Here is a 576,716-nt window from a genome sequence, read left to right on the forward strand (position 1 = left end):
CGGGCTGGGGACTTACATAGGTGACAGAGACTGTTTCAAGGGCACTTCTGGAGTTGGGGAGCATGCTGGGCTGGCTGGGGTGAGCACCAGGGTGGGAGTGATGGATGCCCAAGGATGGACCTGTTTAGGACAACAGACACTTCCAATAAAAGCCAGCTCCAACAACCACTAAAACAAGTCCCAAAGGTGCAGAAACATCTTCCCTTATTATCAAATCCAGGCTGGTTTCCCACTCACATGAACACTGCTCCCAGAGGAGGCAGCCATGTGGGGAACAATTTTTCAGTATCACAAACCAAGCTACAGCCCCACTGTTATTTCCTTTCAGTGACAAGTCAGCACGTGAGCCGATAAAAATCCCCGGATTCACATCCTTCCCAGAAACACCAGTCAAACCCCAAGCAGCTATTCACCCAAAGTACCAATTTTATAGTGCTGTGTGTGTCTATAATCTATTTACCAGCATTCCTCCTTCAGTATGTGCCTGTTAATAAGATTAGTAATTAAAAAGCTTGATAGGAATTGGCAAGCATGCCTCCACCTTTCCCTCCCCTCCGAGCCGGGTTGGCGTGGAGGCCGCAGGGCTGGCAGAGCACCTGCAGGAGCGACGGCAGGACGGCGCTGCTGAAGGCTCTGCCCGCCAGCAGGAAATGGAGAAATCCCGGCCGCTATGGGACAACCCTGTGCAGTTTGTTTTCGCCTGCATTTCTTATGCCGTGGGGCTGGGAAATGTGTGGAGGTTTCCATATTTATGCCAGATGTATGGAGGAGGTAAGGGTGGTTTACGTTTCTTGCTTTCTACTTGTAGGAGAAGCACGGTAAGCTGAAACTCCAAGTGTGTGTTGTCCGTGTTGACCCCCACCAGGATCCAGGGCAGAGCAGGAGGTCAGGTTGTTTTGTCTGTGTGTTTCGGGAGGAAAGTTCTTTGTACTGTGCAGGCAAGAGACATAAAATACAGCTGACTCTGCCTATAAATCTGTGTTTTGTTTTGCATAAGACATTTACCTGGCATTTGCCCCTAGACAGCAGCACTCGTTTCCTAGAAGTACAATGAAGCAGTGGGAAGGCCCGTGTCTTGTAAAAGGGATGGAAGTAGAGCGGAAGATGTAGGTCCGTATGATATTAATTTATTACTTTCTTGCCCCATTGAGCCAGGTGTAGGCATCAGAAGCTGTTTCAGTTCTTTGCAAGTTCACAGATGGGTACTTGAATGTAGTGGGAAGGGGGAGCTGCTTTCACTGATTTGATTTATGGATCTGCTGTAGCATTTCAAGATGCTGTCATTAATGTGTTGTCTTTTATGCAAAGCCTTGCTTTAGGAGGTGATAACTTGGCTGCAAGTCTATCTCGAAACTGGCTAAAACTCCCTAATCAGCAGGAGTTCTGCTGCTAAAACCCCACAGGAAGTTTTGAAAGCAGGGAATAAATTGGTTAGGGCTAAAAAATACAATAATAATAAAATACCTTTGAAAGTCTATCCCTCTCCTAGGTTAAAACTGGAGAAAGGTGATGTCTGTGACATATGGCAGCCACAGATGTTCTTTCTTAGAAATCAAAAGTCAATTAATTAGGTTAGTTGAAAAACAACACTCTTCTAGTGTATAACTACCACTGGTTAACTACCATTTTCTGAAGAATCCTCTCTGTACAAACTTTATAGTCTTTTGCTGTCTTTATAAGACATGCCAGTTTTATACAACTTCTCTCGTGCTGCATCCATTGTCATAGCATCAGACCCATCTCACTCGTGCATTAAGTGACATGATTAATGTCTGCCTTATTTACTTCTGGTCTGTTTCTGACTTTTCTTCCTTTCAGAAAAGAAATACACCAACATGTTTGAGTGCTTTTTGCTTGTTTGGTGCAGTGAACACTGGCTTGTAGCTTGCTTTTAAATGTGCAGGTGGTAGGATTTGGTTTGTGCTGGTTGTTGAAAAGCCAGCTCAGTGCTGGGACCGTATCAGAGCTGCCCTGCAGGATTGGGTCAGAAACAAACAAACAAACAAACAAAAACAGATAATGCCATGGGCAAAACTACAGTAGAAGCTACGTGCTGCTGTGTCTGAAGCTTTCTTAGACATTTCAGAGAGCAGAAGTGATGGAAGGGCTGCGATTCTGGGTATACTTTTCTAAGCAGAGAGTAATTAAACTGCATGTGATGAGTGCACCAACAGCCTCTCTTGGCAGACATCCTGAAGGACAGCAAAACTCAAACTCTTATCAGAATCAATAGTGTAATAATGGTGAAAATTCTCTGAAATGTAACCAAAGCTGGAACATTTGATTAACCAAAGAAAAAGAATAATTAAAAACAAATATTTTCTGAAAAACTTGTTTTTATAAGTGTAGTTTCTCCCGTAGTTTTGTCCCCCCCAGTTACATTTCCCAGTGGATTGGCAGCTCTCCTTATTGTGAGTCTAAAATTCCTGACAGCAGGCTTTGCTTTTCCTAATTATTTGTCACTGCCCTCTTAGAAAATATTGAGAGGCTTTCCAGGGGTCTGCAAAACCCATGCAGACAAAACATTGTTCCAAGAACTTAAGAGCTGGATATGCTAGGCACTGGGGGGATGCCAACTACTGCTTGTTTGGCATCTTCCTTGCAGGGAAGCAGGAGCCAGCCCTGGTATTGCCCAGCAGAGCAATAGAGCCCTTATCACCCATGATACTAGCAGACAAGATATCTGCAGGCTTTATGACCTCCAAAGGCTAATGCTGATCCTACACCAGGATGTCGCAAAACCCTCTTGGTCACCTCCCTTGCAGTTTGGGAAGTTATCTAACAGGCTAACAAAGGGCTTGTTAATAAAGACAGAGCTGGGAGGTAGGAAATTAATTCCCAGAATAAACCGGATTATTGCGCTGTGTTTATTTCCAGTTCTTTGCCTCGGCCACCGCCAGAGCCCATTCCTCTGTGCCACTGCGCCAAGCCCATTGCGAAGAATGTTAATGCCACAGATTAAATCCTAAATAAGAGATATTTACGTAAATATTTTTGGCTCATTGTAAAAAGGGAACCAGGAAAGGCTTCGTGAAAAAAAAATCGGGTTTTTGACTCAGTCAGCAGCCTTTTTAGAAATCAAAGGGGAGGATTTTTTTCTTCTCAGCAGAAATTCAAGCTGAGGTGCATCCTGCCTCTTCATCCTCTCTCCCTCACCTCCTGCCAGGCTTCAATAAGTTACTTAAAACTCTCCATTCCGCATGGATGTTCCTGTTGCTTTTCTATCCACCGCAGAACACTGCACATGAAGTCCATCTCTCCCTTGCCCTCTTTCTCTCATTACCTTTCAAAAGGCCGGGCTGGTGCTTCGTTACCCGTTAACAATTCCAACCTGCACATTGCTCCAGCTGCTGGTGACATGCGATTTAACAACAGAAGTCCCAGCCATGCCAAATGCCCATGGAAAATTCCCAGTCCAAGACAGGACACCGCTTGAAGTCCCCTGAAATATCCCTCAGGGCTGTGCCGGTATGGGAGCCCTCCAGCCAGCAACCACCACCAAGGGCAATTTGGCCATTCATTGGGCAATAAGGTGTTTGCAGGCTGCTGGTCTGCTGGACACTGTCTGCTTTCCCTTGCAGGTGGCTTTTTGATTCCGTATTTCATCATGCTGATCGTGGAGGGGATGCCGCTGCTCTACCTGGAGCTGGCAGTGGGGCAGCGCATGCGCCAGGGGAGCATTGGTGCCTGGAAAATAATAAGCCCCTACCTCTGCGGGGTTGGTACGTTCTCTGTTTATATCTTATTTATTTATTTATTTCAGTACATGAGGAGCACGAATGATTTTGAGTGGAGAGCTTTCTCTTTCAGAGAAGGAAGCAGGCAGGAGGTGAGGTTCCACCATGCTGCGCAAAGCAGCCTCCCAGGCACATAGTGCCAGCCTGGCATCTTCCCTCTCCCTTGCCAGGCACTGGGGCCAGACCATGCTCGTGCATAGCGGCCTGAGCCCCACTGGCTTGAGGCAGGCTGCCAAAACAGTCGCCTGAAGGGCAGGGCCAAACCCAGCTCCAGGCCGCCCGTACTGGGTGCTGACCCCACCAGTACGGGGCCTTGGCTTCTCCGCCATGGCCTCAGGTTTACCAGCGCCCAGTCCTTGCAGCTTTATTAAGTCATTAAATCACCCTGATGGCCCAAATTAACGTGCTTACATGCACATTTTGTTGTAAAAATAAATTGAATGTTCACCCGCCAGGGTGACTAGAGGGTAAAGCTCAGTTCAGGCCAGCCCTGTCAGGAGGAGGGAGGATACCATCATGCCAGGGCTGGTTTCTGGGTTTTGCCGCTGACCACACACTCCCTCTCACCCACAGGCGTTGCCAGCGTGGTCGTCTCCTTCTTCCTCTCCATGTACTACAATGTGATCAACGCCTGGGCCTTCTGGTACCTCTTCCACTCCTTCCAGGTGTGTGGGCACCCAGCAGAGTGCCTCGGCCCCATGGAGGGACCCAGGTGGTTTGCATCGGTGCTCGACATTGTCCAGAGCCATCATCAACCCAAGGGGGGCACAAGCTCCAGAAACCCTCCTGGGTCTTTTCTGGGGAAAAATGTGAGACAGCTGTGCGACCAGGGGCTTTGGAGCATCTTCTCCTCATCACAAAACATGGGTCGAGGCCAGCCCTGCTACGCATTGCTTGCATGTGGCTCAGCAGCCACTGTGGGCTGCTGCCTGGGGTGGGGTGGATCTGTCCAAAGGCAGGGGAGAGGGTCATAGTTCAGTCCTCAGGGAGAGGGTCGTCCCCAAGGGACAGGGTTGGTTCCAAGGGAGGGGGTTGGAGAGAGTCACTCCTTGGGTTGAGGATAAACTCTAAGGGAGATGATCATCCTGAAGGGATAGGGTTGGCTCCAGAACAGGATGTCAGTCCTTGGGGAGAGGATTGAACCTAGGAGATACGGTTGGCTCCAGAAGAGATGGACAGAGAGGGTTGTTCACAGGGATAGGGTTGTCCCTTAGGGAGAGGGTCATCCCCAGAGGAGAGGGGCAGTCCTTGGAGAGTGAGTTGTCCCCAGGAGTCACTACCGAGGGAGACAGTCAGCACACGGCGAGGTGGTGCAACATGGGGACAAGCCAGCCCCAGGGGGAGAGCCTCCCTCACCTCCATTTCCCCCACCATCCTCCCTCCCTCACAGGACCCACTGCCATGGGCCACCTGCCCCCTGAACAGCAACCGCACGGGGTATGAGGAGGAATGTGAGAAGACGTCGTCCACCCAGTACTTCTGGTACCGGCAGACCCTGAACATCTCCCCCTCGCTGGAGGTCAGCGGGGCCGTGCAGTGGGAGCAGGCACTGTGCCTGACGCTGGCCTGGCTGGTGGTCTACCTCTGCATCCTCCGCGGCACTGAGTCCACCGGCAAGGTGAGAAGTAGTTGCAGATCCTGGTGATGCTGATCTTGTCAGGAGAGACCTATTCCTTGGGCTTTGCAAGAGAAAAAAAATGACTACTGGGTAGTTTTGATTTCTTTTTATTCTCAACAGAAGTTATGAGGAGGGGGGGAAAGAAATGTCCCGGCTGAGCCTTCACTAAGAACAGAGCTGAGGGCTGTAATCCACAAATCGTATTAGACAAACACAGAAACCCAAGAGACTGCAAACTAAGTCACCTTTTAAACTTGCTGCAGCTGGGTTTGTGGGCAAAGAAAAAATAAAATAGGCAAAGTGCACTGAAAGTGCAAAGCAAAGGCAGGGGTTCCTCAGAGAGAGTGAGGGCAGACCCAGTGCATCTGCAGCAACAGAACAGAAGAAAGGTTTGTGTGGCGAGCACAGGGCTGTCTTGCTGAGGAACTCAAAGCCAATGTACTTTAAGCCCTATTACAAAGAAAGACAGACACCTGGAGGTACAGACATGTAGCTTCTGGGAGGAGTTGCCCTGCACCCAAATGCAGTGTTGTTGGGCTCCTTCCCCATTAGGACTCCAACATCAGAAGGGGTTGGTGCTGCACATGTTGAGCTCATCCCCGTGTACTGGTCTCTTCCCAGGAGTTTGTTTTCCCAAGAAATGTGTATTGTGAATTAATTTTTACACTTGTTTTTAGCTGATTCATTGGGATGTACACAAAGACAGGTTGGTTGGCTTCTCCCATTTTTGCACTTGGCTCTTTCTAAGGTGGTGATTTAAGATTTAGAATTTAGATTCAGGGTGTCTTGGAAGACAACTGAAAGATTTCTTTTACTTAAAAAGAAATCTGAGTTATATAAAGCTACAGTCTTTTTTCACCTCTGAATTAAGATATTGTTATTCCACTTTGATTTGACCTTTTATGAAGTCTGCTGTCCTTCCTCTTAGAGAAGATGTTGACCTTTGACTTGTCAAAGAGGTGCAAACCAATGTTATTCCACTAAATGCAGCAGAACTGAGTTTGTAAAAGCTGCAAATATTTTAAATTTTTTTTTCCAGTCAATGAGAAGACCCTCAGGACAGTAGCATGGGTCTTCATTAATAATAAATACCTATTTCCCTAAGATCTAATTCTTAAGTTAGATTTATCTGAAAATATTTGTTTAAAGGTTAGTACAAGATAACAAATAATACACTAATGATAATGTTTTATGTACATTAAGTGAGAAAGAGCTAATCTGTTACGGGCAGTCTTGTGTGTTCTTTAGACCAGTGTGTTGCCCCTCCTTCTTGCAGGTTGTCTATGTCACGGCCTCCTTGCCGTACTGCGTTCTCATCATATACCTCATCAGGGGGTTAACACTTCACGGTGCTGTCAATGGGCTTATTTACATGTTTACACCAAAGGTATGGAAAAACTGCACTGAATTTTTAACAAAACATAATTAGTGACTGAATGTATAGGTTTTCAAGAGGTGGCAATGATACTTCTCTTCATATTAAATTTTTGTGGCAGTAGCTTGGGTCAGACATCTGAAAACCCCCAGCTGTAAGCTGCTGGAAGTTCTTCTGCCACATTACCATGGGCTTCTTGTGTTCACCTGCAGTGAAGGACGTGCCCTGTAACATATCTTGCAGTATGTTACCTCCAAACTGAGTGCTAACCCTGCCAAAAAAAATGTCCGTGAGCTAAAATGGGTGTGCAAAGGGACCCAACCCATCTCCCTTCATTCCTGGGTGTAGGGGACCTCATTGCCATCACTTTCCCTGTCCTTTTTCCTGCAGGCTCAGAGGGGCAGTGCTGGGCACTGAGTGCAGCTTCACAGCCCTGTCCTCCCTGTCTGGTTTTGCAGCTGGAGCAGCTGTCGAACCCCAAAACATGGATCAGTGCCGCCACGCAGATCTTCTTTTCGCTGGGCCTGGGCTTTGGCAGCCTCATCGCTTTTGCCAGCTACAATGAGCCGAGCAACAACTGTGAGCGCCATGCCATCATTGTCTCCCTCATCAACAGCGCCACGTCCATATTTGCCAGCATCGTGACTTTCTCCATCTATGGCTTCAAGGCAACGTTTAACTACGAAAGCTGTATAAACAAGTAAGAGCTGTGTATTTTCCTTGTTTGCTACTGCAAGCTATTCTTGGGGAAATAACAGAAGGGGAGGTAAATAAATAACAGCATGCAGTGCTGGCCAGAGACCAGACTTGATACTGCTCTAATAAAGGTAATAGTGCTATTTAAAGTGATGAAGGATGAGATGAAAGGTCAGAGCTGGATTGCCTTTTGACACCTGGGTGCTGGCTCACGGCACAGGCTGGCTGAAGAGAATGGGTTTTCCTGGGCAGGGTCACAGCAGTGCTTTCCTGTGTGCCCTGCTCTGTGGGCTTCAGGACGATGGAGGTGGTGATTAGCAAAATGCAGCAATGCTCTGACTCCCCCTTTAAGGCCAATCCCTGCGCCAGGGGCTCAGCATCCTCGGTGGGGATGTTCTGGAGGCACTCAGCACCCTGCAGGGTCATGCTCCGAGGCAGCAGTCCCTGGCACAGGGCCTGCAGCAGTTACACTTTTACTCGTGTTTTTATAGCTTTCTATCTATCTGCGGATCGGAGAGGAAGCCAAGCTGCTAGTCCCCATGTGTTGCCAAAAGGCTTGTTAAGCTGGGGGTGCGTGTGGAAGTGGGACCAGAGGGCAAAGGGGAAGGGACACCAGCCAGCGCTGGCCCGTGCCCAGAATCCCGGGTGCCCTGGCCGATGGCAATGGGGACAGGGAGTAAAAACAGCATAAGTGCTATGCCTTGGCCTCCGGGGTGGTCTGAACCCCTGTGTGAGGTTGGGCTTTCCCTGGGCAACGCTTGCCCACCCACTGCTTTCAGCACTGCCATCATGCTCCCCTTTCCATCACTTGGCCCTGGTGGCTCCAACCAGCCAACAGAAACTAAATCCCCATCGTCCGCCCCAGGGTGATCCTGCTGCTGCTGAATGCTTTTGACCTGGAGGAAGGCTCCTTAACAGCAGACAACCTCAACGAGATGAAAGACTACCTCATGGCCACCCACCCGCAGGAATATGCCCAATTACTGCCGCAGCTTAAAAACTGCAGCTTGGAAGCTGAGTTAGACACGGTAAGGGGCTGCTTTGCGCTGGTGTCTGGGCTCTGGTCCCCCTTAACGTCCTGTACCCCTGGGTCCTGAAAAGGGACTGAAATTGGCAGGAATTTTAATGCCCCCCATTGAAATGCTGCCTTCCTATAAGCCCATAGGGTGATAGAGCTGACCCCAACTCATTCAGTCTCTCGTTCTCGCCATCAGGCTGTCCAGGGAACAGGGTTAGCATTTATTGTCTACTCTGAAGCAATCAAAAACATGGAGGTGTCTCAGCTGTACTCCGTGCTCTACTTTGTCATGCTTTTGATGCTGGGCATCGGCAGCATGCTGGGAAACACCGCCGCCATCCTCACGCCCCTGACCGACAGCAAGGTCATCGCCACCCGCTTCCCCAAGGAGGTCATCTCGGGTAAGTGCCCACCCCACAGCAGCAGAGGTCTCATAGGGAGAGAGCATGTGTGCAAAAGCTTTGGCGTCCCACAGCCTTTGAGGGTCCCTCTGTTCTTGAGGGGGGCAGGGAGTATCAAGTATACTGCCAGAAGGGCCTGCCTGCACTTGGGAAATACCTAGCAATTTCCACTGAGAGACCTCAAAGTACCAAGACAGTTGTGGCTGTGCACCTGTGGGCTTTCCAACACGCACCGTTCGGCTGGGAATTCAGACCGGTGCCTACAGAACAGTGGAATTCAAAAGGCCAGGAGAAAAGTCAGGACAGCTGTAGTAAGTGGCTCTGAGTTTTGCATGCACATCACTGGTATCCCAACTGGGAACCAGCTTGTTCTGTGGCCAAAAGTGGCACATGCTCCCATTCAAGCACCAAAGTCAGTTGTCCCACCTTAAAAGCTGTTTTACCACTCTTATCACTGTCCAGATTTCAAAGGGTCCTCCATGCAGACGAGAGTGTGTGGGGGGGAAGCATTTAAAATCCTTGCTCTCATCAGCCAGAGAAAAGGGCATGGACAGTCCAGTAACACACACACACACTCAAAAAATCCCATGCCCTGCAGCCGTAATAGCTGGCACCACAGAGCCCAGCAGGCTGCTGCACGTGCACTTCACAAGGCTGTGGCTATGACCCAGTTTTCTTGACGCCGTTGTGACAACGTGCTGCAATTATGCAGGTCTCAGGAAGCAGAGGTGATCAGTAGTTCAAGGATACACCAGTGTATTCACTAACACACAAACAGGGGCAGTTCTTTGCCAAAGGGCAAAAAAATTATCTTTCTCCTCTGGGTTTTGCAACCCTTACTCTGTGGCACTTTGAGATCTTTATGAGGCGCAAAGGATACCATGTGGCTAGGTGCTGAAATAGGACTTAGTGTGGAACCAAACAATGGGAAAGTAATTCAGCCTTCCTCAATCCCCTGGCAGCGGCAGGCACTCCCCTAAGCATTGCATTTTTTTTTCCCTCGCAGTTTTATTTCCCTGGTGTGCAGGCAGGCTCTGTTCTATCCCCGCAGGTGTCGTGTGTTTCATTAACTGCATCATTGGCCTGATATTCACCATGGAGGCTGGCAATTACTGGTTTGACATCTTCAATGACTACGCAGCCACCCTCTCGCTGCTGCTCATTGTGCTGGTAGAAACCATTGCTGTGTGTTACATCTACGGGCTGAGAAGGTAAAATATCGGCACCGCCTTCTTTCCTCGCCTGACTGCATGAGGGATGGTAACCACAGGCCAAGACTAAAAGTGCCACCCGGGGTTGTTTTTCTCCTAAGCGCTGCTGTCAGCAAGGCATTGGGGGGGGGGGGGGGGGTCACCCTGCCCTGCCAGCCCCTTTTTCCAGGGTCTTGGGTTCAGAGTTATGCAGGGGCTGGGCTGTCAACACTTGCAGCTGAAAGTGTTTCTGCATCAGGAAAGGTTTTAAACAGGAGAGAAAGGTGTTTGCACTCAGGGTATCTGGTGGTAGCTAGAGGAAAGAGCTTTAATATGCTGCCAGATCAGAAAGCAAAAAGTGCACAAATGGCCACCTGCATTGCTATTACCTCTTTGCCCATTGCTCTCCTGGTCAAGCATGCTCTCCCCTTCCTCTGCTTGCATGTATAATTCTGTAGGTGTTTCTAAAGTAACCCAGATCAAGGTGCTGATTGAATGTATGCTCTCAAGAATATGCCTTTTTTTTTCTTTTTTCTTTAAAACACAGATTTGAGAAAGATCTTCACATGATGATTGGACGCAAGCTCAACTGGTATTGGAAAGTTATGTGGGCTTTTGCTAGTCCTTTGCTGATTATAAGCCTATTTATATTTTACCTCACCGACTATATCCTCACGGGAACACTTCAATACCAAGCATGGGATGCCACGCAGGTAGAACAGTTGTTTGTTTATTTATTTATTTTAATTCTTTCAAGGATACAGCCTTCCTTCCTGAAGTGTCCCCTGAAAGCAGCTGGAATCGATGCCTATGCCTTTGTTTCCCAGCAAGGTAGAACAGGGAAAACTTGACCTAGTGGTAGCAATGCCATGGTCCTATAAAACAGACTAAATTCCCTCTAAAACTCCTATAAATTGACCCCTTCAAACAGTAAAATTGTATTTGCGTTGACTGAAGACCAAAATACCTTTTTAAAAACTAGACGTTAAACAGAAAAAATACCTTCAAATTGTAGTGTTTTGGTCAAAATTAGTGGTATTTTAACAAAACTGAGCTGCTGCTGGAATAAATAAGTATCTTTCACAAAACAGTCCCCTGCTGAAAGTTACCACATCCGTTTTTCTTCATGGCCAAAACACGTTTGTAAGAATGCTTAACTGTATTTATCACAAAGGAATTACTATTGGGTAAGTAATTGCTGGCTCCAACCTTTTTGTGGAAATGTTCCTAGTGTGTAGAAACAAATTAAGTACCTCGTTCTCACGTCACCACTAATTTGGGAGCCTGCGAAGGGCCAAGCCTGTTGATCAGGCATCAGCATGAGCCCATGGGCTCCAGGAGCGGGATGAAAAGCCCTGACAGAGGTCAGCGCTGAGCCCTCTCATTAGGAAAAACGAATTGAGCCAAACTCTGCTCTTTACCAAAGCTTGCAGAAATGTTTCCCCCGCTATTTTTCCCTTGCGTAACAGCTACAGCAGCTCTGTTCTTGTTACCAATTTTAAGCTGGTAAAGTTGGGCAAAGGAAAGTGCCAAGGACACCGGTGAGCTGCTGCAGCCCAGGCAGCACGTGGTGCCTCCCCGTGGCGCAGCTTTGTTCGAGGGCGGGCTGACTTCGGGACACCGCAAGGCACAGACCCAACGCTTCTTCTCTCCCTTGCAGGGGCAGCTGGTGACAAAAGACTACCCCGGCTACGCCCTGGCAGTGATAGGACTGCTGGTGGCATCGTCCACCATGTGCATACCCCTGGGGGCACTCGTCACTTTTGTACAGAAGAGGCTGAAGAGGGAAAGAGTCTCAACCGTCGCATGAACGCCAACAGCTGGATTTGGGAAGACCTCACCCGCATCGCCAGCGCCGGGGCGCTTCTGGAAGACAGCAGCAACCATTATCTGTAGCAGCTACTTAGAGATTTGAGGATCTTGGGTGCTATATTTACCAAAAAGCGCTCCCGGGAGGTCCCACAACGGTTCAGAAAACAAGCTCTTCTCTAACAGGATGAAGCTTTAACATGGCCTCTGAAAGAGGGGGAAAAGCAGAACAGCAGCTCACAACATGCTAGCTAGCAGGAATTAACCCGCAGATCGACCCATTATGTACCTTAGGCAATTCCTTTCCTCTCTGCTCTAGCACTGCCTACCTGGAAACATGAGCAACCAGCTAAGCATGTTCCTGGATAAAAGTACTGGCAAATATCCTTACTGGTCCACAAAGCCAACCCTTACGCATGCGTGTGTTTCATCAACAGGTGAAATTGCTGAAGTTTTGTAACGTGAATGTAACAATCCCTTTCCTGCAAGGGAGAAATCAGTACGATGGTGTAACTACGGCCAACACGGCTTCTTCTATATTTGTGTCCAGCAAAGCAGTTTATATATGAGCTGCAGAAGTTCTCATCTCCAGAAGTAAACTTCCACTTCCAGTATGCAATTCTGCCCTGTGCTGTACTTGGAATTTGCTAGGGATGCACTCACTATAGGTACACTAAAAAACCCTGTGATAAAGCTCCTTTACAAGCCCCACCCAAGCAGAAGTATGCCGTGTAATTAGCTTTGACAAAGTTCATATCCAATATACTTTAATTTTAATCGTGACAAGCAACAATGCAGCAGCTCCATAGAACTGTTTCATTTGCCTATGCGAATGTTTTATAAAGTACCATGTTTAAAATTTAAGCTTCATGTTGCAGAAAACAGTAAAAATTTTATCTATGAACTTTTAAAGAGGTCACTGAAGAACAACGTAAGAGAAACACTCATGGGAAACAGGTTCTTAATATAGCGTCTTAATTACATAACCATTAGAAGATAGCAAGAGCCTTGTAAAAGAGGGATTCGTTTCAAACATTCCCAAAGTACACCAACACAAGCATTTCTCTACGGGGCAAAGAGCAAGAGGTAATTTTACAGCCTTAAGGGTGGATAAAATCTTGAAAATCATAACCAACAGGGCATGCTTAATGTGCAACAGCCTCTAGAAGTACGTGCCTCCCTCCCCAGACTTAACTAACACAGCAAAGACAACTTTTTCACTTTTCAGTTTATTAAAAATGGATACCATAAACAAGACCTGTACAAAAAAAAAATCCAAAATTGCCCAGAATTTGGTAACAGTTGTGTGGTGAGAAGTTATCGTCTTGGGCCCCCTCTTCCTCTTCCACGGCCCCGGCCTCTCCCACGTCCTCGGCCACGGCCTCTTCCAGCGACTTAGCAAATAAAACAGAAAGGATAAATCAAGTGAGACCTGGCAATACTTTAACTTAGATTAAAACATTCTGTAGCTAGCATAAACAGCCGAATGTTTCATCGTAAGGAAGCAGCAGGTCAGATATTAAATCTGTTAACACTTGAATGTTTTAGACAGTACGTTCCTATTTTGTGCTAGGTTTTGCAGTGTGCAATTTCCATAGACTCCCGTCTGTCTCTGACTGCTCTACAGATAACGAGGGGATGAAACGTGCTATACATTATATATGCATATCCCTAAATTCTATAGCACACGTATAGTGCTCTGACACAGAACTGTAGCTCCTCTTCTCTGTTTGATAAGTTTTTCAGGAATCAAAAAACTGAATGTGCAAGGTTTTCCTGCAGTTAGCGTTTTGGTTACTATTCATCTCCCTGGAAAAGATTTTCTTCTGCCTCAGCTCACATTGTGCTTTATTAAGTATGTTGCAAAAGGGAAATACACAGTTTAACACACAGATTTCCAAGCTCGCTCCCTCTCAGGTGTTATGTGTAGTGGCTGCATTTTTAAAGGATCCCACCACCAAACAGCTCCTACTGCTCTCAGTGGTGCCTGTGCCAATTTCAGACGTGATTCTCAGGCTGGTTACTTCCTCCTACGTTTAAATCCTGCTATTTCATTGTACAGTAAGGGGATGACAGAATTACTGAATAATTCAGGCTGAAGGAACTGCTGGAGGTCATATGGTCCACGTGGTAACATCACTGTACCCCCTTTTCCTGACTCCAAAATACTCCGAAGCATCATCACACTCAAACCCACTGCACAGACACCCCCACAGATCTCTCAGCAGCACCCAGCCTTCCATCACCGCTTCAGTCTGCCAAGGAGAGACCATGTGGCGTGAGGTTCTGCAGCCCAAGGGCATTTCCAGACTAAGGCAAAGCGCGCCGCAGCACAGCGTGGTCTGAGACTGCTTCAGCACAGCGAGGGCGCAGGGAGTACTGAACGCAGGTACGCAGCCCTGTCACAGCTCCTTCTCTTTCCTCAGGGTTAGAAAGGCACAGCGATGTTCTGGTTCACGTCACATTGTGAGGTTCAGAAAAAAGGTAATCCAACTGCACTGCACTTTCTCCTTGTGGTCAGATTATTTTTACTGGACATGAGAGGAGCAAAACCGTTTCAGGAGCCTTGTCCTTATCCTCTAATAAAGCCAGCAGCCACAACACTGGCGCTTTGTGACACACACACCCGAGGCTGCCTTATACCATTTCAGTAAGGTAAACAGATTAATTATGACCTATTTTTAGAACATAGCATGGATCAAAGACTGCAGATCCAAGTACTTAAACACGAATTACAGGGGAAATGGTAAGACATTATCTTAGAGCACAATTAACTTTCATTTTAACTTCTTTTAAAAACATGCAGTAACCACTGGGCAAATGTTTACTGCCTGAAGACATACAAATTTTGTGGAGTTTACTGGATATTGATTTTTAAGTGTGAAATAGAACTGAAGTATTCCTTATACTGTTAGGCTTCTGAGGAAAAGGGCTTTTTTTCCAACAGATAGCAGCTCATCAGAATACTGCTTTGACTCCCTCACAGTTCAGAAGTCTCTCCAATTCAGTTCTCCAGCAAATTATTTTTATCCACTACCAAGGGGGATTTCAGTTCCGCCCTGTTCGTGAGGCTGTTCCGTACTTTCTTATTAGGCTATATTTGAAGTTCCCCATACAAACTGGGGAAACAGAAAGTCAGAAAAGAGGAATTGTAAATCTCTTTGCTGTCACCCCTGATAATGTGACAGGTTAAGACTTACTCAAGCTTAAAAATATTTACATTTTTAAAACAGAAGCATGAGAAGTCATATAAATAATTTTACATGAAAGAAAACTCTACAGAGGTCAATAAGGTAGGCAAGGCAGAGTGAGCAAGGTCAGTATCAAACCCTCAAGTGTGAAAGAACAAGCTGCCCAACGCAGACTCTAATCGTTTTCAGATTCAGAGATCTCAAAGGCAGAACAAAGAGAGACTGGGAAATCACAGACTAACCTGCTTCTCTCTTCTTGGACTTGACTTTTGGCTCAACATCCACTAGCAAAGTATCCAGCGGCAAACTGTCTGGCAGAATGAAGTAGCGGATGTTATTCCCTCGAATACTCAGCGTCTCCAGCTGTACAGGTTCTCTGTTCTTCAGCGTCATTTTGACTGCTTTGAGATGAGTATTCATACTGACATCCACTCCTGAAACAACAGAATTCTCATTTTTACGGATGAAAGCACATAAAAACACCCAAAAAGGGACCACCTGAAGTAAGCACATGCTTGAAGTTTTTTCCTGTTCATTAAAACACACTTCAGGATCTATGCCATTAATTAATTAAGTTTCTAACTGCGAGAAACTGCATCTTTTTTCTCTCTTAAATCATGCTCAATAATTTATCAACTGCTGCCCACAACACCTCAATGAAAAATTGTTGATGGAAGAACCATTTGCTACTAACTGAACAGTGTTGCTAGAGGTCTTCATCTAGGTCTTAGCCAGTCACAGCAATTCTGTGAACAATTAAAACTCCTTTGAGCAACAAATAAACTGCTGTTGTTTTTTTTTTCTTTTTTTACAGAAGTCTAGCATTAGTCTTTTTGCTCCTTCAAAAAGGAAGCAAAACAAACCATTGAGCAGGTGAAAAAAACGATCGTTTCTTCTTGCTATACACCTAAGAAAAAGCCCAACTGTCAAGCATTTAATTTCTGATAAAAAACATCTAATTCTAGTGTGATATCTTTTATTTGTTTACACACATTAATTGCTGTTTATTCAGTGACCCATACGAGCAAGATTTTAGTGTGTTCAAATTTCTGTACAGACAACCAACCCTTCACGGTCAAAACACTGTCTTGTTTCACAAATACGGAAAAACAAACTGTAAGATGTTTTACCAAGGCAAATAACGTGAGCGAGCAGCAGGCCAGAACCAGAAGAACCGCTGTGCTATTCTTATTTTCCTATTGTCTCCCCATTGTTCTACATTTGCACGGTTTTGATTCCTGTACTCCACCCGTCCTGTCCCCTCCTGGCAGCGTGAGCGTTACACAAACCCGCCCCTTCAGCAGGGCTGCTCTGGCGGCGGAAGGAGGAAGAGGAAATGGCGCGAACCCGGGAGTTGTTACCGGGGTTTGTGCACCAACGTAAAGGGAAGACTGTCCCCTTAGAAACAGGGATTGCATTCAGAGGTCTTACAGATCCTTAGCAGAGCACGAGAGAGACTTTGCTCAATGATCAAGCCCAGAAGCAGCGAGGTCAGAAGGAGACATGCAGGCTGTTTGCCTCCTACCTAGCCGGGTTCAATGGAGCATGCTGCACTCGGATACCGGGCGGTGCATTCAGGTGCTAATCAGCGCTGATGCATCTGGCTGCAAAATAACGCCAATTTTTAATTTTGCCAAATCTCAGCAGATTGCTACGGGCCAAAAAAGCACCTAAGCAATCCCCTGGATTACAGCTTTGCCAAGTTTGAACTGTTTTTTGTTCTTCTAGTCAGGACAGAAGAGCCTCCAAAAGTAACTTCAAGTAGGTGAAGGAAAGGAGATCAAGCACGATCATTAGCTTAACCACCACAACGGTTTGCTTTATGAAATGCAACAGCCCCCCCTATGTACCTGAATGTCTTTAAGTAATTCTAATGTGATATTATTTTGAGAACACTCAGTCTCTGATGTTACTCAAGCAAACAAAGCAGTCCATGCATTTTTCCACACACGAGAATGAAATAATCACCTACAAAGGCTCTCCCCGATGCCTTCGTTTCAGTGATACAAAGGAGCTCCTTCATTTTAGGGATCACGCACAGACACTAAGCGCTTCCCCAGATACTAATACTCACAAACTTATTTTGTGTGACAGACCTTTGGCAACAGCAGGACGCCACGTTCTTGACACCAGGATTCCTTGTTGCCCTTAATCCCTATGCTACATGTCTTCCCAAGCTACATGTCTTCAAATCAGTTTCACGAAACCAACGTAAGTATACAAACAAAGATGCATATCCATGCAAATTCACCACAAGCAGAGCAAAAACAGGCTCGAAGGAAATAACTCACTTTTAGATTAACAGTGGTTACATGTGAAGTTTAACTAACTTAAGGCTGCATCAACATTTAACACTTGCTGCTTATATGTACTACTATTTTAAGAAAAAATCCCTCTGCTGGTGACTTGGGTGTAATGTTTTTATGTGACTATCGCTTGTCACAACTGCTCTAATCAAAGTCAGAAGCACTGAAGCATCTTATAAAAGTTTAGGCTGTGTATCCACCATCAGTTTTATCAGTTTTATAAGGTAGTAAAACTACCTTACCAACATAATCATGCTGCTAAAATTCTAAGCGAATATCATCCTTATGCGAGCTTTGCCCACAAAACGATTGGGAATGGGGTGAACTTCCTTCACCCCTGATCCTACTTGTAAACAAAGCTCTGGTCAGACCGAAAGGCTCCCAGGATGACTGAATTTACTACCTCCCAGCAGCACCTTATTGATGGAAAGCTTATCACAAGACAAACAGCAGCATAAGTTTGACCGTGGATGAACTCGCCCACCCGTGTGTCAGCGTGGACCTGTGACCAACTGAAGTTTTGAAGCGTGTGTGTCTGGCTGCGGGGAGCTGGCAGGTCACAGCTCAGCACCATCCCCACTTTCTGGCAGATGTCTGGGCCCTACCGCAGCAAACCCCTCTCACTCCTGCCCACCCGCGAGCAGGCCGCCCGCATCCATCCGCGCAGGTCTCCTCCGGAGGGAGCACAAAGCAACAAAGCCCAGCCTCGGCCATGGCTCCCGCCGATGCCCAGCACCGAGCTAACGGGCTGGGCGCTGCTGCGGGCCGCCCCCGCGCCCTACCCGTGATGGTTCCGTGCACCTGCGTCCCGTTCTTCAGCTCGATGGTCACCGTCTCGTGGCTCAGCTTCATTAGGAACCTGCCAATTAAGAACACGCCGTTAATTCCCCACCGTTACCACATAACGCGGCGTTAGCGCGACCCTCGGGGCCGCTCCCGCCAAGCCCCACACAGAGGAGGGCGGGCGCCATGACGGTTGGCGGCCGTTATGGCGGCGGTTGGCGGGCGCCATAGCGGCCGGGCGGCCATCCACCCCCATCCGCTCACCTGACGAGCTTCATGGCGGCGGGAGCCCGGCGCCGCGGCCGGGGGGGTTCGGGCGGGCGGCGGAGAGCGGCGGGGCGGGCTGCGGGGGGCTCCTGCCACAGGGCCGCGCCGCCAGCAAGCGGCCGCCGCCCACAGCGCCAAGGGGCGGAAGCGGCGCGGCGGAAAGGGCCGAGCCCGGGCCCGCGACTGCGCCCTGCGCTGGCTCCGGTGCACGAAATTAAGTCCTCAGACAGCGAAGCGCGCCTCACAAAGAACCCGGACGCAGCCCCGGCTGCCGTCCGCTGAGAAACAGTCCCCAAGGAACAAGGTGGAGGCAAGGCTGACCCAAAGCACACACGGCAGCAGACAGCATCTAGAAAAGTTGGGCATTTTATTGTCCTTTACGAGTACACCGTTTGTGATTCTAGAAATACAGACTGTGCAAAGCACTGAAATACAGATGCCTTCCAGCTTCAAAAACCTACATTAGTCTTTGTCTTACGATCCATTTAATCACATTTGATCTTCATTTAATCACGTTTGGTCTTTGCCACAACAAGTTTTTCCACACCACAGATGCGAAGGTTCAGTTCTAGCCTGCAAGACAACCAAGTTCCAAATGGCACCTGCCTGTGAGCCATAAAAACCATTAAATAGTGAGATTATGTTTTGTACTTTGTGTTTGTTAGAGTTCATGTTCAGAAATGTTAAGTTAGAGGATTTTCCAGTTAACCGCCAACTGGTACTTCCATTACAGCATCTAAAAGCTAACAGATACTTCGCAAGTACTAGTGTTTATGAGCAGGTTATGTTTACACAAAACCCAGAGAGGCCTCCAGAAACATTCGAGATTAAAATGAACATTAACAATTGCAAAAATCTGTACATATTTTCAGTCATAACACAGTGAAACACTGGATTATCAGTGTCTTATGTTCTAGCTTCAATGACAACTGTGCTAGTTCTAATATTCTACATATTTCTCCCTTCCCCCCATTTAAATTTTATAATCGCAATCTGAATATACAGCTGTACTTACAGGAAATATTAAACAATGCACAGCGCCTTAAGCAAGTTTCATCTCTGGTTTCAAACAAACCATATAAAATAAGTGACAAAATAGTTTAAAATTGGTCCTTGATTAGGATTACTTTTTTGTTTACAGCTTGGACGCACTAAATTTAAAGACACACATTTATTGTTAACCAACACAAATTATAGCGTAGCTTTTTTACTTTTTTTTTTTTTAAATGTTATATCATCATGCACAAAAAGCAAGCTGCTGCTCCCAAGTGCAACCATGGTGTTAGGCTAACACTTTCTCCTCAGATTCTTACTCCTTTTTTCGTAAATTATTTCAACATAAACAAAGTATAGAAGCAGCTGACTAGCAAAACAATATGAAGTTCACCTTTTACATTGTGACTGCTCTTAAAGTAATGGAATACTTTGGACCTTTAGCATAAGGAGGGTTCAATAAACACCGCAAAGGATTTTTACATTCTTTGATTTCATTTACATATTTAGAAAAAAATCTTTAATGTGCTAACTAATGAATCATCATCTGGAGGCTGTAGTACTGAAACAGTGCAAGACATTTGCAACTTCAGGAGCATCCAATTACACTGTCCTTTCACCCAAACAATGATTAGTAGAATATTGCATCAGTCCCAGATAACACAGGACAAAAAGCTCATTTTGGAAGAGCATTAGGATTCAACGGATCCTTTAATTTGGTGGGGACAAGAAACAACACACACGTATGCACAAAGGACTTGTTAACATGGACTTTATCACAGCAAATGTAATCCAGCTATGAGTCTTGGAACAAGACTGTTCTTATGAAGCCTTATTTGTTCAAAGAAGCTCCGTTATTAGTGCTTCAACACCTAGGTATTTTGTCATATGAACAGCATCAGAGCTCTCTCCTCTCAAGCCAGACAACAAAATTCAGCTGAAATTGCACACTTGGACTGTGAGCTAAAGCAGTCCGCTTACACCCTATAACATTAAAGCCAGCTTTTTGGTGTCTGGAATCTTTGAATCATCTCAGTAAACTGAGTGGAGCCCCCTCCACAAATGCAATATTCCAAAAACCATTGCAACTAAGATTGCCGAGTCAGATCTCAGTTGAAAGCTACCACCAAAGGACACTATTTTCTCTCCCCACAAGGCTGCCAAGGAAGAATGTTCATTAGACCACAGTTTGGTGTGGAAAGCAGGTCAGTAGAGACTCCAGGTGTGGCTTGAGGAATCCTCAGTACCAAGCCGCTTTCCACACACACAAATTCAGTCCATCTTCTCTTTCTGGACCAACTTGGGTGCATCTACAAAATCCTTGCCGTTGTAAAGGATGATAGCGAAAGTTCCAAAGCTTGCGCTTCCCCAGAAAAGCACATAGGCCAGTGTCTCAGTCCATGTATCACCTGTTAAGAGTCAGACACCGTAGTTTATTATTTCCAGCTATCAGAGAGAGTATCGAAATACAAAACCAAAATATTGCAAGCTCTCCCACAGATATCAAATGAAGTTAAAAGTGCTTCAAAGGAACTAGTGTCTTCTCTTACACCATTCAGTATTTCCTTACCTAGCAGTTGACTTCACAAAGTTGGTTGTTCATAAACTAGCGTTCTGTTTGCTGTATAGTTCTTAGAGTGCTTTGACACTGCTACATAGGTCAGAGTCAAGAACCCCACTGGCACTAACGTTAGAAAATCCAAGACAAAAGCAGAAAGCAAAGACTAATTCCCAGCACAAATGTAGGCTAGGGCAACATTTGTCAGGCTGAGCTTATGACTATATCTGGCTTTTCCGAATTGCCTTTGTGCCAAAAGTTAAAAGATTCTTCAGGAGATTCATCCAGGCTATAATAAAGCTATACATCTACTCAGGTAGAACTAAATTCAGGGATTCAGGGTCAATTAATTGCCCCCAAGTGACTTCTACAAAAGTTTTAGTGTTTTTTTCTATAGTATTACAGGTTTTTCCACATTAATGGTATCGTGCTGATCCTCACTCTCCAGAGCCTTGCTCAAACGCCTTCCAGTATGACTGAGAAGCACATTTATACTGAATATTTTCTAAGTAACCATTTGAAGGGGAAAAAAACCACACACACACAGTCCCCACACAAGCAAGCTAATTTTGGGAAATTTAGCTCAGTAGCAACTTACCAGCCATTAGCAAACAAATAATGCACATGGAGAAAGCAACCACCATAATAATAGGCAACTAGGGAAAGAAAAAAGAATAATTAAATGATATAATAGCACATATATTTCTTAAATTCCTTTAAGCTAGAACGTATTGCAAAGCTATTTACTAGCTTTACCATAAAATTGCTTCAACTGCTGATGTCAGGTACTACTGTAAAATTTTGGAGAGTTCCAAAATTTGGTAAAGTATGTTCAATATTGAGGTTCAGAATTAAAACACATCTATTGGATAAGATGCGAAGTTTTAAAAAAAAACACTAGCTACCAATTAAATCCCTAATGTCCCCAAGCCCCATTTTGCTACATAAAAGGTGAGGGGAAAAAAAAGGTTTTCTTCATGTTACAGTCTATGCTTCTGCATGAAATATGAGAAGAGATCTTCACAAGCTTCTTCTGCAGAAGGAAACAGTCACTGACGGTGATTAGTAGAATTTCTCCCTTTCCACTGGATGAAGCAGATTTAAAAAAAGCAAGCAGCAGTTTTTTCAATACCTCAAGGACACTCCATTTTCTGTCAAGGAAACAGTCTGGGTTTAGTCCTATAAGCAGGTATCATAGAAACAGAACCATATTATAGGGACACTCCATTACTAAATAGACAATTTCCACTTTGTCTTACTGATGCAAGGGACTAAATAGGTTTCATGTGTTTCTCCAAACATGAGTAAAGTCCCCATACTCACAGCTAAGAACTTCCAATCTTTCTTGACGTGTAGAGGACTAGCAGGTTCTACTTCATCCACTGAGTAATTTCCAAGAAAGAGATCAATAGCATCCTGGAAGAGAAACAGAGCAAGAGTTAAAAACACACAGCAAATTTGATATTTATCAGATACATTTTCCCACAGTTAAAAGCCTAACTTACTTGTCTAAATCCATCAGAGAAGTTATTTTTGTAGTAACGTATTAATGAGTTCCAGCCATCCATTATTAAGCCCCACTGAGTCCTCTTTCCAGTTCTGCAAGAAGTTTTGAAAAATATTTGTAACAGATGTATACATTCAGGAACAGAGTTTCAGATTTACAGTCCTTTCATTGCTCAAGTGTGTACTATGCTTAATGAATACCTACACATACATAAAATAATCTAGTGCTACCTCTGCATTAATACCACACGCATTTGTAACAAAATTTATTTGAAAATAGAATTGCCCTTCTCTCCATCCCATGACACAAATGTACTTTGAATGGGCTCATTTTCTTGTTTTTATTTCCAGATTACCTTTTTTCATTTCATACGTTAGTATGAAGCAAAGAATAGTGTTCTTCTATAGATTCTAGTCTCACATTTTACCAATTGAACTAAACAATTGCAGAATTCATTAATGGCCTGAGCCCCAAATTAGTGATCTTTTCAGATATGAAGACCTAAAGAAAGTCCCAAATGTGCACAAAAACCCAGAAGACCTTTACAAGAAAGGGTGACTTGCCTTGTGTAATCTGTCTTTAAGGCACCAGTTCCAGCATATTGTTTGGCACAAGCATTAGCATTATCAGCCCATGCTGTGAACAGGAAAACATTGAGAAAGATTAAGGAAGTTGTTTACTTTGTTTGGAAGAGTGTTGTGTTTTTTTTTTTTTTTTTTTTTTTTTTTTTTTTTTTTTTTTAAAAAACTATGAACTGCATACCATTTTTGTAGATTTTCTCAAAGTCAGCCTGCTCCTCAATTCTCTGTCCAACATGCAAAACACCTAGCCTCTGAAACAAAAAGCACATTGAAGCTCACTAGCAGGTCATTAGAAACATTAGGATTTGCTTTTAGAAAAAGCTTTATTCATTAAACTAGAATCTGGCCAGAGCATTTCAAACAAGCGCTACAGTAACTCAAATATGCAAGCTTTTATTGAAGTGTTAAATTACACTTCAGTTCCAAGCAAAGCCTTCCTCCTCTTAAGAGCTTGTTAAACAAGAATAAAACATTTACCTGAAGCTGGGCTTGAAGAGATCGGCGCGCTAACAAGCTCTGAATCACATTTGTCCGATCAAGGCAGTCCATACAATTACTGCGGAATATTCCTTCCTGCTGAGTCACGATTTTACCATCGGAATCAACTAGAAAATAACTAACGCACAAACCACCTAAGTATTTACAGATAAGTCTATATAAAGTGTACATTTTCACAACATTCCAGCAGCCAAAACAGTTGTCTAGAGCATATGGAGAGTTGTTGGCCATGTCTTTGAACTGTGATACCTTCCTGAATGTTTCCCCTCCCACACTGAAAAGCAGCAATCAGTACATGAACATTTGGAAGTCTCTGAACAGCACTCACTATTATCGTGCAGACAAAGCAATATTGAGCTATCTGCCACTGTGAAGAGCAATTTCTAGTGCAACAGTGACTTAAGTTTTATGTTTCTGTGTAATTATAGTCCTAGTTCCACAGTTAGCAAGATCACTAGCAGAGTGTAAACAGCAAAGTAACCAGATTTGGACCTATGTACCAGGAGTTACCAGCTTCAGTCCAGTCACCACCACCACGGAGTAATATAAACTGTCAGGAACGCTTCTTCCACAAAGGTATTCAAATCTTTAAGGCCACTGCTGAAAGTCTACTACCAGTAGTTCTTAACTACCAGTTAAGTAACTACCAGTTAACTACCAGTAGTAGTTCTACTACCAGTTCTTAACATCCTCTTCTCCATTATATGGAGATCTGAGGGAACCAGGTGTTCCCTCTTGCAACTCCATATGCTAATCATTACCTCAATTTTTTTTAAACCAACTAAACCAGTCAGTAACTGGTATTAAACAGCTCATTTTAAATATTGAATTGCATGTGAATATTTTGATAACTGAGCTAGTGAAACAAATATGCAAATCAAATCATCTACTGGATACATGAATGGGACTTATCCTTCTGCTGTACCGTTAAGCTCCCAGTTGCTTCAAGATTTGCAGATCATACTCTGTAGATTAAGTTACTCCCTTAGGTAATTCTGAACTCCGAATTTGGACCAGTATACAATCCACTGCTACTGCATAGCATTTTAAGATTAAAAAAAAAATCATACTAGAGTCATGTAGTACTAAATGTCAAGAACCCTACTTAGAAGCATATGTATTTACTTTGATCAGCCCTGTGTTAACAAGATCTAGTTTTCTAATTCTTGAAGAACTAGTTTTATTAAACTGTTTTACATTGTTGAATGATTAAAGGAGAGCTTACACCCACGAAAACTTTGTTTTCCCCTCCTCCCTTAAGTTTTGCCTAGAACTGGTATTAGGATAAGTAGCATAGTTGAAGAGTAGGCATTTCTGGTTAATGACAGATGAAGTAATGCATATCCTATAATAGCTCTTTAAAAATCATTAATACACAAGAGTAAGCCTTCTACCGGATCTTTTGCAATCTGTAGAAGATGGAAGTGTTTACCTCTCTCTGGGGTGCAGAATTATTTTTAAGAGCACCAGAATTCAGATTTTTCCTGTTACTATTTGAACAACGGTCACCCAAGATGAAATAAAACAAAGCAAGGTAGAAGCAACCTGATCTTGAGGAAGAGCTTTCATTTCTATATCTTGTAACAGACACTGCCTTCTTTTTCATTTCAAGAAAACTTGGTTCTTTTGTAAGCCTCCAATGGCAGTTGACAGTAAACATGTAATATGATGCTCAGCGTTCACTCTAATAAAGGATCCTTGCTGTGTAGGAAACCTACACTTATTTCTCCTTCTTTGAAGTGCTCAGAAACCAATTTATTCTGCTGTTCAGGAGGGTTAGGGTCCTTCTTTTGGTGGTGGGGAAACTGTATTCGCTACCACACGATAAATTCATATTATTCTGACAGTCTTCATTCGAAGCAAGATATCTCATCCATGCAACTCCTGTTCTATTCTGCACCTCGCGCCTCTTTTTAGTTACTATAACATTGCCATTTCTGTACTGTGCCTAAAGCAGGAAGTAGATCAGCTAACACAAGACCTAGCAGGAAGGAAGCAATTGGAGAAGCAGAACTAACTATGCCATTGTCCTATCAAGCTACACATCTACGAGTAGCAAAGACCAAGAATTGCTTAATGCAACAAACTCAGGGGACTAGATACATACTTAAGTTGATTTGGACACTTAATCTACTTTTACCTGACTTAAAAACAAAATGAGAATTTAGTTCCTTGTGGATTACTTTTGTTACCAAAGACCAACAATCAGAGTTTGTTCCAAGGTTTGGTACAACAAACAGTGTGCATTAGAGATATAAAACACTTTCAAAAACAACAAAGAAAGTGTGCACAGGGCTGGAGCCAAGGGAGCACTAAGTTTTTAACATCACATAGCAGAAAGTTTTGCTGTCAACCCAAGGAATGACTCCTGGTTTAGAAAATACCAACAAAGGAAACTTTTTTTAAAAAGTAACTTCAGTTGTATGCATGCTGATTTCTTCATTAAATTGTTTATCCAAAGGACAAAGGCAGTTCTTAAGGCACAACAAAGGGCTGCTGTGGTTCTCAGAGCCATTTTATTGGGACATGAAAGAGGGCTCTGTATTTTACCTACTACCAGGTCTTTAACATTGCACCAGGTATCAGCAAGAGATAAAAGATATGGAAGCATTGATGTATAGGAATACATCATCTTTACAGAAGATTACAAGTCTGTTTTAGCGTTCCTTAACTCAAGGAAACAGACCGTGAGAAAGCAGACTCATTTTAACAGTACAGAAGTGAGAGAACCAGTCTTACCTAAACTCATCTTGCTGTTCTGCTAGTTGATCCATCAAAATCTGAAGTCGATCCCACCTCATCCGACTGCACTCTTTATGGAAATCAAATGCTATGTATCTGTTCAGAGAAAGAAGCATCTTTCTAGATTAAATACATACTGCAGTGAAGGTATCAGAAAAATCCACAGGGAAGGGCTGATCTATCAACCTGGCAGCGACAGAAGATTTGCTTTTCTTTAAAGAGAGCTTCCAGCATGTATCGGTCAGGATATTTGAGCACTGACAGGATTTCAGCGTCTGCCCAGAATTCCTCTGCCTTCTCTGATCCAAGCAAACACACTGAACTTGCTCACTTATAAAGAGACACAGGTGTTGAAATGTAACATCCTCCTCTGGCATGAAGCAAGATACCTCAATGGCTCTCTAGAAACCTAGTTCTGTCTTTATTATGGCAACTTCTCTGCCATAATAAAAATTAAAATCTCGTTCCAAGTCAGATGCTTAACAGCCAATTCATTTCTGATAAAACAGTGCTTGAAGTGACTGGTGTTTGATAGAACATTTATACATATACATTTGCTGTGAACTGCAAGGCATTAAGATCTTCCCCTTAAGTTCTCGTAGTCCAAAAGTTATTTGCCAATCTGTAAAGGCTATTCATGGGAAGAAAATTCACATACATGCATTGAAGACTCAAGTCATGTAAGTCTGGCAGGTAAATGCCAGTCAAAATTAATTAAAAATAGAAAAAGGAATTCGGCAGTATTAAGAAAAAGTGAGAAACGCTTTTTTTTTTTTTTTAAAGACACATACAGAGCAGAAATCATCACTACAAACACCCTGACAAAGTTTTACATATTGCTATAGAGTAAGCTGGTGGAACTGAGAATAAAGATGCATGGAATTCCAAACTTCGTACAGCAAAAATATCAATACCAGCCTAGATGCGAGTGTGAGAAGAACACATCTTTTTTTTTTTTCCAGCTTCATCTCCAATACTCTTTTGCTCACATTTAACACTCCCCTACTAAGCTAGCAACGTAAACAAGCCCTTCTACCAGAAGCTTGTTCTATAGGGTATGATTTTCCCCCCCCTAAAAGCCAGAAGATCTCCAATCCACAGTTCTCATAGCATACCATTATTCCAATGCTGGCATTACCATGACCCTTGACCTCCCTTCTTTGTTCTGTTTGTCTCCTCTTTGTCCCATCTCCAGTCTCATGCCTGCTTAGAATTTAAGCTCTGAGGTAGGGGTACTGCTCATATGCAGGTGACTTCATAAAAATAAAACTAACAAAGCAGCTATCTGGTGAAAGAATGAAGCACTGATCACTCAGCTCAGTTTTTAAACACAGGAATGGATCATTTCACTTCTCACGTACTTGACCATTCCATTTGCCATGCTGTTCACCATTTTTGCAAATGTCTGCTCAAGAGGCTTCTCAGAACCCTTTTGGTTAACCTGGAAATAAAGGAAAAATGACAGCATTATTTGTGAGCCTGCCTGAAAGAACAGCCACTTTCTCAGGAAAAAGAAGTGAAAGCATACCAAGTTAACAATCATTTGCTTTCCATAGCTGATTATTTGTGAGTCAAAATGTCTTTGGAAGCCGTCCATCTAGAAAAGAAAGGAAACGTGATAACAGACTTAAGATGTGATTTACAACAAATCCTTCCACAATCATCTTTTTGGTGATACTGCATAGGCAAATTTTATAACTAAAAAAGCGCTGGTAGTTCTCCATTGTGTTAATATATTTCTACTTTCACCCCCCAAGACCATTTAGCTCTCCTTAAGCAAGCCATGGATAACGAGCGTTGTGCAACTATTAAAGCTCCTGCAAAGAACCAAAAAGAAACCACTACCATCACTGTTGGACTTTTTTTCAAGCTCTGAACTTCTCTCAAGTAATACAAGGGTTCTTACTGCTACTTAAAAACAATATTGCTTATTTTTATTCGTCTGATTATAAATCTGTCACCCTATCATATCTACACAAGCCCAGAAATACACTGAGACCCCAAGACACAAGCACTCACATACATGATTTACTGACTTGCTGATCTGTGGCTTTGGTTTATACTTGAGGTTTGGTCTTTGAGACCAGAAAAAAGGAATTGATCCACGAGTCTGAAAAAGAATACATAAATAACTTTAAACAACAAGACTTACAAACTTAGTTGCCATTTTAAAAAAAAAACAGACTGGTTTATTTGTGCATGCGCATATTTTTTAAATATTTAATCTACAGAAATACAGAAAGACTGACTTATTTATACACACACACCCCCCTTAAGCCAGTCAGCAGTTTGTTACACTGACTTTACCTGAACAAATGATGCTTTGCTCCCCTTGTAATGCACAATTTGTTCCGTTTCAACAAAATTAGCTGCATGTCCTTCTGAATCAATACCTAAGTAGGAAAAAGACCTCATTAACCAGATCAGGCTGGCTGCAGAACAGCAACAAAACAGCAAAAGGCTTCCTACCCTTCCCCTCGAAACACACAAAGCATGAAAATACTGAAGATGGTAAATTAAAAATGCCTTTGGCAGATGTTTAACATGATCTGTACCAAATTTAATTACTGAAGCACAGTTGTGCTTACCACATTTTGATAATTACAGTCCTAGAAATTGAATAGGTTAATAGAAAATAAAACACAAGTGCTCTGACACTACAATATCCATAATTCAGTAGCAAAGGTACTGTATAAACTGACTTATTTCTTCAAAAGCATGTATGTTGGGACTCACACAGAAGAAAAAAAGCAATTTAAACCATTTCCTTGTTCACTTTTTAACCTGAAACAATTAGAGAACATCACTCTTCAAGGTTTCCCTGGCAGCACCAGTGATGCTTTCAGTTTAGTTTACTGCTAGGCCAAAAGCTCTATCATGCATTTGCATTTAACCCCTATCAAGCCAGTAACCTCTAGGAGGAATAAAGAGGAGACAATTTAAAAAAATATATCAGAACATGCCTCAGTTCCTCATACAGGTTCCCATTTTTCTTTTGAAGCACTAAAGTCTTGATATCAACTATTTTTTATTCAATCCATTGTACAGCAATTGGTCTTAGAGGAAGTAACATACTTAAAAAAAGTGAATTCCATCTAAAGTAAGGAAATTTATTTTACCTCTTACATAGTAGCGTACACCAGCCCTGAAACAGCTTCTTCTGGAAACAAGCAGCCAGTCAAAACACTTGCCGTTAATAGAACAAGAGTGCATAGTGATAACTAATGAATATCAATAAGGAAAAAAAAAACAAACTTTTCTTAGGATATTTTTACATATCAAGAGATAGTCAACATCAAGGAACCAAGTAATCACATTCAAAGAAATCTGTAACCACTTCTCATATCAAGAACAGGTAAACATTAAACTTTAGAGAAAGTAACTTCTTCGTATCAGTAGGGGCATCTCAAAATACAGCATAAAGGGGATGTCACTGATGAACATACATTGAAACTACTATAATTTTTAGGAAGGGGGACTTCTTAAAAGAAGATTAATCTGGCGTTATGGTCCTAAGCATATCATTAAATGGACTGACTTCTGAAGTTCTATTCCTTGCCAACTCATCCTCAACTTTATTAAGCCGTCTTAAGTTTCTTGTCCCTACTGCTTTTAATGAAAAGGACCACTTCAAAACTTTACATTAGAGAAGGAAGTATCTTAGACTATTAAACCTTGTACCTGTAAGGTACAACGTATATCACACTAAGAGATTCCAGAACCAGCAGTAAGGTAGACTGGCTTTCTAGTCCACACCAAGCAGGGGAATGCACACCAAGTCTTCAGCGTGAGCTTCTTAGGGAAGTATGCTTTCCTGCTCAGGCTACATACCCAAAGTGACAAATGCACCCTAAGACTAAGTTTAAGCAGTGGACAAAGATAGGTCATTAACAACCAGTTTCAATTTTGGATTCTTGCTCTGTTCTGCTTATAATTGCCTTTATCGGATTTACGGTAAATTATTCAATCAAAAAGAGACCAGCATTCCCCATGAAGTTTCTCCACCTGAATACGCAGGCTTTTATCCTTTGCCACTAATAAGTGAAATCTGTACCTTTAAAATAAGCACAAGACTGAAACAGGCAATTTTTGCAGGCAGCAGTATTAGCATACCGTATTGGAAGCAATCAACAGAATCTCACACTAATATAAAATCCTTCTTGGAAGGAAAGAAAGGCTGCAAAGCCCAAACAACTTGAAGTAATCCAAAGCATTTTGCTCTCCAGGAATGTAATGTAATATTCATCACTTTCTGTCCGTAGTCTGTCCCAACTTAAGTGTCAACTTGCTTATTGACCACATCCACTCTAAAAATGAAAAGACATAACTTACTGTTTTTAGAGTTTCTTTTCCCCCCCCCGAGGGTGGGGTAAGGAGAAAGAAGGGGTAGCAGCAAGGGAAATACTAATGCTAGTTTAGACTTCAGTTGATCAAAGTATCAATTACTCAAGTCCATTATTTCTCATCACTGCAAGATTAGAACCCTGGTCTAGATAGCTGAACAAAATATATATGGAAAAAGATCTTTGATTTGATTTTAATGAATTAGCTTGTAGTGGCACCATTACAGTTCCGCTTAAGGCTCTTCATAGCATTTCCAGCACTAAAAACAGTTTGAATTCTTGGGTTCTCTAATGTGTTTGGTTAATATGAGAAGTACAGCACCATGTATTACTCATGCTAATCATTTATACAGTGAAAGTAGGACAGAGAAAGGTGTTAATTGCAGTCTGCCAATTGCTAATTGCAATCCACCCAGACTCTTCCACCCAGGACCTGCAGAAGCGGGAACTGTCAAAACAACCCAATCCATATCCTCTTTGCTATCTTGCCTTGCCTCTCCACCTACTCCCACAACATTTTCCATTAAATGAAGTTACAGGAAAGAAGGCCTGGAGGTCTGCCAGCTGCTAACAGCCCTACCAGAGCAACTGATGCAGTCTGGAAGCCATTCATTCCCTGCACACACCTGAGCCGCCTTTGCAGCAGAAGAGATAAGGAGAATGCTGCATAAATTATGGTCAAGTCTTAGCCACTCCTTTTCATGCTGCCAAGTCAGAAGCAGGACTTGCTGTTGATCACACGCTGCATGAAGAACGTTGCTTCCAAAGAGCATTAGGCCTACTCACAGGACTACGCGCCCTCAGAAATAAACTCAAGGCTGCTTTGCTAAGAAGGCTGTTACCCAAAGTGTGGTGCAGGAAGAGCAGCCAGCTAGGAGAAGTGTTCCAGGAGCCTTCAGCACAACTACTCATTTTTTTTATTCAACAGGAACATTCACAAGCATTCCTTAAGTCAAAACTATTCTCCCTTATTTTAAATCCAGTGTAAATGCTAAGTGTAGGTATTCTTACAGCAAGATAAGAAGCACTAAGGCTGATGTAAGAACATTTGTGATATTCATCTTAACCTTTACTTCCTTAAAAACAGTTATGCAAATTATGCCTGTAAAAATAAGTATATTAGGTCTTAAAAGCAGAATATTTAGATGAGTTACCATGCAAATGGGCTGTCAAACTACATGTAGCGTTCCTATCTCAACAAATTACAGCCCAATTTTGATATTATGTTCTGTTACATTGCCAACATCACAAACTCTGCTGAATTTGGTACTTTGTTTGCTACATTGAGCTTCACAGCATAAAAGGATACATCCATGCATTACTGGCGTAGCGAACCTATGGATCTGAAACAAAGAAGAAAACCCCACACAATGTGTTTTAAAAATATTAAACAGCCAAAAAAGATTATTAACTAAGGTTTATTTAAGAGTTTAAGATAGCTCTATATGGTTGATACCCTTTACTTTTTATTTAGGATGCAGTAATTCTTTCAGAGAAAAGTTTAAAGACAGAACAAAGCTGCTTTGTTCTATACAAGGCATTTACTCATCTACAAACATGCTAGATATAAACCAGTCTACACTGAAAACCTTTTATTTGCTGTATCTCAGCAGAAGGCTGTAAGTTGAGATAGCAGTCGACAACACAAGACTTCAGTAAGGAACAGTTCTCTGTGATTAATACTTGAAATGCTTGTTCCAGTATTTTTCCCATCCTGCCACACCTGAATAACCTGCTCTTTCAATGAAGTTTAAAATGAAATTTTTCCAATGCTAGAAGTCAGAATTTTTGCATCTCATTACCTGCAGCTGTTACTATGGCAAACCACCTGCAGGCAGCATTAGGTCATGCTTCCTCTCACACATCAGTTATCTCCCTCTTCAACTTCCATGTTTTGCCTCCTACTTCTGTTTTCAGCAGCCAGCCAGTTAGCTGTCTTTGCTCTTCCCACCACAAGTTCTCTCTCATTTCCCCAGCGTTGTTTGTATAACACCATCTAAACCATCTACCCATTCATATGCCTCTGGAAGATGCACAACAGCTCTTTGCTAATTCGTATCTTCACATTCCAGAAGCAGTGCACAATTCAGCCTTTTCAAACAGCGCTTAACATAAAAGCACATCTCCACAGGTTACCAAGACAGAAATAGAAACTGCATCATCCACTTGCATAAATGGGAAGTACAGATAAAGAGAAAAGGTTGCTGTAGTGCAGACAATTCTGTAAGTCTAATACATTTCTAAAGCCTCTAGGAGGAAGGAACTTAGATCAGTCTGGTCACTGAGATACTACAGGTGCAGCTCATGGTCCTACACTTGTATTTGCTGGACTAAGCAAATTCAAAAGTTACATTGCATTAGTCTCTATTGGAAATATAAAGAATATAGAGTGTCTTACTCCAGTGTCAGCTTTATGACCTACTCAATAGGCAAGTGGAGTTTAAACTGTACTCAGAGAGGTGAGCTGAACCTTGCTTATACCTAAAGAAAAATTAGTAGTTGTACTTCAAAAATATACTGTGCTGAGACCATGCTCATGTAAACTGAAAGCAGACACCTCTGAAGAGCCAGCTTTACTGTGTGTGCTGTTGAGGACAATGATGTAAAGTTGGAAACTTAAAAGTAGAAGACCGTCACTGCTCTCAACTAGAAGACAAATAACCAAGTTATGCTAGATTTCTGTCTGAAATAAGAGACAGAATTATAGGAAAATGTATAATTTTAGTAAAAGTATATTCATTCTGTATCAACATAATCATTACAAAGGGTTTACCTCTGGTTGAGCAGCAAATTCTCTAAGAAGATGCCCATTCCATACAAACCGTGGATCTGCCTGCAGTAAAAAAACCAACAAAACATGCTTTTAGAAACCCTCAGTTGTTTAATTCAATGTAAGGGTAATACCATAGTATCCATGCATTATGCAAGTTTAGATGTGCGTGGAGGTGAAACACCCTTCTTTCACTAGTACCATTCATATATCTTCAAATAGAAATCTGTATAAAATTAAAATTGTTAAAAGAACAGTTGTCTCCCATCTTTGAGGTGGGTTACCAGACACTTCAGATGTGCTAAGCTATTAACAATTCACCTGTAGTATCAGGAAAACATTCAAATTTGTTTTACATAAGGCACAAAGAGATTACCCCAAATTAAGAACAATAGCAAGGTAACATTCCTAAGGCAAGCAGATAGTAAGAGTGTTGATTACTGCATGCAGAACTCATTATAATCCTGAGGATCAGAAGTTGAACAATAATTGTAGTTGAAAAAAATTTATTTTCAGCTGCATAAATGATTCTCTTCAACTTCATGTATTTCCTGTTCCCAGTTCACCTCAAGAATGTCTTGAGCAGGTTGCTGAGCACGTTCCAAAAAGCTAGCAGATTAGTCATGAAAGTGACATTTCCTGCAGAACACAGTGCAGGCTCTAGGGAGATGGCACAAATCTCAACTCTAAGATGCGGCGGGCAAGACAATGCACCAGTGAGGATGAGAAGAATTCAAGCTCAGTGTTGGAATATTCACTGATCTAACAGAAAAAGATAGATAAAACTATCTGCCAGAAGATACCACAAGTAGGGTTTGAACTAGTAGAAGAACATGGCATGATGTGTTAGTGCCCTCATATTGGGGTTGTTTCCTTCTGCTAGGACTGTTAAGGACCCACCCCCCCCAACCACAGGCCAGGCTTCTTTTGCAGAGGTGAAACGGAGATCCCTGAAATCACCATCAGTCTTTTGTTAAACCAGCATACTGCAACAAGGAGTATGACATTGCATTAAAATGGTTTTAGCCAATAATATCTGAATTTACTTCAGTCTTTAAAAAAAAAACACAACCTGATTCATCTTTCAAGCAACCTTCTAAGGTACCACAATTTTACAGCAAACCAATCTTTTCATGTCAGCAGCTGCTCTTCCTTGCATGAGTACCTCATGAAAAGCATTTGATAGTACAAAAGAGTCCCTAGTTATAAACTGGAAAATGTTTTTTTTTTTGTTGTTGTTGTTTAAGCTTTAGAAAGAACAAAGTGAACTTCTTCTCCAGAGTAGACAGTTTCAGTAACGAAGAGGCCACATTTTGGTGACTCTACTGCCAATAGAAGAAAAAAGTGTTATTCACTTGCAAGGTTTCAGTATTTTATTGCCTAGGCAGCTTCAACCTTGTTTATGCTGCACTATACAGTTATTTACCAGAATAAGGATTCTGGAACTGTGGAAGCACAACACAGTTTTAACTCTGTTGTGTCTGGCTGTGTGGCTCTGCCGTCTTTAAGACCACAACATATTAAATACGTGCTTCAAACATAAGGAATCAGCATAGTTTAAACAGAATACCAGTGCCAAGAGCCATAAACTTGCAGTTTTGTTCCACATTATCCTGGAATAACAGAATACAAAGACAAGTACCTTTCCCCACACATACACTTGTCCCTCCTCCCTATTGCAATTAGAAGTGTTTAACAATTATAAGTGTTTAATATTGAAAGCGGAGGCAAACTCCATCTCAAGTTTTTAAAATTCATTTAAACCAGACATCTCAGAAAGTACTTCTAACCTGCCTGATCTAGAAGTCTGACACCACATTCAAACAAGTTTCTAAAACTTGATGTTGCTAACAAGCTATGAAACTTGAGTGGACAAGTATACTCAGCTGTAATGGTTAGGATGCCACAGTGCTGAACAGACTTCTGTACCAAAGCATTACACACCAGCAATTTCCAAGCTTATTCTAGGCACACCATGAAGCAAACTCAACCTATAGCTTGATTTAATGTATTTTGTGCACTTGCTTGGTTGCTTTTTTCTTCCTGCTGTCACAGCTTCTTAATCAAGAGAACTGCTCCAGTACAGCTTGACTGACAAGATCAGAGGCAATAAAGCTTACACAGTTTAGCAGTATAGAAGTGGAGGGGAAGGGAAAACACTATTATAAGATTTGTATTTAATCAAGACAAATCCATTTCACTAGTTTAATGATTAAAATAATAAAGTCATTTTTAGTTTAAGTGATAGTCATGCTAAATGGTAGCAGATGGTATTAATGTGTATTAGGTCACTGTTAAAAAAAAGAGTAGAAAGTTTAAGCTCAAGTGTAATGGGGCCACTGATTTCAGCAATCTCATCCTAAACTTTTTTTAAGCTTTTAGTTTGTTATTTAACACCAACCACATAAAATAAACTTATGCCATTCAGAACTGATTGACAACATCTGAGACAGATACAAAAGATGAAATACTTACCCTCTCCAATAGGCTCATTTCCTGGAACTCTGGGCTGGTGTTGGCTAACCGTTGTAGAGTGTGTGTTAAGTCATAAGTTGTTGAGAAATAAAATCCATCCACACTCAAAACGTGACTAAGCATTGACAAAAATACTTTATTGTCCTGTAACTGTTGAGAGGAAAAATAGAAGTTATCATTCATTACTGTCAAAATACCCTACTCTTATAAGCTAGTTTCCCTGAAAACCTCTTAGTTAAAAAAAGACAAAATGGAAATGCAAAAGAAAGGCTACAAAACTTACTGTCAAGATTATCCCAATAACAAATGTGTTCTGATTCATACTGATTAATCTCATTCCTTTCCCGAAAGGAGGATCATATTCCCTTTCAGCTCTGACAGTTAGACACTTATCTACTCTTTATCAATCCACAACATATCTATTTTTAAAAACCTTCACCCTTTTCCTCCCTCTCAAAATCAATTTGTCCCTGCTGGGTAATTATGTAATTGAACAATTCCATAAATTAAGAATGCAGATAATTAGATGTCAGCAAGGCAGCTTATTTCAGAGACTGCAAGAATAGTAAAGCTAAGAGAAAGATGCAACAGGAAGAGGGTTGTGGTTTTATGACCGCCTTGGGAAGACTGCTTTGTAACAGCCTGCATAGAATGTAGCACTAGAACACCTCTGCAGTACAGCAGGCAAGCAAAGCCTTCATTAAGGCCCTCAGGAGAGGAAAAATGCTAGAAGATTCAGGAACAAGAACAGATACAGCAAGACAGACAACTCCATCCTACCATATTGTACCATCCTAAAAGGGGGAAAAACACCCACACTGATCAGACTCAATGGGACTGTTACTCTAAGTGGCACAATGTTAGTTTATCTCAAAGGACATCACTTTATATACACCTATACCCAAATACTCCAGCAGTTATAGTACTCTGAAGAAATCAGAAGAGAAGTATAGTTAAAAGACTCTGAAAAAGACAAAACTAACTTTTGTAGTTTCACCAAATTAAGTCCTGTGGTAATAAGGATCAACATAAATTCCTCCCCACCCCCAGTCAATCCACTTCTACCTGAATATCAGTTAAGTGCAGCATGGTCTTTTTGTAGGAGAGGATGTCAAAGTCTGTTGCTTTCCAAATCGCGTGACTGAAAATCTCACCTACTTTTTTCTTTTTTGTTATTACAATAAGATATGTGCCTGTAAATCAGAAAAAGGAAAGTTAACACTTCTTTTTTTAAGGAAAAGTAACCTAAAACCATAGCAAAAAAAAAATGAAACCAGTAAGAGTAAGGTTTCTTCAAATTCCACCTAGGATTTTGTTCTTCACAGCACCAAGGGGCTGGAACAGAAACAAACACTTTCTAAGCTACCAACTCCTCTATATTCGCAGATCTTGAACTACTCAATAAGTTTAAGGAATTTACAAGATGGACAAGGAGAAACAAGTAGTCAGCTACTTTTACTAACAATTTGGTCAAAGCTTCTAGGGTTTCAAATGTAGAAAGTGACCAATGGATCTGTGCTTCCCAAATCAAGTTTGAGGCAAGTCACAAATATAAGAAAAGCAGCATACTTTGGGATTCCAAGAGCCTATTCACCTTAGGCTAAAAAAGATTGTCCTAATAGGTTCAAAATAGAGAAGAGGAGGGGTTTTGTTTCTTTTAATAATTTAAAAGGGCAAGTCTACTCTTTTCCTGGTTGCATAAGTAAAAAAGCAAAAAAGAATCATGACAGTACACTCAAAGCAATTGATTTACACTTGCTGGAAAATGCAATATAGCTTTATTTTGGTGCCACCTTGTTTCTGAAGAAAAGATTTCATGAAATAATACATTGGCAGAAAAAAATCTTTCAAACACCATATAACCATTACATGTTTACTTTAAGCTTCATTTGAATAAACCAATACACAGGCCATGCAGAAGCACAAAACCACAAAATCTAGTACTTTTAGTAAAGCATTTAAAAGAAAACAATGGATAAATGTACAGCTTGCAACGTGAACTCTTTCTGATTTGGCTATTAAATATTTTTTTTTACTTGTTGTACATCTAGGTAAAGCAATATCTAGACTATTTAGTTAGTCGAAGAACAAGTCCCCACCCCACCTTTTTTTTTTTTTGTTTAACTCCCCAGCTCTAGTTTTGTACCATTTGTTTTGGTGGAATATTCAAGCACTTAAGAAGGCTCTAGCATGCTTGCATCAAGGTACACGTATTGCTTCTGGCTGGTATGTCACAAGCATTCAGATATGTTACAAAAACAGGGCCTTTTGTTCATCACTATGCCACAAAGAGGCTGTATAAATAGAGGCATTTAATCCAACATGAATGTTCAATATTGTCTTTTCCTGTTTGAGTATGTGACCTTTGGTTTGAGATTTCAAGCATTTCAGATACAATTCTATCAGTTTTGCCCCTAATACTCTAATAGGGGAAGAATATTCATGCCTGTTAGTGATGCTGCACTGCTGGATATTGAACCAGCCTTACAGATAACAGTGAAATGTGTAACCATACTTAGCTAAACATTAACTGATACAATCTGTAGTTGACAGCTGTATTTGACAGCGTCAGGCTTTGGGGAGTGTGGGGGAAAAACAGGCTACTGAAGAAAAAGTTACATGCTCTGCTGCAATATTCAGTCAGACAAATGAAAGCCATTACCAAACCCCAAGTTGTGAAAATTTCCCTTTGGGGCCGTGCAATTTTAACACAACCAGGGCTTTCCAAGTGCTTAAAGGTGGGCGTTACGCTGCTCTTGCTCTGCAATTCTTGTTCAGAATATGAGCATATAGAGTTGGATAGTTTAAGATCCTGTCAGAAGTCACTGTATTTAACACAGTGAAACTTTGCTTCAGTTGAGAATACCACAAAGACTGAACTTAATTCTTTTCTATGTATGGATGCCTTCATTCAGTATTTTCCTTATTACATTATTTTTCAGGCTATGTTAGTTTCAACCTCTAAAAAAAAATAAAATCTACCCACAAAAGATTTTTTGAATAACAATGCTTACTCTCCTGGAAGCTTGGACCTTATGTATCATATTTATTTGTAGCCGTGACTGTTTATATCCAAATACTGCTATTATGAAATAAGGACAGCTTGTTCTTACCTTACCCTGTAACTCCCTAGCATTTTCGAATCGAAAGAAAATGGATCGATTGCAACAATGTTGAATTTCCTTCAGATTTGTAAAATAGTTTGAATACATTCATTACCTAAAGAGCTGCATCCTAAAGACTCTATCACCCTGTCACTCAGTTATTTGTGTATCAACATTGACTTGAAGTCAAGCTTCACAACAAAATATGTGACTGCTGCATTAAATCCTCCAGCTAAGATGAAAACAGAGAACTTCATCTACAGTTATGACAGATGTTTAAGAACGCATTTCAACTGCATGCAAATATCAACAAGCTGTCAATTAACCCTATCCTTAGAGCAGCTATGGCTTTAAGAGGGTCACGAACATTCATGTCAACTATATCTGGATACCTCCATCCTCCAGCAACCACAAGAGGCCACGGTGCTGAATAAAATGTATCAGATACCCACAAAGACTATTTTTGTCTTGAAAGCTTCCTTAGCAATGTATTTTCCCCAAGTATTTTTGATGAGCACAGTTCTGCTTTGCTTACCTGCCACCAATCGTATTGTTCCCAGAATACCATATATAGGCCTTGTAACAGCTGAAGGGGGAACATCTTTTTTAACTGGAAAAAAAAAGTCAGAAACAAAACGTATCAGAATTTCAGACTGTTTCGTGACTATACTGGAAAACTAAGTTTGTCAAAGCTTCTTGGCCAAATCAAGTTTTGCTTGCATATGAAGCAATGCATCAGAATTTTAAAGCCTGATGGGGAAAAAGAAAGGATGTGGAAGCACTCTAACATTTTTTTATTTTGTTCAATCAAAGTAGTCATTTGATTGAACAAATTCAATCTCATTCACGTGATAGCAGAGCAAGTAGACTCCTGAACTATGTATTGCCCTGCCAGCTTCCAGAAGCTTTTTGTTTTGAATCCATCAAGACACCAAGGACAAACAAGCTACAAGTGCTTGCGACTCCTACTTTTGATTACTTCTACTTCGCCTGTTTCCATTTCAGAAGTCTTAGCCTGCTCTTCCATCTCTCTCTGCAGCACTACCAACAAAAGCACAGATGTGGCAAGGAATAGTTTCCAAAGAACATACCAAAACACAAAAGGTATCCAACTATCAATTGCAACTGCTAACATATTAAACTTTCCTCTACCCCTTCTCTAGAATAGCAGAATCAATATTAGGGAAGTTGAACACAAAACAAAAAAAATACCCAATCCAGAGTTAAGCGTTTTCCCTTACTCCAAAGTCCAGAGAACAGAGACAGTGCTTGATTTTTTCTGTGCTTTAAACACCTCACAGGTTCATCTGATAAAACAGGAGTAACAGAAACAGATCTAGACTAACAGACGACTTTGGAGAGCTGTCTTAACAGTCCTGAAGGGACAACTTTGAAAGAGAAATTGACATACTATACTAGAACACTAAAAACAGTGAGATATGCACACTACTTTTATACAAAGAGGTCTAATAAAAAGGAAAGGAATTACTGCTTTTACATTAGCATTACCAGTCTCTAAACAGACTGAATGCTACGATATTACTGAGGTAACAACTCCCAAAGTATCAAAAAAGGAAGTCACCCATAGCCTTAACTTCACGCTGTCATTTAATGCAAGTTCTTCGATCTTTTTTTAATGCATTAATTTCATATTCTTAAAGAAATATTAAACATTTACAGTGAGGTTGTTGCTGTTTGTTATTGTTTGTTTTACTGTTGTTGTTTCTAAAGGCTTTTTGAAAATTCTGGTTTTGGTACTAGATAAAAACCAACACTGATCATTTGGCAAAAGCTGCAGAAGCCCGACATTCAACCCTTCCCATGCTTGATCTTGGACTTGCAGCACCAACCCCAACTAGTCTGGATGAGTCAGTTTTCACTGGTGTGACTGACAGTTTTACTGAAAACAGGCAAGCGAATTATCCTGGTTTCCCACAACATAAAATCCACAGGGAAAAGGCATTACAAACAAAGTTATTTGGAGGACAGAATACAAAGCACTATTTATGAAATACACTATTTTAAATCTCTAAAGATAAAAAAACCTTTCAGTACCAACATAAGTTTCTGAAGATCTTCTGGGAGTGCCTGGAGCAAAATAACAGACCAAAGGACGAAGAGGCTTTATATTAAGAAGCACTGGCAAGGAAAGTACCTGTAAGAGTGACTTCTGTGGAGACTCTATCGATAGCCAGCACATCATCTGCTCCATCATCACAGGCTTCCACATAGAATTTCTCTGGTGTGATATGCCTTTAACAGAATGGAGAGGGAAAAACATTTTTTTAATCTTTGATTAGGCTCTTCACCACCTGAAGACAGAGCAAATATAAACAAACAAATCCAATTTTAAACCTTGTTTCAGCTGCAAAAAAAAAATTCTCACTTGATTACTTCCTAACAGTCACTGCTGCTAGCAGTGTATAAAAAGTAAATAAAAATAATCAGTTATTGAAAGACCCATGGCTTGTTGTAAACATAATCCTTTGTAACACTGGAAGCTGAGGACATGGAACTGGGTTTGTGTACATACTGGTCCACTGTACAGTTCACGTAAGCTCGAACTTTGTCACTTCAAAAGCCCCGTAAAGCCAAACAGATTCAAAAAAAAAAGAAACTAAACTGAAACTAAAACACCACATCCCTGATGCAAGCCTAATAAACAAAAAGTCATGCTCAAGGCAATAGAAACACATTTCACAGTAGAGTCTTCTGAGTATTGTAAAAAAAAAATCCACTAGAAATGGCACAGGAAACATGGGCAAAATCAGTCAGCAGCTTATTGAAGGTGTTTCAACATCACCAGTCCCTGGCTTTGTCAGCCCAGCCTGCGACGCGGCTGCGGCAGCCCGTCCTGTATGCGCACCATCTAGGGCATCATGCGAACACCACAGACATCCTGTTCTGACTTCACACCCATCTTTTCTTCATGTAAACCACATGCAGGACAACACCAGATGTAAAGCGTTTCAGAATGCTTCCCAGGATTGTTTAAAAAAGTGTCTGTTGAGATACTAAGGAGAAGACAGATGATCCACGCAAGAAGACTACAGCTCTGCAGAACGGACTTTTAGCTGTAGGAAGTGCTAAACAAAACACACACTCCCCTGAACTGATGCTCTTAACTCTTAAATTTCCCTTAGTTTGAGGCTTGACGAGACTAAGGGTCAAAGTTTTAAATAATCTTCTAGCAGTTTACTCCACAGGACAGTAAATATTTTTAGACTGTTTCTTCCTGCGTAGATCTCACATTTCTTCACATCTTTTATAGTTTTTTTGCTCGGTTTAAGTCCTTCAGAGAGCTGAATTGGAATCATGATTTAGGTCAGAAGAGCCCTCTGACAGCTCTAAAGGACCACTTCCCAAGTCTGGCGGCCCACCCCTGCCCTGCCCAACTTCCGTGCTGTGTCCACCTTCAGAGCTGGCCCCTCTTTCTTGGGGGAGTTTTGACTCTGCAAGCCCAGGGGTTCCACAGCCTCTGGGCAACTAGAGGAACGTCGGTCAGTAGACACCAACTGTTTATCTGAATTTAAAAAATGTGAAAACAAACTCATTAATCATTAACCGTTCCTCAGATATTTAACTTCATTAATTAAAATCTGCCTGCCTCTCCTAATGTGGAGGAGGCATCGACAGCATTCCCCTTGTAAGTCATCCTTCTGAATCTTCCGTGTACACACGAGACGCCTTGAAGTCCTTCATCTTCAGAACTAAAAACACAGACATGCAATTTGCTGCACGCTGAAGCCTCAGAGTTATTTTTCCTTCCACTGCTTCTGTTTATGATGAAGTGCGCGAGAGAATCCCGTGCCTTTAACGGGGTCTCACAGCACGGATGGGAGCAGTTTTTGCAGTGAACACCAAACAAGCTTACGCAGATAGAATGGGCAGGACAGGCTTAAGGACATTTCTAGGTGCTTAATTTGTTAAGGAATGTGAGAAGAACTCAGGATATCCTATTTAAGGTGTAGTTCGACTCCTAATGCTAGCTGGCAGGAGGCAGTTGTCAACCTTTCCCTCCCCCAGGAGAAAGCCACATAACTCCTGCTGGTTTCATTAACCGGTCAGGTGTTGCCGGGAGGTCAGCTTATTCACGAGTTTCCACCTAAAAAAAAATGGGAAGAGACACTGGGAAGGTGAATATTGGACCTTCGTGCCTTTAACACGATGCTTCTGCACCCTTACTGAGACAGCTTTGTCTTAAGTGGAAAGATCTCTCTTAACCTAGGCTGCAAGTGGTGCCTGAATGCTGCAGCACACAGAGCCCAACCGCGCACTTCCTTATGTGACCACTACTTCTAAAAGCTGGTCTTTACGTTTCAAAGTGTAATAATACAGGTACAACTGTGTTATGTTCAGCACTGAGATCCACCTGTGCGGTAGTTAAGTCTGATTTCAGACAGCTGGGAAAAAGCTTGCAGATATGGAACGGTTATTATAAAACCAAATCAATTTAGTAATCAGGAAGAACTTCTCCCTGAAGACCATGAAGCCTTTCACCCTCATTATCTACAAGTTAAGAAAAATGAGAGAATTAAGGCTGCCAGCACAAATTATGCCTGGACTCTCAATAAGCATCACATGCCCTGATTGTTAGACCAGAGCCTACTACTTCTCTCTCAAATCCCAGTCTGCATTTTGTCTCCTGCTCTGTTGTTCCCCCCTTTACAGTTTTTGATCACCTTCTCTTACACAAGACCTGTACATCTCTCTCGGCTTACACTATGCTTTGCTCTCCAGACAACAGAAGAAAACAAACTTTGCAATCAAAATCCTCCTTCCCGTGGTTGTCTCCAAGAGGAGCGCTGGTCACGGAGGCCGTCACGGAGAATGTCGGACGAGCGCTCCCTGTTTGCAGCTCAAGGGACTAAAGTGGCTCCAGGATTGAGCAGCCTGCAGCAACAGGCTCGCTGATGACTGCTTCGGGTGTTTGTGTTCTGGAGTTCATGGGGGGAATCACGCTGACAGCCTGAACTGAGAGAACCTGGGCATTTCTCAGTTGGGATCACCGCTGCAAGCTGTCCAAAATACAACTGTACAACACAAACTGAAAAGCCTTCATCTTTTAACAAAGACAAAATGTTAAGTCCTTGCTTCAGAAAGAGAGGGAGAATTAGTGCTCTTCCAAGTTCTTAGCAGGAAGGTGCTTCACTTTTAGTCCTCTTGTGTAAATACTCGAAAGTTTCCTAAAATAAATGTAATTGAGGAAGACGCCAAGAATCAAGGAGGTTTCTGCCCAAACGCCAATTTACAAACTCACCAATTACCAAAAGTAGGCTAATAGTCTCATCCTAGTTGAGGTGACCTTTTTCAACTGTAAGATTGCTATAACTAGGATGATCGCCTCCTATTTCTCTTTCAAGGAGGAAGCTGATGAACATCCATGTGAGAACAGTGTTTTTCCCCTCAGTACTGAGGTACAAGTCTGTGTGCCTATCGCAAGCTTATAGAGATAACACGCATTTACTTTAGTGATCTGAGAAGATATCAGAATACTGAAAAATGGATCGTTCATAATAAGGAACTTGCAGGCAGAATCATTCTAACTTTAATGAAATAGATAATAAAGATAGGAGTCCAAATGCTAGTGTTATATCAGAAATAATGAAAGAGGCTGCAGCATTTTCTAGAAGCCCATAATCTCCGCAGTTCCTTATGAAACTAGTTTTCATATACCTACATGAAACTACACAGAGAGCTATACTGTCTTTGTATAACCTTCATATTTGATGCTAGAGCCTTCCTTGTCCTTGCTATGTTGTTACTGCTGTCTATAACCACCCAAACCAACAAGAAATCTTACCAGCAAAATCTTGCTTAAAAGCACATAAAACCTTCACAAAGTTTGAGTTCCTCCAATTTAATTTCCTTTATACAAGGAATGACCACCACTATCACAGACTATTTCTCAGTGTTGCTAAAAACAGTGATAAATGAAAGTATTCAACACTGAGAGCACACCTCATGACCCTCAAGAAAAGGTATTGAAGCACTGCACCTAACAAATTCACGTCTGAAGTATAACCAAAGCTGCCTTGGATCTCATCTGAAAGTCTCCTATTCAGGAACCCGTGTGCCAAGAGATACAGCAACGCGTCTGCTGGATTCCACTCTTACAATTCAAAGCTGAGGAAGAAGCAGCATCTGCAAGCTGTTTAAAGACGACTCAGAAGGAAAACAAGGCACAATCAGACATCAGGCTTTTAGTTGGAGATTAATGAAAAGACATTATTTTAGCTCATGTTGCTGAAGCAGCAATCAAAAGAAAAAAAATATGTAAAAAGGGTGCACGGAGGCTACAATTAAAGAGTGCTTTTAGAAACCCTGCTTTTAATGAGCAAAAAGAAAATTCAGATGAACTCCCACTAAAATATAGCCTTTTGGTTTTCTAGTTTCTCCAGTTCAGGCACTGCTACTACCTCTTCTGAAATCATTCTAGGCATTGGCATGAGCACTTCTCCCAGTCTAGTAAATGAAGAGAAAACTAAGTGGCTCTAATGAAATTAGTCCCCATACTCCCCACAGCTGAGCCACGCATCACATTGCAGCATAAACTTTCAGATGCAAGAGGGGTTTTTTAACACCCGGACAAGAGACTGTTTAACAGGGCCAGAGAATGGAACAGGACAAGCTCCCATTTAATAATCCAAGTCACAAGCCTGTGTTACAAGGAAAGGGTTGATTTTTAACATAGGAGAAACATAGAAGAAAAAACACTGCTTCCTTACACCAATTATAACTGTAAGGGAAGCCAACTTTAAGTGAGACAGTCGTTTTAGTTTGTGTGTGTTGTGAAGTTTCACTTGCTCTAGCTTTATTATGAAGCAGTGTTGTACAGCACGAACACAAAGCAGAGCCGCATCCCACATTTTAATTAGGCTGATCCAACAGACAAGAATATGCATGCCATATCCAAACACAGGAAAGAAAACCCATCACAGTCTAATGGCCACTAAAGATAGTACCTCACTCAATATCACTTAAGCCTTCTAGTCCTCAGCAGCCAAAACCTTACTTCAGTAATTGATTATTTCACCATAAATACTTAACGTTACTCTAATGCAGGAAGCTTGTAGATGTCAGCCTCTGAATACTGTAATAAAACGAGCCAAGAGCACGTCCTGTACTGCGTAGCAATGCATTTGCTGTGCTCAAGACACCGAGCGGTCTGCAGCGAGCTATAGCAAGGCGTTACTAGAGGCAGGCAGTCCCAGCAGACAGTTAAGTAACAGCACTAACACGCTGCTGGTTCCAACCCTCCTGAGATTCCAGCTTTTCTAGGTGAGCAGGTGCTCTAATTATACACCCACAATAAATATTATTCCTTGGGCAGAACCAGCTCAAGGAACTGGAACATTTCCATGGAATAATAATTGCAGGGAAGAGAAGGAGCATAATCCTACGATGTAAAAAAAAAAACCACCAATGGAAATACCACTGAGAAAACAAACGCCATATTAAAGGCATCGCTTCATAACAACTATTTGCAGTTGTGTTTCACTTAAGATGGCAAATAATTTACCGCATAACTTAATGCCCTCCTCAATCAACAGCCCTGAGCATCACGACAGATGAAGCAAGGAGGAAAAAGAAGTGTAGCGGCTCTTTCTGGAAGCGTTATCCAAACTCTGAAAGCTCAGGTTAGAAGAAAACAAAAGCCAAAATGCACTTTTGGACTTCTCCCCAAATACAGACAGGTAGAAAGCGGTGTCCATATACAGCAGCTACTAATGACTGACCAGTACTTACACAAAACATGTAAGCATAATGATGCGCAGGAGGAGTGAAATTTGAAACACAGCTAGCGTTGGAGACCCTTACGATGCTTCAAAATCAGCAAAATAAAGGTTTCACTCCAAAAAAGTGTTTTTAAATGAGCTAAAACAACAGCTGAGATTCTCTCTGTTCTCCAGCCAGCTTTGCCGAACAGTTTTTATTGATTAACTGAACTGGTGGCTCCGCTACCATCCACCAGCTTGCTGCCTGCAACGGCTGTTTGACTTTTTTCCAGTTTCTTCCTGAGGAAGCTAAGTAAGCACAGCAGTGACATAGGTGACAATTAAGCAGAGCACCATTTTGGGGTTAATATTCCTCCCTGAATGCCTGGTGGTAAAGGTCAACTGGTAGCATTGAAGCTTGACAGCACCTGCATCACTTAAACGCGTCTGAAAATGTCAGTCAGGACAAAGGTTTTGTGTCACCGCTTGTGATAACACGACCCAGAAGAAGCTTGTATGTGGAGCTAGAGCATGCAGTGGGACCTACACAGAGGGGCCCTGCAGGGCATGCTACAGTCCCTGAGGCTCCACGCAGGGCCACTCGGCTACCCAGCACAGGCGCGGTTGCACGTTGTAGTGAAGATGAAAAGTGAGATAAAGAAAGACTACTGCCACTTAAACTCCTGGTTTGAGTCAAGCCTGGATTTCTCCAAAGAACATTCCCCTTTGACCTTGCCAAGCTGGTAAGTTTGGCTCATCAGCTAAGTTACGGTCCTATCTCTTACAGCGTTTGGTAGGAAGTCTGCAGGCATTACCCCCGTTTTTTGTGAAGACAGGAAGAAAAGCCTAGTTTTCAAGCCAGAAAACAGTTCTATTCTCAAGTTCATGGAGAAAAAAAATCCAACAATTTGCTAAACTGTATTTCGCATGGTCACAGAACAGTTGGGGTTGGGAGGGGCCTCTAGAGGTCGTCTTGTCCAAAACACGGCATCTTTGCGCCCTCCCTTTGGCCATTTACAGACACTGATGAGATCCCCCTGAGCCTCTTCTCCAGGCTGAGCAGTCCCAGCCCCCTCAGCCTCCCATCACAGGAGAGGAGCTCCAGGCCCTCCACCATGCCCATGGCGCTTGGCTGGACCCTCTCCAGTCTGTGTCTCTGGTACTGGGGAGGCCAGAGCTCCAGGTGCGGCCTTGCCAGTGCCGCACAGAGGGCAAGGGTCCCTCGCCCTGCTGGCACTGCTCTGCCTGAGGCAGCCCAGGAGGCCGGCAGCTTTGTGCTGCAAGGGCACACTTGGCACAGCCTTGTTCTAGAATAATCAAAAGTTCCTTTTGGTTAAAGTTGAAATGAGAGGATCCTTTACCAGCCTGTACCCTGAGAAGCACGTTGACGTCCACCACCACGGCTATAAGGACAAGTCACACAACGGTTACTTGTGCTGCTCACCTTTTTTCCTCCGCACGCAAACAGATCACAAGCTCCTCTAACAAAACACTAATATTATTTGGGCGACAAGAAGAAAACAGAACTTCCTGCCAGACGAGCACGTCTTTCAGCCTTCACTGACGATTTTACGGCACTCAGTGCCCGCGTCCCCTCACAAGGGGTCTGAGGAGAGGAGCCCAGCGACGGCCGGACCCCAGCAGCGCTCTGAGGCGCGCTTACACCGCCCTCAGCGGCACCCCGGGGCCCTCAGGCCGTGCCTAGCCCCGCCGGGAGCCCGCAGGACGCCCAAGGACGTCTCACCGCCGCCCCTCAGCGGCTCCGGCCCCCCGCGGCCCCCTCACAGCTCCGAGGCCCCCGCCCGGCCCCAACGGCCGCCCCCCGGCCGTTACCCCCGCGGCCGCGCCACTCACAGCTCCAGGCTGCCGTAGGCCGCCGCTGCCGCCGCTCCCGCACCCGCCGCCGCCATCCGGCCCCTCCGCCTACCCCCGACCCGGCCTCGCCCCCGCCCGGCCCGGCCCGGCCCTGCCCGGCTGACGCGGCCCCACGGACGGCGCCCGGCGCAGGACAAACTGCCTGCGGGCGGCACCGCCTGTGGGAGGCGGGGACACCGCGCACCGGCCCCGCCCGCACGCCCCCCCCGCGTGTGTGGGAGAAATGCGCGTGTGCTAGATAAATTGCTAGAGCAGGGCCAGTGGCGCAATGGATAACGCGTCTGACTACGGATCAGAAGATTCTAGGTTCGACTCCTGGCTGGCTCGGCTGCTCTTTTAACGCTTTCTCTTTTTTTTTTTTTTTTCCCCTCACTTTTCTGCCGTTTCCCGTTAAAATAATTTCTTCCCCGAGGCCAACCCGAGAGTGCTGCCTGCACCCCTGCATCCCCCCGCCGGCAGACGAGAAGTGCTACTCACCCTCAGCAGCCACCAGTTTTCCCCACGCCATCCTGGGCGCTGCCCTCAGCAGCCCCTGCATGGGACCAGGCCTGGGGCACCTCTGCTCCCCCCAGCTCCAGCACTCCATGCGTCACCCCCTGCCTTCTGGCAGCTTCTCCCATCCCCAATGCTGTCCCCTCACTGAGGAAAGAAGGCAGCCACCACTGCAGCCCCTTCCAGCTCACCCCATGGGGCTGGAGCCCCCCATTGGGGTTGGCTCAGGAAAGGCACGGGGGCTCACCACAGACTCTCCTGCATCGGCCAGAAGAAAAAATGTGGCCCGGTAGTGGGCAGCACTGCATTCCCTGCAGCTCCTCAGCACTCATCGGCCTCCAGGGTGGGCTGCGGCAAAGGCCAAGGCCTCCAAAGGAGCTGGAGACCCCAGCGAGGAGGCCTCCCCCTGCCAGGCCAGGGATGGGGGGGAACCAGCATTTCATGGTGCAGCTTCCCCCCGTCTGCTCTGGGTGATGACTGGCGCAACCGGGATTTTAGGAAAGACTTCATGCTGATCACTGCTGTTTGGTATTGTCTTTAATCACTGAAATCACAACAGGCCAGCAGCTTCACCGCTGCTACCAGCCTTTATAAATATTCAGCGGCACAGAAGACAAGAGGGCTGTATTCACACGTGGCTGCAGCTAGGTACACCAGCAGGCACCCTAATAAAACACTCTCTCCCAGAGTTGGCCTTTAAAGGAGCCACAAAAAATAATAATAATAAAAAATAATTAGTACCACTCAGTACCACTAGCTGGGCTCTGGGCTTGCTTTCCGGACACAGAAAGCCACAGGCCATACACCACACTCCTGCTGTGTGGGGACATGGGTCGCTGCCAGTGGGGCTGGAAGCTGCAGGAGGGGTGTCTCTGTGTCCTGGTGGGTGTCCCCATATCCCGGTGGGGTGTCCCCGTGTCCTGGTGGGATGTCCCCATCACCCACCTTCGCGGGGCTCCATGCCTCTGGTGTCCACGCAGGGACAGCCTTCTCCCAACCCTCAGCTTGCCTGAGCAGGCTGCTTGGTGCTTGTTGCTGCACGGGTATCTGGCCACTCTGGAAGAAAACAGGATGAGAATTTTTACTGTGAAAATCCTCTGTTTCCTGCCCTTTAGGAAAAGGAGCAGTGAGCTGGGCTCTGTCTCGCCGCTCGCCACAGGCAGACAACAGCCTGACGGCCTTCCTTAGCCGCACCTCATGCCGCTGTGCAGCTATAGCGGCAGCGATGTAAAGAAACAGGAATGCACAAATGCTGTGTGATGAGGGTAAAACATCCTCCCGACCTCTCTCCATCTGGCCTCAGGAGATGGGGATGTTGGGCCATACCTTCCATGCTCCATGCTCCTCCATGTCCTTGGCGGTTGCCTGCCCTCCTGGGTGCTTTCCATCACATCCTTCTTTCCCCATGCACCCCACTGCTTTAGCGCATTTTGTTGTTGTTTATGGATCAAAAAAGCAGTCCATTTCAGTGGTCATTTCAAGGCATCCCCAGGTATGTCTCATCTGTATTAAAATCACTCTGACCTTGATCCAACACACACTTATCCACACATATTTATCTCCTTACTGGTTTCACTGGGACTGCCTGTGCACCTGAAGTTTAATGAAGGCACAGTCTGCCTAAAGGATGGGGGCTGTGTGTCATTCTCCTTTAAGCAAGGACCTGGTTTTGCTGTTGCTGAAAAACAAAGTGGCAATATTTCCAGGGAAATTCAGAAGTGCAAAACAGGGAGTAAATGCTTTAGGAAGAAAGAGCCTACAATTCCCCCCAGGGCTGTGAGCTTGTGGCAGGGAGAGGTGGAGGTCTCGTCAGACCCAATGCTGAAACCGAGGGATATTTGCCCAGTGCTAATAATCAGCACAAGGAAAAAGCACAGGGAGGTATTTACTCTCCTCTCCTGAGGGCCAAAGAGACTTCTTTTCTCGGAATGGCTCAGCAGCCCTGTACCAGCCCGGCTTCACCTCACCTCTGCCATAACACACCTCATTGCCAACGAAACTGCGCCATTTCCAGGCCCAGGAACTATTCCGTTTGTAGAAAATAAGATATATTTCCCCACCCCCAACTAAATAATTTAAACCCCGAAAAAGGTTTTCCCAGTCTTAAAAGCCCCCAAGTGGAAGTTGGAAGCTGAAGAGCCACAGCCCTCTGGCTCATCAAATGCCCTTCACCCGTGCCAGGGGAAACGCTCCCCCCTTTGCTCAATGTCAGGGCGTGTTTGTGAAATCACCTTGGCCAGGACGCTTCTTGCAATTGAAAATACACAAAAATATCTGCTGCTTCTACAGCTGTTTTTTTTTTTCTTCTGGCTTTATGCAAAAATCTCTGTTTAAATGAACTTCTGCATTCTAAACAATAGAAACTTAACAGCATGATCTGAACGAGAATCTATTAAACGCTGGCTCCTGAAAGCAAGCTTTAGGGGATTCATTTAAATAACTATTTGCATGTGAGCTACTCATTACCAGCACACAGGGGCTTCCAAGCATCCCTTACTCTAAAACAAGTCAGAAGAACAAGGGTAGGAATTAAGGACTAAACTAACTTTTCATAGCAGACAGCACATGTCAGTATCTTGGTAAATAAAAAGGCAAGGTGTGTGTGAATAGCAAAATCCCATGTGAACAAGCCAGGTGACAGGCAGAATTTAACACGTGTTTTCTGAAATTCTTCTGTAGAAGCAGCTTTAAACTGGGACTGTTCTGAATTGCCCAATTATGCCTTAATCTCATTTTCTTGCCAAAATGACCATGGCAGCAGGCCCAGCGAAGTCTCTGAAGCTGCAGATGAAAAGGGCCTGTCCTGGCTCAACGCTTCACTGAGCTGGGAAGTGGGAGCTGGCACTCAGCGCCTTGCACGTTCACCTGAGAGCTACCTGCATTTTTTAGCTCAGGGGGGAGCTGCCAGAAGGTGAGGACCTGCAGATGCAAAGATGCCTGGGGGTGAGGAGGAAAATCCTGGTTGTGCAGGTGCCTCTCCTCCCTTCCTCCCCCATGGAGCCACTTCCAGGCAGGCTGCAGGGACAGGGACAAGTGGGGGACACAACATCAACTCTGACAGCCACGGCTTCGGAGAGGAGGCAGGAGTAACACAGAGCTTAAATTAATTCAGATTCCCAAAGACAGAGGCGGTACACATTAAAACACATAGGTGAGCAAGGCAATGTGGTATATGCTTTAGCTTCAAAACCATCAACTCAGACACTCGATTTTCAACAACTTCACATTGTCATTTCCAGCTGTTGGTAAATACACAAAAGGAGAGCATTCACACTTAATAATTTATACAGGACCTCAAAACTGAAAGTAGGACAGCCTTCGTTTCCCCAGTGCTGAGGAGTACAGGGTGGCTGACAGGAGTAACAAGACACCATGCAAAAGCAGAGGCCGAACTTTCCACTGCTTCAAAGGAGGCTTCGGCAAGATAGCTCAGAGCAAACTGGCTGGTTGAGGCTTTCCACAAAGGAAAATGTTCTTATCTCCCCCTCCCCTTCTTTCCTGCTTATTTTGGGGTGTGGGGAAGGCTGCAAGAGTGAAACAGCAGTTTAAACCACTGCTTAAAAAGAAAAGAATCAGTCCTACTAGTGTTTTCAGATCTTCTCAAAAGGAAGGCCAGAAAATGTGCATCAGCAGATGCTCCAAAACCGAAGAGCGCTAGCCACGCAGTCGCTGGTCTCTCGGAGACAGTGCAGCACATCGAGACTGGTGTTTCGAGCTCACTTCCAGAAGCCCCTTCGATATCATACTGCCTTTGCTGCCAAGCAAGCTCAGTGAGGGGAACCGCCTGCCAAGGACTATCTGAATTATTCACCAGGAACATTCAGCTGGCGTTACTTCCCAACCCAGCACCTTTAGGCAGTCCCAAGATCACCGTCACATCCTTCGACTGCTCCTGGGCCGAGCCATGATGCAGGCGACAAGCAATACGTACCCATGGACGTCGCCTGCTGGGATGGGGGCACCGGGGAGCCTGCCCTTGTGTGTTTTATTGCATCCGACTCACGCTGCCTAGATATGGCACTGGTTATAATGGTTTGTGTCAGCCCCCATCCCTTTGCTATCCAGCATCTGGAGCCCCAATTTAAGGCTGTAGGGAGCTCATGCATTTGGGGTTAATTCTACCTCCTCTTCTCTGCATACTGCAATGGGACAGTCCCCACGGGCTTTCGGTCACCCCCTGAGGGGTTGCAAGATGGGCAAGGAAAAGGCAAGCTGCTGCTTCTTGGGTCGAAAGGGCCCAGGACGGCAGCCCCCTTTGTCCTGTGGTAGTGGTACTGAGCTGAAAAATGATTTTACCATTTGACCCTGAAAACAAGGTAAGTCAGGCCTTCTGGCCTGAAGAACTGCTTTCAGAATCAGAGGTACTGCTCTGAGAATTAGAGGTACTGCTCCAGCTGAGTACGTGACACAGTCTGACGACACAGTGTGAAGTTCAAGCATCCGTCTAGCTACATTTGTGCTACGGGAAAAGGTGTATGGTTGAACCACTGTGGGTTCTCAGGATGGGCTCATTTCTGGAGTCTCAGTGCCATTGCTCAGCTAATTTACTGTAGCTCACCAAAGAGACCTTCACCAATGTGATTTAGTCCTCTATCAATCAGAAATAAATTTACATTTCTAGCATGCACACAAGAGGATTTAACTAGTTTTCTACATAGTATTTGTTGGCAAGGGTAGCTGAGGCTCCCAATTGCATCTGAGACTTTAAATGAAAAGCTTTTTCTTAAACAAAAGCTTTGTACCTGTACGTGAGGGGCTGCACAGCACTCATACCTACAGAACATGCACTGCAGGTACACCTGTCACATAGGCAACACATATCGGGGGAGCAGACTTCTTTGACTATGAAGCAAGGGGATTCACAAAGAGAAACAATCTGCCTTTCTGCTTTCTCAACAGAACAGAAAATAAGGGCCCAACTGTCCAGCCCCTTGCTCGGATAAGCCGATATTATTCACGTGAGCAAATCTGTTTATACCAGTGGCTGGACAAATTTGAGTACAGGTTGAGGAGCTGGGCTCTAAATCCCTGTATAACAAAGCCTGCATAACAATCTTGAGTTTGTTCCCAGAACTCTAAATAAGCACCATTATGAAATGGCTTTGTGCTGGGTAAACACTACAGAAGGGAGTGGCCAGGCTGGGGCTGAGCTGTGGGGACAAACTGTGAAAACCTCAGGCAAATATTTGTACGCGGAGAACTTTTTTCCACAGTGAGCTCTGTAAGCAAGAATGAGAATGGATTTCCCTGGTGTCTACACTTCCAGCATCCCAACCTTTCCAAACATAATCTGCTATTCAGACTCTGACACAGCAGACTGGCCCCTGTGTATTGCAGCAACACGCAAGCAGCAGCCCAGGTCCCAAGTCACCATGGTATTTTAGTCCAGTTTGTTCCAGCTTCTTGTTCTGTTTGAAATGGGATGTCGATCTCCAGCTGCTAGCCAGCATGCCTGGGTTGATTTACAGCCAGACTTGATACCAGAGTTCAGGGAATTAACTGGAAGGTCTGAGCGCGCCATTTTGTGCAGACTCCATTCTTTTCCTAAAGAATTACTAAGAGAGAGAGTGTCTAAAAACTGGTATTAATAATTTGATGTCCTTCAGGGAATCTGATGAAACGTCCTTGTCAGGAAACACTTCCCAGGAACGTTCCCTGGAGGCAGGCAAGCCAGCCTGTGGCTTTTTAATTGTGCACGGCATGATCTGAGTTCATAGGCATGACAGCAAGTTGTGCTTTCTCTGAAGAGCCTTCCAAAACGAGCCAAAAGGAATCTCCAGAGAGCAGAAAAAGGCACGTAAGAGTAGACCAGTCAGCTTAGATAACATGCCACATTCTTGGTCAAGTAGACACAGTTTGATACAGCTGGAACTCACACGCATACAGGCTCTGAGAATCCAGCAAAAATCTCTCATATCCTTTTACAGGAAAACTGCCGATTGGAGAAAAACATGCACAGGAAATCAACTGAGGGTGGGGAGAGGGAGATCACGTAACGAGCCATCTGTACGGGCTTCCAGATGCCAGCCACGCTGGCTAGTAGTGATGCTGGTACACAGCTGCAGGGGTTGTGCCATTCTCTATGTGTTTCAGGTGACAGGAGTGACAAAGCAAATGTTCATCTAGAGGGTAACAGCGATGCCCATCTTCGTCGTTCAACTCCATCCCACAGTCCTGCAAAGAGAGGTCATACACATTTAATTAGAGCGTGTGTTAATATCCTAGTGTCAACTGGGGTCTGGCTTGCAGGAGGATGATGTTGTGACTAGGACAGCAGATACCTCGCCGGCAGCTCCTTCCTAATAAGTTCAATATTTGTCATGAGCAGGAAAGCATCTGGGCAGCCTTGCACAAGTTTGTCTTGAGTAGTTTTACTGTGTAAGCTTTATCTTATGGTGAGTTGAGTCCCCACATATTTTAAATGTGCTCATGTTTCCGCTCAGGTAGGATTCACCACTTTGCATTAGATTAATCGCTGTTGTACTAATGCAAAACTGACCTGCAGAGTCAGGGTTTCTTTCCACTGCATTACAAACACAACGATAGACGACATCTACATATTTAATTCACATTACGTAAGTATGAAGGCTCTCCGGAAAGCCCTGCATGAATGTTTAACAGCTCACATCTCTTGGGATTTTTTGGGCAGCCATATCTTCTCCTCACCCCTGACCACACATTCCTTTCTTTCGTAAGTGAAGGTAACTTACACCAGACAGGATCAGTCATCACCTCGGCATTTTTGAACAAGCTGACTTGGAAATCAGATACACTAATGTGATCTGGCACTCAAGGCTTCTGAAAAGCAGCAATAGAATCTTACTAATTCAACACATTTCCTCCATTAACAAGTAAACTGCGAAGTTTAAAAGTGCCAATTAGTTTCTTGCCCATAACTTTATAGATAGCAAATTAAATCACAATTGGGACTTTGGTCCTCAAACTGGAAATTTCTTAGCCATTGATATTAAGGATTACACAAAGCAAGGTTTGAATTGCTCATATACTGTCACTGGAAGGGAGAAGATCTGCTTCCATTTAAAAAATAATAATTATGAACACTATTAAGCACCCATTCCCCTAGAAAGCTGCTGACCTACCTCACAGTGGTAACATTCCACGTGGTAATCCTTGTCCATGGACACAACCCGAATGGTTTCATCAGACCCCTGTAAGCATTCAAGCAAATGAGAAATTACAGAGGATTACAGGATGATCAGACAAATGCACTCTGTGGATCGCTTCCTGCAACAATATAAATGTTGGACAAACGCATTTTGGCTGCTGGTTGGAAACCACAAATAAATCCTGCCACCTACAGTTATTTTTACACTAAAGCTTCATCATCAGTTCACTGCCAATATCCTCTAAAATGTAACATCACAAATGTAGAATTCTCTCTGTTTACTAGTCAGAGCTATCCCACAACACACACTGATGATTTGGTAGTTTCAATATATCACATTTCTCAGAACTTTAGCTTGTTTTTTGAGGAGACCCATCTCCTCAAAATATTAAAATGAGTTAGTCTCACAGGGGTCACATAAAAGCGAGCACACAAGCACTACCAGTGTTTATGTGAAGGAAAGGTATCCCTGAATGACACTAAAGGCAGTATAATCTCGGCAGGAGATTAATAAAGCAGCCTGGCCCAGAGGGAATAAGCTGCGTTATCAGGCAAAGGAAGGGTCACATTTCAAAGGCAGTGTACGAGCTTAGGTCAAAAGGCTGTGCTCTGGAGGAAGCAATTGTCTCTCCCCATCCACAGGGACACTCATTTCGACATGGGCTCAAGTGTGAAAAAGAGCAAGACCCGAGACACAACGCTCCCTCCCCAGAGGGGATAAGAAATAAAAAGCTCTCACCTCAGAGGGCAGAATGGGAAGTCCACATGCCGCACACTTTGGAGCTAAAACTCTGCAAAAGAAACAAGAAATTGAAGGCAAGTTATACATCAACATAAAAAGTGAGACCTGCTTGTTCTTGGTGATAAGACAAAAAGCTACAGCTGTAAACAATTTATCCACAGGAATGTTTTACATCCTAAGATCATAAATTAATTTTAGGATGGATTGTAAGTAATGCTTGGCACACATTGCTCAGTCAGGCAAAAAATAAAAATAAAAACACTGTAAAATTCTTGGCCATTATTAAGAGATTTGAAAGAGAGAATGAAGAGAAACTGAGCAGGACTGGCCCCAGAAAAACAAATTAAAAGAACTGGCTGCCTTGCACTGGGGCAGGAAATCTCAGAGAAAACACCAAAAGACAGTTCAACACACGGGACAAGGTTCATCAAGGGCCTACAACACAACAATAAATAAATGAAATTGCAGGGAAATGTGTGTCATTTCAGAATGACGGTGACACACGGAGGCGATTCTAATCTTAGCACAACACAGAACAATTCCAGGGACTGCTCGAGCAACAGTTACTGTCTGTCTGCTCAGAAAACAGGAGCATGGAGCAGAAGTTAGCCAAACAGGCACTCAAAACGTATGCTGCTCTAATGTCTAATGTTGTAACTACCAGCTAGGAGTGCAGCTCTTCTATTTTACTGTCCAAGTGACAAGTGATTTTTAAGTGGACTTACCAGTTTAATTTAAAGCTGGATAAAAAGTTTTCCTTTGCATGTTCAGTGGTGATGTCTAAAAGCGTTCTTTGAAAGTCAAACTCAGCCCTGCAGCTACACAAAAGCAACTCGCATTGATTTCTCAGTCTTCCTTCGGAGCAGACTGATTCCTTTCATCACTGAACACTTCATGAGCACTATTTCACACTTACCCTGTGAGACCACTAAACACTCTCTCTGCTTTGCAGAAAGGGCAGCTGAAGCCCAGAGGTTAAGTGACTTCCTCAAAGTTACATGGGAATTCGGTGGCAGGGCAAGAAGAGAGACATCAAGAACTTCTAGGGTCTAGTCCCACCCTCAAACTTCTAGTTTCTAATCCTGTATCTGTTTTACTAATCCTAATTAGCTGAAAAAATAAATTAAATGCTTGTTGATGGGATTATATCTGCTGTATATTTTGTCCTTACTTGTGGTAATCTCTGACACAGTAGATTTTGTTTTCAGTGTCTACAGTAAATGGCACACCATCCAGACACTCATTGCAGACCACACATCGGAAGCAACCTGGATGATATGATTTCCCTAGAGCCTGCAGGATCTGCAATAAACCAAGAGACAAGAAAAAAGTGTGTGAACAGGCAATAAAGGTGAAAATAATACACTCACAGCTTTGCATCAGACAATGCTGCATGCTCATCAGCAGTGTCATTTTTCAGGCACCTCTTCTAAAAAATGAGTTAACAGGAATAGAAAGGGCAGCTGGAATTGATACAGATCGCCTGGTTCAGGGAGCTGAATTATTAGCATGGGTAAGAAAATAATTTATGGAATCTCATTCAAGATATTTAGCATCACAAAGGATAAAAGCAACAGGACTTAAAGGAAAGAAAATAATTTCTGAAGCCAAAAGGTGGAGAATACTTAGCATAATCACAAAGCAATACATACCAGACCAACGAAAGGAAATATTTCTTTACGTTCTCCGTGAGAGGCTGAAACAATTACTATTGCTAGGTTTTAATAACACTTCAGATTTCTAGGAGCTTTGTTCTCACTAGTCTGGCCTTCTACTTAACATAGATTATGGAAACTGTGTTGAACTCAACAGCTGAAATTCACCTTCTATACAAAACAACTTTTCCGATTTTAATGCTTTCCAATGTAAGTGGGCAAGCAAAGATAATTAACGACAAGCATTAGAAAACCTTGGGAGGAGTGCTGTGAACTAATCACCTAGAAAGTCCTCATTTCTTTGTCACGGCCATAGTTTTACACCACCAGCACCATGATCATGAATTTTTCTCCCTCCAGATCACCCACAACCAAATAGTGCCTGGTGCTGGCTGAAGGCCAGCTGACCCCTTGAGACGTCATCCCCTCTGCGCAAATCCTGAACGGATAGCAACATGTCGTAAGCTAAGGAGAAATTCCTGCTTCAGCAGGATGTCCACACATCTGCTGAACGTTTTTCAAGGACCTGGATGGATCTGAACTGGTTCACACACTCTGGGTCAAACTGACTCCCCAGCAATGTCAGTCCTGTGCCTTCTAGCACACACACAAAGCTGCGACAAGGCAGCAGCTTCATCCTCACGGTACATGGGAACCCACAGCTTGACTCTAGGAAAAACAGGCTCGGCGCCCCACAGCAAGGGAACACTGCAGAGCCACTGCCCTTTTGCACAGGATTACACAAACACTGTCCAGGGAAGCCCAAAAAGGGATGAAAGAGCTGAAGGCTCCACTTTTCTACTTGCACTGAAAACAGGATGAGCAAAGTCTCTGTACCACACACAGCAGGGTGCCAGCTTCACATCCTTGCAAAAAAACAACAAAAGGCTTAGTGGATTTTCTTTCTGCTACCAATCTCACACTAGGCAGACTAGCAGATGATAACAACAGTACCGGATATGAGAATGTTTTGCTTTTGATGCATTCTTCTAAAACGCCGTGGGATTTTTTTTTCCTAAAGCAATTATCACTTACCATGTCCATTATCAAATGGCCACAAATGAAACACCTGTCAGCTGACTGCTGGAAACCAGAATACTGCAAGGACAAAAAAGAATTGGCTTAACATTTCACAAGGCTAGTAGAGCATAAGCAACAGCGTTATTTGGCGCTATTAAGCTTTTGGCGTTATTTGCTTGGCCACTTTCTGTACTTCTTACACAAACTAAACCCTCCACTGTTGTTCTTTTTTTTTTATTTTTTAGTATTTGAAACTGTGGATGGGGTCATGGAGAATATTCTATAGACATGAGACATTTGGTGTTCAGAAGAAGTACAAGTTCCTGTAACTTTCAAGTCCTAAATTTAAAGTTAATTTAGTATATGAGTAAATACCATAATGCAGATGCAAATAAGGCACTTATTCGTAAGGCTTACTTCCTTATTTGACCATGTGAGTCTACGATCCAGGAACTTACTTGTGTTTATCACAAATTCATATCACAACAGCTGCCAAATTCTACCTTTGTTTACACTGTTCTATGCCTACTGAAGATTGTCTGAGGTTGGTGGTGGTGTCCCAGCTCTTGCTTGCAATTGTGTTTTGCCCTGAACATCTTTTTTTTTTTTTTTTTTCTGCTGTTGCTATGATCTAATGGCAAGGAACTGACTGTCATGCACGCAACACACACCTCAGGCACAACACATCATCTAACTAAAGTTTCAATCCTGTCTAAATGGTGGAAATGCAAATGGTGGAAACATGGAACACTTCAGATGCATTTGACCAATGTTTCCATTTTCAGCCTGTGTAGAATATCCTGGTGAGAGCAAAGAAGACTAATCTGTTTCTCTTTGACAGAAATCACTAATCTTCTCCAGTAAGTAGGCGAATATGACTTTTTCAAGTCTCAGTGAAGGCTTAATCTATGAGGGCTTGGGGGACTTACAGCTTTTTGCATTTTCTGTAGCATCAGGGTAGTGATGCTTATCTCTACCACTGAAGGAGAGGACTGTGGAGTTGCTTCATGCTCAGATACATTCAGACAAAACCCACAGAGGGTAAAGATAGCCATTAAGATGCCCAAGCAGAAATGGTTCATTGGAAAAGAAAATTCCCTCCTTCGTTCTTCTGTAGCCATTCACCTGCCTCTTGTCTCCAGAAATGGCAACAGAGACACTTTGAAGGAGCCATCACAAGAGGCTACGGCTTTGACTGTGGGTTCTGAACCCTGAAACTGTGGCCACTAGAGCTGTGTGAAATGCAGGCAAAGCTGCCAGGGAGAAAGGCTGTGCATCTCCCATGGAGGCTGAGATGCGACAGCTCTGTGGGAGCACAAGGGTCAGCTGTGCGCTTACCAGGAAATCTTCTTCACAGAACACCTTTCCATTGACAAAATAGAAGGCTTTTCCTCTCAGCTTTCGACCTAAGGAAAAAAAATAACACAGGGAGAAGAGAAAGGTCAGCAAAAAGCAGGGAGAAAATATGAACAAAAACCAAGTGCTGAACAGCAGTAACAGGGAAATGATCGGCAGCAAAGGCATCAGAGCAGGGCAGCCACGAGCTGGAGAAGAGCATCCACCTCCAGCATAGGTCCTGCTGGCCTCCAGCCCCACTGACTCCGCTTTTCCCTTCACTGGCAGCCGCTGGCGAGTGCTGGTCACTGGATACTGACAGCAGCCCCAAGCTCCAGGCAGGAGGAAGGAGGTTCACAACACGGACACGCTTCTCTCTGCTCCCCACCAACACGCTCATTACTGCAGCTGCCAACTAAAGTCTGAACGTTCAACTGTATGTAAGAAAAGCATTTTTTTTAAACCAAATGTCCTCATGGAGACATGAAGATGAAGTTTTCCAAGAAAGGACTCCACATATGGGTAAGATTTGTATTTACTACAGCTTTAGTGTTTATGCCTCGCATTCAGTCTGTATTCGGTTCCACATAACTATGGCAACACCCGCTCATGCTGCTGCTCTCCTAAAGGGGGACCTGGAGAAAAAAGGCTAGGCTTTGCTTCTTTGTAAAAAGCTGCTTCTACCTCTTTGCAGCCCCCTTCCCCTGTTGGGGCAGGGGTTTGACACACAGACACGCAGACCAATGCTGGAGCAGCTCCACTTGTTCTGCTCGGCGAAGGGCCCCCAGGCACATGCCCAGAGGCAGGACCTGGGGCAGGGCTGGTGACAGGGACTTGCCAGGCACCTGCAGAAGGAGCCGAGCCACCGGGGCCCAGACAGGTCCCACTTGATATGCTGCACGTGGCAAAAATCATTAAAAATACTGTAATTTGATTCTTGGTCTATAAATGCGGAAGACACCAGGTCTGGAGCTCACCTCTCAGTGCTTTCTGGCACACCGCTGTTTGGCAGCCTTTGACGAATAATCACGCTGTCTGCAAAGGATTAAGAAGAGGAGGATGCCAAGAGAAGCCACTTCAGTAAACTAAACTCTTTACTGTTTGCTGGCTACGCCAGAGGGCACTCTCAGGCTGGGAAACAACTCGCGGTGCTACGCGGGACATGGGAGGCTCCAGCGCAGCCCAAAAGCTTTGCACTGAGCCCAGCTGGGCGTCCACTGGATGCCACAGGGGCCCTAAACATACCACTCCGGCACACTCATCATCGTTTCCTACTAATCTCTGCTGGAGACCACTGTGTTACCCGGAGGCGAGAGATGTCTGAAATGCAGCCTCGCTAAACCGCAGTGGTCGGTTTAGAAAAGAGAAAGAGAAATGCTTCACTTTGGTTTTAGAGCACATGGTAACGTGGGCTCTGCTGATTTCCCCGAGTGCCTTTCTACCTGTATGCAACGTCTCCTTAAAGCCAAGCTGGCAGTGGTGAGGAAAAAACATGCACGGGGCCACACAACGTGGACATTTCTTTGGACATCGGCCCTGGCTGGTGCAGGAGCAGTGCCTGTCCCAGCAGAGGGGGTGACGCTGGGATCGCTGCCACCTTGCCATTCCTCCACGGTGACTAAAAAGCCTTTACCGGGCTTTCTGCACCCGGTATATTTTTAACCCCGTGACATTAGCAGGTGCAGACTGATGGCAACAGACCTTCAGGGAAGCCACCACAGCCAGTGCGCTGGCTCCTGCTGGAAACTAATTCAGCAAAGGAATAAACCCTTTTATAAAGGATTTTTAACTTGGCTGTTGGTTTTACGTGGGCCGATGAAGAAGGGGTGCTAACACCAAGAACACTTTAAGGAAAGAAGGGAAGGATGATTTAATCACTTTCTTTAGGGACCAGGTGAACATTTTGACTTATTTTTAGCTCCTCTCCACAACTGTCTTTTCTTTAAGCCCCTGGCAGAAACCCAAAAGGAAATTTGCCAAAAAAGTGAGCACCGCGTGGCAATGGCCAATGTCCCCAGGCTCCTCCAGCAACGTGAACGTGCGTGGGACCGTGCCTGACATCAAACATGTCCCCCTCAATAGTGACACTTCTGACTGTGGGCCTGCAGGGGCTTGGCACAGGCCGTGCTCCAGCACAGTTGGGCTGTCGTAATTTCACAGTGAGAAAGTGTATCAGGAACTTAAGCGGCATCTACAGAACCACAGATTGATGATTACTGCGTTTAAATATGCATCACTTCAAATATGCATCACAATGACTACAGGGACAATGTCCTTTGATAAACCCAGGAATATTAACACATGGCTTGCCACTTTCAGGATCACTTGCTCTAATACATGTGTTCAACTGCCATCTCCTCACTATTTCACTTTCAATTCACCCTCAATTTAGCTCATCTCTCATCTGAAAAGACAATTATAATTCTCTGGCATTTTAATCCTTTTGTCTTCACTTATCGTTACAAGATTTCACGCCCCCTTCCCTGACAGGAAGTTTGGGCTGCGTGCTTTTACATAGTGCTCATTCCCAGCACATCTGCCTGATCTACCCAGCTGTGGGGCCTTCAGAATGGCCTCACGGTCATTTAAGCACCAATTTCAGAATATTTCAAGCTTAGTCACTGGTGCCTTCGTGCTAAGATGAACACTACTTGCTCAGCAGCTGATCACAAGCACACCACCGGGCCGCACTGCCAGGCCACTGGTGCTTTTGTGCATCATTTTCTCGGCTGGCAGCTCGCTCCCTCTGAAGGTTACACACAGAGGTTTACCAGGGACTTGGAGTGGCTCAGGGAGGATGCTGAGAGATCCGTCATTGGCTTGCTGGGGAGCTGGAACAAGCTTTCTCTTTTGAAGTTGCTTTTCCATTATTTGCTAAAAGGGCAATGGAGGCCACAAACCCATGTTCAAAGACCAGAGACCGCTCTCGGTGCATGTAGTGGTACAGGGCCATGTCCAGATCCCAGGGCTCGGTGGGGATGCACCAAGGACCTTACTTCTCTTATCTGGGAGCTCCCTGTGGTATCTGCACAGAGCTGGGCAGGACTCCCTGCAGACTGGCAGCTGCTCCTGGAGTCCTTTTCATGCTGCCAGCCCTGAGCCTCTGTCATTACAAAAATCAGCCCTCCTCACAGTGTCACAGCTATGAGATACATGTGGGCACGTGATTACCAGAGGCAGGTGAAAGACAGAAGGGTTTCAGTTTCTGGATGCAGCCTCCTGACACACTGCTTGGGCAGCCGGCTGGAAATACCAGCCTTCTAGGTGCTCCGGATCAAAATGAGCTCCTCCTCCATCCTGGATAGCTCTGGCTGCATTCCCATTTTTCATTTCCCCCAGGTAAAGCTGGGAAGGTTGAGATGGAAGAACCCACCCAGGTCCGTGTGCATCCTGTAGCACCACAACAGCAGCACGTGGTGCCCAGAGACCTCAGCTGCCTAACCCAGCACGGAAGTCCCTGCTGCCCATCGAGCACAAGATCTACCAGTCCCCAGCTGGCACATGCTTTTTTGGGGCCTTCTGTGGATACTGACTTTGCTGACATGCAGGATGGTGTCCCATTGTGTGTGGCAGACCAGGCAGAGCATCAGAGAGCTCTCATTAATTTCTGGTATCTGTCCCATTTCTGTTGGCCACCATTAGAGATAGATGCAGCAGCGAATCTGACACAAATGTCAGTATTTCCTGTCCGCTCTGAAACTGGGGCTGTGAGAAAGGGTCACTTAGGCGCCTGCACATACTCCAGATGAGGTCTACTCAGCTGAGATCAACAGGCAGATAACCCAGTTCAGATCAAAGGCTTGGTGAAACTGTGGGCAGGATGCGATCTCTCTTAGAAGAAACTGCACTGAGACAGCAGCCCCATTACCAGTCTCTCTCTCTCAGCTACATCAGCTGGATTGTAAAATTGCAAAACACCCTCTATGCTATCAGAAAACACTTGAGATAGTAAAAACAAAACTCAGAGAAAAGAAATCTGAGGCCTGAAAGCTGAAAGCATGCTCTGGCACACACAGCAAAAGGTTAGCCACCACTAACGGCAAAGCAACCGCAGGTGAAGGCAGAAATGGCTCTTCAAAGGGAAACTCTGCAAAACCACAGCAAGCCACGTAGCTGAGCAACACCTCTTCATTGCTAGTGGCAAACCCAGCAGCTCACAGACTGATACACTCACCCTGGGACAAGCAGCGTTATGACCTCAGACTCCCTGCCTCAGTATCGGCCGCTCTCTGCTCCAGGGACAGCTGCTGTGCTCACCAAAATGCACCGAACCAGGCGGTGCTCAGAGCTGTCCTTCCACCCCATCATCACCAAAATCCTCAAACATGCCGAGGAAGAGGGAGCTGGGGCAGCTTCTGCCTCCTGAGCAGTGTCCCGTGTGAGATGCAGCCGGGACCTCTTAAAATCACAGAGCAGCCCAAGTTGGAAGAGACCTCAAAAGATCATTAGGTACAACCTTCCATGGGAAAAGGAAGCCTAGATGAGGTATCTAGTACCTTGTTCAACCGCATCTACATCTTCACAGCACGATTAATCTTATGCCTCTTCTTAACAAAAAGCAGTATTTTGAAGATTACTTTGAAAAACAGAAATGCCAGAAAGACTAGAAATATAGTCCATTAAAGGACTGAGCTCTTTTTCCTCATTTTGTCCTTACAACTTCAGACCCTCAGCCAACAACTGACACAAACCACCAGGCTTACTCATAAAGCCCTGACTGCTTCTGCCACGTGTGAGCTGGACGTGTACCCTTCCAGTAGGGATATCTACTGAGGACATCTGCACCATGCCAAAACCCTTCAGCTCAGACCTGAAAGCGGTATTGCCATGCGACCAGGCCAGGAGAGGAACAGGAGAGAAGCCTACCATGGAAGCTGCCCTGAAGTTCCTCATGTACAGCGAGCACTTGTGACAGACAGTGGGGATTTCTCACCAGCGAGCTGAGATCCTGAAGACAAAAAGTCAGTGAGCACAAAGCAGCAATTTAGAGTGGAGCGGGAACATGCACTGATGCCTGTCCTTCTCCCAAACGGTCTGTAAAGCCAGGCATGTCCGCATCTTTGCTGAGATTACTTTTGCTAAAAAACGTATCATTTAGTGCGCAGCCTCTTGCATGGTCATTTTACTGAAGGGATGCTGAGGAAGGCTTCCTGGCAACACTTAACTGTCCCCACTTTGTAGATCTGCACATCTCTCACGTGTCGATCAGTGCAGTGGTTTTACATTCAGAGCCTGCGTGAGCCAGTTACCAGCACTGGAACAGCTTTTGCACCTGAAGATAATGGTACGTATGCACATGCTGAGGGTGAACCCCCTAGACAAGGTTGTCTGCCTGTCTGCCTGGGGTTAGGCTGCACTTGCTTGTAGCGTTATTTACTGGTCCCAATAAAAACCATGGCCTGGTTGTTCCAGGAATTATACACCAGTACAGGGCATGCTTATACAAGGTAATGAGCCCAAGGATACCAAGAGCAGCACAGCTCTAAGTACCTGTGTGTTATAATCACTGCAGCACGACTAATTAGCTCAAGCAGAGGGCTACGCTCACAGTTAAACTGCTCGATACCTTAGCTACCTCGTTTAGTAAATGACCCTTGATACCTTTAAACACAACTACATTGTGAAATATATTTAAAAAAAGATCCCCACAGGGTAGCCGGAGACAGCCAGCTTGTGCTATTTCAAACTCTGCCACTGGGACAGCCGCCTGTTACCCTTACACAGACATCAGCATTAATCTGAGATTATAAAAAAAAAGTCATGCAGACATGTCAAAGGTCGACTCCTGTAATCTGGCGAATGTGCAAGACTTCCACCTCTTTGTAATAAGGGGTCACAATCTGGTCCTCGCGTGGGTCCTTCTGCTGAAGTTTTATGTCAAACCACCTTGCAATCAGTTCTTTCTTTCTGACTTCCGTCCTCGCCTACTGGTTTCCTTCATAGTCATCTCTGACACTTCCCTTGCACTTTTTTAGCTTTCAGGTTTCCTCCGAGGACCAAGTGGCGCGAGTACAAGACCCATATGCTCTCGAGTGTGCTGGCAGCAGGGCTAGAGGTCTGTTTTCCAGTCTGCCCGAGTCCTAGAGAGAAATGCTAAAACAGCACAACAGGTTAAAGCGATGCTATCTAATTAAATATGTATCACTTGTAAGGCCAGATACTGGCCTGCACTGGTTAAATAACAGATGTCAACATCTGGAAATACCTGTGGGTTTTGGCATTCTAAGGAGGTTTGGCTAGTGATTACACAGAGACGTGAAAGGTTAATGTGTAACAAACCATTGGATAAGAAAAAAGGTTTGTCTAACAAGCAGAGAAAAAAAAACAAAGAAGATGTAAGCAGACACCTTAAGCTCGCAGAAAATAGCTGTATGACTTTCGAGGACTTTTTTTGAACCTACTTTCATGGCCTTTGTGTAAGGCAGAAATTATTTATTACTGAAGAAGCAAAAAGAGCCCGCATTTTTTCCTCCCTTTCTCCCCTCTCCAGAAAGCTACCCTGTTTGTGTGTCTGCCCTGTAACAAACAACAAGATAAACGAGACATTTATGCCAAAGTAATCACTCTAAATCTGTTGTTTTGACCTCTAAGCTAAATTTTCTGCATTACATGCCAGTGGCTCAGATAATACAGAACATTTTTTTCCTGACAACTGAACCCTGTAACGAATGCATAGCTCTGCTCGACCAATTGCTCTCCCCTACCATTCATCTCTGAACATAGGATGTAGGGACATAAGGGGTGTAGGAAATTCGGCACCATGAGGTATCAGCCCCCCCACCCCTTCAGACCCTCTCAGCTTTCTGTATCTGGGAAGCCAGCGCACCATTTGGACACGAATCCAACCATGAACAAAATTAGAAATCCTTACTAAAATGAAAACAGCAAGACAGCGGATATAAATATCTGGAGGACAATATGCTTTACCTTAATAGGTAATTTTGTGCTATTTATTGGAGGGGAGATATTCAGCGTTCTACCAGAGCACGGATTTTAGGGTTGAAATCATGAGCAACCTTGACTTCTCAAAGACAGTGTGCTCTGGATGCTGTCCAAGATGAACTTCACTTGACCTTAAAAGCACAGCCTCACCACTTACTTTTCAGATAGAAAGCAGAGTTTCCACATATGCTGCTCAAGATGTTCTTTGCAGCTAGACAGGCGATACTGTCCAGAGAAGCATGTATTTTTCTGGCAGTTAAAACAAATCCCAACATATTTACCACGGCGGTACCGTGGTGCAGACCACAGAAAGCCTGCAAAGAGGTGCATGCTGGGGACAGACTTGCAGGCACTTCATCCACAGTGGAAATTGTCTCAGCCTGTGAAAGGGGGTTACGTTACGCTCTCATTTATGCTCATGGAGTGGTGTGCCACCAGTTTTGCAGAAGTGCACCTTCTGTGTTAAGCCAGCCTCACTGAGAGTCACTCATCGAGAGGTTACTGGGAGTGGAAGCGGGCCGGTGCCAAGGCTGAACCACAGCAACAGCATTTACTGCTGGCTGCGTAGAGCCTCTCTCTCCACTCAAACGTAGCTAGGAAGACTCGCAAGAGATGCTAGCAGGTGAATACAGCCGTCCAAGCAACAAGTGAACAAGAGGACTAATCACCGCCAGGCGGCAGCGAGCGCTGAGGCCGGAAAGAGGAGAACAGTGCTCGCAGAAGCGTGTAGCATTTGAAGTACATTTCCTTTTCTCTTTTACCAACAAATCGCCTGGGAGCAGGGAGGGAAGGGGAGAAGTCATTTCCTTGATCTGCATACTATGGGCCTTTTTGTTATTGTTTGCCTGCCAGTGGCTGGACTGGGAAGGAAAGAAGCGAACACATCCCTGAAGGCACAACGCGCTTTTGGTGAACAACCTGAAGGCTGGACACTCAGTGGATTTCTGGAAGTCTGCTTCTCTCTGGTTTTTGGACATTAGTGAAGAAGGTTTTTTGTTCCACAACGTTCACATGAGAAAAGTATTTCTGTCCATCCCCTGTAGCGGACAACCACTGCTGCCTGAAAGGACATGTAAAAGGGTTCACTTTGACCACTGGTCAAATGCAGGCTTTTTCTCTCGTAGGGCTATCCTGTATTTTCTGCAGTGTATTTCTGAAGCACCAGTTGCACAGCTATAATTTTAGAAATTAAGACAGCTTGAACCTGCTGCTGGATTATTTTTGACAGGAGCTCTGCAGGGAAGGGCAGTTCGGAGGCTGCCTGGACAGAGAGGGAGAAAGGTCCCTGAAGCAAAGCCCCGGCTGCAGCCAGGGATCCTCTCTGCAGGAGAAGATTTCAAATTAGCTTAGAAGAGAGGACAAAAGAGCAAGCTGCAGGCTTCTGAGCCTTTAGGAAGCTGCCATCCTGTGCAAACACCCCTCTTTCTTTTCAGTTTTCCTGTCTTCAGCCAGATGACGGTGCAGTGCTCCACTGCAAACCTAGGTGAGGCCACGCGGTTGGTGCCGGGCAGCTGGGGAACCAGCAGAGATCAAGGTTCAGCTGCTATTAAAAAGCACACACATCTTTCTATATTTATTCCTACTTTATAGCTCCAAAAAAAACACTAGCCTTTACAGTCCTGATGAGTTTACAACTCTAAATACACCACAGGAAAAACAAAACAAAACAAAAAACTGTAAAAGTTCATCTCGGAAAACCAAACTGATACATGCAAAAGCACCAGATGGATTATTATTATTTTTACTGCCGCCGCATATGTAGCTACATTCCTAAAAATATGCTACTAGCTCCGGGGCTAGGCATAACAAAACAGAAAAACCACCGCCTCGCAAACACAGCCGCGATCTGAAACCGAGAGGCCTGGTTTCTGGGCCCAGCCCCATCGCGGGCTTCCTCGAAAAGCCCCCCGGGGAGAATTGGCACATCGCGGGGCTCGCCAGGCTGAGACCACGAGCACAGCACCCAGCTGGGAGCGAGGAGACGGGCTGTGGTCTCAGGGCACAGCGCTGTTTTGCTGTCTGTGCAGTTTACAAACTCCTCTCCAAGGCCAGGGATGCTCAAGGCTGGCTCCCCGCTTGGGATGGTGGATGATAACGTTGGGAGCCTACTGCTACCCGCGTCCTGCCAGCAGCGGGCTGCAAGGTGTCAGACGCAGCAGCTCGCCTTTGGATTCGCAGGCGGGAAGGCAGAAGGGCTTTAAGGTCTGCCTGGACACGTGGGAAAACCTAAATCCCAGTTAAGGCATGCTTACTGCCGCTTGGAAACAAAGCGCTCGTGTAAATAAGAAAATGTGGCTATAACTGAGAGACAAAGGAATGAAAATAACCTCCCCCCCACCAGAAAGCAGAAGGCAGGCACAATCCCGAGTATCTTTTCTACATGCCTTGCGAGAATCTATTCAAAAACAAACAGCCAGCAGCACCACAAAGGCACACAGCTGCAGCAGCCTCCAGCTGGCAGACAAATGAACAACCGCATCCTTCTTTGTTTTTTCCCCTTAAACCAGAAAAACATTAAGCCAGAGGAATTTGTCAGAGGGCAGAGCTCGAGCGGGCGCTGGGCGAGGGGTTACTTACTGCAGGCCCCGCAGGTGAAGCAGCCGTCGTGGTAGAGGTTGCCCATGGCCTGGCAAGCCTGGTTTGCTCCGTACACCCCTTTGCTGCACTTCACGCAGGTTCCTGCAAGAGACGGAGGGCAAGAGAGGTCAGAAGCAGGGTTTGGGAGCCCGGCTGGCTGACGTAGGGACGGGCGGGCCTGCCACGAGTGTTATTGCACCTGCAGTTTGGCACCGCTGCTCAGCTCAGGGACGGGCAGCGAGTTGCAGCCACACCACGTAGGCGACACGGGTGTCACGTAACCCGGGGAATGCTGCTAACGGTGGCCACTATGATCATCCAGGCTGCACAGCTAAGGCCTTTTGCACAAAATAAACTGCACAGCAGGCACAAAGCCCTCTCTCTGCTCTGCAGCAACCCCGTGTTTGGGACTCCACCTCCGGGACTCTCCCTCCAGCAAGACGTCCTCTGACTCAAAGCTCCTCGCAGCACGGATCGTCCACAACGTCTCGCTCCTACATGTCCGACGCGAGGGACAGCCTCATCCTACTGGAGATCCTTAGTCACGCTGTGGTTAGCAAAACCTCACTGCTTTTGGGGTACCGCAAGCTCCGGAGTCATTGGAAAGGGCTCGTCAGAGCTGGGAAGAGAACCAACACACGCAGGAAAGCACTGAAAAGTAACTCCCCGTCCTGGCAGCACGGTGCTGGCAGCCCCAGTTTGGTTGGGGATCTCTTCCCGTGGTGGAGAGCTGCGACCGCCAGCTCGCATGTACAGGGATAAAAACGCTCAAGAAGCCTTTGCAGTAGCTCACATTTGCTGAAGAGCAGACAGTTCATGTTCCCAGACAGGCTTTGTGCACTGCACCGCTGTCACTTGAGCTGCTCCAAACCCCGCTGCGCCCAGAGCCCGAGCCCACACCGACAAAACCCCCAGGGAGGCTGCAGGGAGTAAGGAGTTGCTCTGCTTTGTCCAAATCAGACCTCAGCTGAAAGCCTGGCTTGGCTGCAGGCCCGCCCCAGCGCCCGCACCGGCACCATGTTTGTAAAACTCGCTGGTTCTTCTCGGACCAAGCAGATTTATCTCAGTTATTTACCGAAACAAGCATTTTAAGAAAACAAATGGGATCGGGAATGAAAGATGAGATGAATCACACAGGCACTACCAAAACTAAAAAATAAAATGAGACAAGATAAGAAAAATTTGGCTTTTCACATGCCTGTGCTCTGTCCCAAACATGCACAATCTGCTCTAGCCCAACTCGTTGTGCAATCGCCCAGCACAAAGCAAAGGGCTAGCTCCCAAAATTCCCCCCCGACTACAACAATGTGGAGCGGAGAGCAGAAAAACTGCAGGTTTTGCAGCTTAAAAACCTTCTTCCCATGATATTCACAAGGCTTTCCAGAGCAACGACGCCCTCCTTGTGCTGGAAGCGCCTGCATTTTTCCCTCCTCCGTGTCAACGAAGGCTGCTCCAGAAATCGTCCTGCGTGCTCTCCTTCCACCTCTGCGGAGAGCAGTGGGCACCGAACTTGCACCAGCAGCCACAAGCTGCCTGGCCTCGTGGTGCTGCAGAGCATGGGCACTGCCCTGTGGTCCCCAGGGGTCCGGCCACATCCGCCACCATACCTCCTCTGCTGCCCCGTGCCCCTCTCTGCCCCTCTGTGCTCTCCTTCGCCTCCTGCTCAACCCTCCCGTCCACTTATTCCAATATTTAGGCCCCCTAAAAGAGGGGGAAATAAAGGCAATGAATGTAAGGGCTTGTAAAATAAGTTGGTGATGCTGCCTGCGAAAAATATAACACGTTAAATTAATTACTCCGCTGTGTAATAACCAACCACACTATAAATATTTATAGATGTCCTACGGCAAGGTTGACAGCTGAATAATGGCACTATGGCAGGGCTGTGTATAGTTTGTTACACTTCTACTTGTACCCGCTACTTCTTAAAAGCCAATTAAATGCCGGTAGCAATTGGAATTACAGAAGCCAGCCTTTGCATCTTCCAAGTACAATACTCTGCAGTATTTTTAGCGACGTCCTTTGGGGGAAAAGAGGCAATTCTTAGTACTTTTTCCCCTTTGCTTCTTTCTGCTGCCACGGCTCGCTCCCTGCTGCCGGGACGGCCCCGTTCCTCCAGCTCCAGCTCTGGTTAGGTGAGGAGGGGGCACGCAGCCCACTGCCCACAGACCGGTGGCTACTGAGCTCTGCAGCCCACACCCGGCCCCATGCCATGGCAGACCCCTGCCCCTGCCCTGCTCCAACCCAGCTCCGACCGACCGCAGCAGCTCCGGGTGGTTTTCTTGGCGTAGGGCAATTTCTAGTAAAAAACATCATCAGGCCTTATTAGGCGTTATTAGGGTGTAATTTTTTTTTTTCTCTCCTGCAGCAAGAGGACGCTGAGCCCGAGGAACCGCGGACGCGCAGCGCCAGTGAATTCACACTCGAGCGCACCGGCAGAATGGCAGCCAGAGCCGGGAAGGGCGAGGGATGCGAACTGCTGACTTCAGTCCAATTTCTGCTGGTAGGGCAGCTCGGCCCCGGGGCAACAAAGAAACCTCTGTTCCCTGCCGCGTGACGCAGCGGCAGGCGACGGAGGAGCCTTGGGGCGCAGCGGGGACCGAGGATGGGCTGGGGGGGCTGTGTCCCCGTGCCCACCATGCTTGATGCCCACCACCACCAGCGAGCAGCTGCCAAACCCGCCAGGCCCAGCAGGCCAGGAGCGCTGCTATTCCATTCTGACCATATCCCGCTCCTTGCTAAAAACTCACGGCAAAGACCGGCGAACGACAGCATTTTCCGTGGCGGGTGGCTGTGATTTATTTCCTCGTACCAGGCACCGTCTGTCTACACACCAAGAATGCCGCGGGGTTGGTTTCATCCCCCTCTTCTCAGCAGTGTCCAGGACAGCCAAGCCTTCCTGCATGTCTTCCTGGTCAGGTCTCCCACAAACACCAGTGAAGTCTGGAGGGCCAAATGTGATGGCGTGCTGCGTCAGTGGGAGCAACAGGTGAATGTCCTGGTGCATCAGTCCTGGGTTAGAGGCACCCAGTGGCAGGAGAGTCTGGGCATGCATCTGCACACGCAGCTCATCCAGGAATGGCTCAGAAGAGCAAGTCCGTCCTACTCCTTTTGCTTACACGTTTCCCCGACCAGTTTGATTCTTCTCCATCAGAGGCAACTGTTTGTTTATTTTTGCAATTAAATTCCCCACGGTTTGGCAAGCTCTCGACCCCTCCTCACAGGAGGCTGGATTTGTGCTGAAGGACACCCGCTTGCATTTGGGAGAAGCCTCAGAGCCTGCATGTAAACACCTCCGGTATCATCTTTCCTGTCTGCCCAGGCATGCACACAGCTAATCCAGAAACGCGCCCTGCTGCCTTCGGGCTCCAAACCAGCTTTTCTCTTACCTTGCTCCCATTTTACGCTCCAACAGGGAGGACACTCATGAAACGTTTCAGTGTTTCTCACCCCCCTCTTGAAGACCCACCGATTTGTTCTGTAAGAACCAACTCCTCGACGCATGCGCACACTTTTCAAAGACCATCCACTGAAAAGGAGTCCACCATGCCACATCCATCATGATGCTCTCAGTTCTGCTGCTTTTACCCCCGATGCCAGCTCCCTGTGCCTCACCTTACCAAGTCATTTGTATGTTCAGCGTGACAGGGACATGGCCCTCCCACATACCACGTGCCTTGGTACACTGCTATCCAATACTAAGCAATCACCTGTCCCAAAGTGCTGAGTTCAAGGAAATCCGGATTCCTGTGAGAAACTGAGTGCTTGGAAAACTTGGAAGCCTGACCTCACTCATCACTCGGCATCGCCACCCGTATCAACCCCGCGCCACCACTCGAAGTAGCAAAGGACAGGTACTTCCTGCCTGAAGAATCACAAAGCTGGAAAATGCAATTTTTCTGTGCTGTTATTTGCATGCCCTGTTGTTGAACCCCAGCTTCGCTGCATTGCACACTGTCACACATGCAGTGCCAGTGAAAAATAAAATCAAATTCCTGCCAGTGACAAGTACCTTACAGTGATGTAAGAGATGGTGCTGACTCCAGCACAAAATGAATGAGGCTCCTCATTACTTTCAGTCCCCACAGCGACAGTGTCCTGGCTGAAAGACCTATTGATCCTCTGTCTGAACTCCTTCCTTTTTCTCTCCTTCTGGTGCAGACTTTCTCATAACAAACCCAGCTGATCTTCCAAGAGGAGGGGAGGGGAAGCACGCACCCCTCTGAAGAAGCACATCCCAGACAGACACTTACCTGCTTGGTTCCTTGCTGCGAGATGAGCTTGGTGACCTGCACACAAGCAATAATCTGTGCGCTGAGGTCCTTCCAGCCTTCCTTGCTCCAGCATGACTCCCCTCTTCCTGCCTCCCCCTTCTCTTCGCTGCAGACGTGGGTTGCGCTGTTCTCCCAGCAGCAGGCAGGGAGCAATGTGCCCGCCAGTGCCCAGTGGTAACAATACTGTTATCATCACCCACACATAAAACAAACCTCGGGAAAACACTCATTTTAACCTGAAACTCTCCACTCCGCAGCCCTGAAGTTACCCTTGTTGCCTCTGACACATGCTGGGGCACTGCTGTCAGCAGCGTTCGGTGAAGTCTGCAGGTGAGGACAGCCTTAGGGTTAAATGATTTGTGCTTCCTGCAGTGATAAAATGCAAATTTCACCACGTGTAAGACTTCAAAAGAGTGCCACCGGCCTTCGGGCTGATTATACCCATCCATACGTGCTGGGGTTCCAGGTCTCCACCGGGTTTCAAAGACTGGGTGACAGCTCTGCTTCTGCGGAGCGCAAAAGAAATCTGTTGGCTTCACCAGATCTTCTCTGCCGTTTTGCTGGGAAGCATCCTGCTATTCTGCAAAACAAGATGCCTGGGCCCTCCTAAAATACCTGCAGCATATCAGCTCTGCGGAAGGAAGGAAGTCGGAACTTAACACCTCACAGATATTTCTAGTAAGAAAGCCATTTACGAACATTGTTTAGAAACGCTCTTGGTAACTTTGTAGATGGTCTATCAGATCGAGATTTCCATCTAGCTATATGAAATAAACACTGGTAAAAACGTGATGCTACACCTTACACCTCCACAAGCATCCCTCCGTGCCTGCAGATCGCGGAACTGTTCTGAACCCCAGGGTCTGCTAAAACAAGTGGTAAAACCTGGGCTGCGCTCCCGCACCAGGCTCCCTCCGCTCAGTGACCCTCGCCCCATGCTACACTACCAGGACAGACGGACCTGTCTTGCAAAAGCCTCCTTGTTAACAAAAGCAGCACCCAAAGTCAGCAGAGCTGAAAGCGTGTGAGACAAATCAGTTTGGCCATCTGCACTTCTATCCTGGTTTCATTCCCTGGCTCTGACGGCAAAGCTGCTGCCTTAGTCTTCGCTGTCACAGGGGAAAGTCTGTGACAAAACAAACTGTTGATCCTCTTTATCACTATAACACAAAAATACTCATTTTCCATCCTAAAGTTTGCTAAGTTGAGGGTGTGCAAACACAGATTCGAAACACCATGTCCTTTATTATTCCAAAGGAAATAGGACATCTGTGAAAAAATGAAAATAAAAGCAAGAAAGAAAGGAAGAAAGGGCAGAGAGTTAAAATACCTCCGCACCAGCCCTTGCCCTCCCTGGCCGTCCTCAGGGCAGGGCTGGTGAGCCCTCCTCTGCAGAGCTGAGGCTCCACAAAGCTTTACGTCTTCCTCTGCTACACTCACATCTTCTCATTTCTCACTCTCCTGCTCCTTCCCTTCCCCTCTCTCACACACCATGCGCCGGTGCAAAGCCTCCTGCCAGGAACACATCAAAACACCTTGCTGGGAAGTAGGCAGCTCTGCTCCTTCCCCTCCCCAGGCCTCAGCGGGATCACCAGCACGACCTGCCGTGTTGCCAGCATTACTACTCCCTCATTACAGATTTCCTGTGAGATAAAAGCCTTCCCCTGGCGCTACCACCTATTTCGTGACAAAAATGTAAAAATAAATCTAGCCTCCAACTACATCCGTCTGCTTTCTCACCTCATTTCCATGCATGTTGTATAGTAGGTACGACCTCGCTGCTTTACTGGCAACCAGTAAACCTTCACATTTTTGCACATCGTCTCCCACAAGGTTTCTCTTCCAGCCCATGCCCACGATCAGCTCCTTTCCAGCAGTGCTCAGCACTCCTGAGGTAGGGTCCTGAGCTCAGCCAAGCGGCACGCTCCCCGCACGGCACGTAGAGCACCCGAGCACATCTCCAGGATAAAGCGATCCAAGTAAAGCAACTTGGCAGATCACTTTTCTGCCAGAGAATAGAAACATATCTGCCCTGCCACAAAGCTAAATTCGATCTCGAATATTAAGATAAACAATCGCAGCAAAGCCCTCTGCAGGCGAGTACCAGCACTCGATGCCAAGAAACACATTTTATTATACAATTTGCAACTAAACACTTTGCGGTCCCTTCAGCTATGTCCACGAAGCTTGGCGCCAAGTCCACGTGTAACGTGGCTCCTGTACGCGCAGAGCACCACCGATCCACCCTGCTCGCAGCGGGAAGGGGGCACGAGGACTGCTGGCTGAGTCGCACACGGTTCCTCTGCACCAGGCTGCAGCGTCTGATCTGTTCCTGCTTCTGCTTTTGTGACCGTGGATCTAAAATGGTGAGGGAAACACAAACTAGAGCCGCTCCTGTCACTCGTTACGTTAGCAGCAGCACTCTCGGTGGTTCCAGCAAAAGCAACACCAGGTCTCCTTTTCCTAAAGAGACAAAGGGCTGAACTCTCTCCTCTGCTGTTAAATCACAAAGAGCAGCAGGGAGAAAGGAAACGCTGGCTTCTCCTGTGACTTTTTGCCATCCTGTGGTACTAAATCAGTTTGGTAGTACGTTTATATTCTCGTGCTGATATCCATGGGTGTAAGCAGTCTCTTCCCATTGCAAAGCACATACATGAACCTCTGGTGGTGGTCTGCACTACCTGTGGACCTGACATTTCGGTCTGCAAGTCGCCTGTTTTTCTAAAATATCTGCGATCCAATGAATTGGTTTGAAAGCCAACAGGGACTGACACCTGGGGGCATGGGAAATCCTGGTGACTTTGGGAAGCCACCAACCTTCCCAGCCCTAAGCATCTTCTCTCCATGAGATCCCACAGGCGTGCACAGCCAGCTCCTTCAAATCCCACTCCAGCTGCAGCTCCCTCGCAGGTTGCACAGCCCAGGGCCACCGCAGCCTCTCCATGAAACCACACGTGGGGATCTTTTGGGGTGAGCACCACCGAGCACAGAGCCTCCTCCAGGCTCAGCTGCCTCCATAGCCTCCTCAGGGCTCAGCTGCCTTCTCCAGTCCCGCAGGGCACGCAGGTGTGACGCCGTCCCACTCTTCAGCAGGCTACCTTGCCATCCAAATGTGCTTTGAGCACATGGAGAATCGTAAATGCTGTGAAGAAAAGCAACTCCCGGGCAGCAATGATGGTCACTTCAAAAGACACTGCTCCAGCTTGTGCTCAGCACTGTCCTCCCCAAAGCTGCTTCCCTACCTGTGCTTAAAATTTAAGGATTAAGAAAAAAGCTTCGTAGGAAGAAGAGCTTCCAGTACCTGTGATAAATAACGATTACATAAAAAAGAATGGGAACAACAGAAAAAGTACAACCCAACAGAATTAACCGTGAAACACAACCCCGAAGGTGTGAACGCTGCAAACACCCACCAATGAACCACCGTCACACTGACTCACGGACTACGTCCTTCTGCAGCTATACTTACCGAAGTAGTCGGCCTTAGGCCGAGCGTCCATCTCCTGCTCCAGGCGCTGGGTGAGCGCTTCCAGCTTCAGCTCAGCCGCAGATGGCCCCTGCTCCTGCTGCGGAAGGAGGGTCTGGCAGGGCAACTTGACTTTGGCTGCACCGGAGCCCTCCTGGTGCCCGCCATCAGGATGGAGACTGCTGATGCTCTCCTTGAAAGGCGGTTTCGGCGCATCAGAAGTCAATGGCCCCTGCGCCGCTGCTGGGTGCGAGGAGCCCAGCTCGGGGCCACCGTTGGGCCGGTGGTTGTGGCCGTGGGCCACGAAGTGGCCGGCGGGGCTGGGGTGGGCGCCAGCTTGCTGATAGTCCACGCCGGGAGCGGAGCTGGATGGAAAGGCCCGCGGGCTGCCCTGGTACCACAGCTGGCCACCATCTGCAGCCGGCCCATCCACACCGGCCCTTGGACCGCAGGGCTCGGCGAGGGCTGAAAACCCCGTGGCAGGCTGTGCCATGGGAGCCGAAAAAGAGGAGGACCGGTGCTGCGGCATGGTCGCTGGCACGCCATCCTCGCGCCCAACCGAGGGTGCCGGGGCGCTGCGCACGTGCGAGAAGGATGAGGACCTCTGCCCGGCCGGCTTCGGCTCCCGGCCCCAGCCGCCCCGCCGGCCCTCGCCGCCGTTCTCCTGGGGGTCTCCGCGGGGCTCCGCTTCCCAGCCCCGCCGCCCCGCCTGGCCCCCCGGGGCGCCGCAGTCCCCCGCCGTGGGTGCAGGGAAGGCCCTGCAGGCGCCCGGCCGGCTGCAGCCGGGACCCTCGGCCACCATTTGGGGCTGGGGTCCGGTGGCAGAGGCCAGGGGTGGCTTGGCACCGCCGCCGCCCCCCGGCTGGGCACCCCGGGGTGCCAACAGGCTGGACCGTGGCTGTGGGGTGCCCAAGCCGGCCCCGCCGTTGAGCGAGGCGGCGGCGGCTGCCATCAGCATCTCCTCCTGCTGCTGCTGCTGCTGCTGCTGGAGGTGGATCTTGGCCATTTTGGTGGCGAAGACCCGCCGGGTCTCCTCGAACTCGGGGTTGTTGCCGGCCGCTCTGTCCACCCGAAAGAGCCCGTCCTTGGAGGCCTCGTACATGTTGAGGTCCTCGATGAACTTGCTGGCCTCCAGGCCCAGGTCGTCGTACTTGTCCATCTCGCCCCGCGCTCTGCCCCGGGGCCGGCCCGGCAGAAGTTTGGGTTTTGTCTTCCCTTTCTTTTTTTCTTTTTCCCCCTCTTCCCGCGGAGCTGCCGCCGGGGAGGAGGCACCGCAGCACCGCCGGCACCGCGGGGCCGGGGCCGCCCGCTCCGAGCCGGGTCCGGGTCCGGGGCTCTCGGTGGCGGCGGGGCCGGGGCCGTGCCCCCGCTGCCTCCCGGTCCCTGCCGGTCCCTGCCGGTCCCTGCCGGTCCCTCCCGCCGCTGCCGGCCCGTCCCAGGCGGCGGGGGCGGAGACGGGGGCCGGGGCGGAGCCGGGGGGCGGCCCCGCAGAGCTGCAGCCCGGTGCGGGACCGAGGGGGGCGCTGCCGGCGGCGGGAGGAGGAGGAGGAGGAGGATTGGGGTGGCCTCGGAGGGAGGGAGCCGGGGGGTCACGGCGTGGCTGAGGTCGGGGAGGGGATTGGGGGCGGCTGCTCCAGCCCCTGCCCCAGCAGGGACGCCCAAGCAGGGTGCCCAGGCGGCTTTTGGGGGGCTCCGAGGAGGGAGAGCCCGCTATGCCAGTGCCCCGTCCATCACCCCTGGTGTTCAGAAGAACCTCCTGGGTTCAGTTCGTGCCTGCTGCCTCTTGCCCTGGCACTGGGCACCACTCACAAGAGCCTGGCTCCGTCCTCTCGGCGTCCTCACTTAAGTGTTTACAGACACTGATCCCCCTGAGCCTCCTCGTCTCCAGGCTGAGCAGTCCCAGCTCCCCAGCCTCTTCTCATAGCAGAGCTGAGGGTTTACATGGCTAACAAAGGCATTTTAACAATTTTAACACGGGAGCGGTGACAAACACACGATGAAGGCAGTGCAGGGAGTGGGCAGCTACACCCTTCTGTGATGCCGTGAGCTGTAAAAGGCACGCAGTGCAGTCAGCAGTGGGTTTGTGTAAAGACCTTGTGAAAGGCACACGCACCCAGACACACAGATTCAAGCACCAAACGCCTGCACACAACCTGCTTGGCCCAGTACAGGTGGCATGCCCACAGAGCCAAGCCACGTCGCTGTGTTTGAAAAGCCCACGGGTAACGCTCAGACTGCAAAAACATACAACTTTTTAGAGAGGGACAAGCTGGCTCTCGAGGCCAACGTTGTGTGGTTGAGGCAAGGACAAGTTTTCCCTCTGGGCAGGGCCGCCCAGCTGGAGGGCACGCTGTTCTCTCTGCCGCATCCCCCGGAGCACTTGGCCGCCTCCAGCAGTGATAAAGCAGAGCCCTGAGCTGCCAGGGAAATAGTTTGCATTCCTGGAGCGAGAGCTGCAGGAATGAGAGCACAGGTTAAGCCGCCCTGGCTTTTACACTGAAGTACAGGCCCATCCTGGCCCGCCTGTGGCAGAAACCCCAAAACAAAGCCAACCCCACCATGCAAAACCTGCTCCGGTGCCTGGTTTGGGGCTCTGAAGGCTGTGATGGGGTTTGTGGGGCTGTGGTGCCTCCCAGTGAATGCACTGATATGGTCGATCCTGCAGGCCTGGGCAGGTGTGCTCAGACTTTTAATGCTCCCCCAGGACTCAGATGTTAAGGAATGCACACATTCGCTGCCTTTAATAATCGCGACTCCAAAACGTGTCAGAAACCAAAGAATCCCCTCCCTTTTTTAACAGTTCCCTCACAAAAACTCTGCTTATCAATTGGGACGGCTTGCCAGGTCCGACACCGCACACTCCAGCGGGGTGCAGCCGGACACGTTTGCAATCTGCATCCCCCCTACAAGAGGCGTGTGCCTCCCAGCACAGGCGCCTTGCGGGCTCCAAACAAGACCAATGCTCACTCCCTGCAGCGCCAGTCTCGTGCTCGAGCCCGAGCTGATAAGCTGATAAACTTCGGACTCGCAGGAGCGGGCCTGGATGCCGTTAGATCATTGTTTTTATGATTTCTGGGGAAGGCAGGCCCAGGGGTGAGGCAGGTGACAGCCTCAGGCTGGGGGATGTGCTACCCCAAGCTGTAAGGAGCAAAAAAAACACTCAGAAGGAGACCTTTGTAGCCTGTTGAGCTTTTAAGTGATGGAGCGCATAGGGAAAATGATCCCATCTGTCAAGCGATCCCATCTACCTGGCCTTTTTAAGCCTTGCTCTGCCACAGGGAGGCTGGGGAAAGGAGGATCCCAAGGCCGGGCTGAACAAACCACTGTTCGCTTTCAGACAGCCTGGGTGCCCAGAGGCTGAGCCCCCGTCTGCACAAGCCCCAGCAGGTCAGGAGGGTTTGGTTTGCAACCGGACATCTTCAAGAAAACCACGGGGTGTCCCCCTCCCTGTCCCACCCTCCGGATGTGTGTAGGAGGGTATCACATAAAAGCCTGCAGGGTGAAAGAGAAATGTCTCTCTCCTTTTCTGATGAAAAATACACCTGGAGACTGGACACGATAAACCAACAGGTGCTGTCCAGTTTTATGTTCCCTTCCCAGAAAAAACAGCAGCCCAAACATGAACCGCTAAGAGTTGCCACCAAGAACAGGTAATGGCAGCTCTGGAGAGCAGGGTTTGTGAGGATGTGGAGTGTTAGGTAGGGCAGGGAACGGCCCCAGCAGATGTTTTGTGCCAGGTGGGTTTTGGCTTGGGCTACCGCTAATTAACTCTTTTGCAGGACTCCATCAAAACCACGGAGCCTTGAGATTAAACCCAGTGGGGGCAGCCAAAGCCTAAGCCGAGTTTCAAAATCTCAGCAGCATCCTCGGAGAGGCGTGCGCAAGGCCAGCTTTGGCACTGGGGATTGCCCTGGGAAGGAAACTGCTGAGTTTTGAGTGAGTGAGAGGAGCTGGTGGGTGCTGCTCTGAGACCGCCGCAGCTCGTCTGGGACTGGGAACTTCCCTCACCCTTTGCGGTACAAAAACCAAGAACAAAGAGCAGCACGGGGTTTTGTTTCCCTTATTTGAGCCGACCTATGAAAACCCTCAAGCAATACCCAGATGATGTCTGTGGGGCAGTGCTTGTGCTCTGAGGAAGGAACCTGAAAGGCCGGGATGTGTGAGCCCAGGTTCCTCCATGGTGGCAAATCCACCTCGTCCCCTGGAGTGGGCAGGGAAAGGAGGCTTAAACAATCCAGAGACTGTCTCCCAGAGAGGATAACTTCACAGGTCTAAGCTGCTTCTCCCAAAAGGCCATCCTAGGTTTTCCTTTTTTGCTGCTTTGCTCAGAACGGTGATTTCTTCTGGTTGTGTCTGTGGTCAGGAAAAGAGGACAGAGGCAGCACTTGGATGGGACACTAGCAACATTGTTCCACGAGGTCCAGGAATTTCCAGGTGCAAAGCTGTGAATTCCCGACTTCCAGAGCTGATGAGCACAACCACAGCAGACAGTTTGGGCATTCGACACCCCCTCCTTCCCACTGGCTTCAGCACACTTCTGGAAACCGAACTAGCTGAGATGCTAAGGCTCAGTTTCAGGTATTATTGCTTTCGTTTTAAATGGGGAGAGTAACATGCTGAAACAATAAGCAACAAAGTTGGTACCAAACAACATTGAATTTGTGTGACCTAAGAGAACTACAAACAGAAAATGCAGCACCAGGTAGATAACGAATGGAGCATAAATCCCACTGCTTTATCCTGGGAGGAATCTGCGATGTTCACAGGCAAAGAGCAATCGAGAAGGAAATCACACATCCTCCCCGTACCTTCTTCCCTCCTCCTCACCGAAGGATGCAAAGTTCAGCAAGTTAAGGTAAGCTCCTATCCAGCACAGTGGAGACCCAGCCAATGCCTACTGTGTTGTTTTTTTTTTCCTGTGGACTGAGATGAGGCTCTTCAGACCTCTAGGAAACAAACCCTTTGGTGGAACAGAAGTATTTTGGAATGGAGGTATCTATTTTGGAATAGAAGTATCTATTTTCAGCTTTCAAAAAACAAAACAAGGAAGAATCTGTGACTTCGCTCAGATCATGGCCTTTTCCGACTTTCTTTTGTAAGGGTTGTGCATGCATTTTACCACTGCGTTACCTTTTATCTGCGAGCTAACATCTGTGAGTTGATTTACAGTTGGACCTGCAGGAGCTCTCCACCTCTGGGGGAAGCAGCCTTCTTGCTGAACTGACGCGCTGACACTGCTGACCTTCACCAGCTATGTAAAGTACATTTCCTTCCTATGCCAAAGGATAAAATCAGCTGTGTGAAGAACAATGCATGCACAGACAACATGGAAAACGCTGCTGAAGGCCTTCAGATACTGAAACGTGAAGCTGCACTTGGCCTCGCTCCAGGCTCCGCATGCATGAGCACACGCTTTGATTGCAGGCTCCCGCAGACAGGAATCGTAGCCAAGCGACTCAAAGGCATCTCGGTGCCTAACGCGTGGTGGTTTTGGTGAATGCTAGGCAGCAAAGTACCTTTGAAGTTTTGTGCTTGTATTTACTCTCTGTGAGATTTGGGCCGGGGATATTCCCAAGCGAAGGGATGATTAACTTGAACTTTCTACCAGAATGGAGACGTAACACTACACTGCCTTGCACACCCTTATGCTGTAATTAGATACCGGCCCAAATTTTTACAGTTCCTGTGAGCTTTACAGCCCGTGCCTATTAAGGAATTAAGGGGTCTTCAACTGCTGTCATAGTACAAGGCCAAAATGTACATTCTTACTTGAATTAACTTAATATAAACACTGTCCCTGGGAGAAAAACCATCACTGATTTAATCCACGTTAGTTCCTGTGGGCAGGGCTTACATATTGCAGTGTATTTACTGTCTTCATGCTGTATTTACTCATGCAAAATAATGCTGATGACTCACAACAGAGCCACCCTCCACGTGGAAAACGCAGCTGCCCGCAGGATGAAGGCAGGCAGCTCTTTCAGGAGGACGCCCTGCGGGAGAATGGCTCCGGGCCAACAGAGAGGCACCGAACCCCAGCGGGGAATTTCTGTGCAGCAGAGGAGGTGCTTCCCCTGTCCCTGTAGGGGCAGTTCAGCAGGGTTTTATCCCTCACCAAGAATGAGGGTGTTGGTTTATGAACACTGGGGCCATGCTTGGCTGAGCTCTGAGGGTGGTGCGAAGGGCGATGCTGCATGAAAACCACCCGAGGGATTTCCCCTGCGCCCTCACAGGCATCACGCAGGGCATCCTGCGGCACCCAGTGCCCTTTGCTGGCCACAAAGCCTCCACCCGGGGCGCGGGCAGCCCCATCTCAGCGGCAGTGACGGGCAAAGGTGCAGCCCGTGGTGTGTTTTAGCAGGAAAGCAATAAAGGCTTTCAATAAAAGAGCAATTTGTCTGCATCCGCCAGGTGTTTTGTACCAGGAGGACAAGGCTGGCGGGCAAGTAAGAATCAGGCCTCAGCAGCATTAGAGGAAGCACCGTCTGTCCCTAACACAGCAGTGTGCCCTTTTCTGGAGAGGGAGAGAAAACAGATGATTTTTTTCCCCTCCTTTTTTTTTTTTTTTTTTTTTTTTGCCTGTGCCAGGTGATCCTGGGCAGGATGGCGGGCAGAAAAGTGGGGCTGCTGGTGGGTGCTGGGCTGCCGAAAGGGACTTTGTCAGGGTGGAGAGCCCAAACCTCAGCCTCCACCTTCAGAAACCCCTACGGCAATGCAGCAGTTTGGAGATGTTGTTCCTCCCCACCGCTGCCCCAGGGGCCTCTGCATTCCTCCGGGAGGCCTGCCCTGGCTGCCTCCTCCCGCTTTGCCTCCAAATTTAACCCCCAAGGAGCACAGGCAGGGAAGGGCGATGCCACCCTGGTCCTGGTGCAGGGTCCCTCATCCCAAGTTGCTGCTGTGGGGCAAGTGTGGACGCAGCAGTGCCTCTCCTCTGTGCACATGGGGTTAAACCCCAGGGCAGGAGAAATTTTGGGTTGCTGAGGAGGTGCCCGGCCCAGACAAGGAAAGCTGCAGTGGTTCGATATCTATCCTATCCCGGAGGAAAGCCAAAGCCAGTCACCAGGCAATTGGGCCAGCTGCTGCTGCAGCTGCTTTGGGGCAGAGCACGCTGCCTGCATTTCTCTCTTCTCTTTCTCCAGGTGCCACCAGCGGCGGCAGGTGTGAACCTGGGCCCCCTTTGCCATCAGTCTACCAGGCCAAACGCCTGCTTTTGGTGGCTTCAGAGTTACACCAAAGTAACGCTTTGGTAGTTTTCCTCTTCACTACCCCTGCCTGAAAGAATATGGAACAATTTGCTTTTCTGTTTTCTGCTAAAAAGAGCCTTCAGTCGGGACAAAAACTCCTCTGGAGAATTTGCCAGCTCCATTTCCTTGCCTCTTTATCAGCGCAGTAATGCAAACAGCACGGTGACCTATTTAACCAACACGCGTGGCCTTTAGTAATCCTGGGCTGGAAGAGCTCTCTGCAAGTGGGACGCCATCCCACAATAATCATCCTGCTGGGCTTTGAGTGGACTCAGCAGACGCAGTCAGCGCATCCACCCGCTCTTCCGTGCATGTCCTGGAAGGATCTTTCTCTGACTAACAGATGGTTTTGAATGCTCTTTCACATGGGAAAATTGGAAAGAACATATTTTTATTGCACCCTTGCTATTTCATCCAGCCACGTGGATCTCCAGGGATGGAGACGTACTTAAGAAAAATATTCATTTCTAAAAGCTTCTGCAGTTTTTTCACAACACTTTCTTGGCTTAGCCCGCCTAGCAAGCATGCCTGTATTTCTGCTTTGCAGCAATTAGTAAGATTTGCTAATTATACTGCTGAGTATTTAAAAAACAATTGATTTTCCTTTGTAGCAGAAAACAGTTTCCTGTTACACCGACTCTCTTAATCTTCATCAGAAACAAATCCAGGCTGCCAATGCCGGCGACGTGTCATGCTGCTTTATTAAACCGCTCTCTTTTCTGCCCTGGCTATTTGTCCTGTGTTTATTATTCCTGACCGGTGCGCCTTGGATCATCTGCAGCTGCTATGACTGCGTGTATTCAGCTTCACACATTGCTGGCACCACGCGTAGCTGTTGGAGAGCAACTCCCATTGCTCAGCAGTTTGTGTGTTTCTCCTGGCAGCAGAAGGTGGGTGTACTAGGAGAACCTTGGACCTTTTACGCTCGCTTTTGGCACATGCAAACAACTACTCAGAGATAAGGAAGTTTGGGGCCTTAGGTCTGACTGCGGGCTCTTCCCTTGCACCCAGCCCAGAGAGCGCAGCCACAGAGCCACTGTTAAGCTCCAGTGGGGCACAGGAGGCAAAAGTCTGAGCTTGCATCTGACTCACACCACGTGTGTGCAAAATCAAGACTTGGGCACTTGCATCCAAGAGAGCAAGTACAAAGGCACACGTTTATTTTCATGTAGATGTATAAAGTCTGCTGAGAATTATATTGAAGAAGATCCGGCTCTTAAAAGAACTTCTTTTAGAATTCTTAGAAGACCCCAAATGTCCCAGGCTGCATCACAAGCACATGCAGAAAGAATGTGGATATTCAACTGATTATACTTCAGCTTTTTCTGTTTACATGTTCCTTTGCTGAGGGAGCAATTAGGCTCCCTAAAATGGAGTGCAAATTGGCATGGCGCAGGCAGACGAGCATACAAGGAAATGTCCTCCATGTTCAGTATCGCAGGATGTTTTTGATGAGATTACTGTGATCAAAATCTCTCTCAGGCTTGGGCAACGTTCATGCAACAACAGACACAAGTATTCACTTGACTTTGAGTTGCCAGGCTCTCGTTGCCAACATGGAGGCTTACGGATAGAAGAAAAGCCATCAAGACTTGCCTCTGTAACCTCGCTACACGCAGGCAAAAATACTCTGATTCGGAGACACCAACAACTTACAAACCTAGCTAAAACATTTTCTTTCAACTGCTCAAACTCTCTGACTACACACAGAAGTGGAGCTGATTTTCTATGGAAGATGATGCTGGTTTGCAGCTTGACAGGGCTAAAACCAGATCTGAGCTTGCCCAGAGCAGATTTGCCCTGCCCAGCGCTTACTTGAGTGAAGAAAGTGCCACAAGACAAAGGTTGTGTGTGACTCCAGGCCTCCTGGGACAGATAGGCTCGGTGAATCGCAGAATGCTTTGTGGTACCGGAAAGTCAGCTCATTCAGGAAAGGGGAAAAAAAAATCCCACCTTTCCTCTGCATGTCAAGCAAGATCTCTTTTATCATCTGCACTGCAGCTGAGAGCTCTGATCCTGTTCCCTCCTGCACAGAGATAATGCTCCGGCTCAGCTCGCTATGACTGGAACATGCTAAAAACTGCCTCTCGTCTGCCATGCCTGGCTGTCATGCTGCTTCTTTGGGACCTAAACACTGCTTCTATAAATAAATAAATAAATAAATAAATAGTAACATGGCTGTAATTCCAGCAATATATTTTAAAGTCAAAAGCTGATGTTACCTGGACTGATACAAATCGGCGAGAATTCACCATATGGGTTCTGGTGACATTCCTGCCTTCACATCCAACACTCCTCTTACAGTACAGTCCTTTGATAAAAAATTAGCTCAGGTCATAATAGGAAGGGACTGAAGGAAAAAATGGAGCAGAAAAAGCACCCAGCAAAAACTGTATGCACTGTTCCAACTTGGTAAATATACATAAATGAAGCCAATCCCCTCTCTGTAAACTGTAATAAGTATTGCAAAACAGAAAAAAACAACCTGTGATTTCTCCCTCTGTCCTCATTTATAGCAAAGTTTTCAGAAAAGCCCAATATACTGCAAATTTCCTGAGGAACAAACAACAAGCAGAGTGCTAATTAACATTCTTTCTAGTTCATGTCAATTGTAAAAAGTTTAGAGCAGAGGCACAGCTTTCTGTGAGGCTTTACGCGAAAAGAAGGGAGACAAAGACGAGAGACTGTATGACCTGCATTATCTGCAGAATTTCTCCCTCCAGAAGAAACAAACACGCTTTTACAAAGTCAGATTAAAAAAGCCATCATTAACCAGCTGCTAGTTCTGAGGATTTATTTAATCTGGTAAATCACAGAGGGAGATCATGGATTTCATTTTTTTCACCAAATCTCAATTTTGGGATTCTGTTGAAGCGTATGGAAAAATAAATGCTTGTTCAGCAACCCCCCTGCACAGCTTTTTGTTTGGCACACAGGTAGGACACCCTGGCTAGAAGGCTGTTTTAGCTAGTACCCTAAGCTGCTACACTGTTCCTTAACGTTCCTTAATAGAAATTGTTCCTTAATAAAATGCCCCACTGCCGTGCTGCAAAGCAGCACCAACACACAAGTGCCATCTCAGTCACCGGAGACGACTATGAAACACTCCTGCCTAATAATACATCTTCCTACGCAGCAGTGTCTTCCAACATACTGTGCTGCCCCCATCACCCCAGGATCCCATGGGATCCTTCTCATGAAGTCAACAGTGTTGGAAAAAATACTTGGTGGCCTTTCTGGGATTTGCTAATTTTTCTAAGGTTGATGTTTGAGAGCAAGTTTTCCAAAATTTTGGAAATTCAGTTATATAAATGATTTGGGTAGATTGGGTGTGCCAATAATTCTATTTTTAAGTTTACATTCATTAAAAATAGAAATCTGATATAGACTGGGTCTATATGACCAGTCTTCTATCACAGTGAGTAACAGGATGCAGAAAACATACCTTCTGTGTTGTGGATCTGTTTCTTATTTTTCTTGGAGTAATTTGCCCTGGGACTATCCTACTGTCTTTAGCAAGTCTCTCACATCTTCTTTGGCTCATCACTTTGTGGAATAAGAACAGTGGCACCCTACGCATTTTATTGCATGGAACTAACCCTGTGCAGTTTGATTTATCAACCACCAGCACGTTTCCTTCTCATTTCTCAGATACCCAGATTTAAAACTCCAGATTTAAACACCCAGATTTAAAACTCCCATGCTATTTGACACTGAAGTCTTCAAGGGCAGACATCTGTGACAACGTTTTATACCACCTTCAGCGTGCAGATACATCTGTACCATAACACAAGTAACAACTGTTAAATAAATGACAGATATCTGTGTTATTTTAAAAAGACTTGGTAACAGCCCACACCCTGTAAGTCAGTATCAGTCCAATCTAGGCACAGAACAAACCTGTAAGTCACAATTATTGTAAAACAAATGGCAATCATGCTTCAGATCAGGTCAACATAACGAAAAATTTCAGCAGCTGTCAGGACAACTGCAAAACTACACAGCTGGCACCTCTGCCATCTTTCAAACATACACTTACTGGGGGATTAGGCTCTGTCAGACTTTCCACATCATCTCTCACATTCCCTTTTTCAAAACCTCTTTGTATCCTCTAGACCACACTGAATTTCAACATCCTGTAAACATGTTGGCGTGACTTCTAACCATACACTTTTTGTGCCATCGCTGTTCGTTACCTTTCCTTTTTTAGTGTCTAGACGTCCATTCCTTATTTTTCCTTTTGCCTGCATCAGCAACATCTACAATTCACTTCTTCCTCCTGCAAGAGCAAATACACGCCAGTGCTAACAGCAGTAAACATTGTGGTCTGCTGCTCAGCCCCGCAGTGACTGCAGCTTTTGTTTAACGGCACTATAGGGCTGTTGGGCTTACAACATCTTTCTTCACCCTTGTAAACTTTAAAAGTTTTTATTTACACCAAACATGTCACCTTTCCCCCAAAGAAAAACTCTGTTTGAATGGTTCCATCGGGTGTGTTAAACTTTTATATGGAAAAAAGCAGGAGCGTGCTGTGCTACAGATTTTACTTTAAAGGATCTCTTTCACAGTCTTTTAGGGGCTTCTGAACAGGAGTTTTATGAATTTATAACAACATATATGTCAGGCAGACACTGGAATTCAAATTATTTTAACTCCAACTAAAGGCCTGTGTTTAAACGTCTGAATGCATTCCTTTGTGGCTAAGATTTTGGGAGTCTTAAAACAGCAAAGACTGTATCTTCATTATAAATATTCTATTTCTTAGTCATTCTCATGTCAAAGGACAGCTGAAGAGAAAATCTGCACTAGCGTGGTCCAGAAGGAAGTAGAAATCAGAAGAGTTTTGTTGCAGATTTAGGAAAGTGTAGAGCCGAATCTGCTCACTGAGCCCAGAATCTCTATTAGGTAACTAGATCTTTGCTACCAAAAATGACAAAAACAAAATGATTTTTAGTATTCCTCAGCTAGTACTGACCGTGCAAAGGATCTATCCTGATCCTAGTTGCTTAGGATCTATTGGACTTATTTACTGTTAAGTGGGAGCTTTTTGTTGGTTCCTTTCAATTTAATACACCATCTGGATGGCTGCTGGGATGGAGGGTTAACAGACCTCTGTATTTGCCTAGCTTCTTGTTATCATCAACTTCTTAGCTGTCAGAAGGGCTCATAAGTGGCTAGTTTTAATAGCTGTTACAGAAAAGGCATTCCTAAACAATGAACCCTGTAACCGTCTCTTTGGAAAACCTTTTTCAAGCACTTGCTAAATACAATAAGCATTTCCATGTAGATATAACAGCAATGCAGTGTACAAATAAAATGGCTGGAATGAGGCATGAGAGCAGCTTTGTCTTTTATGAAAGTCTGATTCTATCTGAGTCTTGATTTTTAGAAACAACTGCTATTTCTACTTAAAGAACCCTCAGCAAAAAAAGAAAGGAAGAAAGAATGTTGATTGAAGTTTTATGATCAAGGCACTATAAAAAAAACTAGGAGCGGAAGCAAAAAGCATGCTGTCTGCCTTCACTGCTGCATTACTGGTAGCTGACTCGTCCCTTTCTTGACTCCCTCGGAAAGTCTCTGAGATGGCTCATGAATGGGAAGTAACTTCCATCTGGTCTGTGCAGAAACAACTGTCAGCATTTGCTGGAATTTGACTCTCTCATGTATGAAGCAACAAAAATATGCCAGCAAGTAAGGAGGATCCTGGCTAAGGCAGGGCTCAGTTAAATCATCTGACTGTTTCCTTGGCTTGCCTCTGAGATATATGTGAAATGGATCAAACCACCCCAATCTGGCTACCTGCTATGCCCAAGGCAATTAGCCAGCACTAATTATCACCATATTTTAAGAAAATATTACTACAAAAAGTGTTGATTCATGGTAGGGTACCCAAACATAAGATGTAGGGAGCAAAGGCTGACAGACTGTAGAGCACCTAACATTTGGTGTAGCACATACTCACGGCAGTTGGTTAGTTCTGGAATCCTATTTATTCCTCTGCATTTACCCAAGCCAAATTTCCAGTAGGATAGATTCCTGAGGCTGACCTAAAACCCGTGTGCTTTACAACATTTACGTTCTGCTACAATCATTTAGTTCTTGGATTAGTTCTCCTGTTCATTCTCCCAGGGAATACGGACAAACAGCATCTTTCCATGACTTGATAAGAAACTTTTAATTCTGTGCATTTCTCCATGTAGAAATGAAGATTTGGCAGCACCCTAATTTTGTTAACATTTCTCTCCTGCCATTACATGAGATTTAAATAACCATAATTGGTATTTTTGAATTGGTTTCATCCTGAAAGATCCCTGTTCCCCTTTACAGCCCAGCAAAGTCTTATTCTTGCACTAAGAAGTTGATAAGGGCAGTTCTTGGAGACAGAAAGGCCTTTTTAATGGTTCTTCCCTGGAGATGCTTGATTCCAAGTTCACTTTGAAGAACTAGTTCATGGACTTCTTCAAAATTGCGGGCTGCTTGGTGAGGCACAAAAACTTTGCCGCAAGCTTTGTTATTGATCTGAAAAACAGAGACATGAAACAAGGAAAGACTGATTTATACAATTTCATTTCCTGAATCCAATCCATTTTATTACATGTGGGGAAAAAGTGGATCAAGCTGTCTTTTCTCCAACATGAAACTTTCTAAGTAGGGGATAAAATTCTCCATACCTCCTGGCCCGTTCCAATATTAAGAGAATAAAAATGTGACTCAGGATACTCAAGCAATATTTAAGAAGTAGCCATAGGAAGTTTTAGCCTTCAAGAGAGCAAGCATCACATGACTATGCAATACGGGGATCTTTTAAGCTTGAAAACAAAACAGTTGCACAGGCTGAATAGAGAGACAGTGAACAGATGGTTAGGTGGGAACTTTGGTTTGTACATAATTCTAGACTGCAACTGGGAATTTACAGCTAAATGATTCCTTAGATTCAAATACAAGATATAGTAAAATGTTTGTGGCTTAAAAGACATCTAAAGGATTCAATACTAACTCATTTTTTAAAAATGGGCTCTAGCTTATTATATGCTGTGTTCTCACTGAAAGCATGACTCATTAAGCCAACACCAACCACAAAGATGACAACTCCTCTTAAGGTAATGTCTTCCTGTGTTAGGCTGTTTTTCAGAGCAGTATCCATGCTGGTTTTGCATCAGCAGGGCAGAATCATGTAAGTAAAACTGAATAAGTCCTTCCGTGGGAATCATTTTAATTTATAAAGTTATCTTATAAATATATTCTGTTATTAAATAAGACTAAACAATGTACAGAGACTACACAGTCCTACTGAGTACCCTTCTGGAATTAACATAAAATTCATTATTACTAAAGCTTTCAGATTTATATGAAGTACATTCTATGGATTAATGAAAACAACACTAATCCTACATCTTAGCAAATTAAACAATTTGAAATTTTTAATCCTGTTCAATTAAATTGCTTGCTTGCATAAGAATCTGCTGCAGGTGCTGCAACTCTTTGCCCTCTAGACACCATCGTAACTATTTTTCAGTCACCTAAAAAGTAACACAGTGCATACACATACAGCCTGGTGCATACACATACATGTAACACATACAGCCTGGACATAAAAATGCACACAGCTTGGCTTGCCCGCAGATTTATCCAGGGTATGTGTATGCAACATACCACAAATGAGAGAGACCTAATTCAGTTACTTGGTTTGTATTTTATTTAAAATAAAATATTCTAAGCAATTCTCAGAGAGAGGAAGATGGGACAGACAAGATGAAGTCTCAAATGCAGCTGGGATGAGTCACTTCTGTTTTTTTGACTAGACTTGACATTAATTTGCAGTGATAATGTAGGTAGGCTTTTAACTATTCATACATGCACCCATAACTTGGCAGCATAAAAGGCTGTCTGTGTGTTAAACTTTGCCTTTAGTACCTTATGCAAAGTAAATCCTTTGAAAATCAGAGAACATTTCATTTTTAAAACTTTTGTGAAAAATATATACAAGTAGTTCTTTCTGACAGGGCACTTCAAAGAAGAAACATATTCCACAGGAAAAAGAAAATGGTGAAAATCAAACCTGATACAGCTTTGGTCAGAATATAAAGCAAGCTGGTGAGCTTGCTGCTAGGACACACAGCCTGTAGTTCGAAACTATGCCTGCTTAGTTAAAATGTCATTCACTGTCCTCCATAATGCAAATTAATATGTCCCAGTGGACAGATGTTGGCAGGGGGAAAATTGCCACAGCTAGGCTGTTTGGTGCTATTCTTAACAGAAAACACAACCGGACTAAATCAACATAGCAAATAAATGACTCCTAGCAGTTGTGTTTTCCTAGAAAGGTTGAGGAGCCTAGGCGACCTGCCACTGTGTACCTTCCCACAGTATCTGTCCTCATCTTCCCACACACTCCACTGGGAGGAAAGTCTGCAAACTGTATCAAAAGGCAGACTGGTTATGATTTCAGCACACATTTGGCAGAATGGTTTTTCTGTGTAATGTAGGTATCATGAAGCAGAGTCAAACCCATTAACGCCATTCCTAAAAAAAAAATAAAATAAAATTGTCTGCAGGTTTAATCACATGCTATATGTAACAAGCACCATATTCACATGCTCTTTGAGTTGAGGCATTAGATTCTCAGCAAGACATACGTCTTCTGCTGTGCCTCCTGCTCTCTCTGTATCTCCCTAGACCACCAGCACATCCCTCATCAACTCTGGGTGAAAGTGCCAGCACAAGAAACTTGGGTGGGAGCAGCTTTGTTTCTCTGAAAAACTCCTATGGCAAACTACAAGAGGAGACACAAATAAAGCTCGTGTCCTTTCTTCCCCTGAGAAAGGAAGCTGTTGACTTCTCTTCCGCCTATTTTTTTTTTTTTAATTTGACATTTTAGACTGTTTTGGATCTAGAGGGATCAGAGAACTAGAGAAATTATGCAGGATGAAATGAAATCACAGGAGACTGAAAAATAAGCACCTGGAGGCTTTGGAAAGTAATTCTTAGTTGGACTTTTTTTTTTTTTTTCCTTTTACAGCTCCATTGATTCATAATTCTTTTGAGAAGTAAAAAAGAAAAATAAGTATTTGTGTGGTTTTAGGCCTTCCTCATACTCAGAAGCAGCAAAAATGATGCAAACTTAGTCCATGTCTTTAAAAAAGTGGTTGTAAGACTGCAGTTGTTAACAGTTCTGCACCACCCACACGACGTGAGGAATGTTACTCAGAAGTGTGTTCACAAGATGAAATGCACACAACATTCAGGTCAGACTTTTCACAGCATTAACAATATATGTTAAGATGTGATATAAGAGCCGGCAAATTAAAAATATTCAGCTTTGAAATAACATTTGAAACAACAGGTACATATGCATCTCCAGTAAGTTTAAATGTCATTCTCATACAGTCTGTACTGTATCAGCCAAGGATGCAGCGAGTTAGTTTTACTGCTTTGGTTAAATATGGAAAGACATAACTCCAGCACAGACAGGAAATAATGAAGTATCTTGTGTCAAGAGAAATAAAACCATAATGTCTCAGCAGGCAAATTGCTGGCAGCCTGAGGCAGTTTGATGTCTTAAGAAGAATAGGGCTGTGGCCCAAAGACTCAGTTTGACTGTGCAGCCTTGTGAAGAGACACTGTCTCTTTGCAACTAGCCAGTTCCTCCTTATTTTGAGTGTTTCTTGTTTTAATGAAGGCAATTTATTTTTACAGCCATACAAAAACATGCAGTGTCCACAAGACTTTAAAATATTCACATTCATAATGGTTTCTCACTGCTTCTCCCCATCTTTCTTTTACCTTACTCCTAAGGTAGAAAGTCAGGCACTCCCACAGCCAGTATTTATAAGAAGCTTTCTGTTTCTAAGAGGAATTTGTGTCTCTGTTCTTCCATTCACTTACTTTCTCTGGCCTAAGGAAAGTGTTTACATACATCGTATTCTTCCATGAATACACAACTGAGCACACAGTGGTTGCTCATTCTCCTATTAGAAGACTTCTACACAAAGCTATAGCTTTGACAAAGTCAATCAGGAAAAGAAACAAAAAGAATTTTCACAATGGTTGTTTAAAGCAAAATTAATTGTTATTTTTCTGTTTTCGAGAAGGAATTTTTAATATCAACATAAAAATATCAGTAAAATGTTTAGGCCTTCTTATGGTCAGTTGTATAGTGTTGAAAACGTTCAGGTCAGAGTTTTCCTTGTATTACTAAAGTTTTTATTTTAAAGATATATTTAACGACTAGTTTGCCTGAAATGCAATTACAAAGAAGTTTCTATAATTACACAATTTTACAAAGACATAGCTTCCTCATAAATTGAACACTTAAAAGTTAAGATGTAACCTAACCGTACTTGAATGTGAAGGTTTATTTTAAGCTTGAGTAAAGTAATCATACCTAAGTGAAGATTTTGTGGATGTGTGACCCTTTTATTGATATTAAAAATATGTATCACTTAAAAAAAAAATTAAAAAGCAAGAAAACCACAGTGAATATTAGCGTGAAGTCTGTTGCTAACCCCAACTGGCACATGAGTGCTTCTCTCTGGTTTGGGAAAAGATGACAGCAACTGAAAATTTCCTCCAAAAGACATACTAGGTGGCCTCTGCTAAGCATATACGCTGAACTTCAGAAAAATTAGTGCTCTTGGGAGTTTTCCATTCTGTTCAAGTGGGCTGACAGAGATCTGGCAAGACGTGAAATTGTTTGCAAAAATATTTTTGATTAAGGAAATCTAGAGCAACACAACTTCCCCTAAATCTAACCAATCTCTTCCCTTCTCAAAAAAACACAGCTCAACAAAAATAACTGAACTGCCCTACTCCTTTTACCCAAAGAAGCTAGCAGAGTAAAACAGATACAATAGAGATAAAGTGCATTGTTTCTGTTTCTCTTACACATGTAGAGCATGCAATTTTACATGACTGAATGACATTTCTTCTGGAGGCATCTCATTCAAAGTACAGGATGTCCAGAAACACACACACAAACACGTTTAATTTAAGTTAAAGCACTTAATTTAAGTTAAAGCACTTAAGTTCAGAATGGCTGCATGGTATATTAAAGGTTTCTCTGATGAGCAGTGGAAAAGAGAGGAGTACTGCAGGTCTATACTACACAACTACATACTTGCAGATAATCATAATGCCTGAGTACAGAGGACTTGAAATCACGCTGACCAGGAATCAGCTGATGGAAGAGATGAGATGTTACTCACGCATGGATCCCACCCTCCTGGCTCCAGGTCCCACAGTCCCTCTATGGCCTACAGTGGCACTCACCGCTACTGTGCTCCACAAAGCTTTATGATGCCTGGGAGCATGCTGAATATAGATATTTAGAGATGTAGGAAAAAAATATGGTAAACCACATTGTGCATGTGCACATGCATATTTTGGAAAATTACAGGTTAGCTAAATGTAGTTATATGTCAGCTCTTCTACTGAACTGCCAGCTCTTTCCATAAACCACTGAGGTTTTAGAGCTCAAAGAGAATCTGGAATGTAATTCTAACATTAGCGAAACTACCTGTTTTTCCTCAGCCTCATTCCTGGAAAAATGCTTTGCTGAAATTTGCCAGAAGTTCAGCCTGAGGCAGACAGGAAATATAGTTTGGTAAAAATCAAAGCAACTAAAACCAGCTTATAATAGGTTGTATTAGGCAACCACAGCACTACAGGTAGCACAAGAAGTTTCACCTAATTATCCTTTTTTGCACAGGGTCAACATCATAAATGGACTGACAGGCAAAAATTTGGAGGGCCCTGTATTTTGGTCATGGTTTTGGCTGTATGGGCTCTGACCGCAGTTGTTCATCAGTCAAATCTCCACAGGTACTAATATCCAGTCACTCAAAAAGATTTATATTTAGACTGTCTCCCTTCCAGACATACTATGTTTTTCATTTAGGAAACCATTTTAGCTCAACTGTAATTGCAGTTTCCATTCTATCTGACCTTTCACAAAGCCACGTAAGAAGGAAACTGACTTCCAAAAGAGCAGGGATTTTGTCATCCTCTGAGCTCGTAGTAACACATTAAATGACCACAAGTGAAAATAAATGAAATATTCTTACCAGAACAGACATCTCCACAATATCTGCTGGTTGAAGGTATTCCGGGTCTACTTTGGGCCAGGACTGATGCAGCACGTCAGTACCCCAGTTATGATGAGTACAAAGTTTATTGTGCATATGTGCCAAACCTGGAAAATGAAACCAATTCAGCCATATTATCACCAGAGCATTCAATCTCTAGAATTTGTTTGATAAAAAGGATCAGAATAAAGTTTGCTTTGAAAGCAAGTCCCTTATGGATGAAATAACATCGTTTAGATGAACATACAGCACATTATAAACAAAAAGATACACATCCCTAAAAACATTTGCTTATACCATGTGTAGGGACTCTAACATGAACATTGGCGTCCATTTTAGATCAGGATTAGCAATCCAAAATTCAGCACTGAAGACCACGGTTTGTTTTAAATTTTAATACTGCAACCCAAGCTGATCTCTACTTTTAGAAGTCAATCATAATACTGTGTTCTTTCCAATAACAATGCCAGTTTGCGTAAAATTTTACTAACAATCCAAATGATACACAATTATGCTTATTATTTTGTCATCTATAATATGATGGCTAATTTCCTGTAATGTGCTGGGTAGTTTCTAAATCTGTTGTGAGTCAAGCTACTCGCAAGATTTTCCCCGTGTTTTGTGAATTATCTATTCACTTGCAAATTGAAGGTGCTATGTAAGTATACCCTGCACAGCTTTCTTTCTTTCTTATGACATGTACATTCTGAAATAGTTTATCCTTTGCTTTGATTTTAAAATACTCTTAAAATGGCTATAAATGATCTCCTTATAGTAGACTTTGCTTTCTCCAAAGCAATTATTTCCTGTTTTACTTAAGTATTCGTAGAATTGAACATAATTCATTCTGAAGCCACATTTTTAACTGAATTAAAGCTCCTGAGTAGAATTTATGTTTCTGTTTACTCCAACTGCAGAGCAAAAAAAAAAAAAAAAGATTTCACTTAACAAGAGGTTGCCAAATATGATCAATATTTATGAGGATAGCTGTTGTGATTGCTTCTCACAAAGCCAGTGGATTTTTAAATTAAAAACATATGTAAGAATACAGATAAAACTTTTTTTTTTTTAAGCGTACACTTCATTCAGAACTGGAAAATGAACCAACCAAAGAATATTTGAAAATGCATCTGTGGTTTCAGGAAACTCTAGCAAGAACATAAAGAAAACACAGCACAGTGGCAGACATTCTGGCAAAAACACTAGCAAGAACATAAAGAAAACACAGCACAGTGGCAGACATTACTGGCAAAAACAATCCACCCATAAGACATACATGAATTTATCTATCTGGATTGCTTAGACTGATACAGTGAATAACAGCAAACAGAGATATAAAGAGAAGGCAACTTCTCCAGAATGAAATCTACCAGATAATTGTCAGTGCTTTTTCAGACAAGGCACTTCTGCAAAATGACACACAATCTTGCTATTTTTTGAATCATGCAGAAAGGGGCAGAGTGGTGGACTGGTGTGAGCTATTTCTACTGGCAAGATGTGCACATTTCTTAGGAATAACAACTGAGCTACAATCTTTTTAGGTAAATAATTGATTAAACACTTCAATCTGGGATTTGTGTATTTTTTTCCTCTTGCAACAGTCACTCAGAAACCGAAAAAGCAAAAGATAAGAAATCAAGCAGAAAAAAACCTCTTCATATTGGTGATTCATTATCACGTTGACTTTAAAGACGACAGCTGCTAAATTCTTCCCCTTTTGGCTTTTGAACACACAGATGAGCTCATTTCTTTCCAACTGATCACATGCCTTGTGGCAGAAGCATGCATACTGGCCACTCCTTATTTTCCTGTTGAAGTGAATTCTTCTAACTATTTAAAAAGCACTTTCTGGTATAAGTCAAGAGCTTCTATCTACACAGGCAAAGCCAGGGGCAGTTTTAATCCCTGCAGAGGCTGTCAGTCCTAGTAAACTTACTAATAAAAAATAATTAATATGTATTCTGAAGCACATAAAGCATGATTAAGCACTATGTCAATCTTTTGGTTGACAAAATGAGCTATGAGCTCATCCATATTTTTTAAAAAGTGCAAAAGTCAACAGAATTAGTTTCAGAAAACAGAATTTGACAGGAAACCAAAATGAAGGTTTTACTTAGGTTGCTGTTTGGCTTCCTGCCTTAATTCACATTTTGTGAGCTGTACAACACAGAAAACGCAATCGTGATTTGTTTGGCATTTTTGAAATGCCACTCAGGACCAGAAACTTCACTGTCACAATCCAGACTTGCTGGCACACTTTGCAGGACCTAGACAGATCTCCTCCAGCCTTCCCACTTGATTCTGATACATTACACAAAAGCACCATTTGAGAAGTTAAGAACCAACCAATTCACAGACTCTTATTGTGAAAACGTTAAAAACTTGTTTTACTGCCTCATTGTACTGTAAAACACCTAGTGAAATGCACATTAGGAAGCAGTGTGTACTTTGCTTTCTATTTTTTCTCTCAATTTGCTTTTATGACTACATATTCTTCTGCAAACACAGGACAGAAACCAGTTGAGTGCATTTTCCACAGAGTCTGTAAGTACAGCTGTTTTTGGGGACAGATCAAGGACTAGATTTGCACTCAATCTGAAGCACTGATCCTTCAACTGGATCTCTGTCAATACTGAACCAAGCTTTCCCTAATCAGTAACTCACAGGACTGGAGCTTCAGCTAGAACACAGCACCCTATTATGCTATTGTAAACGAGTGAGTTGATAGAAGGAGGAGAGAGGACAAGTCTAACAACATTGAAGCTCTAGGCAATGTTTTATTAGCATTACGTGAGTCATTAGTATTTCATAAAAATAATACTTCCCTTGAGGCACTATTTGGGTGGAAGAGCAGATTGTCATTTTAAGGAGAGATTTAAGAAGGAATATGTGGAAGCAATTATGTATCATCAAGGCAAGGTAGGACGGCAAGGTAATTCTAGTCTTACAAGAAAAAAAGCATTACAAAAATGAATCTGTAAAGTTCCAGCAATGGTGCAGCTAGTTTGACATGAAATTGTGTAGGCAAGAGACAAAGATGTGATTATGGACTAAACTGAGGAATGGCTGGCATGGTGAGGGACAACAGCCAGTACAGAGAGGTTAAAAAGAAAAAAGGCAAGGAGGATGGAAGTTTTAATGGGCGATAAAAGGCAATTAATTAAGGCATCTGAAACTATGCTCATATCAAAGTTTAAGACTAGGGATTTTCTATCAGGAGATAAAAGAAGACCAGAGAGGCAGTATAAGGCGACTATGAGGATGCATTATCCAAATGTTTGTTGATAATCTTTGGATTTAGCAAAAATCAAAACAACAGAAATCCATGTTAAGTAAAAATCCAGCACCCTAGCAGACAAGCAGACCAAGTTTTTAAGAAGCTCAGAGCAGGAATTTGTAGCAGTAAATTGAGGTACATTCTGGATCAGTGTTTTTACTCGCCACTGCAACCCCTTCCAAGGACAGGATTATTATGTTGTTACTTTGCTCTTCATACACTTTTATAGTATTTAATGAATCTTCCTATTTGACAGATTCAGCCAAGCTGAATATCGGCAGTACCTTTCTGCAGCCCAGGAGGAATACGTCTGTCAGTCACATGTGAAACGGTCTGCAATCACAAAGGAACACTAGCAAGACACAGTAACAGCTATTTCCAGACAGCTATGAGAAAAGCTGTATTGTGCTACCAGTAGCACGAAGTCAGGAAAAAATTACATTAATTCAATACAGTGCTAGGGAATTCATTTTGTACGTTCCTTAGTGACAGATGCGGAGCACCAAAGAGGGTTGTGAAAAGCTTGGGTTACTAAAAGCTAATTCTAGAATACATTTCCAATTCAACAAACTTCCCATGAATCTTTTTAACCTCCTGAAAATCATCTGCCTTTGTCCATCGGTATGGACTTATCCTTCACTTTGGATTATTCTTGGAGGAAGAAACAATTTCTTATTCCGAACTGGGCTTCTTCTTGGGTTTGTGCAGGCTGCTTTGGTGAACTTCTGCATTCAGTTTTTCTACGAAAATCTGCAACACCACTTAGCTTCTACTCCATTCTTCAGAAAAGCCTTGTTGAGCAAGGACTGAATCAAGACACAGAAATACTTGCAGTAGAGCTACTGCAACGACAGTTTTAATGTTGCTAAGACGATTCTAATGTTACAGATTCCAATAATTATGTTTCATTTCAACATATCTGAAGATGTGTTTATCATCAGTATATATCTTTCATGTGCCATCTCTAATAAAAGTTTAACAACTCACAATAGGCTGTTTCATATCCTTGTCTGGACAGCAAAACACTGTACTACTACAAACAAACAAAAAAAATACATCTCAAATGGTGTCTGTATATTCCTCAGATACAAGGTTTCAGGAAGGAAACAGATTTCCTCATCCTGTTAGTGTTCATAAACTGCCAAGATATCAGCCGGATGAACTGTTCCCACACTGAGGGGCTACAGTAGCTTTTTATGTTATTAAGCTATAAAACAGCGTACACACTGCACAATTAAGACCATTAGGCTGACACACCAAAATACTGAACACAGTTCCTCCTCTAAGCAGCAAAAAGAACTACTTTATAGACAAAATATCAAAGCACTCAGTTACAATTGTTCCACTGCTGAAAGGTGAGGCACTTATGAAAAAGCATTCAAGCAGTTTTTCCCTTTGCTCACACTGGAAGTATTTACTGCCAACCCTGAAGTATGCTCTTCAAACAGCTCACAAAAGAGACAAGACTCTTCACGCAACCTGATGCATGAAAACAAGGTGGCCACATATAGACCGAACCCCATGGGAGAAGAATTTTTCAGTTGCAGAAGAACAAAAATTGCTGTATCTTGAATCTACCTCGTCTTACCTTAATTGTATTTAAAACTTGAACATTACATGTGAAACACCCTCGGGATACCACACTGAAGTTCTAAGTTTGCAAAGTTCATCAACAAACTAACAAAGAAAACACAGTGGAATAAAAAGCTAAAATTTCAAATGAACTCTGATGCAACTCCTACGAAGTAGGATAACATTATTACAATCAAAATGATGTGCATTGTTGATGCTGACGAGTCATTATTTAAAATGTCAAGCAAAGCATCTTTAATTATCACCTTAAAATTACCTTTTTAATTTTCCTAATATTTTCACTGGTTGGCAATAATTAATGTGGAGTGATGTGCAGTTACACCCAGCTGTATTTAAAGAACTTTCTTGCTAACTAAGAGGATACCTATATAAATATTTATGCACTTAGTCAAGTTTTAATTTTTAAAAGCTGTTGTATTCGAAAATCCTGATTACCTTTTTTTTTTTTTTAACATTTCATTGTGATCTGTGTCAAGTAGATTTAAGATTGAAATGGATATCAATAAATATGAAAAATGTGTGTTTTTCTATTTAAATATAAATGCATTCAGGATACAAGTTTTTAAGAAAATTTGTTAGATACTTAAAATTATATAATTATGCAATACAACCAACAGTATCAGTATGTTTTTGGTCATGGTATTTTTCAAGATTTTAATACTTATACGATAGCCTCTTGTGCCTAGTTTATAATTCCAAATCTAGAATTGAAAAAAGGTTGTTTGATTTTCTTCAGTTTCCAGCATACCTGTCATTTAAACTGAAACAAAACAAAACAAAACTATTTGCACCTGCAGAAGAGCTCACCATTGCCAGAAGTTATTTTATTACCTCCATGAAGTCTCATTCTGAGGGCTTAGCCAGAAAGTTCTAAGTACTTGGGTTTAATTATTTTTTCAGATCTTCGGCAAAATATAATAGAATACACTAAGTCAGGGTTATATTGTAGGTTGTCATTATTTCAAATTTAATTTTAAATTCTATTGTAATTTCTTCTTAAATGTTTCCTGTCCATAACTAGTGATCAGGAAAGTGTAAAAGAGATTACAGTACAACAGCAAAAGTCCTATTTATCCCGTGAAGAACAATGCAAACATTCAAAATTACTGGGAATGCTCTTTTCTTCTAAGGCTGTAGCAAAATTAGTATTAGACATCTTGTTACATAATAAACACTTTCTAATGAAAAACAGCAATGCAAAAGCAAAATCCTTTCTCTTCAAAAAAGCTTAAATACACAAGGAAGTGTAATGTGGTTCAGAGCTAACATAACAAGTCACTATTCTGATCAGTGATCCTATTCAACTGAAAAATTATCTGTTTCATATTAGCTGCAGGGCTTCCAAATTTCCCAATTTCATTTTTCCCTGTAGAAAGAAAAAATCTTCCTTGTTTTTAATCACTAAACAAAACACAATGTGAAGGCTGTGTACGAGATACTTTAGAATGAAATGTCAGTATTTAATTATAAATACATTGCCTATGTGTTGTTTATTATTGGCATTACAAGAGCAGACAGAGACTTCAATCAAAGTATGTGGGTCCACTGCTGTAAGTGCTATTTATAGATCTAATTATACACAAAGTCCTTTTTCCTGTATAGTTTACAAGAAAGGAAGCAGCACTATCCCTACCTTTTAGTGCAAAGACAAGGCACAAAAAAATGAATGTCTCTAAGTGTGTATGGAGAACTGATGCACACAGAAAATTCAGTATTTAGAAAGCTTAATTTTTATACTGAAGTTATTAAAATAAGAGAACATCATCACCCACACACAATAAAATTTAAGAAATTGGCTACATCAGATGAACAATAAGACTTAGCAGAACCAGAGTGCAATTCAGAACATGAACATGTTGGACATTTTCCACCAGAAGTCCCAACCCTAGGACAGAAATGCTAGATACTGGTTAGTTCTACATAATATTGTCTTCTTACCACAAAGCAGTAGTTAAATGTACATACATTCTCCTGATAAAATCATTTAATAATTTTGTTGTAATGTAATGATCACGCTGCTAAAAGAGATTGTATTTTTCCTACAATCACAGAATCACAGAATCATCTAGGTTGGAAGAGACCTCCAAGATCACCTAGACCAACCTCTGACCTAACACTAACAAGTCCTCCACTAAACCATATCGCTAAGCTCTACATCTAAACGTCTTTTAAAGACCTCCAGTGATGGTGACTCAACCACTTCTCTGGGCAGCCCATTCCCATGCCTAACAACCCTTTCAGTAAAGACGTTTTTCCTAATATCCAACCTAAATCTCCCCTGGTGCAACTTTAGCCCATTCCCCCTCGTCCTGTCACCAGGCACATGGGAGAACAGACCAACCCCTACCTCTCTACAGCCTCCTTTAAGGTACCTGTAGAGTGCGATAAGGTCGCCCCTGAGCCTCCTCTTCTCCAGGCTGAACAAGCCCAGCTCCCTCAGCCACACCTCGTAAGACTTGTTCTCCAGACCCCTCATCAGCTTTGTTGCCCTTCTCTGGACTTGCTCAAGCACCTCGATGTCCTTGTAGTGAGGGGCCCAAAACTGAACACAGTACTCGAGGTGCGGCCTCACCAGAGCCAAGTACAGGGGGACAATCACTTCCCTAGACCTGCTGGCCACACCGTTTCTTATGCAAGCCAGGACGCTGTTGGCCTTCTTGACCACCTGAGCACACTGCTGGCTCATATTCAGCCAACTATCAACCAATACTCTCAGGTCCTTCTCTGCCAGGCAGCTTTCCAACCACTCATCTCCCAGCCTGTAGCGCTGCTTGGGGTTGTCATGCCCCAGGTGCAGGACCCGGCACTTGGCCTTGTTGAACCTCATACAGTTGACCTCAGCCCATCGCTCCAGCCTATCCAGATCCTCCTGCAGAGCCCTCCTGCCCTCAAGCAGATCGACACACGCACCTAACTTGGTGTCGTCTGCAAACTTACTGAGGGTGCACTCGATCCCCTCATCCAGATCATCGATAAAGATATTAAAGAGAACTGGCCCCAGCACTGAGCCCTGGGGAACTCCACTAGTGACCGGCCTCCAACTGGATTTAACTCCATTCACCGCGGCTCTTTGGGCCCAGCTACCCAGCCAGTTTCTAACCCAACGAAGCGTACGCCAGTCCAAGCCAAGAGCAGTCAGTTTCTTGAGGAGAATGCTGTGGGAAACGGTGTCAAAAGCCTTACTGAAGTCAAGGTAGATCACATCCACAGCCTTTCCCTCATCCACTAAGCGTGTCACTTTGTCATAGAAGGAGATCAGGTTCGTCAAGCAGGACCTGCCTTTCATAAACCCATGCTGACTGGGCCTGATCGCCTGCTTGCCCTGCAAGTGCCGCGTGATGACACTCAAGATAATCTGCTCCAAAATTCTTCAGGCAATAATCACCAAAAAATTTTTTTGTATACCATTTACATTGAATTATAATGGGTCACGCAAAAAAACCTGCATTTTTAAATGCAGGTAGGAGTTAAGGATAATAAAATCCCAATTTTATTATGCTTCCTTTTCATTTTTACATCAGAGAGATCCAGAAAGTGTTTAGCATTCTCATTCTCCAATGATTTTAGTAAAAATTAAAGAGTTCCTACTGTAACAATCAAAATGTCACAAGACTAAGCTTTACATTTGACAAATTATGTTAATTAAGACACCCTCATTACCTCTGTCATTTTATGAAACATATTTGACTATTCTCTACTTCCTAACATGCATTTGAATTTCACAGTTCACAAGGCACTGCATGTTTAAATAATAAAACCAGACCACTTCTGACTTCACCTCAACCAATGTGGAAAACAAAATTAGGGCTACTACTTCCATTTAAATATAATTTTAGTTAGATGGAACTTCATATTGTAAGAGAATACTGACTAAAAGCAGCTTTCTCCAAATGGATCACGTCTGTTGCCACTGTTAATGAAAGCTTAATTGCTTAGAATAAAGACATCTTAAAAATATTGGGAATGAAAAAAGAAAGAAAAAAAAAACCTTTCCCCAATATGTCTTGCTGTTTCCAGTCTGTGCCCCTATGTTACCGCTATGAACAAAAGTAGCCTTTCTTTGGCAGTTAATAATATCGTACTGCCATATACAGCTCTGAAATAGAAGCCATTTAGTAGCTCTGCTCTGTAAACACTTGAAAGCATAAAGTTCTAGGATAACTGTTGAAAATCAAGCTGTTAAAACAGCATCCAAAAGCTAACATTAGGTCCAAAACCACATACCAATTTGTGGCCAGCCTTAATGCAGAATATATTCCTATCTTCCCACATACACATTGGGACATCTCCTAGCAAACCTTAAAAGTAACTGTTGAACTCTGGCATGTATATCCCTATTTTCACAGGTTTTAACTGTAGTAACACCATGCAACTTAGCCCACTCGGGATTCAGATCTAAAGGTTTACAACTGTAATGATCTTAAAAAATAGATTTTCCATCTACCATTCCCACTTTCCACAAGAGGTTAATTTATCATATAGCATTCCTCAGTCTCTGGAGAGTCTCTGAAATAACAAGAATATGATTTATATTTAACTCTCCTTTAGCCTTTTTAGTATGCAGTCCTCTGACATGGTCCTCTTTGCTTGAATTCCTGAAAGAAGGTATTTCTAGTCCGAAGGCTCTTTTAAAAAGGCCTCTCCCTGTAATCATGTTCAGCTTTTAATATTGCCTTCCATATGCAGAGGCAGCTAGCAACTGACGCATTAATTCCTTCCTCATGCAGGCTCTGTCTTAAATTTTTCCTCCTTCTCCCTTTCTCTGCTTAGTCTTGTATGCAAAGGAAAAGAAACTACAAGCAGCAAGAAAGATCTGGAAACAACACAAGTTTCAGGTTTGTTTAGGAATTATGACAAAAGGTAACAGGAAAGATGCAGAACAGAGAGACAAGTAACACATGATTTTAAAGATATTTTTGCAAACTTTTTGCTTTTTTTCCCCTGCAACATCAATAAAAAGTGTATTTCTATAAATACCTTTCCACATCTCTGATGCAACGTGTGGAGCCATAGGTGCAATCATAATGCAGAGTGTAGCCAGAGCATCTTCATATTCTGCACTGTGAAGAATAAGAGGTCGAGGAGCTTGCTAAGTGAAAAAAAAAGAAAAAAAAAGAAAAGAAAAGAAATTTCAAATATGAACATTTTGGGGTGGGAAGGAGAATAGTTTAATTGAAAAGTACATGCATGAACAATTCATTAAGACATCTTAAAAACAGCGGAAATGAAAACTTTGCCTCTGTAACATACGCTGATGAAACCTGGGTTGTCTAGCCTGGAGAAAAGGAGGCCAAGAAGTGACCTCATGGCTCTCTACAGCTTCCTGAGGAGTGGAAGCACAGAAGCAGGTGCTGGTCTCTTCTCCCTGGTCACCAATGACAGGATACACAGGAAGAGCACAATGCTGCACCAGGGGAGGTTCAGACTGGACATGCGGAAAATGACCTTAATGTGAGTGGTCAAACACTGGAGCAGGCTTTGTAGTAAGGTGGTTGATGCCCCACGCCTGTCAGTGTTCAAGAGACATTTGGACAATGCCCTCAGCAACATGCTTTAACTTCTGGTTAGCCCAGAAGAGGTCAGGCAGTTGGACTTTCAGGTCTTTGAAGCCCCCTTCCAACTGAACTATTCTATATAACAAAACCTAAAATCAGCTTCTATGCTCAGGACAGCATAATTTCATAATAAATTAGAAACTTACAAAAATTTCTGGAGAATTGAAATTGCACCTCTTGGTCACAAAGTGCTCTCTGACACTTATGAAAAAAAGGACAAGCTGGAAATCTACTCCTGAAGAGGCTGATGCAGATCCCTGGGGATCTACTCTGGTACAGGAGACTGAACACAGACCTGTGTGGACACCTGTGACCCTGAATAATATTTTGAATGCTACCACTTCAGTAAGTACAAGCCTGGATAAAATCAGAGCTACCTAAAGAGGTAAACTACTTGCACAAGAAAGTCAATTTGTGATGAATGCAGCATGCTTTTTCCTGGAATAAGGTTCAGTTGTACAGGATCCTAGAATTGTTTAAGTAAAGTTGAATTTAGTGCCCAAGTGATGTTTTAGAGCTGAAGGGAGTTCTGGGGGTGACAAGTGCAATACAGCCTTCTATGGTTTGATGTTCAGATTGCTTTAGTAAACTGTTTAGCTTGCTCTAGTAACGACAATTTTCCATTTCTTGAAAATGCGCCAGACTGGCAGAACTTTAACCTTAACTCCTCTGTTTGTTGTATCCTAAGAGAAAAGAAGAGAACTAAAAGCAGCTAGATAAACTTTTTCTTTCTTTGCCTCTGTTTTGACTCAGTATGATTACATCCCATGCTAAGTTCAGATTCTGCATTTATTTTGTGATTCATCTCCCTAATGAAACAGCATGGAAGAATGTCAACACTTGTCAGCTTATGAGAATTATTTTGTGGGTGTGATAATCACCAGTTCCTGCCTACTGGAAAATTGTCCAAAAACAGTGATTTGTTTGACACAGACCACAGAAGAGCTTTCAGATGGCAAATTCATATCACTGATACCAATGAGGTCTGTGCAAACTAGATTTGGTAAGTTTTAGTAGCTACTACCTGTTTTCTATATTTGGTTTCACCCAACTCCCCACTTCCTCCTTTCAAATGGGACTCAGAGAGGAAGTGTCAATAAGCTATAAAGAAATTTGTTCTTGAAGGATACTGCACTGCATTCTTTAGTCACAAAATATATCAGTGTTCAAATACTTAGCTCTCTGGAGGACATGGAGGAGAAGAAGGTGATCAGGAGTAGTCAGCATGGGTTCACCAAGGAGAAATCATGCTTGACCAACTTGATAGCCTTCTATGGTGGAATGACTAGCTGGGTGGATGAGGGGAGAGCAGTGGATGATTTCAGCAAGGCTTTTAGACGCTGTCTCCCATAACACTCTCATAGGCCAGCTAAGGAAGCATGGGATGGATGAGTGGACGGTGAGGTGGATTAAGAACTGGCTGGACAACAGAGCTCAGAGCTACTATATGTAGCTACATATGCAACTTGTTTCAATACAGAACAGAACAGAACAAAGAACAGAACAAAACAAAACGTATCCTTTTGAAATAGTGGACACAGAGGTAAACATCAGAACCCAGTGCCTCTAAGACTTTCAAGCTCTTCCTGCAAAACATAGTATATTCAAGGAATACAGTGATATTAGAACATGCTTCTTTTAATCTGAATAATTCAATCTAGTGTACACAAGACTCTTGAGTCAGTAACGACAGTAAGTGACTTTTGGAACGCTATTGATTAGGCAGCTCGTGCTTTGTATAAAGACTTACCAGAACCATGACTGACAGCAAATTGCCTTTGTTCATCTTGCATACTTACATGGAGTATGTTAGAGAGGCTCATCAGTCGAGAAATAGCTGCATTGAACAAATGATCCTTTATGAAGTACTCTGTTACCTTGTATTAAAAGAAAAGTGCTGTCACTAATTAATTGAAGTTCTCAAACATGGAATATTACCTTTTACATGGAAGCCACTTTGGCATGCAAACAAACCACATGTGTGTGTGAAAAAAACAGTCATAAAAAAATTCAGTTGACTAGCTTTCCATCTGTTTCAAGACTTTAAAAGCTTTAATCACCACCAATTAGGACTGTGTATTAGTGAGCACACTCTATTTCCTTTAATAAAATATCTTCCTTTTGTTCCTAAAGGAGGTCTTCATATGCGTAAACCCAGTTATGCTGGTGAAAGAGTGTACATAGATTATAATTATTGTAAGATTATAAGATTATAACTCTAAAGACTGTCAAAAGACCTGGAAGGTCCCTGGCCAGAGGATTTAAATCAGGTAAAGTTTTAAGCATAGAAAAAAGTCTTAGGCTAATTTTGCAAGTATTTACATCTCCTTCCAAGTCTTGCATAATTGAATTGACACTAAACACAGCATGAGACTTAACACATAAGAAAAGCTGAACAATTATTTCAACAATTTTTTAGAATATGCTAATATATTTTCTCCAGCAACTTTTTTTTCATCTCTATGAAACAGCAGGCATAATAATGAAGTGTGAAGCAAACAGATCAAAAACTCTTGTCAGGGATAATCTGCATAACTAACTCACCTATAGCTGTGCTCCTGGAAATAGAGGTATGCCAAACCCAGGTTCACAACATTTTAATGCCATAACACTGCAGCCTTTAAATAAGGCACACAGGAGATAAATTTTGCCAATCCAAATCTTACTACTTTATAGAAGAGTTTTGTCCTATGAAATTTGTAGATTAATAAAATTACTTATAGAGAGAATATTTTACTTAAAAATTACTTTATGATCTACTCATCTGTGGGACAACTTCTGGATCTCTAAGCCAGGCATAGTTTTTACAAGAGTAGTAACTTATTTAGTCATTTACAAACCATGTAAGTGCTTCTTTTTACCTCAGAAATTACCAGATTCTTCTGTTCCCAGATCTTTCTGGCTTCAGCCTTCTCTTTCTTATTCAGAAGCTCAGGATTGGGCATGGTTCCTGAAGTCCTTGCTTCAATAAGTTTGGTTACAAGCGTCCAGACACGAGTCTGCCATCTCTGAACACCCAGCACAGCATCATCTGAGATTAATGAAAGATTGCAGAAACAAACAGATCTCAGTTAGAATGGATGAAGCCAAAACTTTAAAGAGAAGCAAAAAGGAACCTGTATGCTAGAGTTTAACATTCTGAAACAAAACAAAACACTGTATTTTACATGAAAAATGTCCATACAATTAAAAATGCCCTTTAAAGATAATGCTGTGTTGCCTTAATGGAAAGAAATCAATAATAAAAAACAGATGTATTTTCTGTAATGATTTAAAACATATATATAGCAAAAATATTTGCTAAATCTATAAAATACAGTTATGTCAATGTTAGAATGTTCACCTTGTGTTTTAAAGACTCAAGAAAACAATTCTTCTACATGCTCTCATTTTTCAATCTCTTGGAAGAATACAGATGTATATATATATAAATAAATGCACACTTTTTCTTAGTAATTGAAATTTTTTCTAAAATTTGATCTTAAAAATTACATATACTTTTGTTGCTACAGAGATGCAACCATGCTAATGAGTAAAGGCTCTGATTCTTGGTACCATCTTATTGACAGAGCTGAGCTTGGGAGGATTATAAAGCTGTTCATCCCAACCCTGCAAGTATCAGTCCTGCTACATGGCTGCTCAAAGAACGTGACCTAGGAACTGTGCAAGCTAATGCTGCTCACAGCGATCTACCCCATGTGGTGTGGCACAGAGCCACTAGTAAAGGTATGGCTTGAGTTGTGGTACTTATACGGCTTAAGCTCTCTGTTCCAGATGCATCAGGTTTCTACTAGACTGCACATCACCACATCACACTGCACTGCACAGTAGCAATATATTGTAAGATGTTCCAGCTGATAAGGGCTTCCAATTCTGATCCAGCAACTGTACTTGAAAAGACTGCCAGGGCTACTACTAAAACTGGAAGAAGTAAAACACATGCGAGTGACTAACACAGACCAATTATGTGTCCAGCTGCACTAGATGAAAGACTTCCTGCAAGTCTGGAACAGTAAAACACAACCTGATTGACTACGTCTGCATGATCTGCATGAACTCTCTTAGGTGGGACACAGAATACAATGCTCTTCCCAAACTTTCCATCTCCTGTTCATACCGGAAGCTTGTAGATCATCTAAACACTGTAGGCTTGGTATTATCTAACACTGTAGTAATGGTGTAATAAGCTACTGGGTAAATCTGGCCACATCTGGTCTTCCATACTCTAGACAACTACTTGCCCACACCAGGGGAGAGAATGACATGGGATCTTGCCCTCATTTCCACAAGTGAAGACAAGGAATAAAGTTTGGAGGGCAATCCTCAAAAGGCTATCAAAACACATCCATTAAGGAGGAGGATCATGGCAAATGAGAACTAGTATTTAATATTCTCTTAATAAGACAATATCCACCTAATAGGACAATTTTCTGTTTACTTGATTGATTTCTTCAATTTAAACATTATTTTGTTATCACAATTGGCTTGCAAGATTACTGTACTGCAAACAATCTTACATCAATTGTAAAAATAGTTAAGTTTTATCTTATAATGAAGAAAATAATCTTAAAATAATCATTTTCAATCAATCATTTGCAGATAATTAAAAAAAGAGACAGAAAATAAGATCCAGGTTTGCACTCTTACTATTTCAGAGTAAAATATCATTTGAGACATGCTTTTCAGACATCTATTTTTTTTTTAGCTTTAAAGAGTTGAGCTGCTTGCAGTAATCTTGCAAGCCTGCCTCTCTGTCATAGTTTTGTGACTTCTCTTTTAAAAGAAACATTATAAATTATATCTTTTTGATTCAACTATTCAAAAAACTTGGGCAACAAGAACTGTTTTAATTCTGTGTTTAAAATGTAACACACCAGGAAAAAACCAACAGAGTTTGACTTACTTTTAGCATCCCACAAAATATCTTGATCTGGAGGAGCAGCAAACAGAATGTAAAGACGTACGGTGTCAATGCCATATTCTTTCACTAATTCTTCAGGATCTATTCCATTGTGCTTAGATTTGCTCATTTTTTCCCAAGTGACTTGGAGTTTCTCACCACTTTTTAGGTGAACTGGTTCAGTGCCTAAATATTAAGACATACACAAAATATTAAAACAAATTTTGCTCACCTGTAACAATTAATTTGGTTATCTAAGCATATTGAGAAACAACTATTTCTATTTCTTTTGTTGTTTGTTTGGGGGAGAGGGGAAATAACTGTAAAAGTAATAACCCTTTTCCCTCCCCTACTTTCATATTTTTTTCCTACTTTCATATTTTAATGCAGGTAACATCCAAATACTTCCATTGCCTCATGACAGAAAGTCTCCTTCTACCATTTGGAAGCTGTATTTTGGCACTCATCCTACGTGCTTGACAGCCTCTGAGATTTAAACATTGTTATAACCATACCATTTAAAACTTCCTAGATGGGTATACTGATTTGGTACAATTTTGAGCTGCTGTTAGCTTTTACGGACCCAGGTTTATAACTCCAATTGTTATCCTGACAATCACCTGCCTGTTGCATGAGTTTAAGGATGGAAAGGGGCATTTACACTGGTAAAGGTGCAGCCAAGCAAAAACACCTGTTAGTTTTTCTGGAAGAAATAGGATAGCAGATAATGGTAAGTGTAATGGGTTCTTTGTTTGTTTTTAACTATCTTATAGGATTTGTATGCAGAAGAGCAGCGAAAACAAGGCTGCATGAGAGAAGTGCTTAAGGGAGGCAAATGTGACCAAGTCCCTCTTGTTGCTACATCTCCCCAGACAAGGGCTGCTGATCCAGCTTATGCAGTGAAGGCACTGGGAAGAACTGAGAAATAGCACTTTTTCCTATACCCATTAAACATGTAAAATTTACCAAATATACCACCAACTGTGTCAAATTTGCCAGTGTTTTTGTAGGTTGTCTGTCTGATGGGACTACTAACTCCATTCAGCAAGCTGCTGAGCACTGTGTTAACAAAACTGACTTCTGGTCCTTTGGACTACACTGGAGCTAAAATAATATCATAGCATTGTTTCTGTATTTGGTTGCAATTAAAAGTTGCTAGATTAGTAGGGTCTTTCTACACTCAGCAGTGGATATGAATCCCAAACTCACGGAAGACACTCTCTGCTTGTAATATTACAAGGATTCATTTTTCTCCACCAAACTTTCCCAGCACTGAGTCCTGTATGTCTTCTTTTAACTGAAGTAGTCCCTGACTTTCCAGATGCACTTGTGCTGGTTTTCCCATTCATTTTCTCTTACCAGTGAAATCAATCTCCTCTCTCTTCAAATACTGGCCTGTTGATGTTAGTCTGAACGTCTGATTCTTGATAAGACCTTGAACCAAAAGCTTATGGAAAGGCTCCCTAAGGATAGAAGGAAAAAGAAACCTGTAAGTTGAAAACAGCTTTCAAAAGCATACTTTAGTTTAAGCCTCAGATGTTGAGCCAATCACGCAGTTATTTAATGAAACAAGAATTTCACGATGACTGTGCATAAATGGTTGCCACCTTAGAAAGAGCACTTTCTGAATTTATTCATGGTGCCGGGCTGACAAGTGTAAGTATTTATTTGTATTCTGCACACATTCTTGCATCCTGATTTAGTACTGAGTTATTACAATGCCACTTCTCAAATTAGCATATAGATAATACACAGAAGTTCCTTGGCCAGCTGTGCAAGTTCACCAACTCTAAGCTAAATCCCCATTTGTAGAAGTGGGCAAGTACAAAACCCTTAATTTTCTACAGATATTTAGTTCTAACTTCTCTCTGAGAAATGCAATATTTTGGGACAAATCAAATGCTCACTGCACATTTCTTTCTATAAACTGAGTAGGTAGTTTCTCTAACATAAGCATTTGCATGCCTTGCCTCTTTGCAGAACTAACCATGAAGACCTAGCTGTAAGAAAAAGAGTACACTAGAAAATGGCAATGCTGGAAAGTTCACTTCAGTGGATCAATTTTTATTTTTAGCATCTTGAACATTAAAACTTTAATTTTCTAAAAAAATTTACATCAGGAAGAGTAAGTTCTCACTCAATGTGTGTATCGCAGAGATAAAAAGAGCCTTAAAAGCACCAAAGCTAAAGGCAGTAGGGCACTCAGCAAGAATAAACTCTAAGTAAACACTTTTCTGGTTGACAGATTTGTTATTGCTGTCACCTTCTTTCGAGGATCTTACATTTCTAATTCACCGAGTCAGATGTCTATCATCATTTTCACCGGAAAAAAGACAACAAAAGTAATCTCTACAGGTTTTGGTCACGAAAGTAAGGCAGTTGTAAAAGCAACCCCTAGAACTTTAGTGGCCAGGAAAGAGGTATGGAACCAGACCCGAAGGGTACAGAGTCTGGGGAGTTTTCCCATGGGATCCTCAGATACGAAGACACTGGTGACCATCATTTTGGAGGACGTACTAAGCTGTGCTGCTCAGTATTGGCCAGTAACTCCTAATGCTCATGTGCTCAGCGTTAACCTATCTCAGTTCCCCACAATTCCACCTAACAAAGCCACGTGTCTACCAAAACACTTGTGTACAAAGGATGTACCACTTGTATTTACATATTTTTCAAAAAGCTAGAATAAATCTGTCCATCTAAAGAAGAAACAATAAAAATAGGCTTCCACATTTTACTTTACATTTACAAAAATCACAATCCAAAACACTATTCAATTTTGTGGAGTCAATTTCATATTTCACAATATTATGAAATATAAACACATTGATCATGAGGAAAATTTACTTCATGATTTAAAGCACAGTCATTTATTCAATAAAATATTTAAATTATTATTAAATTATACAATAAATGTGCATGTTTTTACTGTATTAAAGCAGATAACTTCCAAACACTACTCCTTAAAACTTTTTGACGACTATGAAGCAAGGAAATATTTCAAAGAAAATCTTTAAATCGGGAGAGAGAAAGCAACAGGCTTCAAACTTTATCTTCAATATATTCATGTTTGAACAGGAGTTTCCTTCCTTGCATATTTTGCATACTTCCAAATACCGTGCAAGTACTGGCACATGGTGTATCATTCAGTCACCAAGCAGCACTCGTCTGTACCATGCTACCTGGTTTTATCAATGATATGAAGTAAGAGCATCTCTATAAATATTTTCTGAAGTCAGGTTTGAACATAGGTTGCCTGAAAAATCATCATATTTATAAGCAAGTTAAAGTAACTTAGAAAGATGAAAAAGGAAGTCAAATTTGGACAGTAGAAACAAACAAACAAACAGAAGTATTTTAAAAATAGGAGGCAATAATCAGCTCAAATCTCAATTATCTCAAATTATCAAAATTAATGAAAAGACAAAAATCGGGAATAAAAGTCCTGCAATCCTATCAGCAACAAACAAGTATAAAAATACTTTAGGAGATAACTGTCCAGGACAGTTTCTTCTACAAAATAAATAAACTACACCAAGGAAAAACAAAAATATTTTTTTCTCCTACCATTCAGTACTTCAGTCTGTTTAAGATCTCAATTATTAAAATAGCTACACTTGCTGCTAACTAAAATAAAGCTAATGAGGTAGCCAGAACATCAAAATCAGATAATATTCTCCACTGGAAGTGATTTTTCAAGGAACACTTACTTTTTAATGACAAAGCGTTAGTTCAGATCATATGCCAAGTTATTAAAAGCTGAATGCAGGAATGAGCATTTCCTATTTTTGTTTATGCTGACAGAGGCTACAAAAATGCAATACAAAATACATTACCAAGTATGGGGAATAAAAAACCCCACATGTTCCTAGTGGGAGACCGCAGGAGAATGGAGAAATGCCCAAAACGAGAAAAACAGAGCCCGTCTAATAAACGCAAGGCTCAGAAACAAATTGAGCCCTGTAATGAATTTCTCCTGATGTGCAGAGTGGCTTTGCCAGTGTTGTAATGGCTCCATCGCATGGTCGCATGTAGAGTGACACTCTGGTTTACACTCATAAAGCTGCACAACTATAACCTTCCCCTTCAAAGAAACTGGTGTGTTTCTTGGCTATGGAGGGGAATGGCAAAGATGCCACAGCACAGCACATGTGGTAATTCTGATATAAATACTGCAACACCAGCCTGGCATCATAAAAACCTCATGAGCAGTACGGCTGGGAAGCAACTGAAACTAAGCTATGTACAGACAGACAGACCTTGCCAGCACAATAAATGAAGAGGTGGCTTGAGTTTCTCTGAATGCTCAGTCACATTTTAAATTATACGGATGCTGAAACAGGAAATGGCTTTACCTGCCCGTCATGTCTGTTTGCATCCATGCTGAAGTATGGGCACTTTGGCCTTCTTTTTATGCAGCTTTTGATCATCTTGCACATCAGATGGGAGCCCACCCGTGAAGTCTGTCCTACATCTCCAAGGATTGCCCGTATTAGCCATGAAGCATGTAATCCACTTTTTCCCTTTCAGAAATTTTCCTATACAGGTTCATGTCTGTGACACACCAATGTCTCTGTATAGGAGCACACAATAGATGGAGAAGCAAGCACAAGTGACAGCTAAGGAAATCCTGCTCAGTGGCATGTCCTCAGGCTCCTGACTCTGCCCTGGGTAAAGCAAGTAGTGGGACTTTCAATCCAATTACAAATGACCTGGCTGGACGGACTCTGTGGAGTCTGCAACAGTGATAAGTAGTGGACTCAGAAGAAGGGACAGCACTAGCAAGGGAGCTTACTGAATGTGTTTGCATCCCACATCTTTAGGAAAGCTGAGAGAGCCCAATACTGTGCCCCAGAGTTGAGACGAGACCTTGGTCAGTCAATGGCAGCTGAGTTCAGAAGCTCATGAAATGTGCAGTTAGATCCATCTGTAACAACCCGGCAATCCTGTAGAAGGCCACAATATATATGTCTAGGGGGTAGGAGTAGATCATTTTAAGCAGAAGAAAGATCAGACGATATTGAACAGTCAGACTGTACACAGTCAATAGCTGAGTGCTTTTAATGAAAATCAACACTTGCGATCAAGTCTCTAATGAACTTTGAGAAGCTCTAACACCCTTCCTTTATAGAATAAGCTTTTTCTGTCACAGACACCTTATTTCATTCTGTAATGCAGCTGTGTAAAAATAGCACCTTCTTATTCAACACATTTGCTTTCTATCAGAGTCCTATCCGCTGACTTAGTGGCAACAATAAACTTTTTTTATTGCTTTATAATCCTTCAGGCAAAATGTGCTAGATTCCATTTACAATTATTCATCAGACAGAGCTGATTACTAAAGGCTAGGGGAGAGCCATATTCTGTGCAACTTTTACCTGCGATACTGTGGTTGAGCAGGTGTAACTGAGTGTGTCAACACACACACCATGGTGCATTAAGCTGGAATAGACGAGGTAGTTGCTGGTCCCAGCTGCCTACATGGCCCCTCTCCCAGTGGTGGTGACAACTGGGAGGGCTGACTGGTCTGTGAATTAAATCCAGAACTGCTGCAGTTTACAGACTGCAATAAATTTGACATAAATTTGAGCTTCATCTCTCGTCACATGTACCAGTACCCAGAGGGTGCTACTTATGCTGTCCTGTCATTATTAGAGAAAATGAGCAACTCTTCCCACCATCTCCAGTTCAATGCATTAAGAAAAAAAAATAAAATCATGCTCCATCTCCAGAGGATATTTAAACTACACTTACACCTGGACAATTTTAGATGCCAACAAACATTGCATTTGATATGAAAGTGTGACATCTGTAAATGAATGGCCTATAATATCTCTATTGTAATAATGTGTTATTGTATGCAAGGAAATTGCTTTACAAATCTGAACTATGGAATTTTTAACTTCTGATTTCAACCTCATTTTATATTAACTGTCATTAATACAGAATTAAAGGCTATCAGGAAAAAAGTCAATGAAAGTAAAGAGGGTAGGGGCCAAACAATGAAGATTTTCATGAAGAAAAGCTATTGAAGTGAAAAATATTATAGATTAATGGGGGAACCTCATAAAAATTTGTCAGGATACTAGGTAACACTATGTACCTACAGATGCAGCAGAATTTTCCTAATTTAATCAGTGAACAGAACTGAGCTACTACAGAAAATTGAACATGCACAAGAGAGCGGTGTTTTTTAATGCTATAATACACTTAATACGTTTAATGTATATATTTTCCCTCAGGCTGTGGGCTTCAATACCATGACTTTAAGCTTGCTAACAGTAAGCTTGTTGCTTCTGATCACCCTTTCACCCTTTTTGGATCTCTGAGACATGCCCTTGAGCAATCCTACCAGAACTAAGCAAAAGTGGCTTCTGACAAATGCTAAAACATCATTTTAAAAATGTTGTAATATTTATAGAGGAGATGCAATTTCCATATCAAAACAACCTAATTTGACTTCATGGCTTAAAAGCACCTAATGTTTTAACTTGTGTAGAGCTAAAGCAAGCAAGCAATTTTATGCATGATGAGGAATTTGTTACAGTCATCTTGCATTCTGAACACATGTACAAGCAGTACAAACAACAGGTCCTAGGGGCATTGCTGTAACACATCTCCACGTGTGCAAGTTCTTGAGTTTCTATGTGACCTCAAAGGGATTCTCCACAGTCTTTCAAACTACTCCTGCAGAAAGCAATTTTGATTTTCTCTGCTGTTGTCACTAGACATAGTCAGTGCTTCTTGTGCATTTTTTTCATTGAAGTTAGAGTCTTCCTCTGAAATTTCCCATGTTTAGACCAGTCTGCACTGCACAGCTTTGGTGCTGTTGTTCTGTCACAGCAGAATGTGAACAAAGCACATTCCAAATCAATAGAGCTACAGAATCACATAGGTTGGAATGGAACTTTGGAAGGCATTTGGTCCAACTCTGCTCACAGCAGACCTAACTTCAAAGTTAGAACAGGTTTCTCAGGGCCCATCCAGAAGAGTTTTGAAAATATCCAATGACGGAGATCTTACAACCTCTCTGGTCAATCCGTTCCAGTGTCTGACCTCCTTCACTGTCACATTTTTTCTGTCTATGCAGCTGGACCTTGCTGCAGACTGACTGTTACCTCTTTTCGTTTCTCTGTACATGTCTGGTTCTGTCTTCTCTATAATCCGCTTTTAGGTAGCAGCAGACTGCAACTAGATTCCCTCCTCAGCCTCCTCTTCTCCAGGGTGAACATGCCCAGCTCCCTCAGCCTCTCTTTGTATGCTACATGTGCTAGTTCCCAATCACCTTTGTGCCCTACTGCTGGACCCTCTTCTGTTTGATAATGTTCCTCACACTTGGGGCCTCAAAAGAGGACACAACATTCCAGATGTAACTTCCTGAGCAATGAGCAGGACGTGCTTTTGCTAATGCAATGCAGTATGCTCCCATGCCTACTGCTGACTCACATCCAACTCGGTGTTCACCAGGACCCCTAAAACATGTCTCTCTAGTGCACCTTCCTACATAATTGTCCCAGTCCCTGCTGTTTCCATATGTAATCTGTTCTGTGTACAGGACTCTACATTTGTCTTTGCTGAACTTCATGAGATTCCTGTCGCCACTACTCTCAGTGTGCTGTGATCAAAGAACCTGCGGAGAGCAAATTTTGTTGCATTGTCTGTGTTGTTGATGAAGATGTTAAATAAAATTAGCCTCAGCAATGACACCTGAGGAATACCACTTGTAAATAATTACCAGTCAAGACTTTGAACCACTGACCCTTTGAGCCTATCTTCCCAGCCAGACTACAAGGAGACCATGGAAGTATTAGAACTAGTCCGGAGGAGGGCCACAAAGATGATAAAGGGGCTGGAGCAGACAGGCTGAGGGAGTTGGGGTTGTTCAGCCTGGAGAAGAGAAGGCTGCAGGGAGACCTTATAGCAGCCTTCCAGTACCTAAAGGGGAACTACAGGAAAGCTGGGGAGGGACTCTTTGTCAGGGAGTGTAGTGAGTACAATAGGGAGCAGCCTACAGTGGTAAAGGCCAGCTCCTTCAGCACCCCTGGATACAACCCATTTGGTCCCATGAACCTGTAGGTGTCTGATTTCCTTAACTGATCTCTAACTCAATCCTACCTTACTTTGGGTAGTATCCCTCTCCCCCAAACTCTCCTACTAAGCACAGACATTGACAACAAAGGTGTTGGCAATTATTATCCTTTGTTACTAAGCTATTTGTCTGATTTTGTATCAGGCCAACATTTTCCTTGATGTTCCTGTCAATGTTTCTGTCGAAGTCCTTCTTACTGCCTTCACCTTCTTCAGGAGTTTCAATTCTAGATGAGCTTTGGCTTACCCTAATTGCACCCTGCCTACCCAGTCAATGCTTCTGCATTCCTCCAGGGGTAGCCTATTCCCACTTCCACTCTCTGTGTGCTTTTTTTTTTTTTTTAGTGCTTGAGGTCACTCAGGAAGCACCTTATTAGCCAAGTTGTCCTCTTTCCAATCCTCTTAATTTTTTGTACACCACAGTGGAGGACCACTTACTTTGCAAGCAAATCTCCCCTTCCTTGTGGTTTCAGTTTACAGTAACAGTACTTCAGCTACCACAGTTAATGTTGTTTAGGGAGGCAGAAGAATTTGACTAGCAGAACTCTTTTTGCTGCTGTGTTACAACTCCACTAGATGGCTGACAGATCAGCATTGTAAAGCATTTTGTAGCATTGTCAAGCCTGAAATTGCTTGCAGGAAAAAGCTCTGAATTTCTCTTCTAAAAGAAATCGTGCCTATGACAGAAAGGATCAGCTTTCAGAGGCCCATTCTGTCAAGGAAGGAGCAGTCTTCCTGCTGCAGCTAAGCAATCTGGAGGCAACAGGGTGAACCACGGGTACAGAAATCATCCATATCCACAATTTCAAATACATCTTGCACTGTAAATTATTTTGCATGCAAGAATGAGTAATGAAAACAGAATCGCCTCTTTTCATCCAATGATTATGAAATAACTCAGGGAAATATTCCACTGGCCCCATTAACTTCTCCGTCCTTCTCTGGCGTACAGCTACTTAAATTTAAGTATGGTAGCAAAACCACTACATTTAAGAGAGTTCAATGTCATGTATGTAGGTTTTACATCAAGTTCGGGGAGTGCATACTAGTAAAGAATGAATGCATAGGAGTTGCCAGCTGAGAAATTACTAAGCAGTTACTCTTATGGGATCACTCATTCTGACTTAATGTATTCAAAAATCTCTGCTGACGGGAGAACAGGACAGAATACAGGTGAATGTTTCACTGTTCTGCCACTAGCATCCTCTCAGTAGAGGCATTCCTGGGATGGCATTTTAAGGTACAAAAGGGCAGAATTTCAGTGGAAATTGGGTCATCAAGTTGGGAACCTGACAGAACAAAGAATAGAACAACAAATGACTCACCTTCCTGCCTCAAACTTTACCCCTAACCAATACAATGGATAACGAATTGGGCTACAACAGCATCAGTAACAAGAGTAGTTAGAAGTTATTACATGAAAGTATAATATATAATTTAAGTGAATAAAAATAAATTAACGGCAGAAAATAATATATTGCTTTTGATTATCAAGAAGTATTTTGCACTGTTCAGCTCCAAAACTGCAGTGAGTTACAGGAGTGCTTAGTTTTATACATCTACATGGTTCCATTGGAATTAATGGTATTACTGTGCAGGAAGTTAAATAATTCGAAATAACAGCATTACTCAGAATGCCTGAAGTTACTAGTTTATGTAACCTTTTGCAGGTTGAAAATCTACAGCAACATTTTATCACTTGCTCTGAGCCAGTTAATACCCATGTAGTAAATAAAAATGCTATGTATGCATACATACAGAAAATGTAACAGACTGTAAGAAACCAAGTATTTAGCCAAGACTGATGAGCAGAAAAATTCAGGCCTGTATGTTCTATCATTATAACAACGTTCCATAACATTCCTACTAGACAAATGAAATCTGAAAGATTTTTATAGAAATACATAAGGCTTACTTGTGTTTGGTCATCTTTAGGTCATAGCAAAAATGGCTGAAAAACCTAGCATAGAATAAGTGCATAACTGCATGCTCCTTTCCTCCAATGTACAAATCCACAGGCATCCAGTAGTTAGCCAAGTCACTATTAAATGGCCTGAAAAAAAAATAATAGGAAAAATACAATGTGAAGAAGAAAGATCAGCTCTTCTAAAGTAGCTCATCATATTTGACTGGACAAAACTATTTAATGAGAGCTACATACGTACAATAACACTTTAATTTTGCTATCATATCTTTCTATTTTTCTAAGGAGTGGTAAGCTTTTTAAATCATATAGAAAAAAAATAATCACTGAGAAACAGCTCAACAAAAATATTATTTTAATATATTTTATATGTTCAACTCAGATTTCACGTCACCTCAGAAAGTGATGAAAATATTTGTTTGCTCTATAGAACTTTTTTCATAAACACCCTGTGGCTAGCCTTTAGATTTTTTACTATTTACCAATACCAAGTTTTACATAAAAATATATTACCATGAAAGACAAAAGACATGCACTAAAGTTCAATTCTACATTTCTATTTCTTTCAGAATACTGAGACAATATGAAAAAAAAAACAAAATTAAAAAATAAAAAATGTAGAGCTAGATCTGAGCATAATTTTCTGTCCAAAAGGCAAAGAAGAAAAAAGCTGGTGTTTTTAACGTGCTATTTTAAAACAATTATAATTTAGTTTCTAACTCCAAAGTCACCTTTCTTAATTCTAACTTTCACAAAACCATTTTGTTGTTCATCATCTTACTATTATTTCTTACTTATGTTTTGCAGTAAAATGTCACGGCCAATATCTTAAATTCAGAACAGATACAAATAAAGTCTCTCATATCAACATATATTACATAGTTAATATAATTAATACTCAATAAGAGGGTAAATTGTGTTTCAGTTTCACACTGTGTTCATTACTGAAAGATACTTCAAAAGATGGATTGAAAGATGGTTGGACCAGATGATTTTGGAGGTCTTTTCCAACCTTAATGATTCTATGATTCTATGATTCTATGCCCACTTAGATGCTTTTTTTTCAAATCAGACGTTTGCATTGTTGCCATTAGAGGGCAATGTAGCAGCTTATCATAACGCTGCAAAACATTCTGAAGAGTCAGATAGGTCATCGTCCTCAAACTGGAGGATGCTCTGTGAATTTACAGTAAATGTTGGTGGTAGTTTATAGCATATTTTCTGCATCGTTTCTTAGCATTGCTTGCTGCTTCATTAAATACTTGTATGTCTGCTGTAATGGGCTCCTGTCCACAAAATTCTACTTGCATGTATGTTCTTCTTTGATGTATGCTTTATAGCTCCATTCTAACAAACTTATTTGTTTGTCAGCTTGTTTAATTATTCTATCTGTAACTTTTCTTTTTTTTTTTTTTTGTGATAGCAGCACTTCTTTCCTCACAGATCAATCAGCCCAGAAGAAAATCATGGATGTGAAATTCATGTCTTCAGTGGAACAAGTCAAAACTTAGTGCTCTTCACAGGGTTCCAAGATCAACAAAGAGTACTTCTCCCAAATTCTGGGTTTATGAAATGACTTATAGAAATAAAGCTTTAAGTATATGTAGCTCAGAAATTAATAAATACATAAAATGGAAGTAGAGATCTAGTACAGAAATCCATACAAACGCTTTCATTTCAATATAAAACATATTCAGCTACACCAAGCTGTTACTTTGACAGCTGAACGTTGCATATGACTATTTCATCTTCATCAGGGAAAGTCCCTCTTAATATTTCAAATTGTCACCAGAGAGAAAGCAATCCATACCACTTAAATAATATTATTAACAATGAATTCACGCTGTCACTAGAAAATAATTAATGTGAAACAAAAGCGTTCACAGAAGAGTTTTCTTTAGTTTAACTGATGGATTAACTGGATGTGTGCTGCCAATATAAAAAATAACTGGCCCAGCTATACTTAACTCACTTGGTATGTAGCACGCACCCAGACATTGTTCAGGGCAATAAATAAATAAATAAACAATAAATCCCCAAATATTCTTATATGCGGTATCAATATCAAAAATGCAACTCTTTTTATCTTAATTAGACTACACAGTACTACTGTTCCACTAAATCCTCTTTGTAAAAAGGAGCAAGAAAAAATACTTGTGTATTTTACCCATATCTCACATAAAATCAAGCAGCCAAAACAGACACCTGAATGGCATTCTTGATGTGACCTTCTCAAAGCATGCGTGCTCCATATACATGAAGACACTTTACACAGACATCAAGAATACTAAAATGGAAATGTCAATAATAAAAACAAAATATATCCTACCAGACTCATTCACCAACATGAAGCTCATTATCTCCCATAAGTTATCAGGATGACAGAAGCCATTTACTGGACATTTTCCATTTATTTGTGCAATAACCGACTGACATGAAAAATATTCCTCAAATTTGCTGCCATCATACTGTCCTACAGAATGGCTCTCAAAATATTCAAGAAATGGTAATGGCCATCCATCCAGTGACTGTAGGTGGCAATCTAATTTGGCCAGTGTATGTGAAATGCTTTTGGACAGCTGAGTCAGTCTCTGTGCAGGCTGATTTAATGCTGGTGTGACAACACCTCCAGGCACTATCAGCAGTGCTAATACAGGCAGACTACGAAGCAGATAAATGGCTAAATAACTACAACTATCTTCCCATACTCCTCATGCTGCATCCACTAACACACGACACATGAAAAATCTCTTTTTATTAATTATGAATTTAGTCAAAGTAATAATACACAGCAGAAGCTTGCTCTGATACCACTTCACTCCGCATTTGCGCATGACGAAGTAGCCAGACTTACTGGAACTCTGAAGAAAAGAAATTAAGGTGTAATTCTTCGCAGCTGGATGTTACACCATACTATTCCTTCTCTTCCCAGTGGAAAAGTGCTATCTGTCTACACATCAAAATACTCAGTATATTACCAAGGAGGGTATGCTCAAAGCAAATTACCACAATCTCAGAGAGAGTCATGGTAGGCTGTCATTCTTGACAGCATCCTTCGCTAACAACTATCTTTAGCTTCTCAGCTGAACATTCCCACTATGCCCTGGCCTTATAATGCCCTTTCATGCAAACTCTGCCCCTTCCCTCGTAGCTCCTGCACTTACACAACACTGTCTACATGTACTGCTCTTGTATGTTTCCTGGCACGGGAACAACCAAATGCCACAGTTTTGAAGCAATTCCTAGTCAACCCTGTGCACCTCTCAGGCATAGAGCAGACACAAAATCAGGTTAGCACATAGGTTTAAACTGACTTCTGCAAAAGCAGTTAAGCTAGAAGCACCAGCATATCTGGCCTCTTTCCTCCTTCTTTCTTCCCTTCTACTCTGTAAAGTAGGCTTGCCCACCAGATGGCCCTGCCTCTGGACCTTACCTGTCAGTGTTGTGAGGGTCAGTGTATCTCAGGTAATACCAAGCAGAATCAACAAACGTATCCATGGTATCAATTTCTCGCCTTGCTGCTGACTTACACCTGAGCCAGAGAGACACATAAGAACTATTTTTAGGTAAGTGACAAGCTTGGCAAAAAGAATAAACATGTACACAGTGGCCATAAAGAAATTTAGATTTAAAACTGAAAGAGTCCGAACACCTTGAAGAGTGATATGTTCACAAAAAGTCCAATGTGAGTAATAGCACCATCTCTCCTTTCCCCTCTGTCCCAAACGAAACAAAATACAAACCAAAAAAGAGCCAGAACAGCCATAATATAAAGCAATAGCAGAAGACTGCACAGTACAAGACAGCCTTCTCAATCACATGTTCCTGAATTTTTTTAGACATGTCATTAAAAAAAAAGACTAAGCAAGCTTTAGAGCATAGACAAGCATACTTCGCCTTAAAGTTAGTGGGTTCTGAATATATATCACACTTGCTAGGTACCAGCAAACAAATCATTTTATAAACAATTAACAGAAGGAGCAGGTGTTTGCCTCTCACTGATTCTTTTTACAAAAAGGTCTTTGCAGATTCCATTTATAAACTCTAGGAAAAAAATGAACTTAGTTCAGTTTCAACTTTCACTGAGATGTATCAAATCTCTTCTAAAACTTGCAGCACAATTTTAATTTGTAATTACTGAGAATCGATTTTTTGCTAGGAGTTACACTGGCAGCACTGAGAAATAGTTTTAAATGACATTTTAGAAGCTCGGGTTATTTTCCTCTAATTTCTCCCAAACAAATTATTTATTTGTAGGAGTCGATAATTACATTTAATAAATTTACATTTGTTGTAATAGATCACTCTTTAAAACCTTTACTGCGAAAACAATGCAATTTCTCTAAAGTAAGACTTTGCAACCTGTCACAAGCTTGTGCATAATATATGTAATAAGTATCACCAGCTATATGTATCAAATGGACACAATTTATAAATGCATGCTAAGTTACATGCATGTATACATGAAATAAATTTACTTAATAAATGGGCTTTTGCTATTTAATTTTTTCGAGCTGCGTTCTTAGTCTGTGATCAAGCTTGATGGTTGAGCTGCAACATGTACCTGCCTGTCTGCCTGATACTTCAGCCTGGCTTGCCAAGGCAAGTTTATGAGAATATCACAGGTTTAGCATTTTCCTTCACTCTGTCTCTGCCCCACATCCATCTCTATCAGCAAGCTTTTCTTTCAACAGGAATAATGTAGCAAAGGAATTTTACTTCTTTGTATTTGTTTTGTTTTTAATACAGAATAACCGTTTTATTAAATTTCACATATAAGCAGACTTGGCCAACATAAAACTGCATTATACAGAAACATTGAAAAGCAAGAATAATTTATAGTCATTGAACCATAATTATATCTGCTTCATGCCTCTGCTGTTGCTCGTACTCTAAATGGACATGGCTCGCTAACACAGAGACAGCATGAACATCTTTCAAAATTTATGTAACAGGCACAATACTGTAATTTGATTAGACGATATTCAGACAACTAACACAATTACCTGAACTTGTGTAACAATGAATAACTTAGGCATCTCTTTCCATTTATGATTGCTAACATTATTGTAGCTCAAATCTGAGTACTCACAGACCTTCATATCTTTCCATCTTGCTTTCCTTATTAATTCTAGATATTAAATGCAACTAATGAAAAAAAGTTCATTATGGGAGAGAAGGACTAAAGGAAGGAATGACATAACTTTTCAGAGCAAGGAAAAATGGGGGGTAGGAAGTCTTTGCACACAAAGGCAATAGCTCAAAGGATTTGAAATTGTAGCAGACATATGGATGATCAATATTGAAGACAACATCAAGTAAGTGAAAATAAAAAAGCCAAATAAATGTGATAATAATAATAATAAAGTTATTTTCAGCAAACTCTCATGTTCTAAGCTAAGAACTGATCCTGTATGCCGTTATTTCTGATTAAACAAATGCCCTTGATTAACTTTAAAGTATGTCAGCCACAACAACTATACAGAAACAATAACGATTTCATATACATCAAAAGTACATTGTTGCACAGTAAGCAATAAAATTATTTCTGAATTAAGGTCAGTAAGAAGCCAGGATTGTAGACAGTAGCTTTCAATAAAATCAGAAAAAAATTTCAGTTAAAATTGGCAATTTTAGACCAGAGCATTCCTGCGGACTTTACTAAACCTGAAGATCTTAGCAAGCATCACACTTTAAAATATGTTACTACATGTAATTTAAATAGGCATATCTGAGAAGAAATTTTCTAGGCAGAAACATGAAAGTAAATGTGTGTTTTATTTAAAATACATGTTATCAACAAAGATCAAAATACATGCTTCCAGAGAACCACAGAACTGCTTTGCCTAAACTACCTAATTAGAAATGAAAACCACACTGATATGCTATCCTGGAAATGTTAAAATAAAGTGGCTTGTTACAAAACTGCTGCATTGTCAATGAGAGCCCTATGTCCATTTATAAGTCTGGTTCTCTTGCCTGGCAGCCTGACAATGTACCTCCCATTTAGTCAGTCTGTTAGCAGCAGTATTGCATTACACTGCTGATGAAAAACTACTCTGGGATAACTCACGTTCTACCAGTTCTTTCTGCAGAACCTGTATGCACACTCCAGAGTACACAGTATCTAAGCAGTCCCCAAGATCAGACACCTGATTTTCATGACTTATCTCTTGCTACTTAATTTGAGCTGTTTCATTTTTTTTAACAGCTGGGCTACTAACAATAAAGATTGCAACATTGCCAAGATGCATATACTTACTACCTCCTTCAATCTGAACTATAATGCTGTCATCTGAAATGTACAGTGAATGTGATTCTTCATGATAAAGAACAATATAGCTGAGGCGACACTTTATTGTTGGACTATTGTTAAGAAAATGAACACAATATTAGTTTCCTTACCAAAAGGAAATATTTCAGTAAACATCATAAGCTTTGTATGAACACTGCTGGTGAAAAGTAATTAAAATTCTTGCAGTAAATAAAGTGAAAAATACTGTTAAGAAAGGGAGGGCAGTGAGGAAACAATTCTGTTTTCCCTGTTTTCATTCCTCCAACTTCAGATCAGTGAGCTTTGCTTCAGCTTGTTTATGAAGCAGCAGCAGTGGGTGTCTGTATTGCAAATAAGGAGTTTTATGGAGTATATAATGAAAAACAAAACAAAACAAAACAAACAAACAAAAAACCCTACACTGGGTCAGACTAAATATCCTGATGGAATAGTGTCCTGTCTCCGAGTGGTCAGTTGTCAACACTTATGGAAAGAGCACACAGAACATGCAAGTACAAAATTGATCTCTCTCAGCCTGCAGTAAATGCTACATTTTCTTACCTTGGACAGGCACAGTTCACCCATTCTGGAACAGTTTCTAAAGGTGAAGCTCCCTTCCCTGTGAAAGTGGTTACACTAGGCAGCACCACAGGTAAATCTTCAAAAGGCACAGGGACAGTGCCACATGTCTGACAGTGAATGACAGGAATAGGTGTTCCCCAGTACCGCTGTCGAGATATTAACCAGTCTTTTAATTTGTCACTCGTTAGGTCTCCACCTATTCCTTTATTTTTGGCCTGCTGGGTAAGAGCTTTTAAAGCCTCCTGCCGAGTCATTCCTGTGAACTGATTAGAAAAAAAAGAATCAGAAGAAAGAAAAATTCATACTTTCTATCAGGGAAAATGCAAGAACACACAAAAATTCACAAATGCGGTTTCAGAGAGACAATGTTTAGGAGCCTCGTATAATCTTCCCATTTCTTAACATCTTCCTGTCCAAGAAGCTATTCACATACCAATTACTTGATTCATTTAAACCCTCTTGTTCAAATGACAATGTTCTTGATGTCCCAAAAAGAAATACGCTAGGAAAGAGCTTTGTAGACCCCTTCAGCCTTTATTGGCAGCTCTTCGCATTTTCTGCTGATATCTTAATCAACAGCTTTATGCTGAAACTTCCAGAATTTCACCAACACAAGGTGGAGACTGAGGAAACGTGAATGGTAAACCATCTTTCTTTCTTCTGTATTCATTTTGGGTTATTCTATTTTTTACTTTCGCATACACCTTAACCATTTAGACCCTACCTTTCATGTAAGAGTAGACACAAAGTGCATGTTCTACCAAATGCATCTTCTCAAGAGCTATAACACCATATACACTCGATTTAAAAATAAGATTTCCATGTCACTTCATGCAGGTATGTTACCAGAAAGCTTACACCACATTTCAATTAATACACAGAAAAAGTGTTTAGCTTAAAAATCTATTCAGATGATGAAAAATGAGAACCAGCTTTTAACATGGGATCAGTTATTCAGTTTCTATTATAAAACTGAGATCAATTCTGCATCTTCCACTCATGCACAAAAGGAAAAAAAATCATTTTATTGCTACAGAAGGTCAAGGGAGGTGATTCTTCTGCTCTATTCTGCTCTTGTGAGAGCCCACCTTGAGCACTGCGTTCAGCTTGGGACCCCCACCATAAGAAGGACATGGACCTGTTGGCCCAGAGGAGGGCTATGTGGGTGATCAGAGGGCACCTCTGCTACGAAAAGAGGCTGAGAGATTTGGGGTTGTTCAGGCTGGAGAAGAGAAGGCTGCGGGGAAACCTTACAGTGGCCTTCTAGTACCTAAACGGGAACTACAGGAAAGTTGGAGGGGGACTCTATCAGGGAGTGTAGTGAGAGGACAAGTGGTAATGGCTTTAAGCTAAAAAAGGGCAGATTTACATTAGAAATTCAGAAGAAATTCTTCACTGTGAGGGTGGTGAAGCACTGGTGCAGGTTGCCAGAGAAGCTGTCGATGCCCCATTCCTGGAGGTGTTCAAGGCCAGGTTGGATGGGGCTTTGGGCAACCTGGTCCTGTGGGAGGTGTCCCTGCCCATGGCAGGGTCGTTGGAACTAGGTGATATTTATGGTGTTTTCCAACCTAAACCATTCTGTGATTCTGTGCTTTTATGATTAAATTCCTCTCAAAAATTTGGTTGCATACACCCAGTTTGAGTCTTAAAAATATTAAAAAAAATAAAAAAAAATCCCTTTAATCAGGCAAAGTATTTGGGATGCTCATGAAAACAGCTTGCATTGTTACTGTAAGTTAGAAAGAACTCCATACTTGCATACCCACCTCTCCAGAATTAATGACTTTCTCCAAACCGTTTGGCAATGTTTCAATGACTTCAGTGAAAGAAATGCCCAGATTCTTAGCTATTGCAGCATCTTCTGCACTAGTACTAGGAATTCCTAGGGAAAAAAATATGCTATTGACTAACATGGATATCAATCACCAGTTTGGGGATAAAACTTTTTATTTCTATGAAGTGCTCTTTTTAACAATTTATGTTTGTCCAAAAGGGTTTAAAAATGTAAGAAAAATAAAAAATGTTTTCCTGTTCTTTAAGCAGTGAAATTCAAGCAGCAATAATTTTAGACACATTTTCTCAGTAAACTAAATGTTAATCAATGTCTTACCTCAGAACAAGCTGAAAATGAGATGGTTTAGAAAAAGCCTAAAAATAATGCTATACAATTTAGACAAATAATGCATTTTAAATACAATTATATTAATTATATATAGCATAAATATGTATTTAAGTAATAAAAAATTAAATTCAATTTGCTAACATGACAAAAATACGAAACAAACAGGTTAAACAGTCCTCTTGTTTCAATAGTACATTTAATCTCTTTCTGATTTCATAGCTTATTAAAGTGTACCATAACTCAATAGTCCCCAACATTACTATCCTTTAACTTATTACGAAAGACATGATTTGTTTATCTCAGGGAAACAATTTGAGTAACATCAGTTTTCTACTCAGAATATAGCTAGTGAGAGCACTTCCGACCACTGTTAAAGTAATTCCTAGAAGTCCCGGTATTTAAGGCCCCTGGTGCAATCTTTTCTTTCCATCTTCTTATTCAGGGGACAGTCTTACAATTTGAACACAAGTTTCTCTAACTCACATAAAACTTCTTTTTATTATAGCAATTTACCAGCATCACAAAATGACATGTTATCTTTAAATATTTCTCATTCATATTGATAGATGATGACTTTTTCCCTCTGATTTTGCTGCATGTATTTTAAAAGATAAATTTTTCCTGATTTGGAGGTCTACCTTTCATGGTGCGTTAAGAAATTTCTTAACTTTATTATTTCTATGTTATTTCAGAATAAATCGGTTAGTATCAGATGTATTATTTCCACACTGAGATACATCCTACTGCATATTTTTTCCTCTTGGTGATAATTTCTTTAATATTTTCAACGGTCTTGCACAATGACTGTCATCTTTAAAAGGTAAAGAAGCTTTTTCCAAAAAATTCAATGCAAACATCAGGTTGGTGAAAATTGTAATAATTCTCAAAATATTGCTAAGCACATTCAAATTATTAATACAGAAACTACTTTATTCAAAACCAGCTTAACAAGCATCTTTGATCAAGCAGTGAATTGCCTGCTATGGTAAATTCATAAACTCTGTCAATACGTGGAAATTCAGAAGCAGAAAACTAAAGAAAACCAAGCAAAACTCCCCTATGACAAGTAACTTCCTAACTAACAAAATACAAAATCACTATTTAATCTTTTCAGCAGATGTATGCTCTCACAATTTAAGGGCTCAATTATAGTGTAAAGTCTGAATCTTAATTTGTCAAAGAGCCCTGCAGTCTACAACAGGTGGCTTCACAATATGTTCTACAAATGGAAAAAAGAGGACCCCACTTTTTGGTCTTCCTTCTGTTGAAAAGATGTTGCTATAAAGTACTTTCACAAAGCTCAACAGCTGGCATCCAGAACTTCCTGGGAAGATCTGGGATACTTCCACCAGACATAAGGCCAAGGTACATGCCAGTTAACAAGCTGGAAGCTTTTAATGAAAAATAAGATTAGGTATCTCAATTATTTGGCTTCTCTTACACAAGGGGAGGTTCTGGTTTTCAAAAACAGATTCACTTCCAAAGTGTAAGATGCGGGCATGTAACAAGGAAGGTATACAGCCTAAGAGGATAATTTCAATCAGCCTTATGAGGGTCATCCAAGATACTTTTGCACAACATTCTCAGTAAAAGCAGCATTTAGTAGCATGGCACAGACACCTAAGTAGTTCTCCACAGTCAGCTAGTTTTATTCAGTTCAGTTGCTGTGCAGGAAAAGCCACCACTGGCAGTGGTGTAGAGGATGACGTAGCAGCTGCAGAGTGGGAAAGAAGTAAAAACAAAAGGGAGAAAACAAATGGGAGTTAAGGAATAAGGAAGGTAGTGCAATGGCAGGGCGTGTGTGTGTGTGTGTGAAGAGGTAGGAAAGAATCATATCCCATTAGTACTACCACAGAACGTTGCCTGTTTATTTCAGCTAAGATGAAACCACAGCAAAAACAGTAAACAAAAAGCTTGGTGTGTACTACTGATGACGATAAAGCTTGCAGAAAAAAGATGGACATAACTATTAAAAGTTAGTGCAATTTAAATTTTTTACTTAGAAGGACTGCCACATCATGTATGTACCTACCTGCCCAGGTTGAAGCGCTAGGCTCCCTGTACAGGAAAGGAACAAGATAGGCTGCTTCATGGGACAGCTTTGAGAACAGAAGCCCATTTCAGTTGATTCAGATTATCCACTAGCAATGTCCTTCCTCCTCTGTTTATGGAACCTCCTCAGTCCTAAATTAGGGGCCTAAACTTATGGGAATACTTCCTTTAGAGGGTATAAGACAACTGTCCAAGACTACCTGAACAGGGTTACTGCCTACTCTGAATTAGTTTCCTATCTCAACACAAATATCAGATAAAAGTCAAACTTGGAAATTTTGGATCTTTACTGGGGGAAACCTAAACCTGTCTGAAACATTTCTCTTTAACTATGCATATCATCTATGTAAGCATATAAAAAAAAGTCAGTTATTTGCAAGATGTTTTTGTCAAACAATGGTACAGTTCTGTTTTGATTAAGGATGGTAAGAGCCAAATATGCATGCACTGTAGGTAATCAATCCTCTTGAGATATGCAGATCCTCATATTTAGCTCATTAAATGAACTAATTTTATAATATTTCCATTAAAATGCATCATCCTGTAAACCTCTCCCCCAGACAGATTCTACATAGCTACTTTTCCCTTCCTTCTTCATTAATGAAGAACAGTAATGAAGAACAGAGTTCCAAAGTCCAGAAGGGAACTGCAATGATCAAAGATTTATCACAAAAGTATCTGGTGCTCCAACACAGCAGCTGAAAACTATACTACTCTACTTCCACGATAATTGTCACATACCTATTTTAGTATCAAGAAAATTCTCAAAACTTGTTGTTGCTGAGATTACTATGGGAATCTCTTGATTGGTAAGCAAATTCACAGCTGTCACTGAAGTGAGTGAGTCTGAAAACAAATGATCACAATAAGTAAAATATGACAGAAGATATGCTAAGAACACTACTTACTGTTAAAACTCAGTTCATCTTATACATTAAATTTATATTACAATTTTGTTTAAATAAGAAATAAAAAACGTAATCACATTTCTAAAAAGTTCACAGGTATTAAAATCCTCAGTAAGTCTGACATGACTGATAAATTTTCATGATTAGAAAACATTTTTATAACAAACACTTGAATAAAACCTGAGTAAGATGTGGACTACAATAAAAAAAAATCCTTGATCAAAATGCAGGCTTGCTGCAAAGTTGTATGAATTGACTCTAATACATACTCACAGACATTACATACACACAGACATTATTCCAAAATTAAGCAGAACATTCAGTTATTTAGATGAATCTGAAGGGAAGCTTATATACTACGCTTATGACTTGCTTTCTTATAGAAGGACTATGCATCACTGACCAATGTAAAAAGAAAATCTAAATAACCAATTGATTTCCAAACAGAATATTCATGTTGATATTAGAGATTGGCCTACAGAAAATATCTTGGAACCAAATGTTCACAGGAAAGGGGAGTCAGAGGAAGAAAATCAAGGATGAGGACTGTGATAAACTGAAATTGACTGTGTTACTTTGGTGTCCTGGTAAGAAGAAAATCTAACTTGTACATCCCGAGTTTTGAAGATTCAAAATCCAGATCTCAATTTGGACCTGTTTCTTGATATTTTTTAGTGCTTTTAAAGCTAAAAGCAGCTTCCAAACTACTATGTAAAGAACTGATGCTTTTGAAACTCCGTCATGTGCATTAACACTGCATATCATGTGATGCAGCAGTAAAGAAAGCAAACTTATTTAGTCAAACGTTCTGCAGTACAGTGCCTGCCCTTGATAAATAGGATCTTGGGACCTTCAGTGGTCAGTGAAAGTATAAAAGGCCTCCATTTTTAAGACCTATTTTTAGAGACTCACATACAGTAGATGAAATTTATTCTTATTTTGCACGGATGAGGTACCAAATCAGTGTTTCAGGAATATGACTCTCCATATGATAATTATAATACAGACCACTGAGAGTTTCCTTTCGCCCACCTTTGTGGAAAGCTGTGGAGAGTCTGAGGCTTACATAAAGTCTGCCTTAAATAAAATAACAGCATTCTAAAGAACAGGGCTACTTTACCTCATCAGCCTTTCAAAAACAAACTATATACTTATTTACTTTACTACTTTTTCAAATTTCAGGTCTCTGAGATATACATATTCTAGAGAAAATTTCTCCTGTTCAAACCATTGCACTTAGCTTTCTTCCTCTATTTAAAAAAAGGTACAAAATGAATAATCTCACTTTTTAAAAGCAACTAAGAAAAAAGCCTTGTGAACAGGAAGCAGAGTGGGTAGGGCAGACAGTTTTTAAAAATAACCTCTCTCCCACCCAGCAATAATTTTGATTTTATGCTGGAACCCAAAATAGTAATTCTCCAGCTTATGAAGACGCTCTTTCTTTTGCTCACATCATTATTATAATAGCTGTAAAGAAATGATACTACAGTTACAAATGTAAAACAATGTATGTCTGGTATTATAATGAGCTAATGAACAATGTAAGGGTCAAATCTCAGACATATCACACTTAGAAGGTGACTTAGAAGAAGACTTACCAGATTCTAGATTAACATAAATTTTTCTAGGCAAAAAAAAAAGAATGCCTGAAAACTGGTTGCTCACTTCTATTTAAATGATAATAGCTCTGATATAATATAGAGATATAGCTCTGATAAAATACAAAGCTTTACTCTAAGAGTACAGCTATAAGAACTTTAAGTTACTTTGCCATACTGCATCCTTTTTTCTCCCTTGAATAAATACATACCATCTTAATTATCTAAATTAGAACACGGTGAAGAAAGGGAGTTACAAAACTACACTGGTTGCAAAGAAAACAATAACAATAAAAAGAAATTATTTTATAATGTTATTGATGATTTATTTATTTATTTTTGATCTAGTTAATGATGGAAATATGGTCTATTCAAGGCCATCTTACGTTTCTTTTGACTTCAATGCCATTGTTGACCCTTATTAAATAACACGTCTGAAACGCAAACCTGAAAGTCCATGTAAGAATTCTTTTCTTTTACGTTCTCTTCTTTGGAAAATACCAATCTGTGCCTTTGAAGTGCTCAGGGAACAGTACAAAATATCAGCCAAGTTCAACTGAAGTATGTATGTAAGTACATTTACAAGTAGCAATAGTAGAGTTATGATTCTGGAACTGTTTCCACTTTAAAGCCTCTTTTTGAATGTTTTATTGCTGTCATTAATCTGAAAGTTTCTTAATGTAGCTGAACCAAAAGGTGAAGTTTACTGTTAACAGAAACAAAAAAAAGCCTTTCAAATATTTCCATGTAAAACTAATATCAAAAATATACTGCTGTCCACACTAAAAACAAGTTTTGCAGTTGTGTGGTTTGGCTTAAAGCACAAAGATTCAACAAAGATTCAGGCACATACATGAATGCACACAAAAGTGCATTTCTGTGGTTAGTGCTTTGTTTTTCTGAATTGTATGAATTAAAAATTTGTTCCTTTATTCCTTAACAAAAATTCTCCAAGCTTTGCTTAGCTCTGAGACAAGGACTCTACATACTCCACACATTCAAGCTCCATTTTTCCTGCTACCAAGCAAATGTTATTAAGGTTATAGAAATGAAACACCTCAAAATAAAGCAGGTTCTTTGCAACCACAACTATTTCCCACAAGATTCCTGCTTCATTTGCTGTTGACATTGGATGTTATGGAGACAATGAAACCAGATTTTTAGCCACATTTTAGAAAAGAATAAATATTGAACACGAGCCTGAGGTGGAAACATAACATATTCAATATACTTTGTATTTATTCTTGTGATTTTTACATTTTCCAAACAACAAAAAATGTTAAGCCAAGGATGTAGAGTACAGACACAGTGCATGGTAGGCACCTTTAAGAAACCAATTAACACTAATTAAAGAAAAAAATTACCACTTATTTGTATTCTCTGTACAGGCCAGGACCTACCATAAGGCTACTCTGAATTTACTCCATTAGAATCTTGTATTAAATGAGGATCTCCATGGCAGAGTATTATTTTGCTATATATTGATGATCCACTTTGCTATGTATTAATTATCTGTTGTCCTCTTTATGTTCCCTGCCAGAGGAAAATGACTGTTAGTGCAAGAGCTGGTTCCACACTCTGTGCTAATGACAAATTACCATATAGTGGTAATGGCTATGTGGCCAATGGGCTCATGTAAGTCAGAGTTCGAGTATTCATTTCTATTATATGAGGAAACAAGAACCTGTTCCAATACTTTGATATATGTGAAGTTTAACAGCCATTATAAAAGGCAAAAATTCTAACGTAACTACTGTTACTGTATCTGAAGTCAGGACAGGCTGGTATGATACTTTTTGACATATACAAAGGATCAAAAGGAAATGTTCCTTCTTAACAGGCACAGTTCATGCCTAGCTGGACACACATTTTCTGAAGATCATTCTTGAAAATTGATACTCTTTTACAACGAAGTGCAGAATGAGAAAAATATCACCTTTCCCTGGGATGAACTCCCTCTGAAAGACTTCCTTCAGACTGCTATTCCCATGCAGCAGTCTGTGAGTCGGTAAAATACATAAATGGGAAGCTCCATAAATGGCTTCAGGCGTATAGGTGTAAGCTGCTAGCTTCTCCTCTGTTACTTCACCATTAACCTGAAAAAAAGCAGAAAATATCCCTGATTAATTTTTTTCCTCCATTAGAAGTGCAGTGGTTTTACATTTATTTTCCTACTTACACAATTAACAGATCTACACCACCCTATAGACATATATAATTCTAATTATATATTATATATATATATATAATATATTCTATATTATATATTATATAATTATTATATATATAGTCATATATAATTCTATATAATTTCATTGTACTACTGAGCCACATTCAGTCCCTGGTTAAGTAACTCAGAATCCTTCTATTCACTTCTAATATACAGTGCTCTGATTTCAAGGAATGGCAATAGCCAAGCCCACCTAAATCAGATGCTACCTTTAAACTCTAAAGTGAATTTTCGATTTTCTTAGCTACTGGGCTTTCTATCACACTTCTCTCATGAAGTAAATGCTTTAATTTATGTACAAGAGTAAATTTATAGAAGCTGGAAAAGGTGTCACAAGATTAAAACAACTGGACATAAAACATGAGTAATAAACACGGGGGGCTGCTTATGAAATTACTACCTGAAACTATCGATAGGCTCCATATTCTATGTCAATTAACTGTGGATTGTGTGAGGTTCTTAGAAGAAGATTCTTCTACAACAAGAATGATACATGTTTTCAGAAACAATTGATCAAAACAACTTAACCTCAAAAATATACCTTTTTAGCAATGTGCAATTCAGAGGTACGAAGAAAGTTCAAACTGTCTCAATTTGAGGTTCCCAGAAATCTAGCATTTTAAAATAAGTCATTTTTAAAGTGTTAGACCAGAGTAAATGAAAACAATAAAACTTACAAGCAAAAGGGCTGAAATTCCATTAGGGCCTCTGAAAATCTGAAGGACTTCAGATTTTCCCACTGTTCTCTGGATAATTACAATTTTCTTAAGGTTCCTCTTTTCTTCCACTGCTTTCTTTCTATCCAGACTTCTCTGTAGGTCTATTACCACCTAATTTTCTGTTTTTTATCATTTTACCGTATTTAATAAACAAGACCTAACTAAAGCGGCATGACTGATGTCAGCCTGGGTCTGATGGAGAAGGTGCTGTGCAGAGAGGAGCTAAAGCATAGCCAGAACCCAGCTGATTTGTACAGTACCACTTGATACTGCTCATGGTACTGCTCCCTTAAATATCCTGGCTTCCAGGAATGCTTATTAGCTGGCATGTATTTTTGCACAAATACACATAGCCGATTTGCATCCAGTTTTGCACTTGAACACAGAACTGCTTTTCTAAGAAGGACAGCAGGGAGTATCACCCCAACACACAAATGTTCTTCAAAAATCAATGCAGGTCCAGGAATGAACATATAACTCTAACTTTTAGTAGGTTTTACGCTTTTTAGATCTGAAAACCTGTCACATTATGCATTTCAAGAATTGCATTTAGCCCAGCCAAGACAGCAGTGTTGAAATTTCTGACTCACCTTCAGCAAGAAGTCAAGGGAACATCCAACGCAGTCACCTATCCAATTTGCTTGCATTTCTTTTATACCGTACCATTCAGGGAGATCAGACAAAGCATCAAACATAGCCTGATGCAATAAAAGAAATAGTTAGGATGTTCGGCTTTTGTACAAATGCTTTTATACAATGCACATAAATTAATACTATGGGTTTAGTTGTAACTAACAGCAAAACAATAAGGTGTTGGTCAAAGATAGGAAGAGGTATTTTTATACTGCTGCTGCTTCAAATTCATCCTTGAAAATAAAATCATCTTTGAGAATAAAATTAACATGGCACAAGAGAGAGGTACAATGACTTCAACCAATATCCTAGTGTTATTAAAAGAGGCTGTGCTTTTGAACAGACTAAACCTTAAACACAGAACAAAACCCCTGGATAAAAATAACCATAAAAAATATTCCTAATGGATATGAACTGTACGAAGTATAAGTTACTTAATGAGCTGAACAAGACTACTGATAAATAAGAGATGTGCTTGCAGTTATGAAGCCTACAATTGGATTAGTTGTTCTAAACAATAGCCTGGAGATGGCAGTCAGACAAAAGACATTTACATATCCTAAAATTTTCCAGCTCTGACTTAAAATGGCAAGCTAGTTTCCAGCTGCCTATCCACTTTCTGTGTTTCTTACTGATATTTTACCAAGCACGACCATGCCTCTAAAACTAAGTGGGATTTTCAGCTGATATAATTGTATAAAAAAAGAAACGAAGTCATAACCATAAGGATTCACGTTAAATTCAAAACGTGAGTGTATTACAACAGCTTTGAAATACACAGTGCAGAAAAAATTAAGTGTTTGCTCCTTCATTAGCCAGAACGTCTAACAGCCATACCTATAACTTTCTATGTTTATTTACACTCAGCAAGAGATATATCCATATATTAATGTGTTTTCTAATGTATGGCACAGAAGCATGATGGACTGACTATTCCAACTAACATTTGCCTAAAGCCAATATGCTTTTAGTAAAAGAAATCTATAAAAAATTAAAGGAGAAGAGGTACAACGTGCTGGATAGCTCAAAGCTCATCTCAATTTTCACTTCGTAACATTTCACATTTCTGTTATGAATACTCCATGACTGTCCAAAATCTTTACTTTGGCAGAAGTACAGCCAGAGGCATGAGTCACTCGGACAGATGGTGAACAATTACAGTTAAAATCCAAGAATAAGGCAACATGTTGAATAATTTTTCCATTAGCTGTGACTCCAACATCAAACATCCAAGCTCTTTATTATCTCATTAACTGCTAACAACCTGCAAAGATGGACAGGACCTATTACATTCTGCTCAAATTAAATAGTTGGAAGTTCGATAATTACCGAATATATAATTCATCTGTTTTCAACTGTTATATTTTAAGTACATTTGGAAATATTTTCAAAGTGAGTTGCGTAAAATGTATTAAAAGGATTATTTTCTAGTTACTGTTCTGTTGTATATCTATCACTCAAAGTAAAATAAATGACATATGCTTCATAAATCGTAATATTACACCAGCACTTGGGATTAATATTGCTTTCTACATCTTTAAGAATCAAATTCCTTCTCTGATGATTTATAAATAAAAGAATGGTAAGGTTTTGGAAGTTTTCAATCATACTGTAATTTTAATGAGTTTTAGTTCACAACTGTGAGTGTACTATATCACAGAGAATCCCAAAATCTCATTATTCTCATAAATTTAAGTGATCCAGAGAATACTGAGCTTTATCTGCTGTGAATAATCCACATACAGATATATCTACCAAAAAATAAGAAATAACTGTATATATCTACAATACTTGGATACATTCTTTGGAAGCATTTTATGCAATTTATAAAGTATGAAATTGGGCCAATACAGAGAGAACCGGCTGGACACATTAGCAGATTTTTATAAAATCTCTGCTTGGATATCCATCCTAATCTACATTGCATTCTTGCTGGCAGATGCATTTAAGTGTGCGTGTGCTCTGCTGAAACAGGCTATAATTGCTTGCCAGAAAAACTGCCTAGATGTTTTTTTCACTGCAGGATTAATACATCAAGACCCTTAATACCAGTGTGATAATGATTTTAACTCTAGTTAGCTGGCCTGATTAGGAGTTACAGGCTATAGTTTGTCTGAGTCCAATTCTTCTCTTAACAATGCAATTGCTTCACACAGCTAAATACGGTATGTAAGAGCCAAATTTGCTTCACCTGAATGAAAATAACGGAACTTATTCCATATGATGACACAGCCTAGCAGAGTATAGAAACACAAGCCCTTCACATCTTAATGTGTACACGAACAGTAGTACAATGTGATTAATTTTTTTAAAATAAATTCAACATGGAAGTATAATTCCCTGCTCTTTGTACACAGCACACTGCTTTGGTTTCTTGTCCAGGCTACAAATGACAAATAAAGCAGAAAACCAGCAACCTGCAAAACATGAACACTGTCTGTAGTGCAATATAAGAAAAAACGTATATAGGATGTATACATATGTCATTGTAATGGTTGCTGTAAACTAACCTAGGATACTCACTAATGCAGAAGTAGAAAGGAGAATTAATTCTTACACACAGTAATGTACTTCTATATTCAAATGTAAAAATTTACATTCTGTGCAAATGAGGAGTTTTTTAAAAACTGCTTGAGGGAAAGTGAACACTTTTCATCTTTAAATCCAACAGCATTACACTCTGCAAAACCGTAACTCTACAAATTTACATTAAAACTATCAGTAATTTTAAAAAGGCATATGTAGCCTGTCTGGGTATGTGAAACTTTTTGAATTGAAGCTGACCTAAGCCAGCAAAAAAGTTCCTGAATAGTATAGACTACATTTTGAAAAGTTAAATATTAACTCCATGAATTTTGCTTCCATGTTCTTTTTGTAAAATCACTGACATGTTTGGTAAAACATCTTCTGAATTGTTAAGTTAGTCTGATGAATTTTCTGCCAATTATCCTTTTGCAATCACTGACATGATTCCTTAAACAAAAATTCTGACTCCCAAAGGCATGCACATAAGTCCTAGTCACCTGTGCCACCAGGTTTGTTAACTAGGTAGCACAGAAAAAACAATCAACAGGAGACACAAGAGAATTCCCAGCGCACAGGGAAATAAACAAAAATAAAAACACGTTGGATTCTGCCATATATGAAGAACAAAGACAGCGTTACAATCCAGAAAGTAGAGAGTGATAAACCTATCAAATGAACTCCATTTTTGAATTTCTGTTAATGACTCAGTGGTGAGAAACTTGGAAATATTAGGTAGCAGAGCCTGTTTCTACATGGAATACTTTCATTTTTTATGGCTTGGGAAGACACAAAAGAACTTCAAATGCATGCATCTAATCACAAGAGAAATTACTCCTGTCTTAATTAAGCACAAGGCAGAAATAGTCAAGGTAAAGCATTGTACTGGATCTGGCTGGGATGGAGTTAACTTTCCCCCTACCACGGTGATATTCTGCACCAAATGGCATCACACTCGGCAATAAAAGCTGTGGAAGGGGAAGGAGGGTTGGGGCTCTCGTTATAAAGACATCCGTCCTCTCAAACAACCACTACGCATGTTGAGGCCCTGCTTCCTGGGATGTGGCCAAACATCGCTCAGTGATGGAAAGTAGAGAATAATTGCTTTCTCTCTCTTTGCTTCTGTGAGGCCTTTACTTTTTTTGATGTTTTTTCCCCACTTTGTTTTTCCTTTAATTATATTAGCCTCATCTCAACCAGTGAGCCTTTTTTTTCCTGTCATATTTTCTCGCCCCTGTCTTCCTTAGAGGAGAGGGAGTGAGAGCGGTGTGATGGTTTAGTTGGCCGTCTGTGCGAAACCAGCGCAAGCATAAATACATTTTGACAGTCTTCCAGATCTGAAGATCGACAGACACAGGAAAAAAAGCTAGAGAAATCAAAGCTACATTCAGGGCTGAAAATGTCTTCAAGGCTCCTACACCTTTATGGAAGTTTGACTTAAGTGCTGGAGAAGCTGAAGATTCAGGATAAACTGATGTTCCACAGGACTGTTTTACTCTTTCAAAACAGCTAGAAAATTCTTGCATAGCTAGAAGATGAAAGTCAGCCAGTGAAGATGATCAGAGACGCACAAAATCAAGATGAATTTGCTGTAAATTCATCACAGATAATGATGACCAGGTCTGAAACTAGAAATAATGTACCCCGAAAGTGGATGACTAATTTCACATATCCAACTGTTTAGTCTGTTGAAGATTTACAGAGAAACAACTTTTGCTTAGCAATCTTCAGACAAAAGAAAGTACATAAAACCAAAGAACAGTGGTGTTTTATAATTTCCCAACAGTATCTCACACCAAAAGTTCCCCTGCTTGTAGTTCAAACAGGAACATCTACAAAATTCAGTCTCCAACTTTGGGAAATACAATTTTTAATGGGTAATGCCTGCCACTGATTTCTTACTGAATAAGAGTATTTCAACTTCTCTATGGTAGTAAATGCAATACAATGAAACATCTAAAGCTATAGAGACAAACATTTATTCTACTACCAATGAATTCACTTGAATGAAGTTGGACAAATTTGCAGTGTAACAAGAATAAAATAAAAAGGTCAGCAAAAGGTTTTATTTCAAAAGCATTCAATTAAAGAACAAAAAATTAAAAGCATAAGCATTGCTTTTAAGGAAGAGTCAAAGAAATATTCAAGATCTGTTTGGATTAAAATTAAATTCTTCAGTTTATTTGATCAAGCTTCCAAAAGAGCAACCAAATATAAACTAAAGATTACACAAAATCATTTAATAAAATTTAATATACTAACTGAAGTACAGGAAATCAAAGTTAGGCTGCCCACTATTTTATTTTGCATTATATTGCATAGTTCCAACTGTGATTACGTGGTACAGCTTCTGCTAGGAGTTTTTAATCTCTTCTTGTTCTGGTGTTGTTTTTTTGGTTTTGTTTTTTACCTTCAGTAGTTGCTGTCTGTACTGTCATAGGTCACTCTTGACTCTTATTTCCCATGTGTGAAGTATACTGAAAACATATATAAAGAAGGAGCAATAACACAGATATTGCCTGTGCTTCAAATTCTTCCCTGTAACTGTCTGAACTGTCAGCGGTCTTTCCCTTTCTCTATAATTTATGGTCAACAAATGGCTCTGGTTTGACTACGTGTAACTGAGGCAAATAAATGACATCTCAAAAGCAAAAAGTAAACACGGTGTTCTTTTCTGGAGTTCTCCACAGTTGTTCTCATAGTAGCAATTACCCAAGACAAAATATTCCCTTTCCAGTATAGCAAAGCATACCTTTGGGAAAAAAATATTAATTGATTCTGTAAATATAAAAGCTCTCAAAAATATTTGTTATCACTTTTAGTAGCGCTCAGCTTTCACTGTTTTGATAAATATTATACCAAAAAGAAATTAAATTTATATTACTGTAGCACCAAATGATATGCTGCATTTATACCACGATGAAAAAATCACCCTGGTCTAGAAATCCACAAACATTTTCCTGTCTTGTCAAGCTGACAAAACAGGTATGATTTCTTTATTATAATGAAGTGCTAAGAAAGCGGTGGGGACAAAGCTCTTGGTTGCCATCCAGAAAAGAGCTTTCAATATGATTCAGGAGGAAGAGTTTCAGAGTTTTATCTGGCCCATTTTGTTGGAAGAAGACAACTATGAGCTAGACCCCAAATGTGGGAAGTGAAAAATCACACATAAAGCATGAAGACCCAAGGAGCTAGCATTTCTATTCTCCTCATAATGATGAGGCATTACCTCACACTATGAAATCCAAAGCACTGTCAAGATTCTTAACATACTAAAATGCAGTACTTCAGTTTCATTACAGGGTAAAAAAGTAACCTTTCTCCTTAATAGCTCACAAATAAAATAGAAAACAAAAATCAAGAAAAAAATGATTATGTAAAAATCTCTATTATGTTCAGACCAAAGGACCTGTCAGAAGCAGCACAAACCCAGAAAACAGCTGGAGAAGAACTGGTGGAATTGTTTGTTGTTTTGCCTTTACAGAGTCAGTATGATGCTAAACGTCAAAGTTCCCACACTCACAGAATGTGAGGATTTGTTTCCAAATGCCTTTACAAAATAAATAATTAACAAAGACTACTACTATTTATCTAAATGAAACCTTAACTTAGAGTTTTGGCAGAACTTTGTGGACCTTGTCCATTTTCCCTGTATTTAAATTAAATGTACATGTACTATCTCAATGCTGTGCAAAAAAAGGGAGATGATTTAAGATAAAACTTGAAGTTTCATAGTTGCCTCTATTTTGTTTTGTTGAAAAAAATCTGCTAACTTGGATGACTTTTGAATAATTCAAAAAAAATATTTGGGGTTTTTAAAAATCAAAAAAAATCAATAAAACCTGAAAATATATACTGTATTGAATCAATTTAGGAAGAACAAGTGCTGTGCAAAGACTAACCTTACAGATTTGGATTTGAGGACTCAGTTGACTGTGCCTTAAAAAAGAACACACTAATAGCAATTTCCAGGTACACGCAGAACATACTAACATTTACAGATAGATTTTTCCAATGAATCTGCCTACAGATTCAGCTGGGTAACCATAGAAACTAAATGTTTTAGCTTAAAACATCTTAAATGCACAGACAACAATTTGAATAATAATAACGCCATCAGTTTTTAATAATGCCATGCACTATACTTTTATCAAAGAAATCTATCTAAATGACAGTTAAAATGTTGCTAGAATATCCATAAAATGTGCTATATATATTTCACATATACTTTTATATTTTTATATTTACTTGACAGTTTAAAAAATGGGTCATGATTATTTAGATAACCAAAATACTTCCCGTTAACTGTTTAACACATGGTCAGTATTTCTACCCCTTGAAAAAAATACATTGCCAATGGTAAATTGTCATATGAGCAAACACAGCTTTGTTTGCATTTTTTATTTAAAAAAGAACTATGAGCAGGTGTTGTAACAATAAAGGATTCAGAGTAAATCCACAGAAGATTATTCTTCTGGAAACAGCAGAACCCTAAAGAATAAAGTGTGCATATGAATTAAACACAGACTCCTGTAAGCACGCAACATGACTTCATAGCCCATTACAGATCATGTAGCTCCTTGTTGCTATCTGACTAGCACATTAAGCAAGCAGATGAAGATTATGCTTGCTAGTATTTATTTTTTATTAAGGTTATGAGATACAGAAGATAACAGAAACAGATAAAAGAGTGAAAGAGAAACACAGATGACTAGAAAGATCATCAATATGCAGTATAAAGAGGTTGTATAGTTACAACAAGATAATATGTGGATGCTCCAAGTAGAAAAAAAAAGTACGCATACATATTATTCAGCTATTATTGCTAACTGGTATTTTGTATGAAGAATTAAGGGATAACAGATTCATTAAATATATTTTAAATGGATCCCGATCTATAAAAATAGTTATAAAAAAGGGACTTGCATTTTCCTCTAAGCCACACAGGTAAGGTGTTACTTACTAGAAATAAAGCGTTTTTCAATATACTGTCCCCACTGTGTTAACTTAGAGAAAACTCAGGAAGGAATATAGGATTTGTAGAGAGACTTGCTGCAGAAAAAGATCAGGGAGGGTGAAGCTTTCTGGCTTTTGATCTTGTATTTCTGTACACTTTTCAGAAGAAATAACAGTCACCATTGAATGTACAAGCAAAAGGTGACCAGAGTCAAATGGCTTTCCCATGAGATACCAAAAAACAGATTCAGGTCTCACTGGGGAAAGAGGAAGGGGAGAGGCAGAGCATATTTAAAAATTACTAATCCTTTAAAAGTAACTGAAGAGGGAAAAAGTACAAATCTTCCAGCAAAAGTGCAAGGATTAAATTACTACCAGATAATCTCTTCGTGCCTCCCATTTTTAAAATTTCAGAATAAAATGTAGTGAAACTTCAGTGAATAACAGAAATCTAGCCATACAACTCAGCAAAGTCTGATGCACTTGCACTTCACCACTAGCTTTTCCCAAAGCTTGTTAAGAACATCTTACATAAGGAATAAATAAATCTGCTCGGTGCTAATAAACTTGTCCAAGCTGTGAGATACAGGAAAGAGAGGGCAGGTGGGTTCTGATACAAATTTTGGCAGTGTGGCTTAAAGACCTAAGGGCTACTCTACTGGTAGAAAATGTAGGTCTTTGGATCATTGTTGGTCTTTGGAATGATTTCGACCTCACAAATCTGGCACCATCTGGCTTTAGCTCTCTGGACACCCTCAAAAGAAGCAGAACTGGACAGATGTACATCAACTGGAACAGGAATGAGGAATGAAAATCTCAGGTCCAGACAAGTCTTAGAAGGCTGAACCCCCTTCTTCATCCTTAAGTCAAAAAAGTTGATCATCGGAAATGCCCAGTCCCATCAAAGATAATCTTTGTAATGTCCTCTCAGACTTCCCATTTACAGGGGCCTGACATATGAAGTACCATAAGTAAAAACGCTTTCTGCTACTCTAGTATGCTGGAGTATGAAGGCTCACTTTAGGTGCCTGAAAATAACTGAAGAGAAGATACTACATACATATTAATTGCGAGCCCCAAACAACTGAAGAAAAAAGGGAAGTGATACGATCTTGGAGGTCTTTTCCAACCTTAATGATTATATGATTCTATACTACCTATAAAGAAGCTGGTATTATTCTGGTATATTCATTGATTAACTGCCAGGTAAGGATAAAAAATTATTTGTCGTACTTATTTATCATTAGGAGCACAAATACCCAAAGTCTCTGAGCAGCAAAGACTCTCAAGAAATGAAGGCTGTATGGTAGTGCTTATGGTCCATGACATAAGGCAAGCAAGTCTCTTTATGGAAATAAGTGTGTTCAAGACCAAGCGACATGAAATAATGCCCCCTGCTAAGTGAAGGTATTATTACTACTAATGTTATCATCCTAAAATCATATTGGTGGTTAAAGATGTTCAGCTCAGAAGTCAAAGAGGTATCTTTATATGACACACCTATTAGGACGAGCCCTATAAAATCCAGGCCCTCCACTCCAAGATGAAAGGCGCTGTGAATGCGAAAGCTGAATGAACTTCTTGCTCTTGATAATGCCAAGTCTCCTGGAAAGGGCTTTTGAAAGAGCTGGGGAAGAAGGGTTGAGGAATAGGAAAGGATGATTGCTGTAACCATGCTGTTCAACACTATGCTATTTAGGATGATACAGATTCAAATCAACTGTCAACAGCCTGAATCCAAACAAGAAGAAACAGGTTTAGAAGAAAGGACTTATATCTCTTACCACCCCTTGAAAAGCACTTGGAATGACTACTGTAAGGGATACAGAAATATGTGAAAAGTTGAATTTTGGAGATAGTTAGTCAAGATATTCAGACAGAGGAGCCAAAGCTATAGCACTTAACATCAGTAATGTGGCTTCTCTCAAGATGCTATTGTGAAGCTTGCTGATTATGTCAGTGTGGGCACACACAGCCTCTAAGAGACTGAAATATTTTGCTCATGTTAGCTCAGAGACAGTCTCCCTCAGATCGGCAATCTTCAGTTGCAGCTTGCAGTTCATGGGCCATTTGGAGCTGTATGGCCAAAACAGTCTTTTTCAGAAGGTAAGACACAACAGACCATATTACCTAGTCATTTGTGATTTGAAAGGAAAAAAAAAAAAAAAGGGAATTTATCTTAATCTTCCAAACTGATAAATCCGTCTAATATCAGATATTGGATATACAATAGCATATAATAGCAGAGCCTGATAGTCTCCTATTCTTATTTGAAGGTTTGCAAAAAAAAAAGTCTTTTTTCCCCTTCTACAACCAAATGTTTAAAGCTCTTGCCAAAAGAAGCAGAGTGAGACTGCTTAAAATGTGCCAGAACCACATCAAAAAACGGGAGTCAGTGGAGGGTGACTGAAAAGGAAAATCCAAACCACCTGCTGATAACTGGTAGCATCTGTCATTGTACCAAGAAGTGGGAGCACATGAAGGCAATGCTTGCCAAAGCACTTGAGCTGGGAGCAATATGGCATCATTCATCAACTTGGTTGTATGAGCTAACATAGACCTACAGAATATCAATCAAGCACAGAACAAACTTTTGGGAAAGCTTTATAGAAATCTGTAGAGTACCCACTGTCCCCTGTAGTAACACTTAAAGGTTTGGCAGAGATTGATATAAACACCTGTCCCCAAATAGAAAGTAGAAGAAGCTCTCACTCATGATGCCACTGAGATGTTAAGCAGCAATGTCTACGCTTTTACAGCATATCCCCCTACCTTTTTCTAGGTAGGGCATATAGAAGTCACCTGAGGTGACATCTTTTCGGGTGGAGATAAGGGGTTGTTGTGGATGTACAAGGTCCTTCCTGGCTTCATTTAAGCCTGCTTACTGGAGAATGAGATCTGGGAGACCCGATCATCCCCAGAGCTTATGCTTTCCTGTAATGTCATTTCTTGGGTCAGAGACTAAAGACAAAAGATAAATCCTTCTCTCTAGAGGAGGGTGGATATTGAGCAAGAGGTAATAATCCTGTAAGCCAAGGGTGTTCCAAGGTTACTGAAAGGTTTCAGATTCAAGGTTAATGAAAAGCTCCTCTACCTTTTTTTTTTTTGTGAGTAGCTATTTTAAAGCTGATCCACTTCACCCCTCTCACTGGGAAATAAGCAAACAGTAATTTGGTGCAAGCAATGGATACAACCCAGAAATGCTAGCCATTATTTTCTACAATCTCTATAAAGACAGTAGACAAAAGATGTAGCAGTAAGCAGAGAAACTCTAGAGTTCCCCCCCAGCCTCAAAATGGTGAGCTGGGGGCAGACCCTGAAACATGATAAAGTGATCATGAAATCTGATGACAAGAGCACTAATAAAGAGCTCAGGACCTTGGGATCATTATGTGATTGTGCAGACATGCTCAATTTTTCCTTCAGCTATAGCAAATGTTTCCTCCTTACTGCCAGAACAGGCAGTACAATCAGAAAATGTGCATCTTGACTGTCTTCTACACATACAGAAGCCAAGGATCGGGCAGAAAATCAAAGTTTTCTCTCTTCATTATGAAGGGACCCAAAGTGAGATCTAGATGCCTTCTACCTGCATGATGGTGGAAATTTGGCCTCTTGAATCTGAGGCTCAGAATAAGGGTCAAGGATGATTTTTTAACATTTTCTTGGGAATAACTTTCTCAATCTGTACTTGAAGGCCCGATACATAGAGCATTTGGATGGAATAAGGAATTCATCCACCCCAAACAGGAAGCAATTTTTATTTCAGAGAACATAAAGCCAGTAAAATTTTGTAGCAGAATTCCTAGGTGTGGAAGCTATATTGTCCCATCACAAACAAAATTTGAGTTCACAGCAACAACAACAAAAAAAGATGCTTAAAGAACTTGAAAATATTTTTTAAATTACAGATAATCAAATAAAGTGGAATAGGAAGGAAAGTAAAACAGAAGGTCCTGATGAATCTTCAACAAAGAGCTGTTAATTATAATTAACAACTGGTTCAGACCTGTTTATTTCAACACATGTTGAAATAAACTCTAAGTGACAGGCTGCACTCCACTGCTCATACCATGAGCATAGGTCCAATGGGTTAATAACTACACTAGCTAGTTTCTAGTTCAAAACACTGCACAGCTGTACACTCTAAATATGATGCAGATAAACACTTCATGTTAAATATAGGATAACAATGTGTGAATGCGAGATACATTAATTTACCTCTAATTTATGCTTTCACTTTCTTCATAACTCAATCCCACATCAATTACTTAGAATTTTTTAAAGAAATGAACAGAAAGACTTCAAGGATAATCATTTTTACATACATACACAGAACAGGGATAGATCACGTAGATCATTATATAGTTATATATTACATAAACATGTGTATATAGAAGACCACATTCAGCTTGATGAATATTTCTAGAAGAGTCACCTCCTTTATATGATACCACAATTTCTGAAAGGTATCCTCATACCTTTGCATAAGCAGTAGTTTTGATAAACCACTGTTTGAGGTACTTCTGTTCCACTTTTGCTCCTGAACGCCACGAACAACCATTGTCATCCACCTGCTCATTAGCTAGAACAGTTTGATCCACTGGATCCCAATTGACCAAGGCCTAAAAAAAAATGCAGGGAAAAAAAAGTATTTTAAGCAGCTATTTCAAAACCAGGATCTTACATTTTAGATACCAGAAGGATTATCCAGAAACATTTCTTGGGCCCATCTTCTACATTTGGATAACATCCACTTGAATCAACAATATGGACTCAACTGAAGATGCTTTGAATGTTCTTCTCAGAACGCAAAAAAACCCCCCCACACACAAAAAAGCTGTTGGCAGCATTTGTCATGATTGATGGGTAAGTGTTCCAATTTACAATACTGCAAACTACATAGTCTGATGCTTAAAAGTTGTCCAGCAATAATCCAAAAGTGTTGAGAGTAAGACTGAAGGGGATGGATGATTGAGGATATACAACTTGAGAAGACAGGGTCACATAAAAGCGTTATATTAAAGTGAAAGACTTGTCATTTTCTGCATATATCTTGTCAACTGCGCGAATTACTGTTGGAATCATCTTTCCTACCAGTTATCAACACAAATACATAAAAGAAAATTAAAAGTGAAATAAATGTTGGTGTTTAACTCTACAAACACTGTATTTTTGAGGGCTAACTGAAATACCAGACACAACATGGTGGGGAGGGAGAAAAAGCACAACCTACCCCCACGCAGTATTGAAAAATTTAGTTGACCATTTATCAGAAAGGATGTAAGACCACAAAAGAATCCTAAAAGCAGTGCAACAGTCATTCCAGAAGTGGCATCCATGATAGACACTAACTTGAAAAAATGAACAGAAACAAGCAATGAAGAAGAACAATGCATCATATTTATTGAGTGTTATTTAGTATTTGAGCTGAATCAAAGTCAAATCAGCTTGAACAACAAACATCAGCTCCAGCTCCACAGCACTGAAATACATTAAATGTTATTGGAAAATTTTAAATACATTCTTTGGGTATTGGGAGAACTTACTATCTCATTTTAAGAATAATCACTGTCCTCATATTACTCACTTTACATTTCATCTATCATTGATAACCTTCTGAAATGTCCCAGTTTCCAAACAACTGATATTGCTTAATTTTAAGTATGCTATGAATTCTTGGAAACAGTAAATATCACAGTCATTTTACAAACCTTATGGTGAGGACAGAAAAAAAGACAGATGCATGGATCCCCTTCCTTTGAAATACTGTTGTTGTTTTTGTTATCAGTGTACGTTATTTTTGTGTGTGCATGCACAATCTGATTACCTACATCGATTAACACAAAATTTATTATGATGAAATGGATTGAAGTCATTTCCTGATTAAAAACAAAATTATTTTCAAATGAAGCTTTTGTGAATTCAGTATGTCATTGGCATTTGAATTTTATACAGTTTGGCTACCTACCATCTGTTTCCTACCAATAATACCACACTGGTTTCTGTAACAGCCTTCCGAACACTCACCGGAAAATTAAAAGTGATCAGTATATTCCACTATTACAGACCTGATTTCTACACTTTCAGAACACACACCTTTTTCAGTAATGATGCAAGACATTATGAAGTTGGCTTTAAAGTAATGATCTTTTCATTTATAAAGTTCTGAAAAACATAATCACACTATGACAAAGTTAAAATAACATCTAAAGAACTATAAATCATGTAATATTAAGAAGTAATAAAATGTCAGTTTCATGAGGCAGTATTAACATATGCTTGTATTAAATTGGCTACGAATCAAATTTGAGAAAAAATACTGTTTCTGTTTTGATGATACTGGGACAAATTTATGATGAAAATTTTGGAAAGTAATTGAACTGATTTATACAAGTATAATTATTTAGCATAACATATCCTCATGATTCATAGCAGGAAAATTTATCTAGATAGATAATGCAAAGCATAAAACAAATACACATGTAAGGAATCCATAGATGAAAAGTCTTGTCTGTGAATTTTTAGAATTGCATTTTGTTCCTTCAGTCTCTTGCAGCCTTCTAACTAATATCCAGAACCCGGATATTAAACTAAATCCTTAGATCCTACTTGTACTTTACAGAGGCAACTTCTTGAAAATGACAGCCTCTGAAACTATAGCCTCAGAAAGCAACTAAATTTCACCTATACAGACAGCACAGTGTAAAAGTGTATATCCCACACCAGTTATTTAGACCTGCTCCCTACACCAACGATGGCCACATGCTTTTAAGGGAGGATGAATCTCATCTAACCTCAGACGTCTGTAGTGTAAATATCTATCTCCAGGTTTCGTTTCTACAGTCTGCAGATATCTAATCAAAATAATCATTAGAGTCTAGACAGCAATTCATCTCAAATGAAATGAGACACCCACATCTGGCCAGATCAATAATCTCTAGAGTCTATTGACAGATCTTTATTGCAGGAAGAACAGAGATAATTTTGCAACGGTGAATAAAGACATGCTGTCTGCCAAAGCTGCAGCATCCAGACAGACATGGTTAACTCCCACCAAGTCCCACTCCCAGACATACTGAACCCGTGTCTCCCTACTGGGGTAATTTCTCATCAGAAACACATACTCCCGGAACAGCGTTAACTACACTAATGGTCTATATGAATCATTTTTATCTCCACAGTAAGGCTATGCATTATCTCCTTGTACCCAAAATGAAATTGTAATACAGGAGACTTCAAGCAGTGTAAAAGTACCGCTTAATGTACGTTGCAGGCATGCGGAAGACACAGGATAAACGTATGCTTTAAGTATATGTGACAGCTTGAAGAGACCCAGGGTTTTGGGGTATATCACTGCCATCTGTTTCCTGTCAAAAACCAACTGGTTTATATTCACTAGAGATTACATTCCCTACAGGTTTACAGATGCTGATTTAAGTTCTTAAACTGATTGCTGACTTTTAAGAGATACCACATCCAATCACTGGTACCCAAACATCTCTAAGATCCCACAAAAATGGGAGTCTGCATGCAGAATTTGTTTTCTATACCTACTAAAGAAGCTGCAAGCCTTGTGCTTTTCAGACTCACCTCAAATTATTCAAAGAAAAAAAGTTACAGATAAAAATAAGTTTGTTATGGAAAAGTTAGGGGTTAAATTTTTGATCACAAAAAAGGAAAATAATTACAGAACAACAACAACAACAACAAAACAAAACAAACAAACAAACAACACCACAGAACCAAAAAGATCATGTTAGGAAATATTCAATCTTTTTGCTGGCTGTCACTTAGGATCTCTGAATATACCTTGCCTATGGAAACAGGAAAAGTAGTTCAATAGCACCCTGCCTTTCCAAATGCTACCTTTCACCATCAACCTCTTTTCTCTGGGTTCAGAGAATAATTAGGTTACATCCATAATTACATCCTATGGGGTTTTCTGGTTTTCTACAGAGTACAATTGAAACTTCAAAGCACATTTAGGAAATCTTTGTTTCCCTTTTCAGTTAGGAACATTTACTGAATTGCAGCTTTGTTTAGGTGCAGCTGTTCAGGTACTTAGAAACTGAGTTGCCATGGGTATGTAGAGAGTTTTTTTGGAATGCTAATTTAACACCTTTGCTTCACCTCCTGCTTAAGAAGTTAACCAAACCCTTACCTTTTCATATTGCTTCATAAGTTTTTTACAAAATATTATAAAGTCAAGAGTTTCTTAATATACTGCTAACTGAAAAAGAGCTGTGACAGTCTTACAGCATCTAATATTTCTGTAATATTTTACAGATCACAAACAGGGTCCAGGAACTGGATAGTTAGGCACATAATCTCCAATTATCCAATCCAATTCTATAAGTTCTGAGACAGCATCACAGTAATATAATACAGTCAAATAATCTCGCTGCTGAAGAGACTCTTCGTGATCACATTACCTTTTACATCTTCACAAGAGGGAAGTTAAGTCCTAGAAAATTCTACGCTAAAGCCATGAAATAAACTAATAGTAGCTATGTTCTGATCCTGCACTTCAATGTAAGTCACCGACAACAAACATTTCCAGTTTGCCATGCTGTAATACCCATTCATATCAGTTATATATAAAATTCAGTTATATATAGAATTAATTATATCTTGCAGTAATTTAAAACCAAGCAGAGCATCATAAATATCTAGCCACTTAATGAATGTAAATGGATTATCCAGAAATGGGCTACTTATGCCGTAAGTGACTTGAGTTATTGCAGTGCAAGGTATTATAGGTTAAAGTTTATACCTACCTCTTTTTGATACACTATCCCAGCTTCAAAAAGCTTAAGAAAGAGATACTGTGTCCATTTGTAGTACTCCGGTAGACAAGTGGTTATTTCCTGTAGAAATGAAATAAAATAAAAATACCTGAAGCTATTCTTAGTATCTTCTTACACCATTTTAACATAAGCAATTAACTCAGAAGTGTGTAATATATGCCACAGAGAAAGCAGGTGTTTTGGGGTAATTTCATAATGAGTGATATTCACCTGTACACAAAAACAGAGACCATGGGCTTTGTGCAGGTTGGACGTTGCAAAGCAAAGTTTTCCTGTTAACGTGGAATAAAAGAACCCTGTAATATCAGTGCTGATAGATCAGAGTGCAAGATGAATGGGAATGACCACAGCCGCCTGACCAGGGAAACTGCAAGACTAGAAAAAAAAGGAACTATTGAAGAAGTCATCTTAGGCATGGTGCCTTTTCCTTTGTTGCTCAGGAACTGACGTTGAGGACTGCTCAGAGCCTGCTCAGAGCTGGCTGCAGGCTGGAGGGGTCGGCAGCTGAACCTGGGCATGTGGAGGACAGGAGAACAGTGCTGGGGAACTGCGGGTGCTGACAGCTAGCGAGCGTGGGACACACCGGGGGGAGTACGACTCTGAACTTCAAGATGAAAGAGTGGCTAGGGTATCTCGCAAGGAGGGGGCAAATAAATGACCGTTTTAAAAAGCAAGCCAGCTCAAGGTAGCAAAGTGCTCCAGGCTGAAGTTAGGAGAAAAGGGCCAGAAAGTAAAGAAGGAAGTCACAAGTGTGAGGGATTGTTAAGAGGGAAATAAAGACAGATAGAAGTAAAAGACAAACTAAAAAAAAAAAAAAGAGGAATGGGAGTGGAGGCAACAGCATGTGAAAATATCATAGATGGCATTTTTTTAAAACTTGCCAACATGTAAAAAGTTTTTAGTGAACTCTAAAAACTAAAAAAAAAACACTAACTTATCAGCTGCTTATAAAGTTTCATGTTTTAAAATATTTGTTCTCAAACAAACAAACTGCATTTCAAATAAACATGGCTATGTAAAGATGACTAAAGTACGATGTGATTACTGACTCTTCAATTTTCTCCACACAACTGCAGTGTTTTACAGGCGCAATGGATACACATACGCTTTCGCCCACATATTTGAAAGTTTGGCCAAAGTGAAAACAACTGTTTAATTCAGTACTTAAGTTCTAATTACCTCATAAATATGTAACAATAAACAAATCACATTTTCCCTGTCAACAGCTTTCCTTTTTAACTTGTACTTGTTTAAAGAAGAAATATTTCTATAAACTGACTCACTTGTGCTTACTGAAGTCGAAGCTGACTCCCACACTGAACCTTAAACCACCAAGAATATATCTTGCTTTCAGAGTTACAGGGTTGTCAGTAAGCCTTTGATAACTATTCGTAAACTGAATACATTTATCAAGTACCTTAAATAGCTCCAAATTTTGCAATGTCTTTCACCCCGTCTTTCCTATCATCTAAGCTTCCCACCGCAGTTCCTGCTGCACACATCACTTGAGCCGCAGAGGATATTGCTGATGTCACCTGAAGGACCCTAGTATAAAAATTTTACGCTTTTTCTACAGCTTTATATTCCAGAGCTGAAACATTGCTTTGAACAATTAATGTGACCTTTGAATAGCTATGCCTCAAAAGTGAGTACAAGAGGCTTTCAAGACCAGAGACATTTAACGGCAAGTTTGCAGCACAGCATGTGAAGACTTAGCCATGAAAAGCAGTTGCTTGATTAAAGCCTGTTCTCTGTACTGAAGAAAAAAAAAGAAAGAAAAAGAAATGCACTAAGAAATCTGCTTTCTTATATATATATACACACATATACACACACACACGTATACATGCATAAACATGTATATTGCCTCCACAACAACGACATCAGTTCTACCAGCGTGATGCCACTACAGGCAATGGAGTTGCATCACTGTAATATCAGAGACACAAAAGCACAGAGACCATCCCTTTTAGTACAGCATAAGGTTACGTGAGCAACAGATAAACAGAGAACCAAAGTGAGAAGTCAAATAAAAACAGTGAAATGGAGTGAGATTTGCCCTTTTGGTCCTGACTGGCAGATGTATGTTAACTGAAACAAAAAGAGAGGGCATTTCTCAATCTAAACAGGCATGCTCAGGGTGTGGTACCAATTCCTGGGAACACAACCTCATGTACACACTCTCACAAGTTGTAAATTGATGTGCTTTTTAGAAAGAAATGCAGCAGAAATATATCACCGAAGAAAATTTGCAGTCTGGTCACTGAACTACAAGAAGATCTTTCAAGCTCATCATTTATTTAACTTTATAACTGTGAAGGTTTGATGGAACAGATGATGGTTAAGAAAGAGAAATGACATCACTACCAAGCAAAATGAGCAAGAATTTATGTGATTGCTGATGACAACAAGCTAGCAACCTGTTGACAATCTAGAAATATGTTTTTTTCTCCACCTGTAGTTATCACATTAAGATGTATGTACAGTGAAAAATATTTTTCCACGTATTCCAGTTACTAATTTTGATTAAATAAATTATGTCTGGTAAAAAGCTTCCAGTTGGTTGCCATCACGTTTAAATTAAGGTGACTGTTAAAGTTTCTATTTATGCTTCATGAGCATGACAAACATTTGCAATGCATTAACAGAGCTGACTTAATTCAGAAATACATAAGAAGGGTTTCATAAAAAGGGTTTGCAAAATAGCATGACAGGATCCTTCCACCCTTCTAAAAATCTAACTTTCTGCTTCTCATTTGTGATCTGAGCACTACCATAGCAGCACACATACATAATCCCGTATCATAAAGCAGTTCGGTGAATATATGTATAAACGGGATATTAGCACATCCTCAAAATATGTACTAAAACACAGAACCCTTCTTACAAATATGAAATATGCTGCCCTGCTGTCAACTGCATGCACTGTTCAGTGATGAGTGACAGATTTAGTGGAAATCCATCACCACAGCACTTGAAAAGGTACTATGAAACAGGAGTGATGGTATCTCCCCCTTTTCTCCCTCCATTTGCTTTTGTTCATATCAGTTTCCTAGCAAAAAAAAAATGTACCTGTTACTGTCACCACAATGGATCTCTACCACTGTTTACTGTTACTTCTCCTTACTTCTACATGGACACCCACAATTAAGACAAACCACCTTTAAAAGTGGTCTGCTTTTAAAAACAGCAGATATTGCCAAGGCATAGAGAGAAAGTTCTTTACCTTCACACCAAAAACTACCTTGCTTAATTCTTTTACCTCAGCACAGCAATCTGTCCCTAACAAACAGCATGACGAAGGGGTTAGTGTTACACGCTGGTACCAACAGGCACATACAAAAGCTTTTTTTTTTTTTTTCCAATTAAACTCTCATATACAGATTAAATACCTGTCTTACAATTTAGATTTGACAGTAGTGAAACTTGGCAAGCGACTGGTTTGTGTTAAGGTTAAAAGAGCAATCATGAAAAATCTGATACAAATCTTTGCCTACCTAAAAAACAGGAAAAACAACAGCAAAGAATCCTGGATAAACAAAAATAGTTCTGGAGGGGAGATTTTGGTCATTAGTAAAACTTTTCAAATGCCTTGTTTTATAATGCATTATTTGTTCTGAATGTGCTAAGTTCTTACAACTTAGCTAAAACTGTTTGTTCTCTAAAGAAAATGGTTGCATCTTCAAGCAACTTCCACTGCTATTATTTTTTTAATATAAACAATATTTACAGGTGGTATAAAAGTGTTTATTTGCTGTAAGATCCACCAGGTGCTATGAATAACACCTAACTAGACAGAAGTAATTTCCTAGTTCATTACTAATCATTTTATTTCTAGCTGTCTTATGCTATACTGAAGGCAGCCATGTTATACTTCATAGTTATTAAAAAGGCAGTAAGGAGAAAAAGTCTGAACAGATTTTTTCAAGATCTTTCTCAGAAGATTAAACAGTCATTAAACTATTATTCATCTATTTTGTTATTAAAGGGCATATATCACCTAACATGGAAGCATAATTATTTGATTTTCGGAGGTTTAGAGCTAGCCTGAACTAGATTTCTAAATTCATTTGAATATTTGTATTTTGAAGGGCTTTGGTTTCATGCATTGTTAGCTGCAAACATCAAGCTGTGCTTACGTTTTAGAGCACAAATATCTTTCCTGCAAAAAAGTAGCCTTATATCAATGGTTTCATTTTTTATTCAATTATCGGTAGGGTGACTGATTATCAGTGACAGGTGGATAAGAAGAAAATTTAATATGTAATGCTCTATCTACTGTTACAGTTTTATGCGTGCCCAGGTACTGCACAAGAATGACAACTTCAAAACGAAACAGAAAAATGTCTGAACAAAGAGCATCTACCAAAGATTTCATCTTTTTAATGTTCAGTTAAGAACGGGAACATTAATCTTATTCAAAAATGTCATTTGGAGTGCATGAATTCAGAAGACTGAAAATTGTTGGCAGTATAAGCTACCTTTTAGAAGGAAGTTAGTTCGATAATACAGTGGTAAACTGGTGAATTAGTGGGAAGATGCATTCAGTCTGATGGCACTCCGGAGCAAAAGGAAGGGGAAGGGGAAGTTATCCATCCCTTATTGCTGACGATGAGAATCTGCAAAAATTATACGTAATAATTCTCCTACAAAAGAAGTTTAGAAGAAGTGACAGGCAGTTTGCTGTGCTGCCTGGGATGGTATTCTGGGGAAACCTGATCACCAGGAAATCCCAAATTACTGCTAACTTAAAAACAAAACAAAAATATTTTTTTTATTGTACAGGTGTTTTTAATGTGTCAAAGACATCTTTTCCATCCTCAGACCGAACCTTTTTAACCCTACATCTGCAGTTCCAGCACAGAAATCCTCTCTCTCTTATTTAGCATTTTTTTCAAATATCTCCTCAGAATCACAATGTTTTCAAACATTTACTATTTGACACACTGAAAATATCTGCACGTTTCAGGAAAAAAAAAGATCACTATTAGTATTCAAGCCTACTCGAAACAAAGTACTTACAGAGCTTTTTTATGCATTTAATTACATTTTCAGTTTGCTTACATATTCTGTTTAGCAGAATAATTTTCAAGTATCTTTGTAACCTGGCTTTCTGAAATAATCTCATTAGCTTTTAACAATGCCGTGTTTGTTGTGCTTTACTGGTTAAGTAATTTCACCTACTGCTACGGCATACAAATCAAAATGAAAACGTATTTTTAAGACAGAGAACAATGAAAAATGGATTCATAAAAAGAAACTTCTATTATCCATGTGCACTGGGACTTGTTCATAATAATTTTACCAAACAACAAAATTAAAACTAGTTTTCACATTCCTGAACAGGACCTTCGTGAACACCAACACAACTTTATAAGCAGTCAGCTTCCTCAGCACAGCTCCATGCACTAAGTATTCAAAAAATGCACTTTTCATTATTCCCCCCTCCCTTTTTTTTTCTCTATTAACATTCATAAAATGGTTAAAACTTACTTATGTTTTCCCCACATTATCTAGGGTGGACATAGAGGATTCTTTGGCAGTTAATATAAAAGGCTAGCACTTTGCAAAGGCAATTCACCCCACACTACAACAGAGACCAAAGGAGAATGGGTTCCCTCCAGCACGTATTTGCTAGGTACAATGCTTTAACCACACTGAAACAACACCAATGTGATTAAATTAAAAACAGACTCCTGTTTTCTACAACTCTCTGTTAATTATACTAACCCATATAAAAGGTGTTTTCCTATCATTTTTCATAGGAGTCACTAACACTATTTGGTTTGTTTGCAATGTCACATTATTTTGTAAGCCACTGATCTAGTGCCATACAAGTATAGAATAACAATAAAAAAAATCCTTACCTCAAAGAGTTTGCTTTTAAGATAAGTACCTGCACAGCACAGGGCATTGCTGTGCAAAGATGCCTGAGTTAGCCTAGAAGCAATACAGCTGAGACAGTAAGATGCTCTGCTCTGCCCAAATAGCCTTGCAGAGAAGCAGGCTTTAACAGCCTGGCAGATGCACTGCTGTAACTTAGCCGTTCAGTTTCCAAAGGTACTTCTTTCATCTAGCTCAAATATCTGTGTATTTAATTTAATAATGTTTTACAGATATATTTCAGTAACATACATTTTTTGCATTGATTAAACATATCTCTATTTTTAATGGTTACTGTTTGGGTCTGTTTACTCTTTACTACTGCAGTTAATAAGGTAGGCTTTCTAGGTAAAATAGAACTTAACTAATAAGTTAAGGAGTAAAAACTCCAGAATTCATTGTGTTTCAAGGAACACATTTCAGCTGTTTTAAAAACTCACCTTTCAAAAGCACAGACTGTGTGCCTTTGGAGCTTTCTAAACTATTTTAATTACACAACTGTTCAAATGAACTTAGTTGTACAGTATCAAAGCCCTTTCCAAATATATTCAGATACTTCTGAAAATTCTTTAACTAAAATACAGTTTACTAGAAAAGTGAAGGTAAGCCTTAAAGAACAGGCACAAGGATGACCAATTTCTTTTCCCTGCATATTTATATCTTCTGTCATGCTTTTCAGTACTGCCAGTTCTCCATCTCTCTTCTTCAGAATATACAGGTTAACCAAAAGTCCACATACACAGGTAAATTTTCTCAATTTTCTTGAGAGGCACTCTAGAACATTCAGTTCTTGTGTGTTCCATAATACTGACTGCACATACAATTTCCCTGTTTTGTGCTACTGCTGTACCACACACACAGAAAACCTGTGAAATACAAACATTTTAAATATAAGAAAATAATTGTCAAGAATGTGTGCAGTGAATCTTCCACAGCAAACTTTTTATTTTCATAGCAACTTTTCAACTATCAAGAAAACTAAAATCTAAAGAAGGAATTTACTGAAAATCTTGCCACATGTAAGAAGTGACAAAGTATGTTTTTTAGATGCAAGGCACACAAATATACAAATTCACCTTCAAGATTAACAAAAACAGATGGCAGGCCTTAGACTGAAAATTAATCCTTTTCCTTTTCAGACCTACAATACTGCTATAAAAATCCAAGATTAGCATCTCCATCAGTCTATTCAGAATCATATTAAAGTGATAAGTAACGATTATTGCTAAGAATATAAAGTTAGGGACTGAGGTTGATTTACCGGTTAATGCAATAACTCCACAATTGCTTCAGAAATTAATTTCTTTCATTTTTATCTTGAAAATGAGATTAGCTTATGTCTGGCTGTGTTGGTAAGGTTTTTAAGGTGAACATCTGATTCTCAAGCATTAGTATGTCAAACCAAATTTCTCATTTCCAAAGTGGTCAGAAGAACAACTATTAAAATGCAGGCTTGTCCTTCAAATTTAGAGTAACATAACTAAACCAACATTTTAAATCTCTAGTTTTAAACCCTTGACTATATTATAAAAACATATACACTAAAAAAACATTCCTCAATATATATATATATCTTAACACAAAAGTATGCTTACGCTGTTTCATAAATACCTGTTTATCCCCTAAATTCTAACACAGAAAATTGCTAGTTTGAAAGCACTGAAAAAGCAGAGAAAATTCCAAGTGCAAAACTGAAATTATTTTAAAGAAAATAAAAAGATTCTCACAAACTTTGAGATTATCAATAAGTGAGAAGTGAAAGAAGCTTGATAAGAAGCTTCAGAGAAGCTCAATTTACCACTTTTTAAAAGTATAATTTTACAGTTTAACAACCTAACCTGGTCACTTTGAAAGACTTCTATGTTGTCAGGTATAAAATGGGAAAATTGTGTTTTTCAATATTCCATCAGACAATGAAACAAGACAGCATCCTTTAAAAAAGAAAATCTTACCCTTTCCCACGTAAAAGACAGACCTAGTGCATCAAACTGTTTCCTCATGTGTTGAATATTACTGGGGAAAAAAAAGGAATATTCACTTAAAAATCTGTATCATACAACTGCTTTTAACATCAGGCGCCTATAAAAATCTGAGAAATCAAAAGCATTAGTTAACCTCTAAACACTATTATATCATTCAGAGTCAAACACAATGAACTGTCAGAATACTCAAATAGTAATTTTAAAAATCCCTAGTGTATTCTGTTTCAATTTCAATGTCTGTGTATACAAGTAGACTGCACATGTTTAGATGCAGCTTTCAGATGTACCCAGTGATTCCTCTCTATAAAACATGCATTCTTTCCGGTATTTCTAAGAGTGCAGAGTTCCAGTTAAATCAGAAAAGGCTTGCCAGCATAATATCAACACAGGTTAACAAGGAAATCCTCTTACAGAACTAGAGCTTCCACTAGGAGAAACCACACCTTCAGTAGTACTGCTTATATTAAATTCCCATTCAAAATGGTACCACTTAAAACAAAATAAAATAAAAATTCTATGGTATTTTCACAATGCTTCTGCCACTGCGTTGATTTTTGCTAACAAGGGTTCTGTATGTTTCATTTAAGCAACTCCACCTCTGTTGTTTTTCTTAACTTTGAGAATACAGGGAGTAATAGTCAATTGGAGCTCATTTTCAAATCACCTCTTCAGAACTTTATGATGATCTGAAATTTGATCATTCACTCTTGAACCATGTAAGCTGAAATGCTTATGGTGTGCCCGTTTCTATAGGGGTGGCTGGCTCTGCTGTATGGATGACTAAAAGATGTCACTCGATCCAGCTCCACATACGCTTCAGTCATCCCTGCTTCACAAACATTCAAGACAGGGACAGTGGAGAAAACTGCAGACAGCAATTACTTCAGTGGTCAGAATTTAATCTGCCAGTATGATGAATCAACTAACTTCCTTAGCATAATCAAAAAAAAAAAAAGATTGGATATATTAATAATTTCCTTGTTAGGATGTTATTATAATCAGTCTGAATAATGATGTGCTTACTTGTCTCAGTTTGTTGTTTTTTAACTCTTGTAACTCATATTGTTTTTTAACTCTTGTAACTAGACAATCACTCCTTTCAGTACTAAGGAAATTTTAAAGGCAAAATGTTCTTCTGGTACAAAATATCTACATGTAACTACAAACTGAACTGCTCTAAATGTATGGAACAATACGCAACCATTTACAAGAAAACAGAAACATTTAACCGTACAAAAAGTAGCAGAAGAACATCCGCACACGCTGTGCTCTGCCACAGACTTTTTGACAGGACCCTGACATACAGCCTAGATGAGGCAGGCTGAGCTGATACGGCACTTTACCATTGCACAGTCTCTGCCCCCCATGTTCACTACTTTTCTGTTCAGCCAATTCAACTCACTCAGCTGGCAGAATGGCTTTCTTCTGAGTTAGCATGCTGAGCACGTTCAACAAGATGTCATGAGTGTCAAAGCTAGTACAATAGGTGAGGAGGGACCACATCGCAGTGAAAAGTGGAAAACACTGATCATTTTGTAGTCAGCAAGTACATACAGCAGCTTATTTGACTCAAAACCACAAACTTTACTTCTTTGTGCCTCATTTGTCATGTATATATGGATCATGGTAATGGATCACGGTTATCTGGTAAAGGTTCTGTCAAGACAATAGTTAAAAATGAGGCATTTGGATATAACAGATACGTAGATTTTACGGCTTGGCTGCAGAAGATTTATTGAAGGAAGACATCAGTTTACTGACCATACTCTTTAAACAGAAAATAATCTCCTGTAACAAAAGCAGCATATTTATCCAAGGAAAGAAACTGCTAGCACATTTTTATGCTGAGAGTCCAGGCAATGTTATCACACACCCAGAAGTTTTTAAACTCTTCTTAACTGCCCTCACATATGTAATAACTGATGGCCCACAAGATGCTGTGCAGCCTTGGGTCTCTCAAAAATAAAAGGTGTTTGGAGAGCTTTATTGTTTTTTTGTTTTGTTTTGTTTCGTTTTTCTTTAATGGTAACTGGATCTCATGCATATACTCATCCAAAATCAAGCAAGAAGGAAATGAAAAAAAACCACACCAAACAAACCATAAATAACACAGACTATGTACACAGTGCATTCTTGCTAACTGAAATCAGTCGCCATCATATTTTACCAGGAAAAGTACCAAGTGATATTAATGTGGTACCAGAAACATGGAAAAACTTACAAGAAATAGCATCAGCACAAAAGGAAATCAGTAACGATCAGTCCTAGTTACAACTGGGTTAATTTTCTTCCCAGTAGCTGGTATGGAGCTGGGTTCTGGATTTCGGATGACGGTGATGCCGATAACACACCGATCTTTCAGTTGTCGCAGAGCACTGCTTACACAGAGTCAAGGACGTTCCAGCTGCCCATACCGCCCTGCCAGCCAGGAGGCTGCGGGTGCACCAGGAGCTGGGAGGGGACGCAGCCAGGACAGCTGGCCCAAACTGGCCAGAGCCATGTCCCATACCGTATGGGGTCGTGCTGAAGACTGGGACTGAGCGGGTTGGCCGGAGGGTGGCTGCCACCGCGCGGGGTCTGTCTGGGCATCATCACTCAGTGGGCAGTGAGCAATTGCATTGTGCATCACTGTGCATTCATCCTGGAGGAAAGAAGGCTCGGGGGGATCATAGCAATGTCTAGACATCCCCAAAGGGAGGATGCAAAGAAGACGGAGCCAGGCTCTTGTCAGCGGTGCCCAGCGGCCGTACGGCTCTACGTGGCCCTGCTTCAGCAGGGGGGTTGAAGCAGATGACCTCCAGAGGTTCCTTCCATCCCCAACCCTTCTGGGAGCTTCCTTCTGGGTAAAAAACAGGCCCCTTTTACACCACTGACACAAGATGGCATAGGATGCCACCACTTCACGTAACCAATGAGGCGCTGCTCGTTTCTATCGTCCTCCTGAGACAGCCAAGAGGTGGCGATGCTCCTGATTTTCTCTAAACAACCCTAGGTTTCTCAGTCACGTTCCCACTGTCTCTGGCCAATTTCCACCTTCCCAGGTGATAAGTTCTTCCTCACTTTCTTGTTGTGTCCTCATCAATGGTGGAACGCAAAAAGCAATGCAACTTTCCAAGACTCCTTTGGGAGAATTAGAAAGCAGGTATTCTTTATTAACAGCGCTGGGTATGTGGGGGATAATTCCACCCAACACGTACACCTAAGCAAGACAAGGACTACTTATTTATGGTACGGTGATATCCCTATTCATGCAGTTTGCAAGAAAGGGCAGGATTTATGATAATGGTTTCTCAGACCTAATTATCATATTGCCCCTCCTACTATCGCAGGCGCAGTAACCTCTGGTGGTCGCACTTTGGGGGCTTTCTGATAAAGGCTCATAGTCTTCTTCATCTTGTACTTCTCTCCTTTCTGTTTTGCACATGCTCAGTCATTGTTTAACTGCTTCAGCATTTTTGATCTTTTATAGACTCAGCTAACTTATTTAAGTTCTACTTTGGGCACCGTGTTCCTTCTTCAGCCTGGATTTTGGGGATAGGGCTGAATCTTCTTATCACGCGAGGCTGATACAACAACTGAGCAATATAAAATTTTGTGGCTGCTCCCATCCCCAGCACTTTCCCATTCCCATGTTGGCTTCTCATCCCCCAAATGACTTCTCACCCCCAAGTCTCCCTCGGGGACCCGCCACCCACAGCCGCTCCCCATCAGGAGCAGACATCCCCAAACCAAGTGGCGGCGTGGGCAGCAAGTGAGGTCTGCATTCAGCCCTCCCCCGTACCCCCCAACTGATCAACCGATGCAGGAATAAGTGCAGGCAGAGGCTTTGCAGGGTGGAAAAGTTGTAATTTATTCCTGGGGTAATTGTGGCTGCCACCCCCAGCCCGTCCCCAGGTGAGGCGCGGCCGCCTGCTCAGTTGCGGGGCCTGGCGTGGCGGCCTGCGTGGTCACCAGACCCCGGCTCCTCCTGCTGGACCCGACGTAGCCACTCTATGTCCTCGGCGTCGTCGTACCACAGGGACAGTGGCAGTCTGTGCCTGTCCTGCCCCAAGCGCCAGGAGCGGCTGCGGACAAGCTGTCGCGCTTCAGAGGGGCTGCGCTCCCTGCGCCTGGGCGAGGCGCTGCGGGAGCGGTAGCTTGAGGGGCTCCTCTGCCGCTGCTGCTGCTGCTGCCGCCGCCCCAGCTGCGCGTCGCGTTGGAATCTTCTGCGGGGTTGTTGGGCCAGGCGCACAACTGCAAGGATGGGCCCGCGGCACAGCGGGCAGGTGTCTCTTTCTGCGGCCCAGGCCTGGATGCACTGCAGGCAGAAGGAGTGCCTGCAGGGGTCCACGCAAGCTGTGTTGGACAGCTGGTCCAAGCAGATGGGGCACGTCTCGTCCCCGGGGGCCTCCTCTGGCTGCTGCTGCTGCTGTGGCTGGTTCATGGTGCCTGCGGCCGCTGCGACGTGGAGCTGGTCGTCCTCTGGGGGAGGCTGCCCTGGTGCCAGGCGCTTAGCAGCAGCCTGGGGTCTTCAGCACCTCCCTTGCCTTGCGGGTCGCCGGCAGGACCTCAACGCCTCACGTGCCAACAGCGTGCCGGCAGCAGGACTACTGCAGATAGAACCAGGAAGAAAATATTCTAGCAGCAAACAGACATCAGCTTTCTAGGTTCAACCAAGTTGTCTAGAGTACTGTAGCTGTCAACATTCCGCGTATGGACTGCAAACATTGCTATTAGAATGGCAAATATGCTTATGATAGGTTATACTTGGCAAGACTGCGCTTAGGACAGACGAGGTACAGAGATGTCTACAGATTTGAGACCATTACCGAAGGCCCTCGATGGCTTGCGTGCAACAAGACTGGCTTCGCGTGTGCCTCTTGCCACACCTCCGCCTCTCTCTCGCCTTCCAGCCGTGGGACCTCGAGCTCTCGACTACCACCAGCCGGACTGGCCGCAGGCGCGCCACTCAGGGCACTTATAGCCAGCCACCTTTTGTGAGGCCATAGGGTGACATCAGAAGGGTCTCGGGGTGCCCCTGATGGCAGCACTGACTTGATGGGAGTCTCAGGTATTTGAAGTGACACTTTATTCTTGATACCTTAGGGCCCACTCCTTGGCCCACTCCTGGGTTCGGTCTCTTCCGAGATGGTTTTTCTTAATTAGCCTGATACCGCTCTCCATGCTTGGCTTCTGTCAGCGTGGAGCAGCCATCTCACGTCAGCCTTGTCTCACAATGGTCAGGTGACCTCTGTCAGTGCTGCCATCAGGGAAACCCCGAGACCCTTCTGATGTCACCCTATGGCCTCACAAAAGGTGGCTGGCTATAAGTGCCCTGAGCGGCGCGCCTGCGGCCAGTCCGGCTGGTGGTAGTCGAGAGCTCGAGGTCCCACGGCTGGAAGGAGAGAGAGAGGCGGAGGTGTGGCAAGAGGCACACGCGAAGCCAGTCTTGTTGCACGCAAGCCATCGAGGGCCTTCGGTAATGGTCTCAAATCTATAGACATCTCTGTACCTCGTCTGTCCTAAGCGCAGTCTTGCCAAGTATAACCTATCATAAGCATATTTGCCATTCTAATAGCAATGTTTGCAGTCCATACGCGGAATGTTGACAGCTACAGTACTCTAGACAACTTGGTTGAACCTAGAAAGCTGATGTCTGTTTGCTGCTAGAATATTTTCTTCCTGGTTCTATCTGCAGTAGTCCTGCTGCCGGCACGCTGTTGGCACGTGAGGCGTTGAGGTCCTGCCGGCGACCCGCGAGGCAAGGGAGGTGCTGAAGACCCCAGGCGGCTGCTAAGCGCCTGGCACCAGGGCAGCCTCCCCCAGAGGACGACCAGCTCCACATCACAGCAGCCGCAGGCACCATGAACCAGCCACAGCAGGAGCAGCCAGAGGAGGCCCCCGGGGACGAGACGTGCCCCATCTGCTTGGACCAGCTGTCCAACACAGCTTGCGTGGACCCCTGCAGGCACTCCTTCTGCCTGCAGTGCATCCAGGCCTGGGCCGCAGAAAGAGACACCTGCCCGCTGTGCCGCGGGCCCATCCTTGCAGTTGTGCGCCTGGCCCAGCGACCCCGCAGAAGATTCCAACGCGACGCGCGGCTGGGGCAGCGGCAGCAGCAGCAGCAGCGGCAGAGGAGCCCCTCAAGCTACCGCTCCCGCAGCGCCTCGCCCAGGCGCAGGGAGCGCAGCCCCTCTGAAGCGCGACAGCTTGTCCGCAGACGCTCCTGGCGCTTGGGGCAGGACAGGCACAGACTGCCACTGTCCCTGTGGTACGACGACGCCGAGGACATAGAGTGGCTACGTCGGGTCCAGCAGGAGGAGCCGGGGTCTGGTGACCACGCGGGCCGCCACACCAGGCCCCGCAACTGAGCAGGCGGCCGCGCCTCACCTGGGGACGGGCTGGGGGTGGCAGCCACAATTACCCCAGGAATAAATTACAACTTTTCCACCCTGCAAAGCCTCTGCCTGCACTTATTCCTGCATCGGTTGATCAGTTGGGGGGTACGGGGGAGGGCTGAATGCAGACCTCACTTGCTGCCCACGCCGCCACTTGGTTTGGGGACGTCTGCTCCTGATGGGGAGCGGCTGCGGGTGGCGGGTCCCCGAGTGAGACTTGGGGGTGAGAAGTCATTTGGGGGATGAGAAGCCAACATGGGAATGGGAAAGTGCTGGGGATGGGAGCAGCCACAAAGGTGACCTGGCCCGACTGGGACAAAGGCTGACAGCAAAAGTCTCCTAAAAGCCTGCCAGAAGAGAACGCCTGCCAGCTGGGGAACCGGGCCTGGCAGCCTGCAGCATCCTTGGAAGGCGCTGCTGGCCTCCTGCAAGTGCAGCCTAAGGGTACCTTAGGGTACTTGGGCACACTGCGCAGGGTATGGGTGGGCATCAGTCATCAGCTGGTGAGCAGTGGCGTTGTGCGTCACTTGCTGTGTGCATTCTTTTTTTTTTTTTTCTTTCCTTTTTATTTTTTTTTCTTATTAAACTGTCAGTATCTCAAGCCACAAGTTCTTAAACTTCCGCTTTCACTTTTCTCACCATCCCTCTGTAGTGGAGGAGTGAGGAAACAGCTGTGTAGTGTTTAGCTGCCTGTTGGGTTAACCCACAACAACGTCCAAAAAAGATACCACAGTTAGATTACTGCTCCGAAAACAGAAGATCTATTAGAAGACTGGTTTCTGAGTCATGTGTAGAAATTAATGTTTACTTACGTAACTTCCTACTCATTATAAACCATGTTAGAAGAACACAAAACCCAATTCTGAGGCCTAAAGCCCTAACTTTTCACCAAAATCCTCAGCAAGAATGGCTGTTTATCACTTTCAAACACCCAGCCTCAAATGAAGAATGTTCTTCTTTCTTTTCCTCATGGTACTGAAAATTGCCAGTAAACCTAGCCACGTAGCTCATTCTCAAGTGCGTATTCTATACTAAGATCTATCTCACGTTAAGAGAATTCTGATTTATTTCTTACTCACCGAACAGGGTGTTTGGGAAACATCGCTTTTAGGGAAGCCCTGAAAATTATCTTGAGAGATTAAGTCTATGAAACTGAACTACCTGCACAGTTCCACAAAACATCAGCAAATAACCCTTGTTCTTTCTATACTGTATTTCTTCTACACTGTTTTCGTGCTGTTTTCTTTGTTTATGGGGTCCACAGGAGAGGTATTCACACTACTTATATTCATTAAAAATTACCTTTGTGTCCAGCTTGCAGGGTGAAGACCATGCTCAACTGCAGCATTTTCTGCTGGTAAACCAAATGCATCCCATCCCATTGGATTTATCACCTGTCAGCAAAAACAGAAAACACAGTCTTATGTAACTTTCTGGAATGACATCAGCAATACACAAGCATCAAAATAACAAGCAGTGGTTTGCATTTCAGCATTTGCTTTGTCTTAATCGAACCTCTTCAAAGCATGCCCACAAGGGCTAGGTCTGTTTCAAAAATGAATATGACACATACTTGCCATCTACAATTTGATGTTAGAGGGAGCTTGAAGTGTTATGTAATAAATTCTCTTGACTATTTAAATGCTGGGTTAGCAATGACAAAAATCAGTCCTTTGTGGTGGTTAAAATTGGCTGTTGATGCTACTGCTAAGCAGAATCAAAATTCATCATACAGAGGAAGAAGAAAGCAAGCAAAACTATTTGAACCAAGGGTTTTATAACTGTACCTGATGTGTAACTACTAATTTTTTCCTTTTTTTCTGAAGAGAAAAAAAGAAATATACCCTACGATAATCTTTGATTGGACAGATAAAAACAAGAGAAAAAGATGTTTTAGTCAAATTTTTCTTTAAAAGTATTTTGTAAATACAACTTGCAGACTGAGACAATGTATTTGAGGACCTCAAATAAAGGTGAAAAATGTTTATTACAAAGTATAACACAATTTTTGTTGGAATATGTATCTTTCATATTAACATGCAAATTATTTAGACAAATAACCTATCAACACTGCAAAAATACAAAAGAAAAGTTTAATAACCAGAGTAAGAATGGCAAATACTTAATATGCTGTCATTAAATATGCTTACATATTAGGTACCTGATAAAACCAATCCCATTTATTACACCTACACATGTGCTATAAATTCAACCAATTATGATTAAAGTTACACAAGCTTAACAATACCCCTTAAAATATGTATTTTTATAAAGAACTCATTCTTTAGCAGCATGTAAACAAAAAAGCAGTAAGAAACCAAGCCCAGCAATACTACTAATCTCATAAGCTAACTCCATGCAAAAATATCTGTTTATCTCTGAAGCATAAGTTCTACTTCTGTCTCTGGTTTGGATTATTTTTATTATTCTTTGCCACAACCTTCCAATTTTCTGACTTCAATGGATTCTTTCATAAAAAGTATTTTATAGACATGTTTATAAAGGTGCCTTCGGCATCATTTCAGTGTAAAAGCAAGAGGATTTAACAAATGTGACTCCTAAGCATTCTAATTTTTCATACTGAACTAAACTTGCTGTATATGATTATGCTGATGATGCAGCAACAAAACCAAATGTATTAACCAGTGATCAACTGTCTCTCAAGCTAGTATACTCAGTGTGCACGCATACCACATTTGTGACGTATAAATCTAATAGAAATTGGAATGCTATACGTTAGAAATTTTCCCCATTATCAGACAGATTATTCCTCATACCACAGTGTCAGAAAATGTAAGACTTGGATTTAAACTCCCCACTTCCTCACATTACAAATATTTGATGGAAAAATCCCATTTTGAGGCTAAACTACTTGACACGTCCTGCTGATGCATGCCTCTTCCCAGTCCTTCTCCTTTCCCTACCCCCACCATAATCAAAACCATTGGTATAACAGAGGAAAAAAAAAAGCGCAAACATTACAGAAACTACAAATCTCTACAGAATTTTGTAAGGACAAAGTGAAACATTAGTTTCTGCAGCTCAGCTCTTTTTGACCATTATTAGTGCTCACCACCTTGCTAAGAACAGAAATGATTACATAAACCAGGTGTTTTTTTCCTATGTAGAACACATTTTCTCTTATTTAAACCCTGTTTCTTTAGGCAAACGGTTGCATCCCTAGAAATGTCTTTTTACTACAAGCTGATGCACATTAAGTGAGATTAAAAAGATTACTCTTGGCAAATTTTTGTAAAATTTGACTTCTGAAGATCTCCAGAGTATAGATGGGTAGCCAGAAGCAAGGCACAATCTCATTTCTCATGCTCATGAGCATAAGGATGTGGGAAGAATAGCTTCACTTCTGGCTACAGACTCCCCAAAAGGGCTGACTGATGCTCCAGACAGCTAATGTGCAGACATTTTAACACTGTACCATCAGTGCTAGCAGGAGTTATCTGCTCACACAGATCTTCCAAATTCTAGCATATATATTAAAAATATCGCACAGTGTATTCACTTATCACATTCAAAAGACAGTTCAATTTAACAACCAATAGCACTCCTCAAGTTGAAGGACTGAAGAAATACACTACTTCAAGTTGCAGTAAAAAAAACTGAATTTAAAGAGACATTAAAAATATCCTCAAATTAATCTCCAGGCTAGATCTATTTATGTAGTTGCTATAGAGATGAATGTAACATGCACAGTGGTTTAGAAAATGATTTCAAGTTCATTGTCTCTTTTACTTCTCTACTGTGAATGGATTTGAAAGGTCTGTGAAATGCAATTGTCTAAGCAATAGGTCAGCTTCTTCTGGCTGGAAAGCGTGTTATGTATCTACAGTTAAAATGCCACGGTCTCCTTGCAGCACTTGGCATTACGTCTTAAATCTACTTAGCCAACATAAAACAGAAGGCTGAGATTAACAATATAGTTCTGACAAACACCAAAAATCCCAAGAGAGATGGAAGAGGAGGAAAAAATATACTACTAATGTGTCAGAAGTTGGCACAAAGAATAAAGGAGCAGTCCAACTGCCCTGCTTAAAACAAAGTAAAAATGGAAGAAATCAATTTTGAAGACCAAGGGGTATTTCTTGTAGCTCTCTAATGGCTTGGTCATAGACTCTAACTAGCAGAAAACATGGCTGCTCCCTCCAGCATTACAGATGAGCAGAAGAAAAGGGGAAAAAAGTCATCAACTTTCTTGAATGCTGACTTGATTGCTTCTGACGGCAGCATTTAAACCTTTTACAACTGAGGGATCAATTCTGCTCACTAGTGACCGTTCTTCCAAGCATCACTTCTCCGTACAGACAAGATTTTCTGCAAGTCACAAGGAAAAAGAAAAACAAATAATGAACATATCTTGTAAGAGATGAGGCCTCTGTACGAATGAGGATGTCTGTACTGGGTAAAAGAAAGCAGCTTATGGCTTCACAGCATTTTAAGATGGCAGAAGCCAGTACTGTCACCACAGGCAGCTATGTGCTTCTGCAATCACTCCTTCCTTGCATGAAATTCTCCCCTTGGCTGGGCACAGGCAGCAGGGGGTCCTCACAGTGAAGCTGTTAGGTACACTCCTCCCGGTTGAAAACACCACATGGCCTTTAGCACAATTTGCAGGGCTTAAAATCCTCAGAAATTCACACGATCAGGTAGAATCAGATATTTTCTGTCACTCAACATACTACATTCTGCACAGGACCATAAAGTAGCAAGGAAGTGATTTACTGGTGTGTGGGGAACAGAGTGCCTGGTAACTACCACACCGAGTAAGATTATTAAAAGGTTGCAACTGCAGACTCTGAATTTGTATTAGCTTGGTCAAATACCTGTCCTTAATGATGGCTAGAGCTCTTAATGTGACTGTAGGACTTAGCAGAGGAAGGCATAGCAACTCCATTAATTCATTTCTGAGATCTCAGCTCTTCCTCTTCGGAGATTTTCATCTATTCAGTGCCGTGGCAATCAGCCCATCACGCTGACATCGGTGGGCGAGATCAGTAAGTACTATGCAACACAAAGTTGACAATGATCTTGTAACACTCAATTCTACATCTCCATCAACATAACTTGGAGAAAACAATTCAGTGTTTTTTTTTCTTAATGTTTGTAAAGAAGCAAAGAACTTGTTTGCTTTCCTGAAGTGCTCAGTAAGTCTCAAAGCTATGACTAGGGAGCTGACACATCTGTCTTACATCCAGATCACCCCATTCTGTATTCTAAGAAAGCAAGTAGAATTAGCATCAAAAATGCCTGTAAATACATTTATTTCAGAAAGCGTGCGATAAGAGAAGACAAGAAAAAATGAAAACAAAAAGGCTAGCTACAGATCAGCATTTGAATCAATGCAGCAAAGTCTACACTCCTGCCTCTGGTTATAGTGCCCTGGCACACTTGACATGAACTAATCACCAACGCTGATAACTGGATGATCCATGGTTGCAAGTTTCAGCTTCCAGAAGATGCCCCTGGCTCCACGGGCAACTTCTTGTCATCATCCCTGCATCTATCTCCCAACTGTGAGACACAAGCACACACAAGTGAGCCCGGAAGGATGCGTGGCTGCAGAGGGGAAAGGACAATAGGGCTGCTCCTTCCACTGCCACCTAAAATGAGCCTGCACTGAATATGTTGAAAATCTGACGTGTAAAAACAAGACCCTCACCTGAATGCAGCCTAGATTGACTTTTAACTGTACTAGGTAATAAACACTGCTACACAACAGCTGAAAACCACCACTGCCAACAACAGGAAAAAAAAAGTCAGACAAGGCACCCCTGGAGATAGATTAAAATCATGAATTTGAGCAGTATGCAGAGTTCCAGCAAGAACTATTGCAGTGATTCTCTGCAACAAGAATGCTGCTTACTAGCACTCTGATAAGGCATTTTCAAATTAAAACATAATCACCCCACACAGATTTTAATCAAAACATAATAACTCTGCTCTCATTCATTTCTTGTTCTTGCAAGATTTAAAACACGAAAAAAAATCTGTCCACAAAGTACCACAAACATTTGGAAAACAAAGGCGTCTCTTGCCTTCTTCATCTCTCACATTCTTGTCTAACTTAATTGCATTTAAACTAATATCTCTTTTTCTCCCTCTTTCTTTCAAAATGTAATAGAGTGAACTAATTAACACCTTCAGAACATGCTAAAAACTAGACTGAAATAAGATTCAATTCACATAGGATACCTGTAACACTTTCCACTTGATTTGTACCACTGAAAATAATTTGGCCAATGGACACAACATCCTCATAAAAGAATGGTGCAGAATCCCAGCTAATGATGATTGGAAAATGGGAATGCATTGAAATAACATATCCTACTAATGAATTCATTATGAAGTTTAATTACACCTGCCTCCCTTCGATACCATTCACTTCTGCAATTTCAAGAATATTAGGATTCACTGCTGAAAAGGAAAGCAATTAATGAAAATACATCCAATTTAAAAAGATGTTCTGGATAAAAAGAAAACACTCTTTAGGTCATTTCAGGATATTGTGGAAATTTCACCGAAAACTTTCCAATTCCATCTATCATGAGAATTTTAAGTACAAATGAAGAAATCTTATCATAGTATACTGCACAAGAACTTTGCCAGATTTGTCTGATGATCATTCTCATTTCTGTACAACTCATATGACAGTCTCACTGTGGTATCAATTTCAATTCAGAATTTTATTAAAAAGATATCACAGGAACTATTGAACTGAATCACTCTGTTTACTGATTGCTAAGAGAATTATTCTCAGTCCTCTGCAAGGCACAAATTATCCACTTTGGAATTTATCAAAGACATGATAATGATAGCATAATAAAGTAATGGTAAATACTCTTTCCTGGCTCAGTGGCAGACTGAAAATATCTGCCATGGTGAAAATCACCATGATTATCTCTGTAATTTGTACTTGGCACTCTCAAATATTGAATAGGAAATCTATTAAGTTCTTACGAAACTCTTGCATTTGAATTCACAATATGTACGTAAACTCCAAGTAAACAAAACCATGTTTTAGCTCCAGATTAGTTTATTTATAGATATGAAATTGTAAATTAAAATATATAAACTACTGGCTCACTGCATTCATGCTAAGTAACCTACACTGTTCAGAGTTCCTACACAAAGTCTTCAAAGTTCATCTTCAGTAAATTAGAATGTGAGCAAGTCATCTTGTAACAGGTGTACTCCACAAGTCAGTTACCTAATCCAAGTGCACGAAGGAGTTTGCTTTCCACGCCCTGCCTATAAGTATTTCAGGAGTGAAATAGTATTAGCTCTCTAGTAGTATTCTAGCTCTCTAGAATATTTTAATTGAAACAAAAACAAATTTTATCCTGCTAAGAAAATGAAACATTTATTTTTAATTTAGTTTATTTTTATTATATTATTTTTATATATTTATATTTTATATATATATTATATATATATTATTTTATTATATTTAGTTTAGTTTATTTTTATTTAGTTTTCATTTTTGAAAAACAAAAAACAACATCCAAATGATTTATCCCCTTCCCTGTTAGGATATCAAACTACCTCCAACATGAACATATTACATGAATGCATTCCAAAGAATGGTTCCAATTTACTAAAGGAGTTCTCATCTCTTTGCAAAGGCATTCAAGTCTACCCTTCCTTAACTATTATATCAAGTAAGCCAATTCCTTGCCTGTTTGGATTGAATCAATATGAAACTAATTTACAATTTTCTCATGAAGGCATTCTATATGAAAAAAAAAAACACAAAACATTTCCACCTTATTCAACATGCATTACTCTCTTACTCAACCATATACACTAATGTACAAATGACCTTCCTTCCTTCCTTCCTTCCTTCATATTCTCCCTTTCTATTTGCTAGACAACAGGTAACACATTTTAGTCATAATCGTTCTCTGGGAACTGTGAGTCTGAATGTTTCTGCCTGTATTTTTCACGGTAGCCGCTCATCATTCCTCATTGCTTAAAAAACTTCCGACTTTCTTATATTCCTGGATTGCATCTTGTACAGTTATACAACTTTCTAGGAGATACAGTTTATAAGATTGTTTTCAATGAGTCTGCCTTTTTTTTTCATTTGAAAATGATGGAAACGAAGTTTAAGCAACATTAGTACTCAAAAATCTTATTCTAAACTTGTCTCAATTATCTGAAATAAATTCACTCCCACTTTGGTTTTTTATTTTGGAAAAAAATAGCACTCCATTAACTTTCAAACATGCAATATTAACACTGAAGTTCCAGCTATAAAAATCAATACAATTACTTTAGGAAAAAGATATTAGTATGCATCATTTTGAAGTTTTCTTTCTTCTTATGTACAGAACAATTCCAGTAATTCCCTGAACACAGGGAAAACCATTTACATTGGGTATATAAATGTTGTGTATGGTAAGACATAATCATGTCATAGCCTGTAATTATCACAATAAAGATATCTTTAACAGATTGGACAACTGTGACAACATCCAGAGAAAACACCTAGAAACTCATAAAATTAGTCTTTATAACTTATTTTTTCCTTGATATTAATTTAACTGATAGAGAAATTAGCATGACTAATAAATAGAAGTTTTTCTTGCTTTTATAGTGGCTCTGGTATTTCCTTGCCATTGTACTTTCTCCGTTTGTTTCTACTTACAGTGCTTACTTCCCTTATATTCAAAAGGTAGCACCTACAGCATCCTACTGCACATACACAATTATTTTCACTTTATTTCAGCTAGTACAAGAGGAAGCATCTTTTCATCTTTCTGAACAGAAACTTAGTGGATATCTGCACCATTACTGATGAAAAGCTACATATCCTGAAATGACAGGCCAGTGGTCTTGACATCAAGCAAGACTTTAAGGTCTCAAGATCTTATTTGGCTCTTTTTTTTAATGAGATATAAATTCTACTCAGTCAGAGGAGTTAAGACAGATTGCTATTAAAACAGAAATTGATTTTCTTTTCCTCTTTAATAGTGTATGCTAATTACTTCTCTTTCCTGTAATTTTAAAATAATAATGTATTTTTGTAAAACAGCAGGGCATATTCAGTACATGGTATGTTCATCATTGGCATAAAATACATAGTATTTGAAAAGGCAGAACACTGAATAATTCAGTGACAACACCTTTAGAGTCTCATGGATGGTGACAAGCACAGGAAACACATTTCTGCATTTGTAGCAAGGAGACTGCACTTAGTACCACAACCAGCAACTAACATTTGTTTCTCTGTTTCATTTTTATTTGTGCTCTTTTGAGGTTGCAATTCCTTTATTATCAAGCTTCTCCTTCTTGTATGTTAGAGACAATTCATTTCCAAGCCTCATCCTAGATTCTTGCCTACAGATATTTCTTCCCTTTTGTTCCCTATTCCAAAATAGGGTATCCTGTTTCCATGTTCCTCCTTCCCACTGCTTCACAGATTCTTAACAAAATATTCCCCCTTCCAAATGATTTCTCTCCCCTTAACGCATTTGTCACTCAGGCTGTGATCCTACCACACCTTTGTTGCATCCTTCAAATTTTACCTGCCAGTCTTTACTGTAAAACACCAATTAGGATCCTGTCTGTAGACTGTGGGGACCAGGCTCTCATCCACTTATGGCAAGAGAAGGGAGTGAGGGAGGAATGCAGGGAGGTATGGGGCAAACCAGGAAACAAAGGAACACAGAAGTGGCAAGCGGTTAGTCTTAGCCTACCTGATATCCTAGTAGATTTGTACCCTCAGAAGTCAGAGTTTTGTATGTGTAAGCGAGGCTGAAATAGGCAAGCCAAGGGGGTAGGCCACTGAGAAACAAACTTCTACAGTTACACACACAAGACACGATGTGGCTTTGTACATCTGCCTTGCAGCAATCCCAATAAAGGGTTCCCTTCCCAGCAAGCACAGAGGAGCAGCATGTCCCTTTGAGTCTGACAAAGGACATCAACCTGTTCTCAGGAGCAGGTGAGGTGAAAGGTGTTGACTTCTGAGGCTTCTCAGTTTTATCTTGCCAGCTTACAGGATTTCAGCTTTTTCTCCCCCAACTTGCCACACAGATGGCATTTGGGTCTTCAGTCTTCTTTTGTAGAAATGGCATGGTCCACACCTCTCACTGGTACTGTGCCACATACTACTAATAGATTCAGGTAGCTGATACGGCATCCTCTATACCATTTGAGATTGTTTCTAAAGGTTAGAGAGCAACAGTGAGCTCTGAAGACCACAGCTTTTTTAAAAGTCTCAAATTTCAATATTCAAAGATGCAGCTATGCATCTGTAGCAGGTATTGCAACTGAGCCTTCACCTTCATTGATTTCGGAAAACACTAATTTCCTGACCAATTACATTAAAACATCAAACAAACAAACAAAACCAACTAAAACAGGAAAACAAAAACAAAAACAACAACAAGATTCTATGGCAGATCTTTCTTACCTGCATCCCTCTCATTTTCTGGAACCGAGCTACTGTGTCACTGATGGTGTAGACACGAACGTGGCCCATGTGAAGCTTTCCAGAAGGATATGGGAACATAGAAAGCACATAAAATTTTGGTCTTGATTTCTAGAAAGGAATTTTTAGAAAATTTTAGCCACAAGTTAGCATTTCACTTGAACAAATACACGTGCACATTACGAATTACACAGTACCATGAAGAGAACCGAGGTTCTGCTGGAACTGACTGAACCTTAACAAAATTTCTAGGATCTAATTCTTTGGGCCTGTAAACAGAGATTCTTTACCAGACTTACTGCCACCTCATCAATTTTTGCTGATATTTACATGACACTTGAAAATTACATTCAACTTTTGCTCAATTAAAGATACATTAATTGCAGCTTAAATCAACATTCCCTACCACAGAAGCCGTAACTGGTTACCTATGCACGCCTAACCTGTCCAATGAACTAAATAAAACAACAGATAAAACAATCCTCTCGAGAGTTTAAATAAGCATTTTGCATTCTATTTACAATGAACATGGAGCTCACACATGGACACTTTTTTTTTTCTCAGCTGAACTGCAGTAACACCCTGAGAAACTAGCTCACTTGTTAGTGAGCTTGTTAGTGAACTAGCACAAACATCCACTGAAGTACAAATATCCAGTATGTACACTTGGGTATGAAGTCATCTTACAAGCAGTATCTTACACAGAAAAGAAAGTAAAAATTTCATTTGGTTAGGTCTGAATAAATTGATGAAAGTTACAAAGAGGAAAACAAACATTGTATCTCCCACAAATTATTCCTAACACATCTTGATTACCATTGAATTCTTCTTTGATATAACTTTGACAAGCTGCTACATTATTTTTCTTACAGTAACAGTGGGGAAAAAATAGACTTTCTACTTTGAACCATACTCTATATTCATATTTATCAAATACTATTTTTCATGTTTGTCTAATACAAGCAAAATATTAAACTGAAGACTTCACTGAGGCACTATAGGCAATTTGCCTCTTAATAAAAGATTGTATTAAATTTACTTCAGTAGTAAGGATAAAACAAAATATACTTTAAAATGCCATTTAGAATTTAGCATGTGTATGATACATATATCTACATATACATGTACTGTCACATACTAACAAGACAAAGGCTGAAGTTAATGCTCTCCCTTCTAGATGTATGCATACGTACTATTCTCATCTCAGCTTTCTTTGTCAGAACGAGCAAGCCCCTCTTCTCTCTTTGACAGTTTGATAGTAGTGATTTTTTTGTTGCAGAGGGGGCACATTTTAGGAACAAGGCAAACAAGCAAACAGGCAAACAAAAGAAGGAGCCAAAAAATGTTTTTATAGCTATGTGAGCATAATCGTGAAAGCAAAAATTTGAGTCAAAGATCACAGTTGTTTTTAAGATCTTTTATTGCATAGGATTTTTTTTTCTGTAAGTCACCTGCTATTCCTAACACACTGTAAAACAGAAAATAGTGTTCAAAAATCATCTTCCCTTAACATAGATTTTAATGATCACATTGTCTAGCCTAATAGATTTTGTCATAACCACTGAGAACAGGCTGTTTAGAAAATTACTTACGAAAGCTATGAATGTAAAAGAAGTTTAATATTCAAATAATTAATTCCTGAATGTGTTATAAAAATTGGAAGAGATAACTGATTACTTGAAGACTCGATATATCTACAAGTTCATACTTTGCTGATCACCATATTTTTCCTTAAGACTTTTTTCCACCTACTGCAGTATTTGATATTAATAATCTACTATTACATTAAAAAAATCCCCCTCAAATGTAATATACATCTCATCAATATAAGTTAATGGTACTAAGTATTTTTGAACTAATTTCATTTTGAGGAAACAAAAATATCAAACATTTTTCCCAAATTTCTCAAAATGCTTACATCAGTTTCCGAAATTCTGCAGAACTGGTCCTTTATCCTTGGGAACCACCAATTTTCCACTCTTTTTCTTGTCTCCAACCCATAGCTTCTCTCCCATTTCCCCGTCTCACTGTAAATAGTTCTGATACAAGCAGGAACCAGTCTTCTCTGCCATTTAATTAATCCCAGGAAGCCATTTAGTTGTCTATTCAAACACGTGGAACAGGTGCCAACTCTCTGACAAAACGACTGCATTTTTACTGCTGTAATGTCTGCTCTGAAAAAGATAAAAATATATAGTTCAGTCCACAACTTAGTAATTCAGAGATTATTATGATCATATCAGAAATTTGGTAGGTATGAAAAATATTTTAGCTTGATTTAGATTACTTTGCTGTTCCATACCATTTGCATTTTATTCCCATGTGTTTGAATTACACAAGCATTTATTTTTTAGCTGAGAGAACTGTGGCTCTTTCATACAACAAAAATGCTATGATAGATTTCTTTTCTAATAATATAAAATTCTTGCATTTAATCTCCCATAAAGCAGGATCAGTCAACTGAAGATTCAAGAAACTCAGCTGACTGAAAAGGAGGGGGCTAACAGTGTGTTAGTAACAATGCAGAAGAGGAAGTTGGATGAAATTATTCTGTAAAACTACTGAATTTGTCATCACTGAAAAGAGATGGGGGAGGATGTCTATAATTAGTAGATTGCAACTACATATTCTAAACTGAATTTTTTGCTAAGGGCTTCCTTGTCGGTATGGTTTCCTGCAAGAACTACAAGAGAAACTTATACTACATGAGAAAAGCTATGATTTAACAAGACAAGGAAGACTGGTTCTAAAGAGATCCAGTTCTCTTTCAATTAAAAATCCAGTTAAAAGAACTCCCCATAGTGCTTCAGAATGAATATTCTAAAATAAAAATACTCAGATGGGAGAAAGATCAAATAGTCTGCAAGTCAGTGATTGGTCTCAATAAGGTATTTACTGATTTTACTTACTTTATATTTACTGATTTTATTTACTTCAGTAGGAAATGTGTTATTAAAAAAAAACAAACATACCTATTCTGAGATTCTCCCAGCATCCTCATCCCAATTTCCTTTTAAAATCTTACATGTTTAATTGCATCAATATTTCCTATCCTCTGCGGACTTTTTTTCTAACTTTTGGCCTACATACTTCACTATTTTACTGAACCAGCTATTTCAGTCAGATTCATAATTTTTCTTATGAGTTACACCAGTAAAATCTTTGTGTACAGAAGCTTTGTGTAAGAAAAGTTTTATTTATATATTCCCCATTTGATAACATCACCAGTGAAAATAATTTTCCACCTAAATTATGTCCCCACTTCAGTTAAATGGAAGTTTTCTCCACCTCCATGATGTGACAGTTATTCACGCAGATCAAAATTAGCAAGAACATTTTAATACTTGCCTATTTTACTTATTTTTAATATTTCCTTATTTTTACTTCCTCTTACTTCAATTTTGTAACTGAAAGGAGCACTTTCCTTCCTTATGGTTGGCCACTTTCAGCGTTGCTGAATCACAGTATGTGTATTTTAAAACATATGCATGTGAATCATTTATTCAAGAGACAAAGAAAGGACCAAGACCAGCCCCGCTGCCTGCATACAACTCAAGAGGAGCCCGCCTGCCAACACCAAGGCCACCTGGGCAGGTCCAGGTAACCTCCTGTTGTACAAGTGGGGTCACAGCAGGCAATGCAAGTGGGAAAGGAGCTGCATCCTGGGCCACACAGCCTTAGAACAAAGCTTATTTAAGCACCCAGAGTACCAGGATGAGACAGAGATCTGTAGTCCCTTTCCTGCTCCCAGACCCTATCAAACAGAAGATGCAGATGAACTGCAAGTCACACGTTATGCCCTGTAGGTCTGAGAATGACAAAACCCAAATGATATGGTAGTATACGGCTTTGCCTTTCCAGGCGTGTACAGGAGTAGGACAAAAATGTTGTCATCTTCCCAAAGTTATGGACATCCCTGCCCAGCAGAAGGAGCAGGCTATGAGCCATGAGTGCCAAGCTCCAGAAGTTTGAAAGGAGCACGAGGCTGGAGAGATGGAGGAGGCAGGAACCAAGATCAATGCTTTCCTTTAGAAAAATGCAAACAACACAAAAGCAAAGAAGGCTTCACGAAGTTAGGACACTGAGAATTGCTTGGTGCGGGCCACTACACATCCCTCACCCTCCAAGCAAGGCACAGGATCAATTTCCTTTCCTTCCCTGGGACTCAGATTTGAGCTAACAAATAAACATACACCCTCATACTTTTATCTCCTGCAGTTGACTAGCAAGAGCCCTGACGGCGTGAACCACTGCTGGAGAAGCCGAAGCGGGTGGCAGCTCTCCCGACGGCTGGGGCGGGCAGGACAGCGGGGGGCAGGAGCCAAGGGGGACCCTGCTCACAGACGGGAGGGACCGGGGGCAGCAGCAGCGAGAGAGGGCGAGAGGCGGCAGGGGCCGGGATGCGAGCAGGGGCGGCGGGCAGCCGTTAGTGCCGTTGGGCGGCCGTTAGAGCTATGAGGCGGCGGGAGGCGGAGGACGGTTACCTGCGCGCGCCCTCAGCCGCCGCCGCCTCCCGCGCTGGGCGCCGCCATCTTAGCGCGAGGTGGGAGCGGGCGGGCGGCACCGAGCCTGCGCCGCCTCCTGCGCAGGCGCGGCGGGGGTTAGGCGCGGTAACCGGCGTGACTACGTTTGAAATGCTCACTCTGAGGAGAAAATAATAATAAATAAATAAATTTCAGCACTGACAGACGATTATTAAAACTATCAACTGTTTTAATTAACGGGTTTAAGTTCAATTTTGCATTTTATAATGACAGCACCCCACCTCCTTGACAGTACGAGCACAAGAGCTGGCCAAGGGTATAGTCCCTGTCACAGAGGGCGGGTGGCCGAGTTGTGGTGAAGCCCGTGCCCCCGCCAGCCCCTCAGCCTTACTACTAGGTGTTTGATGGCGAGGATGGAGGCACGAAAGAAGCTAAGTCACCTGAGTAACGTGGACCTGCATTCCTCAGGGTCTGAAGGATCTTGTGCCAGGCAACCCCAGGCAGAGCTTGTCAACTCCATTTCAGATATTTCAAACGCAAACCAGGGAAATCAATGGTAAAGAAAAAGAATAAATTATCAGGGATTTAATCTCTGTGTAAATTGCATAGGGCTTCATTCATTTTGCTCACCTCAACAGCATATGCAGATAAACTATAAAGTCACCATACAGTTCAGTGCTAGATTTCAGTACCATATTGCTTTAAATAATTTTATTTCCCTTCTGCATGTTTTTTTTTTTTTTTAGAGACAGATTCAGAAATAAAGCCAATAGGTTGTTTTGTTATTTCTTTTTGACTAATGAGGAAAAAATAGCAGAAGTCAATAATCTAGAGCAGCGTAATTAATTCTACCTCTGACTGGAAAACAACATCTTACCCAGTGGTCAACACTGTACAGTTCAGAGTTGTTTTAATTAGTGTGAGTTGCTTGTCATAGCCTCCAAGGAATAAGAAATATTTTTATTTTTATTTTTTTCTGTGGATTGTGCCCTTTTGCTTCTGGCAACCATTGCTTCTTTTCATTTTTAAACCGTTCTTTACCATTGTGTTTCTAGAGGAGTTTAAATCAACACATTCTGTTTATGCAATGTAATGCCTACAGTAAGGTGGAGCTTTTTGTACTCCAGAGACAGAGGCCTCTTACATGACTAAAAATAAACTGAGTATAAGCTTTCCGCTTGGTTTTGTATACCTGTCAAGTATGCTTAAACTATAACCTTTTAGACACAAAAGTGAACCGAGAGCAGCTCTGATACTTACGCTGCTTATAAATCACCACAGTTTCACTGGAACTGTATGCATAGGTTTGGGATGTAGGGAGATGTAGTGTAGTCCTTGACTGAGCCCCTGCACCAGGATAACGAGATCTTGCGAGTAGCTGGGACATGTTTTCGTATTGCAGGATGATTTTCCTTACACCTATCTAGACAGGATCCGAGTGGTTTGTATCAGTTTGGTTCCTGAAGCTGGCTCAGATCATTCAGAGATTGGCTCCTTGCTTACTTACACAGCATGTGAGGCTTGAGAAGTCCATCCCTGATTCTGGAGCTCTGATTCACGAGGGGCAGTTCAAGAGCTCATGTCCCCAGCTGTCTGTCCTGCCCTCCACCAGGGGTTACAGCCTGTTAAACAGAGAGAGATGAGTGAACAGTAAACCCACCCCCTGCCTGGCCCATTAAGATGACCCATTGTTGATTTTAATTTCCATCCATATGCTGGGCTGTGAACTATGGCAGCAAATAGGTCTACTTTGTGATCCCTGCTGGATTCAGCTCAAGCACTCGAGAGGTTCCCACTTGGGACTTGCCACAAAAGAATTGGCTGTCCTCGCGTACAAATGAAAACCTTTTTACTTGGTGCATATAGTCCTACTGGGGACAAAACATGGTAGAGGTCAGGCTGAACAGAGGTAGAAAAATATGAGGAAATTACTTTATCTTGTCTTAAAAACATTTTGAAAGTCCAGTCACTGCCTCAAATTTAGAATTATGATTTTTTAAAATACATTTAAATTTCTGGACTTTTAAAGTATCTAACATTAAACATATTGACCTCTATTTCCCAAGGCCCATCATCAAGATTATAGCTGATCGAGTAGTCAGACCTTTGTCATACTTTTTTAATCCTTTCATTTCACTAAAAAATTGCTTTCTCATCCTGACAATCTACTTATAGATTTCATTTGCTTGAAGCTGAGGATAATCTGTTTAGATGAATACTAAATTAATCACAATCTTACATGCCCCCAAGGAAGTTGTTTGGATGCTGTACACAAATGCAGACCTGCCACAACTAGGGAGGACTTAAGGGTTGGGCCAACGTGGAGCCTCCAGCTCTTCTCTCTTCACCAAATTATGTAGTGGCCCAAAGTGGGCTTGGGTCAAGGTCAGACATACCTTGTGATACGCTAAACAGGTGTTGTTGGAGCGGTTTATAAACAGGTTCTCCTAGAACCACAGTACTGGGCCATGTCTTGGCCATCTGTGCCACTTGGCACCCACTATTTCCAAAAAGTAAACATTTTCTGTTATTCCTTATTTCCTTTTGGGAGGATTTGGTGGTAGGATTCTGATTAGCTGCTAACAAAAGACATTCAGCACAGGTTTCAGTTGTGTATTACTTCAGGACATATAGAAGATGACTTCTGTCAGCAGTAGATACTACTGGGACCTTACTCCAAGAATATATTGACCTTTAATTTGTGTCACTTTCTCACTGATTTGACAGAAGCTTATTCTGCTGTGTGAGGATTCTGATAGAGAGGATGGTAGCCAAGGACTAAATGAAGGTAAACAGGATGCATGAATCTGTAAACAAATTAAAACAAAGTGAGGAAGACTGAGATGAGCCAGAAGCAGACACAGAAAGAAAGAAGAGCAAAGCTATTTTGAGTAGCTTTCTCTGCCTGCTATGCCCTATCTTCATGTTCTGATGGATGGAAGGTTGGACAAGTTGTGAAAGGAAGATAATTCACTTGATACATGTGTGACAAACACAAAAAGGGGTAGAGAAAAAGACCAGGGGCACTTACGCTCTTTTTAAATTAGAGAGGGTTTAAGATATCACTGAAAATTACAGAAGTCTTAGAGGCTACTATGCCTCTGCTTTGTTCTTCAGTTTTTATGTAAATGAGTCAAATAAATGAAGTAGCAGGGTTTATACCAAGTACTTTTCTACATTCAAGAGTATACAGATGTGCCAAAATATCAAACTGTGAAGCCTTCAAATAGTAGAGCGTATTGTAATGGATTGAATACAGGAGATTCTCAGACTTTTCTTAAGAGGGAACCCCTCTCTCCTGTTATCCCACCCTCCCCCAGAATGATTTTACTTGTTGATCTGAACTGTTTGCACAGTCTCCTTTCATTATGGGAAATTAGTGATATAACGAAATTTGTGTTGGCCTTTATGCTAAATTTGATAGTAAGCTATTTTCCATAAGGCTGATATTCTCCTGTTTTCTTTTTCATTCTGGAATTGCATAGCCTTTGCATTAACTTATTTGTTGGCATTTTTGTTAATCAACACAAAGCCTGCAGATAATTTAGTAGTTAGATAATTCATTAGTTCCTGTATGAGGAATCTGCAGAAGTGCCCCAGTTGTCTGTCACTTAAATAGACACGCTTCCCAGATTTCTGTACAAGTATAATTTTGCCTTTGCTGATAGTTATCAGAATTGATGTTTGTATTTCCTGGCATTGCTCTTTTGCTCCATATCAAAAATATTACTAGTATTTTTCCAGCCTCCTACAGAAAGAGGATTAAAAAGCAGCATTTGGAATACAAAATAATTTTTATTGCCTGCATACTTCAAATCCCATCCTCATTTCATGTAATTAGTTTGCTTGTTTTTTTTTTTTCCATTAAACTCCTTCAGAGTAGCTTTTGCTTCTGAGTTTCATTTCCCCTTTGTTAATATATATGTGCATTCAGTGTTTTTGCTTTAAAGCATAAGGTCAGATAAAAATTGCAGGTGATTGGATTGCAGGGATGTAAAGAGTCGCACTCGAGAATATAAAAAAGCAAGAAATTAAAAGATTAAATTAAAACAAAACGAACAAAACAAAGAAAACAAAAAAACCAAAACAACACAACAGAAAAAGACACAACCTCTCAAACCTCTATCCCCCATCTGAGCCCAGATCTCAAAGGGAAAAATTCTGAGTGACTCCATTAAAATAAATAGGATCCTCACTTTTTCCAATAGATTTTATTTAAAGAGCATTCAAATATTGTGGTAATGGAAGAATAAACTCTTGAAACAGATACAAGAGGTAGAGTTACACTTTTGGTACAGAAAGGAATGGATTTAGACAAGGGCAGTCATATTACTAGGGGTGTAGCTTAATATGTTCATAAACTTATTAGATGGCACTGTTGACATCTGCTCTAGCAGGAGACTGGCCTTGATCATGGAGGAGGTTCTTGTCATCTGAAGCATTTAAGTCAACACAGGTTCATCATCTATCAATTTTGCAAGATGAAGAACTTACAGAATGTGTCAAATGGAAAAATGGATTTGTGGAATAGTAAGTAAATGCCCTCCTCCCATCCAGGGAGGAACCTGGACCCATCTGAGTGCCACTCATTCAGCCACTGAGTGACACAGTAAGATTATGAAATTGTGCAAGATCAAGACTTAGTGAAATCATATTTGCCAGCGTTGTTTTAATAGGGTGATATTGGCCCCTGAGCAGGGAGCTGGGACATGGATCTGGGCCTAATAAGTCCTAGGTGAGCCTCATTCCCGGGGGATTTTGTGCAGCACCTGTATTGTGGTGGGTGTCTACATTTAACCCCAAATGCACATCCCCAATGTTCAGAGCAGTATCTGTGACAGCTTCTTACTGATTCAGACTAAATTTTGCAAGTAGGTGTGTGCAGGTAGGTGGAGAGAAGTTCGCAAAATCAATACACTTGCTGTTCTGCCCTTCATCAACAATCCAGTTTTCAAGCAAAGTAATCCATGCTGCTTTTTCATCTTGACCATCTTCTAATTCACTAGCATAATTTTGTTGTTTTTCAGAGCTCGTTGTACGCAGTGGTGAGCAAAATTACACCTTTGCAGCATTCAGAGCTCTGTGTTTCTTACCTTTTATCTGGGAAAAAAAAATAAGCTGATTTAAGACCATTAAAGTTTTTAATTTACAGTCATGGGGCTAAGAGCCCTATCTTGGTGAACTGGTGGACTCTGCTTGTGGTGATTTATTGTCACTAAGTTATCCACAACTCAAATGCATCTGGGAATGTTACCTCTCTTTATTATATATGAGTGTGAATTTTGGAAACTGGGTGAAGAGTAGAGTAGCAAAGGAAGGAGATGGTCGCCTGTCCCACCAGGAAGGTGAGCTGGTTCAGCAAAGGGTTCAATGGGTGCCACAGCCAGCACAAAACCAGGGATTGTCCAGCAAGCGGGACAGGGGAGAGGATGCACTTGGGGAAAATGATGAAACCTGTCCCTTTTGGTGGCAGGGAAACTGTTAGGTTGTCCCAGACCCTCTTTCACAGTAAATGTTTGTATTACAAAAGTTTGTACTACCACAACAGAAAAGAATGAATAAAGACACATTAAGGAAACTTGTCATGCAGTGATGTTTCTTTCATTAAGGGCCAGATCCTCATGTTTAAAATAGGTGGTGAATGGACATTTTCCATGTGACTATTGAAACTGCTTTTTACAGTGACGGCCAAACTTCGTCATAGCAACTATCCAACAGCTAGAATGCACTTAAACTTTCTAATGATATTTGACAGCAGGAAATAATCTGAGTGCTGGGTAAAATCATCCTGCTCACCAGGTTTGTCTCTTCAGCTGTTAGCTGGCTCCAGGAAGAATGACTGGAGTTGAACAAGACGAAAATATCTGAGTGTCTTAAAATTAATGAGAAGAAAAAAAAGATCTTTATTGTAGGGAGAAGTTAAAATACTAATAAGTATTTACTTTACTACTAAGCTCATTGCAGCTTGGAAATTTTATACACATACATGTATGTGTATATGTTGTCTGCATATATAAACATATAACGAACATATGCACACACATATATATGTACTTTATATGTATATTGATATAAATATGCTCCACATGGAAGTAAATGTGATTCACCTCTTTTCTTTTTCTTCTATATTTCTACATACAATAAAATTACCAAAGGAGAAAGAATGATTAAATTATTCTTTCTAGTTAAACAGAAAACAAGATGAAAGGAGCCTGGGTTTACCAGAAGAACATGGTGTCAGAATAACCTGATAGCTTTCCTTAAATGAGATAATGGATTTTCCAAAATAGAATATGTGGTAAATTTCATTTGGACCTTAGTAAAGCACTTGATACACTCCTAAATGGGAAAATATCAATGAAGCAAAAGAAGATTGAGATTAACAGAGAACATGCATGAAAGGTGGGAAAGAACTGATTGATGGAAAAGTGCAGAGGAAAAGGAAGAGAAGAGCCAGGAAGCAAGTTACTGCAAGAGTTCCCCAAGGGTCAGTTTTAGGACCAGTGCTGGTAATGTTTCCATTAACTACATTGGCATATGAAGTAGGTGTGCTATTGAAATGAGAGGATGAAGGGACACTGCTAATACAGAAGAAAACTATCATATATTAAAGCCTTTTAAACTTTGACAGGTACATAAATGGGAAGAAATGTTTGATTAGAACAGTATGTAAGGGCATGCACTTCAGGGTTAAGGAGGAATTTCTTCTCTAAGTGAGAAGAGAGATGACTCAGGCAGAGAGAATTCTGGGTGTCACAGGTGATCACAGGATGACTATGCATTGACCATGGGATGAAGCTGTCAAATAGGTGTGCGTGCTCATAGCATACTTCAGACAATGTATTTCCAGCAGAACGAAAAAGTTTCATTGTAGAAAGCATGGATGAATGAACTTCTGCAGCACAGCATACAAGTCCTGTCACCTTTCTGTAAGAAATATGAGTTCATCTGCAACAAGTGCAGAGAGGGACAACAAAGCGTGTCATATGAGAGGTGACATAAAGTGCTGCTTAGACAAGCAAACAAAAAAAAAAATCAAAGGCTATGGTAGGATACTGATTTCTTTCTAAGACTATGTTGGTTGGGTTAATACCAGGAACAGAGAAGAGCTATTTAAGGAAAAGAATAATAATAAGGAAAAAAAAAAAAGTAGACATATTACAGTTAGACTGGAAAGCAACACGAGGTTCTCACTATTGCTTCAGAGAGGTCATGTAACAACTTTCCCCTAGAGAGGAAACCGCTGGGAACTTTTAGGACAAAATTCAACCAGTTAAGAGGAAAGATGATGTGACATGATCTCTGCGGAAAGCCAGGATTTGGTAACGTAGGTGGCCCCTTGAAGTACTGTAATTAGTCACTCAAGTCCTTATTTCCTGAAGAAAATCTGAATTACCTTCTGAAGTAACATTTAAGATGGGAGCATTGCTCTTTAGACATTAACTTTAAATCACAAAGCAAGGCAGATACAGCCGTGCTATAAATCCTACAGTACAGTGGGGAAGCTGAAGGTCTGACAGGTGTAACTCAACGCTAACATTTCTCTAAATCATTTACTTCTACCCCACCCCCAAAAAATCATTATACTTAAATAAAAAAGAAAATGTAACTTTTGACAGGGGAGAAGGTTCTTTTGCACTTTTTTTTCAGCAAAACTGCCTGCATGGCTTGCAGGTATACCAGATAATATGGTATAAGCTCATTCAGCATTCTTCCCTCATAGTGAAACGACCTGCTAGAGATGGGAAGGAGAGGATATTCCATGCCTTCCTGTATCAAAAAGCAGATTCAAACAAAGGATATGCAATTTCAGCAAGGTATATACTCTGATTCATTCCGCATAGACTTGAGAAATTAATTAATTCATGCAAGAATGTCCTAAGCACAGGAACAATAGTCATGGACAGGGAGTTAGCACTGGTTGTGGCAGCACACTTCGCCCATTTTATAGCTCAGGTAGCCAGAATGGGTGGGTCACTTTCTCCCTGGGCAGGTGAGGAGCTGTGCTTGGGAGGAACCCCACCGAAGGCTATGTGGAGCACACCCTGGGCATGGGTTTAGGGGCATTGTTCGCTAGGGCCTGTTTTAGCTGAGGAAAGCTTTTCGCTAAGAGGAAAGGCTCATCCAGTGGCAACGCAGAGTACCTCAGTCAGACCCCTGTTCTCTTCACTGACTCCGGAAGAAGCCAAAGAACAGAGCTAGCCTCCCATGGGGATAGCTTTTGTGAACACTTGGTTCAGCTGTGTCCTCTGGGCATGTGGGCTGTTGTAAAGGTGGCTGCAGGACATCTCCGCATTTTAAAATTGTTGTTGCATGATCCTTTACTAATCTGCTGCTTCCCGTCATGCCTGTGTGGGGAGGAGAGTCTGCAGAAAAGCCAGCAGTGCATAAAAACAGCCTCGTATTTCATGACAAATGGTGTGATGTTTTGTGCAAGTCTGTGCGCCACACTTTACTCACACAATAAGCACTCCATCATCAACAAACACAGGAGATGGAAAATGGGAAAGTCCTAGGAGGAGTGAAGTTGCTAATAGGCTGCTGTCAGAAGTCAGACTCAGCCCAATCACAAAGCAGGAAGGGGAAACAAATGCTGGTCTGGGAGCCCCAAGTCCCAGAAGGGCTTTGGACCAGCAGTGTAGTCTGCAACTGCTCCAACTCCTAAAGCTTGAAAGCCACAGGGATCCCAGATCTGGGGATTGTGAAGGCTATTTAGCTGGGAGAGCCCAAGCAGGACCAGCACAAGAACACTTAGATACTGAACCCAGCAAACCGTTTTGTCAGTGACGGTGTAAGCAGGGGAGAGAGGACAGCAGCTCACAGCCCAGCAAAGAGAATATTGTGCTGCTTTAGAATATTGCAGATATTACAGCTGGAAAAGTTATGATGCTATTATGATCCTCTTCTGTCTCATGATACCTTATTTTTCATTAGCACTATTTGGAGCTCTGAGTCCTGTTAAAGGAATTTTTAATTTATTTTGCAAAGGAAACAAAAAAGGGTTAGTAAAGTATTGTGGATGCTGTTTGAAGTCTGACAGTCTTTCCTAATGATCATCTATGATTTAACTTTAGTCCTTTTTTATTTTTTTGCTATTTTTATTACCTTATTGATGGTATTATCAAACAGATATATTTTAATGCCATGTAGACTATGGAGATATTAAGTCCACTCCATAGAATGATCATGGTTGTTAGCAATCTTACATATAAAATTCAAATCCATTGGTACTAGATAGAAATTTTTGTGCTTCCCAATGATAAGAAAACTAATAAAAGGATTAACTGCTCTGGATTGCAATTCCTAAATACCAATTAACTGAGCATTTTCAGGATTTGATACTATAAAACCTGCCACTCATTTTCTCCTTGTAGCTGAAAATAAAGAATATCACAAAAAATACAGATGTCACAAAAACTATATAGGAAAATGGAGTATATTGGTGCTTAATAAATGGTCAAGATTTTTATGCTATATATAGAGAGAGAAAATATATTTTAAATGTTAAGTAGTTGTATTTCACCAATGAAAGGCTATTTACCTGACTGCAATTTTTTAACAGTTGAGGGTGTCTCTTTGGAGAGTAAGGCTCGTTGTAGATTCTGTTGCCATAAATAAACTCAACAATGCCAAATTATATTCTGGAATTCAAGGCAAGTTTTGCTTCTAGCTATGCAGACCCACAGTGATGCTGAGGTGACCTGTCAAGGCTTCCTGTCTTTGTGTCCCATGTGAGGAATTCAAGGTTGCTTCAGTAGTCAACTCAAACTTCTTTTGTTTCAGCCTGAACTTGTAAAAAAGTGTTTGCATGAAGTGAACAAAATGCCAAGATATCATTCGGGTACTCTGTACATACAGCCCATACAATCAGATTCCTACTTTTGAGTCTTCTTACTTCTAAAGGTGTTTTTTTACTTACTTTGGCCGTAGCATTTCCTAACATTCCTAAGTCTAAGGAGCGTGCATAATGTTTAGTTTTGATGTTTTTTGCAAGTCCAGTACTTATATTGTTACCTTATTTAATACTTAAATTTTGTTTAATTTGAATGTTGTTTTCTACTCTTTAATGTATAGAAGCCCACTGAATGAATTAAAAGTAGAAGGTAGCTTGACACCTAGAATCCCCAGTGCACATTAGCACTGCTTTTACATGAATGGGATACTCAGAAGATTTCTTATGGACTGTCCAGGATTTTTAGTGCCTGTCTTTCTTTAAATCTGAAGGGAGTGATGGAGAAATAGGTGGGTAAAAAGGTGTATAAGATGTCTGCAACATGCCTTTAGACATGCCATTAGAGAGAAGAAAAGTAATTCAATTTTTGATAAAAATTTAGAAGCTCTAAAATGGCCTGCAATGCATGTGCAAAAGATTATTCTGGGGCAGTGCTATGGCTCAGTATCTTCTGAAATACCAGATGCACACTGAATGCTTTATATCCCTTAGGAAAGTAGACAGTCTTGGCTTTCTAATGATACAAAGCAATCCATTCCTGCTTTAGTGCCTCCAAGGATTCCCTATCTCAAGCCAGACTGCTTCACTTCTGTAGACTTGCTGTTTGGGGGCTGCAGGCAAGTGTAGTTTTTGGAGATAAAATTCGTGTTTTAGGAAGGAAAGAGAAACTTTTGTATGTCTGGCACATTGTTTTGTATCTTAAGATTGTAACTACTCTTTGTAATATGTTGCTGTGAGAAGCCACCCTGTGGCATGCACCTATTGGCACTCATTTTCTTAGAAGTAAGGAAGACAAAGGTACATGATAAATGGAGGTTATTGGATATTTAGCTGGTTGACCATTGACCTACCTACTGAACTGAGAGTAATGGTGCCTCTTGTTCCAGTCTCCTGAATATCATGTAGTTAAAACTGATCGTCAAGCTTTGTGAACAATTAGTCATGAAATTTCTGTTGTGAAGGATGTTGGCTTCCTCATCATTACAGATTTCTTTTCTATTTCCCTTCTTTCTCCCTAAAATGTGGGAGCAGCAGCAGGCTTTCCTTACCTGGAATCAAGCAGTTTAGCAATGAGTTTAGCAGTTAGTCCAGGGTTTTCTGTTTTTCTTGTTCACAAAGATCAAGAAATAGCGTTTGTTTTTTGTTTGTTTGTTTTTTACATATAGCCTTTTATTTAGATGCTGAGGAAGTGTAGCACAGGACACAGTGCCTCAGGAAATCTAGATGCTTTCCCCCGCCATGGCAGTAGACTACTGGATGATCTCACATATTTTCCTCCACTTTTGGGTTTCAAATACTTGCTTCCCTTTTACCTCATTTTTAAGAGGTTCCCCATATCCCATGACTTAGAACTGAGACTTAAGACTCCATGTGACATGACAAGAAGAGAGCAAACTACTCCATATTTCAAGGCTTTCCTTGAGTCCACAGCAACATACCAATACCTTTTCCAGCCAGGAATTTGCAAGAGCAGTCTAGACTTCGTAAAAACGATTACCAGTATTAGGACTCATCTGCAGTAATTTATTGGAAAATATTGTATACAGAACAAAAGAAAAAGATTCTCAGCCATGACAGCATTTCCCTTATGCTTGGATCTTTGGTTTTATAATCTTCAGGAACTAGTGTACAAATGAAAATGCCAGCCAGTCTCTTCTGGAAATCTCAGTTCCACAAAGATGAACATGGAATGATAATTTTGCGTTTGCCCAAATTGGCAGCTTTTCCTCCCCATTGTTTCCTCTAGTCCCTCACCACCTCACTAAGCTGCAGCACCGAAAACTTTTATTCTCTGAAACCTTTCTGACGACTCTCTCTTTCTGATCTTCATGATTAAAACCTGTGATAGGAAGATGCTACCACGCAGCAAAAGAGGCTCCCCCATGAATAATCTATAGCTATAAACAAGCAGTGATGGTTTCTTCCCTAGAGATTATAGCTAGACAAGGAAGACCAAAAGAAGCAGTGGTAGTGGTTTTCTCAATAACAAATTTGGAACTACGAGACAGAGGATTTACAAGATCTGCAGAGAAGAGATGCATAGCAGACCTCAAAACTGAACACAGTTTCCCTGAAGTCCATCCCGTGGTAGAGCACCTCCACTGACCGCTGCTTCTTTCTAACTGCTGACATAGGGATCTAAATCCAAGTGATGCTGAGCACTTTCACCTCCCACTGACGTAAAAAGGACTCGGGGTGCTCGTCCCCTCGCAGGACCATGCCAGCAGCCCTGTGCTGCCCTTAGCAGAAGAGCTGCCCCAGCCCTGCTCCAGGCCAGCGTCAGTTCAACCTCCACCACCCCCAGGCTCTGTTACCTGTCTGCATCAGCCGCCTTCTCTGATTTCTCATGTCTCTAATCTACCAAAAACACATGTGGGAGTATCTAAATTAAAAATAGAAACCCAGGGAAAAAAAAAAGAAAAAAAAAAGAAAAAGCTGTGCAGTTGGAGAGCTGATTTGCAGCTGAATTATTCATCCCCATGTATCCCTCTCATCCCAGGATGATAGTACCAGTGCTGCGCAGGTGCGGCCTGGCTCACAGACTGGTGATGCTGGGGAGAGACAACAGCCTTGCAGCTGTCTGTCCCCTTGGTCCTGTTAGCAAGCCAAATTCCCCACTGGCCAGCTCACCTCTTCTTTTATACCAACTATTACATGAAAACACCTTAAAATATTGCCCTGTCCCCCTCTGTGCTGCCTCCCTTCGCTTATTACCCAACAACTGGACTAACACAGCTTGGCTCTCGCAAACCCAAACAACTGAATTAGTCTAACCTTTTAAAAGGTTATTGGAACGTCCTGTTCCATTAACACAAAACCTTAGCAGAGAAATACATGAAAAACTGTTCCGGTGCTTTTATTGGCCGGGTATGAGCTGGGCACTTGGTATTTTGCCAGCACACTAAATTGCAATTTGTGAGAGGCCAGGAATGATTTTCCCCGTGTATCTGCAGGGGTAGTTCTTGGTTTTAATCGGTGCCATGATTGTAGTGAGCATTACAAAAATTGCCGGCACTTAATTGTCAGTTTTTGCAGGGAATTTTTGTAAATAAAATTTTCATTCCCACCGAGAATCATTTAATTACAAGAGCAATCTTAAAAAAAACACCTTAGAATTGAGATCATCCTGAGACATGAAAGAAGCACAAAAAAACAGGACTTAACTTCAAAGTAGTCTTCAGTAGGTTCCTGGCTGGCATGCGGGTTCCCTTGCAGGGCATGATGTACGCGGTGGTGCAGCGTGTCCTCCCTCACTGCTGTGGTCCTTGCTAGAGCTTTATGGGATCCCTGCTCAGGCATCCCCCCTGAGGATCTAGCCCTGCCATGAAACTCACAGGTACATGAAATCTGAAATAATTAAGAAAAAACAGGCATTTGCTCATGCCACCTTGCTTCCAGCAGATAGACACTCCCAGTGTAAATAGTAAGATAAGCAGGATGTTAAAAGCTCGTACTACACCACCTCAGTGCCAGCCTCCTCTGGGCAATAACGGATGGTTTCCATCCCTGTGTACTTCCCTCCTGATGCTTTTCCATCGTCTCTCCCATCTGTGAGATCCTAAAACACCATTTTTTTTCTTCCGCAGTTCATGTAGGATACCTGCATGGGTGTCAAGTTCCTTGTCTCACTCTCACAACCTGGCGTCACCCACCACCAACTCATTGACAACCCAGCTGCAGCTGCCTTGGAGGTGTGCCGGCATCTTAGCACACAAGACACACCTTCCCCCACAAAACAGCAGCTTCATTCTGAATTACAGTAAATTGCAGTCCTCAGAAACGTGTAATGAAGAAGGAGGGAAGCACGGCCCCACCTCACTTTGCTGTTGCAGGCATCTGAAGATGAAGACAGCAATGGCTGCAATAGCACCTTCCCTCCTCCCTCAGTCCAGCACATTTTTCCAGCTTCCACCTCAGCACATGGCGCTGCACAGGTGGAGCAGGAGACCCAGGCTGGCTTTGAACGTTAGCCACGGCACCGAGGGACCGCAGTGACCAAGAGCAATGGGAAAAACATTTGTGCCCAGCAGCTGTAAATCAGGGAGTGCCCAAGGAAGCGCATACTACCTGGATAGAAGTGCTACGGTCTCTTACATAAATTTCTGACCTACTTCTGTAGCTCAGGGATGCAGAAGGCTGTGCCAGATATCAATCTGAGGACTTGTCTCAGGGCTTCAGCTCTGGTTTCTTTCACTAGCTGGCACTCAGCAGTGTCATCCTTCCCCAGCAGGGGATGCTGCTAGTAGCACAGACCTGGGCATCCTCGTCCGGGACATAAATGCCCAGTCACTTCGACACAGCCAGAAAGAGCCCTCCAGTTTTCACAGCTCTCTCTGCTAGATTTCGTGTCACTTTGTCTTTAGCTGATAAATCTCAGCTGGGGGGCAGCTGTTCACTAACCACTGAAATGGGCACAATTTCTCCGAAAAAAGGACCACTCAGTGACAGTCCTGCTACTTTCTGTATTCATGCATCTCCTCCATACACTTCATTTTTTGCAGCTAAACATTTAGCTTCATGTGAAGATTTGCTGAGCAGTGAAAGATAAAACAGTCTGTGAGAGAGAAGACAGAAAATGCTATTTGTGTGATGTCAAAAGAGCACCAGATTTCAGTGTTATCTCTGATGAAATGCTGAAGGGCAAGGTGAGAAAATGTACATTTGTTAGCATTGATCATAGTTCCTCATGGGCTGGACTCACAAAACAGCAAGGACTAGGGAAAAGAGAGAATTCTGAGTGGCATTCTGCTGTATATCTAAGCATGAATCATTCTCCATCTATTGCAAATCCTTTTTTTTTTTTTTTTTTTGTAATGTAGTTGAATTTTCATGAAGGAATATATGAACTTTGGCTACAACAGATGTCATCTTGCAGGGTGGTTTTATATATATATATATCTGTAGCCCCAGTATAATAGGCAATACTGGGCTTTCATCTTGTACCACTACTAGACATAAAATGCAGAACAGATGATCATTAGCATGCATTACTTAAGAGAGGTACAGCACTCAGTGAGTCAGGGTACAGACCAGGAATTATTTGTTGAAGAAATTCAAAAATAATCTATTGAAGAAAGACACATTTGAGAACACTACAGTCTGTTCAGACTCTGAAGAGCCAGTGCGCAGCGAAGATAACTATGATAATGCGTTCACCTGGGCTTAACTGGAGCAACATGGGGAGGATTTGCTGGAAAGACTGGAGTAAAGGAAAATTCTGGCAAATCACTGCAACGGGATTATGGAGTGTGAGGGTAAGGCTGGATGGTGGCAACTTCCAGCTCCGACTTCCAATTTCTGACTGAATTTCCATAGGAAACGGAGGCGCTCACCCAGCTGCAAATGGCTGAGATGGCTGCTGGAGAGGGGAGCGAGAGCTGGGCAGAGGGCAGGCTGCTGGAGGCACCCTTTAAGGGGCTGCATAGGAGCAGGCTGCAGTTTTCACAGCCTACCAGTATGGACTGAGTCACCTGCAGCAGGGCTGTGGACTATGGGACATGCATAAAGCACGCTTGGAAACATAATTTACATGGGAATTGGTGGAAAGCTTTGGTGGAATTGAGGAGGCTGTGGCAGCCTCCTCAGCCAGCACCCTGGACCAGGGGGCTGCGGCTGAAACAGAGCCTTTTAGTAGCTCCCTGCGTGACTGTCCTGCTGCACTTTCCTTCAAAACATCTAAATCTCTCCTGAACAACTGCCTTCATGGCAGAGCCTGACCTCTGCGGCGCTTTCTGGATGCTGGGAGTTCTTTGTTGCTATTATTATTCACCCTGCCCTTTATGCAATGCCAACACCGCTGCTGATTTATCTGCTATATTACAAGGGCCTGTTTCGAGACCCCAGTTTTCCATGAGAATAATTCCCACTGATTTATATGGGCTGCGGTGGATAAGGCTGTTAGAGACAGAAATGGCCACACAACTGGCTTCAGATCGCAGGCTTGCATAGCAAGCTGTAGTGTAAAATATTTACGAAAGAGCTGCCCTAGAACAGGGAGGTTTGAGGGTAGAAGAACAGGTCCAGCTGATGCAGACTGTTTCTCTCTTCACCCAGAGTACCTGGAGTAAGCAGTGTCTTACCACTTTCTTTGATTAGATCATTACTTTGTAAAGAAATTCTTTTTGACAGCTGGTCATAGTTTTCTTCTGCTAAATTTCCACAAATTAATTCCCACTGTCTCCTGTACTGTATCATGCGTGTGCTCTCCAGACATGCAGGCCTAGGTTTCTGCTGTTTTCATACCTTTTGCAGCTTGGGCAAGCCATAAGAACCAAACCAGATTACAGTGGTCTGAAACTACACTAATTTAAAAGCATGTGCGGCTCAGAGCCTGCCATCTGCCACCTGAAGCATCTTTACAGCCCTGGTTCATCGGAGTCGCCCAGGGAACGCTGTGCAGGGAGCTGCTGCAGCGCTGTGCGCGCTGTGAAGCAAAGCACAGGCAATGTGCCTCGGCTGGCTGCAAGGCTGCCTCCCCTCCGCTTTGTGCAGAGCCCCGGTGTGAAAACTTATCCATCTTTTGTTTCTGAGTTTGGAGCTAGAAGATGTGTACAGGTAAGAAGGACGACTTTTGGAAAATGGAAATTGCTTCGGCCAATATGTTTCCTGCTCCCAGAAATCAGGGGAACACATTGTGCTCACACAGTCGTCTCTAAGAGGGCTGTAAGAGGGCTCTTGGGAGGCACAGGACTCCACAAATGCCCTGCTGACTCCTGGCCAAGGGTGGATAACAGGCTGTCCTTGAGCTCTCACTGGTGGGACAGGGAGACAGAAAGCACAGGAAGATGCTTTCTGTATTTTCAGTGCAGGCAGTGACTGTTTCTCTGATCTGGAAGTCCAAGTTGCCAGATGTTTTGGGTGCCCCTCTTGGAAAGCTTTAATTTTTACAGACAAAGTTGGCCTTGCCTTAAAACCAAACAGGAGACTTAAAAAAAAATCTCAGGTTGATACCCTATGACAAACAAGAAACCTTGCACTTTTGCAAAGGAGGGATTTCATTTGTCACACTGAGACTTAGTGACTAAGTGCGACAGGAGAAGTAGGGTGTTAAATGGTGGACTACCTACTGATTATTTTTTTTCACAAATTATAAATAGTTTGCCTTTTAATCATCTTTTTAAGCAGTTCCTGCCCCATTTCTGCTCTCTACCTTTTGGCCACAGGTCTCTGCTCTCTCAGTTGTGCAAAAGATTGAATCAGTGATCTAACAGAGGAGTCTAAAATTGCTGCTGCCTGTGGGTTTGTGGGAAAGGATGATAGCCAGCAGTTGCCTAATGTTTTACTGCCCAAGCAGCATTTACAAGGGTAACAGCCCTGTCTGAAGCTAAAACCACCTGGTAGCAGAGGGCTGGGGTTCAGCCATTGCCGAACTGCGACGGAAATTCTCCCTCGAATCGTTGATGGCTGATCTGCCTCTGGGAGCTTTTTCTTCACTCCCATCAGTTTCTCTGCTGTGAGCTAGGGATGGCTTATTTTAGATGAAAATGTAGACCGAGTGCAGATCAGAGGCTGAACTGATGGTTTTCCTCTGTGTCCTTTAACACGTCTGAGTTGAGCAATCTGGACAACAGTGACAAAAACCCTGTCATCAAAGCAAGCATATTAAGATGTCGGTGTCAATTTAATTGTCTCTTGGCAGCACTGAAGACCAATTGCTAAGAGAAAGACAGGAAAAGCTGTCACAAGTTACTTTACTGGCTATAAGCTCTGATTTACTCCCTTGATTAGCAGTTTACGAAAGAAAGTCTGCTATGCCCTTCAGAGAAAGTACAGAGGCTTCGGTACCTGCATGGATTCGTCCTACAGGATAAAGAGAGGGTCTAATCCTGCCCCTTGATCTGACCCCTGCTACCTTTTCCTTTGCCATCTCAGCAGCTTGTGTGCCTGGGCCACTCTCCTGCCCCTTGCTCCCGCAGCTCCTCTCCACCCGGTGAGCGCCCCCCATCAGAGGAGAGGAGGGGGCTGAGGGCCTGCCACTCACGGCCCGGTGCCATGTGGGACAGAGGGACAAAGGCTGCATTTGGGCTGGTAGGGGATTAGCACCCCGCCCTGTGCCCATGGTGCTTGCCTTACAACATAGCCACAGATGTGAGTTATTTTCTGCTGCTAACTAGAAGAATTGTTTTAAAGCTACTTGTCACTCTCCCATTTCACTTTTAAGAAACAGTGCTTATTTTTAGAAGCAATTACTCACAAACAGTAGGTTTTCCTGGTCATATCCGCTGATAGAAATGTCTGTATTGCAGATGGCAGCATTTCTAATCCTCATGAGACAAATTTCCTGGAACTGAACAGAAGACAAAGTGTGAATATCACAGTATCATTTAAGTAACCATGACTGTTTAGTAGAAAATCAGTCAGCAATACAAAGCAATTATTTAAAAAAGCAATGCCTTGGACATCCATTTTAAGTTACACATAAACAGCTCAATCTTTCTGAAACTAGTTCTGGCTGCAAAAGCAAACCAGGGTAATGAAAACATTGTTTTGAACTGGGAATTAATGAACAGGTTCCTCAATGATCATGGACGTGTTTCTTCACTGACACAGCTCAACACCTTCTGATTTCTTTCCCTTCTTGAACCATTATAGTAATGAGACAAAATAAGAAGTATTGCTTCTTTGGGAATTACAAGTTCAGAACAAGCTTGCAAGCCAGGGAACAGAAGAAGAACAGGGTCTTGAAGGTCCTTCTGTCAACTTTCTCCTTGTTTAAGCTGAAACAACTGGCTACAAGCTTTTGTAGATCAGCAATCAAGCAACAGGAGAGAACACTACAGCTCCAATAGGACATGCTTATTAAAGAAAGGCAATGCCCGATGAACCAAGTTTTTTCAGATTAGCCTTTGCTATCTAAGGATATTGTAGGAAAAAAAACATTGTACAAACAAGAAAAAAAAAGTAGCAGAGAAATAAAACTGAGAATTTGTATTTTAATCATTAATCTTTTTTCTCAGTGTTTTCTATCACCAGGGTATTACACACATTAACAAGCTATATTCTTCACTGGGTGAAAGCTGGACAAGGGAGCACAAGAGAAGTATCTCTCTGTGCCCAAGGAAACCACAACCCGCAGCCACTGACGTGAAGGATGTCTATTTTTCTTTCTGCACACTGGTTTTTCTTCAAGAGGAATATTAAGTCAGCAGACTGGTGGCTCTGAAGGCTCACTGTCAGCTTGCACCTTTACTATTCCTCCAGAAAGTATTCCATCCAACCCTTCTGCATTTTGTATTTGGAAAAGAATCCCTTCTGACCGTCTTCCCAATGCAATCCATCAATGTCAGAAGGAATACGCACAGACTGTGTATTCCTTTGTAAAACTTATCTTCATGACAAAATGAGGAAATAACCTCTTTCCAGTCTCTCGTATCGTGCTAGCTCTATATTTTCCACCTGTCTCTATCCCAGGCATTCATTCATCCTCCAAAGGAGATGGCTTAACTCAGCATTGCCGCTGCTGGCCCACACAGAACTATGTGGCAGGCAAGCTTTAGGAAGGAATTGCTAACTTTGGGTGAAAGTTAGTGGAAAGAAGGGGACACATCCCAGGGAAGACTGAAATAATTATTTTTCACCTACATTTAGCTCTTCCCCTCTCTACACGATAGATCTGTTTCCATGTTCTTCCAGCCACTTTAAGTGAAGCTCCCCTCTTTGCCTTCCAAAAGGCAGAAACAGGCCAACAGGCTGATGTCTGTGGAGAATATTTTCTTTGCCGGACCAGATCTATGCATAGGCAAAGCAGGCCACCTGCCTCACCTCTGTGGGTCTGCACGGTCTCATCTAAGGTGGGTTGTTCTGTATTTTGCCTCCAGTGCCCAGAAGCCTCATGTCCACCCCATTTTCCACATTTTTAAGGAAAAAGTTGAACTCAAACCATAGCACTTCCCAGGCCAGAATGTCTCACTGCTCTTATATAAATGAGCTATTACAAGGCACTCCTTCCACAAGAACAGCAGCTCTGCCAGTCCAAGGGTTACCTTACTATGCATTAATCATCTGTGCTTAAATTCCCCTGGCAGTTTGTATCACCGCGTGACAGTCTCTGGAAATAAAACCTTTGGTGTCAAAGCAGCTCCGAACAACCCTCTGCACGCCTCCAGTGAGTGAATCGAAATGTTTAGCAAGAGAAGTGACTACAGCATTTCTGACTCCCAAGCCCCAACTGCTACTGTGAAAATTAGATCAGCAGCAAAAAAGACCCACAGCTAATGCCACACATAGCTGCCATAAGATAATAGCTGGCATTTGAGTCTCGGTGGCCAGTTAAGGATAGCACCCACAGCTCCTGAGAAGTTGCCATACCAGGCCCGGGATTTAAAAGTGAGATTAAAAGCAGCTGTTCCTTCATCGGTGTAAAGATGGACACAGATGAAGCTGAGGGTATAAAAATAAAATGAAGCCCATCACCAACTTCCTTGCAGGCTGTAACACACTTCAGCAGCAATTCTTGCTTGAAGAAGTAGCTGTGGTATCCTAACCTACCTATGCTACATTTGTGGAGGGGATTTGGGTGCGTGTCCCCCAGCCCTGCGAGGTGGCTGCTGGTGTCCTTGGTGGTGCCCCCCCTGGCTGCCATTGCTTTGCAGCACTCCTGGGGAATTTGTGCTGTATATTCAGAGGCTCTGGGGTTGGGATGGCTGCCCCTACATAAAGGCTTTGTTTGGAAGTGCTCTTGCATTGAATAAACAGCTGTGAACAATGTTTGGATCTGGGAGGAAGGGCACTTGGTTTTGTTTTAATTTCGGTGTTATTTCTTTGTAGTAAAAAACATCCAAGTAACTTGCAGTTTGGGGAAAAATAACTTTCATCTTGCTGCCAGCCTCCTCTTTAGAGGTGAATGGAGTGGAGCTGGACCACTCTGCACCCAAGCTGATCCCACCACCACGATGGGACTCTAACTAGAGTCCACTGTGCCAGAGAAGGACCGCATCTGCAACACTGAAATCCTGCCACTGGGGCCAGGGAAGTTAGTTTTGTGTTTTTTTTTTTTTTTTTTTTTTTTTGACAAAAAAAATACATCTGTCACAATGGAAACACAAATTAAACTATTAAGAAACAGCTGATCCTGATATATGCCTTCATGCAGGTAAGCTGTTTTCTTTAAAGGATAAAAAATCATTAGTGTTTCTACAAGCTGTCTCTGTATAAAGAAATGAGATCAGAATGGAAAACTTGGCAGACAATTTTCAAAACCTTAATCCCAAGAAAAGGTACTATTAAACACTGCTTATAATTTCTGCAGTACATTATTAAACATTTATTAACGTGTCATTTGTTTGGAAAAAGCAGATTATGCAAACCAATATAACAAAAATTTATCTTCAGTGAAAAAATGTTTTCTGTCTGAATACATCTGAACACCGTGATCAAGTTGCACAGTGAAGTCTTTATTGTTGACCCTCAACATTTGAAATTCTGAGTTGTACCCTCTTAATTCTACGCCTTAGCCTCTACTACTGTACTTTTTTCATCAGCAGATACCCCTGCTAATCACAGAAGACAGTATGCTGATATATGTATTCTTCAAATTTAGATATTAAGCTAGAATGATTAGGAATATCTAAAAGGAATCATTTTCAGGAAAGGACCAAGCAATGAAAGACTCCCTTCCCCAGAGTGGGAAAGTATCAAAGTCACAAGCCCCTCAATAGTGAGCTTTAATGGAAACTTCCTGACCTGCAGATGCCTGATTTGTTTTATGTACGATCTGATCATCTGCCTTGAAAAACGTATCACCACTTGTCATAAGTCATAAATATTTAACTGTATAACTGGTGAGGGCTGTTTTTTACAGAACTCAATTAATTATTACCAGATTTCTAGGTAATTGACTGTCTTTTAGCTGGCACTTAAGTAATTTATTAAAACAAAACTGGCAGGATTATGTCAGGTAATTAAGAGAATGATATTTAAATTCTCATTTTCATTCAGTTCTTATGCTGGCCTTCATTTACTTCACTTCTTCTGAAAAGTCATCAAATCTCTAGCTCCCAATTTTAAAGATATGTGAACCGACATGGCTAAAGTTATATATCTGATCATTCTGTAAAACTCTGGAGCCCTCAGCCACACAAAAACCTCATGTACTTTCTATAAAATAATGGAAAGCTTTGTGCTGTGTGTGTTAATCTTTGGTCTAAACCATCAAAACAAGCAGAGAATCAGGTGGAAAACAAAATGAAAACATCAAACGTGAGGAATCTCAGTCACTTAATTCTTCATAGACTCTTTCTTGCCTGTAAATTAGATTTACTGGAGTGTCTTGGTATATAAAATATACATGAAAGCAAAGACTCCTAACTCGATCAGCAACTGTAATCTTCCTTATTCTCTTACTGCTCTCAACTAGGTAAAAGAAAAATTGCATCTAGAAGAAAAGGACCATTACTAGAGGACCAGCAGATCTGTTGCACTCTTTCTGGCCTTTACAGTAACAATATTACATCCCTGGAGAGGTATTTTACCAAGAAACAGGGGATGAGAATTTGCCTTCCATTACTTCTGTCCCTGTTCAATTCAGTGACCTTGTGCAGTTTAAATAGAATGAAAATCTATTCATTTTGTATGCACAGCATGTACAAAAAATGTATCATAAACCAGCTGAACTACCCAGGTTTGATTACTACTTGCATATTTATGCAAATCACCCTGATGATTTCTGTGGAAGTGGCACAAAGCAGAAAGGTTTCTTACAGTTCATCTTGGAAGGAGGGGGGTCCTTGTCTAATCAAACTGAATAGGTGAAGATATCAAGGCACTTGCTGACAGTGGGGCATCTCATCTTTCCCACTGGTCTCTGCCTGTCCTAATGAATGCTCTTTACCTGCAGAAAATGGACTTACCTGTCCTTAACAGCACATTTAACACCAGCATTTGTTCGCTGTCTAGGGAACGTCAGCTGTATTCTCTGCCTCAATTCCTTTCCTGCCAGGTAGACCTTTATATGTGATCAAGACTGTGCATCTTAAAATAGCATGCTGGAGAGAGTGCCGCTCAGCACACTCCAAATGTTAGCTAATTACCACAGCAGCCCAGCACAGCACACACCTGGGACCTGTGCTCTGCACTGATTAGAAATTCTCACACGTGGGGAAGAGCATGGGGGAGAAGGACAGCAAGAGACAGCGATAAAGTAAAAGAAGATCAAATCAGGCAAACAGAAAGAGAACAACCAGTAGATACAGTTAGGAGTGGCAGGGATGAAGGCAATAGCTCCCAGAGGATGCACGAGTGTTACAAGCTGGAGGACAGGAGACAGAGGGCTCAATTTCTCTATTCTACATTCTCTGTTTTCTTGGGAGAAGAAACCAAGAAAAATGACAAATGCATTTGCAGAGTCCCAGTGGGAGTCAAACCTGGGCACAGCTGTGACAAGTCACCTGCCTGCATGCCCTGCCTTCTCATATAGGCAGAGAGGCACCTGGAAAGCCTTCAAACACACCGTGTTTTGAATGTGCATCCTCTCTAGGCTCAGGAATCAGGATGCACATACCTTTCAGGATTTTTTGACCCAGGTTTAGGGCTAAATTCTCTCAAGTACAGGGTTGCAGGATCTCTCGCAACTCTGTAATTTCCTGCTCGTCTATCCTGTACTCACCACAGCATGTTCAATGCATCATTTGAGAATCTTTTCTCATCTGCCTTGTAAAAGATGTATTACACTAATTATGTTACACTCATTGTGTTACACATTGACCTACCTAGACTCTCACAAATAAATATTAAAATTAGGCACATAGTATTAAAAGGGGCATATGTCCCAGCTTCAATCTATTTCTGGCACTTAACATTTGGATTTTTGTGTTCTCAAAAATCATGATCACAAAACTCCTGTTATCTTTTTACTGAGGAAGCCATCGCTTTGTTCAGATACAGGCAGCAGAGTAGCTGATGAAGATGTCTGTGTTTCCAAGGAGTTAGCCCTTGAATCAGTGTTTAGAAGAGGTAAGAGGCCTGCACAGATAGAACTACTCTCCTGAAATCACACTTGGAGGAGCCCTGGCCAATTTTGCGTTATTACAGTGTTTTGCAAGTGTGAAATTAAGCTACACAAGCATGATGGAGCAGGGAAGTTTGAACTCATTGAAGAACTCCCCCATTTACCTGTTCCTGTAGAAATTAAGAGAAAACTCTTTTAGCAGATGAAATATGAACCTGAAGCATGACATCATCAGAATTATCTTGCTGGCTCACATAAGCAAGCTATGAGAATGTTACAGTTACCTAGCAACTCCTGCAAGCAGCTCACTTCAGTGGCAAAGCATTAGGGTTTAAGTGGTAGATGTGTACCTGGCTCTAAAGCCCTGCTCTATCCGTCAGCAGAATCCGGTATTCAGAAATCAGAAAGAAGCCAGAAATATAAAAAACTTCCATTACAGCTTCCTAAGGTAACTTCACTGGGGGCCCATCCTATACTGGTACTGCATGGTAAATGACAGGCTTTTTTTCAGCTCTGAAAGACAAGCTGGGACATGCTGGTGAGACAAACAAGCAAGCAAGAGAGTACAGTCTCTCGTAGACCTACTTTTAAATTACACTGGATGTTGATATCCATACATTTTCCTCTGCAACTCTGTATTAATCCTAACTGTGTGTGTCCAGAAGCATGCATTCTGGGAAGGCAGCTGGTTCTCATTTGGAGGCACCAAGACCAGAGGAATCAGCTGTTTTCCCGTGATCTGCAGCAGGGCATCTGTGGTCTTCCCCAGGAGCAGCTGTGCAGAGTCACCATGAAGACTGGCGCAGAAAAGCCTTAACATATCGACTACCTGCATAACCACTCCACGGACTTCAAATCTATGGCCACCAACTCGATCAAGTGAATTATATATTTATTGGTCTTCATGCCTGCAAAGAAGAACTGCCTCTACTTGTCTCTTCCAGCCCACTTTGGCGCATGGTGAACCATGCACACAGGCAGGGTTTCACCCAGATTTGCCACAGACATTGGCATCCTCAGAGAAATGAGAAACACCCTATTTCTACATGTCAGTGTCCAAACTGTCTCATTTATGAGGGAACTAAGAGTTAGCCAAAGTCTGCAGCAGATAAGTGGTGAACTGACAGCAATCCGTACTGAACAGCAGAGGAAACATGAATTGCGGGAGCGTGGTGTAATGTAATATATAATTTTATTTATAATCTCATCAGGCTTTTTGTGCCTTCAACTGCTTCCTCTTGAGATTGTCATAGATTTCCGCATGACATTCACAGCTTCTAATTAATATTAAGGTGCTTTTGTTTTTTCTCGTTGAAACACTGCAATTCTGGGAAATTTATCTATCGCTTAGGTGTCTAGCCCTTTAGATAGACGGTTCTCAGTCAGGCCTTTCATTAAAAAAGAGGTGAGCCATGATGTCCCTTCTGTGCGGTATTTTCATCACACCCTCCTCTCCAGCAAGCCTGTCCTCCGTTACAGGATATTGCAGTCTTGATTAAGGCAGGGCCTGTGTTGGGCTGATAAATACAGATGGAGATAAACTCCCCAGAGCAGGGCAGGGCAGGGCAGCACAGAAGAGCAGCCCTGTGCATGGGGGTCTTGGCCCACCTGGATCACCTGCTGACACCGCTCCTGCTTGCCCACAGGTCTCTGGGGACCACCCAGGGCTGATGTGCAGGTGTGTACCCCCACGTTAAGAGGAGGGCTTTTTTGTTTTGGAGCAGTACCGATATAAGGATATGCTATATCATTAAAGGGCTTTGGTAGGTAAAGCCCTTTTGGTAGGTAAAGCCCTATCACCCCCCCCAGAAAAAAGAAAAGTTACACAGATTTATATAAACAATCTGAAGTCCAGGACAGAGGTGAGCTATTCATGAACACCCTAGCTAACCTTTACCACTATTCTTCTCATTTGTAGCTTCATATATGAAAATGCAGAAACTACTGTCAAGGAGCAGGTGACCAGTCCACCTCTTGCCGTATCACTGACTGTTTGCATTCACCAACACTGTAAAGAAAGATGATGGAAAACCTAACAGTAAACAAATAGGAGATTTGTCTGCTAGAAGTGAAGGGAGACTTCTTACCCAGACACTAGTAACTTGTCTTCTCTAGAGACACAGAAGCTTACGAGCTCATATAAGATAGGACAAAGAAAATACTAAACAAATACTTTAATCATTTATGCAAACATACAGTCCTTTTCAGAAGCTTGCTGAGTTCTTGGCTCCAGTAGTTGTTGTAGGAGGTTAATTGTACTCTTTATACAATTGATTTCCTTTTATCTGATTTCAATTTGTTGCCTTTGAGTTAACATCTTGTTCTTGTGGTATACGAAAGACTAAAGAGGATCACCCAATTTACCTTCTCCGTGATGTGCGCTGGTGGAACTATGACTCTGTCATGTCCTTCTTATTCATCCTGTCTCCAGATTCAGTGCTGTTAATTGTACCTGCGATGTTTTCCTGCAAACATTGTTCTTGTGCACCAAGGCAGTCTTTTGAGATATAAGCTTCAAGATTTAAGTCTGCCATGTTTCTTTGCAGTGTGGTGATCAGAGCTGCAGGGCACTGAGGGAAGATATGCAGAGAGAGGCCGCGTGCTGTTCAAGTGTTGCAGTTTAATGCCATTGGGGCATCTAGTTCTGATCAACATTCTCAGGGAGGACTGACTTCACATGGTGAGGCTGGCAGAAAATTTGCTTCATTGAGGATCCCATAGTTGGGTTCCCCTAACAAAGAATAAAGTCAAAATGAATGCTACAATCCTGTCTAAAGGCTTCATCAATCCTAGAGAGGAAAGGGACTGATTGTTCTTTAGCCTTCCCTTTTCTTCTCAACAAACTGTTAGGAAAGAGTAGGAGCTGCTAGAGAGATAACAAGAATAACAAAAATCCCTGCAGTGCAAGATGTGTGGAGGCTCGGAGAGTCGTGGTACCATCTGTGCCTGTCTATTTACAGCCAGAACAACTAACGCCCAACTAATGGTGAAGAGAAGCAAAGCATCATGTCATGGAGACAGCTCTCTAATCTTACATAAAAGCAACTTTCTGAAAAGCTTGAAGTGTTCAGATGGAGAGAGGGATGGTCACAATTTACACTTAGGAGAGTTTATTTATGGAATGGTGTATACCTCTTTGTTTCAGGCACATCCTTTGAACAATCTCCATCTGAGACTGTTGCAGGCAAATTTGTTCAGCAGTTTTTCAACAATACAAGTTTAATACACACAAAACTCAGGTAGATCCATGGTTACAGCAAAAGATCAGTAATGAGAGGAAAAGCAAGTAAACTGTGATAGCAGTCTGCTCGCTTTGATTAAAAAAAATTGTATTTGGTACAGCTGCTGTATGAAAAGAATAGGTGTTAGTCAAAAGGAATGAACAAGCTCTTATGTTCATACTTTTCAATTGAAATGCATTTTGAAAACAAGTATGTTCAAGCTGAGATTTTTAAAAATAAACTTTGATATATAAGGAAAATACAGAGTTAAATCCACTGTATTTACCTCAGCAGAGTTGTCCTCAGGGATAATTTTAGACCTTATAACTCAATTTGGCTCCAGCAGCGATAAGAGATTGGACTGGAAGAAAGTAACATTTTCAGGTGAAATCGTTGCAGGCTATTATCCAGCTAATGAATGGAGCTGGGAGCTCAGGGAATGGGCAGAGACATGGTATATTCTGAAGCAGGAGGCACACCCAGGGAAAAGGACAACCCGGTGACAGAAAAAGTCCCAGATGCAGGAAATAAAAAGCAGAAAGAAAGAAAAAAAATTAAAACTGGAGAAGTGTCTGCGCAAGGGAAGAAAAGTTCTATGTCTCTAGTTTAATAATAAGTAAATAAAATAGATAGGAAAACAAATTAGGTTTTACTCAAACCCCAGTGTCAGAGGAACTGATACATGTAAAGTCTCTGAATATCAAAGACTTTTTTTTTGCGTTCATATAAGATATGGATTTAAGTGCTCAACTTTTGCCATTGGAAATTGTAGATGCTAGTAATAAATAAAACTCAATCTAAATAACATCTGAAGTGACAAACAATATCAGAAGGTGCAATAAATTTGCTGCTGTTCTGTCTCCATTGACTTCTGTGAAGCAGGGGATTATTCTCTCTGTCTCTTTATGAATTACTTATTTATTTACTTATTTCAGAACAGATATCTAGATCTCTAAACACTCGTAAAATAGAAAAAGGAATAAAAACACAACACGACAGAAGAACAAATGTTCACAGCTAAGACTAGGTACAGTCATATATAGTCACACCGCAGTGAATAGAGGTATGCTATTATCATCATCTTATCAAAAGTCCTGCAAGAAAAGATGAGCTTTTCAGTGTTCTGTTTGCTCAAAGAAACAGGCTCCTGAAAGAAGTTGGTCTTTTTTCTTTTTGACTGTCAAGTTTAAAGCGATGCAGGAAAAATAACTCATTTTGCTGATAAACTGCGAGACTATAGAAATGTTCTGTGGCCATCCAAAATTGCTGCCTAGAGCAAAACCTCTGGAGACTTCCACCAGACTCTGAGTATTCTAATAAGTACAGCCCAAGCCTGCCAATTAACAAAAGTGCCTCTGAAGATTATATCACCAAATAGATGCAAATTACTCTTCTAATTTCTTTCTTCATTACATTCCTTGGCTCCTTTGATGCTGTAACACCTTTTTCTACCCATGACAGCACACTAGTAATGGCTGAAAACATCCTGAAAGTAATTGCTAACATTTGAAATTTTATTTTTCATCTTCTGTCTTGTAGGAACTTCTCTTTGACCATATCAGGGGGTTATTCCTACTCCTTCTTCTGCAGCTTTTTCCAATCCTCCAAGAACTGACTCCCCTTTTCTCTGGCATTTAAGCACTCTGCTCTTGTTCTCTGCTTCCCCTTTCCCTTGCTCTTTTTCTTTTTCCTTTTTTCTTTTTTCTTTCTTTTTTTTTTTCTCTCTCTCTCTTTTTTTTTTTTTTCCCCCCAGCTGTGGCAAATAGTTATCAGACAAAATTATGCTGTTTGAAAATGGTGGAATGCCACCAAATTCAGTGGAGGTGAAGCATGGCTGCATGGCTTCACCCTGTATGTTTTGTGAGCAGTTTATGTCTAGATCCTCTATCATATTTTAGGTAACAAATTCCCATTGATGTCAAAGTTGCCTAAGTACCTTTGAGAAACTGGACCCCTGACAAAGATGTCAATGCAGCTTAACTGCACTGCATAAGAAAACCTCTGAAAAGAAATGGAAATGAAATGAAATTTGCCAGCTGCTAGTTAAAAACTAGTTTCTTTTGATAAATAATAAGCATATATATACCAATATGTAGGTATGGATATTACACATCTTTATCAAAAGAATAAGACTTTTTAAAAAATATTTTAAAAATATTCATATATGTCCTAAAGTTGTTGAGTAGTGACGACATTCTTCTCTCTTACATTATTTTACATACCCAAGCTCCTAATAATACAAAAATTAAGGAATTTGGAATGTTTGTTGTTGTTATTGCTGTTGTTTTATATTAAAAGATGTTACAGATATTAAAAGATGTCCTTGACTATTCAATTGTCTGCTTTTTACATATTTGGGTTCTTGGCAGTCATACATCTGGCATCCAGCAAACGTCCTTGCTTTTGGTGTTTCTTGGTTGTTTCTCCTTTTGCAACCCAAAGATAAGGATAGTAAGTGCAGGAAAATATTTGTACCTTTTGTTTGTTAAAGTTCAAAATTAAGCTTGTTCCACAAAGCAATCACAAGATGAACCACTGCAGCATAGCTACCCAGATTCTACATGGGAGTGTGAACCTACATGGGAACGTCCTACGTGGGCTAGAGCTAAAAAGCATTCCAAATACAGACACTCAAATAGTGCTATAATTTGTCTGTGGAAGAGGATGCAAAGACATTCCTTTGTTTAATGGACCAGAATATATTAAGGATATGTTATAAATTAAGTAACACCGACTTAGGTTTCAGCACACTGCCAAAAATAAGTATACCAAATACTCTTAGAATGGAGAATGAAAATAACAGCGGAACTTAATCTGATGGCAAAATGACATATTATCATATCCATCCAACTTAACAATTTAATCACTGAGTAAAAACAAAGTAATTTGTAAGATGTACACTAAATAAGTGCTTATGAATATGACAGAAGAGCTCTAGGCAGAAAAAGAGACGTCTTATTGCAAGAATCGTCATAAAAAGCAATAGCTGGACTGCAAAAAATAATCAGAAAGTTGTAAAAGGGACCTGTTCAATGTTTGGCAAGTCCCCTTAAATATTGGCAAACATTTCTGAGTCATGCAAGTTTTCCTGTGTATAGTCACAAGCATGTAATATGTTATGACTGCAAATCTCTCTCTTTTGGAGAACTCTAGAACTAAACTCGTTACCCTACAGTGCTAAAATCATAAAGGAAAGCTTTCAACTCATAGCACAGCTAGAGGAAATGGGCAGGCTAAAAATAACTCTATCCTCCTTTCATTCTTCAGATATCCCGTAAGAAAGACATTGGAAGGAGAGTCATTTGTCCAGGGAAAATGTTTGTCTTGGGTTAGAAAAACAGAATCAACTCCTTAACCCTTCTGCGCAGTCACAGTGAACTGACTTCAAAGAGGTCTTTTTAGAAAAAGGATCATTGTGTTACTTCAACAGTGGCAGAAACTGCAACTTTACTAGGAACTAAGGTGGGTCTGCTCACTGTAGGCTATGAGTCATTTCTGTTTTAAAGGAGAAATGCTCAGGCTATAAAACATACATACATATATGCATATATATATACACACAGATGTTCCCTTCGAAAACAGCTTCACAATCTGGAGACAGTACCATGCCCCACTGCCTGTCACCACATCTATGTTAGAAGTTACCACTGCCATTCACCCACCTCTGCCAGTGGAATTGGCTTTGGCCCCCTCATCTGCTTCAGGAAAAGATGTTGGTAGGGTCACCTTGTTACAGAAAATGAATATGAAACAATTTTCTCAGAACAGGTCAGAGAGAGCTGACAGAGCAGAGCTGTGGGCAGATGAACAGATACCTCCAGGTAGCAGGTGACAGTGAGCCCCAGCAGAGCCTTGAGCAGAAGCAATACCGTCCTCAGGTGGCATAGCTGGAGACAGGAGAGAACATTTGTCTGAAGCTACGGGCAAATATTGGCCTCCTTTACACAGAAGATGACTGGGAGCTCCCAGTGCAGCTTGGTAGCAGTTTGACAACCCAACAGCAATGACCTTTTCTGGAAAACTTCTCCAAGTCAAACTTGAAATACTTGTAGTGATCTACTAAATCAACTGCTGATCTGTCTGCAAACAGAGACTGAGAACTTGAGCTCACCTCACCACTGGTTCTTAATAAAGAGAGGCAATATCTAATATGATAATCCACTCAGAAAAAGCATGTTATGTAATTATTGACGTGTTTTTTTTCCAAAACTAAGGTCTACCTACAGTGAACACACAGCGTCACTGATTTCCCTATCCTTTCCTATTTTCCCTTCAAACAAAATCAATGTAATTTTAGATTAGATTTTATATTGGTTTCCTCTGTTTTGTTGTTTGCATTTTTTTAAATCCACTGCTGAATTACAACATGTTACCATGTAAGTTTCCGATTTAATATACTATAAATAGATTTCCTTTCTGTGTCCTGTGCAGTTACTGTAACTGCTCAAGGATGAACATTTGGTGGTATTAATGGGAACCCCACAGGGTGGTATAAATACACAACAGGAGAATAACAATGTAGGAAAAAATCTAGATTTGCCCATCAAAAAATGCACAAATATAGGCATGTTTTGAATTAGATTATTCCTTTGCTTCTGGTTCTGATGGGATGCAAGCAGGTGTGTTCAATGGCAGATCTGAATTTGTGCTTATTGTACATACTGTTTCCCAATCTGAAGAAAGGGACTAAAGTTTAGGAGGGAGTCTGTCATGGTTTAACACCAGCAGGCAGCTCAGCACCACACAGTTGCTCACTCCCTCTCCCCTCAGTTGGATGGGGAGAGAATCAGAAAGGTAAAAGTACAAGAACTTGTTGGTTGAGATAAAGAAGGTTTCTGGGATGAGGTCACCATCTCCACCCTACAAGAGATTATTTCCATCTCCTTTTGCTCCTGACTTGTTGGCACAGATATCGCCGCAGCTACAAAGCCTTTCTCCATCTTTGTGATAACCCTTACTGCATGCCCACTGGATCTCTACAGAGCAGCTTCTCTGGAATCCTGGATGGAGAGAAGTGCTGTAGCACTGCTCCATATGTACCAGCTGCTTCCTGCAGGGCTTCATGTACCTAGAAGCCTTGCTAAAATGTACATGTCCCAGTTGCAGTGCTGTGACTCCTTTGTCATTCGATGGACCGAGACATGCCTCCTACGACTTGATGTCTCCGTGTGTGCCTGTAACGCAATCCAGTACTGCAGTGCCCTCCCCAGTGACTCAGTGCATTTGTTTCTCCAGGAGGAAGAGAGGTTTCAACCACCAAGGGAACAAAAGCCATTGCAGTTAAATCAGCATGACAGCTTAAGTGGGTAGGTAACTTTAAGCATTTGACCTGCAAGTCACGCTGTAAATGTGTTCATCTACCTTGCTAAACTAGGGGCTTAAGATCCTTGAATTTCATGTGAAAAAAACGAAAACAAATGGTAGCCATGTGAAAAAGAGTCAGAATGGTCAGCCACTGAAGTGATGAAATTTTAAGAAGCTCCTAAACGAAAATGTAGGGTTGACTCTCTGTTTTCTGCTTAGGTCATGTATCAGGGCAGTGTCATATTTTAACCCACTTTCTACCATGAACCCGCCCGACTTCTGCAGAAGTTCTGAGTCATCAACAGGAAAATAACTCTGCTCTCCAGGAGCACCTCTCCTGCCCATGGGGAAAAGTCAAGCTCTTGCAACCGTGAGCCTTGTTCTCCATCAGAGACCATTTCTCGCCCTGATTTGCTCTTGGGAAGCCACCCCCAACTCACTGTCCTGCATGGCAGGAGCACCTTGTCCTGTGGCAGCACAGGTGCCTTCAGTGCTGTGGACCTCCTGATGCTCCATGCCACCCCATGGCAGGGCAGGGCAGGTCTAAGCTGTGACTGCTTGCTCAGCAAATGGAAAGCTGAGCTGCAGAATATCAGGCATGCAGCAGGAGACCCCAAGTATTTAAACAGTCCTTGGAAATCTGCTACCAGGTCTTTTATTTTCAGCAAGGAAAGAATTATACACTATTAATCTTCTTCCTCCTCTCATGCTGACAGTGTGACGCAAGGATGTCTACCGGTGCCACACCTGATTCTTGCCAGGTGAGAAGTGGAGAAGATCTGGTCCAAACACATGCAGCAACTGGCAATAGTATGAGCTGGTTTACTTACCTCCTCAGCCTCCTCAGCTTTCCTCTCCCTTTTATGACTTCCTTTTCCTAGAAGAGGGAACAGCCCTAGCCACAGCCTAGTTCCTGCTTAAAGTCTGTAAGTCACAGGCCCCAGATAACTCTTTCTTGACAGGTAAAGATATAGAAGATTCTTCAGTTCCTCTGCTCTTTCCCCAGATTTTTTCTTCTGACCCCTCTGCAGCAGCAAAGCAATCAAAGAAAATGAGGCAACGGGAGCTAATTGTGAGAGTTGATTAGGAAGTTTAGAAGTGAGAAATAATTTGACGGGGAACAATTTGATTGGATTTAAAATTCTGTACCGTAATGGGCTGTGTAGGGGTGATAATTACTCCTGAATTGGGAAGTAGCCAAGCAAGGAGAGAAAATCCAGCACAGACACAGGTATTTCTGCTTTCCATGTCTCCTGTGAGGTGCCTGAAAGGGAAGAATCTTCAGCTGCTCAAGAGAGCATACACATACTGCGACTCATGGTTACTTTGACAAGGAGGTCCTCTTGCAGGAATTGAGTGCACATCTCACTGACTCTGCATGCCACAACAGTATGTTTGCATTTTCCTCCAGTTTTTGAAAAGTTCAATAAATATTGACTAAATGTCACAATGCTCCTTATGTCTTTCCTTCTGCTTAAGGACTAAATAGTTGCAGAAAACATACTTGCCTTTCTGGTCAGCTCAAAATATTCTGTTGTTTCTGGGAGAAATCCCCAGTCTGTACTAACCCCCAGACTCCAAAATATAACAAAGTAAAAGAGCTTGCACTGACCACTTTTTTTGAGGACTGATGAAAGAAATAAAAGATCCAGATATTTTCTGGATTCTTCCTTGGGACAAGTTATGATTTTAATTAAAAATGCTGTTTAGGAAGATGACTGAAATGCAAAGGCTCTGCTGGTGCCCCAAAAAGAAGAGCTTTCTCCTTGAAGGAGAGCTGTGTACATGTAGTTTACATATTACTTTCTCAGTCTTTAATTGGAACTGTAATCTGAAAAATCATTTATTTATTTATTTCAAGGAGAAATTCAGGACTGTGCTTCCCATTCGGAAAAAAAAACACTGCTGAAAACAAACAAAGAAACAAACAACAACAACAACAAAAACAACCAATGAGGTCATTTACTGTCTGTCAGCCATGGTGGGTATCTGAGGCGCTGGGAGGAAGCTGTACTATTCCACAAACAGCCCCTACATCACCAAGTGGCTCTACCGATGCAGCCCTCTCCTGCGCCACAGCACTATTTGTGGATGGAGCAAAGGCCTTGTGTCCATGTGCAGACTCAAATGTCCTTTTGAGACACCTTGGCTCCTGCAAAGAAGGCAACACCAGGCTCTGGGATAAATTAGCCGTTTGGGCAGATTGCACCTGTGCTGCAAGGAGCACCTAGAAATTTAATTTCAGTGCATCTCCCCATTCAATCCATGTATAATATATATATTGTGTTCGGCTGATTTTCTTTCTTTCTTTTTCTTTCTTTCCTTCTTTCTTTCCTTCTTTCTTTTCCTTCCTTCCTTCCTTCCTTCCTTCCTTCCTTCCTTCCTTCCTTCCCTCCTTCCTTCATTTTCTTTTTCTTTCTTTCTTTCTTTTTCTTTCTTTCTTTTTCTTTCTTTCTTTTTCTTTCTTTCCTTCTTTCTTTCCTTCTTTCTTTTCCTTCCTTCCTTCCTTCCTTCCTTCCTTCCTTCCTTCCTTCCTTCCTTCCTTCCTTCCCTCCTTCCTTCATTTTCTTTTTCTTTCTTTCTTTCTTTTTCTTTCTTTCTTTTTCTTTCTTTCTTTTTCTTTTTTTTCTCTTTCTTTCTTTCTTTCTTTCTTTCTTTTTCTTTCTTTCTTTTTCTTTCTTTCTTTTTCTTTTTCTTTCTTTCTTTCTTTCTTTCTTTCTTTCTTTCTTTCTTTTCTTTCTTTCTTTCTTTCTTTTCTCTCTTTCTCTCTTTCTCTCTTTCTTTCTTTCTTTCTTTCTTTCCTTTTTTTGTAGGGAGATCATTTTCTTGACCTATAAACATGGTATTTCTGGGTAGTGCAAGCATCTGTCTGGGAATGGAGAATGGGGATCACAGTCCTGCTCACTTTGAGTGCTGGTTTAATAGAATCAAGCATCTCTGTCATCCAAAAGACCTCTGAAGAAATTAAGTAAAGTGTATGAGGCAACAACTGCTATGTTTTTTCTTTCAAGAATGTCAAATGCATTTCAGATTTCTTAATCTTTCAAAAAGTTTTCAGTGATTTCTGTCGTAAATCTGCTTTGATGCTATCAAGTTTCTCTGTAGCTAGTCGCAACTCCTCCCTACTGGTACACAATTGCTGGTAACCTTTCGGGTCATTCAGGATGTGACAGTGATTCCTAGATTGATTCCCTCTGCTTATCTATGTAATAAAGTTTGATCCCTGTGGGCAACAGTGATTATGTTTGCGACAAGAATGCTTCCTACATTTGTTCTTCTTTTGCCTAGGAATGCATATATTAGTGACGTAGATGTGCAGGACATGCCTGTGAATCCCCTCACTTCATAAGGAGACGGTTGCATTCACAAGCCCTCCCACCCCTTGAGGCTCACTGCAGAACACCCAGCAGAACATTGCTATCAATGAAGGTCCCAACCTGGATGGGCCAGTCTAATGGAGACTTTAAAAATAGGACTTACGTAAAATGTTGAGCTGACATCTCTTCTCATGAGGTGTCATAAGTGAGTGCAGCACTGGTTTGTATTCAGTTGCTTAGTCTGACAGGTAAGCTACAGGTATTTAGACTGCTGGATCTTCACAGGCTCAGGAGTTTTATTCACAAAGAGTTTACTGTACTAAACATGCCACGAGGACACAAATATATGACTTACGACAAAATCCAGGAGACACGGGTACTGTCACAGATGTTAGTGTATCAGTAGTGATGAGGGCTCCAGAACAGGCTTTCTTCTGAAGGCCCTATCAGCAGGCAGATGACAGATACCTCTAGAGAAAAAAACCAATGATGTTAGGACTGGTAAATTCCTAACATAAGCATTAATGTTATATACTATATCCAAATCATCAGCAGATCTGCTATATTGGGATGTCTTACAAAAACTGACCTGGCCTTCTTATAGATACTGGCACAGACTACTGATTTGGTCATTGCTAGCAGCTAAGTGAGGAGTCACTCAGGTGGTAGTATATTATCTAGCACTGAGTGTTTAAATAATTACAAAATCATAAGTTCTTTATAAAACACAGTAGGGTCCACAAATTAACAAGAGCAGAACTGGGGGAAATATCAATTCAGTAAAATGTGACCTTCCTGGAACAGAATTTATCTTGCAAAATACTCAGTACAATATTTCTACTTCATTTTCTGGCTTTCCACACTACTTAAGACAGAAATGACATGTACTCATCTTTGAGGTATCAGGTTAACCACAAGGAAATTTAAGCTAACAGAGGCTTTTATACACCATCAGGCACAACTATTCCAGTGAAATATTGCTCTTTCCTGTTCTGTAAGTCAAGAGCAAACAAATACAACATATTCTCTGCTCTCTTTTAAAAACACTGACATAATTCATGCTATTTCCTTGTGATAACAAAGAATAAAAATAAGAAGATGCCAAAATTCTTGAATTAGGCAAATTAGCTCTGGCTGCAAAAGTTTTAAAACCTTTCCATGCTTAGGGTTACTGAGTTAATAAATACTGTACCGGACCAAATTAGAAACAGGGAACTAATAAAAACTGAGTGAAGTTTGGGTTCAGGTACTCAAAGACACTTCATTCAGCCTCCAGAGTTCAGCTCCAATATGCTCAGCCAGGAAACGGGCTAACTGGCTGGAGTGTTAGGGAGTAACATATAAAGCTGTGTTCGTAACAAGTCCTCTGTATGTTATAGACAGCTTTAATTTGGTGAGGGGCATAGATGATGCTGCAAAGGGGTGGAAATAGAGTTTGGAAAAATTCAAGACCGAAGGGTCAAGTTCTTTTCTTAGGATATGACTCCAATTTATGTCATAAACCTGTTGAAGTGGTCGAGCTATAGGCTATCAATAATAGACCATATCGCATGGATTGTAGTTTGAATTGAATTTTTGGGAGGAAAGTCAAGGAGCAGAGAGAAGAGTTCTTATTTCACAGGAACAAATTCCTCCATAACTGCTACCTGTAAAGAGGCCCTTCCCCTTTCTGGTCAGACACCTGCTACTTTGCTGAGATGCAGGTATTGAAGGCCCCTGCACATCTTCCCACTGGGCCCCAACCTTTGAACAAAGCTTCATGTCACAACACACGTTAGAAGTAGAATAAATATCACATGATAAAGTGTTCAAATGACACATCCAGGTGACTGTAATAGAAGTGTCATCTTCTTTATCCTATTAAACCAAAGAGGTTTCAAAACGCACACCAAAAAAAAAAAAGCTATGTCTAGCTCTGCCATACTACTTCAGTGCTTGCCTTTCATGCTCTGCATTGTTGAAGTAACAGCAAGTAAGGTAAATTTGTTTTGGTTTGTCCACAGGATAATTGCATGAGCCTTACATGAAGCATGCAGAAAATACCATTTTTATTTATGGATTTGTTAAGTATTTAGATCCAGAAGAAATGGGACAACTTCGATCATGTTTCTGAGTGACCTGGGCACCATTTTGCAGCCTCCACTGGGATGACAGCTCAGTTGCTGGTTGCATAATTCATTTTTATCCTGCCCAGATGTACGCAAAGGTTAAAAAAGGTATAATTAGTCCACTCTGTTCCCACCTCTGGCCCACACAAACCCTTTCTCTTACTCAACCTGTCATTGTTGGCAGTATTATCCAGGTCTCCTGAAAAGAGACAGCAATGAAAAAAATTATGGTAATTTAATTCAGAATGATCTTTCCTTTGTAGTTTGCACATTACTTTTGCAGATACATCTATTAATAACCTGTAGGAATCAGCTTCTATTTACGTAGCACTTTTCTTCCCAAAGGGTCTCTAAGCACTTTGCTAACCTTAGGGATCATTTCATTCTTTCCTGACAAGTAAGACTCAGTTTCACCTTTATGGCAAACTTCAGGCAAAAGATGGGGAGAAAATAATGAGCCAACCTGCTCCCGCAGAGCCCCACACCTCCCAAAGTGGGCTGCTAGACTCCAGCAGAAGGTGTCCTGCCCCACATAGGTACTGCTACTCCAGTACCTGAGGCTCACTTTGCCCTTATCTCTCTGCCTCCCCTCCTCTGAGTGTACAGAAGGAGCTCTGGGAACCAAAGAGCTATTCTTGTGTAGTGATGTTCCCAGTTCACACTCCACCAATTGTTGAGCACATTTTGACCAATATCTAGGGTGTTAAATGAATAATTCGTTCAGTTTAATAAAGTACTGGAAGTCTTTGTGAATGCTGGGGAGAGGAATCCTGTGTGAGTATTACTGTTATTCCTCTGGATTTTTTTTAGACTACGGGGGCACCTACAGGTACCACCAGGACTAGTTCCCATTGTAATGGTGCTGTAGTAGTATCCACTGTAGTGGTGTTTCAGTGGTACCCAGTGAAAGAACAAAAGGCACAAACTGAAATACAGGAAATTTAATTTAAATATGAGAAAAAATGTTTTACTCAGAGGATGGTCAAGCACTGGCACAGGTTGCCCAGAGAGGTTGTGGTGTCTCCATCCTTGGAGACGTTCAAAACCTGCCTAGACATGGCCCTGAGCAACCTGTTCTAGCTGACCCAGCTTTGAGCAGGAGGGTGACTAGGTTATCTCCTGTGGTCCCTTCCAATTTAAGCTACTCTGTCATTCTGCATGCTTACACAGAACAAAATGCAGGACATATTCCCAGGTGTTTGCAGTCAGAGGTCAAAGTCGGAGAACACAGTGTGGCAGAGTGAAGCACCCTCTTTTGTCCACAGCTGTAAGGCAGATTAATCAAAGAATTAGGATTCACTCCAGGGCCTATTGTGATGGCCCATCCACTAGACCATGCTGGGGACAGAATATGGAGGGCCAGCAACTGCCTCCTGTTCAGAGTTCTGTTGCTACAATGGGCTTGAACATCGCTCAGTGCGTGTCTGAGTCTGGCTTTTAAAGAAAACTCAATGGGAAAATGAGAGAAGATAAGAAAATGAGAGAAATGGGAAAAGAGAAGTTTTCATGTGAATGTATGAATGTCTGTGATGGGTTGAACCATCTAGCCTTATTTCATGTTTCCAATAGTGCCCCATAACCAGTCCAGACTGTAAACAGTACATACATATATATCTTGTTCATATATATATGTATACATGTGATCCACATATATATGGGGTCATCCTACCTCAGGTATAGCCTTTCAACTCCCAGAATAGCTTAGTGGACTACCTATACATGAAGAGCACAGCCATAGGTATCACCCATAAGATTTTCTAGTGCCTTTTGTAACTTCTTTGCAGTGAGCTGAATGGACCCAGATGCAGTAACGCTATATAAGTATACCATTTATACAAACAACGATCTTCTTCACTGCTGGGCTCCTGGAGCTGTTCATTCAACGCTGACAGTCCCTGTGGGACTCAGGAGCAAACACTTTCTGTGAAGCAAACACTTTTTCAATGTATTTGACTTCAAGAACAGTTTCCGGTAGCTGAAAAACCTGACCTCCTCAAAATTACTAGTGAAATCATGAAGAACACATTATGTCAGCAGGTACCTGGCCATATTGCAATCAAATTTATGGTCTCAAGACTCACCACTCTTGTGTGTCTTAATCAAAGCAGCTCTGTCAAAATCATTAAGAAAATATGGCCTTTTGAATGAATTGTTTAGCATTCACATCCCCATTTCTTTGTAGCCATGGCACACTGGAAACAGTACTTTAAAAGGGCTAGAAGAACCTGACCATCTGAGAGTGCCCAAGAATAAAATCTCTATAAATGATTTCTCAAACAGCGCTAATAATCAGTGCAGTGCTAGGTGTTTTAAAGGTCTGTAAAGTTGGCAGAAAATGTAGTTTGGCTGAGATCAAACCATTCTGTGAAAACTTGCCACTTTCCAGTTCTGTTTTCAACAACATAACTCTCTCACCTTCCTCTCACTTTTATTATTTTTTTTCTGATCTTGTAGAAATGCTTAGTTTAATAAAATACAACCATTTTTGATGATATTGCTTGATATTGGCTTTTGTATGCATTACCTTTTGTATTTTGTATTAAATAATACCAGATAATAAACAACAGAATATTGCAGATATGTGACATCTGAGACATTAATTTGATGAAAAGTCTAAGCAAAATTAATCAAGATAATACAGTTGGTACAACATAGTTTTTGTTATTGATGTAATAGCAGTAAGTCAACTCTTTAAAATAAGTACAACAATAGCTTGGAAAAAAATGTCTTTAGAATTTTAATTTCCTGAGGAATTTTACTTTTCAGTTCTACTTCAGAATGATTTTATATTAATTTATTTAATGTCAGAATTGCCTGTGGAAGAGGCCTCAGTTCAAACCAGTTCTGATTATAGTAAATAAAAATTTTCACAGAGGAAGCTCCACTGCCTCAAAACTATTTTTGGACATTGCCTTTGAAGATGCCATTTGCAAGCAAAACTCAAGCTCCTCTTTGTTAACAGTGACACAAGAAATCCCAGTTCTGCTCTCATGATACATTTCTTTAAAGTACAAAAGACTGTCACAAGGACTTATGTTAGTTAAGCCTCAAATTTCAGTTACATGAGTAGTTTTGCTTAAATTATATCATTTCCTTTTACCACTAGAAAAATCTTTATAACATATTATGTAAATGTTTAGTACTAAAGACTTTATTTTGAATAATAAAATAATGCTAAATTATTAACCACATTTATCTTTGCTGATCAACAGAGCCTCAGTGAATCCTGTTTATTAAACTCATTTTTGTTCCTTATGTGTGTGCTTAAGGGTATACAATTATGGAACAAAAATAGCAGTAGCGTTCGTGAAATCTCCAGAGAAAACTAATAGTGTATTTCACAACAGGGAGAACAGCTGGAGAGTCTAATACCCACCTCCTCCAACCACATAAAAAACAAAATTCTGGCAGACTAACTAAGACTTATCATAGAATCACAGAATGGTTTGGGTTGGAAGGGAACTTAAAGATAATCTAACTCCACCCACCCCCTGCCGTCTGCAGGGACACCTCCCACCAGACCAGGTTGCCCAAAGCCCCATCCAGCCTAGCCTTGAACACCTCCAGGGAGGGGGCATCCACAGCTTCCCTGGGCAGCCTGTTTCAGGGCCTCACCACCCTATGAGTGAGGAATTTCTTCCTAATATTTAATCTTAATCTACCCTTTCCCCCTGTCCTATCACTATCTGTCCATGTAGAAAGTTGCTCTCCATCTTTCCTATAAACCCCCTTTAAGCATTGAAAAACTGCAATGAGGGATCCCTGGAGCCTTTTCTTCTCCAGGCTGAACATCCCCAGCTCTCTCAGCCTTTCTTCATAGGAGAAGTTGCTCCAGCCCCCTGAGCATCTTTGTGGCCCTCCTCTGGACCCGCTCTAACAGCCCCACATCCTTCTTGTGCTGGGGGCCCCAGAGCTGGGTGCAGCACTCCAGGTGGGGCCTCTGGAGAGCAGAGCAGAGGGGGACAATCACCTCTCTCGCCCTGCTGGCCACCCCTCTGTTGATGCAGCCCAGGATGCAGTTGACCTTCAGGGCTGCAAGTGCGCACTGCTGGCTCGTGTCGAGCTTTTGACCCACCAGAACCCTCAAGTCCTTCTCTGCAGGGCTGCTCTCAATGAGTTCTTCTCCCAGTCTGTCCTCATGTCTGGGATTGCCCCATTGTAGGTACAGCACCTTGCACTTGGACTTGCTGAGCCTCACGCTTATGCACAAAAATCTTACACTTATTATACTAAAGCATACTTATACTCCAAACTTCTTCCTAATTTTGCTGCAATAAAGTGGCTTTCTCTGTGAAACGCCTTGATTATTTTTTGTTAACATGACACTAAGCTCTGTATTTTTTCTTATGCAATTACCAGTTTAACAAGTAACTACCTTCATTTGACATTCCTGCAGCTTCCTTCTTATCATTGTCAACATCCCAAATCTCTCTTCCTATTTTTATGGTAGAAGCAGGGAGAATAGAAGTGAGATAAAAATGTCCCTAAACTGAAACTGTGTTCCTTGTCTCCTGGGACCATCCGTCCAGTATTTCCAACAAAGTAGAGTTGCTAGCAGAAAGTAAAAATAAATTATACTGGTCATTTACACAGTGAGATACATCTAAGCTGAAGTTCCAGTTACGCAGTTTTGGAACTCGTAGGTGAAAATTGTAGAAGAGGAGGACGGGCAGTACTAGTTCAGATAATGCAGGTGAAAAACCCACACTGCCTGAAGAAAGTTCTGTAACCTCTAAGCATGTGAATCAAGATCTACCCTTCTGAGCAAAGATTTGACATCTGCACAGTAAAAAGCAAAAACTGTACAGAGATGATAACAGAGAAGTAGAAAACAGAAATGAAAGTCCAAGATAATGATCTTTTATTGAAAAGTTATTTTATTAGATTTTATATATTATATGGCACTGTACGCTAAACAAGGCTCTGACATCCATTCTGAGGAACCTCACAACAAGCCATGATCAATGGATTAGCAACTATCACTCTGTAGCACAGAGAAGCCATCTGTTTGATTAACTGTAGGCAGGAATATGTGTGTCAGCAGGCATCGGTGTCAAGAGATACAAACCAAACTCAAATAGCAAAAGCACGAACAAAAGTTAAAGCAAGGAAACTGAAGAACTTCTAATTCAGGATATTCAGGTAATCCTGCAGATTTCTGAGCAAGTGGCCTCCGTGCACTGAGAGAGGAAGATGCTCCTTTCTCCTCTGGCATCATACTTGCATATATTCAGCAAAGCTGGGAAAACAGATTCTGATCTAACCTGCTGTTTGCAGATGGTATTGATCTGGCATGAGGAGGAAAATGTAGCCATTGAGTATTTTATGGCAGGGATGAAAGCTAATTCAATATTCAGATATGAAGACAATAGAATAGAAATAATATTCATGCATGAAATTAGGCTAATTAAAATATTATAATCTCTTTATCAGGTTACCCTTTTTATTCTAGTGGTCCACTGGTGTCAGCTTCCTGTCATTGCACATGAAAATCCCACAGAGACTAATTAAATTTTCCTGTCTTGCCATAAGAATACAGGGGATTATTTTTAAGTCCTATTTTAACCTGTATGGTTTTATCTAACTACAATGGATAGGATGTGACCAAAAGCACAAACATGCCTATGTCACCTTCTCACAGCTGAGTCTTTCTCTGGGGTTTGGGAAGTGTATGCCAGGGCCTGGAAACAAGGGGACTGTGGCCTTTCTACCAGAAGTTTGTCAACTGCAGTGGGGATTAATCTAGATATATCATAGCATTTGGGTATAGATGAGAAGAGAAACAATGACTTCACAGCTAGAACTCAAGAAGAGAAATCTGAATGTGGTTTTGACAGACTACCACCTACCAGTCTTTCTGAGAAGGTAAAAAGGCAACTGCCAGCTCTGTGTGCTCTATAGTGACATAGTAAAAATGACCAAGGACAAATGCAATGATGTGGGTGATGGATTCGCATATATGAGAAACAGCACCATTTGACATAGTAGCCAGAGCAAGACATCCCACAGACTAATGTAAGAGATACATCTTAGGGCTGATACGTGTCCATCTTTAATGTGCAGAATCGAGCCAAGGTGTAGTTAAAAAAAAAAACAGGCATGCCTTTTAAACTTGGTAATTTCAGTGAAGAACCACGCACATAACATCAGAGGCTATACTCCCTATTTGCTTTGTGATTATTAGTTCACGGAACGAGTAGGTAATGCTAAGTGAAAATCGATCTGTTAGAGAGCAAGCTGTTCGTACAGCATGTATTTTCTAAGCATCTCCTTCTGCTTCAGAATATTGAGAACATTTGCATGAAAATAGAAAATCTTTGTTTCTAAGGAGCCTGTGTTCCTCTGCTGGTTGTTCCACATGTCAGGTTTAAGGCTTGAAATCTGCATTTATTCCTACTTGTATAACCCTGCATGGACTCAGTCCCTGGCATCGTACAGTTAGCATTTATGAGTGCTAAAGTCCTGCTGAAAGCAGTCAGTGTCCGTGTTCTTATACTGACTTTGCTGGATTAGGACAAGAGTGCATTGGAAGTTAGAAATTGAACCTCTGACTCCCTTGACTTCCATGAAGTTACTCCAGCTTAGCAGAAGTATAACAGAGATGCCCAAGCACTGGTCTTGGGTTTTGAGCTCCTAATTAAAGCTCAGACAATTGCTGCAATGCCATACTGACTGTGGCCATTGCTGGGAAAATAAACAGTGTGAACTAGTAAATTTCCTAGAAACGAAGAACATTTTGTTTCCTTTTAATTCTGGATCCTAACCCAGAAATAGCTGACAGTTTTTGAATCTGCCAGCTGAACCTCACACCGTCTGTTGTTTTGCAAATCATGATGATGCTGGACTGATCAGTGGAATGGGAAATGTAACCACCTTCCCTTTGACATCTCAAGACAGTTCCCAGTTCGAGGAATGGATGGGCATCAGGCTTGCTGTGTCTGCTTGGATGACTCAGCCCCACTCACTGGCACTAACACTACCAGAAAGAGTTAATGTGGTTCTGCTGACTCACGGAGACAGATGAATCTCTTTTCCCAGTTTGATATACAGCAAAATCCTCTCACTGGAGAAGGGACAGCAGGCAAGGGTTCCCAATCAGGAGCATGCATATGACTAGGATGCAGATCACTGCAAGTGGTACCCGAGAGCTGCCTCAGAACCAAAGGGTCTCTGCTTGAGAACACCAACAGCTCGTGCACCTCTGGGAGCCCAAATCTAAGGTGTGGATGCAAAGTCTGCAGACAGGGAGGAGTTTAGTTTTTGCTGCTAATTTTACTGATGTTGTTGGTACTGCTGTGCTTTAAATGTCACTGATCTGTCTCATGCAGCATCTCCAAAGCATTACAATTCCTCTCGGCTTGCTCTGCCAAGGCTCCCAGCCAAGGCCCGTGCATCTTCCTTATTGTAATCTCCTCTCTGGCTAGAGCACCTGGAACTGTCTCAAGTTCATTTATTGGGGCACATCACTCTGAGTTTTCCACACTTCTTTGTCACAGTTCTCTTCCACTACTCCAAATGCAAACTCCTTCTCACTTTCAAAGCCCTTCGCAATTCAACCCTGCCTCATACCAGTCCTGGGATTTGTTACCCTTCCACAGGACCCACCTTTGCTTTGTCGATTGCAGCCTCCATTTTTGCTTCTCTAGCTTTATTTTACCCTTCCCTTTATGACCGGGGACAAACCAGTAAAGTTGCAACTGTAGGCTCCTTTAAAATGTCTTTGCTGTGTATCACATAGCACTGAAGCACAAGCTCACTAACAGGAAAGCAGAGGACACTCAGGGCTGCAGGTTGACTCAGGAGCTGCACACAGGATCTGTATCACAGTCCCTCCTTTGGTTTCTGCTTCTCATTAATTTGTGTTCTGGCAAAGTTCTTTGGGATACAGCGTCATTAACATTTTGCGTTTGTGTGTCTCCTGTGCAATATGGCAAAACAACTGTTAATTCACCTGTGAACTAGCTTGTCTTCCTCGCTTGTGGAACAGGATTGCTGTCCAAGTGTCTCATAGCTTCCTAGGGAAGCATGATTTTACATTTTATAGCTGTGTTTTAAAGCCACGGAGAAATTGAGGCCGCACTGGAAGCTCATGGGAGTGCCAAACCTGTACCTCCTTAGTACAGACTAACACCAGACTTCTGCGCCTGTCTTCCTTTCCTGCACAGAGATAAATAACAGTAAAGGCAAGCCCTAGGGCCATGTTCAGAAAAGGCTGGGAAACACTCAAAGTATTTGCAGAACTAAATGCTTTCCAGGGAGCTATTTTTCAGTGTGTTGTTACAGTAAATGTTTAGATTTTCCAAAGACAACCTCATAAAATGGTCATTAAGCAATGCTATTTTATGTACAAATATTTTGCAGAACAATTTAATATGTAATCACACAAAATGTTCTCGCATGCTTAGTGCCTTCACAGCATCAACATTAAGCAACCACTGCTTCAGCTAACATCTCTTGTCCTTCAAGAATGGCTGTGACATGCCAGGGTTTGCCCAGAACCACAGGGGGTTATTCAGATGCCCAGAGCATTTGAACTATCTCCCCTAACAGGGAGGTACAGATTTGCGCTTTGTGAACACACAAAACTTGACACAGGGTCAAAACCACCCTGCAATGGCCTTTAGCAACCTAGCAGAAAGTAGTCCCGTGTCCCATTACATTTGTAATGCTGTAGGCAGACTAGATATAACCAACTTACATTCTAATTTTTCTGTTTTTTGATTACCTGTAATCACTCTGTTCTTGTTCTAAGATCACCTTCAGCTGTGGAGGTGCAAAGCTTGTTCTTTGGACCACTTCTTCTCTTATACCCATTTTCACTGATTCTTCTTTTTCTGACATTTCTTTCTGATCTAACTTCGTCTAAAAGCCTCAACCTATATACAGCATGCTGCCAAAAAAAAAAAAAAGCTATGAAAGTCTATTAATACATTCCCTTTAGCATTCTCTGCATATATTTCACACTTAGATTTGAAGCAGTCTTTTTAGTCTGTGCTAGTACAACACACAGTCTATCAAAGTTCTGGATATGAGCTCCTAAGTGCTCCTCAAAGCTTAGAGAGGCCTTACATTGCAACCCCTCTATCTTACTGATACCACCTGATCTGAACAGTGTTTTCCTGATTTCTAGTAATTGTATTTGCAGCTGGATTAGACTTTGTAGTAATTGTCATGGATAATTCTCTGTCAGTACTACTCGTTTTGGACTTCCGGTGGCAGTTGCTTTCTCTCGGTCCACACTCCATCGGCTGTGTGGTTTGCAGGCCGTGGGAGCCCTGCTAGAGCCCATTTCCACGTGTGCTGGTTGAACAACCTAGGCAGGCCCTCCCTGCTCGACCCCCCTTACCTTCCTTGCTGCCCTTACCCACACCCTCGGTTCTGCCGTACAACCTCTGGCAGGAGCGTGCGGTTATGTGGATAAGAGGTTAAAGACCGGGGAGTTAAGATTGGGCTGAAAATGTTTACCATACTTTAATGAAAAACGGCACGTATACCAAAAGTATTCTAAAACAGCACCTGCCTTGGCTTTTTGATGTAGGTCATTTTATGGCTTCAGGGACATCTGTGTTTGTGTAACTGAGAGGGTGGTGTGGAGGTTATAGCTGCTGCTCATACAAATGCATTTCAGATGATGAGCTTAGTGTCTTTGCTGAGATTGGGTGCGTTGGCATCTCTGGAGAGATTATGACCTTGTTCTCAGCCTGCTTGCCAACTGGCTGTTCCCTTTGTCTGGGCTTCTGATATTCATATAAAGAGTGGTACAAAGTGCTGGCTTGTTCCGTGCAGCGCATGATCTCTGTTTTCTGCAGATAAATCTTTCTGACATGATGTAGCAATAACAAGCCGCTTAGTCCAACCAGCTTCTATTATCAGTTTCTGGAGTTTCAGAGGCCTTTATGTGCTTCATTGCAAATACTTTGTCAAATCCACGAGAACACTGATCAAGGAGGAGGAAAGGATACGCTGTGCTCACAATCAAAGTAGCACATCAATGGGCAATAAGGAAACATTCCTTAGCTCCTTGCTCAACCAGCAATCCACTGATTCTCAACCACTGTTCAAAGAGTATATTCTGCCATAAGATTAGCTCACTTACTTTGCTACTCTGATATTCTCCCCCTACGTCAGCTATGAAACCATTAGCCAACCAAGACTTCGAAGTCATATCACAGAAAGATTTTTCCTCCACTGGGTGTAAGTATCTCTCTCAGAACAATCCCCAGGATGATTGGATCCAACTCCTTTCACAGAACTGAAACTGCTCTTTTCTGAGAGGAGTCAAGTACCAACTTCTTTTCCTGACCCTGCCTCCCTCTTCAGCTGTTGACTGGGAAATTCTCCTTATTTACCTGGCATTTTCAGAAATTGGTAATGCATTGCTATACTTAGTTGCTCCTAACATCTTTTTCCCTGCAATTGACAGTCGGTGTCTTTCCACTGAAAAATACCTCTGTTATGGCTGCGTATCCAATTCTTTACTGCACTGCTTTCCCTTCTTCTCTCCCACATGCAACTTTCAGAAATTACAACCTCAAAATGGCATCCTTTATAAAGAAAAGTTCCACAGCTGTTCCTTTTCCTCAGTGTAGATCAGCATAAGTTGGCTGAATTGAGGAACACTGCCTGAGTATCACAAGCTTTTGAGTTGAATGCAGTTACGGATTTGCTTCTGGAATCTATACCTGTTTACGGTCAGTTTCCACTAGCTGCAATGAGACTTTAGGCTCTAAAACAGTAGCCTCATGAGTTGCAGTTTTAATGGCACTTGGGCAGAAATACTTATTCTTCATTTAATTTTACTCAAAATATTTCACAAGCAATGCTTTAATGAAAATGCTTCTTAGAAGTGTCATTATAATGACTCTCAAAGACTGATTGTCCTTTACTATTAGTCTTCATCCTCACAGCAGCTCTGCACTGTGTCACATGAAACTCCTACTCTCTTGTTACTTTATTATTCCCTTCTAGGATTTTAACATTATAGCCCACTTCACACCTCCTCTACCATGCTGACAAATGCTACTGTGACCTATGGTGCAAATCGCAGTTCTAGTTATATCCATAGCATCAAACCCGCAAAATCTACAACATGATCCGTCTCTGACTTGGTCATCCCCTGATTTCTTTATGCTTCAGCATCCCCAGCCATAAAAGAACTTTGTTCTTTGAGATTTATGGCTGAAAACCACAGAACAGAGCTATCTATTAGTGCTACTTATAAGGAGTTTTCAAGTGTGCTGCAGCCTCTTTGGATGACTGAAACCATGCCAAGATTAATTATATCTGATAGATCTAACAATGAAATATTTGTGAAGGGTCCTGCTGGACAGGGGCTATCAACCAACGATCTAACTAACATACTTTCTTCTTGTTGTATCCACTTGCTTAATTACTCCTTTATGAAGAGGAATAGATATGAGGCACCGTCTCCAACCTCAGACAAACTGCCCTCTTTCAGTTCTTTGCTAAGGTAGTCTAAATGACGCTAAACTGTTGATTTAGCATTCCTATGGCAGGTTCTCTTTTTTTTTTTTTTTTTTTTTTTTTTTCCAGGAAAAGGAACAGCTCAGCTCTCCGTCCCCAAACCTCTTTGCAAGTAGCCCTTACTGCATTCAGCTGGGTGCTGGGAGTTCAGACCAAAAGAGCTGAAACTGCTGGAGAACATTTGCCACTCACACACTGCAAGTGTTCAGGAGCTAATCCTATTTATGAAGTTTTGCTTCATTTCCAGTCCTTTGCACCAAAATCCCAATGCAATGCGATTTGTACACAGGAGTGACTGCATGGTTTTGGCATTATTTGCTACACGCTAGCCCTCTCTTCATCTGTTTTTGGGTCTGCAGACACGCTACAACAGAAGAGCTGATAGTCACACAAATTCATAGGACTGTGTATATGACAAAGGGCATCAGAAGATGCATGTACAGGTACATTCAGGTGACAATTAAAAGTATCAGAGAACTCTTGAATAAAAGACATTGAAATAGAGCTGGAAATGTATTAATGGTATTGTAACATCTGAGCAAAAGCCCACTGGAATCGGACAGCTTGCTTTGAACGCTTCATCAGGCATGTTTCTCTGTAATAACCCAAACTAAAAACCTAGCCAAACAATAAACATCTGGTAGACAATACCCTTTGGACTAATTTGGGATCAAATACAAATTCATTTGGTGCTCAGGTCTCTTTTGAATAGGAAGCAATCAACTTTGGGTTTTGTCATGATATATTAGGCAAGGCTTTGGAGAGAAAACTGATTCACTACATTCATTCATGTGAAATTATAGCAAATCTAAAATTTACTCCCTACCCTCATTCACTACCCTCACTCAGCTGAAATAGTTGAGGCTAATATTACAGTAACTCATTTTTCAAGTGAGAACATGTCCATGTGTCACTTCACTGTGACTCTGACACAGGATCAATGCCAACCTCGAAGGAGTGCCTTGTGGAGTTTACATAAATTGTCCCATAGATACTTGGGAAAGCCTAGTTTTTGTATTTATGTCTCCATTTACTGACTGTCTAAGCAAAGGCTGCAAAAGTGAAGACTCACAGTCCTGGATACTTGCCAGGAAAATGTAACTCTAGCCCACCCTCTGCCCAAGGTAAAGGCTAAGAAACGTTCGTTTGTGTCATATCAGTTGTGTCTCTTCCCAAGGCTCCGAGCGTCGAGCTGCAGCATAGCCAGCCTCAGGCTGTGTCAAGAGTAATACAGCCAGCACAGCCGCGAAATAAGCGGGGGTACCTAGCTTGATTACAAACTCTCCTGATTATAAAGCAGCCTCTTGAAAAATTCATAGGAGTCTCACAGCTAACGCGCTTGGTAGCTCCGCGCTGCTTGCAACAAGCTCCCGTGTTTAAGCCTTTGCTACGGGGGTGCCAGACGGGGGGATGTGACTCCGAGAGCGCGCCTCAGCCCGGCGGCGGGGGTGAGCCCGGACCTGCAGGGCGCCCCGGGAGGGGTGCAGACACTGCGCTGTGTCTGACAGGAAAAAAAACCCTCACTCCGCGTTTCTCACCCAGCCCCCTTCGCTATAAGGTCGGAAAGGGTGTAAAGTCGATTCCTAGCTGCGACCCCTTCCCACTCGCAGGCCCCCCACAGCCTCTTTCCCTCGGGGCCGGGCGAGGCGGCAGGGCGGCAGGCAGCGGGCCGGGGCCGCCCTCCGCTCGCTCCCCGCGGTGACGGGGCGCCCAGCGCAACCCCCCCGTGCCGCGGGGGCGGCGGCGGAGCGGGGGGCTCGGGCGGGGGCCGCACTCGGGGGGCAGCAGGAGCCGCTTGCCCGGGGCCCCCCGGCGGGGCCGGCCGGGGGCAGGGCTCCGGGAGCTGCCGGGCCGGGCTGTGCCGGGCCGGGGGCGGAGGAGGCGGGGAGGGGGAGCCGCTGCCGTCACCGAGGCTCCCGGCTCGCTCGCCCCGCCGCCGCGGCAGCCCCAGCCCCGCTCCCACCCCCTCGCCTGCCCCCACCCTCCTTCCCTCTCCGTCTCTCTCTCTGTCGGCGAGAGCGGTGTGCTGCTCTTCCCAGATGGCAGCCGGCAGCGCCATGCAGCCTCCCGCTCCTCCTCCTCCTCGCCCTCCTCTCCGGCTCTAAGTCAATGCCATGCTGCCGCTGCTCCTCCCGGCACTGCTGGCCGCCTGCCTGCCACCCTGCCAGGGCTGGAGCCCCTCGGCGGCTGCCGGCGGGCAGGAGGAGCAGGAGCAAGAGCTCTTCTTGCCCCCCGCCAACTCCTCCTCCCGCTCCTTGGCCGGCCTCGAGATGGACCTCGACGGGGCAACGAGCAAGGAGGAAGGCAGCACCGCCAGCCCGGGCACGCCGGCTGCCGCTAGCCAAGAGCCTTTCCCTTCTGCTCCCACCTCCTCCGGGCAGCAGCAACAGCAACAGCAGCAGCAGCAGCGGCCCCAGCCGCAGGGGCAGCCGCAGCCCGCCGAGGACCCGCACTGCAATATCAGCGTGCAGCGGCAGATGCTGAGCTCGCTGCTGGTGCGCTGGAGCCGCCCGCTGGGCATCCAGTGCGACCTCCTGCTCTTCTCCACCAACAGCCACGGGCGGGCCTTCTTCTCCGCCGCCTTCCACCGCGTGGGGCCGCCGCTGCTCATCGAGCACCTGGGGCTGGCGGCCGGCGGCGCCCAGCAGGACTTGCGCCTCTGCGTGGGCTGCAGCTGGGTGCGGGGCAGGAGGGTCGGGCGGCTGCGGGGCGCCGCGCCTCAGCCCCCTGCCGCCTCCTCTTCATCCTCCTCCTCCTCCTCCTCCTCATCCTCCTCCTCCTCCTCGTCGTCGCTCTCCTACCCGCCGGCGGCGGAGCCCGGCCAGTACTGGCTGCAGGGCGAGCCGCTGAATTTCTGCTGCCTGGATTTCAGCCTGGAGGAGCTGAAGGGGGAGCCGGGCTGGCGGATGAACCGTAAGCCCATCGAGTCCACCCTGGTGGCTTGTTTCATGACTCTGGTCATCATCGTGTGGAGCGTGGCCGCCCTCATCTGGCCGGTGCCCATCATCGCCGGCTTCCTGCCCAACGGCATGGAGCAGCGCCGCAGCACCAGCACCGCCGCCACCGCCGCCGCCGCCGCCAAGTAGCCTCGCCCGGCGTCCCCTTCCCTCCCTCGTCGTGTGCTGCCGAGGGGCGCGGGCGGCCGCCCCCCGCGGGGCCGGGCCGTGTCGCGCTGCCCCTGCCGTGTTTTTTATGTTTTAAAGCGTCTTAAAGGTGTGCTGCGGGGCGCGAACGGCCGTTGGGCGCGAGCGACCGTTGGGCGCGAACGGCCGTTGGGCACCGGCCGTTGGGCGCCGGCCGGCTGTTGGGCGCCAACGGGCCCCACCTGAGGGGAGCGGCTCCTCCGCGCCCCTCGGCCCCGCCGCCGGAGACGACCAGATCCTGTGTGCTCGTTTTCTACCTTTAATACCCGTTTTAAACGAACCTTTTAGTAAAAAAGAAAGAAAAAAAAAGCCCCCCCCCCCCCAAGAAAAAATTTAAACGTGGAAAACAAAATACCCACCCGTTCAACCGCATTCGTTGTAGTCAGCAGCTTTTTTGTATATGAATACAGTCCGAGCGAGTTTTTTTCTTTATTTACAAAAAATAAGTCTCTCTTTTTGGCGGGATCTAGAACTGAAACAGTCTGTATATTGTAATTGCCGAAGTTGAACTTTAACGAACCTTTTACACTGTATTTACACTGTTGAGATAGTGTGTGATTATTATTGTAGCTCCACGTTACTTGGCTTTTAATACAGAGGTTTTCTTTCTGGAGCCTCCTTAGCCTTTTGTGGGTCTGTTTCTGCCAGTCTGGACAGGAGGGTTCAGCCGACCTCCCCATCTCCAAGCTGGCCACGAAGCTCGTCTTTCCCTGTGAGAGGATGTTACCGGGGTTGTTGGAGGAAAAGGGGAATGACAAACCCTTCCCAAATGGTGTTTGTTCTATTCTTGCAGTAGATTTAAGTCTGTATGCCTGTCTGGGATGGGGTGAGGTGGGATGGAGAACATCTGCATCCTCAAAAGGTGTTTGCTTAGCACAGCTCCAGGACTATGGCTTTCTTGTCGGTTTGAGGTCGGGTGGCTCCGATCCTGGGAATATCAGGCCTGCTCTTTGAGATGTATTAAAAGGAGCACAGTGGCGATTTTCTGACTTTCACAAGAACATTCCTCAAAAACAGCTCAGCCCCAGCATATTTGTTGAAGACGTGGTAATACTGTACCGCTTTTTCATCTACAAGTCCATAGGGCTGCTCACAGGTTGCCTGTGGGGTGGAGAGAGGGGAGGAACTGCAAGTCCACAGCTAGATTACAGCCGCCACTGTGCAAGTGAGCAAGAAAGAAAGGTTTGCAAGATTTCTTCTTTCCTGTCCAAGCAGACAGTTGCATAGCCTGAAATACCACTCAGTGTATCCTTGCAACTCTTTAGCCTTATAAAAAGTTGTTTCTTTTGCCTTAGACACTATTAGTCCAGCTGAAGTTTCTGAAACCAAAATGTAAGCTAAGTGAGAAAGGTTTGCAATAGGAATTCTCATTCCTTTGTCAACATCAATGTATTTAATTTGTTAGGAACACATAAACTCACTTGAAGGCTAATTTGATGTATTTGTAATGTTGTTTTGTTCCCCATGTTTTGGTGGAAATGACTGGATGAAAGGTCTGGAAAGATTAAATTTTTAGGATTCTGTAGCTCAAGGACTTTTTTCTTATTCTTTTTTTATTTGAGAACCAAATAAAAAAATGCATGCTCTATGTGTATACTGTCTGGAAGAAAACACAGACAGAAACAGATTGGTAAACAGCATAAATAAATTAAATCAAGATTTTAAAATCTTCCATGTTACTGGGCTGCCTTTACATCCACTTTTTCTCTTGTTGATCGTAACGGGTGTTCACTTGAGTAAATGTTGCATTGGGTTGTTTTCGGGAAGGAGAGTCCAGTCACCACGAGAAGTACGCATTTGACCTGTTGATCTGAAGGGCACGTTCCCTTGTGTGCTTCGTTTGCGGAGCCCTGCTTTTCTTTCTGCGACGTGAGAAGTGGATTGTTATTTCCGCCTTGTGAGAATTGTTTTGCACAGAAACACAACGTGCTAGAGAGCAATTATTTGCCTACAATGCCCTGTGTGAGGGGGAAGCCCTTTCATACTGAAAGGCAAGGGTACAGAGAAACATAAAGGCGATGTTAACACCCTCCCAAAAGAAAGATGCTCTGTGTATAAGATAACCCTCAGAAGGGTTGCCACGCCAGGAGAGCATTTCTGGTTAACGAGGTGCATTTAGGCAGAGAGTTAACAACTCCTGCTGAAGTTTTGCTGCTTCTCTAATGTGCAGTGCATAGTATTCGCTGGGGTCCAGGGCATCTGTGCCTGTGCTGAGGGTTGTGATCTCATTCTTGCTTATCCTAGTTTCACCAGTGACGTGCTGTTGTTTTTGTTTTTTGTTTGATTGTTTTTTGTTTGATTTTTTTTTGATTTTTTTTTTTTAATTGCACCACCATAAGCAAGGGAATGATGTTGCAGTCGGAAGCAGGCAGCTTCAGTTTGTAAAGGCTTTTTATTTGCCGTTCTTAGACACCTACCAAGAACCCTAAAACTGGTACAACACGGTTTGGGGTGTGTCTTCAAACTTCTACCGACATCAGCTTGAATACAAACTGTGTAAATAGGCAATGCCGTATTCGGGATATTTTGCTGCTAAAGGAAAGAAAAACCCAAAAGGCAAATCTTGTCCAGAATACAAAAACTACACCATGTTCAGGGAGTGCTGATCTCAGAAGCAAAGTGCAAAGAGCACTTCCCAGTTAAAAGAAGGTGTTTCTGTAGATTGTCACAGAAGGGGTGAGCACATCCCCTTCACAGAGAGAGGACAGTCAGCGCTTCTGCCCCACAGAAAGGACTTCACAGCACAGTGGAGGGTGCAGAGGCTGCCTCCTGTACAGGGTTTAGCCTGGTGTCTCCCAGCCCACAGGTTATGGTGAGGCGGCAGCAGGGTTTCTCCTGTGAAGAAGAGAGGTGCACAGATTGGCACCTGCAGCTGTTCTGGATTCTCGGTGGCCCAGATGTACAGGGAGGTGCCTCTCAGCTGCCACGGGCTGGAGCGGTCACTGTGGAATGGTGCTGTACAGACCATCCGCCTTCTTCGGGCACTGTCACGTCTGCTCGAGCGTCAGTAACCCTGCTTCCCAAGCCGTGGCTGCTACTGCGGCTCTATGTAACCGATAATTTTGGGTGACAAAAGGCGGTGTCCTTTCTCACGCAACTTTCCCCCACATCCATGGGGATTTGGGCTAGATTAAACCCAGAAGATTCAAGCTCAGAGTGATGTGAAATGATGCAACTCCATGCGAGCCGGTTTTAGATTCTGACTCCAGACACCAAAGTGTCTGTATTTATTTTCTCTTTCACTGGCAGTGGAGCTCTATTGTCTTTTTACAGTGTGTGTGTGTGTGTGTGTGTGTGTGAGATTCTTAGCCATTTTTTATTCCTTTGGATTTATTTTTAAAACCAGTTGGTAGCAGGGTCAGCATCAGAGCAGGATTAGTCATCCGTATATACTCCTTCATATACTCAGGAAGGGTATGTATGTACATATGTACACATATCTATATATATATAGGAGGACTTACTGTGTACAAAAGAAGGTCAAAACAGAAACGGGGAAGAGGTGCTGAGAAACAAATAACACTGAACAAGTAATACTGGCTTTTCTTTGCTAACTATGTGTTTGATCATGTTCCCCGGTAAGTTATCCTGGCTTTATTTACGTACACGTGCTTGTTGGAAATTAAGGGATACCTAGAAATGGGTAATTTCTCAATTTCCTTTTCATGTAATTCAACTGTGTTAGATTTTTTATTTTATTTTTTCATCCCAAGAACCAGAAACTCCCTCTGAGAGAGCTTCAACATGAGAAGGTGCTAGGCTTGTATACCGCTGTTAGACTGGTGCAATTTTTTGTTCCATGTTCAAACCTCAGAACTGGATTTCTTTTTCTCATGTATTTGCTTAGTTATGTTTTATAGATATGTTATAAGCAGAAGCAAACAGATGCATATGCAGTTTTAGCACGGATACAGTTTTGCTGTTATTTTTTTCCACATGCATTCGTGTAATAAAAATATAAAAATGTAGTACAAGAGTGATTATATATTATGTGAGTATATTACAGTTCAGTAGGTTATTAGTAACCAAGAGCAGTTTCTATATGTATGTGGATATTTGGGGCAAAATCACCATACTTGGGTAAACATGAGAATAGTCATTTATTCAGGGCTCAGTTCATGAGTTCTTTCGATGATTAATACACGCTGCAACAACAGTACTATTTGTGCAGTAAATATTACTCAGTATGAGTAAGGGCTACTGAACCAGGCCCTCAAAAATTTAATTAAATGCCTTACTTGGCTGAGTAAGTATTATTCATTGTGACCTCAGCTTGTTGAACAAAAGTGTCTCCAGGGCTGACATTACATGATCCCAGGGGCTGCACAACAGCCAAGTGAAATCAAATAGTTAAGTTAATTGAAGTTTTCTATGACTAAAGATCAGAGAATCTATTTTAAAGATGTGTATCTAGATATAAGAATAGGTAGTGCCTTGTTGTTCCTGTCTGTTTTTATACACATAGCTTGCAAGTCCACAGCCAGGATTTCTTGGTACAGTGTAGAGCTTTGCTAGTTTGGAAATTAGCTTCTTTCTGAAGCTAGTTTGAAAATATCAATTATTTTTCACAGAATTTTACTGAATAAATATCACTTTTGTTCAACATATTTCAGGGAAAGGTTTAGGTTTAAAACCAAACCAAAACAACAAACAACAAAAACCGTTTCAATGATTATGGGGAGATGCATAAACATCAAATCCCAAATGTATTCAGATTTGAAAACATAAAAAATCTTTTAAATCAATAACTGATGTTTAAAAGCATGCTTTAAATAAATAAATAAATAATGTTTTCCATTTTTACCTCAAAACTAGAACATTTCAAGGAAGATCAGAAATACAGATGAGTATTTTACCTTGCAAAAGTGATTTTGTGGGGAAAAAGATATTTCTTTACTCCTGTTTTTGTAGTCATATTCTAATTCTGGCATTCTCTTCCATGATTAGGAATCAATCACAGCTTGTGACAGATGAAGAACTATACTTCTCGTCCCTTTTTCATAATAATTCTGGTTAAATAAGATGTTCAAAACAATAGCAAATTTAAAAAAATGTAGCTTAGCCTGTTTGCTTTGCTTCTATTCTATTATGCCAAGGGAAAATGCAGCCTGGAATAAAATTTGGGATATTAAAGATGTTTACAAGAAATGTCTGGATTGTGTTTAATTAAATTTGTGGCCAGACTAAATCTCACAATCCAAATATCATCCAGTAGCTTGATCATCAGTATAACAACCAGAAGAGTCTGTGGATCTGTGTGGTGGGAAAGCCAGGCTCTAAAACCTTACCTCTTATTTTAGCTTTGCTATTGTCTCACCAAATTACCAATGCCAGAGCAAAACTGGAAGATCCAAATATCCTGTGAAACTCTCGGTGTTTCTCTGTGTTTGAGTGGTTCTTAACTTCCAAAGAAAAACACACAATTAATGAAACAAATTCTAGATCAATGCTATTCTGAACAAGTGCATTCATGGGGAGTGTGAAGTTAAATTATGGTTTTGTTCCGTGTAAGGTGACACTTGCTAGAAGCAGTGGGACCTTACCTTGCTGGTGTCATTCTGGGTGTTGCTAAGCAACATGAAGTGGTTAAAATGGAGATAGAGAAGAACATTGAAGAATAAAGGAAACAAAGAAATAGAAGAAGCATAAAAAAAAGTGAGTAAATGTGCCAGCACATTTTGCAAAGAAGTAGAGAAATACCAACTGGTAAAAGACAGTGATTGAGAGCAAAAAGCTGACATAAGATGAATTAAAAACTTGATTCCATTGTTCATATTCAATCAAAAATTTCAGTGCTGTGCCTGAATAATTGACTGCCATTTTGGCCCGAAAAAGAAAATAGGAGCCTGGGAAGAAATGGGAGGCTAAAGAAAAATTAGGGGTAGAACCACCATGTCATAAGTAAAAGGAAGAAAGAAATCATTCTACATATTGCTGGAAACCATACAACAAAATGGAAGGCACTCTCTTGCATGTACTCTCCAGTCTAATTTTATTCAGATGTTCCTTGATGCCGTAAGGAAGACATGCTAAACACCTTTTATATTGAATGTATATGTTTCTTCCATCATATCTTGCTTTGATCCATGTCAGACATATGTTCCTCATTGTCCAGCACAAGAATGTTCAACAGAATTGTATTAAAGCTTTTCACCTGAGCTGAAGTAATGCTGGTGTGACTCTATTTCCCAGGCTGGACCACTGCTGTTGACAAGATGACATGCCGGTATGCTGTTTATAGCATACTGATGATCTATATTGCCAATATCTTCTCACTCAAACATTCCAAAGACTGCTTAGTCTTCATTTCTTTTCCCCATAGTAATTGTCTCCTAAGCTTCACTCTTTTTCTTCTGTCATTGAAAATTAATCATTCTTAAGATTTGCTCCTTATTTACTACTTCCTCTTCCCATCTCACTTTCTCTACCATGTTTATATCTTTCTTGACATTTTCTGGCTTCAGATTTCTCACCTGTCTTTCCCACAAGTGTGTCTTATATTATCAAGCTATAAAAAACATTCCAGGAAACTGCACTGTCAATTTCTTCTGTTTTTCCACTCTTCTACTCACCCATTCAAACCCTATATCTCATGCCTTTGGTCTGTAACACCTACAATCCACAAACAAACAGGAAACTTTGTGTTCAGGGCAAAACTTGAGTGCTAAGATGTCTCCCTCACCAGCCTTTGGGCAAGGAGGTCTCGGGCCTCCTTCCACGCTTCTGTCCCAGAAACTGGGCAGGGACCCAAAGTTATTTTGTCTTTTTCAGGTAGATGAGAAGTGCACCCCATATGAAGAGTTTCCTTCTACCTTAATTCCTCTCAGTCCTGTCTCTGAGTAAACCCCACTCACACACCTGTCAAAAACCCTTTCTGATGAAACATGGGAGCCCTGACATGCCGCATTTCCCACCTCCCCTCGAGTGCAATGACAGGACGTGTCTCATTCTGTCCTCTGCTCTAACCAAGGGTAGGTGTCTCCCACCTTGGGGAAGCTCTGCACAGCCAGAGAAGCAGTGATCTCACTTAGAAACGGACCAGCTGGAAAAGTTGCACTCAGCTCAGGTATGCAAGTGTAGGGTCACGAGCATCACTTCACAGTTTCTGATTGAATCCTGCGGAAAGAAAGGCCCGTGCCTGGATGATGGAGCACATGGAAGAGGTGTATGAGCAGAGGGCCTTGGCAGATTTCTTTCAAGTGCTGGTCTAGCAGCGTTCTGGTTTTACTGGTAAATGACTCAGTGGCCAGGACAACTCGCTGCAGCCTGCCTTTTATGAGATGATAAATACATACATTTCATGCTGGAGTCTGTGAGTGCTCAAGCCTTCTGAAATCAGCAAGTCTGTCTGTGTCTCTGTTTCTCTATCTGTAGAGGAAACAATATTTACCCTTCTCATACCGGTAGTGAAAGGATTAGTGAGCTAAATCCCGTATGGCATTTTGAGCATGTGAAGCACATTAAAAATGCAAAATGTGTACATGATTTTATTCCTCCTCCATTCTTTATCTCGCTGAAGGGCACAGTTTGAGCCTCCAGTTGTTAAATTAAGGTATCCACACAATTTTGTCCACAATTTAGCCAGGCAATAGCTGTACTTTGGAAATGCTTTTCCCATTGAAAGGTGCTGCTGTGAGCCGATATATTAAAAACAAATCATTACTAAGTGATGAATGTTACTGAAAGAGATTCTCATTAATCCAAAAGCATATGAAAGAATCCCCCAAGGTGTAAGAAATACTTTCTAGGAGGCGAATATATGAAAAAATTGGTGTGGAGGTAGCTGGTGGAGATTTAATCATGGGGCTATTTCATTTCTTTTCTTGCACTACTTGTTTCATCACATTTTCTCTGGGGAATGTGAGCTGTGCCTAATTATGCTAGCAATGTAGTTGTTTCTAAATGGAAACTGGAAACTACTTTCTTCAGGCAACACATACTATGAATTCTTGAGATTTTTACATTTCCTTCAGGACATGTAAAACACTTAACAATGTCAGGTCACATCATTTTCTTAACCCAGAGAAACCCACTTTTGGGGCATGATACCTCATAGTGTGTCCAATGTAGCCTTGCAGTAGCCCATCTTTTCCCTGAGGATTTCTCACAGTGCCCCAGTTCCCACTCTCAAGCTGTAGGATCGTTTAGGGGGCAGGAACATGAAGACAAAGGCCTTATTCCTCTGAGCTCTTCTCCAGCCATGCATGACATTTCCTTCTCTCCTCGAAGAACAATTACAGTGGATATTTCAGTGAATAAATTTACAGCAGGTCCATGCAGGCAGCAGTTTCTCACAAGAACTAATACACCTGTACTGGCCACACTTTTGGTAGAGGACCATGGCCAGCAGACCTCTCATTCCTTTTGCCCTCGGCTGGCTGCAGTCTGTCCACAGCTATGATTTCCTCATAGGTCCAAGATGCTGCAAAGGGAAAGCACATTCACAGTCTGGGAAATGAAGGAAGCATTAGCCTGAAGGTCATTTTGAGATAAAAAGTTCTGTAACTGAGCTATTCAGGAATGTCTTTGCACTACCTGGATTTTTGTACCTGATTTTACACAATTTCCCACAGCATTCTCCTGGAGAAACTGGCTGCTTCTGGCTTGGACAGGCGTACAGTTCACTGGGTGAAGGACTGTCTGGATGGCAGCGGCCAAATGTTGTTGTGAGTGGAGCTAAACCCGGTGGTGGACAGTCACCAGGGACATCACCCAGGGCTCAGTCTTGTGGCCAGTTTTGTTAGACACTGACATATCAATGATCTGGATGAGGAGGTTGAGTGCAGCCTCAGTCCCTCTGTACTTGGCACTGGTGAGACCTCACCTCAAGTACTGTGTTCAGTTTTGTGCCCTTCACTACAAGTGACTTGCTCAAGTGTTTACAGAGAAGAACAACAAAGCTGGTGAAGAGACTAGAAAACAAGGCATATGAGGCTTGACTGAGGGAACTGGGGCTTTTTAGACTGGAGAACAGGAAGCTGAGGGAAGACCTCATTGCCCTCTACAGCTACCTTGCAGCGAGGAGGGTGTCAGTCTCTTTTCTTAGGTGAGACAAGTGATAGGACACAAGACAATGTTCTGAGGTTGTGCCAGGGTGGGTTTAGATTGGGCATTTCGAAGAATTTCTTCCTGGAGAGGGTGGTCAGGCATTGGAACAGGCTGCCCAGGGAAGTGGTGGAGCCCCCATCCCTGCAGGTATTTAAGAGACGTGTGGATGTGGCACTAAGGGACATGGTTTAGTGGTGGGACTCAGTAGGTCAGGTTGGTGGCTGGACTTGGTGATCTTGAAGGTCTTTTCCAAACCAGATGTTTCTATGATTCTATGTAGTGATGTCTTTAATGCACACAGAGAGTTTTCCAGGCCTTTTTGATTTGCTTTATTATATTTTTCAGAGTTTGACTATGAATGTATACTACTTTGGGAAAGCTTCTTTGTCATGCATATAAAATGTAACTCCATAGGCTGTGCTCTAGCTACCCTGGAGTGAGAGTGGATTGCCCATGACAAAAGTCATTCTCCAAAATGTCACTTATTTATCTTCAGTTCTGAAATGGAGACTCATATCCTCTCCCCTTGAGATTGCCATCATAACAGTCACAGGCACCAGCCCATGCTGAGTTGAGACAGAAGAAGGAAACTCTCATTTTCCTCCTACGTCTGGAATATTTCATGCCTGTGACAATTTAGAGTTCCCTGAATTCAGACAGTGAGATCGATAATGGTGCTGCCCAATGCTAACTGAAGTACCGTGGGTGGAATGGGTCACAGAGATTTACTCTCCTCCCACAGATGAAGTACAGAAAGAAAACAACATTGGCTAATCTGTTTTCTTACATGTGCAGAGCACAGCGAAGCAGGCATCAGTGGCTTTGCCAGTGTAAGAAAAACAAAAACCCTGAAGCATAAACTCTGAATGAACTAGTTCTTTAAAAATAAAAAAGGAACCATTGCTGCGCATGCAACTCCTGCTGATTGCCATGAGAACAACCCCAGTGTAACTGTAGTTGGAAAGTCTTTTACCATAGTGACAGGAATATGACCACTTTTTGAAAATTTCCAAATTAATTTCATCAGATCGTCTATGATTCAGCTGATAACTGCACTATTTTTAGTATCTTCATGACTATCAAGTTGTCTCTATTGCTGTCTTTCTTCCAGTATATAAAAAAGGTAGTAAACAATCTATGCTGATGAATAACATGGAAGTTAATGACATTTCTGACAAAAAAAAAATGCTTAAAATCCCTGTTAAATCATTCTAACTATGCTATTCAGAGAGCTGGTAAACTGGAAAACGTGAAAGATTTAACGCATATCTGTGAGATATTTAAAATACCCAAATCCTTCGTGTGGAGGACTACAGGTTGGCTATAGCAACAGAAAGCATTCACAGCAAGTTCCCAAGCATATGTTGTCTGCTATTACTTGGCAAATAATAGTTATGCTTAGCTACTTCCTAATTTCTTCCAATCCCACATTCATGATGAAACCAAATATTCATGAGAATGCACATAATATATGTTCAAACTACAATTCTGAGTTCCTTGATGATGGAAGCATAGTTTATCTATCTATAAGCCTATCTTGAGCATTAGGGTTTTAAAAAGCCCCAAATGTTTTCTCCCTTGGCTTATCTTCATTTTCTTGCCTTTCTTTTCTGTAGCTGCCGTACTGCCTGTTTTTGCTCAGCATGCTTATGGTTCTGGTTATCTAGGCAGCTGTGTAATATGTGAGCATTGCTACAGGCGATGCTAATCCTTCTAGGCTTGGAGCAAGCACATGAACAGAGGGTGCTGAAGGTTTTCTTACACTGCCTGTTGTAACGTGTGGAACACACGGCTTCACAAAAGAATTAAGTCCACGTGTGCTGCAATGATTTTAAGAAATGGATCTTTATTCATGAGTTACAAAGCACCGAGCAGTCACAGTCTGGATGTTATCAGCTCCTCTGTTTTTAATTTAAGCTTTCATCATTGTTGGCATTTGATGAATTTAACAAATAAATGTGTTGAGGGGCGTGAGTTTCTACACTGCTGTAGGATTTTGCATTACTTAGAGAACCTGAAAGAACAGATCGCGTGAGGAGCACTTCTCATGGAAAATACAGCACAGCAGCGCTGCTTTCCATAAATACCATGTGCTGACTTACCCCAGCACCACAGCACGTGCACGTTGACCAGACTGAGCTGAAGTAGCCAAGCCATCTCCCTGGCACCTCTGGAGGGGCAGGAGTCACCGTGGTGGTGACGAGGTAACCTCCGTGCCACTTGGGAGGCAGAGCCCTGCAGCAGTGGCTGCACCACGTCAATGGAACAAACAGCCGGGGTGAGTCTGAGGGGTGAATCTGCTTTCCTCTTGTGGTTGCTCACTGGTAGGAGTTCCCACATCGCTATTCTGCTAGCTTGGCTGTTGGTGGGAGCAAAATCACTGTGTGCTTGCGCTGGTCTAAAGAGGTACCAAGAGCTAATCTGGCTGCTGTCACTTTCCGTGTGCTCAGTAATGCTTTCTTGGCTTTTGTTCTTCTCTACTCTTGAAGGTAGATGCCCAGGAAGCTCCACGGGTGTTAAACACATATCCATCATTAAAACAAGGTCATTTAGCAAAGTCTTCATTACGGTATTTGCTAGTGGCAGCCAGAATTTTTACAAAGCATTTTTATTAAGTAAGATTTTCTGCAGTTGTTTGCACCTTTAGGTCAAGCAACTGAATTAAGTTTGCACCCTAATGGAATCCAGAAGTGATGGCTGAAGGGCAATTGTTGACATTGCCGGTTTGAATACTGCACGTTTCTTGCATTTTCAAGGTTTCACAATTCCTCCCCTAAGTTTATTTTTCCCCATTGGCTATTTGGCTTCTAGCCCCCACCACAAAATTTCGGTTCCCTCTTTTCACTGACCCAAGTATCAGAATAGTCTGTGCAGAATAGTTTTGGATAAGGGTATGTTCCTGTCGTGTATTTCATTGTGTATTCTGAATTTTCTTCTCTCCAAGCTCCTGTTGGAAGGTGACAAAACAAAGCAGCTACCACTCTTGTGCTCATAGAAGACTCCATTCCTGGCCAGTGCTGCAACTTCACTCTAACACTGTTACGTGAAAGCTGCTCATGCTCAAAGGTCTGAGTGATTAGCGCTAACACAACTGGTATTTTAATCCAGCAGTGCATTTGGTTATGGTCTCTGTGCATGGATATTTATGCTTCGTTAATAAGCAGACATAATGTCTAATAAGGTTATGCTTATATGTGCGATATACAGTGAATAGCATTTAAAAAACAAGCCGCACCTTTTCCTAAAGGCCAACGTTGAAATCAGATTACCATCTGCATACTAAAAAATAAAATAAAATAAAATAAAATAAAATAAACCAAAACAAGTCACCATCCAAGGCCCCGGCCCCAGCAGCATGCCCATCACTTGGCACCACACATGCTCACAGTCACTGAACGACTCCAGAGGTTTCGGCTCTGCTGCACCCCTCCAGCTCCCACCCTTTCACAGACGATTCTGTGCCCAGCGCTCTCCATCTGGCTCCCTTCTCCTCTCGCTCCAAAGAACTTTGACTAACCAAAAAATGGGGTCCCCCTGAGCCCAGCCTATGGGTCCCAGGCAGCGGGGCTGCAGTCGGTCCCCAAGCCCCAGGCTGTCCTCAGGGGCTGCTGGGCTGCCTCTCAGCCCAGGTGGGCTTCTCTTTGCTGGGCCTGTTGGCACAGCTCTGGGCTGCTGATGTGCTGCAGGTCCTGGCTCCTGGTCATTGGCTTGCTTCCTGCTGTTTGGTGCTGCGTGCTGCTCCTGCCTTGAGCCCCTTGGCTCCCACCTGCATGATTTCATTCCCGATTGCTTTGTCTGACCTCACCTCATCTCCGACTGCATCCTTTACCACATTTTATAAAGACTGGCTTCTGGTCACATCATGTCCCTGACCTGGCTCTTGAGGCTAAAATAAGCTTTTCGGATGGGAAACCTGAAGATGGAAGGATTTGTTCCTTTAGTCCAAACAGTTGTTCTCTACTCAACCTCATCAAGACTCCATAGTAATTAATTTTTGGTGTAAATAATTCACAAAGTTGAAAGGAGCAAACACAAAGTTTAGGCACGCCACTAAAACTAAAGTGCATGATTTCTCTTAAAGTATGTTGGGGAAGAGCGGGACCAAATGTAACCTGTACTCTCAGGGGACACAGACTCACAGAAATATGGGTATTTGTGGGGCACATCCATGTTTGTTCTTCAGAGCTGGGGATTTGCTTTAGCAGCAATGCAGTTTATGATATAATCACACTGCCTAATGATGCTATCAAATAGTGGCCCATATAATGAACAAGAACGACTCTCTGGCAAGTAAGATAGCAGAAATGGTTTGCAAATGCACGTTCGCCAGCCATCCCGTTAATGCACAGTGCCATAAAGCACCATTAACATCTAAATAAGCACAGCCTAAGTAGACTTACCAAATCAGCTTTATTACCTCAGCATGTGTGTGCTTTTGCCTGCCAACCGAATCACGGAGCCGGCAATTCCCCTAGTGGAAGCAGAGCCGTGTCCTGCCAGAACAGCATGGGTGGTTATGCCAATAATCTGGCGTCCAGAAAGTATCGCCTATTTGTCTTTAAGGACCCATTTTTTAATGGTTTATAGTGATTTAGGAAATGATAGATGTTGTAAGTCTGTCACAGTGCTATTAGCCTACCAGGAAATCTGTTAAACATGGTCATAAATCATCTGTTACGCTGTCTCAGCCTCTAGAGCAGTCCGCACCAAGCATTTATTTCTTTAATGAAATGTCCTTTCTTCTCTGGTTGACTCCGTAGCACGACAAGAATGGGATCCTCTGAGTGATCAATAAATAATAAGGAACTGATTCCCGTGTAGCCTCTCTGGCCCTAATGCAGTCACCCCAGTGGTTTCAGTATTGTTCTCCTGATTTACACCAGGGAAGATGAGATCGGGACTTTTTTTTTTTTTTTTTTTTTCTCAAGCAAAGACAAGAAAGCTCTTCCGAAAGAAGAGCTGGCCACAGACTCCCCATCCTCAGGCTGGAGAAGGCCTAGTGGCAGCACGAAGTGACTCCCAGGTGCAGACGAGCCCAGCGACTCCCCGTGGCTGAGCTACAAATTCATCCCTGCAGCCCACCCGAGCAGCCTGCCTGCTGATTGCTCATAAATAAGTCAGCCATGGAGGAGGGTTAATATTTACCTACGTGTCTCGGATGGCTGCATCCTGAAGATGGAAAGCGTTACAGACGCACTGGAGCAAGTTATCATTAGGCCTCTATTCTGGCATATTTACTCACCCCTAATAGGTTACAGAGGTGCAGAAATACAATTAAACTACAAGTTTTCTATAGCTGCTTGCCTCCTGGTAATGCCTCATCTTCTCGTGTACTGATTTAATGCTTCCGCTGGTGCTGTAACACGTTAGCTGTGTTTTACAACCATCAGTGTGCTGACCTGACTCCTGCGTACCGACCCTGCCTGCTTCTTTCCTCCTTGGTTGGTTTTTATTTGTCGTATCTGATAAAATATACAGAAGCCTTCCCGAGTTTCAGAGGCAGGGTGGTTTATCCATGGCTCAATGTTCAGCGTGCTTCTGTAAGGAAAGTGTGCTATGGGGTTGGACTTCTTGGGCAGTAAACGTACCCTTCATTACATCTCATCAAGAGATCATTAAAACCAACCTTTAGCCCTTCAGAGCTCTGTGGCTTTGAGCAGGGTTGCACACAGGGCAGCGCTTTCCATTTGCTGTGGCCAGAGAGATATTTCCTTTCCTCATGATGCAGCTGTTGCAATTTACTTTTTTCTCTAAAGACAACAATAGTGTACGAATGTGTGCCCTTATTACTGCCTGCCATTAGCTCTTACAAGTATCCCCGCATTTTTGTTACAGACATTATCAAAGGAATAGGGAAAAGGAGCGGATAAGTGTGTCTCTGTGAGCTCACTGCGGGAACAACATTTTGATGCTGGCCTTTCACATGGGCAATAACAGAATAGAGAATTACATGAAAAAGAAAAGGAGTGTTTGTGGCTCAGAACTCAATACGATGAAGGGAAGGTATTGTTCTGAGCAATGCAGTCATTTAATTTACCACTTTCTGACAACCTAAGCTACAATTTTGCATAGCGTTATTTAACACATGGCCATCACACACCAATTCCCCACACCTCCAAAACCCCGATGCTGTACAGACAGCTGTGCCAGGCAGTCAGCTTGAACAGCAAGAGAAAAACCTGTCCTTCGCCAGGGTGATGCTCCTTCTGCCTTTCTCTCCCTTGTCCTCCTGAAAAGTGGCCCAGAGCTGGTTCCCACCACATGACAGCAGGACGCAGGGATGTTTATGTCCTGCGTAAGCATGCAGACTTTATAACACAGCCATTAGCACTCACAGGGATGTGTTACTACCACTAAAGGCTTGTGGTCATGGCACTAATTGGATGTAGCAGCTCACCCTGCTCTTTATCTTAGCAAATTAAGACAAGCAGGATGAGCAGTCCCCAGCACCGGGTCCCACACACACGGCAGATTCACAGACATGCAGTTTAGGGATGTGAGGGCAGGGACCAGCCTGCAAGTGCAGGGGGCTGTTTTGCATCACTTTGGGTGAGAAGCACGAGGGGCTGCGGAAGCACTCTCCTAGATGTCTGCTTTAGGGTGAGATGATCTGTCCTCTGTTAAGAGACTGCTTATTTCCACTGATATGTAGGAAGCCTGGGTGGTGTATTTACACAGTCAGAATCTACATTTGCTTGAATGAATCTCACCCCTAAAGCCAAATCTAAATTTTGCCATGTGCAATTTAAAACCATTGCTCCTCACCCTTCTTGCAACCCCCTCCCAACCAAATAGCCCCTTCCTGCTTAGAGCTACCTGTACCCGAAAACCCTTCCTTCATCACTCCTCCGTGAGCTCTTCTTTGGCCAAACCACCACACATCCTTCGACTTCTCCTTGTAAGTCTCATTTCCTAGACTTTCAAATTTGTCTCATCCAGGCTTTCCTCAGCAAGCTGCCTTTTCCGAAGCAGCCCATCCCCAGGCATCACACACCTCCACACCTTGCATGTAACACCTCTGCCCCCGAAGGCTTCCTGCAGGGCTGTGCTCGCTTTGGTGTTACAGGGGCCCGTGCCGCTGCTGCCGTCTTGTAGCCACTGCTGGGGCTGGAGTACCCGAGGAAATGTCTCAATCTTGACTGCCAAATGCCTCCTCTCTCTCTCTCTCTTAATGATATTTGATTTAATATAATTCTAGGAAGAAAAGAATGGGGATAGAATAGGAGAGGAATTATTTTCTATGAAGAATAAATTGCCTGCTGTAAACTCTGGATGGAATTCAGCAGCATGCTCCGCGGGAATATGTCTTTTTACCATGAGAGCAGGTTCATAGTCAAACCGCTGAAAGACAGAATGTCCTGTTTGCTCGGTATCTAGCAGAAGTGATGAATTACATCTTGAACGTCCACATCGTATCTTTTCTGTTCTAAAATAGCCTGCAGCAAAGCAATAGGAAATAATTGATTTCGGAGGTTCGGTTTCGTGCTATGTTCAATTCCAGTGTTTCCTGGAGAGTCTTCAGCTAACTGTGCCTTAAATTTATACTGATTCCTTAAAAAAGAAGGAGCTGGCAACAGTGGATGTCCTATCTGAGTGACATCAGGCAAACATCTAATTACTGGGCTGTGGATCTTCAGATAGCTGCCTGACCGATGAAGCCATTGTAAAGCCATCCCTTCCTCTAATAAACTTTGCTGGCAGAGGCGGGAGCCTTGTCTGACCCTTGGAAATGGCAGATATCACACCTTTGTTAAGCTAGTTTCTATGGTAACGATTTCACGTTCACCGAACATCATTAAGGACTGTAAGAAACATGAACTTTTTGGTTATCTTGTCCTTATGTTTGCATTGACCTCCCCTTCTGAGCAATTGTGCTCCGGGGGGACAGGACACGGGGCAAAGCGAGGAGACAGAAGGAGGGCTGCTTTGCTGTCCCTGCGCTAGCAACTCCGTCCTTTGATTTCTCATCTCAGCATCTCAGAGCAAACTCTGCACATGTGAGTAGGCATGGAAACGTGGCACAGATATTTCTGTCTCTAACACAAAAACAAGGAAACCAAAGATGACTGCTGTTAAGTAGCTTGTCCAGAGGGGGAGGAAAAAAAAGGAAAATGTAAGGAAGCTGAGTGAGAAATTACATGCTGCGATGACTTGACTCCCCCTTTTAGCACCATTCGCAGAACACTACTGATCCAACCCCTGTCAGCCTCCTTTGCCCACTGGCCCCTCAGGCACAGCAGAAAAGATGAAAACCCTGGCAAATTTTGACATCCGTAAGTAGCTGATCTCTTCTTACGGGAGGCTCTGGCAGCAGGAAGGAGTGAGACGTAGCAGCAGGGACATCCAGCAGCAGCCTGTGACAGCTCTGCGCACTGGGGCTTGGTTAGCTTACACAATTAACATTTGTTTTGCTATCCAGTGACTTCTTGTGTACCAGCTTCCTCTCACAGGCAACGTTTGTCACTAGGACAGGGCAGGACTGCAGCTCCGGAAAGAGGAGCAAACACTCAGCTCTAGCTTGGAAATCCCACTGGCTCCTCCACAAGGTTTTCCCAGCAGCCTGCAGGTCTTCAGTGGCATGTCACCTGTAGGGACATGCTCAGCACCCAGGAGAGGCCCTTGAAAAAAAGACCCCTGCTGAGGAAGCCAGGCAGTAAGAAGCACCCTGCTGTGGTTTGCAGGTGCTGGGCCTGACTGAAGGAATTCATCAGAGCCTTCTCCTCCACGCCACACGGCCGCAGGCAGCTGGGGAGGGTCCTGCAGGGTGGGAGGAGGACTGGGGGAAAAACGTCAATGCTTTTTGGGGCACCAGAACCAAACTCATAGCTCCACGTTGGAAAATGCACCTGTGAGTGCAGGCAGCCACTGTTACCGCCGTGTGTTAGTTAGGCTGGGGTGTCAGCTATGTCCAGAGGGTGCAGAGAGGCGATTTCAAAGGGTAGGTGGTTCACAAGCTGAGATGTACATTCAGGATGCACACCATCCTGGTGAATCACCTGCTATCCAGCAGGATTGCTGCACAGGAATCGCAGGACAAGGTTGCCAGTTTTTCTTGATGAAAAGCTGTTTGTGAGAGAATCTAATAAAATAATGCCTACTATGTAATTATAATACAATAAGGAGATAGCCATCATTTTAGAACGGCCCAAAATTGAACATTGTTTTTCACACTGAAAGAAAAGGCTCTGAAACTGTCTCTGGTTAAATGAAAAAAAAATAAAAAAAATTTAGAGCATTTCCTAAAGAGCTTCAGCAGCTTCCACGGCAGCTTGAGCAGGAGTGGGTGGAACGCAGCTGGGAGGGAGCATGAGGAAAGGTGACGTTCCTGGCTCTTTTAAAATTTCCAGAATGATTGACGCCCAGGCAGAGCATCACACTTTTTGTTCCGGATACTGAAGAATGTTGTGGTCATGATATCTCTTCCCGTCTCCCACAGAAGTCAAGCATCTCACTGACGAAAAACAACCAACCAAACTATTTGCTGCGATAATTAATGTTGATACCCACTAGCATTGAATGAGACATGAAAAATCTGTTACAGTTACATTCTGGAATTGGAATTTCTCAAAAAAAAAAAAAAGTAAAATTTAGATAAAATTTTGATTTGCTCCTGTACGGGCTGCAATGCTGCTTGCCCAGAAGGTGCTTGGCTGAGCTGATAGAGAACCGGGATGAAATAGCATGCACAAAACTTCTGTTTTCAATTATCAAACCATTTTCATCTCACTTTTTTTTTTCTCTCCAATGACCTGTTTTAATGAGTGCAGCATTCTTGCTACATTTATTATCAGTGAGAAAGCGTTCTTACCTTCAAGCCCACCCATGATCTTTTCCTTCCCTTTCTTTTCTTCCTCTGCTTCTCTCCCTCTTTCAGACCTTAGCAGCTGTCTTACCTCTCTCCTTTTGCAGTAAATCTCAAATTTGAACAAATCTGAACAAATAGGGACATTTACAGGGACACAAACTACTGTCGTTCAACACTGACACTCATTTCAGGTGAAAAAGCGATGCAGGTGGGGTCAGACCCTTCTGCATTGCTATTTCAAATGTTGCATGTTACGTTGGATGTGTTTTCTTTTGCTTTAAAGATTCAGTGTCCCTACTTAGCCCTAAAAATTACCGTCCAAACCTCCTCTCTACTCTGAGGAAATTGAAAGCTGTGACTAAGGCCGGTCTCTACCAGCGTCTCAAATCATTCTCTAATGAAGAGAACAGGGATCTTGTCCCTTTGTTTTCACACAGGCTTCAGTTCAAAGCCGCTTGCTTGAGGATAGCATTTAATTGACCTCCGTGATGGAGAGTTTCCAGGACAGCTCCTGCCTAGCAACAACTGCCAGGTAGGAAAGCTTTAATAGCTGCTGGGACTTAGGAACCGGAGCAAGCTATTTTGTAGCCGTCGTGCTGCTTCTGAGCAGCCCCAAAAAGAGCTGGTAGTGCAGCCTGGACCCCCTAACGCAACCCTTGGCTGGCTTGTAGGCGGGAGCCCCTGCATTTTGTCCCGTGAGCTGCGAGGATGCAGGCGAGGATAATGCAGTTATCCTTCTCCCAGAGGTGCTGCCAGGGCTCCTCTCCTCCCTGGGTGCAGGCTCTGAGGCTTTCAGCCCTGAGCAGGCAGCGTGCAGGTCAGAAGGGCTGGCTGCATCGCCCAAGCAGCTTGCAGGGCAGGAGGAGGACGCTTGAAATTTCAGGTGGCCCATTCTTTGGTGAATGAGCTGCTGCTGCTTGGGCAGGGCTCGGTTTGCCCTGAGATGCATCTTAAGTGATCCATCAACCAACACAAAGAAAGCAAATGGAAAAAAGGTACTGGCACTCACGTTGAGTGTATCCAAACCATCTTGACAGAGAGCTTTTCTCTGCAGCTTAAGCTTCTTTGGTGCCTAACAAAAGAGAGAATCCCTAATGTCAGCCAACAGAGAGGGTCTTCACCCTGCTAAGCCAAAGTTAGGGCTGAGTCCTTCATCTGCTGTGTACAGGACACTTTGGGGAATGAAGCTGTCAGAGAATTGAAGAAAACAGTCAGTGTTTCCATTTATGCCCGTTCCAGGTACAAGTTTATTTTTTGGACTTGCAAAGAACTGTGTGGCAAAGAGTCTGTAATAATAACAAAGCATTTCCTTCATTTGTCTCCCTGCTCTCAAAAATGTCCTGCTGTTAGTTCTCTGTAGTCCTTAGTTATTCATTTTTGACTGCTTTTTTTTATTTTATACTACATATATGCGTGTGTTTATGTGCATACATAGCTCCTATACTATTCTGATGGACTTGGCAGTCTAATCCCCTTTCTGCAATTTCTTCCCCCAAGCCCATTGCTTTTCGTGGTGTCAATCTTCAAACCAGCCGTGGACAAAACAGGAGCAGGTTTTGTTCTCTGCTGCCTGAGAGGGAGTTTGCAGTGGCATCATGGACAAAAGTTGGGTTGTTCTCCATTTATACCAGCTGAGAGTTGAATCTGGCTTGCAGTCAAGCTGGTAGGTCCCATGGGATCTTATCCACACTGTTTTTAAAACCTATTTCTTAAGGGAAACAAAGGCGGTTCCCCTAACCAGAAGTTCATCATGATTGCAGTCACTTAGCTACCCCAAACCAAAAACCCCACACACAAATAAAACTCCACAACAGACAGCCAACAAAATAGTCTTTTCCTGGTGCCTTGCTGCTCTCTGCGGATGACCTGCCCTATTTTCTTCAGGAAAGGGCACAGAGGATGCAGGGTTTATATCAGCAAGAAGGGGTGGCTGTAAGCAGGCTGGATTTGACTTTGGGTGATACAAGCTCTGCTCTGGCACGGGCTGCCTGGTCAAAGCAGAGCTGGTGAGCATCGCTTTCTGCCCTTCTCCACCTGCCAGACGGGATCATGGCTCTGCCCAGGCACAGCAGGGCAGGAGCCTGCGGGAAGACGGAGGCTCTCTCATCTTGCGGCTCCTGACATCTGCGCCTACGCTGGTAGCAAAGAGGCCACTGGTGTAGGTGGCTTTTTGATGTGGAGATAGAAACAAGACCCGAAACGAACAGAGACCGCCTGCTTCTTTGTCTTAACAAAAGCAGGCGAACAAAGAGGGAGAGTCTTTTTATTTCTAACAGGTTTGATCTGCGAACACGAATCCTGGTTCTCTGGGGGGTTCGGATTATCACTTCTCATTAACGGTCGTGCTGCTCCTCCATAATACCTGCCCTTGCCTTCCTCTTGCTTGTCTCCTTTCCTCCCTTTCCCCTTCAATTCCACGTTTCTTTTCTTCCGTCCTTCAAAGGAAGACTAACTTTGGTAAAATCCCAGCCTTCTTTCACAGGCTGTGACTCCTGCCCCGTGTTCACATTTTAACCCAAGTTTCTTCTTCCCATCCCACCTATCACTGGCTGAAATAACCAGTACACATAAACACCCTGAGGAGGGCGAACCTAATGGGTAAGGAAAGGAGATTAGGGGAAATCAATAGCCCTGAGGCTCACAGGAAATCAGGAGAGGGTGCTGCTCCTTTCCTGCAGGTACCGAGCCGCTGTCCCCTGATCCGGCGACGGGGCTTGCGCGGATGTGATGGTGGCCATACCTCCGTGGCAATCAACATCCACCTCCTGGCCATGTTTTAAATCAGGTTAGGGTGTGCGTTTCCTTCTCGCTTTACAATCAACATGGGCAAATGCTTTGTTTATCAAAGCAATCTGAGCGGTACATAATGGAAAGCGCTGGGTCCGTCTGGAACAATTACAGCAGTGGATGAGGTGCGCTACAGTAACGGGAAATCCATTCTGCTAAAAGCTTCCTTCAGGATGATTATCTAGAGACCTGCTAACCCCACAATTGTTCCCTCAGCACAAGCACCATCTTCAGGAAATAAAATAAGGACCCTGGTGCTCTGGTGCATGCCCATCCCACCTGCAGGCGACGCTTCCCTCTCCGGGAGAGGAGGTGCAAGCTGAGCGCTTTGCATGGGGATTCCCTGCTGGTGCACATCCTTCTCGTGTAAAAGCAGCGGGGAAAGTGTCCAACAGCCTCCTAGATTATTAATTTTTTAACTAAAATGAAGAGTTTTACCTAAATTGATCCCAATTTCCTCTTCCAAAGAGTGAGACTGATGTCTGAGTATGAATTGATGGTACCCATTTGTACAAAGTTGGTTATATGCTGTGGTATTTTCATACAGGTATTAAAAAGAAGTGGCTCTCTTTCTTCTCACAGATATTTAGACATCACTTTATACGTGGGCAAGAAATATCTCTGGTGAGATGCTTCAAATGAATTTTCCCTGAGCTCACCAAATGTTTCCCCTACAGGGTTACACAGGGGCTGGTCCCGGCTCCGGGCTGGTTCGCTCCTGCTCCATCCCGCCTGCCAAGCAGAGCGCTAAAACAATCGATACCTGAATATTATCACAGAAACCTCGCTTGGTTCAGCTGCTTAAGCAAGCACTGAGCCTTTCTCGCCAGAGCTTTGGCACTGAAACAGCCAATGTGAAAATAATAACGAGCCAAAATGTGGGAACGGGCAAACAGCAGTCAGGCAGTGGGGCTTGCAGAGCAGATAATGAAGAGCCTTGCAAGGCCATGCTGCTTATCGGCCATGATTAATCCCAGGAGACGTGCCAGCCAAATTGGCCCCCCTCGGTATGGCAGTGCCCTGTGAACGGCCGCCGGAGGAGGTGGAATCAGAGGGGAAGTGCTTTATCAGGCAGATATTTAGTGGTGAGCGATGGGAGGGAAAACAAAGGCTGGGCAGGTGAGTAATGTCTGTGGCGAAGCAAAAATCTGCAGAGAATGACTCCCCAGGGGGAAAGATGGGGACGAAGCCAGCAGAGAGCTATGCGGTGATGGGGATGGGGAACCTGGAATTGAGGCGAGCTCAGCTCCACACTGCCCTCGCTTAAAGCCCTGGCTCTGGCACCTAGCCCATCGCTTTGTGCAGTGGCTGGCACTAACTGTGTCAGCCCTCTGGGCTGAAATCATCACGTTTTGCAAATCTGTGTGCCAGGGCAGCATCTCCCCGTGTGTGGCTCCACAATGCAAGCTGTTCCTGTGCCCTGGGATGCTTAAAGGTCTCTAATAAAATAAGTGAAAGCTGCACCACTGGGGTTACAAGAAACACAGACTTTCTCAGAAATCACCTTCCCAAAGTCTGTGAGAAACCCTACCCAACAGGGCGATACAGAGCAGTCAATGACGGATAAGTGATGGGCAGCCCCTCTCACTGGCTTTGTAAGAATTAGAAGGGTAATGCTTTTCACCTGCCATTAAAAAGACTACCAGCTCATAATAAAATATTTGCTTTGAAAAAAATGCCATGTGTTCAAGACATTCCTGCATTTTCTTCTCAAAGGACACTATGCCCCTAAGCTGTAAGCTGAAGGCTTTTTCTTTTTTTCAGGAAAGGAACAATTTCACACCCAAATAGTTTTTGGTGGTGTAGTTGGGGGTTTTATTAGATCAGTTGCATTATTGCTCTATTATTGTATAATAATGGTTTATATATATATATTTTTAGTAACATTAAGCACCTAAATGATTTAAAATCACACTTGAAATTCTCACGATGAACAGGGTAAATGGTAATAATTCTGCTTCAGCTTTTAGGAAGCCCTGACCCTTAGGTTTTGAGGCACTGTTGATGCGATGACATTGCCAGGAGCTTTGTGCCATGACAAGCTTAGATTTTAAGGAGGACTGATGCCATACAAGAGAGATGCTGTCTCTTAAAGGCAGCTGAGCCCCTGGGAATGCTGGTACATGTCTTCCCCTGACAGAGGCTGCACACCACTGTGAAAGAAACGCCAATTTTCGGGGCAAAGTGCCCATCTGTGAAAAGCAGCCAGGACTACATCCACCTGCTGCTGAAGTCTAAAAAGAGCTGGCATTAAAGCAGACCATTGTGGTCTGGCTGCAGAGTACAAGGAAAGCAATTTTTATTTCTCATTACCTACTTCTTGGTACTGTGAACTGGCTGTAGAAGCTCTTAAATACCTATCAGCAGCACAAAAAAATGTTGTTTATCTGCTGGGGATGCGTTAGAGAAAGGAAGATGCTAGAATTTGGAGGGAATGACTTTTATATAGCAGAGACCTGCATGCATTTTCTGCCCTTGAAGAACTGGAAAAATATATACGGATAAACAAACCACAGCCTGCTAGCCCTTTGAATTTTAAAAACATTCGCTCTAGATGTGCTCTCACATCCTCTGTGTTCATTTGCTTGCAAATATGTGGGAAATCATGGTTTCCAAGTTCAAGTAAACTCGGGAGAGAATTTTCAAAGCCTGCCTGCCTGTTCAAAAAAATAAGGGTTGGGTTCGCAGTTATGAATGCTTCTTCTGGATTAATTCAACCAGAGAATAGAAATGACATCACTTGATTTATCTGACCAGCCATTAGAAAACAATGTGCATATTAATGAATATGAATAATTACTTTAAATTAATATTCCATCTACAGAGTGGTAGGATCATTAAGATGTATCAAATAAACCTAACTAAGGAATAAATTCCAAAGAATTTTGTGATCCTCTGGCAGTTATATAAATGGGAGAAAAGACTGCACTAATTGTATAAATTATTCATTTTTAATTATTTGCTCAGCTGCAGTAAGCATGTAGAATATTTTCTCTCATGGAGGGAAGAATGATGACAAACAAGTGACTTTCGCTTATTCTTCTTACAATGGCGAAGTAAACAAACCTGGGGAACAAACTGGCAACTCTGGGAGCATTCGCAAGTGCACTGGGGAGACTGCTGTTTCTTCTCTCTGTCTTCTTTTTACCCTTCTACACGGCACTAGCGAGCCTTTCTAATAGACATGTTTTTTTGAAAACTTGACTGATGAAAATGTTGGTTGGAAGAAGAACTGCACATAATAGAGCCAGCTTTGAGCCACGGAAAGGTCAGATGATAAATGGCAAATACAGTCTCTACAGAAAGTGCATGCATGCATGGCTCCAAATGAAACTCATACTAGCCTCGTTAGTCATTTTGATCCCCTGCAAAAGGCAAGCAGAAACACCGTGTGCTCTGGGGATCCAGGGGCGTGCAGCAAAAAGAAATGAAGATTCTTCTGCTCCTCACTGTGCAACCTTCAGCTTTCCACACCCGCCAAGATGCAGCTTCTGAGCTCTGTGGCCTCTTTTCTGAGCTGGTGTTGAACTCCTGGGCAGCAGGAGGCAGTCCATCCTCCCGCTCTCCCTGCATCATGCAGTGCAGAGCTGCGAGCCGTCCTTGCCGCACACTGTTCTGTGCCCTCCTGCAGCTCTCCTGGGATGTTTCTCTCGGCGGTGGCTTTGGGATCTGCTTGGACGAAATTTTCAGACAAAAGAAACTTCTGTCACCAGTGTTGGTTTTTTACTTGCCTAGAGCTTGCCAGCCATAAGCTTGTTCGCCCAGCTCACTGACACACCTGAAAACAGATTATTATTTTTTTTTTTGTCTCTGAAAGGCAAACTTTCAGTTGGATTATCAAGCTGACTGTGAAAACTAGATCCTGAAACTTATGTCCTTGATGAAACTTGAGGACATGATTTCACTGCGTGGCACCTGCAAGAGAAGCCCAGGAGCTTTCAGACTGCTGGAAATCTTGGCAAGCCCCAGACCGACACACCGCCCACCCGCAATTTCTACTCCTTGCTCCAAAGCATGGGAACAGCAGGGCTCTTTGGAGAAAAATGCTCACTGGAGTTTTTTACAGGTGTAGCATGTTATAAAACTACGAGTCTATTGAATCCGCTGAATCAATTTGGCTAGAATTTTCCTCAAATAATTCAGATCCAGGTAGATAGCTGGCATGTCAAATTTCAGCACAAAGAGCACAATAGGCTTGCAGACAATCAAGAACAATTTTAGAGAGGGAAGCATCAGGCAGTATAAAGCAGAGATGCCATTGCCAGTCTATAATGGGTGAATACCATATGTCCCATTAACAGCCATTTATGATTTGTGTTACGGGAACCTCCTGCGGTGTGGAGCTCTTTCCTTGCCTTATCTTCTTCACGCCCAGTTCTCAGGACCGGCTGCACGCATCTTCAGGTGTTCAGCAGGGGCTGTTACTCAAGAAGCACTGCTCCTCCCTGCAAGAAGCCAGACCCAGCATTAGTTACACTGCCTGTGTAAGACTGATGCCTTCTGCAGCGGAACATATGAGGAGTGACTGCACGGTACCACTGACACAGAAGGATGCTGGAAGCTGCGACATCTCGTGCAGCTTACAAAAAAAGCCATCTGACAGCACGGAAGAGATTCAAGAATATTTCAGGAGGCAATTAGCATCTGTGAACCAAATGCCCGCACATGGAGAATTGTTAGGAACGGGGTTTTCAGTTGACTTTGCATCCTAGTGCTAGACCTAGGGATTTTTTTTTACATTTTCTGCATACTGCCAGGAGGGAGGGGACAGAAAAATAAGACAGCAAAGGTATCCCACATCCTTATTTGTCCCCACAAACCTGCACCGAAGGCCTCTCCTGAATTTATCTGTCCATACCTGGCTGTCCTGGGTGCAGCACCTCAATAAGTAGCGTTCATTACAGAGCATGTTGTGGCTTAGCCATGTTGGCTTGGCAGGACGTCAGCTGCAACCTCAGTTTTCAATATGTTGCAGAATCAAATGCAGGTGTTGAAGTCAAGAAGGTTTAAGCAGCTATGTGGGGGATACATGTAAATGACATGTCAGGAGCTGCCCCTACTCACTTGGTTGAATGTGAAATTCGCTGATGTAAAAGCTCGCAGAGGGCTTGTGACTCCGGCGGGGAAAGGATTTGTGCCTGATCCCTCTGCAGCGGTGACATTTACGTTCAGCGGGCTCTACCTGTGCACAACAGCAGGGATATCTGACAGCACAAAGGAAAAAGGCAAATGAAACCAAGCAGATAAAAGAGCACAACTTCAAGCATACACCAAGCGATTATGCCATGTCCTACTACTGACTTAAATGGAAATATTCTGCACCCACTTGTCTCAAAATATTTCCCTCAGACGGATGATGTGAGTTTATGTTTTGGTAAATACAGAACGACAGCCAGCTGATTTTTATAATTATTTGCTGGTACAGATGCCGTGTCCTAGAAGGCACGTTCTCTCTCCTCCTGCCTTACGTGCAGCTCTGTTAGGAGGAAGGCAGCAGGCTCAGCCTGCAAAGGCTCATTTGAGAGGGCTTGATGCCCTCTGCTGAGCTTGACTGCACAAACAGTGATCAGGAAAGAAAAAGATGTTGAGCCTCTTCAGGATCTTACATTTCCTGCCTTCACCAGCACCTTTTCCTTGTCCACTGAATCGCATATTTGTAAAGTTATTTTTCCCCTAGCCTGTATTCTTCCTACATTTGGGATTTGAGATGTCTTTCTGGTATAAAGGGGGTGTTTTCTGAAGTCCAGCTCTAAAATCCCAGAGCTCCTAGGAGAGCAGTTGTCTTTACTGGAAACATAACTTGCTCCTGGAAAAGCCAATTAAATATGGGTTGATTTGCAGATCCCACGGCATTTTTATAATCGCCGTAGGAAATGCGTGGCAAATGACTTCTGAGAAGTGCTGATTTTTGTGCTGTTCACCTGAATTTTGCTCTTTAGTGCACAAGCCTGGGGATTTGCTAATGTACTTGCCTCCGTGGCAGGAGTACAGTAGGAGGCATTGCCGAGTTAGTACCTGAAATAGCAGCAGATGATCTGCGGACACAAAAACGGAGCTAGACCTTGCCCCAGGGGCTTATGTTCTCGGTACTAACAGGTTCTACAGAAAGTTTCCCCTTCTGTTTTCTGCTGACACATGGCATTTCAGCAGCCAGGGTGTCTGTCTTCGGAGGCGCTCCCAAAACCTGGCTCCTCTCCCCACAGGACAGAGAGGCCTCTTCTCCAGCTGGTTTGGAAAACAAGAAGTCTGTGGCTTCAGCCGACAATAAAATCTGAGCACTCCCCTAGTTCTGAATGCATTTAATCTTTCCAGCACTGATGAAACAGGTATCACTATTTTCCCTTGTTAAGTGTCAGGAACCTGAAGTGCAGAGTGGCTGAAACCACACCGGTACGACAGGGTGCAGCTTTGGACCGGCAGGATGGAGAGCACCAAAAAAAACAGCACAAAACCCAGCACAGCCCAGTAAGCAGAGCTCTCTGCCCATAGAGGTGCAAGGGGAGTGAAGGGTGGATGTCTGATTTCCTACAGAGCTGCTTGCTGTGCTCCCATTCCTGAAGTGACTCTTTAACACCATGCTGTGCTCCTACAGATCCGAATTAGGATGCTGGACCTACATGCCATGGATTTCTGGAAAGATAAACTTAAATCCAGAGGAAATCTGCTTACTTTAGTCCCATAGTTTGCCATGGAGCTACTTTGACAGGAGCTCCCTCCACGGAGCTACTTGGACAACCAAAGTGTAAGTGAAATGCAGTCAGAGCGTAACGTCCAGCTCGCCTGGGCTTTGGTGAGAACGGGATCCAACCACAAACTTTTCTGTTAAAACAAAAACCGGCAACACTTCACGTTATCCTGTTGGGGAAAATCTCACTTTTTTGATGCATTCTGTATAACCTAAAATAGCTTCAGCATATGCTCACTTCTGACTTGTTAAGCATTTCCAGGCGGTCTTAGCAGTTTTACCTGGGGAATAAGAACTTTAGCTGCAGTTTCCCGGACAACCTGCTGTAATTGCTCCTAGATTATACAGTACCACAAAATCCCATCAAAGCCCACAAGCAGCTGTAATCACTGACCTTGTCCTTTTCTTCCGTGCCCATGTATGACAGCAAATATTTTGCCAGAACATGGTGGGATATGAGTGACAGTAGCAAATCCTGGTGTGCAGCTCCTCTTCTTGGGAGCTTTATAAAGTCAGTGTCAGGCACAATCGGTGTCTGCAAATTGGGTCATTTCAGTAGCTACCATAGCCTGTTTTTAAAGGCAGAACACAATGCAGCAGGCACCTGATTCACCTCCCCAAACAAAGCCACAGAACCTCATGAAGGCACGGGTACACTGGACAACATGTGCAACTCAAGGAGGAAACTTCAATGCCTCCAGCTCTTTCAAAATTTGCTATGTTTTAATCAGAATAGCTGATCACTAATAGCCCCCGTGTATAAAGGACCTCTTAAACACTTGTCACGCTGAGAGCTAGAAGAGGTGCTAGAAGAGGTCTCTCTGTGGAGTCCATTACGTGACTCAGGCTGTCTCTGCAGAAGCTAAGTATACTTACAGGCACACATGCCATTTGGTAGTACTGCCCTATGCTACAAGTTGTGTACCACGCATACTATTTATATCTTTTGTTATCAGAGCTTGAGCATCTGTACCACAGATATCTGTACAAAGTGACAGATGCCGATGTTGTGCAACAAATAGCCCATCCTTAACCATCGAGGGAAGTTCCTTCTGTTTAGCTGGTTTGCTGTGATTTCACTTGGAGAAAGATAAAGACGCTGGAATACAACTCCTCCCTGACAAAAACTTGGGTTTCTTCCCGGAGGCTCAGAAACAGCCAAGCCTTGAGACTCTCCCTGCTGCCTGTGCTGCCTGTGCGATGCGTGATGAGCACTCGTCTTCCTAACGAGCAGGTGACTCCTTCCCAGCCACAGTGCCTCATGTCGTAAGGCAACACGTCGTACACCGAGCCACTGTTGGCCCCTTACCACTGCGCAGAAGCCCGTGGGTACATAGCAGCTGAATATCCGCCCTCCCTTGCTGATACGTTTTCTTCTTCCTCTGCATTTTGCACAGCACAAAATAGAAGGGAGGCAGGCAGTCCCTTGTGAAGTTTTGCATCCATTTCTTTTCCTGGGTAAACTTCCTTTAAAATATAAGCACGAAGACAACAATAAGTAAAAGGCAAAGACAAATGGAACACACTGGAGGCAGCAATTTATCTCCCGCGCTACTGTAACAACACCACATTATTCACACCCAGTTTCACGGGAAAATTGCAAGCTATCTGTTTACTGAAGCGTGCCTGGGGATAAATCCTGCTCATCTCCAATAAATGAATGAGTGGCCCTCCTTTGAACGAGTAGTTTGACCAGGGGTAGAAATGCCATGCAGTGCGCCTTGCCCCTCATCCAGCCCCACTCGTGAAGCAAAGGATGAGAGACTGCAGGATAAGACCTTTCACACATAACTTGCAAGCTTTAAGGTAAGCACAGTTGTCTCATAACCACGGTGTAATTCAGAATTTCCTAATGGTGCTATGATGAAAAATAAAAACCAACATCCTGACTAATTGACTGAAGGGTAATCTGAGTCAGATCAAGGGTTGTTTCATTTTGGGGCCTAAAATCATCGAACCAACTGTAACAAATGTTCCTGCACTCACTGCCTAATGTACCTGTCAAGTCAAATCAGAGATATCATCAGGAGCATTTTAAACGTTTTGGAAAAATAAAACTTTCTTTAAACTATTCAGGTGCTTTGTGAGTGCATTTTCAGGTGACGAGCCTTGGATCAAAGCCTTGCATTCAGGCATTGCTGACTTGCACTTGAAAACTAATCAAAACCTGTATCTGAGCGCTGCTAGCAGTCTCTGTGTGTACTACAATTCATCTAACCACCATGAATAACTTAGAAATAATTAAGCTTTTGACCAAAATTATATGCTGCATGACTTCAGTCTACGGAAGACTAATTTGTTGACTCCATAGTGTTGCGTGCATTGTTATTATAGCTGTGCCTAATTCTTTCCTCCATTTTTTTTTATGATCAATAATGTATATATTGTGACAGATCATGCAGAGCTGCACTCCTTATTTAGCATCATACAAATCCCTGTTAAACCCTGTAATAGAGTAACTGCCAAAACCAGCACACAGGTGTTTAACAGCTGCAGCACAGATACTCTGCAGCTCAAGGAACTCTTATTTCAAGAACAGCCTTATACAAATGTTTAATGGAATTTAAGCACATGCAAATAATTGTATTTTACTGTGGGAAATTGTATCCTATCCTGTGGAGATGGACTTAATCACGTGCCTGGAGGGTTGAGTGAACTAGAGCTGGTGTCAGGAAGACACTGATCATGCTGATTACGAAATTATCTAAGCACAAACATAAATTTATAAGAAGGGCCCTGACTATAGTGCACCTTGGTGTGCTCTGGATGTCTGGGGTGACTTGCCAGTGCTGGCCATGGCTCTGGGGCATTGCTTTCATCTCGTAGTGGGGTTAGGTTTCAAGCAGTTTTTTTTCCAGCTTCTCAGCAGCTCGGCTATGCTTGGGGCAGCTGGATGGCTGTCACACAGCTGGCTGAAAGCTGCTTTGCTTTATGCAAGGAAAGCAAGTGCCATCTCCTACAGCAGCTGTGTTTCAAGCACAACAAACTGCATCTCGATCACTTGCTTTCAGGCTGCCTCTGCTCTTCTATCACCTGCACAAGGACATCTGCACTACATACATGCTCCATCGCTTCAGGATCTGCTGGGTTTGCTTTGTTGGGTAGAGTCAGAGCATGGTAGAAACAAGCAGCCTTGAGTGAACCTTCTCTCATTAAAACAAAGCCGATTCAAGTGTCTCACTGTGAGGTTGCTGGAATGTTTCCTCAGCAGAGTTTTCCAAAAGCTGACTATGGGAGTCTGTGCCCATGTCCTGTACATGGCTGTTACTTTAACAATTTTGTTATAGATTAAAAAAGTAGGAAATGGAGTCTTTCATTAGCAGCTGGTAGGAACAACACTGGCTTTTCTTTGACACATTCATTTAGCCATGTTATACATGGTGAATGTGGGAATAAGGAAGCTGATGTGGGAGATTTGCTCCTCAAAAACATCATTTTTTTTAATTCCTGTACTTTCACTAATAGCATTTCAGTATTTTATTTTATTTTTTTTGAGTTGCTTTCCATGCTTTCCGTAATTAGTATGGCATTTCCATGGAAAGGATATGATTCCTATAAACAAAAGAGAGAAATATTTTTGATTAACCTCCTCATGCATTTTATCCCACTATGTATCTCTTCCCTGTCTTCCCTTGCTAAATTCACATTTTCAAGATGATAAATCCTAGCTCTTCCTCAGAAATGTATCAACATTACTGCAGTCAGCTGGTCAGGAAACATCACCACTGACCAACCATACATGGCCCATGTGAAAAGGCTTCTACAAGGCACTTCAAGTCTCATGGAGGATGAATACTGTAAAAATGACAAATAAAGTTCTTCATGATTAAACCCTCTGACTTCCTACGCTATTTCCATCTGTAGCAGGGCACTGTGCATTAAGCTAGTGAGAGATGAAAAACAGATTAGCTGTTGTTGAGGGAACTGCATTGCATGTGGGCATATTTTTCCTGTTGATACAATTATTTCAAGCTGTGAAGCTTGAGGTCCAGTCCATAAGCTTGCTGTGCTGGGTCTGGCTGGGATGGAGTTAACTTTCCCTGCAGCAGCCCATACAGTGCCGTGCTCTGCACGTTTAGTTAGAACAGCACTGGTATCACACCAGTGTTGTGTCTATAGCTGAGCAGTGCTGGCACCGCATCAAGACTCCCTCCAAACCCCCCCAGAGCCAGCAGGCCGGGGGTGGGCAAGACGTGGGGAGGGGACATCACCAGGGCAGCTGACCTAAACCAACCAAAGGGATATTCCATGCCATGTGGTGTCTCACTCAGCAATAAAAGGTGGAAAAAGGAAGAAGAAGGGAGGGGTGGACTCTCGTTGTGAAAACATCTGTCTTCCCGAACAACTGCTACCTGCGTTGAGGCCCTGCTGCAGGGACGTGGACAAGCATCGCTCGTGGATGGGAAGCACAGAGTAATTTCTTTCCTCTCTCTGTGTGCTTCCACACGGCCTCCGCTTTTTTTTTTTTCCTCTTCCTTTTCCCTTTAGTTAAATTATTTAATTTTCCCTTAATAATAGTTTTCCCTTAATAATTATTTTCCCTGTAATTAAATTGTTCTTATCTCAACCCGTAAGTTGCTTTTTTTCTTTCTTATTCCTCTCCTCTTCTGAGGAGGGGGAGTGAGAGAGCGGTTGTGGTGGAGTTCAGCTGCCTAACAAGGTAAAACCCCCACAGTCCTTTTGGCGCCCAGCGTGGGGCACAAAGGGTTGAGATAACAATAGAATTGATTAAAACATTTACAGCTAACACACTTACTGGCTAGTCACCATGTTCAATTTGCTGTTAATATTGTCCTGTCTGATCCTGTTTTATGTAATCTGTGCCATGCTCTCCCTTCTCCGCTATATTCGATTAGAGAATGTGCTAAAATCTGTGCTCGTATTTTTTAGTTCGCTGTGCTGTCAAGCACTGGCCTTGAGTCTAATCTCGTATTCAGTCCCTGCATTGTTATCAATTGGGTCTCTTGGAAATTATCTTTTAGAGAAAGTTCAGAATTACACTGCCTTCCTTTCCTCCTCTGGATGTCAGTTTATGAATAATATCAGGAAAGGTACCTCCTCCTTCTTTCCCTGTGGGCTAATTACAGCAGCTTTTGAGTACTTTGAGTACCCATGCGTAACCAGCATACTCCTATTGCTAAGTCTGTACAATGTGCTTCTTCTTCTCTCTAAGGTTAAACAATTAGTTAAGAATACCACCCAGGAACCCGCCCCAAGACAGTGTGGTGGCAGGTGGCAAGGTGTGTGGGAGGATATGGGCAGGTACCTGCCACGGTTGTCTCCCCCGATGGCTTTGAACTTCACCCCTGAACAAATGCGAGATCCTAAGAAACTGGTAGAATGTTTGAAAGCCGTATGCCCTGATCCTGGCAATGCCGGAGAACGACAGCTTGCTGCACTCTGGTGGGGCCTGGCCTATGCCTATCAAACGGTACTTAACACTGCCCAGCACCCTCAGGGGGAGGAGGAGGACTCTGAATCTGATGACGAGACAGCATACACCGTGTCTGATCCAGAGGACCAACCGTCTACAGTATCAGACACCCCCCCAGCCAAGACAAAACAATGGAAAGGGAAGTCAGCTCGGACAGAAATCATATATGAATCAGAAACCACCCGATCCCTATCCCTGAGTGAGTTGCGACACATACGAAAGGATTTCAGTCATCACCCAGGTGAGCACATCCTCACCTGGCTGCTTCGATGCTGGGACACTGGGGCCAATATGCAGAAACTACAAGGCAAGGAAGCTAAACAGCAGGGATCCCTCTCTAGAGAAAGGCTCATTGACAGAGTAATTGGGAGAGAGGCTCGGGTTCTCAGCCTCTGGAGGCGACTCCTGGCAGCTGTGAAAGAAAGGTATCCCCACAAGGAAGATACTGTATATCAACTAGGCAAGTGGACCACCATGGAGAAAGGTCTACAGCAACTGAGGGAATTAGCTGTGCTGGAGATGGTTTGTAGCGATTTAGACAACGCCCAGACACCTAAAGATCCTGACGAAGTCCAGTGCACGCCGTCCATGTGGTGTACGTTTGTGTGGGGTGCACCATCATCACATGCCAGCACGCTGGCTGCAATGAGTTGGAAAGATGTGATGGGATCAACAGTGTATGTTGTGTCCAGACAGCTTCAGCAATATGAAGAAAAACTCTTTGCCCCACTACGGGCCTGCACCGCGGCTGTAGAGAAACTGTCCCAAAATGTCCACCACCTTAAAGAACATACATCTTCCTCCTCAGCCAGAGGGAGAAATATTTCAGCCATGCAGAATCAGTATTTTCCTGTTCGAGGGAGAGAGTACCCGAGACACACACCACGTGGCACCTTGTGGTTTTATCTGCATGAGCATGGGGAAGATATGAGGAAGTGGGGTGGCAAACCTACCTCGACCCTGGCAGCTCAAGTACGTGAACTGCAAGGAAACACGGCAGCAAAAAGGGGGTCTCCTAGGAAAACTGCTGCTCTGGTTTCTGTTGGGCAGTCCCCCAGAGGGAGTAGAAGGGCTGATGTTACTCTTGACCCTTATGGAGGGACCTTCACTTTGCGTTGGCAAGAATTAAGTGACAGATACTTCGACTAGTACCAGAGGGGCCCTGCCTCTGGCCAGGCAGAGGAAAGGGACAACTGGATTTATTGGACTGCGTGGATCCGATGGCCTGGCACATCGGAACCACAGGAATATAACGCTCTATTGGACACCGACAAACAGTGTACCCTAATGCCATCAGGCTACCAAGGGGCAGAACCCATCTGTATATCTGGAGTGACAGGGAGATCCCAACAGCTAATTGTATTGGAGGCCGAAGTGAGCCCAACTGGGGAGTGGCAAAAGCACAGTACATCCTTGGCATAGACTGCCTCAGGAGAGGGTACTTCAAGGACCCAAAAGGGTACCCCTTGACTTTTGGCATAGCTGCCTTGAGCACAGAGAAGATTAAGCAGCTGTCTACTCTTCCTGGCCTCTCAGAAGACCCCTCTGATGTAGGATTGCTGAAGGTTGAAGAACAGCAGGTGCCAATTGCTACCACAACTGTGCACTGGCAGCAATGTCTTACCAACTGAGACACCCTGATTCCCATCCATGAGTTGGTTCATCAGCTGAACAGCCAAGGAGTGATCAGCAAGACTTACTCACACTTAAATAGTCCTATACAGCCAGTGCAAAAGTCTGACGGAGAGTGGAGGCCAGCAGTGGGCTGTCGTGGCCTGAATGAAGTCATGCTACCACTGAGTGCTGCAGTGCCAAACATGCCAGAACTTCAATACGAACTAGAGTCAAAGGCAGCCAAATGGTATGTCACAACTGATATTGCTAATGCATTTTTCTCCATCCCTCTGGCAGCAGCGTGCAGGCTGCAGTTTGTTTTCACTTGGAGAGGCGTCCAGTCCACCTTTAATCGGCTGCCCCAGGGGTGGAAACACAGCCCCACCATTTGCCATGGACTGATCCAGCCTGCGCTGGAACACGGGGGAGCTCCTGAGCACCTGCAGTACATTGATGACATCATTGTGTGGGGTGACACTGCAGAAGTTTTTGAGAAAGGGAAGAAAATAATCCAAATTCTCCTGAAAGCTGGTTTTGCCGTTAAACAGAGTGAGGTCAAGGGACCTGCACAGGAAATCCAGTTCTTGGGGGTAAAATGGCAGGATGGAAGCCACCACAGTCCAATGGATGTGATCAACAAAACAACTGCTGTGTCTCCACCAACTAGCAAGAAGGAAACACAAGCTTTCCTAGGCCTTGTGGGATTCTGGAGAATGCATGTTCCAGGCTATAGTCAGCTTGTGAGTCCTCTATGTCAAGTGACTCGAAAGAAGAACTATTTCATGTGGGGCCCCAAGCAACAACAGGCCTTTGAATAAACCAAATAAGAAACAGCTCGTGCAGTAGCCCTTGGGCCTGTCCGTACTGGACCAGCTGTGCAAAACATACTTTACTCTGCAACTGGGCAGAAAACCCCAGGAGAAACTCGAGGTCGACCTCTGGGGTTCCAGAGCCGGGGCTATCAAGGATCAGAAGCCAATTACACCCCAGCTGAAAAGGAGATACTAACAGCATATGAGGGGGTTTGAGCCTTTTCAGAAGTTGTTGGTACAGAAGCACGGCTCCTCTTGGCACCACAGCTACCTGTGTCACACTGTTTGTTCAAAGGGAAAATCCCCACTACACACCATGCAGCCAACGCTACGTGGAGTAAGTGGGTGGCGAAAAGGGAAACCCAGCCACCCAGGAATCCTGGAAGAGATCGTGGACTGGCCAGAAGGCAGAGATTTCAGAGTATTGACAAAAGAGGTAACTCATGCGGAAAAGGCACCACCATACAATGAGTTGCCAGAAAACAGAAAGCAGTATGTCTTGTTCACTGACGGATCCTGCTGTGTGGTAGGGAGCCATCGGAAATGGAAAGCTGCTGTGTGGAGTCCCACACAACGAGCTGTGGAGGCCACGGAAGGGGAAGTTGAGTCAAGTCAGTATGCAGAAGTGAAAGCCATCCAACTGGCCCTTGTAATTGCCGAAAGAGAAAAATGGTTACACTGACTCATGGATGGCGGCAAATGCTCTGTGCGGGTGGCTACAGCAATGGAAACAGAGCAACTGACAGCGCAGAGGTAAACCTATCTGGGCTGCTGCCCTGTGGCAAGATACTGCTGCCTGGGTAGAAAACCTGGCTGTAAAGGTACATCATGTAAGTGCTCACGTGCCCTAGGGTCACGCCACTGAAGAACATCAGAATAATGAAGAGGTGGAAGAGGTGGACCAAGCTTCAAAAACTGAAGTGGCTCAGGTAGACCTGGACTGGGGATGTAAGGGTGAGCTTCACACACCGTCTTGGGCCTGGAACGGCAAGTGCTGTGGCATCATGGTACACCAGAAAGAATTGAGTCCGACAAGGGGAGGCACTTCCAAAATGACCTTGTCACCTCCTGGGCCAAGAGGTATGGCATTGAGTGGGTGTATCACATCCCTTATCACCCACAGGCCTCTGGGAAGGTTGAGAGGTACAACGGACTGTTAAAGACCATGTTAGGGGCATTGGATGCTGGGACATGGAAACAGTGGGACATAAATCTACCAGAGGTAACTTGGCTAGTTAACACCAGAGGGTCTGACAGCCGTGCTGGTCCTGCTGAAACAAAACCCCTACACACTGTGAGAGGAGCCAAAGTCCCTTTGTGCATGTAGGGAAGTAGTTGGGGAAGGCAGTGTGGGTTGCTTCTGCCTTGGGAAAAGGCAAACCCACCGGTGGGATTGTCTTCTCTCAAGGAGCGGGGTACACCTGGTGGGTCATGCAAAAGGATGGGGATATCAGGTACATGCCTCAAGGAGATTTAACCTCGGGAGAAAACTAACCTGTAATCTAAGTTATGTGTTGTAGGAAGACACTGCAGGATCAATGAAAAGTCAACTTCAGAAGGAACCTGGCAAGTGTAGCAATGACTTGAGCTAAGCTGGTGCTGGCGTCCAGAAATCCAACTCCACCTGCCCTGAGTGACCACTTTGGCAGATGAAGACTAGATCATCAACAGTTCTTATGAACATTTTGGGGAGAGGGCTATGGAATGAGAAGAAGTACCTATCTATAAATCTGTTAAAAGACAGGGAACAATGGTGATGAGAATACTTACATATTAAATTATGTGGGGTTGGAGTGTGACACAAATGTTATGGAATGAGGGGTAGAGGTTGTGCTGGGTATGGCTGGGATGGAGTTGGGTGGGTCTGGCTGGGATGGAAAAAGAAAGAAGAAGGGAGGGGTGGGCTCTCGTTGTGAAAATATCTGCCTTCCTGAACAACTGCTACATGCGTTGAGGCTTTGCTTCAAGGATGTGGTCAAGCATCGCTCATGGATGGGAAGTACAGCATAATTTCTTTCCTCTCTCCGTGTGCTTCTGCACGGCCTTTTTTTTTCCCTCTTTCTTTTCCCTTTAGTTAAATTATGTAATTTTCTCTTAATAATAATTTTCCCTTAATAATTATTTTCCCTGTAATTAAATTTTCCTTATCTCAACCTGTGATTTTTTTTCTGTCTTCTTCCTCTCCTCTTCTGACGAGGAGGAGTGAGAGAGGTTGTTGTGAAATTCAGCTGCCTAACAAGGTAAAACCACCACGCTTGCATACCACATTAAGCTGTTCCAGTAAGTCTGGCCTCACAGCTGACCCAGCTGACTTTTGTTCTTTTCTGAAGAAGTGAGTTTAGAAAAGGGAGGAGGAATGCAAAACGACATGCACTGCTCTTGTTCCCAGTCTAAGCTGTGAGCTAGAGCTGCCTGCAGGATGGTAGGTCCATTTAACAGAGACTTTCACATTTAGGAAAGCTGGTTTTTCTCTGCATTAGAACCAAATCAGGGTTCTTCAATATGCAAGCATAACCAAAAAGAGAGGAGAAACAGAGATGTCTTGGGCACAAAAAATGAAGACGGGGCAACCTCAAACCCTTTGTCTTCACTAAAAATCTTAGGGAATTGTTCTCCAGCTGCATCAGCCAAAATAGACACGTGGTCAAACTGTCAGTATCACAATAGTATTCACCTTCTCAAGAAAACACTCTAAAGCAACAGTTAGTAACTATTTCAAAGGAAATTTTGGTAGAAAGATGTGTAAAAGGAAGAGGGTCCTCACTCTTCTTCCTGCTTTCTTTCTTTCTTAATTAAAAAAAAAAAAGTCGTAGCAATTAAAGTAATAGCAAAGCTGATAGTTTAATGCTTTGCGGATCAACTCTGCTAAGCTAGAGTGACAATTCTTTGCCCTTGGTCCTCTCTCTTTGCAGACAGAAGGAGAGAAGTCAGATACCAGTCAGGGTACCTATTTAACAGCACTCACATTCATAATATGCTTTCTTACCTGCTGGATGGTCGAGCATCATCACAGAGAGCAGTACACCTCCATTTACACTGTAATCTGAGAGTTAGGGTATTTTGGGTAGGCACTTGCTTAGGTGCTTGTTACCTTTAACCCTGTGAGTCCTTCCCTTAGTTGACACTGCAGCCACCAGGACTTCAACCAATATAAGGAAGAGCATTAGCTGTACAAGCCGTAATGAAATCAATGGAAAAATGGAAAATGCCTTCACTTTGTGGTGTTGTGTGATTTTTTTTTTTTCCATAGAGTTATGTTTATGGACAGCCTATGTTTTTTGACTTGAAGTGGGCATCTCTGCATGCTTTCCCATGACAGATATTTTAAGCGTCTTAATCCAGCTATCTACACTGTTTATGACAAAGCAGACATACAAATCCCTTAGAAAGCAGCCCTCATATCCAGCTGGTCCATCACTACACTGCCCTCTGCACCCTATTGAGCAGCATTGGCTCTCTCGTCACGCTGAGGCAGTGATGAGGATGGTCTGTCCCTCAGTCTATCATCTCTAAACCAGAGGGAACTCCATTTGGCTGGCTCACAGAGGTGTTGTCAGGCTGGCTAGCTGTGTTTATAGGGCTTACAATCATACGATGTGCTTGTTTGGGAGTGCTGGAGACCAGAGGAGTGAGTGAGGAGGACACAGGAACAGCCAGACTGAGGGTGAATCCCAGTTCTGTCCTCCCACATTAGACTTACAAATGACAGAAGGGTGCTAAGAGCTACAATGAACATAAACCATATCCATTTTAGGAAGTCTACCATGCTTTTTCCATGTTTTGATTGGGAAAAAAAGAAGTAGTAAGAAAAAGAAGCTGTAAAGTAACATAAAGTTGTCATATTAATTACCTTCAGTGGGAAAGTACTGACATTTATAAAGATCTGAAATGCTGAAATGTAATGAAGTGGTGGGATACAACTAATTAAACTAAAATCTTTGAGCTGGCCAAAAGTCTTCTTATTTCTCCAGCAGCTGAAAGTTAAAGATCTAGCCCTTCCCTATTTCCTTATGTTAATTAATTGGCATCAGAACTGATTTGAGGCAAACAAATCACTCTCTTCATCCCCATATGGCTGTAAAACTCCTACCCATTCATTTCGGCACTGTTGTATAACCACTTAATTACTTCCTTATTAACAGCATCCATTTCTAAGACCACTCAGCAAGTTTGTGGGCAACACCAAGCTGTGTGGTGCGGATGACACGATGGAGGGAAGAGATGTCATCTAGAGGTACCTGGGCAGGCTTGAGAGGTGGGCCTGTGCAAACCTCATGAGGTTCAACAAGGCCGAGTGCAAGGTCCTGCACCTGGGTCAGGGCAATTCCAGGGACTAATAGAGGCTGGATGGAGAATGGATTGAGAGCAACCCTGAGAAGAAGGGCCTGGGGTTGTTGGTTGATGAGAAGCTCAACATGAGCCGGCAGCGTGCACTTGCAGCCCTGAAAGCCAGCCGTATCCTGGGCTGCATCAAAAGAAGCAGAGCGCAAGAAAGGTGTGGACCTGTTGGAGTGAGTCCAGAGGAGGGTATGAGGCTATGAGGATGCTCAGAGGGCTGGAACTTGTCTCCTATGAAGACAGGCTGAGGGAGTTGGGGTTGTTCAGCCTGGAGAAGGCTCCAGGAAGACCTTACAACTACCTTACAGTACCTTAAGGTGGCCCACAGGACAGCTGGGGCGGGACTCTTTGTCACAGAGTGTAGGGATAAAACAAGGAGTAATGGCTTTAAACTGAAAAATTGTAGATTTAGACTAAATATAAGGAAGAAATTCTTCACTCTGAGGGTGCTAAGGCACTGGGTTGCCCAGGGAAGCTGTGGATGCCCCATCCCTGGAGGTATCCAAGGCCAGGCTGGATGGGGCTTTCGGCGACCCGGTCTGGTGGGAGGTGTCCGAGGCGGAGGGCCGCCCTCCCTCCGTGCGTTCTCCTACCGCTCCCCGGCTCCCCAGCCGGCACCGGCGGCTCCCGGGGAGGCCGGGCAGGAAGAGGAGTGGCCGCCGAGCCCCACCTGCGCCCCGCCGCCTCCAGGTGCCGAGACGGAAGCGGCGGTGGCGGTGAGGGAGCCGGCGCCCGCCTCGGCGCGGGGCCCTGCGGGAGATGGCGGGGGGCCGGGCGCTGGCCGCGCTCCTCGCCGCCCTCCTCGCCGCCTCGGCGCAGCTCCCCCGGCGGGAAGGTAGGGCCGGCATGGCATGGCAGGGGGCTCCGGGACGGAAGGGAAGGGACGGGACGGGGGCTGCCCGGGGAAGGGGAGCCGCCCTGCCGGGATGGGAGGTGGGGAGGCGGGGAGGCTGCGCCGGGACCGGGCACCGCGGCTCGCAAGCCCTTGGTGGAAAGTCGCTCCCTCTCTTTTATGTAAATACTAATTGGATAGATCCTGTGGGCTTTGCATCCCCGATTAGCGGAGTATGGGTTACTCGGATAGCTTCCCGAAGCACTTTTCTGTGGATGCGGGGAGTTGCGTTACCTGTAAGGAGCTTGTGCAGGGTGAGCAGTGCCGGTAAGTTTCCAGGCAAAGAGAACAGCATTTATTGGGGCAACATGGGAAGCCTGGCCGGGGCACTTGGGGCGACAGGAGCACAGCTCGCCCCAGCCACACTCTGCTCGGGCTTCCTGGAAGCGCCGCGCAATCCCGCTGCCAATGGGCACATCCCGCCTGCAGCCCCACAAGAGTTCCCGTTGGGAACGCAAAGACGGCTCCTGGGGTTTTCCTCCGTTTCAAAAAGCCGCTCGGTTGCCAAAAATGCAGGAAGTATACTCAGGAGGTTCATGCTCATCCTCAAATCCAGTCAGTCTGTCTTATAGCCACGGGTCCTGTTCAGGACCCTGGAAGTATGACTCCTCCGTACAAAATAAACACCAAGTTACGTGCTGTGACTATGAACAACCCCAGGAGCCTGATGCAAGTCATACCTCTAACGCTTCTGTTACTTTTAACTGCACTCGCTATGCTGATGTGTGGCTCGCAGCCATTGTTATCATAAGCAGTGCAGTCTTCGTGTTGAAACTGTGAAATTGGACTGCTCTGGGGGTTAAGTTCCAAGCTACGTAGTCTAAAACTTTAAAGTAAAGTATTTCATGCCTTTCTTCAAAGTCAAATTAATGACAGCTATCCTGTCTTCAAAGGATAAAGGAAGAGCATTATATCATGGTTGGTTGTGCGTTGTTTTCAAACAGAAGAAACTTTAAAAGCCCTGAGGTGGATCTGTGCTAGAAGGAGAGGAGCCAGACTTTCTAAAGATCTTTTATCGCTGAAGTAGCAAATGAAAAAATCCTCAACACTATCTTTTCTCATATATAGGCCTAGTCCTCCAGTAGGAAACGCAGCAGCCAATTAATCATATTCTTCATCTGAACCACCCTTACGCTGTCCATTCATATGTAATTCCTTGTTCTCTGGTCAAACTGTCTTATCAAAAGTTTTGTTCCTTTTTTCCCCATAAATCTTCCTGATGCCTCACACTAAACTTCCTGGGCTTGCTTTTGAGGTGTGCTACAGCTCTGTTTAAGCCTTTGTCTTTGATTTTATTGCTTGTTGTCATCATCTGCTCCAGCTTCTTCCCCTCCATCACGTTTAAAACATCCAAACTTGAATTCTGCATCCATGTGCGCTCTTCCTGTTTTAAAAAATCAAGTTTATACTTGCTTTATGCACGAACACAAGCTCATGTTGGAGGCAGCACAGAGCTGAGCCCATGCTGTTAGTTTTTGGTTGGGTGTTGCACGAGCAGGAGACTGGCTGGGTGGTGATGGTGGGAGCAGTGCATTTCCTGGAAAGCCAATCAAGTCTGCTTTGTGTGTGATGGGCGATAGCTCTGGTCAGTAACTGGTGAACCAAAGCTAGTAGAAGTGAAGATAAGACTGCTGGAAGAGCTGATGGTTTGCTGCCTGAGTCTTGGCAGCACGGTGGGTTGGAGGGTGGCGTGGTCTGAGCGGGGCAGGAGGGGAACCGCGCCTTGCCAGGTTTGGTGAGCAGATCTTGCATACCTGGCGTGTTCTTCATACTGGGAGTTACTCCTGTCATTGCGCAACCAAAACTGTAGCTGAAATGTTTCCCTTAGCAAAGGTTCATCCTGAAAATCTAAGATACTTCAAGTTATATTTCCCCCCGCATCCCTATGTATTGTGTAATTTTTAAGGAGTTCCCTTTGTCCTGGTGCTGACAGTGGCGCTGGCTCTGCCGCTGTGTGCAGGCATGGGCTGTGTGTGCACAACCACACGCCAGGTGACAGTGAGGTACGTGCGTCTTCTCTGGGACTGCTTGTGCTCTGATGGGACAGCTACGAGTCTTGGTGCACGCGTCTTTACAGCTGTTTCTTGTCATCCTTGGAGAAATCCCTTCTTCTCTCCTCCCTCCGACGCTTCCCAGCCCACGTGGTGCTGTTGTTACTTCCTGTAGGAACACGCACGTCAAACATGACTAGTCATGTTGTTTTCAGATTGGTTTGTGGTTTTTCTTCAGATGCAACCTTATGCATAAAGTAAATTGTTAAATAAAATGTTGGTTAACTTCTAGGTGGAAAACTAGAGGAAAGTATTTGGTGCAATCGCTGTGTGTAGATGTGGGAGTGCGAATGAAGTATTACATATCTGACCTTTTAAAATGTGTTTTCTAACTAAAATACGTCTCTGAAGCACTAGTAATGAAGTTAATCATACTTTTATGAAGTCTATAAAACAGATATTTCAGATTTAAAGTATCCTTAAGTGATATGTGTTTCTGGATTTGTATTTAAAGTGTCCTTGCTATATTAAGTGAATTCATGGATAAAAATGCATTATTTCTTGCTCTGCCCTCCAGGTACCTTTTTCTTCCCAAATGACTAATTCAAGTCATGCATGAATCTAAATAAAAGCTGCTGCTTTTAGAGAAGCAAGCTGTTATCAAACATATTTATGGTGTTCTGATTTAGCACTGACAGAATATAAACAACCAGCCCCTTTGTGCTCCTTTGAAAGGCCGTACGAGCTGGGTTATTTCCATTCTGAATTGCTGTGTTGCTTGTTTAATCGAGACCTCTCCTTTTAAGACCACAACTGATGCACATATGTATGCAGTTGTACTGTTTTTTTGCTTGTCTCGTACCATTATCAGTCCAAAGTGCTTAGTTTTTACTCTCTAGAGAATATGCCTGTGGCTATATCCAGTTCTGGTGGTACTAGCTTAATGTTTTCACCAGGAAATACATAGACGATATTTTTGCATTCCCAGATTTTTGGGGGATGGAGATGTTTGTTTTTAACAGGTGAGTTATGTTTCCTGCGTTTTGTTTTTTTTTTTTTTAGTCTTTTGTTTCTCTTTTTTCAACTGTGAAAGGACATGAATGGGATGTCAGGTGGTGGGGCCACGATGGTGTTTGGGTTTTAATACTCTGAATTGAACTCATTGTCCAGAGCAGCACAACCAGCCATCAGTTTGAGGGTCCTCAGTTAGGTTGTGGTCTCTTCAGTCACGTATGAATTAATTTTCTCCACCAGCTCCACTCCTGCTCACGGATTTACTTGCATACAAAACTGGAAACACCAAAATTTCTTGCAAGCTGTCACCATTTGGCACAGAAATGGCCCAGGAGACAAGAACAGGGTGCAGAGTCTCCTTGTGCGTGGGGCTGCTGCTTCTAGCCCTGGCACCAGCCCTGCGGCTGCACTGGGGAAGCCGATCCAGCCAAAAAGTATGAGGGAGAACCAGACTGAAAAGGTTTGTTTTTCTGTTCAGTCAGATGTTGATGCAGACCTTAGCACCTAGCTTAACTGGTATTTATACATACGCATATGTATTTTAGAGGAGTTTTGGAATTCACATCTAATAAACGTGAGGAAAAGGCTGAACAACTTTGCACTTAGTTTATTATAGAAATATTTCATATCAGAAATAGTGCAAGGAGCTGTTCTTTGCTGAGAACAAAGGCAAGATGCTTTGGGCTTTACTTGTGTTGACTGCTGCAGCCGTGAAGCAAAAGTTAAACTCTGGAAGGAGGGCACCAGGAGGATCTTTGGCAACAGTGAATTTTGGTACCTGTGACAGGAATGGCATGGTTGCAAATTAGCGTAAGTGATAGATGAAAAACTTTTTTCCTTCTTTTTCATCAGTTTCTCCTTGTTGATTTGATTTTTTTTATTTTTCTTTAGCAGTTTTGTTCTTCATTCTTGGACCTTGTTTTCTTATTTCTGTGCTCTGTTATTTGAAGCGTCCAGCCTTGAAATGATTCTAAATAATTTTTATGGGGCTTTACGTGTCTCTGTGACACCTGAGAAGCGAAACGTGTGTGTTCCTGCAGATCCCTGCCAGGCTAGGTGCTGTATTGCCTCATTAGGAGGGTTTCTGTATAGTCTGTACACTGCATTTCCCCCGTGCGTTGGCAGACAGATGGCATCTCTGCTGGATCCGCAGTTAGTTAATGACTTAATTATAACTGTGTCTACTCGGAAGAGCAAGTACAAGGAGAACGACTGGGAGAGGAGGGGAAAGAAACAAACAAACCTTGGTTCTTGGAATTGCTTGAGGCAAAATACGGCCTTCTCCAGGTCCTGGGGAGTGACAGAGGCCTGCATTTGGGTGAGAAGTTGTATCCCTGTGTGTTCAGACTGTGCATCTTGTAGCCGGACAGTGAGCTGAGAGCTCCTTGGATGGCTCAGCCTCTGTGTCCTTTTTCCTAAGCTTCCATTAAAATCTTTGTACAATTACACATTCTCAACTGATTTCTATAATTTATAAGCCTGTGCCCAGCTGAGGGTAGGGTTTTTTGGCCTCAGCAAGGCTGCTCTGGTATTACGGTGAGCAAACCTTAGCTCTGGAGGGGAGAATGCACCTGCTGCAGCACAGGATGATTTACCAGCCCCGGCTGGAGCCAAACCACCACTGATTCCTGAGGAGCACCTGGTGACTTTCGGCAGCCTTTCAGTAGGACTTGGATGCCCAACGGAGCCTAGGCACCACCCCTCTGCTTGAAAACTTCTCTGGCACGTTGGAGGTGTGAGTGAGCAAGTTGCTGTTGTTCGGCACCAACTCGTGCCACTAGGGCGCAAAGGAAAGGAGGTACGTTGTGCTGCCCTTAGCCAGCTGCTGGCTCTATCAGGGCAAAATCTTCTGTTTCTTTATTAGCTGATGGCAGAGGTGAGGGCTGGCTGAACCTGGCCAGTGTGGATAGTATTGATGGCAGGCAGCTGAAGAAATGTGCCATAACTTCTGGTGGATGTGCATCTTGTGTATGGTAGTACGGTCCTGTCTGCTTCTGAGTGCCCAGCCTGCAAGTGCTATGGGATGACAGATTCTCTTGATCTATCTCCTGATGGAGGAAAAAAGTCTTGCTCGTGTCTGTTCCCTTGGACACCTTCAAATGGCCGTCTCCCCTGCACCCTCAAGGACGCCGTGGATCAGCCTGCTGGAAGCTGTGCTTTTTGATTTCTCAAGGGACAAAGAGAGCGTGGCCACTCGCTGTCAGAGCAAGGGCTTGTTTCAAGGGGTACGATTGTGCCAGTGTTTCGGAGGTGGCCCCGGCTGTTCTGGGTCCACGGGCGGAACAGAGAGATCAGTGTGTGAAGACGAGCAAAGTGCCATGCGTGGAAATGGATGATCTGAAGCTCCTCAGAAAGGAGAGACAAAGAGCTCTTGGAGGGATGTTTGGCATGGGAGGGACTGCTGGTTGTGAAATGTGCTCTTCCACCTTGGTTAACCCTAGCCAAGACTGAAGAGCTGCACAGACATGCTCCGAGATGCTGTCCTCTCGCTGGCTCACATCAACCTGGGGATAAACTGTGTAAGCAAACATCCCTTTGATCAAGGGAGGCTCCTGCAGTGACTTGCACATTGTCTTTGTGTTTCTCCTGCCAGTGTGGTGTTTTCTTGGGTTGTACAGACCCGTGCCTCTTACGCTTTGTACGTTGTACATGGGCTGACAGTTTACAAATAGCATTTGCTGAGCTCTACTTCTTACCTCAACAGAAGCACCAGAAGTCAAGTACTGGAAAAAAGAAAAAGCCCACAGTCAACATTCTCCCTTCTGTAATTACAAATAACCATGTCAAGTCCCAAAGTGTCTTTTTTTCCCCACTTTTGTTGAAAAAGCTTTTTGTGAAAATGTCTTTCACACACGACTTATGAGTGTCTTAATTCACTTTCTGAAAAGGTTCTAGAGGAGGGGGGTAGAATTACTGAAACTTAAGTAATTGCTTAGTTATTTTTTTGAAATCAAGGTACTTTATGCCTAGGAGGCATTGCAAATTAACCTGATGAATTAACCGCCTTTGAGTGAGCAGCCTTGACGGCCGTGGTGCTGGAGTGGCTCATGCCCTGCACACATCCTGCTGGGAGGAGAGTGGGGAACACAATGTCTCGCCTGCTTCACGTGTCCCATTGCCCATGGATTTAAACCCTGGGTGAAGATGAGGGGACCCTGTTGTGGTGGCTGAGGAATCAGATGCCATCTTCTGGGTGCTTGCCCTGGGATGATAGTTGTCAGCAACATCCGTCCCTAAGTGTGCAGAAGCTCTGAGGCTATAATTCCCTGGAAATAATCATTTCACAAAATATGGACCTCATCCCGTGGTGTTGGAAGACGGGAGGTCATTAAGCACTCAGCAGAGTAGTTAGTTTGCATTTTAAGTATAAACAAAATTCCCGTTTGCTTTAGAAAGTCTTCAGCAGAAAGGACTTAGGCAGCTGACAGCAAGCAGGGTTGGCTGTAATTTGTAATTGTGATAGCGATCTCCGTTTGCTGCTTACAGCTCTGTTTAGTAGCTGAGAAGAATATTATAAACAGTGTATGGGGCCCTGGTTAACACTGTTAAGGGCTTGCAGAGTGAGAAAGCGATCTTGGATGGGCATTGCTGGAGGAGTGGCAGGGGGTGCCGGAGATGAACTGGACAGCTGGACTCGAGTCAGTAAGGCAGATACGAAATGGTTCAAGGCAGATACGAAATGGTTCAAGGCAGATACGAAATGGTTCAAGTCAGCAAAGCGGGGAGATGTTTCCTCTTAGAATATTCTTTGACCTGTCATTGGCACGCGTGAGTTGACTGTGCAGTGGATCATGCTGGAGGTGTGGGTTTGGGTCCCCCCTGCCCCAGCAGAGCTGGGGTTGGCGTCCAGGTACTTCATATCCGGAGAGAGCGCTGCAGCTGCTCGCCTCCTCCAGCTGCCTCTGGTTCGTGAGCGGTGGCTGAGTCAGCCTGATCCCACTGTTTGCTTTGTTAAAAATGGCTGAAGTGGAACAAAGCCACTGTTTAAGCACAACAGGCAAACCAGAAGTTTTTATACGGTGTTTTGGGATGAACTAGCATCTAGGACTTTTTTTTTTGGTGGTGGTAGTGGTGACTTGTCAATTCTGTTTTCTTGGTCTGTCTGTTGGTTGTTGGTTTGGTTTTTTTTGATTTTTCGATCCGTCCAGTGAAGTCACGTGCAACAATCATCCTTAGATCCTCATGAATAAATAGCTGCAATAAAATTCAGTCACTCAGCCAAAGCAGGTGAATACTGGTTGGACTCTGTTCTCCTCTTGTGTTTAGCAAGGAACTGTGTGTAGCCATAAACCCTGTCCTGCCAAGTCCTTTCCTTGTACACACAAATGCATGCTCTCTGTAAGCACCACCGCCTCCGCTACCCTCCAGCTACCTTCTGCTTCACACGCCCCTCTTGCACAGGAAGAAATACTTAATTAAATAGTAGGGGATTAGTGCTAGGTGCAACCGCAGCTATAGATGTGAGTTTGGGCTGAACCTCGCAGAATAATCTCACTTGTTTTACATTACATGGTTTGTTTCTAAGTCAGATCGAAGAGGTTCTGAGCAATAAAATTGAAGAAAGCATTGGGAAAATCATGCTGTAGAGAACCAAGCTAACCAAGGTGCGTTTCTGGGGAGAGGAGCTTTATTGAGTGATAAAGGTTGTGGTGGTGAGATGGTTGTGGGGACACAGCCTTAAATGAGGGTGAGCAGTAATGAAATACGATTGCGGCAGGGAAAACGCGGATCAATGTTGGGGCAGCTGAAGAAATGGTCAAGGAAGGCTGCGGAGCTGTAATCACGTAGAGGAAAATATTTTTGGATGAGAAAAGCCAGTCTGTGAACCACCTCCATCCAGGCCAGCTCAGGACTTTACCCCTGACATTTCCAGCCCAGCTATTTCGCTGTTGTTTAGACAGAGTAGATCCAGCATCAGTAATGCTTCTCCTTCTTCTTCGAATATCCTGTGTGTCATCTCTGTGCAGCACTAATGAGGCACGGAAATTCCTTCGTTACGAGAAATGCGGATGGTTACTGTTAGTCTAAATAAAAGGCATGCGGTGGGAATCATAGACAAAGACAGATCAGCGTGAGTCACGAGGAGATTCGCTGATGCTTATAAAAGCTCTGCAATAAAGATAGTTTTTAAGTAGTCTCTCTATTCTGCTGCATGTTTGTGGATATATATTTTATTTTTTTGCTTTTTAGCCATTTAGTCATTCTTAGTGCCTTTGGGATCACTGGATATATTTCTTTTCGTCATGGTTCTTTTTTCCCTGTTTTCCTACAAAAAATGAGAGTTGATAGTTTAATCTAGCTTAGCACATCACCAGCAGCTGACTGCTGTTGACCTATGGCACTGTGCTGTTATTTCTCTGACAAAAATGATTATCTGTGGACCTTCATTTTCACAAGCTGTTTATGCCGTGACCTAACTCAGTGCCTGTCCCTGTGTGTGTTTCCAGCAGGTAGCTTCGCCGAGCCTAATCGGGTGTATGACCTGCACTCTGATCACCTGCAGCGATGCATTTGGACGCTGGTGTATTGATCATTGCAGCACTTGGGGCAAAATTACCAGGGAGCAGAAGTCAGGTCTCTCAGGGACGGGCAAAGATGCTGCTTTGTTTTAACTATCGCAGGAGGGCCGTACTCACTTATTTCAAACCAGTATTCAAAATGTTGAGAGCTTGAGCCTAATTCTTGTGACTAAAACTGACCTTAGAGCCACACAGGAGCATTCAGTGCAGACGGGCTGGTTTGTTTTTCAGTCGTGCAAGGCTGGCCGTGTACTTCTGGTGTTCCAGAGGTGGGGGAAGGAGCAGAGGTAACTGCTTGTCAAGGAAGCGAGGAGCAGACTTTTCAGCAATGTTTATAAAAACAATAGGTGAGTGTGACAGCTACTGTATACAAGAGAGAAGTCTCTTTTGTTCGTAGGTATTTGTTTGTATTAAGCTATTAGCACTACGTATCTGGGTGGCATAAATGTCAAGAAAATGATGACCGTCGTGGTCAAAGCATATTTTGTGCACTAAATGCATTAAAATGCAAACAAACAAATGTACAGTAGTATGGAAAAACAACTCAGGACTAGTCTGGAAGTAGTTTTGCTTTCTGTTCTGGGAACTGCTTTGCCTTGACGAGCAAGGTGGCACAGCCCTCGCTGCTGGCTTTGCTGTTTTCTTCTCCCCACTTTTGGGAAGTTTCCCTTGTGATTGCTCCCCACGTGTTTGCAGTGTCATCACATGGATGGGATATGGAGGAAATATTTGTGTGTGTGAGACAGGGTGACCTGCAGCCCAGGAGGAGCCACTTCTGCCCTCCCTACCTGCTGCAGGAGTTTGGCTCAAGAGCACGGCAGCGCTTGTGGTTTATCCAGCCTGTTGTGGCAGCCTTCAGCACAAACCCTTCTCCCTTGTACGTGGTCATCTTTTTTCTTCTTTTTCGCCTCCCCCCATCAGGAAAACCCAGACTGAAAATCTCTTGAAAGCATTTCTAAAGCAGAAACGCAAACGTCACTGGTTCTTATCTTCATCTGGGGAGTTCGGTGTAAGCTGTCAGCCAGCTTAAAAGCTGTAGGGAAGTTAATAAGTGACCCAGTTTTTCACTAATGGTATAGAGGGATGATAAATTAGTCATTGCAAGTATGTGTAGAAATTTGGCCTCTCGGTATTTGAGGTTTTTGTTTGAAACCTTTGATCCTGGAAGCAAATAAGGCGGGCTGTTTCCGGGGCTTGGCCTCAAGGTTGCTCAGAAAAGCCTACAGCTCTAGAAGAGGCCCAAGACCACCAAAACTCAAACAAAGCCATGACTGGGTGTCATTTTGACCACCTTCTGCCCTGTTCTCCCTAGCCATGAGACTTCGATGCTGGCAAAGCCGGAGCTGGAGCATTTCCAGTGGCAGCCCGCGGTGCTCAAGAGATGTGTGTTTCTGAGCCAACTGTTCGCTGGCACCTTCCTAGCACCCTGCCTGGCCGTGGCGATGGCCACGGGGGCTTTCCTGGGGTGCTCGGCTGCCAGATTCACTCTTTTAATTGGCGTTAATCAGCAAGAGGATTCCTGACCTGACATATGGGCAGAGCTCTGCTGTGCGGCCCAGCAGGATGTCCCTCTCGAGCAGCAGGCCTCTTTGATAAACCACCGCCCATTCCGTACCAGAAGATTGCTTGATGGCCACTTTATTCTGTGGCTCCAGTACCTTGTGTGAGAGCTTCTCCTGCTTTCAGTAGTCCTTGAAGGTGGCGTGAAGGCTGCCCAGGCTTTTATGTGTTCCTCAGCGTCTGAAGGTGGTTGTGGCAGGGATGGAGAGGAGATATCCAAGCACACATAGTCCACCCAAGGTTGCAGGTGTTTATTTGCTGCTGAGGGGTGTTGCATGTATGTTGTGTACCTTCAGGGAACATGTTGTAGAAGTTGGGGAAGGTGGGAGAGCCATGACCACACACACCTATCAACCAATGCTCTCGTACCTGAAGCAGTTGTGTGGAGGGAGATATTCCTTACTTTATTGCCTCATCCTCTTATTGAGAACTGGGAAGCTTTCTTGCAGGGCAAAGTAACTAGGGGTAAGTGAAACTCTTAGCAAGTGGCTGTTGGTCTGTGCTCTTGTTCTTCTCTGGTGTCACCAGAGTACCTCATCTGGTGTGCTGCAGGTGTTGGGGTTCACCTCTTACCCTAGTGTGCAACTTAAGCTGAGGCTTGCCTTGTTGTTTGATTGCTGATTAAGCTCCCTGCATTGAGCCACAACTTTGTAGGGACCTTCAGAAGCCAAGCAGGCTGTATGATGGGCATAATAGACTGATAGTCGAAGTCTGGATGACATGAAAGGAATAGCTGAGTTGCTTTTTTAATGCAAAATCCACAACACTGGTGAACTGGAGCAGAACTGGTCCTCCACAAATTGCATTTATGCCTCTCTCTGAGCACAGGCAGCAAGTGGACCTCTGCATCATCTGTGCTGGACTGGGAGAGCTGCAGGTAGTTTCTGGAGATTCAACACTTAAGACCTTTGGGACAGGCATGAATGTTCCCTCTGAAAACATGGCATCTTTAGGGATGCATGGAGGAGCAGGTGGCGCTTTTACATACTAGTAACACAGCACCCTTTCTTTTTTTTTCTTTAGCTTCATTTACAATCCCTCTTCGTGTGGTGGACAACATCACAGTTACAATTAAATTGAGACCTGGTGTTTTATCGGACTGTCGAATTAGTGTAAAAAATATACGCAGGCCTGAACTGAAGATAAGACCTGGGGAGAATGTGACTTTCACCTTCACTTGTAGTACTCCAGAGAAATATTTCATCATGGAAATTCAGAAGAATATTGGTAAGATGCATGTTTCTGTTTTTCCCCTGATGGCGGTTTTCTTCCCATTAAACCACATACCCTTTTTTTTTTTTTTCCTGTTACTATATCAAGGTACCCCCCATAATCTTGGGTAAGAAGAAATCTTTGGATGCTAATAAATAACCTTGAATTACTGAAACTACACATTAAAAGAAGACTGTGTTTTTATGTCTGGCAGAATGAATGTAACTCAGCTTTTTTCTGAAAACAATTAAATGGGAGTTTGTTGTGTTAGCTGCTTTCTGCTATCCTTTCTCCTGCAATTTATGACCCTGCCAAAGGAACTTGCTACGTGTCAAAAGCCTCTGAGCATTGATAACAATATGTCACGGATCTTAATCATTGAACAGCTTGACCGTGTCTATAAGGACACCAGAAACATTGAGATATTCATGTGTTTCCATATATTAAATGAATGCTACTGACGTCAAGAAGCTGAAAATTTTGAAGCGTTAGAACTAAACTTTCATTTGCTTTGAACGTTATCTCTAGTTTGTGTACGTGTGGTAACGTACTCTTTAATGGTGTGAACACATACTGTTTCTCAATTAGATCCCAAATTTCACTTGGCAGTCAGTTTTTGGCTGTATCTTCATTATTTTTGGGGTGGTGTTCAAGCCCTCTTATAAAGACAGTTCTCTTCATATTTTGGAGTTTTATTCATATGGTTCATGCAAATAGCAATATTCACGATATTTCATGATATGTGTGTAAGATACAGTTGTGGTATTTTTTTTTTTTCATTTAAGCCTAGGCATAAAATACACTTATTTTTTGGTGTCCAGCTTGAAACACCAATAAGCTGGATTTTTCAGAGAAAAGTTCTGTAGGTTATCCCTAGAATATTTCATTGGCAGTTGTTATTCATCACTTCTGCAAAATCTGGACCCCAGGTTGCTCATCAGGGTACCAATGGAATGAAGGTATGGTTTGCAGCAAGCAGTGGAAATCTTAATGATTTGACAGGCATCACATGAGAATTCTTAGAGTGAGATGGCATAAAATTGGTTCTCTCGATGCATGACTTCCAGCTTTCTTAATGTTGAATTTCTTCCATCTGTTTATTCACTGCCCTGTTCACATACCCTATTCACTACGTACCTTCTAAATTCTTCAGCAAACAATGCAGAAATACTACAGACAATACCTCCTATTAGTCACTCTGGCTTGTCCCTAGAAGCAGGTTTATCCTGTCTGCTCTAAGGGATAGGAGTCCAGTTTAAAGATAGCATTTAACCGTGTTATGGGAGTGTCTTCTAATCTATATAGAGTAGAAGTTAAGTGCAATGTAAAAATTAAAAATTAAAAAAGCAATTAAGGGGAAAGTGGCAAATTCCTCACTTGAAGGCTTTCTGTAGTATGTCATGGCTGTTTTCTCTCTGCATTTAGACTGTGTATCAGGCCCATGTCCCTTTGGAGATGTTCATCTTTACCCACCAGGACTACCTCGCCTTAACAGGACTTTCATCTGGGACGTGAAGGCGAGTACAAAGGCTGGACTTGAACTGAAATTTGCTACCCCATGGTTAAGACAGATTCAGCCAGGAGAGTTGTGTCCGGATTTAGTTAGCTACAACATCAATAGCTGCATAGATACAGCCACAGTCAACATTGGCACCTTCTGCAGAAATGGTTCAGTGTCTCGCGTCAAACTGCTGGGAGGAGTTGTCATGTCTCTGCACCTCCCGTGGAACTCTGCTCTCACCACCTCGGGCTTTAGCATCGCAAACAGGTCTTCCATAAAACGTAAGTGTGGAGTAGTCTGTCATCCACTGTTATCTTCCCCATGCAATCCTCTTTTCTAGGCGGTGGTGGTGCTTGGTTTTCAGTTCAGGAGGTATCCCTCTTCTAGGGTCAAAATATCTTTGACTGATTGATTGGTTAACCTAATAATTATGTAAGCTGTTGTGTTGCTGCTTTTGGTGCACATTACTCATTTTTCAGTCTCTTTAAACTTGCTAAAACTTTAAAATACCTGGTTTTTTGTTGTTAGGTTTTGTGGTTTTTTTAGCTAGATGAGACTAGCTAGCATAATTAGAGTGAGCCAGAAGACCTATTTGCTGGTTTCAGGGTATAGTTGTGTTTCTTTAGTTTGAAATAAAGCTTTCTTAACTTGCATGAGTCTCAAACAAATGTTTCTCTGCAGGAGAGGAAGGTGGGAAAAGGAGAAGCAATGCCTGGAAGGCACATGAGTCTGTTTGCTTAACTGCAGATATCTGTTTCAACCTGTGCAGTAGCATAAAATAATCTTCGTAAAATACCTGAAATGTGTATAGCAGTCAGTGAGTTAGTTTGTGATCTCATGACAAACCCCCCTTTCAGAGATTTTCTTGATCTTTACTTGAATTGTGCAATTATTGCCATCAGCTATAGATGGAGCCTGATCTAAGTTCATCTTTCTAGAAGGCTTCTTCCACAATGGCTAAAAAAGGAGATTTGTCACCCCTTCTCTTGCATGGCACTGCTGAAACGTTCGGGAAGGTGAGAGGCATGGCACTCCTCACAGTTGCTCATCGTTGCTGGCATCCTAGAGTGGGGCTGTAATCTCTGCGTACGTAACTTCACTCTGCCAAGTGCCGGGACTCATCCAAGTACAAGGCGTGTTACACGATCTCCATGCCTCACCTTCTTGTTTTATCATGCATATTTGAGGCTCTGTACTAGTGTGCTTTTGTTAGATCTCCAAGGTTTTTGGACTGAGAGCTCCGTGCTGATTTAAAAGCTCTCATCTTTTGTTTCGTGAAATCTGGTGAAGTGGTACTAACAGATGCAGTTGTCAGGCTGTGTATTTGCTCTCATAAAGCCAGGACAAGTAAGAATTTCCTTTCCAAAAGGTATAGGCCTGTCTGTGTGCTTGACAGGTAGACCTGCTACGCTGCAAATACAATGTTAGCGTATCCCTTTCCCTTTCTGTAATTGAAGACAATAGCATCAGCTCAAGTATATGTTTTAGTCTGATGGTTTTGTAATAAGCTAACCTGTAACTGAAATGGGTGAGTTCACTGTCAGATAAAATACTCTGCTGCTGCAGTGCTACATATGCTGGTGTGTCTTCTCTAATTTCTAATGCTTTTGCATGATTTGTTTCTCCCATTTCAGGGTTATGCATTATTGAATCCATTTTGAACAGGGAGTCTTCCGTCACACTGATGTCCCCAAACTACCCCTTGGGCTTTCCAGAAGATGAGCTCATGACGTGGCAGTTCGTAGTTCCTTCCAACTTGAGAGCAAGTGTGTTTTTCCACAACTACAGCCTCTCCAATTGCGAGAGGAAGGAGGAGAGAGTGGAGTATTACCTTCCTGGCTCCGTCAGTAACCCAGAGGTGTTTAAGCTGAGTGACAGCCAGCCTGCCAATATTGCTGGCAGTTTCAACCTGTCCCTGCAGGGGTGTGATCAGGACGCTCAGAACCCAGGCATCCTCCGCTTGCTCTTCCAAGTCATCATTCAGCATCCTCAGATTGATGAGAGTAAGTACTGGTTTGCCCCTTCTGTCTCTCTGTGCATTTATCTCTTATCTCTTTCCTTCTGCAGATACAAACTGACTTTGTCACAATTTGCAATGGAGTAAAACCACCATTGTAGATTGTATGCTTTATATTGTAAATGGAGGTTCCTTTCCTTTTCCAAAGGTGTACATCAATGTAATTGAAAATACCTTTAATATCTGTGGTATCAGATCTTGCACAGTGTATAATCAAAAGTAAGCATGGGGCAGCATTTCCTTGAGCCTGTGTTCTCTCTGTGGGGATCCAATCCAATTATCATGCAAGAACCTTAGTGTTTGATTAAATTGTCCAAGCTTATGTGTCACTGCGTGTTCTGAGTACTAAAGGGTTGTACCATCTCACCACTTTCATCCTCCGTTCTTTGTCTGTCTGATCTGGCTCCATTCATGAACAGCAAATCCTCCTGAAATTGTTGTTAAACAAATCACATGTTGCATCTTGGAAGCCAGACAGAGTGAAAATACTGTATTTAGTTAATCAGCTTTATCTCTGCTCTACTTTGGGGTTGAAAAAAAAAGCAAGAAGAATTTTAATATATTTATGACCAGTAGACAAAATGATAATTACCTACAAATAAAAAAAAACAGGTTGCCATTTATTTGATGAAATGCAAGCAATAAACCACTTGGATTTACGAAAGAGCAGTGGTTTCTCTAGGGATTTCTTAGGATTATATGAGTGATTTTAGTTATGTAAGTTCCATCAAAGATTCAAATTCAGCCCTCAGGACAGTATTGAAACTTTTATTAAAAAAAGCTTGTTGTCTGTAGTGTGCAAGTTAAACATGGTTCTTATTAGAAAATGCATCAATATCTGCATATTCTCAAAGCTTCCCAAACCTTTTGGTATTCCACAGCTGTCTGTGATGCTTGTCATTAAATAAGAGGAAAATACAGCTATTTTCCAATCAAAATCTCTTTTTGACCTAATCTTGACTGTGTTTAGCTGCTGAAAACCTCTGAATCTGAATTCAGCTGAAAAATCTGAACCAATCTGAAGACTGAATAGCCCTGTGGTGAAAATCCTAGGTTCTGTGCTTGATTGTGGCAATGGCTTGAAGATTTCCACCCGACCTCTTACCTTATTTTGTGCTGTGATTTCCCATATAGGAAAAAGCTATTTTATTCACACACACACCCTTTTTTTTTTCCTTAAAGCCTTTATGATCCATAGCTGAAAATAGGAATTACAGGTGGTAATAAAAATGTGTGTGTGTCTATATTTACTCTGTCCTTTCTTCAGTATCAGAGATACATTGTTAACAGCGTAAGAGTGCCATGTGGATCTGATATCTGTCGTTCCACATGATAGTTATGCGTTGTGAACAAGGCTACAGCCATAATCATATTTTTTTCCTCTTCTCCTTCCCCTCCCTCTTCCAGATGTTTTTGAGTATTTACAACTGCCATTAGCTTATGTGGGAAAAGGTATTTTTTATCCCTGCTTACCCCTGTTCTGACTTTTCTGTAGCTGCCCAGATAGCATGTGATGGAAGACAACTCTTTGAAGCCTTGGTTAGGCAAAATTGGTAAGAGGAACTCAGCAGTAAACTGTATTTAGCTGGAAAGTTTTCCCCTTTAATATGTCTATTCTCAGATTGTTGTTCAAGAGTTGCTCCTATGGAACATACATAGAGGTTCCTATGGAGCATACATAAATACTACAGTAAGGCACCATATCAGGAGTGAAGCCAGACAGCCCACTTCAGGAAGGAAATCGTGTTGTAAGAGCCTGAAGAGAAGAACGTCTTACTTTGTTGTTTTGTGATTTCAGAACTTTATTTTTAAGTAAATAGACCCTAATCCATTCAAGAATTTTCTTAAGTCTCAACTAATAAAAAACTGGGAAAGTGATGGAATGTGAAAAGTTGGTAAAACTGGTCCAGAGAAAGGATAAAATAGAAAATCTTTATCCATAGAATTATCCTGCCCAAGATCAGTGGGGATTTGCTGATCTTCACTGGAAAACACAAACATAAATCATTGGTTTGTTTTTGGAGATCTGAGAGCTTTTTTATTCTTGCTTCAGACTTCTCAGGATTTCAGACTTCTCAGGATCACAGCAGTGAAATGGTGGAGAAAGGAGAGACCACCTGCGTGTTTTTGATGATGTAGGATAAGGAATTCTGTTAACAGTAGCTATTCCCAAGGAAGGCCCCAGTTTTAGAGCCTCTAGGATAAAAAAAGTGTGTTGCAGTGGCTTTGAAATTGTATATTGTGTATATACACATAAGTAATATTGTCTAGCTGAAGCATTTTGATGTGACTGCAAGTATGTAGAGGAGAGGCTGCTAGGTGCCTCAGGAATGACATCACTTATTTCAAGCAAAGGTTCAAATTCCAGTCTTCCCTAGAAGCAGAGACAACGCACTGGATTTTGATTTACAATAGCAGATTCTCACAAGCTGTTCTCAATACTTCAGATGTGCAAGAACTGGAACAGAAAAAGAGGTAGGCTCCAGTCCTGGACTCACTTCTTGCACTGGCTTTATGTGCCAGCTTTACTTTCATCATAGGTGTCATTTTCTTCCACTGAAGTTAACAAAACTCATGGAGGTATTCAAGGGATACATGTGTAAGGAAGGTTGAGGGTGCTGTGGAAAGGCAGAGTTGCTTGTCTGTCATGAGATCTAAAATGTACATCAAACCATGCACCAAGCTATCCCTTCGATTCCTCTCCCCTTCTGCAAAACCACTTCAGTGTCTCATTTTTTCATTTCATTTTTGGCTGATCTGGCTTCTTCCTCTTAATAGAGGTGGTTTAAGGAATTAGTTAAAACGGAACATAACAAGATGACTAAGCCCTGGGCCTGCAGCTGAACCAGAGAAAGCTAAAATAGATATTCCTCATCTGGGATCTTTACCAAAATGATTTAATTGTAGCCTAAATCAGTAGACAGCTGAAGTGTATCAGCTGAGTGATTACACATAGATTTGATGGGTTAGAAACTAAACGAGATACTTGTCTTCTCCTTGTGCATGTTGACTCAGATTACTATTTAGTAAGACTGGCATTATGTAAACTCACTTTCTAGGAAGCTTAGAGACCTGGGAATGGGAAAATGGAGTCTTTCATCTGGGTGATGCTAATGTGAATTGACCTCTTGTTGGCAGAGCTCAAAAGCTGCCATACTAAGTAATAGGAATATGGCAGTCCCTATCCAATGAACAAATAACTACGTTATAAAACTGCAGGCCCAGCCAGCCCCAGCAAAACGTAGTGTTTGACTAATGTGGATTTCAGTTCCTTCAGCTTGTCCAAAGGATTTAGATCAGGGCTATTTTGCACTGTAACTCCCAGTTCTGGCTGAAACACTGCAAGTACAACCCTTTTTCCCCTGGGGGTACTGGCTGCCCTTTTGGAGTCAGACAGCCTCTATCCCTCTTCTTTGAATTTGTTGGCAGTCACAGTGTGATGGTCCTGATGTCCACACACAGCCGTGTGCTGCAGAACATGCGCTGCTTGGGATGGTTGAGCTCCAGCTGTGGGGTCTGGACACATACACGTTGCTGCTGGCCAATATGTTCTCTCTGCTTTCTGCACTACAGCCACGTACCCGTATCAGGGAGATGAGCATTGCTATTTTCTCACAGAAAGCGTGTGTAAAATACTGTTAGGTGGTGTTTTATGGCTTTAGACTGAATCATCATGGCCATGGATGACAATAGGTGGCAGTGAAACTAGATTGCCTGGCTGCTGCTTTCAGTTGCAGCAAGGTAAACTATATATTACCAAGCCTCCTGCTCTTCTCTACTCTTGTTCAGTGTTGTAGGCGTTGTAGGCATAACCCTCCTCCAAAGGCTGAAAGGTGAATGTGCTGTTAGAGCTGGGACAGAGGTGCTCCAGCAACAGGCCCAACAGAACCTCTGTGACTGGATTGCCATCTAGCAAGAGCATTCAGAAAGGCATCAGGATCCAAATTCTCCCCAGGCATTGATCAGAAAGCCAGATCAGTGTATTTCATCTGCTTTGAAACAATCTATCACTGATGAGATCTACCTCTGCTGCGTGAACATAGGTGTTGCTCACAAGAACAGCAGGCCTAGGTGTACAAAGGAAGGATCCAGTATTAGACTGGAAACTCAGGAAGTTGAAGTCCAATTGAATGGACTTGATGGGACACTGAAGCACTTGGTGCTGTAGCTTCCCTTCCAGGGAGAGGTGCTCCTGAGGAGAGCAGAGAAGCTGCATTAGCACTCTGAGGTTTATCAGCCTCAACAAACATCAGCGTATTTAGTGTTTTATGGATTACCGAGTATCGTAGCTCAGGTTCACTGTCTGAGGTCCAAAAAAATTGTGAGATTGTAAGTAAGGTGGCTGTCAAAAAGATGCACCCACGTCCCCCCTGCTTTCATGTTTCTGCCTCCCTTCTTGCACTAGAACTTATGAGCCTGACTGAAGGGAAGACTCACAATGTGTGTTTGTCCTGCTAGGTTGGCTCCTCTGGATGTGCCCTCCATCCGGTTTATCAGGAAGATGCACAGCAGACAGTGCCAGCCCAAGGCAAGGGTTGGAAGGCGTAGCTGAGAATGGGGGAAGGACAGCCAGAAACAGGTCTTCTGGCAGTGGTGTTCATTTGGCTCAGCTTAAATCCAGCACAGAAACAAGTTGGATGCAGCGAATCCAATGGTGACTGAAAATCAAACATTGTGAGGTCTCTGCTCGGGACATTAGTGTGAAATAACATAAAGATCTGATGATTTCTGCTTTCTTGAGTTCAAGAAATGTTTGGACAATGCTTTCAGAAATATGGTTTGATATTTGGGTGGTTATGTGTGGAGCCAGGAGCTGGACTCGATGATCCTTGTGGGTCCCTTCCAACTCGGGATATTCCATGAGTCCATTCCATGAGGCTCATGGAAGACGATATGAAATGGTTGTGGTTTTTCAGGTAGACTGGAGTAGAGGTGGTTTGCGTCTGTCATTTCGGATATCACAGGCTCACAGAACGGCTCAGGTTGGCAGAGATCTCTGGAGATCATCTAGTCCAGCTCCTTGCTTAAGTAGGGCCTACTAGAATGGGTTGTCCAGGACTGTGTCTGGTTGGCTTTTGAGTATCTTCTTAAACAAGGGCTCTTACAATCTCTCTGAGAAGTCTGTTTCAGTGTCTGACCATGCTCATGTTCATTTTTTTCTTATGTTTAAGTAGAACTTGTATTTCTGTTTGTTCTCACTGTCTCTTACCCTCTAACCGAGTCTGGCTGCACGTTGTTTGCACGTGTACTTGCATGTCCTCCTAAGCCTCCTTTTTTTCAGGCTACACAGTCCCAGCTCTCTCTATCTCTTCTCCTATGAGAGATAGTTTAATCCATTAAGCATCGTCGTGGCTCTTTGCTGGCCTTACTCCAGTACATCCATGTCTCTCCTGTACTGGGGAGCCCAGAACCTGACCCAGCACTCCAGGTGTCTCACCAGTGATTTAGCAGAGGGGGTCTCACCTCTCTCCACTTGCTCTGTTTTCTTTCTAGCACGGCCTAGGAGGCTGTTGGTTGTCTTTGCCACACTGACACACTGCTGGCTTGTATTCCACTTGATGTCCACCAGGACCCCTAGGTCTTTCTACGAAGCTGCTTTCCAGCTGGTCTGCCCTGAGTCCTCCTGCTTGTGCTAACTTGTTGTGAGGGTACACTCTGTCCTCTCGTCAGTCAGTAAGGAAAATGTTAGGCAGCTTTGGTCTCAGTATCAACCCCTAGGGTAGACCGCTAATGACTGTCCTCCAGATGGACTTTGAGCTGCTGATCACAAGCCTTTTGAGGTCAGCAGTTGAGCCCGTTTGTGTACACCTTGCTGTCCACTTACCTAGCTTATACTTATCAGTGTGTCTGAGAGGGCGTTACAGGAGATGGTCTCAAAAGCCTTGCTAAAATTGATTTGAACAGTACCCACTGCTCTTGCCTCACCTCAAGCCAGCCCTGTCATTCTAGAGGGGTGTCAGATTTTTCAAGCATGTTTTTCCCTTCATAAATGCTTGCTGACCTAATCCTGATCACCTTCTAGTCCTTCATGTGCTTGGAAGTGGTTTCCAGGGTTCTGTCCTGTTGCCTTCCTGGGGTTTGTGATGAAAATATCACATATTTCTGAGTTTACTTTTTGAGCTTTTGGGAGCACAGCCAAATACATCCCTAGAGTATTTGCTATTCTGTAAAGGGTCAACATCCTGTTATTAACTGATTTTAAGATCTGTGGAGAATGTGCCCCATAAATGTCCTATGCTCCCGGGCGTTCGAGAAGCTTCTTAAATGCCTGGGATCTCCTTAAGGAGATCTTTCCAAGCTGATCAAGAGAGGCTGTCAGGGATGATGTTTGCTGTGTGAACGTGGGCACTCTGAGCTACTTGGGTACCTTGGATCCAGCAAGCTTGGATGGTGTTGCAGGGCTTCCTGCATGATCTCATGTGTGGTGGTGTATGGGGAATAAGGGTGGATTGCAAGAGGGCTGGTGACTAGAATCGTGGAAGGGGAAGGCATTCTTTACTTTTCATGGTTAGCTCTGCTAGCTCGCAGGTTTGTTTTTTACAGCTAGTCAGAAAATATTTCTGGAAGATCACTTTTGGGCAATTAAGTGGAAGGGCAGTGGGGTAGATCAGTCATGCCACTGAGGGAAACCAAACCGTCTGTCAAGGCTTGATCCTTAGCCTTCCTTCCAGCACAGAGACAGACTTTGTTAATTTGAGGCATCTCTGTGTGTTTTTAACTGCCAAACAGAAAAAGGCTTTGGGGAAGTGTCTTTGAAGGCTCCAGTGACCTTCGTAATGACCATCAGCACTTTTGCTGAAGTAGAATACTTGACAGTTTTTTCCCTTTTGAACCATATTGGTACTTGTTTAAATTAGCTTAATCTTTAACTTGACTCTGGACAACCAGATGTACAAATCGCTGTTTTCAGACAATTTTCTTCAGCTTTGCTCTAAAAAAAATTAAATACCGCCCCACCCCCACCCCCAGAAAAAAAAAAAAAGTTATCAGAGGTGGAAATCTTGCATTAAATTCAGAATTTGAGAACTGGGAAACTTTTTTCTGATCAGCTGTTGTGTCACCAGTAAAACTGACTCTGAAAGGAATACAAGGAACCTATCAGGAAAAACAAATCTAACGTAGTCAGCCTTGCTCCATAGTGAACTATTTGCATTGTAACCTAACCTGTTCAAAAGGGACTAGCATACGTTATCATGTTACGGCTGAAAAGTGGTAGGGAAGTGGGGTTTGTGTGTGGAAAGGTTCAAACTTCTCAATTAGAAGAGTAATATGATATTATTTGAGTTTGTATTACACTAGTGGAAAAAAGTAAATAATGTTTTCTTAGCTAATGTAGAAATAGCTTTAACATCTGCTTGTCTAATGGGGTGAGAAGAGATGGAGAAAATTCTGCTTCACACCACGCTTCTTGCCAGTAATTGCTCTGAGATGTTTGTTTTTCATTGCAGATGTCACCCATTTGGTTGACCTCAGCAAGGAGCGGAATATGACTGTAACGATACACTTTGAAGGCTGGCCCAGTCGAGTCCCGCTCATGTCTGAACCGATATGCCTGATCTGCAAGGATCCTCGCACCTGCGACCGTGTTCTGACGCTGGTCTCTGGCGCCATCTACAAGATCTCCTTTCTGTGCAAGGACTTGTCCCACCTGAGGATCACAGCTGAAAAGGGCATAAGTATGACACAAGTGGCTCAATGTTGTTTCCTAGAAAACGCTACCGCCTGCTTTTCCACAGCGGTCAGCCAAACCTTGTCTCTCTTGCTTTAAATAGTGGGTGGATGGAAATTTGGCTTTGAACAGCTGGGGGATGGTACAATGAATCTGGAGATGACCTTATGGCTCGCTGCAGCATCCTACCTTTTAAAAATAGAAACTGCATAACTATTCCTAGAAGGGAAATGACAAAAGGCAGGGAAGAATCTTCTTACTGAAAACTGCAAAATATGGAAACAGAACAGGAGAGCCATAAATCTGCCCATGAAAATGTGGGACCAAGGTGGCCATCAGGAATGTGTCTTGTGCCATTTGCATATCCATTAGGTGCAGGATTTTCACAAATGCTTTCAAATACTAGAAGAAGAGTTTTAAGGTATAGATCTGAACTTTAGCGAGTTGGCAACTGTCTCAGTAAGCAGATAATGTAGCAGAAGTAATTTATTGAGTGAGGAATTTTGCATACGTTTGTATTTGTCAGTTCCATTGGTGTCCTGTGTCATTTTAAGGAAAGCTCTTAAACTACAAACCATCCATATTTTGGTAGAGGTTAATAATAGAGGACACCTTCTCAGGTAAATACTGGATTTGTAACACAAATCTGACAGGACTCTGTATATGTATACTGTAGTACACTAGAAAACTTGCTTTTCCTAGGTATTTCCTCTGCAAGAAAAAGAGAACAACAATTGTGGTTTGTTTTTGTGGTTGCAGGCTGTGTAGATCTCCGGTGGTGTCAGAAGAAGATCCATGCCCTTTCGGTGCCCAAGGCTATTACCCAATTGCCAGTTCTGCTGCATAAATTTATTTGGAAGCTCATAGCTCCCGAAGTGATAAATGTAGAAATTACATCTCCGTCCTTGAAACTGCAGCAGCACCTTCCAGAGCAGAGGTGTAACACGAGCTACAGTTACAGCATTGTTAGTGCCACCCCAGAGATGGACTTGAACGTTGGTATATTCTGTCCTGGTGGAGCCATTGAAAAGATTCAGCTGAGGAACAATATCACCATATCCTTGAAAACATTTGGTAAAGGTTTTTTCAATGATTCTAATCATCAGGATCTGAAAATGTCTTTTGTGCCACATATTAAAGGTAAATTATTGTTTTGTACATCTTTCCCCATTGTTAGATATTTCAGGACATTTATTAGAACACATTAATACGTAGAAATGATAGTTCAAATCTTTAGAGTCTAGACCTGGAGCTACTGCTTGGACCAGTCTTTATCTGAATCAGTGAGGTGGTTTATTGCTGAAAGAAGGGAAGAGCTTTGTGATCCAGATGGTTGGTAGACAGTTGTGGGAAATTCTGCAGACGTATCCGTGAGAATTGTGAATACTGATATAGAGGAGATGATAGCTGAGTTGTATTGCTGGTACTGAGACGTAATTTAACAGTAGAAATTTGCTGGTCACGGGTATAAGTGATACTTCTTTGTTATAGAGAAGAGAGCCTAGACAATTTTACATGCTGAAACAGAAAGCTTTTAAAAAAAAAAAGAAGGTTTTGAAACTAAATAAGTTTTCATTCCTGTATTTGTTTGCTTTACTACAGATGAGTGTACCTTCACTGTGAGTCCAGATCCAAAAGCTAAAATTTACTTGCAGAGTCCCAACTCACCTTATGGTCTACCTCCTTATGTCTCCATATCCTGGTATGTCATTGTGCCCAGCAAGCAAGTAGCCCGCCTGGGGTTCTCCAAGGACCGCATGGGCATTGCCTGCGAGACGGGGCGTGCCTACGTCAACATAAAGGAACAGACACCCGGGGCAGAGGAAACTGTGCGCCGCGAGGATGAGCTCCTGCCTGAGCCCCGAAATATGCACCACAACTTCTGGGTAAACGTCTCCAACTGTAAACCTGTAGACAAGATGCAACTGACCTTGCAGTTCTGGGTGACCTTGGCTGAAAAACAGATAGGTGAGTTCTGGAAGTTTGTTGTGGCTTGCTTTACGCTTGTTTAGTTTCTTTCCATTGGGGGAGCAATAATGCACACTGCTCTGCATGCCTTGGGTTTTATGAGATCCCTGCTTTCTGAAATGTCTGTCCCATCAAAACCCTTTGGAAGTTGCAATGGAATACTTTTAGGGACTGGGGAGAAAGGAGGGTTTTTAATGCGGTGGAGGTTTGACTTTTATAGCTGAGGGGGACTGAGGCTCGGTGGTTGGTGGTTTGGTTTTTATTTGCTTGTTTCTTTTTTGCTTTTCTTTCATTTAATATAGCTTTTTGAATGAGAGATCACAGCCAGAAGGTATAGAAAGATCAAGTGATGTTTTTTCCCTCCCAACGTCACAGACCTGGTGAACAGCTTAGAATTTGATTATGCAACCTTATTCATCTAAGTAGTCTTTACTTAGTGTTGGCAGTTCAGTTACTCTGTTTTCACATGAATAAGAAATAATCCTTGGGGCGGGTCTCCCTGTTCAGTGGAGAGTGCCCTGACTGCTAACAGCAAAATCTGCGTTCTTGTTAAATTTCATCTCTCTGAAACGTATCATTAAAAAACAGGAAGGCATTTTTGGGGTAGGCTTTGCTCAGATGCATGTAAGTTTGCTTCATGTTTGCACTTCTGCATCATCTGTGAAGTATTGGCACAAGCTAGGCCAGAAACTGTATCAAATGACTTTTTTCTTTCTTTTTTTTTGTAATGTATACTTCTTTTAAAACATAAAGCATTTTTCTTTGCTCACACATGGACTTTCCTGATCAATTTTATGACTCTTTGAAAACCCCAAGTCAATATAACTCTTGTATTTTGGGGAAAGGATTGTATTGAGGGGAAGTTGGTGAAAGTAACTATTTCCTTTGGAGAGAGATAGGCAAGTATTCATACTTTCTTCTCTTTCCTGCATGCTGAACCAGAAGTTTGAGAGGTTGCAGGTAAGTTTAATAGCACATGAGCTGCATTGAATTCTTGCACCAAGGGCTAACAGGCTGGCAGAGGGAGGGTTGGTTGTTTTTGTGGCTGTGGTCCATTGCTAGCAGCAGGAGTTTGTTGTTGCTTGGCCGCCAACCTCTTGGAATTTGCTTGTGTTATCTGTAGGCACGCGCATCTCCTTCTCTGCATGCAACTGATACACATAGAAAACTGTTGAGGAGGTTCAAACCCAACCAGCTTTTAGGAGAAAGCTCAGTGTCCTTGTACCTTGTCTGTTTGCAGATCTAGCAGTGATACTTGCTGTGCTGGCTGGGGCTGGAGTTCTTGCAGCTATTGGACTCACTGTGTGCTGTGTTAAGAAGAAGTAAGTTCATAATTCAGCATATGTGTAGTTTCAGGTTTAAGAAGGTGTTGTGGGAGAGCATCTGGGCCCACTATTTCATGTTGTTGGCACGGATCCCTCAAACAAAGGTCTGAAGCATGATATAAGCAATGTATTTGGTGTTGGAGTGGTGCAACTCCAAGAATGCTGCTTTATTCTAAGCCAATTTTCTTAGAGTAGAGCAGTGTTCCTGGGGTCACAGTACTTCAGTCCCAGTGTGTTGTCTGGCTTTGCCTTGAAACAAGCCTCTGGCTGTACTGGAAGTGAGGTATCAGTTGGACTTCATCAGTGATTAACGTGAAAGGAAATCACAATGAATGTGGTTGCTCAGTATGTGACTGTAGACAAGACTTTGTTAAAACAAGCTGTAAGCTCACTCAGGTATCTTAAGACCTATCTTTCATCTACACAACCTCCAGCAATTTCTTCTGGAGTTTATGCATCAAGCCGGAGAAATTTTTTATGAGATGAGCCCTTGGGGAGAAAACTCGATTGTGCAAAGCCAACACACACAGCTTTATTCATGCAAGCACAGTCTGAAGCCATCAATAGTTTTGTTTCTGATACTCGTGCTCAGTGCTGGCACACAGGTAGTTTGGTCATGAATCTGTAAAGCTGGAATGAATTTGTGCAATATGATGATTAGAGCAGTTATGGGCACAATTCTCTGTCTCACAGGAAAGGCTTTAAGAATACAGGCTTAAAAACCCTTCAGTTTTTCAGCATTTGGACTTTCTGCCTTCAGAATAGTCGCACCAAAACCAGGAAAAGTTCATTTGACTTTCGTAGTGGATCTGCTGTTTTACTCATCTTCAGCAGCACTCAGCCTTGTTTTGTGGGGGTCTGATGGTCTTTAGGTCCTATTAATGCCTGTGGAAGTTGAGAGGTTCAGTACGCTGCATAATTGGGATGTTCCGATTGTACTTGGAATGCTACTGGAATCAATCTTGCAAACTTCAGGGTCAGCAGAACAGCAACAGATAACTAAATAGCTTAAAGTTCCTTTCTGCTATGTTAAAAAATCATGTCCAGACTCAAAGTTATTTTTCCCAAGATCGCTAGTATAGCCTTCAATCCAGTTAGACTGTCTGACACTGCAGCTGGGGTGGGCAAACAGCTGTCATTACTGAGTTCAAATGCACCAAGCTGTGTATTGTTTCTGACCTGCTATCAACTTCAACTCTGTAACAGGAAGAAGAAAAGCCAGAATCCCATGGTGGGAGTATACAATGCTAACGTCAATACCCAGATGCCTGGAAAACAACGCCTATTCAAAAAAGATAGGAAAAACAATGATTCTCACGTCTATGCAGTTATTGATGATGCTATGGTCTATGGGCACTTGCTGAAAGAATCCAATGGCTCAGTCGCTCCAGAAGTTGATGTGTACCGGCCTTTTGATGGGCCCATGGGTAGCTTGCCACCTTCTCCACCTCCGTTCTCTTTCAGAAAAGACATTAAACGCTCTCCTAGCACAGAGGAACCTCCACCTCTGGCAGAAACAGACCATGACTCTTACACATTTGCTCATCAGAAATCAGGGGAATTGGAGGACAATGGGGATAATACAAATGAGAAGAATAATGGAGATACAAGCACGCCTTTCCTGGAGGATAAGGAACAGGAGGATTTAGAGGAGTAATTTTATGCCAGGCCTGGCAGTTTCCTGTGGAAATACAGATACCCTGTAAGGACAAGGTTCTAGAGGAAAAAAAAAACAAACAAAAAAAAGGAAACAGAAGAGGAGTGTTATTTTTAAATGTGTTTTGATACCGTTTTGGCCTTGTTTGTTTTTTTAACTTCAGCTGTTGGTAGCTTCTAGTTTTAGAGTGAATGTCTAGTGAACTCAAACAGTGGAGCACTCCAGGAATGTGTACGCATCTGGTTGTGGAAATAGATGGCAAAGGTATGCTCCTGCTTTTTATTATAAAACTCTCAGGAGAAGGAATTCATAACAGTACCAGCTTAAAACTGTGGCAGCTAATAGAGTGAAGAGTCTTCTGTCCAGTACTTCCTCCTTTCTCACGAGTCCTTTGTCCTGAGTGTTTGCTGGTGACTTTTTGAAGACATGAACCATGTCATGTGCTCAGGGCAGCTCCAAATTGCACGCATGTGCGTTCATTTTCCTAATGTCTAAGCAAAGGAGGGGGCAGACTGTCATTTCCAAAGCTTGCAGCTTGAAAATTCATTGTATTTAATGTAGTCATTGTTATGGAAGTGTACTGAAAGACAATGTATGCAGTCTGGAAGAGCTCCGTGCATGTAAATCAGTGTGAATACTTGAGCTTGGGCTCATCTGGCTCAGAAGTAAAGTTATGGGTTTTTCTCTGATTTTCAACTGATGTTATAATACTTCAGTAGCACTGTGTGACCCTATACCAAAGAATGTTTTTTCTCTATGCTTTTTTTTTTTTTTAAAAAAAAAAAGTTTTAAAATTCTAAAAACAATTTGCACTTTGGTTCAGATGCCTGTAGCACATCTTGCTAGTGTCTTGACCTTGTGGTCCAAGTAAGAGTAAGGATTTGATGAAGAAATGACAATGCTGTCATTCAGCTGTTTACTAATGCGTTTCACTTCAACTGTTAGAAATGCTTGGTTATTTAATAAGGATAAGAAGCGGGTTAAAGAAAAATAGATTGTTTCCAGCAGGCAGTTTCTCTGAAATGTAAAGTGTATGAGTGAATCCATTATAAAGGCCCACTTTTTGTGTTTTTTGGTCATCAGTCTGAATTTAACAACTGTCTTGAAATGATGGTGGAGATAACTCTTGATTTCTAGTGGGACTTATACTTCAGTCATGTAGCTGCCGTTGAAAACCACCTCTTGCAATTAAGGTAAATAATAGCTTCCATTTCTGTGTGCTGTACTTAGCATGTCCCTCAGCTTCTGTGCCTTTTACAACTTGAGGGTCACATCTTCATGCAGAGGACCACGGGTATATGACTTAAGGTGGCTTTTATATACAAACATCTGGCTTGTCTAGGTGCGCAGTTACTTAGGATGTTTGCAATTTTGCGAGCAGCACAAGACTCGGCGACTTGAGAATTTCTCTCCAAATGTTTTACCATGACTGTTTCTTTCCTAATGATGCACAGAGGTACCATATACCAGAGGTGTTGCATGCAATAACATTAAATGTATAATAACATCGAAGATGAAAATGTCTTCACTAGAAACCCTACTGTTTACATCAAAAGAAATGTGGATTTCTTCCTGTGTTGTCAATTTGCAATGCCAGCACAGTTTATGGTCAAGTTTGTATATTTAACAATTTATACCATTATACTTCCTGGACTAGTGTGAGATTAAGTATAATGTCTTATTTGTCTCAGTTTTCTGTAGCATGTCGAAAAACACATGCCAGCTAAAAGTGCCTTTTAATTGTTTAATATATTTTTCTGCTTATATTTAGCACGTTTAATACAGAAATATGTATTTCTAGATCTCTGGCTGGTCACTGGGATCACATATTTCAAAGTGTACTGGGGGTATTTTCATGTCATGTGAGAACTTGAAAAGATTTCTGCGGTACCGATATATCTTTTTCTCAGGTAACTGAATTGCCACAGTATGTTTTATCAGGGTAGTCCAGTTATGTGTTCATCTGGTCAATGCTTCTCTCTTCTCGTTTCTTGAAAAGGAATGTATTCGTGAGAGAAACTTAAGGCTGTCTCGTTCTTCCAGCTCAGTTTCTGCGGTTGCTTAGGTGAAATCTTTGAGTTCATGTTCTTTCTGACAAACTGATGAAAATGTAGTAGAGGTTAGGCTTTTGTTTACAACCTCTTGATATCAGAAGGAAGAATATGATGCTTATGGATGTCTTTTTATTTGTTCTATTTTAACTCAGCTCTTGGTATGACAATATAAACCTTAGACTGGAGACAACTGTACACTAAGGTTGACTTTTCACTGTGCTTATGTTGGTACATTTAGGGTAAAAGTTCAGGCACAAATTGCAGTTCACTTTTCCATACGAGAAAGTTGTGACTTTTTTTTAAATAAATAAAAAGTAACTATACTACCAGCTAGAGTAATTAGCGTACGTCTTTCTCATGTCTCTGTGTGTAACTATATGTATGTTACGTGAGTGGAGTTAAGTAGAGGGAACTTCAGAAGATCGCCTGATCATCTCTGAAGGGATCACTTGAGCTTTCAGAGTGAATGATCCCTGCAGTCCTGCCAGCTTGGTTTAGTTTTCTGCATGGAAACAGCCTCCACTGGAGTGAGCAGGGCAAGACTTGGTGCTCCAGAGTACACGAGCACCCCTCAGCAGTCCCGTGGAGCAGAGGAGTTTCCTGAAGGATTTCAGGAACAAGCATCCTTGCAGGGAAAAGAGGGAGGGATAATTTTATCAACTAGTATGTAAGTGTCCAGTTCTGTAGGCTTCATGCTGGAAAAACTTGTACAGATTTTAGTGATAGTGTTGCCTTCGTATGGAGTACAGGGTCAGCCTCGAGTATGTTGGTGTGTCAGTAGCCTTATCACCCTAGATGACAGCAATGGGTTTCTGGAGAACCTGTTTTGCCATAATATAGTGCTGACTATAAGCATCCTTTTAGTTGCATCGCCAGTGATATGCTATTAATTGCTGTTTTTAAGGCGTGTTTAGATCAGTTGGGAAAAGGGTTGTAAAATACGAGAAGCTTTCTGCACGAGTGTCTCAGTGGCTTCTTGCTGGGGTTGTGATGTTTGTGATTTATTCATGTCAAACTGACACACACAACTGAATTCCACATCAAGTTCTCTTCATTCGTGCCATTTTATTACTAGCCTTCCAGCCCAGAAAATGGAAAATGTGTGAAGCCCTTCTTTGTTCTAAATCAAAATGCAAAGAATCCATAAATGTCGACTGCTTGCTTGTTTCATGTGTTTATTTTGAAGCGAATTCAATGCATATAGGAAATGAGGTTTGAAATCCTCACTATTTCTGAGGATTTTGGCAATCTCTGGGAATGGCTCTTAGCCTGAATTAGTTGGACCTGCTCATGGAGGGCAGATTGAGCAAGGATTAGCCAGTCCCTAGCCCCCCTCCAAAATCACCACTCAGTATGAATGCAAATGAAGGTACCACTACTTGCTGCTTGGGTTTGATTCTGTGTGGTTCTGAAAATCCTGATGTATCAAAATGCTAAATAATTGCTTTATTTGAAATGCATATTTGAATAGTCTAGTGCTGTTTCCAGATAAATCAAGAGCCAGGTTACTGTAGTTTGGATCAGAGTAAAAGTTGGAGACCACCATTAAGAAGAAATGAAAAAGCTGGTTTTGTTGTTGACACCAGACTAATACCGAGACTTCAGCTCCTCAGTCTGACAGAGAATAAATTTAAATATGTGAACATTGTCAGGGGAAGGGAGCAGGGAGAAAGCAAAATGTTGAAAGGCTCTCATCTGAGAACACATCTCTGCCAGCCAGCATCTAAATGAGGGCTGTGGTGTGCACAAAGTGGGAGCAAATCTGTGTTCCCAAAAACTTTGAAGCTAAAAAAACTTTGAAACTTTGAAAACTTTGAAACTTAAAACCATATAGGAATCATTCCTGTAGTATAAATGGCTTTTTAAGTCCAACTTTTAGTGATTGTTTTTGATCAAGTATAGCTTCCCAATAATTAAGTGTGGGTTAGATGATTTTATTTGAAATGGAGGTGTTATGGTGGGGAAAAGATCCCTTCTGGAAGAAAGGAAAGTGCTTTTACAGGGACTCAAATTTTGCCATCTTGTTCTATCTGCATAAATGAAGCATGGTGAATTGTTTCAATTAGCAACACTCCTAACATAAAAAGGTTTTCTTTTTTTTTTTTCTTTGTGGTTTTGGCTGCTTCCATCTCTTGTATTAAAGAATTGCTGCACTGCTGCATACACTTCTGGGTAAGATAAATCCTAAAAACCAAGAAGCGACAGCTTTGTTTCATGCTACATATATATATATAAAATCTGTAAATATATACGTATGTTTGTATATAAACATTTATATGTATATATATGCATATAGTTATCCTGGTACAAGAACTGCTACAGTCATTCCTAGCTGTAGAAAAGGAGTGCATCCTCTCAAAGATGCTTTAACAGAGCAATACTCCATCAGCACACAGCACCTTTTTAGACCTGAGAGTCTAGAAAAATGGCATAGCTTTCTGAAAGCGATGGGGAAAAAAATGAGGAGGAAAATGAAGAAAATGAGAAGGAAAAATGTCCTGCAATCTTTGCAACAAAACATTTTTATTTTATTTTTTCCTAACTGGAAATAAGTTGACTTTGGAAAGTATCCCATCAGTGAAAGGGAATGCAAGAAGGATGAAGCTTGATATGTGTGACTGATTTCATGGGGAGCTAAGCCCTAGCAAGCAGAAGCATTTCCTGGCGGCCTGGATGTGCTTAATACCTTCTGGAGGCTTCTTATTCTGAGGCTTATATTTTCTGAATTATAGAAAATAAGGGCAAGCTTGTGAAAGGTGCAGAAAGAGCTTTCAGGATCCATCAGGGTTCCTGTAACAACTGATCTACCTGGTGTTTTTCCCAGTAAAGTTTAAATATTAATTTTTACCCCAATATTTGCACAGCACCAGCCTTTCCACAGGGGGCCTGGAAAAAAAATAAAAGAAGAAAGCTAAGCTTGGCTGACTTGCACCTTGTTGCTTGACTTTGAAGCAGATTTCTACCTGAGGCATGCTCAAACAAAACAGGAGCAGGTTCAGGTGTTCCTTTTCTTGGGAACCCTGGGCGAGTTTTTGCCCAAAGGAGGTCTTAGGGTATCCTGAACCTCTGCCACGTGCTTCTGCAGTAAAAGTACCGCTGCCTTTGATCTTTATTTTAAGGACTGGAAAACTACAGAGAGAAGTCATGCAGACAGCTTTCTCACTACGTGAGGTTAGTTACCGCATAACGTCTGCCGAGTACATGTACAGAAATCCAGGTTTATGCACAGAAGAACCCGGCCTCAAGTGAGATGTGCTGCTTGCTCTCAGGTGTACGAACTGCAGACTCTGAAGCCTAATTGCTGTCTGCTTCAAATTCATCGTTGCAAGTGCTTTTTATTTAAAAGGTTCAGGTTTTGTTGTTGTTGTGGTTTTTTTGTTTGTTTTTAATGAAAAGAGAAGCAAATGAATGGTACATTTCTCCCCTCAAAGAACTTCTTGTATTTACTTGCTGGATTCTGGAAAAAGTGACCTAAAAATGAATACGCATAAATGTTCTGTAATGGACAGTTAACTATGAAGCTAAACAATCATTGGGGATAAGGTAAATAGGGCTATTTTACAGCTTAAACTGCTAAGTCAAATTTTGTCTGTACTGAACTACACACTTTCATTTTGGGGCATCATTGCATGAGGCTTTTGATTTTGGACACCTGCACATCTGCTGGTGCTGCCTTAAGCTGTAGAAAGTTGTAAAGTTCTGCTACTTAAAAACATAATACAACTTCTCATCTCTTCAAAAGTGAGGAATTTAAAGATAAATGCTGGGAAGTTTTTGTATTTAAAAAAAAAAAAATCTTAGTAAGATGCAAACCCAAAAGCTTGAGTCTGTTCACATTTCCAAAGTAAATTAAAACTGTTCTTCTTCCTGCCAAATCAAAACCTGTTTATATACTTGGTAATTACTTTCACAGCTTAACGCTTTATTTATTCAAAAGCTTAAAAATGTTCATAACGTTTTCCTTTCATTTGTTTCCTTAAGTTAATTAGAGCATGATCAGTTTTTATTTAGTAAGTGGAAAACTCTAAAAAGTAAGCAAAAGCGTAATGAAATCTCATAGTATGATTGCTCTGTGAGCATCTTGTAGCTTAGCATCTCAGAACAATTTAAAAAGGCAGCAAGCCATTACATTTTCTTCTCTAAGTTCTCTTCTTTGGGGTGATGGAGAGCAAGTGTCTAAACATCTTAAACCAACCTAATACAACGCACAAGTTCGTGCATATTAAATTTTGTCATCTGAAATATTAGACGTATTTTTTCTTGCTAGTGAAACATCTGAGGAAAGTGGCCTACTCACTATATGCATACACATTCTGATGTTTGATTTTTGGCTGATCAATTCTGTTATATTTTTAATTTTAGCTGCCTTGGCTTCCCTTCCCTCTGGCCGGAGGGATTACACTGAGGGTGCTGGGTGAGGTTTTCTGTAGCAAGGTCCCCGGATATTGCTGCCACGAGGCTGCTTCAGAGTTGAATGAGGTGACAGTACTTGAAATGATTGTTTGCATTTAACTTCAAGTAGCTGCAGAAGTATTTGGAAAAACATTGCTAGGGGTAGAATAAATTATTCTGGAAACTCTCTTAACATGAATGACCTCCTATATGACTAATGCCCAATTAGAAACCAAATTAGATGGAAATGTGCAGAACAATTAGCCAGGCCCATAAATGGTACTGTGAATCATGTCTTTACCCGTAACCTCTTTGCAAGATACACTTCACAAAATCTAATTGCTCCACTAATGTTTACAACAGCAAAAACGTCTCCACCAGTTCACAGTTTGCATTAGGTGATGCAATGGTGATGACTCCTGGCTCTCTGTCACCAAGGAACGAAGCAGATGATCTGTCGCCCTTCCTGCTACCCTGAAGTCAAAGTGGGTGAGAATAATGTATCACATCTCTTCTGAAATATTATGATTTGAGGCTCAGACACCAAGATAAACTTCTAATTGTTAAGGTGAAACTTATTCTTTATTCTGAGAGTGGATGTTTTTCTGGATACTTCTAAGATGTGTGTGTTTTCTTCAGGGCTAAAGCCTAGCCTCACATTAACCCTTGTCCCACTGCAGTCAGGGGGTGAGGACCACCGCCTGGTCCCACTGCAGAGGGAGCGAGTGTGCCCCTGACCCCCTCAATCCTCTCCCTCCATAGAGGCTGTTTGTAGTAGTGCATCTCCTTCATGTGTTTCTGATGGTGGCAATCAGGTGCCCATCAGGATGAAGCCATCTGACCAGTGTAAGAGAACAAGTGAATTTCAGATTTGAAATGAGAGAGAGAAAAATAGAGGGAGAAGCTTTTTCCCTTCCTGGACAATCGCAACCACCTTCCTGTCCCACCAACGTCCAGGAGATGCTGGGGGGTACACAGGGTGTGCTTTGTTTTGGGGGATGATGAAGGCCAATGTGTTCCCATGCCAGCTCACATACACCCCATCTCTGCCAGGACCCGGTGGTCTCACTGCCATGGCTTGATTTCCCACTTCTTAAGGGTGAGGAATCCCGGCTGGCAGCACTTTCACCTAACCCAGTGCAGGGGCCTGACTGAGGGCTGCTAAGCGCTTCCACTTCTCTTTTGTGGCTTCAGTTTTGAGTGAGAGAAAAAAAAAAAAAAAAAAAAAAGGGGGGGATCCCTTCGAAAGCAGGTTTGCTTGCTGCTGACACCAGGACTCCTACAAGGGGCTGCTCATGCAGCTGCTGCTGGTGGCCTTGGTTGAAGTTAGCACCACGCTGGCTATTGATGGCCTGCTCCTAGCTGTGATACTCAAATCGCATTTCCATACCAAATTCTTCATGCAAAAGATCTCCCGATAGCATTGTGCAGCCATAGGGATGTCAGATTTTACCTTGTGCAACATCAGTTGTGGATCCTAACTAAAAAGCACCAGCCCTTCCCCTGGGGAGAAGGGTGCATGTCGCCAGTGCTTCTGACGGGCAAGCAATTACCTGGTGGACAACACACTCACATCTGTGCTCAGCGTCTCATTTACAGGTGAGTGGAGTCGAGTTTTGGGAGGTGGAGGGTTGGTTGGCTGCTTTGTGATTCTTGTGTGCTCAGAGCTGGAGCCCACCCCATGGGTTTTAGCTGAGAAGTTGGTCATGGCTAGGTCACATGGCTCAGGAAACAGGCAGGGGGGGAGAAGGAGCAAGCCTGCACAGAGGGAGGCAGCACTTGTGCTTAAATTTCATTTTTTTCCATAAAGCTACTGCTGTAATAGGATTTGCTGCTGCTGCTGCTAAGCTTGCAGTAAGCGCAGTAACCATGACATGGAGCTACTCGTACAGCTGAGACATGATGATATAATGGAAGAAGAGTATTGAATCAAGGTTTTCAGGCAAACTTAATTTTCACAATTTCCTGATTTTTTGAGGACATTGCCTTAATATCTCCTTAATATCTCTTAGTGTGTGTGTTTCATTGTGCAGCAGTCCAGTCCCATAACCGCAATGCTCCTAATATGCAAGTGCTGCTTATGCAGCCTGAGCAACTTTGCTGACAAATGAATAAAATAGCAGCAGCATCGCTGGGATGTGAACACACTGTTTATCCTGTGCCTTGGGGTCACCTGTCTGCTCCAGGCTTTTTGGCAATGGCCAACTTGTTCCATCATGTGAGACCCAAAGTCTTGTTCCATCGTGTGAGACCCTCAAGGAGAATCAAAGTGGAAGATGTCCCAGGAGGTCGTGGCAGCTTACGGACACCTCTCTCATTCCTCCCAAGAGAGGAGGGCAGCCCTTAATGCAGCCAGTTCATGACACTCACCATTGTGACTTTCCTTGGATCTCTAGGGTCATCCAGACCCCCTGATTATCACATGAATCAAAGACTTAATCTTTCCTTCTGGGCTCACCGCAGTTTTACCCCCAGAGCTGTGTGCTCTCATTTTGGGTGCATTTATCACTTGATAAAAGCCACGAGGTGGTTTTGCATCTGGCTGTGGGTGCTACCTATATCTGCAACTCCAGCAGGTTTAGAAAACAGACTACTCCTATAGGCTGGCAAAACAATTCCTGTAAATGTTTAAGTTATAGAAAAAATCTCAATAATGATTATTTTTGCCTGCTTTCATGCTTTTCACATTTTATATGTAAAGCTTTTTTTCCTTGGTACCATGCTTTCAGGTTTGCTTACCTTTTTCCTGTGGTACACTACAATTGCTTGCTGTGTTTGCATCCCTTTTTGTTGTGTACAGTTTAATTTAGGAGTAAGAAGCACTGGTGGTTGTTCTGCTTCATTTCTGAAAGCACACTGAGTGTAGGCTGTGTAGAAAACTGTCAGTCACTCGCTGTAGGTACACAGTACCCCACCCACAAAGCTCCTTCCAAGTCCTTGCTCTTCAATGGAGCCAATTGTTTCACGGTGTTTATAACCAGTGCTATTTCTGGACCATTTCCTAAAACCTGACTGTTTTAAGGCCTACCCACTTGGCGGTTTGGCTTTCTGCTCTGACATATTACAGAATAAAGTACAAGAGCCAATTTCCATGGGTGTATGTTGCAGCAACTGGTGCACGGGCAGGTGGGACCTGGGACATCTCCCGTAGTGTGGGGCTCAGATCCCCCATGTTGGGTTGGCTTTGGAGCTCAAGGGGTGTGGGTTTGGACGCAAACCTTCCAGCAGTGGAGGCAGCATCCAGGCTGTATGTGAATCTGTATGAAATTCAAGCTGCCCCAAATGCAAAGCAGTATATCACTGCTGTTGGGCTGATTCACAGCTCCATCTACCCCCTTGCTAATTGTGCTTGAGGAGCGATCATTTAACATAAAATGTACCTTGTTTGCTTCCTGGGGCTTTGGCGGAGTTGTTTCAGATTTGTATTGGCTGAATTGCTGTATGAAGGTTCAGCTCTTGTCTTCTGATCGCAAGTAGCAGAGCAGCAAGACCTGCTGTCTAAAGCTATGGCAACATCACAGTCCAAAAATCATATCCCATAAGAGAATATTTTATCAGCTTCCCTGTTAACTTTTTTCTGTAGGAGGACTTTTACATGACATCTCGTCCCTCGGGTGTCCGAGGTCATCAGTCACACCCCGAAATGCCTATTTCTCTGCTCTGCCTGTAGAAGAGAACCCACCTCACACAACCGATGCCTCCACCATCTTCGTGGCCCCATCACTGTGCTGTTAGGTCCACGTCCCCTTCCTGTGCTGAAGAGCCCCAGACTGGCCCCGACCCTCCAGATGTGGCCCCACCAGTGCTGAGAAACACAGAAACAGGGTACAAGAGTGAGTGACAGAGACCTTGCTTTTGGGCTCCCCGTGATTCTCTGCCGATGTCACAGAAATAAGGAGCATCCTTGTTGCTGCAGTGGGACACTCAGCTGGCCTGGGGGTATTTCTGCAAAGCACGAGGTGCTGTGGGTGTTGTTACCCACGCTGCATTTTCTGTTAGAAGACACAGTGCTTCCAAAACTGCTTTTGTAAGCATTGCTTCTTCAGGCCTGTCCTTCACTGTCAGCCTGTAGGGCTGCTGCTTTGTGCTGCCCTTTTCAATAGGCTCGGGGGCTGGCTCCCTGACGGGGCTGAGCAAAGCACAGCTGCACTGTGATCAGCTCTGGCTGCAGGCATGGGTGGCCCAGGCCCCCAGCGTGAAGGTGGCACAGCCACCATCCTGTCCGTGTGGCACGGTGAGGCTGACGGACGCCGTGAGTAGGATGTTGAAGAGTTTCTCTGGCTGCATTTGCAGCGGGCCCCAGCCATTACCCACACACTCCCCCTGGGTGCTCCCCTCCCAGAGATAATTTGGGGTGCTGTTAGGTCAATAAAGCACCGTGTTTTTTTTCACTCTGTACACCACAGTTTGATATTCTCTCTCCTCTGCTTTATCTTCTACCCCCAAGATGATGATTTTTATGCTCTCAGTGTAGTGACCCCCAGCTGTTTTATATTTATGCTCCCAGCAGTTGTTTGGTTTACTCTTGTTTGCTGATCTTCACAGATCTGTGACTCTTCCCTGCATGCAGCGGCTACTGAGATGGAGAGTTGTGTCTGTATCTGTTATTTTATTTGCAAAAGGAGAGACTGAGAGGTCAGATACTGAAGTGGGGTTCAGTACTTAAGTAGGATCTGGACCAAAGAGCAAATCCCATAAAAATAACAAGGCTTGGTGGTGCAGGGGTGGAGGTGCTCCTTCCCTTTGAGCGTTGCCAGTGCACCCTGCCAATGGTCTTATCCCCCAGACTGAGGTGGGGAGTGCTTTCTTTTCTTGGCAGGCCTGAGCAGAGGTGATTGGGAGCAGTTCCTTGCTGCTGTTGTACATCCTCTCCTCTTTCCTCCCAGCCATCACATCTCCATCTAGCTCTGATGTCAGGTTTGGGGATGTCAGAGCAGCCTTGATGGGCTGCGCTGCCCCAGTCCTGAGAAAGGAGGAGGTGGAGCAAGGACAGAGACAAAATGTGGACTTTGGCCTTCAGAAGGCCAAAGAAACAAAGAGGAGTACTGTGATAAGCAAGGATGAGGAATCTTCCAGAGATTGATGCAAACTCTGATGCAAACCCTCAGCTCCTCCCTCTGCTAAGAACGGTGCTTCTTTTTCTTTGGCTTCTAGAAGGAAATCCATAACTCATATGTTGTGTACAGTAAAGAGAAATGTTAAACACAACCCTGAAACTGCAAGGTCAGGTGTGGCATCCTGGGTCCAACAATGATGTCAGGAGCAAAGTCGCCTTTCCCTGTGCTCCTCCCAGCTTCAGGAGAGCAAACAGTCTGTGAAGAATGGTGCCTGGCAGGAGAGGAGTGGTGTGGAAATAGAGAGCAAGATAGATATGAGTGAGAAATCTGCTGAGAGCAACTTGTTGTTCTCTAGATTTTGACAGATCTACTCCTTAATGTTCTCATGGGGAACATCCTTCAGAAATGATCTCCACAGCTGTTTTTCAGATTTGCACTCCATGCAGAGAGCTGGTCCAGCTACGGCACCTGCATTTTCCCCAAAGCTCAGCATCACCAGGACCTGAGACTTTCACATCACCCCCCTGTAGTTCCTGGCCTCCCCTAAAAGACCACTGTTCATCTCTCTGACCACACAGTTACATTTTAAAACCTTGTAGTTTATAAACAGTCAGGATTAAAGCCAGCAAGCTTCAGGTTTTGCTAGTTTGGCTTTATATGTATCTCAAAAAATTGAGAGATCGTCTACCAAGGGAACTAGAGGGTACATATTGAGACAAGCTGGCTTGTGGGGTGTAGCCTTGACCTGTTGTCAAGCACTATCTTCCATGGAGATGTGTTGGATTTTCTTTGGAGGATGCTGAGGAGGAGAGGGAGGTAGAGGAGGAGGAGGGAGAAATCCCCATCACCTCAGTGAGGGAAGGAGGGGGATGCTCGGTGTCGTGCTGTGGCATCTCTGCTGGTTGTGAAGGAGGTGGGAGGCAGCCTGGCAAGTGCTGGCTCCAGGCTGGGGCCTGAGGCACTGCCACTGCTGCCAGATGTGAGCGAGGGAAGGACCTTTCTTCTGGGCTGGCTCCCACATCGGAGTGAAATTTCCCAGCAGCAATGGGAAGGGAGAAAGGAAATGTTATTCACCTATCAAAGGCTTCCCTGCCTGTCTTTCATTTGTGACTGGGATGATAAGAGCAAGGACAATCCTACAAACAGTGTCACAGAGCCGGGGACTCTCGCTTCCTGCTCTTCCCCTCTGCCTCCAGTGCCTCCCACCATCAGACAGATCCCTGGAGCTGCTCTGAAGAGAAATGCAAGGAGTGGGAGAAGGAAGCAGTCTGACCACATTGACTCAGCTCCATTCCTTCAGCAAGCTATATATATATTTATTTTATATTCATTTGAACAGCAGAAAGTTTGGCAATAATGGCAGCCTGGGAAGTATGCACTGTGTTTGTGCTTTTGACCCCTCCGGCTTGGCTCTCCCACATGATGTTTTGAAGACCCACCACTGTGCTGTTTTTAAGCAAAGCAACAAATCAAAATTTGTCTCACTACGAGGCTAGGGCCCGTTGGGATGCCCTCTGTCTGGCTGTGCTAGGACGTGTAGCCTGAAGGGCAAGGCCAGTACCAAGTGCTGGACTTCAAGGAACCGCTGATGCATTTCAGCCAGCAGTCAGCAAATCAATGTCAACGAGGCTGTGTTAAGCTGTCAGGGTGCTCTGCAATCCTTTCCCATTGTTCCTATTTCTTTCTTTATTTTTTTTAACCCTTTTCTCAGCAAAAATTTACCGAGGCCAGATCTTCAGCTGGGGGCAACTCTACGGGCACAAACTGTACTGAGCAGGCTTGTGTTTGCCAAGCATTTCAGCTGGGTTTCCATCACTAGAACAAGCTATGTGATTCCTGAAGTGGCTGAAGTCAGATTTCTCAGGATTCATTTTTGATAGACAGTTGTCTTTTATATGGCAGCTTATTCCCTAGTAGCTTTACATTTTTGTTATTTACCTAATTACTTTCACCTTCTACTTCCAATAATGCATTTGACTGAGTATGCTGCAAGTAATCACTGCTTCCTCCATTGTACAGGAGTGTAAATAAATCTTGTGATGGGATTTTTTTAAAAGGTCAGATGCTGGGGCTAGCTCCCCTACTGAAGTCAGTGAAATGTTTTCTTCTGACTGGTGAGAAAAGGGTCAAAAAAATGGGGGATGCTTTTGGGAAGGACACCCTTCTTCTCAGCATATCAGCCCATTAAGCAGAATGGTACTGGGCCGACAAGCCCAACAGCATCTCAGCATAAAGCAGAAATTAACACCCTCTGCTCTCTGAAACAGGACCTGATCCCCGAACTGGGCTTGCAGGGGAGCAAAGCTGGAGGAGAAGGCACAGACTGGCATTGCCGGTGTCCCAGCAAGGTTCAGCGAGGTGGGAATGGAGACTGCAGAGTGACAGCCCGGGCCTCTGAAATGGCTGTTGGCGAGGCTGGGCTGTCACGCTGGTTCTTCGCCGAAACCACCTCATAAATTCCCTGTGTACAAAAATATATCTATGGATCATGCCTTAGGGGGAAGGATGCGAACGGGGCTGGATGTGGCCGAGTGAAAGGCAGCGCAGCTCCGACCCGAAGCCGGCCTGCAGTGGCTGCCCAGGCCGTGGTGCTACGTGAAGGTGCGTGTGGGCCCGCGCGTGTACGTGCACACCGGCGTGTGCACGTAGCCACCCTGTAGCTCTATACAGCCCTGCTACACGATCATGAACTGGCAGACGTACGGCAGCTGCTCCTTGCACCTCTTGTCAAACCACTTGCCCACCGCCGCCCCCGACAGGGCCGCGCAGTTTTCCAGCTTGCCGCCGTCGGGCTGGGTGGTGATCTCGGTCTCCCAGTTCTTGTAGCGGATGGGGCCGCCTGCCATGTCGACCCACTTGCCCTCGGCCGCCATGTCGTTGAGGCCCAGCCAGATCTCCGCCTCGGCCCCGATGCTCTTGCGCATGTAGTCGTAGAGCGCGTCGTTCTCCTCCCCGCTCTGCGGCGTGCCGAGCGTGCCACCCTGCGAGATGCAGTGCTCGCTGGCCTCGTGGTACGTCTTGCTCTCAGAGAATGCCAGGTAGCATTTTAGGTGAATTTTGGTGCCTTTCAGGCAGACTGAGAGGTCGCCGCACGGATGAGACAGAGGGAGAAGAAGGGAATTGGTTTTAAAATCGGCACTCATTTCTTGGGCAAGCTGTGGTGCTGCTGCCAGCAGCACAAGCATCCCTAGGGGCCCCTCACACCTATGTCCCATGTGGGAAGGATGTGGCCTCCACATTTGGAAACCCTCCCAAAAAGGATCTGAGGGTGCCCATGTCTCTGTCTGTCCTCAGTGTCCCCTCTCCCTGTCTGTTCTCTTCCCGAAATGGAGCTGTGCTTTCTCGCCTCGGGAGGCAACATTTGTCTCTGCTGGGGGCTGGAGTGTTTTGGAAAAAACAGCCTGCAATTCCAATTCAACCATCTTGATTATGCAAGCGTGAAAAAAAATTCTTTTTTTTTAATACGTTTTGATCAGAAGTGTTGCGCTTGCATAGCTTGAGGTCTTCAGAGGAAATATCTACTTGCCTCTGATTTTAATGTTAAGAGCAGCGATTTTTAAAAATTTTTAAGCTTTAAACCCTGAGAGTGCAGGGTACTCGATCCAAACAATAGTTAATCAGAGCCATTCATTAATATCCAGACCAATTACATCTCAGTGAATGTGAGCTTGGATCTAAAGCCTTGATTTTGCTTGTGTTTCTTTCTTTTAGGGAGGAAATTCTCCCTAACTTGCATTTTTAGCACATTTCTGTAGCATGTTCTGCAAGTCCCTCTCCTACTGATGTCATGGAGTTTGCAGAGAATAACCATGGAGCAGGTCTGGAAAATGAACATTTTGAGACCATACTCTGTGCGTGTCACACAAGGCATGGTGGGAATGACCCCCAGCAACGTTCCCTGGGCAAGACCACGGTATGTATGAGGGATCAGGTAACCGTCTCACTGGGCTTCAGCCAAAAGACTGCAGCAAACAAAGAGTAAACTGTGTTTGACTGAAGTGCAAAATAATCTATTACCCATCCCGCTGATTCATGGAGGAAAATGAACATCTGGCTTAGTGTCATGGAAATATCAATAGCTTTAGAAATGGGAAGCTCTAGCACATAAAGAAGGGGGCCATATGCTGCACAACTCATGTCATTAACTGCCAGAGGAGCTTCCTCTGCCTGGAGGAACTGCAACGAGGCCACGCATTGCTTTGATCCCCAGCTCTCTCCCTGTGATGGACACCTCATCACAGAGTGCTTGGGCATCCCTTATCGATATGTATGGAGCAATGGTAACTGCTTTATAAGCAGCTCCTCTCTCAAAGTGAAAGCCATGCCTTCTTCAAGGACTCCTTTACCTGTCTGAAGTGCTTGCTTTTCCTTCAGTAGAGCAACTTCCTGAGAGATGTTGTCAATCATGGCCTTCAGGTCTTCAATCATTTTGAGGCTTACACCATCTGTTGGAGAAATCAAGGGAGGAGCATAAACATCCACTGCATCCCCAAGGGAGGCAGCTGAAGCTGTTCCTATAATCAAAAATCCCCATTTCCCTGCCTGCAGAGAAAGACAAACAAAAAGCATCCACAAAGCTAACATCTGTCCCTTAGCATACCCATCAGAGAGAATATTTGCTCTCTAGCCTGGTTGCGCCAGCAGCCCAGATTCCTACACTGGCAGGCACGCCATCACAGCTACCTCTTCCCCCTCCCTGCCTGGGGACAGGTACCAAAAAAAGAGCCAGAGCTGGTCTTCTGCAATGGGAAGATGCTTCCTTGGCTGGGGAGTTGGTTGTGGCCTCCTACCCAAGCCTGTGTCTTGCTAGGTGTGTTGCCTCTGGCATTGTAGATGCTCTTACCCAGCAGACAAAGTGCTACAAGGGGAACAACGAGATCACAGAGATACTTTCTTAAGGAAATGCTTCTTGGTCTTAAATAACAAAGACTTCTGAAGACAGCTTCCTCCTGGAACATAAAGGACAAAACCTTCTTTGCAATGAGGACCCACCCTGTTTTCCTTGCAGCCTCCTTTGTAAAGCTAGTCGGGCTCACACACTTTCCCTGCTGCAAGCCACCATAATGTCTCCTAAGACAAGGGATGCGAAGGAGCTGAAAAAGCCTTTGGTAAGATTTTGCTAGCCTTGAACAGCAACCTGTGGCTTAGCACCAGCTGGTCATCAGACCCTGATTTCTCCTGCGTAGGAGCAGAAGAGCCAGTTATGGCATGGAGGTGGGAGATCAGACACTAGGGAATTTGTATCATTGCACTGTCCCTGTTCAGGTGCTGCTGCTTCATCTCTCCTGGTGTAAGCAGCTGGGAGTCAGAGGGATCAGGAGGAGGGCTTTAAGCTGCTTTACTCCTTGCTCAATTAACTTCAATGGGTCCAGTTAATACTAAGGCACTAGCTATTATTTTGGTGCCTTTAATGAAACACTTTGTGGGAAACAGCTAATTAACTAACAGTCTTGTTCATCCATGTCTCTTGCAGCACAACAAATGTCCCCCAGGTTTAAGTAACATCCAAAGGCCATGGTGAGATATCCTTAGTGAGCCTTGGGGCAGCTCCAGCTGGGTTTGCTGTGCCAGTCTCATGCTGGAGGGTCCCTGACACACTGGAAGGTGGACACATCTCTTTGATAACTACCCTGTCCTGCTCACTGCCAGGTTTCCAAGTCATTGGCTTCCAAGTCATTCCTGCAGCAGTAACTTCGCCTGGGGAGAAAAGGGATCCAGCAACAAAATCATTAATTTTTTTTTTTTTTTGTGAAAAGGGATTCATATTTCTGGCAACTCCTTTCCACTGGTTGATTTGCACTTCAGCCAAAAAGCAAGTGCTATGGCTATGTCAGCAAATGCTGATTTTTCTATTTTTCATTCTTTTTTTTGCCAGCCGTATTTTCCTGTGTACTTCTATGTCCTCAAGGCCCAGCCTTTCCCTGGAGCACAGGAGGGGCCGGAGCACCCCCGCACAGGTTTTGTATTGCTGGAAATGTTCACAGGCACTTTCTGAGGTCCCTTCCTTACTAACAAGAAGCTATGGGATCACACAAGGATTTGGGGCAGATTCAGGAGCCCAACTCAGCCTCTACTCACTGATTTAAGAATCTGGACTCCAAATACCTTTAAAATACATGTGAGGGCTACACAGAGGTGCTCCCCCTGTGCCCTCATGGCCCCTGTCATGGCTGTGATGAGGGGTCCCCAGCCTGGACCCCCGGAGGCATTGCCCCAGGCAGGGCTCAGGGGGAGTTCACTGAACTGCTGTGGCTGGAAAAATTACCGGGCAGCAATCTGAGGGGGGAGGGAAACACAGGCAAAGCGAACTTGTTATTTCAGCATTTTCAAAATGCTGTGTTTTGGCTTTTTCACATCAAAATGGCACCATTTTTGTTCTGAAGCGGATCCAAATGTAAGCGATAATTACATCATGTAAAAAGAAGAAAAAGCCCAAGAAAAAAAAAGAAAAAAAGAGAACTGAAGAAGCTTGGCTCGAAGCATCATTTTCTTTTCTAACACTCGTGGCTTGGCCCTGCAGATTAAAGAGCTCGAACCCAACAAAAAGCCTGACCCTGTGATGGCCTCACCCTGCCCAAACCACCCCAGAGAAGGGCTGGGGACAGGAGGGTGACATCCTGCCCTTGTCATGGGTGGGCTTGGAGGTGGCAAGGGGTTGGGGCCAAGAAGAGTCCCTCCAGGGGTTATGAGTGCTTTCCTCGCTCCTTCTGCACCCCCCTGGTGCTTGTCAAAGTTGGAAATCTGTTAACTCAGCAGTGCTGAGCACTTCCAGTAAAGGCAGGGCACCTAACCCACCACGGGGCTGGATGCAGCCAGCCAAAAAATGCCAGGCTAGTGCGGATTCTTCTTTTCCCCACAGAAAACTTGACCTCTCCTGTGGTGAGAAACCCTGAGGAAAAACAATGCCTCCAGCTCTTTCATATGGCTTGATTTCCAGGGGGAAAAAAAAAAAAAAATTGGCCCCTCAAAAAAAGTGGTTTAGGTTGGAGATCGTTTTTCCTGTCCCAAAGGTGATTTTTCTCCCATCACGTTTTTTTTTTTTTTTTCTCCCACCTTCCTGTCACCCGTTGGTTACAGTCAGCATTTCCAGTGATATGGAGAGAAAGATAAGGTTTCCCTAAGAAATGAGCTTCTCTTCTGGCACATCCCAGCAGTGCAATGCAGACAAGTGCCCTGCACCAGTCCAGGAGGGCACTTCTGCTGCAGAAGGCAGGCACAAGGCACCGACGTGGGCTCAGCAGATACGGAGCGCTTTCATAGAAAGATCCACTGGGAGAAAATGGAAAAGTTTCTCAAGGACAGGACCCGACAAAAATAGCCGCCGGGAGAGCGTGCAGGGCAGCCCGGCCAAACAAAATTCCTGGGATGCTTCCTCCTTGCTCTCGGGTCTGCTCCAAAGGGCAAAGCCAAGCGCAGGCGACTGCAGCTGGACCCAGCAGCGGGCAGGATCGCACGCCACGGGCTGCAGCACCAGCCGCCTGCTTACCTGCCCTGTCCTCTGCGCTGTGCCACGGGGAGGAAGGGCTTTAAATGCTTTAAAACAAAGAGCCCTGCTGCTGTTTAATGGGTGATACAGTGCTGCTTTTGCCTGCCTGCTCCTGGCTGCAAATCTGCAACAGCTGTCTGGCATCTAGCGCTTAATGTCTTCCAAAAAAATGAATGAGTAGAGGTAGGGGTCGTAGAAACGGAGACGTTAGTAAGGGGAAAGTCTGGGGAGAACCTTAGAACATGGGAAATAGGGTGCCCTACAATGCTCAAAACGAATGTAGTCAGGGCAGCAACGTGCCCAAACCATTTCTGTATCCTTGCTAGTTTACAGAAGGACTACACAAGCACTCCTGCGGGAGGTAGAAAAAAGACACGATTAAGTTTTAAATGCTTTTTTAAAAGCTTCATCTCAGCACTCTTAAACAACTAGACTAATTGCATCCCCCCCAGCCGGGCAGGGTCCCCGAGGCTCTGCTCACCTTTCTTGGCTGCTGTCGGCTTCTGCCGCCCCTTGCCGTTTTGCTGGCCGGAGACCTGGGCGAGGGAGACGAGGCAGAGGAGCAGGCAGGCTCCCCGCAGCACCATGCCGCTGCCGTCCGGAGCCGAGAGGAGCTGGAGTGAGGCTGCTCTGCCCCTGGACAGCCTGCTTAGCACCGGCTTTAATCAAAACTGTCTGGCCAAGAAAGAAGTCTCCAGGCTTCCAGCAGCCGCCCGGCCGCAGGGAGGGTTCAGGCGGCTCCGGCCAATGCTGAGAACGGCCCAGCCAGCTTTCGTTTCTCAGCCTGCTGCTTGTTTTTGTTATAAAACAAAACAAAACAAAATAAACCGAACGCAAAATACCACAAGCCTGCTGAGAGGCGACTCGGCTAAACATAAGGGAAAGGCTGGGAATATAGCTGGGATGGTTTCCTATGGGTTTCTGCACAGTGATTGAGCTCACGTTTCAGTGATGGAGATGGCCACGTGAAGCACAAAAAATGGGGTTTGGGTGGCAGAGGGAACACAGCCCCTCTGCGGGGCTGCCTGCAAGGGGTGCTGTCAGTGCCCAAGCACCCAGCTCCTGCCACGGTGCCACCCCAAGCACCCCAGGGAAGTCTTGGACTACCACCCTGCAAAGGGCTGCTGTGGACCCGCTGCTTGAGTGCAGACAAATAGGGCTGTAGGGCTTGCTTTTCTAGTTGACAGTAGCTTCTGTAACTTTATTTTTGGGCCCCTCTCCCAAAGGGGGATGCTGCGCACAGCATTCTTTTGGTACATGTGGCCGTGCCTTTGCTCCTGCCCAGCTCCTGTGGTTCAATCCGGAGCATGTCAGCCCCTATGTTTCTCCCTTCACTTCCCTCAGAAGCTGTAGCATCAGTGCTTGGTCTCCTGGGGATTAAACAAAGGCATCCACACACGTGTTTTTCCCACAGCTAACAAAAAATAAAACCAAGCCAGCTTCCCTTGCTCGCCAGGCCGGGCGGCAGAGGCTGATGATAGTGCAGGATAAGGAGGCGCTGGCTCTGTGCTGTGCCCTTGCTGGTGGCTTGGTGCCCGGCGTCTGGGACCTGCCTGGGACTGACCTTGTTACCAGCACTGCTGTTCTTTGTACCCGTGTGGCTGGGGACAGAGCTCTGGGCTTTTGGATCTCGGTATTAACCCCTGTGTGCCACCACGGGGAGAGCTGCCAGCTCTGTCACTGCCTTTATTGCTTTTCTCCCCCTCTGGCGATGCTCATGCTGTTCAGAATCAAAATCTAAGAGTGCTCTTTGCACTTAAAAAAAATGGTGTGTGCCAGTGTAGATCACCCAAAGTATCTCTTCACCAAGTCTGCAAAAGCACTGAGGTGCTTGATAAGGCTCAGGGGCTGTGAAACCCCAGCTGATGCTTCACACTTACTGCACTGGGGGTCAAAATGAGCACCTGGGGGTCTTCCCTGTGGCCACCCTCATGGTAGGTGACAGAATACACTTTGAAATTTGTGTATTCACTCAGTTTAGGGAACGTTTAGTCTTCTGAATAACCCTGAGCTGTAACAGACAAATGGGCTGCACTTGACTTTGGGTGGTGGCCCACAGAAAGATGCTTTGCCCTTGCAGGATCCCAGGTGACTTCAGAGCAACCTAAACTGAAATCCCTGCCTGATTTTTCGGGTGCTGCAGTTGCAGCACAAGCAGGCAAGTCCTTCCTGCAGCAGGAACAGGATTCTCTGAGCAAGTGGAAGAAATTCGTGTGAGGAGATGAGAGGGAGCACAGACACTTAGGAGAACAAAGCGCTCTCTGTATCCGTCATTAACCTTAAATCCTTTCCGAAGAATGAAGGCAAGATGCTGCCCAGCACACTGTGAACCACTGGAGCTGCTTGAGCATAAAAGGCCTGAAATAAACAGGGGTGTGCCTGGAAAAAGAGCTGCTGTGGATTTAGTTTGGCTACCGCCGTGTTACACTCCCCAGCACTTGTGCTGAATAAGCAAAACCCTGCCCCGACATCCTACCTGAACAGAGCTCAGCTGCAGTCCAAATTTCGAAGCCAAGGAAGTGGGTTTGGTTTCCATTCCCTGTCACCACACACAAAATCCTACTCAGACTTAAGCAGGAGAACAAATATTTGGGGGGTTTTGCCGTCCTCTCTCCTGGACTACCCCGAAGTAGGATGGAGCCCAACACCTATGCACACATGCATGTTCCCTTCCCTTGACACTCAAGCAGCATCTCTCTTTCCAAAAGTGCTTTTGTTCAGCTCAGCACCTCCTGGTTTTCCTTGGCTCCACGTTTGCTCGCTTGTCATTTCTTTGATTAATGTCCTGCCACATGGGGGAAAACTGAATCGCTCTTTGTTGCTGCCTGTGAAACTGACAACTCTGATGTGGAGGCACCTGAACCCTAACCGCAGGTTTTTGGGTGGCTGTGGTTTCCAAAAGGAGGCGTTGACTCGATCCGTAGCTGCTGTACGGTGGCCTGCTTATATGGACTGAAAAAAGAAATGCTTGGCCCTGTAAACCTCCTAAACCCACAGGAACTCACCCAACAGGACCAAGCTGCTGTGCTGCTGCAGCAGGTCCAGAACAGGGGATGCTTTTGGGGAAGGCACGTGTAAAAAGCCAGAGGGCCCCTGCCTCAACCACACACCCACCCTGTCCGGGCTTCTGCTGAAGCCAAGAGGCCGTGGTCCAGCTGAATGACATGGCTATCAGTGGTCTTCTGCGAGCCGGCACTTTGGCCACAAGTCCTGCTTTTGGATCTGGGTGACTCACACACGTTGTGTAAGCGAGGCGTGGGAGGTGGGTAGAGGTAATCCTTCTCGTTAGATGAACTAATATAACTGGGAGACATCGGTGAGATTTTGGCCACTGGAACCTTTCCCCTTGGGGGCTGAAAGAGAAGCAGCAAAGTCCAGAGCCGAAGAGCAGCAGCTGGGAGCTTCATTAAGCACGGCCCATCCAAGGGAAGGGAGCGGGGGCCTGGGGAAAGAGAGGGGCAGGTAACTCATAGCAGGGCTCACAAGAGTGAGGAAGGTGACAACATGCCAAGAAACCAATTTTTGATCGCAATTAAAAATAAAGATCTGTGCAGTTATGAATTTTCCAGTAAAAGCACTTTACTCCCTTATTTCAAGCCAGGTCTCCCAGTCAGACAGACAGCAACTCCCGTCAGCTGTAAGGAAACTGGTCTGAGATGAAAAAAGAGGGCAAAAGAAAGCATGCTGAGGGAACCTGTCCCAGGGCTGTGAGGAGCTGGGGGGAAGCGGTCAGAAAAGTTGACGTGGCTCTGGGAAACCCAGTAAGCAGGCTGGGATGCTGGGCTTGGAGGGATTTCAGTTCGCAAAACAGTGGTTGGAAAAGGCCCATGGAAGGAAGCTGGATGCTCCTGGCAGTGATGCAAAGCTGCGATGTCGTGCCCGGCTGGGCAAGGAAACGGGCAGTGAGATCAGAGGTGATTTTGATTCAGCTCCTAGGAAATGAGCGGGGATTGCCAAGGCAAGAAGTGCGCGAGTGCCGCCGCACAATGGCTGGAAGGTGGGAGGGTGGACGAGGGAAGGTAACAGGTTTCACACGGTTATCATCGAGGTGGGCAATTCCCAGCCTGGGCTTTTCAAGGCTAAGACATCAGTTCAAAGCAGCCTCAAAGGAACAGGAGAGAAGCAGTGGTGGACAGTAAAAAAACACGCCCCGAGGACATGGGGATAACAGGAAAAGTCTCTGGTGCTGGCCACCTCGTGAACTCATGCTGGCATTGCTCCTGATTTCCACCAGCACAAACAACATCAGAACACGTTCAAATGGAAAGAGCTGAATCTATGGATCATTGTTTGTAAGACCAATAGAGAAGGAACGCGATAATAGTTCAGGAAAGGGTGGTTTTCATGAGGACAATGATGGGGAAAATCAGGGAGTCAGCACTTTGCCAAAATGTTCTCCCTAGCACCAACACTAGGAAACTGGCTCCGAGCCTGGGGAGGGAGCTTTCCCATCCCATGCCACAGCAGGCACGGCTCACTTCCCTACCCTGTGCTCTCCAAGGGTCACAGGACAGAAGGATCTGTGCAAAAAGACATCCTCGGGCCTTAAACTGAATCGTTTAAACCAAACATGGAGAGCTTGAGTGCCAGCAGCTGCTCAAAATGCCCCCATTTCCAGCAGGAGCAGCACCAAAGGACTTACCCTCCCTTCTGCCTGGAGCACGCAGACCCCGTTGGGCTAGGGGCAGACCTGGCTGTCTTCGCTGCTGTTATTTGCTGCCCATCATCCATACCCCAAAGTCTGACCGGCCTCGGCAGCTGTGATCTTTTGAGTCTAAATCAAGGAAGTTGGATCTGATCTGCAAGTGGTGTGACAAGAACTTGGGTGCCTGCATCGCTGATCCCACTCTCATCTGGAGAGCAGGATGACAACAGAGATGTTTATGGAGCTCGTAAGATAACCTTAGCCTTATTAAAGCGTTCCAGTGGATAAAACTGAGGCTGAAACCATCACTGGGGAGTCATTAACAACAGCACGCCTATGAGCCAAGTGCTGTTGTGCAGGAACAGCAAAAACATGTTAGCGGACAGCGAGAAATGCAGCTAATTAAAGAAAGAGCAGAGGGACCATGGTCTCTCTGCAGAGATAGGTGCCCAAGTGCCCAGCCTTTAGCCTGGCTTTGTTCTATTTGCAGCTCCATGAGACACACGGGAACTGCGGATGGCTGGGAAATCAGGCCACCGTGACTTAGACAGCTGGCTTGCAGACTGAAGCACATCAGCGTGGATGCTGACATTGGCCAACACTGACCTAGGAAGGAACGCCAACTCCTGCTGTCACAGGACGTGGGCTCTGGAGGCAGAAGAGGCACTTCCATGGGGATAGCCATGGTCCTGGATTTTACCTGGTTTTGGTTGGTCATTATAGAGAGACTGGCTCAGAGAGTAAGCAGCAGAAAATCCCCATTTATTTCACCAATCACTGAGCGTGCAGCAGTGTGTGGTCAGGCCTCTCGATGAGACTCTGGGACTCCAAGGCACCACAAAAAGAAACAGCCTGGAGGGACTGGGCGTTCAGAGCACCCACCTGAAACCTGCACCACGCAGCTGCCTCCCTGACAGCGATGCCGCTGAAGGCTGCCTGTGCGAGGCACAGCCAACGGGAGCATCCACGTTTTGTCTTCGTGGCAGCAGCTGGCTCATGTGGGAGTGTGAACGGGCAGGAGCCTAGCGCGAGACGAGGGGTCTGGGAGCAGGATCAGACAGTGCTGAAAGAAGTTTTCATAAAGCCTGACTGCGGGCAGGATGGCCCCTCGCCTCCCCGTTGCCTCACTCCCCCCTAAGGGGAGAAGCAGCTCTGCTCCCTCCCAAACTAAATGCTTGCAATGCTGAGCCACTGCTGCCGTTGCAAAACGTTGGCTGGTCGGGTTTCCCAGGCTCGGTGAGCCTGCTGGGTGTCACCCCGACAGCAAGCACAGATCAGAGGAACACGAGCAGCAAACCAGCCGCATCTGCTGACGACAGCCTAACCCTCTTCTGCCTCCAGCAGCCTGTGTCAGACCTTTGGGATACACGGGGGAGGTGGGGGGACGCACAAAAACCAAGCTAACAAAAAGGTAAACTGCAGCTGGGTGCTTTTTGGGCAACACAAGCAGAAACCTAGCGGGAGTCACCATCTCCAGCACACAGCTTTCAGCTTCTCGACACTCCCAGCAGAAGCAATTAATTCCTGGGACAAACACAGAGCTATCCTGCTCCACAGATGTTTCCTCTTAGTCCTACTGGACTCAAGTCAATGAAAACGTGGCAATATCTGCACAGCAACACATGGAACTTTCCACCAGCCCAAATGGGAACAGGAGCAGGCTCAGTTGAAGCCTTTATGAAAAATCTCCAACTGCTATTCTTGTTTGGGGTGGAAGGGAGGAGTTAAAGAGAGCTAAGAAAATAGAAACGGGCAGCAGAGGCCTTTGCATGCCTGAGAACCACAGTCTCAGAGATTTCTTGGCAGATGTTGTATCAACTGGGAGAGCTGCAGGCCCTTTTACCCCTATCTGCGCTTTGTTTACCCATTTGGGACAGGAGTTGGTAGCAGCAAGTCCCCAGGGGCAGCTGAGACGAACCAGCAGCTGTGCAATACTTCTGGCTGGGCTCATTATTTACATCTCAGGGGTAGAAGCAACCCCGGGCTGAACCGGGGTCACACTCCACCCCGCTGCTTTTCAGTGCCGTTAGGTAGGACGTAGGGAGCTTGTGGACAGAGCAGGACCCTTTGAAGACCCCCAATTCATTCTGTGCCTCCTTACACACCTACAGAACCACGGGGAGGAGGACACGCGTGGTTAGAGGAGCTGCTGTGGACATTTGCACCACATTAGTTTACACTGACACTCTCGGGAATTGCTTGGAAACATTTTATGACCAAGGTGGGCATTTCGGTACACACATCTGCTCCACAGGTCTCCCTGTGCTGGAAGCAGACACAGATGCTCAGGTAGCAAGAATTTGCTTTTAGGTAAGTGAGCACAAAGCCCAGATCTCAGCCAGGCTAAGTATTTGCTTTCCCTACTAAGAAGTGGGTCAGTTAACACACCTGAAACATAGTGAGGTGAGGTTTCTTGTTTCTTTTTTCCCCAGCTCCCAGAGCAATCAATTTAAAACAAAGTTCTGGAGAGGGGAGCAGGAAGCATCCTGCCACCACCAGTAGAGCCCCACTATCATCAGTAATTTGCAAAAAATTTGAAGTTCCCTCAGCTGGAAGGCTACATAGACACATACTATTACTACCATGTTACAAAATTCACCCTGGAAATAACTCTAGGCAGCCTTCTGGTACTAAATCAGAAATCTATAATAAACCAAGCAACAGTTATTCAGAGAACAGCTGTGGTTTAAGACTCGCAATCCTCATATAGATTAACTGTTTTCTGAAGCATTAAACAATACACAACTAAGCAAAAACTGCCCGTGATATGTTTAAGGTACTGTAAATGTTTTTTCTCCCTTCGTTTTTCTTTCTTCCTGCATTCTTAGAAGTATTTTAGGACCTGAAGGGATTTTAAGACCTGAAGTACATCATATACTTGAATACGAGCATGATCGCTTTCTCTTCTATCTACAGCTCTCCTTCAGCAAAACCCTTCCCCTTCTCCCCACCAAACATGCACCAGTCAAGAGATTTTATTTATCTGGCATTAGGAAATCAACAAACACTTGTTGATTAAGAGGTAAAGAAATTCTGGATTATTATTGTAGCTTTTATCAAAATGTGTATTCAAAAGGAACCTTCTAATACAGCTGAAACACCTTGAATTTTTTTTCCTGCAACTTCTCCAGTCTGATGCTTCTTCCTGTCCTGCAGGAAAAACAGCTCTTACTCCTTGCTGCACCAGCCAACTGATGTAGGTATCCATGGCTTTGAAGACCTGGTGATACAACTTGATTGCATCTTATCTGCCACCTTCTCCTGTCTTTTTCAGCTTTGATGAAATCCATTTCCAATCTTAGTGAAAGTGTAGAAGGACAAAGGTTCTCCTCTTGTTTGAACCTCTCTCTACAACTGTCTCCGTGTTCATTCCAGCTCCAGCCCAGTGAACCCAAGACCTGCATTCTCTCAGATGTCTCCTTTGGTATTACAAGTTATGATCTAGCAGGACAACAGTGAAAGTGAGGCTTTAGCCCCGTGCCACTGCTGCCCAGCACAGCACGTAGAGGATCTTTACTGAAAGCCATTATTCTTTTTCAGCTGAACTACCAAACTCAGCAAAATTAACTTATTTTCCCTTCTACCCTAGTCATGCCCCTCCTCCTTAGCCACTGTAAGAGGTTTCAGCTAGGCTACTGTATCTGTTCGGAAAAGGGACAGAGAGAGCTCTATTAAACAAAGACATTTTGGTTTAAAATATGATTTATAAACTTGGGGCCATGCTGTATTTATAGTAAAATCTAACTGCATTTTATTCAAAGAAAAGTAAGATAATTTGAAGGAAGACTTCCAGTAAGTGCTGCTTTCTTCCTCCCATTAAGAAGAATTATCTGGATGATGAACAAAAGTGTTTCAGAGACCCAAAATCTGGCTTGTGCTGTACCAAGGACTCCCCCATATACGTTCTAAAGGACAGCAGCTGGCCCGCAGAAGTGGAACACATGCAAACAGAATTAAGTGAAACCCACACCCGTCACTCTTTAAAACAGACTTGAGCATTTCTCAGGCAATTCCACCAATTGCTGCTGGTGTGCCTCCTAGGTGCAGGCAGTTACCCATATGGAGAACGACCCATATTTTCTCATTGACATTTAACTACAGCTTTCTTTCAGCTTAGTAACATTTTAAAAGCTTTTAGCTGGAAGAGTGTATGTACTGCAACAAGAAATATCCCTTTTCTATATACAAACTGACACAATTGCACAATCAGTTAAAAAACAGTTTTGAGCATTTAATAAAAACTCATCCTAGAAATCCAACTTTCTGCCGTGTGGTCCCCAAACTTTCTTCTTCATCCAAAATCTTCTGAAGGGATATGTGCAATGACTTTCCTACTCTCTTTCCTGTCTGCAAAGTAAAGAAAGCAAAACAAGTCTGAGACATATGCTTATTAACAGGAAGACAACTCTCATGGATCACTTTCTTTTGACAAATATTTTCCCTTTAATGATTAATATATACCAGCTGGTGTAATAAAAACATGTTTTTAATTAAGAAAAATAATGGTGGTGAAAGTTTCATCTTAATTTGATTAAGTTTTGGAAAAAACTATGCATAAAGGCAGCGCTCCAATTCATCAGAGAAGCATTCCATGATCATCAGCACCCGATCCATGCAACGCTGGATCACTCAAGGGTACAAATTAAATCCACATCAGGTACAAACACACATTCAAATCAGCCAACACATGCAATACGAAGCGGTATGCTTTCTGCATAACACACTACATGTAGCCAGAGGTTTTGGTCCAGTATTAAAAGCCCCAAATGCACATCAGCTGCATCACCAAAGCAATTTGTGGGCCAGATTCTTCATCATGCTGCACAATTCTGTACTGTCTAAGGGCCTTGAAGGAGTCAGCAGAAGGCTTTCTATGCAGAAATAAACTCCAGCAGTGGAAAACCACCGGGGTTAGCTCTGATACCAGCCCCCACTCTCCCCACAGGCACAAGTGTACTGCAGAAGCTGCAGGAATGAGGAGCATTGGGCAGTGCTGAAATAAAGATCTTAAAGAAGCAGTGACCATTAGCGTTCTCCTGGGGTTCCTCTTAGACAACCTGAAATACCAACCCCATACACAGCTGAACAGAGCCCACCGGTCCCTAAATAGCCAAAGCCAGGCTGTATTAAACTGAGTTTATCAGTTCCTGATCTCTGCAATGAAGCCTATGCCTGCCATAGAGCTGAAAAAGCACAAAGTTCTCTTTCATTTGCTGGTGACAATTCCCAACGCTGTGGGTGCACAAACCTTAACGTAAGGTACATTTCTGACTGAAGAACCAGGTGACAGAACATGGTCCGTAATACCAAAGCAGATCTGGGATGAGCTCTGCGGCAGCAAGGTGGCTGTCAATCCTAAACAGTAAGAGTCATGCTAAAGAGAAGACAGCACGCAAGAATTGCTACTGCTCTGCACTGGGACAAAGACCACAGCAGCACTCCAGAGTCCAGAGGGGTGATGTACTTTGCTCACTCTTCTCCTCAAATGTAGGATAATATCACCCACACCTGGTCAAAGTGAACAGGAACTCTGCAAAGCTCTGGTGTTGATAAAACACACAATACTGTGGCCATCCTATGCCTGCTTGCCTCCCTTATGGACCATAAACTCAGCAAAAAGCCTAACGCTGACAGCTTCCCAAAACTTCCCCATGCAACTTCCTTCCTAAGAGACATGTCCTAGGTACATCTGTTCTCTGCCAGGCAGGGAAAGTTGAACACACCTTCTGACCTGCTGTTAAAACTCACTAGGGACAGGAAGTGTCAAGGAAGGATTATGCAGCTCCTTCGCTGGACATTCCCAGTCCCCTCCTCTTTTTTTTTTTATTTATTTTTATTTTTTCCCTTGGTACTCTGAGACTGCCTCAAACATAGCAGCCTGATTAAACAAACCAGAACCTCTCACCTCCCAGAAAACATATTTGTTTCTTCTCATCAGTTTTCTCCCTCACACCCTCCAACTGCTCACCACTCAAGAGAAAAGACTTCTTCCAAAGCAAGTGAGAGCACAATTCACCAGGCGTTCAGCTTAAGCTTTAACTCCTTTTTACCAACATGAAGGGACAAGGAGCTCTTAAGTAGAGTAAGACAGTTGGAAGGTTTCCAAACACATCTCCTCAGGGCTTAGGTAAGCACTGGATAGTCTCAAGCACGGCCCGATAGTAGACGATACAATGGAACCACCGAAGTTCATTTCCTAGTTAGGGCTCAATGTAGAGCAAAGTTGGTGATCAATGTTTTCTGCATTTGGACATCAGAAAACTTGCATGGGGGCTGCCTTCTACCATAAGCCTGTAGCTGACTTAAACACCCATCTCTCTGTAGCAGCCCTATACCCAAAACTTGAAGTCTTGTGACATTTAGTTAGAATTGGACTCAAAATCCATCCAGGAAGACACATCAGATGTCCATACAACGTTTGGTTTCTTTACAATGCCAGATTAAAGATAAACCCTGTGCACATCTACCCAGCCAACAAGGGGGTTAAGTGACCTCCCTGGATGCAAATAGGCAGACCACTGGTACCGCCACGATCAGCACTCTGGACTGACATCACGATGCACTGAACTTCCATCCATATGTATTCGGCATGTAATTTCCACTTGAGACCAACTGCTTTCAAACTTGGCTCCAACTTCTGCATTCCTCACTTCCACTTTAGCCATGCTAAAATTAGTTCTGGATCTCTAGGAAATGGAGCCGGTTTTAAGTATTTAATTTTCATTCTGACTCAAAAGTTCAAAACTCATTTCTGTCTGATGCTCAAGGCCAAATCCAGGCATGAGAATTTATATGGGAAGACAGTTTCAAGAAAAGCCTAAAGAAAAGTTTAAAATGGAATTCTCATGTGGATGTGAAAAACACCCTGATAATGGTACTTCCATGGAGTAGGGGCAGATCAAAAACTCAATAAAGGAGCCAAGAAAAAACAACAGTAAAGCAAGAACAGAAGCTTATGACAAAACAAATGAGTTGTGCTAGAAGAGAACACCACGTACCAGCCCTTCAAACTACTACCTCTACTTCTGTGGAGACATTACCATGTTAGAGGTTTCACTCTAAATGTGAGTACAATACATTTCAGGGATATTAAACTTTTAGATAACTTCCACTCATACGAGATTCTGTTTCAAAGGAACTGTCTGTGACCTTCAACAGGTCCCTTATTCACCTAATAAAAGCAACAAGGTCTCTGCTTTTAATGTCCTTACTCTAGCTTCTCATATACTCAAGTTCCAGTTCATCCATTATCATCCAAGATAGTAACTGCTCAAAACTCCTTACCTCCATCATTTCAAAAATGCTCTCAGGATCAAGGCTACCTTTCCCTATTTTCTTCATGCAAGTTAGGGCACCCTTACTGGTCACAGCAATAAGCAGGCTGGCCAAAGAACAGGCTTCTTCCTGAAGGGTAGCATCCACCACATGCCTATATCCAATCTGTAAGTTAATGACAAAACAACGTATTAGTTTGCAGTTGTCCAGGTTCTTTATTAAAAAATTTAACTGTACGGGTAGCTCAGTTAGTTGTCTACAGCCTCCCATCCTAATCTCATGTAATCTTTGGTAGAGTTTAGAGACTGAGTTGATAGTACAGTACTTCAACAGCTTCTGACCCCAAATCTCATGTACACACATAACAGAAGTGAGATAAGCACATCTCTACTTCAACTTGTTTTCCTCCCTGACCATCCTTTCACTTACATGAAACTCCATATTTTCCTTTCACCTCACCTCCAAGGACTGGCTCCCCTACCACCCAGGTGAAAATAATCTTGGTGCTTAGGTGAGGTCCCACTTCAGTGATGGACTTCTGTTTATGCTACTTGCTTAAAGAATATGTCAAACTTCCCAGTAACCAAGCAAATCACTAACAGATGCTATGGAAAACACATCATCCAGGAAAACAACTGTTAGTTGAGTGCTACATATGGAAAAGAAAAGCAAAAACCCACTTGAAAGGACAGTATTACCCCCATGAAAACAGAATTCTGTCCCCAGCAACAAACTCCAGGCAGACCACTCAACTTTTGAGCCTTGCAACGATGCCCATTTGTTTTAACATATTGGAGTATCTACTGCTCTGGATGTTGAGCAATGAGTAGCTGAAAAATAAAAGATTTCTCCTTGCATGATAGTTTACAAGAATGCATTGAAGGGAAATCTCTAAGTTGGAGGTGGAAAAAATGCCTTATTCAGTAAAAGCTTCCCCTTAATCAGAGTAATTCCAAGGATGAACAAATGCATACAGAGTGACCACTTCTGCAGCACAAGTTTTTTCTCTAGGGAAAAACAAACAGTGGGTGAAGTTAACAGAAACTGAAGTCTCCAGGTAGAAGGTCAGAAATTTGCCAGGCTTACTTTGCTTAACGTGACAATGCAGGGCACATCATCCACGTTAAGTCGAATACAATCATAAGGGTCATCAGAGAGCTCAATTTCTTTAGAGCCTTCTTCATCCTCCAGAACACGCACTTTGGGTATTCTGCAGAAACAAAAGCGTGTGCGAAATCATTGTCAGAACAGATAATGAGTACAGGCGTCATACAGACTCGACTCCAAGAAGTGCCCTTTCCTCTAAATGAGGCTACATGTTTAGAAAAGAGATCCAGAATGTTATCAGAGTATTAACAACTCACTCACTGAAAAAAAAATCTTTAGTAAGAAGATATTCAGGATAAGACTGTGTGTATCATTCAAACTATTAGTATTTAATCTAATTTCTACACTAATACATGAGGAGAGATTCAGTGCTGTCTTTTAGAATTTGCACATTTGAATTCTGAACCATTCTTTGCACATCTGCCTGGCAAAGCAGGAGAGAAATTGCCAAGACTGAACGAGTTCATATTGTGGCACCCGACCTCGCACACAAACTTTAAGTTGTCAGAATTACAGCAATTGCATTGCCCAGGAAAGCCATGACATCAGTAGAAAATATAAACAGTTCAAGAAAGAATGACATCAGCTAAGGAGAGGTGGGGAAAGGGATGACAGTAAAATCCTCTCTCTTTAGCAGGTTGAGAAGACTGACAAGATCTTCTCATTCTTTAAGAAGCAAGAAGACTCTACTGCTCTAAGGATAAATATACAAAAGCGATGGCCACAGATAAACACTCACGTAGGAGTCCAAGAAACGCTTTCTTCTTAATTGTGAATAACAAGATTTCTCACAAATGAGCTAAAAAGGCTCCTTATCAGTGGTATGCACAAAGTATTTGTTATAGCCATTTAATGGGAGTTTCAGAGTATAATCTAATGCAGCTTTCTTAGCGTAATGAATAAAATCATTTAAAATAACTTAGTAGAAGGTGGTATAGAAGGGCTTGGGTTGGAAGGAACCTTAAAGATCATCTAGTTCCAACCCTCCAAATTCTCAAAAACTTCAGCATCTTCAATACCCCTCATTTATTCAGGTGTCCACTGAAATGGAGCACTGACTGAAAGACTTCGCTTTGCTGGCCAGCAAAACCCCCACACAGCCCAGCTAAACTGCTCCCATTTTCACATGCTTGCACGTGAAAACAAAATATTTCAAGATATCCCTGGAAAGCTAACTTCAGTAGCCATGTGGAACGTACCCGCAGTCTGTTTTTATGTTAGCACTTTTACAGTAGCATTGTTTGTCATGGTTAGACTCCTGATGTTACATTCTTTAATGCATTCTGTACCAAATCTCTTTTAAAGGAAGAGATAGAGACTGACTTTTTTTCCAGGAAAGCAAAGTGATTTTTGTTGTTCTCTAGACAAATGTTTTAGTTACTCGTGGCTAGGAATCTGAGAGCCAAGTACTTCATAACAGCTAACTCTGCTTTAGTAAGATTTCTTACAAGAATGAGCCATGCTAAAACTAAAACTTTCAGTAAGCAGACAACTACGATGTGTACTTTTTCAGGAAATTCAACTCAAAATGCTTTGCAGTTATGTAACAACCCAGTGGAAATGCATCAAAGCCTATTTTCAAACTAAAAATATTCCATTAAAAATTGATGGAATAAAATCACAAGGTGCCTATTCCTCGAGCTACACAGGACAATGGACAACACTGGACATCAGCCTAGACAAGAAGTTTACATGCCAAAACAGTGTTTAAAAAAGAAGGAAGATCAAAAAAAACAGTCTAAGATTGATTAAGCAATTTTAACTCCATCCTAAAATAGCTACGAAGCCACAGCAATGTCTGGTCTGCAACAAGAAGCCGACAGAATTAATACCTGAAAATCCCTGCAAGGAGCTGTATTGGCCAAGAACAGACAAGACAGACAGATGAATTAGAAATACTGCAAAGGCAAAGAGAGCACTGATCTCAAGCAAGCATCACAGTAGGAGGGAAAAAAGGTATACACACACAAAAACTAAGGATCCAAATGGGCATAGAGAGTGTTTGTAACACAAAGAGAATTCCCAGAAAATTTGATATTTCCTCTCCCAGCTTATGAAGATTTATCTTAAGAACTAGCTGTACATGTTTACTTTGTAACTTTTATTCTTCTGTTTTGATTCCTGTAAGTAATCAGCGCAGAAATCTGTACAGCAGGACTTAGTCACATAATGAACAATGCTCTTGTCTGCGTGCCGGAGACCCAGATTTAACAACTGCAAAACCTGTTCTACCCTCGCATGCAGGCATCAGTTCTGCCCCTACCACCCTGCCCAGCAAAAAATAATTAAAAAAAGCAGGACATCTACAAGGCTACTGTGTTATAAACTCTGTAGCTTTTGTCATGTGCCTAGTTTTTGTTGCCTCAGTTGCAATGAGGCACATTCCACAAGACTGGGTTTAATGCTGAGTCCTGACATGGTGGCTACTTGCACATTTTGCAATATCTACTTCAATCATGGATAAATCCGGCCTTAAGCACTTCGGAGACACGGTTAAGAATAAAGTTAGGTATCAGCTATCTTTCACACATGATCTTGATTTAGTTTTTAGAACACAATGAACAATGCAAAACTCCAAGGAGTAAATATTCCCCCACGACAGTCATATTGTCATTGTTCCATGCCTGAAGGGGATACAGCGAGTCAGGCCAGACATAAAAAGGATTGAAATCCCATAATTCTTGCACAAAATTCCTGATGTTACTACTATGGATTTACTTAGCCCTAAAGAAAAGTGTGCCATAGCTATTATAAACAAAATAAATGGTTAGGAGCAAGATTTTAAGGATGAAGCTGAGCTTTTCAAATGCCTATCTGAACATCTGAACAAACTGTGGCTTCAAAGAAGAAAACAGCAGCCTGAGCTTCCTGCTCTTGGTTTTAAGGCTGAAGTCAAAGGCAAACAAAGATCTGAGAACACTTGCAACAAAAACCTGTAAACAGATTATGAAAGGCAAGTAAGACTCAATGAGGGACACGTATGTCTAGCGAAGTTCAAAACACTTAATCTGAAGTGATCTTCAAATTGACATCTTGTCTTACTCAGACATCAATATTTCAAGGAGACTGGGCTGCTACTCTAAACAACCTTTGTATCAATCCAAAGAAAATTCAGTATATATGGAGGGAAAGAGGAAAGAATAGCAGATAAGGACAACAGCTTTTCACTTTGTATTTCAGCTCTGACTTTCGGAGCTCTGATTAGATGAGATGTACTCGTGTTCCCTGCACAAGTCAATAGACAGGGTTTTCACAGGTCAAAATCAGCATGCTTTGTGTCGTGTCATATTGTACCACGTTTTGGTCGGATATCCTACTTCTACAAGACTGAGGATGACTGCCCACAGATTGTATGAAGGATACAGTTTCCAGAACAATGAAAACAAAGCAGAATCATCAAAACAATTACACCCTCCATGCTGTCCATTTTCATTTATTTTTTATTATTTTTATATGATGTTCTCTCTTTACTCAAAACTAGAACTACAGTTGAAATAAGAAAAAAGGCCATTATCCTGCAAATAAAGCAAGCATCTTGGATCTGCAGAACAACCCACATGGGAGCAACTGTTTTAACTACACAACTTTCTCATCCTGGAAGCCCCCACATGGAGACATAGGCGTTTCTTCCCTTTAGTGTACTGTCAAGTCTTTGTGAGCTATTACATTTGTGACAGTATTTCTTAATGCTGCAAAAACAATCTACAGTTAAAAGGTACCACTGAGAGCTTGATTAAGATGGAAAATTTCTCAGCCACGTATACAAGTCGCAGTCTCAGATTGGCTCTCCCCTCCTGCCAACTTTAAAGTGTGTATAACATGATACATTGCCTCCGTCTTCAAAAGCTTAATTTCTTCTTCTTGTGGGTACTTTTCCAGTTCTAGTACTGTGCACTGGTTCCCTGATGAATAAACAAGAACTATGCCACTGACTTCAGCAGATCTCTGATTTACAGAGAAAACAATTTGAGATCTACTTTAAAGCATTTGTGCCTGTAAGACTCAAATTTTTGCACCTCTTCCAGCTTTTTTTGCTATGTAAGATTTTTTAAGCAAAGCCATTCACTAGTTTCTTTCTCCAGAGTGGTACAAAACTCTATATTCCCTTTCATCTATAGATAATGAAGATAAAAATTAGAAAAATATTTAATATTATTGAATGCATTCAAAAAGCATTTGTATCAATGATTCTACTAGATTTTAGATTTCCATTCTTTGAACTAAAATGCATGGGTGTCCTGGTTTCAGCTAGGATAGAGTTAATTTTCCTCCTAGTAGCTGGTATGGTGCCATGTTTTGGATTTAGGATGACAATAATGTTGATAACAAATTTATGTTTTAGTTGTTGCAGAGCAGTGCTTACAGTAAGCCCAGGACATTTCAGCTTCTTGTGCTGCCCGCCAGTGAGGAGTCTGGGGGTGCACAAGAAGCTGAGAGGGGACAGAACCAGGACAGCTGTCCCAAACTGGCCAAAGGGGTATTCCATACCTTGTGGTGTCATGATGAACAATTAATATGGGGTGGCTGGCCAGGGTGGGAGGGACTGCTGCTCAGGGACAGGCAGCAGTCAGTGGGTGGTGAGCAATTGCATTGTGCATCACCTACTTTGTGCATATTATTATTATTACCATTATTATTTCTCTTCCTTTTCTATCCTATTAAATTGTCTTTATCTCAACCCGCAAGCTTTTACTTTTTTCCCCCCACAATTGTCTCCCCACTGTGTGTGTGTGTGTGTGTGTGTGTGTGTGTGTGAGCAAACAGCTGCATGGTGCTGAGCTGCCTGCCACAACAGTCCTTTTGGCACCCAACGTGAGACTTGAAAGGGTTGAGATAATGACAGATCTGACTATAGCGTGTTAAAACAAAATTGTTATAAGCATTAGATCAGTTTAATCACAGTGTTGCTAATCACAATGCTGATTTTTTTGATCTCCAGTCTGCTGTGCCTGTTTTCTGAACTGTGCTATCGAGCACATTACTTACTGTGTGTGTTCCCTCTCGTGCTGTTTATCATTTCTGGGGGCTGGTTTAAGGTTATTATTTTGCTGTACTGTGTAACACTGGCTTATGATGTGATAAAATGAGACTAATTTGGTATTTGTACAGAGCATTGCCGTCACCTCCATACTTCAGAAACCGTATCTCAGAAACTATTAATAATTACACCTTTTACCTTTTCTCCTCTGGAAGCCAATCGGGGGCAGGGGAGAAAGAGGGGATACTTTTCCCCACTTCTTCACACTCCCTCTCTTCTTCACCTTCCCCTTCTCCTCCAGCCTAGTTACCATAGCTCTCTAGTTATCACAGGTCTTCAAAACTTTGAATATCATTGGGATGTTCAAACCAGCACATTCCTATTGTTATGTCTCCTGAATGCGTTTCAGGTTTTGTTTAAAGGTTAAACAACTAATTAAGAATGCCATCCAGAGATCTGGACATCAGTAAATACTTTGTATTTTAAACTCACATGGCATCAACACAAAGGCCTCCAACTACTTGCAACAAAACCATATGGTCAATACATTTTTCTTCTGGATCTGGCTACAGAAGAAGAGTTATATTGAGAGCCCCGTTGTGCATATAATGCAACACAACACTGGATTATTAGAAACATGTAAAGACATTAGCTCACGTCACATGCTTGCAAACAGACCATCTTTTATCCAAATTTAAGTTGCCTTACATTTTTCTTACTCAAATATATTAAGCATAAAGATGCCTAGCTCACAGAAAGTATTTCTCTTCCCATGCCACTTCCACTCACATGAAAGAAGAGCTGTGCTTTACCTTGTGTTAAAGAGAGCTGCCTTCACCGCAATAGAGATTGCATCAAAGAGGTTCCCACCACACTCCAATAACTGGGGAGGAAAAGAAGAATCTCTTTAAAAGGTACTAAACTAATTTTTCTTTAAGTCAAGTCTTTATTTTACTTAAACTTACCTGAAAAAGCACAAAATTAAGAACAAGAATAGGTTAAAAACTTGTCTTTAAAGCCTATCTATGAAAAATAAACTCCAAATACAAAACTAAGATTTCAGTTGACTGTATTATGCATGAAAAATAGAAGAGTTAAAGCACTTCATAATAAAATTAATAACATCTAGTAATAGAAGCTGAAATGAAATCGCTGTTCTTCTCATGTTAAATCTCTGAACTAGACTATGAACAGAATATTTCTGATAATACTCAGCACATTTGTTCTTTCATGTTAAAACAAGACAAACGATCTTCTATACTTTATTTCAATGGGGAGTCTTTTTAAAATAGTTTTCAAACAAGCAATGCCAATTCTCACCCAGAACATTGTATGAAATATTATATAATACAGTTATAAAGGAAGCTAATTACACAAAGTATAGTTTCAAAGGTACATCTTGGTTTATCCTCTATTCTTTATGGAAAAGGAGTCATCTACGAGTTTCTCTTGTAGATGAAAAAGATCTAAGGAAATCCTGATTTCAAAGTCTACTTGTTGATAATACTATCACTTGAATCAAAGCCTATGGAGGGAACCTAGCTTAGTTTCTTCCCACTGAGATCAGGAGAACAACCAAATAGAAGATCAACACTGCACACAATATAAAAAGGCAGGGCTCCCGTAACCACTACTGCTCACAGGCTGACAGACAACTCAGATGTATTTGGTGCCAGCCTAGTGATAGTTCTCTGACAAGCTCCATCCTTAGCTTGTCCTCAGCCAGCACTGTTCTACGAACACACACATCCCCAACAAGCACTGGAAACTACACCGATAAGAACATATGTATGCTTCTCCGTTACATCCATCTATGCTGGACAATGAGAGCAAAACAAGTTTTACAACACTGATTGTATTGATTGTTCCTCAAAATTTATTTAAGAAGGAGATAAACTCCCACGCTAGGAACAAATCATAAATCAGATATTCTAGAAAGACAGCTTATTTTTATGAAGACAAACTGAATTGTGTAAAAGGAATGACAAAAGTTGGGAGATAAAGCTAATACAAAGGTGATCAAATTATTTCTTTCCAAACAGCTGCTGGATACAGAGAGGTTAACTTGCCACTTTCAGTCATTATTGGATTTTACTGGATAACACAATAAGCTCACAATACCTTTGTTATTAAAACACAATAATGGGATGTGCCTGTACTGTTGCCAGGGTTATGTTCAGGCTGCTTTTCTAAAGCCTTATCTATATTACAGTGGCACCTACAGGCTAGGAACAAAGCCTGTATCAAGCACAGTACAACAATTCCTCCAAATATAAATGAAGGCTGAAGCATGTTGTGCAGAGATTCCCCCGCACCCACTCCATTTTTACTTTTCAGGGGTTTCGTTTGTTTTGTTTTTAAAGGATTGAAGAAAGTCTGCTCAACTGTGAGTTTTTGGAACAGATTTGTAAGTTGTTGGCTTTCTTTCCTCCTAACAGTGCTGAGGCAAGGGATAGAAAAGAGGAAGGAATCCTCTGAAGGATGCTCAGCAGTGAACCAGCAGAATTTCAACAGAACCTAATGCACCCGCCCTAACACCCAAGCACACAATGTAGCGTGATGAGGTAGGGAATGAAAAGAGATCGCACAACTTCAGTTCTCCTTGCTCAGTATGGCAGGCTGCTGGTGCGAACTATGGGAAGGAGGCTATGCAAGTACCAAAAACAACCCCCTAAAAAACTCCTAAAAGCTTATTTCAGATATCAGTAACTTGGAAGGGGAGAAAAAAAAGACAGAAAGAGATGGTGAGAACAGGCTATAGCTTTGCAGTACTGTGTAACTCACACTTCCAAAGAGTAGCTCATGAATGCAAACATCTACTGTTATTAAGAATGCGTGTATTTTGAAAGGTCAAAGTACGTTTTATTGACCTTTAATTCACGTGTGTGCAGAATCGTGGTGGTAGGCAGTCTGCATCTTCACAGTGTGTCTGGTTGAAGTTTCCTTTTTCCCCTGTCTGACTATACACAATTGTAGCTCTTCTCAACTACACTGACCACCAGAAAAATCAAATATGAGAGATGTTTTCAATCTACAAGCCGCATGACTGTGCAAAATATCACTATTTTCTCTTTTGAGCTTGCGTATCTCAAATTTTATTTACACACAGGAGCTCAATATAGATGCTTTGATCAATGTGTGCACGGCTAAATCGCATAGCAACAGAGCACCTCCAGCTTCATAACTCTTTTTAGGGGTTCTTGTCTGTCAGAATAAGAGGCTTGGAAACAAGAACTTCTCCATCTGCCCACAAGGTACCAGTATTTTGAAACTTAAGACAGATTTATGACTTATTTTCCCTCCTACTTAGCTATGTAACACAAACACTTCCATGAATTCTGAAGTACAACATTATCCAAAGGACTCTCAACAGTCAGTTATTAGATATAGAACCTGCCTCCCTCAAAAGATGAATACTAAGACAAAATATTTTATATTAGCACAAGTGTCACACTTCTACCATCAAAATAGAGCTCTAGAGCAATCACTCAGCAAGAAGAGCTTCATGAAAACCTGTAGGTATCAAGCGCCTACATCAAGTATAAACTATCATAAATGTGATCTGTACATCTTCTACTTGGAAAAGGAATTAGTACAAATACCTCACAAATGTTAAAATACAGATGCTGGGGGCAGGGGGGGGAATGGAAGAGTTATGTTAAAAGTATCTGTTTTATCTAACCCAGCAGCTCTTCAATTGCTCTCAGAAAAAAATCTGCAGGTGACATCATCAACTTCTGAGTCCTAGTTATGAACCTACAACAGATTCTTTGCTGATACTGTAAACACAGCTAAATAAAACATAACGCGTACCATAGGTCTCGCTGTTCTGATACAACTAGTAGCATGTAAACACCAAGGCTATTTTCCTCTGTAGCTATGGAAAATCAATAGATTTGTCCAGGACAAATCAGATAACGACCAGTTATATTTCACACAACAGTTACACAGAACTTTATCTGCAGCAGTCAGCTTTATTAAAAGTCCTTAGTTTATGCTGCAGAAACGGTATGTTGCTTAAATAAGCACTGCATTTAATATTCTGTACCTCTGCTTGTAATAACCTAGCAACTCAAGGTCATGGTGTGATTTCTCAGAACTAGCACTTCATCCTCTATAAACTGTGCCAAGCTCCAATAAGCTGGTGACTAGGATTGTTAACGCACTCAGCAGTGGTACACATCTGATCATGCTGTATATTTGGACTGTCACGTTAAGTACCATGCCTATTGTAACTAGGCTAACGTATTGCTCTTTAAAAACTTAATGGACTCATTTTTACATTTAAGTCTCAGTCTACATGTTCCTGTTTTGTTTAATAAAACCCTGTGTTTTTTTTGTTTTGTTTTGTTTTTCTTTGGCAATACAGCTTAACATTTAGTAAATCATTTCATAGACATTGATTCCAGTGAGTAGTATCTCTCAACATGTTTTCAGTTACACATTTGACAAATGGAAACTCAAATTTGGACCAGTAAGAGTTGGAAACAGAGCTCAGAAGAGTCTGACTTACAGACTTCAATTAAATTCCCATGACAGAGCACTGTAAATACAGCATTGTTTGGAAACTGAGCTGCTGCATGCACAAGATTTACATGCACAAAACTCAGTTTCCATTTTTTATTGGGCACAAACATTCAGTTTCTCTTCTACATTCAACACATGTATACAACTTCCATCAAATATTGCCTAGGCCAAATGTAACTTTTGCTAGAAAAGTTTCTGCATTACTTCATTGACTTAGTACTGATTATAGCACAAAGAAGTAGACAGTAGGGACAGTTATGTTAGGGCTAACATACATCCGTGCTCAATTACGTTTATTTGAATGATACATTCACTTGGAAAAAAAGTTCAGCTGTCTTGAACTGCAATTTCCTTGTGCATGTAAGATTACTGATTTTTATGGGAGACAGATTTGGAGTATTCAGTGCTTTATTAGCTCTGCAGTGGAGCAGCACCACCCAGAAGAGTAGAAAAAGAGTAAGCAAGAAGTAGTGATTAACTATGATAGATAGATTCACAAGAAAATGGCCATCCATGCTGTGAAGTATGATGTCACATTATGAGAAGCATTTTTATATGAAAATACACATGGCTATGCTCAGTCACCCAGTGCCTTGAAAACCTCCTCGAATTCTTAATAGTTTTCGTTTCCTTACTTACCAATACATCAACATAGAGAACCCAGCAGTGCTCTCTAGGATTAATACAAAGAGATTTCAGGTCTACACTCCCTTCACTGCTAAATATTCTGTAGAGTGTATTTGCTATCTCTGTGCCAAGTTCTTCTCCTCCCCGGCCTTCAAATTCAGGAGTAGCATTTGCAGAACTAGATAAAGAAAGGAGAAAAAAAATACTTTCACTTCTGAACCTGCCAATATCCAAAGCACATTTCTTAAACATAAAGTACGAGAAACATCCCGAGGGATTTATTTGTACAAGAATAAGCACATCATCTGTGAAGAAATGATTCCCATTTTGCATAAGAAAATGTTTTAATGCAGATAATATACCTATATTTTGTTACTAAGTGATACTAATTAAATTCCACTACTATCTTCAGTTCCTAAGACAATATTAAAGCTGGTGAATTTTCCCTGGGACTAGCTCTTTAGTATTCTCATCTTCTATCACCTCAATCCTTTCAAGAAAAAGAAGTGAGAGAAAATCGTACTAAGTTCAGAGTGGCTAACAAGGCAGCCTGTTAGAGATGAATGTGAAATTAATAAGGTAAGAGAGTTAGGTAAGAAGGTAATTAATAAGGTAAGAAGAGAAAGATGTGACACTGAGACCAGTAGAATACGCAGAATTGACACGACTGCCTGGCCTTAATTGGTAATTTCTTTTGGTGAGTGTACTCTCTGCTACCAAGGCACTTACAGACAGCAGCTCATTACTTTCAGCAACTGCTGCTTTTGGATAGGAACAACCAAAGAGCATTTTTTCCAAAAGGGAACAGACAAAAAAGTGTGTGGTCTTCATTTCCGCGATTCCAACACAGGAAACTTTGATTATGAGGTCATGCAATAAGTGCTTGGGTGCTGGGACCTTGTTCACAGCCAAGTGGAAAACAACAACCCCATGAAGCTCCAAATCACAATGAAATAGAGCAGAAATGCCCAGAGATGAGCACACAGCAAAATAAACGAATACTCTGAACCTAACCCCCTACTGCAGAGAGAGGGCAAGAGCATTTTCAAGAAGTAGACCTGTGGCAAACGTGGCAGATCTAGTTTTTAAATAAACTAATCAGATCTCCCCCAAACTCATTTCTCTTAACAGAACATGGGAAGGGAGGGGATCCCATAGGAGTAGTTTGTTGATACGTTCAAAATCTGTTAAAGCAAAACCTTGAACCCTACTTGGCTGGGTACCTCTCAGTGACAATTTCTCATGTACATTTTGCATTGATACAATGATAAAAATCCTCAGCTTTCTTCCAACACCAATGCCACAGGAACATGAACATACAGCAGAAAATACACTCTTGGAACAGAATCACTTCACCTTTAAAAAAACCAAACAACTAAAGACCACGTTATCTACTTATGACTTCGAACATCAAGTGAGCTGTGTCAACAAGACTGCAGAGCCTGTAAGGAAAATCCTTGCCATACAGTAATTCTCCCAACTTGTTCTTTGGCAGAACTGACGATAATTCAGAATGCCCCAAAGAGCTACTGGATTTTATAGGAGTTATTTGCCATTTCTATAAATAGACAGCACTATACACACTGAAAAGGTAAATATTACTGCCAGTCAAGCACCGACCTGTGCTTCCAGACCACATTTACCACATGAGTAAGCACTGCAAGCGTGACACTATTATTTGCAGTTGCATTAATATTAGACGCTGATTTTAGAAGATAGGGCCCTATCTAAGTATAACTAATTCTGGGAATATAGCCAAGTCAGGCCTTTAGGCTGTACTAAAGGAGCACTTATTCACAGAATCTGTTGTTTGCAGGTTAACTAGACCATTCGGTTTAAGCTGTTCTGTTTAAAGTATGGTTATGCAAGCATTATGCTTCCTATGATAAACTGAAAAAAAATATACGAACCTCAATCTATACCTCATTATTTTTAAGCACCCAATTCCACCAAATGCTGTAGCTTTTAACTATGAATGGCTGCTTTCTTTGACAGTAAGAAGAACATAGGACCTAACTGGAAAATAATTGCAGGTTTGACTGCATCTTAATTCCAACACTATTTTTAACACTTCGGTTCCTTACAATCAAAGTGAAGTAAAGAAATAACGTTGGCTGGGTACTAATACAATAACTATTCGGTAAACACTGCCACCCAACGCTCACAGAATACTGCAGCAATTTTCACTGGGTAAAATCTGAAAGAGGATTGCCAAGCACGCAAATAAATGAAAAAGCCAAAAAGCTTGTTTTATGAAACACAGAAAGAACTTAGTAGTGGCCAGGGTGAGCAAAGGGAATTTCTACTCCCAAACAGAACATAGTTTTTGAAGACTTTCAAAACTATTTCAGTGTCACATCACACAACAATCAAAAATCCTTTTAAAGCACAAACACGCTTCCGCCACAGATACCTGCTTTCAAAATCCCTTGCTTTTACCAGTAAAGTCCTTTCTTTCACAGTAAATACTTCCCTTGTTGTTCAATGGAAAATAAACACTTGCTGCTCAAGCCCTTAAAAAACTATCATCTACAACATAAGTAATTGTAATGGAGATAATTAAACAAAAGACCATCTCTGAGGCCAAACCAGATATATACGTTGTAACAACTTGTGCTGTCTGCACTTTACAATTACTCAAAGGCTAACTTAAAATCAAATTGGTTTTCAACTCCCAGTTGAGTTTAACACAAAATACGTAGTTAGCATACAGATTTCCACTGCACTGAAAACAAAAGATTAACTGGATTTTCCACAGTAAGCTCACAGCTTCTTTCCTGGTCTACAAAGACTTGATTACAGAGAGGATATTCTTCACTTAGAGCTGTATTTACTTTATTAGTTTAAACACCACAAAAGCCAAGTAGAACCCCTAAGAACTTCGCCACACAACGTGGCGTATCAAATTGTGCTCAGTTACTACCACCCAGTGGCAGCCTGGAAAAGCATCAGAGTACTGAGGGCATCTCATTTCCCTATAGGGGGAACAAGCTGCTCTCACTTCACATTTTGTCTTGTGGATCTTCCTTGAAGCCAGAAGTCACCTCTCCCTCCTAGCACAAGCATGGGGGCAGTGACTACCCTTCTCTAAAATTTAGGCTTTTGGTCTATGTTCTTAAAGAAAGTGAGGACTGCATATTTCTAGAACTGACAAGATCCATTAATATTGCTACGCATCTCCCTCCCAACCCCATCCTTGGAATACTTCATTTCTGAAAAATATTTTCTATATTCAAACACTGTAACAAAAAAGGCAGCTGACATTATAGTCATGAAGTCATGTTAAACAGACGTAACCGAACCATTATTCTTTCCCAGCTGTAGTGATGCTGTGCAATTTGGGATTGTTTTATTTAACCTGGTTCTTTAACTCCTACTGTTTTGCTTATTTTGGTTTTGCAGAACGAGCAAGAAGTTTCTAAACATTCACCATTGTTAAAACAGTGAAATAAATTGTTAGAATTATTCAGACCCTAGCAGCAGGTTAGTGCAATGAAGGTACAAATTTCAGAAGAACGTTATTTGGAATAAACGACTAATGAGATTTTAGGTCTATTACCTTTTCTTCTAGTATACTAACCAGTCAACAAAGAATTCCAGATAACCTTCATCTGGTTTCTCCAGCTTCGGTGTCCCCATTTCAGCTTTTACGCCTACCAAGATATCAGTGTGTCCCTGTTAAAACAGAAACGTATCACACACAACTAGAACCATATTCACAAGACTGTGTAATTTAGATGCCTACAGCAAGCTGACATTTCCACCTAGAAAGATTAGCGACAATAACTATCACAGCACACTTGAAATCAGGTTAGTGGTTGTTTTTTGTTTTTTTTTTTTTAAAGGAAAGGCTTTAGAAGAAGAACATTATGCCTAGGTAACTTCTTCACACATTTACCATACGTATCAGGTTTCTCTACATTTAGAAGACACTCTTATATCCAAGACTTGTTATCATTCTTGTTCTGGGAACAGCTACATCTGCAGAACCTTTATAATACTTCAAAAAATCTATTTATTTTCTTTACATCAACAGATGCCAGAAATAGCTTTGCTTTGCTGTAAAGGCACAGAACTGTGACTTTTTCACAGCAAGTCACTTTCCTGTGACAACAGTGGTTCCGTTTTTCCAAAATTAAATAGCAGATTAGTTCAGATTGAAGGCCTTCCAGGTACTCCACAAGAAATCTAGCTCCAGTGGGTTAAGCTGGCCTGAATGACTTATATATCCTGTCATTATTTCCCTAACCCACCGTTGCAGTTAGTGTTGTGCATGTGACACACACAGACATCTACAGACTGCAATGGCTTATCTTAAAAGAAGTCCAGTAAGCCAGCAGCTTCATCAGCAGTGTACAAGAAATTCACCTACCAGCTTCACTCTCGCAGACCCACTTGTGTTTGACACAACATCTGTTTCTACTTCTGCACACCTGTAATCTTCGCAGCCACGGCCATCTACACGCAGGTCCTCCTAAGTACGACAACCAATGTGTTTTGCTTAAGGGAAGCACCAATGCAAAGTGAAAATAAGAATTTGTGGTTTTAAAAGTTTCCTTTTCCCATGCCAACCACAGCAGTGAAGATGAATATAAAATTAATGGCTCCTAGTTTCATCACCAACTTCCACGTACAAGAGTAAGGGAACCAGCTGCACTTCTCCGTTCACCTCTCATCCGTCTAGAGCTTGCAACAAGCGCTCTGCGTGCAGACCTCAACTCTTGCACTAAGTCCCCCTGGTTTCAACAGAAAGTGTCAAGGTCTTGGCTTTAAAAGGTACATTACCTAACACAACACAGGTCTTCATTGCAATGCCCGACTTTTCTACCTTTTAGGTATGTAATTAGGACCCAACAGACAAAAATGCCCACCAGCCTTCAAAATGTTTTTGTCTGTTTGCATTTCAAACACACATTGATTTGCACTCCTCAGATGCTACAAAGCTCGTCCCCATAAAAGCACAGTTTTCTCCACTGTAAAATACAGAGTCACAGAACGGCTGACATTGGAAGGGAGCCCTGAATATCATCCAGTCCAACCCCCCTGCCAAGCAGGATCACCCAGAGCACGTTGTGCAGGATGGCATCCAGATGGGTTTTGAATATCTCCAGAGAAGGAGACTCCACAGCCTCTCTGGGCAACCTGTGCCAGTGCTCCGTCACCCTCACAGTAGAGAAGTGCCCTCTCGTATCCAGTCGGCACCTCCTGTGCTTCAGTTGGTGCCTGTTGCCTCTCGTCCTGTCACTGGGCACAATTGAAGAGAGACCGGCTCCATCCTCTCGGCACCCTCCCCTCAGATATTTATAGACATTAATGAGGTCTCCCCTCAGTCTTCTCTTCTCCAGGCTAAACAGGCCCAGTTCCCTCAGCCTGTCCTCATATGACAGGTGCTCCTCTCATCATCTTCGTAGCCCTCCTCTGGACTCGCTCCAGCCAGTTCCCTCTTGTACTGGAGAGCCCAGAACTGGACACAATAGTCCAGGTGTGGCCTCACCAGGGCTGAGTAGAGGGGGAGGATCACCTCCCTTGACCTGCTGGCAGCACTCTTCTGAATGCAGCCCAGGATACCGTTGGCCTTCTTGGCCACCAGGGCACATTGCTGCCTCGTGGTCAGCCTGCTGTCCACCAGGACTCCCAGGTCCCTTTCTGCAGAGCTGCTTTCCTGCGTGTTAGCCCAGCCTGCACTGGTGCTTGGGGTTATTCCTCCTGAGGTGCAGGACCCTGCAGTTGCCCTTGTTGAACCTCATGAGGTTCCTCTCAGCCCAGCCCTCCAGCCTGTCGAGGTCCCTCTGAATGGCAGCACAGCCCTCTGGTATCAGCCACTCCTCTGAGCTTTGTGTCATCAGCAAAACTGATGAGGGTGCACTCCACTCCATCGTCCAGCTAGTGGTAGGAATAAGCTGAACAAGACTGGACTGACCCCTGGGGGACGCTGCTAGCTACGGGCCTCCAAAAATGCTAGCTGCAGGCCTCCAACTAGACTCCGCACCCGCCACTAAGCACAACCCTCTGAGCTCTGCCGTCCAGCCAGTTATCAATCCCCTTCACTGTCCACTCATCTGGGCCACACTTCCTGAGCTTGTCTATGAGGATGTTACGGGAGACAGTGTCAAAAGCCTTACTGAAGTCAAGGTAGACCACATCCACTGCTCTCCCCTCATCTACCCAGCTAGTCATCTCATCATAGAAGGATATCAGATTGGTTAAGCCCCTTGGTGAATCCATGCTGACTATTCCTGATCACCTTCTTATCCTCCACAAGCCTAGAAATGACCTCCAGGATGAGCTGCTCCATCCCCTTTCCATGGATGAGGCTGACTGCTCTGTTGTTGCCTGGGTCCTCCTTCTTGCCCTTTTTGAAGGCTAGCATGACATTGGCTTTCTTCCAGTCCTTTCAGGCACTTCTCCTGCTCTCCACGACCTACAGTTTATCTGGTTTGCAGAAAGCACAGTCCTCTCTGCCTGTCCTTCACTATTCCTCTCCAAACTAAAAAAGGGGAGATCTAGATTAGATGTTCAGAAGAGATTCTTTACCACGAGGGCGGTGAGGCAGTAGAACAGGTTGCCCAGAGAAGCCCGGTCCCTGGAAGTGTTCAAGGCCGGGCTGAATGGGGCCTGGGCAACCTGGTCCGGTGGGAGGTGCCCCTGCCACGGCAGGGGGTTGGCATCGAATGACCTTAGAGGTCCCTTCCAACCCACCACACCAGGCTGCCCAAAGCCCCATCCGGCCTGGCCTTGAGCAGGGATGGGGCACCCACAGCTTCCCCGTGCAGCCGGTGCCGGCGCCTCACCGCCCTCGGAGCGAAGCATTCCTCCCGAACACCTCGCTTCTACGCCCGGAGCTTGGAATTATCTGCGTCTTCTCTGCCCAGCAGGGCACCTCCCGGCGGCCTGACTCCCTCCGCGAGGTCACCCCGGCCCCCAGCGCCACGCAGCGAAGCCCGGTGCCCGGGAGACCCCCGCGGGGCGGTACCTGCACGCCGTGCACGATGTACAGCTTCTCCGCCTCGCTCAGCCTCACCGCCGCCATCACCACCCCGCCTCCGCCTCCGCCTCCGCCTCCGCCACCGCCCCGCTGCTTCCGCTTCCGCCCCCCGCGCGCAGTCACCCCCCCGCCACGGCCTGACAGGGGGAGGGCTCCGCGCATGCGCAGCGCCGCGCGCAGCGGGCGGGAAGCGGACGGGGTGGGCGCAGCGGCTGTTGCTCTCCCCCCCCCCCCCCCCCGCCCCTCGCTGAGGTGATGGCGGGGCGGGGGAGGGGGCGCGGGGGCGCGGGGGGGGGGTTACCTCAGGGAGAGGTCCGAGCGCCCCCGGGCTTCCCCCTGGGAAGGAGTAATTAATTAAGTAATTAAAAGCGTGCCAGGCATTAATTACGGGGGTTGTTCTCTTTGCGGCGGCCTTCTGAGAGCTCCGTGACGAGGGGCGGTTGGTGGCAGGTTCACGTTCCTCACGCAGCTCTTGCGCACAGCCTCCAGGCTCCCCTAGAAGCTCCCAAGCCTCGTCCTGATGCACACCCGCTGGCGGAGGCCTTGTGTGACCGTGCTGCCACAGCTCCTGTGGGTGCCTGCAGCCCCCGAGGCTCCTCGCTGCATTAAACGTGGGGCGCTGGCCGCTGTGCCCAGAGCGGGGAGCACAACACGACAGGAGCAAGCCTGCGGTGTGGAAGGCGCTTGGGAGTCTCGCCCTGCAGCACCTCCGGTGGGCTGTACATCCACTAGCAGGTGCATATCTGGGATGCATCCCACGGCTCACCTGCAGCCCCGTTCCTGTACACAGGGATCGCTGCGTGGTGGCGGCTGACCCATTCCCTGAAAAGAGGGCAGGCAGCGGAGCCTCGGGTGGCTCGCCCTCCCCACTGACCTGGGGAGGTGAGCAGGGCCAGGTGACAGCAGTGACCATGTGGGAAAGGGGCCAGGGTCACACGCTTTCCCTTCGTCTGGCCCCGCAGAGCGATTTTTAGGTCCTAATATTCTGGTGTGGGAGGCAAACAGTGGGAAGTACCTTATAAAATTCCGTCCCGATCTGACCTCAAGTGTTAATGCAGGTGCACTGTGTGATTCCCACCGCAAGCACAGGTACTGTGGCTCCTGGTTCTGTCTGGCTCACGGCTATAAATGCAAGCCATAAATGCAAGGAAAGATGATGTGTTTTTTTTTTCCCCCCTTTCCGCCATCCCAGCCTGGAGCCTACCTAACGTGGGTCAAATCCTTGCATGGTTCAAAGCCCAGCTAGCCGCTCTGCACCATATACATGCAAACAGCAGTTTTCCGGAGGCTCGGGAATTCCAGGTCTGGCTCCCCATTTCCTCAGGGGTGGCAGGACAGGAGGCATCCTCTCCCTGCGGAGATTGCTTCTTGGTGCGTTTAAAATCCTTTTCTAAAGAAACACAACCCCGGAGGTTATCAGACAGAAGGACAACGGTGTTTTTTCTAGGGATGGCAAAGCAGCGACTTTTTGCCTAACCTCATTACGGTACACGACAGCACGCGGTGGCTGAAATTAAAAAAACCCCAACCAACCAGACCCAGCCCGGGGGGAGCCACCCGGCGCTCCCCGATTCACGCCACCACGGGCATCAGCGCCTCGCCCCGTGCTTACCGCCGGCGGTGGGGGCCGCAGCGCTGCCCCCCGGCCCCCAGATTTCCCCAACCCCCCGAATTTATCCCATTTATCCCTCGACCAGCCGCGGGCAGGCGCGCAGAGGGCAGGCGGGGCCCTGCGGCAGGCGGCCGGGCCGGGTCGGGCCGGGCCGAGGCGAGCGGAGCCGGCGGCGGAGCCGCTGCCCGCCCTGTGCCCGTGCCCCGGGGCGGGGCGGGGAGGGATCGGGGCCGGGAGCGGGGCCGGGGCCGCCGCTCGCTTCCTGGTGGCTCCCGGCGCCGCCCCGCCGAGAACCGCGTGAGGGGGCCGGGGGGGGGGGGGCGCCGCCGGGGCCGCGTGTGCGGGGCTGCCCGCACCGGCACCCGCACCGGCACCGGGACCCGCACCGGCACGGCAAACGGGGCCGCTGGCGGCTCGCAGGGCGGCGGGGCGGCCTGCGGGGTAGGTGGCGGCGGCGGGGCGGTGTTTACCGGGAGGAGGGCGGCGGGGGGGGGGGGCCGCGGTGCTCCGGGGGGAGGTGGGGGCCCGCTGGGAGGGAGGGGACCGCGGGACGAGGCCCGGTGCTGGCCCCCCGGGGGTTTCGGAGCCCTGCGGGGTGCCTTGGTCCCGGCACAGCGAGCGGGAGCTGCGTCTTGTGGCCAGGAGGGGTGCTGGGGAAGGAGGTTGCCCCAATTCCTAGGGGCTGGGGTGGTGGGGAAGGACCCTGCCCCAATCCACACGGTGTTTCGGGTGGGAAGGATTCGCAGGGTAAGGGCTGACTGCCTCTGATGCCCAGGGTGGGAGATGGCAACGCTTCGGCGCGCACCGTGCTTTTCTCGCCCTGCAAAAGCAACACACACGGCTTTTGTATAGCACCGCAGACATTGCCACGGTAAGTGGAGCCACGCGTGGATTCCCGTCTTTAAAATCGCAGCCCCGTGTGCGGCAAAGATCCCGTCCTTCAAACACTACGACTACGGTGCCGTCTCTCTGACGCAGTAGTGTTTGTCATACCAATGGGAGCTGCTTGTGGTAGTAAGTTGTGTCTGACTCGTTGAAATTTAGGAGGTGCGATCCAGAAGCTCTGTGCAGGTACGGGTTTGTAACAGGGAAAATATGAGGTCTGCCTAAAAACTGAGGGTACTTCTACACCCCCAACACAAATGGTGTGTTGATGTGTTTCTGTTATCATTTTCAGAAGTATAGTTGCAGACAGGGTATGTATTTCTCTTTGAAATTGGCTTTTGGTAGTAGACAAAAGTGACAAAACGTGATTTAACCCAGCAGGCTGTAAGAAGATGAACGCCTGATTCCTCAGCAGATGTGCACCCGCTGTGCCCAGGTAGTTGCGTGTCTTTGGGGGACAGTTTCCTTCGCCCCCGCAAAGGGGACAGGTGGCAGTCTAAAGCAGCGTGCGCGTAGCCCAGGCAATGGTAACCCTGCTTTGGTGAATCCCTGCTGCTTACCTGGTGTGAGTTTGCTTTTCAGGATAGCTGGGTTTCTGTGTGTTTCAAATGGAACAAGAGCTAGCAGTGCCACGTGGGCGATGTAGTTTAAAGCCATGCGTTGCTTTATTTTGGGGAAACTTGCTGGCACAGCCATGCTGTTAGGACAATTCTTTGATTCTGTGGTAATGGGACATGTCTCCTGTAGAGGCGACCCCAGTGTCGGTGATGGGCACCCAGGCTGATTCAGTCTGAAAACGGCTTGGCTGTAGCTCAGCTAGTTGCTGCAGATGTGAACTGAGTGAGCTTATGGCTGTCTCTGGTCTCTCTGCAGCGTAGACATGACCTTTTTCTTAAGGTGATAGTGTGGAATACAGCTTTTCTGCCTGTGTGAAAGAAGGCAGAGGGTAATGTAGTATGTGATGGGGTTATAAAAGCTTGTTGTCACTTTTTATTTTCCCTGCCCTGTGCTTAGCTGGCTGAAGCAAACCAGGTATGAATGATGGTACTCAGAATATCGTATTTAACTGAAACTTAAAGTTGCTGTAGAGAAAATGACAAGTTAAAGCTTTCCCTACGAGAGCTGCATGTTTCCTGGGTTGTGCAGACGAGAAGAAAAAAGAGCTGCAACTTGACTGGAGCTGCAGTGCAGCAAGTCTGCCAGTAGCTCTTTGCACATCGTCCTTTTGAGGGAGCCCAAAAGGAAAAGCCAGCTCGCCTCTGCAGGCTGTGGGTGCCAGAGGCCTCCCCCAGCACCCGGTCCCAGCTGGTAGGTGCGAGGTGTTACGGGACGGGGCAGCCGTGCTCTGGCTCTTACTGCAGAGCAGCATGGGCAGGTGACCTCCTTTGGCCCGGAGCTGGGGGTCCTTGGGAGAGCTGCGGGCTGCAGCAGCAGGGTTCAGCCAGAAAAATGTTGGGACTCACTGCTCCATGCGCTTTAGTGGCAAGTAAGGATACAGAAGACTCAATGTTAATGCCTCGTGGGAAAGGGGAGGATGTTGAATGGGAGGAAACGCACGGCCCTTGTTGATGTTTTTGCTGCGAGGCTGGTGGTGGATGGTGCGTTTGTGAGGTGCAGCTACAAGCTTTGCCGTAACGCAGGGACCAGTCTGAAATGTGCAGCTTTCAGAAGTTACGGCGGATGGGCTCAGGTGGAAGCAGTAAGATTGAAAATGGGTAATGTGAAGCACTACACTATTTAATAATAATTTAAAAATAAAAATGACAATGAGAGTTAGGGTCCTATTCACCGCCCTAGTGGAAAGACAGCAGTACCATGCAGAGAGATCAGAAATCAGAGGGCTATAGCAGGGGATTAAAAGGAGATGGGAACGTGATACGCACCTTTGCTCTTTGCAGTGACTGCTTCAATCACTGTTGTCCAATACGGCGTAGGATGGACAGACAACACATCCTGTATTGCAGTTAGTCTGGTCTCCAGGTCTTGGTATTTCAAAGGATAACAAAATTAATGTTTACCCACAGAAATCTATTTTTTGTGGAAAGAGCGATCACTTGTGCTTGCTAGCGCATCAGTGAGCAAAACAAATACTGGTTGCCAGTCGAGAAGTTCTTTGCTATATTTTAAAAACTTTAACGTGGGGCAATCTCTGAACCTGCAGGTTTTTCCAGTTCCCTGAAGCGCACCATAGCTTTCTCGTAGGCTGACTCTTAACGTCATAAGGTTGGATCGTGATAGTCACGATTTTCATTTTAGGGTAGAGGTGATTTTTTTTTTTTGTCACTGTTTCATTAACGTGCTATTTTAATGTGTGCCCTGTGTCTTTCTGTGTCTGGTTTAGGTAGCTGCTTAGGTGCAGTACTTAGATTTAAAATCTAAATGCCTTAAAGCTCTCATACCTTTATCTTTGAAACTCCCCGATGTGGTAAGGAAGAAGCGTAGACTACAAGTGGGGGAATAAAGTAGGAGAGACAGCAACTCGCTCATGCTTTTGAGGGGGGGCTGTAGCAGAGGCAGGCAAGAGTCAAATCCCGGGTCAGACCGAGTGAAAAGGTATGTCTGGTAGCTAAGGGGCTCTTTCTGCCTTGAAAGGTAATACTCTGAATATTCTTTAGACTGGGATAGTTCTGCCAGTGTCTTATTAGGAGCAAGATGAAGAGAAAAAAAAAAAAAAAACTGTTCTGCTTCTCAGGAAAATATATTTTAATGCCATGAAAGCAGCGTAGTTTTTAACATATATAACTGGTATTATTTTTAGTGTCTAAGCAAAACGTCCTCCTTTAATTTCTTCTTTCCCTTTTTTCAAAAGGTTTACACTGGACAAATTGAGAGTTTAAATTCCCTTAATCTAGTGGATTAAATTCCTTTAAAACAATGGCTCGCTGTTTTAAGTCCTGAGTCAGCATCAAAATTGGAAAGCTGTCTAGAAGAACAGGACAGCTTCTCCTGTCTCGTATCTCATGAGGCTGTCTGTTCACAATAACTGCAGCGCTGTGGGAAAGCGTGACATCCCCAGTCATTTTCTGTTTCCCAGTGCAGTCCTTTCTGCAAGGTTGTTCTGTCCTTCTGGTCCTTATTCCAGGTAGGTGACGAGGCCACAAGGGTGGCTTGTATTTACAGGTTGAGGTCTAACATTTCTTTTTACATAGATTAGTGGCTCGCATGTATTTAGTCTGTCAGGAAACTGAGATTGAAGTGACAGAATTTCTTAATAGCCCTTGCAGCTCTGATAGTGAAAAGGCTGTGATTGTTCTGTGATGGTTCTTACTCAGTAACAGCTTTAGGAAGTAGCTGACATCTCTGCAGCGCTCTGGTCAACTGCTCGTGGAGATCACTGGAATTGGGATAAGAACAAGTCAGATCCAAGCCTGACCTTATTCTTTACTGTACTTCTTACTTGTGTCCCGTTCCTTCTTGTTGCCCCCATTTTGTCACCCGTCCATAGTGGTTCAGCGTTCCTGTACCTTGGACAGTAACTTTGTCGTGCCTCTTTGCTCAGGCTAGCAGCTAACAAGCCTTGCAGGTGGGGGTGGAATACCAAATATTATTTACCAAATAATTATTTATTACCAAATATTTACCAAATATTATTTACCAAATAACTCAAGACTCTTAGGTGAGTCTTTATTGCATTATATTTTACTTAACATATATCTGTTGGTTAAACAGAAATGATAGGGGCATTAACCAGGAAACTGTTACCATCTGTCCAGAGAGACTGCGTATCACAAACATGCTTTTATTAATTGAGAAAACATGGCCTTATTTTCCTTACAGTTATACTAATGGAATTCCACTGACACTGCAGAGGTTGCTTCTTGTTTACAGTGATGTCAGTGAGAGGACTGGGGGTTTTGTGCCTTACGAGGCTACCTCTTTCAAGCCCGCCAGCCTCAGCCCTGAGGATGGAGTTTCTAGATCTGACAGATGTCTTTGAGGTAATTTCCACTCCCCCCTGCTCTCCTTAGGGAAAAGTTCCCTCTACATATTCATATTCCCATTCATACATATTCTTCAGGAATACACACCTTCAATTAAATCTTCCCTCTAATAAGATGCTTCCAATAAAAACAAGAAACAAACAAAACATCCCTCACCTCTTTAAGTGTGCTTTTAGTGATCCGTTTTTACTAAGCTGTTGTTAATGCATGGACCCTTCAAAATAATAATAATTACAAAACCTAGATTATTCTTGAAAATAGCGAAATGACATTGTAAACAGTTTTCTAAACTGTCTATAATGCAGCTTTGTAATACAGCCACTCACTCCATTTGTGTGTAGAAAATTCTGTACCTGGAGTACCGCGTGGTTTTATGCTCTCCTTCCCTTTTCCTAAGACATGTAATGCAAGTCTATGCATTTAGCCTCAAAAAATACATTTTTTTAAAGTCTTGTCACGTTTTAAGATTATTTTTAGTGGTTTTAGTATAATTGACATTCTGATCTCTTTAGGCCATTTTGATTCAGTATGAGAACTGAAACTGTGTTGAAATGACACGACTTCAATAGCCGGAGGTTTCAGGTGAATCGGAGATGTTTGTGAGCTCAAGGGTAGCTGGTAATGTAGTGCCTAGGCTGAAACTGTACCTCTCTATGTGCCTGAATTTCCAGAAGAAAAATGAAAACTTTTCTGCACCAGGCACAATCCTGTTACCCTGCTTCTGGGGCGGCTGGAGTAGGGCTAGCAGAACTGACTTTGCACTGTGACATTTTGATCGCAGTTCTCAGGTGGCTCGGCAGTACAGTGTTAAGATCCCAGTGCCTGATCCTTCCCTAATGCTTTTGCCATCTTAACCAGAGAAAAACAGTTTTTAATCCTTTTTTTTTTCACTTTTTTTAAAACTACAGTTAAAATATTCCAATGGAAGTACAGCTCTCTATAACAAATATAAGCCTGCTTTTTTCAGTTGCCATTCACAGACCTGTTAGAAAAGTCCCATTGATCCTTCAGGGTTTTGTATACCAGCGGCTGAAAACTGCCAGGCTGATGGATATCTGGATGAATCAGTAGGAGACTGCCAAAAATTCTCAGCATTCTCATTCCACTCCCGTTGATCAGATAAAGCCTTTCAGGTCTTGCAGAAACCATTAGGAAAGAATAGACAGAATATTGGTATTTCCTTATTATTATTCCTGCTAGAACTTGCTTTGGCAGGTTTTGACAGGCTTGTTGCTAGACGTGGACTATGTGAAATCATGGCAGGAGAAGCACAGGTAAATACTCTGTTAGTTAGAAGGCATACTTCCACTTCTGTTGCAAAGAAATATTAAATATGTAATGTTTTAATCAGTGTGATTTTATGTACAGAAAACTGAAATAAACTTCAAAATGACATCTCACAGTTTATATATATTTAAGTAAATATATACATATATATATATATAGGTTTTAATTTTTGTTTTGTATAAGGGGATGTCCAGTGTATCTAGATCACCTAGTTTAGCTGCGTCATGAATATAATGTGACTGGTAATGTATGTTTGCTTCCTTTTGATGGCAATAAAAAGTTAACTTTAGAATTATTTATCAGCTCTCAAAGCGCTGGCAGTGAGCCCTGGTTCTGTGTGTTACAGAAACTGTTCCAAAGTACCCCTTTAAAGTGAATAAAAGACCTGAACTGAAAGCTGAAATCCCTTCAAACTGAAGCCCCTTACAGGGTCCTCCCCTTGTCTGTCTGTCTCTTGTTCAAGATTGTTTTAATAAAATAGGCAGAACTTGAAATTCACTTAGTTATTCTGACAAAACAGAACCTCTTCCCAAAGTTGAATGTTAATGGAGTTCTAATAGAGGAAATGGTTGCAATGTCTACGTGGTAATACTGCAGTTTTGCAAATCACACTGATGTGCTTGGCTTTTCCAGCGTGAGTAATTACATGAAAATCAGCGGGATGACGATGATGGTGTCATTTTTGTGTACTTTTTATAAGATCAGGACGTCAGGTAGCCTTCAGAAAGCCATTGGGTGAAGGCCCAAATCATCCATTAGTTCATTCTTAACACGTCGTTCGGCAGTCACAGGCCATTAAAAATAGATTTCAGGCATGACTTAGGTCAAAAGACAGTTACTTAATTTATAAAAGGTGTAATAGCATATTGTAAGCATTCATTTGGCAGGAAGTGGGTTTTAATTTATTTTGTTTACATTTCTAATGTCTATATTACTTATGTCTTTGATTATTCCTGTAATGCTAAATGCCTCCCAGATTAAAAAAACAAAAAAAGGTTTTTGCTCTGACACGTCCTTAAGCTAAATGGATGTGTTTGCTGTCATTACATCTCACACTTACCTGCCGTCCTCTCCTGTAGCCTGACACCATGATTAAGTTCTTCGCCTTCCTCGTTTACATAGTGTTTGCTCCGGAGCAGGAGCGACTGACATGCTCCAGCTGGGGGTTGTAAATTAAGTTTGTGTGTGGGGTGATTTAAGGGCAGACTCATCAGGGCAAGCTGCTATCCCTGCCACAAGCTTCTTATGTATGTATGTATGTGTGTATGTATGTATGTATGTAAGAACAAAGAGTTTTAAAAGTTAGCCAGGCTATACAAAAGAGACGCTGAGGCTCTGTGCTCCTGTAGCTTGACTCTAAGATACTGTACGCTGAAACACGAACGTGTTTATCAAATAATGAATGGTGTTTATGTAGTGATTACTGATTTTTCATTTTGTCACCTGATGATGACTGTAAAGCCAGTATTAAATAACCAAGTGCATTAAATAACACATCTGTCCTCCAGGCAGAAGGCAGCGTTGGAGGCCTGCGCCGAGGCCTTGTCTGCGCTCCCTTACTGCTCCGCAGGAGCTGGGCCCCAGCTGCAGACCGAGGTGCCTCAGGGGTCCTCCCAGGTTCTCCTTGGATGGTTCCACAGCAATAGGTTTTTATTTTCCTTTTACTATTTCCTAAAGTAATACTACTTTAACTCAGTAATATTTCTGAGAGAACTTTCATTGGTGTGAAACCACTTCCTGTATTAGCAAGAGGTCTGAATTTTCTTTTGGCTGCTGAAGTGTGTTGTTCCAGGCTAAACCCGCAATTTTAATCAGCATGCACATGTCTAGCTTTCAGTTGGTCTCTACTAATACCAACCTTAATGTGACTTGTCAGAATAATTCCTCTGTTAGATAGGAGTTTGCTTTTCTTGTGGCTGTTTCATTCCTTTGCTTTGGAAAATAAAACCTGGGGGGGGGGAGGGGGAATGAAAAGCCTCACAGAGTCTAGGCAGAAAATCCTGAAAGTCTGTGTTCAGGACTGTCCCACCTGATGCGTCAAGCCTAAACCTTTAGTTTGAAAACTGAACATCTAAATCACTGTTTTTTTTAATGCAATATGATGTTTCTGTCAATTAAAACTTAATTGTCAGGCATGAGTCTTTTATCAGATTTATTTTGAGCTGCAAAGCAGCATGATAATTTAAATAAGATTATTAAATAACGCATTGAAGGTTAAACAGTTACGTTTGGGGGTGGTTGAGTCTTTATAGACTTAAAAAGTATTTTGTGAATGTATAAATATATGCATCCATACACAAATAGTGAAAATATGGGGAAAAGGTATGGATTTAGTAGTAGGTGTAGGTTTAACTGAATTTAGGCCAGCAGACTGTATGGGTAATCACTGCTTCTGAAAATTATATGGCTTCTCTCCCTAAGTATCAGGTGTCATGAGGCTAAATTATAGCTGTGGTTAAAATACCAAATAATTACAACTTGATATGTGAGTTTTGTGAATGAGATTTTTTTTCTTGCCAAAGTAGATGAGACACGAGACACACGTGCACGTTTTTATCTTGATTTTTCTGTTGTGTGATATAGATATAAATACAAAGTTGGTATGCTCTAACATTAATCCATGTGACTTTTTTTTCAGACCCATAAAACATCCTGAATTATTTCACTTGGCAGCATACTAAATGTTAAAAGCGGAAATACAAGAAAATACCTATTTCTCCTAGCTTATTTATACCAGTTACGCCAGAAAGAAAACTGTGTGGTTATCACCTGCTGGTCAGTTGTTTGCTTTCATAACCCTCCTGGTTCATCTGCTGCATGCTAGAAACTGCGCTCCTGAGTTTTGCCTCTCTCTGTGGCAATAGCTGTTCCTTTTAAGTATCCAGTCACCTCTGTGTCACTTGCACTGAGACACACAAGCTCATCATTTTTGTGCTGGAGTTTAATTAATCATCCTGCTCATTAATAGCTTTAACTTTTGGCTGTGAGAGACTCCCTGTCTTGAAACAACACTTAAAAAGCCAGCTATCTTCCTTCATGCTGTCCAGATAGGGGCAACAGCATCTCCGTGTAGGTTGGTGGTATGCAAAGTAGAGCTTTTCCCCTGTACTCGAGAGAATTTAGCCATAAATATTTTGAGAGAAATTTAAGGTCCTGGATATGTTTGTAATCTTCTCACCACATTTCCTGTAAAATTTATCCATTTTGTCTAGGCAACAGCATTCATTTCTCTTGAACAGTCGAACACAAAAATAGCTTCAGTGTGAACTTTTTTGGCAGAAAATGTAACTAACTGTGAACATTGTCTCTCTTTCTCTGAATTAAAATGGAAAAATGCACTTTATTTTTGAAAAGAGATGAGAATAATGCTTACATGTCAAAATAGGAGGTGGCTGTTCGGGTATATGTGGTTCAATGTATTTGGTACCAAAATCGTTGTATCCATTTTTGTAGAAGGTGGGTCCTTGCACAGAGAGCTGTGCGTTTCTGTGGCGAAACTGTGGCGTTTCTGAGCCTTCAGAGCATTGAGCAAATATTTTTTTTTAGAAGTGTCTTTTGGAAGAAGTCACTGGGTGTGTGAAGAGCCACTTTCAAAGCGTAGCGTCCCAGGTGTGTGCTGACATTTGGAGTGGTGTAAGCTCCCAGCGCGGGCTGACTGATCCCTTGCCAGAGTTGTATGAGCACCTTTTTTTTTCTCAAATGCTTAAGTTCAGTGGGAGTTACGCTGAAACTACAGCAAGGGAAGCAATTTCTGCTTCCACAATGGACCTTGCAGTCTGGGTAGCTAAGGTGCCTGCAGAGATGGAGAGGACAAAGCGATGCAGCAGGTGTGTTGTGTTAGTGCCCATGTTACAGTGGAGGGGACTTAGCTGGGAGCACTAACGGGGAGGCAAAACAAACGCCATCAAGGGATGGAGCAAAGCTGCCAGGGGAAGGATGGCAGAGCAGAAGGCTTAAGAGGGACATAAAGCCAAAGGAGAGAAGAGCATAGGGCTACTGCTTCAGTAGTTCCTGCCACTGTAACTCCTCAGCGGGTTGTTTTTGCAGTTTTAACCCCAAGGCTCCCTTCCCTTCCTTAGGTCTGATCCAGCAGAAGGGGACCCTGCCAGCTCTGCCAGGTCTTTGCTCTTTTCCCCGTGGCAGTGGCCAGTTCTTGCTTCAGCCCCAGCTGTGGCTGCTCCCGTCGGCACCCACCTGATTGCTATGCTCTTCATTAAAATACTTGTTGCCTTTCCTCTGTGGGAGTGGAGGTGGCACGCTGGTGGATTTAATGTGTAATTAAGCAAGTCTTGAAAGCACTTAGAGTCTTCTGGGTAAGAAGTGTTCTGATAAGTGTGAGAGTCTGGTTTCCAAATCCATTATTTCTTGTTGGATTTATTTGTTTTTTTTTTTTCTTTTTTCAACTTGCTTTCAGCAATTTGGAGTTTCTCACATGATCCCAGTACCGCCATGTGAAAAGATCGCTGCGTGCCTTGCAAAGCGGTGAACGCCGTTTCTGGTTCTCTTTCAGATGCAAGTATGGACATAATAGCCTATGATGCTTACTCCAGTCCACCGCTTCAGAGATATTGAAAGGAAACCTGAATACCTACAGCCAGAAAAGTGCGTTCCACCTCCTAGCCGCACTTCCCTGGGAACAATGTGGTTTATTCGAGATGGCTGTGGTATTGCATGTGCTGTCGTCACCTGGATGCTGGTGTTCTACGCCGACTTCGTAGTCCTTCTTGTCATGCTGGTTCCATCGAGAGATTACATTTATAGCGTCATCAATGGCACGCTGTTCAACACCTTGGCTTTCCTTGCTTTGGCTTCACATTTTCGAGCTATGCTGACAGATCCAGTAAGTGTATCTCTCTGTATGTCTCGGAAAGAAAAAGGCAGTGTTTTTCTTATCTGATAGATGTTGGGTAACTTGTTTGCTGAGTGAGCGGCAGATTTAAATAACTTGTGTGTGTCAGCCTGCCGAGTGAGGCTGCTGATGTGCTATGCTAATTCCTCAGCCCACTCAAGTCAAACGCAAAGTCAAGGACCCAGCTTTAGATTTCCCCTCGTGTGAGCAGCTCCTCTCTTCATGCTGAGGAGGAGAGCGTTTCTCTCTGACACTGTTTTCTCACCGATGCCAAGTCTCATGTTTGTGGCTTGTCGTGTCTTGAGAAACAGCAAATCAGGAAAAGCTGGTTTTGGTTGTCCGCCTTGTCAAGTAGTGCTCCAGCAGAATGGAGTAGAGTTGGTGGTGTTCTGAAAAGCCACGCTGCCACCTCTCATGCTGGTGATTTAGTGGAGTTTATTGGACCATGCTAAAACAAATATTATGTGAGTATGCTAAGAGCTGAAAGTTTGTGGGCAGGCAGGGAGCATAAGAATTTTAGCAGCCCCTTGTAATGTGTCCGTAGGACATTGCCTTATTAGAGGTACAGTTTATTACCATGATGCTTATTCTGAATGGCTGTGTTTGCTTATCAACCTCTGGACAGGAGATTCAGTTCAAAGCCCCATCCCCACTAGTCGTCGGAAGGAAATACAAGCTTGGACTCCTCTTGGCCCCTTCCTACTAATTCTTCTCGTTTCCGTTAGGAACGGCAGTGGGTGTCTGATACTCAAATTGTTCCTTTCAAATGTAATTTTCGACTTGAAACCTTGCATTAAAACTTCAGTGTAATATTATATCCTAGTTTTCAGCTCTCCCAGAAGCCACAGCACTGCAAAAATGTCTTGATTTGGGGTAGTTTGACAGCTTATGGTAAAGCAAACGCTGACTTGTTGCATGCTACTGCTGCTGGACACAACTTTGAGCAGTAATTGAGGCTCTGAAGCTTTTGGTCATTGGGCTGACAAACACAGGACTGTAGCAATTTATGATATAGTTTATGTCCTAAGGGTTCTCGCTGTTGTTAATTATTGTATGTTGTGTGGCTTTAATGCCTAGGGACCTTCAGGTCTCTGGAGCTGTTTTGCAGAGTTAGCAGTAACTCTTGAAACAAAAGCTATATTCTAAAGCAGACTGGGCAAGCATAGTGTCAGAGAAACAGATACAATCTCTCTGCAGAGAAATCTGAAAAATACATGTTAATTACCAGCGTGTGGTGGGATTTTTGTGTGTGGATGGAGAGAGCCAGTGGGATTTTGTTTTGTTCTTTGTAGAGACTTTAACGAAGAAATCAGCTAGACAAAATGGAAAAGGGAGCATGAAGAGAAGGGATGCAGGGCATCCACGGGGCAGACGTTGCAAGTCTGGGGTGGAAGAGGCCGCTAGGAAATGGAGAACCAGGGGCACATCCAGGATCAGAATGGAGCAGAGAACGCTGCTGAGGCAAACAAATAGGAATTCTTATCATAAATTAATTAAAACCTGGATTCTTCAGAACTGTTAGGATGCGTCGTGCTTTTCAGGAACTGCTTCCTGCGTGTTCTTGCTAAAAACATACCTAGGGTTTTGAGTTTTGCTGTGTACTAAAAAGAGAGAACGTTAACAGTTGCGTTTTGTAGAAATTGGTCACAGTAATATTTAAGTTTGCCGGTTTGTTGAGAGGTTTAAGTGGAAAAATACAAAGACTGCTCAAGAGAACTTTACAATACTGATTTAATGTGCAGATCTTTTAGTAATATCCATTATTCCTGTTTATTGCTGTTGAGAGGTTGTACGGGTGCGTTAAAAATAGACTATTCCTTCTGAAATCTGTTAAAATGTTAAATCCGTGTTTTTATTTCAGTATAAAAGCCTAGATCTGTAGAGGTGCATTGTGTCAGTGTACCAGCAGTGATTTCATACATCACATTTTATGATATTTTTTCTTTTGATCAAATTTTATGGCCGTAGAAAGGCTGTGGAAACTCTTGAACTTCTTGAAAACTTTTGAAAGTTCAGGCTTCTGCAGCAATTATATGTCACCTGTTTAAAGATATTAATTTTAATGTGGCATTTGCACAAATAATGTTTTATCTAGTCTTATTTGGGGGGAGGATTCTTAGAAAGTGTGCTCCGTTTGAAAGTTAAACCCTGATTTGAATAACAAATACACAATGGAAGCGTAGCTATTAATACATGAGATGTTTATCAGCAACTGTTAATGTACGCAATGATACTTTAGAAGTAGCAGCTTCTAGTGGAATTAAAGCATCTGATGTCTCCAGTTTGTGGTATGAAACACTGGGGTGATAAATCCATTGATTGGTGTGAAGAGAGGGATAAGGATCCTTAAATATTTTAAGGTTACCATGTGATTACAAAAGGTTGATTCCTTAGGTGAGGACTTACTGGTGCTGCTTATGTTTTTTTAATTAAAAAAAAAAAGTGATGTTTAAGTATTTGGTTCCATACATTAGGGCCTTGTCTTAATTTCTTTTTCTTGCTCTTCCTAAAACTCTGCTGATATTACGGAAGTTTTTATCTCTTTCCTTCCCCTTCCATGATTTTAAGTCATCTCTATTGTTCTGAGCACTCGTAATGTGCACAGGTTGATCTTCTGCTTTGTTTTCGTTTTCCGCAGGGTGCTGTACCCAAAGGTAATGCAACAAAGGAGTTCATTGAGAGTTTACAGCTAAAGCCAGGACAGGTGGTTTACAAGTGCCCAAAATGTTGTAGCATCAAACCTGACAGAGCACATCACTGCAGGTAAAGTCTTCTCTGAGAATTGCTCTTTTATCAAGTACTGCTGGACCTCAAGTGTTATACAGTGTGCCTGGATGTGAATTATTACTGGAGTGTGAGACTTGAGTGGTTAAATTGAAAGATTAGCACCCAAATTCTGCTGCTGGTAGTGCCAAACACATTTAAGCTTCTCTGAAAAAATCTGAGGCCTTTTCTGGGAATTTTTCACATACAGCAGGCTAGGGCCACCTCTTGCAAAATGAGAAACGCTTCACATAAAGACTGCCTTGGCTTCAGACCTGTGATTGACACTCCGTAAATGTTCTCAATACTGGGTGTCATGTAAAAAGGAAAAAAAAAAAAAAAAAAGGCTTTAAAAGAGACTTTAAATGCCAAAATGTAGAGGAAGCCATAAAATGTAATGTCTTTGTAAGGTCTGTCCTTTTTTTTTTTTTTTTTTTAACAGACCCATTTGCTTAATTGTAATTTCTATTTAGAATTGATATTTAAGTTAAAAACTAAAGTTTGGGTAGCAGTGTGTGTGTATATATATATATATATATATTGTTATTTTTGAAATAGTTCTTTTTTCCTCATTTTCTTTGAGTTCTGTGACTTTGTTTTGTGCTTTGTGATAGATCAGTATGCCTACTGATCTGTCATGTCCTTTCTTTTTCTGGTAGGATAAACTTCTCTGAAGAGAGTAACTGGTAGTGAGCTTTTTAGTACTAAGGGCAGCGAGCAAAAAAAATAACTACTTCCTAAACTTTTCTTCTGCTTTTAAAACAAGCAAACTTGCTTTCCAGTAAGTAGTTCATGAGTTTTAGCTGGTATCCCTTCCTTATCTACCCAAAAACCAACGCATACTGCGAGAGCTTGTATCATGGTTACTGCTGATTCAGGCAGGGGTCTTGTGGGAAGGGGAGCTCATGGTGCCGAGCTGAATGAACTCTGCTGTTTGTGCTTTTCACATCTCAGAGCTTTAGTTTGCAAATTTGTTGTTATTGGCTTTTTATTTTAATCCAAAGCAGGAGTTGGTTATTCAGTAGGAGCAATGTGATCGTGCCTATCACTTATTAATGCTACTGTAAAATCCCCTCTGACAGTTCTTCAATTATGAATGAAACTTCACATCTAAAATGCTGTCTAGCTGATGACTCACAGCACGGGCAAATGAAAAAAAGACCGTTTGGCTGAACACAAAACCTCGTCTCCACAAACCTTTTTTGTATGCTTTAAGTTAGTTTTATAGACGCTAAGGTTTGGGAAGCTGATCCGCTGAGCACTGATGCTGCTGAGAATCTTCAGTCAAACATTTCCTATAGGGTAGTGAGATCTGTTGGATTTTCACACACCAAGGTCGTGCAGGTGCATCAGCAGGAGGTATTGCTGAAGGGACCAGGATGCTTTTTGATCCCCGTGCTATCTTGTGAGAGCCCATGCCCAGCAGACGGCTCCTTCCAGCATTTGGAAGCCGGGATGTTGAGGGGGAGCGTGTCTGAGTACGGGCAAGCCCTGATGCTGACCGTTTTCAGCCTTAGGTTCTGTGTTTCCTTTTCCACCAGCTAGTTTCACCTTCTGTTTCCTGTCCATCCCCTTTTGGCACATTCACGCTGCATGAAGAGACTCCTCTCAGCCTTCGTTAGCTACCTCCTTCGTGGAGTCCTTGGTTTGGCTGCTTCAGGCTGGCCCTCAGGAGAGCTAGGGCCTAGGAGCAACTGGAGGGATTACTTTGGTACCCAGCCTGCTTCAGAGCCCTAGGGAAGCCTGCATGCATGCGCAGAAAAATGCAGACTAAATTAGACTACAGGGAGGCATCTTCCTGCTTCAAAACCACCTGCCTCCCTCCCCCTGCTTTTTTCCTTTTTTATTTATTTATTTTCCGGAACAAATAATTGATGCTTGTCCTGTATCAGGCAGATAACTTGTTTTTACAACACCAGCTCATTTCAGTTCCCGTGTATGTCAAAAATCACTTCAAGCTGCTTATTCTAACAAAATGAGGCTTTTCCGTGTTGTCCACTGCATCTGGGGCCAGCAGGTAGCAGGGTACCTGTGCCTGCCCGAGGAGAAGCAGCCCTTGGCCTGGCCACCTGGTGAGAGGCTGCTCCTGCCTGGCCAGCCTTCCATGTAGCATCAGGACTCATTTGTTGTTCAGGCATGGCAAGTATCCTTGGGGATTCACCCCTCCTGCAACGCAGGCGAGCACAAGGCTGTTCTGAGAGAGAGGTTTCTTATTATTTATTCATATGCGCTCATAACAACATGCTTATATTCTTATTTGAGGCTCTCTCAAGTTTTTGGGTGTTGTTTATTGTTTCTATTAAGGTTCGAATATTTCTAATTCTAAGAAGAAAAAATAAAAAAAAATTAGCACAGCCCTTAATTCTTTCTGTTTTAGAGGTGCCAGAATTGTTCTGGGCTTGCTATTGCTGTTTCCTTTCTGGGTCTATTGTTTGTTTGGTTTGGGGTTTCGTGTTTTTTTCATATTTGATTTCTGTGCTTGTTTGTGCAATGTGGTATCAGGAGACTGCCTTTCGTCTCCTATCATATGAGAGAGCAGCAGAGAAAAAGACTTCTTTTATTATGTGAGTTGAAGCAGTTACTGACTAACCAGGAGACTGATGTTCAGACAAAGTAATAGTCTTTTAATTATTTGACTTCAAGCCACAGTGTGCACGTTGGCAAGAATTTGAATTTTGATTTTTATTAGTGTGGTTTCGTGAAGTACGTCAACATCTAATTTTACCTTGAATGTATATTGTGGTACTGTCTTCCTGACTGACTGCCACAGCTGGTTTATGTCAGTATGTGGCTTACCTGGATGTCAGGAGTCCTTTGTAATGTTTGCTTTAATTTTGTTTTCCACAAGTTCCTGCTACAAGCTAGTGAGAGCAAATGAACCTTAATCTGTTATTAGCAATTCTGAAAAATATCTTCATTCATTACTGCTTTTCGTATCTATGTGTTGTGTGGTGGGGTTTTTTTTGGTTGTTTTTTTGGTTATATTTTAATCTGTGGGAATTTTCAGAGACTGATGAGGTTAAAACTAAACTAAAATACAGATTTCTTCCGTCTGCCCAAATGTATTTTTTCAAACCATATTTTGGCAGAACCACTGATAATGTTATGATAATGTGTCTGGCTTGGCATTAACTTTTTGCAGTGGTCATTTGGTATGCTATGGTTGATTGTGAACAGACATAGTCGGGTGACCAAACCAGAAATATTAATGTGCTGACTAGTAAATATGTTGAGGTTCAAATTTCATTTCTGATCCTTTCATTTCTGTGTGTTCATAAAACGCACGTGAAATCTTGTATTCCTGGAATGAGATTTGCTATAAATAAAGATCTGTATTTTTTCAGTGTTTGCAAGAGGTGTATTCGGAAAATGGACCATCACTGCCCGTGGGTCAATAACTGTGTAGGAGAGAATAACCAGAAGTACTTTGTACTGTTTACAGTAAGTATTTCACAAGTGGTGGTAGAGGTTGTCCAGTGTCAGTGAAATGCTGCATGTCAAAGCAGCTCCAAAAGCTGCCTTTCTTTTCTTCCCTGTTTCAGAAGAGCTGTACAGGGAACTCCTGCAGACTTGTATTTTACCAGTTAGGGAACACACACAGTACAGCAACCGGGAGAAGGCAGAACAGGAAGTGTTTGCCAGGGTTTGGTGAGGTTTGTGTTGTCAGTTGATTGGCATGCTGTTCCATAATTCAAGCAGTTTGTCATGATGTTGAGCTCTTTGAGGTATGGACCATCCTTTTACACTGCACTGTGTCTGGTAGGGTCCTAGTCCGTATGTAGGGTACCTAAATGTTGTACCTGTGTGAGTATTGTGTGGGATCATACAATAACAGCTGGTGTCACATCTTAAGCAAGGAGTAGGAAAGGATTATCCAATTTCCACTTGCAAGCAATTTATTTCTGTGTTTAAATCCAAGGAGGTGTTTGACTTTCTGTACTATAAGTGTGGCATAACAAGTAAGAAAACAGGAGTGCAGACTTTAATTCTACGTATTTATGGAAGGGTTGAAGTCTGTTCATCAAAGCAAACTGCAAATATCCCGTGGGAGTATTGCGAATGTGGCAAGGCTGAGTTTCAGTGATGCCCTGTTTTATTAATAAATCTTTGGAGAAATCTGTAGGTTCGAGGAAGAATGTTCTCAAATTACCAAGTAGAAAGGGAGAAATTTTCAGTTAAATGGAAACCTTGCTCTTAAACTTATTGTAGAAAAACTTATTTTCTATACTGTGGTTTGTTAGGGTGTGGATTACAAAACAAAATGAATTCTTTCCCTGAGCAAGGATTTTTTTCACTGTGAGGAACGAGCTGGATGTTTTAATCCTATCAAAAGGTTTTCTGATTCTGTTGAAACTGACGTTGCTTTCAAGTGGGCTGTGTTAAACAATTAATGTAGTTGAGAGAGAAACCAAATTTTGTTTTTGTTCAAGTAAAGACCTGGGGAGGTGAATGTGTGGCAGCACCTCAATTTCCAAGGAAAGACAAAATGTTCTCCTGCCACCTTTTCCTGCTTCCACAGGGGCATCTTGTAACAAGCTCTCTGTCACATCCAGTATCTCACGACTCTGTTGTCAGTCTGCAGGTCCAGGAAAGCCATCTTTTTAGTCTGTCTTGGAAAATCATAGAATGTATGTGTAGTACTGCGAATAGTTTAAAGCATTTTGTTGCAAAGATGTGACAGGATTTTTTTTTTTAAATAGATTATGTACAAAGTGTTAATGCTTGACAGAAATTTTCCATGCCAGTGTCTGCCTCAGGAAAAAAAACACAAATAAATAAATAAATAAATAACAACACTTTTTTCAAACTAATGCTGGGAAATAAAGTGCTTATTGTGGCTAAAACAAATTAGCTATTGTTTCACTGGTAAACTGTAGTGCTCTCTGGCGTGAGAGCACAGGCGTAAGCTTCAGCAACATGATACCTCCATGCCAGAGTTGCTGACCTCTGAAAGTTGCACTGTATGCAGTGGAGATGAGAGCAATAGGCAGCGTGGAGGCCACACTGCGGCGCAGGAGGCTGGGTTTTGTGTCCAGCTGGCTTTGAATTAAACACGCTCCTTCGTGTGCACTCAGAGCTGTTAGCAGGGCCAGAATGAGTTTTGTGTAGCCTTGGCATTTGCCGGCTTCATGGTGCTTGATTTAAGGGGGTGGGGGCTGTTGATTTTTTTTTTTTTAAATTGTTATTTTAGGGTCATTTTAACTCTTAACACTCCGCTTTATTTGAAGTGGTTGGAACATTTAACATTCTGGTCTTTGAGCTTTGCCTGATGCCTGTATTACATCCTTTATTTTTCAGATGTATATAGCACTGATTTCCCTGCATGCTCTAATTATGGTGGGATTTCACTTCTTGTATTGCTTTGAAGAAGACTGGACAAGTGAGTACTAACGAAGTATCTCGTTAAAATACCAGACTAGCCTATGAAAAAGACTGTATAATGCAGTTTGCACGTAAGGCAACCCCTTTTATGCTGGTTTTAGAAGAATGCTATCAAGGCTCTGCTGTGCAATCTTTGCTTTTTTAGTTATCAATTCTGGAACTTCATAATTCTTTCTGACCTGCTCGGATCTCTGTCCTGAAAAGTCCTCTTTCAACTTAAGGCTGATACTGCCTGAGGAGAAGCTGAGATATAAGGACTCCTAGGCAGTATGTGCAGTAAGCTAGTGTTTACGTGAACGCAGCACTGATGTGCTGAATGCCAAAGCAAGATAAGAAGAGTGTGTATGCTCTTTTTAAAAGGGTAAAGTGAGTCATTCTTGCAAGACTGCCAGGAAAACATGTTAACTCAGTTCCAGAAATCCACCCTCACAAGAACAAACAATTCCTTTCCACAAAAAATACCAACAACAACCAAAATAAACTACCAGCTCTCATTCTGGAGCAGCCAGTGAGTAAATTTTCACATAAGCATTTGAGATACATTTTTAAAAAATGTGGTCGTGGGAAATCCTCTAGGTAATGCTGAGTCAAAGAGCCAGGTGCCAAAGGATGTCTGTGCAGATTTGTGTGCTGCTTGCAGACTTTTTTAGAAGGACGTTAGCTTTGTTTTTCTTAGAATTTCATTTGTGTCATTCAATATAAGGACTGGTTTTAGCTTATAGTACTGCAGAGGGTAGGTATGTTTACACATACAAGGTGAATTTGACAAGGCTGTTGTGCAGTTCAAAACTTTGGCCAACAGCTGCCAAATGACTGAGAAATTCTGGATTTGGCTACAGTGGCTACGACCACAGTGGAAGGACCCATCAAAATATAGTTTCCTTTGCACCTTTTCTCCAAGCATGTATCTGTGAGGGAAGCACTTCTCCACCTGTTCCAGATTTAGGTGGCAGAACAGAGCATATACAAGAGGTGGATGGATCTGTTGTTCCAGCTGCCTTGGATGTACGCTGATGGTGTTAGCACTTGATTATTGCGTATCTGTTGAAGCTTAACATCTTCCAGTGGGGAAAAATTTTTTTTTTGGTGATACTGTTTGATTTCAGAGCAGACTAGGAATGTTCCAACACAACATTCAACGAAACACTAGGATTTTTGACCTTATAACATCCTTCTCCCTTTTCCATTCTTCTTTTCCTCATTTATAGGCTCCTTTTCAGACTCTTTCAGCTCTCACTTCAGTTTGCTATGAGGTTGCACTATAGGTAGAGTGTAAGGAAAAGATAACAACTTGGATAAGAATATGTCTTTTAAGTCTTTTAAGGTATGACTTAGAGAAGTTATAAAAGGAAGCCTTTGTTGTTTTTATGTTGGTGCTGCTGAAACGATCCTCCTTGTGTCCTGACAACTAGCTTGAGATTTCTAATGGGATTTTATTATTACGAAAAATCCTGGAAGATGAAACTACAGGTGAAAGAGTGCAGGAGTAGACTGGACTCCTGGAGAGAGTGCAGGAAAACACCAAACTGGAAAAGAAAGCTGCATTCTTGAAGTGTCACAGGGTTTTTTTTTGTTGTTGTTCTTGTTGTTTTGTTTTTTTTTCTTTTGTTAAACTTGTAGGAGCGATCATGTCATTGTTGTGTATCCTCAACAATGTCTGAGCTTCCCTGTGCACCTTTTTGAGTATGGTCATCGTATAGTTTATTTTGACAATTTTAGTATAGAAAACTTGTGGCCTAGCAGGTGTTTTGCAGCTGCGACATCACCCGGTCTCTCCGCTTCCAACTTGATTGTTTTGTCTTCACAGAGTGCAGCTCCTTCTCTCCACCAACCACAGTGATTCTCCTCATCCTCTTGTGTTTTGAGGCTCTCCTATTTCTCATCTTCACCTCAGTTATGTTTGGGACCCAAGTACACTCCATCTGCACTGATGAAACGGTGGGTGTCTCGTGCACTTTCCTTTACCCTCTCTCTTCCCATTAGTAGAAACAGTGAAGCTTTACAGGGTTTTACTTCATTGCATGGGGAGCTCATGCGTACCCTTTGAGGAAAAGCTCCGATGTAATCAACTGAACGAGCAGAGTGGTAGATGGTGCTCTCTGAAAGTCACTGTAAGAAGTAGTGTCCACCTGTGTTTTTATTGGCTGGGATTTGTGTTGACAGTACCTGTGATAAGGTAGGCATTGGTAACTGGGTTTACTCTGTACAGAGTACTTGTTCATGTGGATTTGAAAACATTTTTCCCTTAATGAAATGCTGTTAGGTTGGTATTCTTCTAAATTTTGGTCTGTGTCCCCAGGTATCACTGTTTGAAGCTTTACGTGCTAGAAAATGTTCCAGTTGAACTGCTCGTTAAGTAGTTCAAACACCCTTGCCAGGGAGGAGGGAAAAAAAAAAAAGGGTGGGGTGGGGTGGAGAGATTCCTGGAAACATGGTAGGTACAGTCTGCTGCAGAACCACCTTGTCACCCCAGTTTGAGTACAGCATTGTAGAGCTGACACAGTAATGTTGCTGTGCCTCCTCTGTCACTGCATTTGCCTGCTTCTGTAAAGATGGAGCTGGTGACTCCTGGTGATATTCCCACATGTGAATACTGCTGGCGTTCACCAAGCACGCTCAGATGCGTGATAGCTCAGACCAAGAGACTGGAATTAACTGGAGTGGTTGAAGAGAAATGATGTTTTTAAAAGAGTGACAAGAGTCCCCTGCCTCATCTAGTTTTCCTTAGCTTGCACTTGTTTGCCCGTGGCCAGTTGAAGCTAGAATGGGTATTTTTGCTGCCACTGGAGCGCTTTGGCTGGCATTATACTGTGTAAGAGCCCATCGCTCCTGAGTCTTCTTTACAGTGCTTGTTTTTCTGCCTGGCTTCTGCAAGAGGCTGGTAGTCACACTGTGGCTCTTCCGTGTTCAGAGGAGGACTGCAGCTATTCTTTTTGCTGGGGAGACCCCTAGGATGGAGTACAGTGTCATAAAGGAACAATGAGATCCTGCCAAGCTTGAGTTTATCAATACGTGTGTAAACTAGCAGTGCTGTATGTGAAATCATCTGAATTTCTCAAGCTTTGAAACCTGGCAGGAATTTTTAGAAGCTGCTTCCAATAGCCAGGTACACAAATAATTATTTTCTCTTCCCCTCAGATTCTGGAAACTCTTAGGTGTTGAAGGACTTATGCCACAAACTAAAACTAAAAATGAAAGATGGGCACTCACTGTTTGGTTGTGCGTTGGTATTTTTTTTTCCCCCTAAATTCTTACCAGTAAGGATTTTGCTCTTTGGAAACTTCTGTGCTCTCTGCGATACTTTGCATCGTTGATTTTGCTAGCATTGAGCTAGCTGTGTCTGGCAAACAATCTGTTCTGAGAAGAGGAGTTTTTCCAGGTGAAATTCTTCCTGGTGTGGTCTCTTTCAGTGTTTTATTTCGCATTTGCAAGACAGGGCTGTGCTGTGCCTTTTCTCACCTTCTTCCAGCCACTGAGAGACCTCATTCCCCATCCTGTGTATGCTGTCCCTCCAGGTGGTTTATTTCTGTCTGAGGGGACCCAGAACCCTCGAATTTTGCTGTTACCTCTGGAGGTGACATTACCAAGGGTCAGTGCAGGTCCTGCAGTTGACTGTGCTGTTACTGCAGAGCACACAGAGCTGGTAATTTGAGACACACAGATACATTAATCCGTAGCACAGGAGAACCATGTAGGTCAGGAGAAGCTTGCCTTGCAAAAGATCGTAAGTTACAGAACACTATGACCTGCCTGCTGCTGCTACCCATGGAAGAGTAATGCTCTCCGGTGTCTGCAGTGGTTAATTTTGTGTGGCAGCCAGGCGTAGCTTTCCTGGAAGACCCAATTCACTCTCTGGGTTTTAGGCGTGATACAGATTTGTTTTTTTTTGTTTTTAGTGACTGACTAGTGAATGTTTCAGCTGGTTGCTTTGATGGCTTATTTTTGTTTCCCCTCTAACCTTTACTAAACAATGCCAATGGTTTCTCTCAAATTGGTATCTTATTTAACCTTTTCTCCCTGCTGTCAGCCCATGCATGTTTTGGCAGTGATTTTAATTGAAACATGAAGAGGCACCAGGTAGACTCAGCCACGTTGAGCCATGGGCGCTTCCTGAACTTGCTTGGTGAATCTGGGAGCATTATAGAGATTATCTTGTTGGTTTTTTTTGTCTGCAAGCTTATAATGGTTTCCTCTAAAATTTTTCCATCTGGTTAGCACATATTGCTTTCAGCCATTAAAGCACATACTTTGTATTTGGTTTTATGTGGTGGGTTCCTAATTGACATCAGAGGCAATTGGAGGGCAAGTCTTAAAAGGTTTGGTGAAATTTCCAGACCTGAACAAAATTAAAGCAATTCTATTTCCAAGATTTTTTTTTGATTTTTTTTTTTTTTTTTTTTAAGTATAAAACGATGAGAAGAAAGGGAGAGGCTCTATAAATGCAATTTTATTTTCTTACTCCATCCTTTGGATAAGGGGTAATTGAGAGTAGAGCTTTCCACAAATCCAGAACTATAAAAGCTGAGTGTTTGACTGAAAATGTGATATTTCTGTTTTCAGGGAATAGAACAGTTGAAAAAGGAAGAGAGAAGATGGGCTAAAAAAACAAAATGGATGAACATGAAAGCAGTATTTGGCCATCCGTTCTCTATAGCATGGCTTAGCCCATTCGCAACACCAGACCAAGGAAAAGCAGACCCGTACCAGTATGTGGTCTGAGGAATTCCTGACCAGCATTTCCACTAAGATAGAAACATATTACAGCACTACTGTTATAAATTTTCCATGAATGTTTAAAAGAAAAAGCAAAACGAACTTTTTTTTATGTCTATTGAATGGCTGATAATTGCAGAGAAAAAAAAGCCCTGTATTCCACAATTTTAGATAATTCTATATCTCTGGCTGAAACTGCTGCTGTTGCTTTTTCTTTTTCTTTTTTTTCATTTCTTTTATTTTATTTCTTTAATCTTGTTAACTTTACTGGCCTTTGTTTCTCTCTGCTTTCTGTATGGCATAACTAATGTGGAGGGGATCCTCTTTCTCTGTTGTGACCCACCTCTTCTGAATAGATTCTCATGCTGTCTCCTGACTGTGATGAGCTCTGTGGAAGACATACGAGTGCCAACAGTCCTACACAGACACCTTTGGACTTCCTGAAGGAGCGCGTCGCTCTTTCATAAGTGAACTTGAACTGGGAAGTAGACACTTCACTTTATCAAAAGGTGCGAGACAAGAACACAACACAGCAAGAGAGCCAGTTGACCTGGTGATCACACACAGTTGAAGTATTTCAAACAAATGTTGCCAAGACCACTTCCCCCCCCCTTCTTCCTTCCAGCCTCGGAATTGGTTCCATCTTTCTGGCATTATTTTGTCTGTTCCCTCCCTTGTGCACAGGAAATTGTTGCCGTCTTAGGGTAACTGTGGCAGATTAAGAAGATTGTTTGGATTTCTTTAAATGCCTTACATTTGCAGGAAAGAAAGAAAGAGATCTAATTTTCAAGTGTTTAGAGTAGCAGGATCATCTTGTTTGTGTGTGTTTGTCTTGGTAAATGAGTTGTTAGAGCAATGCCTGCTGAACAGTGTTAACGTGAAAAACTGCTGTGAATGCTCAGAGGCAGACAGATTACTATAAAGACTAATATTGACAGGATGTGTAGGTATACCAGGGCGATTGAGCCCATATTCTTAGCATTGCCCTGGTTTTAGAGCTTTGTAAATCTTTTTCTCATATTTATGCATACATGTGTATGTGTGCAAATACACACACACACGCGTATGCACTTTAAATTGGGAAATGTTGATGGTAAGGAGCATGCATACTGTTATGAACTGTGTGGTGATGAAAGTGGGAGGGACAGAAGGCATTCCAGAAACGGGTAAAGCTAAGCCATTTGTAACTGCAACAGGCATCTTGTGTTCAGGTAGGAATTTTATTATATTTTTGGATCGTGACTCCCATAGGCTCATCAGAATATTGCGAACAAAGGAAAAATGCAAATCGGCTGTGTCCATGAATTCCAAGGAATCTTTTCTTTCCTTGGTTTAAATAAAATCATATTTTTGAAAGATGACCTGTTTAGACTGCTTCAAAGCCATGGGGGAAGGGAGGGAAATCAGGGAAGGAGAGATTTAGTGGATGTCTCATTTTGGAAGTAATGTGAATGCTGCATCTTTTCAATCTGTCAATGCTTCCATATGGAAAACAAATGCAATAAAACTTTTCCAAAAAAAAATGTTTGCTGTTCTTATTTTCTTTCTTCACTTTAAACTTTGGGGAAATCTGTATTGGCTTTCTGAACTTTCGCTTTTGGCTTTAGTCACCTAGATAGGTGAGAAACTAATGCGTCTCACTGTGTGGTTTATTGCTTTAAAATTGTGTTGATACATTCCAGCTTTGTAATATTTACCCTTCTTTACTGTGTATTTTGGAGGAAGACTGGTTGTGTTCTGGCATTAAGATTGTTGTGGAAAAAATGTAATTACTCATTGTTTCAAACAAATGCAAAGTGTTGTATGATACAGCGTTGATATTTTCAGACAAACTTAATTTTCAGTGAGGCATCATCACAGCTTGCAGAAATGTCCTCTGATGCCTGTTGTGGGTATCCCAGTGACTGGGGTCTTCTGTTTTACTTGCACTCTATGATTTGGCGGTGTGATTTGATGCAATTTGAATGGTACTAACTGGGGTCAGTATCAACATGAGAAAGGCAGACTTCCTGGCTTGTATTTTCTTGGACAGGGCTACCTGATTTCAGGTGCTGGTTCTGCTGTAGCATGGCCAAGAGAAATTGGAGGACAGACTTGATGAGAGGCAGAGCACTTCTGCGGGAGACGTGACTTTGCCCGTTCATTGCGGCAGGCAAAGCTGGAAGTTGGAGAAATCCCAGAGTACAAATAAGCTGCTTAACTGATCCTGTGTCCTATGAGAACAACGCTGCTTAGGTTGTGGCAGTTTCTTTCCCAAACTGGCATTTCCTAAATCATGGCCATGTTTTTCTTTATTTTTTTTTTTGAAAGTTTGGGGGCGCTGCAAGCAGAAGTGGATGCAGGGAGCTCCTGTGCCTGCTGTTGCAGAGGGCCAGGAGGGACTGCCAGGAAAGCCTGCCTTGATCATGCTCTCAGATATTGAGCAACACCTCCTGTATCTCACCCATAACTGATGAATGGTTGCAATGTTTGCCGGTTCTGTTCGTGCTTTCCTTCTGGATGTTACAAGTGTATTAGAAGAAACGCGTTAGGTTCCTTTAACACGTGCGAGCTGTCCTGCACACCGCTGCTCCCGCTGACAAGCGGTCAGGTCTTCAACTGTCATGCGTTTCTTCCTTCCTTCACCTTTAAATTTTATTTTTAAAGCCAAAACCGGGTTACAATTTTGGTGACTCCTGATTATTTTATTTTTTTTAAGGTAAATTACACAATGTTGCAGGTAAAGCATTAAGTTACTGATTATGATTTTTTTTTCCCGCCAGTCTCTGTCTGTGCTTGCACATCGCAAATTAAACTTGGATATCTTGGGAACCTTTCTTTATCTTTCCCTCCTTTCCCGTAACCTTCCTCACACCCTACCGCCTGTGGGGCGGGCAGCCAGGATGGGAACAGGATAGGACTTTTACAACTTTTTCTCATTTTGAATATGTGCCCTAAAGGGATTAGCGAGGTTGGGCAAGGAGAGAGAAAGTACGCCCCTAGCTGCTCCGATTATCTGCTCCCTAAGCTGGCATTAGTGCAGCCTCGGGCTGACCCTGCTTACCGCCTCGGTTAGCAGATGCTAGCCAGAGTGGGCGAATAATGTGTTTTTTTTTTTGTATTTTTTTTTGGGGGGGGCGGGGGTGGAGAGCGGGCTGCTGCCAAGAAGCCTTAAAGATCCTTATTTGTGATTTAGATGGCAACATGGATGCAACATGGATCGAACTGGATTACACATGTGTGACTGAGGGCAGGATTAAAGCTTGGGCTGCTGGGGAAGAGCTCGAATGCCTGGAGTCTGCTCCTCCTCCTGCCCTGTGCTGCTCGTTTTCCTTCTCTCCAGAAGCTCCCACAGCAAACGCTGCAGCCGTGGTTTGTTTCAAACACATTAGCAGTCCCTCTGGCTTGCCAAGGAGCAGCTGAGGACCAAAGCTCTTCCTTTGCTTAAGCAGTGATCGACTCTTCCTCCCTGCTCCAAAGTCAGCAGGGGAAATGCGGCACAAACGACGTTTGCAAAAGCTTTGCATTTAATTTCTCTGTTTATGGCGCTTTTTCTCCTGGGCCTGCTCCTGCACACTCAATGTTATTGAAAAACCAAGCTGCTGCTTTATTAAAATGTCATGCTATTTGCAGGGCTTGCTGTAAGCCCAGTTGTGGTGCTGCTGGGGTATTGCATGTAGTTATTTTTTTTGCCCTGCAAAGTTTTTGAAATGATTTGTGGGTGCTTAGAGACAACCTGCAGAATTAGAACACATGTGGTTTTCATCCATTTATTCTAAAATGGTGGTTTAAATGGTTTTAACTCAACACGCTCATTTTTTCCTTGAATTTCTCAAAGCCTTGATCCAGTACCCTTGCTTCTCGAAGGGCAGAGTTTCTACGTTGTCACCTGCATCATATCACGCTCGCCTGTAAAGCTGACTCCTCTCTTGCGTGATGGAGAAGATGGGTGTAAAAATGTGGGCCCTGCTTCACCTGGGGTAGCCTTAAAAACAAGCGTTACGAGTTTCTTAGTTCTACATGGAGAAGACTACCAGAAATAAAATGTCGGCCCCAAAATATGACGGACCTGGTCAAAACGCGTACTCTAGTGATGCTCTTGGAGAGAGGAGGAGTTGGAGCTGGCTGCCCAAAGCTCCTTAGGAAAGACAGAATTGCCGGTCCTGCTTTGACATCGATGTAGGTTTCCTCGCATCCCAGTGGGTATCAGCCTTGCACTGCGATTTGCCTTGGACAGTTTGCTAAATGGAAATTGTGTTCCTAAATATTCGCTCTTAATCAGTGCGAAGTAAGCTTGTTGTGATGTCAGCTTCAGGGGCCAAGCCTAGATCTGGCCGTAGTAAATTCCTGGTGACTGGAAAAAGCCGTGCTATTTTGCCTGTGTCTGAACTCCTGGAGAAAAAAAACAAACAAACGAGGTGGAATTTCATGTTGCAGTTGTACTTCATTACTTGCTGAAGGGATTCAAAGAACACTGGGAGAAGATATCCAAGTATGAAAAAGGAGTAGTTTCAGAAGCCATCTTTTCACCATAAAAACTAATGCCAACGTATACCCAAATAACTCACCGGGACTCAGATTGTCCATGAACTGGGTCGTGTTTAAGGGTTTCGTTGTTAAATGCAAGGCTGAAACCATCGGTAAATCAGGATGTCTGTCTTGTTAGCTGAACCGTGAACACCCTGTGCAGTGGTTGTTGCCCAAATACTTGCTTTGAACATGAAACAACCTTAAACTTTTCTCTTCTTGCAGGGTATTGAGCGTCTTAAAAACCAGAAGCCCACCTGGGAGAGGATCAGCGGCTGGGAGGGGATGAGAGCGGCCTTCGGCGGTGCTTTCTCCTTGGCGTGGCTCAGTCCTTTCTCGAACCTGGACTGCAAGAGCCCACCGCCAGCTGGGGTGGCGGCAGCAGCCCCCGCATCCGCGATCATGACCCAAGAAGAAATCGAGCAGTTCCTGGCTCGAGACGTCGCCATCCAGGTGTTACATGAATAAGCAAAGCGTCCTCGGAAGTGTCAAGGGACGGTTTCAGGTTCTTTTGTTTTAATAGCTACTTGCGCTGGAGAGAGGTAGGGTGGGTTTTTGGTTGGTTTGTTTGTTTTTAATGTACTTTTGGTGCAGAAAATAATTCAGGAGTATTTATCGGGGAGCCAGGTACGGCACTAGCAGAAGCAGTGCAAATCTCCAGCCAAAGCTTTATAAATGGTGAGATTCATAAGCTCCTCTCCCTACACGTGTCGCCTGCTGTATTGAGCATTTCTAACGTGGCCTCTAAGGAAAGCTGCCAGCGTGGTCCCAGAAGGTGCAGCCGGGAGGGGTCTGTGTGCCCTTGTGTCCTTACAGCCCTTCGGAGGCTGTGCGATAAGCATGGCGTGACGGCCGTGTTAGCCCAGCTCTGAAGGTTTTGCTAAAAACACCTCCTTTTGAGCTCAGCCTGTGGATGCCAGCTCTGGACTGTGAAGGAGGCCGGAGCTCAGCTCCTGGCAGAGGTGGGATGCCAGGATCTAGGAACACCGGGGCTGTTCCTGCACTCAAAGAGAGGGAGGCATCCGCACCCCGCCGCTCCGTTGGGCTTGCTCTGCTTACACCTCTTTTTTCTTCTCTGGGTAGCCGGAGGTAGCTGGGAACAAACGTTGCCTCTTAATCCTTCCTCTAACATTGTCCTGTCAGCGTTTGCTGCTAATCAGGGGCTCCTTAAGCTAATTTTGCAGCCAGCTCCTGGTGAATGGTGTGAGCGCAGAGAAGGACCACGTGTTGCCCAAGGAGGATGCTGCTGCAGGTGGCAATGGTCACAGCAAGAGCATTCGGGGACCACTCTGGTCATCAGTTACAGCAGCTTTATATTTAGAATATTTTTTCTGTCTGTTGTTGTTTTGTTTTCTTCTTCATGTCATCTCCCTCATCTTAATTATCAGCGAATTTTGCAGGGTACCAGGGAGATGTGCTCCTGGGTTTCCACCACAGGTTGTGCTTGGCTTCGAGCCCCCCTCCCCATAACGTGGAACAAAGATAATTGCTTCCTCTAGAGAGAAAGGTAAAGGAGTCGGGGAGGAATTGTGGGAGACTTAGGTTAGGTTTCTATTATTTATTGAAGCAATACCAGGTGGAATTTGTGCAAGATTTTATTTTTTTCATGACAGTGATAAAGGAGCTTTGGGGATGAAAATGTGGTAACAAACTGAGTCTGGTGACTGTAAGGAGTACAGTTTGGCTGAAAACCGGGAAAAAAACAGAGTAGATATTAACAAACAAGAGCATTAAATGAACATCAGGGACATACATAGATCTGTAAGGGATTTCCGATAGGGAGAAATAGGGACGTTTAAGGAGGACACTAAGACTAGCTCATATTTCCTAATTTTGGCTTGCTGCTCAGCCTCTGTCTGCTCCCTGTGAGCTTCTCTGCCCCTGCTGCCCTATCCATAGGGTGGGAATGGTGCTACGGGGTCCTGCAGGAGAACCGAGGTCGTGGCTGGAAACCAGCGCCAGCAGCTTTAGAAGCAGAGAACTTGGAGGCAATTTGATGGCTATGTCCACGGTGTGACTGCTGGGGTGGGCTGCTCTTGGTGGTGTTTTCCAGGTGGCTGGAGCTGGGCCAGGAGCAGTTGTGGCCCTCGTTCAGCGAGCGGGAGCAGTGCTGGCTGCCGGCCCCCTTAGGAGACGCTCTGCAGACGTGCCTGATGCCTCGGCTGAGCCGCGTGCTTCGCCTCTCGGGCACGGTCTGGAAAATTGTTCTTGGATGGCCTGAAATGCCAGGGTGAAGATTGCGTCAAGGCGAGCTCGTGAGGGCCTCAGTTTGGAAAAAAGCACCTTGTGCCATGTTTTGGTGATGCTCCTCGGGTGCTGCTCTTGTCGCTTTGGGTGGACACGGGTTGAGGTGGCATGTTTCGGCCTCTGCTCTCCGGGCTGGTGCACCTTATTGTGTCCCACCTCCTGCATTGCTCCTCAGGCGCTGGCATTTCCTTGTTTTGTTTTGTTTCGTTTTGTTTTTCCTTATTTTTTAATAACTGAAACTGGAAAGCAGTGAGAAGTGAGGGGTGAGGCTGCCCCACTCCTTCCCCTACACACTCCCACATTTTCATCCCAGCCAAGGGGCAGGAGCTGGAAACACATCAGGAACCCAGCGTATTTCCTTCACATCCTCACTATACCTCCTGCCCTGCCTCGAGACAGCGTGACAAAAGTTGGAAGTGGCAGAAACCTTCGGGAGCTGGAGAAACGTCCTTTATCGCTGGCTCTGCCACAAATCTCATACTTTAATTACCACCCCGCCAGCTCGAGACCAAATGTGATTTCCATGAAATTGAAACCAAACCCCTGGTTCCCATCCCCTTCCCTTTGTGTGCCTGTTGCCCCCCGTGCCGTGGTGCCTTTGCCTCCAGCCCTGTGTGCGGCAGCTGCCCCGGGGAAGGCCGGGGGCCCTCGAGGATGTTCCCCTGGTGAAGGCAGCGCAGTGAGGGCACCTTCCTGGGCTGGGGCTCCTGCTGCTGCTCCGGGGTGAGGTTTTCCTCCGTGGTGGGACAGGATCGTGGCAGCTGTGGGAAGTGTTCCTCTACTCCGGTGTCTTCGACAGCAGGTTTTTCTATGCAAGTTGAGCACTTACACCTCTTGGAAATATATGTATTTTGGTAATTGTAACTTCTGTTTTATGCCTCTGGTGGCTAAGTGTACTTTAAAATTATTAAAGAATTAACACTTCCACCTGTATGCTCCTCCCTTCCCTATGCTCTGCTCCCGGTCCCACCTGCACCATGCCTGGGGTGGCCCTGGGGGGGACACAGGGGACAATGTGGGCAGCGGGGCTGGGGGCTGCGTTGCTGCTGTTGCTCCCCAAATCTTTGAAATCCAAGGGCACGAACAAAGCCTCTTTTTTGTAATTGTTATTATTTTTAACCTTTTTCCTCCTATCTTTTTTTCCTGGGATTCAGGTTGGGGTCCTGGATTGTGCCTGTCCATAGGGCCAGATCCTGGCATGTCCTCACAGCTGGGCACTGCCCTTGGGTGCAAAGTAGGGGGGGCTGCCCGCTGCTTTGCTTTGGCTGCTTGCTAGTCAACAGCTAACTTGTTTTCTTGGCTAAATGAGGAAATTTCAAAGCAGAGAGATGAGAGGCCCTGGGGAAAGATTAGGTCTTAATGCAAAAAATATTTCATCTCATTGCAAGATGGGATGGGGATGAACAGGTCCTGTGCTGTGCTCTCGCCACTGGCAGCACACCCTTTGCTGCACCCACCATGCGTGGGCAGCCTGGCATCATCACCCTTTCTTTTTCCTGCTGCACAGCCCTAAGGCTCAAGCATTTGCTTTTTAAAATGTGTAAATAATAAGCCTCTGCTACTGCGTGGCTCAGTTTGCTCTTTTCTCACAGAAATACTGAACCCCCCTTATCTGAGCTCTGAGCTCAGGGGATGTGCACAGCCCCAGCTGTGCACAGCGGCTCTCGCCTTCCCCGCACTTTGGCTGGAAGCACTCCAGAAGTACGCTGCCCTCCAGTCCCCCAGCAGTATTTGGGGTGGGAGGGGAGAAGCAGAGGCAATATGCTTCCACCAGAGCTCTGGTAATGGTGTTTGAAATGGTACTTCTTCCAAAAATGTCCCAGTACCAATTCTTCCCCACCTCTCCCCAAAAAAAGGAAATGGAAGTGGGTGGGAGGGGAAGAAGAATGGTATTTGGGGAAGACTCTGCCAGGTTTCCTTCTTTTGCTGTCTGAAGCGTTTGCCAGGGGAGTGGGAGAAGCATGGCCCAGGGGAGAATTGCTTAAAATGTTTCTTGAGCCCTTGTGCAGTGGGGTCTGGGCAGCCTGGTGGGCCCACAGCAGCTGCAAAACACCCCCTGCTCCAGCACAAATATCGGCCACACAATCAACATGTTGATTTCAATGATCTTTATTGAATCACAGTGAGCTGCAATCAAAGCAGCTATGCCCTTTATCTCAGCGTAATTCCCTTCACTTAATGGGATTTTTGCTCTTTGCTCATCAAGCTCTATCCTGCAATCAAGGAGGCAAGCGGCAGCAGCAGAGCGCGGCTGTGGCGCATCCAGGGTCCTCTTCTGTCCCGACTGAGGCACTGCTCCTAGTGGGTGATGGTGATGGCCTTCTCCACCGAAATCCCTTTGACCTGGTTTGAGGTCAGCTTGGCCACGATCTTCTTCTCTCCTGCTCTCGTCGGAGTGCAGATTACTTCGGACTTAATGATCCTACCAGGCTGTACATCCCTAAGGAGAAAGGAAAACAGTCCCAGTATGAGCTGCTTGCACATCACGGGTCTCATTAGCCAATTTCTCATGGTTTCTCTTAAAGAAAAAGCCCCTGTCTGCATTTAGCATTGGTCATGGGAGAAGGAGCATACCCAAGTGCAGCGAGCGGGGCTTGGCATGGCAGCACTGGCTGGTGGCCCTGGCACTCTACAGAGACCTCCCCCAGGCTGTGAGCCCCTGGTACCATTTGGACATGGCTTTGAAGGGTTGCATTGCATGCAGTCCCTAACTAACTGTTTCGTCAAGGAGAATTTAAAGATAAGCAGGAAAGGGCATTCTGCCATGCTCATCAGCTGCATGGGGCTCAGGACTGCTCAAAATCTCTCCTTACCCTTGCTCAAATGTTGCCATCTTAAATATGCCCAAGCCCTCCACCATCAGCTTGCAGTTGTCCAGGGGTACATTCAGCTTGTTCTTGAAGATGAAGGCGCAGGTGAAGTCCTTGTTCATCTTTCCTGTTTCTGGCATCTGACATAGGAGGAAAGAGAGATGTTAAGGACGCCGGAGATGCTGCTGGTTCACTCTGCCAAGGCAGGGTTTTTTGCACAACCCCCTTGATTTTGGAGCACCCGTGCAATGGAGCTGGTGCAGCCCCAGGAGACCAGTCTGCATCGGGGTCAAGGGAGGGGACGTGGGTGCCTCCTTGCAGCACCACCATGCACAGGGCAGCCCCGCTCACCCTTCCTGCTGCCCAGTTTCATCACATTTTCCCTGCAGTTTCGGGACTTTTGCCCGGGATGCCAGCAGAGCTGAGACCCTAATCCCAGCCGAGCCTGGGGGGGTGCCGCCTCACCTGGACCTGGATGGGGGGGTACTCGAAGCTCAGCGCCGCCTCCTTGGTAAGCTTCTCAGGTGTCCCCTGGATCTCGGCAATGGCGGTGACGTGGACGTACTCTTCGTCTTCCGCTGTAGCCAGCGCCTTCATGTATGCATCAGGTGCGATCTTCAGAGGGACGCGTACCTCTGCAGGAGGGAGAACACGACTTTATCATTTTTTTATGGCACCCGGGAACCCATGGCAGGGTTGGCACTGGTGGCAGTGCCTGGCGGGACACAGGACGAGGCACACTTCCTGAGGCTACCCTGCTTCTGGCCACGTGGCCAGCAGGTGATGCCCTGCACTCCCCATCTCCCCCAAAGCAAGTGCTGGCTCAGGCTCACTCAGAAAGCACCAGCAGCAAAGATTTTTATATATATTTTTTTCAAGGGTGACTCATGCTTGGAATGAGCAAGTGTTGTTAATTATTCATCACTCGTTAGTGTCTTCTTTGGCACATTGCAGTCACACTGCTGGGGATCAGCAATGCAACCCAGGTTGCTCCAAGATACGCAACAAGCAGCAAACAGCCCGGGGGGGACTAGGCGGGCAGGCAGCCCTTCAGCTGGAGTTTGCTTGGGTGAAGAATTCAGGAAATGCCAGTCACAAGCGTCACAGTCAGCTCATTGACATTACAGCAGCATGACCAAGGAATTAAAATTTAAAAAATAATTTTAAAAAAGGCTGAGATGTTCAGCTGTCTAAATCCTGTGCTGGGGTCTCTGCTGCTTGATGCTCAGGCAGTGAGGACTGCAGTGGTGCACGCCTCACCTGCACAGTGCGGATGTCTGTCTGACCACACTGATGGTTTCTAACCATCGCAGAGCCTTTGAGTTTTGATCCCTTCTGCAATGGGATCACAGTTTGTAACTAAGACTCCCAAATGCAGCTGCAAGAGAGGCAGGTGACAGGCAAGCAATTTCTGCTCTTTGTGCAGCTGAGCCATGCGCTGACCTGTAGTTATGCATTGGCTTGAGTGAAATCCCAGACTGTCACATTAAATAACCTATAAAACATATCACAATTCCCATGCCTACCGGATTTGCCTTCCAGCTTGACGGTCTCCTTGATATATCCAAGGTTGGCATCGACTTTCCCAGTGTAGGACTGCAGCTGGCAGGAGCCAGCAAGAGCAACGGTCCAGCTCCCAGCAGCAGTGCTCTTCACTGTGATGACCACTTCAATCGGTTCACCAGGATACAAAGGTTTTTCGTTGGTTATCACAAGCTCGACCCCGCTCTTGGGGACCACCTCATTTTGGACCATAGCCCTGCCATCCACGTTGTCTAAGCCCATGGCCATGGGACGAATCGCAGCGAAGCCTGCACGAGGTACCAACCCTGAAGGTTGTAGGAAGGAGCTCGCTCTCTGCATGGATGCCCTTTCCTCTGAGCTGCCTGGGTGAAGGAAAAAGCTGTTTGAGAGCTGTATCCCAGTACCCTCAGCCAGAACCACCTTCCCTTCCCTTTCTTCACGTTTCTGCTGCTGAGCAGAGAGGCTTTCAGGGCACCAACCGCCTCCAGCCTCAGCTCAGGACACCCTCTTTGTTTATGTTACCACTGGTAGCATTTTGGACCAGTGAGCAGCTGGAAAAATTTCCTGAAGGAGGCACTTTTAGAGGCTGGATGCTGCTTAAATTTTCTAGCCTGAGATGTTCCCACTCCTCACTGGGAAGGGTTTAATAGTCCAGAACAGCACGGCTGGATCTGAGGCAGGGAGAACCATGGGGAGGGAGTTATCATCATCTTTTTTCCAATATGTTGTGGGGAATGGAAAGGAAAAAAGGAAAGAAAGAAGCTGCAGTGTGTCAGACCACTACGTTCGTCATTCAGCCCCTCTCTCCCACACCCTGCAGGCTTGCTTGCCCCTGTCCCCAACGAGCAGCCTATAGATGTCACTGCAGCTATGAAGATGCCCGAGAGCAGAGCTGCCTCCCTGGCTCTCCAGCCCCAATGGGGTGGGTTTGGCACAGCAGAAGACACGCATTGTGGGGTGACCCATGCAGCCGGGGACCTCCTCGGCACTGCTTTGGAGGATGGGGGCAGTCACCTTCAGGGAACTTGTACTGCCAGGTGATGTCTTCCCGACGGTTCTGCCCCACAGCTTTTGTGCTGATATTGGCGCCGATGCTCTGGCTCTCCACGTTCAGCTTGATGTACTTGTTCGTGCCGTTCTCCTCCTTCACACGCCAATAGACTTTGTCGGCGTTCACTTCCGCATACACAAACTTGCTGTCATAGGGCAAATATACGTCCCCATCTCGGATAGCCTTCAGTGGGCACGGGCCGCACTGGAAAATACCTAAAAATCACATTCAACACCATTTGCCTTGCCAAACATGAGCAGAGCCTCAAAATTTTATTCCACCACCCCGAGCAGGGTTATGCACCCATTTTAATAGTAAATACTCCTCCAACTCAGTTATAAAGCCCAAACCCCCCTACAATAGCTCTTTGATATTTTTTTTTTTTATATAGGAACAAGGTCTAGTAAGAGCTTTTATGTGTTTTCCCCCACTTAAATCATCTAGGGTGCTTTTGCCAAGGCTGGGTCCCCTTCCCAGCCCCAGGTACTGGCTGATTTTTGCAGGTGCCCAAACTCACTCAAGCCCACTCAATCTCAATGCACCAATGGCCACACCATCTTTAGATGCACCCAGAATGTGAGGCCCTCAAAAACATTTTGTCAGCATGAAAACGTGTATTTACACATTCACATCCCCACGGTATCCTACTGGTCTGGTTTTCTGCCTGCCAGGAAACACCTTTCCCCCCTTCCTGGGCTGAGACAGCAGGAGTGGGACCACCAGCTTTAGGGTGTCACTGCCTGGGTGCGGAAAGATGTGCAGGGGCAGCATGTGCTTTGCTGACTGGGGACCACAATTTCCACACAAAACATCACTGGCTCCCTCAGGAGTTGCAGAAGAGCCTTTCTAGGCCAATCCTACCTTGGCTTTGCTCCTGAGGGGTTGAATCGATTGCCTGCCAGCCATCAAACCCTGAAGGCAAGTCCCTCCGCTTCATCCAGACGTCATTCCACACATGGAAGTTCCTGCAAGAGTTCGGGTTGCAAAGAAGAGGAGTGCACCGTTATAGGCAGGAGTTGTGATCTCCTCGGCTTAATCCTTCCAGAAGGCAGGTTTAATGGGGATTTGAGTGTAGCCCTATGAAACCCTGTGAGCTTTCTCTCCCTCCCCAGTAACAAACCCGAAGCAGTAGGGCAGCAGTCAGAGGAAAGGCTGCTGGGGCTGGGAAGCGCAGCGCTGTGGGGCAGCACCACACGGGGGGCTAGGAAGGGTTGGCCCTCTTTGTCCATACCAGACGGAGTCGACGGACATCCATTTCAGCTTCTCTCCCTTTTCGTTCAGGTAGACGTCAACTCTCAGGTTCTCGTCCGTGTCGTGCGCCGAGTTGAAGTTGCTCACGCTCCGGGCTGGGATCCCCAGGCAGCGCATGACTGTGACAGGGACAGACAAACCAGTGGGTCACAAAATCACCTCATCCAAGCCTCCGCTCAAGCAGGGCTACCTGGAATGGGTAGGCCAGGACCACATCCAGGTGGCTTCTGAATATCCTCAAGGAGGGATCCCCAACCTGCGCCAGTGCCCCACAACCCACACAGCACAGAGGTGCTGCCTGGTGTTCAGAGGGAGCCTCCTGTCCTCCATTTTGTGCCCATCGCCTCTTGTCCTGGCACTGGACACCACTAGGAAGAGTAGGGCTCTGATGTCTTTACTCCCTCCTGTGGGGTATTTGTACCCATGGATCAGACCTTTGAGCCTTCTCCACACCAGGCTGAGCAATCCCAGCTCCCTCCTTACATGACAGATGTCTCAACCACTTCATGAAAACGCCAGGACCAAGAGCATGCAGAGGTTTCCCCACCACCTCTGGAGCCTGGGGTTGTGGTAATTTGGGTCACTAGCGCAGTAATTAGAATATCAGACAGAGAGACAGTTCACCCTTTACCTGTAGTGAGGACTCCTGAAAAGACCCAGCATTGACCGAAACCAACTGGCTTCTTCGTTTTGTAATACTGCTGTAAAATGGCAACGCTCCCAATCCATGCCATGGGAGAGGTCCCGTTTTCGTACTTCCCTGACCAGTTCCCCAGCAGGACACCGTTTTCATCATTGGCATTCACCTATGGCCACACACATGCAGAGGAGACAGATTCAGGGATGAGGCCGAATGAGGTTTAACATCAGGGTCCGTGCCTGTTCCACGTTTCCCCAACAAGGCTGCTGACACCAGCCGGGGGCTTCCCTGCTTGGAAACCCTCCAGAGTTTCCAGATATCCATCCAGACCTCTGGATATCCAGAGAGGGAGGTGGCACTGCTGCTTGGGGCTCCCAGAAGGATCCCACCACAGAGAGAAGTTGTCCCCCAAAACACAGCGTTGGCTGGGGAAGGACAACCGCCAGGGCAGTTGCAAGCTTTAGAGATCGGGAGATGTATTTCGCTTGCCTGTTCCCTCCACCCAAAATGCCTCTGGCTCTTTCCTTGCAGTTTTGGATTCATCCTGAAATGGTGTTCAAATCCCCAGGGAAATAAAAACGAGCAAGAAAGAGGAGGGAAAGCGGGAGGGACAAATCACTTCTCTGAGAGAACCGTACCAAAGCAGACATGGCTCTGGACACAATAACAGGATCCCTTCTACTGCTCATCTTCAGTTTACTTTTGTCCAGCAGGTACATGCAGGCATCCAGGATGGATTCCTCAAACTGTTTTGGAAAGAAAATGGAGGCATTTTCACATGTGGCTCTGAAACAGAATTTGCTCAGTCAACATGAAGTCTATCTAGGTACTTGGAGGAAACTGTCTGACTAGACTCAACTTCTGAACTTCCTTTATGATATCGAATGAACCTACTTCTGAAGCCTGTGGGGCTTCACAAAGCTGTTCTCTCCAAAGAAGGGCTTAAATGCAAACCCACCATGGGAGAAAAAAACCTGTGCTGTGTGCCTTGCAAGCACAGGTGGAACCTGACCCAGCAACTCTTTACTCCTGTCAGTAGTCCTAAGTCACCTACGTCATCTCCCTGAAGCCTTGGACATTACTCATTTGAATATTGAAAATTCAAGACAGATACAAATATTCAGTCCATTGGCATAGGTACGAAATAGAATGGGGGAAAAAAAAGAGTACCTAAATGCAAATGATTATAGCAAAAGATTCCTAATTAGCAATTGCTGTTAAGGCTCCCTTAGGTTGATCTCATAGAGATGCCAGATATCCTACACACTGAAGCCTGGCAGAATATCAGTGTCAATTCTCTTTGCTTCATGGCAGAATAAGTATTAGGGTAGAAACAGCCCTATGGATAATGCCCTTTGGCACCCTTTGTGGAAAAGGCATCACTGTGAGGACTTTTGCTGCACTCTGCAACTGCCAGAGCAGGGAGGATGCCTTAGGGGAACCTTTTGGCCAGAAATGCGCCGTTCTCAGTCTCCATAGCCTTTGCCAGGTATCTGCCAATCTGATTACAAATGTGCTGCTAAGCTCTGTTCTCAGGCCGGGGCTGGGGAAAATGCTTGAGTAGAAAGATTACTCTAAGCAGGTGAGCTTTTCCAGTGAAACTAGGGGGATTAGTCAAGTGCTTTGAGCTGCTTATGGGCTTAACTCTTTATGGATTCATTTAAACAAATGCCAAACAGAGAAAGAGTGAATAGGGGTAATAAGGCCGAGGGGATGGCTGTGCCTTACCTGCCCAAAATTCCAGGGTCTACCGTGTATGTTGTATGCAGACCCAACATAGATGTAACCCGTATCGTTGAGCACATACTCATTTCTCTCAGCCTCATTGGACAGGAAGACGATATCAGCTTGACAAAAAAAAGCGTAGATGTTAGTTGACTTTTCACACCTGCTATAGGAAGATTTTCCTGGAAAGCGAAGTGGTGGTGGGAGCTGGCGGTCTGTAGTGCTCACAGCATTTGATGGCTGTGCAGTACTCATGCTTTTCTGCCTATCATTGAAGGGTTTCCTCTAAGACTACTGTTTATTTTAAGCTCCGAGGGCTCCCCAGCAAGGAGCTGGCTCATGGCTCTTGCTCCATGGGGACGCTGCTTGCAGCATTTTAGGGAGAAGAAGGGATGCACATGGGAAGAAGAAGAGGAGAAGCTCCCCCAGGGACAGTCCCACGCAGCAGTAATTATAACCCCGGTTGCTGGACTGCCCTCCTTACCTTCACACCAGGGGTTGAACAAAAGGTAGACAGCATTGTTTTCGGGCTTGTGAGTGTTAGATCCAGTCTTTACAGTCAGGCCATATTTTCCCACTGGGGCATCAGCTGCGCTGGTGACGGACAGCAGGCACTGGGGAGGTGACAAGGAGACAGAACATGACCAACCCTCCGTGATGGCACTGGTGCAGCACCACGGGGATGGGTCGCATCCTGCATGCCCAGCAGGAGGGATGGGAATTAAATGGGGCAAAGCTGCTGCCTGTCAAAAACCACGGGGCAGAAGGAAAATAGGATGGGGGCTCTGGGGGCTTGCTCAGTTGCTCCCGGTGCCGCCACATGCCCTACCCCCGTGCCGCTGGACTTGGTGATGGTGATCTGCCACCCACTGAGATCCCTCGTGCTCCTGGGGTTCAGCGACATCAGGGTCCCCAGGGGCTTCATTGGCCTCTCCCCTGGAAAAAAAACATGACACGTTGCATGGGTTTGCAGGGACTGAGCTGTGCCCGGGGTGCTCCTGTTTTGTGCCACGCTTACCTATGCTGAAATGCAGTGCCAGCTTGTCAGTGGCCCGCAGCTCCCTGCTGAGGGTGAGCTGCAGCAGGAAAGGCTGTCCTCGGCGCACCACCAGGCTTGTCGTTTCGTACGCATCCGTGTGGTGCTGGACCGAGTTCTGGCTCTTGAGGAAGTCAACCTTGGTGACCTTCAGGTCGCTCGCTGGAAGACCGTGTATGGAGAGGGAGAAAGAAAGAAGAAATGGGGGTTTGTTGGTAAACTGGTCAGCACAGGCAGTTTTCTTCCTATCAGAGCTGTGTGGGTCATGAAAACATCTGGGTGCATGGCGATCCGGCTAGGCTGCTCATCAGGGCACCACTGCATGAAGCAGATGGCACAAGAGCAAAAAGCAATGCCACCCTTGCTCCTGCCCCTGGATGTGGAGCATCCCACCTCATGATCCAGGCATGGGGGACCAGGGAATTGTGCTGGCAGTGACCAGAACCACCCTCCTGCAACACAGAGTGGCTGCTTTACCACAAAGCAAACTTGGCCTTGACATAGAAACACCTTTTTATTGTCTTTTTTTCTTTTGTTTTGGTTTTGCAGCTGTGGAGCAGATGCCAAAGGGAATGATGCCCCAGGCACTCTACTCACATCGCTTCCCTTGACACTAGGCAACACCCTACACAGCCCTGTCCCCGAAGAGATGCCAGCCCCTGGGAGCAGCTCCTGCTGTCCAGGAAGATGCCATGACTGCCAATTTTGTTGCAACACTGAAACTCTTGTTTTTGCAACGATCCTGGGAAACAGAGCAGGGACAGCACACCCGCATCCCCTCCCTGCAGCTGCTGTTATGCTCCTGGATCACCTCCATAGTGCAGCCCCCCAAATGTCCTGACCCCCACAGTGTCCCCATGGGCAATGCCCATAGTCCAGGACCCCTCCTGCTTTCCCCCACCAGCCCAGCTGCTCTGCTCATGATGACACCAACACCTGTTTGCTGTGTGCCCACGTCGTGCTGAGCGTGAGGAAGGGAAGCTCCTGGAATGCTACAAATGGGTCTTTGTTACTGCAGGTATTTAACAGCAGCAATAGCAGCGGCAGGAGTAGCAGCAGGAGTAGTCAGAGGAGGAGGAGATTTAACAACAGTCAAAGGTGGTGCTCCCAAGTGGCCCCCGATAGCACAGGGCAGCTTAAAAATTAATCCCAGCTGCTGTGATTTTACCTCCGAGTCAAAGACTCGCCTTATATTGGTGTTGAATGCATCTGTCATGATTATCAGATAATGATTAAGAGCAGCTGTAATTGCACCTGGCAGGATGTAGCGCACGCAGCCAAGCTGGAAGTGAACCAAATGTGCCTCCCCCCGACTGCTGAGCTGCCCATGTCTCGGGGATGCCTAAGACCTGGGAGATAGGGCTCAGGACACTGAGGCTGGTTCTTCATATTTCCCCTCAAAAACTAGTCCCAGATGATATAACAGATGTCATTAATCAACCTCTAAGGGCAGCCTGTGCACATGAACCTTTGCAAGGATTTTTTTCCCCAGCGACTTGGTTTCTCCATGCAGGAACAAAGAGAGACCTCTGCTCTCCATCAAGGTGGGGACCTGGGGGTTCCTGTGCCAGGCTTTGGGAGGCTGCCCAGGTGTGGCAGGAAAAGTCAGAGCATGCCAGGACGTAGCTACATATCTTTGGAAGTGTCAAACCTTGTCTTGTCTCTGCCCATGAAGCCTCCTTAGAGGCTAAATACTGTGTAAACAGCAGGGAGTAGCAGTGTTAAACAAGCACTAGGCTCACGAGTGATTCAGACACAGATGTGGGAGAGTCAGGAAATTTGAAAAGGTTTGTGATAACTTAGGAATAAAGCAGTCAAAGGTATAATGGCTTAAGGGATTAGGTCACAAAACGGCTTGACAGTTTTACACGGCACCCAGCAACTGCGCCAAGGTGAGCATCAGCAAGAGCCAGCCCTAACGTTGGGGGGGCTGGGATCTGCTGGTGGCAGCTGCACAGACAGTGTCGTGGGAGAGAGGCTGGAGGGTGGGCTGGGTCCACCACAGGCTGGGATTGAGGCTGAAGCCAAGGCTGCAACCAAGGCTGCAATAGCTCTGACTTGTGCTGCATGGTGACTACAGCTCTGAGCAAACCAAACATACCGTGCAGCGGTCCACACCAGGTTCCTGCCTCTCTGTATTCCCTCCTGTTTACTTTATAAACCATATTTATCTTAAACGTGAAAGAATTATCAGAAGTACAGTAAGTAGACTTAAAATTAACCATCACCTTTCAATCGCTGACTGCCTTTTGGAGTACTTTTTGTTTGCTTGCTCCATGCCAAATGCCAGTCTCGGGCTCACTTTGCATGATGGGGTGTGGAGGATGCCAAAAAATTTCAGCAGGAATTGGCCAGCCCCTTTGGTGAAGTAGAAGTGGCTTTTCCTCAGAATTAACTGATCCTCAGAACCAGAGCTGCTTGCTCCTGCTCCTTTCTAAAGCTCTGGTGAGCCCTTGCCTTGGAGCCAGGCTGAGATGCTAGGACAGAAGGTGAGAGCCAAACACAGCCTCCTGCTGCTCAAGGAATCCATCATTTTGGCTTTCCTAACTTAGGGACCATATTTTCATCTCAGATTTTTTTTTTTTTTTTTTTTTTTGGATATCATTGATGTTGAAGATGCAGAGAGAAAAATGTGCAGAGAATTTTTTTAAATTATTTTTTGAAGCACACCCTGACAGCTCAGAGCACTGCACCGGGGAGCTGTGCCTGCCCAGGGCTGCGTGCCAATTGTGCCACGCTTATTCCTGAGAAAACATACAATGCCCTACGATCAGGCTGGCTTGGCTTTCCATGCTGATGAATGCCACGGAGCTGGGTGGCAGCATTCCCTCTTTGCGTCCCAGCAGGCTTTGCCACCACGTGCCTTCCCTGGGCAGCTCTGTCTTGGGCTGCTTTCCCCTGCTGCCTGCAGGCACCCCAGCTGTGAGCATGAGAATTAGTGGTTTATAGCAGATAGGTGCTCTAATATATATTTATATTATATATTTATATTTTTTTCTCCTAGTTTCATGATTTATCCCTCACAGAGTCATCATGACCTGACCGACAGCCTCATTGTTACAGCCCCAAATGCCATATCAGTAGGTCACAGTAACGGGGTTTAAAAATTAATGTTCTGGGGCAGGGTGTTTATAGCCAGCCTGGCTTCGGTGGGAGTAAGGGCTGCTCAGGAGGGAAGTGGAGCAGGAAGTGCAGGGTCCGGCTGCACGAGACAGCAAACTTTGGACACCTGCGTGTACTTCCCATCCTTGCCCAACCTCCAGGCGAACACTCATCCCAGAGCGAAGATGCTGCTAGCTGAGACTGCCTGGGAAATTTCAGCTCATCCACACCCAGGGGGCGGAGGTGTGAAGCAGAGGGGCTGGGAGCAGCATCAGGACACCCGCAGCCTCCTTCCCTCCCTCCCAGCTGCCCAGCTATGCCCCAGAGCCCGAGATTTGTGGGCACCCTGGGGTTGGGGTGGCCCCAGGACCGCAGGTTGCGGTGGTGGCTCAGCAGCTGCTGCAGGAGCTCAGGCAGCTCTCGAGGTCAGTGCAAGATCTTTGGACAATAGGGCAAGCCACAGGACAGGGTGAAATTTCAAATCCCCTCTCATTTACTCTGAAACTTCTGACAGATGCTGTCAGCCAACACTAAAGAGCAGTAATCTACACATTTCAGTAGCCTGAAATAAAGAAATTCCCTCCAGCTTGATGCAACAAGATTTTTAAAACCACATTTCTTCACTATTGTCGCTGCCAGAGCCAGATTTCTACAGGTTGTTGAAAAGCGCTGAACATTGGGTTGTGTTTTTCAGCTGGCTTCACCGAGTCGTCAAAACCACAACCAAAAGCAGCACTTCCCTAGCGGCACCCAAACATTTTTCCCCAGGTCCCATGCATGGCAGTCAGAGGGATGGGTCTCCCTGGCTCTGCTCGAGGTTCCATCCTTACCACAGGAGACCTGCCAAGCTGCAAAGCTGCCGTGCATTATCGCGAAACTTACCAGTCATGGTGCTTGCTGGTGCTGTGACCCAAGGTGTCTGCGATGCCGGTGGCTGTTGAGCTCCTGAGTAGCCTCTGCCACTCACCTCTGAGCATGCAGGAGGAAGACGGCTGCCCTTTTTATCAGTGTCTGGCTCTGAGGTGTCAGCAGGTCCACTGCCAAGGGGTGGTGTTAGAGAAAGGAAGTTCCTGCGGAAAAAAAAAAAAATGACTACAACTCCCTCTGCACATAGTCAGACCCTGAAAAACAGCGAAACTTAAATCCCGACTCACATGGAAGGTGAATTTGCACAATCGGATGACAAGTGGACAGACCCTTCACTGACGAACAGCAAAATCATGGATTAGATGAGTAACAAGAATGCACCTATGCCCTGAAATCCAGGTTACCGGGACTGCAACCCTAGGGCTAGCTTTAGGAGGCAGCCCACAAACGTTTCCTCCTTAAGAAATCGGAGTTCCCCATTAGTACCAGTCTGACATTCCTTGAGGTTAATGGGAGTTCTGTCATGGGGTTTGGGACAGAAGTACATGAAGCTATGGGCTAACATCCAGCATTCCTACCTGCAGAAAAGCCCAAGGTCCCTTCCCTGTGGGGTCAGGTGGAGGCTGGAGAAGAAAGCGAGTGGGAAAGAGGAGACAGAGCGGGGTCCAGGTGGAGCAAGAAACGTGGTGTATCAGGAGCTGTATGTGGCTGATGGGGGTCTCTGCCCAGGAGGTGGTGGAGCCTCCTTTGCCACCCCATTGCCTCCCTGGTCCTCAGGCTGACTAAAGGGGGAAAGAAGAGCCCAACCCATCAAGGGGACAACTGATGGCACATGTGGATGTTGACAAGGGCACAGTGACAAGAGGCAGAGGGAGATACAAGCATGCCAAGTACCCAAAAGTGAAGGAGTGACCGAGCTGCGGGAGCAGCCTCAGACCCCAGCTGCCTCCCTGCGTGGCAGCAGCCCATGCCAAGCATGTTTTGACCACCGTAGGGTTCAGGCTGCGAGGCTGGCATCTCTGAACGTAGGATCTCCCTAAACAAGATCTCCCCGTGGAAGCCTTTGAAGGCACCAATTTTTCTCCATCAATTCAGGCAGCTGGGTGTTTGCTTTAGGAGGACCTATTTCATTTGGTGCTGAAATGTCGCTGCCAGTTGGGTGCTGAGTTAGCAGATCCCACCCTTCAAGCATGTCACAGCTTGCTTGCAGGTGTAAATTAGATGTCCCTGCTTGAGAGCATGACTGGCATCACAGGGCACGGAGGGTTCAGTACACTCTTCTAATCTCGCAGGACATCTGCATGAACATCGGAGCTGGCAGCATTTGCAATAGCTGGAGCATCACTCACCATTCAGAGCCAGACACTGTGCTGGCAGTCGAATGGTTCTCTATTGAAAAAGCTCTAAAACTCCAATTCACCTTTCAGCGTTGCTTTTATTCTGCACTTCTTTCATCCTAGAGGGTGAAAGACACTCTTGTTTAGGACCGGGATGGGATGAGGCAAAGTCTGCACGGAATGCCCACACGATAACACCACCAATAATACGTGCAATCTGAACAAACGTGACTCTTTTCCAGTTGTTTGTAGCAACAGAGTAATCCACTTAATCTGCAGTCAATGACAGTAGTTTTCTAATCCAGCCCCAACCTGCTATATACATCATTCCATGCTTGGTTGAAGACAGCTTAAATTGTCTTGACATGGTAGTCTTACAGCGAAAACTACAGATTTTTGCAAACAGGAAGGGGCTGATGTCAGTAACGCTTTGCTCCTGAAAGAAAAATGTATGTAGGTATGTGCTGGAGGGTCAGTGGAGGCAGGGTGTGTATTCATCAGGGATAGTCATATTTCTAGACCTGTAGGGTTTTGCAAAAGGCCAATTTCAACAACACGCATGTTCCGATCCTCACTTTCAACCTCAGAGTTCAAGGCAAGATTGCCGAAATCAGATGGGTGTGGGTTCTGCCCTGCAATGAACCTATTTTGTCTTCAAAGGCAGCTGACATTGGCACTGTCTGCAGGAATTTTGGGTTTATGCTAGCAGATGGGGTCTAGCTTTGATTTCCCCTTTCACTTTGTGCAGCTCTCTTTTGTTTGTTTGTTTTTAAGAAAGGGTTACAAGAAGACAACTTCCCCGCTCCCGTTAGCTTCTTCTGTGCTTCAGTAATATCTCAGATCAGCGGCGCTAAACTTGGCACAGGGTACAACACTCCCACACGGGAGCATCCTCCCCTGGCTTGTACAAACTTGCGCTGCCAGAAAAGGCTATTAACTTCAATACACTCGGGGACAGGTGTTGGCAAAGTCTGAGAAAAGGGATTTCAACTTAAACTGCAGGAATGTTTTTCAAAGACGTGGTTTTAGCTTGCTCCGTGCTGTCAGCAGGTGATCTCCATCCTTCCGGCACACAAATCTCCTTTTGCTGGATGGAGTGGACGGAGGGGCTGGCTGTGGTTCAGCACTGTGGCTTTTTTCCCTCCTTGGCTCCAGGCTGTCAAAAATATCAACCTTTCTGACGTTTTTTTCCCCAAACTGCTATAACAGTTAATCACTTCAATCGGGCTCATAAAAAAACTAATACACTCTTCTAATTAACAAAAGCAGGAGATGATTTTTTTAAATATATATATTTTTTTTCCCCTTGGCAGTCCCCAGCCTGTTACTTATCACTTCAGAAAAGCTGAAACCCCAATCAGGCTCCTGCAATTCACTTCCCAGCTTGCAAAATCAGACACCAGAGGCTATTAGCCTTATCTGCATTTATTTATCTACAGAAAGGTTAAGTCACCTTATTAGCTGGCATAAGAAGGCAATACAGTGCAAACAAACACAACTAGAATTCCCCAGTGGCTGCTCCCCTATTTGCAAGCTTTTCCTTTTCCCGGGTTTTGTTTATTTTGTGTATCAAAAATGACGAAAGAAAGGCAAACTCATAGAGCATTTCCAAGGATATTGAAGCCATGTAAGAACATGAAGTGCAACCCAATTCTTAGCTTTATGGCTTTAGTCACTTGTAACCGCAGGTCTGGTTATGGGGAAGTTGCTTTTTATAACAATGACAAGTGCCTCAGTTTTCCTTTCTGAACTCTGGGAAGGTGGATGAACCCACCCAGCCTTGCTGGGAAGCTGCAGGGAGAGGTGAGGAAGGGCAGCCTTGGTGTTTCGGGTGGTGAGCGATGCACACACAGCCCATGTTTGGGTCTTGAATCAGTGGGGCGGCGAGGAGAGAGGGTGCTTTCCACTGACCAGAGCAGGACTGCTTCCACATATGTCCAGTCCTTCCCAAACCATGGTTTATAAACAATGAGAAGTCCCAGGGGAATAAAAAAAATTAAAAAAATAAATAAGAAAGGGAAAAAATTGCACAGACCACGAATGGCTAAGGGTCCGGCCTATCTCTTCTGCCCTGGCTCTTACTATTGGTGCTGCTTTGGTCCACCCCTCACCGCTTCATTGCATCTCTGTCTCTCTGTCTTTAGGAATTTCCTCATAGTGAGACACATCTCTCACACGTAATGAACCTGACATGCTGTTACTGTCAAGGGAGCATGGATCTGATCCCTTCTCACTCATGCCCTTTAAACATGTGCTGTGACAGTGGCCTGTCGGCTACACCTCACGGGCATCCCGTCTTCCTGGCAGGCAAATTCTCCTCGAATGCTGCATGAGCTGACTTGTGGCAGGAGATCGGACGTCAGGGGTTGATGTAAGCTGACCAAGCCCAGATTGCATCTGGCCATAACTCACTGGTAATGAGTTTCTGAGGCATCTGGTAATGAGTTTCTCATTGGCAAGTGAGATGCAATAGGTGCCAATAAGGTTGTAATGGAAATCCCATTGTTGCCTTCTCGTTTAACCTTGAAAGAGGGGTTTTGTACCTAATGTTGTGGGTTTAGGTGCCTAGTTTTGGGTGTTCACCTCCAGCAGGAATGAAAACCTGTGCCTGTGCCCAACCCAGCACCACCCAGAGAGACTGCTCCTGGAGAAGACAAAGAAGGCCTTTTGCTTTAAAATGGAGACCAAAACTACACATACACAATGTGTTGGCTTATGGCCTTGCAATCCTCACTCAGGCAAAAACCTCTTGGGTAGCAGCTTCCCTGCCCTGAAAGAGAAGACCTGTGGGCATCACAGAAAAGTGAAGCTTTAGGCCAGGCCATCTGCAAAAATACAGAGGTGCTTTAACAGTAAGCCAAAATGCCACAGTGCTAAAATAGCTTTTTCTGGTTATTTTTGAGGAGCCCTTTCTCCTTCCCTGACTGAGATGCACAAGGAAAGGTTGGTCCTGGTATATGGAACAAGTGAATGTGGAAGTTGACCTTGGCATTTCAGAATTACAGCGGTTTGAGCCTTAAATATTGCACTGGAAACCCCCAAATTATCATGTTGCAGTGCTGAAATAGTTACATTACGTATCAGACTAAAATGACTCAGGAGAAGGTACTTCTCAGAAAATGCTTCTTCAGAATTTTGAGCAAGAGTTGATGAAAATATCTCCACTAGGCCACTTCTTCTTTCAGCTGGCAGTTCGCTTTCTCATGAAATTGTCCCCGTTTTGAACCCAAGCAAACCAGCAGCTTGTGCCGTGTCCTGGGCGCAGGAGTCCCCTGGGTGAATTCTGCTCCGTGTCAGGAGGAAGCTCCTTCAGTTTTGGAGCTGCTTCGTGCCTGCTTTGCTCGCGGCCCCCCTCCCTGTGGTGGAGAATACAGCGTGCAGCCAGCACAGCTTACTTTCCCTGTGCAACCTGCGGTCTTCTCAACCCCTGTGGCAAACTACCACCATCTGCTTTCTAGTTCTAGCCTGCTGAATTGCTCCTCACACCTCCACCCCACCCCGTCAGGAGACCTGGGATGTGGGGAAGGACTCCCACCCAAGGAAGGGCTGTACATTGCCACAGGATGTCCTCGGAAAGGGTTCAGCGGGGTGGGTACGGCTGCTCTAGGGCCCTTACTCCACCCTTGCGCCGCTGAGCCCTGAGCCACCTTCAGGCGTGCAAGTATGACCACGCTGACTGATTGCAGTGTGGACACACATCCACAGCCTACACCTAGAGCAAACAATATGAAAAGGCACGAGGAAAAATAAAGTAAGAGAGGGTTTAAAAAAAAAAAATAAATGGCAAGGGCAAGGAAATCAATAGCATAAATATTGACTCAGTGATAAAATAGTTTATCCATATATTAAAGAAACATTTTCATAGAACAAGGAAAATAGTGACTGAATGCCTTCCCGCCCACAGGATATGTGTTTGGTTGCACACATCCAAGGTCATAGCCCTTCAGAGCCCTGTTGAGTGAGAGCTCAAAAGCTCTCGCTTTGATGGGCAGCTGGAGCAGCTCCCAGCCCACTTGGCTTTCTTAGGGAGCATCGAAGTGTCTTCCTGCAGCACCAGTTCCTGGCAGAGCCGTGCCTGCCCGTTGCCTAACCTAGGAGTGTCCTGAAGGGATCGAGTCACTCAAAAATGCCTCCTTGCTGGATGAGGTAACATTCACTTGGCAGCAGGAAACATGGAATTTGTAATGGCTTATCCTCCCCGGGGGCACAGCTCACTGCTCCCCGTGTTGCTGGTAATTACGCTGAAGCCCTGGCTGCTGCTCAGACCGTGCACACGCACAGAGAGCAGGTCATGGCGCCAAGCACAATTGCTCAATGCTTATCTCTTGCTGCAGAACGGAGAGTACCAGCTCTGCTTTTGCCAGAGGAGGTGAGCACATGCAAGCCCCAGCCCCAGCTACCACAAGTGGGACGAAACCACAGGATGAACCAAGCAACACTGAGCGATGGGTTCACAATGTGCGTGCCCCTCCCAAAAAGTGGCAGTGCTATCCGCCACGCGCTGCCTGCTCCCGTTCTTCCCACTGCCCTCCCTCCCGCTTATTGCCCTTGTGGTGGCTTTGTCACTGCAGGGTGCAGCCCGGCCTCCGTGCTGGGCAATAGTAGTGCCAGGACACTGGTTAACCCAGCACCAGAAATCCCTCAGGACTTCAAGGGCATGCAGTAGCCCCGAGAGATGCTTGGGAAGCCTTTGCAGTTAGTAGAGAGTTTTCTTTGCTTTCCCAGTCTAGCCATTCGAAACCACTTTTCCCTCATCTCTGAGGAAAAAAACAATGACTAGCAGGGTTATGAAGCAGTTAGGAACTGAGAAGTGTCCTTGGGGAGTTAGCAGACTGGCTGGTTGTCTGCTGAGTCTAAGTGCCATGTATATGCTGAGTGTTACTGCTGTACGTGCATTATTGCAGTGCTGCCTGCAGCTATGGGACTGAGCGCTGCAAGGTCAACATCTCCAGGCGCTTCGCCTAAATCACGCTGGGTTGCTGCAGTTGGTCAGTGTTACCCTGCCCAGGGATCCACGGCTAGCACTGCAGGCAGCAGTCTGTCTCTTCAGCTGGGCAGAGCCTCGAATGCACCTCACTGTCAGCAGCTGAGTGTGATGGGATCCTTCTCCTTCGATGACAGTGTCTTTGTTTTCAGGCCACAAATGCAAGTGCAAGTGTCTGTTGTGGTTTCTATGGTTAGCTATCAAGCCTCTGGTGACCCATATGGTATTTCAAGGAGGAATCTCCTTTATGCAACGCAGCAGCACTTATTGGGGACTTCCAAATGTGGAGGCGAACGGTTTCAGTTACAGATGGTGTTCCCCAGGAAACCTGCCCACAGGTCACAGAAAGCCCAAGCTCCCAACTGAAAGAAACCAACACTACATTGGGTCATTTGAGGTCTTGTCCAACTTGGCATTGGAAACCTCCGTGGATGGAGACTCTGCCACCTTGGCAACTGACCTCCTGGTGACATTTTCTTTTCCTGACAGTCCTCTTGAAACTCCCAAGACAACAAACTTTGCCTGTTGCCTCTCCTAGTGGTGTCTGTTTCTATAGAGAGGACATACAGAAGCTCCACTGCCTCTGCAAGTCCCCTTCAAGCACGTGTTGGCTGCTGTCACGCCAGCCTGAACCTCCTTGTCTGCACCCAGACAAGACCACACCCTCAGCCTCTCTCCACAGGCCCCCGACATCTTGGTATCCCTCTCCCAGACCAGTTTCCCAACACCCCTCTCGAACTGGGGAGTCCAGCACTGGACGCAACATCCCAGACAGAGCCATTGACCACATCAGGACCCTGAGGATACCACCCTGTGGTAGACAGTGCCCACCCTGCCCACGGCCCAAGACCCTACTGCAGATTTTACAGCCAAGCTGGTGACGTCTTTTTTGTGTCAAAGGATCTAGAAACAGAAATATCTTAGAAAGAGCACTGGAAAACCTAGCCTAACAGCTATTTTGTTGAAGTTAGAACATATTCCTCTTCAGTCTAAAACACGTAGCTTCTTCCTCAGGACCACATTTTCAGAAATGTTGTCTTCTTGTAACCCTTTCTTAAAAACAAACAAACAAACAAAAAAAAACCCCATGAAGCAATACTCTGCACGCTCGAATTTTAGAGGTAAACTCTTGGCTTTTTAATCACTGGTTTAAGCTCATCACACATTTCCCTCTGTGGCTGTGTCTTGTGGCTAAGAAGTGAGCTGCAGATATGATGTTCTATGGGCAAGTTCCTACCTTACATAGCTCACCTCCACACCTCTCAAACCTCCCAGTCTAAGGCTTGCTGCTCCTTTTCTGCAGAAACTAGCTGTGTGACTGACAGCACGAAGACAGCAGCACTGCTACCCATTTATTCAGAACTTGCTTGTTTGTGTGCAGTGGTCAAGTTCAGATCCATGGCATCATTCTTCTTGTGTTTTGAGTCATCAAGACTTCCTTCTTAAGAAACACACCACAATTTGCGGTGTTTTAATGCAATTAGGGGCACATAGGCAACCTTGCAATGTCATCAACGTTCAAGGTCTCCAGAGGGTCACAGCAGGCATTGATTTGCATCCCTTGGAATGTCATATACACCAAACCCTGCAGAATAATCTATCTCGCTTATTCATCATATTCACTGCTACTACATATCACCCTTGTAAACATAATATCCTGTAAGCCATCTTGATAAATACCGTGACTGATAAATGTTGAACTAATCTTCCAAGTTTCAGTGACTCACTGACAATGACAACAGGGACATTTCTCTGGTTTTATGCATAGTCCTCTACCTAATCAAATCAAACTACGCTTTAAGGTTCAACTGCAACTATCATTTCATTTGGCTTGCTTCCCTGTGAAGGTATACAAGGCATTATTTATCTTAGAATATAATACTCGTGGACCTTGCTCATACAAGAGATTTTTCAAACACTTCCCACCATTAGCTCAAGAATACTTCAATCTTTGTGCGCGACATTGTGAGACTTGCTGTTAACCACGCACCTGATTGTTCTATTGTTTGAAGCATGATAGCCCTGCTTGAGGAGAATCTGATCAACAGGATGCTTAGAAAAATAGGCTTGTGTTTGACATTGAGGGGAAGGTGCAGGAAAGGCTCATTACAGCCAGTGCCTGAGAGCATAAGAATTGTCCACCTTCTGGCCTTGTAAGCCAAGGTCTTATGGCTGGCCATGGTCTTCAGCCACCTTACAAGGTCTACCACATTTGAGCTGCTCCGTCTTCAAACAGCTCGCTCATCAGTTTCTCTTCACTTTTATTTTGTGTGTGTGGTCCAAATTACCCGTAAACAGAAAATTCCAGTCATTGAGCTTTGGACAGCATTCTCATTTGGAAATGCCAGTACCACTTTTTGAAACCATCTCCAGATGTATTTTGGATGACCACACATGAACTATTTACAAGAAAAATTTTTAAATCATAGAATCATAGAATGGTTTGGGTTGGAAGGGACCTTGAAGATCACCTATTTTCAACCCCCCCTGCCAAGGGCAGGGATTCCATCCACTAGATCAGGTTGCCCAGGGCCTCATCCAGCCTGGTCTCGAACACCTCCAGGGATGGGACACCATTTGGTTATACAGTGATTGCAGCCCTGGCCATGTGCTGACAGGTACCACCAGCAGACATGGGCCAAACCCTGTGTGCATAGAAGAGAGGAATTCTGCCCCCCAAATGCACCTTGCTCAGCAATCTTTCCCTCCCACAGCTGTTGGAGCTAAAAACCTGGTTTCCATTCTGGGCCTGAAGTATTTAGTGTATTCACAGTCCTAGTTTATCTTCTTCTGCCTTAGAAGTATCACAAATTAAAACACTGACCCTGTTTTCTGCAGATGTACAAACATCTCCTAGACCTTGACATGCAACAATGACTCTGTAATAAAGAAATGGGAGTTTTGAACTAATCTGTGTTAAAAAACCAAACCAAAACAAACAAACAAAAACTTTCCAAAAGGTTTGTCAGGAGGAGGGACAGCAGCCAAAACAGTCAACGAGCTCAAATGTTAACAGGGAAGAATCAACCTCTACTTGTTCCTGGGCCCAAATATGGACTTGGAAGTGAGCTCAACTCCCGTTTGGTACAAGCCCTTGCTCATAGGCAATCCCAGATAAGGAACAGGCTACAGTTTCTGATGAGCCTGGCAGGATATGGCATAAACTCCACATTTTGCTTTTGACCAAGAGCGTGCACTGAGACAAGGCCCAGGAGGCAAGGCACAAGTGGATGCATCACAAAGCGCAGCAGGTCCCTTGGCAATCTGCGGGCCAGAAATCTCCCTCGCCACTAGAGTCTGGTCCTTCCCTGGCCATTTGCATGAACACAGCCACAGCTTACAGCTGGCTGGGAGTCAGTCATGCTTTCATAGTGACACACCAGGGCAAACAAATCAGGCTCGCAGCCTTCGTTATTTCTCTATCATATGGGACTTCATAGGCTTGGAAATGTACAGTTCTTGGTTGTCACCTCTGCAGACAGATGAGGGATGATGATGGGCCTTAGTTTGCCTGTGTTCCTAGCAGTTGTCTTCTGCTCCAGCGGAGGGTTCAGGTGTGCAGGAGCCGTGGTTGCTCCAGGCTCGCCACTGTTTCAGCTGTTGGCTGCAGCAACTCCCCTTCTTCTGCCCTGAGTCACTGCCAGACCCTATGTCAGACTGAGTCTGGCCAATGTTTGCCTTTCTGCTTGTCCAACGCATGTGAATTAAACCAATTCAAACCCAACCATTGCCAGGTATCAGCCAGCCTAAACAAACAAGACACACTTCCTCCTCTGTCTGTCCCCAAATGTGACAAGGCCCTGCTTCCCAAGCAGAGAGAGGTGTCCCACTCATCCTGGCCCCGCTGGTACCCAAAGAGCCTTCTCCACGTTTGTGGAGAAAAGGCACTGTGAGCACTCTGCTCGTTTCCTGCCCATTCCTCTTTTTGGAGGGAAAGACTTCTGAGCACACCAGGGGGAAAAGCACCTCTCAGGACATGGGTGGCAGATGTGAGGAGCCAGGGCACTCTCTTGAAGCAGGGGACCTAGCGCAAGGGCACGGGGACTTCTTGCTTTCCGATAAAAAAAAAGGAAAAGGCACAAACCCATCTCCAGTGGCATTTCCACCGGCAAGTCTATTTTTACAATCCTGTTGGGCACAGAGCCAATCTGTCAGTTGCGACAAACCTTACAGGTTCCAACAACGAGGCTCACACAAACGTATCCTTGGGTTTTCTGCACATGCCACAACCGTGACTCACCTTCTGCAGTTACAAGAAGACGTGGACAGCATGGCAAGCCCAGAGCAAACAAGTGGTATCACCAGCATGATGCATACATTTTTAGGCATCATTATGATTCTTTATTAGGATTGCAATAAAAAATTACCAAGGATGACAAGCATGTGCAGGCAAGGGAAAGAAGCCAACACCTTACAAAGGATGATTCTTGACACATGTGATGTATAGACAGGCATACATTGTCATCCTGACAATGAAGAGCAATCACCCACCCAAAATTTAGCACGAGTGGGGTACCAATGATCTATTTAATTACATTACACACATGGAAAACAGTATAATCCAGAGGTGTAAAAAATGTTGCTTGAGAAACTCCATTTCCACTCAGAGCAACTGTCAGCTTAAATGGGGAGGGGAGTGTGTCAAACATGGACACTCTTAATGAAAACAGCTGACTGTTCACATGTATTCTCCCAAAATTACAGTTTGACCTACACAAACCAGGAATGGTGATCAAAAAAATCAGTGCTGGTCAAGAAGTTAAAGGAAAAAGCAACCTTACAATGAATAACATGTCAGGAATGGGAGAGCAGGAATTACGGACATCAGATGTAAATGGCAAGTTAACAGGTGTGTGTGATAGGGGAATCTGAAGGAATTATTGGAATGCTCCACCATCTTCCAGGCAATGGGAACATGGGGCAAGCACGGGGCCTCTTCAAGAGACATCAAGGAAAATTGTTACCAGCACAGCAGAAATGTCTGCAGCCTTCAGCACCTAATTCTGTTCGCTTTTCCATTTTGGGGTAGTTCATCTTATGGAAAAGTACCAATGCCCAGGCACCTTCCATAGGCACCATGTTTACTTTCTACCTTCCGTCCCTGAACTGGGAAGGCTCCATCGCTGCAGGGTGTGAAGAGGAGGGGTGGCTGATAAGCCTCTGGCTCCGGTTTCCAGACAACTGACTCAGAACTGATCAGCTCTTTCCCAAGTAGTCGCTGTTCCCGCACCTCCACCAGGCACCTGTGAACGGCTGCACCGGCTGAACACGTAAGATGCAATGTTCATGACTTTGCAAATCGACGGAGAAGTGTGCAAGGGGGGTTAGCAAGTCCGTAGGTGCCTGGCTGGCTCCAGTGCTGAATTAGGAGAAAGAGCATGGGGTGAGGATCTGGTTAGGACCTGGCAGTGCCAATAGCTGAGGTGTTATCTGGGCTGAAAATGGAGAAGGAGGAAAGACCCTCATGTCTCCTTCTTCTCTGCTGGGAGCAGTGCTGGCCGGGGTGCAGCAGTGTGCAGCAGAACGAGGCCGCAGAGCGTCATGGCGAGGCCAACCCACCACACAGGTGTCCATGTCTCCCCAAAGAGAAGCTTGCCCAGGATGGCCTGAAGGAAAAGAAAAAGACAAAGCTTTGCTGGGCTGAGCTGTCCCAAAGCCTTCTGTGCTGCCAGCTCCTCCGCAGGGCTGTGGGGACTTCAGCTGGGGGAGCCTGCCCAGGAAAACAACACCACTAAAAAACAGCTGCTGATGATGCTGGAGACAACCTACTGCATTACCCAGCCTGGAAGTGCAGCCAGATGGTGATCCCCAACCAGGATTCTGGCAGCTACACTCGTGCTTTGTTGCCTTACCAGCACCTCTCAGGAACCAAATCTCCACTCCAGTCAATAAAAACACAGCCCCTCTCATTTGAGGGTGTTTCGGACAAGGTTGTGAGCTGGCTGCAAAGTGCTGGAGCACAGAAACAAGATCGACAGCCTGTGAGACAGAAATGCAAGCAGAAAAAAACCTGTGGGTCAAAAATGTTCCTACTGTCACTTAGAGACAGTGCGTCCTCACACACAGTTAGGGTGGCTTTGGCTTGTCACAGGTGAGGTTTTACTAAAGCAAAAGAAAAACAAAACAATGCTCCCGGCCCAATCTCTCACTGGCAATTAGAAAATTTCTTTACTTGTTACAGCTGCTGCAAGGTATGGTTCTTGGCAGCAATGCTCTTCATCCTGCACCACCCAGAAAATATTATAGTCTCTGTGTGAAGAACAGGTACAGCAGCTGAGGGCTGATATAATTATTTCACAGCTGCCTGTGCAGGTGTACTTACATCTCCCTTTGCAGCCAGCATCACCATTCCCACATCTCTATGCTCCTCTAGGCTCCAGCACCTCGGGAATGAATTTACTTACCGAAGAGATGAAGTTGGAGGCTGTTGTTGTCACAGAGGCAGTAGCCGAGGAGGAGGAGAGTCGCAGGGCTTTTGCAAAGACCGTCCACATGACTGCATTGCAGGCACACACCAAGCCAATGCAGCCTACGCGAAACAGCACAGGCAGCTGTAGGACAAAAGGGGAAAACCCACTTATTTTTACTGACTGCTTATTCAGCCTCGCTATCTCATGGGCATTTTGGAGCAAAACCAAACGACATGAGCTTGAAACTGAGTTACAGATGGTATCACATGAAGATGAATACATTAAGCCACAGAAGACAACAGAGGCAGGAAAACAGCTCTGGATGGAGTGTGTCTGAGGCGTCCTGCTGTGAATCCAGCCTCAGACTATAAACTGAGAAGAGCCAGGACAGCATATAGAGGCTCTCATACCAGAAGTCAAAGCCCAGAAAGCTCCTGACCCCATAACCTGGTGCACACACAATTCAGTGAGATGCCCTTCAGTCATCACCAGACGCATGGAAAAGGGTCAAATTCATCCCTGCAGAGAGGAACGCAGACTGTACGTGCCAGCACTGTGTATGGCCCAGGATCTGTCCATTGTGTATTTGGGCTGAGTTCTGTGTGGACCCAAACCACCGTCACTCACCACCTCCTGCTGACCTGGCCTGCCTGCTTGCTGCAGTAAAGGCAGATCAGGGTCCTCTGGGAGGAAAGTGAGAGCTAAGGGGTTTTGTGCCTTATTTTACATGCTCTCTGGAGAGCAGGTTTACTGAGAACACCAGCATTTAATAGCAATGAAACCACCTCTGAACTCTAGGGCCCTCAAAGCCAACGAGGTTCTCAAGAGAGAAAGGTTCTTAGGTGACCTCACAAGACATATAACAGCCTCAGTCTGGAAAAAGGGCACAGTTTTGCTTAAATAGCCTTTACCATCTGCTATCTCCCCCACATCAGCAGTTCTTGCAGCTGTGGCCATCTCCGTAGCCCCCAGGTGTTGTGCAGCTGATGTGAAGGCACCAAGGGAGGAAGCCACAGGCAGAACAACTCCTGCAAACACTCAGGGAGCACACAACGATGAGGAAAAGCAAAGCTTTGCCTCAGCCCATAGCGATCATGCCTTCACGGCCCATCGCCTCTCTCAGTCAACAAAAGGCCATGGTGGGATCAGCCTCGAGGCAGACGGAACTGGAGGTGTGAAGCCACCCACAAACATGGCTTGGGTGGCACCTGCCCTGCAGGAAGGGCTGCACTGTGCCCTCCCCGTGCCAGTCACCCTGACCACTGGGGCCACCAGCCACCTTGTGCTCCTGCCCAGAAGAAGACGTTATTAACCATGAGCCAGGGCAGGTCACTGGGCTTTCTGAAGCAAGTTCAACCTTAAAGGAAAAGGTCATAAAGGAAAACCCTGCTCGACGGCTAGCGCTAGCTCTCTAAAGCTAACCCCACCCCACAGAGGTCATGTGTTTGGCCTCCTCGGTGGCAAAGGCCTCCAACTTTATCAGGGCAACAGCAAACACTCCTGAACAATTCCCACCTGCAAAGTGCTTTGCGGCACGAGGCCCTTCGCCCCGACACACCGCCGTCCTGTCAAACCCTGCCTGGAAGGATCACAGGGCCAGCCGTGCCCACATGCTACTGGTCCTTTGAGGAAGAAGCCTGCTGCCATGTTACGGCTCACTGCAGGATGGGCTTTGCCTGCTGGCCTCTGTGGTGGCTCCTTATTCCTGGCCTCATGCTCTGCCTGGGTTGACAGGCGGTTCTACCTTTCACCTGTGTGTGTCCACGTATGCCTATAGTGGGTAGGCAGATTTAGAAGACAGGAAGAATATTCTCCACGTTCTACCTAAATTCAGTATATTCTTCTCTGGATCAGAAAGAGCCTACCAAGGTTGACTGTTAGGAAAAAGGGCCTTAGGGTATAAAGATCTCGTTACTATCTCCAGCTGCCCACCAGAGGGTGTAGAGAAGGTAGAGCCAAGCTCTTCTCTGAGGTGTGTAGGGATTTGACAAGGGGCAGCAAGTAAACGTTAGAAAAGGCAAAATGTTGATAAAATAGTGGGAAAAACAAAGGTGACCAAACACTGAAGCAGAGATTATGGGCTCTTATGGGCTCTAACCTTGCAGGCATTCAAAACTTGACTGGAGAAGGCCACGAGCAACCAGTTAGCCCTGCTGAGGTTGAACCAGAGACCTCTGGGGGGCCTGCCTAACCTGAATTACTCTGCGAGTCTACCAGTGGTGGAACAAAGCTGGCTCCCACCATCACAGCAACTATGCTATCTTCACAAGCAACCCAGAACCCATTGCTGAACTTCTATCGCAGAGCCATAGATATCGGCTGCGGTGTGCTCTGGAGGTGGTACAGGCCCAGAAGGAAGGTGTTCCAGAAAAGCCGAGTCCCTCCGCGTCCTGGGCAGAGGAGTGGTCACTGCAGTGGCACACAGGTGCAGAGATGGGAACATCCCCGGGTACTCCCCACAAGGAAGGACGGAGGTGTAATTCTTCCCCTGCCAAGGGCTCACTAGAGCCAGCCCAGTGAGTCAAAGATTACTGTTCTGATTGCTTTTCTAAGACGAGATTAATTTCAGTGTACATTTCAGATAATCCAGAATCACTGATGAAATGGCAGAAGTAAATTTAGATGGAATTTGGCAGGGCAGAGGGGAAAGTAAAGAAAAGGTTTTGTTCAAGTGAAATGACCCCTTGTGGTCAGGTCGCTCTCAGGCTGGTCCACCACAACACATCCATCTGACCTGGAAATCCATCCTTGTGCTGCTGTCGAGTATCCTGATACTCTACGTCAAAACCTCTTAGAGGTGTTAATGTACTTTTAACATTTGCTGTCATTTTCCATTCTGTACAAGTGATGGCTACTTACTTGGTCTGTTTTTAGATTTCTGTATTTCTTCCTCAAACACAGAACTTAAACCTCTGTTACTTTGTGGCTGCTCTGCAGAAATGCCTTCAGACCAAGTGCACAGGAGTCAAGCAAGTAGTGAGCCCTCTGAAATGTTTAAGCGTCTATGGTCCTGTACAATTTAAGCTACTTGGAAAACTGGTATTTACTTGAAACTGTTAGTTTTACATCTGGACTGATTAATTTAGTTCATAATCATTGCCTAGAATGGGCCTAAAATGTAACTGGAGGAACCAATTCGTTCAGAAAAACAAAACACAATCACGGAGTAGGAGCGTGGTTGAGGTTGGAAAGGACTTCTGGAGCTCACCTTGTCCAAGCTCTCAGCTCAAGAAGGGTCAGCTAGAGGTGATGCCCAGGATCATGTTCAAATGGCTTTTTAATCTCCACAGAAGAGACCCCACAACCTCTCTGGGCAACTTGTACCAGTGCTCCCTCACCCACACAGTGCTTCCTGGTGTTCAGAGGGAACCTCTTGTGTTCAGTTCATGCCCATTGCCTCTGGGCACTGGGCACCACTGGAAAAAGCCTGGCTTCGTCCTCTCTGTACCCTCCCTTCAGGTATTCACAGACATTGATGAGATCCCCCTGAGCCTCCTCTTCTTCAGACTGAACAGTCCCAGCTCCCTCTGCCTCTTCTCACAGGAGAGGTGCTCCAGACCCTTCACCAACTTTGTGGCCTTGGCTGGACCTCCTTCAGTAGCTCCGTGTCTCTCTTGTACTGGGGAGAGCTGGACGTGACACAACACTCACCAGTGCTGAGCAGAGGGAAGGATCACCCCCCTTGACTTGCTGGCAACACTCCTCATGGACACACTTTCTCATGTCACCTTCAAAAAGATCAATAAATGGGCAATATTTCTGTACATTTCAAAGGAGAAAAATACTCAGAAAATATGCTGTCAACATTTACAGTAATTCCATGCTCTGCTTTTCTGTCAGTGCAGAGCACAATCTTTTGGGGAGGGATCAGAGAGAGTAACAGGATTTAAAATTTTTGATTTCCCTTCCTGCCACTCATTTTGATATATCATAAAGGATCTACAGGATTGGTGAGTTGTTTTTTTTTTTTGTTTGTTTGTTTGTTTACCATCTCCAATAAACACACAAGTTGATTTTCTTTTATCTTGACACAGGGCCGAATTTTTTCAGATATATTTTTTCTTCTGGGCTCTCCTTTGAATTTCAAGTCCAAGTGTACGTTTGCCACATGAATACCAATGCCTCCTCTTTGCCTAATCTCGGTGTGTTTTTAGGATACGCTCCTGCTGCCTACCTCAGCATCTCTCCAATACCCAACATGTTTTGTGCATCTCCACCTTCGCCGTGCCTGTCCTAGAGCTCACCTGTGCAGATGAGGACACTGAACACTTTTTAAGGTGAAAGGCCAGCAGCCCGACGTGACCTTTCACACAGTGGGGTTTGAGAAACACAGCCGTGATTAAGATCATCCCCCGTGCACAGCCGACCTAGAGCTCGCCAGATGAGCACACTGGATGAGTGAAGTTGACTGCTCCACCTCCTCACCGCTCCTGCCACAAGCCAACAGACACACAGAAGGTTCCCCACTGCATTCCCAGGCCCGCAGACTTGCTTCGCTCTGCTCGCTGTTGTTCCTACGGCCAACCTTCCCGCAGCTCTCCAGCACCAGCCCCACGTTTCCCATCCAACCCGTGCAGGGCAGCACCCGATGGAGCACGAGGAAGAACCTCCGCGTCGGGTTTTTGCGCGTTTTTCTTGTTTCCCCCATCCACCGTGCACCCAAAAGCCCCAGCAAAGCCTGTCGGGAGGGAGGGGCCGAGCGGCGGCCATTTCGCCCTGCTCTTCCTTCCCCCTTCCTTACCCAGCCTCCGGCGCCCCGCAGGGGACGCGCCCCCAGCGCCAGCTTCGCCGCCGCCGCCGCCGCCGCCCCCAGCAGCCCCGCGGCCGCCGCCGCTACCGCCGCCCGCATGGCGGCCCCGGGAGGGAGGGCGGCGGAAGGAGCCGGGGGGGAGAGGGGAAGGGCTGGGCTCTGCGCTGCTCGGGGACGCTCGGAGGCGTTGTTTAAAAGGGTACAGCATGAGGAGCGGCTGGGGGAACTGGGGTTGTTTAGTCTGGGGAAGAGGAGGCTCAGGGGAGACCTTATCGCTCTCTACAACTACCCGAAAGGAAGGTGTGGGGAGCTGGGGGTTGGCTTCTTCTCGCAGATAACCAGTGATAGGACTAGAGGGAACGGCCTCAAGTTGCACCAGGGGAGGTTTAGGTTGGAAATTAGGACACATTTATTCTCAGAAAGAGCAGTCAGGCATTGAAAGGGGTTGCCCAGGGATGTGGTGGAGTCACCGTCCCTGGGGGTGTTCAAGGAAAGGTTGGACGTGGTGCTTAGGGACATGGTTTAGCAGGTGACAGTGGTGGTAGGGGAATGGTTGGACCAGATGATCGTGGGGGTCTTTTCTAACCTTAAAGCAGCCAGAGGTCAATGCCTCAGGACAGGCAGTTGGGCTGAGGCAGGTTTGGTATTGCCATCTTCTAGGGTTACAGCAAACACCCACAGGGCACAGGTTTGTGAGCCTCACTCTGATCTCTAACACAGATTACAAGCACTCTTAATTCTAATCGGCTACTATTTGTCTGCAGAGCAAACAAACTCTTCAGTGTACATTCAGCTTCTTACTTCTATACTCCACACCACAGTTAAAGTGGGGAAAAAAAAGCTGGAGCGTTAGCTGACCTTTGAAGTTTTAGATGAGCGCTTCCTTCAGTCAAATACTGAAGAAGCTTTCTAGGAAGTATAGTGCCCTTTAGTTCTCACATCTTTGTTGCATTTTGCCCCATGGCTTGTGGGCACACACACAGCATTGTACAAAGTAGCCAAAACTGGGACTTACTGACTGTGAAAAACTGTAAAAACTAGCATTTACTGTCACAATATACATCAGAAGTTTGTGTTCTGCTAGTAAGTTTGTTATTTGCAATAGTTCTCTATCTTAACCGTGATTAAAGCAGTTTATACTGTATTCCTAAAATGTTTTGCATATTTTCAGACTATTTCTTAACATTTTTACCTTCTGTTTGATAAGAAAATGGTTTCAAAACACTTAGAAAGCATATCCTACAATGCTTATATAAAAATCTGCTGGAATTTTACACTGGAGAAAAATAGTTTTTGAAAGCGTTTTAATTTCAAACAGAGAAAGAAGAGTACAAAAGCCAAAATATATTTACAGTATTATTTACAAATCATATTCCTCCTTTATTGAACAAACTACATATAATGTGCATTTTGAAAACGAGTAAGTATTAACAGTTATTAAATTTGACAAGTTCATTTTAACCCACTACAAACATCCCTCCTTTAAGATAAAAAATCACAAAGAAATTATGCCTTTAAAAATTCAGCTCAGGTAGAAAAAGTAGCATTTCAGAAGATTTCAGCAAGGACCTGAATAAAAGCACAAAAGGAATAAGGAGTCCTAGTATGTTTCCAGAGAGAAGGCTTTTCCCTGACAAGGTACAAAAAATTCAAGATGTATCTTCCAGCACCTATACAAAATCATATTTTGAAGAGTTACAGAACCCCTTCAATAGGAAGGTATTAATATGTCGATGAAAGCTGCCCACTTAGTTAAGTAAAGTTCTTCACTAAAAGTTGTTACTAGCAAAAAAAATAATTTTGATTGTTCTGAGTACAGCAGACAACATTCAGGAACAACAGCAAAAGTGAAGTTTGACTACTGGCTTTTGCTTATGCTGTACACTTGAAACACAGAGCTTTGCAGTTTTTTTTTTGTGTCATTATAGCTGATTTGTATGATACCTACATGTGACATCTTTTAGTTTCTTTTAAGAAAGCATTTTCAACTCGTAGTTTTTCAGTCTCCTGTAACATAGAAAAAAATGGTATTTAGAACTATATAGGTATTAGGGAAATTATATTCACTTCTTTCATATTTGTAAGTAAATGATAACTCTATTTGTCCAAGCGTTTTGAACACTTGAGGAAATAAAAAGGTAGTTCTTGTTTGGGGGACCATGAGGAGGCAGACTGGCCACGACCTACACAGCTGTATAAAATCAGAGGTGTCTATTACTCTCAAACAGAAGAGCAAGACTGTTTTGGAAAGTTTTGAACCTTGCTGTCCTCTACATCACATCATTACTCCATCTGTATCGTACTCTCTGAAACTTACCTCAGTAAGTTTAGCGTAATCTTTCTTCAGTTTCACAAGATACTGAATCTTCTGGTTTAGATTTTGATGACCAAGTAATTTCCCGTTCTCCTCAGCAAGAGTGTCAACTTGCTTCCTCAGCAAGTCCATTTCCTGTAATTAGTAAATACATAGCGTACATCTTCTTGCTTTAGACCCTCCTTCCCTTTTCGGACAAAATATCTCGTTTAGATCTGCTTAACATAGTAACGTTCAACTTTGTTGTAACATATGATGCAAGAGTTAGTTGTCCAGGCAATACACCTTTGTTGCATGTCTCCTTGGGTACTACACTAGATGCCTCTGAAGGTCAAATGCATCATTTGATTTGTACTACAAACTTTAACACTGAGTTCTGTACCCAGAGTTCCACTGGTGTTTCACTACTGCACCATTAAACAGCATTACAAATATAACTAATCTGTTACACAAAACGTTTTCAGAGGCAGTCTGTGATTGCTAATTCAATTCTAATTCAGAATATTATTGAATTAGCAACAGCTCCACCTCTGATGAATAAGATTTTACCATAAAGACAAAAATTACATATAACCTTTCCAATTCTGTCTCTCTCTTCATATGTTTCCTCCAGTTTTGATCTAATTTCTTCTTTTTCATGAAATGCTTTCAGCTCCAAAGCTCTAGTTCGTTCCATCTCCTGTGTCATTTCAAGACAAATATTCTCCCTGATTCTGAGAGCATTTTTGGTCTCTTCTAATCTGCCAATAAAAAAAGCATCATAAAATATTGAAAAACCAACATAAGTGGCATACAAGAGAAGTACTACGTCAGCCTCAGACACAGAAGCAGACTTTTAAAGACATCCTTTTGACAGAATTTATTTTCCCCTAGAACTCAGTGCGAGCAGAAGGAAAAATTACATCCTGCTTCACAGCTCTTGTGTTTGATACTCTCTCTTAAACAAGGCGTTGTTTTGGAGGTGACCTCTTTGGGAAGCGTGCTCTTTCTAATCCAGGATGAACAACTCCACTCACAAAACAGAAAATAGAATCAGACTACAAGATAACTTAGTATTCACTTAAGGCATGTAAATTTGCCCAGAGAACTCCGTTGCAGTTCAAGTTTCCCCTAAGCTGCTTGGTTGTACATAGCTTTTCCCTAACGCCATTTTTGCTCAGAAACATCTCTGAACAGCACAGAGATGTCCAAGTTTATCTGGCCTGATAACAGAATAAGGACTGTGCCTTTGAATAGACGTCTTGTCTGCTGAAAATATTTTAATTCTATCAGTCTCACAGAATATTAAAATCTTTGTCATCGAACTTAGCAGCACGTCTACTGATATGAACAACTGTAGTTTTGCATTCAAGTATTGTATAAATTATAATATTTCACGTCATCAGTTTTGTTTCACCAAAGCCTGATGTTTAAGGCCAACTGTATGAAAATAGTATTCATTTACTATGTTTGTCAAAACATTTCCTTGATGACAAAGGGAATCTGTTTTTCCTCTCTGTACATTATTTGCTTGTATAAGACACTGTAACACTATTAAAAAGCACGTTTCAAAGAGCAGATAGGTATGAAAAAGCAATGCATTGAATAGTAAAATAACCCCTGCCCAATACTAGGGCTTCAGTAAAAATTAGTATGAATTACTTTTGAAATGACTGTGTTCATAAAAATAATCTTCATCCTTAAAAGAAGTTATTAACATAGAAAGCACACCATTAAATGGCAATAACCCAAATAATTAAGAGATTCAGCCACTATGAGTCCCTGAAGCAATACAGATTAGGCTAAGAATAACAGGAGCAGCATCTTCAAACTAATTTAATTCTGTATTTTATTTCTTGACTACTATCCATCCTTGGTGTAGAATATGAATTTCTAGGACTCCTTACACATCAGTGCAAATACAGTCTAGAAATACTTTCATAAGTAGTTTTCCCTACTCACGATAAAATGGAAAAAAAACTTCAACAAATAGCATAAAAACAATTAGATGAAGTTTATAATTTAAAATATGTACAGTGCTAGTAAAGAAGCAAACAGTATTTCAATTTCATTTGAAAAGGAATGCGCTTAGAAGTCATTGCATATAGAAGTTTTCAAAACCCTACAGTGTAGGTCATTTTAAACAATTCAAAATTAAGTCCCTTCTAACCAAAGCTTTTCCTATGGTTCCACCTATTTCAGAGTATTTCGTGATTAACTGTTAACCTTTCAGAAAATGTAGTAACAGGTGCTACCACCACCACCTACTGATGAAAAAGAGTAAAAACTTGATGTATTTTACAAAAGTGTTAACATTTCTAAAATGTATCTTTTATAACTTCAGATCTTGGACTTCTATTCCTTAAATATAACATTTGGTATTAATGAGTTTAATACAAGTCTCCAGTTCAATGAGTAATATTAAACTTACTCTGCTTTCATTTTCAGCATCTCCTCCATTGCTTTATTCTGTAAAAGTTCAAAATATTAGTTACATTCATAATTCTTAAAGCATGTGTATCTATTTAAAATGATTTGTTATTTACCTGATGCCAAGTATCTAATTCTAAAAACTATCAAAATCATCCTACCACCAAACAACTCACATCTCTAACATTCACTATAAATTCATCTCCTAGCTGTATGCACATATTTCCATTTCATGCCAGCACAAATGACCCACAGCAATATCTCTGCTCATTCATACACAACAGAGCTTTAACAGGAGGGTCCTCTGCCTGAGAGATCCGTGTCAACCTCTACTGTGACATTAGCTTCCCTTTGGCAGAGCCTTGCTATTAGCAAATGACGCAATCTTCACTTTCCGACTTTGTGGAGATGAGTCACATTTAGTGACCTGAATTTTTTTTTCTTATTGTGCAATCTGACTCCCAGTTTACTGCAGTTAGACCAAGACAGAAGACTTATGAGGTGAGTACCAGGCTCTGTATCTGTTAGAATTCACTAAAAATCAGTGTTTGTTTTACTGGCATGAAATAGAAGAAAACATGATGAGTAATATTTCACAACAGGGAAACAGCAACTACTGCATGAAAAAGGTAACGTACCTTGGCCAGTCGTTCTTCAGCAATCTCTTCCTCTTTCTCTTTGAGTTGTTGAACATCAGTATGTTTCTGATCACTGGGAAGTCCAGGAATGAGAAAAGATTTTCGCAAACATAGGAAGCCAGTTGTAAAAACTACCAGTTTAATCTCAGTAAGCTGTTATGTATGTAGCTGTCTTGATGCATGTTCAGACTCAGAATAATGATCATCATAAAACTATACTAGAAGGGTTTAAAACTTTTACATTCCAAGAATATCACATTTTCCTTGGGTAGAGTGTAGTGAAACCAATGCTCTAATGAAAACAAGTAACGTTGTAACTATGCAACTGTGTATTTTGGACGACTCGTGATTAAGGTATATTTTTTATTAGTTGATGGTGCTCACTTGCACAGAGATGTTTTTGATAAACTTCATAGGCAAAGAAAATTCAACTCCTAATTCAACTTAGCATTTAGCTGAGTTATCATATGGGTGTCTTAAGCTACTGTTTACTAAGTTGCCCCGTAAAAATGATTTGTCATTAAATAACCAGTTATTTGCTGTCAATTAATATTTCTTTTCTCAAAACTTAAAACAGTGGGATGTTTACTCCTTTACAAGATTGTTAAGGAAACCAAGAAAAAAGACAAGACAGAATAAAAATAATTCTGTCCAAAATTAAGTAGTACTGATTATAGGTCAAACCAAAGCTTATGAAATCTCCCACTGAGGTATACAGCAGCATGCCATCTTTTCAGAGAAAGTTCATTCCTTACCCTCAAAAGCATGGATGGAAAACAGGTTCCATTTAACTTTTTTAAGAAATTACATTGACTTCATTTGGACATTTTGTATCTACTAAATTAATAACTGCACAAGTAATGTGGCAATATAAAATACACCGTAATGTCTACTTGTGTAATTATTTTAGATTCTGTTTCCCATTTCCTCTACAAAACGTTGTTGCATTTAGTAATAGGTGACTTAAAGGCAATACAATTCACAAGTCAGTAATGGATTTTCATAGAAAAGGCTGAATCAATCTCTAATTACTATGAACAATACACAAGATTGTATTTCAAATAAAAATTGTACATTTCAGTTTATTGTACTTTACTGCTTCAAGTTAAGATAGTTGTTTTTTTATTTTAGTTTCCTTTACCTGTTCTTGCTTACTCTCTGAGCTTCTGTAAGCTGGCTCTGCAAATTCCTGTTGTTTTCCACTAATATCTGCATTTCCAAACGCAAGTTCTCCAATTCATTTAGTTGTTCCTAAGCAAGTGAGATTGGAAACAGTTTATTTGAATACCAAATTGAAATTTCTGTTTTCATTTTCAGGTGAACATGTTACTGAGTAAAACAGAAGACAAAACTATTTGTCAAAAAAAAAAAAAGCCGAAAAACTGGCAAAGATCTGCATGACCCTTCCATTTACAGCTTCAGTACAGATTTGGTTTTGAAGAAGTCAGAACAGTTTCATTAGCAAAGATGTTACCATCTGACATTCATGAACAGGAAGCCATTCAGTCATTGGGAAAAATGAGACATATGAATGTCTTAAGCAAGTTGTCTCTGTTTGTTACGTGCCTAGGTAAAGGGAAGACCAAGAACTGCCTTCCTGCAATAATGGACAGAGTAGGAAGCAGAGCGCATTAAAAATCTGAACTCTGTACTCGGTCTTACTTTAACCTTACAAATTGCCTGTAGAGCTTAACTCCTAGTACCTTCAGCCGTAGAATTTCATCGTTTTTAGCTCTTCGTTCTTCATTCAGTTCACGTACAAGGTGCTCCAGAGTTATTGCAGAAGCCCTCCGATCAGCTATTTCTTGCTCATGAGTTTCTAAGATTTTTGCCAAATTCACATCAAAATTTGGGGGAGTTTTTGGACACTGGCAAGTTAAAAAACAAAACAAAAAAAGTCCAAAACTATTAGTAAAGAACTGTTTCCCTTATGTATTGGTTATGTGCTTTAATAGCTAATTGGAGACATAGGTTAATAAATTCCTAGCACAAAAATCATCAATAATACATTTTGTTGCAAACAAGGTATATAGGATTTGACCATTCTTAGATATATTGTCACTTCTGCTCCCAGTCTGAAGCCATGCCATAAAGTTTATTAGTCTTTTTCAATGAACTCTAATAGTTATTATCAGGAAAATGTTTCTCTTAAGAACGTTATCATACCTGGGGAAATGTTACTGAAGATGAGTCCACAAAAAAGCAATCTATTTGCTTCATTTTTAATTCATACTCATTCTTCTTCTTCTCTAGTTCTTCTGTCATTCTGTCCAACTATTAGAAATCCCAAGAATTAAATTAGCTCATAATACTCACAAAAAATAAAGCAGCCATCTCTGTTTTGAGCAAGCCAAGTACACAAGTGACTTCAGATTACCTTTGACTTCACCTTCATAATTGTTTTATATATTTACCTAATAAATGTTAATCATTCAACAGTTACATATAAGCATTTTTTAAAGCATACATACATTATATATCGTATGTAGCTAACCTGAATTTTGTTTGTAAAAGTTACTTGTCAAAACATGACTTGATACAAAGATTTTATGCATATAGATTTAAACAATTTCCTCAAAAAGAATATGCCAACATGACAAAAGGATTCTTCTTTTCAAAAATAACATATCCCTACTAGAGTGTTTGCCAACACAAATATATATTAATTAGCACTATGACAGTTATAGCAATTAAAGTTTGCATAAAGGCTTAATGTAGGTTTTTGGTCTGCAAAGGCTCCAAATCACTCTCAGTCTGCAGCATATAAAGAGCTCAATTATCTCCATTACATAATGATAATGTTTGTGGGTAAGCGTTAAGCAAAGAAAGTAACCCCATAGGTTATATTGCTTATAACCTCAGGTTACTCTGTCATTATATGCACTGATAATTTTACTCTACAAAAATATTTTACTGTGAAGGCAATCTCAAGATACCATTACCAAAATATTTAAAAGTTACCTAGGCTTTTTTCAAAAGCTTGTGAACTGTAATTTTACAGTAAGAAACATTGCTCTTCAGGAGTACTGTGCACAAGATACTTTAAAGCTTTGCAAGTAAAATGTTTTCCAGAAGCTATTATTAACCACAACTCCCTCCCACGCAGCTAATTATCAGAAGAATTTCCTTGTTTTACCTGTTCCCTGAGTTCCTGGATTAAAGCTTCTTTCTTTGTTATGTCTTGCTGTGCACACTGAAGCAACGCATCATGTTTCTTAGAGGCCTCTGTCAGTCTTATCAGCTGATCAGTGGTATGATGCAAGTCTTCACACAGAAGGTCTCTCTATTTTAAGTCAGTGGATGAGTAAAAAGACAATTACTACTCTAAAGCAGTTGTTTCAAGATGTTTTATCCATCCTAGCAGCAGTGACAACAGCTACAAGCACCTCTCTTTTCCCTCCACTTTTCCTTCATCAATTGTAGCAAGCATTCATCTACAAATTTCTTATTTTGGCAAGTTTTCCATGCCCATTGTTTGGGCTGCACAGAAAAAAATATGAGAACTTTCTTGCAATATAGTTGCAGTGAGATACTTGTGGGAGATGTTTAGAATTGACAACTGTTTTTAAGTTTATATTAAACTTAAAATGAGATACAATTCTGTAAATAAGGAACCAGAAAAGAATGTATAGATTTTAATCTATACTGAATCAATGATTACAGCCCTTTTAATGTACTGCTATTGTGCAGATACCTCTCAATTCATTCTAGGATTTAGACTCCCATCCCTGATCTGGTAGGGCATCATACTTCCACAAAGCATGCTAACCTGCAAGGAGAAGCAATACCTAGTATTTTAAATACTACCCTGGATTAGATTTGACAGGATCATGATGTCCACCAAGAAAGCATGAAGGAGTATCTTATGTACAAAGTCAAAGAGGGGGAAACTGCTTTTATCAGTAGATAGATACTACACCATTAACCTTGAGTGTAATATTACCTGCATGTTAAAAAACACAAAACAAAGTGATTCATTTGGCCAGCAACTTGGGTTTGGATGTCAATGTCAAAGTTAGGTATGAGAATTAGTGAAGATAATCTGTTTATTAAACTTAGTGGAAATGTATTTAAGAATGGCTTTTGGGAAGCAAACACTGGAACACTTCATGGGTGCTATATGATTGGACGAAGCATATGTAATATGACTGATTCTACAAGATAATCTGAAATTACTTTTAAGGACAGGCTGTTGGCTTTGCCTGAATCACATGTTTACCAAAATAACGGGGAGGGGAGTTAACAGGAAAGACCAAATTAAAAAAGAAAAGCACAATTTTAAAAAGCAAAGCTGTACTTGAATCAAGCATGCTTTCTAAATCTGTTTCCAGCAGGTGGAGCTTTTGGTTAAAATTATGAGTAAAGAAAAGAAGCTATTGCATATCATAGCAGTGGTGGAAGAGAGTGTTAAATATATGTTCTTCTACGTACTTTAATTTCTCAGCTGCATCATCTAATATTGCCATTAAATTCAGCTGATGACTCCTCAGCAGTCTTGAAAAAATTAAACCAGGCTTTTAGCATAGGTTTTTAATGAAGTAGCTTATAAAATATTTATGTCAAGTAATGCGATAATTTAACAGAATTTGTCAGGTATCTCATTAAAAATTCCTTTAAGAGCAGCCTAGCCAGCTTTAGCTTGAATTAAAATGAGGTTAAGTTTTACACAAGTATTTTAAGCAAAAAACACATCCAATTAATCTGTTAAATAATCATAATACACCACCATAAATGTTTTTACCTCAATATTATCTGCTATTTGTTTTCTCTCCAAGGCCTCCCTCAGTTCTTCAATCTTCTTCTCCTGATCCTCTATGATTCCTTTGCTTTCTTCTTTTGCAGCCAGAACAAAATTATACTTGCACTAAGATTAAAATAAATTTAGAACATTTTAGGAAAACATGTTATCAAACACAGCAAATCTAAATAAATGCGTATCACACATCTTATGCTAACAACTACAAAACAATGTTTAAAAATCTCATGTGTCAACAACTTGTGCCATATCATACTTGTTAAATTGTACAAAACATTATTAAAAATGAGTAGTCAGAACAATAGAAAAGAAAATACATATTAACCATCAAAATCATTATTGATAAAAAAACAGGTAATACACAGAAATTGTTCTCATGAACATTTTCTCCGTAGGACCTATAGTTCATACACATATGGATGGAATCTTAAGCATTCCATGGGTTCTCTGAGTCTGCAATCCAAACATTTTAATAAAGATGCATCGTATTTATTAATGGCCATGTAGACAGCTTTAATTCTTCATATATGTTTTCAGATGTAGAACATGGTCATCTCAGCTACAAAAAAACCTCACTCGTAAATGAATTTACAGTTCTGCGTCAGTTGTTCATGTCTTAAATCGCCAATTTCTGAGAAAATCTAAATGTGACTGTCAGCTGAGCACAGTTTACAGGATGTGAATAGGTCCCTTTAGAGACACTGCTCTTTACCCACCACGTGGAAAGAGTTCAGTTTTCAAGACAGCCTCAGGCATAAAATGTTCAGAAGATTTCAACATGTCAAAACAAAGAAGTTCCCTTCTAAAACACTACAGCAAGTTATGCTGTTTGAGACCCATGATAAGACATGTCATTGCCTTCCATTTCTGAAAAATGACACCATGTCCTTCAATATGACAGAACATACATTTATATCCTCCAGCTCTCTTGTTAGGCCATCTATGGACTCGGCTTTATGATTAATTGAAGACCTCAGCTCCTGGATCTGTCTCATCAAGTCAGTTACAACTTCCTGCAACATAAAAAAGTTAATCCCTTTTTTTTAATTTAAAATAAAATATATGCATAAAATACATAAAATATATGTATAAATATAAGATATAAACAGACAGTTTTTTATTATTAGACTTTCTTTGGTATATTATTTATCAATCCCAAATTTCAAACACACGTTTGAAAATAAGGTCCCAATATGCACGTTTAAATGAGTAACAGGAAATTTGTTGTTAAATTATTGGCTTTTGTTCTAAGCACTTATATAAAGACTTAATCTGCTGTGTTCATTATAGGTGAAGATTAGCCCTCAGATTTAGTCTCAGGCTGTCATGAGTTTCTAACAGAATAGAAGTACTATAGTTTAAGGTTAATGTGTTTGTAAAGGAAAAAGGCACACAAGAAACACCACTGCACTGACAGGCAGTACCAGATTCTTCTGACCTTACACGTTGAATTTTTAGTTTTAGCATGGAAAATCCATAATTTATCAGTGTATCATTCTGGATAATGAAAGCACTATGTGATTTCTTATACCTATCTTACATACAGCATAAAAAATGCTTGTGCCATGGGAACTTCTCCTACGTAAGCTTTCAAAACACTGGAGCAATCTTTTCATGTAGGAGTGTTTTGATTTTCTAAGATATAGTCACATTCTTATGTTACCTTCCTTACCTTTTCTGTTAGCTCATTACTACATGAGACTAGAAAGCCCTATTATTAATCAGGGGTATTATACATCATTTCTGCATGGGATGTTTTGTTCAGCAGACAGCTGAAACCGACAGGGGCAGTTCAGGCTGGGTGCTAGGAAAAGGTTCTTCACTGAGAGGGTGGTCAGGCTCTGGAACGGGCTCCCCAGGAAGTAATCACAGCACCGAGCTTGCCAGATTTCAAGAATCATTTGGACAACACTCTCAGACACAGTCTGATTTTTTGGGTTGTCCTTTAGGGACCGAGGAGTTGGACTTGATGATCCTTGTGCGTCCCTCCAACTCGGATATTTTATGATTCACTCTGTTTTCTTTCAGTAATCTTGTTTTCTCTGAATGCATACCAGTTTCCTATCATCTTGCAAACTCCACACCAGTAAACGGCAGGATTTATATTACCTAGATATACAGCTAGAATTGTTTAGAATCACAGAATTACCAAGTATCATAGAAAGGCTCTGGACCTTCAGCTCTACCACAGAGCATAGATTTACCTGCAAAACTGGGTATCAGTAACAGAAATAAGCCCAAACCTTATCTGCATCATTTGTCTTCTTCAAAGAAGCAATAATCTCTTCAGCAGCAGCCAGCTCCTGTTCCAATTTCTGCAGTTTTTCTTCCTAGAAGAAATAATAATTATGAAGGAGAGACATAATTACTTTTGAAATATGATTTGCATAAGCTCAAAGACTTAAAAAAAATAATAATGGAATGAACTAAGTTGTTTACTTTACCAGAAAAATTAAGCAGTAGCTTAGCAAAACAATCAGACTTGCTGGTAATCTACAGAACAGTCAGTTCACCAAAAAATTGCTATAAATGTACACAGATATCTATGAGCACATGACTTAGTCATTCAGTTCTGCTGTTGTACCTGCTGCTCACACCGTGTCACCATGTCAGAAGATGGTGTCTCCACCTGTGCTTTTTCAAGCACTTTCAAGAGCTCCCTGGAGAAAAGAAAAAAAGTATTTCTGGTGAGAAATATGATCAGAACATAAGAGAGCTTTTACAAGAATCAAGTCATGTAAGTTCATTCTTGTTTGCTCTTATTTTTTGAAGAGTTCTCTAACTATATGCTTCTCATTGTTATATAAGACTAATAGTTTAGTTATTAGCTATACACTGTTACCAGTAGTGGAATTTTATCTTCAACATGAAGAACTATACTTGTAAGGAAATTAAACTTGCAGTGCAAATGTACAACTGAATAGAACAACACCTCACTTTAATATAGGTTGGATAAAACAAGAAGTCCATTATATCTCCATCCAGCTGGGGAAAAACACATCTACTAACAGGGTCAACTACCGAATACAAGACCTAGCATAGGACAAAACCAATGAGGTCAGATAAAAATAAATGCCACAACTAAATAAAACTCACTTTGAATTGTTTTCTTTGTCTTCTTGTAATTGCAATGTTAGTTTTTGATTATGTTCTTTTTCTGTTTCCAGGAGTTTCAATAGGTTCTAGAATATCAAAATATACATTGTTATAAGAAGCTACAATATAAGGCCTTTACAATAATTGAAGCCAAAATAAAACAGATCCTAAGGTGACTGAAAAAAAAGCCACAAAACCTTAAATGGAAAAAGATATTTAGCTTTGTCCTGGAGAAATTACAACTAAAGTCTTATTTACATTAAGATATCAGCTCTTTTCACCTGCCATTGATAATTATTCCCTTTGGCTGCAATGTTCCTCAATATCCAAATCTTTAAAGGAAGAAATCGGGATTTTCCAATGTAGATTAATTGTGGGTGGAGAAGCTGTTTCAAATTCTAACCGGCAATTCAAGATCTTTGATTAACAGTAATTTAAAACAATGATTTTTCAATCTGTTAGTATTCCTTTAAACACTGAAAGGGAAATCAAACTTGTTGAGTAGGCAAGCAGTGTACACTGCAGAAAACTTGGGAATATCATTTGCAAAAGCCCTTGAGCAACCTTATTGCTGTTTTGCAGTCATTGCAGTCTGACAGGCTTTCAAGGACAGTATCAACTAAATTGCAGGACAATGATCCCCCACAAAAAGGCATAAAGAATTTTAACAGGATCACATCCACTATACAAAGCAGTTTCTTTAAAAAAAATCAAGATGGAATAAGCAAACTAATTTTAGTTAGCACTAAGATAGGAGGTCAAGAGCATTTAGGTGTCAGGGTTCTTTCCTGAAGCAGTTTCTTATTCCTTTGCTAATTAACCCATTTTGCTCAAAATTTCCACTGCAATTTCTTCAGCCAAAAAAAACTGCTAGGAGATCATGCTGATTATTTCTTCTAGCCTGTATTTAAAAAATCCTGCACTAAATTTTAAAAGAAATCTGTTTTTATCTTCAGATGAGATCACTAGGAAACCTACTATTACTGTGGAACCTATTATCACTAATATAACAGGAATTAAACAAACTGGCTATATGAGTAACTGTATAATAAAGTCTTTTAAAAGCTCTGACTCTTACACAAAGCTCGGTTTTCATAGCTTCAGTTTCTTGTCTTCTGTCCTCAAGTTGTTGCTTCAGCTGATCTGTCTCAAATTTTGCTACTTCTTGCACATTGTCATAGTCATCCTGAAGGCTTGCTTTTTCTTCAAGAATCTTCTCATGTTCTAACCTTTATTTAAAAATAAACAAAAACAAACCACAGTATTAATATCTTGTTTCCTTACAGAAATACCCCAATCAGTTGTATTTACAGTCTTCAGTGAATCCAGAGTTATTTTCAAGAAAAGTGACTATAACAATTTTTTCTTTTAAAACACCCAAACCCAAATTTATGAAAGGCACAGGAAATTTAAAAGGCACTAGCAGAGAACGCAGAGTACTCCTTTTGACCCCTAGAAATAACGTACTTCTTGCCAATTTCTATAGAAATTTCAGTCACTGTGACTTGATAATGGTGTTCAGCCATGTTTTTTATTTTTATCCAGCTGTTGGACAAAAAAACTCTGTAGCTATTAGAAAGTTACTGAGCACCTAATCTGCTTAGCTGATATGCGTTATTTATTCCATATAAAGCCTTTATATATTCTAAAAGGAAATAACCCAGACTTTCCCAAATTGTTATTCTTATTTCATTTGATCTTTCACAGAAGTGAAAAGCAAAGAAGGGTAAAAACTGCTAAACAGGTGTTAGGAATCATGTTATTAATGGAGAGCCTCTAGTAAGAATATTTACTGTACATCCTCCAAAGAAGTCAGTACTTTTGCTAACACAAGGCATCAAGGAGACCACAACACTGAATTTCAATTGCTGGTTCCCAGTCTCACAATGCATCACTCAAAAAATGACTTCTGCCAAGACATTACCCATTATAATGCAACAATGTAAGCTTTCCAGGCAAGAAAAAAAAAAAGCCCTCCCCAAAGAAAAACAAACAAACAAACAAAAAAAACCAACACAGAAACATCACAACTAACTCACACTAATGATTAAAAACCTCACAGATTTCCAACTCCCAATAATACTGAATGTCAATTAATGCATACAACTGAGCAAGCTGTTCAGGCTTCAACAAACAGACTTCAGTTTATTTTTATGGTTTCTTTCTGTTTGTATTTTCAGATCAGCATCATCCTGTCACCTGTTTCATGTGAACAGGCTGCGGAGTGATAGTTATTTTTAACACTAAGCTGGGAAAAAAAAAAGTATCATGCTTCTTTACTTAACTTTTGGAGATCAAAAAGCTTATAGGTTATCTCCTACTTAATGGGAAAATACTACAAACAAACCAAAATCAAGGAAGCTTCATTTAAATATCTTTCTGCTAGTTTCGCCATGTTTCATCATGCCTCTGAAAAGAATTGAGCAAAGAAATAAATACGGAAAGAACATAAGCACACAATAACAACCTTAAATAGGAGATGCAAAGTGCAAGTTTGAAGGCAGAAAAGAAGAACTAAATCAGAGGATGCATTCAGAAGAAAGGTTATGACATTTTAGTAAACTGCCAACATACCTGACACTGTCCAACTGAAACTGTACATCCATATGTCTGCTAGAAAGCTGACTCATTTCCTTTTCTTGCTTTTCCTTAAAGGCATTATATTCCAGTTTTACAGCAGACAGCTCCTTGTCTGCAGACTGCAGGACAATGCGTAAGTCATGGACTTCACTTTTTAATACTATTGAAAAACAAAATATTTTTCATGTTATTGATTTGTAAAACTGCTAGATACAGGACGTGTAACAGTACGGAACATCCTGGGAAAGTCTTACAAAGCCTTATACACTTTCAGTGGAATTAACTTTGAAGGTCACAGACAAGGATTTACTACTCAAAGTCAGTAAAAACATTGACTTTGAAATGAAGTGTATGGACAAAATCAAAAACATTCTAGAAGGTATCATCAAAAATGCCTGCATTTACATACACTGACAGAGAATTCCCCTTTATTTTAGCTAATGTTTTCTTTTTAAAATACTGCGTCCTGTATTCTATTCATATCAGAGTCAACAGAGAACAATTATCAATATTGTATAGTGTGCAAGACTGGGCAGAGAAAAAACTATTCTGCAAGTATTATAGTTTTATTTTGAATCAAACCTGTGCAACGTTTAACATCTTAAACCCAAATAGTTACTCAGCATGTACTATTGTTGACTCATAAAATTAAGACACCTCAAAACTTCACATGGGATTTCAGTATTGCATAGACTTACTATCAGCCTTGCTTTGAGCATCTTGGAATTGTTTTTCAAGCAATTTTATCTGCTCGAGTAGCTCCTGGCGCTCTTTACTCCAGTCATTCCTTTCAGATGAAAGAAGCTGGAGAAGTAAAAATTGTAAACGGAAGGAAACATAGGGGGTTAAGTCACAGAGCTTTAACGATAATGTTTAAGAATAGTTCATTAGCTGATCCTAACACTTGATATAGGTGAATCTGAAATCCACAGAAGTCCAAGAAAACATACTTCAACACAACTGAAGAAGTTACCTTATGTAAAGGGAAAAAAATTATTTAAGAGCAACCACAACTTGAGAGCTGAAACCTACCCTAAAACAGATCTAACAGAAATGGCACTGATAGAGGAAGAGAACAAGCCTTACTCTTCCTTTTCTATGTTAAATCAAAAAATGTTTAAGACTTGTAAATATTTTATGTATTAATGACTTTTCAGTTCAGTTCCAATTGAGGCGAGCAATATATTCATGCATTCTTAAATTTAAAATTTCCTTTTGTGACTATTCCTGTTTCTCCAGAAATCATGAAGTTGGCCAAAAGCAAGCACGGGCATCTTGAATGTTCATTTACTTATGTTTTAGTTTATGATCTAGCAGGCTCAGAATCACAACTTATTCATTTATTATTTTTAAACTGCAGTGCTATTTTAATTTAAGTCCCTGTCTTTCTGCATAGTCCTGAGCTACGATTCTAGTAAATTTTTCAAAAGTCAAAATGCGTGTAACACTTCTGACCTCACTGAGTGACACAGTAGTTCAACTGCAGCAGATAGCACCTTGCCATAGCGACACTCAAATATAAGCCTACATTATTCTCCTCTCACCTCCTGTACTTGTGCAGAATGATGCTCCAGTTTATTAATTTGCTGCTGGAGTTTCATATTCTTGCTTTCCTCTTCATCCAGCTTTGTCTGCATTGTGCTCAGTTGCTCCTGTGACACAACAGACACCCAAAATTAGAACACCCTTCTTCCAGTTACTCTCCCATGCCATATGGCAGTCTGTGCATATTAAAAATAAGTATGTCAATTTTTTTTTTAAATGACCTAAACCAACAGAAAGCAGAACATTCAAAAATAGACTGGTAACCTCAGTAGCTGATTTCTCCTATTGCCAACTAAACTGCTAGAACGCAGGGAAATCCATCAGAGAATAATACAAGGACTGAATCCTATAAGCTCTTACATGTGTGCTTAGTTTTCAGACATGCATCTGTCTTACAGAAATACGACTTGAAAACAAAGTTACTAAACATCAACACTGGATAAATTCCTTAAAATAATTTTGTCTGATTTACAAGGTGTGGGGTTTTTGGGTTTGGTTTTTAATATCTGCACTGACCTTAGCTCCAGTTCTAGAGAGTAGTTCAGATAACATTGTAGCACTCTACATCAAAAGACCCTCCCTCTGCTTTAGGAAAGATACAAGACAATAGCAATATTTGGCAGGTTTCTTAAAATAATGCACTATTCTATACCACGCTTCGGTATTGTTCCAAATGTTGCTGTCACCACAGAACCATCAGGAAGTTTCCTTATAAACAAGTTATCAGGGTAGAATAGTAAAAGTTTAAGTGTCCTGTATATCTCAAACTACAGTTCAAAAAGTAAATAGCTATTATACAGACAAAATGCATAGCAAGTTTCAACTCCATATACAATTAAGACATACAACATATAATTAGAGAGCTTTTTAGCAATGGCTTAAGTATTCTTTATATGCATCAGTTTTCCATGCACGTTGCAATATACTTGGCAGGAGCTACTTTTATGTCCAACTTGCTTTATAATAAAGTTATACACACGCTTCAGTTTTTATTCAGAACGTTCACCTGTGCTGCTTTGAGCTCCTCTGCAATGGCCTCGTATGCTTGTTCATTCATCTCTGGGGGAACTGGCTCTTTAAAAATGTCATCCATCTCTTCAGAACACTGGAAATCTTCAGAGTGATAATCTGAAATGTCTGGGCTTATTCGTGGTACTAGGCGAGATCTTAGCTGGTAAGCTTTTGTTGGAGTTGTTATGTTCTGTTACAAAGATTACAAAGCAGTCTTTATTTTAACTGCAAAAAGGAATTAGACTTTATCTAGTATTGTATTTCACAGTTCTATAGGCAGAATAATGAAATAAAATGCTCAAAGGCCATTAGTTTTAAACCACTACACTTTCAGATTTGTCATCTGATTACAGTAGCAGTCATTTAGGAAATACTTCAAAACACAAAAGCAGCATTCCTCGTTTACTACACAAACATTACAGTAGCAAGGCTAAGGGATCACAGAAATGAAGGTCTATGCTCTCACGCAACTTGGAGTAAGTACATGTGTTTTTTAAACTTATTTTCATACCTTAAGAGTTTCTCTATGTAGCTTATGCAACTGAGAGACTTCTCGGCGCTTGTGTGCTTTAGTTGCCTCCAAAATGTTCTCAAGATGTTGGTTTGCTTTCTGAAGGGATTGAAGTTCTGATTCCAGTTCCATATGCTTTTTCCTGTTCAGGAAGTATTTTAATACTGTGAAACACTCTCCATCAGTATGAACAAGCTGTAGCACTGCCAACGAGCCTCATACTGAAGAGCTGAGCTCTTGGCCAAACACTGAAATACATTATTTTGAGAAGAAAGCCACCACTGCTATATTAAAAAGTTTAAAAAAAACAAAAAATAAGCTAAGAAGCTTATTTGTGCTTGCGTAATGAAAAAAGCAGATCGATAACTAAATATGTAAGAAAAAATCCATTACATGGTAGAAAATAAGCCGAGAAAATAATAAGCTGCAATTCCTTTTATGAGAAAGTGATATCACCCATACCAATATGGCTTTAAGCTTTAGAAATGTTATCCAGTTATACGAGAAGTCTGAACTGGTGCTTGCCAGGATTAAAGAAAATCCTTTAAAGATTTTTTTTCCCCTCCTCTGGAAATGCTGCTCTTTTAAGATTATTTTGCCTTATAGGAGTACTTTAACTGAAATCCAACAGTTGAGTAGAAATTTAGGAATAATTTCCATCAGGCATTTTGCAGAGCTGCATGCTGTTACTGTGACCATGGACCTTACTGACCTAATTGTAAGGTCAAAGTGTACAAAGGAAATATGCTATTTCATCTTCTGGCAGTTTAATGTTATCGTTTGCCTCATGATTTTAGCACTTGCAACAAAACATACGGAACAGAGTAAAACTCTAGTTCTGACTGCTAAGTCACAGCAGAAAAATTAGCAGGGATTTTGTGAAATTGTTCTGTTTTGCTCTACTTATTCAGTTATAGCACACAGTTATCACTTGCATGCAAAATTAAGCATCCAGTTACTGTGAAACTGGAATCAAGTTTAATGTTTAGTGAAATCCAGAAGTGAACCCAGTGTGAATCTAAAGGATCAAAAGCACCTTCCTGTTTGATTGCATTCCACTAAGACAAATGCCAATAACTGATAACAAAAATTGCATACATACTATAAAGAAAGCAAGACATGCATAAATACATTGCATGGACAGGAAAATTATATATTTAGATATGAATAAACCTTTCTAACCAATGATACGGGACAACAGATATATTGCTGAATTGGTAGACTCAGATTTTGTAAGATTTACCATACTCAAATCTAAGAATAAAATCTAAGAATAAAAACAGATTCGTACAGTTGTCTGAATACATAAAAAGGACATTACAAAGTTACTTTGTCAAAAAAAAAAAAACGGTGAGGCAGAAATCAAAATGTTACTTTGGACCCAATGCTTCTAGAATTAAACTCTAGATTTACTGAAACCAATAAAAACAACAATGTTAGGTACAAGCTAAAAAATAAAGATAACAAAGGAGCATCAGGTCCCTTTAGCCTTCCAGATTAATATTGCATTCTTTGAAAATGCAATTATTTTTCTTGTATCTTCAGTCACAGGACCTGAATTTTTCAGTAATGGGGTTTATCAAGTTAAACCATGCAATATCCACTGGTATGTGAACGTAATATTATTATTACTAATAATAAAAACCTTGAAGGTACTATTCAGGGCCTTTTACATTCTGCTGGCCTCAAGCACTGACAGTAAACTTTTTAACTATGTTAGTAAGGCCTAAGTAGACCCGTATCTCATGTGTAGATGTTAAAGCAAATGGACATTAAAAGAGCTATTGACACTAAGCCTTTGTTCTCGTCTGAATTAAATCTTTGTTCCAATAACAAGCCTCAGGATGCTGGTATTATCACCTTCTTAAAAATCTTTGAAGTGGAGACAGAAATTATCAGGTTAGCCCAAGTTTTCTGGAACGCTTGGATTCTACTTTTATAGTGACTCCAGCTTGTAATCTTAAAAAGTTATATTAAAGTCTCGTAGCACTAAAAAAAAAAAAAAAAAAAAAAAAAAAAACCCTCCCCTCTCCTGCCCCAGAAAAAACATCAACTACTAGTTCCTGTTGTTTCCATCTGTAGCAATTCAGTTACTGAAAATATTTGCTAGACATTGCTGACTAAGCCAAACTCTTCCTGATACAGGAAGCAAGTGACTTAGGTGATTTCTAGAGCATGTGCAACTCCTGCATGCTGTGAAGCATCATTTTGCATCTTAGGATCAAGAAGAGTTTTTAAAGGACAAAGAAGTTTGAAGGAATGTCTGCAGTGTTGCTGATTGCTTCACAGGTGTTTACTACTTTGGGAATAATCAAGTTGACAAGTTGAATTGGAACAGATTCTGCAAGCATGCCCTGTCCCTCTTATACGCAAAGAACGTACTTTGACTGTATATTCAGGATCTGAATTGAACTTTTAAAGATCAATACCAGTAATTAGACATTTAACTGAACACATTTCTATACTGTTTTGTCTCACTTGGTTAGCTCTTTAAATTCTTCATATTCTTGTTTTGAACTTGCCAGTTCGCTTTGAGTTTGTAGCAGGCGTGCTTTCAGCTTTTCAACAGATGCCAGTGAGTTGCCTTCCACTGATATGGTGGTAGAATGTAAATGCTGACCTACAGAACAAACATACAGCTGATGAAATCATAGAAAAGCTTAAATACCTTAAGTTTTATCAAAATGAAACCATTTTTAGGCTTTTGAACAACATAGTAGTAGAGATGGAAAATGAATAAAACGAACTAAACCTGTTTTATCAAAGTCTTCAAGTATCACTTTGAGAAAAGCAAAAAAAACCAAAACATGAAGACATCTTCAACCCTACTTTGCACAAAACAGAAATACAGTAAGCCTATTTAGCTCAAACATATTAGCATATTTTTACCTCCAGTTGTTTTCTCTGTGGCTGAAGCTTGCAAAAAAGCTTTTTCTAGTTCTGCAATGGTCTGAGCATCAATTTCCTGTGCCTTTTTTACTGACTGTAAAGAACGAAGTCTTTTATTTTCCTCTCTGAGGTTATGATTCTCCATGGCGTACTTTGCAATTCGTGGGTGTTGTTCCATCTGTGATGAGCAGTATTTTTTTCAACAGTTTTTATTTTATAGACAACATTATGCACATCTAGCTGCTGCTCTACTATCTTTAATGAGCCTTGAGTTGTAATGGAAAAGGGAAAAAAAGGTATTCCCTAGAGTGGTTTTATCTTCCCAAATGTTTTCTATTTATTTTCTTACTCCCTTGGAATCTGCCCTCAAAGAATACAGTGGGTTTATATTTTCTTTGTTTATTCTTTTACTGGTAATAAAACAGCAGAAGCTCTCCTGGCTGCACTCAACATCCCTTTTCAATTTCAACTTTGAGCTTCGGCTTTCTTAACACTATCCCTACACTCTCTATTAATGCTTCTGTAGTCTTTTAATGCCTGACCTGACTTCTGTACTACTTCCCCCTCCTCCCCTTCACTTTGGAGACCAGTTATGAGATCCAGATTGATTCAAGCTGGTCTTCATATACAACTGTTACCCCTTTCCTTAAGTATAAAGAAGTTCTTGTGCTTGGAAGAAATTGTTTTTGAAGAACTGTCTTCTCTCCTGAGCTTCTCTATTCTTCAGAGCTGCCTCACAAATGATACCACCTACCCTATCCTATCCCAGTCCCTGAAAAACCTGAAGCCTGTACCTGAAATATGTACTTTGCTATTTGCCTTCCTCAAACAGCTCCAGGGTAGTATCACCTCTTGTTGGCCCATCTAACATCTGTTTGTTATCCCTCAGAAACCTCCTGTATTCTTTGCATCCTGCTGTCTTGCCCTTTCAGCAGATGTCATGGAGATAAGTGTCCCGTAAAGACGAGTATTTGTGACTTTACTGAGTTCCTTAAAGGAAGCTTGAACCTCTACCTAACCCCAACCAGGTTGCCTGTAGCATACTCCCACCATAACACCATTCTTACTAGCCTCTCTTATGAAAACTCATAAGCTCTCAACCTACCTGCTTCCCCTTCCAAAGGGGAGCTCTATGCATTTGAGATGCTTCTTTATGCAAAGGAGCAAAATTTTACATCCTATTTTCTCCTGCCTTTCTTTCCCAAAGAACTTGAATCCACCCATCCAAGGACTCCGTCATATGAGCTAGTTTGACAAAACAAAATTGTTCTAGAAAGGAAAATAAACAGAAGACTTGCCTGTTCTCTGAGCATCTGCAATTCCTCCCTCAATTCACTGAGGAGATCATCTTGCTCTTTTGGCAATAAACTTCCTCCAGCTTCTTTATGCAATCTCTCCAAGCGAACAATATGGTCTTCGCGGAATTTGACTATCATTTTATTGGACTGAATAAATTTCTCCTTCTTGGCACACAGGTCTTCTAGTTGAGCAATTTTTTCTAATAAATTCTTAGGAAGTACGTATATAGATTAATGGCAAAGTGACAGTTGCACTAAATGAATTTGAAGCGTACATATCACATACATATATTGACACAAATCATGCAAAACTCAGTTCACAATAGTTTCTGTAAATACACAGACTAACTTTCATTTGGAGCAGATCTGTAGAGAACAGATCATACTAAGAACTCAAATTCCACGCTATATTTATTGCAAAAATTTCACATAGAACAAGCTCCAGTATGATTCCATGGACTAAACATTCACAGACAGTGAAGCACATCAGGTGCACCCCTAGAATGTCTCTTTCAGTTCAGTTTCTTCCTGAAAAAATAAATATTAATGATCCAGCACTGCACTATGAAATTAACAAAAGCACAGAAAAATGCAGATGACAGAGGTATGCCTCAGAAAATACACTGTTGACCCAAACACTCAGATTTACCTAAAATTAAGTGATAGACGTTTGTTGTTCTGTTCAAAATTTTCATTAAAAAAATCCAACCAACCAACCAACCCACCCTTTAAGACTAAACATACTATGAAAGCTAGCCTATGGAATGAATTTGAGGTGAAAGTCTTTATTTTAAATGTCTCTTGACCAGTTTCCTTGTTACCAAACCTTATTGTCTTTGGACAGAGTTTTTATTCAAGAACTAAGAAAAAAACCATGAAGGGAGTCAATTTCAATATGCTTACTTGTCCCCCATCAGAGAGTACACAGAATGAACATAGAAATAATTATTGTTTTCTTACCTTCTTCTCACCTTCTGATTTCTCCCAGAACAGCATTGCTTCAATAAAGTTATTCATGTAATTTATGCTATTTTTCCCCTTTTCAATAGCACCTGTAGGGTAAGCCAAAGAACCAAATGCCAAATTTATTAAAATACCAGTTAACCAGGTTTTCCTACACATATAACATGACAGTTGTGTAAGAAAATTTCAATAAATTCTTTGAATAATGTAATTCCTCTACAAACATCACGTCCATACCCACAGTGAAGAAGTCTAGACTGTAATTCTTAGCCACCCTCAAGTGCTGGTAAAGAATGGAATCAACATACACAATCGTATAATTAACAAAATTGTTCAAGCATTAAACAACTTTACAATGACCTTATTAAAATAAAAGAATCAGTTTGTTCTGCTGGGTGTATCTAATAAAATTCAAAACCCCTCTGAAATTAATTTGATGGACATTACTGGCAATATTAGTCCACTTTTAATATTTGCAAGCTGTAATAACTGTTTTATAAGAAGTAAATTCAGAAAAATGAATGTGAATTAAGTGGATACTTAGTGACTTAAACTGGAAGGAAAGTATTCACACAAGAATTTAAACAGGCTTAACTCATCCGTTTAGAAATTGAAAATAGCTTTCCTTGTCTCATCCAGGCAAGCCCAATTATTTGTAAGTACTAATCACCATAGTATCTAGGTATAAAATAACTACCCTATAGTCAATTAATAGACTAAAAAATGCCATTGTTTTTAAAGTCCCCACTAAGCAGATTTTATATTTTTGTGTGATCAAATATTACAAACATCACAATTTATTTGTATAGACTAAACGAATCTTCTATAATATTAGGTTCTGCATAAGAACAGAGGACCAACCTCTCTTCAGCACTGAAGCATTATCACTTGCTTTCCTTCAGAACTCTTTCAAGTTTAACAACAGTTTTGAGCCCTCTGTCAGTATTCTGGGAATGACACAGATTCACTGTCCCACAAAATCACTGACTTATTATTACTGTGTAAATGTGCATAAACCCAGAGCAGTTATCTTTCCTTAGGAAAACTCAACCACAGATGCTTCGTGTTAGACAAGTCTTTCTAACTTTTCGAATAACTTTTGAAACCGTATGTATTTCTTGACAGGGTCAGGCAAGAGGTGACTTGGGAACACGCTAAGAGTTACAAGACCAAGTTTACTACCTTGTAATCAAACAGTATACGGTAGCATTATTTCAGTGAGAAGAGATATGCAAGTATTACACAGCTATGCTAGGATCTGTGTCGCACCTTCCTGAAGGGGCAAAAGAATAGGGGAGAAAGTTCGGTCCTGAGATAAAAAAGAATGCTGATTCATTTGATGGGCATTATTAGCACCTTAGTGCCACCCCCCCCCCCCCCCCCCCCCCAAATATACAAGTAAACTTTGGTTATTGAAAATACTGGGCAGCATACCTCTTACAAAATGGAAAAATAAATTTTGGTATTATATAAATAGAAACACATCCCAGTACTCGAACACCACATGAACAACTTCTGCAAAATACTGGATATAAATACAGGCAAAATGATCTATAAGACACATGCAATCTCTATAGGTCAGTTCCTACATTAACAGTAAATGTTGAGAAACTTCATGAATTACGCAAAGTTCCAACACACTTAGCTACAAAAGAAGTTCTCCCCCCACCCAAACTCGTACCTTGTGCTACAGAGATATCACGCATAGATGGTACTGATGTAAGTTGTGCAAGCTGCTCTTTCAGCTTCTTGACCTCAGCTTGTAGCTGATTCACATTTCCTTGTGTGTCTTCATTTACCACAGCCTTTCGTAAATATTTAAGGGAAAATTAGGAAGTACAAATGAGAACTGTATTTTAATGCATAGGATAAGAGAAAACTCAAAGACTGCAAAGCAATAAAACTTTCTGTCTTTGGAAAGGAAGAATTCATGGGTAAATGTTCAATTTACTGAGCAGCCAGTAAGTTACACTTTTGCTAAAAATAATGATTAAGAAATTTATTTTTTCTGTACAGTTTGCTTTGGATCAACGTATAATGCTTAGCTTTGCTGTTCAAAATGAAGGCGGTAGTTTCTAGCTTGATATTTCACTTTCAAAAATTCACTCAAATTCAGTTTCACTTTCAAAATTCGTTCAAATTCACTGTTTCACTTTCAAAATTCGTTCATGAGAAATTTTTATAAAGATATTAGCATATATAGAAACTAGATGCACTGAAATACCACTGAATATAAGTGTCATGTCAACATTAATTTTTAGTAGATTTACTTCCATTTTACATTTTCTAATGAAGTGCTCAGAGAACAAGCAAAGAAAAATACTATCAGTCATTATCAAGTCTCCAACAGTTGTAGTATATTCACAATCAAAAGCAAACAAGTCTTTTTCAAAATAATTTGTCAAAAATACTAAGTTTGCTTTCCTGAGTATTTTAAAATGTTATATTCCTTTCAATTAGTGATAGCACAAGACTGTTTCAATGAAGCTATCCCTGTTTGTACATATGTCATTTAAATCACAAAAAACGCATTTGCTTCAATCATAAAGACACTGAGTAACTCATATACCTTGTTTTTAATCAACTTTGCTCGCTGAGCAAAATTAAGGGTGGAAAGTGTTTCACCAAAACATCTGGATCCTGGATGGACGTTGGCAATTATACATGTTTTTGCATTACCACCAAGAGAATCCTGTTTAAAAAACCAAAACACAACAGAAGATAGCTTTATCTGTAGGTTTTTGGCTATAGCAGGCAGCCTAGCACTGCAAAATAGCCCACAAGCCTCAACACTATTCTTTCTCTAGTAAAGATGGTCTTGTTTATGGACTTCTTTGTACTACAATCACCTTGAAAAAACAACAACTTAAGAAATTAACACCTCATACAGTTACAATTCTCTTCAATTTTCTATGCATTTTGTATTGCATTGGAAAAAATATAATTCTGCAGAGGTTAATGCTTTTAAGATGTACATAAAACAGATGGAATGGTTGGGAAATTTTGCTGTAATTTCAATAAAACTGCATTGTAAGCAACATAAGTATTATGTACAAGTACAATCTTATAATACAAAAAGTCATTACAGTTGTTAATAGTAACTGTTCACAGAATTCTGGTGAATGCTAGCATCTAATAGAGAAGTCCTTAAACGCTTCTATTTTATTTTCTGTACATCTTGAAAGAACCCATGAACTCTCAAGTAGGAAACAGTAGATTTGTCTAATTCTTAATTCTTACTAACCATTAGCACCCATCAGCTAATTCTGGGAATCCAGAACACATCTCCAAATATCACACCATAATAGTCTTTCCCAAATTATAAGGAAGAAAACATATGCTTCTTCATTAACACTTGAAAATATAAAAATGAACAGAAACAAAGAAATTTCTTGTCTTCAATTAACAGCAGTAAAGCAACTAAATATTCAAGTAAAAAGCTATTTTTCAAGCTTTCCTCCATCTGCCTGATATTAACACAGACTTTTTTTCCATGTACCTGCGTTCAGCTTTTTTTTTTTTTTTTTTTTTAAAAAAAACTTAAGAAAGCAAATGCTGTTTTTACCCCAATCAGCATATAAATTCTAGAGTCTATATATTACCCGTAGCAGAAAAGTGAGCTTGGAATCCCGGTAACAGATGTGTCTCTGCTTTCCATTACCTACATCAACAAGCGCTGTGATTACTTGGCCCAGGCAACTTAACGATCGATTTATGTTACCTGCTTCCTAGAACAGAGAAGGGAATAGAAATGAGCAGACCTGGTGGATGGGACAGGGCAATACATCCGAAAGGAGAAAGATGCCATTACAGAACTAACCTTCAGTCTCAGTCCTTCTGTATGGGTGTCTTTTTGTCTCTCAGACCCTGCCAAGTCCACCAGGTTGAGCAGGGAAGACCGAATGTTAACAACCTCATTGTTTTTCTCCATGGATTCCACTGTGATAGTGAAAACTGCATGTGATCTTGAGGATTCTCTGTTCATTGAAGTTGATGCTACACGACGGTTTCTCCAGCCCATAGTTAATACCTAAGCATGAAAAAGATATTAAACAATATCAAGTACTTCCAGCAGCACCCAGTATTCCCAGTCTTTACTTACAGATGAGATAAACAATAGCAAACATATTTCGGTGCAACAGTTTTTTGAAAATCTCAAGGATAAGGACTTTTCCAATATTTTATGTAATATATCAGATAGAAATAATATTTATATACGTATATATTATACAGAGATATAGATTTGGGGCAGGGATCGGATTATATAGATAGATAGTCAAGCTTAATAAAAATACTAATTAAAATTTTAATTTCTTTCCTTCAAGAGTGCCATTGCCATTTGAGAATATAACGTATCCCAAACTGGTATATGCTAGCAGTACAAGGGAAAAAAATATTTATCATCACAAGAGTACTATGTTTCATTCTTGCAGAAAGTAACCTGACAATTTCTGGAACACACATGCCTCCTTATTAGCACAAGATGTAATTTTCTGCTGCTATTTGAGAGATGTGTATGACGAGCATTAGGGAAAGATTACTGTGATTGCAATTCATATGTTCCAAATTCTAGAATTGCATGATTCCTTACATGCATTGGATTGTCAGGAAACATCACCTAGAAATAGATTTTTTTCCACTATTTTGGAGGATGGAGTTGGGGGAAGAGGGTGTCAGAGATACTATGCATAAAAAAGTGCTTTAATCAAAGAAGAATATTTACCAAATAGGCATTATGACAAACAGCCCAAACATTAAAAAATAGCAAAAATACCTGGTACGCTTCAGCAGCAGATGACAACACCTGTTCAACAGCACCATCAACAAAGACCCCCTTCTTGATATGTTCTCTAAGAAAGAGCCCAGCTGAAGCAGAATCTAGTAAGTCAAAAATCTGTTCATTGTAGATTTCAATAAACGAGCATTTGCAGAGAAAACTCTTTCCACTGCCAGCCTGAAAAACACAATAATTTACACTATAAACACACTGGTTTTTATTAAGTGGCGGTGAGTTTATTTTTTATATATATAAAACTTTAAGCTTGTATATTTTCAACATACTACGTATTTCTGATGCCTGATATTCAGATGATAACCACATTCAGAAACCTAGATGCACTTTCAGACTCAAAATATAAGCATGCTTGTGTCTGAAGAAAGAGTACATGAACTTGGTAGATGCAATTTCTGATTAATAAAATTGATGCAAGACAGCTGTAATCCCAGACACACAACTGCTACACACTATGCTTACCAACCAGTCTTAGCTAACCTTTAATGTGAGACATTACTTTCATTACATTAATAAGTGTAATTAAATAAAGGTACCTTTTCTTTTTCACGTTCAATTAGAAAAAATAAGTATTCAAAGCTCCGTGGAATTACACCTCTCAGACTGTGAGTGAAATTATCAGAATCAGATGGTCCTAAAGAGATTTTTAAATTAAAAAAAGTTTTAGTTAGTACGACTCTAGGGCAATAGTTGGTCTTTTCAAGGTGTCCTTATAAAAGACTTAGGCAAGTCTTAGTCAGTTTATGGCAAAACCACAGAAGAAACTCAACAAAATCAGCTTTCAAGATCTAAAACTATATCCTGTAATCCAATTTATATGGAATCTAAATGATGCCTGTGGATGGTTATTTTCTGTCCGTAGGGTTACCTAAATCTAAAACAGTATAAACAACATGAACATCCATGTAAAACATGTATAGGTGTACAGATATGCCAATACAGTTACCTTAAGCCTGCTTTGAAAAAATAGAAAGATGGAGTGGTTCTGCCTCCATGTTCATTTAATTTCTACGCAGTCTTCTAAAATATGTCAGCCATTTTGGTTATTTCCTTATCTTTCTGATGTCAAGTACAATATTAATGCATTTAAAATTACTACTGTATGAAGAACAAAAATACAAGGGGCTCCATATACAGAAGGACCTTAAATTCCTAGCTGGATAGGAATCAATTAGTTTGAAAATGTCACCATTATTTTTAATGTAGAAGTCTGTTACATACTGAAATATTTTTCTACACACACAGAACACACCAGCCGAACAGGGAAACGAGCAGATCTACTCATTTTTGAGATGATTTATTTAAAATGTTTGATTTCATTGAAAAGTTTTTTTTCCTGTTAAAAACAAAAAAATATACATCCTCAAAAAGATGGATGAGAGTACCTGTACTTCACTATTTTGATATAAAGAAAGAGTAACTGCACTGAGCACTACACCATTTCTTAAGCCTTAAGGATACCAGCAGAAAGACAAAAATCTAAACTGTTCCTGGCATTTGAGCAAGAAAACATTTCAACTCAAGACAAAAAATATCGTGAAACCACTGAAAGATAAAGCTGTCTCATGCACTTACCCATCATAGTAAAAGTTTTTCCTGATCCAGTCTGGCCACTAAAAATAAAAAATAAAAATTCAAGTAACAAAGCTTTATTCCAGCTCTGAACTTTTCATTAATCTGTAGCTTCGAAGGAAAAAACGTCAGTTTCAAATGAAAGAAATATTTTCTTCTAAACAGAAGACAAAATAAAGACAGAGGAAAGCTGAACATGTCTAAGCTAAAAAAAAAAACCAGAAAATCTGTTATATAAATCACCTTTTGTTACCCCCATCCATTTTCTTCCTTATTTCTTTTGGAAAGGGAAATAGTGGAAATCAACATTAAAATAAAAGCTTTCTAATATATACATTAAACTATTTTTTAGCTCAATCTTCTGGGTTTTATGTCACTTGGTAATACACATAAATCAAAAATCAGAAAGAGCCTTTTAAGTTGAATATGTCCTCTTATTATCCATAGCTATTAATCACGCTAGAGAAGCTTCAGGGCAATTTCACTTCATTTTTCTATATTTATAAATTGTAACAAAATAGAGTTCAGTTTTGGAAATGCTGTTCTAGGCTAAAAGAACAGTAAAGTTTTCATTAGATCAGTCATTCAAGTTAGCATTTTTGACCAAAGTGCTTACTCAGTTTTCAAAATGAGAATTTTGGGAGTTAGTATGATGATATTCATGCTACTGGTCACGGATATACTTCTACCTTGAAAACATTTTGAAAGTTAAATCTATCATTTATGAGTTCTCCCGTAGGCAGCTAAGACTAACTAAAGAAATGAGCTGGCCAAATATCAAGTCAGAGCAATTTTCATTCCTTTTTATTATGGACATACTGAAAACAACCACCATTCTCTTTAACACCACAATAAAACTTCTGGTTTTAAGACAAAAAATAATGATGCCAAAATGAGTTTACAATCGTCACTATTGGTCTTCAGTATTAGAAGCATAACACCTACAAATAGATTCCTTAAAGTACTCTTCAATATTGCAAGAATATTCCCTATGTTGTTCTACACTTAAGCAAGCACTTTCAAAGCTTACTGCAACATTAAGCAGACTTGGGAACTTAAAACCACAATTATTCACTAAAAAAGGCTCCTCAAATATTGTAACTGGTATGAAATACCATTAAATTACTTACTATGCAAAGATGGTCCCATTGTAACCATTCATACAAGATTCAACAATATTTTTGGCCACACTTGAGAACACAGACTCCTGGGAACAAGGGAAAGAAAAGGCAATTGGCACCTGTGGTTTAAATCTCTCTTCTATCACTGTTTTCTATGCCATAACTTTACGATGTATAACAATTGCGTTCTTTAAAGTCAGACAAGTATCATGACCTTGGAGTTCTCTCACAGCAAAACAATGTATCAGAAGTCTTTGTGACATAAAAACACTCCCTCTGCAAGTGATTTGGTCCTTGTTGGGAACCAAAAGAAAAATAGTAAAACTGACCATAACATGGTTTCAGTTGTATTTATGTATAAGTGTAAAGTATTAATAATAATAATAACAATAATAATAATAAAAGTGATCAAAACTAGTTAACTTTCCACTTTTACCACTGTGTGATGGTGTATTCAGCAAATCTGCACAACTGCTGGCCTCTATAAATTTTCACGCATTTCTCTTAGACCTGGAAGAAAAGCCTACCTACAAATGATAGCCTATAGCGTTTTGTTTTCTTTTAGATATGTTGTATATATTGCAGGTTCTTATTATGGCATTTATTAAGAACTTTACAACTTCTTTGCAGAGTTCTGCATGAAGATGGATGACTGGATGTGATCCTGAGCAGAGTTCATTTCTCCATGTAAAAGACAGATGACACTTGAAAGATGATACTGTCCTTTTATTAGAATAAATTTTAAATCGGTACTGTTAAAAAGACCTCGTTCTTACTCCTTATAAGTGACCAATGCTTTATGGAGTTATGGAACCCATCACAATTTATAAGGATATTACAGAAACCACTCAGTGTTCAAACTGATTTTAAAATGCTTGTTGAGATGGATTACTTTCAGGTTTCACCATTAAGATTACACTGTAGGAAGGAAAGACTTCCTTAAGAGTATGGAAATGGAAGCATGGTGCTTTGGATATTAAATGGGAGTGAAGTCTTAGATGAATGAAAATTATGTTCAGAATTTCAAAACCACAATATTTTAAGTTATAAACTGGAAGATTTTCCTGATGATGTTACCTTTTCCAAGGTCCTAAGAGTATTAGGACCAAGTAGTGAAAATCTCTAAACAATGCATCTGTTTAAATACAGATGTATAAGAAGGAAATATAACTAATGGAATATGATGCCATAAATTCCTAACATACAAATCCCATCTTTAACATCAGCTACTGACTGTCAGCTATTTTTGTGTGGGTAGCTCAACAGGGGGTTATTTTCTGTCTACGCCTTTACTGTAACATTTACTAATAGAAGCTTTAATTTTAATGCAAACTTTGATTAAATAAATTAACGGTGTTAAAAATACATGAAAACTATTAGAGCAGAATTTAGTGCAACATTTCTAAACAATAACTACATACACCAGTCTGAACATAAAAAAAATAAGACCTAAAGAATTACATCTTTAGAAAGGTTTAGTGTAGCAGTTGCCAAAATCTGGGCAAAAACTGTACTTCTGTTAAGAAATTCTGTAAGTTATTACCTGTGTTGTTTCCATATTCGCAACATAATCAAAAGTGAAGATCTTCGGCTCAGGCTTTGAATGCAGACGGATGGTGTTTAATGAAAGAACAGATAAACACAAGCCTTGATCTCCATCAGTTAACGCAGTTCCCTCTGAAGGAGGACGTACCCTTACATAAACTTTGATAGCATCACCTTCAACACTAAACAGATATTTGTGCATTAGATTACTTCGAAAGAGCTGATCTATCAGCTGCTCGATAAAATTAAATCACAAAAAAATCAGATTAAGCTACTGAAGTCATAAAAAGGTATCTCCTGAAATTATAATGAATTCATGTGTACAGGCAGAAATAGTCACAGATTTATTAAAGCTTCCAATGTGGCAGATTAAAAAATAAAGCACAAGAACTTAGTGGAATCTGTTAGTGCTGTATGTAAATTCAGCCTGTGAATTCAGCTCTAAGAGAGCACATTTCACAATGAAATACACACACACTCACAGCCATAAAGAAACCACTGTTGTTATAGTAGGGGGTTCAGTAATTTCTAAGACCATGGGCTTCAGGCATCCTCCTTACTGCTCAAAGTTAGAGAAAACTTTACAAATGGAACAGATGATGCTATATTACAACAGGAAATCTTTTAGCATTTTCTTTGCTAATGGGAGGGGAAAACAACATGTTTGAAATCCCGTTTGTTATGGGAGGGGAAAGAACAATCAATTTTTGATCCTTATTTCATCACATCTGTTGGCAGATGCACCAGTGGATATAACTTGAATCAGCAACTGTGCATGACTTATATTAAAGGTGGAAGGAGTCCTGGCATAAATAACCAATAATAATATTTATACTAATATAATAATTAAAGAATTAAATTCTTACATGAAATGACAGCAAACTTGGATATCCTTTACTTGATTCTTTCACAAAAGGATGTTATAGCAATATGGTGTTATAACTGGCATTTACTTTTGAAAATATGAAAGAAAGGAACAGAATAATTTTAAAAGTGGAATTCATGACAGAAATGTGGAGTGGGAGAACAGCAGAGGAAAAGCTTAAAAAAAAAAACAGGAAGCAACTGAGAAAGGGAAAACCTGACATTGGATCATTGGATTTGAGACATCCCACTAAATTGCCAAATATTTTGTCAGTATATAATATTTTGAGTTTCGGCAAAAACTGTATCTGGAGGAGAGCTTTTTTTCCCCCCCCCCCTTTTAGCTTTTTAGCTGAGGATTTCTTCAAGGAAGTTTAACATCTCTTCAAAGATATTCTAGAGTCAGCTTAAGAGTTAGCAGACAAATGAGAATTCACTGCATGGCAACATTCCAAAAAGGAATCTGATGCCTCAGAACGACAATTTTATTGAGAACATTTTTTAAAACTTGAAAGGAAGTTTAGAGAGATAGGCAACAATCTTGTGCACGAAAACATTACAAAATTACTTTCCAATGTTATACTATGTTTTGTCTGCACTTTTTCTACAACATAATTATTCAAATATGTGAACTGGCCAATACTTTACCTAGGTGAGTTCAGCAAAGGCAATGCAGAGTCACGTAAATCTATAAAACAAAAAGCGAAAAAAAAAATACAAAAATTAAACAACATACAATTATTGCTTAAAAATCATTTAAATAGGAAATACTGTAAGCAATACTGAGGGAGATAAAAAAGAAAGCCTTAGAAACGTCTGTCTCATGCATGATCAGAACTGTATGAGAATATTTAGTAACAATCTTCCTTTGTCAGAAAGTTTGCTGTTTCTTGCAAAGGTAGAGAAAGCTCCAGTCCTGCAACGTGAGCATGTGCACGCTTTCTTCATGGATGACTTCCATCCCAGGGTCCTGAGGGAACTGGCTGATGTAGTCACCAAGCCTCTCTCCACCATATTTGAAAAGTCCAGGCAGTCAGGTGAAGTCTCTGGTGACTGGAAAAAGGGAAACATCACTGCCATTTTTAAAAAGGGTTGAAAGGAGGACCCAGGGAACTGCAGAGCAGTGAGCCTCACCTCTGTGCCTGGGAAGATCATGGAATGAATCCTCCTGGAGGCAATGTTAAGGCACATGCAGGACAAGGAGGTGATCCGAGACAGCCAGCATGGCTTCACCAAGGATAAATCGTGCCTGACCAATCTGGTGGCCTTCTACGATGGAGTGACCGCATCAGTTGACAAGGGAAGACCAACTGATGTCATCTACCTGGACTTCTGTAAGACCTTTGACAATAACCCACATGACATTCTAATCTCTAAATTTGAGAGAGTTGGATTTGAAGGGTGGACGATCCAGTCGATAAGGAATTGGCTCAATGGCTGCACCCAGAGAGTGGTGGTCAATGGCTCTATGTCCAGGTGGAGACTGGTGAAGAGTGCTGTCCCTCAGGGGTCTGTTTTGGGACCGGTGCTTTTCAGTACCTTCATCAATGACATAGATGATGGGATTGACTACACCCTCAGCAAGTTTGCAGATGACACCAAGCTGAGTGGTACAGTTGACACCAAAGAAAGAGATGCCATCCAAAGCGACCTGGTCAGGCTGGAGAAGTGTGCCCACGTGAACCTAATGATGTTCAACAAGTCCAAGTGCAAAGTGCTGCACCTGGGTCAAGGCGATCCCAGACATGAGGACAGACTGGGAGAAGAACTCATTGAGAGCAGCCCTGCAGAGAAGGACTTGAGGGCTCTGGCGGACAAAAAGCTTGACACGAGCCAGCAGTGCACGCTTGCAGCCCAGAAAGCCAACTGCATCCTGGGCTGCACCAACAGAGGGGTGGCCAGCAGGGCGAGGGAGGGGATTGTGGCCCTCTACTCTGCCCTCATGAGGCCCCACCTGGAGTGCTGCATCCAGGTTTGGGGCCCCCAGCACAAGAAGGATGTAGGGATGTTAGAGTGGGTCCAGAGGAAGGCTACAAAGATGCTCACAGGGCTGGAGCACCTCTCCTATGAAGAAAGGCTGAGAGAGCTAGGGATGTTCAGCCTGGAGAAGGCTCCAGGGAGCCCTCATTGAGGCCTTTCAGTACTTAAAGGGGGCTTATACATGACAGAAAAGGACTCTTTACTCAGGTAGATAATGATAGGACAAGGGGGAATGATCTTAAACTAAAACAAGATAGGTTTAGCCTAGACATTAGGAGGAGTTCTTCACTGTAAGGGTGGCAAGGCACTGGCACAGGTTACCCAGAGAAGCTGTAGATGCCCCATCCCTGGAGGTGTTCAAGGCCAGGCTCAAGGGGGCCTTGGCCAACCTGATCTAGTGGGTAGCATCCCTGCCCACAGCATGGGGGTTGGAACTGGTGATCTTTAACGTCCCTTCCAACCTGAGCTACTCTATGATTCTATATAAGCAGCTTATTGGACAGCTCCGCATTTCGAGATGACGCAGCACCCTATGGCTACAAAGACTTCCTTTTTACCTAAGGGGGAATCTGATGTGAAATTACTTCCCATTGGTTAATCAAACAAACTATTAATAAGTAACATGATCAAACATAAAAGAATAAGCAAAATAACAATCAAAGATGATTTACCAAAATATTCCAATAACAAAAGACCTTGTAAGGTTTCTAAAAGTACACAGGTTTTATCGTAGGAGGATTGCTTTAAGGTGGACTAGTAAAGAGATGCAAAGGCGCCAGGCTCCTTGTTATGATTCATACAACTTAAATATCCTGCTGTCGCTATGCAAACCTATCAGCTTTGGTTCACACAATAACATTTGAGAGACGTGCTTAATCCTGATACATTTGAAGAATGAACTATTAAGCATAAAAACGAGCTAGCCAAAGAAAACCAGTGCGTTTTAAAACTGAAATTAGGCCGATGGATGCTCGCATGCCCTGCGCCCTTGAGAAGTCCCTGTCACCTAACCGCTTTTAGTTCCTGTTTTAAAGGGCGGCTTTCATGTGAACGCTGTACTTGTGAGGGACTACAGACAGAGACATCGCAGCTAATTAAAAGCCGAAAACAGGAAAGACGCACGGCCGAACGCGGGGCTGTTGTGGTGCTGTCCCTGGGCACCCGGGCATGCTGGTTACGTTACACCCCGCGGCCAGGATCCCGCCCCGGCCCTTTGGGGCGCCCGGTGGGTGCCCGCCGCTCCCCCCTCAGCCCCGCCGCCCTCACCTCTGGTGCCGGGAGCCATGATCCGCGCTGGCCCCGCCGCCAGCTCCGCAAAATGGCGGCGCGTTTGAATTTGGCGCTAAGGGCCGCTAGCGCCGCAAGCCCGCCCCCGCCGCGAAGCCGAGGAGGGCGCGGCCATTTCGTTCCCCTACCCCCTCCCTCCTCCCGCTACTGGCTGCGGGCCTCCGCTCCCCCGGCACGTGACGGGGAGAGAGGGGCCCCGGGAGGAGGAGGAGGAGGAGGAGGAAGAGGGGGGGGAGGGAGGCGGCCGCCATGAGCCGGAGGCCGCAGGTCTCCTACGTGCGGCCGGCCGAGCCCGCCTTCCTCAGCCGCTTCAAGCGGCGGGTCGGGCATCGGGAGGCGCCCACGGTGGACACCAAGGTAACGGCCCCGGTGTGCCCCGCTCGGGGCAATAATGCTTGCGACAACTTGGCTGGGAGCCTTGATAACAAAGCCACCATAACAAGGAGCTTTTCCCTTTGTGCGATTTTCAGTATAGCACGGAAGATTCAGATCAGACCTATGTATTTAAGATTATCTTAACGTTGCATGGCAGATGTTACTTGTAGAGTGAAGATGAAGAACAAAAGCAATGTGTTTGTTACCTTCCGAGGTCAGACTGTTTTGGTCTTTAATTAGAAGAGTACACACTGTGTTTTTCTGTTTGTTGTCTTACGGGACTCCATGAGTTGGAGTGCTGTCTGAACAGCTAGCAGTGTACCCAGCTGCAGTGAGTCACAAGAGTCCAAGTACAAGCAAATCTTAAAAAAATCTGGCTATGCTTGCTGTATTGGCAGCGCGTACGGTGGGCTGCAGTAACAGGCTTTTGCTGAAGGATGTGACTGACACTAGTTTTGTGTCATTCAAAGCGCATTAGAGAGCCTGGCACTGACAACTGTGCCAAGTTACACTAACATTGCTGCAAAAGTGAGGCCTAAGAGTATTAGCTCACTGTTGCACCTGTTGATTGGAATTCCTTCTGTTTCTTTTCTCTGCAGAGAGAGCAGCTCCCGCGTGCAGATAGTGATTCTGAGAATGGCAGTGACAAGGAGGATGAGCAGCCTCAAGTGGTAACGCTGAAAAAAGGGGACTTGACTGCTGAAGAAGCAATGAAAATTAAAAAGCAAATCAAAGAGGCCTTAAAGTCAAGTGAACCAGGTGAATATCAAACTATTAGTTTCCTGGTTTGTTTAACCAGAGAGAACCATAAAAGGGAGGTTGATGATATTTGGTCATTTCCTAACATTTAATACTACCTTTGATTCCTAATCCGAAGTAATAGAGAAGTAACTGAAGTAATATCCAAGTTGTCTTGCTTTTTTATACTGTTGGAGTTATGTTCTTCTTAGTGGTGCATCATCCTACCTCTAAATACCACCTTACTTTTTTTGGTGACAAGGAGGCATGGGGTTAGCCTGCTATGCAGTCTTTTTGACATCACCTGTGATAACTTTTGAACTCATTAATCAGTTGATTAACTTTGTTTGACAGTGGGGTGGATGTCTTATGGGTAATCTTATGAGTTTGTGAAATAATGTTTGTGTAGAAGGAGGAAACTCAGGTTAGTGCTTTAATGGAGAGAATAGCTGGTTTGTAAGCTCAATTACCTGTTCAGTTAACTGACTGATCCACATTATCACTTGCTTGAAATCATCCCCAGTATGTGTTGTGACTTGCACAGCTAATAGTTAGAGGGCATGGAAAACATACCCTAAGAATAGCGAGAAGATGAGTGAAGTGTAGCATTTCAGCTAAAATCTAAGGGTGCATCTCTTGATGGGAAATGGATGATTCATTGTATTGTTCAGTCTTTTTTGAAAATAGATTTTTGTTTATAGATCTACACTCTTAATCAAGTGGAAAAACTCCTGCTAATTCTTTTATTGAAGTGTAATTGGTGTTGCAGTTTGTATAGCTGTCGCATGATTTCTTTTCAAAAGTGGGATCACCCTCCTAGCGTTGCTAGAAATTTCAACTACTGGAAAGAAATGGCATTCTTTCTGAGCATTGGTTTCTTTTTCATGTAAGCAACTTGATTTTTGAATGATCATAGTAGGAGGAAAAATGATTTTGTAAGGCCAGGCAAAAAGAAGCAGCTGTCCATGAGAATCCATTGAGGTCGATGCTGTGAAAAAGAAGTCCAAAAGCAGCCCATCTACTAAGTTGAGTACACAGCGTGAAAATGGAAGTGTGTTTGATTAGAGTAACTGAACTTCTCTGGTGGAAAAAGACATTCCTAAGACAAAAATGTATGTAGGGAGGATAGTAGCATTGAGTCCCTGTACGGCACTAGGATCTCTGCTTATTAAACCTTCACTTGCTGAGTAACAACATGCATTTGGAGGAAAAAAATCTGCAATAGTGTAGCAGGACTGTTGAAATGCTATGCTCTGGGTAGTGCTGCCCTCTACTTCACGTTACTGTGTTGCTGTTTGCTCATCTGCCTTTGCTGTTAATATGAGGTCTTGGCCTGCTTTTCTTTTTTGGGCTTATGGGAATTCACAGGGTAAATGTTTTTATAAGTGTGCTCCTCTCCTGTATAGAGGACTGGTGTGAAATGTTCAGTGAAGTTGTAGGTGACTGCTACAGCTTGCTGAAGGCTTCTTTGAGCCTTTGTCCGTCTTTGCCCCGTCAGTCTAGAGATTTAAATCTGGAGATTTGCTTTCTGATTTCTAGTCAGAGGCAGGCATTTAGGCAGCTGGTTGCTTCCAGTTTAACAAAGGGAATTTAGAATAATGTTTTAGTTTCTTTTCTTTTTTGGGCACTTGTCACTTGTAAAAATGGGAAGTATAATGAACACTTGTTGCATGATTTGATTAAATTTCTCATTTATTTTATTTTATCTCAAGGGTTGAAAGTGTTGAAATTCGATTATTTAACAGGTTCTTGACCATAATATATAGCCCCAAATTGGATTATCAGTGAAATTATGTGAAGACTGAACAGGTAGAAGGGAAGCAAATTTCAGAACTAATAATCTTTCTTTCCACCATGTTGACATCAATGCCAAAGCACTTTGGTATGTAGTAAGTAATGCATTGCTTGCTGACCATCTGTTGTGAATAGAAATTGTTAATCTTTCAAAAAAATTGCAAGTACTCTGTTTTGAGGTTCTGTCCTCTCCTCTTTTATGTCTCTGTAGGGGTTGTCTTCATTTGGAGGTCCTGGTCTTCAGGCTTTGAGATATTTTTCTAGGATTCAGGCTTGGGATATTATTCTAGGATTTTTTGTTTCTCATTTATATCCTTTCTGCTTTATTTTGTTCTATAGCCAGTTTGACATGGGTTCACTTTTTTATCTCAGGCACCAACAGTTCCTGTGACTTGTGTTTTCTTTAACAGATGAGCGACACTTTTGCATTAATTTGGAGGAAAAAAAAAAGTTGATTAATGTCCTAGCTGCACTTAGCTGCCTCCTGAGGCAGAACAGAATTTATTGGCTTTTGCAAGTATAGTCGTAAAGAACGTTTTTAGTTAACCTTTCCTATATGAGAAAAAAGTCCTTCCATATTTGAATTTTTTTATCCATAGAGGACTAACTTAGATGCTTTTTAGCCTCTAAGTCATCTGTATAACAACAGTCATTTTGTTTAATACTTTTATACAGTATTTTATAAATGGTTACTGTCAGTTCAGAGATAAATAAAAATGGTCTTATGAGAAATTAAGTTTGCACAAAAGAAAAGATGGTAATTACTGCAAGACGCTTTCTCCTAGCATTCATTATAGTCTCCAAAATTGATTTTTCTGCTGCTTTTCTAGTTCGTCTGGCCTCTGAGGCACCCTGCAGATGACCAAATTTGGTGGAAGGTGTCCTTAGTCATTCAAACTCTTGTAATATTATTTTGCATTCTATATGGTGGGGCTGGGGGAGGAGAAAGGAGAGGAGAGGCAAGAAGACAGCCCTTGCTGTCTTGGGTATCAGAGCTCTTTCCTTAGCTTACACAGCTGTTATATCACATTTAGAGTTCATGCTGTCCTTCACTGAGTGAGCAGCAGGAATCTAAATCAGAGTTAATTTTACAGCATTTAAATAACAAAAACATTCCCAAAGATGGTTTTATTTCAGCATGTCCTCATTAAATATATGAGACAACATATCTGAGGAAGATTGGTCTTTTTATCCTCGTGATACCAGTGTGTGTGCAATTCCTGTAGTAAAAGTTTCCAAAGGCGTACGTAGAGATGGGTAGCCAGAAAGCACTAGAGCCTCTGAACCTGCTGACCTGAACTTCTAATCTCAGAAGCCACTAAGAAATTTACTAGTTTAGCATAAAATTTTTCCAACCTTTGTCATTGAATAGACATGTATCTTCAAGTACTGGTTGTGCAGCTCCTCCTGTCCTTCCTGCTAATTTAGTGGCATTTGTTTCCTCTTGCGGCCTAATTAACTCATGCAGACAGAACTGACTGCTGAAAAGTTGTGCTGCTAACCATGCAAATGACTACTACATCAAAAATAAAGAGAAGAATAGCGCTTCTTTTTCAGATACTCAGTTATACTCTCCTTGTAAGGTATAAATTGTAATTGAGAGGAAAAAGTTTTCTGAATTTGTGGCTTCATAAATTGATGTCACCGATGAAGTGAGTTTTCAGCTCCATGTCTGAATATGCCCTTCATAGCCAGCCAGCATAAAGGTTTGTGATACATGTAAAAGCATCAATGACTAAAAACAGTCACAAGCTGAACTACTAGTGATTTTTTTGTCCCTTTTCTTAAGATAAATGGATTTTATTATTTCTTCTCTAGTGGTTTTACACTGGTCGTCTTTTACTTCAGGTGTTTCAGCGTGTTTATCAGAAATCCTGCTTTCTGTAATTCGTAACATTGATACTCCTTTTCCATTGAGTCTTTTATCAGGGCTCTGTTTTAAAAAACTGCCAACATTGGAGATTGCTTCTTCAATGTCTTCTTTGCATTGCTTAACACATTTCTGTTTCTGGAGGTCATCAATATAAACAGAAAAGAAACCTGATGTGTAACAGCCTGGTAAAATTAGAATGGATAAGGTGAAGTTTTTTTACCAAATGGAAAAGAAGTCAACACAAATTTCTTGAGCTGCTACCTCAAATTCTTTTAAAAAGCATAGTCTGTTCTCCCACTTCCTTCAATTTGCTTAGGTAAGGCTGAACCTGCTGTGTTTCGTCACCTGATTGATTCTTTGTCAAGCACTGCTGATGCATCATAGCTCTCTGAAATTGTCCTGGGCTTCCAGCTGAAAGGATTGTCCTTGAGCATATAATGAAGTTTGGACAGTGTTTTACCAGGCCAAGAGCTAAAGTCTTTTCCTTTGGTGCAAAATGATCCACAAGTAGTATTGAGGTGACAGAGCTAAGGCAGTTGCAGTTTTGGTAGTTTCCGAGCTTTGTTCTAATTATGCATTTTGTTTATTAAGAGTTTGAATTCATATTACAAAGATACCTGTCAGTTTCTGCATCTGTTAGACAAGATGAAATATCAGTGCAGTTCACAGCATGGGTATTGGGACAATTGGGAGTGAAATTGAAATTTTACTTCAATTTCCTTCCAGTACCTAGAGGAGGTCTACAAGAAAGCAGGAGGGGGACTGTTTGTCAGGGAGTGTAGTGAAAGGACAAGGAGTAATGGTTTTAATCTAAAAAAAGGGTAAGTTTAGATTAGATATTCAGAGGAAATTACATTTAGGGCAGTGAGGCACTGGCACAGGCTGCCCAGAGAAGCTGTGGACACCCCATCCCTGGAGGTGTTCAAGGCCAGGCTGGATGGGGCTTTGGGCAACCTGGTCTAGTGGGAGGTGTCCCTGCCCATGGCAGGGGGTTGGAACTGGCTGACCTTTAAGGTCCCTTCCAATCCAAACCATTCCGTGATACTATGATTTCTCCATGAAGTACAAGTACATAGTTCAGATGGAACTTTCCGTGTTTCAGTTTGAACCAGTTGCTTCTCATTATATTGCCGGGAGCCACCAAAAAGTCTGGCCTCATTGTCTTGTCAGGCTCCCTTAAGATATTTATATACATTGATAAGATCCCCCAAGTAGTGTTCTCTCACAAACTATTGAAGAAGCGTACGTCATGTAGAGGTCACGGACAGAATTGGTGCTCAGTTTTTTAAGCTAGGTTTCTTCTTAAAAAGGGTGCAAAACATAAGGAATTCTAAGTGAAGTTCTCTAATAAAGTTGATGTCTTCATTTGTACCACACAACTCTTCAACCAGCAGATCTAATAGTTGTGTTTGGAGCATGCACTGGAGAGTGTTTCAACCAATGCTGTGTATGGCAGCCCTGAAATGTGAGCCTTCTGCCACAATGCTTATGCACTGAGGAAGGAATTTGTGCTAAAGATGTTTATTGTTTTTTAATTAAATAACACACAATTTTGTCAAACGTGTATATTGTTATGAAATTTCTGTTGAAAAATGAATTTCACACAAGTACTTTAGGAGAAATGTATTGCACAAAACCTATGGTTCTTTAATATTCTGTCATGTATTTGGTTAAAAATTGAAAACTACTGTAGCATGGGCCTTTGTGTATGATTCATGATTTAAAATTTAACATTTTTTTTCCCAGAAATATTGCTTTGATGCTTTTACTTGTACAGTGGCTTTCCTCCTTTGCCTGATAATCCCAAGAGGGACTTTTTAAGAAATTATTTGCTCTAATACATGCAGAGAAGCAGAATTTGCAATTTCTTGACAAGGGATAGCATATTGGAGTAAAAGAAAAGCTTTGTCTTGTATATTGCCTTTTTGTTGTTTAAAGAGATACCATGATTTTGAAATAAGTTCATTTTTGTCATAGATTTTACAAACAGTGAAATGGAATTAAGATGATCATACAAAGTTGTCCTCTCCATTTTGATAAGTGGATGAGGCTGGATTGTATGCCAAAACTTATATATATGTTCATGATCGTTTTATTCCATCAGAGGTCTCACTGGTCTTGGGAAAAAGGAAAGACAGTGGTGAAGTTCTGTATGTTTGTGTGAATATGTGAAGGTGAGTTCTGATTTTTTTCTGTTTGTTAATAGATGGTGAACCAGAACCTGCTGATGGAAAAATTATGTTCAGGAAACCAGCCAAACGTTCATCAGAGAAGCTTTTGGACTTCAATGTAAGTTCAAGTAAGAAGATCAAAGAGGGAAAGAAAACTGAGAGAGAAGCAACTACCTCTCAGAGTACAGCTAAGCAAGTTAAAAACAGCAGTCTTCTCTCATTTGATGATGAAGAAAATGATGATTAGGAGTTGTATGTATTCACATTTTAGTTATCCTTCCCAGCTATTTGAGTAAGAATGAGGGTTTTCATAGAAATTGGAGCATGGTATCCCAATCTTCTCTTGCTTTGTTATGGTTCAACTAGAGAAACATAGTATACAACCAGCATGAGCAAAACTGAGCTCAGGTGTTCCAGTTCAGATGGAACTATGTGAGTAGTATCTCATGTCTTTATTTTTAAAAGAAAATTTAAACATATATATCAAAGCTATTTGTGACCGCAAATGAGTAGCAAAATACAGGTGGACATATCCAGCTTAAATACATTTTCAATCAATTAATTTTAAAATGTCTTCCATTGCTAAAATTGTATTTCCTCCTATGGCCTATCTAATGGCCACAGTGGAGAGGTGTTTGTTTGTTTGTTTGTTTTAATTATTATTGGCTTAGCATTCAAAAGAGAGACTTTATTGCTGTGGAGCAGAGATTGACCTCTTTTGCTTCATACCTTAACAAAAGCTTGCACTAAATTTTGCATGTATGGTTTGGCAGATTAGCTCTTTGTAAGCTCTCTTGCAGTAAGTGAGCCTGCATTTGCTAAAATTACGTAGTCTTAATGCTGTGTTCAGTGAATACAGTCCAAGAAGCACCAAATTAGTTTGGATTGATTGTGCTAGTAAGATATAAAAATTCTGATTGTATCAATTAATGCAAAGGAACGATTTTTAAACCCTTTAAGACTGTACACTTTGGTTGTCACACTGATGTATTAAGATGGGATTGGTTTTTTTTGGAAGTGCATTTGTTCTAGTTCGCTACATATGTGTTTGTAATTATTTAGGATCTCATTTTATTTTTTAAAAAGTATTTCATTCTTAAGCTGTAGAAAACTACCAATTTTTTTTCAATAGGAAATTGTAAACAGAAGATTAAGTCAAGAAATACTATAGCTGTGATACAAAGTTTTAAATTTTTTTTCAGTTGACCATGTACAGTACACTGATATTGACCATTTCCGTATTATTTATGTAACGGGGTGTGCAGAAATTCTAATAACACTGACAGCTGATGGGACTGGGGAGAGCAAGGAGGTGGAAATGGAACTAGTGAGTCTGAAATGACTTGATAGTATTGTGTGTTCTTGCAATACTTAAGCACGACTGAGACTGCTACAGAATTACAGGGTACGAGACAATGAAACCAGTTCTTGTGCTGTGTGACAGGTAATTTGAAATCATTTGGGCTGTAAAGCTTCGTTGAGGAGCAAATTTGAAGTAGCTGTGTGAAACAGCTGGTTTTATTTTGTTAATCTGGTATTAAACAATAAATTATGATTTCTGTAAGTGGTCCAAAGGTATTTAAATGAAAAATTCAGTGCATAAAATGGGATTTTTGGAGTCACCTGATAATGAAGCCTATTTTGACAGCTACTTGTCTCCAAATATCACATCCTCTTACAGCATAAGATCAGATGCAAGCCTGCCTACTATTTCTAACTAATTGGGAGTGTGCCTGATTTTGAAAATGAATAGGTATATTGTCCTTTCAGAAAATTAAAACCAGGCCTATAAATGTATATTAACATGTGTGGCACTGGTCTGATATTAGAACTGCTACAGAGATGCAATTTGACAACCTGAGGATTCCAGTGAGAACATTTTGCATTTGTAGGTACATAATTTGTCTGTATTCAGCATACGTAATAAAGAAAAACATAGGATATACACAATCAAAGGTTCCCAGGGATTAATCTTTCCATATTCTTTGTATGCCTAACATTTGTTTGATTCCATTTTAAAAAAACTATATATACCCATGAAGAATAGTGTAGTGTTAAAGTATTCTGAAGGAATATTTGGTCACATTTAAATAACTGAGTATATACTTTGACTTTCTGAGACCAATCTGCAAGAATGAGTTACCTAAATGCTTACCTAAACTTTTTCAGTTTTGTCCATCAGCACAAAACCATACTTGCTTACATTTTCCTTGCACAGCCTGAAAGTTCATCACTTTAGCTGCAAGGCAGCTCAGGAGACGTGGTTGTTAAGAGAGAAATCCTTGCCATGGATCAGAGGGAATTCACACTTTCCTTAAAATCAGAGAGGGCCTCCCACACGGGGAGCCTATTTGGCATATTCAAAATAAGAGCGAGTTCTTGTTCGAATCCTGTCAGCAATTGCATATAAACAAAATTTACTATTCCTACTGAAAGACTTGTTAGACTGAAGTCCGGTAAAAAGAAAGGTACCTCAAAATTCTGGGTGCAGTGCTTTTGCTTAATCATGCTCCCTGCCCTGCAACTTCATGACAGATGTCTGGAATGCAAATACATTAATTGGGTTTGCTTGGAAATAACATAATGAAAGGTATGTTGTTCTTCAGGCAGCGCAGCAGGGGAAAGAAAGGTGGATACGGAAACCCACTTTCTTTCCTTTATTCCAGCTGTGATTTGTAGTGCTCTGACCAGGAGACCTTTGTATTTATTGTATTTCACTCCCAGTTCACCTAACAATAACTAATTGGATATATTTTATTAAGAGGTGTGAGTGATGCACAAAAGTGTTTTAGTCAAGTAGTCATGTGAAAATCAGTGTTCTTAATGCGACACACCAGGAAAATTACATACGCCATCAACACCCCATGAAACCTGTGACTAAAGAGAACAATTACTTGTTCATTTAGGAAAGAAATGTGAAACTGTCTTAAGCAATCACCTGCCTTGAGCAATGGGCCATGGAAAAAATAATTGCAAGAACTTTCTAATAAAGGGGAAGCCAGAGTGAGTAAGTACATGAAATGTGGGGCTGTCCACTAGAATGGATAAACTTCCTGGCTTTTTCTTGCTTTTTTTCTTTTTCTCTCCTGTAGTGGGGAATGTATTTCCCCTCTTTCCCCCTGCCCCTCTCTGAATGAAAGTAGCTGAGGTTTGTTACCCTATACAGGAAACCTGTTCCAATGTGGTCTGTTAACTAATATGGGAATTCTGTACAGTTTTTATTAATAAAATCTTTGAAATTTTCCAGCTCATTAAGACTCAGAAACATTTATTGATGGTGTTATTTCTCACTATTAGCTAAACAGTAAGTGGGAGGAAACCCGGTGAACTGTAGTAGCATAATAGCATGCTAGCAATGGATGCTTATGGTGGAGGCTACATCTCAACTTTCCAAGCACCTTATTTCAGAGCAGTGCTCATGTCTGTGATCAGGGAAGGAAATCACTCTGTACTCAAAAGAAATAAGATCTTTAAATGATAGGAATCAAGGTGGATCCTCGAGAATGCCATGTTATTGAGAAAGAACTGAACAAAGTTACGGGGCAGAGTGAGAAAGAAAATGCATGTATGGGCAGGTAACCCAGGAGTTCCTACCTTTGGTTATATCTCTAGCCTGTCTCGTAAAGTTATTTATTTTTTTCTCAAGTGAAAACAAATTTGTTGGACTGCAAGAGTTCATTTCATTTGCCTAAATAGGAAGGGATGAGCCAGTAGTCTATCTGATAGCTTTTGTGTCCAGCACTTTTCCAGGAATTATCATTTGGAGGATCAAAGGCTGTGTTCTGCAGACACTGAGCACAAGAAACCTGTATTTAGCTGTTCTAATTACACATTTTTTAAGTTTCATCACAGGACTTAATGTCTTTTTTTTTTAACAGTGCTCCAGTATATAATCCTGTTAGGAAGCTGCAGATTTATAATGAAGCAGGAAGTAACAATGTCATCGTTTCAGCTGATTGTTTCCCCTGTGCTGTAGTGTATTAACTAAGTAATGCTTCACTTGGCTGTGTAGAGCCAATTGCATTCTCAAGGACATCAGGCATGCCTGAAGATGAGTCATTACCTTTGGTACAGCACAAGAAGTACGATGTGCAGTCTCAGCAAGTGTTTGTCCATTGAAGTTGGTTAATAGCCTATAGCCCTTTCCCGTGGCAAGATGCCATAAATCAATCCTTTGTCTATTTACCAGACGGAAAGCCTGGTCTATCAGCTGCCTCTTCAGTATCATCCTATTGTTCCTGTTCCTGCAATGCGGTGTTAACCTGCAAAGAGACTTTCTGTGTCATGGGCCTGCCCTTCTGCCCCACTTCCTTGAGACCGTTCCAGAGGCAGCAGTCACAGGGCCAGCCATCACAGATGGAAGAAACGCTACCGGGTTTTACATGAGTGGCTGTAGCCTCCTGTGGACCTAAACATTTTCAGAACCTATACACTCTCAGATCCAGCCCCTGAGAGGTAACAGAGGCTGAATTTTACAGTGTTTTTCCCATCATCACCTCTTCTTTCTTTCTTTTATTTCTTTCTTTCTCTTTCCTTCTTTCTTTGTTTCTTTCTTTCTCTTTCCTTCTTTCTTTCTTTCTTTCTTGGTGGTAAAGCAACAGCTGGCAAAAGCAGTTTTTCTTCTATCAGGAGATGTAAAGTGGCTTTGGTGCCATTCCAGTCCATATGGCAAAGCTTTCCTTTCCCTTGACTCCTGTGGCAGTCCTCAGTGCGATGCCTGTTTAGTTAAGGCCATGGGCAAGAGGAAGCTACCTTGAAACAGGCAGAAGTTATTAGAGTTATTGTTGTTAAGCCTCCATGGGGTAACAGTGATCACGGCACACTTTTAGTTTTGATATCATAAAAGAGTCGTTCCCTTAGGGACAACGTAGTAACAACGAACTTTAAAAGGGCAGATTATAAAACTATGAGGAAAATGGTTAACAGCAGGCTGAAGGGCAAAGAGAAATACTTAAAAAACATAGAGATCTGCCTGGAGGCTATTTAAGAACATTGTATTAGAGGCACAGATGGTTTGTATACCTCTGAGCAAAAACACAGCATACGAAGAATGAAACTCACAGGGTTACGTGGGAGAGAAGTGTGAGTATAGAAAGGTTGCAAATGCATCCCTTCAAAATGACAGCTTGACTGAGTGACAGACCAGGAAACATTATCTGGAGAGTGGAAAGGGCTGGAAAGTGACAGTGCTAAGAAGGAGCATCTAGCAGCTACTGACTGTGGATGCCGAGGTTGAAACACTGAAAAGAGTGATTCTAATAATGTACTACTAAGCACTTGCTTTTGAAGACTGGGCTATTCCAGATGAGACTTCACCAGAAAAACAACAGTACTCTTAATCTCAGTTAGAACAAAACAAAGTTGTTTGGTCAAGTCAAAGCAGTCTGCAGTTTAAATTTGTGAGTACGCCAAGTTTAAGAGTAAGGAGCCCACCCAAACATAGTTTCTCCACAGTAGGACTTTTATTTTACCTTGCCTTAGATTCAGTGCCAAAAATGATGCCTTTAAATCTTTGCCAAAGAATGTAGAGATGAAAAGAATCAGATACTTCTAAAAAATCTAAGTTTAGTAAAAGCAAAAAGTCTACTTTTTTTGTTTTTTAGAATTTTGTGTTGAGAAAAAGACTACTTGATAAGGATGTAATAAGATCTACAGAGCTTTTTTACACCAGTGTGCAATTGGACATTTGCAGCATTTTGTTGTGTATCTTGAGAACAGGAACACACCGATTATAAATTAGAAGGGGAACATCTCAAGTATCTCATAGTTGTCCTTCACAAATCTGATGATGTATGCAAAAAGTGTCCTTGTGAAATCAGGGAAAGGTATTTTCTGGTTTAATAAAAAGGAAAGGCAAGGGAAGGCTACCACAGCTATTTTGGCAATAAAAACTTGATGCATGCAGTCTCAGTGGGACTAGAGCCCTGGCATCCAGGCTGTTTTATTCTGCCCTGTTAAATTGAAACAAACAATTCAGCTGCCTCAGTCTCCTCTTTTCTCCTCTGACACGCCAACTATCCCTAGAGAAGAGATTAAGCATTGTTCTGAGCAGTGCCACAGCAGTAGCAGCAGTTTTATAATTTAAGGACTGCATAAAATTTATGGAGCACTGAGCAGAGCTTAAATCAATTTTACGATTTTCATAAATTATTCCAGGCAGACCGTGTTTGTGTAGCAAGCCAGTGATGTTTGAGGTGTTTATCCAATGAACAACAACATTCAGAACGGATTTTCAAAGGCACCTGTGGGAATTAGGCATTCAAGTTTGATGGGAATTAGAGGACTTGTTCCTTTGAGCTAGTTGGTATTCCACTATTAATTTGTAATCATGCCAAATTATACACATTTGTTGAAAATCAAAGTTAGAGGAAGGTGAAATCCAGAGGATTTTGTAAAGTTCACTGCTATTGTGATTAATGTGATAACTTACAACAGTGGCTGCTAACTTGTAGTTCTATTTCAAGTAAAATACCACTCTGGCACTTGAAGAGCTAGTCTTTTTCTTACTCCAGTGTCTTTTTTGTGTTGTTTAGGCCCCGTTGCTACAAGGAACGTTGTTCTCTCTCTGCTTGAGGCTGTACATGCAAATTGCTCCATGCACAGGGAGCTGCTACGAAGAAGGATCCACCTTTAGAGCAGAAAGAGAAAAAATAGCTGGTTCCTCATAGCATGTTTCAAGATTGCGTAAGATAAATCTAATTCCATATAGTATAGATTTGAGCAGGGATTCAACTTTCCTCCTGGACAACTAGCTAACTTGATCAAGGTAGTTTGAGACGAATAGGTTTAAATTCAAGGAAGTTAAGTGTTTTAACGCTCCAGGATGTTGACGCTGAATTCCTATAGCCAACAACATACATAAATGATGAGAGTGACTGACTCAGTGGCCATTCTGCAGGAAAGGATCTGTGACTACTGTGAATTAAAAACTGAACACAGGCCATGATGTGAGGAAAGCTGATGCAATTTAAGCTCTATAAATAACTTGTCATGGGGAAGAAAAGTGAGGCAATCCTACCCTGCTTATTCTTTGCTCCAGACCCTAGCTGGAGTAATGTGTCTACTTTAGTGCACTATACTTCAAAAAGGAAAGATGCAGGCCAATTGGAAAGTCCAGCAGAAAGTAACGGCATTGATCAGAAGTCTAGAAAACATGACTTGTGGGGATAGGTGAAAGAAATGGGTTTATAAATCTAGAGAAAGGAGATGCAGAGGAGGGAGTAAGAATGTGGTACCACTCTTGAGATATGTAAAATTTGCAGCAAAGAGGAAAGTAATAAATTGTTCTGTGTGTCCACTGGGAATAGAAAAAAAAGCTAATGGATTTAAATGGCAGCAAAGGAGATTTAAGGAAGACATTAGGACAGGCTTTCCAGCTGTAACTGTAGTGAAGTACTGAAACAGATTGCCTGGGGAGGTTGTGGGATCTTCATTGCTAGACGTTTTTAAGAACAGGTTAGACAAACATCTGTCAGGAATGATTTGGGTATAATTGATCCTGCCTTAGGGCAGAGGGCTGGACTAGATGACCTCGCGAGGTCCCTTCCAGCCCCATTTTTATGGTTCCCTCATTAGGAAGGCTGATACAATATTCCTAGGACCTTATCATTCCTTTTAGAAGCAAAAACACACTATAGCAATGCCAAGAGTCAGATTTAAATTGACAGTATCTAGGGAAATTCAAAGCTTAAGGTTGATATTACATGGTTAATTATTAACATTTGAATGCATGAAACAAAACTGGACGTGTTCAAAAGCTAAATTCTTGGGAGGCTACACAACCGAGTCCTTTATGACCAGACCGTGATCTTTCTAATAGCATGAGAAGCTGTTTCTTCTAACATTCATCTTACATACTGCAACTTTGATTTCATCTCTTGAACTTAGTAGCTGGCATTGTTCTTCAGCATCTAACATACTCCAGGTGAAGAGACTCTCAATTTTGCATTTCATCACATATTTGGCCACATGTTATGCTTCCACTCACTCCAAAGCTCATTCTTTCACTCCAATTTATCAAAATGCTAGTGCTCAGCTTCCCTATGTGGCTGTGTTGAAATCACTAATACCACTGTTAAAGCGTGTAGTACATTTCTCTCCATTCTCAGACACAGTATATTCCTCCTGCTGCTTTCTGCTCACGTCCTTTTATTCCTGTTGATAACTTTCATTTTCATCTGTCTTTTGCTGCTTTCCCTTCAAGCTGTGCTTGCGTTACAAACTGCGGTTCAGCAGTTTAGCAATTGGATTGCATCCAAATATTACCAAAAGCCACATCTTTTAATATCAGGCAGAGCAGCTTGAATTTTCTTCATCGCAGTACTGTGAAAGACACACTGGCATGTTTTCTGTGCAAAAGCCAAAAAAAAAAAAAGGCAACAAAAGATGGGGGGTGTGAAGCAAGCTGAAATGTCTGCATTCCCAGAATTTTCTGTTCTCTCTGATTTCAGGTTTTAGTTCATGACCCAGCTGCTGATTTATGTAACTCAGTGGAACTGTGCCAGTTTAGAGCAGCCAAAAATTTGGCATGGTTGAATTTGTGATTGGTGCTACCTTAGTGTTCAGCTGCATGACCCCTTATGTTTCTCTTCCCAAAGTTCATGTGTATTCTTTTGATGATCACAGCCCTCAGGTTCTGAAAACCCCTCTGTCAAACCATGAAGTGGGGTTATAATTATATACATACACACACACGTACATATATGTATGCATACAGAAATATTTGAGTTTGATTTGACTGGAAAGCCTTTTCACGGCTTTTGAGCTTTTCTCTGCAACTACATGGAGGATAGAAACTGAAGTAAAAAAATAAAGAAAAACAGAAAAAAAATGGGGTTTTCATATAACCACATGCTTTCCAAAGCTAAGATTTGAAAGAATTCAACATATACCACGAAAACTGACAAAATTATGACTGGATGTTTGGTCATTAAATTGTTTTACTGCATATTACAGAGAGAAGGACGGTATCACTTGTCTCTCATAATGGTGAGATGCTCCTCAGGGTTCTGTAAGACACCATTTCCTCTAGGAATCTTCCCTTGCTAAAGAGTGACTGTAGCACTGAAGCTGTGGGCATTGTGTGAGGTTTGCTGTAGAGGAGGACTTCCCTTGGTAGCTGGGGGCTTTGGATCAGAGTCAAGAGTAGTTTTTGTTATGTTTGCTCCTCTGTTTTGCTCAAGACTTGCACGTTACGTGTTCTGGAGAGAGATGGCCAAAGCAATGCAGATATGCTGGTATCCAGATCGTGACTACCTTACTGTCTGTGTTGTGCATTCTTTGTGCATATCCCCAGCTCCTGCTGTGTTTGCATATGTTGGGAACAAAGAAGACCTCCAGGTAGGTGCTCCAGAACCCATGTACCCCTTAAATTTTAACTTAAGATGCATTTGGATCAGCACGAGCCTTTGTATGAGGATGAATTTCCCTCACATCACTTGTTTCTACTTTGCATTGCTCACAACACTAATTTTCTTTCCCCTGTGGGTACAGTCCATGTCAAGGGATCACTTGACCTTGAAATGCAGTTTCATTCATTTTACCTATTGGTTAATGATGAGATTTTAAGGAAGGTAAGTCTTGCTTTTCAGACACTGCAATGGTGATCATTTCCTGCTCCTGTCACATACAGAGTAATATTGTTTCTCAACATCTTGTTTTCCCATATTGGTAGTTCACCATACACCATAACATAAGGAGAATAGAATATTTTTCCTACCCTTTCTGTGTCCAGCTTACCTATTTACATATGGTGGAAATGTTTTTGGATTGTGAATGTCCTAGTGCATTTTTCCTTGTACCTCTTGGACTATTGGCTTTTTGGTTCTTCCTCCTACAGCTCCACTGCTGAGGCTACCATGTCACCCAGAAAATCTTCCCTGCGGGGAGGAAGGTGCCTGCTCATTGCACCTCCTGAGCAGAACTGAAGTGAGCATTTGCCATGCAAGCCTGTTTCTTAAATTCAGTCAGTAAGATGTTGGCATCCTATCCCACTTCTGCAAACCTCCTGTGTTTCCTCTGCCTCTCAGATTTGGGTTGGCACGGGCAGAGGCTGAAAGGCATGTGTAGCATGTGAATGGCATGCTACCATTCCTTCAAATCTTCTATACCCTGGCTCTCTCCCTCCTGCGAGCTGCTTAGAGTTCACTGTGGCTGCAAGGCTGGATTTGGGTTTTGAGTGAGTTGGAGACTTCCATGTGTGGATGCTAAGCTTTCTTAAGGCACCTTTTGGTGCTTGAGAGACTGCATAGACTAATAAATAAATGCTTTTATCTCAGGTGTCAGCTTTAGGGCAGTCATTCAATAACATAAAAATAACATACACATGGATATCTGAGCTGTGCAGTTTAGAAAGCCAGTTGCTGGGTGATGGCTGTAAGGTGTAACAATCCGTTAGTAAAAGTTTACACAGTACCTACCACAGAGGAGCCCTCATCTGAGCTGCAGGCTCTAGGGTGCTACTTTAGTAGAAAAAAAAAAAAGAAAGAATAATAATTTGTAAATGAATAAGAGAGATTTTAAAATCAATTTTCTTCACCAAACAGCAATCATTGAAATGGTTGCTGTTATCGCTGAGGACTAAGCGTATAAAATGCTTCAAGATACAGAATTGGATTCTATAAACATATAATTCTTTTATCAATAATTCTTATGAGCAGGCTTCTTTCTACACTCTCCCCTTTGCCAAAACTTTCCTCTATTATATGCTGAGCTCATTTCCCTCCTGGATAGCTGCGGATTTGTTGGTATACAAATTAATTTTGTTATTGACCAGAATGAACATTTGGAGGATAAGAATGGCATTGCTATTCATACCTAAAGGTAATCAATACAGGTACAGAGGAATAAATATTTTCTAACCAAGTAAGCATCCTGTCTAGTCTTATTCTATTTTTCTAAAACCCACAGGACTGTCTCCTAGCTGCTGTACATGTGAACAAAGCAGTGATAGGCAATAGTGATAGGCATCCTTTTCCTTCAAAGAATGTTCATGAGAGAAACTTCTGTGGTAGTCTTGCCTCCTCACATGCTCTGTCTCAAAGTCACTGAACTGTAACAACCTACGCATACTGTTTGACTGCAATTGCAATAATTATTTGTTCATCATCAACTTAATATACCAAAAACAGTGGAGGAGAAATAAATCCCTGCTTGAAGTAGTTTGACATCTGTCTGGAAGTGCCAGACAGCAGTTTGTGGCTACACTGTTTAAGAGAAAGGATGTGAGGGGACATTACATTACAATGATGTGGTGTGATTTAATTCAGCCTGGGATTTGTATGCAAAATGAACATTATTAACTCATAAAAAGCAAAGCAAAGGGGAAAGAATAGCAAGAAAGGTAAGGGTAGATTGGGAGATAAAATGTTCCTGGCATATGCCAGTGATCAGCTCCAGTTACTCCTGACCAAATGTTAGTACTGTTCGCTTTGTTTCAGGCTTTTGCTCAAAGACTCTCAGGAGAGCCTCACTTGCAATCGGATTCTGCCTTAATTCATACTTAAAATCAGTTGGAGGCTGACAAAATGTCAGAGCAAAATTGTGCTTTACTTCAGCTGGCTGTTCCTTCGACAGGATTTGCTAAGAAAATGCCAGACTGATGGGGAGAAGACCACTAGCTGCCCAGCCAGCATCCTGCAGCACCACAGAAGTCCTGAGCTCGGAGTGAAAGTCCTTCCAACACGCAGACGTGATTCTGGGGTGCCCAGCACAGGGCTCTGTTGTGTCCTGCAGAGCACATCCCCTTGGCGTTGTCAATGCCGCACCTGAAAGGCCCCGCTAGGAGAGGCAATGCCGTCCCCTGCAGAAGGCAGCAGGGACATGGAGAAATGGAAGATGCATGCTCTGCTCAGGTTGCAGACGTGCGGACAAACAGACAGAGGACCCTTGGGATGGCAAGGAGGCAAGTGTGTGGGGTGCTGAAGCAGGCAGAGGATGTTAGAGGAGAGGAAGAGGGGAGAGGCCTGGCCAGTTTTGGAGAGTCCCGACGCTGGAGCACAGCTCTGCTCTGGCACCTCGACATGGTGGCAGCACCGCCTGCCTCCCTCAGGCAGCCATTTCCCCCCTGTAGCGATGTGGTGGTGAAAAAGCCCCAGTCCTTCCCCTCTCTGGGCGGGGTGCCGAGGTCGTGGTTTGCCTGGTGGGAAGCAACATGGCTGATGCCACAGCTCTAAGATCTCCTCAGTGCTTGTGGTGGGGTAGAGGGGCAAAGCTCAAATAACCTGCCCAGCTCTTGGTGTGCTTTTCTAACAAAGAATGGACAAGCAATCAGTAAGATTTTTAGGAAAAAAAATACACAAAATAATGATGTTTTAAGAAGGCCAGAGTTAGCCTCGTGTGCAGAAGGCTTCAAAACAGCCATGTTTTCCCCTGCTAAGCCCCTGTCTGCCGCTGAGGAGGCGTAGAGCCCCCTCGCCCGGCTTTCCTTCGCTGAAACACCTCCTTTAACATCCACGTCCTTTAACATCCACGTCCTTTAACAACCGCGTTTCAGACAAAACCCGGCCGTCCCCTCCGCTGCCAACCAGGGCCGGGCGGCTGCAGCGCGGCGGCGGGACGGCAGGTGGCGGCCGCGCCTCAGGGAGCGGAGCCCGCTCGTCCCCTGCTCGGCGGCGGGGGAGCCGCCGGGACCAGCGTTGGGTTTCTTCGGGTTATGTCGGGCTTCGCCTCTTCACCGAGCTTCCCCACACCGCCGTTCACCGGGCACGGCCGGCGTGTATGGCGCTGGTGGTCGGGACCCTGAGCCCCACCGCCTTCGTCTGCCAGCCAGAGGGCGGTTCCGCCCCAGAGGAGCTGCTAGGCACAGGGCTTTTTTTTTTTTTTTTTTTAAATTTCATTTCTTCCCCCCACGTCCTTCTTCTCCCTACATATCTACAGTACCACCTGTTGCTCGGGGTTATATTTAATTTGAGATGAGCGAGGAACAAAGTACAGCGAGGAGCGCGATAAAGCAATGGTGGCAGCCTGTGAACGCGCCATCTCTTCAGCTGCCGTCGTTCGCAGCCCCTCAGGGGTCCCCCCGTCCCCCTCCAATTTCCCTGGGGTGCCCACTGAGGGTGTCAGGGCTGGCCATGGGGTGAGGATGGGGACGAGGAGGAGGAAGAGGAGGAGGAGGAGGAGGAGGCAGGCTGGCATGGCACACTGGGCTGCGCATGCTGCTCCAGCCGCTGGCCACCACCTATGTTGGAAAAATTCTCTTTTCCAGCGTAGACTACTCATTATTGTCTGTATCTTACAATCATTATACACAGAGGTGGCAACTCAGTCATGTGAAAAGTCTCCCCTGACTTCAGTGGCAGCCTCCCTGCCCAGCCCCGGTGTGAAGGAGGCATAACCCAATTCTGTTTGCCACTGTCTAAACTTAAACATCACGAACGTCTGAATCTTGCAAGTTCTCTTTGATCTGGCTGGCTCAGTTTGCAGCGCTTGACCTGCCATTTCTACATGCTATTTACAACTTCTCTCCCAGCACAGGTGTGCCCAGAACTTTATTAAACAAAGCAAACTGAAATCGAACATTTAGGATGAAGTACAACTTGTAATGCAAACGGAGAGGCCCTGATAAGATGTGATTTCTAATATGTCATGAAATGGAGAAGAGTTCAGGTCAAATTAATGGCTGTTTCTGGAATTACAAAGTAAAATTTCCAGCTACTGGATGTTTACAGGGATATTTAATCATCAGACCTAGTATACTTACACAGAGCTTGTATATATGGGCAAAGTCTTAGAAAGGCACTATGTGTTGGAGACATAAAAGTCGTGCTGGAGCTGAGTTAGGTTTTCTGATATCTCTGAATCTGACCTATTATGGGAATAGGATCCATGCACACGTCAGGTGATGGAACTTGCACAATATGATATGGGACAGGGGCTCATTTAAATGGGTCTGCCATTTGATAGCTGCCTGGCTACTCACAGCTCCTCTGAGTGCCAGTCCTCTCCTTTCAGAAACAAGGACAGTGAAATATTAGTCCTTTCAAAAAGCATTATGAAACCTGAAGGTGATTATTTTCACATGCTGTTTTCTCTCTGGTTTGTAATATTAATTTTCTAACAGAAGTGGGCAGCAACTGAGGTTTTGAGACAAACTCTTAGCAATGTACATGTAGGTGGAAAACAAATCCTGTGTCCACAAGATGCACCTTTCCTTCTTAGACTACCAATTCCATAATCTTGAATGCCTTTCAGAGTCATTTGTAGACTTAACTGGATAAAACTAAGGGATTTGGTTCTAAAACAAGCTATTTGGTTTCTCAAGCAAATACATAGGTCAATATTATTAAACACGAAAGTCTGATGTTAAGCATCAAAATTCTTATTTGGCGTCTAAACATCTGTTCTTTGTATTCTCATCTTCTTTAGGTTGTAGCTTTTTATCTTTGTGAAGCAGAGGCCAGTCCTTTCCCCATGACGGCTTCCAAGTTCTCAGCATGGTTCACAGTGTAAGTGCCAGGAAGGTAAAGGTTCAGGTAAAGGTTCATCTTGGGTTCAGAGCAGCAGCTCTGAATCTATGCTTGTTCCTTTGCTGCAGCAGAGCAATTGTAAACACAATCTCTCTTGCACATTTTGAGGCTCTGAGCACAGGTTGCCCAGTCACACAGTTGGCTGCTGCAGTCCTGTTTATGGGGTTCCTTTCCTTCTGAGCCTGCTGCCTCCACCTCTCCACCATTGCTGGTTCCACCAAGACGACATTGAGCCACATGCCAGAGAGCAGGGAGAGGGGAAGAACACAATCTGTCTCTAGACACCTTTATTCTGTCCTGCCTTCATTTCCTTGCCACTGGAAGCGTCACTTCTGCATAGCCTGTCTGTCTGCATCCATGAGAGAGTGAGACAGAGGTAAACCAGACACCAAGGCAGCAAAGCCATCACTATTTGCTGTTCCTGAAGAAGGATAGGGCCTGTGGGAATAGCTATGCTGTTGCCACTGCACTGTTGCAGATGAGGGATAAAGCCACAGCTACTGCAAAGAGATCCAGAGCATCTTTCCCACTTAAAGCTGCAATTTTACCTCTCTCCCTTCTCTGCCAGCATAGGTGATTGCACGCTTTGCTTATGCCTCCAGTTGGTCCTGTTTATACCCTCAATGATGACAAGGGACTTCATACTCCTTACCTTATTACAAATAAACAAATAGTAATAAATATCTATTAAGAATTACAGAAATTAATGTTGCTAATAATTAAATTGGCAACCCTATCTGCAGTGCAGCTGGTGAGGGTTAGCTTCACTTTGCTTCAGCAGCTGTGTCCACACTGTCTAGAGGTGACACTTAAGTTCCTGTTTGCCTCTCAGGCAGGCAGTGAGCCTGTAAACGTAACTCTTTGAAGCCAGGGCTCTTCGCATGGCTAAGCACGTCCAACATGCTCCAGTGCCACCAGGCACACGTGGGAGACAGGCTGCAAGCTATCTGTGGGGGCAGTGGAGCTCACTGTAACTAAAGCCACTCCAAGAGCTGCTCTTTCAAGAGAGGTCCAGATGAAACCAGAGAGGCTGTTTACTCCATGTGAAATAAAGGTTCGAAAGCTCAGGCATCCTTTTTAATCTATAATGAGGGAGACTCTCTTGGTCGTATCATGGACATTGCTCTATTTCAGGAAGTCTCAATATGGGGCAGTTGTCCCCCCTCCCAGTGGGGGATCACAAACAGGTGTCAGGGTTTTATGGCCATCCGGACCTTCTCAGATTGCTGAACGGGTGGGGGAATCCCTTCCAGATCCTGACTCACTGAGAACGGAATTCCAGGGGGTTCCTGATGTGGAAAAGGCTGACAACCCAGCTTTGCTCTAATTATAGTATCACAAGGAGGCAGTAATAGAGGTGCAGGTGACAGAGGCTGCTTACTGCCCCCCTCTTTCATCCAGGAAGCACTTTAACTTTCTTTGCATCCACTTTTAACTGCTCTGGAGTACTAAAAACTCAAGAGCTCCTGGTACTTAAACCAAAAATCAAAGACAGAAAGACTGAGAGAAGTTTCGTTCATTTTCTTGTAGATCAACCAAAGTCCATCCTTCAAACTCCAGGATAAGCTTCTGCAGGATAAGACCCTACAGTGAAACACAGGCTTTGAATTTCAAGCCCAAACTTCTCCCACCACATGCAAAGACTTTGCCATCACTCTGATCCTTGTCATCACATCTGCTTGATCAAAGCATGCTTGGACAGAAAGTGGGAGTTGTGATTGCCAAGCAGAAAAAAATAGTAGCTGTATGCCTTATCCAAGCCTGACGCTGCTCCTGTGGCTGCACTCACAATAGGTGTTGCCTTTGCCTGCAGAGCCAGTATTTAACACCTTTGTTTATAAGAGCTCCAGATAACCTCCTCTGCAGGAGGTGCTACAGAGGAGCAGGAGTCTCCCCCAGCTTATTCAAACAAAGCCTCAGGGTTTCTGAAGAATGTGCAGGGAACGCTGTCCAGGAATTAATATCCCCACTATCTTTACCTATTTGTCAAAACTTAATTTTGCTTAATGTTTTATTTTTTATTTAAATCACACAGCATTTTCCACACTGCTTCTCCTCCACCCTGTGGTAGCTCTTTCCTGGACTATAGGCATTTGCACTGGGCAAATGTATCAGTAGATTTAAAAAAATGAAACAGGTACTTTACATGTAATTAATTTAGTGATTTGCTCAGCTGCTGATTCGCGTGCATAACCTCAATTAACATTAATGGGAGTTATGTAGGCATGTCAAGGGCAGAATAGACCCCTAATAATCTAACATGGAATGTTATTACATTACTGCTGTAATTATATCCTGCACACCCATCATTTCTACTTTGCTTCATGAACTGCTCTTCAAATGCAGTGGCTAGTCATCTATTATGCTGTGTGCATTAATGCTGAGGCTACAGGAACCATTATCATTTGTTCTTCATCGTCCTGCTGCCCGTCCACAAAGGATGCACGTACCTAAATAAGTAACCATCCAGTTAGTGTTTTGCAATGCTACAAGTTTTTGAAGGTGATACTGGAAGCCAGAAACAGCCATGAAAACAACAAGCCTCAGCAGAACAACTTGTCATCTCTCCTTCAACATTTAATTTTAATTTGTTTTTAATTCGAATCTGAGCAAGCATGGTTAAGATACCTTTAGCCTCATGGTCAAAGAAAGTCAAGCGTAGATGAATCATACCTCTCAAGAAGGTGTTGAAACCCTTCTGCGGTTTTGCAGTCTTTTTGGTCATTGTAAAACTCTTCCTCTTTTGGGGGAGGGGAGAGGAGGGAACAGTCCCATCCTCGTGAACTAGTTGGATGTTACTGGAAACTAAAGAAATTGAGAAAAATGAACCTTATCTAACCCCCATAAACAGCAATTTTCAGGTAATTGAGCTTAACGCAGCTGACTCAGTCTGTTTCACCTTTTGTTCTGTCCAGTGAAATTGTTGCATATGGACAATCACTTTCCAGATTCGGCTGTAGGATATATTCTACCCTGTGTGTGCACTACCACTCTCTGAACTGTCACATGCATTTCAGTATTTTTGTCTCGAGGCTCTCTCCTGCTGCTCTGCAGAAGGTAAGGCCTAATATTTCTGCGTATGTGGGCTGCTGTTCAAACCTGTGTGTTTGCAGCAGCACAGTATATCCCTGCAACTAATTGTCAGCTCCCTGTGGCCATCTTGCCATGACAATTATACCCGGTACCTTGGCTATTATACTGCTGGGGAATCACAGGTAGCTCTGCACCTTTAGAGGATCACACAGCTAAACCAAGTAGTTCAGATTAGCGTGGCAATTAAGGGATAGCGAAGAGCCGGGAATCCTTAATGCTGACTGACAACATGGCACTACTAGATGAAAAGGGGAAAAAGAAAGCCATTGTGAAAACTGAAACATTGTGAAATGGCCAAAGCCCCTGAGTTAATGCACTTTTTGTGCGATTGCCATCAGACAGGGAGGCAGCATGTTCTGGGCTACCAACTGATACCAACATCCCCCAATCTCTTACAGAGGAATTTGATTTTACTACTTCTGCTTGTGTAGGCCCTAATGTTTGCTAAAATGTTTGCTAAAACAGAGCTCTGTTTCCAAGGTAACAGCTACCTAACTTTATTACTAAAACTGCGCTAATTCAGACAGGGATCTGAACAAACAGATTCATGTTAATTTCAAGCTCCATTAAAAACACAAGGAAAAAAAATCAATGTTTGCCAAATGGAAAAAGAGGAAAAAATCGATAGAGAAATTTTATTTTCAGCCTTTTAAGTGGGGTTTTGTAAACAGCAGAGGTTAAAAAAGTAAAACTACGTGAGAGCAGCCCACAGCATCCTTGTAAGCTGTACTGTAAACAGGAGAACAAAAAGATTTAGTGATAATGTAGGAATAATAGCTAGGGCTGTAAAACCCTAATGCCTTGAGAAATAGAGGCACAGGAGCGGGATGACCTGTCTCAAGCCATGTGCAGTCAGTTCTCTGAACATCCCAGTGCCTCCAGGCTGTGACTGAGGAGCAGCGACCAGAAGGCTCAGAGCAGAGCGAAGGTGTGATTGCATCACGTCCTGCACTACCCCAAGCAGCGTGGGTGACAGCAGCTGTGCCCATGCTACTGCCAGGGTTCTAACATTTGCTAGCAACCAACGCACAAACACTCCAGCGATCCTGGTTATGTGGTTTGATTCCTAATATACGCCGAAGCCCGTGCTGCCCCCGTTTGCCCCTTGCGAGCAGAAAGGCAGGTACAATTCACGTGCTGAGGGCACGCTGGCACGGCGGCAGCTGTGACTATCGGGTGACATGTGCTGCTCCACAGGCTGCTGGCGGTGGTCACCTGGAGATCTGCATCCGTCTCCTCACCGCTCTGATCCTCTGCGCTGTCCATGCCAGGTGTAAAATGTCGGGGGACACCAAATTCTGGGTTTCCCAGTGCTCTTTGAGGCTAAAGGCTTGGGGAAGGCTGTGAGAGCTGTCGCGAAATCAGGCTTTTCCATGGTAATTCAGCCGTGGGCTCTTCATGCTTCACATGATGTTTATCAGATCCCCGAAGCCCTCATGCCTTTCCTTTCTGGTGGAGATTGTCTAGGTATGTCCATAGGTTCTGAAGCTGCTAGAATGATTTTCACAAGGAATAGCAAGGAATAACAATGACTTTTCCCCTTCACTGGGCTGTATCTTTTCCAATTTGCCACTGTTAATAAAAATATTCTCATTTCCAAAATTGGGATGGAGGAGAGAAAGGTAATGTAGAGAGAAAAATTCTGAATTCCCCGCAGTAGTATGTTCCCATAGACAAAATATTGTTTCACTGTTTAAAAGAGTGAAAATAAGTGACCCTAACCTTGAAGAGCCTTGGGTGCAGATAGTGACAGTTCCTGATAGAAGTCAGTTGTTCAAGATCCAAGTTATTTCATGATTTTCAACAATGGGGTGTCTCATACCTTTCTCTAAAACATTTGCTACTGACTGAAAGTAATGAAATTAAATTTTAGATAGGTGTGTGAGTATAGATTTTACCTTTCTGGCTAGAAAGCAGTGAAGGCTATGCCACATGCTTGCCCTTGGGCAGAGCTCTGCTGTGTGAATAACACACAATCTTGCTCAATAGGCCTCTCCAAAAAGAGGAGGTAGGGAACAGAATGCATAGCTGGTGCTTGTACCTCTAGTACTTAGTTTTGAGTCTTTACCTTCTTGCACCTATAAATAAAAATCTGAGAAGACAAAAAGCAAAATCTCTAGTGCACGTTTACATGGCTGTAGTACAGCCTGAGACAAGTCTGTTGGGGGTGTGCTTAAAAGGCCTATCCTGTAATGAAACAGTGCAAATGAGACAAAACAATCAATGGCACAATGCAGTTGTTTATTTATGGTTATCTTCCTAAGGAGAACTAATGTTTGGAACCCCTGTTTAGCACAATAGAAGGTACAGTCAAAGAAAACCTGAGTGCAGCCGTCCTTTGGAAGAAGGGTCTGATGACAACAGAAGTCTCTGGCAACATTTGAGATGATTTTCGTCAGGACAGCTGGCTTCTCTACTCATTAGTTGTTTGGATAGCCACTGCCTATTAAAATGGCACATGATACTTTTCCTCCCCTCCTCTTCCCCTTCTCTAGCCACCATACTATATTACGTTGTTTGCCCCATATTCTAAATGGTATTTACTTTAAATCTACTTTTATTCACTTACTTCACCTTGGCATCCCATCAGCTGGCAAACACGAGTAATGAAGTGAAGGGAACATAGTTAAGTTGATATCTTAAATGCACACAAATCCCACATGCTGTGGCAGCAACAAAATGGGTAACAAACATACTGCATGAAAATCCTCTGAAGTTCCTTTTTTTTCGATTCCAGCCTTGCATACAACAGGAGGAACATCTTAAAAAATAATCCCGTAATATTCCTGAACTAACAGCATTGGCATGAGGTAAAAGATGGTCTTCTTATGCTTCTCTGCATATCTCAGACAATCACAGCTGCTGCTAGTAAATTAATGACTGCAAGGGGGTTGGGAGAGAGAGAAGGAGAAGAAGAAAGGGAAATGGAAAGCCTCGTAGGTGGCCTTGTCTCCGCCAAAACTAAATATTTTCATTGGAGCTTTTTCCATTCAACAATTGGCAGCTTTATCCAGAGACCTTAAACAGACATAAAAATTCTTGCTGTTCTGCAACTGACTGCTAATGGGATACAGCACTGCCAGTTGATGTACATGAATGAATATCTATTTAATAATGGAATTATTTTCTCCTAAGATGCCTTTCTTCTTTCTTTTCTTTTAAATTCTTGCCTGCTGGGTCTGCCCACTTCCCTCTGCCCTAGAAATTAAACCTTGGCACTTTCTTTATGCAAGATTTATGCTAGAAACATTGGCTGGTATTTCATTGTCAGTCAGGGTGAGATTCTGCTGTGACATTTCCAGCTATATTTTTATGGCAGCTGCAGTTATACCAACATCATGCATAAAAACAAACATTTTTTTTTTCCCCTGGCAGAGTTCATTTACATCAGTGAACCAGACTAAAAGGTGCGCTACCCAAAGCACTTTTGGCTGGTATTGCTTACATTTGCCCTAAAGGGCTTCGCTGGGATGGGTATAGCTGGGCTGCCAGCAGCTCAAATGGTGCATGCATGTGTGTGTGTGTGCATGTGTGGAGAGTGGTGGAGTGCTGAGTGAATAGTAAAAGAAAAAAAAAAAAAGAGTTCTAATATGCAATTTGTTATTCTGCGATTTGGGTTTAAAAAAAAAAAGGTTTGGAGAAAAATTAGCATGGCATCCTGACATGTACAGATCCTTTCTGGGTGCTCTGACTTGGGCTGCTTGTTGTCTTCAGCAGAAGTGACTTCTGCCCGCCCACCTCACCTCAGCCAGGGCTTTTTGCTGTCAGAAGCAGACCATGGTAGAACAAGTCCCTCATTTACTCCTTAAAGCTACGTTCTCCCCTTCTCGGAAGAGGCTCAGGAGTGGTGCTAGCAGTTCCAGACTGTCCGGCTGCAATGCTTTTTCCACTGGAAACCTCAATTCCCTGGGAACGTCCTCTGTCTCCCTCTTCCCTCCCTGGCCTGTAGCCTTTGTGCTGTTGAATGTTGATGCATTTCCATTCTGCAAAGTTCTCTGCCACTTGAATTTCTTTGGCCTTATATGTCATTTTCTCTTTAGCACTCGCTTTCAACATCTCCAGACCCAGGGGGAGAGAGGGGCGGGGGGAGACGGATGTAAATGAAGCCGCCAGTGTAAATCAGTATAGCTCCACTGACTACAATGGAGCTGCACTGAATTACTGTAGCTGAGAACCTGCTTTGTAGTGTCTCCCTCTTCTGTGTGTTTTATATTGCCTATTGCAGAAAAAAAAAAATACACAGAAAAACTCTCCACCAAACCTCCAGCTCTTTCTGTTTCACTCTCCTAAGAGGTGCAGCTGTATGCTAATAGTCTTCTTCTCTAGCGGGAAATATAAAGGGCTGCAGCATGCTTTCATAAACCAGGAAGCAGACTCCGATGCTAGCATACAAGGAGAGAGAAATGTGGAACTTTTTTCCCCCCTCTTCTCTGCCTTGCATCAATTTCACGCTCTTTTAGTTCTGTTGACCTCCACGGAGTCCCTCCTAACTTACAGCGCCATAAACAAAATCAGAATGGTGCCCCTGAAATATGCAGAAATGTTTTCAGCTTACACGATGTATTCCAGGGATTTGCAAAGGCACCTCTCCACTTGGTGAGTTTCTTACCTTATACACCTTCTCCTGTGCTTCTGCCACTCTTGCTGGCATATTTTATTTGGACGCGTAAGAGAGATGCAAACATCGATGCAATCACATGGCCTGCTGTTTTGGAAGAAGCTGAGGTACTCTGTTTCTGCCCTCTTTTCTTTTCAACAAGCAGTTGGAAGTTGTGTGGTCATAGCTGGAGCAAGAGCCAAGCCCTTGACTGTGCCCATACCCCGAGGGTGGGTTTGGAGTTGCTGTTCTGCTGATTAATTTCAGGCCATGGGTGGACTGGAAGCACTTCGCTTCGCCCTGTGCCTTGGTGCATGTCCAAGGTGTGCCATTAATCAGCCCGACTATATGGGCTGTTCCATCTTATTGCTTAATTAAGACTAGTCAGTAATTTACTTGAGATTAATACCTATTTATATGGAGCTGAGGTTTCATCTATTTGGGGGATGAGTTATTGAACTGCATTATGTGAAGTAAATCAATAAAATATTACTGGAAATGAGAATGACTCTGCCCTGCACTTCAGTCCTTTCACCAGCTCACAGAGAAAACTCACTTAAGGGAGGCGTTCACGTTTACCTTCAGATTCCAATTTTCCAGCTAGACGTGATGTCTATTAATATCCCTGATCACCTTGCTCTCATTACCTGAAGTGAATTGTAGAGCCGAGACTCCAGGGAGTGCTGCTAAGAATAAGAGGTGCTTTCAATCAGTTACAGGGTAGTGGTGGCCCTATTATGATATGACCAATAGCCCCATCTTTCCTGGGATTACTACAAAACCAACACCCTCGAACAGGAGGGTTTTGTATCTCCATATGTCCATGCTATTTGTGAGGAACAACAGAGAGGTCATCAGTGGGTGATGTCCAGAATATGCAGCATAATTGCAGGGGTTTATTAAGCTCATGCAACCTGTTTACCAAGTGCAAATAATTTCCACTGAATGTCATGTCTTAGTTCTCTTCCAGTGCTGAGGAAGACGTTTCCCTGGCCACATCACCAGCCTGCACTGACTTCCCTTGAAAGGGGCTTTTTGAGTACCACACCTCTGTCACCAGCGGCACGCTGCCAGGAAAGCTCCAGGTAGTCCTGAGAAACAGAGCTGGCCTTTCTGTGCTGTCTTGTGTATCTTCCCTTCCTCTCCTGAGCTTGACCTTCTGGGAGAGACCTGGCGTATGCCCTTTCACTACAAAGACACAGAGTTTTACCTTGGCAGATGGATGGTTACTTTCCACTCCTGGCTTTCCTGCTCTTCACCCTGCCCTATCCCAAATGAGAAACGCAGAGGCTTTCTTCAGTGTTCCACTTCTGTGAAAAAAAATTCACTTCTGATACTATATGATTAACAACCTGCCACAGAAGAGGGCTTCCAAAAAATGGAGCTTCATTTTCTTTGTAACAATCTTTCTTATCCCTGCAATAATCTTTTCTGCCACGTGACCAGAGTCAGACTGCAGAGATGCGATGGGGTCTGACATTCACAGACTCAAGTGGCTGCTGTAGCAAGTGCTAGCAGAGGGGAAAATGTTGATGTTGAGTGAGGGATGGACTTCAGTTCAGAGATGCTCAGTGAGGTGGCAAAGTTCATCTCTAGCTCGGAGCTTCTGTTGCATTGAAAAAAAGCATCACCTTCTCAAGTTTTGGCAAAAGAAGAGGGCTTTTCTCTTACTTGTTTGCAACTCAGAAAGGTCTTTTGCCTAGACCCTAAAGCAAGGACAACCCTCACCTCTGCTATCAGCTTCTCACCCTGCCCCTCTTTCTTTTCGCTGCTTCTTTTAGCTTCACTGTTGTCACTAAAAAGACTTCTGATGGGTTCACGCAATTAAGAAATGAGATGCTCTCTCCACAGAAGGTGCTGTTTAAAGCAGGGGTTAATGTGCTCTTCTGGCCTCAGATGAACCCAGTTCCAGAGCACCCGCGTGCCCCAGCTGTCCTTTTCCACCCTGCTAAACATTATCCCCGCTTCGGATCTGCCAGCATAACTGCAGGTTGGAGGTGCTCCCTAACCCAATTCTGTCACAGCAATCTGGGTCAGCCTCAACATTTCCAGTAGTAAGTTTATTTTTGTAGCTGTCTTCACTTCAACAGTTGGGTTAGAGAACCCTTTCATGTGCAATTACGCTGACAAAATTGAGAGGGATGTGAGCTCCAGAGGGAGCTGAGGAGAGTGCCATAGGGGTGCCAGTGGCCAGGACAGCAGTCTGACCATTCCCTAAAGGACACAGTGAACAAACCTGGGGAGGGATAGCTCTGATTAAGATGCTTTCAGCGTCTTGAGACTTCTACCCTTTCCCAGTAACAAGAGTAGGTGGGAAATATGCAGGCTGAGAATTTCATTTCTAAGCCCATAATATGCCTGCATGTTGACAAAGGATAGGTTCCTTAGCTAAACCATTTCCACCTTGGCATGACCCTTACCCTTCTTTTCCAGCTGAAGTTAGTGATCTGGGCATCAGCCTTGCAATGAACCTTGTAGGGTGCAGGTATCGAGCTACAAAAGATTTCCTAAAGGGGCCTTGTGTTTTCTCAGATATGCCTTCAAGTCGGCTGAAACACGTGGGCATCAAACTAGTGCAACTGCTGATGAGCCCAACCTCTATGGAAACAGCGCAGCAGCAGGTGGATTTGCTGAGGACCATAATCATTTGTGAATGCCAGGATTTTTGGTTTGTTATCAAATAGGAACAAACTACAAAGCTGGAGCTGAACGTCCCTGAAGTTTAGTAGAGGAGCAGGGAGGAGCTGTGCATATCACAGGTTTTGGTCCATCTCCTCTTTTGATATTTAACTGTTGGCAAAAGGCACTAGTGAGGTGCAGAAAGAAAAGAAGTGACTGTAAATCATCTGGACGCTTTGTTTTATTATTAGCTGCTTGATATTTTCCTAGCTGCTCTTCTTCTAACCCTACCCTCCTCTACTTCCTTCCTTCATTTCACTGAGATCGTTGTATGTGCTGGAGCTGTTTCTCTACAAAAAAAAAAAAATAAGAAAAGCAAGTTACAAAATCTTTAGACATTTGCCCCTGTAAAAGAAGCATGCTGTAAGTAATATACAGGAGTAAGAGCCTCATGAGGATCTGAGTCCAAGCAGATGTCTCTCTAACTTGGAACTGAATATAGTACACCTCTAATACCGCTGAAAACAAACCCGCCCTGCCAGTACCAGCCTCTGTCACCTCTTCAATAATATCTGCTCATTGGAGCAGGCTTGGCAATTCAAGGAAAGTTGTCCTTTGCCCCATGAGAAACTGGCATACAGGAGAGCACAGGCTGCCAACTCAGCGTCAGACTGTTATGATGCTGGAGTCACTAACCATTTTACACACACTTGGAAGCAGCTTTTACACGGCCTCCACCTCCTCAGGCTTTTCGACCTCTCTCTTCAGCCTCTTCCTTTATTAAACATAATGAAAATGTCAAGACTGCTCTTAGACCCACTCGCCCGGGCACATTCATCTCCCCAGTGAAAACAGGTTTGTGGCTGTGGGTGCAATACGCGTTTATTGAACTATTTCAAGAGATACCCGTGGTCGATTTTCCAGTTCAGCCTTAACTAACTCCACATTGTGGTGGAAATGAAACAGCCGCTGTAAATAAATAGATGTTTTGTGCCTGTGGTTTAGGTCACTTAAGCTGTCTTTTACAGCTGAAGAAGAGAGCTAGGAACTGATTGCCATGGAGAGTCCAGCCAGCTGCTTGCAGCAGGGTACACTTCCAGTTCCAGAGTAAGAATTGCCACAGAGGACAGTGCCAGAATAGCTGTATGTGTTCAGATTCACTCTTTGGGTTATAGCAGTGTAATTTCCCTGTAAAGCCAAGCTTTTCAATATTAAAGTGAATGTATTCCCAGAATTATGTCTGTATTTAGTATGGGCACACATGCGTATTTATACCCTATGAGGTGATCATATATCCATGTGGTAATCTGCCAAAGCAGGTGCTAAATTGTACTTAATCTGGCTTTCACCTTTGATCACCTCAGTCTTTGGCCCTGGTTACTTAAGAAGCCTTTTCCTTGAGAACTGCTTCTCTGGTTGCAAATTCCCCTGGGACTGCTTACCTGGAAATCTCGACTCTAATTAGAACAAATTTATCTATTTGTAAATGAGAACATATATCTGAGATGTCATACCTCAGCCAATTTACTTTAAGCTTCTCCACATTGACCAACAGCAAAAATTTCATTTTCAAATACAAAATGCTGCTTCCACTCAAAAATCAACCGACCAATCAATCAGTTAGCCTGCTGGCGGGTTTTGCTCTATGGACAGTATTCAGTCCCCAAAACAGTGACAGCTGTAAGAAACAAAAACCAATATCTGTCATTATGAATGCTTGAAAGGAAGGCTTTCTGCTGCTGGTAGGCTGAGAAATCCTCCTTTACAGAGGAATATATCAAGTGTTTCTAGCCATGGAAATACAAGATTTTGGAACCATGACATTGCCTGACAGAACTGCTGTTTTAGGGAGTTGCTTAGAAATTTTAAAATGCACCATTTATATTTATTTTCCCTCCAAGGTCTCTGCTAAGACAAATTAGTGGTATAGGTAGAGGGATTAAGAACAGACTTTATTAAAGTCTCAGAGTTAGGGTTTGTGTCTGTAAATCCTTTGGCATAAACAAGAGGCAGTGGTGTGGCACAGGAAAAATCCAAGTGTCAGTCTTGCCAGGGTGACTAATATAACTTACTTGTGGCCTCATTAATCATAAGTGGAGCAAGCATCCCAAATTCATGTCAATAACAGCTTTATGCCACCCCAGCAAATAAGGAATCCTCTATAGATATCCTCAGGTAGAGTGAAAAACCCTAGCCCTTTACTGGTGTAAAGCAGAAGAGCTCTGCTGAGGGCTATCAAGCGATACCCATTTTTGTTAGCTGAGCATCTGACACACACATTTGCTATTCATTATTACTATGTTATTTTTTGGGAGTCAGCAGAGTTCTTCTTGCCACTCTGAGCAAAGCGTTTGCTTTGTAATCTCACCAGACTGGGGATGTCTCCAAATACTCATTTGGAACTGTATATAAAATGCAGCCTCTGCCCCAACAGTAGGAAAAAATTGAAGATTTTTTTTTTACCCCAAGTGAAACTTTTACTGTCTTTGGATAATGGTGATCCCTAAATAGGGGATCACACAAGTGATCCTAACATTACCACTTGAATGGTTAGATTACAAAAGGGTGATAATTAAAACAAAAAATAGGAAAAGAGGCCTGGACTTCTTTAAAAGGTCTTTGTTTCTTCTTCTTCCAAGTTCTGTGTGTGGAAAATTGTGCCGCACTGTCTTTATCTCCACAGCTCCATAACAATATGAATTTGGATCAAGGAAGAAATGTTGCTGTCAACCTGCTCTTCAGGGTGCAGTGCTGGTTAGGAGCCCTCCTGCCTGCTGCCCAAGACCTGCATGCTACACTTGAAGAGCAGCCTGCTTTTTCAATTCTTCTGCAATGGGTAAGGGACAGCAAGTCAGCAGGTTGTGTCCCAGGATGTGCCACCAAGATACCTGCTGGAGCAGTCACGCATGCACAGATGTGATTTGAAAGAGGTGCCACTTCCCTTTGTGTGTGCACACCTCTCTCTTCAAGTAGAAGCCAAGCAATTAAAAAAATGGAATAAAAAAAAGGAAATCAGAAAGTGTCAGGAGGTTTCTAGTTGGTCTGGCCCTTCGCTGAATTTAAAAGTATGGTGAAATATTCATTATTTGTGGACAGTAATTGTAAGGTATTCTTGAACACCCTCAAAAATGGGCTGACCCTGGTTCTGCCAGGACAGCATCCCTGCTGGTGCTGCCTGCAGGTCCCACGTCCCCCAGGTGCTGCTGGCAAACACCATTCCTCTGCCAGCACAGGAGCTGTAATGATTCCTGTGGAGCTGCACTGAGTCCTCTGGAGCCAGGCCAACTCATACCGAGTGTTTCATACCGTTCATGTAACTTGAAGATCTAAGGCTTCATTTCTAATGAACCCTCTGCATGAAAGGCAGCATATCAATGGCGGTGGTTGTTCTTCCAGCTCTGATGGCTAGTGCGCCTCTGTTAGATGGCTTTGACACTGGGAAATTTGCTCATGCTCACTTTCTGTGAAGAAGAGGAATGGTGAATTCCTGCTCTTTCACCCCAAACAAACCCCATGCTGTTGCTTGCAGCCAGAGCAGAGCTGGGAGGCAGTAGTGGGGGTGATGGGCACCAGAAGAGATGCAGCATGGTTGTAAGCCATGAATTTGTCCCTGGCTCTTGACTTCCCTCATGCTTGCACACCTCACCGAGGGACATCTCTGAAGGAGGCAGACCTCATCAGTTCTTGAGGTTGTTTTGTTACTGTGCTGAAGCAGGGAGGCTCCCTCCTACACCTCAGCCTGAGCAACATGCAGAAGGGGACAGGGTTGTCACCTCTCGCAGAGGGAGGTGACAGCTTTTCCCTATGCCTCTTCAGCAGTGACTGCATGGGGAGAGATGGGCAGAAAGAGAAGCACAGGACAGGGTCCTCTGCTTTGGGCTGTACCCTGAATTATCATCGAGGTCAGTTGCTGGTGCTGGAGCTGGGGCAGAGGGGCAGCCACCAAACTCAGCCCCGCCAGCCATCAGGGACAGGCTGAAAATCTGAGATGAAGGTCAGTGTGTGGTCACCGGCACTTCCCAGGCTGAGGGCTGACACCGAGGTAATTGGCAGATCTCATCACGCCGGTCAAAGGGAGCTCTCCTGCGCGGCAATTATTGCCTGGGGGGAAAGGGAAAAAACCTGGAGGCAGGGAATTAGAGTAAGTGCTGATGAGTTGGCAGATGCTGCTGGATCAATGGCGGCATCGTGGCAGGGAGAGCAGCAACAGCCCTCTCGGAGCCATCAGTCACTGTTGTCTTGGGTAAATGCCAGCAAGCGGAGCGAGAGGAGAAACAGGAGAGGGGGCCTGGGCTTGCTGGGCCACGTTTAATTACTTCAGGTCACATTAGAGAGAGACCTGCCCACCACGACTGATCAGTCCCGCTCGGAGGGCTGCGCGCACTGGGGGTAGCATCAGGACTTATGCTCACACGGCCCTTTTTATCCAGGAGAAAAAAAAAAAAAAAAGAAAGAAAGAAAGAAAAAACAACGTCTTAAAGCACCACAACAGCCAGCTGACAGGCAGCAGCATGTTGCGCCCACCCGTGAGGCCCCGCGCCATGCTGGCTCTCCCGGGCCATAGCAGTGAGGGACATGTGTCTGACAGCGGCCGCCGAGGCCCAGCACGGCAGGCCTGAGGCAGGGTGTCCGCCTCATGGCACGGCGCGGCTTGTTCGCTGCTGCCACCACTGCCGCTGCCCCGGGGGGCCACGCTGTCACCCCCCTGCTCTTCCCTCTTCAAAGTTGTCAGCAGGGCCTGTGGCAGCATGGGGCCACTGCCCTCACCGGGAGCCACACTGACACACGGGTTGCAAGGTCTGGGTGTTGGCTGTGTGAGCCCACCATGCCCTCCAGAGCCCAGCACAAACTCAGAGGGATGTGCCCCGATGAAAATATGCCCGGCATTGCTCTGCCGTAGATTTCACAACACTAGCTGCTCCAGTGCAAGCACCAATTCATGTTTCTAGAGGGGTCTAGGGGAGCCTGGCTCCTCTTTCTCCTCAGTGATCATCCTGGTTTCAGGATCCCACCCTGCTTCTGCGCTCTTCCTTCAGCAGAGCTGATCTGATTGCTGGTGGCGCTGCGCTTTTGGCTATATTAACGAGCTGATCCAGGTTTAATTAGCAAAAGCAGGCAGGGTTGGTTTGACAGTGCAAACAGTTCTGCCAGAGATGACGCAGGGATGCAAAAGAGCAGAGAGAAGAGGGGTAAAACTATTTAAAGTGAAATTTGCCACCATAGTGTTGAATTACGGTGGGAGTAAAAATTAAAATGCTCATCAGTTAAGCCAAGACGTGCTAGGATGATTAGGCATTGTTTCTGTTTCAAACCAAATGCTGGTATAGTACAGCAAAGCCAACTGGGGACTCCTGTAGTGGAGAAGCCCTCGTTCCGAGGGGCTGCTTTAATGAGCAGGTTTAATCCAGGGTGGCTCAGCTGATGGCGGTGGATTTGGAACAGGCAATGCCAAGATGCCTCGGACCTGGGGTGCCTGGGCACGTGCTCCACCATGGCTGCAAGGATGCCTGGGCTGGGGGTTCTCACTTGCCCCGGCTGACTTGGTGATTTTCTCCCCTCTCTCCAAATTTTTCCAGGTGGCTGGCTCCAGCTAACAGCTTCGGGCAGACTGGTTTCAGGAGCATGCAGCCTATTTCTGAAACATAGCAGTGTCTTTCTGTGGTACTTTGTCATTTAGGGGGACAGCCTTTCTGTTATCAGCACGCTGCCTCCCCCTTCCCCCAACCACCTTTTAACTCCAGCAAGGTTAAAGCACAGCATTCTTATTCTTAGCCTGTCAGGTTAGTACAACCAGAAAAATGGAAAAAGGAGAAATTTTAATGCCATTCTGGAATTTCTGTGCAACTTCAGAATGGTGATTGTAAAGACAGAGCTGACCAAATACAATAAAAAGGTTATTCTCAGGTATTCATTGCTATTCCAAATAATGAGTCTACTTCATCAACAAGTCATACTTCATTTTCTTATTTGTTTGCTATTTGATTATCGACCTGAAGGGACTTTTCTCTCATAAATATTAGGGGAATGGCTGCTCTTTGCACAAATGCCCCTGTTCACCTGCAAGCAGAAGTATTTGAGAGGAAAGAAGAAAGCCATGTTCCTCATTGTTTGCCAACTGCTCTTCATCCATGATTACTATTACTGCTATTGCTAGTCAGGATCTGCAAGGCATCATGCAGCCAGGCAAGGGTTCGCTGTGAAGATCTCACCTTCTTTTACAGGTTCCAGCATCTGACCAGGGAAGAGACTTGGTGTTGTTTGGTGGGAATAATACTCAGTAGGGGAAGAAGAGGGTTTACAAGCAATCACAGATACAAGGTTAACATCAAATGGGTAAGTCACAATCATGAAACAAACAAACAAAAACTTAAAAATCAGGAATGAATGTAAGCACTAGGGGTAAAACAGAATGTTGTAGATTGCTGGTACCAACAGGTATGGAGGAGTAGGGGTGATGTATACTGAAGGAGAAGGTTAGTGGATGGGAGGACACTCAAAAAGCGATTGGAGACCTACAAGTGGGATACAGTTATTTTTTACTTGTGGGCTGAAGATTCACATAGGTACTGAAATCTGCAGGAAGGTCAGTGGTTGCTGGCCCAGTTTCAGGCATTTAGTCTTTTTGCTCTGTGCTCACAGAGACGTTATTTTTTTAATTTTTTTTTTTCCAGGAGTGCTAAATTATTTTGCAAGCTATTTAAAGCAAACAAACAAACAGACAATTCCTTTTTTGCTAAGCACTTAGTGTATTACATGGGCCCAAAGGCACTTTTTAATGACAAATATTTCCTAAGGATTCTGTTCACGCTTGGACACAGCAACTGCATGCAGAAGCCACATTATGCACACATCGGACCAAGCATAACAGCACCTGCTGCTGCTCCTGCTGCTATTAAAGAGAGAGCAACTAATCTCTTTAATTATTGGAGAATAATTAAGGCTTTGATTTTTCTTATTGCAGGAACATAGGTATTTCCCTCCTGCAGGCTGGGGAAGGGATGCTCTTTGCCATCCTGTTCTGCTGCAAAAGGAGCTTAAACCGTTTGGCCAGCAGCACCCGAAGGAAGAGCAGGGTTGTACAGACACCCACCCTTCCATCATTGATGCGGGAGCTGGCCCGTGTGGGTTTTATCCCACGGCAGAGGGGGGCAGGCTGAGGGCAGGGTTACGGAAGCAAGGCGAATGCAAATGGCAGGGGGATTGTCTGGGCACTGCTGGAGCCTGCTCGTCTGCAGGCGTGCTGCATGTTCCCTGCATGCCGGGGAGCCGCAGGACAGCCAGCACATCAGCCAGCTCCAGCAAGGAGACGGGCTTGTTATCAAGCGAGCACATCTGCTGCTTTAGCCCCGGAGGAAGATGCTGTGAATCAGGAGTAGAAAACAATTGTGGGGCAATCGTCTTCTAGATGAGGGTTTGGTGGCACGTTATTAGGAGGACCTTGCTGAATACATGCTGCAGAGGCACCCTCTAAGGGGCAAAAGGAGTCAGATGAGGAGGACTAGGGAGGGTCCTGTGGTCTTCTCTCAAACTGTACCAACATTTGGTGAGCCTCCTTTTCTAACCTCCCCTCCCAGATCCCTTTTTGTCCCCTTCCAGACCCATGCCTCCTGGTCAATGTTAAAGCAAGAGGAGTGCAGACATGGAAAAGAGCAAAAAAGATTCTTTCCATCCTTTTGGCTCCCTGCTGCCCTCATCTCCCTCCCTCCCTTCCCACAAAGGAGCTATAAGGCTTCCTCTGCACCACAAAAAGGACCTGCCGAGGGCTCTAGGACAGAAAGGGTTAAACTCAGGCTAGTGCTAGCTCCAACACAGTTAATCCATATAAAGCTCATGGATTTCTCTGCAGTGATCTTTGTGGTTGTCATTTGCATTTTTTTCCTTTTGTGAAATCTTTTCTTCTTCCCTTTTACACTCGTATGCATGCAGAAATTAGCATATTGTACCGAGAGTGGGAGATGTAAGAAGCCGACCCCCTGCTGTTCAGCGGATTGTGCAATCTGCAGGCGGCATCAATTTTTCAGCAGTTTTCTCATTTCTCATTACAGTCAGGGCACCGCACAGCTCCCGATTCAACACAATCCCTAGTGGTCCTACAGACAAGCATATGGGCTGTCGAATATCTGTACTGATACTTTCATAGCATTAATATCCTTGTTTATGCTTCCGCTGTAATTAATCCTGGTATTAATATAGTTTTGGCTTAGCTTTACTAATTATGCATGGGATAGCAGGATAATTATGTCAGCACGCTCTGGTGCAGATACTTGACAGCAGTTTCCTAACCTTAGAGAGGCGCATTAACACTTTGGCCGATCCTGCCTTGGAAACAAGGAAGGCGAAGAGAGGAGGAGGAGGGTGGATATGGCGAATCAATGTCTGATACCTATAAATAGTGCTTTTAAAATAAGGAAATTTCACAAGCACAATAAAGTTGTCCTCGGGTATCAAACTCTGTGGTTGTCATAGTGATGTGTGCATTATTAAGAGGGTGTTGTTCGCTCTGGCATCTGATCTCATAATGAGGACGGCTCATTATCGGCCTGACGAGGGTCCCTGTCCCCCCGATCATATCCCAGCTTCGTGGGCGCTTGGGGCGGGGGGGAGCTTCTCCCATGCTCCATTCCTCTCCTCCATCCCACCCCACCCCACGCAGCCTCGGCAAGCTCTCTGCGCTGTGTACCCCCATGCAGGGCTGATCTTCCACTGGTTTTGACTTTAATGGGTGTGAAAAATTGTACTCCGTCCGCTTTAGTCTCTTTGGCTCTCCCTGGCCCTTGTGTTCATTAACATTGCAGATTGGGGAGTTTAAAACGAGCCCTTGGTTTGCTTTTATTTCTGCACCTGTTTCTGCTGCCTGCCCATTCCCAGCAAGTACCCTTCGCAGGGTCAATGATACCCTTCTGCATCAGGCGCCGGGGCTTAATGGAACTTCCTTTGCTTATCATTAGCCACTTTGCATTTTTATAGAGCGCCATTAGCTGGGATGCAGGCTCGCTTTTAATTCCCTTCTGAGGTTTGTACACAGCAGTGCCTTCCCTCCCCCAGCCCCCAAACAATCCAATTATCACAGTTTGTCACACAGGCGCTGGTGACCCACACACCACCTGCTCCGCTCCTGGGACTGATCCTTCAGGGTGGCAGCGAGGCACGGCAGTCCCACTTCTGCCTCAGCAAGACCCTTTAAATGCCTTTTAAAATCATATATATATGTATATGTGTGTGTGTGTGTGCGCGTGTTTCCTGGCAAAACCAAAACTAGAACCTGAAATCGGCTGTGAAATTGCATTGTTTGAAGGACTGGCATTTGAAAATGGCTTGAAAGGATTTCATTTGTCCCTCTCTTTCTCTCTTTATTATTATTATTTTTTTTTCTTCAGAAATAGATCCCTGTCTAGACAGGCAACCTGCGCATTGTTCTAGCCAAATTAGGATTGAAATGACCCTGGCAACATAAGGATCTGATCAGCTGGAAAGTCTGAAAGTGGGAGTTAATGGGAGTACTGCTGTTAGCCTCCTGTACAGGTATGTGGGTAAGCATGAGATCAGAATTAAGGCTGTGATTAAATGTCATCATCTTCAATTGCATTTATCATGTGCTGCTGCATTTTCCTGAAACAGGTCCCAAATCTTGTCCAAGGGCATGAGTAGAAATGCTCCCCATGACTTCAGCCAGCTTTGGAGCAGCCCCTTTGAGCTGTGCCATTAACCTCCCCCCTCCCCAGGCCAGGATTTCCTGGGCTCAACCTTCCCTGCCTGATTTCAGCCCTTTCCCTACAGCTTTGGACTGTCGGCAGCCCCAGGGCACCTGGCTCCTGTGATCCCAGTGGCTCGTCCCTCATCCTACAGCATGCTACCTCGGGTCCTGCTCCCAAGCATCTTTCTTGAAGTTGAAGGGCCACTTGATAAAACACAGAACCAGGGCTTCATCGCAGGCCTCCATCCTCTCAAGCAGACATTGCAATGAGAGACGACAGTGTCCTGATCTCTTGTTGGCCCCCAGCCCTGAACTTGCCTTCCCCAGCAGCGTGATTTCAGTGGGGCTGGTGGCTGGCTCTGGCAGCCTTGGGGGAGGCGAGATAGGCCAAGCTTGGATTTCAGCGTGCAGAGGTAGGTCCTGAGCCAAGCTTTTACATTTTGAGGAAAATATGTCACCACCGAAGCATGTGGGCACTGCTGCCTCGCTGGGTGGAGATAAAAGAAAACGCTGACTTGGAGCGACAAACAACCTCTTTCTGGTTCACAGCAGCATTTAGGAAAAGCAAGGTGCCAGATAGATCTAGGTGGGATGAATATCCCTTTATCCTTTTATGATAAGATCACCCATCTAGTCGATCAAGGGAAACCAGCTGATGTGATCTTTTTGGACTTCAGCAAAGCTTTTGACACGGTTTCCCATAGGATCCTAGTGGACAAAATGTCCAGCATACAGCTAAACAAAACCATCATACGATGGGAGAGCAATTGGCTGACAGGCAGGGCTCAAAGGGTTGTGGTAAATGGGGCCACATCTGGCTGGTGGATGGTCACTGGTGGGGTCCCTCAAGGCTCCATTTTAGGGCCAGTCCTCTTCAATGTTTTTATAAATGATGTAGGACTAGAAGGTGTTCTGAGCAAATTTGCTGACGACACCAAACTTGGAGTTGTGGACTTGGATGAGGGTGGAAAGGCCTTGCAGAGAGATCTGGACAGATTGGAGAGCTGGGCGATCACCAACTACATGAAATTTAACAAGAGCAAGTACCGGGTCCTGCACCTGGGACGGGGCAACCCTGGTTATACGTACAGACTGGGCGACGAGATGCTGGAGAGCAGCCCCGCAGAGAGGGATCTGGGGGTTGTGGCTGACAGCAAGTTGAATATGAGCCAGCAGTTCGCCCTGGCAGCCAGGAGGGCCAACCATACCCTGGGGTGCATCAAGCACGGCATTGCTAGTCGGTCAAGGGAAGTGATTGTCCCGCTCTACTCTGCGCTGGTGCGGCCTCACCTCGAGTACTGTGTGCAGTTCTGGGCACCACAGTACAAAAAGGACATTAAACTGTTGGAGAGTGTCTAGAGAAGGGTGATGAAGATGGTGAAGGGCCTAGAGGGGAAGACATATGAGGAGCGGCTGAGGGCACTGGGCCTGTTCAGCCTGGAGAAGAGGAGGCTGAGGGGGGACCTCATCGTGGTCTACAACTTCCTCGCGAGGGGGAGTGGAGAGGCAGGTGACCTATTCTCCGTTATCACCAGTGACAGGACCTGTGGGAACGGCGTTAAGCTGAGGCAGGGAAAGTTTAGGCTAGACATCAGGAAGAGGTTCTTTACCAAGAGGGTGGTCGCACACTGGAACAGGCTCCCCAGGGAAGTAGTCACTGCACCAAGCCTGTCTGAATTTAAGAAGCGATTGGACTGTGCACTTAGTCACATGGTCTAAACTTTTGGGCAGACCTGTGCGGTGCCAGGAGTTGGACTTGATGATCCTCATGGGTCCCTTCCAACTCGGGATATTCTGTGATTCTATGATTCTATGAATACACAGGCCCTGTGCCTTTGAGAGACCTTGTGGACCCATTTCCATGAGGAATGGCGGCTACTTGACAAATGTCACCAGAAGGGCAGAGCCTGCAGTGAACAGCAAGCACATAGTGTCACAAACAGCACACACAGGGCTGAGCCAAGGTGCCACGCACAGCGAGGGCTGCTGACTCCATGCCTGGGGTAATCCGCCTGCAGGGAGCAGAGGGTTAGCTGTGGTTTGCCCAAATGGGAGGTAGTCCTTCTAAACTGTCCACTAAATTTTACCAAGACATCTCTTATAAGGACTTCTGTATGTACACAGCATGCTCCAGGGCTTCTCCACTGCCTCCTTCCTTCCTTACATTTTTTTTTCCTTTGACCAATGCATTCCCACTGAAGTTAGTAGGGTCTCTCCAGTAACAGTCCCACTCTTCTCTTCATCACACCAAACTCAAAGGGAATTTTGCACTTGACTAAAGCAAGGAGCTGGAAGAGGCCCTCAAGGTATGGCCTGGCAGTCCTGGATTCCTCCATCAGTCCACAAGAGGAATCCTTCTGCCCTGAAGCAGTCATCTCCAAGGAAAAACTCAGTGTTTTCAGTTTTTAGACTCAAACAGATAGACCATGGAACAGTATGAACCTTTGAGCTTTCCACAGAATCCCCACACCACACTGTTCCCAAGTCTTCAGATCCAGATTTTCTGAAAGTTACAAGGTGTTTAAATGCTGGACGTTCCTCTCAGTTCTGTATCTTTTGAAGGCTGGGAGACAGTAGCAGGGAGCAAAATAAGATAAATGTTTTAAATATGTGTGACTAGTAAATGGATTGACATTTTGTCTTGTGTTTCAAAAGGCTTTTTCTACTGGGAAATTAGGCTCTACTCATAGCGTTGTGATAATCCGCTTATAGCCCAGTTCATCAATATCTTAAGTACCCACATGCTTTTCCTCCACAACAAAGTAACTTTGTCATTTACATGCTGGTTGTCAACCATCTCAAGAAAATTGCCTAGCAGAATATGGGTGGGTTTTAGCCAGATATGTATACTTGAATTTCATGAACTAAATAGTACTACCAGAAATTATATTGTCCACTCACCAGGATCTTGTCAGACACCTCAGAGCACAACTGTGTTGCTCTCTGCCATCAAGACCTTGCAGACTGACATGGATGCAATAGGGAAAGGGAATAGAATAGCTCACTGACTACAGGAATGGCTCATGGAGCTACAGCCACCGATAGCTGGGACAGCCGTAAGCGTAAGATGTTTTGGCAAAGTTTTGGATAGAAATGGGGAGGATGGATCTGCTGGTAACTAAAATACAACCTAAGACCCAGAGGGTGCCTAATCTGCTGGCAGGCAGAAGCTAAGAGAGTGCATTAGGGAAAGATCTCTGCATACACGCCCTGCTTCTGGACTTTGTAAACATTTGCTTCTGGTCGCTGTCAGAGGCTGCTGGGCTAGAGAAACCCTTGGCTTGATACAGTGGGGCCTTTCTTAATTCAATTCACTGTGGACTGTTGCGTGCAGGTAGCACTGCAAACTCCTGGGCAGAGATCAAGGCCCTTGCTCTCCATCCCTGTGAGTCAAGATGAAAATTAATTTTAGCCCCCATAGGGGCAGAATTACTAATGCAGAATGCCACCAAGAGCTTGCTCTGTTACTCTAGGGTCTTGAAAAGGGAATCCTAGCAAACCAGTGTGGATATTAGCTTGTTTTCCTGGATTATTACAAGTGAGATACAGAGGAACAGAGATGTTAATGGAGCAAGGGATTTTTTTTTTAGTGCACGAGCTCTGAAACTGTAACTCATGACGTATAATTTGATTCAATGCAGTTTTACGTTATCTGCTGCACATGTATTCACCATACATAAATATCTGACTGCAGTTACACCTAGTCATGCCATTGGAAATCAGAATCTTATCTCCTCCCTGAGTTTATAAAAGGAGCTGTTCAACCTCAAGATGTCAAATTAGCAAACAAATTGTTCATACGTGCTATTTTAGGCATGTGCTTTAACGCAGGCCCAGTCTTTTAAGCACACCTCAAGCTGAGCAGGTAAGGGAGTGCTTTGCTCAACCAGACCAGAGTGAGATTTCCAAACAGTCTTAGAAATCAAACAGCTGGATTTATTTTAGTATTCCCAAGGCTGTAATGTCTTTGTAAGGAGTCCAGGCTCTGATAAAGTGCTGGTTAATGAAGTCACTTGGAGGAGGATAATTCCAGTTCTGTGGCAGCTTCTGAGTTTTTCTGTTTGTTTTCATTCTTCCCATTCAACACAGTTGGACAATCCGGGGTATTTCCCCTTCTATTGGCATAGCTGCAGGTGAGTGATGCTGTACAGAAATTTGCCTGCTTTTCATGTACACCGAATAGGTGTGCTCACCCACTTTTTGACAGTCTTTGTTGCACACCAGGAGTTATCTATTCCATGACAGCACCCTGGTATTTTCTCTCTCATGAAACTTTTCTCATGAAAGGTAATTTGCCTGAAAACATCTTGCTTTCAGCAAAGCAGAGAAATCACCAGAGATGTCCCTTTGGCAATTTCTGCTCTTTGCATCCACACCCTTTCCTGGCAGTGTCAGTAAGGGCAGTGAGGCTCTGGGTACCACTTCTTCCTGTGGTGCACATGGCACAGAAAGCTCTCTGTGGTGAGGTCCCACTCCTGCACAGCCCCAAGTGTGCTGGGCTGAGCTGAGAGATGTGGTCTTTCTCTACATGAAGTCAGGACAGAAGAAGCAGGTCTCTGATGAACTGCATGTCAAAGGAGATCCACATTCTGCCAGTTGCGTGATTATGTGCTGGGACATGTTTTTTTAATGGAGACTGTAAACAGACATTTTGACAGGACCTAATTTTGCTCAGGGCCATCTATGTGCTGCTCCCACTGAAGCTTCTTGGCCAAATGCGCCCCTTGTTTGAGAAGACACAACTCCACTGAGGCGTGATGGAGCTGAGTTTGATACTGAGGTGCAGCTGAAGAAAAATAATCCATACTGTCTTCGGTCAGGGTAGTATGAAGAGCCCTGTGAGAACCTTGTTATGAAATTCTACTGCTGCCCTGTGCTTTTTTTTTTTTGCTGGCAAGTATGCAGATTTTAAGAATTATTTGATTCTCTAATGGCTCTTTAATTCCGGCTGTCTTCGTCTAAGATTGTCTTGTTGACTACACTCCCCATGCATATGCTGTTTTTGTTCTGTGCATAAGAAAATCTCAAATACTGGCTAACCTTCATGGACATAACATTTTATTGAAATAAAAATAAATAAATAGATGAACAGTAGTAGAATCACAGAATCACAGAATATCCCACGTTGGAAGAGACCCACAAGGATCATCGAATCCAATTCCCTGCTCCACAAAGGACCACCCAAAAATCAGACCATGTGTCTGAAAGTGTTGTCCAAACACCTCCTGAACTCTGGCAGGCTCGGTGCCATGACCACTTCCCTGGGGAGCACTGTCCCAGTGCCAGAGAAACATAGAAAGAGAGGAAAAAATACCAAAGTGAATAATCTGCAGCAGCGTTTCAGCCCCTGAAATACAAGAGGGGGAGAATTTTTACACAGGCCTGTATGTGGAGCTTGTTAGAAGTGGTCATGTCAGCACAAGCTGATGTTTTCTTCTCTTTGGTGACGGCACTCGCAGGGCTTAGGAAAGCACCAGTGCTCTAAGTACTGCAACATTATCTTTCTATGGGTTTGGGAGGAATTTCTTTCCTCTTTTATGAAGGTACTTTTGTTTGAAATGCCTACACTGGTGCTCAGTCATCTCTCTGGAAGACTTCAGGTCAAGGCTAAGATTGTGTTGAAAGATGCACCATAGATAGATGCAGTTGAGCCTGGCTGAACTGCAGTATCTTCGCTGCATTAGCCCTTGGCCGACATTATATGGAAGATCAAATTAGGGTATTCGAGAACCTATTTACATAAACAGCTACCGCCGCATTAATAGGAACTAGCAGGCTGGTAAGCTAATGCCAAATGTCAACAATGACATTGACCTCAGAATGCATCAAGAAATATTGGAAAGAGGTTTTAGTTCAACAGGCTAGACTTCATGTAGTCTACCCACACGAGGCAGTCCCACTGAAGTCTTAGGATTTATTCTTGTCTTTTGGCCCAGAAGTCCTTAGTTACTCTGCTGGACTATAAGCTTATCATTAACATTATCTCATATGAAACTCATATGAGCCCATATCAAGTCATTCGAGCTGTTCCCTTGAGAGGTTCAAAGGGCCACCATGAGTGGTGGTTGATGCTGCCAGCGGGGGTAGTTAGGGCTAGCTGAAGTCAGTCTGGCTCTTGCAACAAAACTGACTCCACCACCTAATCCCCTCCACCACTGAGTGGCCAACCCCTCGAAATGACTTGAAGCTTTGTCTGTCTCTGCAGGGCCCAAAGTGAAGGTGTAGGAGACAAACCTCTCATCCAACATTGCACACAGCAGCCTGCTTCCTGCTTGTTTGTGGAAAAGTGTTTTTTTATTTTTATTTTATTTTTTTAAGGAAAAGTCAAACATGACAACAGGGTGTGAAAAAATACAAAATCAAGCTATCTGCAATGAATGGGGTAATAATTCTGAGAAACACAGTGATTTAGGTATTTAAATCTTCTTTCTCCATAGGAGAAAAACCCATCTGTTAGAAGAGCCATAAAGCCCTTTAAATCAGGCTCAGGTACCTTTTCAGAAATTGATTGCCAGATCAGGATCTGCTCAATGTGAAGTACAAATGTACTGTTTTTAATCATGATAAATAACTTCTCTTTTATCAAATCTTCTCGGTTGGAAATAGTTCCACTCCATGCAGTAACAATAATTTGCGCACTTATCATTCAGTCCCTTCCCAAGACAAGCAGCCAGCCATGGGATGTAATTTAACAACTTATCAGCCACGGGTTCAGTCAGCCCTTTCCAGCCAAAAGGGCATTTCACATTATTTAAGAGACCTCACCATATATCGCCGTCAATTTAAGACTTCACCAGCCCCCCGTCATTAAAATGTTCCATTCAGCACTTTCCTGTATGGCCCGGGGACGTTACCAGGCCCAAAGGATTATCTACTCCACGCAGGTGATGGAATAATTACCAAAAGGACTCAGATCGCTAACTGCCTAACAAAGGGAGCAATCATGATTAACTGTCTGTCCGTACAGAGGTGGGAAAGGTATGGTGGAAAAACTGTGTATCTGTGGCATGCTTGCTCTCCTTGCATGTCTATAGCTGCAGGCGTCTTTGGGATTGTGTCTATTGAGTGCTTGGAGCAATGGGGTCTCCTTTAAATGGCAGCAGAGAGGCAGGGAAGGTCTGCAAGGTCCCACAGCAAACCTACATGTCAGGTCCAGGCCTAGGAAACTCCTAGAGTCAAGGTCAGTGTGTTTCTTCATGACCACACATGTTATGTTGTCACAGCTAGGCGGGTTGGAGTTGCATTCAGGAGGAGCAGGCCATATTTTCGTTCTTAGCAAATAAGACCATTGACTCACAGGCTGCCCCACATCTTACCCATCTCTCCAGATCCATACAAGGCCTCCACCAGAGTGAAGAAACAGGTAAGTGGCTTGTTTGATGCTCTCTCTGGTCGTTCCCTGCCACAGGCGCCTGGAGACCCGTTCTACTGCTTGGCAAGGAAAGGGGACAAGAGGGCATGGAAGGCTCTTCCTGGCCAAAGAGATCAGTTCTGCTGAGGAGCACAGGGATGGTGCTTGTGGAAAGGCAGGGGTGGCTGTGGGTGGTGGAAAGCAGCAGGTGAATGACAAAGGTGTCATCTGGTGGATCTGCTGCTGCGTGTGTAGCATGCTAGGATTTTAAGATCTGCTTGTGCTGTGTGAGAACTGCAGGTAAAGGCTGAAAGAGCCTGCAGGGGATTTACTGACATGGGGGAGAAAAATGGGAAGAGACAGGCGGCTGCTGTTGCAAGGGGATTTCTGGGCAGAGACAGTAGCTCTTACCTTCACCCCTCGGCTGAAGACGTGAAATGGGATGACTGCCGGAGACACAGCGGAGTCCTTTTAAAAAGAGAAGTTTTTAATAGTTTTTTTTCTTTTTCTTTTTGGTCTTTGAGGTATTCTTCATTATTTGCAGCCTCTGCAAATTAGGTCTCTGGGGGTGCGGTGCTACTGGCTAGATGGCTGCTGCGCCACCCGCATCGGCTGGCAGGAGGCTAATGTGCGCAGCAGAGGTTTGTAGCTGAGGACTGCCTTTGTAGAAAGCCCTGTTTGGTCCCGCCCTGGCGCTTATGAGAGCTGCCCACTCATGTGCTTGTTCTCATGCCTTCTCCCTGCCTGAAGGATGGGGAATTAACTGGTGTGGCAGAGAGGGTTTGCGAAGGGAGCACTGGGTACAGAGGAGCGCGGCTCTGGGTTGAGGGTGCAGTGCTTGGAGCTTCTTTGCTGTGCTGGTTGACCTGGGGTTTGGGATCCCCTCCTGCTGAAAATACCTGCTTGTGGGAGTGTAATTTCTCTTTTGGATGGTAGGGTCAAGCAAAAAGAGGTTAGAGAGAGTGCTGGATGGGACTTGTCCTCCTGAAGAAAGATTTCCCCATCCCTGTTTTCTGCAGCAGAGACCGTGCTTTTATTCATTTTATTTATTAATCGACATACACATAACTCACATAGTCCTGTGTCTTCCTTCCCCTTATTGTCCTAAACTAGGTCATGGAACCCTAAATCTGTGTTGTTCTTCCCCTTTTTCCATAAACAGAGACACGGCTGACCAGCTTAGTGGCAGACTTCCATGTTGCAATGTGAACTGTGAGATGAGTCCCACCCGCTCCCATTGGGTTAGGCTCAATGAGACTGGGAACCATCTCTGGCTTTTGCAGCAGCTCTCTTCTGACAGCCCTACCAGCTCCTACTGGCCTTTTTGTAGTAATCTTAAAAAAAAGAAAACTCACTAGTTCAGTGTCCTGGTGGACACAATCAGGCCCAGTACTCTCCAGCTGGCTACTGGAGCTGGACCTGGTTCCCCAAAAGCCTGCTGAAGCCTCACTGAAGGTTGCTTACGTTCCTAATTGTGCCTCCCAGCCCTTCAAGGAACAATGCTGCTCACAGCTGTGTTCTTCCTCTTCCTCCTCGCTCAGGTCCCTGCTTGGACTGGGGTGCTTGGGAAGTGGTGATGGCACCTGTAGCTACCAGCACAGTGGGTGACCTGCCTCCTGACTCCCCTGCTGTGGAAGCTGGCAGGTCATACGGCATTGTCTGCAGACCTTTGGTGTGTGGCAGTCCTTTTACTTTTCCTCCCCACCCCAAAAAAACCTTACTGTCTTCTGTAAACTGTCCTATAAAGAAGTCCTGTCTCCTCATCCCTCCTCTCCTTGATCCCCTTCCCTCCTGCCTTCCCATATCCCAGGGCTCTGTGCTGGGACTGCTGATCTGGATCCTGCCCCTGGCAAAGAGCAAGGACTTGTGCATTAGCAGCTGTCGATGCTGACATGAGGCTTTCCTTCTCTGCTGACTGCCTCGGTGCTTGCAGGAACCTGAGGCGTCTGCCCATTTGGCAAACCTGGCTGAGTCTGACCAGACAGCCCAAATGCTGTTTGGAAAATCACCCTGCAAGTCTCATTGCCTTGGGAAACCATAATTTATTTAAAGCTTTTCTTCATTTAAATAATTTAAATAGGTCTTTCCCTTCCTTTGGCTACTTCTTGCTTTTGAAACGTCCTATGGACTGGAAGAAAAAGTATATAATCCCTTCCATGAATTGTTCAATGTCCATTCTGAAACCCTAAAAAATGTGAAGAGGGTGACTTACTGCTACCACATGGTGATTTCAACATCTCACCTACAGCATAGGAAGCAGAAGTCAAAGACCTCACCAGCCTTTCCCAGGCTGCACTGAAATACAAGGAGAAAGGAGGGATAGGAAAAAGCAGGGGAAGTAGAATAGGAAGGATTGCACATTAAAATGAATTCTGGATGTATTTTTTCCAATCATTTTAATGTCGAGGTGACTTTTGAGCAGATCGTTGTGGATGGCATTTCAGCCAGACCCGTTAGAGCAAAAGCTCACAAGCTCACAGTGCAGTGCAATTTAATTAAAAAAAAAACTACAGAATTCACAAGTGCTCATTAAGCCTCTTAGCAGCACCACGGTGCCAGGAGGAGAGCAGAACTGGGGGCTGAGCTGTCATGCGCCACCTACATCCCTGGAGTCCCCACCACGTGTTTTAGTCATCCCATCAGTTTTTCTCCTCACCTCTCTTAAGCCCTTGCTGCCTCAAATGTAGGCAATGCCTGGTGCTGTCACGGTCCGGTGCTAGCTGTGGTGGTCGGAAGGGGTGTGAGTGAGAGGGCTGGCTGTGCTCCAGATGCTTCTCTTTGCCAGCCCCCTGCTGAAAATGAAGGCAAGCTTTTCCCCTCTGGTCTCTGCGCACCAGAACCGCACCGATATATGCGGTTATATGTCTGGGTGCAGTCTGACCATTCCCTGTCATCGTCCTCTGTGGTGACTTTTAGCAAGCTGGAGAAGTGCTGATGAAGCCCAGCCTCACATACTTCCACGACTGCTTTACTTTTTTGCTCACAGATAAAATGACCCTGACATAGATTTGGTGAAATGCCATTGTTCTGCCTGAGAAAGGAGGAAAATCCCCCCCACGTTTCTACCAATGGTAATGAACGTACTCCTGGCCTTACACCTGTGTAAACACGAGGAGAATGAGACCCGGCTTGGCACTGCGGGAAGGCTCGGGGCCAGGAGAAGAGTTATGGCTCAGGGGAGACGTGGAAAGGATGGTGCTGAGATCCGTGCTCTGCCTCTGCCTTAGCAGCCAGGATAATCATCTCTCGTTGTCATAACATTGGGGTGGGCTGTTTGCATCCCTGAAGCTGTTCATCTTCCAGATGGCTTGCAGGTGCTGCATGGAATCAGCATTAAGCTCTGCTTGCATAAGATATCAGGGAGGGAACGTTTACTTGAAAAAAAAATATCTCAAAATGCAGGAAGAATCCGGTGTGGCACGTTGTGAGGACACAGTGGTGGGTCAGTGGATTTCCTGAGTGAGAATCCAGATTTTCTAATGCTCTTTGTTTGTGAAGGGGCCGTGCTTTAGGGAGATGTCACTTCTCACCAGAGCACATAACCTCAGGGCAGGGTCTTCACCAGCGCCAGGCGCTTAGCATCACACCGAGAGCTGCTCACAGTGGGAGTTTCTGGTATAAAGAGCTGTGGGGTGTTTCTGAAATGTGATCTCAATTGTATCTCTTTTGAAAATTTGGCTGGGTTGTTCTTCAGCTGGGTACAGAGTCCCAGGGAAGCCTGCAGGTATGAAACATGGAGACCAGGGGAGAATTACTTCATGAATGGTGATGCTGAGAGGTGGGGAATGAAGCCAAGAAGCTCCTGCTGGTGTCTTTTCATTAACACATGGCTACATGGGATGCCAACAAAACCTCAGTTTGGCATCTCTGACGTAGCTGGAGAGCCTCACGTGTGGGCCTGCAGAAAGCACAGCCTCCCCTCTCTGGTGCTCAGCACTGGACACTCTCCCCATGCTTTTTCTCACCTTGAGAGAGTGAGGATTTGTCCCACTCATCCCCAGTTTGTGGTGGGGGTGTTCCAGGTGCCCTTCACCCAGCAGGTTCAGCCCAGCCCGCTACCAGCCCTGCTGTAAGCCCCTCTCTTATGCTCTTGGTGTCCACTAAACACCTTTGTACACTTGGTTGATGAGACAACCTTTTTTAACCATTTGTAATTTCAGTCTTTGCAACATCCTGCGGTGATGTTTGTGTCTTTGTTTTAAACCTGATGTCTGGATATGTCATTGGACGGCCGTTCCCCTTCCTCCCAAAGCCACTTGGCTTCACCCCGTTTCTTCAAAGAGGGCTCTGATGCGGCACCATAAATCATTACAGCCAGAAAACATCCTTTGAATCCCACAGTATCATTTCAAAGCTCCGGACTGTGTGTGGTCTTTTAAAGACATCATGTATGCCTGAAAAATGTAAGGGTGTTTTTTTCCCCCAAGTGGTCTGGAATGGAGCGGATTGTCCTTGGACCATTTGCAGAAGCTGGATTTCAGCAGCTGCCATTTGTTTGGCTTCTCCCCACCGCCAGGACTTATGATGTCCTGGAAGGCAGGGAGGGGGACACAGTTCAGAAAGTCTGGGGGAAGTAGAAAGAGGTTTTGAAACTGCTAGCGGCTGTGATTTCACATCTAAAAGATCTCTCTTCTCCCATCTCTTAAATTTATTGTACCCATTTGTTATTTCCTTTGACCAGAGGCCAACAAACAGCAAACAATGTATATATATTTTGCAGAGCAGAACTAAAGAGTGGCTTCCAGCACAGGGCAGCAGCAAAGTCTTAGAGCATTATTAAAGAATTTATATTCACCCTGCATGGTAGAGGGTAGGAATCAATGCTGTAATCAGCTATTTAGAAACAATCCATTACCAAAGCTAAAAAAAAAAAAAAAAAAGAGCAAACTTCTATCCTTTGAAATAGAAAATGAAAAGGAATCTAAGCAAGTATAGATTTGCTGACAATTTTGGAGACCTGAAATAAAAGCTCTGTCCAGGATGGAGCACACTGTGGTTCACTAGCTAGAGATTTTGGAGAGTGAAATTCATGGAACTCTGGGCTCCTGCACATGCTGCAAGATTAAGAGCCTGATCCTACTCTGCTTGGAGGCAGTGGGACTTTTGTCAGACAAGGGTCAAACCTAAATAGAGGGCTTATGTCTCCAACAAAGCAGGCATGCTGTTCTGTAGGGTATGGGCAAAACACCTCTGGTCTCATCCAGCAGATCCCATTGTCCTGGCAAGACGTGCAAGCTTGTTTCTGCAGGAAATCTCTCTTCCCTTGCTTTGGGAGAGCAGTTCCCAGAGCTGGCAGCTGTCTGGGAGCTGCAGCCACCCCAAATACTCATTTGCAGCAGGCATGCAAGCCATACAATCTTGCAGTGTGATGGAGGAGCTCTGTACCTGCTACAACCACCCCAGCAAGGACAATCCACATTTTATTTCTGCCTACCTTGTCTGCTGCGCAGCCTTTTAAACCATTGAAGAGTTACACAAAACTTGCCCCTGTATGAACAGAGTACACCATGGCAAAAGGCTCAGAGAATCTGGGCAGGAGGATGCTGTCGTTGTCTGCCTTTTTTTTTTTTTTTTTGGAAAAGGAGCAAATTCTTTTGCTCTGATCTGTCGTGCTGAATCCTGGCAGTAGTGGGCTATTAATAGCAGCCAGTTACTGCGTGAGGATGCATGAAGGAGGTGAAGTGTACGGCAGACGTTTTTGCACATTGAGGGATACAGCAGTTGGGCAGAGGCTAGCTTTGTCTGGGCATCTCTTCCTGAACTCACAAGCTTTGTCCTCTTCAGTAGGGGTGCTTGGAGCTGGCAGTGCCAGCCATTGCAGTCACTTTGGGACTTCAGCCTCAAATTGTGCGAGCATAAAGTGTGCAAAACTGCTTTTACTGATTTGTTAAAAGCGAGAAAAAAAGAAAGAAATGTTGCCATCCTGACATCTAGCCTGGTGCGTGAGATTGGCCTGATGACAGCCGTATGTACACTTGCCTCTAAATCATTGACGCTAAGTCAACTTAGTTGTCGAGCTGTTTTTTTTTGTTTGTTTTTTTTTTTTTTAATGCCAAGGGAAGAATTGGTAACACACCAAAGGGCTTCCCACCCAGCACCAGTTTTGTGAAATGGTGTCATGAATGTGGGCTGAGTTTACAGAGCCAGATCTTTATTGCATTTATCCCTTCTCTGATAATATCTAGATTAACATTTGAGGTGATGGGCCACGTAACTCATAAAAGGCAAATCATATAGCACCATGGTCTCACCAAAATGGGCCCTGCTGTTTAGTGGTAGAGTAGCTTGGAAGGACACTGAAAGTGAAGGTGGTAGTCAGAAGAAAAAACACCCCTTGTTTCACAGCAGTGGCTCTGAAAATGGTTTTAGTTTTACTCTGTCCTTAAGGCTACGGGGAGATGTACATGTGACTCTCTGTTCTTTCAGTTAACACAAACTTCATTGCAAAATATTTGTTCTTTTGTTGTCTTGCCAGCTGGGTGGCTTCAGGAGCTTGGATAATACATGTGCAGTGTTGTACAGTAATTATTCCCCATCCTCAAAAATTCACAGATTACGAATCCATAGATGGTTTGTGCAGCTGACAGTGACTTTGAGCATCTCCACTGTTAGAAAAGGACTGCACCCAGCACAGACTGCATGTATACAGCTTCAGCGGATCCAGACTTAATGTTTATCCTGAGCCAGATCTGGCAAAAGTCCATCAGCCCCAAGCCTCGTGCAAGAGTGCATCAGGCTGAAGAGTGTGAAGCCCGGGTTCATCCTGACTACACCTAGACGAGGGGATATGGATATGTGAGGTGCCTGATTCAAGAGCATCACCTGAGCGATAGCATCTCCAGCCAGCACAAGTCTGCAGAAGGCGATTAGTATGGGATGGATCACCCTGCATGACCTGTCTTGGGAGAAGAAAAATAGAGCTCTTAGTGTGACCAGCCAGTAATGCAAAGTACAGGTAGTGCTTTTAGTTCACATGCACTCAGGCCTGTGTGCCTGAAAGTGTTCAGGTTGTGCCAGAGAGGGTCCTAGAGCTTGTGAAATGTCGGAGTAGCTGCTGGGAGTGCTCAGACCCGGGAGGAAGAGTGGCCTTGCAGCCGGAGGTGAAAGAGAAAAAGCATCCAGAAAAAGGCAGAGGAGTAATTAGGAACAATGAAGGTGAGGAAAAGAATGAGAAAACACAAGGAACACTGGAACAAAGAATCCAAAAAGGGCGTGACGCTATGGTAAGAGCAGTTTGTGGTGGTGCACATACCTCCACATCTCCTCCGAGCAGTGTTTGTTCTTCTCTCAGGCAGAGTACGCTGGCGCTCCAGTCCCCCACTGCTGAGCAGCTCTAAGGAATGCTCGTCTGTATGTCTCCTAAACACCTCCTATGGCTTCTGCAAGGTACACTAACATATTTGTAAAGGTTTACTTAGCAATGAATAGATCTGCCTAACTTCAAAATACATCAGTGGCATGTAGCCTCAGGACCCCCTGTATCTTAAATGAATCCCTGGTGGCAAAACAGATTTGACTGTATACAAAAGCAATGTTGTTTTCTTTTTTAGGGCACATCTTTTCATTCAGCTACAGGAGCTGCAGCCATCTACAACACATTATCCTGATGTGAGCCAGAAAGGAACAAAGGAGTGCTCTTCACAGATGCATTTGTCCCTGTGTATCCTCGGTGTGCGCATCAACTTCGGGAATGAAAAGCATTTATATTTGATTACTCTTCTTTTAAAAGAATGTCACTCTCAGAGAGAATTTCAGTGCCTCGGGGCATGAGAAAAGGATTATTTTTTTTTGGTTGCTCTGAATCGAGCGTGGGCTCTGTGTGTGTCAGGGTTCTCTGCTTCGGTTTCCTGCTTGGGGGCTCTTTGCCCTCGTGCTGGTGTTCAGCAGATCTCACTGAGAGCAGTCTAAGAGTGGGGTGGATTAGTGCCATCTTCCAGAGAGAGAGAAACTTGGCACAGCATTTCTGTCCCTAAAATGATTAATTATTCCTGCAGTGAGGTCCTGAAGACCCAGTGTGAAAATTGGACACTGAAGCGTCGCTCCTAAATCTCTTTCTGGCCATATAAACACAAGTGCTCCACGGAGGATTCCTCTAGGACAGACATTGCAGCTGAGGGAGTAAATTTTGCCTGGAGAGACAAACCCCTGCTGCCTGGGCTCTGCGAGGCATGGGAGGGCCTGCAGCCCATCTGCTCTTGGCTGCTCGACAGCCCTCAAGGGTTACTGCATCTGGAGTGCGGTTTGGAGCAACCCCAGGTCACTTCTCCAGCGAGGGGCTACGGGAATCTCCTCTGCAGTTCCCTCACTCCTCTGGTGCTCAGATCTGAATCCCAGATGTTTGAGGCTTTGAAGAAACCACTGCCCATGTCCAGCCGCGGGGTTACCGACATGATGAAAGCTGCTGGCGAGTATCCGTAACGGGAGGTGGCTGCTTCAGAGAAAGGATTTGCTGAAGCAGAGTCACCGAGGAAAACGTAATGTGAGTTAACTAAACATGTGAACTGAGAGTGGATTAGCAACGCCACATAAGTGGATGGATCCCTTATATTAATTCCTTCAGAATTAAAACGGTCCTAATTTGTTTTAGCGTAATTATGAAAGAGGATGTTATACAGGCTTTAATGAGATCTAATGTGCTCACCGTAAAAGTTAGTCTGGGTTAAGTTTTTGTGTCTCTCAGCAGGGGCGGGATTGGAATATAGTGCTGATTTTTTTTGGTAGAAAACTTGTATTGTCTTTACTGCAGATTTTAATAACTGATTCTGATAACGTAGTAATCTGTTATTATTATTATTATTATACTATTTTTAATCACAGGATATAAAAGCTCTGAATAAGCAATTAATTAATCCTTACCATGTCCCTCTGAGGTTGGTAAAAGCTTTGTAACACTCATTTCATTCGTTACTGTACTATGTCTGCTTTTCATGTGGGATATTGCAATATAGCTACAGGATATGGGAGGGAAGATGAATATCAAATCTTATTGAATGTATGGGAAAAACTTAGTAAGAAAAAAATGTTATTGCCCAGTTTAGAATTTGTTCAAGCCACCATGATGCGCTCACAAGAAAATGTCAGGGGAGCTTTAGAGATCAGGGCATCTGCTTTATGTCTAACTCAATTCACAGTACATATAACAGTACCACACACAGTGCACCATGGTGGGGAGCAGCTTAATAGCAGGGTGTAAATATCCAGGATTAAAAACAATTTATCTGATTTCTCTTTATTTCAAAATAGGATTTATTTATTTAAATTACAGTTCAGAAGGAAAGAAAGTAGGAAAGAAAGAATGAAAGAAAGAAGGAAGGAAGGAAAGAAGGAAGGAAGGAAGGAGAGAAAAAGAAGAAAGAAAGAAAGAAAGAAAGAAAGGAAGAAAGAAAGAAAGAAAGAAAGAAAGAAAAAGAAAGAAAGAAAGAAAGAAAGAAAAAGAAGTGTGGTACTTGTCAGTCCCTTCTCCATCAGGGCAGCTTCTTTCTTTTCCTCAGTGGACAGTTTATTTTCTACTCAATGCCTCATCTCATGTTTGTCTGACTTCTTTAAATGAGAGCAAGCACTGTGCTTTTGTTCTGCTCCTCTTCCAGGGCCTTTTTGCTGATCTTCTCTGCATGTATCTGAAAGATCAGGAAAACAAATCAATACAGAAAAGGACCTCCTGCCCCTTTTAACCTAACGTGTGGGAGGGAGGGAAGGGAAATAGCCAATTACATGAAAGGGAATTTTAAATATGTTTGAAAACAACACAGTGGGAGTGAGGGTTTGGAAGGACAGGTGTCAACAAGACCAGCCTCTGCAGTCTATGGAGTGCCTTTATGAACTCGTGGTCTTCTCCACAGCAGCATATACTGGCCGAACCATACAGCTGAAAGGCATCCTGTGGAAGAGGCACTGTAGCAGGTCTGGGAGGGATCATTGACCATGAAGATCTCTGCAAGGGTGACCTTGGTGCACTGGGAGCTGGTCTGAGACTCACCGCATGGTCTGAGGGCTAGCAAATGCTGACCACTGTCTTGTACTGTCTGGGTTTGCCTCAGTACTTTCTGGTACCACTGTCCTATTTACTCTCCTCCAGGTGACCAGCTCCCATCTTCTGTGGATAGCCACCATGCCCATTGCAGAGCATCAGGGAGCAGGAGAGAGGCTCCACATCTGCACAGCAGCTGGACCCCTGCTGCACATTCACAGGAGCACTGAGGCCTCTGCATGAACTCAAGCCTTCTGTAGCCAAGTTTACTAATTATGGCCTCTGTTCCCAACATCCACCCTCAAGCATTCAGCTCAGAGACCCTACTAGAGAGCCCTCCCGGGAGCTTCGTCGGTGGTTGATGGCGAGGACATGACTCTCCCATTCCTTTCCGGTGATGAAGACTTCTAGATTGCTCATACAGGGTCTTTGTGCAAGTGTCTTACATTAGATGCTATAAATGCATCCCTCATCTCTTCAATTAATTTACTTTTTAAACGTATCTCATTGAATTTAGCTTTGATTGATTGATCTATTGGGTGCAAGACCAGTGAACACCCTGCTAATGTACCTTCCTTTCCCCCCAGCCCCACCGAGGTGCCTTTTCAAGAGCCACTTTTCACTTACTACTTATTTAGCAAATCCCACAGTGTGGAAAAGCGGTTAATTGCTCTGATCTCTTTCCAGCACCAAGATCAGCAGATAGAGAACACAACACAGCAGATAGAGAATGCAACACTTTAAAACCCAGAGTTTCAAACAGTGGCCGTCCATCCTAGGTAAATAGCAAAACTTTACACAACTATCAGCTGACAGCTTCCACACCGTCAGCTAGCCCTCTGCTAAATTTCTGTTCTATTCTCTATGTTACATTTTTTCTTACAAAATTGCAAAGCAAGAGAAGCAGCGAAACAATAAAGTAAATGTTTTCGCTTCCTTAGGTGGCCTGTTTGCTTCATTAAAAGCCTTTTAGGAATAGAGTTCATATGCTACTTGCATTAAGAGCCTTTTGCAAAAAGCAGCTGTTGAAAAACATTTTTTTCTTTTCAGGTGCTAAACACAGAAGCCCACTTTATGGATGTTCTTTGGTCTTTGCTTTTCTTTCTCCCTAGTGCCCTGCACCAAGCCAGTACAGTCTTGCACCTGTTGCTGTACTTTGCAGTGTTGTCAGAAAAGTGAGCCTAAGTTTGATATGCCCAGAAATTAAAACACAAATTAGTCTCTTAGACCAAGCAGAGAGTAATTTACCTGCAGCTTGCTTTACTTTGTCAAAGGACAGTAAAGCTGGCATTATTCTGAGTGTGATCACAGGTGCTTTGCTGTGGAGAAGCAATAGACTTTGAGACAAGAAGGTTTCCTGTGCTGCTCCAAGTAGCTCTGATCTTCCTTCATGTCTCTGCACGGTTTCAAAATGCTGCTAATGGGGAATTCTTAACATTAGGCCCCCTGTATTGCTGGATCATAGAGGTCTTAATGGGCCCCCCTTATGGGAGGGGTCGGATTCTGATTGCAGTGGTGTAAATCTAGAGTATCTTAGATGACTTTAATAGAGTTATTCCCAATAATAGAAGGAGATGAAGCATTTTAAAAGCAATATATTTTTATGCGGGTTAGCTGCCCCACTCCTTTACTCTGACCAATTGTTTAGGATTCTCGTGTTGGTTTGAAATGTTCGCTCACACACGGTCTCTAATCAATCCGTATACACACTGTGATGGAAATTTGCTTCTTGCTTGCCGTCCCATGTACCTCAGAAAATGACACCGAACAGCTCAGCATCTCCCTGAGGTGATGGCACGGCCATCCATCTGTAACTCACCCGGGAGCATTTTGCAGACCTTTTGAGGTTGAGTTGCTCAAAAACATCAGGCAGCAGTGTTTAGCGTGAACTTGTGCTCATCTTTATTTCTCCATGGAGACAGCAGCGCTGGAGCAGTAATCTCCCCTGAGACTCCTCGCCTAATGCGTGCTCTAAACGGCCAAGATGTGCTGCTCACATCCTCCACAACCACAAAAAGAGGAGTGAGTATCTAACTGAGGCTTGAGCAATGAAAATCAGAGCGATGGGCTGCAGTGGAGTAGGCTGATGATGGAAAAGATGAGTAACTAGCATGTACAAGTTAATTGTTGAAGGCATTATGTGTAAAATAGCTCATTTTACATGGAGACAACCCTGGATGTTTGTTGGGGTGGCAGAGCACTGTGGGTTTGCGCCACGTGCTTCACACCACTGCTACGCATTTATTCTGCTGATCAGATAACCTGTTATTCCTATTGCTCCAAGCTGCCAAACTTGCCCCACTTGCTGAATTCTTGCACTGTGACAGCAGCCCCACATGTACCACCACTAAGTCGCAACAGCAAGCATGGCGAAAAATCAACTCCATCTTCCCTCCCCTGCTATTTTGGTTCAGTCTCTGCTGAAAATTCGGCACCAGGTTCCAGAAGCTAACCAACCCTTTGTCTACTGTAGTTTACCCATAGATTCCCTTCAGAAAAATGCCATCATGATCAATCTGCAACACAAGGCGCTAAAAGATTATACTGGAGTTATGTATGAGAGGAGCCCGCATAATTGGTTTGATTCTGATACCGCTGCTGCTTTGATTTAAGGTTCTAGCTGCAGCCACCAAGAGTATGTGACTATTCAGTGTGTATGTGTGTGTGCATAACACAACTGTATTTTTACTGCCCACAAACTCACCTAATCAGGCTGAGCAAACTGTCACTGTCTGGAGGATTGGGCTCAGGAAACAGCTGTGTCCCTATCCAGCAATGTGTCCTCAGAATGCTAAAGGAGATGAACCACAAACATCCAGAAAATAAATTACTTAAAAAGTGACTCTTCAGTAGTCCCCTCAAAAGGCATGAACAAACGGTAGACATTTACTCGGAAATCCTTCTATGTAGTATTTTCTCATCTGCAATATAACACTTGCTCTTGCTCATATAACAACAGAGGATCCTAAAAGCTTCATGGGTGTCCAATGCACCTAATAAGTGAACCTCAGACCCATGCAGCACCCCAGTGCCTTTGGGTTAGATGGCTTCTTAATGAACAGAACTGACAAAGCTCTATGTAGCTTACTGGAGGTTATGGAAAAGGCCTTTCACAGATGACTGGTCTTTTAAATTCCTAAAAACACCAAAGGTTTCTGAAACACGCCTAGCCATCACCAAGACCAAGTTCCTACTTGGAACATCACCATCACCAAGTTCCTAATAACCATGTATTTGCTTAAATTCAGACCTTTTTTTGGAGCCCTTTTTCCCTGGTACACTATTGGTGTTCAGGACCTAGATTTGAGTCACCCATCATTTGGGGTTTGATTTTGCAGAATACAAATCCTCCCCATTGAAATTCTTAAAGAGCATCTTCCAATGTTACCTCAGGCTGGACTGAGGAGCTCAGACAGAGCAGCCAAGATGTGCAAAGGGGACCTGCACAACCATATAAGTAGTGCCGTGCCAGGTGATCAGGCACCTCAGTCCTGCATCAAGCAGTGCATGGGGTGCAGGCTGGAGCAATCATAGCTCCATCAGCTCCCCTGCTGAATTTTCACTTATGGCTAAGCTAGTGTCCTTGGGAAACACTAAAATCCCCAAAGGTGATGCAGGCCAGCACTTAGCTTCTCTAATAAATGAGCAATGCTGGGCTCCGTCTGCATTTTCAGTCTGTGTTATTATTATTACTACTATTATTATTATTATTGTTGTTGATGATGATGATGATTAATAACCATTTGGTGTCCTGCAGCATCCTGGGTTAGAGCTACAATAGTAAACTTCCAGTTTCCCAGTATGTTCTTCTTTTTCTGGGTTCCTTGTGACCGTTTTTAAGTCTTCCTGAAGCAGTAGCATAAATACCTGACAGCCTAGATTACCTTTCATTGTTCTGATTCAACCTCTCTGACTAAACCAAGAACTAACCTGAAATAGTCCTTGGGATATTTTCTGGATGGTGGAGCCTTGGTAAAGGCAGTGAGGAGGTCAGGAGACCCTGTAAAGGACAGGTACTTCTGTCCCAGAGCTGAGTTGCTGTGTGTAGGTGTTGGGGCCCACTCCCCTGGCATGGGTAGAGCCTTACTGCGGATAGGATGTGTCCCTGAACTGCACCATGGATGTCTCATTTCTCCCTAAACTGGTGTCACAGCATGGCCTTGCTGCTATTTTTTCCTCCTTATTTTATTGCATAGGCCCCTTTGTGTGCCTAGAAGAATGCAAGGCTGGAAGGTATCTTTGCAGGAGTGACGGCAGGAGATGAGGCCTACAGCAAGGAGCAGGGCTGCTAGCTCAGGAGCACATGGCAGGACAGCAGGGAAAAGGAGGCTCAGCTTCACCCAGGCCAGGCTGAACCTGCCAAAGTCTTAGAGGTCTGAGTGGGTCATGGGGACTGAAGAAAGCAGCTACGAAGAAAGCTGGGAGGTATTACAAGAATAAGTCACTCACCAGTGACCTATAATAGTCTCCCAGCAGTGCTAAGGACTGACTAATCCCAGAAGCCGAGGTCAAATCCATGGAAATGAATTGCTAGCATGATTAAATTTGGGCTTATGATGCCAGCCAACACCTCCAGGAGCAGCCATGGAAACAGCCAGCAGGTTCTCCTGCCTGCACCGGGAGGTGGTGACCCAGCACAGCCTGGTTCCTGGACACCAGTTGGCACCCATCAGCAGCCTGGCACTGCTAACGCACTGCCTGCACATCAGGAGCCGGGAAGGATCGGGAGCTGGATGGACACGGGGTGATACAAAGTCTCTGGAATGCTGTTCTGGGTTCCTGAGCAAGGGAAACATACCGCTGCTGCTGCTAAAGCCAGCGTCAGGTCCTTACATCACTTAGCAATGGAAGAACGCCCAGGAGTTTTGCTGGTCGAGGATTTCTTCACAGCTGGGAGAAAAGCTCGAGTTAGGCTCTGAGATTTTTGTTTTACTAACCATAACCTTGATTTGCTCTGACTTCACATTAATAGCAACATTTGTTCAATGTCACTCCTGAGAACCTGCTTTCTTGGGTAGAGAGAGCCCTACATGCCAGGAAACTGTGCCATATGACCATTAAGGGAACCCCCCCCAAAAAAAGTGATTTGTAAATTAAACTGCTTTGGAGGCCTGGTTATTAATCCCTTCACTTGATTTTGTTATCCCCTTCTTGAGACATAAAAACAGGTTTTAGACTTATGATGGTGATTCTGACTTCTAAAATACCCATTATCAACTTTATTCAAGCAAGGAAAAGTCCCTGATCTCAGTCAAGTTCTGGCTTTGGCTATTGCTATCGCTTTTCATTCATGCTAGCAAATATAGAAGCAGAATAGGGTCCTGACAATTAAAACCCCTGCAACATGTTTTTTTTTTTGCCCATCCATGACTTCTGGAAAGGCTACAAACACCATATCCAGTATTCATTAATATGCTGGCTCAGAAACAAAGTTGATGGTGTGGAGTGTGAAACCATTCATTTCCAGCTGAGGCACTGAGCACTAAATTTAACTCTGACACTGGAAAAATGACGCAGCGCTGGAGTCACATTGGTGATGCTATCTCCTGCCTGACACCTTTGTAGCTCAGTAAATTAGAGAAGATATTGGAAGAAATTTCAGGGGGAATGAGATTGCCTCATGATAATCCTGAAACCTGGGCTGAGCTGAAAAAAGTGCAGCAACCCACTCCTAGTACTGCAGAGTTGACTAAGCTGCTGGGACATCCTCCTCATGTCTGTGCTACGTGGAAGAGAAACAAATAAAAGCTGCTCCCAAGAGTGCCATTTTTGCCTATGCTGTACCAATCTCTTGAAGAAGAGGTATAACAAATTAATAAATGCAAAGCATAATTATTTTGGGAAAAGGAAAGAGCTGGAGTCAATCACACCACTTTTCAGCCCCTTGATGTCCTCAGGCTGGTGTTCCTGGAGCATTTGGTTTATGGCATTTCAGCTCTCGAGTCATGTCATTGCACGGACGTGGAATGACAGGCCCCTTATTGCACACAAGCTGTGTATGTTGTCTGCATAAACGCACTTACCACCATGTGGCTTACCTCAGGTGCTGGCTCAGGGGGTGCTCATTTTTCTCTCCTTAACAGTCCCACCAAAGACCTTGCATGAACTTTACGAGTCAGTCAAAACCGGTTTTGCGTGGAGTAGCTACTACTTATTTTGTTTGACTTGTTTAGGTTTTGGTTTTGATTTTAATTCATATTCCTCTTTCAACGTGGCTTGCAGAAGTTACCTAGAAACCATCTCGCGTCAGCTCACTCATCCAGGACACACAGCTCCCCATATGCAGGCAGAGAGATAAGCTTAACTTCCTATTTTTTTTATTTTTATTTTTTAAGAAATGCAATTAACCCCCCTTCCCCCTCCCATCGTTGTGATATCTGAGGACTAAGAGTCAAAAAAAAAATTGCTAAGAGAAGTCTAGCATGCATATTGTGTGGGGGTGTGTGGGTGGAGAAGGAAGAGGAGGAGGCTTTCTCAAGGCAGTGGCAGAGTCAGAGCTGAATTTACCCCCTCTCAAAAGTCCAGCAGGCTTAACCCAGCCTTCCACTGCTTCTGGTGATGCAAAGCAGCCACAGACATAGTTTGGCTGGGCATTATGCTTTCACCTCCCTGCTTGTGAAAATATTGGTCACATCCTTCACCGTGTATCCCATCCAAAGTCTTCTCTCAGCTCTTCCTGTCTTTCATAATAGTTGTAACTGGCTGCTGGGTATGAGGGGTACACGTTGGGCAATCAGAAAGCTGATGTTTTTTCTGGTGTTCTTCCAGGGTAAAATCACCTCACTCATGAAAGATTCAGAGAAGCTGGGAGCACTAAACAGAGAGCTGATGGTGGAAACAGACCCGTGCAAATGGAGATCAGAAAATAAAGGTGTCTTCTGGGTTGAACTAGAAGAAGTTGGGTTTTGGACAAAAACCCAAAGGTTTTATTAGGCTCTCTGGGAAAATTCAAAGCCAGAAAAATAATTTTGGGTTGAAATGTAGCTCTTCATTTGGAAAACATTTATTTTGGGGTGACTAGCCTTTTTGCTTGCAACTTGGGATGCTTGTAAAATGGAAAATACCATCTCAGAAAGAAGTGTTGAAAGGAGTTAAATTATTCTAAGCTGTAAATGAATGTTTCAACACTGAAAAAGAAATGCTGCCTTTGTGGGACTTGAACCAACTAAATTTGGATTGAATTTCCCAATGTTTCTGCTCTTCCCCAAGTTCCACTTTCTGGCAAGATTTGCTATGCCTTGATCGTTTTTGCATGTATGCAGACAATAGGCAAAGGGTTTAAGGACTAATGTGAACACCTGCGCAATAGGAGGATCTGAACTGCCATTTTTAAGTGTAATTCCCTAGAATTGACCAAAATAATTGTAACTTGTCCCTCCTCTGATTCTTGATGCCTCTCTCTTGCTGCTGTTGCCATTTTTGCCGGGGTGCTTGAGTCTGCTCCCTGTGCTGTGCATTGGGCTGACATAGAAAGCCTTAATCAAGATCACTAACATGACACTTTCTGCCCAGCATCCTTTTAATACTCCAAGCTGGTGTCTTCTGTGACTGGAGCCTCCACTCATCTTTTACTGATGGACACCAAATATTTCATACTGCGATCCCTATTACAGAGACCGGTGTGTGAATTCACTACTAAAGGTGACATGTAGGGATGCTTGGGAATGTTTTGCGTCTCTTTTCTGCTAAACACTCACAGTCTCTCCTTGGGTTGTTCTTGAAGCAACCTGTTGCTCAAGAGTCAGAGGTTAAAACCTTTTAATGCCATACGATACACAGTCAGATGGCTCAACATCAGTAGTGCTCTGAGGCACGCTCTGGCTGCCTTCTAGTTTTGGGATGAATTACAGGAGTTTATTTTGAGAAGCTTCATGTGACCTGAGCCTTAGAGGATTGCTCCTTCACTATAGCATGGTCCATCACTGTTCAAAGTAGCAAACTTCTGGTGTAAATGGCTGACTCAACTTCACATTGTAAACCAGCTTCTCTGCTTGCTGAATAAGAGTTTGAATCTGTCACCATGGGGATAGTAAATCTTGGTCAATTGCAAGTAATGATGTCCACTCGGTTCTCCAGAGGTAGCCATGCTCTCCCAAAATACACCAATTCCAGAGTTCATGGGCAGCCCCTCATAAGGAGGGCAGAGAAAGGGAACATGCTGTATCGGAGTCTTTGGGTAAGGGTGAAGAAATGTAAGGGATCCTTTGTTTATACCTTCCTCTTTCTGGAGAGTGAAAAGAGATATATGAGAACATGGCCGAGGTCTCTCAGTGTGTATTTGCAGCTACTGATTGTTCTCACCTTTCACAGGGTGAAGTGTGAGCTCCAAGAGATGTAAACAATTTACCAGTATGCTAGGGGTCAGGCAGCAAGACACTGTGGTGCAGAAGAGGGATGCTAAATCTGCTTACAGATTTAAATGCACACATTGCTCTTGGCAACGTAAGCCATCCTGTAAGTCTTGAATGCTGACCTAAGGAGATGTTTCCAATAAAGATAACTTATTTCTCGGAAATTAGAGCACATCAGAGGCTTTTATCTGAAATCATGCAGAGTTATCGCTGTCCTGATGATCTAACAGATAGACTGAAGAAGACCTCACATTGCAGGGAAATGGTGCCATTAGCACCGCACAAATGTCCACTTCCTCTGGTCCCAAGGAATTCAGAGACAAAGGTCTTTAAGATGGAGTGCTTATTTTCAATTTCAAAAAGTTCAATGATTAAAAAGCATAGGGGGGCATTTGAAAGAAATCTTTATATGTTACTCCAAGAAAGATACAGTTTAAATCTGCCAAACAATCCTAATTTGCCCTGCAGAGGAAACTGAAATCTGTAAGCAGAGAAATCAAACTTAAAAGCTCAAGTGCCTTCTTGCTTAGTGGTGAGGCTCTAGCCGAAGGGTATGGTAGCCCCTCTGCAAGTCACAACCAGAGAATGGGGGCTCACTGGTCTGGGGGCTAAGCAACATTTGAAATAAATGCAATATGTTTTGAACACAAACAGAGCAACTCTTTAGGGATATTTTAAGTTAATTCAAGGATCTCAAGTTAATTCAATTAGTTGCAAGCCTTTGCTATTTTTTTTTAAATTTATTTCACTTGCATAAGCAGTTATTTCAGATGGTCTGGAGTGCTTGCTTTAGACAGTAAATTCAGCAGCAGAGCAGGGCAATGCAAAGCAGAGGAACATGCCCAGCTTAAAACTTCTTTGAGTTACCTGGCTGCAAGATGGCTGAGGCCTGTAGCAATACAGGACTCTAGTTTTCGGTTGATTGCTTGGGATGTCTGCAGCTGCTGGCACCCTGAAAGTTCCTGTTGTACTGGTGGCAAACCCAAGCACACCTTGTCTAACTGGAGCTGGATAAAAGCAAGGCATGAAGTTGTTATCATAAGGCAGCTGGAGACACCTGCTCTAAGATAAGTCAGAAGGGATGAATTGCCTCTTGCAAGTGTCATGTTCTCCCTCCACTGCTCCTAGGGAAAACCTATGCAGACGAATTAGGCTAGGTGCAGGTGGAGCTGACACGCCACATGGGACTGACTTACTCTTTGGTTCCCACCAGTGCTCATCCCTTTGACCATTGGCCATGGCATGTTACTAACTAGCGCTGCTGAGGCAGCATTGCCACCGGTAGTTTTTCAAATATTGGTGCACAAACAATCAGGCAGCTGTGGAAATGACTGATCTGTTGAGCTGACCCTGCAAGCAGTCTATATAATCATCACATGTCCATCATTACGAGCTTGGCTTAGTTACAAGCTAATGTCTTCAAATACAGTCTGGGCACTCAAGACTTTCATTCTGAAGTGTACAGGAAAGTTGCACAGAGGACTGGCAGAAGTGCTAAGTAGCGTAAAGGCTACTTTTTTGTTTTGTTTTGTTTTGTTTTTTAAACAAAAGCACTTAATGGATATTGTGGTAATTCTCCTGAAAACTCACCTCACAAAGCGCTGTAAGTTTTTAAAGGCATGAATGCATTAATCATAGGTAACAAGGTTGAGTTTCTGTTTGCAGCTGAAGGAGCAGGCCTGACATCTGAACACCACGGTGTAGTTGGTACCTCCCTAACACAAATAGCTGTGCCTTGTGGCTGTTTTCTCTGCATTCTTTGGTTTCCTTCCAGTTATGCCCTATCTGTCCTTGGTTATCCAGGCTATATTAGCGTCTCCCGTAGAAGTTAAGTGTTCAAGGCAGAGTTGAGCTCTCGTTGAACAAGTTTTCCTTAAGAAGCATTAAGCAGAAGAGCCATAAAACTAAGACGGGAGGCTAATAGCATTTGTTGAAATTTGGCACTCTGTTTTTTAAGAATGGGAAGAAAAGGCATTATATTCCAGAAATGTGGTAAAACAAGTGCCATTTTGTTTTTGCAGTGCTGTAGTTGTATAACAAAACAAAGTCTCTGCTGTTGAATCATCAGATGACAGGGCTGTTACATTGTGCTGCTGTAGTTCCTGAATAAGCAGTCCAGTAGTCATGTTCTTTGCTATAAATTCACGTGTGCCTATTGCTGTGTCTTGCAGCTTCCCCTATAGAAGCAGTTAAAAGTTGTAGTCACATTATTCTCTTGCTTTGTTCACACAGAGCAATCTGGTTGCTATCAAAATAATAAAGTACAGGGAGACCACAGTGCAATATTCAAGTTAAAAATAAATAATTGGGCCAAATGCTCAAAACATTGGGCCAAATTTCCACTGAAGTCAGCTGCAGCTCAGCCTCAGTTCTTGTGTCTGTCTGTCTGTAGGAGCATCGTATCCTGCTCAGCAGTCATAAATTGTGCAGTTGAATTTGAATTTAATAAACATTCAGGAATGTGCCTCACAAAGCCCTGACTAAACACATCCTCCCACACTGTGCTGTTTTGGCATCTGTCTCTGATGTCTCCCAAGCCCACAAAAGCACCTGAGTGAGGTATCTGTCTGCTTGGACTTGGCAACCCATCCATAAATCCCTAGCTGTCATTCCTGTGCTGAAAACTGTCGAGGGGCTGCTGGAGGAAAAATTACCCTGAGCTCCAGCCCTGCCTTCTGTCTAGACATATTCTCCTTACCTGGCACGTCACGAAAGTGAGGAGGTGTGCCGGGATGCTCACCGGTACTGCATCTGGGAATTGTGATAAATAGAAAATGTCTGAAAGCTGAAATTCAGCTTTTAGCCCTGAAGTGCACAGGAGCCACACGGCACCTGCAGCCTTGGAAGCTGGGCTGGAAGATAAGTGAATTTTTACATATGCTGTTTAAGGTTGTTACCAGCCTCCTCGTTACTGGAAGATGGTTTAGGCAGGGAAATAAAATGCCGGCAGCCAGGGTCTAACAAAGTTTGGGTAAGATGGTTCGCTGGGGTGAACTGGGGTGGACGGATTGTAACTGCAGCATCTGGGAGCAGGGAAGGAGCCAGCAAATGCACGGCTGCAGACTGAGGCTGTACTGAGCGATGTGTGCGTGTACATGAAACGTGTGCCTTAGTGATAGCAGGGCTGCTGCTGTGGGCTGTAAATGGGATTCTGCGACAAGCCCGATCTTTGATGGCACTGGATTAACATCACTGCTCATTCCAGCTTATTGTGTGTCCGTCAGTACCTGCCACGTCTTGCTACAGAATTTGGTATCAAACAGGCAGGTTCTGCTTCATTCAGGGTCTGACTGAAAGTCTGCCAAAATCCACTGAAAAACTGTCCTCCACCAGCAATGACATGATGCAGAAGCTGGCCCATGGCAAACAGGACCAGGATCTGCTTCATGAAAGCACTACAGGCACCGACTCCTCCTCCTCTTGGGTGAAAGACAGAGCAGTGTTGTGTTTGTGTTTTCAAGATTAAGTAACTCAAATCATAAATGTCAATAAAATTATGAAGTACATTGAAAGCTTCCAAGTTACTTAAAATTAAATAACAGCCCTGTAACGCAGCCAAGGCAAGTATTGCTCAGATCCATCCAACCCTTGCAGGAGGCAAAGGAGGCTTTCAATTTCTTTGTTCAATCACTTCATTAAATTCCAATTTCTCTTAAAAGCTTGGCAGTCCTTATCCTATCCCACTTACTTCCGATACAAGTCCCCTTGTTCTGCTCTCAGCTTTCTCATTCTTTCTATGCTTACACACCTTCCCATACTCCAGAGCCTCACTGACCCTCAAGGCAGTGCCCCTTGTAAGGACAAGCTATGCTTTTTTTTTCCCCTTTTTTTCCTAGAAATGTGTAATCCTTGCATTAAAATGGGATATGTCTGTGTACAAGCAGGAGAAATGCTGCTCTGGTGTTCTGTGGGATTTGGGAAAGAAAGTGCGCTGCGTGCTACCAGCCAGCAGTGCCTCTGGGGAAAAGTGTCTTGTCCAGCCCTGGTCCTCAGGAAATATGGAAATAACCTGAAGTGAGCAGTAGGACAGTCGTGTTGGTAGAGGGACATAGAAGAGGTAAAACTCCTGACCTCAGGATCATCATTACTGTACAAGAGAAGCATGACTCAGTGGAGAAATAGCTCAAAAATTCCTGGCACTGTTAACTGGTGTAAGTCCCTGCCACCCTGATCAGGCACCTGCAGCGTGTATTTAGGCTGTGAAAAACACCATGACAATGATCCCTGGGCCCTACAACTCCAGGATGGAGACCTAGACCATGGCACTGTAACTTTTTTTTTTTTTTTTTTTTTTTCCCTCTACTCTTTCCTCTGAGGACAAGCATGATGTTAGCATATTCTGTGGTAAAGGGGAAATACATCTGACAGGCTGCAGCTCAACCTGAGAATGTACTACTTCTAGCCAAGGGATTTGTTAGCTTTCCTTCCCCTTTTCTCATAGGTACTCAGGGAAAGGCAACAGCAGAAGATGCTGTTGGACAGAGCCGCAAAAATTAACCATAGGTCCTGAAGGATGCGATTTTTCTCTTTCTAAAGAAGTTCTGGTGATGGCTGAGGTTGCCTTATGTTTGACTTGTGTTTGTAACAGCCTGTACTGGCAGTAGGCTTTACAGCCTCTTATGTGTTCTCATTTCTGCTGGCCATCCCACCAGCTCATGAATGCAGTGCCTGGACTTATTTTCTTTTATAATCTCTTCCTAGGCTCTTGCTGAGATTTCCTGTCTTGGGGGATCTTGCTTAGGCTGGATGGATTACTCAAATGTTCTTGGTCCAGCTCCAATTCCGGCTTAATTTATCTCTGGCTGTTATGGTTTCTGACTGGAAAAGCTACCCTATAGATTAACGAATTCTTACTGAATGAGGTGCAGGAGCTGACGTGCAGCAAATGAGTCGAGATCCCCATGTGCAAGACTCTACTATCAATACCTTGCAGGAGGAGCTTGCTAAAGTGCTCTTGCAACTTTAGTAGTAAGTCCTTCTAGGAAAGAAGAGGGTGGTTTTGCCCATTCCCTGCAGCAGGCAAGAGGCTGAAAGCTGCACAGGTCTGCCCATGGGCTTCCACACCACCATACCCAAATGGGAGACAGGGTCAGTGTCATGCCTGGCCTTAGACAACTTTAGTGAAGTAAAATCAGATCTGGAGAGAGGAAGCTTTCAAATTCTCATTGTAACATGAGCGAAAACCTCAAGTCTGCAGTATGGGGGAGGTTTCTGGACTGGTGCTGGGTACATAGCTCCTTTGCTGTGCCAGTCCTTGTCCTCATTAGCTCACCTCTGGGTGCTATTGCTGTGCAAAGATCCACAGGATGGGCATGCAGCAGTAGGCATTGGAGGATACAGGCAGCTCCCCTATAGAAATCACAATACAAATTGTTGGTTTTACAATGCTCTTCATTAAGTTGAGACATTCCTAACGCCTTGAGGCAGCAGTTTCGCAATGGCCAGTGAACTCAGGTACCTTGCAAAGGCTGGACGTGAGGCTGACTTGGCAAACTGCTCCCGGGACTGGTGCCTGAGGCATAGGTTTTGTCCAGTTCATGTCTTGATGTGGCACCTGGGTTTCAGTAGTACAGGGTGAGTTGCAGATCCCTCAGAATTGGTCTGTGTGAGTCCCAGATGTCTTTCACAAACTAACGCTTTATGACTTCAACACACGTTGAGATTAACTCAAGGTTTCTGCCAAACCTTTCACCTTGCCTTGGTGACCTCACACCTGTGCTAAACATTTTTAAAGTTTTGCCAGTGCCAGACAGAAGTTAAATATGACATCAAGGACTGAACATGCTCTTGATACTCTGGAAAATTGACTCCACCATGCCAGAGGAGAACATGTGTTGTTGGCTTATAATGTGTGGCCCACAACATACATTTCACTAGCCTCAAATCTGCCCAGCAGGGGCCAATACTAACCTACCCAGGTCACTGCAGTGTTTCTGAGAGGTGATGCTTTAGTTCTCTTAGCACGTATAGAAAAAGACCTTGTGATTCCCCTGCAGAGAGATTGTGTATGATCTATACTAACTGCTGAAAAAACAGGTCCCAGGACTGTTCCAACTGGCTGATCGAGTGACATGAAAGTGTTGTCATTTACATGCTCCATGGAGCTTCAGGATGCAAGGAAGATGGATGGTTATTCTTTCTGTGCCCACTTAAATAACACATTTGATCCTGTCACCTGCCCTGTGTCAACTGCCTTCTTTAGAAGTCAGTATTAATGATGCAGATCAAATCTAGATGCTGCCACTTATCCCACTTGCTTCAATAGACTGTTAAAAAAAAAAAAGTGTGTGTGAGAGACCTTAAAAAGTGGAGGCAATATTACTTCTGTAAAACTGTTAAGAGGGGTTTTTGAGGACTAACCCAAGTGCATCATTTGAAGAATGTACTAGCAAATGCTACTTGATCACAGGGCCATCTGTATCCTTGGTAAGAGACACTGGAAACAGATCTGTGATCAGCTTATCTCCCTCAGACATTGGCATCGCCTGTTCTCACAGCAATCTGGCCTTGCTTCACAGTCTTTAATGACCCTTAAAAGAAACAGCACTGTATAGGTTGACTGTATAGGTTGACTATACAGCATAGCCTGCCTATGGAGTGGGTGTATCTTTGGCTGATAGTGTTCACGGCCCATTGCCACCTTCCCCCTCTTCTTCCCACATTTTAGCCCCGTGTCATTACAACCCAAATGAATAGTCCCTTCACCAGAGTTTCTCAGCTGGAACCAAAGCAGGGATTTGAACAAAGCTGTCCAACTCCTCAGGCATGTGGGCTGCCCATTACGCCTGTCTAGCCAGGTACCAAATGTCTGCCAAAGATCTGCCTAGGGCCGTGTTCTGCTTCCAGCAGTGGCCAGATGTTGGTGTCTGGGGAAGACACTAAACAGGAAAAATGTGCATTTCCTGAATGCGCTCCCAGCTTTCAGCTATCCTCAAAGATTTCCTGAATCGAATGCTGCTTCTATGCATTAGCAACACCCTGTGTATTTCTCTTCCATGAATTTGCCTGCTCTCCCTTTGAATCCCTGTTCCAGCTGTTGACTTCGATGACCTCTTCCAGCTGTTGGTCCCTCCAGCCTGTCCTCAGCTGGTTGTCGTAACTTTCTTGCCATCATTTCCTACCACTGCTTCATGCCATCTGCATTACTTTGTTGATTGTGCAATGATGTAAGAGGTTCAGAATTTAAAAAAATATATATATTTTCAACAGTAGTATGTCCTTAGATTTATTATTGTTGTTGTTGTTATTATTATTATTTAACTGGAGAGTTTAAGATTTGAGTTGGAAAGCAATCTACTGAACTGCTTAAACTGGGTAAAAGCATGAATGTGATAATTACCGTTGGTGTGGGGAAAGGCTGGGACAGTGAAGAGTGCTGGGGAGTGGTGACCTCTTCACCTCAATCAGCAGCAACTGGAACAATTTGCCCTCAGTCTGCCTGTGTCTGGCTTGCTAAATGTTCAAACACTCCACACAGAGTGGAGCTGCCTGAATTTGGCCACCCTGGAAGTGTTTTTTTTTTTTTTTTTTTTTTTTTTTTTTCTCTCCAGCAAATAAATGATTCACCAGCCAAGAATAACACAGGCACCTATCACAACAACTCCAGTTGCTCCTGTGTAGAGCAGACCCTTTAGCTGGCAGTCTGTAAGTGGAGGAGGTGCTGGGTATATACGTTTGTCCATTTGTGCTTCCCACCAGAGCTCTGCAGGGAGCATCGCCGATCGAGACAGGGCTGCCTGCTTCTGCCTAACCTGGGGCATCTGCCTGACCTGGGGCTCCATGCAGGAGCCTGGGGTCCACCACCCTGTTGCAGGGCTAAGGAGAGCAAATGGACACAGCTTGCAAGCCATTGGGAGGCTGAAATTTGCCTGGAGCACTTGCCAAATGGGTATGAATACAGAAGAGGGTTGTTTAAAAAGAACTTCGCTTGCAAACAAATCATGGACCAAAATCTCTGAAATTATTTGTGACAAATAATTTGGTCAGTTCTATGTGTCGCTGTCTGATACTTGCACAGACGGGAGTTGCTCAGCTCCAGAGCAAACAGAGCAGCCCAGCATGCTCTTTGGTTAGCAGGCTGGAAGGACACAGTTTCTGTGAGCATTTGCTCTGACTTAAAAATATGCTTGCTTTATCTGTGTTCACACCTCTTCTGCGTTCATGAGCTGTGAACATTCAAACAGGTGAGATTTACTCCTCCAAATACCAACCGAAAGCAAAATTAAACCTCATTATTTGCAAGTGGAATAATACGTTTTAATGTGGGATCTTGTTTTCGGAAAGCCTTGTCAGGTCTCTGGAACAAAGGCTACAAAGTGAGCCAGACATGGGTGTGCCAGTCTTCTGTAAATAAAAACATGCATGTGCATAAGTACGTCTCAGGAGTGCTCAGACAGAATTAACTGCAAGATCCATATCTAGCCAAAAAATCTGCTAAGCATCCTACTTTTATTTATTTATTTTTTAAAGTTGCAGTGCCTCAGGTAAAGGTCTGTGTGGCCCAGAGAGGAAAAGCTGAAAATGGTCTGTACAAAACCTGTGGAGTCACGGCTGCCCTCTCTGCTGTCCCTGGGTAGTGAAAGCCACCAAGGGCCTTTGCAAATCCACCCCCTGATTATAAGATTTGTGCTTATCCAGGCAGGAAACTAACACTGCCATGGGACCTGCGTGGTCCATTGCTACAAGAAAGGACATTTGCAACAGATTGTTGGCAGCCTTTTGCTGAAAGCAGGAAAAATTACCACAGATCTGCAACTTCAAAAAAAACTGGGGTGTTGCAAGGCACCGGAGGCTGATCTATGCCTTGTGTCTTGACAGGTAACATGTTTCTGGGCAGTGCCAGCTTTTCTTTTAGCATGAGGAGAAAGGAAAGCAGGCTTCATTGCCTGCTAAGTTGGTGCATTAATGCAGAGAACGTGCTGGGGAGTCAGGACAGAGGGTAGCTGGCCCAAATCCCTCATTTGAAAAGGCAGGCACTGGGCTAAGGAGGGAGCTCTAGGGGTCTCTGGCCTGAGATGACAGAAATAAGGGGTGTGGATGGGCTTTCCATGTGCTGCTACTTTCTTCTGTCCCTTGTAACCATACTACCTTTTCTCAGGGCTTCCAGAAACCACACCAGAAGAAAACGACTGCGACAGGAACCTCAGCACCTGGCCCTGTGATTCAGCTGATGGGCGTAGCGCTGCGTTGTGTGGGAGATGTGCTGCCCCTCTGCTAGCAAGGAGCTTGCTTCTCAGCTCCTCATGATGCTGGTGGTGGCTGAAAAGTCTTCCTTGCGCATGTCTGTGTGTGCCTGTGTGTCACCATACTGAAATGTGCAAGTTGTAAAGGAAGGCTCCTGAAGTTATGAAGCCTGTCGGACCAATGTTAGGGACTGCGAAAAGTGACTGCATCTTTGTTCTGCTCCTCTTTGCCTCTGTCTTGTGCTTAAAATCGGGCAAGGGTCTGGTGGAGAAGCGCAGCACTCCATTGCACATGTGTATGTGGAAGACGGGGTGTTCTGGGAAAGCTGGCATTTCTCAAGTCCCAAGTGCTTGGCTTCATATCCCTCTTGGCCTTCCTGCAGGGGAAGTTTTCTGCATGTGATTTCCTAAAGGCAAGCACAGCCCTCAAGCCAGGCCTGAGAACGGTTGCTGTGACAAAGCCCTAGTTCTTCTGCTTCTTTGCTTTTCTTTTGTTTTCCTTCCCACTGCTTTACTCTTCCCGTGGTCCATGGCATCCCCAGTGCAATGGTGGCACTGGTTTGCAAGCAGTGTCTGGCCCCAGCACCTTGGACCGAGCAGTGCTTTGCTGTGTGATGTTGTGGCTCAGTGCTAAAAGGTTTCTGAGACGTCCTGGGGTGGAGGTGAAGAGTACAGGGTGAGGGAATGAGGGGGAGTGAAATGGCAATTCATTGTTAATGCTTTATCTACCTTAAAAAACTGGGAGAGCAATTCACAAGGCTAGGAAGAGGCGTGGCTTTCACCCAAGGGTTCTACCTGCTGCATTTGAGATCTGCAAACAGTAGCCATCTCAAAGCCTCCCTACAAACCTGCACAAATTGTTTATAATGCAAAATGTTAGGTATCCTAAATACAGTAGAAAGGGCCTGAGTGATCATGCCTCATGCTGCTTCTTATGCTTATTTCTTAACCAATGTTTATGTGCTCCAAGCAGAAGTGGTCTCCTCCGCCTGCTTCACCTGACAGTTATGAGTTTGATTTATCAGATTCTGGGGATCCCACTTGCCTTACACACTGTAAAAAACGTCTAATTTTGTGGTCCTGATGAAATGTGCTTTCTATTTCATGTTCCCTGGTGAGATAAGACGGCTATCGGGGCAGGAAGCCTTCTTGGAAGTCACCGTGGGCTTGGCATCGCCGCGCATTGAGGTAGCCATGGAAACCTGCTCTCAAAGCCGGCGCTGGCTGATAAGAACCTCAAGTGCCACCGCCTGTGTCCGGCCAGGAGAAGGTGAGCAGGAAAGGTCAGTGCTGATGGAAGTCCCTGAACTGCCCGGAGGAGATGGAGGGATGTGTACAATGAGGTGGTAGGGCTGGAGCAGGAGGGAAGGGGAGGGGATGGGAGAGGAGTCGCTCTGGACGAGCTCAGGAAGCAGACGAACCCCTTTGCATCCAACAGCAAATGCTGTCGGGGAAAGGTGTTTGCAAAGTCCAAAATGGAGCCTGGCAGGATGTGGAGGTGGAGTAAATGAAGCACACAGCTAGCTGTTCTTCACTCATCTTGCCACTTACACTGGTGCTTGTCTCTAAGTTGGATGTTTTCCATGTGGTAGGCTCTGTTAGCACCCAGTCACATCCTCCTGGCTGCAGCTCTGCTTTGAAAGTCAGTCCCAAGGCAAACCTGTGGAAATACTTCATCACAAGCACTATTGTGTTATTATTATTATTATTACTATTATTATTATTATTATTAACCTCCAATCCATGGAGACATGAAATTCTGACACAAAATGCTCAGGAGGATGAGCAAAGAGCCCTTCCAATAGGTAGATGCAGAGACTTCTGCAAGAGGTGACTCTTCCCCTCATGTGCATTATTGAAATTGGTGTAATCATGGGACATGTGGCTTTTTATTGCTCCTGAAACTCCCTTGGTATTTAGCTGTGCAAATGAAGATTTCATTGTATGAGTCATCAGAGATCTGCGGTCTCGATGACAGTGAACTCCACGGTGTGTGTGTGCTTTCTTGTCTCTGTTTAGGGCCCTGACAGATTCTTTAAATGATCTCCGCATTTTGATACAAGGAGAAAATCAGTATCGATTTTTAATATGTTCATTTATATTCTGTATTCTTGTTTTCTCCCTACCTTGCTGTCATCTCTTCTGTTGTAATGTGGGTAAATAAATCTCAGTTTCTCTTTCTCTGCCCTCTTTGAATTCCCCTTGCCTCATCCTTGATTTATTGCCAGCCACCCTGTCTTCCTGAAGTGCTGGTTTGTCTTTTTCATGGGTTGTTCCAACATGTCCTTGCTGGCCTGGCACTTGAACTGCAGCTGTGCTGCTCATCTGCCTTTGTAGACAGCCCTTGTGGAGCTTCCTTTCTCACTAGATGCCACTAGTGCATTTTACATCATCAGCAGTGCTTTCTGCCTCTTCAGGCAAAAAGAATGCATTCAGTGTTTCCCAGTATTTCTGAGGGCTTTTCTACAGCTGGAAATGAGTGCATGGGGAAGCTAGATTGCTACTCTGTCCTCATGCTGTATGTTAGCCTCTTCAAGCTGCCTAGGAGAAGCTGCTCTTTGCAAGGCACTCTTGGCCTCTGTGAGATGACAAATACTGGATCCTTTTACTGGAGTACTTCCCACCCACTCTGCTGTCTCTTATTCAGGTCACGGTTTGGACTCAGAGTTTCCAACTGGAGCTTTGAAAGACCTGGTTTGGGGGTTGCTGCTGGTGAGCTGATCTGTAGCACAGTCACACCAGTCCCTCCAGAGCCTGTGAGCAAGAGCCTGGGTAAGGGCAGCGAGTGCTTCAGAGTTTGGCCAGCGTGCACATGGGATTTTAGGTGGTGAATGGGAATAGCTTTGAGCTGAGCTTTGGGTGAGCGAGCCTGGCCGTTCTCTGTGCACAGTAAAGACAGAGGGTGGAGGGTGCAATGACTGCATGGTTTTTCCATACTCATTCTCTGTGCAAAGTCCCCCTAGAAGCCCCCTAGGCTGTCTTACTGTCTTACTGCCCTATAGCATGTCAGCTGTGGTAAAACCCTCCCTGCCTTTCTCAGGACACAGTTCATGTCCCTTTTGAGCCACATGGGATCCCAGCATATTTCTAGGCCTATGAGCTTGTCCTATTATCTCTGGTCTTTTTCCATCCTTTCACTGACAACCAGTCCCCACTTCACATCTCGAATTCCAGCTGCCTGGAAAACAATCAGCAAATAAACATTGGAGGAAATATTGGAAAAAAAAAAAAAAAAAAGCCAAGTCTAGCAATTGAGCTTGCTGCCTCCAGGCAGGTGCAGGCTGCATGTGAACAGCAACATTTCACTCAGCAATGTTTTTGAAAGCAAGGAGCTGACGGCACTGGGAAAGCTGAGTGATGCGATGGGTCTGGGGCCAGGGAAGCATCGTGTGTGGATGCCAAGCAGACGGCTGAATTTTAGACGCCGCTAATTTTAGTTCAGCCTGATTTGCTTCGCTGAGCTCTCCTGGAGCTCCGAGTGCTGTCATTCAGGTTAATCATAATTCTTTGCAAGACTTAAAACTGTCGGGTATGCAAGAACCTGATCTGAGCTTTTTTTTTCTCAAGATGAGGCTTTCTGATGTCTTCTGGCCTTACCACAAATACACATTAGACCAATACCAGTAATCACGCATCTGCTCTTTCATATTCTCTCTCCTCATTATGTTCTTTAACCTATTTTGCATGTAATACATTTCACAACGTGCAGCCAACCGAGTGTTTAAGCATTCAGCTCCCTTCCTTCCCTCCTGCCTCCTGTTCTTGCGGTCGGTTGCGGATCACCGCCTGGAATCGGGCAGAGCGGGGAGCGAGGTGAGCGTTGTTCCTCTGAGAATAGCTCCTTCCGAGCGACTCTTTACCCAAGGTGACCATTGTGCCCTGGTACCGTATCTGGGTTGAAAGCATTTCAATTTCTGACAGCGCTGTCACCCGACCGTACTCTTAAACAAAGCTGAGTGCTGGTCCCCAGGCACGACTGCTGCAGGAAGCCAGGGGCTGGTACAGCGCCACACGTCCTCTGTTTTCTTTAAATCCTACAACTTTTCTGTCTGTTTTAGTCTTCTGGACTCAGCTTCCTACATGTTTGCAGTGGTGGTGGGAGGGAGAGGGTCTGCGTGAGAAGTGCTCAGGTGTGAAAACAAGAGAACGGTTAAAACCTGATTCGGAAACAGACCCGGGCTAATAGAGTTTCATTTAATCTCCATGTTGACACTTGAAATTCAGTTTGTGCAGGCTGTGATGACATGTGGTTACCGCTGGACGAGTATTCAGCGCTCCGCGTAATGAAAATTGGCACTCTGGAGCAAGGCCCGAGCAGGTGCGACCGCAGCTGCTGTGGGACGGCCGAGGACATCTGTTTGTCCCGCAGCTGCCACCACCGTGGTGGCCCCTTCCCATCACCCTCCTCAGCCCGGGCACGGGGCGGGCTCAGCACACCACAGCGGTGAAGGGAAGCAGAGGCTGTGGTTGTGCGGGTGTTTCTCCTGGCAGCAAGGGCAGGTGAAGAGTTTCCTGTCCTGGGCTGCTTATTTCATAGAGTCATAGAGTCACTGAGGTTGTGAAAGACCTTCAAGATCATCAATGTCAACGACCAACATGACCTACTGAGTCCCATCACTAAACCATGTCCCTTAATGCCGTAGGATACCCCTCATATGTAGTACCCCGTTAGCTGTGTCCACGATACTGCTTTTGGGGTCATGTGCTAAGTGCTATGTATTTCTGGGATCTCTTAGCCCAGAAACATCTTTCAAGTAAGAGTTGATGTACAACAGCAGTGAATTGTAGGACATTCATGTCATTGTCCATGACATGAATGCTTGCCTTGCATTCCTTCAAAACTGAGTACTTTGCTTTCTGGTTCTGGTCTTGGTTTATCAAGCTCCACAAGCTTTCTTTGATTCACATTTACAAAGCTGTGCCTGTAGAAATCAATGTCACATTTTTTTTTCTTTTCTTCTAGCAATACCTGCTCAGCATACTGCCACCAGTGAGTCTGTACAACTGTAACACTAGTCTTACCCTGTAGAAGTCTGCCCATATCTGGTCCACACCCACCGACATGGTTCTGCAGTGGCTCCTCTCTGAAATCCTCTGTTCTGGAAGGAGAGCGTACATAAAAGCAGCTTTCCTACAGTGGTGAAGGAGATTTGCATTCAACAGGTGGTTTATTTTGTCGTGAATTTCCTGCAAAGACAAATTTTAACCTTGTAGGTAGTTCCCAGGTGGCTCCTCGGGGTGTGATTGCAAGGAATGGCAGTGTTTGTAGGATGGCAGTGTTTGTGTTATACCTTCCACTGATGGGCCCACCTTGCCCTGAGTAGCCACTGTTGCAGGATCAAGGCAAGAAAGGGTTTGATTCATCTCAGAGATACATTTGCAGCTTGCATGAGCATCCAAGTTGCAAGTAAAGACTTGTGGAGGTCAGGTGCACAAAGCTAGTATAGTTTTTGTGTAAATATGAGGCAAATGGGAGCACAGCCACAGAAGTTTTACATCTATAAATTTCAAGTCTGGGTCAATTATCCATGTTAAAAAGAAAAAAAGTTCTTGTGGTAAAGTTCTCATTTTGGTTATGAAAGTCTCCCACTGACATAAATCTTGTTCCTGCCAGGGCAGAATTATCCCTTGTGTCAGTGGGGCTCCTGCCCTCCTGGGGGAAGAGAGAGGTGACAGCAGAGAGCTGCCACACAGCCAGCAAGCAGAGACTTCCTGTAATGCCTTTGTTAATGGTGTGTTTCTGGGAGCGGGTCCAGGCCCGTTTAAAAGCGTAAATACTCTTTTATTGTTATTCCTTGGGTTGAGTTTTGATCCATGAGGCTTTATCTTTGGACACAGCCATTTCCCAGAGCAGTGTCCCTGTCCTCATGATGAAGGGCTCTGCAGTACATCCTTTGGTTCTCTAAAACACGGCACGTTTTGCAGACCTAAAACATTTCCTGGCTGATTGATGGCAACTCATTTAATGCAACGTGTAGGTCTAAAACTATGAATATATTGAGCTGAGGAACAATATATTTCTCCTTCTCGGGTATACTTATCGTACACCACTCTTGCTTAAAATGGAGGGAGCAATTGCGTTTTATCACCTGTTTGCAAAAAGTCATTATCAGAGGCTAAAAAATTTACAGGCAGAACCTCTGAAATCTGACGTCTTGACACATTGTGTTTTTATTGTTTTTTCTACGGCCCTGACTGAGAGGCAGTGAAAGCAGAGTCCTCCCCAGCCAGGCAAAGGTATTGTACTGTCAGAGAAGGGATGGAAAGTAAATTGATGTCAAATGCTGAGTTTTATTTACATCCGTAGGGACTGGTCTGGGCTCAGTTTTGCCACTTTCTGGGTTAAATATTAATATTTTTTATCAAAAGTTGTCTGATTACCTCAGGACATTTTCTAAATTTGTCAGGTTTTGTAATGAACATGTCATCAATAGGGATGTTTTTGCCACATTACCCCATATATAATAAGGACTGAACCCTCCAAATTGCAATACATGGATGGTGATAATCACATATTGTTAGCAAATAACTACGAACTAAAAGATAATTGTAAAGGATTCTGTGCAACCAAGGGTGAGCATTATTTCTCCTTACCGGGGTTTAGGAAATGGAAATAAGCAATGCAACATGGAGGTTATGGAACTTCTGGAACTGCCAGGGTTGCTCACGCAGCCGTCCCCTGAAATGGCTCCCATGGCAGATCAGGCTTCAGCACTGCACATGGGGTATATTTTCAAAGGGGTGACCTAGTCCATGGCTGCTGGTGGTAAATACACACCAGCCTTATGCAAAGAGGCGGGGTTCCAGCTCCTGCGGCCACTTCAGCATTTGCATTTCCTTTGCTCTCTGTGACCGTAACCATAGAATCCGCTACAACACTTGGAGAAATATAATCTTTGGCATTTAGTACATTTTCTCCACCCATATGCACGTGCACTTTTGAAGAAGCAAATAGAAAATCCACGTAACTCTGGTGTCCACAGCCAGGAAAAGCTATGACCTGAGAGAGAGAGAAAAAAAAAAAAACAAACAGTAATAGCTATAGGGGGAAAAATCATTAATTTGGGGAATTACAGACCCACCTCTGGGAGGCAGTGCGGCCAAGCTGCTTCATGCCATTCTGGAAGCGCGGATGGGCTGCAAGGGCAGAAACAGGTCAGGGGAACAGGGGTGCTCAAACCAGCCCCCGCGTCTGGTTTAAACATGTGCAGGGTTCATACTGGCCGTTATGTAGTCAGTGAGTTTTAATGGAAAGGAACGCAAATAGCTACTATGAATGGCCTGGGGTGAAATGGCTCACCCAGGCTATTTTGACAAACACTTATGAATGACAAATATGTTCACCCATTAGGGCTGGCTCAGGAAATAGGCTGGATTAGTTGTAATGATTGCAGTGGATCTGCAATCAATATAATGATTCAACTGGGTCTACCATTAGAGGTAGCCTTGGAGTGAGTTTTGTGGGCAGAGAAAATAAGGAAATTGAAATGGGCTGATGTGGTGCTGGCTGGCAGAGAAAGAAAGAAGAGAAGGCATGTAACCAAGAAAAAATCTACCCGTCAGCTGGGGCACTCAACTGGGATGTGAGATGCAGGCCCACCACGTTCCTGCGTGGATCTAGGCATGGAAGCATTCAAACCCTGGAGCTCTTCTGTTTTCTTTTTCTACTTTTTCCCCCAGGCAAAATAGGGTGGAGAAGCAGAACTATCATGGCAAGTCAAGCAAGATCAGGTCCTGGCATCGCTGTCGCTTCTGGACAAGAGCTGTCTCCCCACAGCCCCAGGGGGGTCACTGAGATGCTGGGTGGGATCTGCCTGGGAGTGGCGATCTGCTCATGCAGCAAACGTTGAAGGATTTGCAGGCTAAGGAGGGAGAGCTAGGGAGGGAGAAGAAGGGGTGTGAGGTTGCCACAGCACTTGTGTGGAACAGTTGTGTTCCAAAAACTGGTCCTTGCAGCAGATTTACTGTTGGCAGCATCTTGCCCCATCCCTCCCTCCACAGTGGGGGTTCAGAGCACAGGTCTGGAAAAGATCTCCTTCCAGCTTCATCCTTTACTTGTAGATTCATTTTGGTTAATTAGGCCCTTGTGCTGCTGCTTCAGGATGCTTAATATATGATGGACTCAGAAAACATGTGCAGGTCATCTCCCACGATTTCTGTTCTTCTGGCACCATGTTTTGGAGAGCCCCATGTAGCATGGCAGTACAGGGCCTCTTTGAAAAGGGTTTCTGCCTGGAGAGGACTGGATCTCTTCTGCTCACAGAGACCTTTCTGGTGGGGTCTGCTAGTTAGTTGGGGTGAATAAAGAGGACAGCAAAACAGATTTATGAACGATAAGGAATGGTTATGTTGCTTTCACCACAGATCCTAGCCTTGCATTGCGTGTCGGAGCTTTGCACTTCAGTGTGGGCCACAGCAAGATTTAAAGACAAGGTGGGCAAGCAGTGGCCATCCCCACCTGAGGCTGCTCCTTCCTGCCCACTGCTGTGGGTCCTACCTTCATCAGTACTCTGTCAGGACACCCAGCATGGCTTCCTGGCAAGGTTGGGGTGCTCTGATGCTTCCCCCTAAGCACCAAGGAAGGGATTGGTGCTGCTGAAACCAGCCTTCTAAGGGTTCGCTCCACTTTCCCAAGGCCTAGGTTGTTCTGATGGGATGCACCCAATTTGGTCGGTCTGTCAGAGGGGACCTGTGAAGCCTGGTGGGCCATCACTGCAGCATAAGCCCAGAATGCTTTGATTTCTCTCCAGCAGCACCCAGGAGAGGCAATTCAGAGCTCCTGGTGACTCCTCCAACCCCTCCAGCCCTGCGGGGACATGGTGAGGCGGGCCCCATGCCCGCCAGGAAGGGCTGCGAGCTGCTGGGACGAGGGTTTCTGGCGCAGGGGCAGCCAGCTCACAGAGGAACATCTGTGTGCAGCACCGGGGAACTGGGAATGAACCCTTGCAAAAATAATAATAATTAAAAAAAATAGCCGGGCCTGTATTTCACATTTCTCTCTGCCCTTCCAGCAACCCTTCCTTGAAAAGTTTATTTCTACATAGCGAGAGGCGGCCGTGCTTGCACGCAGCCAAGCCGTCTCCCCCCCGTTTTCCACAGCTGAGCTGGCCTCGGCGCAGCGCGGGGGCCCTCACCGACAGAGCCGGGCCTGTCTCCGAGGCGTGTTGCACTTGGCCGGTACCGCCTGTCTGCCTCCCGTTCCAACCACCACCTTTCCGAAGGAAGGGGGAAAGCCAGCATGCCCCCCTGGGAAGCCTGGGCGGTCGCTGACGGCGGTTCCTCAGCCTTCTCGTGCGGATTTGCTCCCTGCTCTCGCAGGCACTGGCCTAGCTGCGTTGTTTTTTCTCTGATTGAGAAGCTGAAATCGGGCAGCTTGATTGCAATCAGCCTGAGTAAGCCATGTGCTAAACCAGGCAGGAATATAACCTGAGAAAACACAGCCCCCCTCACAAACAACTATCCCTTGTGCTGGTGGGTGGGTGGTAGAGCTTGCTGTGATCCTACACAGCCCGATAACTTCCCGCGGGCTCGTCCCTTCCCAGCGGGTTCGGCAAAGTCAGTATTTGACTGTTCACTGCTTTGGAGCCGGGCCTGAGCATATTTTTTCCCCTTTGCCCCAGAGGAAGGAGGAGCTGGGTGCGGATGGGGTCTCTGTAGGCGGCTGGCCCTGTCCTGGTGGGTCTGGGTGGTGGGGAAGGGGAAAGCTTGTCATGCTGCATGGGGGAAGAGGAACGTCCCTCTGGGGAGGAGCAGGCCTGACCCCACATCTCCTCTGGCCAGAGGGACACGAGGGCCATGTGCAGTCAGTGGGAAGGACCACATGGAGGGTTTTGGTTACCGAACCCTGTGTGCGCAGGGCTGTGGAGCGCAATTGTCCCCCGTCGCTGTTTCCACCACCTCATTAACCTCGCCGTCCATAACACAGCACTTCTTGTGCTGATGGGAGCGCAGAGGGCAGCCCTGCGGGGGCTGACTCACTCTGACTCCTGGGAATGCGGGGGCATTCGGGTCAACCTCAGCCTGCTGAACCCTGGAGAGAGGGGCATCCCCTCCGCTGTCTGCCCCTGTGTCCTACTGCAGCCTGCCTGGCCAGTTTGTGCTGGGGCAAGGCAAAGCTCCCCAGGACGGGGTGAATGAACCTGGCCCTCCAGTTCCCCCTTCCGAGCACTGGGAGCCTCACGATGGTGTATGTGCTCTGGATAACCTGGGCAATTCAGGCTGAAACAGGAAGCTCAGGGTCTTGGAGGCAGCGCCTAGACCTGAGAGACACCGCTGAGCTCACTGCAGTGCTTTTTTTTTTTTTCTAAGTTTTTTGAACTTGCCCTTTTGGGAACAGCAGAGACACAGGGCAGAACAGGCCCCCAGGGAACAAAGTTTGTTTTCCTGCACTTTAATATTCTCAAATCTGAGGTTGATCTTTGCCCAGGCAGAGCATAAACTTATTATACTTCTTAAGGGTGGATGGGGAGGTGGGGGGCACAGCAGGGCCTGTCTGGCTGCTGGAGATGCACCAGGCTTGGATGGGTACAGCCTGGTCTGGGGGCAGCAGCACTGAAAGTCAGTGCTGATCTTTCTGCCACTCCTGAGATAACACTTCAGCTTGCAAGGATCTTCACATTGCTTTTCTCTTTCCTTTTGTTTCTCTCCCGGGGAGAAAGGGTGAAAACAAGAGGGCTGAAAGAGCAGAAAGGTACGAGAACTAAGCCACCCCGTATCACCATCCTTCTGGCAGGTGCCATGATGCTGAGCCCTTCAGATGAGCATAGCTGGAGTTAGGGAAGGGTGAGGGAAGAAGGAGCATTTTCTGAAATGTTTGTCTCCAGGCTGTCTAGCCCCAGGTTCAAATTTTCTAGTTAAAAAATAAAAAATAAACAGCTTTGACACTGGCCATCTGCCTAAGGATTATTATTTTTGTTTTTCGTAGGAACGGTTAAGTTTTGGAACAGGACAGCAACTGTGATGGAGCAATAAACAAAATTTTAAAGTAAATGAGAATGATTGAGGTTGTCTTTGTGGTTGTACGCTGACAGTGCTTTTCAGATTCAGTTACATTTTCCTGTTAGTGGCATGCTCCTCCCTCACCCTCTCCCTCTATTTTTTTTTTTTTGGGTGCCCACTTCCTATTTTCCATTTGCTCTCTTCCCAGTCTATTCCTTCCACAACTGCTCTGACCCTTCATCCATCCCAACTTTTTGTGATGCCCAAAGGTGTTTCCAGTTCACCCAGTGCAAACACTTGGCTTCCAAAGCCTCAAAGAGTTTCTCATGAGACCATGTTTTTTAACTTACTTTGTTCTGCAGAGGGGAGACCACCACTACCCCAAAGCATGACTAGACTCAGTAGACTAGATCCAGTCAAAGTGAGTGCAGCCTGCCAGAGCTCTGATGCTCTCAGCATGCTGCCCAAAAGTTTAGCAAGCTGAATGTCTGGATTGGCAGGGAGACACACAATGGACGTACCTGTTGGTCCCCACTCTATTTGTTTAATATTTGGTTATCGCTTTCCATTACGCTCTCCAGCTGAGCAGTAAGACTCAAGCAGCAGCATTGATTGTGGGGCAATGGGGGGCAATAAAACCACAAGGCACAGCAGTTGTGAAGCTGTGACAGCAGCTCTCTGGTTAAAGCTGTGAAGCCTCTGCCTCCCTCACCTCCTCTGGATGCCTTGCAGGGTGCTCAGAAGAGAAGCTGCTAACAGCAGCCCTTGTGCATTGTCAGCCTGGATGTGTGGCAAGGCCCTGCTATCAAGGTCCCCTGTTCTGGATGGCAACCAGGGCTCTGAAGCACAAAATTAAAAATCCTGTGGCAGTTTATTTCCCATTAGGGAAAACAAACAAACCAACCGACAAACAAAAAACCAGACTGATTGAATTAAGCATATGTGCCAGTAATATAAAGCGTGGCTTGTCCTCTGCCTTATCCCTACCTCAGTGTGAGTTATGCTGTTTGGCTCTGATGTGCCACAGCCGTGGTGCTCCCCGCGCCCGGCAGGGCTGCTGGGGGAGGCAGGAGGTGCTGGCAGCAGCACTTCTCACCGCCGAGACAAGGAGGCAGCTCCAGCCATGGGGAGCATGGCTCTGCTGAAGCCATCAGCGCTCACACAAGTGCTGTAGGATCAAGCTCAGCCTTGAGGAGTAACGCTCAGGATTCGGCATGCTCCGAGCCTTCGCAACTGGTGCCATTAATCCTGTTTTCACTTGCCTTCTGGTTCTTGAGCTTTTTGTGCCAGCACTTTTAAAGTTTTCTTGGAAACTGAGAGCAAGAAACATCATTTTCTCTGTAGACAGTTGAGCTTGCTGTGTAATGATTTTGGGAGTCGGGACTTTGAGAGGAACACAAAGTATTGTCATACTTGCAGTGTAATCGTGGCACCTTGCAACATTTGTCTCATTGCTTCCTCAGCAGCCACTTCCAAATTCAGGGACATAGATGTGTATTAAACTTTTGAACATCAGCAACATTTCTTTCAACTAGAAGGTCTGAAACTTAAGTCTTCAGATTCCCTCATGAAGTTTTGCAGCAGAAGATGCATTCAATAGCAACTGAATGGCTCCCTGAAAGTCACAGCTCTACCTTATCACACAGATACGTTTTGCTTTCAGAGAGTAAATATTCCTCTATCATGCTGCAATCTGTGCTGCTGGTGAGGCTGGCACTAATGCAAATATGCTGTGAAGCTATGTGCTTCCTGCTCACTCTGAGCATCAGACATCAGATTGCTCCCACCTTGGAAAAGCTGGTTTCATCTTTATTTACAGAGCTGGTTATATCACCAATGCACTTTGCTGGAAATGAAGTCTCTTCCAAAAGTTAAAAATATGCATAACCCCATAAAGGGTTTAAAATATATCTGAGTACCATTCGGTGAAAGCTACTTAATTGGAAGTTCCACACTGCTCTTTGTAATTAGTGGTGATGCTGCTGTTTAGAGGAAAAAAAAAAAAAAAGGAGAGAGGCTCCAAGTTGGAACACAAAGTACAATAATGTCTCATCTGAAAATGTGGTGCACAACTACAGATGCTATTAGTTCTGTTTCATCTCAGTGCCTCCTAATTATGAATGAGGTTTACTCTTCTCCCAGACACATTTTTTTTGTGGGGGGCCCCTGTGCTGTAGGGAAGCTGTAGGTAGAGCCTGGGGGCTATATGGCTGAACCCCCTTCCCTGCTCTGGGCAAGGGAAGTGAGATACTGAGTACCTGCTGGCTGCCTCTGAGGACCTTCTTCACATGCAACTGGCTGATAAATGACATGAAAAACAAAGACTTGAGGCATTTGGATTTATTAAAAGTTATGAAGGGGTGGAGAAGAGGCATTTGATGCTGGTCATGCTACCCAAATCCCAGCAACAATGCGTTCGTAAACTCCACCACTTCTTTTTAGCAGGGCATAATGGGTTATGGGAAGAGAAGGCCCAGGGCACCTGGGCTGTACTTTATTTGCCTCAAACCCTCCCCTAGATTAGGCAGAGCAGTTAAAAATAAAAAATAAAAAATAAAAAATAAAAAACAAGGACAGGAATTTCCTTGTTGACGAGAACAGACTGGCTGAGCAATTCCTAGGAGCTTTCAGCAGACTAACCACAAATTTGCTGACTAACCACAAATTTGCTGTGGAGCCTTGCGCTTGGAGAGCAGTGTGGGCAGGAACTGTTCCCCTTTGATGTTGGACCTTGAACCCACTTCATTCTCAGTGTAACTGGCCTTGTTGCCATGGTTGTTACAGCTTGCAAAGGTGAAGTGGCAAATTCACACCAAGGGAGGCTGGAAGCAGCCCTGTTTTTCCCTCCTGCCTCCTGCAGCTGCCCCCAGCCTCTGTCTGATCACCCCTCGGTGTGTGCTGCATGGCTGGTTCGATGGTGGGGAAATGCACATCAAAACAACCACACCACGTTCAGCTGTGCATGTCATCCCGTTGTTGTAGGGTGAGGAAAGCCTGGTTTCCTCCACCACCTGCCCCTGTGAGCCCCATCTCATCTGCTGGGAAAGGAGCCTCACAAGCAAGCCAGGTCCTTTGCAAAGCCATTGCAGCTCTCATCCAAAGACAACGTGTGCAGGGCCTGTGATGATCAAAGGCCAGTGATGAGTCATCCTAAATCCAATGAATGATCATTAGTTGGGGAAAGAGATAATTAGACTGGCCTCACTATCTTGCTTTCATGCTCAGAGGAGTAATGGGGTGGTATTGCTACCATTGAACACATTATTTGTTAGGAGTGACTCATTGGGGATGTGTCATAAATTATACATGGGAAAAACTACCAGTGCTCCCCGTTGAGAGATGAACACCCAGTGCAATGTGCCCAGAAGATCCTGATGGTTGCTTGGTGATGACAGCACCACCTGGGGAGCATTCTCTTTCCCTCCATCTCACCTAGAGGGACACCATCAAAGTCAGACCTTCTCTTGCCACCAGTAACATTAGGGGCTATGGATCTGCCCCACTGCAGAAGCTGAAGGGGAAATGTGTTTAGACAAACTGGGAGAGAATTGACAGAATGCAGAACGCTGGTATCCTGGTCTGCCAGGGCCTGCAAGAACTCTGTGGCCCATGAGAAGGAGGGTAACCTGATGCTCTGGGTCAAAGCTTCATGACTGTTCTGTTTCAGCAGTAAGCTACAGTGAGGTTTGATCGCAAAGCCAAGACATTTGCAGTATCCAAAAATCTGTCCCCAGATCTGAATTTCACAGTTGAGTTGGCCCATTTATTTTTTTAAAGAACTGTGAATTTTTATTCTTATTTGACTGTTTTTTATCCCACGAACTTGCAAATTTCAGTTGAACCAGGTCATCCTGTAAAACTTTATAAACTTTTTTTTTTTTTTCATATAGATCCTTGTGTCTCTGCTTCCAGAATAGCATGAGGTTTGGAAAGACAGAGGCAATCAACAGTAAATGGAGACAAAATAATTGCTTGGATCTTTACATCCTTTTGCACTTTTAAACCTAATTTTAGATTGCAGCTGAGGCTTAAGATTGTTAATTTGCCCAGTCTGCTTTTCTTTCTTCCAACAGAGCAAACTTGGTCAAGCCATGATTGCCCTTCAAAACTGAGCTCTGAGAAGAGCCTGGTGCAGGGTTACTCAGTGTAATGAATGTAAACACTGTGAAGATTTCTTATTTCCTTTGTGCATGTTCTTTTAAGTTGGAATTTGATTACAGCACTTGAAGAATATCCTCTTGCTGTATAAAAACACAATTACGGAGACCTGATCCTCACCCTCACTTCTTCCGAGGACTGCTGCTAAGGTGTGTGGCTGGAAAGCAAGCGTGTCACAACGTCTGTTGGGATGCTGTGCTCTGGGTCAGTGGGGATTGCTCTGCAATGCCTGCTTTCAGGCGGTGCATCCTGGGCCAGATATTCCTGCTTTGTCATGAAAACAGCCTCCGGACAGTCTCAGACACCATGAGCAGGTAGTGAAGGGCTTGATCCTGAAGGGATTCTGTGAGCAACACTGCAGCCAGAAGCCAAGGGGAGCTGTGAGTGTGACAAGACACTTTAGAAAGGGAAGAGCATGGTGTGCTTTGCAAGGCCCAAGCTGTTTTGGTCAAATCCCATCCCTATTGCCTCATTGGAACTTTTCCAGCCTGGACGAGCTTGTGGAGGTCACTGAGCTGCACCTTCACAACTGCCCACCTTCCTCTCCATGGCTGGAGAAGCTGAGGAGCAAGCAGGTTGCTTCTGCCAGCCTTGCCCAGCTGGGGCCAGCGGTTTTTGAGTTCTCTGGGGAACTAGCTGCCTTGTAGCATGGGCCAGGTGCTGCACAAACACAACAGGACCATGATTTTGTTTTGATGAGAGCTTCTGGACATTTCTGTGAATCAGTGGAGAATCCTGCAGGACAGGCATATCTCTGGGAGTCAGATCTCCTGGGCATGGAGAGCAATACAAGGGCAGATGTAGCAGCAGAGCCCCAGGGCGATGGGGGACACCCTGAACCAGGGACACACACTTCATTTCCCAGCCAGTGGGGAGCCCATGCTGGGCTGTTGGTATTTCTGCTGATGAAAGCAGATGTGCTCCTTTTGCTGAGCAGATATCTCTTACGGAAGGAACTCAATGCAGCTAGACATGCCCTGCATTGGCGTTTCCATATTTTGCACCCCCAACCCATCAGGTTACTCGACAGCTGCCATCTTCCTGCTCTTGCTTGGCTTCAGGCCACCAGGACTGCTGGCAAAGGAGTCCCCCAGACCCTGGGCCTTGATGGCTCCTCTCTGCTTCCAGCCTGGTCCTGCTACATGGGGAATCCTCCTTGCTGGGGAATGCTTCCCCAGTGCCGTTCTGGCATTTCTGAGGTTGTGAATTTAACCTTCCTCTAATTCTTGCTGAAGCTTTCTTATCAAGGGTTTCTTTTTTCCCCATGACTGAACTGCTGCTTCAGGTTTGGGGTGACTGTCTGTCTATTCCACACATTCGCCTCACATAGTTTCCTTGTGAGGGAGAAGGGAATGGTGATGGAGAGCAGCCAGATAAATGTCATCTGGCACCCCTTCCTACATGCCACTGTGCACAGCAAACTCAACATACTGGCAGACAGACATTGCATTTTTGGGGTCGCTTGCAGCCTCAGTGAGCCAGGATCAAACATCTCCTCTCCTTGCTTTTATTTCCCCAACAAGACAAGAATGGAGAAACAGAAGGGGGTCTGGTGTTGCCTTGAAGACTTAAAATGTTTCAGATGGGATGTGGGGAGAGATGAGGTCCATGGCAGAGGTGAGTCTAAAAGAGATACAGGAAGGTCATACTTATCATGGTCCTATTTTCTTTGCTTTCTAACCTCAGCCTTTTTGCATCAGTACAGAAGGAACATTTAAAAAAAAAAAAAAAAAAGTAGAATTTTACACCTCTTATTATACCACTGTCATTATGCAAAGTGACTATAAAGTACAGAAAGGATCTAGAAAATCGGTTTTTCTTTTTCAGCCAGTTATTTTTTTAGGTAGAGTTAGCTTTGTGTTAGGTTGGCACTGGCTGACATACTGCATTATTTTTAATAAGCCAGAAATCAGCTCCAAGATAGTTGAAAGAATTAATAAGATAACATTTCCATTTTAGGAAATCCCCTGAAAACAAAATGGTGAAGAGCCTAAACCCCACTAGTCTGATTTTCAGGGATCCTTGTTGCCTGAGGCTCCCATCAGTCCATGAGACTGGAGGCAGGGCAGCATCTCCCAGACATCAGCCCAGCAGTGCAGAGGAGTTGGGCTGGTACAGATGGGAGGAGAACCAGGGCCAAAAAATGAGTTTGCCCCAGAATTTCCAATTTCTTTCTTGCTCAGCTTGGAACCTCTCTGGTTGCTTGCATTCCTGCCTCCCTGGTGATGGACTTCCCATATTGCACACAAGCAAGCCTCTCCATTTTTATTTTTTTTCTCCTAACCCTGATACTAGAAAAGGCATTTATTTGTTTCTCAGAAGAGGCAACCATAGAGACCTGGACCTTCAGAGAATGGGAGGGGAATTTATTAAAATCAAAGGAAGACTGCAGGTGTAAAATGTTTGTCATGCTAACACCTGAACAAACATATCACTGTGCCCTTGCTTATCTCCTTCCTCCTCACTGCCTTTATTGAGTTCAGTGTCTTGCTGACTGCAGACACATTAATCAGGCAGTTAGATTAGAACAAAGTCACTGCCTATGTGCTGTCTTATCTAGACCATATAAGTGTGTCATTATATAGATCTGGGCCAGGCTGGAGGGTTTTTTATACCTTTGTGATGACCAAGCTGCTCACTGCTGCTTGTTTACGTGAATTCCTTTTGCCTTAAAGGGAAATCCAGCTTCTGTGGGGACTGAAGCAAAGTCCGCTGTTGCAGTTTCTCTTCTATAGTCACTCCTGTGTAAATAAATATGTAGCATTTTTCTCCTCCTCATTTCATCATTTTCAGCTCTTTCCTCACAAACATCCATTTTCTCCTTCAAAATCCAGGCTGATGAAGCAAGCTCTCTTTTTGATCCCATACCATTTGTAGACCAGAGCTGCATTAGCAGCGGGGGTTTTGCCAAGGCCAAACATTTATCTGTGATTTCTGCTGCTCTGCACTTGTTAGCGCTTGGTTTCTTACCGGGTTCCCCTTCCTCTGCCCACTTTCCAGAGTCCTGCTGCGAAGAGGCTGCTGTACCTCGATGAAGTTCCCCCAGCTGCATGGCTCAGAGGAGCCAGCTTGGGGAAGAAGCCAATTTGGCCTATGCAGGGAAAGACCTGGCACTGTAGCCAAGGAGGGTGCTGCTACCCTGGCAGCCTTGCAGAGGCTGGACAAGCCAAAAACCAACTGGGGCAGCAGTAAACCACCACAAGGGCAAGTCGTTTGCCCAGGGTGGCACCAGGCAGGGCAGGAGGGAAGAAGGGAAGGCCCCCGGTGTGGGCAGCACTGTGTTGCCCTCACCACAGGACACACAGTGGTCATGCCTCCTTTCTGCCTCTCTTTGCTACCACAGGCAGGAGCGTAGTTGCCATGATATGGATTTTGTTCTTTCTTTCAGGTCTTGGGCTTGCTCTGTGTCGGTAGGGTTTGGTCTGTCCTGCTCACATCCCTGGAGGCTGTAGCAGGGAGCTTCTCCCTGTACGAACAGAGCACAAACCTGCTTTCACACATACTCAGAAAACAAAGTCTCTCCCTTTCCTTTCCCCTTTTCACATTTTTGATGACAGTAGACAAAGATGTATGCAGACAAGAGCTTTGGGAGTGTCGCTGTCTGCTTGGTGTGCTAAAAGCATATCCTTTCCTTAGTGGGCGTGCAAAACACAAGATACTTCTGTGATAAAATGAGTTGTGGGCACCATGGCAGCAGCAGGCTTCTGTGTCCCAGCTGGGTCTGCTAGTTCCTGGCTATCAGAGTGCCTCTGGAGGAGCTGCCCTGGTTTTCAGCCACCTCCTTTTCTGTTCCTTGTTCTGTTTCTGGCTCATTAAAATTAGAGGTGCACTAAAGGTACATCCTGGGAACTGGATGTCCTCGTGCTCTGGAGATCTCTGAGTCACAGCTAAATGCTGGAGCAAATGCCATGGTTAAGTAATAGGGATGGGGTCACGAATCAATGCAGGAAGTGTCTCACTTCTTATAAACAGCCAAGAAAAACTCAGCAAAATCCTCACGGCTTAATGCATGGATTAATACTTATGTACAACATACATGGTTATAATATTCTTAATCAAAATAAATATGTTTACCAGTTCCACAAATCTCCATAAAGCCTTCTTTCTCTTTTGCATGTAATTCTCCAAAGGCTCAAAAATGTGCATGGTGAGTCCCTAATGCTCACTTTATTTGCTGACTTCCAGCATAGACATTTTAACTTCAACAGAACATCTCAGCAGGAACTTTCTTATCAGGATTTCTGAGGCTCACAACCATATTCAGAGCATCCAGTAGAAAGATTCCCGAGCCTCTGGAGACATCCCTGCTTAAAACCATATTTGCTTTCTGGCAGTTTCCTCTGAGAGCCTTTGAGCATGGGGAACAGTGCCATGAGTGTTAAGCTGTTCTTTTCCCATCGCTACAATTCCAGCAGACGTCAAGTCTCCCGTGCTTGCGCTCACTGTTCTGCCAGGGAATCTGGTGGTGTATCGTGAAAATGACTGGGATTATTATGACAAAAGGTTCCTCCACTTTTTGTTCCAGGAACCTCTTTTGCCCTAGGAAATGTCTGTGTTTCTGAAAATGGCTTAGCAGCGATGTTGCAGCGAACTGCTCTCTTAAAGGAAACTCCCCTGTTCTGTTAGAGGGAAAACACTGAAACAGATGCATCATGTCTGGCAAATTTTGCAGTGCTAATTTTTACCGTGACAGTAACTTTCTTTAAGTGGCTTGCTGTGATAAAATAGGATGAGAATATACCAGCTAAGCTGTTAAATGCAGAGGAAAGCTCTGTCCTTGCTGCAGATGGGATGCAAGCTCCTTGGTGTAGCTTCCTCCTCCATACGTGGCAGACTGATTGCCCTTCACTGCTGTGCTCCAGGTATAAGCAGTATGCTGTGAGGATAGACCCCAAATGAGTGCAGAGCCAGAGTGCACTCAGGGACTGCTAATGGCTCCATAAACTTTGAGAACATCACTTTGAGTGGCTGTAAGTGGCAGGCAGGTCTCCAGAGTGATTTTGGTCATGTATTCACTGCAAGGCAATGTGTACAGTAGCTATTTTTGCTTGTTTGCGTAATAAACCTCTCTCACAGGTTTTTGCCTTTTAAGTTCCCTTTTGAGTGGCATTTATGAAGGGTAAGGTTGCCACTGTTCCTGTGAAGTCTGAGAGAGTGTGATGCTGTCAATGCTTCTCTAATGGCTGTGCACTGAAAGCGGGTTTTAATGTCTTCAGAGCAAGGATCTCAAAGCTCTTTGTAAACAGGACGCCATTTAGCCTCAGAAACACCAAGGCAGGCAAATCTTGGTTTGTTTGCTGCTAAGAGAGGGTGTTATAAGAAGGCCCAGCATCTGTCTTAGTGAGAGCATTGGGCACTAGGCAACCAGCCCTTGCTGGTACTGTGGGACAGAATGGGGGTTTCCAAACCCCAAAGCCTCCATTACTTGACTAGAAAATCCTTCCTGAAGAAGGTGTCACCTTGCACTTTCAGCTCTATGATTTGCATGAAAGGATCTCATACTGCTGTCAAAACAGCAAAGCTCTCACATTCAATACCATGCCACAAACTAGTAAATATAAAATATATTCCAATGCAGAAGGTGTTCTGTTGCCTCCTTTGAGAAGCTGATCAATATCCCCTCTCTCAGCCAGCACTGCTTCAGTTAGCAGCAGACAAGCTGTTGGGTTTAGGCTTCCTGGGCTGACTTTATTTTTAGCTGGGAGTGCCATTTTTCCCCTGGAAGCTTTCCCTGCCTCACATCACACAGTGAAAGCTGCTTGCTGGCATGACACTTTCTCCTCCTCCCTACTATTTCCCCTCTGCTGACTTCGTAGCCTTCAAAAACAGCAGTTTGCTATTAAACTATTATGCTGCCCACTGAGAGAGAGCAAAACATCTTAGTGCATAGCTTGCCATATAGCATAACGTAGGGCACCCCATCTGCAGCCTGACTGGCATCTGGGGAGGCAGGCAGGATGCTCTGGGGTACTGGGGATGCTGCTTTGCAGCTGGCTGGGTGGCAAAGCTGGATGTCTGCCTGAGGTTTTGGTCTGAGGTGCTGTGTGTTTGACACCAGTGAGACCTCAGGTGGGTCCTGACAAAGGCAGCATGAGTGCAAGTTGCATGAGAGACCCCTTGGGGACCACCACACAGCTGGGCCTTCAGCTAAAGCCCTCATCATGAGACAGAGCAGGCCTCATGGCTCAAGGTGAAAGAGAAGGGGGAGAGGAAGAAATAAAGGCCTTGTGTGGTTTGCTGGCTGTGTTGAGATCATGTGCATTCTCCAGCAGGGCTCCTGCTTTTTTCTGTCACTACTCAGCCAGAAGGTTTGCCACAAGCTCCACCTCTTGTGAAGAGTCGTGTTTCAAAATGCACCCTTTTATTTAAAAAAAAATAGAAGATGAAATAATGACAAGTTTTGAGGGCTATGAAGAAGTATTTAACAATATGAAGAAGTGTGTACCATTTCAACCTCAAATAAATCTTTAGAGAGCCCTGAAAATCTGCAAGGGGCGGATGAACTTGCCTCCATCTCTTAAACCACATGACAGCTTATATCTCTACAGTGAAATGATTTGTGCACTGATCAATCGATTCTAAAACGCATGCCCTTCAATCTTAAAACTCGTCCCTGCCCTTTAGAGCTGTGTCTCCACGTTCCCTACATAGCCACCAAAATGTCTGGCGACCACCTCTGTGATGCCATTATGCATGGTAAATATTAGCATGAAGGAGTGCTAAATACATGGGTGCCGGGCAGAATTAATGCAATTCATGCCTCTTCTGCAGTCCAAGCATGCTTCCTCAGAGCAACGATAACATCCTGAGCAGGCAGGTAATAGCAGGCTTCGTACCGAAGAGATGCACAGACGATCCTTTGTCCCTCCCTCCAAACCTTTCAAAATTAGATGCACAAACCTGGCTGCTGCTGCTGCTGCCTTCTGGAGGAGTGTGCTGCAAGAGCAGCAAGCACAGTATAAATTGGTCGTGATATCTGAGCCTGTTTGAACTTTGTGCTTTCCTTCCCTCATGAGATAACGTTATCAAAATCCCAGTGTTAAAGACCTGCAAGGTTGCCGTGCAAAAGCATAGGGAAACATTTCTGTCTGTGAACGTATGGGTCTGTGTGTCTGTGCTTTTTAAAACCTCTGCGTAGCTGTGGCCAGATGTGCCTCTAGGTCCATACTGTCTCCTGCTTCTACTATGTGCATGCATGCACATTGGGGTTTCTCTTTATTCTTTGCTGATGTGAAATGAACCCTTTGAGCTTCCCTTTTAGCTCAGCCCTTCCTAGAGGACTCTTTACCCCTGTTATTTCTCTGTAAGACTCATCCATTAGTATTTAGAGCAGTGAGAACTGCCTTCTCTGGCAGGTGGGATGAATCAACATAATGGCTCTTCACCTCCACACTGGGGGCAATGTGCCCACCCCAGCTGGTGAAATGGCAGCCACCAAACATGTGAGATGTGATAGATTTGGTTACAGCTGTATTTTAGCATCTGTGGAAACAAATGTTACCAGTCACCAAGCTAGCCAGCTTGGGTATTTGGCTCAGGAAGGACCGTTCCAGTGGAAAATCTATTTCCTCTTGTGGTTTTCACTAGCTCTCAGCTAATTTTCCCCTGTCCTAGTGTCACTGATACGCCTGTCACTTGCCGTGTGACTGATATTCCCAGCGTACTCAGAGAAACGCATGCCCCTGTGCAAGCACAAACTGCTGCTTACTTAAAGCCGTGCTGATTAGCCAGAGCATGGGCAGCACAAAGCACCCAGCCTGCTGCTGCGTGTTACATTGCTTCGGAGGGGAGAAGAAAAGCCCTGCTATATATCATTCTCCCCCAAATAACAGAAGGAGTAAATGATATTAATGAATTTAACAGCACACCCCATTAAGAGTAAATGCGTATTCTTAGAGGGCTCCATGATGGAGTATAAATGCCTCATTAATACTGGATATGTCAACCTGGGAGCACAAGCAAAGTCAGAGAGAGCAGTGACTGGCAGTACAATGAGTCCACCAGACCTCATGCAGGGAGGTTTTCTTTCCTTGCTCAGCCTGCATTCAGATACAGCCCGCTCTCTAAAGACACCATCTGTGCAGGTTTCCAGCGCCGGGCTCCTACCTCTGCACTGCAGCCCTGGCTGGGTTCCCTGGGCTTTTCAGGGCTTTCTGACCAGATGAAGCAGCTGTGGGAAGGACAAGTACAAGCCAGACCCCAGCTGATCCTGAAGCTGCCTCCCAAAGGCTATAAATATTGCTGCCTGATATTCCAGTCAGCTTCCTTCTCGGTGCATTTTGGGAAGAGTTGCCCATTAAAAAACAGCATTTCCTTGGTCTCCAACTCTTCTGATCTCCAGAAGCAACCAGAGGGAAACCCATAATACCGTGCTATGAGCCACGCCTGGCCAGGGGACTGTGCTGCTTCAAGCTTGTCCCAGCCCAGGGCTGCGGTGGTTCACCTGTCTCAGCACTTCTGGCTAATCACACCTTACCCAAAGAAGATTGGGAGCTGTTGGAGAGAGAGAGGTGGATGAAGGTGCAGGTGGCTCCAGTTAGTGTTGTGTGAGGGACAGACCCCCGAAGATAGATGTCCCAACGGCAGTCCTTGCTTCTTTCCTACTCCTCCTGGGTAGCAGAGAGCTCCTCTGGTCTGTATGTTACTTGCCCTTGCGTTATCCTCTAGAGGTGCCTTCTCCCAGTGATGTCCAGGCAGGACTCAGGTGGTGGCAACAACGGAGATCCTGTGATAGTGGCAGGAGAAAGAGAGACCCACAGACTGTTTTTTAAAGCTCCTTCCTTCCAGTGACATCCTTTGCAGTCGCCTGGAGAAACACTTCCTGTGAATCAGGTTTCTGGCTCAGGCTCACCCCAAGCTCAAACACTTCAGCTTCCTCTGCTGAGAGCAGCAGCAGTCAGCCACAATCCTCTTCTGTGCAAAGCTCTTGTGGCAATACCTCTGAGGGGGGATCACTATTCACTGCCAGGAGGCTGGTCCCGTATGAATATACAACAGGTTATATTTTCTCCTTGAACCTGATATGCCCATCGTAACTACACTTTAGTTGTGTATATATGGGAAAGTTCCGGTGGGAAGTAGCATTGCTCATGTCTAACACCCTTCTCTGATTAATAAAGATCATCTTCTGCAATGTATGTGCACCTAATTACAATTCCAAGTGATCATTAAGATGTGCACAGAGTTAGCAGGAGCCTTGATACTCCTTTATCTGGACAGACCTTATACCACAGCAAGGGAAAGCAGGACAGAGGAAAGCACCTGGCAGTCCAGCATTGCTCTCTGAATGCTCCTGCATCCACGAATGAGGTACAGCTTGCTGCTTTACCCCTTCAGAAGGAACAGAGCTGTGTGTGATCCTGGGGCTCACATTTTAAACCAAGACACACTTTACCAAGTCACCAATGAGTTTGATAAGGTGTTTATGTGCATCTCGTGCTCTTTTCTCCAGGGCTTAGTGTGATGTCCGTCAGCTCCTGCTTTCATCGTGTAGCTGTAAGTTTCTATTATCAGGCACGCAATAAGCTGGGCACGGGCTGTTTCTTCCTCTGCTGCACTGACCGCAATCTGACTGTCTGGCAGTCTCCCTCTTATTTATTCAGCTTTGGCAGGCAGGAGAGCACTTCTTGCAAGGGCCGAGGTGCTAAGCCTCGGGAAGCGAACGCACTGTGCTAACCACTGCCATATCTGACCCGCGTCTGGTTTTAATGCGAGCGAGAAGGTGACTGCTGTGCTCAGAAATGTGGGAAGCATTTGCAGCAGTGAGTGAAACCATGCCAAAACAATAACTGGGGGTGGCTTTCTTCCAGCAGCTTGTGGTGGATCACAGCACGGATCTGCTGGGGTTCTCACACGGCACCCGAACCACCCAGCTGCAGCCCTGAGCCTGTGCATAAGCAGGTCCCCTCGCCAGTGCTCTGCGCACAGGGGAAAGCCTTTTCATTTAATTTCTGTGTACTGTATGACTGCAGTAAAGTTTCCAGGCTGTACAACCTTGGAAGTCATCAGAACCAGTCTCTTGCAGGAATGGCCTCTGGACCTGCTGCTCTGCTCTGGAACAGTTTTGGGGTAGTGCAGAGGTACAGCTGGGGCTGGGCATGCTTGGTCACTAGCTGTGCCTATTGGTTCACAAAAAACTGGGAGGAAAATGGGAAATGGGCAAGGCAGGTCCAGCTCCTGGGACACTGGTCAGAGGCTGCTGGTGGGCATCCCCAGTGAGTCTGGTTGGGACAGAGAAGGTCTAGGTCTCTTCTTCAACATTGCTTAGTGTATAGAGCTGTAATGATTTAGATAGCCTCATCTATATCCATGAAGTCACCACTAACAAGAAATTTCATTGTTTGATTTGTAATTTCGAGTATCAGCACCAAACATGAGAGGAAAGCAAGCTTGTTCAGAGCAGATGCAAAATCAGGTCATGGAAGGAGATGGCTGGGCCATACTCATATGTTCAGGAGCTTTGTAGGCTACATCAGCACGTAACTCCAAGAGCAAATGGGGAAAGCAGATTTGCTTACAAATAAAGATCAGGTGCCATTAATTATTTTCTGAAGCTAAAACATCAAACGAATAACCTCGGCTTGTTCCAAACCACACCAAGTTCCATCAGAGCCTTTCCACCAGCCTCAGCAGGCATTGGAGCAGGTCCCTGTGCTGGCACGGGCAAGCCAATCTCAGCTGCCACTCTGTTCCTCTCTTTCTTTCTTTATTTCCATTCAGGAGGTGTTGAGGGCTTTTTGCTGATAACCAGATCACAGTCTGTATGTCTCGCAGCATGCCCGTGAGCTGCAGCAAGCGAATGGTGAGGGTTTGCAGCCATCGTCATGCTCATGAAGGTGGCTGTGAGCCCTGTGGGGAGCTGCTGGGGGAGGCACACTCCTCCTCATCAGCAGCATGCAGGCTGGAAATACCACCCTCGGAGATTCGGATCAACAGACGGCCCTGTTATTCCTCAGACTAAGAACTCTAACATTTCCTGCCGACAGCTATTTTGGGAATATTAAGCCTGAATGTTTTGGTGGAAAGTGAATTCAAAGGGCCACAAGAGCAAGGGGATGAGTGAATGAACACAAGCAACTCAACAACACTGAAAATTTTGTAACGCTTTTTTTTAAACACAGAGGCAGCTTTGATACCGCACATGGCTACAAAGACCTTTGTCATGTAGGCTGCTTGTAGTTAGTATGAAAGCATCTCCATTGTGCTGGTGTTCACATGCAGGAAGCAAAGCTTGTAGTAGGGCGTGAGATAAAAACATTTTTAAGGCTCATCACTTTTTGACATCTCCACTCCAAAACCTCCTTCCCAAAGCGCTGTGTACAGACAGCTCTGTTGTGACTGCTACTTCTGATCTTCAGCCTAACCCAGCAAACACACTTCGAGCACACGTGGTGATGCAAACTGTGTGAGGAGGTGGAAAAGCTTACGATGACAGCCTGAAATCAATGGGGACAGCTTATCTGTTTAAGGTGTGCAAGAGCTGGCCTCCAGTGAGCAGTCACTATCTTTCACACTGAAGCACAAAGGAGTTGAATGTGTCTGTGAAATTACATTATAATACAACAGTGAGAGAAATTGACTTCCCGTGGTCATGATTATGCAGGGGTTGAGCCATAGCTGGGTACCACCGGGTGGTTTCGTTTTGTTTTTAAAGAAGCAACTGGTCATTCAATTAATTCCATAAAATAAAAATTCTGATTTTCATCAGAGGTAGTGCATGCATTGGATTAGGACCTGAGTGCCTAATTGCAAAAAAAGTATTTCTTTTGGAAAAATGTTTTGTCATTTTTCTCTTTTTGCTACCTTCTGCCTCAAAATTTCAAAGGAAAGTGTAATTTGAACAAACTGCTGCTAACTAGGAACATCTAATATTTATTCATAGCAAATGCTTTTCCTACAAGAGTTCTTTGGAGCACATTTGCAATTTATTGCACAAAAAAATTTGCATTTTAGAAGAAGATTCAGCCTTTCCAGGCTTACACTGTGTAGGCTCTGTCCTGCTAAATATTTCCCCTGCAGCTGCTGCAAGCCACAGTGTGGCTCATGTGCTGTAAGCATGCACACTCTCTAATCATTTTGAAATTGGGTAAATGACATGGTTCAAACGGGAATGTTTGTTGACACTGTAGAAATGCAGTGTGTAGTAATGTTACAGAACATGTAAAGAATGGTATCAGGGCATGTGGGGTCTTCCACTACCAAGCAGTGAAGTATACACATTGCATATACTTGGGATGCTACAGATTTCCCAAGCTGTGTTTCAGCCTCCAGGCACATATTTGCACACACCCTATAGCTGATTGTGTCTGTCCGTGCAGTAGATAACATGGTTTGTGTAGGTACATCAGGGGCTAATGTTCGGGTGGGCACATCATGGTTTGGTGATGTGCCTGGCAAGGCTGGAGCCCTGGCTCCTGTCACATCCTTCAGGAGTGGCATGGAAAGCCCAGCACTGTGGAGAAACAGCTCAGGGGTTCTTGGGGCATTGTCTGCAGCTCAAGGGTAAAATGAAGTCCAGAATGGACATGTTTGGTTAAATCATTCCTAGGAGTTTGGGGACAGATTAAGATATCCATGTTCACACAGCCTAGCCCTGAATGGTGCTAGCTGAGCAATGCTTTTACCCACGAAACTCAGCCATGCTTGGTTTTACAGTTGCTTGTATTTTCTAGCCCTACTTCATCTTTTCAAGGTGAACTGGCAGAGGGCAGAGGTGAGAAAGGGAACTTTTCTAGTGAACCGGTGTCTAATTTCATATTAAAATCATTTGGCTTCTGCAAAAGTGGATGATTTTAAGTGATTGACAACATCATGGTTTCTGCTGAATTGGGTGTCAGATTTTGGAGGTCTTTTGGTCATGTAGCTGGATAGGAAAGGTTTGTGAGAACCTCCAGGACCTGAAGGTGATATGTGTGTTTTTTCTTTGCTAAGCAGCAGAGCGGAGTGAATAGGAAAAAGGAAAAAATGTATGTAACAATTTGAATTTAAAAGAGAATTATGTTTTGATTGAGTTCAGCAGTCCTTCTATGTTTGACTTCTGCATTTATTTGTATATTCAAGCTCTACAAGCATGAGGACTTGCCTAGTGAATTTTAAAAAGAGATGTTCACGTACTGACCAGCAACAAATTCTGAATACTTTATTTACTTGTAAAATTTACACTGCACTGCTTTGTTACCTAATTCCCCTTATCAGGGAAGAAAAAGGGAAATAGATGAATATGGCACATATTGCATATTATAATTAATAATGGAGCGCTTTACAGAGAGGAAGTTATTTGCTGACGTTACTATTGAACATAAATAATAAATAAATTGGTGAATGTTGTAATCTGTTTATAGAGAATTCTCAGACAAAGGTGAAATTCATGGAGGGAAAAAAAAAAAAGATGCAAATTATTCTAGTTCTTACTTCTGTGGCTTTGAGGGACCTTGACTACTCTCCAGCTGATAACCTTCAATTCCAGAATGGCAGGCTATGAACTCCCCTACATGACTTATAGAATCAGAAGAGCTTTAATTAAAAATACTTACAAATGCTCAGGCCCTCCTTCATCTCCAGAATGACTTCAAAGATGAAGGGAGCTGTGGCTGACAGGAAATATAGACTGTTCTTCGGCTTTTCCTGTTGCTGTATCACCTGTGAAGCTAAGTTTGCATAGTGACAGACTATCAGCAAGGGGTTTAGTCCATACAAGGCCCTAAATTTGGGATGTTAACAAGGCAAAGCTTATTTGTGTCTCTTGAACCTCAGTAAAACATGTGTGGGGTGAACGCAATGCAGAAATGTTATGTTTAACATAGAGTAGCTGTCATTGCCAAGTGGGATAAAGGAGACTTAGGTCAATGATCACCCAACCAGGGTGCAGAGAAGAGGCTGTGATCTCATATAAGTGCTGATGTGCTTGTTTGTGTTAACAGGCTGCTGTTAGCATAACCTCCTTTGGGAAAAGTCTTCTGGCTACAGGACATCTCTGCAAATCAGGAGATGAGAACTTTATTATCAGCTGTGTCAGAGACCAAAGAAAAAGCCATTTTGTCCAACACTTTAAGACTTAAAGTGCCATCGTATGTGCTTAGTTTCTTTTGATTTCTCCTCATTACTTTTGTGGCACCTAACTGTCAGGTAGATATGAATTTTGAAGTGGCCCATACCCCCTGCCTATTTCTCTTCAATAAAATAAAGACTATAATCTCTGCTGATCTCATGGGGATGCTGTGAGGGACCATTACATGGTCTTAGAGGAGAAGCTATAAAAGTTTACAATGTCTTATTAGTGATGCAGATCAGTCTGGAGTGTCTGGAAGGCTTTTCAAGACAATTTGGATGAAATGTTTTGAACAAGTGAAGGCTATCACACCCTCAGCCCCAAACTCAGAGGGTTTGTGAAAGAGAAATTGTTTCAGCTTTGAGGCACCTGTATGCCCTACATGTCAGCATCTCTTTTGGAGCAGTGTGGTTTGGGATGGCAAGAATGAGCAGTCCCTGAACAGGATGGTCAGAACATCATTTTTTCTCTTGCATGCCTGCTTCATGGACAAGCAGTTTTTGTTTGTTTGTTTTTATTTTTCATAAATCCCAAAAATTGGCTTTCTAGGAGCCTGTTAGTCACTCCCCATACCTGAGCAAGGTGACCCTGGTCTTCCAGGTTTGAAATAGCCACAGGGATCCTGCCCTCAGAGGTACTCACAGGCCCACTGCTTCGCATTTCAGGTTCCTCTTAATCCGTGCAGCAGTTCATAAAGATTATAGGATTAATGCTAATCAGACTATTTTAGGCCTAATGTTTTTGCATTTTGATACCACGTTTGCTAATTATCCATGGCGTTACCTCTCTTAGATTTCTCATTTCTGTCGGGTACACAACACGGGGAATTTGTGACAGGTCCAAGCAGAGATAAAAAGGGGGAAAATCTCAATTTCCCAACCCCCAAAGTGGCCTCCATTCAGTTTCTACCTTAGCTTGGCTTTCTCCTCCTGCCTCTGTGGTGGCTTTGCTGTGCTCCTGTCTCCGCTCCTGCGCTCCACCTGTCTCCCCTCTGTGTGCCCAGGGGTCACCATCTCCTGGGGCAGTGGAAAGCTTCTCTCCAGGCAGGTGGCTGGCCATGTCTTGTGGTTCTCCATACTCTGCAGTGCTGTGGCTCAGCACAGCTCATCCTGCCTCAAGCCTCGCGGGGTGGGAAGCAGCGGGTACCTTGGCTTCGCAGACTGGCATAGAGAAAAGGGAAAAAAAAGGCTGGATGTGATGGTGATGTTCAACTTTAAAGTCTTCCTCTCTCTCCAGCGGCTGTAAACCACACTTCTACTTTCACATGGTGTTTTGCATTGGTTCGCAGGAACAAAATAAAAAGACATTTACTTTGCTCAGGTTTGTTATATATGGATTTGGCAAAACATATGCCCCCTTACCTCCTCCTTTGGTCTGGTTTGCTTTCTCTGCATGCCTGACTGTGCTCCTGTAGGACTGTAACACAAATAATAGTTCCCTTAGGTGAATCCTGTTAGAAGAGATGTTGGAAGATGGTACAGTAACCGAAACAGCACATCAGGGCCGAGTGAAGGTAATAACAAGCTGTTCTGCAAATTGTGGCCTAAAAGAAACATGAAAACAAAATCTGAGGTAGAGTTACTGCAGTTTTTATACAGCAACTGTGATTTCTCTTGCCATGTTTTGCCACTTCCTTGGTTTTAGCTTTCTACCTCTGTTCTGTCTGAGATTACAAGGCCTTGTTAACCAGAACATAAGATCTTAGTGTGACAGCTGGTTCAGTCATAATCTGTGATGATATAATGTGTGTCACCTCTTCTCTGGATTCAGTCTAACCAGGATAGGGGACCCTGAGGCATCTCCACACCTATCCTGTAAACAACGGTGGTATGTATCCTACTTACAGCTATGTTTTTGGAAGGGATGCTTGGGAGAGGTGGCACCTAGGAGGTACTAGTGCAAGCAGATAAAGTTCTGGTGGGAAGGAGAAAGTAGCCCTGTAACCTGCTGTTTGCTCTCTTTTGGCTGCCATACTCCTTTAAATGAGACCAAGGGATGCTGCTGAGTAGCGGCCCATTGTAACCACTGGCAATACAGCAAGATGTTGTTTGTTAGCATCTGTAGGGCGGTGGAGATGAAGCATTTATACTTACTGAGCTATAACACTTTGTTTCCCAGATCTAGCTCCTGGCCCTTCAGAATCAAGCCTCCGTCACTGAGGAGTTTTTTTCCAGTCAAAAAAATCCAGTTCTGAAGAGGAAAAGTTTTGATATTTAGTACTACTGGATGTGGAAGCTTGTTCATAAATTACCAACCTGCACAATATCTTAAGGATTCAAAACACTTTTTTTTTTCTTTTCACTTTTTTCTCCAGGTTTACTTAGATTAGAAAATTGTAATGTTATATCTTAGACCTTTTGGTCACAACATATTATTAGGTATTTAGATACTGTCCCATGGAGTGAGCTTACTGCTGACCATGTTGATGAAAAGCTTTGCACATGCTTTTGGAGAGCACCCCATCATCAGCTCCTGCTGCACGTTTCCATTTATACATCAGTTGTACAAGCAGCCAACCCCATCTCAAATAGCAGGTTGAACTCAGAGGTTGGGGAAGGCTGCAGGAGAGCTGCTGCCAACTCTACAGGGGTTTGGTTAACACACAGAGTGAAGGCAAGGGTGTCCACGCTCCAGCCTCAGAAGGCTTGCAGGAGCAGCCCTTCCAAGGCAGGCAGTTCCATTAACCTATGAAGTGGTCTCAGTAAATGAAGCTACTGGGTGGAGACAGGCGATGAACTGGGTGGAGCAAAAATTTATATTTTTGCAACCAAATGGATAGGTTTGCTCTTTTGGAAGACAGAGTATAAAGGTTCTGAGAGCTGGCAGAGAGTGCAGAAGTGGAGCTGGAGTCAACCATGAATTAAATATATGCTCTTGGGCCTATAATATAAATGGTTCAACTCCAATAGTCCTATAGCAGGTTTGTTTTCTTCCCTCCCACACTTCCACAGTGTATTGCATACGAGATATCACTAAAGAGATGACGTGAGACAATATCAGAGCCCTTTTTCCTGCTCGTAGCAAGAATATATAATAATCTCTCTGGGAAACAAATCTCAGGCTATCTCCAAGAACAATAGATGCTTGTAAGGCATCCATCCAGTGAAGTCAGAATAGCTGGAGGCTGTGAGTAACATAATCACTTTTTTGTGCTTGCAGAGTGTTTCATTTGCAGACTGATCTGAGTATGAGACAGGAAGTAACCAGATTTTTTCTTTTTAATTGGCTACTTCTCAAGTTGATTTTTTTTTTATTTTTTTTTATTTTTGAAAACCAGGCTGTGCCATCTTAATTATCACATGGGTAAGCAGGATCAGGCTGCAGGAACATGAAGTCTCCTGTGGATGCTTCTGCTCTTCAGAGTAGACCAAGGGAGTGGAAGGAGGGTTTGAAGGGGGATTTAAGTGACACCCCAACCCCCATGCAGCGTAGGAAGGAAGCAGCTTCTGGAGCCATCTCAATCTGCACTGGGTGCCCCAGTTTGTAGGTGGGAGTGCAGCTCGGAGCCCCTGCAGTGGGAGGAAATGAGATAGAGATACTATGCCTTATTCAGGCTGGGATGAAGTCCCTAGGATACTGTGTTCTTCCCAACAGTGTGGATAAATTCCAGCAGGCTTTAAATCAGTGCTATTATATGTTGCTTGTAATTATGTGCTGTACAGACTTGTATTTGAGGAGGATTTTGAGGGGGCTGGGAACTTATTTGTGTTTGCTTTTTTTCCCTAAAAAACATTATTTTTTTTTCCTATTTCATTAAGCTGTATAGAAACAGATCACAATTTGGTAAATTCTACCTGCTGGAGAAATTTTTCAGCATTCCCTAGGAAGGCATTATATCTATGATCACCCAAGTTACCTGGAGTGAGTATGAGGAAGAGGAAACAGGCTGGGTGGCTGCCTTGTGCTTCCAAGCAGAGGGGACGGAGAGTGGGAGGAAGTGGCTTTTACTTGTGACAGGTATCTTGAGTTATGACATTTAAATCAAGACTCTGGTTGTATTTTTCCTTTGCATTTAAATTATGGCTTCCAACAAAGCTGTCTATCTATGTATGTGCTTCAGCATAGGAGCACAGATGCAGTATTCCACCTGGCTGGTGTATTGTGTTGAAGTATACTGTGCTACTAGTCTCAGAAAAAAGATTTCATCAACAAATTATTTATTTCAGTGTCAGGACAGGAAAAACAATTCAGCAGATATTTTTAGGGAATGTAAAAAGAAAAAGCAGATACATTCAATGGAGTTAGTAATAGCATATTCAGCTCAAATATTTTCCTTTTGCAGTTTGACAGATTCTTTGGAAATTGGAGTCATAAAGAACATCCCTTCTACCTCCTTCTCCCCACCTCCCCTCCTTTGCATCCTGACATGCATCTTTACTTGCATACTTGCCATTCAAATGTGAGCACACAGGCTCGGGACAGGGCCTTTCTCAGTCTGATTTGTCTCTTCTCTGTCTGATTTGTACTTTTGGAAAGGACTTTCACTGCTGAGCTTTAGGATATTTTGAATATTGACTCTTTTCTACTGAAATTGTTTCACTCGGGTTACAAATACTTGTATATGCAGCGCAAAAGACACTTGAATTTTTGGAGAAAAAACTGGCACTCAGCTACACTTGCCATATGAGCACCCAGTCATTATTGCCCAGTCTGAGCTGGTGAGTCTCCCTTTTTAGTTGTTCTTCTGTCCCTCCCTCATGACTGATTTATAGCCTGCAGCCCCAAAAAATAAATAAGTAAATACAGAAATACAAAAATCTAGGTTTCTCTCCCCACTCCATCTTGAACATTTTAGTTCATCTTGGGTTCTCTCCATCCCATAGAGTAACCCTACGTTTCCCACCTACCTCTCTGGAGTTTTATCTAGTTCCCAGCCCCTTGCACAAGAGCTATCCCATGCCTGACCCTCTTCCCCAGGCTTTCCTTTGTGTGGCTTTTGACCCTGATCGGTGTCAGGAATGAAGCAGCAAAGGATGCTCCTGCTCTGAAAGGCCTCTCGATAGAGGTACTGATGTTGTTCCCCTTCATCTTTCCTTGTAAAGCTTACAGCATCTTGCAGAAAACATAGATGGGGCTTTTCAGACTTCTCATTTTACTCACCAATGGGGTGTTTCAGTACGCTTCACACATGTTTCAGGGGAGGGCCTGAGCCACTGGGCTTTGGAGGAGGAAGGGAGCAAGACCTGTGTCCTCCTCAGCATCCTGAGCAACCCCTCAGCTCAGAGATGAACCTATCCCTGCATTTCCCTTTTCCTTTGCTCTGATTAAAGATATGGGGAAGTAAAATGTTTTGAGTTGAACAAAATGTTTCTTTGGATCAAGACAGTTTATTTTTTTGCTTGCTGAAAAAAGAGGGAAAAAGAATTTTTGGACAACAGTCTGATTCCTCTTCTCACCCCCCTCCTTTTTTTTTTTTTTTTTTGTTTTTGTTTTGGCCACCTAACTGAAAATATCAATTATTTCCACAGTCGCAGGCACTCTGCCAAACTCCTGCTCCTCATGACTAGCGATGCAGTATAACTTTATGGATTTGTTATCATGGCAGATTCAGCCCTGGCTGTTTGGCTTCTGTAAACATTTTGCTGTTCTTTACGGTTCCTCATGCTTCCTCAGAGCAGAGCGCTAACTGCACCACTCCCCACACATCTGCACATCTGCTACCTGATATTAAAAGCACTTGACTCAGCTATAACCCAGGCACTCCTCTTTCTGTTGGAGCTACACCCATCTCAGCCTTTGTGTTTGTTCTTTGTGATGTTTGGGGTGTAATTCAGCTATTGCCACCATTTTCCAAACAGCTAAATCTCTTATGTTTCTTACAGCTGCCATAAGTTCTCCATGCTGCTAACCAACTGTGCGTTTAGCCTCATAGATCATTAGGCTACCCCTGCCATTAAGGCTACCCTTTCATCACAGTGCCCAACGAGTGTTTTTTGGACGTACTTCCCCATGTGCAAAATTGGATGAAGCAGCAGGGCCTGAACATGACATATCCTGTGATGTATTCAGATGTATCAGCAAAATCTGTTTTCTGTTTTGCTGCTGATAGGAAAACCATGACACACAAACAAGGGAGCAGAACACAACACAGACACAGACACAGACACCATCCTTGAATGCTCAAACAACAGGTGGAGCTATCAAGATTCAAAATTTAGTTTATTTTCTTGTGAGCTGAAGGTATGTATTTTCACCAAAGTCTCTCTAAAGTACTATAAAGGGAAGTGCAGAGCCATTGGGGCATGTCCCAGTGTTTGGAGGTTCTCCAGGATTTAATTCTTGTGGACTTCATGCCTACAGATAGATTAATGTGCAATTATTTCCATCCAGAGCAGGGATGGCCTAACATCTCTAGACCTTGCCTTCATATTTTGGACTGTTTGTGCCATTTTTGATCGGCAGATCTTCAAGTTGCCATTGGTTTCAGAATGCACATGAACCATTCAGCATTTGGGAATTGCATTGCTCAACTGCAACCAAGGATCTGGAGCATGATGTCCTAATGAAATAAATCATACGTTCCCTGACCAGCACAGGCTTATTTATGAAGTTACTTCTGTTTAGAAGTTAAGATGAAGTTTCGCTGCAAATTCAGTCATATGGCTGGTGACACACCATCCAAGTCACTAAAAATACCTTTTTCTGCCACAAGAATTCACCATGAAGTAATGCATATTTTCCAGGATTTTGCTCATACTACACTTTATTGCATAATGCAAGTTTCTTATTCATTAGATAATAGATACTCCAGGTAATGAAAATTCATTCTGTGTAGCAGAAATACTGAGAAGAAGTGGCATCTTATAACTGTTCAAGGGCTCAAAAGTGGATACTTGTATGCTTTCATGTTTGATTCTTGTTCCACATCATTTCAGAAGCATAATTTTTGTTGACAGAAAATTGGCCAGGCTTAATAAAGCAAGGTATTTCTATACCAGCTTCTGGGTTCTTTCTAATGTGCTTTCATTTCTGGAGCTAATTGACTTCTTAGACAAGATATGTTGGGACCAAGTTTTCAAAGGTTTTTGGCTCAGTAAAAAGATAATCCACAGGAATTTTTTTTTATTTTTTATTTTTTTAGTAGTAGTAGAAAAGATTAATCTTAGTTTCCAGCTCTGCAAGAGGCAGAGCACCACTGCATGCTGTTTCAGGGAGAGAAAACACATAGTTAAGCTCCTGGCTCATGCAACCCTCCTGGTTGTCACTCAGGGGTAACACTAGAGCCATTGCCTGGAGAAGAGGAGCATCTTACAATGTCTCCTAGTTTGTGTAGTAGGAAGACGGAGATCTGACCCACTTGATGCAGTTCCATATCCCCTTAGAGATTTTCTGCCTCCATCTCCATGGCAGCTGCATAATTTCTAATCCTGCTACCTCCAGAGAAACCAGAGCTCCAAGAGCTCGAGTCGCTCATTCTGAGGGAGGTAGTTACACTCATTCCCCTGGATGTTACTGTCTCCCATTTTGTTTTGAAAAGAGAAGCAAATCACCCAAGATGACTTCAGAGTGAGCTTGTCAGAAGATATTATGTAAATCAGCAAATCACATGGGCTTGTATTTCGAGCAGACAACTGAAAAGAGGGAAGTGTTTAGCTCTAGTGTAGTCTGAATTAACTGCCTGACTTTGAGGCACGAGATTGTCAAGTGACTTGTGCATTCAGATGAGATGTAAAATTGGAGGAAACCAATCATGTATCAAAACTAACTATCCAAGGAAAGAAATGCTATATATATGTATGTAGGTATGTATATATATATATATAAAAAATAATAATAAAAGGTCCTATACACATACACATACAGATACTTCTCATTTGTATCCTCTTATTAAGCAGTCCCAGGGAAGCTACCTCATACTTCACAAAGTCAGGGTTTATAAACCATGCTGTTTGTTTCCATTTAAAATCTCTCAAGCTCTCCTTCCTCTCTTATAAGACGTACAAACCTGCAGCTCTCAAGAGCAGCCTGGGAAAGCCCTGGGAGGGAGTTGCTGCTATGTGCTATTAAATCTGCTTTCAGAAGGAGACCCTTTGGGCCCACCTACTTATAGATTCACATAACACTCATTTTGAATTAGGTTTCCTGCTAATCATCAGAGGCAGCACAAGGCTGGTTACTGAAAGGGCAGGCACTGCTCTGCGGCCAGCCATTCCTCTGGGTTCTGCAGGGAAGGAGGCCATTACAGTGTCAAGGTCTGCAGGTAAAAACAGAAGTGCAGAGAGATGGCCCCAATGTGAGACCTCACATGGCTCTTCCCAGACTTGCTAAGCAGCTCTGGAAATGCCTTTGGACAGCAGGAGAGACTTCTTTTCTCAACACCTGCTCAGCACTGGCAACACAGAGAGGTACATTTTTTCACCAAAAGTGAAGGGCCACTCTCCCAGCTATTGTGGTGCTCTCCTCTTCAAAGGCCTCGCCAGTCACACATCCAGTGGCTGGAAGCCCTGCCCGTAGCCTTGCAGACTGCCACATCTTGGTGGTGTTGCCTTCTAATGGCTGATGTAGAAACAGGATGAAGTAATTGAGCAGCAGCAGGCTCCAAGCAGGGAGGAAGGTGGGCCTGTTTCTTCGAAGCTGAAACTCCTTACAGCGTAATAATAGTGGGTTGGAAATACTGAATTTTGCACATCAGCATTTCAGAAGATTTCCATATGTATATTTCAGTGAATTACAGCTTATTTATATGTTCCATAAGCACTCAAAATTCACTGGCAATACTTGACTTCCTGTGAATGATACTAAACTGCCCATACCCCCAGTACAACAACTGAAATGGTTTGTCAGTGTCTGCGAGTGCAAACGGGACAAACACTTCTGAGGTCTCCATCCATTCGCTGTATTCCCTCTGCCATGCTGCAGAAAACCAGGCAGCAAGCCCTCCTCAAATGGGTCAAAGAAAAACCTCTGATATGAGCACTGAACATACCAGTTCCACTCTGTCCCTTCCTCCCCACCTCCACAACCCTCCGCAAACTGGAGTTAAGAAAGCACTTCATCTGATAACACCGAGAAAGGTCAGAGCACTGGGTTTAGCATCTTACTGGAAGAATAAGCAGCCTGACTCTCTGGAGTGCCAGGGACTGTGATCTAGTGGCCTGCACACAGGACCAGCAGCTATAAATTCCCCAGTCTTAATCCCTGCACTGACAATTACATCTCCTGTGACCTTGAGCAAATTGCTTAACCTTTCTGCTCTTGCTTTCTCCCATGGTGAAATTGGGAATCCTGCCTCTCCAGGCTGCTGTGAGAGTTAATTATTTAATGTGTGCACTTAAGTGTCCTTTTACTGGTGTCTGTTGTGTTCTTTGTGTTTATCAGTGTCTAACGCAGATGGTCACTGCAGTGCATGGACCTTCAGAGCCTGATGGGAGACCTCATGCTGCAATCTCATCTGCAAAAGACACCATCCAGCAGGCTTGGGGCAGCAAGGACTAAATGGAGGAGGCTACATGAGACCATCGACCTGGCAGACTGTCATTCCTGTAGTAAGTGCTGTGAGAGCTGTTTCCAGGGTGGAGGGAGAGAAGGAGCATGGACATGCTGCTGATGCTTCAGACCATAAGGAGGTTACATCCCTTTTCTCTGCCTCATTGCCTGCTGCAGAAAGCAGGGCTGTGGCTTGGAGGTGGGGCAATGCTTCTCAGAGCTGCAGATGTGCAGTGCGGTGTGTGTGCTGCTTCTTGTTCAGGTCTACAGACAAAAAATAACCACAAACCCTTAACTTCAAAGGTGGGTGGGATCAGGTCCTTCATGACAGTTGCACTCTGAAAAGGGGAAGAAAGAAAGCGGCAGCAGTATGTGCTCCCCCTGTTTCACTTCTCTCCGCACTTACATATTAATGTTACTTCATGTGCCATTAATTAGACTTAATAGTCTATACTTTATCTCTCTTGTCATAATAAATTGTGAAAAATTTCAACAGGAAAGCACTCAAGTGATCTTGGCATTAACAGACTGAGTTTTCCTGAGACCTGAGTTCAGCAAAGTGCTTCAACACCTGCTTAAATTTGAGCATGTGCTTAGCTGAGTTGCAGCCCGAGACAGTGCCAAGCGAAGGGCAGACCTCCAAGGTTAGGCTGCTCAGCCCTCCCAAGTGATGTTAGTAGCCCTGCCCCAGGCAAATGGTTGTCTCCATCCCAGTGGTGGCATTGCCTGCCTAAAGAAATAGAGGAGTGTGCCTTTCATTTGTCACTGATCTTCAGCTAAATGGAAGTCATTCATTTGGAACCCAAATTTTCCAGCTCAAGTGGCTACATTTTGGCTTCCAAATCTGGCTGCTTGTATTTGAATTTCTAGTTAGGCAGGAAACCAGCTCTGAGAACTTTGGCTCCAGGCAGAACTGCATCTCAAATAAGCCAGCCCGAACAAACATCACAGAAAAGCATTACACAGTGCTGGGGAAGGGGCAAGCTCTCAGAGCTGCTACCCAGCTCTTTTTGGTTCCAGCTTGGGTCAGAGATGTTCAGTCTCACATTCTCAGACCTGAAGGAAGTGAGCCATGGGAATCCAAAACCTAAAAGAAGGCAGAGCAGCACTGCAGGATGGGGTCTCCACTCTCCAGTAAGCATCTAAAACTAGATCAGTACTAGATTTTGCATAAGGTCACTAGAGTTGGAGTCTCTTTCCTCCCCACTAAAGCCAAACAAAGATCTGAAGGTCCCCAGATCTGACTGAAAGTGCTTGACACCTCGAGAGGTCAAAACTGTCCTATATAAAAATATTATCCGGAGCTTTTGAATGTTTTAGCTTCTGGTCCTGGCCCAAATTTCGAGGAACAAATGAGTTCAAAACAGGAAGGGAAAAACAAACAAACAACAAACAACCACAAACAACAGCAACAATAAAACAGACAAACAAGATCCCACCAAGATCTCAAAGAGTTTGACATGAATTTTGTTTGTGGAGAGTTGTTCAGCTGTGTTTCTGGTTTTATTCTGAGTGGTTTTGTAAACTGCAAAGAGGAACACTGATGCAAGAAGTAGCATGGCACAAAATAATCTGTTTATGACTTAAGAGCAAAAAACAGAAGTATGTGCTGCTGTAAGGGTTCCTTCTGTGCTGAGGTCCGAGGTCTGCATATATTTTTATTGATGAACTCCTTCAGGAACAAACAGCAGGCAAAGGCATGACATGAACCAAGTCGCTTGTTACTGCTGCAACTGGAATTCAGTCCCTGCCGCTGCCAATTAGAGGGCTAATTGAGAAGTGGATCTTGAGCCCCATCAGAAAATGCTATCTCAAAGAAATTTCCTGCCTCTCTTGATGGTGCTGCGATACCGAGCCAGGGCAAGGCTGTGTTGACAGCCTCTGGGATAGGCACCATGAAGGGAAGTGTTGCTCAGGAAGAAAAGTATGATGCTTCAGTATTTATGCAAAGATTTAAAAAGCACATGCCATTTGGAAGAAAACAAGAATGCCTCTTTGTTTTCTTAGATTTAAGGGCTCATGTCCCAAAGACCGGAAGCAAGATATGCCTTAAAGTGCTGAGTTTGTATCATTAGAAATCTCCTGGAATATGGCATGATAGGCTTCTCCCATGGCACAATCACTTCAGGCTCTCTCCATTGAGGCCTAAGATAGCTTTACTTCTTTAGAAATTCTTTCAGAGTGCCCATTTAGTATTCAGGAACCCATCTTTGCCATCTTCCCTCTCCATCTACAGCCTCATCCCAAAAGCCAGTTGAGCTGATTAGTTGTTAAGATCTCATATTACCAGGACTCTTACATGAAATCAAAAGATTAAATCTAGATTAAATCTGATTGCCTGGTGGTACAACTTCACTGAAATTGTTTAAGCTTAAGCTGGGGGTTAATTTAGCTCAAAGTCATTAATTGTTTTGGGTAGCTCACAGCTCTTTACCTGAAAGACATTAAATACTCATTTACTTATTGCAAAACAGTTTTATATCATGGCTGGTATCTGACATGGAAGGAAAGAAAAGCAAACTACCAAAAACTGCCAGGAAGCTGTAATCCTTGAGGAATTCTCTCCTATCTACAATGGTACTGCCTCAGTAATCAAAGGTTATTTGGGCATATATTAATAGGAAGGCATGAAACGGATCTTCTGTTGTGATCAGCAATGCAAAGTTCTTCTTTTGGTAGCAGTAGGTTGAATCCCACCATAGGAACATAACTGAACCACCACCCAAACATGAACCATCATTTTGCCTTTTAGATTTTTTTTTCCTCATCTGCTTTTCCAAGTTTGTTTGCCAGACTCTGCACTTTTCAGCTATGACTGGAAACAGAAGTGCAGCAAGAGAGTATGAAGAAAGAGGATTTTTCTCCTAGGATTCCTAACGTGAGCAGAAATAGGCAGTACTGGAAATAGTGCAAAACCCATCTTCCTTGAACACTTTCCAGCCCATTTTTGCAGACTGTAGGCATTTGGGCAGTACAGATGAACTCTGGATAACCACCCAAATTTTTGGGTTTGTCCATCGCTAAAAATATCATGGACTGGAGGGCACTGTCTTGAACTGAGCCTGTAAGCATTTTGAAATTCACCCAGCCCTGGTTGAAGTGATCATTATAATCTGGCAGGGAATGCAATCTGGGTTGCAAACTGTAGTTATTTTTAAAATCATCTCGCCAAAGCCCTGTTGGAGACTGAAAAGGAAAAACCTTTTAGCCTGAACAGAATGATCAGTAATTTCTTATTCTTGATGTAGCATTCATTTATGAGAAGCATACATAATAACACATTTCTGTAGGTAAGTTACATACAGCTAAGCAACAGTTAAACTTGTAATCTTGCCATACAGTCCAAAATAATAGTAATAACGACTTCCAAACCCTCCGAACTCAGTTACAATTTTTAGTTGCCACCTACTCATGGCCTCCCAAGCACTCCGGGAAGCCAGCTAGCTTTCCCTGCTGCTCTGCAGCAAGCTCTCCACAAGCAGCAGTACAATTATACACTAAACAGCAAGGCTGAAGGTTTCCCTCTGCAGATGCCCTTCCTGTCTTCTCTTACAACACAAGAAGCCAGAAATGTCATGTCCTGTTGTGGGCATGTGCACCAACATTGTCAGGTGAAACAAAGGGAAGGAAGCCTGGCTGCATTTGATGCATTTGGGAATTCCCTTCCCAAAGAAGCTTGGAGTTCCCAGACAGAAGGAAAACATTTAAGAGCAGCTTGCAATGCTGGCGGTGCGTAGGCTGTTATCAGGGACACCCAGCTTGGGAAAGCACATGGTTAAGCTGAGACCTGTGTGTAGAGCAGAATAGAGTAAGGGTAACAAGAGCGTGTGATTGATGCAAAGAGGACCCCAAGCAGAAATAAGTGAGGAGAGCATGAAGTGCAGAGAAAGTGCTGGGTTGAAGATTACAGCAGTATCACCAGTCTTAACGTGTGTGGAAGGAGAGACTCAGGGACAGAGGTGAAGGGCTGGCAAACCTCTTACTATTTTTATCTTCTATCTGCATGAGACAATGATGGATTATCTATGTTTAATAGGAATTTATGACCCAACGAGTGATATTTAAAGGGCTCAATGATGCATTTAATAACCAAACATTCTTCCTGATTAGTGCTCATTTGATCTCTTGAGAAAAGTGTTTCTCTGACTGAGATCTAAAAAAAGTGTCCTTGTCTCCCCATAGCTTGTGCTGGAGTGCAGAGACACTGCAGACCTCAGTAGCAGATGAGAAATTAATTTTGCCTGAGAATGTGTGAACTGTTTAGCTTATACTCTTTGTGTTGCTTCTCTCTCTCTTTCTGTTGCTCTCCTTTTAGGAGGATGCAGAAGTTGGAAAGCAGAAGTCCTGCTAATTCTTCTTCAAACTGATTTTTTTTTCCTTTCTTCTTCAGATTTATGAAGACTCTGAGCACTAATGCAACTGCTTAGCCATTTGCAAAGGTGAGCAAAAATGATAATCTCTATGATTTTAGTCATTTAAATAAAAACGTGAAGGAATGAACCTGCATCACTTGGCAGAGGCTGTGTTTCTCCTTTTTCTCTTTTTTTGGGGGGGGTTGTTTTTCACAAATACGCTAGCTCAGATTCTCAACTCTAAATCTGATGGGCAGAGAAGAATTAAAGCAATAGGGGATTGGAGAAAGGAGTGCTATTTTTGGCATTGCTAATTTGCTCCCAGGAAGATTACTCCTTGTCCAGTACATGAGGAACATGCAGTGTCCTAAGAGGAACAGGTCTCTGTGTGTCTCTGGCCACATCTCTTCCTCTGTATCCCTTATGTTTTGTGGGATTACCCCTCAGGAGAGGAAATCAGCCTTCACCCATTCCTACATGTGGACAGAAGGAAGTGAAGGCTTGCTGTATTTTAAGAAGGCAGGGATGATCCCTGATGCTTGGTAGATTGATGTTGTTGAGCCAATGCAAAGGCTTGGAGGTGCATGACATGCATTTCCCACAGCACCCTTGGCATTTTGGGCAGCACTGGATAATTCAATTACAGCTCCCATGGATTGAGGAGCCACTCAAGAGTCTGAGAAAGCCTCAGAGGGATCTGTCATGTTGGTTTGTGTGGATTCCTGGTCCTGTGTAGCTGTGAGCCTGTACTCTCCGCAGCACCCAGGGGCAGTTGGTCAGTACACTCCTGGGAACCTGA

At 43.2% G+C, this 576,716-nt stretch overlaps 14 protein-coding genes, 1 long non-coding RNA gene and 1 other non-coding gene across 31 annotated transcripts; 7 read left to right on the forward strand and 9 right to left on the reverse strand.

Annotated features, from left to right (window-relative positions):
- Positions 1-650: 650 nt before the first annotated feature.
- SLC6A20 (solute carrier family 6 member 20) lies at positions 651-12,912 on the forward strand. 4 transcript variants are annotated; one of them, XM_050708877.1, is made up of 11 exons: positions 651-771; positions 3,582-3,722; positions 4,311-4,402; positions 5,128-5,355; positions 6,632-6,742; positions 7,129-7,430; positions 8,292-8,454; positions 8,641-8,845; positions 9,897-10,056; positions 10,583-10,748; positions 11,696-12,912. In XM_050708877.1, exons 1-11 carry the CDS (start codon positions 651-653, stop codon positions 11,843-11,845), a joined length of 1,839 nt encoding a protein of 612 aa, XP_050564834.1. In that variant the 3' UTR covers positions 11,846-12,912. The 4 variants fall into 4 exon arrangements, with proteins under 4 accessions (XP_050564834.1, XP_035405604.1, XP_035405605.1 ...); XM_035549711.2 differs by having other exon boundaries at positions 7,189-7,430; XM_035549712.2 differs by lacking the exon at positions 6,632-6,742 and having other exon boundaries at positions 7,189-7,430.
- Positions 12,913-13,057: 145 nt separating this feature from the next.
- SNRPD1 (small nuclear ribonucleoprotein D1 polypeptide) lies at positions 13,058-18,553 on the reverse strand. Its single transcript, XM_035549715.2, has 4 exons — positions 18,389-18,553; positions 18,124-18,200; positions 15,278-15,469; positions 13,058-13,238 (listed from the first exon to the last, which is right to left on the reverse strand). The coding sequence occupies exons 1-4, from the start codon at positions 18,400-18,402 to the stop codon at positions 13,162-13,164; spliced, it is 360 nt and encodes a 119-aa protein (XP_035405608.1). The 5' UTR covers positions 18,403-18,553; the 3' UTR covers positions 13,058-13,161.
- Positions 18,554-18,739: 186 nt separating this feature from the next.
- Positions 18,740-48,674, reverse strand: SACM1L (SAC1 like phosphatidylinositide phosphatase). The gene is made up of 20 exons (XM_035549605.2): positions 48,535-48,674; positions 41,118-41,215; positions 39,498-39,572; positions 36,924-37,051; positions 35,859-36,008; positions 33,387-33,446; positions 31,923-31,956; positions 29,390-29,491; positions 28,578-28,663; positions 28,294-28,380; positions 27,799-27,867; positions 27,632-27,711; positions 26,268-26,366; positions 23,508-23,646; positions 23,212-23,281; positions 23,013-23,085; positions 22,448-22,541; positions 22,266-22,358; positions 21,541-21,598; positions 18,740-20,793 (listed from the first exon to the last, which is right to left on the reverse strand). The coding sequence occupies exons 1-20, from the start codon at positions 48,588-48,590 to the stop codon at positions 20,657-20,659; spliced, it is 1,788 nt and encodes a 595-aa protein (XP_035405498.1). The 5' UTR covers positions 48,591-48,674; the 3' UTR covers positions 18,740-20,656.
- A 135-nt stretch (positions 48,675-48,809) lies between these two features.
- Positions 48,810-48,882, forward strand: TRNAR-ACG (transfer RNA arginine (anticodon ACG)). The gene has a single exon. It is a non-coding gene; the product is annotated as a tRNA-Arg (tRNA).
- Positions 48,883-52,211: 3,329 nt separating this feature from the next.
- LIMD1 (LIM domain containing 1) lies at positions 52,212-79,592 on the reverse strand. Its single transcript, XM_035549954.2, has 8 exons — positions 78,188-79,592; positions 70,445-70,546; positions 60,929-60,996; positions 59,606-59,668; positions 58,087-58,217; positions 56,913-56,964; positions 56,148-56,216; positions 52,212-55,221 (listed from the first exon to the last, which is right to left on the reverse strand). The coding sequence occupies exons 1-8, from the start codon at positions 79,341-79,343 to the stop codon at positions 55,084-55,086; spliced, it is 1,779 nt and encodes a 592-aa protein (XP_035405847.1). The 5' UTR covers positions 79,344-79,592; the 3' UTR covers positions 52,212-55,083.
- Positions 79,593-91,578: 11,986 nt separating this feature from the next.
- Positions 91,579-185,524, reverse strand: LARS2 (leucyl-tRNA synthetase 2, mitochondrial). 4 transcript variants are annotated; one of them, XM_035549952.2, is made up of 21 exons: positions 185,429-185,524; positions 182,863-183,118; positions 180,927-181,055; positions 171,797-171,888; positions 164,088-164,148; positions 156,223-156,312; positions 151,924-152,067; positions 139,921-140,028; positions 138,318-138,477; positions 134,617-134,721; positions 131,468-131,583; positions 129,681-129,964; positions 126,279-126,377; positions 122,837-122,974; positions 114,196-114,299; positions 112,840-113,022; positions 110,798-110,967; positions 109,736-109,813; positions 107,359-107,470; positions 97,491-97,618; positions 91,579-91,947 (listed from the first exon to the last, which is right to left on the reverse strand). In XM_035549952.2, exons 2-21 carry the CDS (start codon positions 183,094-183,096, stop codon positions 91,768-91,770), a joined length of 2,715 nt encoding a protein of 904 aa, XP_035405845.1. In that variant the 5' UTR covers positions 183,097-183,118; positions 185,429-185,524; the 3' UTR covers positions 91,579-91,767. The 4 variants fall into 4 exon arrangements, 3 of the variants coding, with proteins under 3 accessions (XP_035405845.1, XP_050564961.1, XP_050564960.1); XM_050709004.1 differs by having other exon boundaries at positions 182,863-183,113; positions 185,429-185,477; XM_050709003.1 differs by lacking the exon at positions 185,429-185,524 and adding an exon at positions 96,944-97,004 and having other exon boundaries at positions 91,806-91,947; positions 182,863-183,113.
- LOC118249714 (uncharacterized) lies at positions 108,803-113,817 on the forward strand. Its single transcript, XR_004779191.2, has 3 exons — positions 108,803-108,939; positions 111,506-111,662; positions 113,610-113,817. It is a non-coding gene; the product is annotated as an uncharacterized LOC118249714 (long non-coding RNA).
- Positions 185,525-193,565: 8,041 nt separating the features above from the next.
- Positions 193,566-466,928, forward strand: KIAA1143 (KIAA1143 ortholog). The gene is made up of 4 exons (XM_035549701.2): positions 193,566-193,572; positions 456,958-457,083; positions 457,701-457,860; positions 463,713-466,928. Exons 2-4 carry the CDS (start codon positions 456,976-456,978, stop codon positions 463,922-463,924), a joined length of 480 nt encoding a protein of 159 aa, XP_035405594.1. The 5' UTR covers positions 193,566-193,572; positions 456,958-456,975; the 3' UTR covers positions 463,925-466,928.
- On the forward strand, positions 236,642-239,518 carry TMEM158 (transmembrane protein 158). The gene has a single exon (XM_035549716.2). It carries the CDS (start codon positions 236,874-236,876, stop codon positions 237,843-237,845), a length of 972 nt encoding a protein of 323 aa, XP_035405609.1. The 5' UTR covers positions 236,642-236,873; the 3' UTR covers positions 237,846-239,518.
- Positions 279,041-311,048, forward strand: CDCP1 (CUB domain containing protein 1). Its single transcript, XM_035549868.2, has 9 exons — positions 279,041-279,260; positions 290,425-290,628; positions 292,039-292,395; positions 293,749-294,117; positions 301,580-301,807; positions 302,560-302,940; positions 303,403-303,768; positions 305,009-305,090; positions 306,300-311,048. Exons 1-9 carry the CDS (start codon positions 279,185-279,187, stop codon positions 306,748-306,750), a joined length of 2,514 nt encoding a protein of 837 aa, XP_035405761.1. The 5' UTR covers positions 279,041-279,184; the 3' UTR covers positions 306,751-311,048.
- On the reverse strand, positions 319,545-326,654 carry CLEC3B (C-type lectin domain family 3 member B). Its single transcript, XM_035549839.2, has 3 exons — positions 326,221-326,654; positions 322,600-322,698; positions 319,545-321,329 (listed from the first exon to the last, which is right to left on the reverse strand). The coding sequence occupies exons 1-3, from the start codon at positions 326,324-326,326 to the stop codon at positions 320,929-320,931; spliced, it is 606 nt and encodes a 201-aa protein (XP_035405732.1). The 5' UTR covers positions 326,327-326,654; the 3' UTR covers positions 319,545-320,928.
- EXOSC7 (exosome component 7) lies at positions 334,595-355,977 on the reverse strand. The gene is made up of 8 exons (XM_035549838.2): positions 355,872-355,977; positions 353,271-353,372; positions 352,479-352,573; positions 348,911-349,076; positions 344,557-344,627; positions 338,746-338,869; positions 337,669-337,824; positions 334,595-334,731 (listed from the first exon to the last, which is right to left on the reverse strand). Exons 1-8 carry the CDS (start codon positions 355,926-355,928, stop codon positions 334,627-334,629), a joined length of 876 nt encoding a protein of 291 aa, XP_035405731.1. The 5' UTR covers positions 355,929-355,977; the 3' UTR covers positions 334,595-334,626.
- Positions 357,779-388,995, forward strand: ZDHHC3 (zinc finger DHHC-type palmitoyltransferase 3). 8 transcript variants are annotated; one of them, XM_035549769.2, is made up of 9 exons: positions 357,807-357,936; positions 365,117-365,254; positions 366,247-366,383; positions 368,119-368,448; positions 371,096-371,220; positions 374,565-374,661; positions 376,519-376,600; positions 378,410-378,540; positions 381,163-382,676. In XM_035549769.2, the coding sequence occupies exons 4-9, from the start codon at positions 368,143-368,145 to the stop codon at positions 381,319-381,321; spliced, it is 900 nt and encodes a 299-aa protein (XP_035405662.1). In that variant the 5' UTR covers positions 357,807-357,936; positions 365,117-365,254; positions 366,247-366,383; positions 368,119-368,142; the 3' UTR covers positions 381,322-382,676. The 8 variants fall into 8 exon arrangements, with proteins under 8 accessions (XP_035405658.1, XP_035405665.1, XP_035405661.1 ...); XM_035549765.2 differs by lacking the exons at positions 365,117-365,254; positions 366,247-366,383; positions 381,163-382,676 and adding an exon at positions 386,047-388,995 and having other exon boundaries at positions 357,779-357,936; XM_035549772.2 differs by lacking the exons at positions 365,117-365,254; positions 366,247-366,383 and having other exon boundaries at positions 357,779-357,936; positions 381,672-382,676.
- TGM4 (transglutaminase 4) lies at positions 390,265-398,493 on the reverse strand. The gene is given in 14 exon segments (XM_035549739.2): positions 390,265-390,508; positions 390,882-391,018; positions 391,344-391,513; positions 392,405-392,764; positions 393,417-393,668; positions 394,315-394,418; positions 394,685-394,823; positions 395,336-395,510; positions 395,983-396,090; positions 397,073-397,191; positions 397,554-397,683; positions 397,899-398,005; positions 398,088-398,263; positions 398,327-398,493. Coding segments are annotated over 14 exon segments (2,286 nt in total). The 3' UTR covers positions 390,265-390,366.
- TMEM42 (transmembrane protein 42) lies at positions 412,714-419,682 on the reverse strand. 3 transcript variants are annotated; one of them, XR_004779144.2, is made up of 3 exons: positions 418,014-418,032; positions 414,800-414,946; positions 412,714-414,001 (listed from the first exon to the last, which is right to left on the reverse strand). XR_004779144.2 is itself a non-coding variant. In XM_050709006.1 (3 exons), the coding sequence occupies exons 1-3, from the start codon at positions 419,652-419,654 to the stop codon at positions 413,858-413,860; spliced, it is 399 nt and encodes a 132-aa protein (XP_050564963.1). In that variant the 5' UTR covers positions 419,655-419,682; the 3' UTR covers positions 412,714-413,857. The 3 variants fall into 3 exon arrangements, 2 of the variants coding, with proteins under 2 accessions (XP_050564963.1, XP_035405596.1); XM_050709006.1 differs by lacking the exon at positions 418,014-418,032 and adding an exon at positions 419,547-419,682; XM_035549703.2 differs by lacking the exon at positions 418,014-418,032 and adding an exon at positions 419,050-419,424.
- Positions 420,936-456,875, reverse strand: KIF15 (kinesin family member 15). The gene is made up of 36 exons (XM_035549861.2): positions 456,706-456,875; positions 454,108-454,147; positions 452,594-452,777; positions 451,060-451,136; positions 449,933-449,970; positions 448,894-448,991; positions 448,340-448,519; positions 447,386-447,595; positions 447,168-447,293; positions 446,135-446,257; positions 445,247-445,370; positions 443,563-443,654; positions 442,603-442,812; positions 441,305-441,482; positions 440,894-441,035; positions 438,416-438,557; positions 437,900-438,094; positions 436,893-437,000; positions 436,047-436,152; positions 435,343-435,508; positions 433,847-433,997; positions 432,769-432,854; positions 432,257-432,332; positions 431,916-432,002; positions 430,581-430,685; positions 429,658-429,780; positions 428,053-428,199; positions 427,083-427,190; positions 426,620-426,784; positions 426,058-426,167; positions 424,917-424,989; positions 424,280-424,317; positions 422,444-422,609; positions 421,873-422,004; positions 421,504-421,562; positions 420,936-421,225 (listed from the first exon to the last, which is right to left on the reverse strand). Exons 1-36 carry the CDS (start codon positions 456,722-456,724, stop codon positions 421,156-421,158), a joined length of 4,254 nt encoding a protein of 1,417 aa, XP_035405754.1. The 5' UTR covers positions 456,725-456,875; the 3' UTR covers positions 420,936-421,155.
- Positions 466,929-576,716: the final 109,788 nt, after the last annotated feature.

The sequence above is a fragment of the Cygnus atratus genome, chromosome 2 (assembly GCF_013377495.2).
Source record: "Cygnus atratus isolate AKBS03 ecotype Queensland, Australia chromosome 2, CAtr_DNAZoo_HiC_assembly, whole genome shotgun sequence".
Lineage (NCBI taxonomy): Eukaryota > Metazoa > Chordata > Aves > Anseriformes > Anatidae > Cygnus > Cygnus atratus.

Coding starts and splice junctions, on each gene's coding strand:
- SLC6A20 (XM_050708877.1), top strand. CDS start 651: ATGGAGAAATCCCGGCCGCTATGGGACAACCCTGTGCAGTTTGTTTTC. Junction 772..3,581: donor ATGCCAGATGTATGGAGGAG/GTAAGGGTGGTT, acceptor TTTCCCTTGCAG/GTGGCTTTTTGATTCCGTAT. Junction 5,356..6,631: donor GCACTGAGTCCACCGGCAAG/GTGAGAAGTAGT, acceptor TCCTTCTTGCAG/GTTGTCTATGTCACGGCCTC.
- SNRPD1 (XM_035549715.2), bottom strand. Junction 15,470..18,123: donor GGTGCACGGAACCATCACGG/GTAGGGCGCGGG, acceptor CTGTTGTTTCAG/GAGTGGATGTCAGTATGAAT. Junction 13,239..15,277: donor GTCCAAGAAGAGAGAAGCAG/GTTAGTCTGTGA, acceptor TTATTTGCTAAG/TCGCTGGAAGAGGCCGTGGC.
- SACM1L (XM_035549605.2), bottom strand. CDS start 48,590: ATGGCGGCGGCGGGTGCGGGAGCGGCGGCAGCGGCGGCCTACGGCAGC. Junction 28,381..28,577: donor GCAAAGCATCATTTGTTCAG/GTAAAGTCAGTG, acceptor ATTCTTTTTCAG/ACTCGTGGATCAATTCCTTT. Junction 20,794..21,540: donor TATTTGTTTGCTAATGGCTG/GTAAGTTGCTAC, acceptor GACTCTTAACAG/GTGATACATGGACTGAGACA.
- LIMD1 (XM_035549954.2), bottom strand. CDS start 79,343: ATGGACAAGTACGACGACCTGGGCCTGGAGGCCAGCAAGTTCATCGAG. Junction 56,965..58,086: donor TGTGTCAGAGATTACCACAA/GTAAGGACAAAA, acceptor TTTCTTTTGCAG/AGTTTTAGCTCCAAAGTGTG. Junction 56,217..56,912: donor TTCCCATTCTGCCCTCTGAG/GTGAGAGCTTTT, acceptor GAATGCTTACAG/GGGTCTGATGAAACCATTCG.
- LARS2 (XM_035549952.2), bottom strand. CDS start 183,096: ATGCAGTCGTTTTGTCAGAGAGTTGGCACCTGTTCCACGTGTTTGAAT. Junction 164,149..171,796: donor CCTGCAAGCTGGACACAAAG/GTAATTTTTAAT, acceptor TTTTTTCCCCAG/TAATATTCAACACATGAGGA. Junction 140,029..151,923: donor AAACTACTGCTTATGCAAAG/GTATGAGGATAC, acceptor TTATTGCATCAG/GCTATGTTTGATGCTTTGTC.
- TMEM158 (XM_035549716.2), top strand. CDS start 236,874: ATGCTGCCGCTGCTCCTCCCGGCACTGCTGGCCGCCTGCCTGCCACCC.
- CDCP1 (XM_035549868.2), top strand. CDS start 279,185: ATGGCGGGGGGCCGGGCGCTGGCCGCGCTCCTCGCCGCCCTCCTCGCC. Junction 292,396..293,748: donor AAACAGGTCTTCCATAAAAC/GTAAGTGTGGAG, acceptor CTCCCATTTCAG/GGTTATGCATTATTGAATCC. Junction 301,808..302,559: donor CACAGCTGAAAAGGGCATAA/GTATGACACAAG, acceptor TTGTGGTTGCAG/GCTGTGTAGATCTCCGGTGG.
- CLEC3B (XM_035549839.2), bottom strand. CDS start 326,326: ATGGTGCTGCGGGGAGCCTGCCTGCTCCTCTGCCTCGTCTCCCTCGCC. Junction 322,699..326,220: donor GCCGACAGCAGCCAAGAAAG/GTGAGCAGAGCC, acceptor TTTCTCCAACAG/ATGGTGTAAGCCTCAAAATG. Junction 321,330..322,599: donor AAAGCAAGCACTTCAGACAG/GTAAAGGAGTCC, acceptor GCGACCTCTCAG/TCTGCCTGAAAGGCACCAAA.
- EXOSC7 (XM_035549838.2), bottom strand. CDS start 355,928: ATGGCGGCGGTGAGGCTGAGCGAGGCGGAGAAGCTGTACATCGTGCAC. Junction 352,574..353,270: donor GGTCTGCGAGAGTGAAGCTG/GTAGGTGAATTT, acceptor CTGTTTTAACAG/GGACACACTGATATCTTGGT. Junction 349,077..352,478: donor CTGGAATTCTTTGTTGACTG/GTTAGTATACTA, acceptor TTCTTTATCTAG/TTCTGCAAATGCTACTCCTG.
- ZDHHC3 (XM_035549765.2), top strand. CDS start 368,143: ATGATGCTTACTCCAGTCCACCGCTTCAGAGATATTGAAAGGAAACCT. Junction 376,601..378,409: donor CTTTGAAGAAGACTGGACAA/GTGAGTACTAAC, acceptor TTGTCTTCACAG/AGTGCAGCTCCTTCTCTCCA. Junction 378,541..386,046: donor CCATCTGCACTGATGAAACG/GTGGGTGTCTCG, acceptor CTCTTCTTGCAG/GGTATTGAGCGTCTTAAAAA.
- TMEM42 (XM_050709006.1), bottom strand. CDS start 419,654: ATGCGGGCGGCGGTAGCGGCGGCGGCCGCGGGGCTGCTGGGGGCGGCG. Junction 414,947..419,546: donor TGCGGGGCGCCGGAGGCTGG/GTAAGGAAGGGG, acceptor TTTGTCCTACAG/CTGCCTGTGCTGTTTCGCGT. Junction 414,002..414,799: donor CCTCCAACTTCATCTCTTCG/GTAAGTAAATTC, acceptor CTTTTCCTTCAG/GCCATCCTGGGCAAGCTTCT.
- KIF15 (XM_035549861.2), bottom strand. Junction 443,655..445,246: donor TGATATCTCTGTAGCACAAG/GTACGAGTTTGG, acceptor CTTACCCTACAG/GTGCTATTGAAAAGGGGAAA. Junction 432,333..432,768: donor GACAAAGAAAACAATTCAAA/GTGAGTTTTATT, acceptor TCTTTTCTCCAG/GGAGCTCTTGAAAGTGCTTG.
- KIAA1143 (XM_035549701.2), top strand. CDS start 456,976: ATGAGCCGGAGGCCGCAGGTCTCCTACGTGCGGCCGGCCGAGCCCGCC. Junction 457,084..457,700: donor CGCCCACGGTGGACACCAAG/GTAACGGCCCCG, acceptor TTTTCTCTGCAG/AGAGAGCAGCTCCCGCGTGC. Junction 457,861..463,712: donor CTTAAAGTCAAGTGAACCAG/GTGAATATCAAA, acceptor GTTTGTTAATAG/ATGGTGAACCAGAACCTGCT.